The sequence below is a fragment of the Lactuca virosa genome, chromosome 4 (genome assembly GCF_052849685.1).
Source record: "Lactuca virosa cultivar CGN04683 chromosome 4, Lactuca_virosa_CGN04683_v6, whole genome shotgun sequence".
Taxonomy (NCBI): domain Eukaryota; kingdom Viridiplantae; phylum Streptophyta; class Magnoliopsida; order Asterales; family Asteraceae; genus Lactuca; species Lactuca virosa.
In genome coordinates, this window is record NC_136429.1 from 284258367 (window position 1) to 284835082 (window position 576716).

Below are 576716 nucleotides of genomic sequence, written 5' to 3' on the forward strand. Positions count from 1 at the left end.
TTGCACTGCTTCGTGTGGCGACCAACAAACCATGGAGTATGCCAGATATGAGCTGAGGGCCGGGAAGGCATACCATACTCATATTGAGGACTCGTTAGCATACCAGATATGAGCTGAGGACTGGGTGGTATACCAGACTCGTACTAAGGGCTTGAGGGTAATAGAGCATTCCAGATCCGAGCTGAGGGCCAGGGGAGCATGCCAGACTTGTACTAAGGGCTGATCAGTTATATTTCAGTCTTAGGATTGCAGGAGGCAAGCCAGATGTGAGTTGTGGGCCTGAAAGGCAAGCCAGACTCACACTATGGGCCCAGGGGGAGTAATCCAGTCTGTAGAGTTGTGGACCCATTACATGTTGTTATTATCTGTATTGTTATTATGTCTCGGTATTTTGGGGGAACTCACTAAGCTCTCGAGCTTACAGTTTCATTTTATTGTTTCAGGTACGTTAGGGGATCGTGGCAAGGTGAAGGCGTGATCGTACAACTCCTTGTATTTTATCTATGTTTCTGGAAAAACTCTGATATTAGACTATTTTGAAAACAAATTTGTAATAACCGCTAGTTTTAAATGTTTTGAAAAGTTTTAAATTGGCTTGAAATTTTATGGGTGTTACAGGTCAATTTCTATTTTAGAAGGTAGACTTAGGGTTGCCTTGTGTGGATTGTTAGGAGGTGTTTAGCACCCATCGTTTTGCGGTGAGGTGTGTTGATTGTGGTCGGTGTGACACTACACGAGGTTTTTAGTTGAAATTGTGATTCAAGTGAGTCTCTTCACTGTACTCGGGGGTTGAAGGCACTAATGCCAACCCACTGGTTTATGTTATATAGGAAGACCTGTGGGTGGCCCTGCCAATTGTATGAAAGACCTGGAGGTGGGTCTCGAAAAATTGCATGAAAGAACAGGGTATGGACCCTGGTAGTTATATGTAGGATGCTAGTTGTCCTTGTGATACTTACATGGATGACCCGGAGGTGGTTCTTGGCACTTGTCTATAAGACCCAGGGTTTTGGCCCCCGACTTGGCAAGGAAAGACCATGTTACTGATCATGACATAAGGACAAGACTATGGTTGACACATAGCAATCTCTATTGTATGTATGGTATGTGGTATTTTGGGGAACTCACTAAGCTTTGTGCTTATGATTTTAGGTTTATGGTTTCAGGTACTTTCGATACGAAAGAGAAGGGCCAGACGTGACTATACAACATCCCCCTAAAGTTTTCTACATGGGCAATTTATGATCCTTACTCTGATGATTAAATAATATAATATATTAATTTCGATCAGTTTTGGAACAACTCATTTGTATGATTTATTATTTTAAAAATGAAATTTTTACCATGAATATTTGGGACGTTACACTATATATTCTGGTTCTAACGGTTCCGATTCCGGTTCCGGTGCGGTTTTCCGGATTTAAATCTCATCTCTACACTAAACGCGTCTGTAACGTCCCAAAAATAATTACATAAAATTTTCATTTTTAGATTAATAAATCCTTAATACATAACATTTCCATAAAACTAAGTTAATTGAGATTTATCAAAACATCATCAAATCAAAGTAAATCACAAAATGCGGAAACATGTGGTGTGTGCTCTGCAATCATCCCGAGCTCTTCCGTTTGAAAACCGAAGTACCTGAAACATAAACTGAAAACCGTAAGCACAAAGGTTAGTGAGTTTCCCAAAATACCACATACCATACATACAAATATACATATAATGGGCCCCACCCGGTATTGGACCCCGTCCGGCATATAGATCTGTGAATCAACGGGCCCTGCCCAATGAGTGTAATTGGCCCCGCCCACTAAGATACGGGCCACACCCACACTCACATAGCCATATAATCATAGAATCAGAAGACCTTTTTACCCTTTTCATAACTTGTCCCAAAACCAAGGCCCCATTCAACAATCCAAAAGCCCATATCTAAATAAAAACCCAAGGCCCAAAATATTGTATGTGTAACATCCTATTCCGGATCCTCTGTGATTTAGGGTTCGTGGTATGCAACCCGGGCATGAGGAAGCCTCGGGGCTGCGGCGAGTTGCTAGAAGCGTAAGGCTTCTCGCCACCTTTCCATGGATATGAGGTTCATTGGAAACGGACTTATATCGAGGAAGCTACGATAATTTGGAGTTGTGGCAAGTTTAGTCCCTTATTTGAGAAAGGTGGTAAATGAGTACGCGGGGCGTACGCGTGTGTACGCTCAGCGTACTCATATGCGTGTTTTTGACGCGGACGCCACCTACTACCCTAGGCGTACCAAAGGGTACGTTGGGTGTACTAGGCCCAGAGTGAAAACCGTAATTTAGGGTGTGTCCCTATTTAAAGGACCTGATGGCCTTATTTCTGGCCACCATTCCCAGACATCAACCCTCTCAAACCCTCATTTCTCGTCCCTTGAGCTTGTGTGTCCATGTGTGAGCCATTAAGTGTTCTTGTGGTTCTTTGGAGTGAAGAAGGAGCTTTGAAGAGGAAGGAGTGGGAGTCCAAGCTTTTGATCTGAGCTTATCTGTGGTTGGAGCTTCAGTTAGAGGTATAAAGCTCAAAGCTTTCTCACTCTTTTGATTTGTGCATCATTTTAGTTCATTTTAGAGTTTTGGTCCCAAAGTTGGATGCTTTATAAGATATTGAGCTCCAAAGTTTATTATCAGCTCCTTTGTGTGTTTTTAGTGGTGTAGAGTCATAAAAATCGAGACTTGGACGTTTAAACCAAACCACGCATGAGATATGCGCATTTTTGAGAATAGAGAGTGAGACTTTTGGTGTTTGTGACTTCTTCAGCCATGCAAAGGATTAAAGTGACAGACTTTATGGAGTATGTGCCTTAAGGGAGTCCAGATCTGAGATTTGAGCTAAGGTCTTAACGGATTAAGATCAAATGAGTAGGAAGAGAAAAACTGGGGCGTACGCTGAGCGTAATCCCAGTACGCGCAGCGTAGGGTCGAGAATCCCCGATGCATGCATGGCAATGGAGTACGCCCAGCGTAGAGGGCTGCTACGCGCGGCATACGTGCTGCCGTTGACTTTTGAGTTGACTTTTAGGGTTTGGTCAATTTGTGGACTATTGAGGCCATGGAAGCGTAAAATGGTCTTTTATCCTTCTATGAGTTTGTAGAAGGGTTTAGTCTAGCTTCTTTGAGAGCCGTTATTAATTAGAGATAATTATCGTATGTGTTAGGTGGAGGCTAGATCGGTGATATGAGTTCGAGGTTATCCGATTTCTTATGAGGTGAGTCTTCTCACTATACTTACCATGAGTGGTATCTATGTGTGACATGAGGATCTTATGTGCTTACTTTAGTTACGTGATATTATGCATTTTTTCTGTGTCATATATATCCTATATTCTGTGTTTTACTGAGATAGGACCGGAGGGTTTCCACTGAGACAGGACCGGAGGGTCCAAACCGAGTTGTGGGACCGGAGGGTTTCCACTGAGACAGGACCGGAGGGTCCAAACCGAGCTGTGAGACCGGAGGGTCCTCACTGAGACACATGACCGGAGGGTCCACACCGAGACGCATGAGACCGGAGGGTCCATGCCGAGTTATAGCCACGAGAGGCTTATTATTTGTGTATGTGGTATTTTGGGGAACTCACTAAGCTTCGTGCTTACCGTGTTATGTGATATGTGTTACAGGTACTTTTCCGGATATCGGAAAGGCACCGGCTCGATTGTATACACGAGAGAAAGAGTTATGTTATGAGGATCCTGGATTTTTTATCAAACAATTATAGAGTTGTGTTTTGATGATTTGACATTTAGGATTTGGTGAAATGTGTTTATGAGAATTAAGTGATTTATAAAATGAAAAATTTGTTTGAAAATTTATGGTGTTACACCATGGTCAACCCTGATCAAACTTTTGGTCAAAGTCAAAGTCAACAGTCCATGTTGACCAAACACGCCGTGTTGACTTGCAAACACTCTGTGTTCTTCCATCATCCGGATAATCGAGAAAACCCCATCCAACACACCGTGTTTTCCTAAGTTTCCACAGCTTAATACATTAAGCTACTATCTCCGATTCCAAGAGCTCCAAAGGTAAGATCTAGACCAAAATGAGACTTAGAAGGGCAAAGTTTCCATCTTTACCCATAAGGACTACCAAAAAGGGTCCAAATCCAACCAAAAAGGCTTGATAGCAAGGGCTTAACCAATAAGCACTTTATCCAACTTTACGTTTATGCATGTCTAAATGAAGCTCATAAGCTTAAAATGGGCTTAATGATTGACTTAATGCATGCCTGACACCATAAATCTCATAAAACTTGCACCTTTATGTAACGCCCCGTTCCCGGTACGTTTTTGAGTTGTTAAGTATTCATTTTGAAAAAGCTACTCGCCGATTTGTAGCCCTAACTCATCGAGTAGATGCCAAATTGGACGCGGGATTTAAGTGGTCTACTCGACGATTCGAAGCCTTGACTCGACGAGTAGGTCCGTCAGGGGGAAACCCTAATCTTTAGGGTTTGCACCCTATTTAAGCATCATATTCAACCTCCCCTCCGGTCTTTATCACCTCGCAACCCCACTCTCGAAACCCTAATCGATCTTGTGCATTCTTGAGCCATTTCCTTGCATTTTGTGTGGTTTAAAGCTAGGAGAAGGAAGGAAAAGAGTGAAGACATCATAAGAGGGCAGAAGATCTAGAGTTCTTGTTACATCTCAGACTTGTTAAAGGTATAAAGCTTATACCTTGGCTTCTATCCACTTAGATCGTCATATAGGCTTGTTTATTTTCACTTTTTGGGTCATTTCCAAGGTCATTCCGAGATTTGAACCTTGGGGGATGAAAGACTTCAGATCTGGGCATTTCTGAGCTTTAGAAGCTCAAAGTTGCCACCTTTATTCAACCATAGACCCATGCCATGACTTAGATCTCCATTCTGGCTTGTAATGAGTGTTTTAGCTTTATATCATCAAGCATGCACGTAAAGTTAGAAACTTTACGTGTTATGTTAGCCTAAGGAGTCCAGATCTGTGAGTTGGAAGCATTGAAATCGATTAGAATCGACTACATGGTTATGGCATGCAAGGGACTCGACGAGTTGTTCAAAGGACTCGGCGAGTCGGGTCGTAGTCCGCAAACCTTTTCTGTTTCCCGAGTGAAGTTCGTTGAGTTGGGAAGAAACTCAAGCAGACTGACGAGATTTAGACAAAGAAGCTGAAGAACTCGGTGAGTCCATGAAGGGACTCGACAAGTTGATTCGTTTCGTCCCGATCCTGTATGGACGGAACCCATCGAGTCTGTGAAGGGACTCGGCGAGTTGACTCAGTTTACCATCGGGGCTGATAGCATAGAACTTGACGAGTCAGTAGATAACTCGGCGAGTTGGGTTGACTGGGAATTGACCTTGACCTTGACTTTGACCAGAGCGTTGACGTTGACCAAGAGTAAAATGGTCATTTTACCCTGTGTAAGTCCCAAATTTGCTTGTGTATCAATCAGATCCGATTGATGGTGCCGAATCCCAATCAAACGGATGATGCCAAATCTAAATGAAGAAGAAAGAGAAGAAGAATAAGTGAATCTATGATGTATTCAATGAATAGAATAATGCTCCATACACATAGTACACACACACTAGTTCTTCTCTCTCTGAAACACACCTTGAGTTTCACACACTTAAGCTCCTCTAGCCGTACACTCCTCACCCACCTAACATCTATATATATGACACATGGGCCGTGAATGGGTTCACGGCCATGAACTCGTTCACGACCGCAAATACCTATTACATGACTGAAAAATACATTTTGCTAGAAAAGTAAAGTATAAACCAATATTTTTGACCCAACAATCTCCCCTTTGGTTTATAGCTTTCTTTTCTAATTGACCCAACAAACTCCCCTAAAAATGTAGCTGACATTTCTTGTCAATCTTTATTTGGAGTTTGGCTTCAGCTTTAATCTTCGATATCTTCACGACTTCAAGATGAACATATGAATCTTCAATAAATGACTTCATCTCGAGCAGTTGGGCATTTCTTCAGAATTTGACATTGAACGCACATTGAGTGAGGAGGCTTCTTGTACTGATTCTTGAAAGATAGCGCATTCAGCTTGAGAATCTTCAGAGAGAATAACAGAGAAACCTAGTCTTCTGGATCACTTCGGCAGGTACATAGATATCAGCAAATTGATTGAGGACGCTTCAATGCAATCTGTCACATAAACTTCAAGTGCAGCTTCACCTTGCTTTTGGGGTTGAAGGATTGAATGTTGAAAGAATAGTCTTCATTTCTTGCTCCTTCGAATGAGAATTCTTCGATGATCACGGACGAAGCCTTGGCTCATAAAATTTTCGACACAGACTCCATGAGTGTCATCTACATCTGAATTCACTTTTCAAGACAAAACAAAACTAAAAGAAAACTTAGCACACAATATTTTTGGATTTTTCATATTTTCTGGAAACATAAAAACAGAAACAAAAATATTTTTGGATTTTTGATTTTTCTGAACAAGAAACAAAACAGAATATAACACTATTTTTGGATTTTTAATTTTCTGATTTTTGTTTGATTTTTGATTTTTTTTAATTCTCCCCCTAAATTTGTGCATAGAGGAAAACTATGAACAAATTTAATAAAAACAAAAAATATTTGGGATCAAAGTTGTGAGACAGTCTTAACTTTGTTTATCAGTACCTTCACCTTCATGAATAGATCTGGTCAATTGCCGGTATTTTGGTCTACTTAAACACGAAGGATATTCACAAATTTTTCTAAATAAACCATTTAGCTGACGACGACCACGGGTATTGTTGTCCACTTAAATTAAGCAGCGAGATCTAGAGGCAACCTCTTAAATGGTTCAATTTTAGTTACACTAGAACGTGTTCCCCACTTCCCAATATACCCTGGTCATCAAGAACTTCCTAAGGAATCCTTACTTTAGGTGAGTAAACAATTATTAAGGACGAAGGCAGATTTAGAGATAGATGCATATGTTGTGTCCTAGGTCTGATCTATTTCAATCATGTAGACGGGACAACATATGACTAACAGAGATAGAGGGTTATAGAGATAGTAGGGTGCATATAATGTGTCTCAGGTCGGATCTTCCGATCACGCAGAGGGGACAGCATATGGCTAACAGATAGAAAGAATTTCATAGATAAAGAGGTGCGTAGAAATAGAGTTGCATATGTTGGAATCCAGGTCGGATCTCTTCCAATCACGTCGAGGAAGCAACATATGACTGACAGATAGAAAGCAAGAAAATAATTTCCTACAGACCTACTTTATCAGAACCCCCCAGTTGCCCTATCAGAACCAGAATTAAGGACATAAGTCCGTACATCAAGGAAAAGTTGAACCACAGTTCTAGATGCGTATTAATTTAGTGTATCCCGTGGGTTCCCGTGTTTATCTCACTGCTCAATCTACCCAAGCGTCGTATGGTCAGTCCAAACAATCCTATCTAGATCCACACTGTCAAATTCTTCGTGCCTACCAGCACATTAAAGATAGAGTCTAGACAATTCAGATTCAGTCCCTTACACATGTTTAGACTTCCCGTTATCACTTTCTTGATATCACTTCCCAAAACAACCTACTAAAGAAAGACATATAGGGATATAAAAAAATTGTCTTCAAAATGAATCAGTGTAAGATAAACTCAGGAGTATCGAGAAGAAAAACTCAAACCGTAAGTCACCGATTGAATTTGCATCCAGAAGGTCTGAGAACAGCACGCATAATCTCATATCAGATCCGAAAATTCTTCATGTCATTAAGCACTAACCCCATGTGTGATCCCCTCCTTTCCTTCTTTCCCGCAAAAGGACACATACTCTCAAACAAAGGTATGAATGTTGTACAGTTGAGAGATGCCTCCTATCATGTGCCTGGAACAGCCACTATCAACAAACCGAAGTCTGATGATATGCCTCCATAGCTGCTCTGACACAGAGCAGGATCAGTTGGTCTTTGGAACCCAGTCCATTTTGAAACTGGGTTGACCTTTGTCATCTTTGCAAGGAACTCTCTCCCATGACATATCCTACTTATTACAAACAGAAGATGTAGAAATATTAGATTCATTAGAAGATTTGGGAGATTGAACCTTTGGTACCCATCTATAGTTGGGTTTAACTCATTTCTTGTTCGAGCGGATGGGTGCCTCAGTACTTGCTTTTGAACTGGAAGCCGATCATTGAGATGACTTTGATCTGACTGATCTTGATTTCACTGGATCATCTCTTGGATTGGACTTCTTGGCCGACATACCCTTCTTGTTATTGGAAGATGAATCCTTGGCCTTTTTCGCATTCCAATCACCATTTCACAATTGAGACCTTGAAGGGCTTCTTTTGGGGTATTTCCTTCTTGGTGCGTTCTGCTAGCCTTGTGCGTAGTAGGGAACATATGCGCGATTAGGAAAATTTCTGGCAATGTGTCCAGGTGTTCCATAGTGAAAACATGTCTTTTTCTTCACTGGGAAGTTGTTTCTTCTTGCCCCTGGTGGCGTATTCGTGCCTTGTCTTTGATTGTTCCCACAAGCACACTTGCAGCAGTCACTTTGTTTCGCTTGTGTTGGTGGCCTGTATTTACCGACAGCAGGTTGATCAGAAGTAACTGAGTTAGAAGCAACAGATTCTGAGTTCAAGGAGACATTGGTTTGATCAATAGTGTTTGCAGAACTAGAATTAGTTCTGTTCTCCTTGTCCTCTTCTTCCACTACTTTACCTGCACATGAAGTAGAAGCATCAAAAACGTTCACCTCAACATTCTCAGTTGGCCCAGATTGTTCAGTCTTAAATGAAGCTAGTTCAGGGAGTGGGCTAGACTGAGCAGGAATTTCTTCCTCATTGGTCTCAAGGGGTGGGTTATAATTGTCATTGAAAGGAGGTGGTGTACTGTGATACCCTAGACCATTGGTTTGATTATCTTTAAATTTTAAACAATTGTCAATCATGGACACAACTACCTCACTTGACACATCAAATTTTTAAAGTTGAATTCAGCATCTTTATATGGGTTACATCAAGCTCCAAGGGCGTGATATGCAACTCTTACGAAGCACTTGCTCGAGCATGGCTATTCACGGGGGACAGTCGATCAAACCTTGTTCATTAAGCATGTTGGTGCCGATCAGATTCTAGTTCAAATCCACGTCGATGATATCATTTTCGGGTCAACGAGTTCAAAGTTGTGCAAGGAGTTCGAAAGCGTTATGAAGAAGAGGTTCGAGATGAGTTCCCTAGGGGAGATGACCATGTTTCTGGGGCTTCAGGTCAAACAAGACTTAACCGGAATCCTGTTACATCAAGCCAAGTATGTTGAAGATATACTAGAGAAGTTCGGGTTTTGAGATGCAAAACCTGCCTTGACGCCAATGACCGAGAGACCTCTGTTGACTCCAGATATTGAAGGCGAATCCGTAGATCAGACTGACTACAGATCAATGATCGGATCGTTGATGTATCTAACCGCAAGCATGCCAGACATCATGTTCGCGGTTTGTCAATGCTCATGATACCAGGCTAATCCTAAACTTTCACATCTTATTGTTGTCAAAAGAATCTTTCGGTATCTCAAAGGCAACCCAAAATTGGGTCTTTGGTACCCGAAAAATTCTGAATTTTATTTATATGCTTTTGCTGACAGTAATTATGGAGGCTGTGAGCTTGACAGGAAATCAACGTCTGGTGGATGTCAATTTCTTGGAGTCCGGCAGGTGTCCTGGCAGCACAAGAAACATAATACAGTCTCAACCTCAACGGCAGAGGCGGAATACGTAGCTGCTTCTGCCTGTTGTTCTCAAGTTATCTGGATACAACATCAACTCATGGACTATGGTTTGAATTTTCTAGAAACCCCTATTTTTTGTGATAATGAGGCTGCAATTCAAATTGCTAAAAATCCTGACCAACACTCGAAAACCAAGCACATCGATATCAAAGTGCATTTTATCAGAGATTGTTATGAGCGTTCGCTCATTCGGTTGGAACAAGTTCCCACTTCTAATAATGTGGCGGATTTGTTCACAAAACCGTTTAACAAAGCTCGATTCGATGTGCTTGTGGGATTTTTAAAAATGATACGCTTTGAGGACTAACTTTTGTTTTTAGGTTAGTTTAAATTTGCGCATTTAGTTTTCATTCTCACCCATGCACAAATTTAAGGGGGAGAATTAAAAAAAAATCAAAAATCAAACAAAAATCAAAAAAATAAAAATCCAAAAATAGTGTTATATTCTGTTTTGTTTCTTGTTCAGAAAAATCAAAAATCCAAAAATATTTTTGTTTCTATTTTTATTTTTCCAGAAAATATGAAAAATCCAAAAATATTGTGTGCTAAGTTTTCTTTTAGTTTTGTTTTGTCTTGAAAAGTGAATTCAGATGTAGATAAGACTCATGGAGTCTGTGTCGAAAATTTTCTAAGCCAGGGCTTCATCCGTGATTATCGAGAATTCTCATTCGAAGGAGCAAGAAATGAAGACTATTCTTTCAACATTCAATCCTTCAACCCCAGAAGCAAGGTGAAGCTGCACTTGAAGTTTATGTGACAGATAGCATTGAAGCCTCCTCAATCAATTTGCTGCTATCTATGTACCTGCTCAAGTGATCCAGAAGATTAGGTCTCTCTGTCATTCTCTCTGAAGATTCTCAAGCTAAATGTGCTATCTTTCAAGAATTAGTACAAGAAGCCTCCTCACTCAATGTGCGTTCAATGTCAAATTTTGAAGAAATGCCTAACTGCTCGAGATTAAGTCATTTATTGAAGATTCATATGTTCATCTTAAGTCGTGAAGATATCAAAGATTAAAGCTGAAGCCAACCTCCAAATGAAGATTGACAAGAAATGCCAGCTACATTTTTAGGGGGAGTTTGTTGGGTCGATTAGAAAAGAAAGCTATAAACCAAGGGGGAGATTGTTGGGTCAAAAATATTGGTTTATACTTTACTTTTCTAGCAAAATGTATTTTTCAGTCATGTAATAGGTGTTTGCGGTTGTGTTTACGGCCGTGAACGGGTTCACGGCCGTGAACCGTGAACCCATTCACGGCCCATGTGTGATATATATAGATGTTAGGTGGGTGAGGAGTGTACGGTCTAGAGGAGCTTAAGTGTGTGAAACTCAAGGTGTGTTTCAGAGAGAGAAGAACTAGTGTGTGTGTACTATGTGTATGGAGCATCATTCTATTCATTGAATACATCATAGATTCACTTATTCTTCTTCTCCTTCTCTTCTATTTTTGATCTAGCATCATCTATTTGATCGGGATTCCGCACCATCAAACGGATCTGATTGATACACAAGCATATTTGGGACTTACACCCTGCGAAGGAGTTACATATATTGACCGAGTATTATTGTGATTATGATAGCCGGGAAGTCGTTGGAGAAGCTACCATATATTCCTCACCACGAGATTTCATAGACAGCTTTGCGAGGTGAGTTTTTTCCTGTAGGAACGGGTCTAAGGCACTAAGGTCGGCCCGTTTAGTTAGTAGTAATTTCGGGCTACAGTTCGATGTCGGGCGGGGCCCGATGTAGCGTTATATGCTTTCCGGATCTCGATCCGATGCTGGGGCAGTCCCGAGGAATGCTTGTATGCCTGTATGCTTGATGTCTTTGTGATTCTTGCATGTGTTTGCTATGTATTAGGAGTTCTGGATTTCGGTCTGATGTCGGGGCAAGCCCGAGGAAATGCCTAGTTAGAATGTTATGTTAGCATGTTTCCAGACTTCGGTTCGATGTTGGGGTTAGCCCTCAGGAATGTCTAGATAGTACAGTATGATAGCATGTTTCCGGATCTTGGTCCGATGTCGGGTGGGGCCCAAGGAATGATTACATGTTAGTATATGTGTTATGATATATGTTAGTTGATATGTTTATATGTATGCCGAGATCTGCTCGATGCCGGGCGGGGCTCGATGCCGGGCTGGCCCCGATGCCGAATAGGGTTTGATGTCGGGCGAGGCCTGATTCTGGGCAAGCCGATGCCGAGCTAGTCTCGATGTCGCAGGGGCGGGGCCCAAGATATGTTACATGTTATGTGTATGGTATGTGGTAGTTTGGGGGAGCTCACTAAGCTTCGTGCTTATAGTTTTTAGTTTTGGTTTCAGGTACTTCCACTAGCAAGGGTAAGGGCTCAGGATGATCGCATCGCACACACCACAGTTCCAGTCTGTGATTGTTTTAGACTCTGATATTTTCTCATATGATTTTGATACAGTATTGACATGATGTTTTGAGATATTTGGTTCATGATTTTTATTTGACGATGATGACATTCATGATTTATTAATGATTTAAAAACGAAAATTTTGGACTGTATTTTCGGGATGTTCACTTTATGCTCCAAGGGACCAAAAGAAACTCAGATTTGGAATAACAAGCCCTTAAAACGTCTTCACTCTCTCCTCAACCCAAAAAGGGACCAAAAGCATACTAAAGCACAAAAGAAGAGATCTAAACATATATAAGACAAGATGCAAAATTGATACCCCAGAAAGCCTCCTCACAAGATGATGATTCTGGATCCAAAGCCAATCCATCAAGCAAGAAAACTTCAACATCTCCTCTTCCTTCATAAAGCCCAAAAATGTGCACCAAAAGCTTCTTACTAGCTCAAAAACACCACCAAGAGACTTAGGGATTGATTTTAGGGTTTTAGTGTCAATGGAGGGTTTCCTTCCCAGCTTCCAACACGCTGTGTTTAGACACCAACATGTCGTGTTGACCTTAACGAGAACCTCAACTAGACACACCGTGTTGGCTCCTCCAACACGCCGTGTCCAGTCCTCCAAAATGGGATTCATTCCTTACAATTGCTCCTCAAGATTCTGGGTGTTACAACTCTCCTCCACTTGAATGAGATTTCATCATCGAAATCGTTCCTTACCATCCCAGGCGCCCAGACAGCCTGAAGAATGCAACCACAACCCCGAACACAGACGACCTTCCCAAGGTTACCAAACCCAACCATAGCAGAACTCTCCAAACCTGATGTTAAATGAATCCTTAATCCCTTTGCAGAAACCCAATTCTACCTCACCTGAAACCCGAGATCTGAAGTCTCAAATTGGTCTGACTCCCCAACAGACCGCCCATACTAAACTGCTAACATGCCAAAACCTCACTGAATTCTAGACCAAACAAAACGCTTCCAACCCTTTATTATCTTGATGCTTCTAATGAAAACATAATCCCTGACCACTATTGTTGCAGGACAACTCATACTTGATAGAAGTCTCAGATAATCCTTCTAGTAGAGGACTCATCCCTACAACGGATAGACTAAGACGAGAGTTGCGCAACAGGGTCAAATCATTTACTTTGAGATTATTCAATCCAAGCAGCAAATGTCTTACCATATTTTCCGATTGACAAGCGACTCTACATACGAATCCCAAATCACTAATACCGCCTTGACTTACCTCGATGCCCTTAGCTACTTTGCAAAAGCAACCGAGACCTCCCTGGTCCCAATTTGACTGCCACTAACTGAAACACCGGATTCCTGCCCGACTGCTGTGTCAAAAGACACACGCAGTCGCCCCATGTGACTTCTGAATAAAAGCCTCATCCGACAAAAATTGCCCAAGCTATCTCGCCACTTATGGATCCAACCGATCATAGTATCCTGACAAACCTAACGCCACCAAATCCAATGCTAAAAAATGAATGCTATAAGACCAACTGAAGTTTTATATCACAACCGGCCACCAACGACCTACCACTTCCTGGTTCCATGCATGTTGTGGTCTTCCCAGAGCCTTACGAAATGACCCACCCTGGTCTAAACCATCTGAAGAAATCCATGACCAATTATATAATGAAATCCATCTGAAAATCCGAAACCCCATACTTGCCTGACCACACATAGATAGAACTAAATCAAAACACAAGAGCCTGATCTGCCAATAAAATTGAAACTATTCATTATCCCTGAACCCTTCCCTTGATGCCCTCGGCATACTGATACCTCATTTCATATCCTACTGAACGAAAGACCTTACAAATAAACACCCATGATTACTAACGTGAGTTCTCACTAAGAACCAACTCGGTACCCAACTCATAATCCGAGACCCAAAGATCTACAATTGCATTTCACCTAAAACCCTCCGATTCACGACAACCCCTCCCTATACAGGAAGGTAAAGGTTCCCAACCCAACACTGAGACTACCGGTCTCGCACCTGGTCCAACCACCAGTTCCCAAGAATCCAAATAACAAGGCTACCCAGCATATAAACCCCTCTGCATCACATACTGACTACCCACTCAGTCGTGCAACTCAAGATTCAAAACCTCGACCCAAACTGTCTCTACCAAGTCCTATCTGCATTGCCATACACATAGGCCTCGCCCACGGGTCCCACCCAACTATACCACAGAGCGGTCTCGCCCACAGGTCCCACCCATCTAGGGCTACACAGGCCTGAATCCGCCTCGGGCCCCAATGGTCCTTAGTCTAAAATAAAGAAATGCACTTCGAAAATCCTGTTCGTCGTGCCCAAGGCACGAACTGATTTTCCCCCCTTTGCGCTCATGATGACCTTTAACGGTAGTCTACCTCGAACTGGTGAATACTATGATCCCATTGCAGTCTTACAACACTTCTAACCAACCATGGTTACCACCCATGGCCTTACCACACCCCAATCCATCACAACCCCACACCTCCTGAGCCGAAACCTGCATCCAAATGAATTCAATCAGGTGCTTGGGTCCTACTTCGAATCCCAAGGCCCTCGACCCGGACTCAACCGCAAGCCTGCTATGCATAACAAAGAAGGCGCCGACCAGACGTTGGAAGTTTCCTAGACTTCCAACTTACACAGCCTCAAACCAGACAACCACTTGGGTCGTCTGTCCTCCTGACTGGGATGCGAAATTTACCCTAGTTTCACACCCAATCCAACTCCCGAAAATTCTAACAAATACTCCCCCACTTAGACTCGATGAAGCTCTCCTATCCTATGAAACATTGTGGATTCTCAACCCATCTGACCTCATATAGCATGAACCGCCTATGACCTGCGCTTACCAAAACTAGCATTCCATTACTAGTCAATCTCAATGATCGCCCAACCCCTGAAATCCGGAGGAATAATCTTGAGACCTTAATCAGCCTGATAATCTGAATCACTTCCCATGGTACCACACCAACTCCTTAAGTCTTTTATGATGATGACTAAAACCATAACCCTTGTCCTGAATGACGAATGTTCACCCCCATTTCCATTCTCGAAGAACCACTGAACTCTAACCGTCTACAACCCATTCGATCATACAACTCCCTTGACATTTCCAATGACCAAACAACTCATGCAACTAACACCACCATCTTCCTACTACCGCCCCTCTCCTAGCAACGGTAGTGTTTGAACCCCAAAAGTTCTTCCATAGACGACTACCGATCCTACCAGGTCAAAAGATAAAATAACCGAACACTGACTCCACTGGGGAACTAACCCGCGAACCCTGAACAAAGATCCTCCAAGTAATACCCCTGAATTGGTCCTGACAAAGACCCGGATCAACAACCGAACACACTGGGACCCGATCAACAAGAAACAACCCCTTACTGACCCATTAATGATTCATTGGAGACCATCACCATGTAGAATGGCATATAACAATCCTTGCTAGCCCAGACACTAGCAGAGAACCTACCCGAGATATTACTTTCCTAGACCTAAGCAAAATTCCGAAGCAATACAAATTTCCGATAACGATCCAAAAGAAAGCAGAAGATAACATACCTGTATAAACATCTGAAAGAATCCTGACCTCCTCCTCCTGAGGTAATGGTGCAAAACTCACCTCCGATCCTAAATGACAATAATTCACAATAGGATCCTCCTTCCTTAAGGATTCTAGCGATCCACAAGCTTTGTGCTCCAGATGAGCCCCCATCTGCCCCACCACAATCTCAGCCCAAAAGGCCCCGAGATGACCATCCTAGAGCTCCAAAATCCCTTCCTGAGTGCTCAACACCATACAAAAAAAACACATGCGAACGATCAGAACATAACCAAGAATCCTCATCTCACAGGCTCCCTAGATTCTCCTAGACTCTCCCCGATTCGAGTATGGATCCTATGCTTTTAGTAGTACAGGCCCAATACTACATTCCACACCTATGCATACTTTCCTCAAGAATTCTCTCGAATCCTCTAAGTCACCTTCTCAATCCATACACCAAACACTCGCTACCTGGCACAACGAAACCTACTGAAGCGATTCCCTAGGCTTTCCTAGGTTCCCGACCGCACCCTGCCATCAGCAGCTGAAGAACTCCCTGTCATGCCAGTCACCCACCTAATGAATACAATCACATGCAACAAAGCTTGGATAATCCTTCGAGTAACAGACTCATCCCTATAATAGTCAGACTCAGACAAGAGTTGCGTAATAGGGTCAAATCCATCACCTTGAGATTATTTAACCTTTGTCACATATAACTTGACATATTCACTTAGTAGCTAACTCCCATCACCTAATAGTTCCACAAAGCATAAAGCAAGCAACATTCATGCAGTAGCACTCTAATCCATAGAATAATAATGAGCATCCAATTCCATATACTACCATTCATACTAGGAGTTCCCACTCCCGCTACTGATTTCCTTACATAACCAAATTATACCCAATCTTGCATCCCATGCTTCCTAGGCAACAAGGCATCACATATCAGGCCAATCTATCACTGACTAATCAGAACTAGCATGCAAGTCTGCGAGCTCAAACAACAGGCATACAAAGGCATCTCTCCTAGCAATCTACCATGCAAAAATTGAGCAGATCCTTAGTCCTAACTAGCATGAGATTCACATATTCATAAATCAAATCATAACATGTCACACCCCCGAACTGGGACGGCGGAAAAATCTGGGGGCGGATGACTTCATGTACAGTATCATAACAATTGAATATGAATGAAACATAGCAACCAAACATCATACATTACAATATACCAACATTCATTGTTTTACAAATTGTACTTGTTTATCAATTACACAAAAATAACATAAAGTATGGTTGCTCAAAAGGTAGTAAAATAATCCAGATCCAAGGCTCGAGTACCTGTTCAACATAGAATGTTGGTGAGTTCATAAGCATGTTTGTAGGAAAAACTTTGTAATATCTTTTCTTATAATAAGTTGTAAAACCCCATAAATCCAATATTTTCTATAAAAAGTAGTTTGTGAGTCCCGTTCCAAAACCGTGTATAATTGCATGCATGTCCTTTATTATCCTTTGTTTGTATTTGAAAAGAGAGTATCCCCAGAAAATCCTATATTTTATATATATATAAAAGTGTTGTGGTCTTAAAACCCAAGACTCGAGTGGTGAAATCAGTTTACAAAGTATACGATACATAGTTTGGTGTTTTGTAAAAACTAGTAGAGTGTAAATTCTTCGCAAATTCAAATAATGTTGTTATTCTCTAAGTGTCCTTTCCTTGTAGAGTAATAATGAATATATCCAGAAAATCCAATATTTTCTTAATAGAGAACTGTAGTCTTAAACCTCAAGACCATGATGAAAATGAATAGTGTACGGACATTAGTATATAGTTTCATTTGTTTTAATAAAACTAATGAAGTAAAACTTCCCGTAAACCAAAATAATGTTGTTAATCCCTATGTGAGTCACTATAACCATACTAATGACGAGAGCGCCTGACTTGACGTTTTTCAGACGTCGGTTTCTTTAAGATACTTGTCACCCTAGACTGACCTAGTCTAGCTGTAGCGAACAGCTCAGGTGTGGGGGTGTCAACCCCGTATAGATCTATACACAATTACCTCGCTCTCCCTCCAGGAGACACTGGTTATAACTAATAGGACTTATCGTGTATGCTAGGTAGGTACGACTAAAGGAGAGTCTCACAAGAGCCTTAACAGATTTACGTAAACTATGACTTCTCTTTCTTGTAAAACGACTTGAGTGTATCTAGTGTTATTGAAAATATTTATATAATCAAGTATAAAAGCGCATGCAAGTTATCATGTTTGGGCATTTTCAAAAGGTTACAACCTTTAAACTTACATCTAAACACAAGTATAAGCACTTTTAGTATGTTAAAACAATGTTCTGGTTTCTGACTTTTCTGTCCATGTTTTTAGAAAAATTATAGAAGAATCATCGTAAGTCGAATTTTGGATCCGTAAACTCTGGGAGTTGGAAATTTTGTCTACTTTGTTCACAATTTTTCTCATAATTTTTAATGACCTCAAACCAGTGTGAAAATGTTCATCTTCACAGGCTGGTCCGAAATTATTCCAGAAATGATAGACAGTTTTGTAAAATTCGCCAAAAATTGTAGGAAAATCGTATGAATGCGTGAGAGTAGTCATTAGAAAGGTATAAACCTGAAATATTTTCATGTAAAACAGTTTTGAAAAATATTACATTCAAGGTGGTCAAATAAGTCCGTGAATTGACTACAACTTTTGTGTGGAAGGTTGGGAATTAAGTTTATGTTATACATGTTTGCACACAAGACTCATTTTTGCTATTTTTAGAGTGTATAACCCCATATTTACAGTTTTCAAGCAATATATATATATATATATATATATATATATATATATATATATATATATATATATATATATATATATATATATATATATATATATATTTATATATTTTAATAGCACTTTTCTCATGACTTTTATGAAGATGTAGGTGATAAACTTCATGTTTAAGCAAAAATCCAAAAGTTAAACACATAACACATTGGTCCATGCAATTATCCAATGGTTGACCGCACTTTGACTTGTATTCCCCCGCAAAAGAGTATGAGAACATGGAAAATAGTGGGGTATTAAGCTCACCTTGGGTCTTTTTCGGTTTTGGAGGGGAAGAGAAAGGAGGTTTTCGACCCTAGCTTGCTTCCTTGAGGAGGTTTGTGAAGTTTTGGTGTTCTAAGAGCATAATCACGAAAATGAAGTGGTATGAGGAAATATTTTTAGTGTAACTTGGATCAAAACCATAGAGTTTAATAAGAACTTACCAAGAGTACAATACTTGAAGAAAACTTCTTGAGACAACACCCACAAGCTCACGATTTTGAAGAAGGAAAATAGGAGAGTTTGAGAGAGAATGAGGTAAGAGTGTAGATTTGAAAGTGAAAAATGGAGAGGGGATGGAGGGATTTGGCCAAATTTAGAGAGAGGAGGGAGGAGAGAGAGGTGTCTTGATACTTTTTGGTCAGTACTCCCTTCCTAGATGTATGGGAGATAACTACATTGTTACATGTGGTGTATTATTGAGGTATCACTTGCATTATCCTCCAATGTTTTTTTTACTCATGGCCATAACCCATTAGGAGAGGTATTTGGCCCAAGGTTGGCCCAAAAGAATAATAGGCTTCAAATTTACCTTGGCCCAAAGAAGTTTTCGGCCCATAATTGCTCTAGGAAGAGTATCGGCCCAAATAAGGGGTTTTCGGCCCAAAGTAGGGCCCAAGTATAGGTTTTCGGCCTCAAGGAATTAAATAAAGAACTTTTGGCCCAATAGGGGCCCAATAGTGGTTTTCGGTCCATTGAGAATAAGTGAAGGGACTTTCGGCCCAAAAGACCAATTGGAGAAGTTATCGGCCCATTAGGGCCCAATAAGAGAGTCTTGGTCCAATAAGAGATTTGAACTGACAACTGTTGGGCTAAGGCCCAAAGTTGAGTGGAATTGGTTTATTGGATTGAGTTTCAGCTTATCTGAGGTTGTTTCAACCTAAATGATAATGTATGAAAATTGAATCTTAGTAGCATTGAAGTTTGAATCTCACTAAATGGGTTATTACAAGTTTACATTGAGGGATTGTCTCGCACAAGGACCAAAATCCTAACCCTAATTTACTGGTTGTGACATCATCCCCCCGTTAGAGGGAATTTCGTCCCGAAATTCTTTCGAAAGAATTCCTTAAGAACTAGAGAAGAGATGAGGGTATTTCTGCATCGTCTGGTCCTCGCGTTCCCATGTGAATTTCGGTCCACGTTTGGCACTCCATCGATCCTTCACAATCGGAATGCGGCTTTGTTTCGTACGTTTCACTTCTCTATCCCTGATTTCAACCGATTCTTCAACGAATAGGAGGTTTTCATTCGCCTCAATCTCGTCCAGTGGAACAACGAGGGTTTCGTCTGATAGGCATTCCTTCAGGTTTGACACGTGAAAGACAAGGTGTACGTGGTCGAGTTTAAGTGATAGTTGGAGTTTATAATTCCTGGGACCAATCCTCAGCAAGGTTTTCAATGGTCCGATATATCGCGGGTTTAATCTCCTACGCCTTCCCAAAGTGTATTATCTCTTTCCAAGTGGGGAGTTTTAGTAGTGTATGATTACTGATTTGGGATTCCAAGGGCTTCTGTCGCTTACTTGCGTAGTTCTTTTGTTAGATTCTAGATGCATCTAGTCATGCTCGAGTTTGGGTGATCTTCTTGGTTGTCTCCCTGGTGTTTCCGAGGCCGGTGACAGTGTCATCGGGTACTTTCCCTTTTGCTAGCTAGGTGTTGGTCATCTCAGCCCAACACAGAGGTATTCTGCCTTAGCGTCCTATATGGTGAAGTGAATGGATGGTCACGGTTAATGAGGATCGTGTAGTTGACGCCCCAAAAGTAGTGTCTCTAACCTTAAGGCGAACACTGTTGTCACTAAATTTAGGGTCGTGTGATGTATTTGGTCTTATAATTCTTAGGTTGTCTTGGGAGTTTCTTACTACGGGATTATGAACTAGTGGGAGGTCGATCTTTGCTTGTTTCTGAGGGTGGGTCGAGTAAGTCTTTGATTCAGGATAGGAGATATCGATCCTTGAGGATGGGTTCGTTCGATTCTTAGTAGTCAGTGGTCCAGTGGACAATTAGTCTTCCCTCTTTATGAGTCGGATGAGTGTTCTCTGAGTTTCAAGTCTTGGTCTAATAATCCTCATACTTACAGGGTCGTTCCATCTACCGGGCACTTTCAGTGTTTATGTTGGTGCTAAGTGGCCTTGGTGGCCTGGCTATGGAAATGGTTCCATGAGTTGATTCGATTCTGGACTCAACTTGGCATATAAGTGGTATTTCTGAAAGACCTTCTGGGATCTACTTCAGATTGGTTATAAATCTCTAGGTTACCCTCAGTGTCCTTTGCTTCTTGTTTCTTATCTCCATTGTGGGCTAGGAAAGAGTGTGGTATTTCTTACATGGGTGCCTAGGAGTCTAGATGCCAAGGACGATTCGGGGATTTGGCGTTGTTAGATGTAAGGGTTTCATTAATCGATTAGTTAAGGCGAAGGGTCTCTTTGTGGCACACGAATTTCATATGGTGAGGATCAAGCCAACCCATGTCAAATGACACTGTTAGGCTCCTTGTTGTAATAGATGTTGGATTGATCTGAAAGGGATGGTTGTTTGAAATGATAGTGTGTTCTATGTACACATTTGTAATGTTACCAGTTTCGTCCTTGTTGTCACTACTGCGAACGTTTTGTACTACGTTTAGCGAGTATTAGGAGTATGAATGCTTCGAGTATTAGTGATGAAATTTGATATTATGGTCCCCACCAGGCCTCTCTATAATCGCTTGGTGTATACGATTCATGTATAATTAAAAATGGAAGACCGTCGACCAAGTGACTCTATCCTAAATCCACAACCAAACAAGGAACAGGAAATAAGGCGGAATCATGCACTCTAAGCCTTTAGAATCTCAATTATATATGACCCTAATGTATGAACTAAGCCATCATAGCTTACCTGCAAGGACCCTTAGTTTTTATACAATGATATGTTTTCGTTCGGACGAGAGAGTAATTTATAATTATTGACTAAAGCCTTTAGATATCTTTATTGGGAAAACGTACCGTTGCTTACAAGTGATTCCGGGAGGGTCTCTCCTGTAGTGATTGTCAGCACCCTTCCCTCCCTGCTAGAGTCCCTTGTTATTGAATAGTCCTTCCTGAAGTGTCCGGATTCATCACACTCGTAACAGGTCGGGCCTATACTGATGCTGGGAGTCTGGGAGGTCGGTCGTTCCGGTGTCCTGCAGAAATGGGTAGTGTGCCCCTCCCTGTTGCAATTCTTGTAGTGTAACTTTCGGCAGGCTCCATAGTGATGGAAACTGTACTTGTTGCATTTTGGGTGAATCCCAGCATATGGGGCTCTTGGCGTTGAGGTAGCAGGGTCAGTGGGGGTAGGGGTTGCTACAGCTTGTTGCCTTTTTGTAGGTCCTGGGGTTGAACTGCTCCATCTCTTATTACAAGACTTTCGCTTCTTGTTCTAGGATTTTTGGTTCCTGTAGGTAGACACTTGCTGGTGTCTTCAGTCCTTGCTGCGGGTAGGATTGTCGACACTGTTTCCATTTCCATTTGTGTTGTTGAGTTGTGCCATGACAGCTGTCACTGCGGCTTGGAAAGTAGCCGAGTCTATTCGTAGGATCGGTGTTTCGCCGGTTGGCTGGTTGTTTCCATGGGAAGACATAATTCTGTTGCATGAGGAGAAACGAGCTCGAGAGTGACGATGGTTATTTCTGGTTGTATCTTTTCTATATTTATAGATTCACATTATGTATGCACACATACAAGTCACATGTCCTATGGTTTGTTTCTAAATGTTTCGATCTACATTCCTTCATTGCATTTATGGTAATGGGTAGTAGTAGGTATTGGATGATCGCTAAGTTCAACAAAAGAGAATATAGATATCAGTAAAATCAGTTGATTTGGATTACATAGGTTCTTGGAGGGCATACCTCTCTTGATTAACCACTATTAGTTATAACGAAATACATAGTAAATCTAGGACATAGTACGAGTAGTGTAGTGACGCTCATATGCCGAAATAGTGCACAAGGTGCTCAGCCATTTCACTCAATTCACGAGTGGCCTCTTCCGCTCTCTGTTCTGCTAAGGCTGCCTTAGCCTCCGCTGCACCGAGCTGTTGTCTTAAGTTGGCCACTTCCTCTTCTAAGGAGCATAGACGGTCGGTGGGGTCCTCCTACTCTACGGGCTGGATTGGTATTGCTCCCGATGGGTAAGGCTTGCTAAGGATCTCGTCTGACTCCTCATCGAAATCGTCTCCCTCGTAGTCCATCTCCAGGTACTCCTCAGGACCCACTTCTGGGTTTTCTTCATGAGCCTCTCCTGGTTCTTCCTCGATCCATTCGTTGGCCACTACGGCTGGGTAATAGGGGTCTTCATGGTGAAATTCAGCCATGTCGCCTGCACGAGAACAGAGGGATGAGAGACATGTAGAAGATCTAAGGGCGGGGGTTATATGGTATCTGAAAATACTCCTATAGTATTTTTAAACTTTATGTTCGATTCTAATGTTCCTTTGCATGTACAGTTGGTAAGTTTTAGACTCGTTGCAACACCACTATCACTCCCAAACACATGTTGGTCATATCTCGAATAAATACAGTTGACTAGGCTCTATTTATTCTAGATATGATTACATAACTGCCCAGTTTTGACTGTAGTGTTCAACATCTAAATACTCTTGTTTTGTTCTTATTATGATACGGTTCTAGCAAGTATATATACTTTTAATAAATACTTATATCTTTAAAGTATACTTTTAGTCAGAGTGTTTTAGTCCCATTGTATTTATAGTTGTATATCTTGTATGGTTAGATACACTAGTTCACTATAAATAATGCTCTGATACCAATATGTCACACCCCCGAACCGGGACGGCGGAAACGTCCGGGGGCGGATGACTTCATGTACAGTGTCATAACAATTGAATATGAATGAAACATAGCAACCAAACATCATACATTACAATATACCAACATTCATTGTTTTACAAATTGTACTTGTTTATCAATTACACAAAAATAACATAAAGTATGGTTGCTCAAAAGGTAGTAAAATAATCCGAATCCAAGGCTTGATTACCTGTTCACTGAGTCCCTGAGAATACAAGTCGTTTTGAAAAGCGTCAACATAGAATGTTGGTGAGTTTATAAGCATGTTTGTAGGAAAAAATTTGTATTATCTTTTCTTATAATAAGTTGTAAAACTCCAGAAATCCAATATTTTCTATAAAAAGTAGTTTGTCAGTCTCGTTCAAAAACCGTGTATAATTGCATGCATGTCCTTTATTATCCTTTGTTTGTATTTGAAAAGAGTGTATCCCCAGAAAATCCTATATTTTATGTATATAAAAGTGTTGTGGTCTTAAAACCCAAGACCCGAGTGGTGAAATCAGTTTACAAAGTATACGATACATAGTTTGGTGTTTTGTAAAAACTAGTAGAGTGTAAATTCTTCGTAAATTCAAATAATGTTGTTATTCTCTAAGTGTCCTTTCCTTGTAGAGTAATAATGAATATATCCAGAAAATCCAATATTTTCTTAATAGAGAACTGTAGTCTTAAACCTTAAGACCATAATGAAAATGAATAGTGTACGGACATTAGTATATAGTTTCATTTCTTTTAATAAAACTAATGAAGTAAAGCTTCCCGTAAACCAAAATAGTGTTGTTAATCCCTATGTGAGTCGCTATAACCATACTAATGACGAGAGCGCCTGACTTGACATTTTTCAGACGTCGGTTTCTTTAATATACTTGTCACCCTAGACTAACCTAGTCTAGCTGTAGCGAACAACTCAGGTGTGGGGGTGTCAACCCCGTATTAATCTATACACAATTACCTAACTCTCCCTCCAGGAGACTCTGGTTATAACTAATAGGACTTACCGCGTACGCTAGGTAGGTACGACTAAAGGAGAGTCTCACAAGAGCCTTAACAGATTTACGTAAACTATGACTTCTCTTTCTTGTAAAACGACTTGAGTGTATCTAGTGTTATTGAGAAATATTTATATAATCAAGTATATAAGCGCATGCAAGTTATCATGTATGGTCGTTTTCAAAAGGTTACAACCTTTAAACTTACATCTAAGCACAAGTATAAGCACTTTTAGTATGTTAAAACAATGTTCTGGTTTTTGACTTTTCTGTCCCTGTTTTTAGAAAAATTATAGAAAAATCATCGTAAGTCGAATTTTGGATCCGTAAACTCTGGGAGTTGGAAATTTCGTCTACTTTGTTCACAATTTTTCTCATAATTTTTAATGACCTCAAACCAGTGTGAAAATGTTCATCTTCACACGCTGGTCCGAAATTATTCCAGAAATGATAGACAGTTTTGTAAAATTCGCCAAAAATTGTAGGAAAATCGTATGAATGCGCGAGAGTAGTCATTAGAAAGGTATAAACCTGAACTATTTGCATGTAAAACAGTTTTGAAAAATATTACATTCAATTTGGTCAAAAAAGTTTGTGAATGGACTATAACGTTTCTGTGGAAGGCTGGGAATTAAGTTTATGTTATACATGTTTGCACCCAATACTCATTTTTGCTATTTTTGGAGTGTATAACCCCATATTTACAGTTTTCAAGCAATATATATATATATATATATATATATATATATATATATATATATATATATATATGTTAATAACACTTTTCTCATGACTTTTATGAAGATGTAGGTGATAAACTTCATGTTCAAGCAAACATCCAAAAGTTAAACACATAACACATTGGTCCATGCAATTATCCAATGGTTAACCGAACTTTGACTTGTATTCCCCCACAAAAGAGTATGAAAACACGGAAAATAATGGGGTATGAAGCTCACCTTGGGTCTTTTTCGGTTTTGAAGTGGAAGAGGAAGGAAGTTTTCGGCCCTAGCTTGCTTCCTTGAGGAGGTTTGTGAAGTTTTGGTATTCTAAGAGCATAATCACGAAAATGAAGTGGTATGAGGAAAGATTTTTAGTGTAACTTGGATCAAAACCATAGAGTTTAACAAGAACTTACCAAGAGTACAATACTTGAAGAAAACGTCTTGAGACAACACCCACAAGCTCACGATTTTGAAGAAGGAAAATGGGAGAGTTTGAGAGAGAATGAGGTAAGAGTGTAGATTTGAAAGTGAAAAATGGAGAGGGGATGGAGGGATTTGGCTGAATTTAGAGAGAGGAGGGAGGAGAGAGAGGTGTCTTGATACTTTTTGGTCAATACTCCCTTCCTAGATGTATGGGAGATAACTACATTGTTACATGTGGTGTATTATTGAGGTGTCACTTGCATTATCCTCCAATCTTTTTGTTTTTACTCATGGCCATAACCAATTAGGAGAGGTATTTGGCCCAAGGTTGGCCCAAAAGAATAATGGGCTTCGAATTTGCCTTGACCCAAAGAAGTTTTCGGCCCACAATTGCTCTAGGAAGAGTATTGGCCCAAATAAGGGGTTTTCGGCCCAAAGTAGGGCTCAAGTATGGGTTTTCGGCCTCATGGAATTAAATAAAGAACTTTTAGCCCAATAGGGGCCCAATAGTGGTTTTTGGTCCATTGAGATTAAGTGAAGGAACTTTCGGCCCAAGAGACCAATTGGAGAAGTTATCGGCCCATTAGGGCCCAATAAGAGAGTCTTGGTCCAATAAGAGATTTGGACTGACAAATCTTGGGCTACGGCCCAAAGTTGAGTGGAATTGGCTTATTGGATTGAGTTTCGGCTTATCTGAGGTTGTTTCGACCTAAATGATAATGTATGAAAATAGAATCTTAATAGCATTGAAGTTTGAATCTCATTAAATGGGTTATTACAAGTTTACATGGAGGGATTGTCTCGCACAAGGACCAAAATCTTAACCCTAATTTATTGGTTGTGACATAACAGATATCATGTGTGGGTATTTTGGGAGAAACTTACTTGAGCTCGGTTGATTGCACGCACCACGCCATTTCTTGTCTTAGAAAAGTCTTTTCTAAAAAATACTTTTCTTTTTGAAAACTTTACCAATTCCTCAGTTTGAGTTCAGACACACCTGAGAGTATGTCCGAATCCCTCAAACCAAGGCGCTGATACCAACTTGTAACGTCCCAAAAATAATGACATAAAATTTTCGTTTTTAGATTAATAAATCCTTAATACATAATATTTCCATAAAACTAAGTTAATTGAGATTTATCAAAACATCATCAAATCAGAGCAAATCACAGAATGCAAAAACATGTGGTGTGTGGTCTGTAATTATCCCGAGCTCTTCCATTTGAAAACCGAAGTACCTAAAACATAAACTAAAAACCGTAAGCACAACGCTTAGTGAGTTCCCCAAGATACCACATACCATACATACAAATAAACATACAATGAGCCCTGCTCGGTCTTCGGGCCCCGCCCGACATACAAATCTGTGAATCAACGGGCCCAGCCCAATGAGTGTAACAGGCACCGCCCACACTTGCATAACGGGCCCCGCCCACTAAGATACGGGCCCCACCCACACTCGCATATCGGGCCCCGCCCACTGAGATACGGGCCCCACCCACACTCACATAACCATACAGTCATATAAACATTCAAACACATGCGAAAATCGCAAATATAATAGCATATTGTACAATCATCGGTCCCCGCCCACATACAAATCATATATGCATAACCAGATACATAATAACCATCAGGCCCCGTCCAATAAGCATACAAGCAAATACCCATGCAAGAGCCACATAGACATCTAGGACCCTACATAGTAAACCATGGGCCTGCATTGCTGCCTTTGACCCGCTAAGCATAGTGAGGAAACTCAACTCGCACTGCCGAATCATTTAGATAATTCATGCATGCTGGCTTGACAGATCCCCGCGCTATCAATCACAAGTTAAACATCGTCAATAATCGGATCTGACCAACACTAAGCGTCCAAACCAGGGGAAAAGACATTTTTACCCTTTTCATAACTTGGCCCAAAACCAAGGCTCCATTCAACAATCCAAAAGCGCAAATCTAAATAAACACCCAAGGCCCAAAATATCCCATGGTCAAACTTCTGGTCAAAGTCAAAGTCAATAGTCTATGTTGACCAAACGCGTCGTGTTGACTTGCAAACACTTTGTGTTCTTCTATCATCCAGATAATCGGGAAAACCCCAGCCAACACGCCGTGTTGGCTTGTAAACACGCCATGTTTGCCCGAGTTTCTATAGCTTAATACATTAAGCTACTATCTCCGATTCCAAGAGCTCCAAAGCTCAGATCTAGACCAAAATGAGACTTAGAAAGGTAAAGTTTCAATCTTTACCCATAGGGACTACCAAAAATGGTCCAAACCCAACCAAAAAGGATTAATAGCAATGGCTTAACCAATAAGCAGTTTATCCATAAAGACATGGCCCCAAAACACAGATATAACTTCCTTGAGCTGGAAAACCACATAAAGTTGCCAACTTTACGTTTATGCATGTCTAAATGAAGCTCTTAAGCTTAAAAAGGGCTTAATGATTGACTTAATGCATGCATGACACCATAAATTTCATAAAGCTTGCACCTTTATGATCCAAGGGACCAAAACAAACTCAGATCTGGAATAACAAGCCCTTAAAATGTCTTCACTCTCTCCTCAACCCAAAGAAGGACCAAAAGCACAACAAAGCATAAAAGAAGAGATCTAAACATATATAATACAAGATGCAAACTTGATACCTCAGAAAGCTTCTTCACAAGATGATGATTCTGGATCCAAAGCCAATTCACCAAGCAAGACAACTTTAACATCTCCTCTTCCTTCACAAAACCCAAAAACAAGCACCAAAAGCTTCTTACTAGCTCAAAAACACCACCAAGAGACTTAGGGATTGATTTTAGGGTTTTAGTGTCAATGACGACTAGTAAGGAGACCAACCCTTGGGGCTTAAAGAGATTATATAGGGTGCAACATCCTAAAAATTAGGGTTTCCTTCCTAGATTCCAACACGTCGTGTTGACCTTAATGAGAACCACACTTTTCCTCAACTAGACATACAGTGTTGGTTCCTCCAACACGCCGTGTCTAGTCCTCCAAAACGGGATTCATTCCTTACAATTGCTTCTCAGGATTCCGGATGTTACAACGTCACCTCACCTTTACTCTACGCGTCGCATATTATCAAAGTATGTTTTTTTTATTGAAAATAATATTTATATACATGTAAAAAACCATATTTATATATTGAGAAAAGTATTTATATATTTTAAAATGTATTTATACATTTAAAATTGTATGTATACCTTTAAAAACATATTTTTACTTTGAAAAAAAAATATTTATTTGTATTTAATAGGTGTAAATACATTTTTAAATATACAAATACATATTTTTTTTTTTAATTTTTGGAAATATAAATACATATCTTTATGTTTTGTAAGTCTAAAAGATATAAATACGTAAAAGAAAATATGTGGGTAAACGTAAAAGAACGTATCTATATCTTTGATTGATACTTCCAAAACACATGCACGCGCGCGCGCGCGCACACACACACACACACACACACACACACACACACACACACACACACATATATATATATATATATATATATATATATATATATATATATATATATATATACTAGTTTATAACCCGTGGGAACCACGAGTTATAAAATTAATTAAACTTTCATAATAAAAATTTATAATAATTAATTAATTATTTTAAATAAATCATTTTAAATAAATTATTAATTAAGAGATATATCAAATTTTTAAAGTTATTATAACTTCAAATTTAACATGTAATTAGAAAATATAAATTTGAATTTTGAAATGAGTTGCCTAATATATCTACATGACACATGACATAATATTAATGAAGAGTTGTATGAGAGTGACGCTTGGCAAAAGGAGATTAAAACTATTCATTTATTAAAATAGGGATACCTATTAAATACAAATAATATAATTTTACTCTATAAATATATTTTTAAATGTTAAAATATGGTTTTAAAGGTATACAGATGTTTTGAAAGGTGTAAATATGGTTTTAAATAATTAATAAATCTGTTAAATGTATAAATATATTTTCAAAAATATAAATACTTTTATAAATGTACTTTAACCTTTAGAAATATATTTTTTACGTTTATAATTATATATATATATATATATATATATATATATATATATATATATATATATATATATATATATATATACTAGCCGTTTACTCGCGTCAAGCGACGGGTGTGAATAGTTTCTTTTAGAAATTAGTTTCTAGAGACAATTAGTTTTTTTGTGACAATAGTTACTACATCTAAACAATTATTATTGAGAGTTATGGTAGTAGAAATGAAATCAATAAGAATTAAAAATAAAAGGTTGGAATTCTTTACAAATCTACATGAACACATCGTTTATTAATTTGTTTTATTATTTGTTTGTTTTGTGAAATCAATATATTTTATTAGATTAATTCATTATTTGTTTGCGTTTTTCCATATATAATAATATTTATAATAGATTTTATGTAATAGGTATCATTAAAAAAAGAAATTATCAACATTATAAATGATATTATTGATAAACCATTTTTAAGTTGTAAAAACTCACATTGTATTAATTTTGCTCTTTTCTAATAGTTGTCTACTATAATTAAGTGTCCATAGTGATGCACCACATTTCGCGAATCATTAATCATATTCATAAAGTTAAACTCATGACGTAATTTTAATCCTAATTTGAATCTGGATCTTTGTAAATTAGTTTAAAATTAACATGCATTTTACATACTAACGGACGTAATATAAAACACAAAAATTCCTCAACATATGAACAACTTAACAAAAAAATTGGAAGAAATCAAAGAACTACAAAACGTTAAGTTTTTGCAAACAATTACATGGAAGAAAATCAAACAAATACAAATAATCTATTACAAACATTAAAATTAAATTGCCATTACTTTTAAACCAACAAAACGTACTGTTTTGTTATCATCACTTGTTAATGAAATGATATAACTTAACTAATGTTGTTAATATTATATTCTAAACCTTCTCATTGCAGTCTCTAATTTTTTGCTAAGATTTGTTACAATGAGTAATATCCCTATATCCCTTATTTAATAAAAAAAATGCTAAGACATACCAAAGTAATAGATTGTCACAACATTCGCTTTTAATAACAAAATAAATGGGTCCAGTCCCAACAGCCCTAAAAACAGCAACATGCTTTGGGAAGTTGCAAAAAACAACAGCATACTTTAGGTCTTATACAAACAAAAGTAAAAAAAAAACATGGGTCTATAATTTCTCTGTGATTCAAAGAGGTTTTCAGCCTTCATCATCCCAACTATTTTGTGGGTGAATCCTTGCATAGCTTCCTATTAACATCAAGTACTTATGGCACAAAGTCAGGGTTATATGTGTCATTTAACAATATTCCTCCATGAAAATTTTGAATGAGAAAATAAAACCTTAAATAGATGTTCTGAAGCGGATAGAAGGAACATATTGAGGCTGCCCCGGAAACTTAATAAATGTCAAAAGGACAAAAATGCCCTCGGTACCATTTAAACAGAAAGCTTTACTCCATATACACACACATATGGGGCCGATAGGGTATAACTGCGAGCATCATACCAAAGCATTTACCAAATAGATGAGAGAAAGGAAAACTACTTGTGTTATCATTGCTGATAGCTTACTTCACCTGAAATGCAAAAAATAGCATTAAGGTAACTTCATTAGATGGTTAAACCCACCTTTTCATAATATGGAGGAGACTTTGATTTGTGATCTTTTCCATGTTGTGGATTTTGTTAAGATGTTGGGTTTGTTGCGAGGATGTTTTATATCACCAGACCAGACATGCCCATCTAAGATTTTTAACACAATAATTTGAAAATGCCCTAGTTCAACAACATCTATCAATTAGAAACTTCATAAACATATTAAAAAGCTAAGACGTAATTTCATCATCCAACTGAAATATTAATCAACATTTCAATTACTACAAAGCTAGAATTGCATTTCATATTTGAATTTAATAGCAACAAAAAGGAAAGTAAAATGGGGCTAACCTGCATCTGTTGAAGACAAATAGTATTCAGGGTCATATTCAATTGATTTCAATGATTATTGCTTGCCGATTTCTCTTTGTTGTGCCAAAAACTAACATATATAAAGAAAAAATAAATTACGGGAAATATAGACCAATAAATTCACATGCTGATAGAGACAAAACAAACACAATACTCTGGTGCTCAGGAACTTAGTACTTCTTCGGATTCATAGTCTTCACCTGAATAATTAACATCAAGATTTGCAATTAAGATCATGTGTACATTAGACATAAAATTGAGAAATCAGATGAATAAAGCCTAAGGATAGAGAGGATGATGAAGAAAGCATACCTTTTTCTTCATAAAAGGAGAAGGTCGAGAGTGAGTGACTTCAGAGATGGTGGGCTTGAGTTGTTAGAATCATATATGGAAAAGAAAACCTGATCTTTCCAAAACATCTAATGCATATGTGAAACAAAACATCAACTTTCCACAAAATTGAAAATTAGTATAATCGGATATGAAGACGATACCCATGATGAAGAAGAAGAAGCAGAGGTAGGCAGTTGAGAAGGAGGAATAGCCCCAGTTGTTATTAGTTTAAGGCACAAGGAGGCCGACGCCGTCTATGGTTGTGGTTGTGCAAAATCGTAGCTTAAGTTAACATTTTAGAGAGAGGCGATAGGTTAGGGTCACTTGAGTCGATTTTTGATAAGAAATAGGAGAAGGGCCGATATATGGGGAAGAGATGAGATCAGAAGCTAGTTGCAGCGTATGATAATGATTGACCGATTCTTTATGCTTTTAAAAAGGAATTTGAATGAGTCTTCGCAAAAAATTGGGGAGACAGGCGGCGATTTGAATTAGTCTGACCGATCCATATTTTGTTGACCAAATAAGAGTTTAATGCTTAAAAATGTTGTATATGATGCTTTAAGGGTTGTACCTCTTAAAATTCAGCATTTTGGGCTAAATGCTTATTAAGGTATATATATATATATATATATATATATATATATATATATATATATATATATATATATAATAATAATAATAATAATAATATCATTTAAAGTCTTCGAGTATTATATAAAATATATATTATTACTTTGCATCGTATATATGAAAATCATTCTAGCTTAGTGGTAAGATGGTGAGTTTCTAATTTTTTTTTTCTAAGTGCTACTAGCATTTAAATCAAAGGAACACGTTGACATAACAAATCAACCACACATCAACAAAAAAATAATAACAATCATCGTCTACGCTGAGTCATCGTCCCATTTTCTTTGGTGACCGGATTTACCTTCAAATCGGGCATTAATACATATAAAATTGGATTCAACCTAAAATTGACAAAACTTAAAGGCTTTTGTGACGATATATTTTATTTGACAAAACAAAAATGAATACTAATAAAAAAAATATACATTCAAACATCTCTTCTAATTCTCTAAAATGGATAATGAAAGTCAGCAAACAACTTTACATAACCAAACCACCTTTAACTTTTCACTATTTCTCATCTAAATCGTTAATTTTTTTACCATTCATCATATCAATTATATTTTTGGTTTAAAAGGAATGAAGACTTTGAAAACCTTTCAAGAAATCCATGGAGCAAAGATTTTCACATGTTATGGGCCTCTTTTGTTTGAACAATTTTTTTTCCTATATAAATTCACATCATCAATCTGGACCTGAATCTTTCCTTTCATAGAATCATATAGCAAAATTAAATGACTTGGTTCTTCATTGTTCACGAAATCGTATAATATTAACTTTAATGGGTTCAAGATATTAGATTGTGTACTTTGAGAAATAGTCACATGTTAACATATATAATATTAGCCACACTTGAACTTTGGCAAAATGATATAAGCATATAACCTTCAATGGGAACGGGAAATATACGAGCCTATCTTATAAATGAAACATAGTCATATGACTCATGTATAAAATATTGAGACGACTACCTTAATAGATCGATTTATATGAGTCATATAACACACGCGTCGACCTAAAGTTCATTTATTTTTTCACAAATCATGTGATATGTCTCAAAATATATATATATATATATATATATATATATATATATATATATATATATATATATATATATATATATATATATATATATATATATATATATATATGCTATAGGAACAGAGCCATAATTTTTTTAATAAAGAGCTTACATCTTAATAATATATTAAGATCAGAATAACGCTGTAAATTCTAAATTCTAATTCTGAAGCAGAAATTCATAAAGAATCCACGATTATTTTCTTACTTATATAGTCATATAAAAACAAAATTACTGATTATACTAATTAATTAATTACAAACTACAAAAATATTAAATGTATAACAAGAATTAAAAAAAATTACCATGTAAAGTGCACCGAGTATTGCATCGATTTTAATAATCGGGATTGGATATTGCCTAATGTGATTTTAACAAGGGGATTGAGCATAAGCTTGGTCAGTGAGATATTCTAATATCTGGGATTTTATAATATGTCAACTTCAAATTAAATATATAGGGGGTTATAGGCTTTAAAGATTGGGCCGAAACGTTGGGTATTATCATTTATATATTGGCTTAATGTTGCATCAATTCTTACACTATCTTATTCTAACCCCAGCTGTCTATAGTCTCACTATAATCTTCAATTCCTCAAACTTTTTGGTGATCAACGCCACTCCTTACACATTTCAGATGTCGTATCCAACAATTGTAGATTAACACATTTTACTGTCATATCCAGCAATTGTCTATTGCATGTGCAATGTAGTAAATAACAAAAACTAATATTAGATTGAATTTTGTTTTATTTTACAGAGTCATTTAAAAAAGATAATGAATATTTGGGTTAGAAAAACTAAATTGGATCTAATCCCAAGTTCCCAACGACCCAACTGGCTCAGTTTTACTTTATAGTGGGTCGTGGCCCAACTGGAGCCAGTCACATATCCATCCGGCTCTGTGTAAAATCTATTCAGGTCGAAACCCACCTAACAGAGTAGATCTTCGTTGTCGTATTTTTCTTCATAGTTGGGTATATTTTAACCATTTTAATTTCTTGACCCTCACTATTTTCCAATTCTTAGTTACATCCATCACTATTAATTAGTACTAGACTACACCGCATAAAATGGTCACTGTGGTACGTCGAAAACTGTCATTTTGGTCCAAAAAAGTTTGGACTAGCACCGGTGGTCCAAAAATTTCATTTTGTTGTGAGTTTGGTACGTTTTGTTTTGAATTTTATTGAAATGACGAGTTTACCCTTAGTATATTCATTTTTTATATTTTTATTACAATAAGTAAAAAAACATAAAAAAGAAAAATTGTGTTGTGTTATCTTCCCCCCCCCCCCCCCCTTATCTATCTGTACATTAAACACACTTTAACCCTCATTTTTCCGGCGTTGGCAAGGACTTCATCGGTGCCATCCATTTCGTTGTCTCATTTGAAGGCCACAATCACTGTCTGTACCATTAGAACATGTCAAAATCACCACCGCTACAATTCAACACCACCACAACCATCAATTTTCTGGAAGAGACAAAAACACACTCGATTTTCTGGCGAAGGCAAAAAAAACCCTCCGATCTTAAAACATACTCATCTTCATCTCCCATTGTTACTGGAGCTGTCAACCTCTTTCAATTCTCTGGATGGTTTAAGATCACTATGACCCTTCATCTGAGCCGTCAGAGCCGTCGGAGCCTTGGATCTAGAAAACCTTAGATCTGAAAAACCTTCGTCGGAGCTGTCAACACTGTCGCCGCTTCGATTTGACAAGCCTTCGATCTGGAAAACCCTTCTCGAAAACACTTCGATTTTAAAGCCTTCGTCACCTAGAGAAGAACCGACAGAGAAGAAGAAACAAAATCTAAAAGATCTAGGCTTTTTGGTCGGTGGTGGACAAACCGAGAAAACGAACTACGATAGTGGATAGGGACATCGCAGCGCCGCCGATCTGAGCAAAACATCAATCTGAAAATCGAAACATCGAAGATGTAGAAACATCGATCTAAAAATCAACCACGACGAAGATGTGGATCTAAGAGTTTCTTTCTTCGTCGGATCTGTGCCTCTTCATCTCCCACCTACGTCTCTCTTTATCTCCCTAGTTTCGATTGTGTCTTTTCATCTCCCTCTTACTTGCGGCGACTTCAAGTGGTGGTGGTTGTGCTACCGACGATGGCTTATGGTAGTGGTGGTGGTGGTGATTGTGCTTTATCGATGATGTGGTGTTAAGGGTGTTCACAAAAATAAAAAAAGCAGATAAAGGGGAGGGTGTTTACATTTTTTTTAATAAATAAAATTAATAAAAAAGAGAAAAAAGACAATACTAAGGGTAAAATCGGCATTATAAAAAAATTAAGATTAAATTAACCAAACTTACAATAAAATGAAAACTTTGGATTACTGGTGCTAGTCCAAACATTTTTGGACCAAAGTGACAATTTTCGACATACCACAGAGACTATTTGTACAGTTTAGTCTTAGTTTTTCTGAAAACAAGGAATAACTTATATAAAACCATAAACCAGCATTAGCAAACCATAAGGTACAACGACGAATAGGAAATAAAACCCAAGGTATAAAAATATGTAAAAATTACATAGGAAATTTTATCATTTTTTCTTACATATCATTACAAGGCTACATTAACATAAATTTAAATTAAATTGGAATCCCTAGTTTAGTGATCTACCCACAAACAATCTTCGAAATTCTCAATTCGACCTACCATTAAGCACGACCTATTTCCGTTCAATTTATGGTCAAATTCTGTGAAATATTTAGGTGTACGTGTTTTTTTTTTTTTTTCAAATCAAAATAGATAAAAAACGCTTTGTATATTTTCATCTCAAATTGGTCGGTGATGTTTCATATAAGGATACATCAATTACAACTTTGAGTAGGGATATGTTATTTTCTAGAGATGGCCGCTAATGGAAACATAGTGATCAACCATTTTCAAACCCATGACATGGCTGCTGCCAGTTTCAACAATATAATCATCTTCTAGTAATTAATTTCCCATTGATGTTGATTTAATAATTTGACTTAATTAGAAGCATCTCAATAATGCGTGTTGTTATCATTCGAGTTGTTTATTAATTCAAGCATGCTTCCATCTCACTCGTGCATAGTCTCCTAATAGTGAATCTTCTATTTGTAACCTGTTTTTCCTCGTACCATGATTCACAATGCACAACCTCATACGTCCAAAATACTTTAATCTTGTCTCTTTTACTGTGGCCTTACACCTTGACAAATATGACTTAACTGCTTGATAATATCTTTTCATAAGTGCTCCTACATTTGCATCATATCGATTAGTAAGGGTTGTCTCCTCACTGAGTGGAAGTTGAATGAAACATCACTGAGTGGGCTCTGCATGAGCATGAAGAGCTACAGGTTTGTCGTCCACTGACCCAGCTTGTCACGCGCATGCAAATAACTACGCAGACCTTGAAAAAAAGACCAATTGTGAATCTTCATTCCCTTTTATGGAAGAGTTTTAGAGCATCTATGGGCCCTATATTTTTTCTACCACTTTCTGTCTTGAGCATGTTGGTCATCGGGAAAAAACTTGGTTAGCTGTGGTCTGGTTTTTCCAATGGTTTCGGGACCCTTTTGCCAGAGGCTAACAATACATTTTTTTTATTTCAAATGGGGCTCCATAGTCTTAATAATTACTGGTATTGCTTTCTGAAGATACTGCTAATTCTACAATCTACTATTATTAATATGTACGTTGAGGAAGGGAGGAATGACATACATGTAGGCATATCAGAGATGAATTTATCAACTTCCCTAATTTTGACAAGTAATTAAAATGGAATATAATATACTATATATTGCTTTTGTTGTATTGTTGTAGGGTAACCAAGATCCATGATGCTGACAGATTAAGGTACAAGCATGCTAAATAAAGCTGTGATAATGGTTTATTTAAGCAATGATTCTTCAACTTAGGTGTAAAGGTAAAAAAAGGTCAGGATTTTGGGATGAAGAAAAGTGATATGGAGATCCATATATGCTTTTAGCGATCCTCTTTTTATCACACTGATGGCGACTTTGGTGCTGGAGTTGACTATGATTAATGCTCTTTTCGTCTGAAAATAAAACTCTGTTAAGTATCGTGGGTTTCAATTCCTTCCGCATGCTATGTGAAAGATTCGTTAGAGAAAACAAGAACCCTTTACTCTGGGTCGAAAAGACAAACATTCAGATGTGTATCGTGTTCTGCTGTATGTTTTTAGGTGCTGACTCCTTTTGTGCGAAGTAGGTTTTTCTCTAGCGGAATCTCCCGCACCTCCTCTAACTCAAAATGGATTTTGAGTGAGTAGGGAGACTTTTTAATGTATTCATCTGTCAATAAGATTGTAATATTTGAGGTTAATTGTAGATTCTATTGTTATATAATCTTTTATGTGATTTATGTAAAATTTGGTACAAAACATCGTTATATTGGCAAAAAACAATCTCTTATGTGACTTACGTAAAATTTGGTACAAAACAACGTTATATTGGCACAAGAAACGGTTAAAAAACGGGAATAATAACAAAAAACTAAAAATCAATGTAGACAAAGAGCATTAATGCTGGCATGAAATATGTGGGGCTCTCTTGGTAAATAATAGGTGGGTGTTTGTAAATATGTAGGGCTCCATTGGTTATTAATGATTTAAGTGATTAATGGGTGCTAAGTGGGAGGGAGACAAGAAAGCAAAACCAAACCCTTTGTCCTTCTTCCATTTATTAATTACCACAAATAAGTATGAATAATTTTGTTTAAGTTGAACTCTTAATCTATATCTTATTAACTTAAAGAGTATTTTTGCTTATTTGCCGCAAAAAGCATGTTTTAGGCCACTTGGTGTGTTTAATTGAGCTCTATTTGTGAATAACAACGTATGAGAAACCTTCGTTGCCTGGCATGCTATTCGATTACTGTCGTTACGGGTTGCATTTGACCATTTAATGACAACCTTTAATCGCACGCCATTGTAATCAGTCTTCTTCGTATGTATAAATAAGGTATTTTATAGTTATCACATGAATTTAATTGCCATTTATGTTACCTTTACTACTGAATTTTCAAGTGTTGTATGTAAAACAAGGTGACTTAGTGTGAAGAATGGCCATGGAGAGAGTTTTCGTTCTCCATTAGTGAAATATATTGAGATGGTGTCGAATAGTTAGTGTTTGTTTTTCTTTTATGTTATAGATCTTATAGGTTATTAAATGAGGTTTATTCATTTTTCTATGCAATTTGGTTCTTTAAGTGTTGTTTTTGTAGACACTTGTGTGATCATTGCATACCGGTTTTCTTGATTTCAACCTCAAAGAAGGATAAGAATTTGTATGTGTTTCGTCAAACACTTTCAAGGATTTTTTAATTGGTTATGTAAAAAAATTAGAGGTGATACCTTAATATGTTTGTTTCTATTGTGTAATTGATGATATATTACCTTATAATTATAATAATAATAATAATAATAATAATATATAGATGCTATCTATGGTTATATTTTTATATATAAAATACTAGTTGTGAGACCCATTTAATACATAAGTTAATTTAAAAAAAAAGTTAAATGTAAAGGTCAAAATATGAGAACTTTGAATTTATAATAAAATAAGAAAAATAATGAATTATTATAACTGAAATGTTTTTTATCTTTTAAATTTAAACAAATAATTTAAATAAATAAATAATAAACTAATGATCTTTAATTTGGGGATTTTTAAATTAAAAGGTAAATTCATTAATAAAATTGCTATCCATTTATTACTATATTTATTGCAATTATTACATTAAAATACTATGTTGAATTTAATAAAATAGAAAAACTTATAAAATGACATGTGGAAAAATATAACATCCCAAAAATCAAGGGTAAAAATTTTATTTTTATTATATTCAAAGCACTAGAGTAATATTTTCCAAACACTACAAAACATATCAAAACAAAACATTTATCAAAGTTCATTCCCAAGATCACATATTGCAGAAAACACGGGTGGATGCGCTGCGATCAAAACATGCCCAAGAATCCTCCTCCCATAAGCTCCTTAGATTCTCCAAGATTCTCACCAATTCGAGTATGGATCCTGTGCTTTCAGTAGTACAGGCCCAATAATACCTTCCACACATATCCATACTTTCCTCAGCAATCCTCCTAAATTCCTCTAAGTCACTCCCTCAAACTAATGCGCCAAAACTCACTAAATCGCACTATTAACACACTGAAGCATATCCTAGGCTTTCCTAGGGTCCCGACCTCACCCAACCCTCAACTGTTGAAGGACTCCCACCAATGTCAACTGGCTTCCTCATGAATATAGTCACATGGAACAGATAATCATTCGAGTAAAAGACTCAACCCTAGAATGGTTGGACTCAGACAAGAGCTGCACAATAGGATCAAATCCATCACTTTAAGATTATTTAACCTGTGCCGCATGTGACTTAGCAGTCAGTTCACATCACTAAGAGTCCCACAAAGCACAAAGCAAGCAACATTCAGGCAACGGAAAATCTAACCAGCATACACTAATCAAGCCATTCTATCTATTTATCTGGAATCAATACTAACATGCAATTCTAAAGATTATACAATCAAGCATATAAAGGCATCTCTGCTATCATATAATACTGAGCAGATCCTTAACCCTATTCTAGCATGCAATTCTCATAATCATATCATATATCATAATAAACATGTATTGGTATTCTGGGAACCACTTACTTGAGCTCGGCCAATTGCACGCATCACACCCCTTTCTTGATTAGAAATTTCTTTTTATTTAAATGTTTATTTTATAAATTTTTTCACCAAATCCTTAAACCAAGGCTCTGATACCAACTTGTAACATCCCAAAAATCAAGGGTAAAATTTTCATTTTTATTATATTCAAAAAACTAGAGTAACATTTCAAAACAAAACATTTATCAGAGTTCCTTCCAAGATCACATATTACGAAAAACACGGGTGGATGCGCTGCGATCAAGCCATGCCCTTCCCTATCGAACTGGAAGTACCTGAAACTATAAACCACAAACTGTAAGCACAAAGCTTAGTTAGTTCCCCAAATACCACATACCATACATACCAATCGTGACATAAATAACATTTATAACATCGAGCCATACATATCATACATATATCACAATCAATAAAAGTGCTATGTGTCATCCATAGTCTTGCCATTATGCCACGAGCCACCTCGTGGTCTTCCTTTCCAGGTCGGGGGCCAAAACCCTAGGTCTTACAGACAAGTTCCAGGAGCCACCTCCAGGTCTTCCATGCAAACATCACAAAGACAATTGGCATACAATCTACACTACTTAACTAATTAACTGCCAGAGTTCAGATTATGGTCTTGCATACAATTTGCCAGGAGCCGCCTCCTGATCTTTCATAAAAACTGTCATGGGTTACCCTCGGGTCTACCAATAGTACATAAACTAAATAGGCCGACATTGGTGCCTTCGACCCATAGAACAGTGAGGAGACTCACCTCGGATGCAGAAGCTCACTGAAAGAAATCCCTAGTTGCTGCCCTGCAGGCTTCCCGAGCTATCAATACCAGCAACACACCCAATTAGCAATTGGGTTCCGTGCTATAATCCATAATCCTTACTTGGGGTAAAATGACCATTTTACCCCCGACCCACACATAAACCATAACTAAGGCCCAAATCTAAAATATCCACAAAGGCCTACTAATGGCCCAATTTTTCAAATTGGGCCCAACCCCATATGGGTCTTATCCTAAGCCCATAATTTTCTTAATTACAATTCTGATTACCTCAAATACCCCCTAGAACAACTTGGTCAAAGACAGGGTCAAAAGTCAAGGTCAACGGCCTGAGTTGACCCAACTTGCCGAGTTGTCCTTCAACTTACCGTGTTCCTCTATCAATTTGCAAAGTCGGGGAAAACCGAGCCAACTCGCCGAGTTTATCCATAAACTCGTCGAGTTCTCCAGAAACCCACATCTTAATACATTAAGCCGACACTATTGACTCCAAGAGCTTCACAACTCAGATCTCGACTAATTATGAGATCTAGAAGGGTAAAGTTTCAAACTTTACCCCTAGGAACCGCCGAAATGGGTCCAAGCCCAAACCCTAGACTTAAAAGAATGAGGGCTTAACCATTAACCACTTAATACTCAAAGACAAAGCCTCAAATTGTAGATCTGATACCCTAGAGTTCGAAGACCATGCAAACTTTCCAACTTTATGCTTACGCGTGACTAGGAGAGGCTCAAATGCTCAAAAAGGGCTTAATAAGGGACTTAATAAGTGCATAAGCCCTTAAATCCATAAATTTGGCACCTTTATGCCAAAAGAGTCCATAAAAACCCTAGATATTAAAGAACAAGGCTTTAGGACTTCCTAATCCCAACATCCATCCAACCCATGACTCAAACATAACAATTAACCCAAAAAGAAAGATCTAAACATCTAGCCATCAAGATAAGAACTTGATACCTCAAACTCCTTGCAAAATGGATAATGATTCTGGATCCAAGACCTCTCTTCCAAGCTTAGAAACTTCAAGATTTTCTAGCTCTTTCACAATGCACACAATGGACACCAAACTTCCTTCCAAGGCTCAAATGCTTGACAATGGAGGCTACAACTCGTTTTAGGGTTTTGATAACAATGAAGGCTGATGAGGAGGCCAGCCAAATGAACTTAAGGCCTTTAAACAAGGTTTCCTTCCCAACCACCAACTCGCCGAGTTGAGGCACCTCAACTCGTCGTGTTGGTTCATTAAATCCTCACGATCCTTCTATCTTGATCACGCCGAGTTTGTTCCTCCAACTCGCCGAGTTCACCTTGAAATAGGTTTATTCTCAATAATTTCTCTTCACGATATCGGGTGTTACAAAAAAAAAATAATTCAAAATAACCACAAAATGACATTTGGCAAATTGAATGAGAGTGTAACATGTGGCAAAAAAAACCTTCATTTATTAGAGTAGATGATGACCAAGTTGTTTTGTAGTACTGGACACTATGCAGTTATAGCGGTCCAAAATCAAATATCGGTCGAGGGCCGATATTTGATATATAGGTTATCGCGGTGGGATATCGGTATTTTTATATTACGTAGCGCCTTTGTAACCTTGTGTTGTATTGGATGGATACAAGGTCATTAAGTAAAACATATAATAAATTAGAAAATGTTAGAAGCAAATGTTTGTCAATCCCATAAAAAACTCCACCATATATCTATATTTTAACAATAAATGAAGTGATTTAATTAAAACTTTAGCTATAAACGCTATTTCACTGCTATCCCACCGATATTTGCCAAATATCAGTCAAATAGCGGTCAAATATTGGTCAATATCGCCTCTATTTGTGGTACCGCTATTTAGTACCGCTATTTTGCCAGCTACCGATAACCACTATCCCACCGATATCCCACCGCTATTGACTGCACAGACTGGACATACTATCCTTTCGAACAACAAATATATTAACTGAAGTTCATTTTCCGCATACCATAAGGTTTCAATATTTTTCACTGAATACATTTTTTTACTAATGATAACATATCAGGTTATTCTAACAAGACATAACTATGTTGGGTTGAAAATATCGAAACTAGTGTTGACATTTGTGAAGACTATTTTGAAGACTTTTTATGATGTATTTTATACTTAGTGGCTACCTTACTTATTCCTCAATGATGTATTTAACCACTATATGATGTATTCAACCACTATAAATAGTCTTAGCTTAGCTTGTTTTCAAGTAAGCTTCCCATAAGTTCCACATCTGCATCAATATCATATTTATGAAGAAAGTCCCCAAGGTTCTTTGTATGTTCAACTCTCATAATGACATACAAGAACTTTGACTAGATTACTTGCATTTCATAGTTTGATTTATGATTCTGATTACTATTCCGCACATCTCATTTCGTATGAGATCCAATAAGTGGTATCAGAATTTAATCTTGTAGATCTAAGCGATTATTGCAAGAAACAATCAAAAATATGAATTTCGATCATGAATATCACTCTGTTCTTCAAGTTTTGTAAGTTTTATGAAGTGGAAGTGAAATATCTCTTGTATTTGGAAAATCCAATCTAGATTCAAATTTTTTGTTCAAATATATTGTTCTCTACATGTTCTTTTGTCACACCCCAACCGTGGACGGAAATGCCAGGGTTGTGACGTAAACGTTAGTGATAGGTGCATTTTATGCACCTATTTTTCATGTTTATTTTCATCCTTTCATAACATTGTACTTCATAATTCTTGCAATTAGTTAATTATTTGGGCAAGTGCATATTTCATTAAGAATGCCTGGTACTTCACCATTTTTGATTTAATTTGCAGGCATTATGGAGCTTGGAGCTTTGGAGCATGAAGAGAAGATGGATTGGTCATGCCATGGAAGAAAACATGAAGACATAACCCGAGTCTGTGACATCCCCATTTTCACGGCCAGAAAAGACCGATTTTTGTTTATGCTTTATAAAAATCAGAGTACTTCTTTTAATAAAAATGTTGCGGATTTGTTCCCAGTAAAACATGAAAAATACGTTATCAAAACATTTCCGAAGAAATGTATTTTTATTCAGTTAAAACATTTGGGATGTCATCGTCAATACAGAAACATAAGCATAAACAGAACTTACATTCATTTACACTAGTGATCTACATCTCTTTTAAATCTGTCAGTGCAAAGTAGCTTCGTATCGACACCTGTGATACAAATAAGCTGGAGTGGGTCAGGTTGGGAAACCTGGTGAGTACATAGGGTTTTCAACCCACAATAATATAATTATTATATTTAAACATCAAACAATCAACCCGATTACCCATCCCCGTTATCTTCTTTAATATTCCTTAAAGAATTATCTTAAGGGTCATCTCTTATATCATATTTACCTCTCATCTTTCTACCTCACATTTCCTTATATGCTCGTTCCTAAGGCATGAATACGTAGTTACAACGTCGCCTGAACTCGTAATTCATAGTAAGGGTTAGAGTATCATCACATGAATACGCAATCATAACATCGCCTGAACTCGTAATTCATCACCTACAAGTTATAAGTCTGCTGGTGTTTCCACGGGTTGTCTAGAATAGTCCGTGGTTGCCATCTATACTCTAGTAGATGACTACATCTCCAAATTGCCGGACAAGGTTATAGTATCTTTCATCCTACATCACCGATTCATCATCACCTATCCATCACCTAATTATCATCACCTTCCTATCATCACCTATCTCTCATCATTTTATTTCATCACACACCAACTATTTCATCTACCCATGTTTTATCCCAACATATTTGTAGATATAAAATAAATATATATTTAAATCATTTAAAACATGTATAAAATCATTCATCCATCATAGACAGCAAGTATTCAGATAATATGCACACATAGCACGTAATTTATATAAAATACTTCATATCTATGTGTAAGATGAAAGGGACCATGCACTCACATGTTCAAGTGATGATTCCAAACTCAGACAGCGCTTCGTTGCTCTTAAAACAATTTCCTTCGACAAAACCTAGTATCAATACCACTAGGGTTTAGTGTAACGTTAACCGCGACTAATTAATAGTCTAGCTATTATTATTATTATTATTATTATTATTATATAAGCGTTAAACAACACTCTTATATAACTCATAATAATATCCCAAATAATTGTTTTAAGGTCCTAATAATGTTATATAATTAATTAGAAGTTATATTAAAAATAGCGTAGGCGTAGCTCACTTACAGCGAGTTTTTATTAAAAACGGGGCTTCGCTGGAGCAGCGTTTCCGAGCCGAAAGCTTTTCTTCTCGGAGCCGTCGGGCGCTCCGGGGCTTTCTTCTCGTGCTAGGGAGATTCCCTAGACTTGGGAGGGGTTTAGGGAGGTTAGAGAGAAGTTAGAGAGAGAAAGAAAGGTTTGAAGGTGTGAGGAAATTATGAAGAGTTCATCTCTTATTTATAGGAATTGTATAGTAAAGTAGTCTCCAAGCTTCGTCCGTAACTTTCGCATACGAGCTCCGTTTTTGTCTATCTTTTTACCGTTGAGTTCCTATTAATGAGATCTTCAACTCTCATTTAGACCTCATTGGCTAATTCTCATTCTATCTCGGATTTACAAAACTATATCGAATTCGCCGCGCTCGAAAAGTAGAGACTAAGCTTCGTCCATAACTTTCGCATACGAGCTCCGTTTTTGTCTGTCGTTTTACCGTTGAGTTCCTATTAATGAGATCTTCAACTCTCATTTAGACCTCGTTGGCTAATTCTCATTCTATCTCGGATTTACAAAAACTGTATCGAATTCGCCGCGCTCGAAAAGTAGAGACTAAGCTTCGTCCATAATTTTCGCATACGAGCTCCGTTTTTGTCTGTCTTTTTACCATTGAGTTCCTATTAATGAGATATTCAACTCTCATTTAGATCGCGTAAGCCAAAAACCGCTCGAACTAAAATTCGAGTTTCGGGCTGTACACTGCTAAGCCGAAACTTCGAAAAATCATAACTTCCTCATACGAAGTCAGATTTGGGCGTTCTTCTTATGGACGCTCTCGGTTTAACGTTTTCTACGACTTTTGTTTAGATCACTAAGGCTAAAAGTCGCTCCATCGTAAATTCACTATTTACGCTTCCCGGTGTCGTGCTGGTTTTGCCGTAAAACTTCGACGGGCCATAACTTCTTCGTTATAACTCGGATTTCGGAGTTCTTTATATGTACGGAAACCTTGAGAAATATTCTACAACTTGGTTAAGATTATTTATTATAAATAATCTTTTCCCAAAAATTCGTTTTCGACACTCATTGCTTCTAAATTGACTAGCCCGGATCTACGGGCGTTACAATTATCTCCCCCTTAGGATGATTACGTCCCGGAATCATCAACGAAACAGGGTTTAGATCTTACCTCTCTTGTTATGTAGTAATAACAAGATTAATCCTTCTTGATCTTGACTTCTGAAAGCCTAGTGCCCCAAGTGTTGCACCTCTAATGGAGTCACAAACACTCTATGCAAAGGATGATGTAGGAGAGAGGAGGATTTCGACCACTCTAGGGTTTCTTAAAGCCTTGGACGGAAATCCCTTGTAATGGGGTCTATTTATACTTGTGGCTGCTAGGGTTTTAGGTGGAAACCCTATTATGATTGCTTAGGCCTTAAGCAGCCCATGGACCCCTTCTAGAATAGCCCTTAGACGAATTCCTTATGGGCTTCCCATAGAATTCGTCCAACCTTATTCCAAGATAATCCATGAGCCCAATTGCAACTATAAAATAATTACAATATCAGTCCCCTTTATTTAATCAGTCTCTTTTGATCACCAAATTAATTCCAAATTAATTTATGATCAATACTAATTAAAAAATATGATTTACAAATAATATATTAATCTTTTAATATATTAATAAAACCATTTTGAGTATGAATTTATTATTCATATAATAAATTATACTCTCTCTCCTCTTGTCATCCTATCAAGTTGCATAAGTGAAGGCAACCCAAAAGGACCATGCTCATAATCGGGTCAAGTACATACCAAAATAGTTATGGGCTTAGACACCTAATCCAACAATCTCCCACTTGGATAAGTCTAATAAATATTTTGCAAGTACGAGTTCAGAACCTGATTAAAAATCGTAGCTTTCAAAAGCCGCTGTCGAACTCTGATCTTATCAGCAACGTGACCTTTAGATAAGGGATCATATATTCCTCCATTCTAGATATCGTATGAGCTGACACATGGATTATAATCATTCTCTCTGTTCATGTGTTGTTTCCCGATTTCTGATTTATGACGACTGACAACAGACTATAATTTAACACATCAACTTAGTTCAGGCTTAGCCAAGCGCTTAGGGTGTCATCATTAAATCATCGAGGGGCCCATAAATATCGCTTTTATCCCTCTTAGGGTAAAAAGAATGGATAAACTTCGACTCAAATGCTCGCTTGTACTTACCCATCAAATCACACACAACAATATGTTTTATAACACCAAGTTACTGGTGCGTTTACATATGTCAATGTGCAACCGACTTGCAAACTACAACTCACATGTCTCCGTTTCAAGAATATAAGATATTATCATCTCACAATCACCCGTGATAAAATCCATGAAGTGATTCATTTGAGCGTGGGTTTAATCCAACACTCAAATCTTATTTCAGGAGCACTCATGAAAACTGCACCAGACCTTTGCTATGTCTAAAACGCTTTAGACAATCTACAGTCGGATTCATGACAATCTTACTTCATTACCTACTTCCAAAGTATGATTGACTGTGGATGTTTGAATAACCTAGTTATTATGGAAGTCACAACATGCGAAATGAAACACAAGAATAATCGAATGCAATATGGCCTCAAAACTTTTGAGTATAAATAAAACACCTTTTATTTAATCACCATATCGATTACACATTATTCATTGTATAATTTTTTGGATAATCAACTTAATACTTGAATTATAACAATAGTTGTCCCATGCTCCAAGCATGCACACTATATTTACCGACGGTCCTTACTTTGTGAAATAGACTAGTTGAACATATTTCCATTGATGCTCATTTCACAATTCCCAATCCTTATCACAAGTGCAAGAATATCAAATTCTTGCCACAATTAGAATGTGTTAAATTCTAACATTTTACGCAATGATCCTTTTGTAATGTCATAGCACCAAAGTCACAAAGACTTTGCCAATGATATTACAAAGTACTCTATGAAGTCTCACACTTAAAGTACATTCCTTTGAACATCCCACTTGCATAAAAGTTTCTAATCTACATAGATTCTTAATATCCAACTCTCTTTATGAAAACATTTGCATATTTGCCATATGATAACACATTCTAAATAGAATCCTACCTATTCATAATAATGTCGATATGTTCCATCCAATACTATACTTCCAACTGTCCACAAGTAACCAATCATTGGCGAACCTTAGATTGCACTCGACAGTTGTTTAATTATTTTAGTCATATCCTGTCCTGGTCCTTTTTCCCTCTTAATGCTCCAGGCATTTGGAAAATCAAAATGCACGAATATTACAGCATATGCAATCGATCCTATGTTGGATAAGGTGTCTAAGTCCATAACAATATTTGAGATGCACTTGACCCGACCCGGCATGGTCCATTTGGGTTTCACTTCTCCCGAACGATTTGGATAACCTTTTGAGAATAATATGTTTATGATTTGTTAATATATTATAAGTTATAATATATTAATATGAAGTCATATTATTTAATTAGTATTGATCATAAATTAATTTAGAATTAATTTGGTGATCAAAAAGGTGACTAATTAAATATGGACTATAAGTGTGGGCTAATATTCATTTGGAATGGGCTAGGCTTGCATGGGAGTCCATGGATGGTCCATGGAGCTTTTAACCCATGGATCCTTGGAAAGGAAGAGTCATGGGTATTAGGGTTTACATGGATGTAACCCTAATCCTCCACACTATATAAAGGAGTCCTTGACACTTGATTTGGCACTAGTTGTGTGTGTACAAGAGTGGTGGCCAATTCAAGAGTGTGCATTATTCTCTCAAGAGTTTTCCAAAGTTTGTGGTGATTTGTGATTTCCATTTGAGGCATCCACACTATTGGTGCTAGGCTCTCAAACTCCAAGGAATCAACCACTACTAAAAGATATGACATTCTACTAGTACTTTTATGATTCAAGTTCCCCATGCCATGCTAGTTAGGATGTAAACCTTGGAAAATCTTATTTGCATGTATTTTAGAGAAAACATAGATCCAAGGTTTATAGGGTTGCATGTACACCATAGGAGTGTTAGAATGCTCAAAACCCTACAGTGGTATCAGAGCCTAGGCTTGTTTTCTTGAATACTTGATGCAAAATGCTGAAAAAAGTCGATTTTCTGCCCACTGGACAGTGAACTCGCCGAGTCCATGGGGGGACTCGACGAGTCCATGTACATCTTCATCCTACTCGTCGAGTAGGTTCATGCACTCGACGAGTAGGAGGCCCAGAGTGTAGTTTTTCGAGTTTTAAGCTGGAATTGGACTAGAATCATTACACTAAACTGTTTTGGACTTATAAAACCTATTTTTGATATTGTAATGATTATGCTAATCCAATTTCAAAGGCTATTATCAAAATTTCAAGTTTGGTATGTGTTCATATGATTCTTGAAATTGTTGATATGGTTGTTCATGAACTTATGAGTTTTGTTAGATCATAGGAATTATTTGCAAATTGTTTGTTATTTAATTCATGATCTTGATGTGTTTTAATGGAATCCATAATTTGTCCTCAAGTTATGGATTACCAAAAGTCTTTTCTTTAAAGTCCATTAAAAACCATAGGTTACACAAGTTGAAGAGTCTTTTCATCATAAATAGTTTTATGGACCCCATAACTCGTCCTCAAGTTATGGATGTCCAAGAGTCTCTTCATTAAAAGTTTTTAAACCTTAATTAAAATCATAAGTTATGAAAATCCAAAAGTTTTTGAATTGTTCAAAACTTGCCCTCAAGTTTTGGAATTTGTAATGTCTCACACACACTTCAGTTCCAACCCTTAGAGTTTTAAAAGTTAAAATTCAACCTTTATACTTTATAGTATTATAAGTTAATTATATATATATATATATATATATATATATATATATATATATATATATATATATATATAAGAGCAAGTCAGTCTTACCATTAGTAGGCCTCATTCACGAAGCCGGTCTATAAGGGGGTATAAGGTTGTTGCCTATAAAATGGCAGCTTAATGGGTGTCCACTCTCACCCACCGCTTCCTTGACTGGTGGAGGGTCGTTAGCTGAACGGGTAGGACAAGGACTATAATTCTCATTAAAAGTATAATGATGAAATAAAGTAACTAAACCTTTTATAAAATCCCAATCTTAGTTACTTTAGGAAAATGTGAATTTGGTGCTAACTCATGAAATTTACACTTTGCACCTTACCAAGTCGTTGGTGGAGCGTGTGTGGTTAACCGGCACACTAACTTGGACTAGTAAGGATGGAAAAGGGTGACTTAATGTTTATCATAGATCGGTGGAGTGCGTGTGGTTAACTGGCACATCGATTAGGTGATAATATTGAGGGTACCAAGTGAATTTGCATGGTTATTCACACCTTGTTTTGTGATCCTCGGCATCCCAGTCACAAAACCTGAAGGGCCCAATCGAGATTGAAACATGCCATTGAAAAGTTCAATGAATCTCAAAAGATCTAGGAGTTTCAAACCAATTAAAACCTAATTTTATTTCATTTTCATGGTGGAAATTGGTGAATCGTCATTCACCTACCTTCAAATATTCTATAGCTTGGATTACGGCATCCCTCTTCCAAGTTATAAAATATTGTGATGGGTCCTAGCCTTAATATTTCATATTGGGTGTTATATTAAGGATTTTAAATAAACTAAGTTGAATCTCTCCCATTGTAGATGTCTGGTTCAGACAAGTATGATCTTCCCAAATCTCTTGGAACAAACTTTCCTCTTGAAGATGATGTCCCACAACATCATGCTTCACTTCCTCCACCTCCTCCAATTATTCTCCCTAATCCACAAGTTCTTGAATAGTTCAAAGTCACTCAAGCCCTATTGGCAAGCAAGGTCTATGTGTGCTCACATATTGACAAGTTGGGAGAGTTGGGTGTCAAAGTCTTGAGAAAGTTGGTTGTTCAATCACTTTCTAAGTCACATAGTGAGTTCCTTTGGGACTACTATGTAACAGACTATGACATGACCCTAATGATCTTATCTATTTGCTTGGTGCTACTGAATCAGCAATGATTTGGAGCTCTGGTAAAGTAAATTTGATTAGTAGATCAACTTCCCAAACTACCATGGACATTGACAAATTTATGACATTGGAAATCCAGAAAGCTTCCTCTTCCCAATGGAAAGGGATCGGCCATAGTCAACTCGGTTGACCAAATGGTAAAGAGAAAGGCAAGTCTGAGATAGTCCAGTGCTCCATTCCCAAAAGGTTCATATGTTTCTGTTGCCAAAGGAAGGGGCATTGGTTGCGAAGCTGCCTTGACTACCTGAAAGATCTGAGAGAAGGTCTAGTCAGAAAGTTTGATTCTGCTTCAGGTAAGTCCACTATCTAACTCTGTTAAGTTCCTTATTGATGATTCTTAATACAAAATGTGACTCGGTTACATTTTGGTGTTTGGCAGAATCAAGCAAAGGGAAGGACACTTAAAGAAAGAGTATGGTGAATCTGATCGCGAAGATGGATTTCAATCGCATGGTTCGAAGATCGGATTCTTGAGCTACTACTTAGGAGTTATGATAGATTGCTAGGAAATATGTAATAGAATAATATTCATTTAAAGCTTCATTGTAAGGAAAAAGTTTTTCCGCATTTTATAACTAAATAAAATTTTTGATTTTATTTTAGTTTATATCTCCTTGCAATGACTTTTATGGAAAAATTTATGATTATATGTTTCTAGCAATAATGGAAATGTGAATTTGATTCTTTCATTTGTGGTAGTGTCTAAATTTACCAAATAAGAAAAGATTCTCATCACCCAAAGTTTCAGTTGGATAGAAACTTGGAAATCATGCAAGTTGTATAGTATGATGGATGAGAATTTTCATCTTTGGAAAAATTAAGATTAATTCCTTGTTCACATGTATATGTGAGTCAAGTGAAGGACTAAGGGATCGAGTACACATTCTGGTGCACTGATCAAGTCCACCACAAAAGATCAATAAGACTATTCGTCATGATTTACTAAAGCCTAGTAAGTATGGTTATACTTACAAGTTTAAGTATAATTCTGAAACATTGGAAAAGTTTCGATGTATGGTAGAACGAATGAGAAGAATCAAATTAGGCAGAAAGATAAAAGTTTCTCAAATCTGAAAAGATGGGAGAGTAATTTAGTATCATGTTTTATGATCATCTTAATGATTGTGAGACCATATCACAATTCATCCTCTGGGGACATCTTAGTGTTGGATTAGTGTCTAAGTCCATAACTATAATTGGTATGTACTTGACCCGACTCGACATGGTCCATTTGGGTTGCATGGCATCGGGACATTTGGATAGACCGTTTATGAGGAAAAGACATTTTGTGACATATTAATATATTATAAGTTCTAATATATTAATATGAAATCATGTTATTTAATTAGTATTGATCAAGAATTAATTTGGACTTAATTTAGTGATCAAAAAGAGACTAATTAAATATATGGGGATTGATTGTGTAAATCATTCATTCTTATATATGTGGGCTTATGATCCAAGATTCCTTTATGTTGGGTTTAACCCATGTGGTGATCCATGGATAGTCCATGGAGGTTAAAACCCATGGAGCATAAGGAATGGGTAAAGTCATGAGTTACATGGTGTAACCCTAATAGCCACACTATATAAGAACCCCTTTAGTTCAAGAAATTGGCACAAGTGATACATACTTTGAGGGCTAGCCAATTTGAACATGTATGTCTTCTTCTCATGGTTATTCCAAGAGTTCATGATGTTGTGTGAACCATTTGAGGTGTCACACTTGGGGCACTAGGCTCTCAAGCTTCATGGAGTCAAGCAACAATAACAAGGTATGTATTCTATATATTTTAGTATCCTAGTATCAATGTTTTGATATGCTAGTTAGGATAATACCTTGGATAATCATATTTGCATGTATAATAGAGAAAACATAGATCCAAGGTATTTAGGGTTGCATGTACACTTAGGAGTGTTAGAATGCTCAAAATCCAACAGTGGTATCAGAGCCTAGGCTTGTTTTCAATTATACTTGATGCAAATTGCTGAAAAATGCTGAAAAAGTCGAATTTCGGGCATTCTGGGCACTGTACTCGCCGAGTCCACTGATGAACTCGCAGAGTACATGAAGAAAATCATCCTACTCGGCGAGTAGGTTGATACACTCGACGAGTAGGAGCCCCAGACAGCATATTTTCGAGTTTTTTGGCTAGAAATGGACTAGAAACATTACCATAAGATGTTTTTGAACTTATAAACTTGTTTTTGATGTGGTAATGTTCATACTAATCCAATTTCAAAGATAATTGTCAATAGATTCATGTTTTGTATTAGTTTAGTGATTAGGCTAATTACATGAAAAAGTTTGATTTGAATTATCTTGTTCTTATGAGTTGCTTAGATTAATAGAAAAGTTAATTGATTTTGTGTTTTCAATCCATTTTAATCTAAGATTTGATTCTAAAATGTGTTTTTGTAACTTGTCCTCAAGTTATATGAAAAGTCACATTTAAGTTTCATAAAACTCATAAAAGTTGGCAATGGTTACAAAAAATGAAGAGTCTTGTCCTCAAGTTATGGAGGTTCAAGAGTCACTTCATTAAGTAATAAAATGTGTAACCTTAATTAATTCCATAAGTTATAAAATAAAGAAAAGTTACATTCTTTAATTAGTTTAAAGTCTTCCATAACTTATCCTCAAGTTATGGAACTTGAAGAGTTTTTTAATTAAAACTAATTTAAACATATAAGTCATGGAATTAATTAGTTTTGAATAGTTTCAAAACTTGCCCTCAAGTTTTGGAATTTGAAAAGTTTCACTTATGAATACTTTAATTCCAAGTTAGCCCTTAGAATTTTAAAAGTTAAAATTCAAACCCTTATACTATTATTATAATTTTAATTATATAGATATGTATAAGAAAAGTAATTCTTACCGTTAGTAGGCCTCATTCACGAAGCCGGTCTATAAGGGGGGTATAAGGTTACTGCCTATAAAATGGCAGTTTAATGGGTGTCCACTCTCACCCACCGCTTCCTTGACTGGTGGAGGGTCGTTAGCCGAACGGGTAGGACAAGGACTATAATTCTCCCTTCATTAAAAGTATTAATGATAAATACTAAGTAACTAAACACTTATACATTCCCAATCTTAGTTACTTAGGAAAATGTGAAATTGGTGCTAGCCCATAAAATTACACTTTGTACCTTACCAAGTCGTTAGTGGAGCGTGTGTGGTTAACCGGCACACTAACATGGACTAGTAAGAGTGGCAAAGGGTAACTTAACTTTATTATAGATCGGTGGAGCGTGTGTGGTTAACCGGCACATCGATTAGGTAATATTGTTGAGGGTACCAAGTCAATTTGTATGGTTATTCACACCTTGTTTGTGATCCTCGGCATCCCAGTCACAAACTTGAGAGGGCACAATCGAGATTCAAACATGCCATTGAAAGTTCAATGTATCTCAAAAGATCTAGGAGTTTCAAATCCAATTAAAACTTAATTATATTTCGTTTTTCTATGGTGGAAATTGGTAAATCGTCATTTACCTACCTTTAACTATTTTAAAACTTGGATTACGGCATCCCTCTTCCAGTTATAAATAGGTTATTGGGTCCTAGCCTTAATATTTCATATTGGGTGTTATATTAAGGACTCTAAATCAACTAACTTGAATATCTCCCAAAAGATGTCTAAGTTCAGACATCTATGATCTTCCCAAATCTCTTGAAACAAGCTTTCCTAAATGAAGATGATGTCCCATGGAAATCATACTTCTTTCACCTCCTCCAATTATTCTCCCTAACCCACAAGTTCCTGAAAAGTTTAAGGTCACTCAAGCTCTATTGGCAAGCAAAGGTCTATGTGTGATCACATCTTGGAGATGTAGTCACATATTGACAAGCCGGGAGAGTTGGGTGTCAAAGTCTAGAGGAAGCTGATGATCAATCACTTTCTAAGTCACATAGTGAGTTCCTTTGGGACTCCTATGAAACAGACTATGACAAGACCCTTAATGATCTTATCTATTTACTAAGATCAACTTCCTAAAACTTTATGGACATTGACAATGATGACGTTGGATATCCCGTAAAGCTCTCTTTTCCCAATGGAAAGGGATCGCCCATAGTCAACTCGGTTGACCAAATGGTAAAGAGAGAGGCTAAGTCTGAGATAGTCCCATTATCAATGGTCCATTGCCAAAGAAAGGGGCATTAGTTGCGAAGCTGCCAAATTTACCTAAGGATATTAAAGTCAATAAGTTTGACTCTACTTCGGGTAAAGTCCACTATCTAACTCTGCTAAGTTTCTATTCTGAGATTCTTGATACATGATGTGACTGGGTCACATGTTGATGTTTTAAGAATCAAAGAAAAGGTGAAGAAACTTAAAGAAAGAATATGCTGAATCTGATGGCATAGATGGATTTCTATCGCATAGTTTGAAGATCGGATTCTTGAGCTACTTCTTAAGAGTTATGATATATTGCTTAGGAATAAATAACAACAAAGTTTTCATGTGCTTTTGCATTGTAAGGATAGTTTTTCCGCAAAGTTTTTTAAAATAAAAGGAAAAATGATGATTTTATTTATTTATTTTAAAATATCCTTACAAATGGCATTTGAGGAAAAAATTGTTGCTTATAAGATTCCATTAAGAGCAAGAGTGGAAATATGAATTTGATTCTTTCATTTGTGGTAGTGTCTAAATTTACCAAATAAGGAAAGATTCTCATCACCTAAGTTTCAGTTGGATAGAAACTTGGAATCATGCCAGTTGTATAGCATGATGAATAAGAACTTTCAAGCATTGGAAAAATTAAGACTAACTACTTGTTCACATGGATGTGTGAGTCAAGTAAAGGATCGAGTACACATTCTTGTGCACTGATCAAGCCCACCACAAATAATCGTTAAGACTATTCGTCATTATTTACTAAAGTTTAGTAAATATGGTTATACTTACAGGCTTAAGTATAATTCTGAATCATTGGAAAAAGGTTTCAATGTATGGCAGAGCGAATAAGAAGAATCAACTTAGGCAGAAAGATAAAAGTTTCTCAAATCTAAAAAGATGGGAGAGTACTTTAGTATCATGTTATATAATCATCTTAATGATTAAGAGACCTTATCACAATTCATCCTCTAAGTGCATTCTGGTAGCTAAGAAGAGGAGCTATGAATTGTTGAAGTGGTTAAATCAAGAAGATGATTTATACTTCGTTCCAAAAACAATTCTTAGAGTTATACTCTAAGATTGTAACTTGAGTGACATGTCTTAAAGAAGGTTTAAAACACTTGTCAAATGTAAGAGTAAAAGTTTTCTACTCTTGTACATTTGAAATTGGTAAGTTGTGATGTTTTGGATAAAACAAAGACCAACTAAGGCCAATTGTGTGAAGTGTTTGTCTTGATTAGAATCCACACTATCTCTTGAATATCTGACAAGAAAGTCTTATATGTCAAGAGGACAGTGGGAGTCTTAAAAGTCTTGAAAGTCTCAAGAACTAATCAAGAGTAAAACCTAAAGTTCTTCACTAGCACACGACTTGAGGTATATAACCTATCGTGTTGACTATTTCTGTGTCCATTCCAATTAAAGTTGGCTTTGCATATGAGTTCTTAGAGTTCTCAATTGGTTGCACAGCTACTTGGAAGCAATGGCAGGCCCTTGAGCTGCCAAATGGCAAGAAATTAAGATTGAGTTCAGTCCATATGAGTTTGAATTTGTCATTATCCTTGTGTTGTGATTATGGTTTTGACAAAATTCATATGGATAGGAACTCATACACCATAAAATCTATGTGTCATAAGATTTCTCTCTGATTCATGAAAATGATGGTGAGGAAACACTTTCACCAAGTAGATTTTAGCTAGATAGCAATTGTGATATTTGCATTCTCAAAGTCGTTAGTGGAGCGTGCGTGGTTAACCGGCACACTAACATGGACTTGTGAGAAGTGGCAAAGGTCTAAACAATTGAGACTATGATTACGGCATCCCTTTTCCGAGTTCTTAAAATTGTTTAGACACACCTGTGAGCTATCTAAGATAAGGTGTATGATATTGATAAAGTTTTATCAAAGCAATCTAGTATCAGAAATCTGAACTTTGGTAAGAAAGTCAATAAAGTATTGATTTCTAGAAGTCCAGCTGATTTCTGATTACATGTCAAAGCTAGTGGGAGCATAAGTGTTATGCTAATAATCATCATGTTAGTGGGAGCATGATAATTATGATAAAGGTTGCAAGTTAGCAATGTTAATTATAGAAAACAAAAGTTTCAATTCGTGAGGCTACAGGGGTTGAAAAAGTTTTTTTTGCTATAATTAAGGGAGAGAAAATTATACTTCATTTCAATTCTAAAAGCTTAGATTGAGATTTTAATCGTATTTAGTCAAGGATATATATATGAATTTCATGTTGGAATGGCTCAACATAAGGAAATTCTATATATGGGTCCATTATTTGCGTTCTAAAATTCGATTATGATTACGACATCCCTTTTCATAATCTGAATTATGAGAACTTGGCAAATAGAAATGGAAATGTTATAGCAAAAGACTGGTTTAGTCTTTATGTGAGACATCATGACTCGTGTCCCATATGCTTCGGATATAGGATCGATTTCATGTGCTATATTCATCCTTTCTAAAATTTTCCAAATGCCTGGGGCATTAAGAAGGGAAAAGGTCTAGAACTGGATATGACTAAAAGGATTAAGCAATTGTTGAGGACAATCTAAGGTTTACCAAAGATTGGTTGCTCAAGGACAGTTGGAAGTATAGTGATAATTCTGGAAGGACCATATTGACATAATCTGTAAGGAGGCAACTCTTGTTTAGAAGTGATAGTCAAAATGGAATATGGAAATGTTTCAAAGTTGGAAATTATTCAATCTGTGTAAGATTAGGAAACTTAATGCAAGAAGGATGTTTCCAAGGAGTTGATCTCCTTGGAATGCTCTGTAATGGTTGTTGTCAAGTCTTTCTGACTCTGTGCATAATCATTACAGGAGGATCAATGCATATAAGTTTAGAATCTAACAGATTTCAGTAAATGACATGAATTTGGAATTCTTGCATTTGCAGTAACGATTTGGGACTGTGAAAGAGGATCATTGGAGTTATGTTCAATTGATCTAATTCACAAAGTGAAGATCATAGACAAACATAGTATGCATACTTGGTGTATGGCATGACTAGTGTTTAGAAAACATAGTGTACATGCTTGGAGCATGGGACAACTATTGTTTTAAATTCAAGAATAAAGTTGATAGCTGAAACAGTATACAATGAATAATGTGTAATCATATGGTGATAAATAAAAGGTGTTTTATTTATGTTCATAGGTTTTGATACCATATTAGATTCTATTATTATTGTGTTTCATTTTGCATGTTTTGACTTCCAGAATAACTAGGTCGTTCTTCCTGATTGACTAAGTTATTCAAACTATCCACAGTCGGTCATATGTTGGAAGTAGATATGAATCAAGACTGTCATGGGTTGGCTTGTAGAGGTCTAAGATGTTGGACAAGGGGCTACAACACTCATGAGTGCTCATAAGTTCTGAGTAATGGATTCAACCCGCGCTCGTTGGAATCACTTTATGGATTTTATCACGAGTGATCATGAGACGATAATATCTTATATTCTTCAAACCTAGAGATATGAGTTGTTACTATGAGTTGGTTGTACATTGATTGCACGAAAACGCATTCGGTAACTCGGTGTTATAAAACGTGCCTTTGTGTATGATTCAACAAGTAGTAGAACAAGCCATATGAGTCGAAGTTTATCCATTCCTTTTACCTTCGGGATAAAAGCGATATCTGTGGGCCCCTCGATGATTTGATGATGACAAATGTAAGTGCTCGGCCGGGCCTGGACTGATTTGATTTGTTCAATTAGTCAATCGTCATAAATCGGAAATCGGGAAACAACAAATGGACAGAGAGAATGATTATAATCCATGTCTCAGTCCATATGATATCTAGAATGGAGGAATATATGATCCCTTATCTAATGGACAAGTCATTGACAAAGGTCAGAGTTCATCTACAAGGTCAGAGTTCGACAGCGGCTTTTGAGAGCTACGATTGCCAGTTGGTTCCTGAAGTCATACGCAATAATAGTTTTAGACTTATCCAAGTGGGAGACTGTTGGATTAGTGTCTAAGTCCATAATTATAATTGGTATGTACTTGACCCGACTCGACATGGTCCATTTGGGTTGCATGGTATCGGGACATTTGGATAGACCGTTTATGAGGAAAAGACATTTTGTGACATATTAATATATTATAAGTTCTAATATATTAATATGAAATCATGTTATTTATTAGTATTGATCAAGAATTAATTTGGACTTAATTTAGTGATCAAAAAGAGACTAATTAAATATATGGGGATTGATTGTGTAAATCATTCATTCTTATATATGTGGGCTTATGATCCAAGATTCCTTTATGTTGGGTTTAACCCATGTGGTGATCCATGGATAGTCCATGGAGGTTAAAACCCATGGAGCATAAGGAATGGGTAAAGTCATGAGTTACATGGTGTAACCCTAATAGCCACACTATATAAGAACCCCTTTAGTTCAAGAAAGTGGCACAAGTGATACATACTTTGAGGGCTAGCCAATTTGAACATGTATGTCTTCTTCTCATGGTTATTCCAAGAGTTCATGATGTTGTGTGAACCATTTGAGGTGTCACACTTGGGGCACTAGGCTCTCAAGCTTCATGGAGTCAAGCAACAATAACAAGGTATGTATTCTATCTATTTTAGTATCCTAGTATCAATGTTTTGATATGCTAGTTAGGATAATACCTTGGATAATCATATTTGCATGTATAATAGAGAAAACATAGATCCAAGGTATTTAGGGTTGCATGTACACTTAGGAGTGTTAAAATGCTCAAAATCCAACACTTAGTGCATTCTTATGGCTAAGAAGAGGAGTCATAATTTATTGAAATGGTTAAATCAAGAAGGTGATACATACTTCGTTCCAAAACAAGTCTTAGATTCATACTCCAAGATTGTAATATGAGTGACACATCTTAAAGAAGGTTTATAACACTTGTCAAATGTAAGAGTAAAATGTTTTCTACTCTTATACATTTGAAATTGGTAAGTTGTGATGTTTTGGATAAAACAAAGACCAACTGAGACCAATTGTGTGAAGTGTTTATCTTGATAAGAATCCGCAATGACTCTTGAATATTTGTTTGGTTGTCAAGGAATGGTTCTTGACAAAGAGAAACTTATATGTCAAGAGGACAGTGGGAGTCTTAAAGGTCTTGAATGTTTCAAGAGCTAATCAAGGATAAAACCTATAGTTTATCGCTAGCACACGACTTGAGGTTTGTAACCTATCGTGTTAACATAAATTCTTGTTCTGTGCCTATTCCGGTAAAGTTGGCTGTGTATGTGAGTTCTGTGAGTTCTCAATTGTGTGCATAACAACTTGGAAGCATTGGTGGACCCTTGTGCTACCAAGAGGCAAGAAATCAAGATTGAAAAAGTTCATTTCATATGGATAGGAACACATACACCATAAAATCTAAGTGTCATAAGGTTTCTTTCCGATTCATGAAAATGATGGTGAGGAAACGTTTTCACTAAGTAGATTTTAAGTAGATAGAAATTGTGATATTTGCATTCTCAAAGTCGTTAGTGGAGCGTGTGTGGTTAACCGGCACACTAACATGGACTTGTGAGAAATGGCAAACAGTTCTAAACATTATGATTACGACATCCCTCTTCATAATTGTTTTGACACACATGTGAGCTACCTAAGGAAAGATGTATGAGTCTGAGAAGCTTAGATAAAAGTTTTGTCGAAGCATCTCGTATCAGAAGTCTGAACTTTGGTGATGAAAGTCAATAAAGTATTGATTTCTAGAAGTCGATTTCTGAGTATATGTCAAAGCTAGTGGGAGCATAATTGTTATGCTAAATAATTATTATGCTAGTAGGAGCATAATGATAAGTATTGTTAATTATAGAAAACAAAAGTTTCGCTTGGAAAAAGGTTGTTTTGCTATAATTAAGGGATAGGAGATTATACTTCATTTCAATCCTAAAAGTTTAGATTGAGATTTTAATCATCTTTAGTCAAGAATATATATATGAATTTTATGTTGGAATGGTTCAACATGAGGGAATTCTATATATATTGCGTTCTCAAGATTCGGTTATGATTACGGCATCCCTCTTCATAATAGATTTTTGAAAACATGGAAAATAAAAATATTGTAGCAAAAGACTGATCTAGTATCATGTCTTTATGTGAGACATCATGAATCGAGTCCCATATGCTTCGGGTATAGGATCGATCACATGTGCTATAATATCTATCCATTCCAAATTTTCAAAAATGCCTAGAGCATTAAGAAGGAAAAAGGAATAGAACTGGTTATGACTGAAATGATTAAGCAATTGTCGAGAACAATCTGAGGTTTACCTAATATTGGTTTCTCATGCACAGTTGGAAGTATGATGTTAAATTGTGGAAAGGGCTATATTGACATATTCTGAAAAAATGTAGCTCTTGTTCAAGAGTGATAGTCAAAATGGGAATATGGAAATGTTTTCCATATTAGGAGTTGGATTTCAAGAATCTATGAGAATGTTCGAAACTTTTATGCAAGAAGGATATTCAAAGGAATGTACTTTAAATGTGAGACTTCGTTTCCATGGAATTGATCTCCACTGGAATACTTTGTAATGTCTGTTGCCAGGTCTCTGTGACTTTTGTGCATAGTCATTGCAAGAGGATCAATGCATATGAGTTTAAAATCTAACATATTATAGTAAATGACAAGAATTTGATATTCTTACATTTACGGTAAGGATTTGGGATTGTGAAATGAGCATCATTGAAACCATGTTCAATTGATCTATTTCACAAAGTAAAGATCATAGACAAACATAGTTTGCATACTTGGAGTATGGCATAACTGTTGTTTAGGAAAACATAGTGTACATGCTTGGAGCATGGGACAACTATTATTTTTAATTCAAGTGTTAAGTTGATAAATCGAAACAGAATAATGTGTAATCAATATAGTGATGAATAAAAGGTGTTTTATTTATATTTATAAGTGCTGAGACCACATTGGATTCAATTATTCTCGTGTTTCATTTTGCATGTTTTGACTTCCATAATAACTAGGTTATTCTTTCCGAATGACTATGTTATTCAAACTTCCACAGTCGGTCATACGTCGGAAGTAGGTATGAATTAAGACTGTCATGAATTGGGCTTATAGATGACTAAAGGTGTTTAGCCATAGCAATGGTTGCTACAACATTCATGAGTACTCATAAGTGCTGAGTATTGGAATAAACCCACGCTCACTTGCATCACTTCATGGAATTTATCTCGAGTGATCGTGAGACGGTAATATCATATAAGTCTTCAAACCTAGAGATATGACTTGTTGCCTATGAGTTGGTTATACATTGATTGTACGTAAACGCATTTGGTAACTCGATGTTATAAAACGTGCCTTTGTGTATGATTCAACAAGTAGTAGAACAAGCATATGAGTCGAAGTTTATCTGTTCCTTCTTGGATTAGAAGCGATATCTGGGCCCCTCGATGATTTTGTGTTGACCCATGTACCGGGCCCGGTCAGAACTAAGTTGATGTGTTCAATTAAGTTCTATATCAAACAAATCGGAAATCGAGAAACAAACTGCTGGACAATAAGTAAGACATTGTTCCATGTATTTGTCTGGCTGATATCTAGAACAGAGGATTATATGATCACTTATCTAAAATGACGCTACATAGTTCAACAGAGTTTTGAGAGCTATGATTGCCGGTTAGTTCCTGAAGTCATATCTGCAAATATAGTTAGTAGACTTATCCAAGTGGGAGACTGTTCGATAAGGTGTCTAAGTCCATAGCAATATTTGAGATGCACTTGACCCGACCCGGCATGGTCCATTTGGGTTGCACTTCACCCGAACGATTTGGATAACCTTTTGCGAATAATATGTTTATGATTTGTTAATATATTATAAGTTATAATATATTAATATGAAATCATATTATTTAATTAGTATTGATCATAAATTAATTTAGAATTAATTTGGTGATCAAAAAGGTGACTAATTAAATATGGACTCTTGTATTTATATAAGTGTGGGCTAATATTCATTTGGAATGGGCTAGGCTTGCATGGGAGTCCATGGATGGTCCATGGAGCTTTTAACCCATGGATCCTTGGAAAGGAAGAGTCATGGGTATTAGGGTTTACATGGATGTAACCCTAATCCTCCACACTATATAAAGGAGTCCTTGGCACTTGATTTGGCACTAGTTGTGTGTGTACAAGAGTGGTGTCCAATTCAAGAGTGTGCATTATTCTCTCAAGAGTTTTCCAAAGTTTGTGGTGATTTGTGATTTCCATTTGAGGCATCCAAACTATTGGTGCTAGGCTCTCAAACTTTAAGGAATCAACCACTACTAAAAGGTATGACATTCTACTAGTACTTTTATGATTTAAGTTCCCCATGCCATGCTAGTTAGGATGTAAACCTTGGAAAATCTTATTTGCATGTATTTTAGAGAAAGCATAGATCCAAGGTTTATAGGGTTGGATGTACACCATAGGAGTGTTAGAATGCTCAAAACCCTACATCCTATACCCGAAGCGTATGGGATACGATACACAATGGAAACGTGATACGTTACCAGTCTCTTGCCATAATATTGTCATATATAGAATTCCCTTACGTTGAATCTTTTCAACATAACATTTATATATGTCCTTTGACTAAATTTGATTAAAATTTCTTGATCTAAGATTTTAGATTTGAAATGAAGTATAATATTCTCTCCCTTAATTATAGCAAACAACCTTTCAACCTATGCAACTTTGCGAATTGAAACTTTTGTTTTCTATAATTAACATTGCTAACTCGTAACATAATACATGCTCCCACTAACATGATAATTATCAGCATAACACTTATGCTCCCACTGACTTTGACATGTATTCAGAAATCAGATGGACTTTCTACAAATCAATACTTATTGACTTTCTAACCAAAAAGTTCATATTTCTGATACGAAACGTTTCGATAAGCTTTTATCCAAGCTGATACACCTTTTATGAGAAAGCTCATATGTGTATCTAAAAAATTTCAGAACTTACAACAATAAGTCTTAATTGTTCAAATTAATTGCCAAATCTCACAATTCGAACTATGAAGAGGAATGCCGTAATCATAATCGGAATTGAGAATGCAATTTACACAATCGCTATCTCCTTAAAATCTTCCTAGTGAAAGCGTTTCCTCACAATCATTTTCATGAAGCGAAGAGAAACCTTATCACTTAGATTTTATGGTGTATGCGTTCCTCTCCATGCGAATTTGTCATAACCATTATCACAAGACAATGTTTAAATCCAAACTCATATGGACTGAACTTGTTCAATCTCTATCTCTTGCCATCTAGCAGCATAAGGGCCTACCATTGCTTCAAAGTTGTTCAGCAGCTCACCCATACATATCAATGAACTTTCATCGATTAAGGTGCTTTGCCTTTATGCATTCAAATGAGAACTCATAGAACTCACATGCATAGTTAACTTGGCTGGAATGGAACAGAAACAATAATACGTCAACACGACAAGTTATACACCTCAACTCGTGTGCCGGTGATTAACAATAGGTTTACTCTTGATTAGTTCTTGAAACTTTTCAAGATCATTTAGACTCCCACTGACCTCTTGACATATAAGATTCTCTTGTCAAAAAAAAAACATTCCTTGACAAACTAATATTCAAGAGTTAGTGCAGATTCTTATCAATACAAACACTTCACTCAATTGGTCTTAGTTGGTCTTTGTCTTATCCAAGACATCACAACTTACCAATTTCAAACGTGCAAGAGTAAGAAACTTTTCTACTCCATATTTGATGAGTGTTATAAACCTTCTTATGATGATGTCACTCAAGTCACAATCTTGGAGTATGACTCTAAGACTTGATTTTGAAACGAAGTATGATTCACCTTTTGATTAAACCATTTCAACAATTTCTGATTCCTCTTCTTAGCCATACTAGTGCACTAAGGTGTCCTTAGATGATCAATTATGATACGGTTTCATAATCACTAAGTTAATCATAAAGTACTCTCCCGTCTTTTCAGATTGGAGAAAATTTTATCTTTCTGCCTAATTGATTCTTCTTATTCGTTCTGCTATTCATTGAATCTTTCCCAATGATTCAGAATCATACTTAATCTTTTAAGCATAACCACATTTACTAGACTTTTAGCAAATCATGACGAATATTCTTATCATTCTTTGCGGTGGACTTGTCTAATGCACAACGATGTGTACTAGATCTCCTAGTCCTTCACTTGACTCACATCTACTTGTGAACAAGGAATTAGTCTAATTTCTCGAATACGAATGTTCTCATTCATCACACAAAACAAGTTGTATGATTCCAAGTTTCTGTCCAATTGAAACTTGGGTGATAAGAATCATTCCTTATTTGGTAAATTTTTGACACTACCACAAACAACATAATAAAGAATCACATCCATTTCAATATTGCTAACAATAGAAACATACAAACATCAATTTTCACAAAAGTCATTGTAAGGATATATATAAATAAGACAAAAATCAAAATTTATTTTTATTTATAAAAAACGCGGGAAAACATGTCCTTACAACGCAATTACAAATGAACAATATGTTACTAAATATTTCTAAGCAATCTATTTTAACTTTTAAACAGTAGCTCAAAAATCCAATCATCGAACAATGCGATTGTAATCCATTTCTTCGCGATCAGACTCAACATACTTTTCCTTTAAGCTTCCTTTCTTTTCTTCGATCCTACAAAACATCAAAATGTAATCATATCACATCATGCATTAAGAATCTACAATTAGGAACTTAGTAGAGTTAGATAGTGGATTTTACCTGAAGCAGAGTCATACATCTTGACTCTCCCATCCTTGCGATCCCTCAGGTAAATATGGCAGCTTCGCATCCAATGCCCCTTCTCTTGGCAATAGAATCAAACAGACTCTTTTGGAACAACACATGGGATAATTTTAGATTCAGCCTTTCTCTTTACCATCCGGTCAAAAGGTTTGACCTTGGCCGATCGCTTTCCATTGGGAAGAGAAGTCTTTTCTGGACTTCCAATGTTGCCATCATCAATGTCCATGGAAGCTTAGAAGCCTGATCTACCAGTCAAATTTGCTTTACCAGTGCGCCAAATCATTGCTGATTCAGTAGCAATAAGCAAATATGTTAGATCAATGAGGGTCACATCGTGGTCCATCATATAGTACTCTCTAAATGAAATCACTATATGAGTCAGGAAGTGATTGAAGAACCAAGTCAACAGCCAACTTCCTTGAGACATCGTGTAACATACACGTTCGGTTATCGTGTTATGAAATTTTAAAAGTGAATAATATAATAAAATATTATATGAATTTGAGCGTCGAGTTCTAACATAAAGTTTTTACTAGAATTGAAGTAAAACTATGTTTAGAATCATTTAGAATGTATTGGAAGTCTTATGAGATTCAAATCAAAAGTTAACTATTGAAATTAACGAAAATATAAAATTGAAAATAAGTAGAATTATATTATTGAAAGTTGTAAAGAATCTCGTTAGAAACATTTAGGCAAAAACCTCATCGAAATCCGAGTTATAACGAAGAAGTTATGACTTATTGAAGTTTCGCGACAGAACCGGCACGACGCCGTGTGACGTAAAAAGTGAGTTTTCGATAAGCTAATTTTTAGCCTATATGATCTAAATGAAAGTTGTAGTATTCGTTAAACCGAGAACTTTCATAAAAAGAACGTCAAAATCTGACTTCATATGAGAAAGTTATGATTTTTCTAAGTTTTGGAATAGCAGTAGACAGCTAAAAACTCGAAATAAAGATCGAGCGATATTTAGCCGACTCAACCTAAACGAGAATCCAAGGTCTCATCAATAGTAATACAACGGTAAAAATACAGACGAAAACAGACGCCGGATGAACAAGTTATGGATTTTTAACGGACTTTTCCTGTCTCGGCCCCAAATATATAATATTAAAAATAAAGTCAAAATTAGCCAACGAAGTCTAAACGAAAGTTGTAGAGCATAATTTCATTTACGCGTGGATATAAAGAACGTCAAAAACGGAGCTCGTATGCGAAAGATATGGATTTTTGAAGTTCGGAGCACAAACTTGGAGAACCGACTGCATTCACGACGTGAATCATAGAAATTCACGACGTGAACTACTTGAACGACACCTTTCGAGCCTAGAAGACACACGGCAAGCCTAGGGGATGACCGGGATCAAATTCACGACGTGAACAAGCATGATTCACGTCGTGAACCTCAAAAATTCACCCTATAAAAGGGATGCGAAGGCAGCCGTATTTGGTTTACAAAATTCAATCCTCTCTCACTTTCTACTCTCTTTTAACCCACTTTTAACCCCCTGAAGTCCCAGTATCATCGCCGACACCCGAAACAAGTCCCGACACTCCGAAGTTCCCGAGAAAATGATATTTTCTAGCCGAAACTCTGCCCGAGTAAGGCCGATTTTCAACTAAAATCCCCGGTTTCGTCACAGAAAGTCATATTTAGAGTCGAAGTGCTGCCCAAATTAATCCGCTTCTATTTCACGGTGAGTTCAATATATAGGAACAATTGTATGTTATGTGTTATATATGCTATGTGCTTTTCCGTTTTATCATCTCGTGTTATTATTTCTAATATTTTGATAGCAAAGTTGTACCTTTGGTCATGTGATCAGTGAAAGGACTTAGATTCACAGTGGTATTGGTATGTAGCCTCTATCCGTGTAGAGCATGTCTCGCAAGAGAATGAATTCTACCCCTATGGCATTGGCAGAAGGTTAGATAGGGCTAAAAGCCTACAATCTACCAAATTGTTTAAATCAGAAATTGTATGTCTTCTGTGTTATATCGGATTTATGCCTTTGGTCATGTAGAGCATGACTCGTATAGCTTCTGGTATTGGCTTTGTGCCTTTGGCCATGTAGAGCATGACTCGTATAACTTCTGGTATTGGCATAGGGCTATGTAGGGTTGAAAGCCTGTATATTCTAGCAAAAATGATATTCTGAAATTGTATTTTCTATGCCATTTGGGTTGAAGCTTTATTGATGTATATCAAGTTGAAATTGTTATGTCTCATTGATTGTAAATCTTTGTATCAAATCATTGATTGATATGGAAAGCTTGTCGTATGATTCACATATGCCTTTGTTGTTCCTTGTTCCCTTTGCTTTTTCCATATTGAAGTGTATATATATGGCATAACGTTATATTGTATCTATTATTGAACTCACTAAGCGTCACCGCTTACCCTTCTCAGTGTTTAACAATTGCAGGTAATGAGAATCCAGTATAGTCATATACTTTTGGAAGATTTAGAATAGTTTATACTATTACTTTTGTACTTGGGTTTATGTATGTATAAAACTATATTATCCTGGGTAGTTATGTAATATACTAAAACTTAGTCTGTTTGTATCCAGTCTTTTTTAATCAAACTATCAATGTAAATATTGTTTATAAATATGTATGTAGCATGTTTTGGAGTAACTTGGATTAACAATGTCTTTAGTATGAAAGTTAAGGGTCTTTCACATCAACATCCAACATTCCCAACTTGTCAATATGCAACTTCATTTTCAAGACATGAGCACATATAGACTTTCCATTTTCGTATTTGCTTGCCAATAGGACTTGAGTGACTTTGAACTTTTCAAGTCTTCGAACACATGGGTCTGGGAGAACTATTGGAGGAGGTGGAGGAAGTGAGGCATGATTTCCATTTCCACAATCCAATCGTGGAACATCATCTTCATGTGGAAAACTTTTTCAAGGATTCAGGAAGACCATAGTTGTTAGATTTTGACATCTACAAAACGGGAGAAATTCAAGTTATTTGATTCAATCCTTAATATAACACCCAAATGAAATATTAAGGTTAGGACCCAACACAATATCCTACAACTCGGAAGAGGGATGTCGTAATCCAGCTGCAAAATATTTAAAGTTAGGTAAATGAAGATTTACCAATTTCCACCATGAAAAACGAAAATGAAAATTAGGTTTTAAATGAATTGAAACTCCTAGATCTTTTGAGATTCATTGAACTTTTCAATGGCATGTTTAATCTCGATTATGCCCTTCAAGTTTGTGTCTGGGATACTGAGGATCACAAACAAGGTGTGAATAACCTTGCAAATTAGCTTGGTACTCTCAAAGCCGTATATCACCTAATCAATGTGTCGGTTAACCACACACACTCCATTGATCTATGATAATCTACGAGCTACCCATTGCCATCCTTCATTGGTCCCATATTAGTGTGCCGGTTCACCACACACACTCCACTAACGACCAACAAGGTGCATTGTGCAATTTCATGGATTAGCACCAAATTCACATTTTTCCTAAAGTAACTAAGATTTGGGAATTTATAAAAGTGTTTAGTTACTTCGTATTTCATTGTACCTATAATGGAAGGTTGTGTCCTATCCTACCCGTTCGGCTAACGACTCTCCATTAGTCAAGGGTGCGGTGGGTAAGATTTGATACCCAATGGCGGTCAGTTTATAGGCCGCTTCCTTAAACACCCCTTATTGACCAACTTCGTGAATGAGGCCTACTAACGGTAAGATTGACAGTTTCTAATACATATATATATATATATATATATATATATATATATATATATATATATATATATATTAAACTTTTAATTCTATATACTATAAGGGTGTATTTTACACTTTTAAAATACTAGGTGGTTTAAACTATTAATAAATTAAACTTTTAATTTGATTAATCTTAAACCATATTATTATGGATTTATTAATTTTCTCTTTTAATTAAACTCATAATTAATTTAATGAAATCCACAAGGGTGTAATTTGAACTATTCAAAATACTAGGGTTATAGAATTTAATATTTCAAAATTAATACCTTTTAATTAGATTTTAAATTCCAAAACTTGAGGACAAATTTTGAAACCTTTCAAAATATTAGGGTTTAACTATTTAAATTTCAAAAACTAAAACTTTTATGTTCAAATTTAAACAATAAAACCTAGGAGACCTTGAGGAGGAAGAGACTGTATGTGAAGTTCTCCAAGTGTGAGTTCTAGCTGTGCAAGGTGCAGTTTTTGGGGCACCTTGTCAACCAGAACGGTATTCTGGTCGATCCGGCCAAGGTCGAGGCGGTAATGAGATGGGAAGTTCTGAAGTCTCCATCTGAGATTTGGAGTTTCATTGGTTTTGGCAGGTTACTATCGGAGATTCATTTAGGATTTCTCCAAGATAGCGGTTCCTTGGACTCTGTTAACGAAGAAGACTGTCACGTTTTGTTGGAGACCTGAGCAGCAGGCAGATTTTGAGACCTTGAGGCAGAGATTGTGTGAGGCGCTGATTCTAACCCTGCCATAGGGTGTTGAGGATTTTGTGGTTTATTTTGATGAATCGATCACAGATTTGAGTGTAGTTCTGATGTAGACGGGTCGCGTTATTGCTTACGCTTCGAGGCAATTGAAGCCTCATGAGGCGAACTATCCTACCCATGATTTGGAGCTGGGGGGTGTGGTGTTTGCCCTCGAGATTTGGCAGCATTACCTCTATGGGGTCCGATGTACTATCGATATGGATCACAAGAGCCTAAGATATTTGATAGATTAGCCGGATTTGAACATGAGGCAACTTAGATGGTTTGACGTGGTGAAGAATTATGATTGTGAGATCCTTTACCATCCGGGGAAGGCCAGCGTGGTTGTCGATTCTCTCAGCCGAAAGGCGGTCGCGACTCCGATCAGAGATGTGTGCTTGAGGATGACAATGATTACTCCACTCCTGGAGCATATTCGAGAGGCTCATGTTGAGGCTATAAAGTAAGAGAAACGGAAGAATGAGCGCATAGTGGGCCATGTGGCTTCCTTAGATTATGATAGCCGGGGGTTATTGACCCTTCATCAGAGAGTGTGGGTTCCATATTTGGGTGGTGCACGCCAGGTTTTGATGGAGGAAGCGTACAAGTCGAGGTTTTTCTATTCATCCCGGAGCAACAAAGATGTATCGAGATCCCCGACTTGATTATTGGTGGCCATGTATGAAGCGAGATGTGGCATGGTATGTGGAGAGGTGTTTGACTTGCAGAAAAGTCAAGGCTGAGCATCAGCGACCTCACGGCAAGATGCAACCGTTAGACATTTCTGTTTGGAAATGGGAAGAGATAAATATGAATTTCATCATGAAGTTTCCTCGAACAACGCATGGAGTAGATTCGATATTAGTCATCGTGGATTGATTGACCAAGAGCGTGCATTTCATTCCTATTCAAGAGAGTATATCTGCGGATAAGTTGGCCGACATCTACATCAGGGAGGTTGTGGCACGGCATGGGGTGCCAGTTTCAATGGTTTCAGACAGGGATGTCCGATTTACTTCTAGGTTTTGGAAGCAGTTTCACGAGGATCTGGGTATTCGACTGCATTTCAGCACGACTTTCCACCCGCATACTGATGGACAGAGTGAGCGGACTGTCTAGAACCCGGAGGATATGCTTCGGGCATGTATATTGGATTTTGGTGGGAGTAAGGATACGTATCTCCCTTTGGCGGAGTTTTCGTGTAAGAACAGTTATCACTCGAGCATTGATCGACCTCCTTTTGAAGTGCATGACCCCGATATGTTGGGGGTGAGGTTGGTCAGTGAGTCATGGGAAGTACTGAGGTGGTACTCAAGACTACTGAGTTGATTCAGTAGGTTCAGGGTAAACCTCAGGCAACATAGAGTCAGCAGAAGAGCTATGCTGACAAACATCGATCGGATCTAGAGTTCCAGGTTGGGGATATGGTTCTCCTAAAGGTTTCACCTTGGAAAGGTGTCATCCGTTTCAGGAAGAGTGACAAGTTGGGCCCCAGGTATATCGGTTCTTCTAGGGTTTTGGCCCGGGTGGACTGCGTTGCTTATCACTTAGATCTACGCAAGGAGCTTAGTCAGATCCATAACAAGTTTCACGTCTCTCAGCTGCAGAAATGTTTGGCTGATGATTTTGCGGTGGTTCCATTGGAGGATAGTCAGGTAGATGATTTCCTGAATTATATTAAGAGACCGGTTTCCATCCTTGACAAGAAGACGAAAAAATTTAGGAACAAGGCTGTGGAGTTGGTGGAGGTGTAGTGGCAACACTGAAAGCGGTCTGCATGGACGTAGGAGTCTGAAGACAAGATGAGGGAGCATTACCAAGAGTTTTTTACAGCAGCGGACTTCGAGGATGAAGTCTGATTCTAGTGGGGGAGAATTGTAACACCAGATTCAAGGTACTTTTCATTTTTGACCCTTGGTGTGTAAATATTTTGCAGATTGGGTTCCTGGGGGGGCAATTTTGCCATTTTTGGAAATTTGGGAGTATGCTGGGCGTACACACCCAGGGAACAAACACTAAATTTTAGGGTTTGGTTCTTATTTAAACAACATTATGCCCATGATCCTCTCATTTCTCAGCCTCCATGGCCCTTTGAGTCCCATTTCAATACCCTAGACCCTCTTGAAGAGATTTGACACTTTTGTGTGTATTTTTAGTGTATGTTGGTGAGATTTGAGGAAGAAGAGCTTGGAAGAAGGAGCCTTGATCAAAAGAGAACTTGTAGATCAAGACTTCACACATCATTTCCAGCTTCATTAAGGTATAAAGCTTGAAACTTGCTCCTTGTACGCTTAGATCTAGTCTTTATGAAGTTTTGGTCCCTTTTTGGTCCTATGATGAGACCTAGTGGGTTTCTTCCACTCCAGAAGTTAGGAGTTGCTTCTCTTCATGTTTGCGAGGTCCATAGTCCATAAATTTAGCATCTTGATGGTTGTAGATCAACCATACATGTGTTTAGGTCCATTTGGTGATTGTAGAATTTTAAAAGTAAAGTTTGGGTTCTTTTGAGCCATGCAAAGGCTCCAAGTTCATGACTTTATGGATTAAGACGTTCCAGAAGGCTTAGATATGAAGTTTGGACGAAAAGGTCTTAAGGGAATAAGACCTTAAGTTGGATTTTGGGACTCTAGCCAGTACGTCGGGCGTTCTCTGTAGTACGCTATACGTACTGGGTCAGCAAGATGTTTGTTTGGGTCAGCGCATGTTCGAGGTGCGTACGAAGAGTATGCAGGGCATACACTATGTTTGGGATTCTTTTGTTTTGGCCCTTATTTTGGACTTGGACTCTCTTTGGACTTTGAGCCTTAGCTTGATTTTGGGTTTTGCATCTGTTGGGTCATAGTTGGACCTTAGGTTTATGGGTTGGGCCATTATTGGGCCTTGGACCACTATAGGGTTATTAGGCCAAGCTAGTTGGGCCCAATAAGGGAAAATGTAGATTAGTCTTTTACCCTAGAGGTTGAGGGTGTTGGGTTGGGGACCCCGATTATGAATTTTGACCTAATTATTAATTAGGGTATTGTTTGCTTGTTTTGCGTGGGGATTTTCAGGATCAGTAGTCCGAGCATTTATCAGATTTTCAACCGTTTGAGGTGAGTCTCCTCACTGTGCTTGGCGGGTCAAAGGCACCAATGTCGGCCCATGATTTATTATGATTAGGATGCTAGTTGTCTATGTTACTCTTGCATGTATAGTATGTGTAACGCCCGTAGATCCGGGCTAGTCAATCTAAAAACCCATTGACATGTATTGCGAGCGGATTCTCGGAAACAATACTGTCGATAAACAAACCCTGGCGACTATGAGACGTAGTGCCTAAACCCTGGCGATTATGCGACCTAGTGCCAGTTGTATAAACCCTGGTGACTATGAGACTTAGTGCCTAAAACCTGGCGACTATGCGACGTAGTGCCAATTAAGTAGACTCTGGCAACGATGGATTTCGTGCTGATTCCTTAGGATAATCCTTTGGAATGAATGAACGAGGAATAGCTAATTCTTAGGGTAGATCCTTAAGAGTAAAGAAGATAATGGGGATGGGTAATTGGGTTGATTGTTTGATGTTTAAACAAAATAATTATATTATTGTGGGTTGAAAACCCTATGTACTCACCAGGTTTCCCAACCTGACCCACTCAGTTTATTTGTATCACAGGTGTCGAAGTGAAGCTACCTTACACTTAGAGATTTAAAAGAGATGTAGATCACTAGTGTAAATAAATGTAAGTCTATTTATGCTTATGTTTCTGTATTGACAATGACATCCCAATGTTTTGAAAATGAATAAAAATACATTTCTTCGGAAATGCTTTGATAACGTATTTATCATGTTTTACTGGGAACAAATTCTGCAACATTTTTATTAAAAGAAGTACTCTGATTTTTATAAAGCATAAACAAAATCGGTCTTTTCTGGCCGTGAAAAATGAGGATATCACAGTATGTGCTATGTATACTGGGTGGGGTCCAATGATAGGCGGGGCCTGATGAGTGTATTGTATGCTATTTATCTTAGTGATTCTTGCATGTATTTTATGTGTCTGTATGAATGTCGGGCAGGGGCCGATGTCAGGTGGGGCCTCATGAATGTGATGGGGTGGAGCCCATCTCATGTTACTGACAAATCTGCTCCGAGCGAGGCTCGATGTCGAGCGGGGCCTGATGGTTGTTGGGCATAGCCCATTGTATGTTTTATATGTATGGTATGAGGTATTCTAGGGAACTCTCTGAGCTTTGTGCTTACGGTTTTCATTTTATGTTTCAGATTCTTCCGAAATTAAAGGGAAGAGCTCGGAATGATAGCATCGCACATACCACAACTTCCGTTTATTTGACTCTGATGTATTAAGATGATTGACTGATATACTATGATTTTATTTTATTGTTTTATGAACACGTTTTGGATGATGATTTTATTATTATTAAAATTAAATTTTTGGTCTTAAGTTTCGGGACGTTACAATTTTATTTTAGGTAACACTAGTCGTAATTCCATGTATATTGTTTCAATATTTGTTATATTGAAGGGTAGACTCAATGCTTGCGAAATTGCTACAAACCGAATTGGCATGTTTCTATATTGCGAGAAGATATTTTGTGATTATTATACGAAGAATTTTCTACGAACACATTGGAAGACATATGTTTTATTTCTGTTAAAGATATGCTGAGTTGGCAAGTTCTTAGTGGACCTCTTTAAAGTGATGACGGGTGTGGTATTCAAGTCTGATGTTGGATTGGACTGGCATTTATGGCATGATGTTGTCGGTTTCTCTCTCCCACAATCCTATACTTTTCAAATTCAAAATAAACCTTTTCCATTCCACTTCATATAAATACCCAAATTGCAGACAATTAACCATTTTACGCTTTCAGATGATTCAAGAGCATTGCAAGAGATTCTTCTACATTCTTCAATTCTTTGTGTGTTTATTTCATTGATTTTAAATGGAGTCTTCTATTTATCACGTTTCCTTCGTTGGTTAATCTGACTCATTTATTCATCTCATTTCAAACAACATCAGAACATGATTGTTGATCTTGACTCATCATGAAGAAGTTCCTATTTCAGTCCTGATTTTGGCTTCTATCACAAAAGGTTATAATAAGAAGATAGATGTGTTGAAATTTGATGTCCAAGGGCCCAAAACTGCTATTACCAAGACAAACTTTTGCAAGTTGTTCGGGTTGAGAACTGGTGATGCATATTCAAATCCTTATTTGGTTTCATCTTCGAGCATTTTAGGGTTTATCATTAAATGGGGTACAACTATGATTTATTTTTCTTGTCGAAATTTAAGAAGTCTTCTTTACCACATGTTTGAATGCTATTTTAACCATTCTATTCAGATGTTTTTTCAGTACATATTACAGGCTCTGTGATATGAATTATATATACTAGTTTTTAATTTATAAACCAAACAAATCTTAGCTAGCTAAAACACAATAGGTAGTGTACCTATTAGAAAAATAGAATACTTCAGGTAAGTCGGGCGTCGAACACAAGGGGAACATAATGATTAAAAGCTAAAATCACTACTAAAGTTAACTAATTTAATGAAAGTGAATAGACGGGGGGGGGGGGGGGGGTTGTTTATTTTTTCATGTTTAGAAAACTTAATTAATAGCAATAGACATAAAGTAACTTAAACTTAAGCATAAAAAATGATTTTGAAGACAATATAAAAGATTACATTTGTTTAGATGCGATTCACCTATTATATATGGTTGATTTTATGGATAGTGCAATGTATTTAAGTTACGTTGCTTTCCGATTCCTATTATGATATTATTTATTCGGTGATCAAGTGGACAAACAATCAAATAAACTAGTATTGAGTTTGAATTATGCATGACATGAAATTATGAATGATATTAATTATAATGAACACCATTTCTATATATGAATGTTTATCATATACTACTTACCACATTATTTTACCACCTTTTTTATTTAACCCTAGGTTTTTGATCAAAACACTTGTCCTATAATTTCATAAGTCACAAAATCATAAGATGCAAGCATATTAAGATAGATAGTTCATCTAATCCTAATAAAACTCAGCCATAAACAGAAAAGTTGATTAAATTAACATAATAGGGTCTTTATCAAATAGAAGCAATGATCCTCTACTCTAAAGGAAAGTTAGGGTTTTTAGCCCATAACTAATGAAAATAAATAGGTAGAAACGAAATAAGCTTTCCAAGTCATAATGAAAAAAAGAAAAACAAGAATTTAGAAGTAATTTTGCCTTAGATCTCTTCAATTCAAGCTGTCAATCGAAATATGGTCTCTAAAGCCTGCAAGGGATGTATCTGGTTGTAACGTCCCAAAATTTAAGACCAAAAACTTCATTTTTTATAATAATAAACCATCATCCAAACCTTTGCGTAAAAACCATAATGAAATCCTGAGCTCTTGCCCTTCAATCCAAAAGTACTTGAAACATAAACTAAAAACCATAAGCATGAAGCTTAGTGAGTTCCCCAAGATACCTCATACCATACAAAACAACATACAATGGGCCATGACCAATAACCATGGGGGCCCCGTCCGGCATCGAGCCCCGCTCGTAACAAGTATGTGAATAATATGAGATGGGCCCTACATCATCACATTCATCAGGCCACGCCTGACATTCATACAGACACATAAAACACATGAAAGAATCACAAAGATAAATAAGCATACAATACACTCATCAGACTCCGCCTGGCATCGGACCCTGCCCGATATATATATCACATAACATACAAGCAAGAGTCACATAGATAACTAGCATCCTAATGATAATAAACCATGGGCCGAAATTAGTTCCTTCGACCCGCCAAGCACAGTGAGGAAATGATGGGTTTCGAGCAATACATCATTCCTATGGTGTACATGCAAACCCTAATAGCTTTTGGATCTAGTTTGTCTAATGAACATGCAATTGAATATCCAAAGCTATAAACCCTAGATCTATTAAATAAGAACTGAAATAAGGGTTTAGTAATTACCTTTGATTGTTATATAGCAATAACAATCAAACCTTGCTTTGATTGGCTTCAGAAAGCTTAGTGCCTCAAGTGTTGCACCTCTAATGGAGTCACAAACACCACTAAGCAACTTGGATGAAGAGGGAGGAGAGAGGAGGCACCAAAAACAGCTGGAAACCCTAAAGGATTACTTCACCACGTTTTTGGGGCCATAAGGGTTCCTTATATATGCTGGCTATTAGGGTCTACAGCTAGGAAACCCTAATCTGACTGCTTAAGCCCTAAGCAGCCCATGGACCCCTTCTGGAACATGCCTTGGACGATTTCTAATGGGCTTCCCCATAGAATTCGTCCAACCTATTATTCCAAGGTGATCCATAGCCCAATTGTGTAATTATCTTATAATTACAACTCCAATCCCCTAAGTTTAATTAATATCTTTTACCCACTAAATTAATTCTTAATTAATTCTTGACTAATATTAATTAAACAATATGATTTCTCCTTTAATATATTATTCTTATAATATATTAATAAATCATAATTAAACCTTTCTCTCCTTAATTCATCCTACATATTACTATGGTGAAGGCAACCCAAAAGGACCATGGTCATAATCAGGTCAAGTACATACCAAAATAGTTATGGACTTAGACACTAATCCAACAGTCTCCCACTTGGATAAGTCTAATAACTATTTTGCATAACTTCAGAACCTGATCAGCAATCGTAGCTTTCAAAAACCGCTGTCAACTCTGATCTTATCAGATATGCGTGTCCTTTAGATAATGGATCATATATTCCTCCATTCTCAAGATATCGCATAGACACAAGACATGAAATTCGATCATTCTCTCTATACTGTTTCCCGACTTCCGATTTATGACGACTGACAACAGACTACAATTGAACACATCAACTTAGTCCCGGCTTGGCCAAGCGCTTAGGGTCATCACTAAATCATCGAGGGGCCGACAGATATTGCTTTTATCCCACTTTGGGTAAAAGGAATGGATAAACTTTGACTCAAATGCTCGCTTGCATTTACTAATCGAATCACACACAACAATAAGTTTTATAACACCAAGTTACTGGTGCGTTTTCTTATTATCAATATGCAACCGACCAACAAATAACAACTCACACGTCTCGGTTTCAAAAAAATACAATGTTATCGTCTCACAATTACTCATGATAAAAAACCATGAAGTGATTCAAGTGAGCGTGGGTTTGATCCAATACTCTAATCTTATTAAAGCACTCATGAACTCTGCAGCAAACTTGTGCTATGTCTAAACACTTTAGACAATCTACATACAGATTCATGACAGTCTTCCTTCATACCTACTTCCAACGTATGACCGACTGTGGATGTTTGAATAACCTAGTTATTCTGGAAGTCAAAACATGCAAAGTGAAATGCAATAATAATATTAATCCTATATGGCCCCAAAGCTTTTGAGCGTAAATAAAAACACTTTTATTTAAACACCATATTGATTACTCATTATTCATTGCTTACTGTTTCAGAGAATCAACTTATTACTCGAATTATAACCACAATTGTCCCATGCTCCAAGCATGCACACTTTGGTTTCCTATGGTCCATACTTTGTGAAATAGATCAATTGAAAAACTTTTCCAATGAAACTCATTTCACAATCCCCAATCCTTATTATTAGTATAAGAATACCAAATTCTTACCACTTTTAGAATATGTCAGATTCTAAAATTTTATGCAATGATTCTTTCGCAATGTCACAGCACGAAAGTCACCAAGACCCGACTAATGAAATTACAAGGTATTCTATCGGAAATTGTTACAAGACAATTCCATAGATGTGAAGTCTCACATTCAAAGTACATTCCTTTGAACATCCTTCTCGCATAAAAGTTTCTAATCTAGACATATTTCTTAATATCCAACTCCCATTAATGGAAACATTTCCATATTTGCCATATGACAACTCATTCTTAATAGAATCTTATCTATTCATAATAATGTCAATATAGTCCATCCAGTACTATACTTCCAACTACTCACAAGCGACAAATCCTCAGTGAACCTCAGATCGTCCTTTGATAGTTGTTTAATTATTTTAGTCAAAACCATTTCTAGTCCTTTTTCCCTCTTAATGCCCTAGGCATTTGGAAAATTTTAGAATGTTCAAATATTATAGCATATGCAATCGATCCTATACCCGAAGCGTATTGGACATGATGCATAATGTCTCACATAAAGACGTGATACTTTATCAGCCTTCTGCCATAATATTTTATGTGCCCTGTTGCCACAATTCGAACTATGAAGAGGGATACCGTAATCATAATCGAATTTTGAGAATGCACTATGTATCCTTGACTAATATTGTTAACGTTTCTCGATCTAAGCTTTAGAATTTTGAAACGAAGTATAATATTCTCTCCCTTAATTATAGCAAAACAACTTTTCAACCCTTGCAACTTTGTAAAGTGAATCTTTGTTTTCTATAATTAATATTGCTAACTTGCAATACTTACCATAATAATCATGCTCCCACTAACATGATGATTATTTTCTTACCAGCATAACACTTATGCTCCCACTAGCTTTGACATGTATTTAGAAAACAATTGAACTTCCAGAAAACAATGCTTATTGAATTCCTTAAGTTCATATTTCTAATACCTAATGCTTTGATAAGCCTTTATCTAAGCTTTGTAAGCTCATACACCTTTGCCTTAGATAGCTCACATGTGTGTTTAAAGGAATTTAGAACTTCTGTTACTAAGTCCCAAATGTTCAGACTAATTGCCAAATCTCACAATTCGAACTATGAAGAGGGATGCCGTAATCATAATCGAATTTGAGAATACAATTTTTCACAATTGCAATCTTCTTAAAATCTCTCTTAGTGAAAGCATTTCCTTATAATCATTTTCATGAAGAAGGGAACCCTCATGACACTTAGATTTTAAAGCGTATGTGTTCCTATCCATGTGAATTTGTCAAAACCAGTTTGCGACAAATCCAAACTTATATGGACCGAACGTGCTCAATCTCGATTTCTTGCCTCATGGTAACATGAATGCCCACCATGTCTTCCAAGCAACTCACCCTTTCATATCAATGTACTTTCCATTGATCAAGGTGCTTTGTCTTTATGTATTCAAATGAGAACTCATAGAACTCACATGCATATTAACTCAATTGGAATGGCACAGAAAAAGAGTATGTCATCCACGATAGGCTTTAAACCTCAAGTTGTGTGCTAGTGATGATCAACTAGGTTTAACTCTTGATTTGTTCTTGAAACCTTTCAAGACCATTAAGACTCTCACTGACTCCTTGACATATAAGATTCTCTTGTCAAGAAACATTCCTTGACAAAACAAATATTCAAGAGTTAGTGTAGTTTTTATCAAGATTATCACTTCACATAATTGGTTCTAGTTGGTCTTTGTCTTATCCAAGACATCACAACTTACCAATCTCAAATGTGTAGGAATAAGAAGACTTTTTACAATTCCACATTTGTTGAGTGTTATAAACCTACTAAAGACTTGTCACTCAATTCACAATCTTGGAATATAACTCTAAGACTTGATATTGGAACGAAGTATGATTTGACTTCTTGATTTTAACCATTTCTACAATTCTCGATTCCTCTTCTTAGACATACAAATGCACTAAGACTCACTTGGAGGATCAATTGAGATATGGTTCTTAATCATTAAGACTTATCATAAAACACAATAAAAGGTACTCTCCCTTCTTCTTAGAATAGAGAAACTTTTATCTTTCTGCCTACTTGAATCTTCTTATTCGTTCTGCTATTGATTGAAACTCTTTCGATCAACTCAGAATTATACTTAATCTTATAAGTATAACCATATTTACTAAACTTTAGTAAATCATGACGAATATCTTTATCACTCTTGTGGTGGACTTGATCAATGCACAACCTAGTGTACTCGATCTCCTAGTCCTTCTCTTGACACTTTGTCAAAGAATTGGTCTAATTTCCAAATATGAAGTTTCTCATTCATCACGCAACCAAGTTGCATGACTCCAAGTTTCTGTCCAACTGAAACTTGGGCGATGAGAATCTTCCCTTATTTGGCAAATTCTCGACATTTCCACAAATAACATAATAAAGAATCCATTATTGCTAACAATAGAAACAATGAAACCTCAATTTTTCATACACACCATTGCAAGGATAAATAAATAAGACAAAATCAAAATTTATTTTATTGCGGAAAAATTTGTCCTTACAATGCAATTCAACTGAAAAACTATGCTATTACATATTTCTTATCAATCTATCCTAACTCTAGAGTAGCAGCTCAAAAATCTGATCCTCGAGTCCATGCGATTGAAATCCATTTCTTCACGATCAGATTCAGCACGCTTATTCCTTAAGCTTCCTCTCTTTTCTTCGATCCTGCAAAAACATCAAAATGTAATCTTATCACATCATGTATTAAGAATCAAAGAATAGGAACTTATAGAGTTAGTTAAAAGATTTTACCTGAAGTAGAGCCATACGTCTTGACTCTCCCATCTCCCAGATCTCTCAGGTAAATAGGGCAGCTTCGTCTCCAATGCCCCTTCTCTTGGCAGTAGAAGCAGATGGACTCTTTTGGAATGACACAAGGAACTATCTCAGAATTTACCTTTTTTGGATTTCCAATGTCACCATTTTCAATGTCCATTGAAGTTTGGGAGTTTGATTTGCCAGACAAATTTGCTCGATCAGCATGCCAAATCATTTCTGATTCAGCAGCTATAAGCAAATAGGTCAAATCAATGAGGGTCACGTCATGGTCCATCATATAGTACTCTCTAACGAACTCACTATATGATTCAGGAAGTGACTGAAGAACCCAGTCAACAGCCAACATTTTTGAGATATCGACACCCATCATCCTTACCCTATCAATGTGTGACTTCATCTCTAAGATGTGTGGACACACAAGTTTCCCATCTTCGTGTTTACTTGCCAAAAGGGCTTGAGTGAGCTTGAACTTTTCAAGCCTTTGAACTTGTGGGTTAGGGAGAATAATTGGAGGAGGTGGAGGAAGTGAAGCATGACTCTCATTTCCTTGATCGTATCGTGGAACGTCATCTTCATTTGGAAAGCTTGTTCCAAGGGACTTGGGAAGACCATTGTAAGATTTAGACATCTACAAAACGGGAGAAAATTCAAGTTAGTTGATAAGAATCCTTGATGTAACACCCAAATGAAACATCAAGGCTAGGATCCAACACAATACTCTACAACCTAGAAGAGGGATGCCGTAATCTAGTTGCAGAATATTTGAAGGTAGGTAAATGACGATTTACCAAATTCCACCATGAAAAACGAAAAAGAAATTTAAGTTTTAAATGAATTTGAAACTCCTAGATCTTTTGAGATTCATTGAACTTTTCAATGGCATGTTTAATCTCGATTATGCCCTTCAAGTTTGCGACTGGGATGTCGAGGATCACAAACAAGGTGTGAATAACCATACGAATCATGTGGTGCACCCAATTGCTACTATCACCTAATCAATGTGCCGGTTAGCCACACACGCTCCATTGATCTATGATAAACATCGAGCCACCCTTCGCCACCAATGCCAAACCCAAATTAGTGTGCCGGTTAACCACACACGCTCCACTAACGTTTCGACAAGGGTACAAAGTGTAATTCCATGGATTAGCATACAATTCCACATTTTTCCTAAAGTAACTAGAATTTGGGAATTTGTAAAAGCATGTAGTTACTTTGTACTTCATTATACTTATAATGGAAGGTTTCGTCCTATCCTACCCGTTCGGCTAACGACCCTCCACTAGTCAAGAGTGCGGTGGGTAAGAGTGGATACCCATTCAATCGCCATTTTATAGGCAACTTCCTTAAACACCCCTTATAGACCAGCTTCGTGAATGAGGCCTACTAACAGTAAGACTGACTCTTTACTCATATATATAATATTAGAATTTTAATGTTACATATATATATAGTATAGGGTGTATTTTACACTTTTAAAATACTAGGTGGTTCAACTTAATAAATTATACTTTTAATTTAATCAAATGTAAACCAAAACTTTATGGAATTATTAAATCTCTTTTAATTATACACTTTAATTAATTAATAAAACCATAAGGGTGTAATTTGAACTTTTTCAAAAATACGAGGGTTTTAGAATTTAACATTTCAAAATTAAACCTTTAATTAACTTTTAAATTCCAAAGCTTGAGGGCAAGTTTTGAAACATTTCAAAACATTAGAGTTTAGAATTTAAATATTTCAAAATTAAACTTTTAATCAAAAATTTAAATTCCAAAACTTGAGGACAAGTTTTGAAACCTTTCAAAACATTAGGGTTTAGCTATTTAAATTTCAAAAACAAAACTTTTAAGTTCAAATTTAAACTATAAAACCTAAAGGGGAAAATTGAAACTTTTTCCCAAGATAATTCAAATCTAAATTACAAATAATCAATCTTTATCTAATAAAACAAAAGATTATCTAAATTTTGACAATTATCTTCTATTTTGGCAAGGATAATCACCCAATATCAATAAAAATCGGATCTTATGAATTAAAAACGTTTATGGCAAGTATCCCAAGCCAAAACAGCAAGAAGATCGCCAAAAAACGCTGCCAGACTCGCTGACTCGTCGAGTCAGCACTGGACGCGTCGAGTACCCAGTGGACTCGGCGAGTTCAGTCATGGACTCGGCGAGTCCAGCCCCAAAATTCAAAAAAATCATTTTTCAGCCAATTTTCGATCAAGCAAGCATCAAATTCACTAACAAACAGCCCTAAGCTCTGATACCACTGGTGGGTTTCAAGCAATACATTATTCCTATGGTGTACATGCAAACCCTAATAGCTTTTGGATCTAGTTTGTCTAATGAACATGCAATTGAATATCCAAAGCTATAAACTCTAGATCTATCAAATAAGAACTGAAATAAGGGTTTAGTAATTACCTTTGATTGTTATATAGCAATAACAATCAATCCTTGCTTTGATTGGCTTCAGAAAGCTTAGTGCCTCAAGTGTTGCACCTCTAATGGAGTCACAAACACCACTAAGCAACTTGGATGAGGAGGGAGGAGAGAGGAGGCACCAAAAACGGCTGGAAACCCTAAAGGATTACTTCACCACGTTTTTGGGGCCATAAGGGTTCCTTATATATGCTGGCTATTAGGGTTTACAGCTAGGAAACCCTAATGTGACTGCTTAAGCCCTAAGCAACCCATGGACCCCTTCTGGAACATGCCTTGGACGATTTCTAATGGGCTTCTCCATAGAATTCGTCCAACCTATTATTCCAAGGTGATCCATAGCCCAATTATGTAATTATCTTATAATTACAACTCCAGTCCCCTAAGTTTAATTAATCTCTTTTAGCCACTAAATTAATTCTTAATTAATTCTTGACTAATATTAATTAAACAATATGATTTCTCCTTTAATATATTATTCTTATAATATATTAATAAATCATAATTAAACCTTTCTCTCCTTAATTCATCCTACATATTGCTATGGTGAAGGCAACCCAAAAGGACCATGCTCATAATCAGGTCAAGTACATACCAAAATAGTTATGGACTTAGACACTAATCCAACAGGAAACTCATCTCACACTACTGAATAATAGATAAAAGCTCGGAGTGTTGATCCGGGAAATCTCTTCACTAAAAGACATCAAATAATACCCAATTAATCATTAGTCCACAATCCATAACTGGAATCCTAGTTCAAATGTCCAACACTCAGGGTAAAAGACCATTTTACACCTTTCCTTACTTGGCCCAAAATCCAAGGCCCAATTCAATAGCACCAAAAAGCCCAAACGTTCGAAATCCCTAAACGATACCCCAAACCCAATTTGGGACCAAATCTAAGAAGGCCCAAAGCCTAGAAATGGCCCAAAGTCAAAAAGAATAATGGCCCAATAAGGCTCAAAACTCCACTAGTCCAAATATGGCCCAAACCGCAAAGTCAACAAAAGTCAACAACAACTGAGTACACCCGACATACTCAGACTTATGCCCTGCATATTCCATCAATCGCCAGTACACGCCGCGTATGAGCTAGGTATGCATAGCGTTCTATAAATCATGCATGATCGGGGACTCGACATCGTACGTGCCCATTAATCACTTTTCCCATTAAGTGCTTAATACTTGCAACCAGATGCCAAAACTTCAGATCTAAGTCAAAAGAACCAAAACCTTACTTTTAACATTCTACTATTACTTAAAGGACCTAAAAACATGCATGGTTGATCCACAACCATCAAGATGCTAACTTATGGACTTAGGACCTCAAAAACATCAAGAGTAGCAACTCCTAACTTTTAGAGTGGAAGAAACACACTAGATCTCATCATATGACCAAAAAGGGACCAAAACTACATAAGGAATAGATCTAAGCATACAAGAAGCAAGTTCCAAGATTTATACCTATGAAGCTGGAAATGATGTGAGAAATCTAGGTCTACAAGTTCTCTTTTGATCAAAGATCCTTCCTCCAAGCTCTTCTTCTTCAATTCTCACCAACACACACTAAAAACACACACAAGAGGGTCAAATCTCTTCAAGAGGAGCTAGGGTTTTGAAATGGGACTCAAAGGGCTATGGAGGCTGAGTAATAAGGTGATCAAGGTTCATTAAGTTGTTTACATAGGGTCCAAACCCTAAATTTTAGGGTTTGTCCCCTTCATGCATACGCCCCGCGTACGAGGAGTACGCCCAACATACTCCAACTTTTCCGGAAATGGCAAAACTGCCCCCTAGGGACCAAATCTGCAAAACATTTACATACGAAGGGTCAAAAATGAAAGTACCTTAAATCGGGTGTTACACTGGTCTTCAAAAGTCACAAGTTGCTTCATGCAAAGTTAGGGTAAAGTGTAGAAACATCGCTTATATAGTTTTCAAATACTGTCTCCCACGCTGTGGAAAATAGGTCTCCATGTCGTGGCTTCCACTTTTCTTACGTAATCTCTATGTAAAAGCTCTTTGATTGTGCATAAACATATCGGAAAGGCTTGTCCAATAATGTCCACACCATGGGAGCTTCAAATTCCATAGTTATTGACTTTAGCTTACTCGATCCAAACTTCATGCTTCCAGCTTCGTATTTTGCTTCCTTTTAATCCCGAGCATGTCTTCACTGCTACAAAATAAAATTTAAACTTATAAGCACATTTTGTCCTAAATTAAACACAAATCTAGCTAAAAATACTAAGATATAGCATAAAATATATGAATAAATATAGCAATATCAAAATACCCCACACTTGTCTTTTGATATTCCCCAAGCAAAACTGATTTATATTATACCATTACATCAAAACCGTAGCTACCAACATCGCACAAAACCAGGTAAATTGAACTCATTCATTACACTTCACCTGAATGCATATATTTGTGTCTAATGATTCCTAAGTACTTCCCAATTCTAAATACTCACAATCCTCATAAACAATTCCCACTCATTTTGAACAACATTCATTTTTGGCATTCCTACCATCTATACCCGTTTATTTATCCCATTTAGTTTCAAAAATTATTGCCAAATTCTAAGAGACACGACTTTAAAAGAAAAATACTATATAATATCATTGTCCTCAAAATATAACTTAGCTTTTATTGCAACTTTTTTTTATCTTTTTGTGGAGCTTTTTTCACCTTTTCACTTTTTTTTAAATTTTTTTTAATTTTCACATATATAGCAAACAAATAACTTGAACTTGAACCTTATTTATACTATACTTTACTTCATGACTTTCTATGAAATTCATTAGGTTACTTGGAATTTCTTAGGTTACTAATGTGACTCATGACTTTCTATGAAACCCATTTAAACGATATTTTTTCCTATCCTTCCAAACTTTTATAATTAGGTGGATAGATATAAAATATACCCTGGGGGAATACTCATCAAGTTTCATAGGTCACAGATTGGTCCCACTCCTAAACTGTTACTTATTTCATATAAAACTAGACTCAACAATACAAAAACTGAAACAGATAAACTTGGAAAATTGACTCGCTTTATTTTGACAGAAAGGTCCCAGAAGATAAATTATCACTGTTAGGCATTTTTTTAGGTTTAGGTATTCACAAAGCAAAACTTTTTATGTCTCTCAAAGTGCACAAGGTCCTGTTTTTGTCTCATGATTTCACTAGGATAGGGAAGCCAAAAATATATTATAACTCATTGGATCAATTAAACTTTAGAGCTTGTATCGAATCATCCCATACAACACTAGCAACTTAAGTCCTAATACAATAATATCAAAACTTTTAAATCTCACAAGATTTCTAAATTACACCATGTTTTCAAGTCTATATAAAATTTATAAAAAAATTCAATATAGCAAAAAATAATAATTTCAAATCAACATGCTATTTTTCCTTATTTGACCCTCTACCCCACACTTAATTCATGAAATGTCCCCATTGCATGCTTTAGAAATAATAAAGAACATAAAAGTAAAAATGAAGAAAAAGGAACCGACTCCCCTGGGATGGAAGGGGCGAGGATGAAATCGAATGTAGTGTGGTTGTGACGTCTCGTGTAATGGTTGGAAAACATGACTTCTGAACTGCTACAAGAGAAAACATACTCCAAATAGTGGTGAAACAAGCAATCAAACATGTATTAAAAGGATGCCCCAAGTAGTCATGTTTGTTTAATCCATATATCGCCCCAAGTAGTTCATACACCTACCAACATACCCGTGTAATGGTTGGAAAACATGACTTCTGAAATGTCCCCAGTAGTTCATACACCTACCAACATACCCGGGTACCCGGGCATCCTTTTAATACATGTTTGTTTAATCCATATATCGCCCCAAGTAGTTCATACACCTACCAACACACTGTTGTGCATCAAATGGTGCATCGACAAATCCATATATCGCCCCAAGTAGTTCATACACCTACCCAAAAATATCATTGTACTACCTAGAAATCACATTATAAGGATCCATGGGAAGCACATGTCCCATATGGATAGGAGCATTGGGCTCTAGAATCTGCTCATTGCCTCTCCTCCTCGCATTCCGACGTGGCTATTGCACCGCCGCTTCTGCAACTGGATCATCTAAACGCACAGAAAAATCATCATTCCCCAAATATCTAACAATTTGCGCCGTATTAAACAAACATGTATTAAAAGGATGCCCGGGTACCCTAGTCAACAACTTAGCCCCAGGGCACTTGAAAACCCCGAAAGAACGAGCCAATAAACTTACCAACATACCCGCATAAATAAGGGTTGCTTATGTGCTCTATCAGATAAAAAATCAGCTACTGCGTAAGGTAGATTACAAAACACATTGGGAGTAAGGATGCACCACATGAAAAACAGATCAAGACTAATGACCCAGTCTCCCTCCTTTTTCTGATTGATAGTGAAAGCAAGGAGTCTATGAAAGAATCTATGAGTTAGAGATCTAATGTCACCCTTCGTAGCAGTACTTGGCACGTATGTCCCATTGAAAATAGTAGTCCAATACTCATGTCGAACCACATGCCCAGGAAGTATTTGGTGACAATCATTAAAAAACATGGTGAAGTTGTTGGTGATAGCCTTAGAACAGTTGTACAAACGCAATCCCCATGCTAAATCCACCACGCTGCACAGCCTTATCCTCTCCCAAATAAAAATTAAAGTTGGCAGTGTCATGAACATCTTCAAAATTCTTGAAATGGACTGTGGAAAAGAGCTCCACACACAATTCCTTTAAAGCTGGCTCTTGGAGTCTAAACAGTCTTATTCACCTGGTGTATGCGATTCTAAACCCATTTCCTTGGTAAAACTTTTAGAGATAAGGTTCAAATGCCGCACCAAGCCCCACATTATATAACCAATCCCATTTCAGAAGTGGAGGAAAATGAATATCCTTTTTATTAGCCATCCCAATCTAAAGTAGTGAGATCAACATCTTCGGGAAATCGATACCAAACGAAAAGTGGTTGTTCATCTTGGTTTCCTTGTTGTTGAGCTGGGGGTATGCATGGTCCTATTTTCTATAAAAACAGATAACAACACATCCAAAATATCCCATAGATCAGAAAAAAAAATTCGGTCCCTTGCCCAGTTTCCACGGCGTGGATATTGCTCAGCCACGCCATGGCTAACGAACACATCTCAAAATCGAGACCTAATTTTAATAGTTTAATTCCATTCCAATCATAGGGATTTCATCTAATTTGTTATTTAACACTATTAGGCACAAAATACATAACAAAACCATCTCAGATAGCTCTAAATTCGACGACTCAAAACCCTAAATATTAAGAAAATCTAAAATCAATGAAATCGGCTAATTCAAAGTTAAATAAGAAGATTATAGGCATTATTAATTACTTTAAGACACAAATTACATATATTTTATGGAGATTAAGTAGTAAAATCGTAGAAAAGGGAGGAAAAATCTAAAGAACAGTCGTCGTGAGAGGGTACAAATGGCGTGGGGGCAGGTGTTTGGTAAAAACAAGTGAAAAGGATGTTTTTAGGGTATTAAAAAAGAAAATCGATGGTGTTTAAAAATTCCACGGTGTGGGACAGCTCATCCATGTCAGATCTTTGTTATTGAACCGCAATATCGGGCTCGAACCCAATCACCATGCTATGGGAACAGCTCCTCCACGTCGTGTCTACTGGTTTTCCTAAAAAAATATTTCATTTTTAACCCCAATAAATCTCACCCCACACTTTATTGGTTTCTAACCCTTTAAAAACAATTGAAAAAGAAAGAAAACTAAAAGTAAAAACTAAAAAGAGAAGAAACAATCAATCAAACCGCAGGTTGCCTCCCATAAGCACTTCTTTTTACGGAGTCGTGATCTGAACTCCTTCCCGCTCTATGTTGTAGCAGTTTCCCCTATGATCATATATTCTCCTTCTTTATCCTCTTTTGGCATTCCTACTTCATAGTGCTTGACTTGATGCCCATTGACTTTAAAAGTCGTCCCGTCTTCTTTGATTCGCTCAATAGCTCCATGTGGGAATACTTACCTTACCACAAATGGTCCATACCAACGGTTCTTTAATTTGCTCAGAAAAAGTTTCATCCTTGAGTTGAAGAGTAGAACTTTTTGACCATCTTGAAATTCTTTATTTCCTCTCAACCTAGCATCATGCCATCTCTTGGTTTTGTCTATATAAATTAATGAGTTAGTGTAAGACTCGTTTCTTAACTCATCCAAAGCCTTTTGCATTAACCAGTTAGTACACAATTCGTGTAATTCAAAGTTACAAGTTTTTAATGACCAATATGCCTTGTCTTCAATTTTGACCGGAAGATGACACTTTTTACCAAAAACTAGTTTGTATGGCGTAGTACCAATTGGAGTTTTAAATGCGGTTCAAAATGCCCACAACGAATCATCGAGCTGTTCAGACCATTCTTTCTTTTTATTATCGACCGACCTTTCAAGAATTCTTTTTAATGCCCTATTTGTTACTTCGGTTTACCCATTTATTTGAGGGTGATAAGGTGCTGCAAACCAATGTTGTACACCATATTTTTGTAACAGTGGGTACCCCGGTCACTTATTATAGCTGTAGGCATACCAAAACGAGAAATAATGTTCTTAAAAATTTAATGACGACACGTGTGTCACTAGTGGGTAAAGCTTGCACCTCCGCCCACTTCACCACGTACTCAGACGCTACTAAGATGTACTTGTTACCTCATGAATCCAGAAATGGTCTAATAAAATCGATATCCCATATGTCAAATAACTCACAAACCTAGATGCTATTTTGGGGCATCTCATTGCAAGATGAAATGTTACCCGATCATTGCGTCTTTGAAAAATGTGGCCCAATAGAATCTTGCATCGAACACCTTTTTTGGCAAGAATTGAGCTCCATGATGCCCACCGGTTGGTCCACTATGACAATGATCTAGTATGTCGTTTGCTTCTCTCCTAAATACACATCTCCTTATAATGCTATCGGCACAACTCCAGAATAATTAAGGATCGTCTCAAAAATAATACTTGATGTCAGAAAAAAAATTCTTCTTTTCTTGATCGGATAGCTATTTTGGAAGGTAGTTACTTGCAAGGAAGTTCACAATGTCCGTGGACCAAGGTTCTTCTCCAGCTATTACCATCAAATAGTCATCCAGAAAATTATCGTCAATTTCTTCCTCTTTCAATTCCTCAAGCTCCGGGTGCTCTAACATTGAGAGGTGATCGGCTGCCACATATTCCAGTCCTTTCCTGTCCTTGATCTCGATGTGAAATTCTTGTAGTAAAAGTGCCTATCGAATCAATCTTGGCTTCACATTTTCCTTGCTAAACAAATATTTTAGAGCAGAGTAGTCAGTAAAAACAATAGTTTTTGAATAAATAAAATAAGTATGGAATTTATCAAAAGCATAAACTATTAATTCCTTCTCAATTGTTGTGTAATCCTCTTCAGCTAGGTTTAGTGTTTTGCTAGCGTAGAAGATTGGTCGAAAATGGTTTTCAACCCTTTTTCTAAAATGGCTCCTAAAGTATAATCACTAGCATCACACATTAACACAAATGATAGGTTCAAATTCCGGGCAACCATGACCAGGGTGGTGGTCAACTTTCTTTTAAAGTTTTGAAAGCGTTCAAACAATCATTAGAAAAATCAAAGTTAGCATCTTTTAAAAGCAATTAAGTTAAGGGTCTTATAATTTTCGAAAAATCTTAAAAAAACTGCGGTAAAATCCTGCATGACCATAAACTATGCACTGCTTTCATGTTTGTTAGAGGTGGCAATTTAGAAATTATATCGATTTTTCCCGATCCACCTCTATCCTAGCTGTGGAAACCTTGTGTCCTAACACTATCCCCTCTTTAACCATAAAGTGGCATTTTTCCCAATTCAAGACCAAGTTGGTCTCTTCGCACCTAGCAAACATCAAATCAAGGTTAGTCAAACAAATTTGAAAGGATGAGCCAAAAACAAAAAAATTATCCGTGAAAACTTCCATGAACATCTCCACCATATCATCAAAAATGGCGGCCATGCATCTTTGAAAAGTAGTTGGGGCGTTGTACACCAAGAAAGGCATCCCCCATAAGGTGAATGTCCCATAAGGACATGTGAATGTTATCTTCTCTTTGTCTCTTGGATCTATTAGAACTTGAAAGTAACCAAAAAATCCATCTAAGAAACAATAGAAAAGGTGACCGAATAATTGTTCGAACATTTGATCAAGGGAAAATGACACATATAACCCACAAATTTTTTAGGGTTAACCCTTTTAGTCACTTAAGTTTTTTCGTGGCTTTATGAGGGAACCAAATTGTGGTCAACCTGTCCTTTTAGTCCCCTTTACTTGTTTTAGCCGGTTTAGACGACACATAGACAAAACTTGGGGCCCACACATCTCTCTCTCTCTCTCTCTCTCTATCTCTCTCTATGAAAAAAAACATACATTGATTCTTTCACTTTCACATTCCCGCTCAAAAAATCCGTGCTCCTGCTCGACATAATGAGGTGCAAGGGTCATTCTGGAAGCAATTCCATGGCTTCTTCTGACAAGTTCAAAGTATTCTATTGAAGCAGTAAAAATAACAGTTGCGAAGGCTATGGAGGATACCCATCCTCCTGCTAGTTCCAATTAGTTGCAAGTGGATTCAGATTTAGTCTAAAATCTGATGTAACATATCCTAGATAAACACAAATTAGTTGTAATCATGGAATGCAAGTTTATCATGTAACCCAGGGCTATTTAAACCATGCCCGGAGCTGAGAATTAAGAAACAGATCTTCACATTAAAACCATTATATTCATACAAGGTATATACTTTGTTTCCCCAAAATTTAGTGTTACAAATAATGGACATGAATACTAGAAATTATAAGTAAAATTCATCTTCTACATACATAAATCATCACACCAATTGTTTACGAGAATCCTTACTAGTTGGCGTCAACTGGTTCTTAATCTTCAATCTAGTTGGCGTCGGCTCTGGCCACTAAAGTCTGAATGAAAATCTTCGATGAGTTGTAATGAATTCCAAATCAAGGATTTTGAATTTTCAAAACCCCACTCCCTTTCGACGCATCAAATAACTTCAATAAAATTAGGTTTTTAGGGAGACAAGGGCGAAAACAGGAAGCACAAATAGAAGATGCAACTGAAACTGGATTGAATTCGCTTCTACTGCTACTGCATAATGCATCAATTTTCATGTAATATGAATGAAGAGATGAAGATTTTAACATGACGGGTTGATCCATGGGATTGAGCGATTGTTGGTGCCTCGATCTGTGCAAGAAGATTTTAACCGGAGGAGGAGTTTGACTTCCATTTTGGCTGTTTTACCAGAAGGTGCTCCTGTTGTCGATCCCAGAACCCACCGGTTGAAAAAACCGACTAGTCCCATTCCTGCAGGTGCTCCACCGGTTCTCCTTGTATACGATGCAATGGCACCTAGTCCTTCTCTAGTAGATTATGATCTAAAGGATTATTGAGAGAGGAGTTCCAGATAAAGATGGTAAATGGGAGAGAGGGAGAGAGAGAGACAGAGATGTGGATTTAAGGGAAACTCAAAGTCAATATAGAAAAATTGGTCAACAAATGTCCATGTGCCAAAAGGGTAACCGGATGACCCCTTCATTTTGGCCAAAAGGACGTAATCGACCCCACAAAAATGACTTCGTTCCCTCATAAAGCCACTAAAAAGTTAATTGACTAAAAGCATAAACCCTAGAAAGTTTATAGGTCGTATGTGTCATTTTCGCTTTGATCAATAAAAGGTAAAAGAAAATGGTCTTTGCAAGTGGTAACGTTTAACTTGCGATAATCGATGCACACCCGCCAACCGTTTACCATTCTTTTTGGAATGAGCTCTTCTTTGGCATTTGTTACCACCATCATTCTACCCTTCTTTGGTACAATGTGAATAGGGCTCACCCATGGACTATCAGAATTAGAATAGATAATTTTGGCATCCATCAACTTTACTACTTCTTTGTTGAGCACTTCTTGCATCTTTGGGTTTAGTATTCTTCGGTGTTGTACCACATGTTTTGCACCTTCTTCCAAGTTGATATTCTGTAAAGAATAAGAAGGGCTTCTTCCCTTGATGCCTGGAATTTTCCAAGCGATTCCATTCTTTCGTTGCTTCAAAACCTCAACCAAACTTTCCTTATATGTAGGTTCTAGATTGGTTGCAATAATGGATGGCTTCTATTCATTTTCTTCTAGGAAGGCGTACTCTAAATACTCTGGTAAAGGTTTCAATTCAGAATTTTAAAGTTGCCTAGTTTCCAAGATGTGGCATGTATTTGGCCACACCGTGGAAGTAAGGAGTCTATGAATGAATCTGCGAATAGGAGATCTCATGTCACCCTCTGAAGTAGTGGTTGGCACATACGTCCTATTAGAAATAGTATTCCAATACTCATGATCAACCACACGCTCAGGAAGTATTCAATGACACTCATTCAAAAACGTGGCGAAGTTGTCGGTGATGGCCTCAGAACGGTTGTACAAACCCAATCTCCATGATACATCCACCGAGCTACACAACCTTATCCTCCCCCCAGATAAAAAGCATAACTGGTAGTGTTGTGAACATCTTCCAGCTTCTTGAAATGGAATGTGGAAAAGAGCTGCACACACAATTCCTTGTAAGCTGGCTCTTGGAGTATAAGAAGTATTCTTCACCCGGTGTATGTGATTCTGAAGCCATTTCCTTGGTAAACCTTTGTGAGATAAGGTTCAAATGCCGCTCCAAGCCCCACATTGTATAACCAATCCCAATCTAGAACTGGAGGCAAATGAATATCCTTTTTATCAGCCACCCCAATTTAAATCTCCATTGCACTAGAGTTGCGTGATCAACATCTTTGGGAAATCGATGCCAAACGAAAAGTGGTTTTGTGTCTTGGTTTCCTTGATATTGAGTTGGGGGTCTATGTGGTCCCATTTTCTGCAAAAATATATAACAACACATCTAAAATATCCCATAGATCAGAAAAAATGAAAAAAAATTCGGTCCCCTGCCCAGTTTCCACGACGTGGATATTACTCAACCACGCCATGGCTGATGAACACATCTTAAAATTTGAACCTGATATTAGTTGTTTAGTCCCATTCCAATCAGATGGGTTTCATCTAAGCTGTTATTTAACACTGTTAGGCAAAAAATACAGAACAAAACCATCTTAGATAGCCCTAAATGTGATGACTCAAAACCCTAACCTTTAACAAAGTCAAAAATTAACGAAATCGGCCAATTCGAAGTTCAATAAGTAGATTATAGGCATTATTAAGTATCTTAAGATGAAAATTACATATTTTTTGAAGGAGAATAAGTAGTAAAATCTAAGAAAACGGAGGAAATATCCGAAGAACAGTCGTCGTGAGAGGGTACAAATGGTGTGGGGGTGGGTGTTTGGTAAAAAAAAAGTGAAAATGATGTTTTTAGGGTTTTAAAAAAAAGAAATTCTATTGCATTTAAAAATTCCATGGTGTGGGAACAACTCATCCACGTTGTAGCTCTGTTACTGAATCGCGATATCGGGCTCAAATCCAATTGCGACGCCGTGGGAACAGCTCCTCCACGTCATGTATACTGGGTTTTCCCAAAAAAGTTATTTCATTTTTAACCCCAATAAATATCACCCCACACTTTCTTGGTTGCTATCCCTCACAAGAACCATCATTAGACATATTAAAACGAGTGTAAAGCCTTTTAAAAACAATTGAAAAAGAAATAAAAGTAAAAGTAAAAAACTAAACATAAAGGAAATGATAAATCAAGCCACGAGTTGCCTCCCATTAGCGTTTGTTTTTAAGGAGTCGTGAGTTGGATTCCTTCCCGCTCTACGTTGTAGCAGCTGGCCCTAGGATCACATATTCTCCTTATTTGTCCTCTTTTGTACTCTTTTGGCATTCCTTCTTCATTGTGCTTGACTCAATGCCCATTGACTATAAAAGTCATCCCATATTCTTTGATTCGCTCAATAGCTCCACGCGGGAATACTTCCTTTACCACAAATGGTCCATACCAATGGGTCTTCAATTTGGCCGAAAATAGTTTCAAATCTTTATTTTCTCTCATCCTTACATCATGCCATCTCTTGGTTTTGTATTTATAATTAATGATTTCATGTAAGACTCATTTCTTAACTCATCTGAAGCATTCATCAACATTAACCGGTTATTACACAGTTCGGGTATTCAAAGTTACAAGTCTTTAATGCCCAGTATGCCTTGTGTTTAATTTTGACCGGAAGATAACAATTTTTACCAAAAACTAGCTTGTATGGCGTAGTACTAATTGGAGTTTTAAAAGCGGTATGAAAGCCCACAATGCATCATCGAGCCTTTCAAACCATTCTTTCTTATTATTACCGATCAACCTTTCAAGAATTCTTTTTAGTGTCCTATTTGTTACTTTGGTTTGCCCACTTGTTTGAGGGTGATAAGATGTTACAAACCATATCTTTGTAACACCTTTTCAAGTTTTTCATTGCAAAAGTGGGTACCCTGATCACTTATTAAAGCTCTGGGCATACCAAAACGAGAAAATAATTTTCTTAAAAATTTAACGACAACATGTGTGTCATTAGTGGGTAAAGCTTGCGCTTCCGCCAACTTTGACAAGTAGTTGACCGCTACTAAGATGTACTTGTTACCTCATGAATCCGGAAATGGTACCATAAAATCGATGCCCCAAATGTCGAATACTTCACAAACTTGGTTGCTCTTTTGGGGCATGTCATTGTGAGATGAAATGATACCCGAACGTTGCGCCTTTGAAAATTGTGCGCCAATAAAATCCTGCATCAAACACCTTTTTCGTCGTGTATTGAGCTCCATGATGCCCTCCGGTTGGTCAACTATGATAATAATGTAGTATTTCCCTTTCTTCTATCCTAAATACACATATCCTTATAATGCTATTGATACAACTCCAGAATAATTAAGGATTGTTCCAAACATAATACTTGATGTCAAAAAAAAAATTATTTTGTTGATCGGATAGCCCGTTTGGAAGGTATTTTCTTGCAAAGAAGTTCAAAATGTCTGCGAACCAAGGTTCTTCTCCCACTATTACCATCAAATACTCATCGGGAAAATTATCGTTGATTTCTTCCTCTTTCAATTCCTCAAGCTCTGGGTTCTCTAACTTTGAGAGGTGATTGCCCACCACATTTTCCATTCCTTTCTTGTCCTTGATCTCGATGTGAAATTCCAATAGTAAAAGCACCTATCGAATCAATCTTCGCTTTTCATCTTGCTTGCTAGATAAATATTTTAGAGTAGAGTGGTCAGTAAACACAATAGTTCTTGACAAAATTAAATAAGGATGGAATTTATGAAAAGCATAAACCACGACTAATAATTACTTCTCAATTTTTTTGTAATTCTCTTGAGCTGGGTTTTTGTTTTGCTAGGTTAGAAGATTGGTCAAAAACGGCTTTCATCTCTTTGTCCTAAAACGGCTCCTAAATCATAATCACTAACATCACGTATTAACTCAAATGGTAGGTTCCAATTCGGGGCAACCATGATTAGGGTGGTGGTCAACTTTCAATTAAAGTTTTGAAAGCGTTCAAACAATCATTAGAAAAATCAAAGTTAGCATCTTTTAAAAGCAATTAAGTTAAGGGTCTTGTAATTTTTGAAAAATCTTTAATAAAACTATGGTAAAATCCCGCATGACCAAAAACTTTGAACTGCTTTCACGTTTGTTGGAGGTGGCAATTTAGAAATTGTATCGATTTTTTCCATATCCACCTCTATCCCCGCCTTGGAAACCTTGTGTCTTAACACTTTCCCCTCTTTATCCATAAAGTGGCATTTTTCCCAATTCAAGACCAAGTTGGTCTCTTCGCACCAAGCAAGCATCAAATCAAGGTTAGTCACACAAATATGAAATGATGAACCAAAAATATAAAAATCATTGATGAAAAATTCCATGAACATCTCCACCATATCATAAAAATGGCGGTCATGCATCTCTTAGAAGTAAATAGGGGCTTTGCACTACATGAAAGGCATCCGACGGTAGAAGAATGTCCCATAAGGACATGTGAATGATGTCTTCTCTTGGTCTCTTGGATCTATCATAATTTTAAAGTAACCTAAAAATTCATCTAAGAAACAATAGAAAAGGTGACCGGATAATCATTCGAACATTTGATCAATAAAAGGTAAGTGAAAATGGTCTTTGCGAGTGGCATCATTTAACTTGCGATAATCGATGCACAACCGCCAACTGTTTTCCATTCTTGTTGGAATGTGCCCGTCCTTGTCATTTGTTACCACCGTCATTCCACCCTTCTTTGGTACAATGTGAATAGGGCTCACCCATGGACTGTCAGAACTTTAATAGATAATTCTGGCATCCATCAACTTCATTACTTCTTTTTTGACTATCTCTTGCATATTTGGATTTAACATTTTTGGTGTTGTACCAAATGTTTTGTGCCTTCTTCCAAGTTGATCTTGTGTGGAGAATAAGAATGGCTTCTTTCCTCGACGCCTGAGATCTTCCAAGCGATTTCATTCTTTCATTACTTCAAAACCTCAGCCAAAATTTCCTTGTATGTAGGTTCTAGATCAACTGCAATAACGACTGGTTTATGTTTATTTTCTTCTAGAAAGGCATACTCTAAATGCTCTGGTAAAGGTTTCAATTCAATGTTTTGAAGCTGCCTAGTTTCCACGATGTGTGAACTACCCCTCCACATTGTGGGAATGTCTTTAACCTCAACCGATCATGACTTTATCATCTCCCACACCGTAGGGTGTATTTTGCCACTCTGTGGAAGTTATTCAGATCGATTTTTAGCTCCTTGTATTTTCTTTCTTCTAGAAGACTTTCCATTTCTTTTAGGTCATGTTCTACATCAAAGTCATCTTCTTTCAGTGTCATGTATCCCTCTGAATTTTCCTCCTTCCATTCCTTCATCTCGTTCTCCATAAATGTATCAAAAATATCAATCGAGAAGACTGTATCATAAGTAATCTTTAAATGCTTCATGGCTTGATGAACACCAAATGTAGTAGCATCCTCTCCTACCTGAAGTATCATCTTTGACTCTCTAATGTACACCAAGGCTCGTGCGGTTCTAAGGAAAGGTCTCCCGCTAATGATCGAAATTTGATTGTCTTCTTCCATATCAAGCACCATAAAATCTACTTTAAACACAAATTTGTCACTTTTAATAAGAAGATCTTCACAAATGCATCTCAGAAATGTGACTGTTTTATCAGCTAGACGAATTGCCATTTGGATCAGCTTCGGGTTCGGTAGATTCAACTTTTTGTATAGTGAATATGGCATGAGATTCACGCTTGCTCCAGAACGGCAAGAGTGTGGATTGTGACTACATTTCCGAATTGACAAGGAAGTGTCAAACTCCCCGGATCCCCCATCCTCTTCGATAACTTGTTAAGCATAACAATAGAATAATTCTCATTTAAGATAACACTTGAGGGTTTCTTTAATTTCTTCTTTTTTGTGAGAAAATCCTTCAAAAATTTTGCATATTTTGGCTTTTGAGAAACGGCTTCTACGAACAGAATATTGATTTGAAGGGATTTGATGTTCTGAAGGAATTTTCTATAGTCTTCAACTTGTTTATTTTGCTTTGCACGTCTTGGGTACATAATAGGTGGTTTGTATGCTTTTATCGGAGGTTGTTTTGGGTTTTTCTCGTCTGCCCACGCCGTGGGAGTTTGCTACCCACGACATGGTGATTGGGCACACTCCTTTCATCTCTTCTTCTTGTTGCTGCACACTAGATGAATTATCGTTAACTAATGGAATCAAAGGAGTAGTAGTCATACCACTTCTGGTTATCACACATTTTATGTGGGCCTTTTGATTGAGTTCCGTGTTGCTTGGAAGTGTTCCCGATAGACGCTCGTGGAATAATATAGAGAGTTATCCGACTTGTTGCTCTATGTTGAGGATAGAGGCTTGCTGATTTCTTAAGGTAACATCAGTTGTGTCTTGTCTCTAATCAGAAGCAGCTGCAAAACTGTAACACCTGGTTCCTGTTACGTATTTAAATTTAAGTAATTTCATGTTTTGCTCTGGGACTCGGCGAGTTGGAGGCCCAACTCGTCGAGTATACTCGATTTTGACCGAGAGGTTTAGTGACCTACTCGACGAGTCGGGAGACCGACTCGACGGGTAGGGTTGTCTGGATGAAACCCTAATATTTAGGGTTTGCACCTTATTTAAACAACTTATCCTGCCTCAACCCAGCCCACATCGTCCCTCCCAACTCAGAGAAACCCTAAATCAAAACTCTAACCTTCTTTGAGTGTTCTTGAGCCATTTATGTGTCCTTGTGGTGATTGTGAAGCTTGAGAAGGAAGAAGGAGCTTGGGAGTTCGAGTGGAAGCTAGTAGATCCAGAGGTTGTGCCCCATTTCCAGCTCATTTAAGGTATAAAGCTGAAACCTTGACCATCTATCTCTTAGATCTCTAGTTAGGGTTCATTTCTACCTTTTCTAAGCCTTACAGGTGTCATACTCGGAATTTTGTGGTTCATTGAGGGTATAGCTTCAGATCTGGAACCATTGGGGGTTGTTATTGCATAAAGGTGCCAACTTTATTGCCATAAGCACCCCATGCATCTTGTAGACTTCATTCTAAAGACATTTAGGCCAAACACCTCATGCATGGACATCAAGATTGGAACTTTACGTATAATAAGGACCCTAGGAGGTCAGATCTACGATTTAGATGCATTAAGACCAATTAAAATCGACTGTATAGTTTTGGACAAATAGGGAATCAGTGAGTCGCGTAGGCGTCTCGGCGAGTCGGGTCGCAGTTTCCACCAAACGACTTCTAGAAATGGTCTTTGGTTGAGTTGAAGAATGACTCAGCCTCTTTGGTTTTGCTATGGACTTGAAGATCAAAGGACTCGACGAGTTCAAGGAGGGACTCGACGAGTTCAATGCAATGTCCCAACCACATGAAGACGGACCCAACGAGTTCAAGTAGAACTCGGCGAGTCATACTCTAAACACCTTCATACGGATGAAGATGAACTCGATGAGTTCAAGGATGAACTCGGCGAGTCAGTTAAAGAAGGTCCCGATGTTTTGTTGAACGCGAAATCGTCGAGCTCTTGCTAGAATCGACGAGTAGGGATGGGGTTGTATCATTTTGAGGACGTGGGGACTCGACAAGTTGGTAGACCAACTCGGCGAGTCTAGTCAACCAGATGTTGACTTTGACCAAAGTTGACTTTGACCAGGGTTTTGACCTTGACTTTGACTTGCACTTGAGTTAACCCTTGTGAGGGTTATGAGTGTGAAACGGTAATATAGAAAGGATGTTGTGTAGGGATTAAGGAGTCGAGAAGAGTTGATTTCCATACCGAGGACAGTGCACACACTACACGACATCGAGGTGAGTTACCTTCTAGTAGAGGTGGGTCTATGGCCACAATGCCGGCCCACCAGCAGGAGTTGTCTTTAGATGATTGTCTTTGTGATAATTGTCTAGGTTTGCTACTACCTGACGTGTTCTATGTGCCAGTAGGTTATGTTATATGCGATAGTGGTAGTAGGAGGGGAATAGTCCCCTGATTCGGTCGTTAGGACCGAAGGATAGGTCGCACACCCCATATATGTGTGACAGCATGATTATGATATGTTATTATGTGATAGTGGTAGGGATGAAACAGTCCCCGTGGTCGGTTAAGATAGACCGGAGGGTAGGCAGGCACCCTAGAATGGCCTAACAAGGGTAGGTTAGCACCCCAGAATGGCTTGACACGAATAGGTCAGCACCCCAGAATGGCTTGGCATGGGTAGATCGGGCACCCCAGAATTGCCCGGCAGTATGTATGATTGTATGGTATGTGGTATGTTGGGGGAACTCACTAAGCTTTGTGTTTATGATTTTCAGTTTTGGTTTCAGGTACCTCTTCGTCGAAGGAGAAGGAGTCGGCAGGGTAGCAGCGCATCGTACAAACATGATTCTGCATTTGAGATTTTTGGGATTGTACTCTGACATTATTACTATTTGACAATATGGTTTTTGGGACATGTAACTATGGTTTATGAATTAATATGATATCAGTAATGTTTTCCTCAAACAAATTTTATAAGCAATATAATTATAACAAAAAAATTTAGTCTCGATTTTTGGGATGCTACAAGTTGGTATCAGAGCCTTGGTTTGAGGGATTCGGGCACACATTCGGGGGTGTCTGGACTCAAATCGAGGGCTTGAAATATTTTTACAAGAAAATAGTTTCTAAAATTTAAAAGTATGGAGTTTGAGAAAGAACAAGGTGTGTGATGCGTGCGACCGACCGAGCTCGAGTAATTTTTCCCCAAGATATCCATACATGATATGTTATGTTATATGATATGATTATGGGAATTGCATGCTATATTGGGGATAAGGATATAGGGAGGATGCCTTGTATGCCTGTTATGTGATTATGAGAACTGCATGCTATATTAGGGCTAAGGATCTAGGAAGGATACCTTATATGCCTTTTGTATGAGCTTATTGAGCTATATGCTAGAGCTGGTTAGTCAGCAGTATGATAGCCTGATTAGGTTATGCTTGGTTATGGTTACTCGATGCATGAATGCTGCTTGATTTGTGCGTATAGGGTTCTAGCTAGATTTAACTAACTGGTAATTAAATATGTAATAGTATTCACAAGCTAGTTAGGGAAGGGCGGTAGGGACTCCTTGTGCAACTGATGGTGGAGAGTGGGTCGGAGAGTACCCTAGGACAAGCCTAGGATGAGATTAGCATGAAAAGCACTATTATTATAAGGGACTTGGTGAAGTTGATGCAATCCTTGAGGAAAGTACAGATAGATGTGGAAGGTAGTATGTGTTGTATTAGATGTCTAAGCCCATAACTATTATTGGTATGTACTTGACCCGAGAGTAGCATGGTCCATTTGGGTTGCATATCACAGGACAATTTGTTAGGATGGACTTTTGAGAGAAGATGTTATATATGATTTATTAATATATTATAAGTTATAATATATTAATATGAAATCATATGAGTTAACTAGTATTGATCAAGAATTAATTTAGAGATTAATTTGGTGATCAAAAGAGACTAATTAAATCTATAGGGACTAATTATGTTAATTAGTTATATTTATATGTGTTGGGCTTATGATCCATGTTGGACTAAGTTTATGTATGGATACATAAAGAGTTGGGCCACATGAACCATGGATCATAAGACCCATGGGTATGGATTTGGGTTATATCCATGACCCTAGAAATCCCACATATAAATACATCCATTCATAGCCAAAATCGCCACTTGTAATAAACTTGTAAGTTACTTTTGTATTCTTGGTGTTCATGGTGATTTTGGGTGCAAGAAGATTCTCTCTCAAGTTCATCCTTTGTCCATGATGTGTTTGTTGGGTTTTGAGCATTCTAACACTCCTATGGTGTACATGCAACCCTATAAACCTTGGATCTATGTTTTCTCTATTATACATGCAAATATTAAATATTCCAAGGTTTCATCCTAACTAGCATATTATGAAGCACCTATACTACAAAGTTCTAGTTAGATGACATACCTTTTGATGTAGCTTGATGTCTTCAAGCTTTAAGAGCTTAGCCCCAATAGTGTGGAAGCCTCAAGTGGAATCACAAATCACCAAAACACCTTGGAAAAACCTTTAGAGAATATGGATACTTGGCTCACACTATGAAATCGGTTATTGCCCTCTTTAGTGTATCCACACTAGCCACTAGCCTAATTTCATGAACCATAAGACCCTTTATATAGTGTGGAGGATTAGGATTAAACCCTAATACCCATGACCTTTCATTTCCTAGGATCCATGGGTTAAAGCTCCATGGACTATCCATGAAGACTTAGCCCAACCTAAATGAACTTGGCCCACTACACATATATATATATATATATATATATATATATATATATATATATATCTAATAGTCGATATTTAATTAGTTCCTTTTTGATCACTTAATTAATTATAAATTAATTCTTGATCAATACTAATTAAATAATATGATTATATATTAATATATTAGAACTTATAATATATTAATATAAATCATAAATATATACTATTCTCAAAAGACTATCCATATAAATTGTGTCGGTGAAGTGCAACCCAAATGGACCATGCCGGGTCGGGTCAAGTACATACCAAATATAGTTATGGACTTAGACATTAATCCAACAGTGTTGTGATTCCACTTGAGGCTTCCACACTATTGGGGCTAAGCTCTTAAGGCTAGATACATCAAGACTTCAAGCTCCACAATAAGGTATGTTATCCTAACTACATTCTTGTGTTGTATATGACAATTGTATGCTAGTTATAGGTAATACCTTGGAATATTCACATTTGCATGTATAATAGAGAAAACATAGATCCAAGGTATTTAGGGTTGCATGTACACTTAGGAGTGTTAGAATGCTCAAAACCCAACAGTGGTATCAGAGCCTAGGCTTGTTTTCTTGTTATACTTGCAAAATTGGCTGAAAAATCAAAGTTTGTTGTCGTCTGCTCAGCAGACTCGCCGAGTCCATGAAGGGACTCGACGAGTCCAATGCTAAACTCATCCAACTCGCTGATTTGGTTCATGCACTCGACGAGTTGGACCACCAGACAGCATATCTTCGACTGTTTTGGCTGGAATTGGACTAGGAACATTACCCTAAGCTGTTTTTCAACTTATAAACCTGTTTTTGATGTGGTAATGTTCATGCTAATCAATTTTTCAAAGATAATTGTTAATAGATTCATGTTTTGTATTAGTTTAATGGTTAGGCTAATTACATGAAAAAGTTTGATTGAATTATCTTGTTCAATTGAGTTGCTTAGATTAATAGAAATGAAATTGTTGTTTTCAATCCAAATTAATCTAAGAGTTGGTTCTAAAATATGTTTTTGTAACTTGTCCTCAAGTTATATGAAAAGTCACATTTAAGATTCATAAAACTCATAAATATTTCCATAGGTTATGAATAAAGAAAAGTCATATTCTTTTAATAGTTTAAAGTCTTCCATAACTTGTCTTCAAGTTATGGAACTTGAAGAGTTTTTTGAATTAAAACTACTTTAAACACATAAGTTATGGAATTGAATAGTTTTGAATGGTTTCAAAACTTGCCCTCAAGTTTTGGGAATATGCAAAGTTACCTCCCCACGTATACTTTAATTTCAAATTAAATCCTAGAATTTTAAAAGTTTAAAATTCAACCTTATACTATTATAATATTAAAAGTTAATGGTTATATATATATATATATATATATATATATATATATATATATATATATATATATATATATATATATATATATATATATATATATATAAGATAAAGTCAATATTACCGTTAGTAGGCCTCATTCACGAAGCCGGTCTCTAAGGGGGGTATAAGGTTACTGCCTATAAAATGGCAGTTTAATGGGTGTCCACTCTCACCCACCGCTTCCTTGACTGGTGGAGGGTCGTTAGCCGAACGGGTAGGATAGGACTCTAATTCTCCTTTCATTAAAAGTATAATGATAAATACTAAGTAACTAAACACTTATAAATACCCAATCTTAGTTACTTAGGAAAATGTGAATTTGGTGCTAACCCATGAAATTACACTTTGCACCCTTGTTAAGTCGTTAGTGGAGCGTGTGTGGTTAACTAGCACACTAATATGGGACTGACAATGTGTGGCAAAGGGTGAGTTAAGTTTTATCATAGATCAGTGGAGCATGTGTGGTTAACCGGCACATCGATTGGGTGATAAAATTAAGGGTAACAAGTCAATTTGCATGGTTATTCACACCTTGTTTGTGATCCTCGGCATCCCAGTCACAAACTTGAGAGGGCACAATAGATATTTAAACATGCCATTGAAAATTCAATGAATCTCAAAAGATCTAGGAGTTTCAAATCCAATTAAAACTTAATAATGTATTTTGTTTTTCATGGTGGAAATTGGTAAATCGTCATTTACCTACCTTCAAATATTTTGTTGCTTGGATTACGGAAATTGGTAAATCGTCATTTACCTACCTTCAAATATTTTGTTTTTCATGGTTGCGAAGCTGCCGATTTTACCTGAAAGATCATAAGGATGGTAAAGTCAAAAAGGGTTTGACTTTACTTCAGGTAAAGTGCACTATCTAACTCTATTAAGTTCTTATTTGGTGATTCTTAAAACATGATGTAATGTAATTACATTTTGATGTTTTGTAGAATCAAAGAAAAGTAAGGAAGCTTAAAGAAAGAGTAAGCTGATTTTGATCGCGAATAGATGGATTTCGATCGCATGGTTCGATGATCAGAATTTTGAGCTGCTACTTAAGAGTTATGATAGATTGCTTAGGAATAGTTAACAACATATTTTTCACATGTATTTGCATTGTAAGGGTAAGTTTTTCTGCAAGTTTTAAAATAAAAGAAAAAGTTTTGATTTTATTTATTTTAAGCATCCTTACAATGGCATTTATGAAAAATTGTTGTTTATATGATTTCATTGATAGCAATATTGGAAAATGGAGTTGATTCTTTCGTTTGTGGTAGTGTCATAATTTACCAAATATGGAAAGATCCTCATCACCCAAGTTTCAGTTGGATAGAAACTTGGAATCATGTAACTTGTATTGTATGATGGATGAGAATTTTCATCTTTTGTAAATTAAGACCAATTCCTTGTTCACATGTACATGTGAGTCGAGTGAAGGACTAAAGGATCGGGTACATTAGGTTGTGCGCTGGTCAGGTCCACGACAAAGGCTAATAAGGTTATTCGTTATGATTTACTAAAGTTTAGTAAATATGGTTATGCTTACAAGTTTAAGTGTAATTCTGAAACATTGGAAAGGTTTCATTGATTAACAGAATGAATAAGAAGAATCAAATGAGGCAGAAAGATAAAAGTTTCTCCAATCTGAAGAGATGGGAGAGTACTTGAGTATCTTGTTTTATGATTATATTTGTGATTATGGAACCATATCACAATTGATCCTCTAAAGACACCTTAGTGCATTTCTTTGACTAAGGAGAGGAATCATGAATTGTTGAAATGGTTAAATCAAAAGATAAATCATACTTCGTTCCAAAATCAAGTCTTAGAGTCATAGTCTAAGATTGTAACTTGAGTGACATAATCTTAAGAAAGGTTTCTAACACTTGTCAAATGTAAGAGTAAAATGTTTCTTACTCTTATACATTTGAAATTGGTAAGTTGTGATGTTTTGGATAAAACAAAGACCAACTAAGGCCAATTGTGTGAAGTGTTTGTCTTGATAAAGAATCCACATTATCTCTTGAATATTTGGCAAGAATGTTTTATATGTCAAGAGGACAGTGGGAGTCTTAAAAATCCTGAAAGAATTTCAAGATCTAATCAAGAGTAAAACCTGTAGTTTATCCCTAGCACCCGACTTGAGGTTTATAACCTATCGTGTTGACATATTCCTATTTCTGTGCCCATTCCAGTTAAAGTTGGCTTTGCATATGAGTTCTTAGAGTTCTTAATTGGTTGCATAACAACTTGGAAGCAATGGTAGGCCCTTGTGCTGCCAGGTGGCAAGAAGTTAAGACTGCACAAGTTCAATCCATATGAGTTTGGATTTTTCACTGAACCTTGTCTTGTGATTATGGTTTTGACAAATTCACATGGATAGGAACACATACACCATAAAATCTAAGTGTCATAAGGTTTCACTCCGATTCATGAAAATGATGGTGAGGAAACGCTTTCACTAAGTAGATTTTAAGTAGATAGCAATTGTGACATTTGCATTCTCAAAGTCGTTAGTGGAGCGCGTGTGGTTAACCGGCACACTAACATAGACTTGTGAGAAATGGCAAAGGTCTAAACAATTGAGACTATGATTACGGCATCCCTATTTATAGTTCTAAAATTGTTTAGACACACATGTGAGCTATCAATGGAAAGGTGTATCATTTTGATAAAGTCTTATCAAAGCATCTCGTATCAGAAATCTGAACTTTGGTAAGAAAGTCAACAAAGTATTGGTTTCAAGAAGTCCAGCTGATTTCTGCATACATGTCAGAGCTAGTGGGAGCATAAGTGTTATGCTAATAATCATCATCTTAGTGGGAGCATGATTATTATGTTAAGTGTTGCAAGTTAGCAATGTTAATTATAGAAAACAAAAGTTTCAATTCGGGTTTGAAAAGTTGTTTTGCTGTAGTTAAGGGAGAGGATTTTATACTTCATTCCAATTCTACAAGCTTAGATTGAGATTTTAATCAGTTTTAGTCAAGGATATATATGAATGTTATGTTGGAATGGTTCAACATAAGGAAATTCTATATATGTAGCGTTCTCAAAATTCGATTATGATTACGGCATCCCTCTTCATAGTTCGAATTGTGAGAACATGGCAAATAAAATTTTATAGCATGAATCGTGTCCCATATGCTTCGGGTATAGGATCGATTACATCCATTCTAAATTTTCCAAATTCTTAGGGCATTAAGAGGGAAAAAGGAATAGAACCGGATATGACTAAAATGATTAAACAATTGTCGAGGACAATCTGAGGTTTACCAAAGATTGGTTGCTCGTGGACAATTGGAAGTTTAGTGTTAAACTTTGGAAGTATAATGTAAACTTTGGAAAGGACCATATTGACATATTTTGAAAGGAGGCAACTCTTGTTCAGAAGTGATAGTCAAAATGGTAATATAGAATTGTTTCCATAGGTGGAAGTTATTCTCTGAATCTGTGTAAGATTAGAAAACTTAATGCAAAGAAGGATGTTCAAAGGAATGTACTTTGAATATGAGACTTCGTTTCCATGGAATTGATCTCCATTGGAATACTTTGTAATGTCTGTTGCCAAGTCTTTGTGACTTTTGTGCATAGTCATTACAAGAGAATCATTGCATATAAGCTTAGAATCTAATAGATTACAGTAAATGGCAAAAGTTTGGTATTCTTACATTTACAAAAGGGATTGGGATTATGAAATAAGCATCATTCGAGTCGTGTTCAATTGATCTATTTCACAAAAGAAAGGACCATAGGTAAACATAGTGTGCATGCTTGGTGCATGGCATGACTATTGTTTTAATTCAAGTATTAAGTTGATAAATCGAAACAATGAATAATGAGTAATCAATATGGTGCTTAGATAAAAGGGTTTTTTATTTACACTCAAGAGTATGGGACCATATAGGATTAAGTATTATTCTTGTGTTTCACTTTGCATGTTTTGACTTCTAGAATAACTAGGTCATTCTTCCTGAATGACTAAGGTATTCAAACCATCCACAGTAGGTCATATATTGGAAGTAGATAGGAATCAAGACTGTCATGAATCTGTCTTGTAAGATTTTTCTAAGGTGCATTAGACATAGCAATGGTTGCTACAACATTCATGAGTGCTCATAAGTTCTGAGTATTGGTTTAAGCCCACGCTCATTTGAATCACTTCATGGATTTTATCACGAGTGAATCATGAGACGATAATATCTTATATTCTTCAAACCTAGAGATATGAGTTGTTGACTATGAGTTGATTATACATTGATTGCACGAAAACGAATTGGTAACTCAATGTTATAAAACGTGCCTTTGTGTATGTTTCAACAAGTAGTTAGTACAAGCATATGAGTCGAAGTTTATCCATTCCTTTTACCTCATAAGGATAAAAGCGATATTTGTGGGCCCCTCAATGATTTAGTGATGACACCCCAAGTGCTTGGCCAAGCCTGGACTGATTTGATTTGTTCAATTAGTCAGTTGTCATAAATCGAAAATCAGCAAAACAACAAATAGACAGAGAGAATGATTATAATCCATGTCTCAGTCCATATGATATCTAGAATGGAGGAATATATGATCACTTATCTAATGGACGCGTCATTTGATTTGTTCAGAGTTCGACAACGGCTTTAAGAGCTACTATTGCTAGTCAGGTTATGAAGTCGTACTTGCAATAATAGTTTTAGACTTATCCAATTGGGAGACTATTGGATAAGATGTCTAAGCCCATAACTATTATTGGTATGTACTTGACCCGAGAGTAGCATGGTCCATTTGGGTTGCATATCATCAGGACAATTTGTTAGGATGGACTTTTGAGAGAAGATGTTATATATGATTTATTAATATATTATAAGTTATAATATATTAATATGAAATCATATGAGTTAATTAGTATTGATCAAGAATTAATTTGGAGATTAATTTGGTGATCAAAAGAGACTAATTAAATCTATAGGGACTAATTATGTTAATTAGTTATATTTATATGTGTTGGGCTTATCACCATGTTAGACTAAGTTTATGTATGGATACATAAAGAGTTGGTCCACATGAACCATGGATCATAAGACCCATGGGTATGGATTTGGGCTATATCTATGACCCTAGAAATCCCACATATAAATACATCCATTCATAGCCAAAATCGCCACTTGTAATAGACTTGTATGTTACTTGTGTATTCTTGGCGTTCATGGTGATTTTGGGTGCATGAAGATTCTCTCTCAAGTTCATCCTTTGTCCATGATGTGTTGTGATTCCACTTGAGGCTTCCACACTATTGGGGCTAAGCTCTTAAGGCTAGATACATCAAGACTTCAAGCTCCACAATAAGGTATGTTATCCTAACTACATTCTTGTGTTGTATATGACAATTGTATGCTAGTTATAGGTAATACCTTGGAATATTCACATTTGCATGTATAATAGAGAAAACATAGATCCAAGGTATTTAGGGTTGCATGTACACTTAGGAGTGTTAGAATGCTCAAAACCCAACAGTATGGGCCCGTACTACTGGAAGTAGAGGATCCGTACTCGAATCAAGGAGGGCAAAGAAAGAATTAGGGAACTTGGAGAGTGTGTGAGACCTCTCGAGAGTATGTATGACCCTGACGTTTATGTGTTTTATTTCAGAATGGTGATTACGCGTCATGGAGCAGGAGGTTCAGGGTCAATCTCAGGATTCAGGATTAGGCTCGGTGCGGGATCCGAGCAGGTTGATGACGGGCTACGCGAGTTCATCGCCTCTGAGATCACGAGAGGTATCCTTGAGGCGACCGCGGTCATTTTCGGGTCGATCAAGGAGGGGATTATTGAGTTGATGGAGGATCACCTCCGGACATTCAGGAGTGACTTGGCGTCCAGCCAGTCGGGGATGCGCACACTGTCCTTCAAGGACTTTAAGGGGAGTGGTGCGCCAGACTTTCATGCGGTGAAGGACCCCATTGCTGCCAGGAGATGGATGGAAGACATCGAGTCTGCGCAGCTGACGAGCTTCTGCCCGAAAGGGTCGAAGGTCCGCTTTGTTTGAGAGACAGAGCTAGGTATTGGTGGGAGTCGGTTGGTGACTCATTGGGATCCCTAGCCATCGAGGCCATGACTTGGTCGGACTTTATGACCAGGTTAGGGCTGAGTTTGCGCCAGCTGTGGAGCTTCAGCAGCTGGCCAGGGAGTTTCTTGATAGGAGACAGACTACTGAGACAGTGGTGGAGATCACCGCCAAGTTCCGAGAGAGGGCCTTGTTGGTACCTCAGTATGAAGGGGATGAGGAGATGCGGAAGACCCGCTATCATGACATGTTGACGGCTGATATTTGGGAGCATGTCAGCTAGTCAGCGTGCCCGACCCTGGAGTCCATGATTACCAGGGTGAGGGAGAGGGAGATTGATTTAGAGCACCTCAGGAAGAGGAAGGCAGAGGCGGAGTAGGTTACTGGGGTTTCGAGGAAGAAACCCAAGGGATCTGACACTAGGTCGAAGGGCCAGCCGGGCTAGAGCCGCTGCAGGAAATGCGGCGGGCCGCATGAGGGAGCTTGTAGAGCGGGATCATCAGGCTGCTACAAGTGCGGCAAGACGGGGCACTTTGGCAGGGATTTTACTGCCCCTGCCCCCACTGTTCAGACATCAGACATGATTTGCTTTCATTGTAATCAGAGGGGCCATAAAAAGGCTAACGGCCCTAGGTTGACAGCAGCAGCAGCAACGCTAGTGGTTGCGCCAACTCCAACGACTACACGAGTTACGGATGGCCGGAAAGTCAATTCAGAGGCTCCAGTGGTAAGGAGCCGAGCTTTCCAGTTGACAGCCAAGGAGGCACGCGCCGCACCCGATGTGGTGACGGGTATAGTTTCTTCTCTCTAACTTTTATTATATGTCACTTGTGATATTGATGTGTCATGTTATATGTTTTGTTTGGGATCGTTCCATGTGAACGATATCCTATCTAAGGTGTTGTTTGATTCGGGTGCTACTCGATCATTTGTCTCTCTTGTGCTTAGCAAGAGGTTCCCTGAGTCTTCGGGCATGTTGGATTTGAAGGGTTTTGAGCATTCTAACACTCCTATGGTGTACATGAAACCCTAGAAACCTTGGATCTATGTTTTATCTATTATACATGCAAATTTGATTTTTCCAAGGTTCTCAACCTAACTAGCATATTATGGGGTACTTGTAACATAAAATCTAGTGGAAGAACATACATTTTCTTGTGGTTGATTTCTTGGAGCTTCAAGAGCCTAGCACCAATAATGTAGATGCCTCAAGTGCAATCACAAATCACCAAAACACCTTGGAAGACTTTGAGAGAATAGTATGCACACTAGAAATCGGCCCACTCTTGTTCACTCACACACTGGTGTAATTTCATGTGCCAAAGACTCTTTCTATAGAATGGTGGATTAGGGTTACATCCATGTAAACCCTAATACCCATGACCTTTCATTTCCGTAGGATCCATGGGTTAAAAACTCCATGGACTATCCATGCAAGCTTAGCCCATCCTAAATGAACTTTGGCCCATTCTATATATATATAAGAGTCCATATCTAATTAGTCTCTTTTTTATTACTAAATTAATTCCAAAATAATTCTTGATCAATACTAATTAAATAATATGATTTCATATTAATATATTATAACTTATAATATATTAATAAAACATAAATATACTATTCTCAAAAGATTATTCATACAAATTATTTCGGTGAAGTGCAACCTAAATGGACCATGCCGGGTCGGGTCAAGTACATACCAAATATAGTTACAGACTTAGACACCTTATCCAATAGGATTGCCCTCTAGAGGTCGAGATTGCGGACAACCGATCAGTGCGAGCATCAGAGGTTTTCAGGGATTGTGTTTTGAGGTTGTTCGAGGAGCGCTACTTGGTAGACTTGGTTCCCATACCATTGTGGTGGAACAAGGTTATTATGGGCATGGATTGGTTGATCCCCAATGGGGCAATGATCGACTGTGCGCAGCAGTTGGTCCGGGTCAGGAACCCAAGTGGGGGAGAGCTGGTGATTCAGGACGAGAGGCCACAACGTGGACCAGCTTTATGTTCAGCAGCGAGAGCTAGGCGCTATCTCCAACTGGGGTGCCCAGGGTATGTCGCCTATGTCTTGGATACCCGGGAGGTGGGTAAGGCGACGATGAGTGACATACCGGTGGTACGAGAGTAGGCGGATGTATTCCCAGAGGAGCTGCATGGGATACCTCCGGAGAGGCAAGTACAGTTCAGGATCGACCTAGTCCCTGGTGCGGCTCCGATAGCCAAGGCACCGTATCGGTTGGCTCCTCCTGAGATGCAGGAGTTGTCTACACAGCTGCAGGAGCTGTTAGACAAAGGATTCATCAGACCGAGCAGTTCACCCTAGGGAGCCCCGATTCTGTTTGAAGACTTATATGATATTACCGTCTCACAATCACTCGAGATAAATTCCATGAAGTGATACAAGAGAGCATGGGTTTAATCCAATACTCAGAACTTATGAGCACTCATGAATGTTGTAGCAACTTTTGCTATGTCTGGCACCTTAGACATCTACAAGCCCAATTCATGAGAGTCTTGATTCATACCTACTTCCAACATATGACTGACTGTGGAGAGTTTGAATAAAGTAATTATTCTGGAAGTCAAAACAAGCAAAGTTGAAACAATAGTAAACGATTGACACAAGATAGCAACACCTTACTTATAAATAAACAACAACTTTTATTTAATCATCAAATGTCAATTACATTTTAGAAGTTTTAGAAATAGTTATCTAATCTGTAAAACTAATATCGTCCTTTAGCCCGATGCGCCTCGCATACTGCAAATGCCTAACCCTAGTCAGTCCCTTCGTGAGGGGATCTGTTGGGTTCTCTTTTGACGATACCCTCTTTGCCACGAGGAGTCCTTCTTCTATCTTGTGTCTTATGAAGTAATATTTTTTGTCAATGTTTCTGGATCTGCCATGATCTCTTGCTTCCTTGGCTAAGGCAACCGCACTATTGTTGTCACAGAAAATCTCCATAGGCTCCTTTATAGCTGGTACAACTCCAAGGTCTCCGATGAAGCTCCTAAGCCATATCGCCTCCTTCGCCGCTTCACTCGCTGCTATGTACTCTGATTCACATGTCGAATCAGCTACTGTCTCCTGCTTGGAACTTTTCCAAGTAATCGCTCCTCCATTCATGGTAAAGACCCAGCCCGACTGAGAGCGGAAATTATCCCTATCAGTCTGAAAGCTAGCGTCACTATACCCCACTACTCTCAAGTCATCACTCCCACCAAGGGTAAGCACCCAGTCCTTAGTCCTCCGCAGGTACTTAAGAATGTTCTTCACCGTAGTCCAGTGAGCCTTCCCAGGATTCCCCTGATATGTGCTGACCATGCTCAAAGCAAAGGCCACATCAGGGCGGGTACAAGTCATAGCATACATGATCGAGCCAACAGTGGAAGCATATGGTAATCGACTCATCTCAGTTATCTCAGCCTCTGTACTCGGTCTCTGAGCCTTGCTCAGTTTGGCATTGCTTTAGATCGATAAATCACCTTTCTTGGAATTCTGCACGTTGAACCTTTTCAACACCTTGTCCAAGTAGGTATTCTGACTAAGTCCAATTAGTCTTTTACTCCTTTCTCTCAACATCTTTATCCCTACGATATAGACAGCCTCTCCAAGGTCCTTCATAGTGAAACACTTCCCAAGCCAGGACTTAATCTCCTGCAAAGTTGGGATGTCATTTCCTATGAGTAGTATCTCATCCACATACAGTACCAAAAAGCTAACCATACTCCCACTAGATCTGACATATACAAAGGACTCATCTTCGCTTCTCGAAAAACCAAACTCTTTGACTTTCTCATCAAAACAAAGATTCCAATTGCGAGATGCTTTTTTCAATCCATAAATGGATTTCTCAAGCTTGCACACTCTATCAGGGTACTCTACACTGACAAAACCCTCTGGCTAACTCATGTAAACATCCTCAGCCAACTTTCCATTAAGGAAAGCGGTTTTGACATCCATTTGCCATATTTCATAATCATGAAATGCAACAATGGCTAGCATAACCCTAATAGACTTAATCTTTGCTACTGGTGAGAAGGTTTCATCACAGTCAACTCCCCGAGTTTGAGTGAAGCCCTTCGCAACCAGTCGCGCCTTATAAGTGTGCACTTTCCCATCCATGTCGGCCTTCTTCTTGAAGATCTATTTGCACCCGAACGTCTTACGACTCGGTACATTGTCAACCAAGTTCCAAACTTGATTGTCATACATGGACTGAATCTCGTTGTCCATAGCCTCCTTCCATTTGGCTGACTCAGGGCCTGCCATGGCTTCCCTATAGCTGTTAGGTTCATCCAAATTTACCAGTGTACTATCACTGATAAATGTATCACCTTCCGCAGTAATATGGAAACCATGGTAATGCTCAGGTGGATTCCTAACTCTAGTGAAACGCCTCAGAGGTACAAACTCGTCAGTTGGTTCAACAGGAGTTTCCTCCTCAGGTTGATTGCTAGGGTTTGAGGTTCCTTCACCACTTGACTCTTGAAGCTCTTCAAGGTCAATTTGCCTCCCACTGTTTCCTTGGCTTATAAGTTCTCTCTCGCGAAAGACTCCTCTCCTTGCCATAAAGTCACATTATCACTGGGTCTGTAGAAGAGGTAACCAAAGGATTTATATGGGTAGCCGATGAAAATACATCGCTCACTTCGAGGTTCGAGGTTGTCATGAGTCTCGCGCCTCACGAAAGCCTCGCAACCCCAAATCTTGATGTGGTCTAAATTGGGAACTTTCCCGGTCCACATCTCGTGAGGTGTTTTGGCAAACTTCTTGGTAGGGACTAGATTAAGGATATATGCGGCAGTCTCTAAGGCATACCCCCAGAATGCGATTGGTAACGAAGCTCGACTCATCATGGAACGAACCATGTCCAACAAGCTTCGATTGCGCCTCTCAGCCACACCATTAAGATGTGGTGTTCTGGGAGGTGTCGTTTGTGAAACAGTTCCACATTCCTTAAGATAGTCAAGGAACTCTGTACTAAGATACTCTCCTCCTCGATCGGATCGAAGCATCTTAATGTTCCTGCCCAGCTGATTCTCCACTTCCTGTTTAAACTCTTTGAACTTTTCAAAGGTTTCTGACTTATGCTTGATTAAGTAGACATAACCATATCTAATGTAATCATCAGTAAAAGTCACATAGAAGTGGTTAGCATCCCTTGTGGCGGTTCTGAAGGGTTTACACACATCTGTGTGTATGAGGTCCAACAAACCTTCACGCCCAACACAAGTACTAGTGAAGGGTGACTTAGTCATTTTTCCAAGTAAACAAGATTCGCAACTATCATCTGACCTTAAGTCAAATGACTCTAAGACTCCAGCCTTTTGGAGTTGTCCCATGCGCTTCTTGTTGACATGTCCAAGACGACAATGCCATAAGGATGCCTTATCCATACTAGTGGAAGAATCGATATGCAATACGTTATTTCCTAAGTTGTCTACAACTGACATAGTTTCATATACACCATCATAATGTAATGCTTTAAAATAAAGAACATTATTATAAAAAGCATTAATACCACCACATTCATTATCAAATGAAAAAGTAAATCCTTGTTTGTACAAACCGTGAAAGGAAATAATATTTCTCGCCATTTCAGACGAGTAACAACACTTATTCAAATCTAACATTAACCCACTACTTAGCAACAAAGAATAAAATCCAATCTTGGTGACAGGTGAAGCTTTCCTATTCCCCATGATCAAGTTTATCTTTCCGTGCTCCATATCCTCACTTCTTCTTAGGCCCTGCAAATCAGAACATATATGAATACCACAACCTGTATCAAGGACCCAAGAACTAGTATGCGGTGAGTTATTAGACAATATAGTGTAAATACCTGCATGGGTAGGTTTGACCTTCCCATCCTTAACATCTTGCAGGTACTTGAGGCAGTTTCGTTTCCTGTGCCCCTTATCATGACAATAAAAGCATTCAGCTTCCTTTGGGTTGGAAGAAGGAGTGACAGAAGCACCTTTGGTTCCACTCGAAGAGGAGCCATCAAGAGACTTTCCCTTGGTACCATTCGAAGGGGTCTTCCTCTTTTTCCCTCTACTTTACCCGATTGCCAGAACAGGAGCGGTGTTAGGAGTAGGAGTAGTAACAACCGATTTACCTTTGAGACCACTTTCGCCAGTCTTCAAAGGTCCTTGAAGCTTGTGGAGTGTGACCTCCTCCTTGGTCATATGATAGGTCATTCGGAACTGATCATAACAAGTAGGTAAGGGGTGCAGTATGATGTCAATAGCCAACTCCTCAGGGAAGTTCACATTCAACTTCAGCAAACGGTCCACAAACCTTTGCATTTTCTGCATGTGGCCCGCGGTGGGTTCACTATCCTTCATTCGGGTTGTTATCATGGAAGAGATGATTTCATACCTCTCTTGATGAGCACTCTGATGGTATCTGTCCATCAGGTCCATGGGCATCTCAAAAGGTTAAAAGTCCTCATAGGACTTCTGGAGTTCAGCTGTCATTGTGGCCAACATGATACATGCCACCTTGGTGGCATCTCTCTCATGAGTCCTGAAGTCAGCGATCTCCTGTGGAGTAGTAGTAGACTCATCAATTTATTTCAGCTCCTTGTCAACGACATATTCCTTGTCCTCGTAACACGTGACCATCCTGATGTTGCTGATCCAATCAATAAAATTTGAACCATCAAATATGACTCTCCCATAAAGGTTCATGAGAGAGAAGGAGCCTGTTGGGTTTGAGCCATAAGCAGCATTGTAGGAAGACATCTAAAAAAGATGAAAGACAAGTTTAGATTAGATATATAATCCTTAATAACACTCCCAAATGTAATATTAAGGCTAGGACCCAACACAATATTTTATAACTTGGAAGAGGGATGCCGTAATCCAAGCTATAAAATATTTGATGGTAGGCGAATGACGATTCACCAATTTCCACCATAAAAAACGAAATAGGTATTAGGTTTTAATTGGATTGAAACTCCTAGATATTTTGAGATTCATTGAACTTTTCAATGGCATGTTTAAATCTCGATTGTGCCCTCTCAAGTTTGTGACTGGGATGCCGAGGATCACAAACAAGGTGTGAATAACCATGCAAATTAACTTGGTACCCTTAATTTTTATCACCTAATCGATGTGTCGGTTAACCACACGCGCTCCAGTGATTTATGACAAACACTAAGTTACCCTTTGCCACACTTACTAGTCCATGTTAGTGTGCCGATTAACCACACACGCTCCACTAATGACTTGGTAAGGTACAAAGTGTAATTTCATGGGTTAGCACCAAATTTACATTTTCCTAAAGTAACTAAGATTTGGAATTTGTAAAAGGTTTAGTTACTTTATCACCATCATTATACTTTTAATGTGAATTATAGTCCTAGTCCTACCCGTTCGGCTAACGACTCTCCACCAGTCAAGGAAGCGGTGGGTGAGTGTGGACACCCATTAAGCTGCCATTTTATAGGCAACAACCTTATACCCCCCCCATATAGACCGACTTCGTGAATGAGGCCTACTAACGGTAAGACTGACTTGATCTTATACATACATATATATATATATATATATATATATATATATATATATATATATATATATATATATATATTATTAACTTATAATACTATAAAGTATAAGGGTTGAATTATCACTTTTAAAACTCTAGGGCTTGGAATTATAGTGTGTGTGAGACTTTACAAATTCCAAAACTTAAGAGCAAGTTTTGAAACTATTCAAAAACTTTTCATTTCTATAACTTATGAGTTTTAATGGTTTTAAAGAAAAGACTTTTGGAATTCCATAACTTAAGGACAAGTTATGGAGTCCATTAATTGGCATTTAGATCAAGAATTACACTAACAAACAATTTGCAAATAATTCCTATGATCTACTAAAACTCAAAAGCATGAACATTCATATCAATAATTTCAAGAATCATATAAACATATATAAAACTTGAAAGTTTGATAATAACCTTTGAAAATGGATTAGCATAATTATTACCACATCAAAAACAGATTATATAAGTCCAAAATAGTTTAGGGTAATCATTGCAAGAACCTACTCGACGAGTAGGATGAGTTTTTTCAGCAATTTGCATCAAGTATAATAAAAACAAGCCTAGGCTCTGATACCACTGAAGGATTTTGAGCATTCTAACACTCTTATGGTGTACATGCAACCCTAGAAACCTTGGATTTATGTTTTCTCTATTATACATGCAACCCTAGAAACCTATGGATTAGCATAATCATTGCAACCCTAGAAACCTTGGATTTATGTTTTCTCTATTATACATGCAACCCTAGAAACCTATGGATTAGCATAATCATTGCAAGAACCTACTCGACGAGTAGGATGAGTTTTCACTTAGACTCGTCGAGTCCCCCCAAAATAGTGAGCAGATTTTCGACTTTTTTTCAGCAATTTGCATCAAGTATAATAAAAACAAGCCTAGGCTCTGATACCACTGAAGGATTTTGAGCATTCTAACACTCCTATGGTGTACATGCAACCCTAGAAACCTTGGATTTATGTTTTCTCTATTATACATGCAAATTTGATTTTTCCAAGGTTCTCAACCTAACTAACATATTATGGGGTACTTGTAACATAAAATCTAGTGGAAGAACATACCTTTTCTTGTGGTTGATTGCTTGGTGCTTCAAGAGCCTAGCACCAATAATTTGGATGCCTCAAGTGCAATCATAAATCACCAAAACACCTTGGAAGACTTTGAGAGAATAGTATGCACACTAGAAATCGGCCCACTCTTGTTCACTCACACACTGGTGTCATTACATGTGCTAAAGACCTGTTTATATAGTATGGTGGATTAGGGTTACATCCATGTAAACCCTAATACCCATGACCTTTCATTTCCATGGGATCCATGGGTTAAAACTCCATGGACTATCCATGCAAGCTTAGCCCATCCTAAATGAACTTTGGCCCATTCTATATATATAAGAGTCCATATCTAATTAGTCTCTTTTTGATTACTAAATTAATACCAAAATAATTCTTAACAATACTAATTAAATAATATGATTTAATATTAATATATTATAACTTATAATATATTAATAAATCATAAATATACTATTCTCAAAAGATTATCCATACAAATTTTTTCGGTGAAGTGCAACCCAAATGGACCATGCCGGGTCGGGTCAAGTACATACCAAATATAGTTACGGACTTAGACACCTTATCCAACAGGATTTCCCTCTAGAGGTCGAGATTGCGGACGACCGATCAGTGCGAGCATCAGAGGTTTTCAGGGATTGTGTTTTGAGGTTGTTCGAGGAGCGCTACTTGGTAGACTTGGTTCCCATACCATTGCGAGGGAATAAGGTTATTATGGGCATGGATTGGTTGAGCCCCAATAGGGCAATGATCGACTGCGCGCAGCAGTTGGTCCGGGTCAGGAACCCAAGTGGGGGAGAGGTGGTGATTCAGGGCGAGAGGCTAAAGCATGGACCAGCTTTATGTTCAGCAGCGAAAGCTAGGCGCTATCTCCAACTGGGGTGCCTAGGGTATGTCGCCTATGTCTTGGATACCCAGGAGGTGGGTAAGGCGACGGTGAGTGACGTACCGGTGGTACGAGAGTAGGCAAATGTATTCCCAGAGGAACTGCCTGGGATACCTCCGGAGAGGCAGGCAGAGTTCAGGATCGACCTAGTCCCTGGTGCGGCTCCGATAGCCAAGGCACCGTATCAGTTGGCTCCTCCTGAGATACAGGAGTTGTCTACACAGCTGCAGGAGTTGTTAGACAAGGGATTCATCAGACCGAGCAGTTCACCCTAGGGAGCCCCGATTCTGTTTGTGAAGAAGAAGGACGGGTAGCATTGGATGTGTATAGATTACCGGGAGCTGAGTAAGGTAACTGTGAAGAACCGTTACCCACTCCCGAGGATTGATGATCTCTTTGACCAGCTTCAGGGAGCATCTTGGTTCTCCAAGATTGATCTACATTCAGGTTATTATCAGATGAGGGTCAGAGAGGAGGATGTACAGAAGACTACTTTTCAGACACGATATGGTCACTATGAGTTCATTGTGATGCCTTTCGGGCTCACCAATGCTCCTGCCGCGTTCATGGATCTCATGAACCGCGTGTGCAGACCGATGTTGGATCGGTCTATGATAGTTTTCATTAATGACATCTTGGTTTATTCCAAGACGCAGGAACAGCATGAGGAGCACTTACGAGAGGTGTTGGATACTCTGAGGAGCGAGAGCTTGTATTCCAAGTTCTCTAAGTGTGAGTGCTGGTTGCACGAGGTGTAGTTTCTTGGGCACCTTGTCAACCAGAACGAGATTTCGGTCGACCCGGCCAAAGTGGAGGCCGTGATGAGGTGGGAGGTTCCGAGGTCTCCATCTAAGATTCGGAGCTTCCTAGGACTGGCAGGTTATTATCGGAGGTTCATTCAGGACTTCTCCAAGATAGTCGCGCCCTTGACCCGGTTGACAAGGAAAGTCGTGGTCTTTCATTGGGGGCCTGAGTAGTAGGCCGCGTTTGAGACACTGAGACAGAGATTGTGCGAGGCGCCAATCTTAGCCCTGCCAGAGGGCGTGGAGGATTTTGTAGTGTATCGCGATGCGTCCATCTCCGGTTTGGGCGTGATATTGATGCAGAGGGGGCATGTTATCGCCTACGCTTCGAGGCAGCTGAAGCCTCATGAGGCGAACTATCTGACACATGACTTGGAGTTGGGGAATTTTTTTTCGCCCTCAACATTTGGCGTCATTATCCCTATGGCGTCCGCTGTACCATTTACACGGACCATAAGAGTTTGAGGTACCTCATGGATCAACCAAATCTGAATATGAGACAGCGTCGATGGCTATATGTGGTGAAGGATTACGATTGTGAGATCATCTACAACCCCGGGGAAGGCCAATATCGTGGCCGATACACTTAGCCGCAAGGCAGTGCCGATCAGAGATATTTGCTTAAGGATGACCGTGGTGACTCCGTTGTTGGAGCAGATTCGAGAGGCCCAGCAGGAGGCTATGAAGGAGGAACATCGTAAGAGTGAGCGTATTGTGGGTCAAGTTTCCTCCTTCGATTATGACAGCCGTGGATTGTTGAAACTACACCCTAGGGTGTGGGTCCCATATCATGGAGGTGTGCGTCAGGTATTGATGGAGGAGGCGCACAAATCCATGTTTTCCACCCATCCCAGGGCGACGAAGATGTACAGGGATCTTCGTCCTGATTATTGGTGGCCCTGCATGAAGCGAGACGCAACTTGGTATGTTGAGAGATGCCTGACCTGCAGGAAGGTCAAGGCCGAGCACCAGAGGCCTCACGAAAAGATCCATCCGTTGGATATCCCGATGTGGAAATGGGAAGATATCATTATGGATTTCATCACGAAGCTTCCCAAGAGCGCCCATTTCATTCCAATTCAGGAGAGCATTTCGGCCGAAAGGTTGTCCGACATCTACATCAGAGAGGTAGTGGCTCGGCACGGGGTGCTAGTCTCGGTGGTTTCTGACAGAGACGCGCGGTTCACTTCCAGATTCTGGAAGAAGTTTCACGACGAGCTGGGTACTCGTCTTCACTTTAGCACCACTTTTCACCCGCAGACGGATGGTCAGAGCGAGCGGATCATCCAGACTTTGGAGGATATGCTGCGGGCATGCGTTTTAGACTTCGGAGGTAGTTGTGATACTTACCTTCCATTGGCAGAGTTTTCCTACAATAACAGCTATCACGCGAGTATCGACCGTCCTCCCTTTGAGATGTTGTACGGGAGGAAGTGCAGGACCCCGATATGCTGGGGTGAGGTTGGACACAGGGTCATGGGAAGTACCGAAGTGGTACTCAAGACTATAAAGAGGATCCAGCAGGTTCGGAGCAGGCTTCAGACTGCTCAGAGTTGGTAGAGAATTATGACAACAAGCGTCGTTCGGACTTGGAGTTCCAGGTCGGGGATATGGTGCTCCTGAAGGTATCACCTTGGACGATGAAGTCTAAAATGAGTGGGGGAGATTTGTAACACCCGGTTCCTAGTACATATTTAAATTCAAGTAATTTCATGTTTTGCTCTGGGACTCGGCGAGTTGGAGGCCCAACTCGTCGAGTAGACTCGATTTTGACCGGGAGGTTTAGTGACCTACTCGACGAGTCGGGAGACCGATTCAACGAGTAGGGCTATCTGGATGAAACCCTAATATTTAGGGTTTGCACCCTATTTAAACAACTTATCCTGCCTCAACCCAGCCCCCATCGTCCCTCCCAACTCAGAGAAACCCTAAATCGAAAACCTAACCTAGTTTGAGTGTTCTTGAGCCATTTTTGTGTGCTTGTGGTGATTGTGAAGCTTGCGAAGGAAGAAGGAGCTTGGGAGTTTGAGTGGAAGCTAGTAGATCCAGAGGTTGTGCCCCATTTCCAGCTCATTTAAGGTATAAAGTTGAAACCTTGACCATCTATCTCTTAGATCTCTAGTTAGGGTTCATTTCTACCCTTTCTAACCCTTAGAGGTGCCATACTCGGAATTTTGTGGTTCATTGAGGGTATAGCTTCAAATCTGGAACCATTGGGGGTTGTTATGGCATAAAGATGCCAACTTTATTGCCATAAGCAACCCATGCATCTTGTAGACTTCATTCTAGAGCCATTTGCGCCAAACACCTCATGTGTGGACGTCAATATTGGAACTTTACGTATAATAGGGACCCTATGAGGTCAGATCTATGATTTCGATGCATTAAGACCGATTGAAATCGACTGTATAGTTTTGGACAAAGAGGGACTCGGTGAGTCACATAGGTGACTCGGCGAGTCGGGTCGTAGTTTCCCCCAAACGACTTCTGGAAATGGTCTTTGGTTGAGTTGAAGGAAAACTCAGCCTGTTGGGGTTTGTTATGGACTTAATGATCAAAGGACTCGATGAGTTCAAAGAGGGACTCGGCGAGTTCAAGGCAATGTCCCAACCACATGAAGACGGACCCGACGAGTTCAAGGAGAACTCGGCGAGTCATAGACTAAACACCTTCATACGGATGAAGATGAACTCGACGAGTTCAAGGATGAACTCGGCGAGTCAGTTGAAGAAGGTCTCGATGTTTTGTTGAAGGCGAACTTGTCGAGCTCTTGCTAGACTCGACGATTAGGGATGGGGCTGTAGCATTTTCAGGACGTGGGGACTCGACGAGTTGGTAAACCAACTCGGCGAGTCTAGTGAACCAGATCTTGACTTTGACCAAAGTTGACTTTGACCAGGGTTTTGACCTTGAATTTGACTTGGACTTGAGTTGACCGTTGTGAGGGTTGTGAGTATGAAATGGTAATGTGGAAAGGATGTTGTGTAGGGATTGAGGAGTCGAGAAGAGTTGATTTCCATACCGAGGACAGTGCAGACACTACACGACTTTGAGGTGAGTTACCTTCCAGTAGAGGTGGGTCTACAGCCACAATGTCGGCCCACCAGCAGGAGTTATCTTTAGAAGATTGTCTTTGTGATAATTGTCTAGGTTTGCTACTACCTGATGTGTTCTATGTGCCAGTATATTATGTTATATGCGATAGTGGTAGTAGGATGGGAATAGTCCCCCGATTCGGTCGTTAGGACCCAAGGGTAGGTCGGACACCCCAGATATGTCTGGCATCATGATTATGATATGTTATTATGTGATAGTGGTAGGGGTGAAACAGTCCCCATGGTCGGTTGAGATAGACCGGAGAGTAGGAAGGCACCCCAGAATGGCCTGACACGGGTAGGTCAGCACCCCAAAATGGCTTGACATGGGTAGGTCAGCACCCCAGAATGGTTTGGCATGGGTAGGCCGGGCACCCCAGAATTTCCCCGACAGTATGTATGTTTGTATGGTATGTGGTATGATGGGGGAACTCACTAAGCTTTGTGTTTACGGTTTTTTCAGTTTTGGTTTCAGGTACCTCTTCGTCGAAGGGGAAGGAGCCGGCAGGGTAGCAGCGCATCGCACACACATGATTCCACATTTGAGATTTATGGGATTGTACTATGACATTATTACTATTTGATGATATGGTTTTTGGGACATGTAACTATGGTTTATGAATTAATATGATATCAGTAATGTTTTCCTCAAACAAAAATTTTATAAGCAATATAATTAAAACAAATTTTATAAGCAATATAATTAAAACAAATTTTATAAGCAATATCTAGCACGGACTCAAAGTCGGTTTTCTTTTTGGGCTCCGGTTCCTCCTTTTGATAGAATCCCTGACCTTTTTGCCTATACTTTTCTTCTTTATCCTTAATGTACTCGCAATTGGGTTGCCACTGCTTCTTAGGCTTCCTGTAATCTTCGACATACCTATCCCCAGTCAAATAATAAGCTTGAGCCTTCCGGTTTCCGTTCTCGTCTAAGTCACAATCCTTAGTCAAATGTGGGCCGCTACAATTATCACAACCCACTTGAATCACATGTAAGGATTGACCCATTTTTGTTATCCTCCAGTCCATCGTGTTGATTTTACCGATAATGGATGCCAAATTTCTAGATTCATCATCTCCATTCGCCTTGCTTCATGTGGCATCTTTTCTTGGATTATGATACTCCTGTGAGTGTTTTGCAAATTCTTCTATGAGTGCCTTATTGGTTGTCGAATCCTTCTTCATCATAGGCCCTTGGGAATCAAGTTGGAGAGTGCACACATTGATTCCATTTTAGAAGGTGGAAATCTCTTGTTGCACGTGCAATTCATGTTGAGGCAATTCCGAAGCAAATCCCATGTACCGTTCTTATGCCTCGTATAATGAATCCCTATCGAGTTGTTGGAAGTTTTGGATATTCTTCTTTATCTTGGCTATCTTCAAAGGAGGGATAAATTATGGAAAAAATTTGGTTCGTAAGTTGGCCCATATCGTGATCGCTCCAGGTGGAAGTGACTTTAGCCAATCCTTAGCTGCTCCTTTAAATGTCACTGGAAGCATCCTAAGCAATATTGCAAAGCGAGTAACATATGACATGTTGAAGTAGTTCGCAATATTCAACACCTCATATATATGCTTGTAGGCGTCCTCGTTATCCCTCGCATGGAATGGTATATCTTTGAGCATAGTAAGGATGTGCCCCTTAAGCTAGAAATTCATCGCGGATGGGATTTTTGGTGGCACAAGACTTGGTCCATTTTCATTTCGCATGTACCTGTTGTACTTCTCCAATGTCATTCTAGCTATGTCCCCCATGTTTTCATATTCACTTTCTTGTTCACTTTCTTTCTCTGATTCGGTTGTGGGTTCGTATCCGCTGTCGTTCTCATCCGGTTTCCTTTTAATAGGAGAGGTTACGTATTTCTTCGTTTCATCTTCTTCTACTTTTTTCTTATCCTTTTATTATGAAACGCGAATTCCGGATTGTCAAAACTTGCAACTAGTTTGGATGAAGATCCTCGGGTCATGTACTACTGAAACAAATAAAGAAAAGGCACTTAAATCAAATATAAATGAGAAAAGTAAAAACTGTCATAACAGTTCCCGCGACATGGACCACCGTGTCCACGACGTGGCTACTGTAAAAACATAAACAAAAAATTAACTTAAACAGAAACAGAAAATTAACTTCCTATGGAATTAACTCCACAAAAGGATCGATAACAAATAGCAGATGCTATTAACTAAAATAAAACTATTCCCCGAAAACGGCACCAAAAACCTAATAGAAATTATATATACTAGTTTTTAATGTATAAGCAAAAAAAATGTTACCTAGCTAAAACGCAATAGGAAGTGTACCTAATCGAGCAATAGACAAGTCCAGGTAAGTCAGGTGTCGAACACAAGGGGAACAGAATGACTAAAAGCTAGAATCTATACTAAAGTTAACTAACTTAAATAAAGTAAATAAGGGGGGATGTTTTCATTTTTCAATTTCAAAAAACTTAATTGATAGAAATAAATAGAAAGTAACTTAAACTTAAGTAGAAAAACTATTTTGAAGACAAGATTATAGAATACTTTCGTTTAGGTATGATTCACCTATTATCTATGGTTAATTTTATGGATACTACAATGGATTTAAGTTTCGTTGCTTACCCGATTCCTATTACGATTAGAATTATGTTCAAAGTACTAATAATTTGATTAAATGAGATTATTTATTGAGTGATCAAGTGAACAAACAATTAAATAAACTAGTATTGAGTTCGAATTATGCAATACTTGAAATAATGAATGATATTAATTATAATTAACACCATTTCTATATATTAATGTTCATCATATACTTGCTACCACAATGACTTACCAACTTGTCTATTTAACCCTAGGTATTTCATCAAAATACTAGTCCTATAATTTCATAAGTCACAAAATCATAATATTCAAGCATATTAACATAGATAGTTCAACTAATCCTAATAAAACTCAACAATAATCAGAACAATTGATTAAATTAACACAATAAGGTCTTTATCAAACAAGCATAATGAAAAAGCAACTAACAGCAATCCAAAATCCTTTAAATCAACACATAGAAGAAAGGATCCTCTACTCTAAACGAAAGTCAGGGCTTTTTGCCCATAAAAATGCAAATAAACAGGTAAAAACAAAATAATATTTTCAAGTCGTTATGAAAATAAAGCAAACCGAGAATTTAGAAGTAATTTTGCCTTAGATCTCTTCAGATCAAGCTCTTAATCGAAATATGGTATCCAAAGCCTCTAAGGGATGTCTTTGGTCTTCAAAATTCAGAAGTGGCTTCATACATAAGTTAGGGTAAAGAGTAGAAACGTCCTTATATTGTTTCCAAATAATGTCTCCCACGCCGCAGAGAATAGGTCTCAATGCCACGGCTTCCACTTTCTTGTGTAATCTCCATGTGAAAGCTCCATGATCACATATAAACATATCACCACGATGTGGCAGGGAAATGTCCACGCCATGGGAACTTTAGATTCCAGTGCTATTAAATTTAGCTGTCTCGATCCAAACTTCCTACTTCCAACTCCGTATTTTGCTTCTTTTTCATCCCGAGCATATCTTCGCTGCTACAAAACAAAGTTTAAACATTATAAGCACCTTTTGTCCTAAATTTAACACAAATCTAGCTAAAATATACTAAGATAATGCACAAAATGTATGAATAAATATATCAATATCACTCTGATAATGCCAACAAACAGTTCCATACTCTGTTACACGCATTGTATACATATAAGAAGATTTATTTCTGTTAAATTCTCTAGGTTCAGTTCACCCAAAACCCTTCTTCTTCTACGAAGGATTTGGATATTTCTTGTGCTCGTTTTTGGTCTATTGTTGTGAAGAAAGCTTGTGATCACTTCAAAGTTCCACAAATGGCAAGTGTGCAACTCGTAAAGTTCTTAATGTTGAATACTGCTACATTTGTCACAACGGATGTGAAGAACTTTCATTACAGTGGGGCTATTCCATATGTCATGTTGAACAAAGTTCCTGCAAACAATGAGATTATTTCAATTTACAAACAAATTATCAAGCCTAGTGATCGTTATATTTCACCTGCTCTGCAAGCTATATTGGATGTTGGTAATGTTTCAAGAAGAGACCGTGTAAAGTGAAAGGATAAATTCATAGAGGAAGATGCTCCTAAGAAGCCTAAGGCTCAAAGAATATTGAAGAAGAAAGCAAAGGTTTCGGTTGTTGATGAAGAAGATGATGAGAATAGTATTAGTAATTTTCATATCGAGTATGATGCCAATAACGATGATACTGCGAGATCTTCTAATCCTCATACATCAAAACAACCATCTACCATAGGTGTACAAACTCAAACAACGAACCCTGAAATACTAGTTCAATCTGAGAATGATATTTATCAAAATATCATTAATGAGTCGATTGTAAATCTTTCTCAATCTCAATCACCACCTATTCCACCTCTTTCACCACCACCAACATCTTCTCAACCTCAAACCAAAATAACTCAAATTCCTATTCCACTAGTATCATCTACTAAACAACTATTCCACTTCAAACTCCTATTTTCATAGATTCTACCACTCAACCACAAACCACTACTATTCCAACATCATCTACTAAAATTCTAGTTTGTGAACCTATTCACACTTCACCAGTTCAAAATGAAGAAAGTATGTCAGGAGGTAATGATGATTTTGTTATCTCAGAAGTTCAAACTCTTAAACCCTCAATCATCTCTGAAAAGTTTGGTCATCATCAGATTATTACTTGTGCCATCAACACTCTTGTTGAGTACTATAACTTTGAAGCAAAAATGGAGGATCTCTTAGTAGAAAAGGAAAATAAGGTGAAGTCTGTTAAGTTGGAGTTGAGACAAATGAAAAAGGATTTTGAAAAGAACGATGAAGATTTGTTGCTTGTTAAAGGGAGGAATTTTGAGATTAATCACAGACTCGTTCGCATTACGGAAGAAAAGGATGCTCCTCGTGTTGACTACATATCTCATATGTTAGATGCAAAGATTTAACCCATCCTTTCGCAACTTCGAGCTATTGCAGGTTGTACGAGTAGAGGGGAAACATAACAACAAGAGGGAGAGGGTGTTTTTCAAGGGAATGTTACTAAAGAAGATATTCCTTAAGTTAATCTCAGAAATCCATATGTTGTGCCTCTAATGGTAAATAATTTTGATGCTCCAAAGGTTATAATTGCTTACAAATCACTAAAAATGAGATTGGATGGTATTACACCTAAAATTCCATATATTTTGAAGCTACTGTGGGAACAAGTTCGGTGAGAATTGTTTTGAAGGGTTTTGAGCATTCTAACACTCCTAAGGTGTACATGCAACCCTAGAAACCTTGGATCTATGTTTTACTAAGATACATGCAAATTTGATTTTCCATGGTTCTTAACCTAACTAGCATGGCATGGGGAACTTTGAAACATAAAAGCTAGTAGAAGAACATACCTTTCTTGTTGCTTGGATTCCTTGAGAACCTTGTGAGCCTAGCACCTCAAATGTGATGCCTCAAATGTTTCACACAACACCACAACTCTTGGAATAACTTTGAGAGAAGTACACTATCACTCAAAATCGGCTAGCCCTCTTGTTCCACACATAGTGCCGATTTTGGTAGCCCATGGGGTCCTTTTATAGTTGTGTCACAAGTAGGGTTACAACATGTAAACCCTAATTGACATGGCTTTTCATATTCCATGATCAATGTGTTTATAACCTCCATGGACTATCCATGGTGCACCTTATGGGTTTTAGCCCAAATTCAATAAACCATGGATCATTAGCCCACTATAAAAGAATGGATAATTAACACAATCAACCCCATATATTTAATTAGTCTCCTTTTGATCACCAAATTAATTCTAAATTAATTCTTGATCAATACTAATTAAATACTATTATTAATATATTAGAACTTATAATATATTAATAAACCATAAGTGTCCTTTTTCTCATTTAGTCTATCCAAGTGTTGCAATGCCATGCAACCCAAATGGACCATGCCAACCGGGTCAAGTACATCCCAAAAATAGTTATGAACTTAGACACCTAATCCAACAGTCTCCCACTTGGATAAGTCTAATAACTATAACTACAAGAATAACTTCAGGAACCGATCAGCAATCGTAGCTCTTTCAACGTCTCGCGGAACTAAGATGATGATGATATGCCATTTAAGATAAGTGATCATATAATCCTCTATTGTAGATATCAGCCGGACAAATACATGGAACAATGTCTTACTTATTGTCCAGCAGTTTGTTTCCCGATTTCCGATTTGTTTGACATAGAACTTAATCGAACACATCAATTTAGTTCTAACCGGGCCGGGTACATAGGTCAACACAAAATCATCGAGGGGCCCATATATCGTTTCTAATCCAAGAAGGAATAGATAAACTTCGACTCATATGCTTGTTCTACTAATTTTTGAATCATACACAAAGGCACGTTTTATAACATCGAGTTACCAATGAATTTTCGTGCAATCAATGTATAACCAAATCATAGTGAACAACTCATATCTCTAGGTTTGAAGACTTATATGATATTACCGTCTCACGATCACTCGAGATAAATTCTGTGAAGTGATACAAGTGAGCGTGGGTTGAATCCAATACTCAGAACTTATGAGCACTCATGAGTGTTGTAGCAACTCTTGCTATGTCCAACACGTTAGACATCTACAAGCCAACTTCATGACAGTCTTGATCCAATCTACTTCCAATATATGACCGACAGTGGAGAATTTGAATAATATGATATACCATAACATAATTATTCTGGAAGTCAAAACATGCAAAATGAAATGATAGTAAACGATTGACAGAAGATAGCAACACTTTACCTATAAATAAAGAACAACTTTTATTTATCATCAAATGTCAATTACACTTTAAAAATTTCAAAGGTATCTAATTTCTAAAACTAATATCATCCTTTAGCCCTATGCGCCTCGCATGCTGAAGATGCTTAACCTTACCCAGTCCCTTCGTGAGGGGATCTGTTGGATTCTCATCCGATGATACCCTCTTTGCTACGAGGAGTCCTTCTTCTATTCGATGTCTGATGAAATGGTATTTTCTGTCGATGTGTCTGGATCTTCCGTGATCCCTTGGTTCCTTGGCTAAGGCAACTGCACTTTCACTATCACAAAAAATATCCATAGGCTCCTTTATAGCTGGTACAACTCCAAGGTCTCCAATGAAGTTCTTTAGCCATATATCCTCCATTGCTGCCTCGCTTGCCGCTATATACTCTGATTCGCAAGTTGAATCCGCCACTGTCTCATGCTTGGAACTTTTCCAAGTAATTGCTCCTCTGTTTAAGGTAAAGACCCAGCCTGACTGAGAGCGGAAATTATCCCTATCAGTCTGGAAGCTAGCATCACTATACACTACTACTCTCAAGTCATCACTCCCACCGAGGGTAAGGACCCAGTCCTTAGTCCTCCGCATGTACTTGAGAATGTTCTTTACCGCTGTCCAGTGAGCCTTACAGGGGTTCCCCTGATATCGGCTGACCATGCTCAACGCAAAGGCCACATCAGGATGAGTACAAGTCATGGAATACATGATCGAGCCTACAGTGGAAGCATACGGTACTCGACTCATCTCAGCTATCTCAGCCTCTGTACTTGGGCTCTGAGTGTTACTCAATCTGGCGTTACTCTGGATCGGTAACTCTCCTTTCTTGGAATTCTGCATGCTGAACCTATTCAACACCTTATCCAAGTAGGTACTCTGACTAAGTCCAATTAGTCTCTTACGCATGTCTCTCAAAATCCTTATCCCTAGGATATAAGCGGCTTCTCCAAGGTCCTTCATAGCGAAACACTTCCCAAGCTAGGACTTCACTTCCTGCAGAGTTGGGATGTCATTTCCTATGAGTAGTATGTCATCCACATACAGTACCAAAAAGATAACTATACTCCCACTAGCCTTGACATATACACAAGATTCATCTTCGCTCCTCGAAAAGCCAAACTCTTTGACTTTCTCATCGAAACAAAGATTCCATCTGCGAGGTGCTTGTTTTAATCCATAGATGGATTTCTCAAGCTTACACACTCTATTAGGGTACTCTGTACTGATAAAACCCTCTGGCTGACTCATGTAAACATCCCTAAACAACCTTCTTTAAGGAAAGCGGTTTTGACATCCATTTGCCATATTTCATAATCATGAAATGCAGCAATGGCTAACATGACCCTAATAGACTTAATCTTTGCTACTGGTGAAAAGGTCTCATCATAATCAACTCCCGGAGATTGAGAAAAGCCCTTTGCAACTAGTCGTACCTTATAAGTGTGTACATTACCATCCATGTTGGTCTTCTTTTTGAAGATCCATTTGCACCCGACTGTCTTACGACCTTGTACATTGTCAACCAAGTTCCAAACTTGATTGTCATACATGGACTGTATCGCGCTGTCCATAGCCTCTTTCCATTTGGCAGACTCAGGGCCTGCCATGGATTCTGTGTAGCTGTTAGGTTCATCCAGACTTACCAGTGTATTATCATTGATAAGTGTATCACCTTCCGCAGTAATAAGGAAACTATAGTAATGCTCAGGTGCATTCCTAACTCTCATGGAACACCTTAGAGGTACGGACTAGTCAGTTGGATCAACAGGAGTTTCCTCATCAGGTTGATTGCTAGGGTTTGAGGTTCCTTCACCACTTGACTCTTGAATTTCTTCAAGGTCAATTTGCTTCCCACTGTTTCCTTGGCTTATAAACTCTCTCTCTCACTCTCTCACTCTCTCTCTCTCTCTCTCTCTCTCTCTCTACTTGCTACAAAGACCACATTATCACTGGGTATGTATAAGAGGTAACCAAAGGATTTATGTGGGTAGCCGATGAAAATACACCTCTCATTTCGAGGTTCGAGCTTATCGTGAATCTCGCGCCTCACGAAAGCCTTGCAACCCCAAATCTTGATGTGGTCCAGATTGGGAACTTTTCCAGTCCACGTCTCGTGAGGTGTTTTGGCAACCTTCTTTGTAGGGACTAGATTAAGAATATGGGCGGCAATCTCTAAGGCATACCCCCAAAATGAGATTGGTAGCGAAGCTCGACTCATCATGGAACGAACCATATCCAACAAGGTTCGATTACGCCTCTCAGCCACACCATTAAGCTGTGGTGTCCTGGGAGGTGTCAATTGTGATACAATCCCACATTCCTTAAGATAGTTAAGGAACTCTGTACTAAGATACTCACCACCTCGATCGGATCGAAGCATCTTAATGTTCCTGCCCAACTGATTCTCCACTTCCTATTTAAACTCCTTGAACTTTTCAAAGGTTTCTGACTTGTGCTTGATTAAGTAGACATATCCATATCTACTATAATCATCAGTAAAAGTCACATAGAAGCGGTTAGCATCCCTTGTGGCGGTTCTGAAGGGTCCACACACATCAGTATGTATGAGGTCCAACAAACCCTCACCCCTAGCACAAGTACCAGTGAAGGGTGACTTTGTCATTTTCCTAAGTAAACAAGATTCACAACTATCATCCGACTTTAGGTCATATGACTCCAAGACTCCATCCTTTTGGAGTTGGCCTATGCGTTTCTTGCTTACATGTCCAAGACAAAAATGCCATAATGATGCTTTATCCAAGTTAGTGGAAGAATCAACACACAACACATTATTTCCTAGGTTATCAACAACCGACACAGTTTCATACACACCATCACAAGGTAATGCTCTAAAATAAAGAACATTATTAAAGAAAACATTAATACCACCACATTAATTATCAAACGAAAAGGTAAACCCTTGTTTGTACAGACCATGAAAGGAAATAATATTTCTCTCCATTTCAGACGAGTAACAACATTTATTCAAATCTAATGTTAACCCACTACTTAGCAACAAAGAATAAACTCCAATCTTGGTGACAGGTGAACCTTTCCTATTTCCCATGATTAAGTTTATCTTCCCATGCTCCACATTCTCACTTCTTCTTAGTCCCTGCAAATAAGAACATAAGTGAATACCACAACCAGTATCTGTTGGATTAATGTCTAAGTCCATAACTATAATTGGTAAGACTTGACCCGACCCGGCATGGTCCATTTGGGTTGCATGGCATCATGCATTTGGATAGACTATAATGAGAGAAATAACACTTAAGGTTGGTTAATATATTATAAGTTCTAATATATTAATAAGGTTATTTAATTAGTATTGATCAAGAATTAATTTGGAATTAATTAAGTGATCAAAAGGAGACTAATTAAATATATGGGTTGATTGTGTAAATCATTCATTCTTATATATGTGGGCTTGTGATCCAAGATTTCTTATGTTGGACTAAGTCCATGGGGTGACCCATGGATACTCCATGGAGGTTAAAATCCATGGAGCATAAGGAATGGGTAAAGTTATGAGTTACATGGTGTAACCCTAATAGCCACCATATAAAAGAATCCCATGGCTCAAGAAATCATGCACTAATGTGTGAATATGAGGGCTAGACGATTTCAAGGAGTGTTCCATTTCTCTCAAGTCATTCCATGTGCATTTGGTGTTGTGTGAACCATTTGAGGTGTCACACTTGGGGCACTAGGCACTCAAGCTTCATGGAGACAAGCTACATCAAACAAAGGTATGTATTCTATCCATTTGATTACCCAAGTATCGAGTATTGTATGCTAGATAGGGTAATACCTTGGAAAGTTCATAATTGCATGTATAATAGAGAAAACATAGGTGCAAGGTATTTAGGGTTGCATGTATACTTAGGAGTGTTAGAATGCGCAAAACCCATCATGGTATCAGAGACAAGGCTTGTTTTCTTGTTATACTTGCAAAATTAGCTGAAAAATCGAATTGTATTAGTTTAAAAGTTATGCTAATTACTTGAAAAAAAAATTGATGTGAATTATCTTTGTTCATATGAGTTTATTAGATTAATAGAAAAGTTAATTGATTATGTGTTTTCAATCCATTTTAATCTAAGAGTTGATTCTAAAATGTGTTTTTGTAACTTGTCCTCAAGTTATATGAAAAGTCACATTTAAGTTTCATAAAACTCATAAAAAGTTGGCAATGGTTACAAAAATGAAGAGTCTTGTCCTCATTAAATGGTTTTATGACTCCATAACTTGTCCTCAAGTTATGGAGGTTCAAGAGTCACTTCATTAAATGATAAAATGTGTAATCTTAATTAGTTCCATAAGTTACAAAAATAAAGAAAAGTTACATTCTTTTATTAGTTTAAAGTCTTCCATAACTTGTCCTCAAGTTATGGAACTTGAAGAGTTTTTTTTTTAATTAAAACTACTTTAAACACATAAGTTATGGAATTAATTAGTTTTGAATATTTTCAAAACTTGCCCTCAAGTTTTGGAATTTGTAAAGTTTTCCCCATGAATACTTTAATTCCAAGTTAGCCCTTAGAATTTTAAAAGTTAAAATTCAACCCTTATACTTTATAGTATTATAAGTTAATAATAAATATATGTATAAGAGCAAGTCAGTCTTACCGTTAGTAGGCCTCATTCACGAAGCCGGTCTATAAGGAGGGTATAAGGTTACTGCCTATAAAATGGCAGTTTAATGGGTGTCCACTCTCACCCACCGCTTCCTTGACTGGTGGAGGGTCGTTAGCCGAACGGGTAGGACAAGGACTATAATTCTCCCTTCATTAAAAGTATTAATGATAAATACTAAGTAACTAAACTTTTTATAAATTCCCAATCTTAGTTACTTAGGAAAATGTGAATAAGGTGCTAATCCATGAAATTACACTTTGCACTTTGTTTAAACCGTTAGTGGAGCGTGTGTGGTTAACCGGCACACTAACCTGGATTTAACAAAGTAGGCAAAGGGTAACTTAATATTTATCATAGTATCGGTGGAGCTCGTGTGGTTAACCGGCACATCGATTGAGGGGTAAATATTAAGGGTACCAAGTATATTTGCATGGTTACTTCACACCTTGTTTTGTGATCCTCGGCATCCCAGTCACAAAACCTGAAGGGCACACTCGAGATTGAAACATGCCATTGAAAAGTTCAATGAATCTCAAAAGATCTAGGAGTTTCAAATCCAATTAAAAACCTAATTACATTATTTCGTTTTTCATGGTGGAAATTGGTAAATCGTCATTTACCTACCTTCAACTATTTTATAACTAAGATTACGGCATCCCTCTTCCAGTTATAAATAGGTTGTTAGATCCTAGCCTTAATATTTCATATTGGGTGTTATATTAAGGACTTTAGATCAACTATCTTGAATATCTCCCAAAAGATGTCTAGTTCAGACATCTATGATCTTCCCAAATCTCTTGGAACTTTACTTCCTCCACCTCCTCCAATTATTCTCCCTAACCCATAAGTTCAAGGTCACTCAACCCCTAATGGCAAGCAAGGTCTATGTGTGATCACATCTTAGAGATGAAGTCACATATTGACAAGCTGGGAGAGTTGGGTGTCAAAGTCTTGAGAAAGTTGGATGTTCAATCACTTTCTAAATCACATAGTGAGTTCCTTTGGGACTACTATGAAACAGACTATGACATGAACCTTAATGATCATATCTATTTGCTTGGTGCTGCTAAATCAGCAATGACTTGGAACGATAGTAAAGCAAATTTGATTATAAGATCAACTTCCCAAAAAACTTTATGGACAGTGACAATGGTGACACTGGAAATCCAGAAAAAGCATTCTCTTCCCAATGGAAAGGGATTGGCCATAGTCAACCCGGTTGACCAAATGGTAAGGAGAAAGGCTAAGTCTGAGATAGTCCCATTACCAAAGGGTCCATATGTTTATTTTGCCAAAGGAAGGGGCATTGATTGCAAAGCTGCCAAGTTTACCTAAGGATGTTAAAGTCAATAAGTCTGACTCTACTTCAGGTAGAGCCCATTATCTAACTCTGTTAAGTTTCTATTCTAAGATCCTCATTACATGATGTGACTGGGTCACATGTTGATGTTTTAAGAATCAAAGAATAGAGAGAAAAGCTTAAAGGCAGTATATGCTGATTCTGATCGCGTAGGTGGATTTCGATCGTATCAGAATTTTGAAGCTGTTACTTAGGAGTTATGATATATTGCTTAGGAATAGATAACAACAAGTTTTTCCGTATACATTTGCACTATAAGGATAAGTTTTTTCCGCAAAGTTTTGAAATAAAATGAAAGTTTTTAATTTTATATTTATTTTAAATATCCTTACAAGTGGCATTTGTGAAAAATGGTTGTTTATATCATTCCATTGATAGCAATATTTGAAAAAAAATGGACTTGATTCTTTCGTTTGTGGTAGTGTCATAATTTACCAAATAAGGAAAGATTCTCATTCCCAAGGCTTCAGTTGGATAGAAACTTGGAATCATGCAAGTTGAATAGTATGATGAATGAGAACTTTCAAGCATTGGAAAATTAAGACTTGTTCACATGGATGTGTGAGTCAAGTTAAGGACTAAAGGGATCGAGTACACATTCTTGTGCACTGGTCAAGTCCACCACAAAGCTCGTTAAGACTATTCGTCATGATTTACTAAATATTAGTAAATATGGTTATACTTACAAGTTTAAGTATAATTCTGAAACATTGGAAAAGTCTCAATGTATGGCAGAACAAATGGGAAGAATCAAATTAGGCAGACAGATAAAAGTTTCTCAAATCTGAAAAGATGGGAGAGTACTTTAGTATCATGTTTTGTGATCATCTTAATGATTAAAGAACCACATCACAATTGGTCTTCTAACGACATCTTAGTGCATTCTTATGATGTCTTCTAACGACATCTTAGTGCATTCTTATGACTAAGAAGAGGAGTCATGAATTGTTGAAATGGTTAAATCAAGAAGATGAGTCATACTTCGTTTCAAAACAAGTCTTTGAGTCATACTCCAAGACTATAAGTTGAGTGACATATCTTAAAGAAAGGTTTATAACACTTGTCAAATGTAAGAGTAAAAAGTGTCCTACTCTTGTACATTTGAAGTTGGTAAGTTGTGATGTTTTGGATTAAACAAAGACCAACTAAGGCCAATTGTGTGAAGTGTTTGTCTTGATAAAGAATCTGTACTATCTCTTGAATATTTGGCAAGATAGTCTTATATGTCAAGAGGACAGTGGGAGTCTTAAAGATCCTAAAAAGAATTTCAAGAACTAATCAAGAATAAAACCTAAGGTTCTTCACTAGCACACGACTTGAGGTTTATAACCTATCATGTTGACATATTCTGTGCCCATTCCAGTTAAAGTTGGCTTTGCATAGGAGTTCTGAAAGTTCTCAATTGGTTGCATAACAACTTGGAAGCAATGGCAGGCCCTGTACTGCCAGGTGGCAAGAAGTTAAGATTGCATAAGTTCAGTCCATATGAGTTTGGATTTGTCATTATCCTTGTCTTGTGACTATGGTTTTGACGATTCACATGGATAAGAACACATACACCATAAAATCTAATGGTCATAAGGTTTCCCTCCGATTCATGAAAATGATGGTGAGGAAACACTTCCACCAAGTAGATTTGAAGCAGATGGCAAAAGGTCTAAACAATTGAGACTATGATTATGGCATCCCTTTTCATAGTTCTGAAATTGTTTAGACACACATGCATGCTATCTAAGGAAAGGTGTATGATTTTGATAAAGTTTTATCAAAGCATCTCGTATCAGAAATCTGAACTTTGGTAAGGAAGTCAATAAAGTATTGATTTATAAAAGTCCAGTTGATTTCTGAGTACATGTCAAAGCTAGTGGGAGCATAAGTGTTATGCTAATAATCATCATGTTAGTGGGAGCATGATAATTATTGTTAGTGTTACAAGTTAGCAATGTTAATTATAGAAAACAAAAGTTTCAATTCGTGAGGCTGCAGGGATTGAAAAAGTTGTTTTGCTATAATTAAGGGAGAGGATATACTTCATTTCAGTTCTAAAGGCTTAGATTGAGACCTTAATCATCTTTAGTCAAGAATATATATATATATGAATTTCATGTTGGATTGGTTCAATTTAAGGAAATTCTATATATTGCGTTCTCAAAATTCGATTATGATTACGACATCCCTCTTCATAGTCAATTTTTGAAAACATGGCAAATAAAAATATTGTAGCAAAAGACTGGTCTAGAATCATGTCTTTATGTGAGACATCATGAATCGTGTACCATTTGCTTTGGGTACAGGATCGATTGCATGTGCTATAATATTTGTCATTTCTAAATTTTTCCAAATGCCCAGAGGCATTAAGAAGGGAAAAGGTCTAGAATTGGATATGACTAAAATGATTAAGCAATTGTCGAGGACAATCTGAGGTTTACCAAAGATTGGTTGCTTAGGGACAGTTGGAAGTATAGTGCTAATTTTGGAAGGACCATCTTGACATATTCTGAAAAGAGGCATCTCTTATTCAGAAGTGATAGTCAAAATGAGAATATGGAGTTGTCTCCATAGGTGGAAGTTATCTGTGTAAGATTAGAAAACTTAATGCAAGAAGCATGTCCAAAGCAATGTACTTTGAATATGAGACTTAGTTTCCATGGAGTTGATCTCCATTGGAATACCTTATAATGACTGTTGACAAGTCTTTGTGACTTTGTACATATTCATTACAGGAGGGTCAGTGCATATAAGTTTAAAATCTAAACAGATTTCGATAAATGATAGGAATTTGAAATTCTCACATTTTTCGATAAGGATTTGGGAGTGTGAAATTAGAATCATTGAAATTATGTTCAATTGGTTTATTTCATAAAGTAAGGATCATAGACAAACATAGAGTGCATACTTGGTGTATGGCAAAGCTATTGTTTAAGAAAAACATAGTGTACATGCTTGGAGCATGGGACAACTAGTGTTTTTAATTCAAGTATAAAGTTGATAAAACCGAAACAATGAATAATGAGTAATTAGTATGGTGATAAATAAAAGTGTTTATTTATATTCATAGGATTTGATACCATATTTGATTCATTTATTCTTGTGTTTCACTTTGCATGTTTTGACTTCCAGAATAACTAAGTCGCTCTTCCTGAATGATTAAGTTATTCAAACCATCCACAGTCGGTCATATGTTGGAAGTAGATATGAATCAAGACTGTCATGGGTTGGTTTGTAGAGGTCCAAGTTGGTGGACAAAGTGGTGCTACAACACTCATGAGTGCTCATAAGTTCTGAGTATTGGATTCAACCCGCGCTCATTTGAATCACTTCATGGATTTTATCACGAGTGATCATGAGATGATAATATCTTATATTCTTCAAACCTAGAGATATGAGTTGTTACTATGAGTTGGTTGTACATTGATTGCACGAAAACGCATTTGGTAACTCGATGTTATAAAACGTGCCTTTGTGTATGATTCAACAAGTAGTAGAACCAGCCATATGAGTCGAAGTTTATCCATTCCTTTTACCTTCGGGATAAAAGCGATATCTGTGGGCCCCTCGATGATTTAAAGATGATACATGTGAGTGCTTGGCCAAGCCAGGACTGATTTGATTTGTTCAATCAGTCAGTCATCATGAATCGGAAATCAGGAAACAACAAATGGACAGAGAGAATGATTGATAATCCATGTCTCAGTCCATATGATATCTAGAATGGAGGAATATATGATCCCTTATCTAATAGACAAGTCATTGACAAAGGTCAGAGTTCATCGACAAGGTCAGAGTTCGACAGAAGCTTTTGAGAGCTACGATTGCTGATCAGTTCCTGAAGTCATACGCAATAATAGTTTTAGACTTATCCAAGTGGGAGACTGTTGGATTAATGTCTAAGTCCATAACTATAATTGGTAAGACTTGACCCGACCCGGCATGGTCCATTTGGGTTGCATGGCATCATGCATTTGGATAGACTATAATGAGAGAAATAACACTTAAGGTTGGTTAATATATTATAAGTTCTAATATATTAATAAGGTTATTTAATTAGTATTGATCAAGAATTAATTTGGAATTAATTAAGTGATCAAAAGGAGACTAATTAAATATATGGGTTGATTGTGTAAATCATTCATTCTTATATATGTGGGCTTGTGATCCAAGATTTCTTATGTTGGACTAAGTCCATGGGGTGACCCATGGATACTCCATGGAGGTTAAAATCCATGGAGCATAAGGAATGGGTAAAGTTATGAGTTACATGGTGTAACCCTAATAGCCACCATATAAAAGAATCCCATGGCTCAAGAAATCGTGCACTAATGTGTGAATATGAGGGCTAGACGATTTCAAGGAGTGTTCCATTTCTCTCAAGTCATTCCATGTGCATTCGGTGTTGTGTGAACCATTTGAGGTGTCACACTTGGGGCACTAGGCACTCAAGCTTCATGGAGACAAGCTACATCAAACAAAGGTATGTATTCTATCCATTTGATTACCCAAGTATCAAGTATTGTATGCTAGATAGGGTAATACCTTGGAAAGTTCATAATTGCATGTATAATAGAGAAAACATAGATCCAAGGTATTTAGGGTTGCATGTACACTTAGGAGTGTTAGAATGCGCAAAACCCATCAGTATCAAGGACCCAAGAATTAGAATGGAGTTAGTTATTAGACAATATAGTGTAAATACCTGCATGGTTGGGTTTCACTTTCCCATCCTTAACATCTTGCAGGTACTTTGGGCAATTTCACTTCCAGTGCGACTTTTCATGGCAATAGAAGCATTCAGCCTCTTTAGGGTTGGCAGAAGGAGTGACAGAACCTCTTTTGGTTCCAATTGAAGAGGAGCCATCAAGGAACTTTCCCTTGGTACCCTTCGAAGGGCTCTTCCTCTTCTTCCCTTTACCTTGCCCGATTGCCAAGACAGGGTCCGCGGTAGGAGTAGGAGTGGTAACAACCGGTTTACTTTTAAGACCACTTTCGGCAGTCTTCAAAAGTCCTTGAAGTTTGCTGAGTGTAACTTCTTCCTTGTTCATGTGATATGTCATTCGGAATTGATCATAACAAGAAGGTAAGGAGTGCAAAATGATGTCAATTGCCAACTCCTCGGGAAAGTTCACATTCAATTTCAGCAAACGGTCCACGAATCTTTGCATTTTATGCATGTGGACCATGATGGGTTCACCATCCTTCATCCGGGTTGTTATCATGGAGGAGATGATTTCATACCTCTCTTGACGAGCACTTTGATGGTAGCGGTCCATCAAGTCTTGCTGCATCTCAAAAGGGTAATAGTGCTCACAGGACTTTTGGAGCTCGGCTGTCATCGTGGCCAACATGATACATGCCACCTTGGTGGCATCTCTCTCATGAGTCCGGAATTCAGCGATCTCCTCAGGAGTAGCAGATGACTCATCAAGTTCCTTAAGCTCCTTGTCGAGGACATATTCCTTGTCCTCGTAACTAGTGACCATCCTGATATTCCGGATCCAATCCATAAAGTTGGAACCATCAAAGATGACTCTCCCACAAAGGTTCATGATAGAGAAGGAGCCGGCAGGGTTTGAGCCAGAAGCAGCATTGTTGGAAGACATCTGAAAGGAAAGAAGGACAAGTTTAGATTAGATATAAAGATAGTCCTTAATAATACACCCAAATGTAATATTAAGGCTAGGACTCAACACAATATTTTATAACTTAGAAGAGGGATGCCATAATCCACGCTATAAAATATTTGAAGGTAGGTGAATGACGATTCACCAATTTCCACCATGAAAAACGAAATGTATTATTAGGTTTTAATTGGTTTTGAAACTCCTAGATTCTTTTGAGATTCATTGAACTTTTCAATGGCATGTTTCAATCTCGAGTGTGCCATTCAAGTTTAGTGACTGGGATGCCGAGGATCACAGAACAAGGTGTGAATTAACCATGCAAATTACTTGGTACTCTTAATGTTTATCACCTAACCGATGTGCCGGTTAACCACACGCGCTCCATCGATCTATGATAAACCATAAGCCACCCTTTGCATACCTTGTTAAGTTCAGGTTAGTGTGTCGGTTAACCACACACGCTCCACTAACGACTTAAGCAAAGTGCAAAGTGTAATTTCATGGGTTAGCACCATATTCATATTTTCCTAAAGTAACTAAGATTGAAAATTTATAAAAAAACATTTAGTTACTTTATAACCATCATACTTTTAATGATGATTAAAGTCATTGTCCTAACCATTCGGCTAACGACCCTACACCAATCAAGGAAGCGGTGGGTAAGAGTGGACACCCATTAAGCTTCCATTTTATAGACAACAACCTTATACCCCCCTTATAGACCGGCTTCGTGAATGAGGCCTACTAACGGTAAAACGACTTGTTCTTATACATATATATATATATATATATATATATATATATATATATATATATATATATATATATTATTAACTTATAATATTATAAAGTATAAGGGTTGAATTTTAACTTTTAAAATTCTAGGGGTTGGAACTAAAGTTTTTAAGGTGACTTTACATGTTCCAAAACTTGACGTCAAGTTTTGTATCTTTCAAAACTTTTCAACTTTCATAACTTATGAGTTAATGGTTTATTAAAATGAAAGACTCTTCATTTTATGTAACCTATGTGTTCGTTAATGGACTTTAAAAGGAAGACTTTTGGTAATCTATAACTTTAGGACAAATTATGGATTCCATTAAAACACATCAAGATCAAGAATTAAACTACCAAGTTATTTGCAAATAATTTCTATGATCTACTAAACTCATAAGTGTACGAATATTCATATCAACAATTTCAAGAGTCATAAAAAACACATATAAAACTTGAAATTTTGATAATTACCATTGTAAATGGATTAGCATAATCATTACCACATCAAAAACAGTTTTTATAAGTCCAAAACAGTTAAGGGTAATGATCCTAGTCTATTTCCAGCAGCAAAACTCGAAAAACTGCATTCTGGGCCTCCTACTCGTCGAGTGCATGAACCTACTCGATGAGTAGGATGAATTTGTGCTTGGACTCGTCGAGTCCCCCCATGGACTCGGCGACTTCACTCAGCAGAAGGCAGGAAAAATGAGTTTTTTCAGCAATTTGAATCAAGTATCAAGAAAACAAGTCTGGGCTCTCATACCACTGAAGGGTTTTGAGCATTCTAAAACTCCTAAGGTGTACATGCAACCCTAGAAACCTTGGATCTATGTTTTACTAAGATACATGCAAATTTGATTTTCCAAGGTTCTTAACCTAACTTGCATGGCATGGGGAACTTTGAAACATAAAAGCTAGTAGAAGAACATACCTTTCTTGTTGCTTGGATTCCTTGAGAACCTTGTGAGCCTAGCACCTCAAATGTGATGCCTCAAATGTTTCACACAACACTACAACTCTTGGAATAGCTTTTAGAGAAGTACACTATCACTCAAAATCGGCTAGCCCTCTTGTTCTACACATAGTGCCGATTTTGGTAGCCCATGGGGTCCTTTTATAGTTGTGTCACAAGTAGGGTTACAACATGTAAACCCTAATTGACATGGCTTTTCATATTCCATGATCCATGGGTTTATAACCTCCATGGACTATCCATGGAGCACCTTATGGGTTTTAGCCCAAATTCAATAAACCATGGATCATTAGCCCACTATAAAAGAATGGATGATTTACACATTCAACCCCATATATTTAATTAGTCTCCTTTTGATCACCAAATTAAATCTAAATTAATTCTTGATCAATAATAATTAAATACTATTATTAATATATGAGAACTTATAATATATTAATAAACCATAAGTGTCATTTCTCTCATTTAGTATATCCAAGTGTTGCAATGCCATGCAACCCAAATGGACCATGCCAACCGGGTCAAGTACATACCATAAATAGTTATGAGCTTAGACACCTAATGCAACATGTTTCTCATAATGAAATTGATCCAAGTGATACAGAGGCTGAAAAAGGAGCTCGACTAAAAAGGATGAAGAATTTGAAAAAATGAAGCAACTTCAAATTGAGTTGGATAGACAAGATGTACATAAAAGAGGAAAAGAATAACTAAAGCAACATTAAAATATTTATGGCTAGAATGGATTGTTGCGAGAATTCAATATGAGGCCATTAAGAATGTTGAAAAATATTGGCTAGAACCAAGATCATCTTTTGTGATAGACAATACAAGTGATTGCTAGTTAGATCTTTCGATGACTACAAGAGCTTTTCTATTTAGAGTTTTTAGAATGTTTCTGGAATTCCATTATCAAATAGTACTGTAAACAAAAATCTTTCGAAGTTTTACGTCACTTATTTGAAGCCACGATATGAAGTTTGGAGTCTGAAGAAGATTGGTGCAGTAAAAAAGATTAAAGAAGTTAATGTGGAATGATATTTCTTCATTCACATTTAGTGCTCTTCCGATCATGAATTCTTATGATTAGGTTATGCTTTTTGGTATGTTGAAAAATCATGAACCAAAGTTTCCAACTCATCTTCAACACTTAAAGAGAATGCTGAGATCTTATATCATGGAGTTGCGTAAAATGGATGTTAAAGTGGCTAGGATTTTGAAGAACATAAGTGTTTAACCTAGAAAACAACCCGAAAATATTGAAGAGATGAGGAATGAGTTTATTCAAAAAGAGCCATGGGGTGTCGTATACATAGTGCATGAAAATCGTATTGTGAAGAATTGCATGATGTATCTCCAAGACAAACATTGTTATAGATCGTCAACACTGACTAGAATCCTAACTAAAACTAAGATTTGCAAGGAGAAAACTAAAGATGATACTAAGTGTATCTCATATATGCTTAGATGGTGGATGACAACTCACAACATTATTCATGGATTTATACCTGAAGTACTTGAAGAGGAAAGACGAAGAATGATTTTGCAACTCAACAAAAAAGGTGGAGATTGTTGGGATTCGCGGATTTGATATGTTGTGTTTGTGTTCTGATGTGAAAGGAATTTAGTAGTTATAATTTATAATTCTTTACTTGTATATGTGAACAACTTTATTTATGTTTGTTTTTTTGTACATAGGCTTCATAGGTCTTGTTAGTTTGTTTTGACAGTTGTGATAGCTTAGGTGTCCTTACCTTATTGGCTGACTTCCTTGTCCTCACTATATAAGGGTAGTTAGTTAGTGGTAGAGAGTATCTTTTGAGAGGTGTCTTACATCATTTGTAATCGTTTGCCTTTCACTCTCTAAATGAAAAACTAGATCTTATTTACCATCACGTGTTCATTCAATTTCGTCATAACATTTTTGATTTCATTCATATAGTATCTATCGATATATATATATATATATATATATATATATATATATATATATATATATATATATATATATATATATATATATATATATATATATATATATATATATATATATATATATATATATATATATGTATGGTGAAGTTATTGCGAGAACTCGAAAACTCCTAATCAGCCTATGATTTTTCAATACAAAGACTAAGATTAGTAAATAGTGAACGTAAAAACACTATTTTTATGTTATTATTCTGTAATGAATTTTATATCCATAGTTTTATTGCATTATTCAGCAATGAATAAATGAATAGTCACAGATTAAAACTAAAATTAGAATTTACTACAAAAATACACATACATCAATTTATAATAGAATAATAACCTTCTAATGAATATATGAATAATCAAACGTTAATATTCATATTAGAATTACTTCAACAATACATATATACAATAACAACATAAACATGGTGTTTTTATGTTCTCACACTATTTACTGTATTTTTTAACTTACTTGTATATATATATATATATATATATATATATATATATATATATATATATATATATATATATATATATATATATATGTGTGTGTGTGTGTGTGTGTGTGTGTGTGTGTGTGTGTGTGTGTGGTTAAGTTATTGCGAGAACTCGAGAACTCCTAATCAGCCTATGATTTTTCAAAACAATGACCAAGATTGGACTCGCAGAGGTGCATATAAGAGAGATCCATGCTAAAAAAAAAAAGTTTTGACGAATTTTTTTTTTTTTGAAATATGCATATATGCACATTTGAATATATGTATATATTAATGTATGCATATGTAGCGTTTTTTTCAAAAAATTTCAAAGTCAACACAAAAATATAACTGTAATACGGACGTTTAAAAAATCGCAACTTGAAAACTTCATAATAACACATAAAATTGTGTATGCATGCCCAATTAGATGTGCATGTATGCACATTTCCAAAAAAAAAGTTTCTCAAACCTTTTTTTGTACCATAGATCTCTTTTTGAAACAACTTTAGGAGTCCAATGGTGGTTTTGGTATTGAAAAATAATAAACAAATTAGGAGTTCTCTGATTTCTCAAAAATCTTTTAGTTTTCAAACAAACTTAGCTTTCTCTCTCTCTCTCTCTCTCTCTATCTCTCTTATATATATATATATATATATATATATATATATATATATATATATATATATATATATATATATATATATATATATATAGGTAGAGGTTCATTTGAGACCACCTATATGTTGTGAGACATGATGACCAAATCTTAGCCTTTGATCAAAACTGATCTCGTGGCTAAAAAATAACCCAAATTAAGGTGCCTAATTAAGTTCTTAGGGGCAGTTTAGTCAATGTTCTAATCATAATAACTAGTCATGCTTTATCTCCTATTCATAATTTAACGTAACAAGATGTCGTCCCATTCATCTGATGATTTTCTCAATCGCAACCAAATCAATCAAATCCTCCACAGAAAGTTATCACTTTCATCTGATGAAATCACAACTAAAAGTATGATATCCAAGAACTTCAAGTTTCGATTGTTAGTCTATTCAATGATTTTCATCAGTTCATCATCATCAGCAAATCAATCATCGATTGATATCGATTTCCAACAGTTTTCAATATTTGATTTTTTTTACAATCAAATTAGTGATTTCAACAATTCATCTTCATCTTAGATGTATTCTGAATTAGAGACTTTGATTTCAGCTATTAATAACTTGTTTCAAGACGTATTTTTTTCCTACGCATTCGAGTACATATTAGGTAAATAAAAGCAAGCAACAACAACGAATCTTTGAGCCAATGTGCATTCTTTCTATAAATTAATGAGTTATGTACAAAAAATTATTATTATTGAGCAAATTCTCTTAAACTAAAAATGCACTCTACCTGTTTGATGAAAGTCTTGAATAAATAACGAGTCTGATGTATCACTCCATCCTTCCTACGACTTATGCCCGCTTTAAGAATATGTGTATACTTACAAAATATGAGTCACAATTGGTGAAAACTGATATAATGTTTGCTTCTCATATTAGCTTCACTACAGTTTTGTTTAAATATGATTTTTTTCAAACACAAAAGGTTGGAGATTGATTTTAGCATAATTTTGTTTAAATCTTGATAGAATTGTATATTATTATGATTAGAATAATAGTATGTTTTATGTTTTATTTTAAGTATCATGATGTATATTTATGCCTGTTTGAAAGATTTTGAAAGATTGGTGCTTGCATCGTACAAAAATATCTGACCATGTTGATGCTTGGAGCTTGGAACATGTTTTATCATTAGTTTGCCTCTAAATGACTAAATCATATTCTTCTTGATATAAATGTTATTCTTTTTCCATCATATTTAGACAAGTACGCTAAATGGTGCATATATGAAAGATTGGTGTAATCATTGTAGGAAAATCTCAGACCATGTTGATGCTTGAAGCTTGAAGCTTAAAACATGTTTCCTCATTGTTTTTATTATTTTGATTATCTGAGTGAAATGTTTAGGTTAGTTACTATCCTCCTTGTCAGTAGCATGTGAAGTAAAAGATGAATTTGGACCACTTTAGCATGAAACAGAAGTGGTACTTGGTCCCATTTCATCATATTTTTTTATTACATTACATAGTACATAGTATATTATTCTTATTAGAATAATTGAAAAGCATTACTCATACGTCCTTACATATTCAGAAAATTAAGTTTAGAATACAATTTTGTAAATATTTATACAATAATAAATACTAATGTAATACTTTTTTGTAGGTCAAATTAATGATGTTGCTGAAGACTCACACTTAAGCAATGAACTCGTTTCAACTAATGATTATTTAGTTTGGATTCTGGATATTCTACATGTACAGATATATAATATTATAGTCTATTTTGATTTTTTTAACTACTCAATTAGTTCCATATTTTGTTTAGAATATGATACATAATATACTGCACATATTTAATGATATAGTCGATTATTATGTGTTCTATGTTGATGATACTGATATCTTATTGAAGTGTATAATTCTATTTTCAATAATTTATAAGTAATATTCTAATATAAATTTATAAATGATGATGTAATTGAATGTGTTTTCTTACTATGACTAATATTCTAGATTTGATTATTGTTATGTGTTATATTCTACATTGATATTTGTTGTTGATATAATCAAGTAGTGTTATCTTTTAAAAAGCTCATTACGTATAAACTTCTGAAAACTAACAACATATAACATTATTCTAATAGAATGTTCTACATATAATATACATTATTTTCATGTAATAAATTAACTTATTTATTTAAAAACCTATAACATAATTCTATTAGAATATTCTACATATACATATATGAAAACAAATAACATATAACATTATTCTATTTGAATATTTTGCATATACATATTATTTTTATTTAATAAGTGAAATTATTTAACAAGAAACCTATAAAATTATTCAATTAGATTATCAACATCATACATCATGCGTTAGATTCAAATGAGATGACCTGAATATTGTGAGGCCGTGAGACCATGAGACCACTTTTCTCTAGTAAAATATTCTAATATTTTAGCGTTCATAAAAATATAATATATGTAAAATTCTAATATTACATATAACATTATTCCAAAAGAATTATTCTACATGAACATACAACCTATAAAATTATTCTATCAGAATATTCTACATATACATAGTAAATAAGTCTTATTAACATTAAATATATCTATAAATTCTATTTTTTTGTAAAAAGATCATTACATATAAATCTATAAAAATCACCAAAATTTAACATTATTCTAATAGAATGTTCTAAATGTCAATTTTTTTGAGACCGTGTGACCCCTTTTCTCTAGTGAAATATTCTAATATTTCAGTGTTCATAAAAATATAATATATGTAATATTCTAATATTCTAAAACATATAACATTATTCAAATAGAATTATTATACATGAACATACAACCTATGAAATGATTCTATTAGAATATTCCTCATATACACAGTAAGTCTTATTAACATTACATATATCTATAAATTATAAAATACTATTGTAAAAAGGTCATTACATATAAATCTATAAAAGACAACATTTAACATTATTCTAATAGAATATTATAAATATAAAGAAAACCTATAACATTACTCTATTAGAATATTGTACATGAACTATAAAAAAAGTGAATATTTGATCATAAAAGCATGATATTTCAGATTGGTCAAAGCATAACTATTTTTTAACCATGACTATTGTTCTGTGAAACATTCACTGGCCATTGAAACAACCATACCTATTGTTCAAAACTAAAAAAGATAACCTATACTCAAATGAACAAAACACTACCATGCCATTCATAATCAAAGACTTTCAAATATTCCAAAAAAATTATTCACGTCCTTCCAGTATGTTTCTTGCATTGATCCATTCCCTCATCATTTTTAATGACCATCCTTATCAACCTTTCCATATTCCTTTGCTTCTTCAGTTACTTTCTTTTGGTACTTGTTTATTTTATGTATATAAAACTTTACAACATACATGCAACATAATTTTGTATGCTTCTTATTCTGCAAGAAAACCTTCTTTACCCAAGTCAATATTTCACATTTCCGCTTACTGTTCCAGAATAAATTTCCATCTGTCGCATTAAGAACACATCAGAATCGATTATAAGTTACTGAGTTTGCCAAAGAAAGTTCATCCTACTTACTGGAAAGTAACTTTCTTATAATGTATTTTAATAACATTACATTATTTCTTTTTTCTAAGCAAAATCATACACTACTTAAAAACCTTCATATTATCAAAATATGGAATTGGAATCTGATTTATTCTAACCATTCATGATCAGTACATAAGTAATAACCAGAAGATTATCAATTAATATATTCTCTTACAAAATATCTTAAATTAACGACAAACATTACTCATTATAACATATTTACAACCATAAAACCAAGAACATATATCTAGTCTTATACCATGTTAAATCAATCGAATCTAAAACAAACTACTTTAGATTAATTACAAACATCATTCATCTGTAATATTCTAATGTTTTACAACATATAAGAGATTCCATTAGTTACCAAATTAAATCAATAATCCATGGATTCATAGAAATAAGAATTATACATAAATCAAAATAATATAAACATTGAATTCATAGATATCATAATCATAAAAAAAAAAAATTTTAAAAAACTAAACGAGATACTGGTTTCACCTTGTTGTTGAAATCTACATTTTTATTGCTAGAATTGAAATCAAGATATCCAAACTCAGATGTACCCGAGCTTTGATTTGGTTGAATGAAATCATGGTTTTTAGAATAAGAATCAGAATCAATTTCTTCATGTTTTTCTTGAGATTTTGGAAACAAAGTTTAATCATGAACGAACTTTGAATCGATTAGAAGATTCTAGAACATTATTCTATTAGAATATTCTACATGTACACTTATAAAACCATACAACATACACCATTATGCTATTAGAATATTCCACATATATATATATATATATATATATATATATATATATATATATATATATATAGATATATATATATATTTTATTTTCATGTAATAAATAACCTTATAAAATGAAACCTAGAACATTATTCTATTAAACTACCAACATCATACAACATAAGCAACACTATTCAAATGATTTTAAGTATCATATACTATACATATAAAATTTAATATGAGTTGTGACTTCAATTCTTAACAATACATAAATATCAATTTATGATAACGTACAACCCATTATATTATTCTATTAGAATATTATACATTTACTTATTATATCATAAAACATACATTATTATTTTAATAGAATGTTATACATACAAACTTTAAATATAAACTCATGTAATATGAGAAAGATGTTACTGATATTACATGACATAAACTACAACAATACAACTATAATGTCATATGTACTTGTTCATATTCTGTTGACGCATCTTGATCAGATGATGAGCTATCAGATGAGGTATCATGAAGTATGACCTTTTTTCGTTTATCTATTTTGAAGTATGACTTTTTGTTTCCTTTATATATTTTCGATGATAGAAGTTGTTCAACATTCTCTCTTTTAGGATCAAAACTCGTTTTTCCCATGATTTAGTAATTTCTTCATTTCAACTGCATCAAAACATAAAAGATACTTTTATTAAAACAATAAAACTATGATATAAACAAATGATTTATTTTACTAGAATATTCTAACATTCTAACAATAATTAACAACATCAAAAATGCTTAATAAATAATTTACAATTAAAGAATTGCATTTTATTTTCACATTTAATTTTACATAAATCTAATATGTTCAAGGCATTGTTAACATTATCCAAAGTAGAAACTGTGAGATATAATAACAAAAGAACATAATTGTCCACATGGTACTAACTCCAAATAAAGTTTATATTCCTTTAATTTCGATTAGTAATATCTAGTATAATGAAAACGAGAGATTTAATATTATATAAAATACAATAGATCAGATAACCTAACTAATCAGACCTTTAGGTTAACAGACACCACCAACCAAAACCAAAAATTTCATTAGCTTTCAATGTGTATCAAACATTAATCGTAGCTACAGTAAATAATTTCAAAAACATTTAACTGAAACTACAATAAAGAATTTCATTTCTAGCCCAAGCTATAGTGAATCTGGATCAAACACTAATCATAGCTACAATATAAATTTCAGAAAAATAATTCCTAAATTAGAATAAATAGAATAATAACTTCCTAAAGCCTATTACAAGAGATGATTTAGAATCTACATTATGTAGAATCTAATTCTGAATCAAATATTATCGAACTAAAACATAAAGAGATGAATTCAATTATGTCAGGATAGAATAACAAATTCTCAAAATGTATTTTAGTTTTAACTCATCAAAGTAGGCAGTAACATCTTGTTAATCAATAAAATAACATCTTAAATCAAATTTACGAAGTAACACCTAACTTTAAAAATCAGAATACCTAGAATATTAAGTTACCAAAGGCTATTTTACTAATATTTTTACTAGATCATCTAACTGATCAAACAAAGTAACATTTGAATCAAATTAAGAAGTACCATATTACTTATCAAACTACAATACTTAGAATATCAACTTATCAAAAAATATTGCACTAAATATTTACTTGATAATCCAATTACTCAAACAAAATAACATCTAAAATCAATTTAGGAAGCAAGTCATGTTTGCATCTACTACATTCTATCATTTTCAATCACAATTTTCTTGCAGAAAATATGAAATCAATACAGCGAGCATTATGTCGAACACCTAGCGGGCGATCACTAAATTTACCAAACACTTAACTGACACTAGAAGTATGAAACTAATAAGATTAACCAAACAAACTAAGATCTTGAATCAAATTATAATTCAAATTTCAGGAATATCTCTACAGATTTTGTGAATAACTTCATTTACTGATAATAACATAGCTTGGATTGTAGATTTATTAACATTGAAATTGTTAACAGCCAAAGATGAGTCAATGGAATCTTTTATTACCTGATGACAAGAATCCTTCCTCAACTAAGAATCATGAGAAGAAGTAGAATTTGAAGGATTGGCGGAAACATGATTCAAGATCAGAATATGAATCAGAACGTTGAAAATCAAAATGAGAGTGAATCATAATCGATTTTTAGGGTTTTATCGAGGGTTTTGGAAGATCGGTGCAAAGTAGAAACAGAATGAGAAGAAATCTCATTGATGAATACATCAACTCATAAGCACATACATATAATAAAATCGACAATTATAGTATTTTAACTCAAAATCACCCACAAATATAAAATCAAGAAAACATTATAGTATTATACATCACCTCGATTAACTCTAGATGTAAAATATGAATCCAATTTTGTAGAATGATCCATTTGTTGTAAAACTAAGCTTTGATTTCATTTGATTCAGGAATGTTGATGCTCGAGAACTTGATCCGATTTTAGAATCAAAATAACAATGTTGATAATCCGAATCAGAATGAAGCAGAAGATGTTGATGGTCGAGATTGAATAAGATGAATTTTGGTGTTTGTATCGAGGTTACTTAGGGTTTTGCCGATCAGAATGAAGAAGATTGAAGAGGATATAAAGTGTTTTTGCGACCTGAGTGAAATAGACAGTAAAATCCCCTCACTGCCCCTCCGCGACCTTATTCTAATCTTGAAGTTCCATTTAATTGCAAAAATGTCACCGTCTCCTTGTGCTTCCTTATGGTGTAATCTGATTTAATTCTATCCTTAGATTATTCAAGATGAATAGTCAAGATTTGGTCCCCTTGTCTCACAAAATACTATTGTCTCATATGAACCTAACCCTATATATATATATATATATATATATATATATATATATATATATATATATATATATATATATATATATATATATATATATATATATATATGAGAGGGTTGAATTGAGAAAATAAAAAGGTTGAGAATGAGGGAATGAATCTGGGTCACTCATTTCGAATATGCCGCTTAAGCGTTCCAATGTACCAGGCCGACGGAACAGGTCATATTCATTTATGAATAGATATGAATAAGTGTATTCATATATGTGTACCTGTTCTGACGCTCACGATTGGTTCCTTGTTAATTATGGTGAGATTCAATAGAGAACCATAATTAACAAGGAACCAATCGTGAGCGTCAGAAATCATAATGATCAACGGCCAAGGAAATAGATGTACACTTGTACATTGGACGCACACACACCGGATTATACCAAAAAATCGACATCCTTACCAAAAAACTCACCTTTTTTTTCGTTTAAAATTTTGTTAGGCCACATTTTTTATCGAAAAAAAATCGAATATACCGTTGTTCTCAATTTTTCGTCCTCTTTCCATAGAGATCTATGTTGATATATAAAAAATGAACTTTTTTTTTTCGAAAAAAACCCTCTTCATTTTGTTAGTTTTTTCAATATCTAAGTTTATTTTTATCAAAAAAAAACTAATTATACCAAAAAAATTAATTTTTTGAACTCTATTAATAAACATCAACACCGACTAAGAAAAAAAAACTCGATCAGTGTAGATTCACACTGTGAATCTAAAGTGTAATTATTTCAATTTTTAACATTCACCATGTGAAAAAACTCGATCAGTTCAGATTCACATTGTGAATCTGACTTACTATTATGCACACTGTGAATCAGAGAAAGTTCACAATGTAATCTGAACAGGTACACAATATGAATCTGAACTGAAATATCGTTTTTTTAACATTAATACGAATTCATGTTTAAGAAGTACCAAAAAGTATGAATTTTGATATATTTATTAATTTTTTTTCTATAAAAAATAGACCTTAATTTTTCAACAAAGAAAATGAAGTGAGTTTTTTTTGAAAAAAAAAGTTCGGTTTTTATATATCATCATGAATCTCTCTGGAAAGATGACAAAAAATCATGAACAACGGTATTTTTAGTTTTTTTTCGATAAAAAGCATGACCCAAAAAAAAATTTAAACGAAAAAAAGGAAGTGAGTTTTGTTATAATCCGGTGCACGTGCGTTCATTGTAAAAGTATACAACCCTTCTTTTTGCCGTTGATCGCTTTAAATTTCGGCGCTTTGGATTGGTTCTTTGATTAAAAATTGTTCTCTATTGAACTTTTATATATATATATATATATATATATATATATATATATATATATATATATATATATATATATATATATATATATATATAGAGAGAGAGAGAGAGAGAGAGAGAAAGAAAGAAAGAAAGAGAGTTAGATTCAAATGTTTCTACTATCTATTTTGTGCATGTAGGATTTATTCTAGACCAATCATTTTAGTTATTTTAAGAAAGTAATTAATACATATCAAATATTGAGTATTTAATTAATACTCATTATATCTCCAACATGTAATATGCTTTAATTACTTTCTTAAAATAACTAAAATGATTGGTCCACAATCAATCATGCATGCACACAATAGATAGTTAGAACACAATAACATAACCATATATATATATATATATATATATATATATATATATATATATATATATATATATATATATATATATATATATATATATATATATTGGGGTGAGATCGGTTGAGAACTCATAGTTTCCCGAGAACCCGAAAACTAAAAGTGGAGCGTTAGATCAAAACTAATTCATTAAGGGCATGATCGTAATCTTATCAATCTCATTTACTGTTTAATTTTTTGTGTTATTGTACATATTAATAGAAATGTCTAAAAATTACATAATAAATCAAAAGTTTGGATTTTTTAAAAAATATATTTTTCAGTTGTTTTTTTTAAAGCAATTTTTTTAATTTTTTATAGAAAACATGAATTTTTGAAAAAGAAAATGAAAAAAATATTTTTTTTTAAAAAAAGTCAATTTTTTTATAAAAAAATTAAAAATCAATAAAATTAAAAAAAACTAGAATATTTAAAAAATACTATAATTTTTTATCCAAAAAATCAACATTTTTGGTACATTTATGCATATTTTTACAAATGCATATATGCATATTTCATTTACTATAATATTTGTAAAGAAATCATAAGAAACCTCATTTTATTTACTAATCTATAAACACAATACAATAAGTATTTTATTTGATACAATATAAAATATAAAAAACAAAAAATGCTACAAAATTTCAAAGCGTTTTTATGTCTTCATGTCAATATTTCCATATTTTCTTCAATTTATCATTTTTCACCTCTTCAATATTCACCATAATTTCTTCCAAATCTACAAGAAAATTAAAAATAAATTGATTGATGCAAAAACACTCACAAAAATACATATGTGATTTACATGTGAATCATATGTGAATTACATATGATTTACATGTGAATCACATGTAATTCATATGTGAATTACATGTGACTAACATGTAATTCATATGTGATTTACATGTGACTCACATGTGATTTACATGTGAATCACATGTAATTCATATGTGAATCACATGTAATGCATATATGAATTACATATGATTCATATTTGAATAACATGTGATTTACATGTGAATAACATGTGAGATACATGTGAATCATATGTGATTCGTATGTGAATTACATGTGATTTAGATGTGAATTACATGTCATTCATATATGAATTACATGTTATTCAGATGTAAATCACAAGTGATTCACATGTAAATCATGAGAATTACATGTGATTCACATGTAAATCACAAGTGATTCACATGTAAACCACAAGTGATTCATGAAGCTCAATAGAGAAGCAACTACCACAAATCAGCTGTGGTTAATTAGCTAATAGATAAAATATAATTTTATGAACAAATGAGCTGCAATTTTTATCACATTCGTGTATAAGTTGATCAACATTGTATAGGTAATATTAATATGTAAAAGTTACTATTATGCTTTACTAAAAAGTGGTGGGGCTAATATTAATATGTGAATGTTGATCCTTTATAGGTTTATTCAACTTTTTGACAATTTAGAATGTAGATATTTACCTGTAGAGAATATACACAAGTCAATAAAGCTTCACATTGATCAAGCTTTTTCTTGTGCTGCTAAAGTCGCAAGTTCAGAAGCCTACTCAATTTGTCACCTCCAACTGTAGAAAATCAATTTATTTACAACATCATTCATTTTTATAAACTTCAAATGAGTAAGTATTAAAATATATAAAACTAGCTCTTTATAGTGTACATTGTAAGGAGGACCCAATCGATTTCATTACTTGAATACATTGACCAAAAAGTAACACGACATAATATGGATAAAAACATAAAACAATTTTCTCATTGATCCCCAATAAACCACTAGCCAACACATTTAATTATAACCAATTAGCCGATCATGTCCTTCAGTGTGTGTGTGTGTGTATATATATATATATATATATATATATATATATATATATATATATATAACTCTAATAACTGATAAAATAACAAATTATTTGATCAATTGGTCTCATTCTCGACTTTAATAGTAAAAGCATAATTTTCAGATTCTTGTGTAGATGATATGCAAATAACACCATCAACATCTTACTTAATCAACTAAAACCTGTCATTTTGTCCTTGGTCTTGACGTTGACCAAAAATTAGAAAAACTTACAACCACCACCATCATTTATAAGCTTAACATTATCAGTTTCTCTCAACTCTTAAAGAAAGCTTAACATTATGGCAAAAGGATGATTACTATTTTAAGACCAACATATGTTACATGAAAGACTTCACTTGCATTCAATAAACTTATTTCAAGCCTTCAAATATCAAGTGGACAAATCAAATATATAAATGATTGTTCACCATATCCACTATTATCACAATATCTATATCTTCTACCAACAGATGAAAAACTTACCTACAAAACGCTTGCCCATAACTTGCAGCTCTCAGTAGTGTCTGTTGTAGTGAAGGATCAAACTCATGTCCTGCAGCATCTACATAGTGTTGTAGTGAAGGATCAAACTCATGCATTGCAGCATCTACACAGGCTTCAATAACCTCAGGAAACGATGCTTTTATCAGCCTCAAATTTTCATCAGCCTGGAATGGAATAAATCAACATTAAAACTTAGAAAGAAAGAAAGAAATTTTAAGTCTAATTCACATTTCAAATATCAAAATGAAACATAGACCTAGGAATCACAGATAAAATCATATCCACTATACAGAGATCAAGCTCCCGAACATTGTGCGAGATTGCATCAGAAATCCATAATTTTATTTGGGATGCATCAGAGGAAATACGACATGTTAGACTGAACTTTTCTAAATTTGATACATCCCGCATCCGGAGGACCGTTTCTACAAAGTTCATAAAGGAAAAGTTCATGAAGGAAGTGACCTTAGATAGATGCTTGTCATCAATCTCTCTAGGATAAATGAAAGGGACTATGATTAATTGAAACTGTGAAAAAATAACAGAAACCAAAAACATGAATACATGAGGAAAGTACATGATAACGAGCAATGAAGTCGAAGTGCTTTGGCAAGAATCTGGTGTAGAACATATCGAAGACATGCTGGAAACAAACTCAGACGACAAGGCATTAAGGTTTAGCGATTAATTCCAGATCTGGAGGATGGTGGTGTTTATTTTGGGGAAAATCGGGCGAGTCGATAAGTGATCCATGGGCGGAGGAGGTGGAGATGATGCAACAACAACGCTGGAGATCAATAAACGTGGATTGACAGTCGCCGATGAAGGGAGGAGGGAGACGATCGAGGAATGAGGGAGTCATCTTTGATCATCTGTGTTGAGTGAAGACAAGAGATAGAGAGAGGTAGAGAGAGAAAGTATTTTGGTGATTTCCTCGTTTAATTGGCAATTTAAATTTTGTTTATTTTATGGATTGACAGATTTACCCCTTAGATCTATTGATAATAACCTAAAATCTCCTTAAATTCACTTATATTTACAGTTATGTCATCTTTAATCTAAGCCATCAAAATGTTTGATCTAACGCTCCACTTTTAGTTCTCGGGTTCTCGGAAAACTATGAGTTCTCAAATGATCCTTCCTCTCTCTCTCTCTCTCTCTCTCTCTATATATATATATATATATATATATATATATATATATATAGGGAAATGATCAAATGAGAACACCTAAAAAGTTGAGAACGCGAGAACAAGTATATTAATTTGTGATTCCATGTATTCATTTGTGGAGAAATGATAAATTTTTACGCACAATCAACATGAATATGCTTTTTCTCTTCAATTGAAATTAAATGCGTAAAAAATTATCATTCCTCCACAAATGAATACATGGAATCACAAATGAATATACTTTGTTCTCGCGTTCTCAACCTTTTTGGTGTTCTCATTTGATCACATATATATATATATATATATATATATATATATATATATATATATATATATATATATATATATATATATATATGTGAATATGTGGTTGTCATGTATGTAATGTTAGGTATAGAACCATCAAAATTGACTTCATTTTGATTAAAAAAACATATTTTTCTTTCATTGTTAGCTTCTTCCTATTGTTTTTGAACTCATATTATATTTGATTTCGTGATTCATTTCAAATATCTATCTATTTCGAATGTGTTTTTTATTAGACCTCTAGTAGGTTTCAGAACTCATTCAACACCTATCTTATGTTTACTTGTATAGTTTTTCTATGGCGGCTTATGGAAAGAGTTTTAGTGAGTTTTTTAATGAACAATTTAAATCTTTCAATGTAGTTTTCTGTATTAAACTTCAATTTGGAGACCCACAAGTAGTTGGTAAAATATTATTATACATGGTTTGGGGTGCAATATTAAACTTATAAAATTCTATAAAATTATATAAAAGCTTAACATAAACTCTAAGAGAGGACACAAGAAATATGGTAGAGAGATTTAATTGCATTCTGTTAAAAGCGTGTATTTTTTAGGGTTCTATATGTAACATTAGGTACATGACAGTCACATATTCTCTAAGCCCATATATATATATATATATATATATATATATATATATATATATATATATATATATATATATATATATATATATAGGGTGAGGTTCAATAGAGAACCATAATTAACCAAGGAACCAATCTTTTTTTCGACTTTTAGAACTTATTTTTTATAAAAAAAAAAAACTAAAAATACAGAAATTTATAACTTTTTATCCTTTTCCAATGATATCAAATTAAATTTTTTTTTTTTTTTTACGTCAAATTCACAATGTGAATCTTTGAAAATTCACAATGTGAATCCGGATTCACACGGTGAATCCGAAAAATATTTTTCACATACACAATGTTAATATATGAATTTATATATTTTTAGATTTTTTTTTCGATAAAGAATAAGATCTAGAAATTGAAAAAAAAATTTGGTTTCTTGAAGAACCAATAATTATGGTTCTCTATTGAACTTTTCCATGTATATATATATATATATATATATATATATATATATATATATATATATATATATATATATATATAATTTGGAACCGGAAAGTGTCCCGGTGGCATAGAAACTTTTGGAAAATAAAATAACAAACAATGGCTTAAAGATAAAGAAAGATGAAAAAAATAAAAGAAAAATGTATTTATTTTATTCATTTTATACCATTTTCTATATTTATGTCCATTAAAGAGTTCTATCTGATGCTGAGGAGTGAAGGAACGACGGGAGTGAATGGGAGTTGGACAAAATGTTTGAAAAGCAAAAGTGTGGATAAACTCGGGTTGAGTGGAAAAATCAATTAAAAATTATTAGTGGAAAACAACTTACATTTGGTTCCTTAATACAAGGATCAATCATACATAAAAGCAATTAATCAGATAAAGTTTTTGAGTGTGTATCGACTTGGTTTACGTTCATCTTTTGGAGCGTATAAAACGATAAATTGATTAATGCACATCGCTTACCAAATACAACTAAACCCTATTTACATTTTCCATATTCATGTACCATTTTAGCATCATATTTCTATGTTCTTGAATGCAAGCATAAATTCCAGCCATATCTATAACTCAATGACTTCTATGATGTACAATTTCAATGCAAGCATAAATTCTTGTAATTTGTCTTAATACAAAGTAAATTCCGTATGTGTTCTTTCTTATATTCCATTAATGACATAGGTAATTGTCCCATAATAGTGTTTTCCAGCCATATCTACGCTACAAGAAAGTCGGGCATTAGCAGTGACGCTTGTCGCCACTAAAGGTATTAGCGGCGACGTGTCGCTGCAAAAAGGTCGTCACTAATGCTTCGTCGCTAATGACCAGTTAGTTAGCCGCTGCTAATGCATAGCCATCGCCGCTATTGGCATCTCGTCGCTAATACTTCCCCGTCGCTGCTAAAACTCTGATGCCGCTAAAGACGTCGCCGTAAAAATTGTTTTCGTTTTTTTTTTGTTTATTTAATATTAAAATCTGGTACAATTTTATAGAAATATTAACCCATACACAACGAAAAACAATATAACATTTATAAAATATTAATCTACAATCCAAAATATTTAACCATACAACCTAAAGTATTCTTCCAAACAAAACATTTCATAAAATCCTAAAATTCCTACTTGTCGTCACCACTCTCATCATTTCCTTAATTATTATTTGGTGGTGGCAGTGAGCGAAATCACTTTTCCAATGCTGCAGAACATGTCGGGTCCTTTAGTATCATTTGCAGCATTTCCAACTACAAAAAAAAACCAAAATATATTACCAACATATCATAATAGTATTATACTTTCCAAAAATTACCAAAATAAAAAATATCAACATATCTAACTATAACCAACATAACATTATAGCATTCTACTTTCCAAAAATTACCAAACTACAAAATATCAACATATCAATCAATAACTAACATATCATTATAGCATTCTACTTTACAAAAATTACCAAACTACAAAATGTCAACATATCAAACAACAACCAACATATCATTATACCATTCTACTTTCCAAAAATTACCAAATTACAAAATATCAACGTATCAAACCATAACCAACATACCATTATAGCCTTCTACTTTCCAAAATTTACAAAACTATAAAATATCAACATATCAAACCATAACCAGCATATCATTATATCATCCTACTTTCCACAAATTACCAAACTACAAAATATCAACATATCAAACCATAACCAACATATCATTATAGCATCCTACTTTTTTTCATTTTACCATTATAGCATTATACTTTTCAACTTAAACTAACAATTACCTGTGATTGTGGTGGTTCTTATGTCATCGGTTGTTCCTGATCGTACATAGACACAACGGTAGGAGGTTTACGTCCAATGCCTCTGATATGTCTTCGTCGAACACCCAATATTCTTTCAAAACATTTTCTTATATCACTTGGTGTTAGACCGCTTGCTGCAGAAGAAGCTTGGGTTTGTTGATGGATCTCCTGGAGTAAAGCATTATGTATTTTCAAAAAATGATAAACATCATAAATATTAGATTACTAGATACCCTTGACGATATAAACACTTATATGAAAATACAAATTAACCACGTACGTATTGTTGCTCGACTACAGGACTATATAATACCCCTTGGCGATTGGAATTTGTCACACCCCCAAACCAAGGATGGCGGAAACGTCCGGGGGTGGAGGACTTCATGTATAGTATCATAACAACAATTGTAATAGTAATTCAAGCAAACACAACCAACATATATATAATTGAAAAAAATTACATCATTGTATGAATTACATGTTTACGAATCAATTACAATATGTTGATAAAATATGAAATAGTAGACGCCTTAGCGTCCCATCCTCAAAAGCACTTGATTACCTGTTTAATGATTTCCTGAGAATACAAGTTGTTTGAAAAAGTGTCAACACAAAGGTTGGTGAGTTCATAAGCTTTTCGTTTGTAAAAGTAGTATTTGTGTTAGAAAAATCCAATATTTTCCTTAATGTGTAAATGTAGTCTTAAAACCCAAAGACCGAAATGTACAAGTAATTCGTCATATTTATAGTAAAACAATGCAAGTTTAAATCGACATAAACTCGTTAAATTTTAATGAAGTTCCCGTAAATTCCAATGTTTGTTAATACTTTATGTGAGTTTATTATAACCATACTATGACCAAGGTTGCCTAAAACGACGTTCTTCAGGCGTCGGAAATGTTATGACATTTGTCACCCCAGACCTATCGGTCTAACTGTTGCATGCAGTTTAGGTGTGGGTTTGTCAAACCCAATATAGATCTATACACAAGTATCACGCTCTCCCTCAAGGAGACTCTGGTTACAATACAGGACTTAATGGTAATTTGAAGTAAATGTCTCACAAAGTCATTAACGGAATTACGTGTTATGAAAACTTGGTACCGTATGGCCGTACCTTGCTTAATGAAAATATCCTTTGTATAAATGTACCCTTTTTAAATGTATGTGTTATGTAATGTATCATAAACTATACCTATTATGGTTTATCAACCAAGGGTAGTACGTGGTAATGTATGCAAACTATATTCAAAATAGTTTATTTAATGTTTGAATGTATCGATTGTACTTTGATTATAATCACTTGTTATTCTTTATATTTTATATGACCAAATCCATTTGTAAACTGATGTGTGTCTAAATATTAAGATAAAATGTCATATATTGCAGTAACATATAGTCACATAAAGATATACACCTTGCTCAACATGTTACAAGGTGAAATGAAATTAACAACAACTTTTCGTTAAAAACAGTTTCTGTTACCGTTCTTAGAAAATTTATAGAAAAATCATCACAGCTCTAAATCCAAATCCGCAATTTTGAGAGTTTGGAATATGAGTCTAGTTTGTTCGTGAATTTTATCATGATTTTTAGTGATCTCTAACAGAGGTGAAAATGTTCATAATCACAGACTGGTCCGGGTTTGCCTCTGAAATGACAGGCAGTTTTGTAAAAATCACCATTAATTGTAGAAAAATCATTTGGAGATGTGCAAGTAGCCATTTTAAAGCTAAGAGTTTGAACTACTGGCACCTGGAACAGTTTTGAAAACTAAAATATTTAAGTTGACCAAAACAGTCCGTGATTAACGTCCATCTTTTCTGATGTAATCTGTTAGAAAAAGTTTAATTGTGTTCTTGATGATTTTACTTGTATTCCCCCCTTAAAACTTAAGAAAAACATGTAAATGTATGGGTATGAACTCACCTTATGTGGTTTCAGTAGATGAAAGTGAGAGAGAAGAAGTGTTCAACTCAAGAACACTAAGAAGATGTCTTGATGATTCGAGAATCTAACACCGAATAAGATGGAACTTGTGTAAGATATCAATGATTTGAGTAGAATGGAGTTTAATAATTATGTGAATGATGAAGATACTTACTAATTGAAGCAAGAAATCCCTGGAGAAAGTCTTGAAGTTCTTGAAGTTGAGAGAAAAGATGAGAGAATTTTGGAGAGTGTTCTTGGTTGCTAAGTGTAGAATGAAAGAGTTTTATGGAGAATGAGGAGAGAGGATCAATCCTCCAGCTCTTAGAACGTGGGAAGAGCTGGAGATTGGCTGTAAAGGTCCACTAAGGAGACAAGGGGTAGTGGGAAAGAGTGGCTGATCATAGAGTGAGGTGGTAGTGGGTTGCTTTTGCCATAAATTAAGGAAAAGTAAATATTCCCTCAATAATTAGTTCAATCACCAATTCTTTTAATATATTTTATAAAAACCCTGGAGATTTATATATTTTGGGGCCTTAGTTTATAAAATAAAGTTTTGGGTGAAAATCCCACGTTAAAATAATGAAAAACGGAGTTAAAACGAAGTCGTAGTCGAAAAACCGGTAAAAAGGGCCTGACTTCGGACCTTCGGACTTCGGACCCTGGACCTTCGGATCTTCGGACTTCGGACCTCGGACCTTCGAACCTTCGGACTTCGGACCTCGGACCTTCGGACCCTTTCTTCGGACACGGGCTTCGGACCAGAGGTTTCGGTTTCGGATCCTAAAAGCTATTTTACTCATTTTTACCCCGTTTCAAGCGATTTTTGACCCGGTTAAGGGTCGAGATGACCCAAATGATTACAAAAAGTTAAAGTAACTTTTGAGAGAGATTTGGGAGAGATTTGGGAGAGATTTCAAATAGAAAGAGATAGAGTGAAAACGATTTAGAGAGGTTTCGTTTGTGATTAATTTGAGTGTCCGGCTTCACAACGCAAGGTTCGTAAACCCCATTAAACCGTGTTTTAGTGTCGTACACAACCCCGATGATTGTGCAATAGTGTTTTATCGCTTTGGTTCGGTATTTAGCACTTGTTAAGGCTAAGGAAAATCAAACACATGAACTTTCCAAATGATGATTTCTCATTAAAATAGCGAATTGTATAGTGATTACATAACGTAAACCCTAGCATACAAGGGTTATTGGAGTTGACCGGTTTGACTTGTTGACTTTGAATTGACCGAAATTTTGACGGTTGTCACATCATCCCCCCGTTAGAAGGAATTTCGTCCCGAAATTTTCATTTTGACTGGGATTTCAAGAGTTTGGGAAGAGATGTGGATACTTTTGTTTCATCTGATCCTCGCGTTCCCAGGTGAATTCGGGTCCTCGTTTAGCGTTCCAACGTACCTTCACGATGGGAATACGACTTTGTTTCGTTCGTTTGATTTCCCGATCCATGATTTCGACTGGTTCCTCCACGAAGTGGAGATTTTCGTTAACTTTGATTTCGTCGAGTGGTATTACGAGTGTCTCATCAGACAAACACTTCTTTAGGTTCGACACGTGAAACGTGGGATGTACTTTGTCGAGTTCCTGAGGCAATCGAAGTTTGTATGCTATTGGCCCAATCCTAGCAAGGATTTCGAATGGCCCGATGTACCTTGGATTTAGTTTCCCGTGTTTGCCGAATCGTATCATTCCTTTCCAAGGGGAAACTTTTAGTAGTACTCGATCACCCACCTGGAATTCCAAGGGTTTGCGTCGTTTGTCTGCGTAACTCTTTTGCCGATCGCAAGACGCTTTCAGTCTCTCTCGAATTTGAACGATCTTTTCTGTGGTTTCCCTTATGATTTCAGGGCCAGTGAGGGTGCTATTAGAGACTTGCCTTCTAGCTAGCTGTGTATCCCCCACCTCAGCCCAACACAGGGGTGATCTGCATTTGCGACCGTAAAGAGCTTCGAATGGAGCGACTTTGATGCTAGTATGATAGCTGTTATTGTAGGAGAATTCGATAAGCGGTAGATGGGTATCCCATGCTTTACCGAAGTCTATCACACAAGCTCTTAACATGTCTTCCAACGTTTGAATGGTTCGTTCTCTCTTTCCGTCGGTTTGTGGGTGGTAGGCCGTACTAATGTCAAGCCTAGTTCCCAATGATTTTTGTAGAGACTGCCAAAACCGTGAGGTAAATCTACTATCTCTATCGGAGATAATGGATATCGGCACACCATGGAGTCGTACAATCTCTCTGATGTACGTTCTAGTCAGCTTCTCCATCTTGTCGGTTTCTTTTATTGGTAGAAAGTGTGCTGATTTGGTCAATCTGTCTACAATTACCCATATTGTGTCAAGACCGCCCGATGTCTTAGGCAGCTTGGTTATGAAGTCCATTGTTATTCGTTCCCACTTCCACTCAGGTATATCCGGCTGTTGTAATAGCCCGGATGGTTTCTGGTATTCGGTTTTGACCTTAGCGCAAGTCAGGCACTTGCTCACATAGGTAGCAATCTCAGCTTTCATGTTCGGCCACCAGTATAATTTCTTGAGGTCCAGATACATCTTATCCGACCCGGGATGGATGGAGTATCGAGTCTTGTGTGCTTCATTCATGACGACCTCTCGGAGTCCACCGAACTTCGGTGTCCAAATCCGGTTCATGATATAACGTGCTCCATCATCCTTGACTTCTAAGTTTTTATCCATTCCCCTTAATGTCTCTCCTGCCACCTTTTCTGGTTTCAAAGCTTCCAGTTGAGCTTCCTTGATTTGTATGGTCAGGTGGGAATGGATTGTCATTGTTAAGGATTTTACTCGGCGGCTCGAGTACTCCTTCCTGCTTAGAGCATCGGCCACTACATTGGCCTTGCCCGGATGATAACGAATTTCGCACTCGTAGTCATTCAGCAACTCCACCCATCTCCTCTGTCGCATGTTGAGCTCTTTCTGATTGAGGATATGCTGAAGACTTTTGTGATCAGTGAAGATAGTGCATTTCGTGCCGTAGAGGTAGTGTCTCCAGATCTTCAAAGCGAATACCACTGCTCCTAATTCCAGGTCGTGCGTAGTATAATTAACCTCGTGCGTCTTAAGCTGTCTTGATGCATACGCGATAACCTTCCCTCTCTGCATGAGCACACATCCGAGGCCTTGATTCGAAGCATCACAGTACACTACGAAGTCCTCGGTTCCCTCTGGGAGAGACAAGATCAGTGCGCTGCATAGGGCTTGTTTTAACGTTTGGAAAGCAGTTTCTTGTTTATTTTCCCACTTGAATATCACACCTTTCTGCGTCAAGGTGGTGAGTGGTTTCGCAATCTTGGAGAAGTTTGTATAAATCTTCGGTAGTAGCCAGCAAGCCCAAGGAATTGTCGAATTTCGGTTGGCGTCTTGGGTGCTGACCAATTCTCGATTGCCTTGATCTTGGAGGGGTCCACATGTATGCCTTCCTCACTTACCACATGTCCAAGGAAATCCACTTCTCTAATCCAGAATTCACACTTAGAGAACTTAGCATAAAGCTTCTCCGCTCTTAGCGTCTCTAGCACTTGGCGTAGATGTAGGCGATGTTCTTCTTCGCTTCGCGAGTAGATCAAGATATCGTCGATGAATACGATTACAAACTTGTCTAGGTAGGGTCGACACACTCTATTCATTAGGTCCATGAATACCGCAGGTGCGTTTGTTAAACCGAAGGACATCACCACAAACTCGTAGTGCCCATAGCGAGTTCTGAATGCCGTTTTGGGAATATCTTCTTCTTGAACTCGTAGCTGATGGTAGCCTGACCTTAGGTCGATCTTTGAGAAGAAATTTGCTCCTTGGAGTTGGTCGAAAAGGTCATCGATTCGGGGTAGAGGATATCGGTTCTTGATGGTGAGCTTGTTTAGTTCCCGATAGTCGATGCACATGCGAAAGGATCCGTCCTTCTTCCTTACAAAAAGGACTGGTGCTCCCCAAGGTGAGAAGCTTGGTCTGATGAACCCTTTGCTCAAAAGCTCGTTCAACTGACTGGACAACTCTTGCATTTCTGATGGTGCGAGGCGGTATGGAGCTCTGGCTACGGGGGTAGCTCCGGGTATTAAGTCAATTCTGAAATCGACTTGTCGTGCGAGTGGTACACCAGGAAGATCTTCTGGGAACACATCCGGGAAGTTACACACTTCGGGGATGTCTTTGATGTCTTTCACGTCTTGTTTCTTGTCTACTACATGGGCTAAGAAGGCGTGGTACTCCTTCCGGAGATACTTTTGGGCTTTGATGCATGAGATGATTTGTAAATTCGCACTAGGTTTGTTACCATAGATGAGAAGGGTTTCGTCATTTGGTAGATTGAGGCGAACGGCCCTTTCGTAACCTAGAATGTCGGCACGGTGAGGAACTAACCAATCCATCCCGATGATTACGTCGAAGCTTTTTATGGTGACCGGCATCAGGTCAATTTTAAATGTATGGTTGCCTAGAGTGAGAGTACATTCTGAGTATATATCGCTAGTGCGTTCTACTTTCCCATTTGCCATTTCTACTACATAAGTATCCTTTAGTGATTGGGGATTTTGTTCAAGTAACTGTTTATATTGGTGGCTCACGAAACTCCTATCCGCTCCACTATCGAATAGTACGCATGCATAAGAGTTATTTAGGAGAAACGTACCGGTAACCACCGTGGGATCCTCGACTGCTTCCCCATGTCCTATTGCCAGGACTCTTCCTACTCCACCAGCATTAGGGGCTTGTGCTTTGGGGCAGTCTCTTTTGAAGTGACCTGCGTCTCCACAGTTGTAGCAGGTCCGGGTTGCCCCCGTACTGGCGACTTGGTTGATTGGTTGAGCCGGCGCTTTACAGAAACGAGCAGTGTGCCCCTTCCTGTCGCAGTTGTTACAGTGCATCTCCCTACAAGCACCATTGTGGTGAAAGTTGCACTTGTTGCACTTAGGTAGTTTTCCCGCATATGGCTTCGGTGGTGCTGGAGTGGTAGCAGTAGTGGCAGCATTAGTGGCAGCATGGACAGCAACAATTTGTTGCTTCTTAGCGGGGTCCTGTGCTGGTTGGCTCTTCTTTTCGTTCCAAAACTTCCTTTTGTTGTTTCCCCCTTTTGATTTATCAGTGGTGGTGGTTGTAGTATTATGACCGGCTCGGTGGTCAACAAGTTGTTGTGCCAGCTCCCTGGCACTGTCAAAAGTAGTTGGCCTTGAAGCCAGGACACTACTTTGCACGTGGAGAGACAGTCCCCAAAGGTATCGCTCCACCTTTTTCTCCTCCGGAGTAACCATTGTTGGGCAGAGGAGAGCCAATTCATTGAATCGGGTGGTGTAGGTTTCAAGGTCAGAGCCCGTCATCCTGAGGTTCCAGAGTTCTTGTTCCAGCTTTTGAATTTCACCCCTCGGGCAGTACTCCTTCATCATCAACGTTTTTAGTTCTGCCCAGGTTATGGAGCTAGCCACTTCGAGAGTAAGTGACTTAACCCGACAGTTCCACCAAGTAAGGGCCCTGCCGGTGAAGGTTAAGGTTGCGAACTTAACTTTGCTCGCTTCGGGGCAGGAGCACACCTGAAAGACTACTTCGGTCTTTTCAAACCATTGCATCAACGTGATGACTCCCCCGCTTCCATTGAAGTTGTCGGGTTTGCCATTTGTGAAGTCATTGTATGAACACTCTTTTGCACGCCACGTACTGTCTCCGTGGTTAGAGTGTGTAGCTCCCGATCCCGAACCACCAGCTCCGTTGGTCCCTATCTGCGACATTGCGGCCGCTACGGCTGCTGTTACTGCAGCCTGGAACATCGCGGGATCAAACTGTGGAGGCGGCGGCGGAGGAGGTGTTGCTGTGTTGCTGGAAGGTCTTGGTCTTCTTCTTGGCGGCATGGTTCTGTCATAAGTCGTAAACCAATGTACTTTTAGTAAAAGTGTATTTATAGGGAGAGAAATCTTTTATACATAAAGTATATTATTACGTTGTTTTCCGGTATGTTTACGATACATACGATTTTATACTTTTTATTGACCCAATACATTGGGTTATGAGGTAAAATGAAAGTATAAAATATTTTTATTATAGTAACACAAAATACTCCTATAGTATTTGTAAATGTTTAGTTTTGAGTTCTTAAAGCATTTAGTTACTTTATAATATTCATCATACTTTTAATGAGAGTTTATAAGTCCTTGTCTTACCCGTTCGGCTAACGACCCTCCACCGATCAAGGAAGCGGTGGGTGAGAGTGGACACCCATTAAGTTGCCATTTTATAGGCAACAACCTTATACCCCCCTTATAGACCGGCTTCGTGAATGAGGCGTACTAGCGGTAAGACGAGTTTGTTAGATTTGTTGTCCATCCTGACCATCCCCCGGTATATGCAAGTCAATTCCCGGACAGATATAGTTGATCAGGCTATATCCTTCCCAGACTTAATTTACATATACCAAGGCATACCCATAATGTACAACTCCTCTTCTTTTATTTTATGTTGTTGTAGTTATGACACTATGTGAGCATGTATGCATGTATTTATACTTTTTAATAAAAAGAATCATTTATTTTCAAAAAGTATATTTATTTGAAAAATGCACAAATCAGAGACTATTAGTCCCAATTGTGTTTATAGTTTGTATATCTTATGTGGTTTGATATACTTAATTCACTATAAACTGCGCTCTGATACCAATCTGTCACACCCCCAAACCAAGGATGGCGGAAACGTCCGGGGGTGGAGGACTTCATGTATAGTATCATAACAGCAATTGTAATAGTAATTCAAGCAAACACAACCAACATATATATAATTGAAAAAAATTACATCATTGTATGAATTACATGTTTACGAATCAATTACAATATGTTGATAAAATATGAAATAGTAGACGCCTTAGCGTCCCATCCTCAAAAGCACTTGATTACCTGTTTAATGATTTCCTGAGAATACAAGTTGTTTGAAAAAGTGTCAACACAAAGGTTGGTGAGTTCATAAGCTTTTCGTTTGTAAAAGTAGTATTTGTGTTAGAAAAATCCAATATTTTCCTTAATGTGTAAATGTAGTCTTAAAACCCAAAGACCGAAATGTACAAGTAATTCGTCATATTTATAGTAAAACAATGCAAGTTTAAATCGACATAAACTCGTTAAATTTTAATGAAGTTCCCGTAAATTCCAATGTTTGTTAATACTTTATGTGAGTTTATTATAACCATACTATGACCAAGGTTGCCTAAAACGACGTTCTTCAGGCGTCGGAAATGTTATGACATTTGTCACCCCAGACCTATCGGTCTAACTGTTGCATGCAGTTTAGGTGTGGGTTTGTCAAACCCAATATAGATCTATACACAAGTATCACGCTCTCCCTCAAGGAGACTCTGGTTACAATACAGGACTTAATGGTAATTTGAAGTAAATGTCTCACAAAGTCATTAACGGAATTACGTGTTATGAAAACTTGGTACCGTATGGCCGTACCTTGCTTAATGAAAATATCCTTTGTATAAATGTACCCTTTTTAAATGTATGTGTTATGTAATGTATCATAAACTATACCTATTATGGTTTATCAACCAAGGGTAGTACGTGGTAATGTATGCAAACTATATTCAAAATAGTTTATTTAATGTTTGAATGTATCGATTGTACTTTGATTATAATCACTTGTTATTCTTTATATTTTATATGACCAAATCCATTTGTAAACTGATGTGTGTCTAAATATTAAGATAAAATGTCATATATTGCAGTAACATATAGTCACATAAAGATATACACCTTGCTCAACATGTTACAAGGTGAAATGAAATTAACAGCAACTTTTCGTTAAAAACAGTTTCTGTTACCGTTCTTAGAAAATTTATAGAAAAATCATCACAGCTCTAAATCCAAATCCGCAATTTTGAGAGTTTGGAATATGAGTCTAGTTTGTTCGTGAATTTTATCATGATTTTTAGTGATCTCTAACAGAGGTGAAAATGTTCATAATCACAGACTGGTCCGGGTTTGCCTCTGAAATGACAGGCAGTTTTGTAAAAATCACCATTAATTGTAGAAAAATCATTTGGAGATGTGCAAGTAGCCATTTTAAAGCTAAGAGTTTGAACTACTGGCACCTGGAACAGTTTGGAAAACTAAAATATTTAAGTTGACCAAAACAGTCCGTGATTAACGTCCATCTTTTCTGATGTAATCTGTTAGAAAAAGTTTAATTGTGTTCTTGATGATTTTACTTGTATTCCCCCCTTAAAACTTAAGAAAAACATGTAAATGTATGGGTATGAACTCACCTTATGTGGTTTCAGTAGATGAAAGTGAGAGAGAAGAAGTGTTCAACTCAAGAACACTAAGAAGATGTCTTGATGATTCGAGAATCTAACACCGAATAAGATGGAACTTGTGTAAGATATCAATGATTTGAGTAGAATGGAGTTTAATAATTATGTGAATGATGAAGATACTTACTAATTGAAGCAAGAAATCCCTGGAGAAAGTCTTGAAGTTCTTGAAGTTGAGAGAAAAGATGAGAGAATTTTGGAGAGTGTTCTTGGTTGCTAAGTGTAGAATGAAAGAGTTTTATGGAGAATGAGGAGAGAGGATCAATCCTCCAGCTCTTAGAACGTGGGAAGAGCTGGAGATTGGCTGTAAAGGTCCACTAAGGAGACAAGGGGTAGTGGGAAAGAGTGGCTGATCATAGAGTGAGGTGGTAGTGGGTTGCTTTTGCCATAAATTAAGGAAAAGCAAATATTCCCTCAATAATTAGTTCAATCACCAATTCTTTTAATATATTTTATAAAACCCTGGAGATTTATATATTTTGGGGCCTTAGTTTATAAAATAAAGTTTTGGGTGAAAATCCCACGTTAAAATAATGAAAAACGGAGTTAAAACGAAGTCGTAGTCGAAAAACCGGTAAAAAGGGCCTGACTTCGGACCTTCGGACTTCGGACCCTGGACCTTCGGACCTTCGGACTTCGGACCTCGGACCTTCGGACCTTCGGACTTCGGACCTCGGACCTTCGGACCCTTTCTTCGGACACGGGCTTCGGACCAGAGGTTTCGGTTTCGGATCCTTAAAGCTATTTTACTCATTTTTACCCCGTTTCAAGCGATTTTTGACCCGGTTAAGGGTCGAGATGACCCAAATGATTACAAAAAGTTAAAGTAACTTTTGAGAGAGATTTGGGAGAGATTTCAAATAGAAAGAGATAGAGTGAAAACGATTTAGAGAGGTTTCGTTTGTGATTAATTTGAGTGTCCGGCTTCACAACGCAAGGTTCGTAAACCCCATTAAACCGTGTTTTAGTGTCGTACACAACCCCGATGATTGTGCAATAGTGTTTTATCGCTTTGGTTCGTTGTTTAGCACTTGTTAAGGCTAAGGAAAATCAAACACATGAACTTTCCAAATGATGATTTCTCATTAAAATAGCGAATTGTATAGTGATTACATAACGTAAACCCTAGCATACAAGGGTTATTGGAGTTGACCGGTTTGACTTGTTGACTTTGAATTGACCGAAATTTTGACGGTTGTCACAGAATTAGCCTTACGAAATGCTACAATTCGAGTGATATCCTATTTAACATTAAAAATTAGATTAATTATACTTTAAATAAACATTTAAATATATCATAACTTACTTCTTTGAAACATGCATTGTTGTACGAGCTCGACCCCTTCTGTTTACAACTACCTGTTTTAAGCGGACTTTTATGTTTGATGTCGAACGCCTTAAAAATTCGGGCAACTGAAAATGTTTGACTGCCTTCGCCATGTTTTCAGATGACATACCCTGGGGGGTGTTGTTTAATGCCATTGGGATATCTGTTGGCCCCCCGATTTCCTTAAAATAAGAATGGACTTTACTTTTTCAGCCTCTGTAAACTTTTGCAAGACTCGAGTCAATGCTCCGCAACAATTGTACACGCTCCGGATCCAAGTTAACCTTATCCAAATCAAACTTATTCTACAGATACAAAAAAGTTAGTGAGTAAAATAACAATCACAACTAAACTTCAAATATTATCCAAGTTACCTTTAGATGCACAACTGTTGCATTCCTTAACGCGGGGGAAACATTGTCCCAACGATATATGTTCAAAGGGACGTTGTTCCACAAATACCTCCCAATTTCATGTGTCAACCAATTACCAACCTTCCCGGCAGGGGAATATGTGATCTCCCTATCGAAAGCCAAATCCACGGGCTTTCCCATATTTGCCCGTATCCATTTTCCTAGCTCGATGTTCTTTGACAAGCCCCTTCTTTTTTTTGGAAGCTCGGCTGAAAAAATACAATTAAAAATATTAGTCATGATAAATTATAATAAATGAATAAAAATAGCTAATAAATATATCATAATAAAACTTAACATCCTATTCATGTTGCCCGTGACCAAAGCCTCCTGGAGGTGGTGGATCCCCGACTCCATCACCTCCGTGTCCAAGGCCCATAACATCGGCCATCATGACAAAGAGTATTGCCTAAGTAAACCTCATTTGTAGCCTGTAAAATTACAAGATGTACAATATAGAAATACAATGTTAATAAAAGTTAGTTACCGTGCAAAATTATAAGATATGCAATATAGACAAACAACATAAATAAAAGTTAAACAAACAATATGAATAAAAGTTAGACATCAAATAAAGTTTCTATTACAAAAAAAACATTTGATTTTTTTTAATTAGAATCTCCATCATATACTTCAATGTCTTCTTCATCAGTATCATAATCATAATCGTCATCATCATAATCAGTCTCTTCATCGGAATATTATCGACTCTACTAGTTGGCGGAGGTACTTCAGTATCGTCCTCATCATCATAATCAGCATTGTTTTGCGCTACATCAACATTTTTTTGAAAGTATTGTGAGAAGTCGATAAAAAGTCTAGCTCCAGATGAAGAGTTGTTTTGAACTACATCAACATTTGCGGCCTCCACATGGTCGACATTTTGGACAGAGTCACTATAAGCATTTTGGACACGAGCATTGTCGGATGGTAGATCCCAAATACTTCGATGATTAAGATGCTCGAAGACACAACGGCGGTTGTTGTTTTGGTTTCTTCGATGATTAACAGGCTCGCGATATTAGAACACTTGTTTAGCTTGTGAAGCATATATGAGTTGATCATCTTGAGTTGATCGACTGCCTTTAACAATTGTTCAAAATCTTCATCGACACCGCTACCCCCTGTATTCGAGGTTCCTTCATCGATGTTGGTATCATTTTCTCTTGACTCCCACATAACATCCTCAATAGCATCAGCCATCTCGTTACTTGGCGACATGACATCTACAACCGGAGGAATTAAATGTTCACCGTGATATATCCACGTTCCGTATGACCAACTGAAACCATATATATGAACATGATTTCTCATTGCTTTCGGATCCATGAAGTAATGATTATCACATTGCTCACACGAACATCTGGTTTCACCTTTACAATCTAGGTGTAACATGGATCTCTGGACAAAAGAGTCGAGTCCTAGCTGGAACTCGGGAGATTTACGATGTGGATTAGTAGTCCAGCTTTTATCAATAGACATGATGCAACTGAAACATAATTTAGTGTTTAAGGTTTACTCTACGGGAAACAAAAATCAAGTAGAGTATTCATAAAGTCGATGATTCACAAAGTATCCCAACATGGGAACACATGAACAAATAATTAGAAATGGATAGAGTATTCACAAAGGTAGGCTTTTAAACCCACTTTTTGAATACCTTATCTCATATGTGAACGTGTATTACATGATTGTATGTTTAAGAAAAATTCGGCAACATTTCCCCTTAGTTCCCAAGCATATATATACAAATATATACCCGAGGAGCAAAGAGAAAATGACAACCGGATCTTTCTTAAACAAACAATCATATAATACATGTTCATATCCTAAATTAGATAAAGTATTCAAAAAGCAGTCCCAAAACGGGGACAACCCGACATTAATTTCTAAATAAATTTCAGGCGGGTATTTCTAGGCTCTTGATGATTATGAAGAAGAAACATAAACAAAAGTGCGATATTATGATAGAAAATAAACAAAAGTATAATGTTATAATTAACAAAAGTATCATAATTTTGTTAAATATAACATCATACTTTTGTTTATTTACTAGAAGTACGTTGCAATTAATAACCTAATTAGGCTAAAGTTGTAATGACCAACATTAAGTGACTAACAAAATTAAGCACTTTGATTTTAAATTAACTTAATTTTATTCTATAATTAATTTGATATTTTCTTTTTTGTTATTAGTTTTTTAACATTAATTTAATTTGATTTTATAATTTATTTTATTTTATTTTAATATTAATATTAATTTGATTTTATAATTAATTTAATTTGATTTTATAATTAATTTAATTTGATTCTAAAGGTAACTTAATTTGATTTTCTAATAAATTTAATATTTTCTTTTTTGTTATTAGTTTAATTTTTTAAACTAATTTTGTTTTATTTTAATATTAATATTAACTTGATTTTAAAACTAATTTAATTTGATTTTACAATTAATTTATTATTATTTTTATTTATTTTTTAAAATTAATTTAATTTTATTCTATAATTAAATTAAAATTACTAGAAGTACATTGCTATTAATAACATAATTAAGCTAAACATGTAATGACCAACATTAAGTCACTAATAAAATTAAGCACTTTGATTGTAAAATTAACTTCATTTTATTTTATAATTAATTTAATATTTTGTTTTTTGTTATTAGTTTTTTAACATTAATTTAATTTGATTTTAACATTAACTTTATTTTATTTTAATGTTAATATCAATTTGATTTTATAATTAATTTAATTTGATTTTATAATAAATTTAATTTGATTCTAAAGGTAACTTAATTTGATTTTCTAATTAATTTAAAAAAAAATTGTTATTAGTTTAATTTTTTAAACTAATTTTATTTTATTTTAATATTATTATTAACTTGATTTTAAAAGTAATTTAATTTGATTTTACAATTAATTTATTATATTTTATTGATTTTTTTAAAATTAAATTAATTTTATTCTATAAAATTATTAAAATTACTAGAAGTGCGTTGCTATTAATAACGTAATTAAGCTAAAGCTGTAATGACCAACATTAAGTCACTAACAAAATTAAGCACTTTGATTTTAAATTTAACTTAGTTTTATTTTCTAATTAATTTAATATTTTCTTTTTTTATTAGTTTTTTAACATTAATTTAATTTGATGTTAACATTAATTTTATTTTATTTTAATATTAATATTAATTTGTTTTTATAATTAATTTAATTTGATTTTATAATAAATTTAATTTGATTCTAAAGGTAACTTAATTTGATTTTCTAAATAATTTTGAAAAAAAAATTGTTATTAGTATAACTTTTTAAACTAATTTTATTTTATTTTAATATTAATATTAACTTGATTTTAAAACTAAATTAATTTGATTTTACAATTAATTTATTATTTTTTTTATTGATTTTTTTAAAATTAATTTAATTTCATTCTATAATTAAATTAAAATTACTAGAAGTATATTGCTATTAATAACCTAATTAAGCTAAAGTTGTAATGACCAACATTAAGTCACTCATAAAATTAAGCACTTTGATTTTAAAATTAGCTTAATTTTACTTTATAATTAATTTGATATTTTCTTTTTTTTTATTAGTTTCTTTAACATTAATTTAATTTGATTTTATAATTAATTTTATTTTATTTTAATATTAATATTAATTTGATTTTATAATTAAGTTAATTTGATTTTATAATAAATTTAATTTGATTCTAAAGGTAACATAATTTGATTTTCTAATTAATTTTGATTTTTTTAGTTATTAGTTTAATTTTTTAAACTAACTTTATTTTATTTTAATATTAATATTAAACTGATTTTAAAACTAATTTAATTTGATTTTACAATTAATTTATTATTTTTTTACTGATTTTTTTAAAATTAATTTAACTTTATTCTATTATTAAATTAAAGTTACTAGAAGTACATTGCTATTAATAACATAATTAAGCTAAAGTTGTAATGACCAACATGAAGTCACTAACAAAATTAAGCACTTTGAAACCATATACAATACATTACTAGAAGTAAGTTGCTATTAATAACCTAATTAAGCCAAACTATTAATCCTAAATATCACATAATCATACATGTATACAATACATTCAATTCCAATTTTCATTTCATTTTAGACATACAATATAACTTGCATATTCCAATTTCATACAATTAAGCATACAATTTCAAACAAATGTATACCTCCAATTTCAAACAAATGCATACATCCAATTTCAATTTCATACAAATGTATACATCTAAATACAAAATCAAACAAATGTATATATACATCCAATTTCGATATCCAATTTCAATTTCAGTCCAAATTTCATTTTTAAGCCAATGTGGTATAAACATAAATCCGAAAAACATATACAAATTACATAAACACTTCCCACAAATCTGAAAAAACATATATAATCCCACAAAATGCATAAACACTTCCATACCTCAAAATACAAAGATAATCACTCAACAAAATTGAAGAATACTACCAATTTATCACCCAAATTAGCACCAAAACAGAAAAATAATAGAAAATAGGGAGGAATTCGACCTTCAATGTCAAAATTTCGGAATTGGAACTGTAGTTCGTTGGTAATCGATCTCTAGGTCGCCGATAATGGAGGATTGGGGGCGGTGTGGCGGTCTTGTGGCGGCAGGAGCGGCTGGGGAAGATGGTCGCCGAATTGTAGCTTGCGTCGCCGGTTTCTACCTTCGTCACAGGTTTTCACAGTGAGAGACACAGAAAAGGAACACACAGAAACGAACGACACAGAAAAGGAAGCTGATTGGGGGTTATCGGTAAAGGTCTTTAGCGGCAACGAGCAATAGCGGCGACGCCTTGTATTAGCGGCGACAAAAGACTATTAGCGGCGACACCATTGAGGGAAAAGTCAGCACGTTTTTTCATTCCTCTACGACCCTTGGATTGAAAACAAATCGGACGGATGGGGCTCGTTTCACGCGGATCGCTATTAGGTTGCCATTAGCGGTGACACAGGGCATTAGCGGCGACATGTAACACATTAGTTACATGTCGTCGCTAAAGGCATCACCGCTAATGGAAACATTTCTTGTATTGCTACAAAGGTAGTTGTCTCATTTCATAATAATCTTGACTAATACGGTGTTAATATTCCATAAACATACTTTAAAGCTCTATAATCCATAATCTAACAAGTTATATTTTTCCTTTCCTGCATTAAACACTTGTACCGTTTTTTATAATTCTTTTAAAAAACCATCAATTCTACTTAATGGTAACTTAATACATGATCAACCAGTGATTTTCTATTAATAACTTCACCATGCAATCATTCTAATAAACTAGGGTTCGTGTATTAATTCTCAATTCTTGCAATTTTAATCCTATAATTCAAGGGATGAATGATGTATACTTTATGTATGATGTTTGATTCTTTCAATCCCCTTTATTTCCTTTACCAAAAGCTTGAAGTTCACTAACACATACTAAATACACCGAGAACACATGCACAAACAAATGTTCTTGGGTTCTTAGAGAGAACTAGAAAGTGTATTACTACGAAAAATCATCAAAATTACTGAATTTATGTTCGAATTGGTGTTTCATTCACTCCATGATAGTGGGTTACAAGTGCCATAGTGCAGATACTCAAAGTTATTACTTATATTCATGTTGGAAACTTTTTCCCCTGACACTCAAACACACACACACTGGTCAACCATCTCTATTCGAAATTAACCAATTATGGTTATTAGGAGTCATGTATGAAGGACTATATTCTGAATATAAACCTTAGAGAATTATGTAAGAAGGATTGTATTCAATCAAATATAACCTAAGCCCACCCAACTAAAGTCATAGGTAACCTTTAAACCATAACACAATCATGAAACAAGGGGTAATTATCCATACTAATACAATGTGAGGATTATATAGAAATCTACTCACACTCAACTTAATTGTCAAATATCATATGGATATCATGTGTGACACCTACAAAATCCCAATCTAAATTATTGCTTGTATTAATGGAAAAAAATTTACAAGTTATCGACTTTTCAAATAATCAAAGAAACTTTCCAAAAATAACTTTCATTCAATGTACAAATAATACATATAGCAAATATTTATGACATAAATAAAGTTATATAAAATCAACTGAATCAAAACAACCACTTACATATTGATATATGATATAGAACGAACCAGTCAAACCATATATATATATATATATATATATATATATATATATATATATATATATATATATATATATATATATATATATACTTGTACTCCTACTCCTGGTACACTCACTTTAGTCCAAGATTTATACTTCATAATCAACAAGGTAGGCAAAAGCTTGTAACACCATCCTTATACTTCAAGATTTGTTTGGGAACTTAAGTGTACCATAAGTGCATCAAAACTTGTATTAAAATCCTATTAAACGATTCATTAAATAAATATTAAGATCTTAATCCTTAATATGAAATTTGATTATTTAAAGTCTTCGTTTTGTTAAAACATGAATGTAGGAGAAACGGAGACTAATTTTGATGTCAGATGCAAAAATACTATGCTTAGAGGTTTTGGTCCCGACTCATAAGTTCAATGTGGCTACGTGGACTAAAGCCCTTGACTGCATGATACAAGAAGTTTATCATTTGGACACTCACACAATGCTTGTGGATCTCATACAACCCCCGTGAGTCGAGTGCATTTTCTTCTTTTCCTTTTTGACAATGTACTTTTCCAATTTTACACCCAACCTCCTACCGATGACTCTTAAGTACCTAATACATATTAATATCATTATTTCATCTTTTTTAAGTCCTATTTTACTATTGATTTAATGGTTAAGTCATTTAGATATCAGAAGAGCATAAGGGAAGCTCATGTTCTTAATGGATTCAAACTTTTTATGTATCTTAACCAATGACTTCTAATGAGTAAAAATAAGTCTTATAAGCACCATAATTAAAATTTAGGTAGATTATTGGTTAATAAATTAAAGACTTAATGTTTTATGGAATCATGGTTTTCATGAAGACAACAATCATGCACATAATGTATTAAGTTATAAAGGAGTTCAAGGAGTTACTCAACACTTTTATATAAACCTAATATCATTAAGATCCTCCAAGCCATGGCTAGTCGTCCTTTAAAGCTTTTAATCTAAATCAAGATTATGATTCCACCCTTCTAATAATTTCAACAACAATTATAAAGTTGTGAAGAATTCAATATTTATTTATTGTTTTAAATTCCTATAAACATTTGCATTTTTAGTTTTGGTTTGAGTAAATATTTCTAATTTTGATCAATAGATTATAAATCTTAACTAGATTTAGATTTCCATATCTAATTCTAATGGTGATTTTGAAGAACAATAGTTTCTGTATGTCAGTTTTTAATAAATGTACTTTCGAGTGCTCGACTATTTCAAGGTTTTTATTTTATTAATGTAAATACATGTTCCACACATATTTTGTGTTGATTGTTTCGAAGTTTTGAGCTTCACATGTATGGTTGCTCCTTCAAAACACACACTTGCTATTACATGCATACACATATCATACCATATCTCAGTGAATATTTTCTTATTTTGATATTTAGTATACAATGTCATACCATAATGGGTTGATACCCGGTATTGCGGTAGTATTGTATAAATAAGAAATTTGTGTTTAAGATGGATTATGTTTAGCTGTCATGGCTAGTTACAAACTAAGACTTAAAAGGAATGCTTAGTTCAATTAAGCTGGATTGTTGGGTAGTTATACAAGGGATGTATGTGAGATTGGAACGAAGAGTAGAGCTTTGTTATATGATAGCATTACGTCTTAAGGTACAGGTTATGTACCAGAGTACTAGACCAGTATTCCTCCTTTTTTTGGACAACTAGAAATAGTGGGTCCGTATCAGGAAACCGGTTAGGTATGTCTGGTCATCTGCTAGAGTAAGATGACAACACTGGACTAATCTAAAAAGTCCCTTGAATTACATTGTTAATCTGGATTTATAACGTACAAACATATTTTTATAACATAACGAGCTTCCATTCTCATAAGTGTTTTTCCCCCTCATGCTTTCCTTTATTGACTTGTACTGCCAAGGGATCTCCGAAGCAGAAAAGTCTACTCGTTGCATATAGTGATCCATCAGGTTAGATCTTAAGGATCAACGTTATAGGATCAGGGTAGAGTGTCTTATGGATATCTATGTTAAATAATATAATGTTGATAATAGTTGGTTTTGTAGGATTATTAAATATGGATTATTATAATAATAAGATCGTGAGATTGAAAACCTATATGTCTCACCAGGTTTTCCCGAACCTGACCCACTCAAACTATATGTAGAAGGATTAAAGCTGTTGGAACTTGATTAGGATGTTGAGTGATTGAAAGACAACCTACAATAGTATTCAAGATCGTTAGGTCTTTATTCTATAATAATGTTATGTATTGATTACGACATTCTTAGAGTTTTTGTATTTTAAAAAACACCTTTATTCAAGATATTTTTAATAAAACAAGACAATTTGCACAAAATGTTTTATTGTATTGGTGTTTTTCGCAAACAAAAATGATACGGTTTTGAAAGTGTAAAGAAAAGTTTTATTTCGGTTTTGAAAAATAGGTAATGTCATATTTGTTTTAGAGTATTAGTTTAAGCGAACTAGGAATAGTGATTATTTATATACTTAAACTTAGAAACTAAGTGATTATGGTGAGAGATGTGTCTAGTATATTTTAGGTTATATACTTAAATTAATATTATATAGACACAAACCCTAGAATACTTTAGGGTATATGCCTTAATTGGTGTTATGTGCTAATAAAGTTATTATATAGCATGCATTAGGTTGTATACCTTTCTTGCTATTAGGTGTACTGGAACAATTTTGGAGAAATGTCATATGTTCTAATATGTGCTAAATGATATGTATTATAGCATACTTTAGGTTTCCTTCCTAGAGTGCTAATAATTGAAAGCATTTGAGGTATATTGTTGACCTTGATTTGGAAAGGGAAACTTTATGTGTGTGACAACCGTCAAATTCAAGTCAAAGTCAACAAGTCAAGGTCAACAAGTGAAACCGGTCAAACTTAATTAGTACTTGTATTCTAAAAGTTATTCTATGTATAAAAATGTGCATTTGTATATCAAAAATTCAAGTGTCTCGAAGAATCTATGTGTTAACAATGTAAAAACCCTAAAAAGGGAGTTAAACGCATCAAAAAACGACTAAGGACCCTTTCGGGGACTTAAAACAATCATAAACGAAACATAACGGGGTTCACGAACCTTGCATTTGCGAGATTATGCGATAATAATGGCTAAGAATTAAATCTCTCCCAGATCTCTCCAAGTATGTGAAATCTCTCCCAAATCTCTCCAAGTATGTGAAATCTCTCCCAAATCTCTCTAAGTATGTGAAATCTCTCCAAGTATGTGAAATCTCTCCCAAATCTCTCCAAGTATGTAAAATCTCTCCAAGTATGTGAAATCTCTCCCAAATCTCTCCAAGTATGTGAAATCTCTCCCAAATCTCTCTCAAATATGTGAAATCTCTCCAAGTATGTGAAATCTCTCCAAATCTCTCCAAGTATGTGAAATCTCTCCCAAATCTCTCTCAAAATCTCTCTCAACTTTTTTCAGTAATCCCGACCCTTAATTTGGCCAAAAACCGCTCGAATCAGTGAGTTATATCGAAAAACAGCTAAATAGGGCCGAACCCCTCTTAGGAACCGAACCTCTTAGGAGCCGAACCTCTTAGGAGCCGAACATGTCAGAAGCGAAATTGTCAGAAGCGAAATTGTCAGAAGCCTTCTCGGACCGAAGCCAGCAGCGAGGACCGAACTTCGGCCCCCCCATCCGAGACCTCGGACTTTCGGTCCCTCCCTTCGGACCTTCGGTCTTCTCCTCCTCCTCTCGGTTCCTTCCTTCTCCCCTATCGGCTCTCACCCTCTTAGAGTCGAACCTCGCAGGTTCGGTCCATATTGCCCGGTTTTCGACCACTTTCGCTTTCTAAGCCCGTTTTTTACGTTTTTGACGGGATTGTTTTCACAAAATTCATATTTTTATCATTTTTAACCCCCAGAACTCTTATTTTAATTATTTTTCAAGGATTTATTAATTATAAATCATTATTTTACATTAAGAAGAGTATCCTACACCACAAGTGGGTCAAGTGTGCCCACTTGCCTCCTATGTGTCACTTTCTCATTGATCCAACCTTATCCCCATCACACAAACCAAGGCAAACATCCCTTCACTCTAGCCACTTGCTCCAGCAACCCTCCATATAAGGAAATGCATGGCATTTCCTTGATCATTTGCTTCACTATCAAACATTATACACTTCTTAAACCATCAAGAGGGCCTCTTTTCTCTCAACTTTCAGCAACACTTTTGATGTGTTCTTGAGTCATTTATTAACTTATTGGTAAGTATTTACTTGTAACTCAAGTGCTATTACATGATTTCGTAACACTCTTGGATCATCGACTCATATCTTAACACCAAAAATCGTTCTTAGGATCATCCAAAACTTCGTGTGTTCATCAAGTGATCTAGACTTGAAACTCATCATCTTCAACCTTCCACTCTTCAAGAAATCACTCAATGTGAGTTCATACCCCTACATTTTCTAGTTTTCTTCAGTTTTCAGGGGGGGTTTACAAGTTAAAACACCAAAACATATTCAAAACTCAACTTGACAGCTTACAACAGAAAAGTTGTGACCTGTTCACGAACTGTTTTACCCAACTTAAACTTAATATTTTTCAAAACTGTATAATATGCAAGTAGATCAGGTTTATACCTTTAACATGACTACTTTCACATCTCCATATGATTTTTCTATGATTTATGGTGATTTTTACAAAACTGCCTATCATTTCAGAAACGAATTCGGACCAGTCTGTAATTATGAACACTTTCACATACGTTAGAGACTTCTAAAAATCATAATAAAATTATGAATAAACTAGACACATTTTCTAAACTCTCAGAGTTTATGGAGTTAGTTTTCGACTTCGTATGATTTTTCTATGATGATTTCAAAACAGTGCAGAAAGGATAAAAACTAGTTTCATAGTTTACCATATTAACAACACTTTGTAGTATGTTGGGCAAAGTGCATAACGATAAGTTTCTCAATGTTTGGATGCATTCTTGTTAGTTTATCATCATAAACAGAAATTAGTCATTCATGTTAAGGTTTTTCCTCCATTCATTTAGAACACATATAATAAACTACATTAAGTATAGTTTATGAATTTTCGATAAAAGCATACTACATGGAAAATGTTTTAATCTCAAAACAAATGGGTTTTTCATATACTAATTGATAAACTATAATAGTAATAGTTTATGGATTCGTATCACAAATGTATTTTCATAAAAGGTGATTTCACTTCCTCCATGCAAGAGGTTTTATACTCAAAACTATATGTAAACTAGTTAACGTAAGTTGTGAGACATTCTCCTTTGGGGTACTCTTAAGCACCACAGAAAAGTCCTGTTAGTGATAACCAGAGTCTCTTGTAGGGAGAGCGTGATAATTGTGTATAGATCTATATTGGGATTGACAACCCACACCCATGCTGCTTGCATAAGTCTGATCGCCCGATCGGGGATGACAAATGTCATTTCGTTTCCGACGCCTGAAGAACGTCGCAGCAGGTTATCCTGTCGTAGTATGGTTATAGCGAATCACATAGGGAGTTAACAATCTTTCAAGTTTACAGGAAAAATTCTACTTTGAATAGGGATTTTATTTCTAAATTAAACGAGTTTATGCCGATTTAAACTTGCATGAATTACTTTAAGTATGGAAAAATACTTGTATATTCTCGGTCTTGACATTTAAGACTACATGACTTTTTATAAGGAAAATATTGGATTTTCTTTGGAAACACATTACCATTATGAACATTTTAAGTACAAAACACACAAATATTTTCGGTCTTGACATTTAAGACTACATGACTTTTTATAAGGAAAATATTGGATTTTTATTGAAAACACATTACCATTATGAACATTATAAGTACAAAACACACACATATTCTCTGTCTTGACATTTAAGACTACATGACTTGTATAAGGAAAATATAGGATTTTCTTTGGAAACATATTTCTATCAAAACTACATTTCATCTAGAATTGTTAGACTTCAGCTATAATTGCTAAGTGTATATGCTAGAGTTATATAAGAATCTAGTCACAATCAACTTAGAATTGGTGAGCCCGCCTTACTTCCTGTTCCTTGTTTGGTTGTGGACCTAGGGCAGACCCATTATATTCGACAATTTATTTAACATAAATTTTATATAACTTATATACACTGGGTGATTATAGAAGGAATCTACAGGTCTTTCTAGGGTACATTATTGCATAACATAGGAGAGTTCATTTCGCGTTTAATAAAGAAAATATTGAATTTTCTAAAATCATACTCTATCGCTTTTTACAAGGAAAACGGCTTCTTTCTCAAATAAAACTCTTATGAACTCACCAACTTAATGGTTGACGCTTTTTCAAACTACTTGTATTCTCAGGAATTCAGTGAAACAGGAAATCAGCCGCTTTTGAGGATGGGACGTTAAATCATCAAACATTTCATTTTTGTCATCATAAGTGTAATTGATTGGAAACATGTAAACACATGCTATTGTATAACTTTTTCAATTATATTTATGATGGTTGTATTTACTTTGAGCACTATTATACTCGTTGTTGTGATACTGTACATGAAGTCCTCCACCCCCGGACGTTTCCACCATCCTTGGTTTGGGGGTGTGACAGATTGGTATCAGAGCATTGTTTATAGTGAACTAAGTATATCGAACCACATAAGATATACAAACTATAAATGCATTTGGACTAAAGTCTCTGATTAAACATTTTCAAATAACTATACTTTTAGAAATAAATAGTTTCTTGTTAAAAGTATGAGTGCATGCATACATACTAGTATAGTATCATATCAAGGACAACACAAAAGTTAAAAATGGAAGAGTTGTGCAATGTGAATATGCCCTGGGATATGCAATCAAGTCTGGGAGGAATATAGCATGATCAACTATATTCGTCCGAGAAGTGACTAGTATGTGCCGGGGGATAGTCATAGTGGACAACAAGTCTATCAACTTACCAACACCCATACCAGAAAATCGTTAACAACCAAACATAACATTTAAAATACTATAGGAGTATTTTGTGGTAGTATAACTTATGTGAAAACTAAACATATTCTTGCTAGTAGGTCTTCAATCACTAAGTGGATATACTAAAGTTATATATAACTTAGATATGTAACTGGTATGCATCATGTCATCATAAAAGTAACTAAGGAGGATCAAACCCCTATAAGTATTTCTAGGAATATAATTATGATATGCCTCTTATCTCACTCCTGTTCTCACTCGGACATCATGACTAGATCTTACTTACCAGGAGACCCCTACTTTCCGAACCCGGAGAGTTAGTGGGTGGTTAGGAAAAAGAGTTGGAAATGGAGCCAGAGGTCGACAACTCTCCTTTCATAGCCAGGGCTCTCGCGAACCGTTTCAACTACGTCAAACTTGTGCTCCGTTGAGCAGCATTGATCGATGGGTGGAGTCGCCATCAGCAACAACAATCGCCATTTGGGGACGAATTGTCGTGAGCAGAGTTCATTTTACTCACAAGACCTTGTAGATTAGGTCTATGAGTATGCGTTGGTGCTACTCCCCTCCATGTGTAGGCCCGACCCCGCGAGTTAGTGATTACACTAGTCGAGAGGTTTATTTGCGGTCCAAACTTTTCCTTGCAATAATGTGGTGTAGACCTGCATCAGGCACAAAATTTTCTCAAAAACTAAATATACTAGAATCATACAAATGAAAGGGGCATGCTTATAATTTCATTGGGAGCAATACTACTAAGAATTCATAAGTTTATTATATATAGACTCTCATTATGAATTGTTTTCAAAGGACACCAAAAACATTGGAACACGACACACTCAAAACTAAGATAAACTGAGTGAGATAACTCCTGACGTATAAACCCTTATTCAATACTCATTATCATCCCGCCTTTTTAAACCTCATGGTTGAAAGGATCCTTTCCGTAGACCTATAGGGTGCGGTCATACTAGCATTAATGCACCGAATCTCATTAGAACTCCTCAACTAAGCGTGTTTGGACAAACCTAATCCTAGGATGGGAAAAACTTAACGCCCGTACAAAACCTACTTCTACCCACTACCATAAACTCCGTCTCCGGAACGTTAGCAGAAACATTAAGAATAGTTCAGTAAAGTGCGAAATTTATATATGTGTATATAAATGATAAGGGTATAATTAGAATCATCCCCACTCACGAAATCGTTTCTCCCCATGCAACATAGTTATGTCTTCACAAGGAGGTAACCAGCCAACAAACGATGCAGCAATCCTACAGATAGACTCTGCTACTTTCCAAGCTGCGGTCAAGGTAGCCGTGACAGCCATCATGGCGCAACTCAATGCTAACAACGCCAACAGAAGTGAAGGCGGTATTGGCAATTCTAACCGTAGTAACAGTCGAGAACACCAGCGGGTGTCTACCCACGAAGACGCCTCAGACCACAAACCTAAGAACAAGAAACGAAATTTTTTTGACAAAAATAAGTGCAACCTATCTCAAAAACGCTCTAAAAGACAACAATCTGTGGCTGCCCCTGTAATTACAACATCAGTCCCGACTCATGCCTCGACACTAGCCACAATGTCTGTCACTCAAGCACCGGCCAGACGATATATGGGAACACTCCCAAAGTGTATCAAGTGTAGCTACCATCACAATGGGGTTTGCCGGGTGTTGCACTGTAAAAACTGCAATAGGAACGGACATAATGCCCGCTTCTACAGGAACCAGAGCCATCACATCGCTTCAATCACCTATACCAGTGTAAGTCCAGTATGCCACCTATGTGGTGAAGCGGGACACTTCAAGAGGGACTGTCCAACTGAGAGGAAGGACGGAGGAACAGGAGGAGCGTGACAAACAAACCAGCAGGAGCAACAAGGAACCTTATTAGGACTTTTGTAATGTTTCCAACAACAAAAACGCTTAAGTACCATATGTTTGTAATGAATTTGGTATGTTTTGCTAAAATTGCCGTATATCAAAAAGTAGTTAGAATACTCTCTCGTTCAATCAAATCAAAGACACTTATATATGATCTTAGGATCATTACCAGTAAGCTGGGATAACTTGGTATATACATCAAGGTTAATTATAATCAAAATACTACAGACTTAAAGCAAATAATTCCGTCCTGACTCGTGTTCCATGTCTAGTAGTGGGGTTAGGGTAGAGCCACTCACTCGATGGTTTCATCAATACCAATTTACATACGACTTACATATATACTGATCGATCATAGAGTGATCGGTCGGGGATCAGGATATAAGGAATCATTATTAGCTATCAGAACACACTTGCTACCAGTGCTGGCTGTCGTGGTATGAATCATTTGCAGTAACAATAACATCGATCAAAACGGAACACACTAACAAGAATCACATGATACTCTATCTCCCTAACGAATAATTCGTATGAATACAACTTAACACATGTATTACTAAAAAGATCTGTTAACGTCATTCGATGTCGATTGTTCTAGTCCTCTCTTTCCCGATTAAACGGCTACGAAAAGACCCTTCCCCTACCCCACTGAATATCAAGAACCTTCGTCTCTCATAAGCGCAAATCCGACACGGACCTCTGGGCCATCTCTCGCTGCGAAACCCCAAAGCACTCACCAGAGGAGTATTATACCTTCCGCACCTTTTCAAATTATTCCTAGTAAACCCTTCGAGAATATCACACGTATAACAGGACAAGATCAAGCACAGAAGGTTGGGACAAATACGATGGACCAGGTGCGAGTCCTACCATGAACTTCGGGACAAGGCTACCCAGGAGTGCGAATGAACGTTCTACCATCCGAATAAGTCTAGTCTCGAAAACCGAACCCATATGCTCCCTACCGACCTAATCAAACGAGAAACACTAAAGCAGACCCTATGCAGCGCTCCGAGGGGAAGTTATTACTTACGACTTAGTATAAATTCGAGAAAGGCTGAAAGCATCTCGAAGCCGACAAAAGAACTACACAGATAAGCGACGCAAACCCTCAGAATTGCGGGGTGGTGACCGAGTTCTACCGATGGCCTCACCATTCAAAAGAATGATATGTTTCGGTACACAAGGGAAACTAAATCCAAGGTACAGCGGACCATTCGGAATCCTTGCTAGGATTGGCTCAGTAGCATACAAACTCCGACTGCCCCAAGAACCTAATAATGTACATCCAACCATCCACGCGTCAAATTTAAAGAAATGTATGTCCGACGAGACTCTTGTGATACCTCCCGACGAAATCAAAATCAACGAGAGTCTCCACTTTGTGAAAGAACCGGTAGAAATCATGGATCGAGAGATCAAGAGAACGAAATCAAAGACGCATCCCTGTTGTGAAGGTCTGTTGGATCGTAAAACAAGGACCCGAGTTCACCTGGGAACGCGAAGACCAAATAAAGCAAAAATACCCACATCTATTCCCCAACCCTTGATGTCCCACTCCAAATGTAAATTTCGGGACAAAATTTCTTCTAACGGGGGGATAATGTGACAACCGTCAAATTCAAGTCAAAGTTAACAAGTCAAGGTCAACAAGTCAAACCGATCAAACTTAATTAGTACTTGTATGCTAAAAGTTATTCTATGTATAAAAATATGCATTTGTAAGTCAAAAATTCAAGTGTCTCGAAGAATCTATGTGTTAACAATGTAAAAACCCTAAAAAGGGAGTTAAACGCATCAAAACACAACTAAGGACCCTTTCGGGGACTTAAAACAATCATAAACGAAACATAACGGGGTTCACGAATCTTGCATTTGCGAGATTATGCGATAATAATGGCAAAGAATTAAATCTCTCCCAAATCTCTCCAAGTATGTGAAATCTCTCCCAAATCTCTCCAAGTATGTGAAATCTCTCCTAAATCTCTCTAAGTATGTGAAATCTCTCCAAGTATGTGAAATCTCTCCAAGTATGTGAAATCTCTCCCAAATCTCTCCAACTATGTGAAATCTCTCCAAGTATGTGAAATATCTCCCAAATCTCTCTCAAATATGTGAAATCTCTCCAAGTATGTGAAATCTCTCCAAGTATGTGAAATCTCTCCAAGTATGTGAAATCTCTCCCCAATCTCTCCAAGTATGTGAAATATGTCCAAGTATGTGAAATCTCTCCCAAATCTCTCTCAAAATCTCTCTCAACTTTTTATAGTCATCCCGACCCTTAACTTGGCCAAAAACCGCTTGAATCGGTGAGTTATATCGAAAAACAGCTAAATAGGGCTGACACCCCTCTTAGGAACCGAACCTCTTAGGAGTCGAACCTCTTAAGAGCCGAACATGTCAGAAGCGAAATTGTCAGAAGCCTTCTCGGACCGAAGCCAGCAGCGAGGACCGAACTTCGGCCCCCCCATCCGAGACCTCGGACTTTCGGTCCCACCCTTCGGACCTTCGGTCTTCTCCTCCTCCTCTCGGTTCCTTCCTTCTCCCCTCTCGGCTCTCACCCTCTTAGAGCCGAACCTCGCAGGTTCGGTCCATATTGCCCGGTTTTCGACCACTTTCGCTTCCTAAGCCCGTTTTTTACGTTTTTGACGGGTTTTTTTTCACCAAATTCATATTTTTATCATTTTTAACCCCCAGAACTCTTATTTTAATTATTTTTCAAGGATTTATTAATTATAAATCATTATTTTACATTAAGAAGAGTATCCTACACCACAAGTGGGTCAAGTGTGCCCACTTGCCTCCTATGTGTCACTTTCTCATTGATCCAACCTTATCCCCATCACACAAACCAAGGCAAACATCCCTTCACCCTAGCCACTTGCTCCAGCAACCCTCCATATAAGGAAATGCCTGGGATTTCCTTGATCATTTGCTTCACCATCAAACATTATACACTTCATAAACCATCAAGAGAGCCTCTTTTCTCTCAACTTTCAGCCACACTTTTGATGTGTTCTTGAGTCATTTATTCACCTATTGGTAAGTATTTACTTGTAACTCAAGTGCTATTACATGATTTCGTAACACTCTTGGATCATCGACTCATATATTAACACCAAAAATCGTTCTTAGGATCATCCAAAACTTCGTGTGTTCATCAAGTGATCTAGACTTGAAACTCATCATCTTCAACCTTCCACTCTTCAAGAAATCACTCAAGGTGAGTTCATACCCCTACATTTTCTAGTTTTATTCAGTTTTCAGGGGGGGGGGGATACAAGTTAAAACACCAAAACATATTCAAAACTCAACTTGACAGCTTACAACAGAAAAGTTGTGACCTGTTCACGAACTGTTTTACCCAACTTAAACTTAATATTTTTCAAAACTGTATAATATCAAAGTAGTTCAGGTTTATACCTTTAAAATGACTACTTGCACATCTCCATATGATTTTTCTACGTTTTATGGTGATTTTTACAAAACTGCCTATCATTTCAGAAACGAATTCGGACTAGTCTGTGATTATGAACACTTTAACATAAGTTAGAGACTTCTAAAAATCGTAATAAAAATTATGAATAAACTAGACACATTTTATAAACTCTCAGAGTTTACGGAGTTAGTTTTCGACTTCGTATGATTTTTCTATGATGATATCAAAACAGTGCAGAAAGGATAAAAACTAGTTTCATAGTTTACCATATTAACAACACTTTGTTGTATGTTGAGCAAAGTGCATAACGATAAGTTTCTCAATGTTTGGATGCATTCTTGTTAGTTTATCATCATAAATAGAAATTAGTCATTCATGTTAAGGTTTTTCCTCCATTCATTTCGAACACATATAATAAACTACATTAAGTATAGTTTATGAATTTTCGATAGAAGCATACTACATGGAAAAAGTTTTACTCTAAAAAAAACTGGGTTTTTCATATACAACTTGATAAACTATAATAGTAATATTTTATGGATTCGTATCACAAATGTATTTTCATAAAAGGTGAATTCACTTCCTCCATGGAAGAGGTTTTATACTCAAAACTATATGTAAACTAGTTAACGTAAGTTGTGAGACATTCTCCTTTGGGGTACTCTTAAGTACCACAGAAAAGTCCTGTTAGTTATAACCAGAGTCTCTTGTAGGGAGAGCGTGATAATTGTGTATAGATCTATATTGGGATTGACAACCCATACTCATGCTGCTTGCATAAGTCCGATCAGCCGATCGGGGGTGACAAATGTCATTTCATTTCCGACGCCTGAAGAACGTCGCAGCAGGTTATCCTGTCGTAGTATGGTTATAGCGAATCACATAGGGAGTTAACAATCTTTTAAGTTTACAGGAAAAATTCTACTTTGAATAGGGATTTTATTTCTAAATTAAACGAGTTTATGCCGATTTAAACTTGCATGAATTACTTTAAGTATGGAAAAATACTTGTATATTCTCGGTCTTGACATTTAAGACTACATGACTTTTTATAAGGAAAATATTGGATTTTCTTTGGAAACACATTACCATTATGAACATTATAAGTACAAAACACACACATATTTTCGGTCTTGACATTTAAGACTACATGACTTTTTATAAGGAAAATATTGGATTTTCTTTGGAAACACATTACCATTATGAACATTATAAGTACAAAACACACACATATTCTCTGTCTTGACATTTAAGACTACATGACTTTTATAAGGAAAATATAGGATTTTCTTTGGAAACATATTTCTATCAAAACTACATTTCATCTAGAATTGTTAGACTTCAGCTATAATTGCTAAGTGTATATGCTAGAGTTATATAAGAATCTAGTCACAATCAACTTAGAATTGGTGGTCTCGCCTTACTTCCTGTTCCTTGTTTGGTTGTGGACCTAGGGACAGACACATTATATTCGACAATTTATTTAACTTAAATTTTATATAACTTATATACACTGGGTGATTATAGAAGGAATCTACAGGTCTTTCTAGGGTACATTATTGCATAAAATAGGAGAGTTCATTTCGCGTTTAATAAAGAAAATATTGAATTTTCTGAAATCATACTCTATCGCTTTTTACAAGGAAAACGGCTTCTTTCTCAAATAAAAGTCTTATGAACTCACCAACTTAATTGTTGACGCTTTTTCAAACTATTTGTATTCTCAGGAATTCAGTGAAACAGGAAATCAACCGCTTTTGAGGATGGAATGTTAAATCGTCAAACATTTCATTTTTGTCATCATAAGTGTAATTGATTGGAAACATGTAAACACATGCTATTGTATAACTTTTTCAATTATATTTATGATGGTTGTATTTACTTTGAGCACTATTATACTCGTTGTTGTGATACTATACATGAAGTCATCCACCCCCGGACGTTTCCGCCATCCTTAGTTTGGGGGTGTGACAATGTGTATTAGATTCTAAATGTTTAGTTACTGTATTAGAACGTGCATCTAACTTTTGGAGGAGATAAGAAAAAATTTTGGTAGTTAACATCGGTAACTTTGTAAGTAGTGTATTAATACCTATAAAGTGGTATCATACTCATAGATGCCATTTTATGCATCTTTTAGAGTAGTTTGTATTAGCATTTTGCATCATATTTTATATTATTTCATATGCATTAGTTCAAGTAATGTTCAGCTCATGTTTATCGCTAGAATTCTCGTACTGCTCATGTTTTTACGTTGCTTTTTAAATATTTCGAGTGGAGCGGTACTTTGGGAGAAACTTTAGATCTATATTTCGAGCTTAATGGAGCTAAAACTCCCGAGGAAGCTAGAACCTGGGTTGGATTTGCTGAAACTGAAGAGTTCACATCCGAAACACGGGTTTCTACAAATAAAATTACGGAGGATGCATTTGATTGAGCATTGGAGTGTAATTGGAGCTGGGAATATATGAATTTTGGTGAGGAATGATTGGAAGCTGCTTTAAGAAAGGAAAATGAACATTCTGCTCGATATACGAAAACCTCGATCGTGCTTATACCTAAAACACGATCGTGTGAGAGCCCTACAGATGTTTTGCCTTGTTTTGAAGCCTAAGGAAGAACATAGAAAAATTTGATCGTGCTACCCCCAGACACATGATCGTGTTTGTGTCACGTAGTCAGAAAATCTTCGAAATTCATTTGGGTGCCTTCCATGACCTTGACACGATCGATTTCCAAAAAAAAAAATATTGATCGTGTTTTCCTCATAAACACTTTAGTGTTTTTATTAAAAGTGTCAGGAATGGCCACACACTTCATTAAACGGGCTTTGGACGCGCTTTATAGAAAAGCATGATCGTGCTCCTCAAAAACACAATCATGGAACGGGCCAACGACTCTTTATAAAAATAAATAGCACCTTATAACACTTCTATATCCCTAGACATTCCCATATGACGACAAACCTTTTTCAGACGATTTTGAGGCGATTTCTCTCCATTTTCATCAATTTATAAAGATCGGATGGCTGTGGATCATCTCATTTGTTTAGTTTAGTAAGATTTAGTAGTTTAATGTCTCTTTTCATTAGTTTTTATCGGATTTTAAACATCTATGGCTAAACCCTAGATTTCAGTTCTACATAGATCGATACTTTTCATTTAATCAGTCATTAGACCTAATTTTCGATTTGTGATTCTATCTAGATTTTTTAGTTTTGTGCTTAATGAATGTTTGGTTTTGATTCTTCTTAGCTTGATCACCTAATTTAGTGTTAAATCACTCTTTGTTAATCAGTTAATGGAATCCATAATTGTTCTAATCAACTAGTAATAAGTAACAAGTATCAGATTGGTTCCATGTATGGATTTAATCAACTACTAATAAGTAACAAGTATCAGATTGGTTCCATGTATGGATTTAACTCTGATATAAACTGAAATTTCATATTTTTACGCTTCCGAGCTTGTGAGAGGTATTGAATATTGTTGGGAATTTTACACAAATCTTAAGGCTGTTTTTCTGATTTTAATTAAGAGCTTGATTAATTGAATTAGTAAAAAGTCAGGATTAACTGAAGAGCTTGTTTTGGTTAATTAACTAGGTAAAAGAAAACTTACTATGTTTGTTAGTAGTTTTCAGTACCAACTTAGATAAAACACATTTTGAATAATCATGTTTATGTTAATTGCATGATTAGGAAAGCCGCAGCAGAATTGAATTTGTTTTTAGTGTTAAATCAATCTAGTTAAATCACTATAGTTAACCAGTTAATGGAATCCATAATTGTTCTAATCGACAGGTAATAAGTAACAAGTATCAGATTGGTTCCATGTTGGGATTAAACTCTGATATAAACTGAAAGTTCATATTTTTACGTTTCCGAGCTTGTGAGAGGTATTGAATATTCTTGGGAATGTTACACAAATCTTAAGGCTGTTTTTTCTGATTTTAATTAAGAGCTTGTTTAATTGAATTAGTAAAAAGTTAGGATTAACTGAAGAGCTTGTTTTGGTTAATTAACTAGGTAAAAGAAAACTTACTACGCTTGTTAGTACTTTTCAGTACCAGCTTAGATAGAGCACATTTTGAATAATCATGTTTATGTTAATTGTATGATTAGGAAAGTCGCAGCAGAATTGAATTTGTTTTTATTACTGAATTTCATTTAGTTATTTTCACTTCTATTTAGTTTTTAATTATTAATCAAAAATATCCTTTTACATTTTCTATTTTATGACTAGTAGGTGCCTTACGTAAACAGACATTAACCATTAGGTTGTGTCCCTGTGGATTCGATCATACTTCCCTATGCTATCCTTTTGTACATTCGAGCAGTGATAAATTTTATTTGCACAAGACGCCCGCGACAACGTTTTAACAAGTACTTTAGAGTATTTTTGGTAAAATAATACTCCCTCCGTGCCAAAATTATAGTCCGTCTTTCCTTTTTGGTTTGTCCCAAAATAATAGCCCACTTCTAAAAATAAATAACATTTTTACCAAAATACCCTCTCATTATTACTGAACCAACTAAGCATTTAATAGAACATTAAATGCAAAGTAATCACAAAACGGTCATTTTATTGTATAAAGTTAGTGGTAATTAATGCTTCCTTAATTTGTGTGTTTTTTGTTTGTGGATAATAATTTTGGGACGGAAGGAGTAGTATTTTTGGAGGAGTATTTTATGAGTAAAGTACGTTTTTAGTTGGAGGGATGCTAAAACTTTGGCGTGATCCATGAAGTCATCTCACCGCCTGGAGATTTCACCGCCGACCAGATTGATATAGTAATTTCTTACCAATTTAGCACTATTGAAGATGGTGATTGAAGGGTTTTCTAGATTACTTCTATGTACTTGTGGAATTTCACATAAGAAATTATGGGCACATGCAATGTAGAAATTCTATGGCTTTTCTCATAATAACAACATACTTTCAAAAACTAAATAACCCTACAAAATCGAAAATTACAAAGGTTTGGTTACATACCTTATTGCTATTATCGGAAATAGCAATGTACTTTGAAGAAACCTTCTTGGAATGCTAGCCCCAATAGTTTGGAAGCCTCTAATGAATCACACTCAAACCCTAGCAAAATCCTGGGATCGAAATAAGAGAGGGAGAGGGAGATTTCAAAGTTCCTTGTGTTGTGTAGGGTTCTTGAGTCTTATATAGGTCTTTATTTATAGTTGTAGGAAACCCTAATTTGAATTCAATATAATAATATGATATTTCAATTCAAATTCACTTTCCTTATCAACCAAGAAAGCTTCTAGAAGCCCTAGAAGGGACTCCTAGAACCGTCCCCTCCTAGGGAGGTTCTGGAATGCTACTTTGTTCAACTTTAGAATAATGGCAACCTAACCCTTACACCCATTAATTAAACATAATTGATACATAATAATTACTTAAATTAACTCTGATTAATTCTTAATTAGTTATTTTAATTTCTAATTAATATATTAATCCAATAATATATTTATCAAATTAATTATCTATCTATTAATATTAATCAATGCCATTTCCTGGTTATGAGGGAAACCCAAAAAGGACTTTATTAATATTCAATCAATTATACCAATTTAGTTAAGACCTTAGACAGCCTAATACAAAAATTAATACTTCAACGGTATCGAAGTTGGAATTATATGAGATGCTATGAAGAATTCATAGAATTCGAGAAAAACGAAATGAAAGTCCGACAGAGTTTTCAGACTTATTAGGCCGAGACTTGTCTATCTTTATGATGTAGTATAAAGTTCAAGTGGTATGTTAAGAGCTAATTTGTACCATATACATGATGCTCAGACTTAGTATTTAATAATACTAAGTGACTGTTGAATTCTATCACATCCTTAAAAAAAATTCATTATGTGTTAATCCGACTTTAAGGTATAGGGCTAGGATGATGAAAATAGTCATTGGTTTTTGAAGTGCTAATGAACATACTAGTTTAAATAAAGATATAGCATTTAGATGAAGTGGAGATACACGCATAGTATTACACGAAAAGAGATATTGGTGTCACAGATGACAAGGAACAAAGTTGAAGCTGGTGGAACATGCTGAGATATAGCTAAAACGCAAACTTATTAGGAATGACTCCTATGAAGTAGTTGTGGAAAGAGATGCAACTCAGAGGAAGACTTGACAGGATAAACTCCTACGGAGTGGATGTATACGCGGTCGAGAGACATATTTTCTAGGATTGACTCCTATAAAGTAAATAATAATGGAGCAAAGAGATGAAATGATATGCATGGTGAATTGCATGTATCAAAAGGATGCACAAATAATAGAAGAGTGTTTGCCTCCATACAACTAGAGTAAATTCATATACATTATACCTTATAGAATGGGGACTATACTGGAAGGAATACAAAGAGTTTAGAAGTAGAGTTCCTAAGGAACTAAGAAAAAGAATTAGAATATGCTAGATCAAGCATATGTGCAAGAAGAATTCTAGTGGAGTTTTGGGAGATTAGTATGCGTTTTGCAAAGCATATGGTTGTTGTTAGAGCGCCTGATTGAGAAGCAAAAATTCTTGTGGAGTTTTGGGAGATTTGTTGCATGTGCTAATTTGAACACATTCATGTATGCTAAATTGTTTTATGATTATCATGTTTACTGAGTTTGGAACTTCGAGGAAATTCTTGGGACGACTGTGAATAAGTGTGAAAGGTAGTATAGGCCTATACTACCCAAAGCACAGGATTCATACTTGGATCAAGAAGAGTCGAAAGGTTATTAAGGCACTAGTAGTTGAGTGTGTTTTATTTGTTTCCATTATTACCTGGGCTATGGTGATGACTAGGAAAGTGGTTTTGGTTCATACCCAAGTAGTCATGAAGGATCGAGTACGAATAATATAAATTTGTGTAAGTTAGTTGATTGGTTCAGAGAACCATGTCCTATGTAATGAATGATTTTACTCGGTAGATTTAAGAAATAGGTAATCGAAGTGAGTTGATTGGTTCAGAGAACCATGTCATGTGTAATGACCGATTTTAGTCGGTCGATTTAAGAAAAAGGTAATCAAGTTGATCGATAGAATTATTGCAGCCTTTATTGGGGCCAAACAGCTAGTAACTAGAGATACTACATGTTGCAACGTGGTGATATGTTGATTTACCATGCTCAAAGGATCAAATTATTGACACTAGATAAAAGGTATTTTCATTTTAGTGTGTGAATCTTAGAGGCAAGAGTGTAGTTTGTTATATATTTGTTGCCTCATGCAATGGAAGGCCTTTAGAGTGAGACCATTCGGTCAATTTCTGTAGCCAAAGTAAATAACCTATATTGGTTTGACGCTATGAGCCAATTTAGACAGGAGTAGTAGTCCCTGATGAAAGTCAAATTTATGACTCAAGATTTAGGACTGAAGGTCCATCGGTGGATGAAAGAACAAGTGCAGGTTCAAGCGCCACCATCAACAAATAGGTTCAAACTTTTTGAATTTTGTTTAGGGAACTAGGGGAGTTGTAGTAATTATAGCTAGTATATAAAATCATATACAAGTGTCTTTTGTACGTTTACATCCAATTGCTTCATATATGATCGGAATGATCATTACAAGAGGATCAATTGTAGTGCGACAAGTTAAACACCCCATAGAAAAGGAAATGATGATATTGAGTTCAACAACCATCGTTGTTGCTAATATATCAATTACATTACTAATATCCTCTTCTACCATTTTGCATACGTGTGCATTGGTAACGAACTCATGCTTGTTGTTATCTTGATCAGGCTGTGATCATATTATACATGAAGATCGCCTGCTATAGGAACAAGCGGTGATGTTGTGTTGGAGATGTTAAAGTCATTGATATGACAATCAAGAGTTTCTTCAAAGAATAAAAGGGACTACAAATCACATAGGTAGAGCCAGCTTGGGTTTTAATTGGTTGTGAGTAGCAACAGGTGAGGTTTCGAACCCAAGTAAGGGAGAAGCAACCCTTAAGGCAAAAGTGAGAAAGACAACTACACTTTTGATTCAACATCAAGGTGCAGGAGAGTTACAACACAAGAAGTTAAGAAAGAATATTTAACTTTGGATTTCTTATGAAAATGAAAGTAAGAAAACGACATCAGATATCATGAGGGAACTTGAAACCATTATATATACCTATAGGTAAATGGGACAATCTTATCTTAGATCTTGTCATCACCAGTCCTAGGAGTGTTTAGAAAGACGATATGTTGTGGGTTATAATAGACCAAGAGATGATAAGTATACCTTCCTAGGAATCACATATGTAGAGAATTGGTCTATAGGGAATATTTTCATAAACTCTATATCATAAATAAGTAATGATTTTTTTATTTAAGATTATCCTCAATTTTTTCTTAAAAATATACTTATGTAAGTGATAATGTGAAAACTGTCGCAGTTCGACAAAGTCGAAACCCGAAAGTGGAACGAAACAGTTAAGTTTGTGAACTTTGTTATTTTCGGGTAAGGAGAAATGGTCTTCTTAGGAATTCGAAGACGTAACAAGGTTGCTTAAATGAAACCTTAGTCGATAGATATAATGTTATGGAATTAGGTTGGCATGCTGATAAGCTGTCATAAAGGAACTTAAAACATTATCAGGTATATAACACAATGGGGTCGGTTGTGATAGTACTGTGAGAAAACAAGTACTGAGGCAAAACCTTACTTGGCGATTGAAAGGCGATTTAAGGAATCACCATCTAAGATTAGTTTGATGTTTTATGATTCTGGGATGTAATCATCATAAGTGGGAGGTAATTGTAATGTCCGCAAATTCGGGATAAAATGTTTAAAGTATAATAATAATAGTTATACAAATAAAATCCTTGAATAAGATAATTGTTCTTTATATGTGTTACGAGCTATATAAATATTAATCGTATACACGAGTACAAAATATTGTAGAAAACCTTAATATAAAAATTTATCATTGAAGCGATAAAGTAAAGTGTAAAAATATAATATTATTTAGGATAAATAATCTAAACAAAAGTCGTAGAGACCGTAACTACGAGCACACAGATATAAAGAACACTTAAATATGACTTCATATGAGGAAGTTACGATTTTCAAAGTTTAACGTTCAACCCTACACAACAATGTGTCATAAAATATGAATCAGAGAAAAGTTGCTTATTCACCAGAGTGATATAAACAAAATTTGTAGTAATCGTAATTACGAAGTAGTGAATATAAAGAACTCCTAAATCTGAATTCCTATGACGAAGTTCTAATTTTTTGAATTTTCGAGTGCAACATAGTACAATAGTGTGCGACACATAAATTGAAATAAAAAATGTTTAATTGTTAGCCAAAATAATCTAAATGAAAGTTGATGTACTCGAAAATATGAATCCTTCAATATTGAGAACATAGAGAACGGAGCTCGTATGAAGTAGTTATTAATTTCTCAAGGTCTTTTACATTGTAAATCTTAGATAGTGTAAAATAAAAATAGAATGTGAATTAGTTGATGGAGTCTAAACGAAAGATGTAGTACTCGTTGATACAAAACTGGGGATATAAAGAACGTCAAAAATAGAGCTCGTACTAAGGAGTTATGAATTTTGCAACGTCTTTTATAGTGTAAAATTTATAGACTTTAAAATAAAAATAGAATGTGACTTAGCCGACAGGGTCCAAACAAAATTTATAGTACTCGTTGATACAAAACCACATATATAAAGAACGTCGAAAACGGAGCTCGTATGTGAGAGATATGAATTTCAAAGATTCGAAAATTACTTGCATCCAATGACACGTGTCACCTCTAGGAGCGACCCTTCTTCTTCAAGATTCATGACGTCACCGCGACGCAGAGCGTCAAATTTGCTCTATAAATAGAAGATGATTTTTACTTCAGTTTTCACTCCTTTCTCATCGAAACTCTCTCAAACTTTATCAAAGCCCAGAGGCCCGAATTAAGGAGTTCTTAGGTTTTAGTAACGAAGCTCTAGAGCATCAGAGAGCCTAACGAAATAAAGCTTTTGGTTTCGAAGTTCTGCAATGTAATTTCCGGTTTTTCGCTAAAGAACCTATAAGTTGAGCTATACTTATCATGCTTTAAGTTTAACTTATATTTATGTTAATAGTCGTTATTACGAGCTTATAAATAAGATTTATTAGTAATACCAGTCATTATACTGATCGGTCTACTTACAGGAGTAATGTCTAGGCTACATCTTTGAGGTGTTGAAATTGGATTCCCCAAATGGTACATCTTTTCCCAAATGGATCCTACATCCAATATGATCTTAGCTGGTTATTTCTTATCAGATACAAGTTAGTATTATTTTGGGATTATTCTTAGATTTTAGAAAAACATTATTATGAATAACCTTTATAAATACGAATGCAATAGTGAGGCTTAGTAATATTTGTATTTATGTCATGAAAAAGGAAAAATGAAGCGTCAGTCAAGGATATGACTTTCCCATAAGACTTTACCTCGGTCAGGTAAGCGCATATTTACTTTCAAGAACATGATTTAACACAAGTATTTATTAAAATTATTGTAACACCCTGTTCTAGGTCATTCTGTGATTAAGGGTCAGGAGTCGGTTTTATAAAAGCTTTGGGCCTTGAGGAGCCAAGTTAGTCCTTGAGGAAGGAGGTAATGATGGTTGAGAGATCTAACCTTAGAATTGTGTTTTGGGCCGAAGAGCAGAAAATGGAAAGTCATAGGTCGGGGCCTTGCATGAAAATCGATTTTTTTCAATAAGCTTTTAGTCCAAGATATCTAGATAATATTGTGGGGCTCTTCAATACCTTTATGTGGATATAAAGAATGTCGAAATCGGAGTTAGAACAAAAACGTTATGCCCTTCAGAAGTCAGGAGGTTTTTGGGCTTAGCCTAGTATGCTATGCGTACAGGATGTACGTCGGGCGTACTAGCTCAGATGGAGAAAGAATGCTCAACCTAGTACATTCGGCATACTAGGAGTACGCAGGGCATACAGACTCAGGTGCCAAACCCTAAATTGAGGGTTTTGAGCCCTATTTAAGATTCTTAACTCACCCAAACCCTTTCCATTCTCAACCTCCACCTCCTAAACGTCCTCCCTTGAAACCCTAACACTATTTGGAGCTTTATGAGGAAAAGAAGGTGTTCTTGAGTGCCGTTGAAGAAAGAATGAAACACCAGGAATTTGAGGAGTAACTTTGGATATAAATCACCTTTTGGGATTGGACACGGCATATTGTAGGCACCAACACGGCGTGTCGAGATAAGAACAGACGCGGTCTCATTAAGAGCAACACAACGTGTTGCCTCCTAAAATCTGGAAATAAAACCCTAATCCTCTAGGTTTTGCTCCCTATTTAAAGGAATGAGATGGCTAGGGTTTGTTCACCCTCAGCCGCCATCAGCCTTCAAGCCCTGAAAGAAACCCTAATCATCTTTCCCTCTCATTTGTGAGCTAGTGTGGTGTTTTTGGAGCCAAAAAAGGAAGAAATTGGAAGAAGGAAGGCAAGATCCAGCAAGCAAGTCCCTCATCTTTCAGCTTGGCACTCTTCTGGACCTTTGTAAGTGTTCAAGATCCGATTTTTATCATTCCATGTTACTAGATCTTGGTTTTTGTCCCATTAGATTCTTATTCTTGAGAATTGGAAGGGTTAGATCTCATAAGGTTTGCAACTTTATGAATCCCCAAGTCAAGGTGACCTTGTAGAGTATTGGATCTGGCTTATAGTTGAGTTTTGATGTCATGCATTGAGATTAGTTCATAATCCTCATTATTGACCTAATTTGGGTTCAATACATGCATTGGACATGCATGTCTATAAAGCACTAACCTTTGGATTGGTTTTAGAGCTAAAACCTCTTTTGGCATCAGCTTTAAGGATTGAGTGCTTATTTGTTAATTCCTTGCATCTTCTGGCCTTATAGATGGGTTTTGGACCCTTTGGAGTAATCCCAGAGAATAAATTTCGAAACTTTATCCCCCTTCATGTCATTTTGGTCCAGATCTGAGCTTTGGAGCTCTGGGAATTGAAGGAAACAGCTTAATGGATTAAGCTGCTGGAACTCGGGTAAACACAACGTGTTTGCAAGTCAACACGGCATGTTGGCTGGGGTTTTCCTGACTGTTTGGATGCGGAAGGAACACAACGTGTTTGCAAGGCAACACGGCGTGTTGGAGTCAACATGGACTGTTGACTTTGACTTTTGACTTTGTCCAAGTTTGACCTTGATGGGTATTTTGGGTATTTTGGTATTTTGGGATTTTGATGGTTATTGGTCATTTGGATGGGTATGTATTGGTTGGAGCTGTGATTTGGAGTCAGGACCTCATCACCTATGGAACAGATCTAGAGGTGAGTGTTCCTCACTGTACTTTTGGGTCGAAGGCACCAAGGTCGGCCCTTTTAGATTGTTATCCTAATTATTGCATGATTGAGTATTGTAATGATTTATTAGATTTGTATCCTGGTATATAGGATGATGCTATGCTTAGTGATCTGTAAGATCTGTATGTTTGTTATTGGCTGGTTAACTGCATGATTATATGTTATATATATATATATATATATATATATATATATATATATATATATATATATATATATATATATGTGTGTGTGTGTGTGTGTGTTTCGACAGGAGGTATGAGTGGTTGGGTTGAGGCGGACTTGCTTTGTGCTGAAGGCCAACAGACCCAGGGCGGCCCGGATAGACTGAAGGCTAGTGGGGCATACCAGTCAGGCCAAAGGCCCAGAGAATGGTCCAGATAGGCTGAAGGCCAAATGTGGCATACCAGTCATGCTGAAGGTTTTGTGAGCAGTCCAGATAGACTGTAGACCGGTGGGGCGTTCCACTGAGACTGAAGGCTCTGTGGCGTGCCAGATCGACTGTAGGCCGGTGGGGCGTTCCAGTCATGTTAAAGGCCTTGTATGCATGATGTTTGTTGTATATGTTATCTGTTGTCTGTTGGTATTTTGGGGGAACTCACTAAGCTTCGTGCTTACAGTTTTGGTTTATGGTTTCAGGTACTTCACTGGACCGTGGCAAGGTGAAGGCATGACCGTATACATCCTCGTGTTTTTTTGGAATTTATGATTTCTGGGAAACTTTGATAATGAAAATGTTTTGAAAACTATGTTGTAAACGATTCTGATTTTAAATAATGTTTTAGAAACAATGGTTTTTGTAAATACGTCTTTAGTGAATGGGTAGTTTTGAAAAGTTAAAATTTTTTAGGATGCTACAAGTTGGTATCAGAGCCTTGGTTTGAGTGAATTGGCAGAACACTCATGTGAATCCAGTGTCAAACTATGGAAAAAGAATTTTCAAACAATTTTTAAATGGTTTTCAAAATAATCAAGGAGGATGCGATGCGTACGATCAGCCGGAGCCAGTAAGTAGACCCCAAAATTACCACACAGTTATTTGGTATTATGTTATATTACGATTAGAACAACATGCTAGTGATAGGATATGGATCCTCAAGAATCTTATGATATAATTTCCTGATATTTGATGCCTTATCTCTTGTAGAGTACCCTATTGATTGTTGTATGACTCTTTCGTGTGTGAACTAACTATCGATTGAATGTGCTACGTTACATACTGCATAGGTTAAATGGCCTTCAGGTGGGGGATTTGGTCCTACTACGTAGCTCTTGTCTGGCTCCAACCGTTGTAGCATTGATTCCTTAGCCTAAGATTGTTAAGTTGTGTAGTATTTGATAGAGTTCATGCTATAGTTATCTAGCACCAATGGAGGGTCGTGTGGCAGTTGGTGGTAGGATGATTTATGTGGGGTCAGCCGGCCAGTTACTTTATGTTTTGTCGTCCTCTAGGAAGTGTGGATAGAGTGTTTGATTATGCTAGTATGCGGGCATTGGTAGGATTGTTGTGATGATCCTATAAGACAAATACGGGTAGGTGTGGAAGGTAGTATGGGCTCGTACTACTGAAAGCACAGGACCCGTACGCATAGCAAGCAAGTCACAACCCTTAGGGTTTTGTTGGGAGTTGGCTCCCTTGGAATGATATGCATTTCCTATGATATCGCCCTGGTTTATGTTCAGTATGGTGATGACGAGGAGATTAGAGGTGGGATCCGGACCGTGATCAGGAGCTAGTGGTCAGGATAGGCCGATGTGGTCCGTCGAGCAGATGCTGGAGATGATTTCAGTAAAAGTTTTCGGATTTTACAAGAAAAATTATCTGGTTTGTAAATCAGATCACTGGCAGGGTAAGTGCCAAGCTCGAGGAGCAAGTTGTAGCTTTGCAGACTGTGAGAGGTGTTGCTAGTGAGATGACTGTTGGGGGAGATTTGATTGAGAGGACACAGCTAGAAAAGAAGAGGAGGACTCTTTCAGCAGAGGAAGAGGAGACTGAGGTTGCTGACCTAGGTATTGGAAGTCAGGAGAATCATGAGGTGTGTGGCAAGTGTGGAGGAAATCACAGATTTTCTTGTCACAAGTTTAGGTGTTTCAAGTGTGGGGAAAGAGGGCATGTGCAACGGGATTGTAAGAAGGACCAGATATGCTTTCACTGTTTCCAACCAGTTCATTTCAGGTCCAGCTGTCCTGCTTTGGAGGCGGAGGGAGCTCGGGTCTCAATGCTCATCGTTCCTCATGAGGTCAAGGTCGAGCCACAATAAATCTATGGTATGTAATTCGACCCCCAATTCTTTATTGATATAATGGCGAAATTGTTCTTGATCAGTGTTGTACCTGCCTTGGAATTATGTTGGGTATTGGTAAGTGATACCTTTGGTTCAGTTCTCTGTTTTGCCTGATATATGTACTATGAATCTTCATATGTCATTTCGCATGTCAAGAGTCATCGGTGGGTCGTATCTTGTTGGGCGGGATTTAGTGGTTCAGTGGATTGTTTGGGTTCCTTTGGTGGATCCAGTTCAGGGGTATGCATTGGAAGATCTATGGTCAAGTAGCAGGAATATTTCATCAGCGAAGTCGCAGTTCGGGCATGTTGGCATTCATTCAGGTGGGACCGATAGTTTCCCATCAGAGAACCTTTGGGTTCAATCACTATCGTTGCTAGGGAAGGAGCGGTAACAAGGAGTGGATGTTTTGGGATCGTAAGTCGGTAATTCTGATGCGGATACATGAAATCCTTAATGTTAAGTGGTCATGTTTGGTAAATTTCAGAGGTCTTCAACTGAAGTTTACGATTCTCTTAGGATTTGTTTGATCCTTATCCAAAAGATCATCATGTGTGTGTTATTCTTCCAGGATAATGGATGGTTGTACTTGGTTGAACCGGTTGAGTTATGGGTTGGTTTCAACACTAGTGCGTAGTAGTTCGAACTCTAAGTAGGGGAGAACATGGTATTCAGTTTGGAGAATCATCGATATATTCGAGTTTGTGGTATTGGAAGGATGAATCATAGGGATTTGCGGTGCGAGTATGTTGAATCTCGATTGGGGATTTGGTTAAGACAAGGGCATATAGTAGGTGGCGATCGGATGTATGGGTCAGGAGATTCATGGGTTGTCTCTCAGCAGAAAGTGGTTGGTCAAGGAGCTCATTGTAGCTAGTGGCTTCTTTTGAGATGTCAATGAATAGATAAGGAACCGTGAGATCACTAAAGTCGAGTATAGGTGGAGGAGGGAGTTGTTAGCGGGGTGTAATGATTTATAATTGTAGTCTAGCTTGGGCAGGAATCGAGCAAGGAATCAGTTTCAGGATTTGGTACGTTCATCCCCGCAAGGGTTTTGGTTCATTCGATTTAATGTCATGTGCATGATTGTTGGTCGCATCGTTTGTCATTCATCGAAGGATTTCGAAGGTTTTAGTATGACACTTGAAGTTCCATGGATGTGACAGGTTATCATCAGATTTAGTATGTTTTATGTTCCTTTGGTCTCTGGGTATGCTTATCCTCAATGAGGATGTGGAATTTTAGTTCATAGCAGGCTTGGGTTGGGTAGCATTCATGATCACTTTAGAAGTCTTCTCGAGTTGATTGCGTATTGGAGGAATCTGTCTAGTCTCAGGCACAGGGGAATCTTGTTTCGATCGATCTTGAGGATGCCATCTGTTAATGATGGAGTTTCTTCGTTCGTTAGAACTCTGGTATTTCTGCCCTTTTCTGGATAAGGTTATAGGCTCCCTAAGACTGTACATGGTGGTAATTCACTGTGTGTATAAGGGTTGGGCAAGATAGCCTTGGGGCATGGATCAAATTATTCACCTGGTTCTTTTGGGTGATAACCTTTGATTTAGATCAAAGGTGCAACTGTTATCTTGTTCCTAGGTCGTGGGCGACCATGATTACATTGGGCTCTGTATTGGTAGCAGCTAATCTGAGAAAGGAATTGGGTGTGGAATAGATATGGCTTGTTGTGCCGTTAGCATTGAGAGGGACATTGTTTAGGTCCCTACAAGGCGGTGGAAAGAGGTTGAGAATCCTTTGGCCGTAGTATGAGACGCGAGTTCCAGGCGAAGGATGTAGTGTCAGCAAGATTGGCGTAATAGAGGGATGTTAGGTTAGGATGTCCATGTCTTTTAGATTCTTAGGAACCTGGTTGCTGGAATAGGTGTGAGACTTGTAGTCTTAGTGGCTGTTGAGGAAATCTTTGTATCCCAGTTTAGTGAGGGTTTCCATGAACCAGGAGACTTTGGGGAATGCAAGGGTAGGTTCTTGGATCTCATGTTATGAGTTTAGACCCAAGTTATGTATATATTGGCCTTCCAATCTAGGGTATTCCGTCTCGTGGATGATTGGGCCCATCGTAGGCATGCCTGGTATTCCAGCCCGAGGCTGATCGGGCCAGGCATGAGTGTTTGTGCTAGTGATTTGGTTGTTATATGTAAGATAGTTCGGGAGTTAAAGGAAGCAGTGTCTTGTTGGCACTAGAAGGTTCATCTCCCAGTTTGTCTCCTGTTGTTCATTATATCCCTGGAAATTTTGTCATCAGAATGATATTTCTCTCGAAGAAATATCTAATCCGTTGTGTCAAATGAAGAGTTGTCAGTGTTGGATATAGTGTCTAAGTCCATAACTTTATTTGGTATGTACTTGACCCGACCCGGCATGGTCCATTTGGGTTGCATGGCATTGCAATACTTGGATAGACTAAATGAGAGAATAAGGCACTTATCATTATTAATATATTATAAGTTTTAATATATTAATAATAGTATTATTTAATTAGTATTGATCAAGTATTAATCTAGTATTAATTTGGTGATCAAAGTGAGACTAATTAAATATATAGGGTTGATTATGACAATCATCAATTCTTTTGTGGTGGATTAATGATCCATGGTTTATGGGTTATGGATGTAACCATATGGAGCTCCATGGATAGTCCATGGGAGTTACAAATCCATGGGTCATGGGAAATCAAGAGTCATGACAATTAAGGGCATTCATGTGTAAACCCTAATTGTGACAACACTATAAAAGGAACCCTATGGCTAGCAAAATGAGGACCTAGTGTACATAGTGTTACTAGAGAGGGCATAACCAAATTTGAGTGCTAGAAGTATTCTCTCAAGTTATTCCAAGTCTTGTGGTGTTGTGTGAAGCATTTGAGGCACAACATTTGGGGTGCTAGGCTCACAAAGTCTTGAAGGAATCCAAGCAACAACAAGGTATGTATTTCTACTAGTTTTATGTTTTATGTAATCCCCATGCCATGCTAGTTAGGAAATAACCTTGAAAAAGAAATTTGCATGTATATAGAGAAAACATAGATTCAAGGTTATTAGGGTTGCATGTACACTTAGGAAGTGTTAGAATGCTCAAAACCCATCAGTGGTATCAGAGCCTAGGATTGTTTTCTGTATACTTGATGCAAAACTGCTTAAAAATCGAAAATTCTGCATTCTGACGACTGGACTCGCCGAGTCCATGGGGAGGACTCGCCGAGTCTATGAACAAATTCATTCTACTCGCCGAGTAGAATAATGCACTCGGCGAGTAGGAGCGTGCTGGGCAGTTTTTTCGAGTTTTGTTGCTGGAAATGGATTAAGATCATTATCCCAATCTGTTTTGGACTTGTAAAATCTGTTTTTCAAAATGATAATGATTATATTAACCCATTTTACATGACTTTTATCAATTTTCAAGTATTGTATATGTTTATATGATTTCTTGAAATTGCTTGACATGAATTTGTGTTCTTATGAGTTTTTAGAAGATCATAGGAATTATGTGTAACCACCATGTGTGTTTAATTCATGATCTTAATGGCTATGATGGTGTCCATAACTTGTCCTCAAGTTATGGATAACCAAAAGTCACTTCCTTTAATTGTGATTAAAGAACTAAAGATGTTTCATAAAATGAAGAGTCTTCATTTTATGAACCATTAAAACTCATAAGTTACAAATTGAAGAGACTTGGAATAGTTTCAATTCTTGCCCTCAAGTTTTGGAATTTGAAAACTCTTACACTTTAATACTTTAATTCCAAATTAAACCTTAGATTTTTAAAAAGTTTAAAAATCAACACTTATACTATTATTATAATTTTATTATATAGATATGTATAAGAATATGTCATTCTTACCGTTAGTAGGCCTCATTCACGAAGCCGGTCTATAAGGGGGGTATAAGGTTGTTGCCTATAAAATGGTGACTTAATGGGTGTCCACTCTCACCCACCGCTTCCTTGATCGGTGGAGGGTCGTTAGCCGAACGGGTAGGATACGACTTTAAATACTCGTTAAAAGTATAATGAATTATAAAGTAACTATACATTATAAATTCCCAATCTTAGTTACTTTAGGAAAATGTGAAATTGGTGCTAGCCCATAAAATTACACTTTGTACCTTACCAAGTCGTTAGTGGAGCGTGTGTGGTTAACCGGCACACTAACATGGACTAGTAAGAGTGGCAAAGGGTAACTTGACCTTATTATAGATCGGTGGAGCGTGTGTGGTTAACCGGCACATCGATTAGGTAATATTGTTAAGGGTACCAAGTCAATTTGTATGGTTATTCACACCTTGTTTGTGATCCTCGACATCCCAGTCACAAACTTGAGAGGGCACAATCGAGATTCAAACATGCCATTGAAAAGTTCAATGTATCTCAAAAGATCTAGGAGTTTCAAAACCAATAAAACCTAATAATAAAATATTTCGTTCTTATGGTGGAAATTGGTAAATCGTCATTTACCTACCTTCAAATATTTTATAGTATGGATTATGGCATCCCTCTTCCAACTATAAATAGTTTGTTGGATCCTAGCCTTAATATTTCATTTGGGTGAATTATTAAGGATTCCTAATCTAATGAAACTTGTCTTTCTTTCCTTTCAGATGTCTTCCAACAATGCTTCTGGCTCAAACCCAACAGGCTCCTTTTCCCTTATGAACTTGTGTGGTAAGGTCATCTTTGATGGATCCAATTTCAATGAGTGGATCAGAAACATCAGAATGATTACCCGCTATGAGGACAAAGAATATGTCCTCGATAGGGAGCTTAAGGTTGTGAGTGAAGCCACTACTACTCCTGAAGAGTTTGCGGAGTTTGTTGCACATGAAAAGGATGCTACTAAAGTAGCATGCATCATGATGGCCACCATGACTCCTGAACTTCAAAAATCCTATGAAGATTTCTACCCCTATGAGATGCACCTGGATCTGATGGAAAGGTACCATCAGAGCGCGCGTCAGGAGAGGTATGAAATCATCTCCTCCATGATAACCGCAAGGATGAAGGATGGTGAACCCATCACCGGTCACTTGCAGAAGATGCAAAGGTTCGTTGACCGGTTGCTGAAGCTAAATGTTGACTTTCCTGAGGAAATGGCGATTGACATCATTCTCCATTCCTTACCTCCAAGTTATGATCAGTTTCGTATGACTTATCATATGAACAAGGAGGAAGTCACACTTAGCAAACTTCAAGGACTCTTAAGGACAGCTGAAAATGGCCTTAAGAGTAAAGCGGTTGCTACTTCTACTCCTTCAACAGCCCCTGTTCTGGCTATTGGGCAGGGAAAGGGTAAGAAGAGGAAAAGCCCTTCGAAGGGTACCAAGGGTAAGACTCTTGATGGTTCCTCTTCAAGTGGGACAAAGAAAGGTCCCATTACTCCTTCTTCAAACCCAAAGGAAGCACAGTGCTTCTATTGCAAGGATAAGGGACACTTCAAGCGAAGCTGCCCCAAATATCTGCAAGATCTAAAGGATGGGAAGGTTAAACCCACCCATGCAGGTATTTACACAATATTGTCTAACAACTCATCTAATGCTAATTCTTGGGTGCTTGATACAGGGTGTGGTATTCACATTTGTACTGATTTGCAGACACTAAGAAGAAGTGAGCAAGTGGAGCACGGGAAGATAAACTTAGTCATAGGCAACAGGAAAGCATCACCTGTTACCAAGATAGGAGTTTATTCTTTATTGCTTAATAATGGGTTAATGTTAGATTTGAATAAGTGTTGTTACTCGCCCGAAATGGCGAGAAATATTATTTCCTTTCATGGCTTATACAAACAAGGTTTTACATTTTCATTTGATAATAAAAATGGTGCTATTAATGTTTATTACAATGATGTATTTCACTTTAAAGCATTACCTTGTGATGGTGTATATGAAGCCGTGAATGTTGTAGACAATCTAGGAAATAATGTGTTGTATATTGATTCTTCAGATAGCTTGGATAAAGCATCCTTGTGGCATTGTCGTCTTGGACATGTTAACAAGAAGCGCATAGGCCAACTCCAAAAGGCTGGAGTCTTGGAATCATTTGACCTCAAGTCAGATGATAGTTGCGAGTCTTGTTTACTTGGAAAAATGACAAAGTCACCCTTCACAGGTACTTGTGATAGGGGTGAAGGTTTGTTGGACCTTGTACACACGGATGTGTGTGGGCCCTTCAGAGTTGATACAAGGGATGCTAATCGCTATTATGTGACTTTTACTGATGATTACAGTAGATATGGATATATTTACTTGATCAAGCATAAGTCAGAAACCTTTGAAAAGTTCAAAGAGTTTAAGCAGGAAGTTGAGAATCAATTGGGCAGGAACATCAAGATGCTCCGATCCGATCGAGGAGGAGAGTATCTTAGCATTGAGTTCCTTGACTATCTTAAGGAATGTGGGATTGTCTCACAATTGACACCTCCCAGGACACCACAGTTGAATGGTGTAGTTGAGAGGCGCAACCGAACCTTGTTGGATATGGTTCGTTCCACGATGAGTCGAGCTTCGTTACCAATCTCTTTCTGGGGGTATGCCTTAGAGACTGCCGTCCATATCCTTAATCTAGTCCCTACTAAAAAGGTTGCCAAAACACCTCACGAGATGTGGACTGGGAAAGTTCCCAATTTGGACCACATCAAGATTTGGGGTTGTGAAGCTTTCGTGAGGCGTGAGACTCATGATAAGCTTGAACCTCGAAGTGAGAGGTATATTTTCATCGGCTACCCACAGAGATCCTTTGGTTACCTCTTCTACAGACCTAGTGATAATGTGGTTTTTGTAGCAAGAAGAGGAGTCTTTCGTGAGAGAGAATTCATAAGCCAAGGGGACAGTGGGAGGCAAATTGACCTTGAAGAGCTTCAAGAGTCAAGTGGTGAAGGAACCTCAAATGCTATCGACCAACCTAAGGAGGAAACTCCTGTTGATCCGATAGATGAGTCTGTACCTCCAAGACGTTCCACTAGGGTGAGGAACACACCTGATTTTTATTATGGTTATCACATCACCACTGAAGGTGATACGTTTATTAGTGATAGTACACTAATAGATTTGGATGAACCTAATAACTACAGGGAAGCCATGGCAGGCCCTGAGTCTGCTAAATGGAAGGAGGCTATGGACAGCGAGATTCAGTCCATGTATGACAATCAAGTTTGGAACTTGGTTGACAATGTACCAGGTCGTAAGACAGTTGGGTGCAAATGGATCTTCAAGAAGAAGACAGACATGGATGGGAAGGTACACACTTATAAAGCGCGACTGGTTGCGAAGGGCTTTACTCAAACTCCGGGAGTTGACTATGATGAGACCTTCTCACCAGTAGCTAAGATTAAGTCTATTAGAGTATTGTTAGCCATAGCTGCATTTCATGATTATGAAATATGGCAAATGGATGTCAAAACCGCTTTCCTTAATGGAAAGTTGGCTGAGGATGTTTACATGGCTCAACCAGAGGGTTTTGTCGATATAAGATACCCTAATAGAGTGTGTAAGCTTGATAAATCCATTTATGGATTGAAACAAGCATCTCGCAGACGGAATCTTTGCTTTGATGAGAAAGTCAAAGAGTTTGGCTTTTCTAGGAGTGAGGATGAGTCTTGTGTGTATGTCAGGGCTAGTGGGAGCATAGTTAGCTTCTTGGTGTTGTATGTGGATGACATACTTCTCATAGGAAACGACGTCCCAACCTTGCAGGAGGTTAAGTCCTGGCTTGGGAAGTGTTTCGCTATGAAGGACCTTGGGGAAGCTGCCTATATCCTAGGGATAAGGATATTGAGAGATAGGAGTAAGAGACTAATTGGACTTAGTCAAAGTACTTATGTGGATAAGGTACTGAAGAGGTTCAGTATGCAAGATTCCAAGAAAGGAGAATTACCAATCCAGAGTAATGCCAAGCTGAGTAAGACTCAGAGTCCGAGTACAGAGGCTGAGATAGCTGAAATGAGTCATATACCATATGCTTCCGCTGTGGGCTCGATCATGTATGCTATGACTTGTACTCGCCCTGATGTGGCCTTTGCTTTGAGCATGGTCAGTAGATATCAAGGGAACCCTGGCAAGGCACACTGGACAGCGGTAAAGAACATTCTCAAGTATCTGCGGAGGACTAAGGATTGGGTCCTTACCCTCGGAGGCAATGATGACTTGAGAGTGGAAGGGTATAGCGATGCTAGCTTCCAGACTGATAGGGATAATTTCCGCTCTCAGTCGGGCTGGGTCTTTATCCTAAATGGAGGGGCAATTACTTGGAAAAGTTCCAAGCAGGAGACAGTAGCTGATTCTACTTGTGAATCAGAGTACATAGCAGCAAGTGAAGCAGCTAAGGAGGCGATATGGCTAAAGAACTTCATCGGAGACCTTGGAGTTGTACCAGCTATAAAAGAGCCAATGGAAATTTTCTGTGACAGCGAAAGTGCGGTTGCTTTGGCTAAGGAACCAAGAGATCACGGGAGATCTAGGCACATTGACAGAAAATACCATTTCATCAGACATCGAATAGAAGAAGGACTCCTCGTGGCTAAGAGGGTATCATCAAATGAGAATCCAGCAGATCCCCTCACGAAGGGACTGAGCAGGGTTAAGCATTTACAGCATGCGAGGCGCATTGGGCTGAGGGATGATATTAGTTTCAATAATTAGATTCCTGAAACTTGTAAAATGTAATTGACATTTGATGATAAATAAAAGTTGTTATTTATTTATGAGTAAGGTGTTACTATCTTGTGTTGATTGTTTACTATGTTTCAATTTTGCATGTTTTTACTTCCAGAATAATTATGTTATTATTCAAACCATCCACAGTCAGTCAAACTTTGGAAGTAAGTATTGATTTAAGACTGTCATGAATTTGGCTTGTATGATTTGTCTAAAAGTGCTTTGGACAATGCAATGGTTGCTACAACATTCATGAGTACTCATAAGGGCTGAGTATTGGATCCAACCCACGCTCACTTGCATCACTTCATGGAATTTATCTCGAGTGATCGTGAGACGGTAATATCATATAAATCTTCAAACCTAGAGATATGAGTTGTTGACTATGAGTTGGTTATTCATTGATTGTACGAAAACGCATTGGTAACTCGATGTTATAAAACGTGCCTTTGTGAATAATTCAACAAGTAGTTAGTACAAGCATATCAGTCGAAGTTTATCTGTTCCTTCTAGAAATAGAAGCGATATCTGGGCCCCTCGATGATTTGGTTTTGACCTATGTACCGGGCCCGGTCAGAACCTAATTGATGTGTTCAATTTAGTTCTATGTCGAAACAAATCAGAGATCGAGAAACAAATGCTGGACAATAAGTAAGACCATGTTCCATGTGTTTGTCCGACTGATATCATGAGAACAGAGGATTATATGATCACTTATCTTAAATGGCGTATCATCATCATCTCAGTTCCGAGAGACTTTGAAAGAGCTACGATTGCTAGTCGGATTTTAAAGTCATATTTGCAAATATAGTTATTAGACTTATCCAAGTGGGAGACTGTTGGATATAGTGTCTAAGTCCATAACTTTATTTGGTATGTACCTGACCCGACCCGGCATGGTCCATTTGGGTTGCATGTCATTGCAATACTTGGATAGACTAAATGAGAGAATAAGGCACTTATCATTATTAATATATTATAAGTTCTAATATATTAATAATAGTATTATTTAATTAGTATTGATCAAGTATTAATCTAGTATTAATTTGGTGATCAAAGTGAGACTAATTAAATATATAGGGTTGATTATGACAATCATCAATTCTTTTATGGTGGATTAATGATCCATGGTTTATGGGTTATGGATGTAACCATATGGAGCTCCATGGATAGTCCATGGGAGTTACAAATCCATGGGTCATGGGAAATCAAGAGTCATGACAATTAAGGGCATTCATGTGTAAACCCTAATTGTGACAACACTATAAAAGGAACCCTATGGCTAGCAAAATGAGGACCTAGTGTACATAGTGTTACTAGAGAGGGCATAACCAAATTTGAGTGCTAGAAGTATTCTCTCAAGTTATTCCAAGTCTTGTGGTGTTGTGTGAAGCATTTGAGGCACAACATTTGGGGTGCTAGGCTCACAAAGTCTTGAAGGAATCCAAGCAACAACAAGGTATGTATTTCTACTAGTTTTATGTTTTATGTAATCCCCATGCCATGCTAGTTAGGAAATAACCTTGAAAAAGAAATTTGCATGTATATAGAGAAAACATAGATTCAAGGTTATTAGGGTTGCATGTACACTTAGGAAGTGTTAGAATGCTCAAAACCCATCAGTCAGCAGCCGCGTATGATATGTGATTATGTCTTCTAGTGGGAACCTCAGGTTATCAGAATTGAAGTAGTCAGTTTGGGGGATAATTGGAATGAAATTAGCAATGGTTCAATATGGGCGTTCTGTCAGGGAGTTACACCAAAATTGAGACTCTGGATTTCAGGGTAGAAGTGGTTCCTACAAGGGATTAAGGATTCGTGTATCTTCGCGTTTGGAGATTTCTCCAAAGGGTGGTTTCATTTAATGGAAGGCCGGATAGGTTGTTTGGTTCGGGCTGTGAAGTTGAGTTCTTGCAGGAGCAGTTTTGATTGGTTCTGTCTATCTTGGAGTCCGACATTGTTCAAGGAGTTCATTCAGGATCGTTTAAGCCGGTAAAGGAGATAGTGAGGAATGATTTCGAGGACGAAATCTAATTTAAGTGGGGGAGAGTTGTAACACCTGGAATTTGAGGAGAAACTTTGGTATAAATCTCCTTTTGGGATTGGACACGACATGTTGGAGGCACCAACACGGCGTGTCGAGATAAGAAAAGCGTAGGTCTCATTAAGAGCAACACAGTGTGTTGCCTCCTTGAAAATGGCGTGTTGGTCGCTAGAAATGAAAACCTAATCTTTTGGGTTTTTCTCCCTAGTTAATGGAATGAGATGGATAGGGTTTGTTTACCCTCAGCCCCATCAGCCCTCAAGCCCTGAAGGAAACCCTAATCATCTTTTTCTCTCATGTGTGAGCTAGTATGGTGTTTTTGGAGCCAAAGAAGGAATAAATTGGAGGAAGGAAGGAAAGATCCAGCAAGCAAGTCCCCCATTTTTCAGTTTGGGACTCTTCTGGGCCTTTCTAAGTGTCCAAGATCCGATTTTTATCATTCCATGTTACTAGATCTTGGGTTTTGTCCCTTTGGCTTCTTATTCTTGAGAGTTGGAAGGGTTAGATCTCATAAGGTTTTCAACTTTATGAATCCCTAAGTCAAGTTGACCTTGTAGAGTACTAGATCTGGCTTATAGTTGAGTTTTGATGTCATGTATTGAGATTAGTTCATAATCCTAATTATTGACCTAATTTGGGTTCAATACATGCATTGGATATGCATGTCTATAAATCACTGACCTTTGGGTTGGTTTTAGTGCTAGAACCTCTTCTGGAACGTATTGGGCATCAGCTTTAAGGATTGAGTGCTTATTAGTTAAGTCCTTGCATCTTTTAGCCTTATAGATGGGTTTTGGAACCTTTTGGAGTAGTCCCAGAGGATAAAGTTGGAAACTTTATCATCCTTCATATAATTTTGGTCTAGATCTGAGCTTTGGAGATCTGGGAATCGAAGGAAGCAGCTTAATGGATTAAGCTACTGGAACTCAGGTAAACACGACGTGTTTGCAAGTCAACACAGCGTGGTGGTAGGGGTTTTCCCAACTGTTTGGATGCGGAAGGAACACGACGTGTTTTCAAGGCAACATGGCATGTTCGCGTCAACATGGACTGTTGACTTTGACCAAGTTTAACCTTGATGGGTATTTTGGTATTTTGGGATTTTGACGGTTATTTGTCATTTGGATGGGTAGGTATTGGTTGGAGCTGAGATTCGGAGTCGGGACCTCATCAGCTATGGATCAGGTCGAGAGGTGAGTGTTCCTTACTGTACTTTTCGGTCGAAGGCACCAAGGCCGGTCCCTTTTGGATTGTTATCCTGATTATTGCATGATTGAGTATTGTAGTGATCTGTTAGATCTATATCGTAGTATATAGGATGATGTTATGCTTAGTGATCTGTAAGATCTGTCTGTTTGTTATTGGCTGGTTAACCGCATGATTATCTGTTATATATATATATATATATATATATATATATATATATATATATATATATATATATATGTGTGTGTGTGTGTGTGTGTGTGTGTGTGTGTGTGTGTGTCGACACGGGGTCTGAGTGGTTGGGTTGAGGCGGACATGCTTTATGCTGAAGGCCAAAACCCCAGGGCGGCCTGTATAGACTGAAGGCCAGTGGGGCGTACCAGTCAGGACGAAGGCCCGGAGAACGGTCCAGATAGGTAGAAGGCCCGGTATGGTGTACCAGTCATGCTGAAGGTTCTGTGAGCGGTCCAAATGGACTGTAGGCAGGTGGGGCGTTCCACTCACACTGAAGGCTCTGTAGCGTGCCAGATAGACTCTAGGTCGGTGGGGCGTTCCAATCGTGCTGAACGCCCTGTATGCATGTTGTTTGTTGTATATGTTATATGTTGTATGTTGGTACTTTAGGGGAACTCACTAAGCTTCTTGCTTACAGTTTTGGTTTATGGTTTCAGGTACTTCATTAGACCGTGGCAAGGTGAAGGCGTGACCGTAAACATCCTCGTGTTTTTTTGGAACTTATGATTTTTGGCAAACTCTGATAATGAAAATGTTTTGAAAACTATGTTGTAACTGATTCCGATTTTAAATATTGTTTTAGAAGCAATGAATTTTGTAAGTACCTCTTTAGTGAATGGGTTGTTTTGAAAAGTTAAAATTTGTTGAAATTTTTGGGATGTTACAAAGAAGATGGTGCTGATTGTGCTTAGATTCTTGGAGCAACCTTGGATCTGTAAGTTCTCCTCCCCCATTCATCTTCAGGAGGTATAAAGTGTGTATCTTTATGCCTACATTGATAGATCTAGTAGTTAATGGTCAAAGTTATGTCCTTTTTGTCCCATGAATTGGTCCTTTTTAGTGTGGGATGTACCTGGTCTTTTGAAGTGCATTTCCAGGTGTAAAAGAGGGTATTAAGTCATAAAAATATGATATTGGTCTTGGTCTTCTATCCATGCATGTATTATGACGTTTAGAATGTGATGATAAGTTAGGTTACTGGTTTTGGACCCTTTCTATCCATTCAACACCAAAAAGGTTGGAAACTTTATGATTTAGGGCATGATTTGGACTTAGATCTAAGCTCTAGACAAAAAAGGTCTTAAGGGATAAAGTGCTTAATGAAAAGGAAGGAATCAGTTGGTTTATGTTGGGCGTAATTTTTGTACGCTAGGCATACTAAGAAACCCCATGTACGCAGGGCAAACTCAACCTGTTGAGTTCAAGAGATTGCGTCATTGGGCTTTGTAGTTCGGTCCATTTGTGTTCTCGGTTTTGGGCCTGTCCAGCCGTGTTTTGTTTTAGGATTTAGTATATATATAGTGCATGCATGCATTGTTTAGATAACGCTTTTTCGATTATTATTTTGCTTATCGTACTGTAACCCTAGCCTATCTCTACAGTAGCAATTCACATTGAATTCTTATGAGATAGAGCATATTAATCATTCGAAACACGTTTGATTCATCATTGTGTTTATCGTTTTCTGTTCTTGTCATTATCCTTTCAATATCTGTTTGAATCTATCGATCTAAGAGAATATTATTCTCATCAATTGGTATCAGAGTAGGAGACTGTGTAATATATACGCATCTCTTCTGTTAGAAGAATATATATAGGGTTTCCGCTTTTATCGAATCTGTAGGAGCCGTCATATCTTCATTGACGATGTTTCTTGATTTTGATAAAACCCTAATTAAATCTTTACAAGTCTGATTCTTAGCAGATATCTGAAAAGGTCATCATGTCTCTTGACGATTCACAAACAAATCCAATCAATATCTCCAACATTATTGGATCCACAACTAGGATCCCGATTCTATACACTCAAGATTTTGAAGTTTGGACGCATCACTTTGAAGACTACGTCGTTGGTTCTGAAGACAACGGTTATCTTATCTGGGAAGCAATAACATTGGGTCCTTTTGTTCATTCTGGAACAAACCGAACCATTAAGACTCAAAAGGAGTAAAACAAACTCTTAACTGACGTGGAGAAGATTCCTCAAGACGAAAAAGATAAGTTGTTGTGTAATGTTAAGGCCATGAGAATGATAAGATTCGCTTTGCAGTCTGATACTTTCCGTTTGGTAAGCCCATGCACCACAACAAAAGAGATCTGGGATAGACTCAAAGAGTTGTATTCCACCGATGAGGACCTGGAACATTCCATCCAAACTCTATTGCTCTCTGAGTTCGGTGCTTTCCAACAAAAGCCAGATGAAAAAAAAATTTAGGCATTCGAACGTTTCAACCATATGTTGAGCAAGATGATTAAGCACGGTATTGGAAGAGAAGTAATTGAACAGAAGGTCACATTTCTGTATGGTTTGAGACCCGAATGGATGGTTGTAGCATCAACTATGAAGGCTCACGAGTAGTTTAAGAACTATTCATTGGCGAAGATGGTGGGAATTCTCAAGTCTCATGAAAGTGTTGTGACAAAGGAAGCGAAAGTGGTGTCTGGTATGGGATCTTTGGCCCTTCTCTCTAAGGCGAAGAACGTGGCAGAAGATGAAGAAGAGTCTGAAATGTCAGAATGTGATCTGACAAGCGAAGAGTATGCATTGATGGTTTCCAACCCAAAGCAGTTTGCTCGCAAAAAGTTCCCCGTTGCCAATAACCGAAACTAGCAGGGAAGCTACAGCTCATAAAAGGTGAAAGAGGATAACAAAAGCAATCCTCCAAAAGAAGAAGAGAAGAAGAAGAGCAAACTGGTGGGAGACTCCGGATACGATTGCAACTTCTGCCATGGCAAACACCACTTTGCCAAAGATTGCATGTTACGAAAGCTATCAGAGAAGAAGGAGGGTGAAGATGATGAAGCATATCATATGCACAAGCTGGAGGAGATAAAGAAGAAGAAAGCTACTAACAATTCTATAAATGCTTTGATTGTGCAGGAAAATGTTGTTAATGATGAGTTCGGTGGCGTGGAGGTCTGGTCTACAGACTCTGAAGATGAAGAGGTACGTAAACCCACGCATGGCAAGGCATTTGTGGAAAAAGAAGATAATGCTGAGTTTGCTGGAAGATGCCTGATGGTGACAGCAGGAGTGTCACAAATGAAGGGCTACACAACCGAAGGTGAGCATGATGAGGCGATTCAGAAGGAAGATAAGTGTTTTGCAGCCAAGCTTGTGAGCGAAAGGATCAACGACTGCGATCAGTTGATCAAGAAGGTACAATCCATTCTTGAATCACTTAAAATACGTGTAACAAACTATGAAAAGGAATTAAACGAATCAAAATTTAAATTTTCTAGTTTAAGTGGAAGTCTAATGCAAACACGCCTCACAAATGCTAACTTAACCGATCAACTTAGCAGGGCGACATCCAAGAGTGAGGAGCGAAGGATGTGGATCGAGAAGACGGAGTTAGATTTAGTTAGAACTAGAGATGAGTTGATTTATTTACAACGAGACAATTTGAAGTTTTTAAAACAACGGAATATTTTTTGTTTAATAGCTAAACGTCTTTACACTAATATTACTCAGTTATACTTGAATTGTGATATTGGAAAAAAGGTTCACAAAATGATTTTGCCATTTCTTGAATTTAAGGAGGATGAAGTGGATGTAGATTGCTACAATTGTGAATCTATTGTATCATCAGATGAGGTTTCAGATGCTTACAGGATTGGTCTGGAAAAAATTGAGTCATTTATAAAGTCCAAAGACCATAAGGACATGCTTAGGAATTTGTTGGACGAAAATGACAAATTGAACATAAAGACCGAAACCATGCACAAATTTGACTCATTGAGTACCAAATTAAGTTCAGAAAATAAGATGAATGTGGAAAATTCTTTTGAATTTGATGAGGACACTGATATGAGTGAAATTTCTGTAGAGGATGAGGTTGACTGCTCTGAATTCCTCAAAAGCGAACCCAAACCAGCAAAACCTCTAATATCTGAAAACTCAGTTGCATTCGCTCGTATGTCCAAGGACAAGTCAAAAGTCCTTAAAGAAAAGGTTGTGGTATACAAAAAGGTGCAAACGGTACCGAATCAAGTCTATGCCACCACTGGAGTTACCAAGAAGCAAACAGTCGAGCTAACTTCTTTGGTAGATGAAGACAATGCTGATGGGGGTGATAACTTTTTCTGGTCAGCTCACATTGACAATTCAGACGAAACAATAGGTCTGTCGGAGCAAACCTCTTGGAGAGTCAAGAGTAGATATGCGGCTGAACCTCTCAACAAGCCTTCAAGCTTTGATAAGCCAAGTACAAGCGGTACTAAAGAAATTCAAGGCGAACCAGAAAAGGTATCTAGAGAATCATCTCCAAGCGAAGCTTGTGAAGATGAACCGAAACCAAAGGAAAACATTCACAAATCTCAAAAACAACTTGCTGAGCGAAAACGTCAAAGGAATAGAAGGTACCAGAAGAATCTCAAAGAGAGAAAGCAGTTCTGGAATTCTCAAAATGCTAATCACGTTCCCAAGGTATCTAATCCACAGGCGAAAGCAAGCCCTCAGACAGATAAAGGTCAATGCACTCACTGTCAGTCATGCAGTCAAACAAACCGAAGAAACAGTTTCGGTGCTGAATCTAGCAGAAATGTGAACCGACAGACCAGCTTCGGTCCTAAAGTCAATCAACAATCGAAGCCGAACCCAGTCAAGGATATCAAAGGAAAGGGAAAACTAGTCTCACACTCTGAAGTTCATGCAAAGAAGACATTAGATAACCCTAGGAATCTAAAGACAAGCTTAAATGAAAATCAAAGCAAAAATAAAAAGTCTGATCTAAATAAACCAAAACAAGAAAAAAATAAAATCAAGGTTTTTACCATCAAAAGAAAAGATGAAACCACGTTAATAAAGAGAACATATTTGGTTGATCTCTCTATTGCTATTCCTTGTCCTGTAAAGGCTCACGAGGACCCAAGAAACTTTGGGTTCCTAAATTTGCTTAATTCTTGCAGGTTATTAGTGACGAGCAGTTCGACGACGAATGGTACATAGATAGTGGTTGCTCACGTCACATGACAGGAAGGAGGGAAGAGCTAAGGGAGTTTCGGTCCCTTAAGGATGGTGGATGTGTCAAATACGAGAATAATTCATATGGCACGATCAAAGGCTACAGAATGATCACAAATGGAGAATTCTCATTCCGGAAGGTAGCATATGTAGAGGGATTGCAGCACAATCTCATAAGCATCTCTCAAGTGGTCGTAGGAACTGGCTTGAAAGTCTCATTCGATGATGAAGGTTCTGAGATTGTTGAAAAGAAGACGAAGACTGTCCTGTTAAAATCCAAGCGAAAAGGAGAGATGTATCCACTAAATCTTAACCCAATTCGAGGAAAGCCAGTTATATGCCTTTTATCAAAAGAAAACTCTGACGAAAGTTAGCTCTGGCACCGAAGGCTCTCATATCTCAACTGTAAAGATATAAATAAGTTGGTTATCGGTGATCATGTACGAGGACTTCCCCTTCTCAAATTTGATAAGGAACACTTGTGCGCTGCATGCGAGATGGGAAAGCAAAGTCGAAAGAGTCATCCCCCACGTGTTAACACAAAGATCATTGAACCACTTGAACTTCTACATATCGACTTGTGTGGTCCTTCAGCAATCGAAAGCATCGGTGGTAGTAAGTACATTTTGGTAATTGTTGATGACTTTTCACGTTTCACCTGGGTTTTCTTTCTTAAACTGAAATCAGAGGCGACTCCAAAGCTCAAAGCATTTATAAAGCAAGTGGAACTTCAACTGCGAAAGGTGGTTAGAAATGTCCGAAGTGACAACAGGCTGGAATTCAAGAATCAAGAGTTCGAAGAATTTCTTGTTGATAAGGGAGTATCTCACAACTTCTCCGCTCCATACACTCCACAACTGAACAGCATAGTTGAAAGGCGAAACCACTCTTTGTGTGAAGCAGCCCGAACCATGCTTAGCTTCGCTTCCTTACCTTTGTACTTCTGGGCTGATGCAATAGCTGCTGCCTGCTATACCCAGAACCGATCTTTCCTCAACAAACGATTTTCCATCACTCCGTACGAGATCTTGAATAATCGCAAACCGAATGTTAAGTTCTTCCATGTGTTCGGTTCAAGGTGATTTATTTTCAACTCCAAAGAGAACCGAAACAAGTTCGATGTAAAGGCAGATGAAGGGATCTTCCTTGGTTACTCACTGACTTCAAAGGCATATAGGGTTCTGAATAAGCGTTCAAAGAAAATTGAAGAAACCTATTATGTCACCTTTGATGATGATTACGTGAAGAAACTTCAATGAAGTAAAGGACCAACAGAGGAAATCTTTCCAGCTTCAAGTCAAGTCTCGGTCCCAATTTCCAATCTGTTTGAAGAATATATGTTGCTCTTTGATGAACCAGATAGAGCAATTAATTATGAGACAAAGGCAGCTGACAACAAGATCGACAAGTTGAAGGAAATTATCGATGAAGTAGCAATAGAAATAGAAAGCGAACACCAAGAACAAACCGAACAGGCAGGTCCAAGCGAACCTCCAAAAGAAAGTTCTATATTCCAGGGGGAGGGTTCATCCACATCAGATATCCCTGATTTGTCTTTCCAGGAGGGAAATCCATCACCAACAAAGACCCATGAAGTCCCATTCGAGGGGGAGCATTCTGAACCTGAGGTTGAAACCGTCTCATCATTCGAGGGGGAGAATCATAATACAAATGATGATTTGAATTTTCAATCAGAATTGGAAGAAGAAATCAATGCCGAATTGGATCCCGCCTATGATCCAAACTACCCTCCTCTCACAAAATGGACAAGAGATCATCCAAAAACTCAAGTAATTGGTGAATCAACTGAGGGAGTCCTCACTCGGTCTCAAATAAAAGCAAAGCAAACTGCTCTGTTCTCTCAAGTAGAGTTCTGCATGTTTAACTCATTCGTCTCAAAAATAGAACCGAAAACGGTTAATATTGCACTTGATCACTCAGATTGGGTACAGGCAATGCAAGAGGAACTCCATGAGTTTGAGCGAAATCGAGTTTGGAGATTAATTCCCACACCAAAGGATGCATCTGTAGTTGGCTTAAAATGGGTTTTCAGAAACAAAATGGACAAAGAAGGGAATGTGATTCGTAATAAAGCAAGGTTGGTCGTGAAGGGATATTGTCAGGAAGAAGGTTTAGACTATGAAGAAACCGTCGCTCCAGTGGCAAGGTTAGAATCAGTGCGAATATTTCTGGCATATGCTGCACACAAAAAATTTGAAGTATTTCAAATGGATGTTAAGTGTGCATTCCTGAATGGAGAACTAGAGGATAATGTATATGTTGAGCAACCACCAGGCTTTGTGAACGAAAGGTACCCTAATCACTGCTATATTCTGGATAAAGCCGTATATGGTTTGAAGCAAGCTCCTAGAGCCTGGTATGAAACCCTCACTCAATTTCTAAAAATGTCAAAGTTTAAACAAGGTTCGGTTGACCCAACCTTCTTTCGTAAGAAAGAGGGTGACCACTTAATGATCGTCCAAATTTACGTCGATGACATCATCTCCGGTTCCACGAATCCCAGCCTCACAGCTGAATTCAGGAAGTCGATGGAGACTAAGTTTGAGATGAGCTCAATGGGTCCAATTAACTTTTTCCTTGGCTTGAATATTAGACAGGGACCCGAAGGCATATTTATCAATCAGGAGACCTACACGAATACATTGCTAGTGAAGTTTGGCATGATGGGTGATTCCAAAGTAAAGGTTCCAATGGCATTTGGAACGAAGTTAACACCATCTTTGGAGAAACTGGCTGTTGATATGACCCTCTATCGGCAAATGATAGGGTCTCTAATGTATCTAACAGCTAGTCGACCAGACATAATGTTTTCTGTCTGTTACTGTGCCAGGTTCCAAGCTAACCCATGAGAACCTCATATGGTGGCGGTTAAGAACATCTTTAGATATTTAAAGCGAACCTCCTCTCTCGGTCTGTGGTATCCTGCTAAATCAGGATTTTTCATACAAGCATTCTCTGATGCCGATCTTGGAGGATGCAGTTTGGACCGAAAGAACACTATAGGCGGATGTCAATTCCTCGATGGTAAACTTGTCAGTTGGCAGTCCAAGAAACAAACATGTGTTTCTCTCTCTACAGCTGAAGCTGAATATATTGCTGCAACATCTTGCACTTCCCAGGTCATTTGGATCCAAAGCCAATTAAGAGATTATGGCCTAAATATGAAGAAGATTCCTCTTTATTGCGACTCTGAAAGCGCCATCAGGATCTGTCATAATCCAGTGCAGCATTCCAAGGCAAAACACATAGCACTAAGATATCATTTCATCAAGGATCACGTAGAAGATGGGAATGTTGAAATTCACTTCGTTCAGTCCTCTGATCAATTAGCTGATATCTTTACTAAGGCCTTACCTGAAGCATCGTTCAATAAAATACTACAAGGCTTGGGAATGATGGAAGTTGAGTCAGTTCCAAAACCACACTAATTTCATTAAGTATAACTTTCGCTTTCGCTTTCTTAAAATTCTCTAACAACCGAAATGAGCCGAACGCTCGGTCTATTTCGGCTACTGATTTTTCGGGAACCGAAATGAACCGAAGGCTCGGTCTATTTCGGCTCCTGTTTTTTCGAGAACCAAAATGAACCGAAGGCTCGGTCTATTTTGCCTCTTGTATTTTTTAAGCGAGCGATTGTTTCCTCTTATGGTTTGGGACTTACATATCCTTTGTATACTATGTATATCTTTTGTTTACTTTACTTTATGTCTTCAATTAAACTCATAAAACTCAAAAATATTTTCTTTTCTGTTTTTATTTCTTTTTCAGAAAATTTAAAAAACTCGAAAATATTTTCTTTTCTGTTTTTATTTCTTTTTCAGAAAATTCATAAAACTCAAAAATATTTTCCTTTCTGTTTTTATTTCTTTTTCAGAAAAATTTCATAAAACCCAAAAATATTTTCTTTTTATAATTCAGTATCACAGATGCACTTACATGATGGAGCTGGGGCAGGTATAACATTCTTTATCTATGTACTAACTAAGAGTCCCTAGATGCATGATGTTGCATGTTGACCGAAGCCTCCAAGACTTTGAGTGAAGCCTTACCGATTCGATATATACCAATCGTTTCTTCCCAATTAGGCTGATAAAATCACTCAATTCATGAGCTACCTTACTCTTCTCACATTGAGTTAAGAGTTATCTGCTTGGTCCATTTTAATAGCAGAGGTACTTTCGATTCTTTAACCACCTATTATTATTTCTCCATCTCATTTCGGTTCATAATCGTAACCCTTGAGACTCTCAGCATTTGCCACTGAGGTTTATGGTTACACAACATCTGTGTTGATGATCTTAGTTTCGTTTCACCACGTGCTAAGTGAGACCCAAAATCCAATACCTTAAACGAATTGATGGTCTGTACATTGAAATCCTTTTATTTTTGTGTGATCTTTATGAATTTGTCTAAACACCAAGACTTTTCTTCCCAAAAGATCCAGTTTTTAGTTTTTTTTTTATTTCAACCTAAATCTCACCAAGTCACTGAATATATTATCTATCCTACTTGTTCAACAGGCCACACTGGTCTCACAAGTACTTCATCCAACTTTCGGTCTTATGTCAAGTACTGAAGTTCGGTTGAAGCGAAGCCACACATTATAGCTTAAATTTTAAAAGATGCCTTTCGATGTTTCTTAATAAACATTTGATCGTATTTCAACGGGAAACCACACAGACACTTCTCAGTCTCTCTTGACTATGAAGGAAGCGATTTGTGCCCGGGATCCATAGTTTCGTGTCTAAATTGACATCACTTAAATACCATAAATAATTTGCTTTATTTCTTCTTTATTGGCACACTCTTGCACGAAGATCTTTATGATTTTCCCAATTCTCGATCATGGTACTAATGGAAATTTTTCAGATTTGATGCTTCGGTTGTAACTCATACAGTGGTACACTATGTTAAGACGCGAACATTACTAGGCTTATATGAAGCGAAAGGGTGAGTCACAGTTGGCAAAAGAATTTGAAATATTTTCGAAGTTGAAACGGCGGTAACAAGATAATATTTCAAACCGAGTCAATGGATAAGAATTGCAAAGGGTGCGTGAATTTGAAACGGTTCCTGACATTACGCCTAATGACATTACGCCTAATTTGCTTCATTCGACACACATTTGATTCATCATTGTGTTTATCGTTTTCTGTTCTTGTCATTAACCTTTTAATATATGTTTGAATATATCGATCTAAGAGAATATTATTCTCATCACAACCATCCTTGGACATTGACTTCTGTTTACTCCGTTGACCGTTGACTTTTTGACTTTGGGTCGAACTTGAGGATTTTGGGCTATTAATTAAGATTTTATCTGGTTTTGGTGTTCATGGATTCGCCGGTGCAATCAGTGCAGAAAAGGGGTCGTACTGTAGTTTTTCAGAGTTCTTCGATTTAGGTGAGTCTTCTCCCTGTGCTTATGAGTCGAAGGCACCAATGCCGGCTGACTAAATTTTGTACATAGGATGCTAGTTGTCTTTGTGACTCGTGCATGTTTGTATGAGCCTGTGTGGTAATATATATATACATATATATATATATATATATATATATATATATATATATATATATATATATGTATATATATATATATATGTGTGTGTGTGTGTGTGTGTGTGTGTGTGCGCACTAACTAGCTGGGTCTTGCTTGTTGTTACTATGATATGTCTTAATGTGTATTGAGACTTCGGGTAGTCTCTAAGGTTGTTAATAGCCTACTGGACGTGCTGCTTGCCCACTGGGACTGCTGATAGTCCCCAGGGTTGTTGATAACTCATCGGGCGTGTTGTTTACCCATTGGGACTGCTGAAAGTCCCCATGGTTGCTGATAACCCATAATTGTTTATTTGTGTTGTGTTGTGTGTGGTATTTTGGGGAACTCACTAACTTTTGTTCTTACGATCTGTGGTTTATATGTTTTGGGTTTTCATATAATAAAGGAGGGGCACGGCTCCATTGCATCGCATCAATGGGGGATTTGTGCAATGATAACTTTTAAATGATACTCTGATAAATGTTTTAAGATCTTTTAGTTGTGATTGGAATAAATACATAATGTTTTAATTGAAAATTTTGGGTTGAAATTTGGGGCGTTACAAGTTGGTATCAGAGCCTTGGTTTGACGGATTCGGGCATACTCTCGGGTGTACCTAAACTCAAACTAAGGAATTGATAAAATTTTCTAAAAGAAAATGATTTTCTAAAAAGGTTTTTAAAACAAAAGGGGGTGCAATGCATGCAATCAGCCGAGCTTAAGTAAGTATTTCGCAAAATACCCATACATATTTTATGATTAATGTTTGATATGAGTAAATAAGAATTTCATGATGGACTAGGTCTAAGGATCTGCTCAGTGTTGCATAGTAGGATGCCTGATTAGGAGGGATTCCTTTATGCCTATTATGTGAGCTGGTAGTGATGCATGTTAGTGAGTAGAGATCTTCATGAGCTTCTAAGGTAGAACTGCATGTTTATGTGATCCTTTTAGTTCTAGATGATCGAATGTTGCTTGCTTTGTGCTTTGTAGGATTCATATTCATTTGAGTTAACTATTGCATGAATATGTTAAGTTACATGTAGTGAAGGTTAAATAATCTTAGAGTGGTTGGCTTGGCCTTATTGCGCAGCTCTCGTTTGAGTCTAAATGATGTATGTTTGGATCTTTTAGTTGAAGGATTATCTAAGCTTTGTTGCATGTAATTTTGTTCGTGAGGTAGTTAACTCACATTAGTAGAGGTCCTTCAGCAGTTGATGGCATGGTGAGGTGGGAATCCTAGGAGAGTATAGGAAGCATTTTAGTGCGAGTGTTGCGCTGTTTAGCAGATTTTGGAGGGTGTCATTATGAGGAAGTAACTTAGAGGATTCAGGATGATTCTGAGGAAAGTACGGATAGGTGTGGAAGGTAGTATTGGGCCCATACTACTGGAAGCACAAGATTCGTACTCGAATCCAGGAAAGTCCCAAAAATTATAAGGAGCTGGTTGAGGGTAGGAACTTGTTTTGGTACCATGAATCCATTGCAACATTTTGGTATTTATCATCTCTTCGGTTATGGTTGTCCAGGAAGAAGACAAGTATGTTGATTGTTTGGGCCTTAGTGGCCATGTCAGTTAGGGTTGACTGGTGTAGACCTAGATGAGTAGTTGATTTCGAGGTTTTGGGGACCCTGCTTGAGGTAGTGTCAGTCTGAGTCGTGGGACTCAATGAGGGAGCGGTTGGGATGAGCGGCTTGAGGATTGCAGTCTTGAGATTGAGTGATCGGCCGATGGCTTATGATGTCATATTCTATGATGAGGATTATGTTCTTTCAGTTTTCTGTGCTAAGGGAAAGAGCGAGCGAGCATGTGATTTCAGAAATTGGAGAACGGCCTAGTAAAGGGAACTAGATGGTTGCGGTACCTAAGATAAAGGTTGAAGTGAATGAGAGGATTCATGTGATTTGATCGCCTCGAGAAAACTCCATATGAGTGAAAAGAGTCATTTTCGTAGAGACTGCACAAGATGGGGACAAGGTATGCCTTCTTTTAGTTCAGATAGAACGTGTTTTAGCAGGTTGTTCCAGGCGATCAGGAGAAGTGAATCGGGTACGACAACTTTCGTTGTCTACATAGTACCTCGGCTGTGTAGATGAGGCCTCTTGTTTTATGATTGTTTCCCATGATGATGTGATGGTTAGGAATGAAGAGGCAAAACATGTGGTAACCTATTTGTTTCAGGATAGAGATTTTGTGCTATGATTGGACTATCATAGTTATTTCTTGTGCATCTGCATGGGATTCTTGATGAAAGGGACTGAGAAGTTTCCGAGGTCTCCGTCTATGATTTGGTATGTACTTGAGTTTGCTGGAACCTTATCTGAGAGATCATCTTGCGATGTGTGATAGATTCTAAGAGTCAGGGATGATATGTATCTAGTTAGGCCATTTTGAAGTGTGGTTTGTCTACAACGTCAGTTGGTGATTGTTCGAACCTAAGTGAAGGAGAACTGGCTTTGCGAGACTTTGGTTCGAGCCGAGAGTGTAAAGCAAGTTGCCTTCAAATGTATGTGCTCGGGAATACATGAATTGTCTTCATGGAAGGAAACTATTAGTCAAAGAACTCGTTGTAGCCAGTGGTTCCTTTCGGGGGAATGCCGATGAACTGCTCAAGAGGTGGTTAAGTTGCACGGGTCGAGTGTTGGTTATTAATGGATTCGTCAACTCAGGGTATAGATTGTTGCTATCATTGGTATGTCAGTCAGCTTCATAAATTGGTATGTGTAGTTCCTTATGGGTTAGTTCAGTATCAGATTGGATTATTAGGTTGTTACCAGTGCATCCTCGATCGTTGAATGTTCTTGTTCATAGTCAGTGGGTAGGGATGCTTCGAAGGTTTTGAGCTGTATAATTGGAGGACAATGTTCGTGACAACCTATCATCATGTTCTGTTTGTTGTATATCTTGTCCTCCAGGTACGTTGCCTGAATTGTTGGATTGTGGTATTATAGTCTATGGCAGACATGTGTTTGATTCGGTAGTAGGTAGAACATTGAAGTGATTATCTATCTGTTCCAATTGTGGGTCTTTTGGGTTCCTTGTCATCCGTTGGGATTGTAAATGGATGTGGAATTGTATCAAGGAAAGGTACTTTGGACACGGAAATCTTTGTTGAAAGTAGTAAAGTGCTTCATTGGGTTTGGGGTATGAGCACCCGATATCTTTTGATCATGGGATCTTAGTTCAGTAACCTTAGGGATGGTTACTTGGGATCGGAGGGGGGGGGGGGTAGTTCCAATTGCGAGTCATTTCTGAGTTTATGGCCATGTTGGGGATTTGGATCAGTATATCTGGATGTAGCACTCGGGTTCCCTGAGATCGGGAAGAATCCAAGACAAGTCAGGATTGAGTGCCGATCAGACTACCGTCGGTCAGCGGGGCCTTGAACGGCTAACCGGGTGGTACAGATAGGATATTGTTTGACTAAGGATTAACTGGGAAGGTCAGTCAACATCGTGTCATCCTAAGTCAACTAGAGAGCCAGTTCTAGTTTTGAGAGGATTGAAGGTTAAGCAAGGAATAGTGTTCTTTGGTCAGTGATGTCAGACTACGGAGCAGTTGTGGAATTCACTAGATTAGTATGCGGTTGTGGGAGTGATGCAAGACTGCAGAGCAGCCGTAGCATTCACTAGGTTAGTATGCGGTTGTGGGAGTGATTTCAGACTGCGGAATAGTCATAGTGTTCACTAGATTAGTATGTGGTTGTGGGAGTGATTTCAAACTGCGAACTAGTCATAACATTCACTAGGTTAGTGTGTGTTTGTAGAAGTGATGTAAGACGCAGAGCATCCGTAGCATTCACTAGATTAGTGTGCAGTTGTGGGAGTGATGTAAGACTACAGAGCAGCCGTAGCATTCACTAGGTTAGTATGAGGATTGTGGAAGTATGGTAAGATTATGGAGAAGCCATAACACTTGCTAGGTGCGTAGGCGATTGTGACAGTGATGGAATTATACGACTTGGTTCGTCACATTCTCTAACATGATTTAGACCATCGCAGGTTTGTGTGAAGGGTTGTGAGTGGGCCTCAACATTGTAATACTTGGGAAAATCATAGGCTAGGTTGGGGCTGAATGTGATGTGAGAACTCGGTTCGGTTTGTAGCCATCTCTGGGGTAAAGTAGACTTGTTAATCATTCGTGCATTGATTGTTTGAATTGTCTTTCATTGGGAGTCAATGAATGATGGAGCCGTGTTGGCGTATAGACCAGGGCCGCCTGTACCTATTCAGTTTGGATTTTGGAGCTGATTTTGTTTTCAATGAGGATTTTTCAATATCGGTAAATGGTCGGGGCATAGGTTTTGGGTGTCCGTAATTTTTTTAGGAAGGATAGGTTTGTGCGGTTCGGGTTATGAAGTTGAGTCATTATGGGAATGGCTAGGAATGGTCCTGTCTTCTTGGAAGCCAGGCATCGATCAGGGTTTTCAATCTCACACGTAGCGATTGAACACTCATTGCTTTAGGGAAAAATTGAAGTTCACTCCTCATTAGGGCTTGTGATTTCCGCTATTTTGGGTTCGTCAAACGAGATAGTAAGGGATGATTTCGAGGATGAAATCTAATTTAAGTGAGGGATAGTTGTAACACCCTGTTTTGGGTCATTTTATGATTCAAGGTCGTGAGTCGATTTTGTAAAAGATTTGGACCTTGAGGAGGCAAAGTTAGTCCTTGAGGAAGGAGGTAATGATGGTTGAGAGATCTAACCTTAGAATTGTGTTTAGGACCGAAGAGCAGAAAAAAGAAAGTAATAGGTCGGGGCCTTGCATGTGATATGGATTTTTGTTCGATAATTTTTTAGTCCAATATATTTAGATAATATTGTGGGGCTCTTCAATACCTTTCTGTGGATATAAAGAACGTCGAAATCTGAGTTAGAACGAAAAAGTTATGGCCTTCGAAACTTAGGAGGTTTTTTGGCTTAGCCTAGTACGTTGGGCGTATAGGATGTATGTCGGGCATACTAGCGCAGATGGATCTTGAATGCTCAACCTAGTGCTTTAGGGGTACTATGAGTACACAAGGTGTACGCACTCAGGTGCCAAACCCTAAATTGAGGGTTTTAAGCCCTATTTAAGCTTCTTAACTCACCCAAACCATTTCCATTCTCAGCCTCCACCTCCTAAACGTCCTCCCTTGAGACCCTAACCCTAGTTAGAGATTTATGATCAAAAGAAGGTCTTCTTGTGTTCCCTTGAAGGAAGAATAAGGTGGTGATTGTGCTTAGATTCTTGAAGCAACCTTGGATCTGGAAGTTCTCCTCCCTCATTCATCTTCAGAAGGTATAAAGTTTGTACTTTTATGCCTACATTGATAGATCTAGTTAATGGTCAAACTTATGTCCTTTTTGTCCCATGAATTGGTCCTTTGGAGTGTGGGATGTTCCTGGTCTTTTGAAGTGTATTTCCAGGTGTAAAAGAGGGTATTAAGTCATAAAAATATGATACTGGTCTTGTTCTTCTATCCATGCATGTATTATGATGTTTAGAATGTGATGATAAGTTAGGGCTTTGGTTTTGGATCCTTTCTATCCATGCAACACCATAAAGTTGGAAACTTCATGATTTATGGCATCATTTGGACTTAGATCTAAGCTCTGGACAAAAAGGTCTTAAGGGATAAAGTGCTTAATGAAAAGGAAGGAATCAACTGCTTTATGTTGGGTGTAATTTTTGTATGTTGGGCATACTATGCAACCCCATGTACGTAGGGTGTTGGTTGAATACGCAGGGCGTACTCAACCAACCCAGGACTTTGACTTTTGTTGACTTCGTTGACCGTTGACTTTTTGACCTTGGGTCAAACTTGAGTTGGTCGGCACACACACACACACACACACATATATATATATATATATATATATATATATATATATATATATATATATATATATATATATATATGTGTGTGTGTGTGCCAACCAGATAGGTCTTGCTTGTTGTTACTTTGATATGTGTTACTGTGTACTGAGACTTCGGGTAGTCTCCAGGGTTGCTGATAACCCACTGGGTATGCTGCTTGCCCACTGGGACTGCTGATAGTCCCCAGGGTTACTCATAACCCATTGGGCATGCTGTTTGCCCACTAGGACTGCTGATAGTCCTCAGGGTTGCTGATAAACCATAGTTGTTTATTTGTGGTGTGTTGTGTGTGGTATTTTGGGGAACTCACTAATATCTGTGCTTACGATTTGTGGTTTATATGTTTCAGGTTTTCTTATAAAGGAGGGGCATGTCTCTATTGCATCGCATCAATGGGGGTTTTGTGCAATGATAACTTTTAAATGATACTCTGATAAATGTTTTAAGATCTTGTAGTTGTGATTTGAATAAATACTTAATGCTTTAAATTAAAATTTTAGGGCGTTACAGTTATTATATATTAGTTGAAAGTTTATATATGAGTTATATGCTTATTATCTGGAATACGTGTTAAATGTATATTTGGTAATACTTACACTATACGGATCAGATAAGATTATATTTATGTTAAAATAAATATTTGTAAATACTACATGACTGCCTTAAAATAATTATTATTACTTAAGAAGATTAAATGTACATCAAATACTTATTGTTTAAACTTTGTGAAAAATGTATACCTATATTATGATAAGTATTTTCCTAAATCAGGAATCGTATTAGAAATTGATGACATGTATAGTGGTCATGTCTATTACAACTTAAGACTAATATATGATACTTAGTTCAAAGTAAATTGAATAAATGCTTAGTTAAACCCGGTATTGCGGTAATATTCTATAAACAATAAACTTGTTTTTAAGATGGATTATGGGTTTAGTAGTCATGTCTAGTTACAAATAAGTCTTAAAAGGAATGCTTAGTTCAATTAAGCCAGATTTTTTTGGTAGTTTATACCAGGGGTGTATGTGAAATTAGAATGGAGAGTAGAGCTCTATTCTATGTCATCATTGCGTGTCAAGGTACGGGTTATATACTAAAGTACTACAGTAGTATTCCTCCTCTTTTTGGATAGCCAGAAATAGTGAGTCTGTATCATAAAACCAGTTATGTATGTCTGGTCATCTGCTAGAGTAAGATGACAACACTAGACTAATCTAGAAAGTCCCGCAAATTACATTGTTAATGTGGATTTATAACCCAAAGATGTACTTTTGTAACGTAACAGACTTCCATTCATGTAGGTGTTTCTATTGTATCCCCATCATGGTTTTCTTTATTGACTTGTATTACTAAGGGATCTCCAAAGCAGAAAATTCTACTTGTTGCTTACAATGATTCATCATGTTAGATCTTAAGGATCAACATTATAGGATCAATATCTGAGAATCAACAGGATGTGGTAGATTGTTTTATGGATATCTATGTTAAATGATATATTGTTGGTACAACTGGTTTTGTAATTAAATATGAATTATTATCATAATAAGATTGTGGGATTTGAAACCCTATTTGTCTCACCATGTTTTCCCAAACCAGGCCCACTCAAACGCATCACAAGTAACAGGATTAAAGCTACCGGAACTTGATTAGGATGCTGAGTGATTAAGAGACAACCTGCAATAGTGTTCAGGACCGTTAGGTCTTTATGATTAAAAAAATTATGTATTGATTATGACATCCTTAGAGTTTTTGTATTTTGAAACAACATCTTTATTCAAGAAATTTTTAATAAAACAAGACAGTTTCTGCAAAATGTTTTATTGTATTGGGATTTTCCGCAAGCAAAAATGATACGTTTTTTAAAGCATAAAGATAAGTTTTTTTTCGGTTCTGAAAAATAGGGGATTTCACATAAAACATTTCATCTCTAAAGTGTTTGTTGATTTGATAAAATTATCTTTCATCTGTGGAAATGTTCGACCAACAGCCAATCTATCTCAATAATCCAAACAGATGTGGTTTCAATACCAAAGCTCTGATATTGTTTCTGGAAGAATATGATCAATGTGTGGATATATTATGAGATTATCTATTTGCTCTTGATGAAGACGTATGGAGATGTGTTTATAAAGATCATCATATGGTTTGAATTGGTGTTCCTTTTGGAGTTGGCAGTAGTGGAGAAGCTCTAACTTCATCCGATAAGAAGAAATCGGATAATGATTGAAAGACCAAGCGAGAAGTACAATGTTGTTCAAAATAGTGCCCACAGTCACAATAGTTGTTAATGTTACTCTTAATAGCAAAGTCATTTTGGGTTACATGCAAGCACATATTAAAAAAATTATTGACATGAGAGTTTGTTGGGGATCTAGTTCGTTAATTCAAGTGTTTAAAAAATTTATAGAAACCTATAGAACTTAATGGGTTCAAGTGTAAAGATTTGAAAGTCAAATCTTGTTGATAATTACTTAGTGACCAAGTAATTATTGCATAAGGATTCTAGACCTTCCCCCATAAATTGAGGTACCCAAAGTCGAATTTAAAAGGGTTCAAAAAACCCTAAATTGAGCTGACCTCTCCTCACTCTCAAAAACCCTATTTTTTCTCGAAGGTCACGACATGTCTTCCTAGTGTCTGCAACATGTCTTACGAATAGAACCTTAATTTTTTAGCGTTTGGTTTTTCAGTTTGAGTTGGTCGTCAAGATTGTTGATATGCTCTTTGGATGTAGATGCGAAATAGGAATCCAAGTTTGGATTCTATTCATCCGCTCCACTGGCTAGAACAAGGAAATCAAAGGCTTCAAGGGTATATGTAACCTTTAAACCCATTATTGTTATTTTAGTTGCATTATATTATCTAAAATAGGTTCTTATCATAATTTATGGGATTTATTTATTTTGCTTCCACTGTGCCTTTGTGGCTTGTTTGTATCCCCATAACTTATCAATGGTATCGGAGCCAGAAGTCAATTCTTTTGTACTTCTGATTTGCAATTTGATTTGTTTAATCTTGTTTCCACGATGTGGATTGAGTGGATCAAGCCATTATGTTTTAAAAAAATTTAATTAACTATTTGAATCAGTGAAAAATCGAATTAGGTTTTGGAAGCAAATATTATTTTTGCCTCAGCATCGCGACGTGTTGTCTCCGTGTTCGCGGTACATCAATGTGGATAACCTAGTAACCCTAATAGATGTTCGCGACGTGTCTAGCAATGTTCACATTTTTCAAAAAATTTTATTTTTTCGAATTGAGTATGTTAGTCACTTAATGCATTAACTCATAAAAATAATTATGCAAATATGAGGGTTTCAGAAATATTGGTTATCTTGATGTTTGTTATTTTTAATTCTATAAATGTAATTTTTAAGATAAATATTAAGACATTCTGTTTAGAGGATCTCTTATATGTAAGATCATTAAATCAATTATATGTCAAACTTTCTTTTAACTATATGGTGATTAATTTTATTTAAAAGTTATAATATAAGTCCAAACTAATTGTTTGTATTGAATTGTATGGATCTGATACACCGAACCTCGACTTGACCTATGTGTTGGATGTTTGGTTGTGTTTTTCTATGTGACCTTCGTTTCGTTTGATTTCTATTTTGTAATATGTATTTTTCACTTTAATTTGTAATGTAACAATTTAGTTAAGAAATATGTATTAGAATAGAAATTATGTAATATGAGGAAGATCGAATACTCAATATGAGGATCTACGAGTTTGGGGTCTCATGGAGTTCGAGAAACATCAAGACTTGGTGGCTCCATCATGTGGGAGCTTTGAAGTGTCATTTTTGTCGTAGTCTGACCATCTTTTCCATTTGATGGCTCATGGGGGAGACGCATAAGATCGAGACTGATGGTATCACTATTTCTTTGTTATATGTGAGTGTTTATTTTAATAACGATTTAAAATCTGAAATTGAATATTGTTAAAAGTTAACAATTAAGATAAGCTTTTATAAAACTTATAAAAGGAGCTTAAAATTGAATGATTTCAGAATAAGGTTAAAGTGTTTTAACTAAACAAGAAAAAAAAACACATTTTTATAAAACGCAAATCACATGTTACACATGAAAACACACACCTCTTTATAATTTGTTGGCATGAGGAAGTGCCTGTAACTAACATACCAATTGGATTATAATTAATGTGATGTGATATAAGCGATAACTCAAGAATAACTTGGGTCGGGGATCACATGGTTTTTTCATGGTTAATTTACCATCTATGTTCATGATCCATGACAACCATATAATGAATTAGGATGAACATGGACTAGATTAAACATGCTATTGACCTAAATCAATAAATCTCAACAGAAATAGGTGTTTCATATAGATTGAAACTAGCACATAGTTTGCCTACCTAAATAGCTCCTTGGTGTGCTTACAAAAACCCTATTTACATCATGGAGTGAAATATAGATCCTAGCCTTATTTAAATAATTTTTTATGTTGGGTAATTATTTTTATAAGGAATAGATAAAACTAACTAAAGTTGTAACACCCGTTTTCCTGGAAGAGTCGAATAAAGGTTTTAAGGAGTCAAAGGCATGGTTTTTGGGTAAAACCAAGGCTCACAACGTGAACCATAGAAGGGTCACGGTGTGAGGAACGATTAAATGAAGAAGTTGTATATATGTTGAGCTCACGACGTGAGCAATAGGAGCTCATGACGTGAGGAGTGCTACAGCCCAAGCCCACCATCTTTTAGGGTTCCCACGTATTTAAGCCCACTTAACTCGGTTTTAGGGTTCATTTCTCAGCCTCCACCTCCCTCCAAATCATAAAAACCTAACCCTAATCCCTCTTGGTGGTTTTGTACCCATTTTGGTGTTTTAGTGGCTAGAAGAACAAATAGAAGAAGAAGAAGAAGAAGAAGAAGAAGAAGAAGATGTTCTAGAGTGTTGGTCCAGCAAAGAGGCTTCATCATCATCATCATCTTATGCACATTCTGGACCTTTGTAAGTGTCCAAGATTCAACCTTTATGAGTTTAAGTTACTAGATCTAGATTCTTGTCCCTTTTCCTTCATGACTGTGGAAGTTTTCATGGAGGAGATCCATAAAGTTGGTAACTTTATGGCCTCTATGGGTCCCTTGAGCATCATATCTTATGGATGTGAAATTTAGTTGTGATTTATGAATCTTGCATGAGTTTGGGGCCATATCTTTTCATTTTTATCTAAGATGGTTAGGATGTTGGATTAGTGTCTAAGTCCATAACTATAATTGGTATGTACTTGACCCAAGAGTAGCATGGTCCGTTTGGGATGCATATCATCAAGACAATTTGATAGGATAGACTTTTTAGAAGAAGTTATTTATGATTTATTAATATATTATAAGTTCTAATATATTAATATGAAATCATATTATTTAATTAGTATCGATCAAGAATTAATTTGGAATTAATTCTGTGATCAAAAGAGACTAATTAAATATATGGGGATTGATTATGTAAATCATTCATTCTTATAAATGCGGGCCTGTGATCCATAGTTCTTTATGTTGGGCTAAACCCATGTGGTGACCCATGGATGATCCATGGAAGTTTAAACCTATGGAGCATGAGTAATATGGAAGGTCATGCACATTAGGGTTTGCATGGTGTAACCCTAATTAAGCCACACTATATAAGAACCCCTCTAGCTCATGAAATCGGCACTTAAGTGGAATACTAGAGGTCTATCCGATTTGTGTGTGCAAGGAATCTCTTATCAAGTTATCCTTTGTCTAGGTGTGTTGTGATTCCATTTGAGGCATTCATACTATTGGTGCTAAGCTCTTAAAAGTTCAAGGCTTTCAATTACAACAACAGGTATGTCATCTAACTAGAATTTTGTAGTATAGATACTCCATTGTATGCTAGTTAGGATGATGCTTTGGAAAATGAAAGTTTGCATGTATATTAGAGAAAACATAGATCCAAAGCATCTAGGGTTGCATGTACACCATAGGAGTGTTAGAATGCTCAAAACCCTTCAGTGGTATCAGAGCCTAGGTTGTTTTCCGATATATTTGATGCTACTTGCTTTAAAATGCTTTAAAAATCAATTTTTTGCTGTCTGGACAGTGGAATCGCTGAGTCCACTGGGGGACTCGCTGAGTCACCTCACAAATGTAACCAACTCGCCGATTTAGTTCATGCACTTGACGAGTTGGTGCTCCAGAATGCACATTTTCGAAGTTTTTGGCTAGAGTTGGACTAGGATCATTACCCTAAGCTGTTTTTGAACTTATAAACTTTGATGTGGTAATGATCATGCTTATCCAATTTAAAAGATAATTGTCAAATTTTCATGTTTTGTATTAGTTTATATGGTTAGGCTAATTACATGAAATTTGTTTGATGTGAATTGTCTTGTTCTTGTGAGTTTAATTTAGATCATAGACAAGTTGATTGTTTTTGTAAGTTACAATTTTTTTTATCTAAATGTTTTGATGAAATCCATAACTTGTCCTCAACTTATGGAATATGAAAAGTTTTTATTTTAAAGAGATCATTAAAATCATAGGTTGTGAACTTGATGAGTCTTTTTCCCATAAATGGTTTTATGAACTCCATAACTTGTCCTCAAGTTATGGATTTTCAAGAGTCTTTTCATTAAAACCTATATTAAACTCATAAGTTATGGATTCCAAAAGTTTTTGAATAGTTCAAAACTTGCCCTCAAGTTTTGGAATTTGTAAATGTAAAAGTCTAACTGTTGAAACATTTAATTCTAAACCCTGGAATTTTAAAGTTTAAAATTATACACTTATACTATTATAATATTATAGGTTTAATATTTATATATATGTATAAGAACAAAGTCAGTCTTACCGTTAGTAGGCCTCATTCACGAAGCCGGTCTATAAGGAGGGTATAAGGTTGCTGTCTATAAAATGGCAGTTTAATGGGTGTCTACTCTCACCCACCGCTTCTCTGATTGGTGGGGGTCGTTAGGCGAATGAGTAGGATAGGACTCTAATTCTCCCTTCAATAAAAGTATAATGATAAATATAAAGTAACTAAACACTTATAAATTACGAAATATTAGTTACTTAGGAAAATGTGAATATGGTGCTAACCCATGAAATTGCACTTTGCACCTTCTTAAGTCGTTAGTGGAGCGTGTGTGGTTAACTGGCACACTATTCTGGACTGATAGTGCGTGGCAAAGGGTAGCTTGATGTTAATAATAGATCAATGGAGCGTGTGTGGTTAACCGGTACATTGATTAGGTGGTTGTAACATTGGGTGTACCAAACTAATTTGCATGGTTATTCACACCTTGTTTGTGATCCTCGACATCCCAGTCACAAACTTGAAGGGCACAATCGAAATTTAAACATGCCATTGAAAGTTTCAATGAATCTCAAAGGATCTATGAATTTCCATTCACTTAAGACCTAAAATTCTTTTTCGTTTTTCGTGATGGAAATTGGTAAATCGTCATTTGCCTACCTTCAAATATTTTGCAATTGGATTACGGCATCCCGCTTCCAAATTGTAAAATGTTGTGCTGGGTCCTAGCCTTAATATTTCATTTGGGTGTTATATTAAGGACTTAAATCAACTAACTTGAATTTCTCCCATTATAGATGTCTAGTTCAGACAACTATGGTCCTCCAAAATCTTTTGGAACAAGCTTTCCTCTTGAAGATGATGTCCCGCGGTTGGATCGTGGAAGTCATACATCACTTCCTCCACCTCCTCCGGATACCGATACCTTTCTATATCTCTCGCAATCTCTATCTTTCAACAACTCTTTCTAGTGCAGATCGCCGCCACTAATCGTTGCATCTACGGCGTGAGCCCCCCCCCCCCCCACTCTCCAACTTTTGCTACTCGTCGACCACCGGAGCTTCAACCAGACCCGTTGTCCCTCCGATCAGCAGTTCCGACCCAATAAACCACCGCCGAGAATTACCCCAATCCGTCACCAACGAGGTTTTCCGGGGAACTCTGACGACAAAAAACTTTACGTTTCTAGAATTTTTTTGACCCGATCTACAACCCTTGTACAACATTTTGTTAAAAAGAAGTGTCGTTCCCGAATCCAGATCCCAATCCAAACTTCACAATGGTTTAAAAGCATGCAACGAAAGTGAGTTTCATGGCTCCACTTTTAAAATCTTTTAAGGCTTTTTAGGGGAGAATACATGCTATATATATTTCATTTTTATTAGCTATATAAATGTTAAATAGTTATTTATAGTTTTATAATTGTAAATGTTAAATATTTATTGATAGTTATATAATTATAAAACGTTAAATATCTGTTTTATTGTCAAAAACAATATATACATCTATTTAGACTATTACACATTTGGAATTTTTGGTTTTATGTTGGTTAAAACCTTGTTTTCACTCAATTTACTTCCGTTATATTGCCCGATTTTTTCTAGAAATCTTATACGATTATTACGCACAATCAAACCTTTTGGCTAGTAACTTTACTACTTAAATTTTAAGGCACACACTCACCTGCTTTTAGATTTGTTCCGCTCAGGGAGTCTACATGGGATATCCATTCATCAACTAAGAATAAAAATTTAGTAAATACCACTTCCCTAGAACCATTACTCTTGAGTGAACGAGGAAGTTGTGTATAGATCAATACTGGTTGACACTCCCACTTGTGGTTGCTAGCTATAACCTTGTTTGACACGTCATAATAGGTGATAAATGTCCATTGTGTTTACGACGTCGATGAAGTGCCTGGAGAACTTGTTGTGGTGCATCCCAATAGTGTCAAGAATAGGTTGGAACTCGTTATATAGCTTGGTTATAGTCTGATGGTAGCACTGAGTACACTCTAAAAGCACTAGTATAATTTGGAATAATACTTATGTAACGCCCATAGATTCGGGCTAGTCAATTTACAGATAATAAGCATTAAAAATGATTTTTTTGATAGGAGATTATTTAGGATAAAAATCTTACCCAAAGCTATAGTATATGTCACAAGGAATCCGTACATATAAAGAACACTGAAATTCGACTTATAACGAAGAAATTATGACCCGTCGAAGTTTTGCGACTAAACCGGCACAACGCCGCGTATCGTAAAAAGTGAATTTTGATAAGCTACTTTTATTCCCTAGAGATCTAAACGAAACTCGTAGTATACGTTAACCCAAGAACGTGCATATAGAGAACGTCCAAATTTGACTTCATTTGAGGAAGTTATGAATTTGTTAAGAATGGCTATTTTATCTGCGCATGCGCCACGTGTTAGTACCAGGCGGAGCCTTGGTGCCTACGCAAGGTCACGACGCGAAGGTTAATTTCACGAAGTGAAGATCCCATGGACAACTTATAAATAGAGCCGAAAATCACTCCATTCTTCACACCGTTCAACTCCATTATCTCCCAAACCCCCAAGGTCCTAAGACATTTTCCTTAACACTTCCTAATTGTTAGAAGCAAGTCCCGGAACGCAGAAAAGCCCTAAGAAGAAGAGATTCTGGCTCAGAAGTTCTGCCCGTGTAGAGCCCGGTTCCTCACTAAACCCCTTTTAAGTGAGTTATGCTTACTCTACTTTAAGTATAACTTATGTTTAAGTTCATTATCGTTATTATGAACCTGTAAACAAAATTTATCAGTGATTCCAAGTCGTTATACTGATTGATCTACTTACAGGGATGATGTCTAGGTTGTGATTTGGTGAGGTCTTTAAAGTGGGATTTCCAAACAGTATACTTCGTATACCAAACAGACCCTACCTCCAATATGATCCTACCTAGTTGTTCCTTACTTGATAGATCTTGAAGTAGACTTTAAGTTAATGATGAATCTAGACTTATAATTAGTCGCAATAAATATTACACTAAAACTTAGTGATAATGATACTAGGTTTCGTTAATGGAAAAGACAGTTTCTAGAAGCGAAGCATTGTCCGAGTTTCGAGTCGTCACTTTAACAATTGAGTGCATTGTCCATTTCATGACCATGATTTTAATAAAAGTATTAATTAAAGTATTAAATATATTTATGTGTGAAATATTTGATATTGCCTGAAATACGTGTTAAGAGCATAGCTGATAATAAATTATGATTTAGGATATAGAATAAACCTAAATGAATTAATATGAATATCAGGTAGTATATTCTTATGAGTATGGGTGAGATATACACGGAGGGTAGAACTTTAAAATTTGTCATTAATCCGAGAGCATGGATTAGACATAGTCATTCTTCCCTAGTCCGAGAGTATGGAGTGGGCATAGTCATTTGTCATTGATCCAAAAGCATGGATTAGACATACCTGATCCGGGAGTATGGATGAGGTAAAACTGTTAATTTTAGATCCGAGAGTATGTATCGAGTCATTGTGAGGATCAACGGGGTGGGGTAAAATTTCTTATATGAGGTGAAATTGTATATTGCGAGTTCTAATATATATATATATATATATATATATATATATATATATATATATATATATATATATATATATATATATAGAGAGAGAGAGAGAGAGAGAGAGAGAGAGAGCTAGGTTCAAGTATTCTAACTAATTATTGTGCGGATATCGTATGCTATGAGAATGATAAAGAAAATATGTTGTTTGATAATATAAATATGTTCAATCTTACATAACTATTGTCATTAACACACATTCTCACTAATTAAATCGTCTGTAAGGTTATTATACACTTAATATTATTATTCTCATTTCTGTTTGAATGTTGTCAGAATGTTTATTGGGTCGTAATTCTGTCAGAATGAAAATGAGTGAAAAACGATGTTTGAGAACGAAAATAAATAATAATTAGCGAGAATGCATGAAAATGACGATATTTTTGTAAGATTGAATGTATTCGCATTGCTAAACAACTTATTCTCTTAGTAATTCTCATAACATAAGATATCCGCACAATAATTACTTAGAATAGAATAACCAAAGCCTATATATATATATATATATATATATATATATATATATATATATATATATATATAACATTGTGGGATTGAAATTCCTATGTACTCACCAGGTTTCCCAACCTGACCCACTCAGTTTATTGTATCACAGGTGGCTATATGAAAGATACATTTTGCTGAGAGATTCAATGAGTATTAGGCCATTATTTAAATTACTGTAAGGCTTGTAATATTTCGTTATGCTTATGTTTCTGTATTGACGATGATATCCCAATGTTTTAAATAAAAATACATTCCTTTGGAAATGCTTTGATAACATCTTAATCATGTTTTCTGGGAACAAATTCCACAATACTATTTTTCAAAAAGGTTACTCTGATTTTTAAATAAGCATAAACAAATCAGTCTTTTCTAGCCATGAAAATGAGGATGTCACAACTTATATGTAGTCTGGACGTATAGTTGCACGGTTTACAGGTATCTATATTTTATATAAGTTTCATACACACTTATACACTAGTTACTCAAACTATTGTTGTTATAAAACTTATATTTCCGTATAATTAAACACTTGTAAACATCAAACCTATTTGTACGTTTTACAAATATGATTATGCATAGGTCAGATAGTACTTATACACAACACACGTACTTGTATGGTTCACATGTACGATTACACATAAGTCAGGTAAGCACTTATTCATGGTAAACAAATACTTTTTGGCTATAAAAAATACATTTTTATATAATCCAGATAAGCAACTATATATTGAAAAAACATACTTTTGTTATAAAAGTATACAACGTCAAAACCTATGAACTCACCAACTTTATGTTGACATATCTTCATAACACATGTATTCTCAGGAAAAAAAGAAGCAGGAATATCGCACACACCTAGGAACACTCATGGGAGTATTTTTTATCAATCACAATTACATACTTTATGTATTTAAATGCCTACCTGTTAAGGCATGTATCGTATTTTTAATTATCTTGTAATGATACAATTAATATAATGTATTTGTAGAATGAAGACGATATAATTTGATTTTGAAAAATTAATCGAAGTTTGTATTTCATATTAGTTTTTTACTGTTCAATGTATGCAATGATTGTGATCCATGAATAAGTCATACAGCCCGGCGTTTCCGCCACCATCGGTCGGGGGTGTGACAAATATCATCATTTCATAACGAATGGTTTTGAGTGATGAATTTTAATGTGAATTTTATGATATTATAAGTTATTCAGTGAAATTTAACTAGTTATCTCATCTCTAAGACATCATTTCATCACCAACTTCTCCCATATTTGCATCATTGAAGTTTGATGGAGATTTGTGGGTGTTTCTAGCCCTAGATTTATTAATCTTGAAATGAATGATATATTTATGATTAACTTGAGTTATGATGCTTGTACCATACTCTAGAACATCAATACATCACCATCAAATCCGTGGAACGGTTTATTCCCTCTCTAATGATGGAATATGTAGTTTTGGAATCCTAACTTAATGTTTGAGTGGTACTTAAGCATTAGGGAGTTGTACTCTACCTCATGGTTAAAGTTTCAAATTAAAATATAGATTGAAGATGGAGTTTTTAAGCTCATTTTTCAGTTATGATTGATTCCACTGATGATTCCTTAGTCATATAGTTCCCATGTGACTAAAATTGGTGATTATAATGGTGATTCATCATTAGAATATGATGAAATGTTTTATAGATCAATATTAACCTCAAAAAACTTTTATGAAAACTTCAAAGGAAATTTATCATTTTCAAAACATGAATTATTTTGAATTTTTAAAATTTATTTAAATATCTAATAAAACTCATAAAGGTTTTATAGGAAATGAAGTCTCCTAACTTAACAATTCGAATTGGAATCATGTGTGGAGGATGGAATCATGTTTTGAAAAATTTAACAAGATGTTTAGAGTTTGATGTTTAAAATTAAGGGATATGTTTATTAAGTGATTAGGATGATGGTTTATGAAATTATTATGTATTAAAAACATATTTACCATTATTGATGTCATGATATCTACACGAGCTTCCTTATAGCTCTTGTGATGTCCAGATGAATTAATCATTAATTCAAAAAATAAGACTTACAACGGATGAAATAATAAAATTAACATATTTTAGTTGACTAATACTAGTTGGTAAATTTTGGTAAAGTTTAGGAGCAAGAGGAAGAAAGTGTTGTCTTTAAAGTAAAAATCTTGACTTTTGGGGTTGCGTTGTGTGTTACACGACCATGTAGCTCCCCATGCAAATGAAAAAGTTATATGACCGTGTAATGATTTGTAAGTTTCAAAAATGATTTTTAAAAATTGACCCCATATCCTTTTACCTCTAATGGCCCCAAACCTTTCATATACGGTTAAAACAAGTAGAATAAGACTAAGACAGTTAAGAACAATCTCAATGATATTTTGGTTATTTTGTAACAAGTTTAATATTTATATGTATGTAATTGTTTAATATAGTTAATTTATATAACTTTCCTTATATGCTAAATGTTGACAATATGTAATATTTGTGAATTTCATGAAAGTTAATTTTGGAAAGATGTTTTGATTATTTGAAAAGTTGATAAGTTCAAAATGTTTTGGCATTCTTACATACATTCATTTAGCTTGGGAGTTTGTAGACGTCGTACATGATATATAATTGGTATTTCACAATTATGTTAAGTTTGAGATATACTTATAGACATTCCTCACTTTCCATAAGTGCGGTTAGCAACCCCTTGTGTGGTAGTCAGGTTACAGTTCACATGTCATCTAGTCTTAACGTTGAGTGGGCTTGGAATATGTATGTTTGGAATATGGTCCTTCTTATATATTTTTCCAAGGAATATGTTTGGAATACAGTCCTTCATACATAAATCCTAATGGCCATAAAAGGTTAGATTAGACTTTATGAGATTTATAGGGGTTAGGGATATACATATGCATTGCATATTATTTTTATATTATTCCTTATTTACTATTTTTAGAGTTTTGATATAAATTGTCAATATTTTCTAGAAAATAGTCTTTTTGATATGTTGCAACTATGGGTTATATAATACCCTTTTGGTTTTTGTACCTTTATGTTGAGTTATGGGTTAATAAATCCTTTTTAGATTTTAGTTATGGATTAGAAATTATACTATTCTTAATTTTTGGTTATTAAACTTCTTTGTTTTTTATTTTTGAATACTAATTCCCTTGTTATATATTGTGGGTTAGCAATGTAACATTCCACAATCAAAGTTAGTGTGTCGTTATGTTCCTTTGTTAAAGTAACATTTTCATTGGTTTAAAGTTAAGTTATGGGGTCCAAAGTGTATTAATATGATTCTTTATCATGTACATGGGTTAAAGAATCATTTTTTCATACTTTGAGGGGATAGATTGTAACTTGTGGAGTATTTAAACAATTCTAACCCCAAAATCGAGGAATTTAACCCTATTTGCAGCTAATAATCATTTTGAGAGAGTTCACAGTAAGGCTTCCATCCTTGGAGCACTTGTATGGTTCAAATGAAGTGGTGAAGTATTTTTGGATATTTTGGGTGAAGAATTTTTTCATGGTAATTGAATTCTTTATCATCTTTCTTGCTATTATAAATTTTTCGCCTATTCTAGAGGTTAGTGACTTATCTCTACTCTCTTTTTATATTTTAATTTGTTCGAAATTGTGGTTGTTATGTTTTATGCACTTAATAAGGTGTTTGGAAATGTTTTTAGTGTTCTAAAACTACTACCATGTTCCTAATCGGTCCATACATCATACAATTGACTCTCATGGTTGTAATCAACCAAAAGTGGGAGTAGAATTAGTATTAAACGATGAATTTAAAAAAATTTCAGGATCACTTGTAACGGTTGGTGCGACGATCCTCCCTATACATGTGGCACATTGATAAAATTTTCTTATTTAACCGATTCATGATCGTTGACTGACGTGGCACGTCCAATGAACAGTCATGCCCTGTCATTATCTCTGACACACTCATTTTCTATTTTAATTCTCGTTTCTGTTCGGTCTCTTATGTGTTTGTTTAGGGGTGCTTGATTGTTTTTTGGATTGTGAATTTATTTAATAATTGCTTCCTACAAATTATATTAGAGGCAAGACAATCCTTTTTACAAATCTAGTACAATGTCGAGAACTAATGACTTAATTGATCCAAATTATTCTCGCATGTGTGTGAACTATCTGGTACTATTATGTGGTGGAAATATGATATTTGTTTGTGGTATGAGATTTAAGGTGTCATGCATGCTAAATGATATTTATGATGATATGATATGCTATGTGATGTTGAACCAATGCTAGATGATATACTAAATGATCAATAAGCAATATGATGGTGTTATCCATGCTAGATTCTGGAAATTACTTTGTCTATGGTGGCTAGGACAAATACATGCTAGTGATGAATTATGTAATAATTAAATGATGAAATTTATGCATGATAATATGGAATAATGAAAATTTTCATATGTATATAATTAAGATGAAAAAATAAACTGCACGGAATATACATATAGGGGAAAGGGTAGTGACCTTAATACGGTGCATAGTCTATCTGGATAATACGGTGGCCTATGTGTTGAAAGATACATTAAGTAAAAAACCCTTAAGCCTAGCGGAATCGAATGGTTTTCTAGATGACCTTTTCGACACATGGTCTTAGAGATGGTTGGACTACAGTGATGTTGGCTCTAAGAGGAAAGCCAACACAAACATCACATGGGATATAGGAGGTGTATTTTGTTGTATCGACACCATTAGGTCCAATCCTTAACGACACCATGGAATACTTGTATTTCACAATGTTGGAGTAGCAAATGTAATGAATCGGGTGGCTATGTCAAGGGTGAGAGTAGTGTCTCACCTGGTGCATTGGTCTTTCCGGTCAGGCTACTAGTGAACTAGGTTATTCCCTTAGGGTTAGTGATGTAGGGACATATATGCAGTGAAAATTAATAATAGTGACTACAACAAGGAGTGAGGGAAAGTAATATAGATATGAAATTAATATTACTAGTAATTATAAAGAGGAATGAGGACAAGTAATTACAGCATTGAATTAACCAAGGAACAGTATGCAATGCAATAAATGTAACGATGTATAATAATTTTATATGATGTTATTTACTTTATGAAGTTGAAAACTTGTTGTATGATGAAATTTTGAATGATTGACAAGTCAGGGGAATTGTATGTTTTCACTTTGACACTGTACAAATGGTTAGATCACTAAGAAGTTCTTGATACTTATTTTTTGTCATTGTTTTCCATGTTTGTTATGTAATGGTGAAAGTTGTTTAGGTATGTGGCTTGGTGAGGTTGAGATCTTATTAGCTAGTATGATGTATTTCTTAGTTGATACCACCTGGACTTGTTATGGTGGTCACTTTCGGTACTTTGGTTTAATAACCTTAAACAGTTTCATTTTGGGTTGTTTTTGAATTAAAAGTAATATTGGTGATTGTTTTTGAAATGTTTAATTAAAAGACTTTCGTTGCATTTTTCTGTTACATGATGTTTTATTAAAGACAAATTTTATGGTGAAAATCATGGCGTTACAAGTAAGTCGTTGATATTAGAACTGGTTATCACATTTTTTGGATAAAACTAACGATTTATTGAACTATTCGGATTTCCGATTCATGTATTTTATATACTTGTTTTTGAATATTGGATTATATACCATTTACTCTTGGCTATTTGAGATTTTTCTACTTCATTATTTGGTTCAATGATCTTTATAGTAATTGTTGATTTCATATTGATTTTGGGATCGGTCTCAAGTATGATCATAGTCATTATCATTACTTTAATTGAATCGATTTCTATTATACTTATTAGGCACTTCCATTGCTTATCTTATTTAGACATGTGCTCAGATTGAAGACTTAAGAGTTAGGGAGGATATTTTCAAAGCCTTGGTTTGTGAGGCTTCATTTTAACGAGTGATGATTATTTAATTGATTATTACCTTGTACTTTTAACCAAAACTTTACATTTTTGATACTTTGGGGCCTAATTCTGACCAAAATATTTTAAAGTATTTTAAAACTTATTTTAAACTATGGCATCATACGTTTTCCAAAATTAAAACTCTGAACTTGTTTATTAATAATCAAATGATTTTTAAAAGGTGTTTAAAAACAACCTTAACAAGGGGTGTTTCAATTAATATTACCAATTACTTGTTATTTTGAATAATTTATCATCTATTTCTCTAATGGTAGATTTGATTGATAGAAGTCAGACATGGCATCTTCAAAATCATCTTCATTCTTCGAAGAATTACCTGAACAAGAAGCATTATAATTAGATAAATCATTTTGATTTAGTATGGAAGATACAAGATTATCATAAATTTTTTTCTCCCCTTCGAATTGAGAATTCGGTTTAGATAACACTTTCTCCCCTGTTCATGTACATAAACTTCTAAACGAACTTACTCCCACTTGATATGAACATGATTTTCAAAAGAAACAATATGCCTAGAATAGGCATATTTGTTTCTAAAAGTGTCTCAAATATATTATGAAAAAATTATATGTTTTGAGGATTCTTCCACATCGACAAAATTGCAAGTTTGGTCCCTCTGGTATGTCAAAAATTGGATGTTTGGTCCAAAAAGTTTTGGGGTTGCACCGGTGGTCCAAAAGGTTTGATTTGTTGTGGAATTGGTCCAAAGGCTTAACAGCCGTTTGTGCCCTCCGTTTGTGTGAGTATTTCTGTCCAAAAGGATTGATCTTGTAAAGTATTTGTCAAATAAGGGTAACTTTTGAATAAATTAAATTCAAGTTTGATTCCACTTTGACTTTTGACTGGTCAAAATAGGAACCCGATTAGAAAGGGGTCAAGGGATTTTTTTTTTGTTCGTCATTTGATCGATCGTCAAGGGGAATGCAAAGGAAACGAATACAGAACACGAAGGGAAGAACGAAGGCATAATCGATTGGGAGGAAGAGGAGATTGGAATGGGAATGAACCGAAGGCAGTCAAGAAGAAGGCACACGAAGTCAGTGAAGGTTTGATCGTTTTTCTGGCTGAAGGAAGGATGTACGATGGCTTCTGATTTTTCGTCGATATTCGCAATCGGTGATGGCCTCTGGGATTCGACTTAGGCCAAAGAAGAGGAAGGGAAAGGAGAAAACATTATTCGTGTTTGGGAAGATCGATGCAACAATGGAGGAAGTAATCACCACTGCAACGGCCGCCAATGCTCATAATTTCATCCGGCAGCTTCCGGAATGATATGAAACGAAGGTCGGTGAAAGAGGGGCGCTTCGAGGTTAAGCATGTCGAAATTGAGCCCAACAATGTTCGATTCACTAATTCCTTTCAACGATCCACAGTCACTATCATCATCAAATCACCCACCGCCTTCGTTCTCCCCGACTCCTTGCTCTAAACTCGCCGGAATGGAAACAAGCGGTGATTGGGAGCTAAGCAGCGGTGACGTTTGGCATTGTGCAACCGGTGTACGCGTTAACAGTAGGAGGAATGATTTCAGCTTTTTTGTACTAAATCACGAAGAGATGAATTCCCAAATAAAAACTTACTCCATAATCTTATGTTCACTTTCCATCATCTCTATCCTCGTTAACCTCTTACAACATTACAACTTCCCATACATGGGTGAGACAAAGTTACTTACAGGAGGAGATATCGATTTCGATTTTAGTAGAGGAGATATCGATTTAGGGAAAAGGGGGAACACACGTTGGATCTATTAATAAGGGAAGTAGACGTTAGGGGGTTTAATCTAATAAGATATTAAAAGAAGGGGTGTGAATTGACAGAAATATCCTCACACAAACGGAGGGCACAAACGACTGTTAAGCCTTTGGACCAATTCCACAACAAATCAAACCTTTTGGACCACCGGTACAACCCCAAAACTTTTTGGACCAAACATCCAATTTTTGACATACCACAGGGACTAAACTTGCAGTTTTGTCTTCCACATCATTATTAGGAGTATTTATTTTTGAAGTTATGGCTGTTACTTTTTCTCAAAAAATAAAATGAAAATCAACTTCAAAAGAATTCACCAGTTGACTTTCAATAGGTGTTTTTGGAAAAATATGTGAACGAGGAATGATGACTTCAGACTTCTTGACGTAGTGATTAACAAAAGTAAGATTTTGAGTTTCTTAAATCCTTCGATTCATTACTTAATAAGCAACAAAATTTTGTGAACATCCTAGAAAAGTTCCTTCATCATATTTAGATTGAATCTTTAAAAGATTACCCTTAAGATTCATGATAAAACATCTGCAACCAACATTATAAAATAATTTGAAATTAGACTAAATATTATTAATTACTTCATAAGAAGTAATATTAAGTATTCTATGAATGAAATAGCAATTTTGCATAAAACAAGCAGTGGATATCGCTTCGCTCGGTCATACAAAAGTAGATTCGGTAAGTTAAACATTGTCTTAGCCGCTACGTAGAGACATCAATTTCTCCTTTCAACAACTCCATTTTGTTGTGGAGTTTATGGTGTAGAGACGTTATGAGCAATGTCCATGCTTTGCATAAATGATTCAAAAAATTGATTTGTGAATTGTGTCCCATTGTCACTTTGTATTCTTCAAACTGGTTTCATCAACAATAGCTCAATGTGAATTATGAAATTGATCATCTCTTATATTGTATCTGACTTCTAGCTCAAAAAAATAACTCAAGTAAATCGTGAAAAGTCATCAACAATTACAAAAATGTACTTTTTACCACCAAGACTTTCAATAGACAAAGGACCACAAAGATCGATATAAAGTAAGTCAAGAGGTTCTATAACTTTCGTATCAATTACGGTTGGATGTCATTGTCTACTTTGTTTGCCTTGTTCACAATCAGCACAAAAAGAATCATTATCGAATCGCAAGTATCTACCCAATAACTTGTTTTGATATTTTTACCTCTCCAATCACATATATCTACCTATTAGCAATAGGTTTCAGTTAGAAAATCCATGCCATTAAACATGATCAAAGAAAGCAACAATCCATATGCATGATAGTCGACACATTATTTGGTTAACATGGTCCTGTATTGTTATGTTATAATATATCATGTATTTCTAATTAAAATCATTGAGGATGATCCTCACCCGAAATTCTCCACACATTGAGACATATTTTAGATTATACAATCATATTGATGATGTAGGAAATAGTAGAAAACTAAATGTAAATCGAAAAACAGAAAACACAGGAGATGAGGACGATGAGGGTGACTTGGTGCTTGTCATTTCGATAATGAAACGATGACACAAAAAGAGACAAAAACAACACTGAGAAGACAAGGCAAAAGGCCAAATCGGTGCCCTAATCTAGCTAATGGTTAAGAAAAGAAAAGTGTCATGTCATTGTGTACATATGGCTTGTAACAGTGATATGTATTTAAATTAACAAATATGTTATTTAAGATACATAACAGGAACATAACGTGTTACATTATCTAATTGCAAAATTTAAAACTTGGTTGTATATTTTTTATAAAATATAACATCTTTGCATAAATTGGAAAAAAAAATTGTTACGTAAATAAGGAATTTACCCTATTTAGAATACATCTACTCTAATAAATAAAAATATTTTTTGTCATATGTCATACTTTCATTCATTTTGCCACATGTCATTTCGTGGTTATTTTAAAGAGAAAACTTCATAAATGGTCCCTATGCTTTCCACAAATGTGTCATATAGTCCCAAAGTTAAAAAACCTCTCAAATAGTCCATTTGGTTTCAAAACTTTTAACAAAAGGTCCTTATTGGTCACTCCATTAAGTTTTGTCCATTAACTGAAGAATATTTCCGTCATATTCACTACCACAGGGACCATTTATGAAGTTTTTTATTATTTAAAAAACGAAATATAGTATATAATATGGTCTCTCTATATCTATCTCTCTCTCTCCCTCTCTCTCTCTCTCCTAAAAAGAAAAAGAGAAAAACAATACATATTTGTTATTTAGACAAATTATATCTACATGATACATAAATTTATTACTAAACCTACGTTCTTCTAAATGGTTTACATTCTTTTTCAAGAACATCTACACAAATGAAAATAAAAATCGAGAAACTTACCAATTTTCCTGCATTTACAAATGTAACAACTAACAAGCATGTCATCCTCAAAATCCAAACCAAGGTAGTTTTAGGGGAAATTTACCCTAAAACCTATATGAAGAATAGGCGCCATATTTTTCTGTAACTTGATGATGAACCCAATTGATTTGAAAAACAAAAAAAAAAAACCTAACCACAAATCAATTTCAATCTAAAATTCATCACTATCTAACAACAATCAATAATTCCATAACATTTGAAAATTCAATGGGATAAAACTTTGAGATTAAACAAAAATTCAACGGAGTAATTGAAGAACTGCAAAACTTTCAATTGTAAGAAAAAATGAAATTTCAAGATTGTAAAGAAATCATGAAATTTATCTGATTTTGGTTTTAAATTCAATGGGAAGAAACTTTGAGATAGGGTGATTTATTGAACCATGTCTTCCAACTGTCAGAACTCTTTCTTGTAATTCCCACAGCCACCTGTTTTCCATTATCATCGACGTCCTCTTCATTCTAAGGTTTTTTGCACAACCAAAAGTTCATCACTAGAAATGATCTAATCATGTCCCATGGACTCAGAGTTAAAAAATGAAAAAATTAAATACATTAGATTCTTTATTATAATCCAATGGGTTCAACTATTGAAACAATATAGTGGAAGGTACCTTCATGTTTTCTCTTTCTTTGATTCTACAAGTACAATCACATTTTCACAAATATTTTAATCTTCTTCTTCATTCTTTTATGGTTTGACTATAAGCCCACATCCGAAAGCAAACCTCCATCCACCTCCTCTTGTTTATCAAGAAACAAGTCATCTATTGTAACGCCCACGTTTCCTGCTAGATTAAGTCATAGTCAGTAATCGCTTTTGTCAAGCATTCTAGTATTTATATGAATGAATAAGAAAGGATTATTCATATATTTATGTGCTTATGTGTTCTATAGGACGTTAGGTCTATTTAATAATAAAATAAATGAAATTAAAATACGCGTCGAAGAAAAAATATTACTTAGGACAAATAATCCTAACTTATTTGTACTATATGTTATAAGGATTCCGATGATATAAGGAGCATTCAAATTCGAAGTCATATGAAGAAGTTATGTTTCTCTGAAGTTTCACGATTAAACCAACACGACTCTGTGTATCGTAAAAAGTAGATTTTTTATAAATTACTTTTTAGCCTTAGTGATCTACATGAGAGTCTTAGGATTCATTAAACTGAGAGCATATATATAAAGAACTTCAAAAACTGACTTCGCGAGAGGAAGTTATGATTTTTCTACGATTCGACATAGTAATATTCTGCTCAAAAATCGAATTTAAGATCGTTCGACTTTTAGCCAAGATGATCTAAATGAGAGTTGAAGAGCTCATTAATAGGAGTTCAAAGATAAAAAAAATTTGTTGAAATCGGACTCCGGATGAGAGAGTTATGCTTTTTATACGGGCTTTAACAGTCTAAGCATGTGTGAAAAATATAAATTCAAAATTAGCCGATGGAGTCTAAATGAAAGTTATAGATCTCGTCGAGAGCTTTTCGGGGATATAAAAACATCAAAAACAGAGTTTGTATGAAGAAGATACACAATTTTAAAAATCTAAAAAATGGTACTCGTGCGCGTTAGGAACGATGCGCGCCTGACAAGACCATGCAGCCCTACCCACTTTGCGCCACGTGTCAAGCCAGCATTTCGCCACATCACTATGTCCTGACCAGGAGCGTTTCACAACCCCATGATGCACGACATGCATCCCAAGAAATCTTCCTATAAATAGCAGTTGATTCCTTCATTCCTTCTCACAACATTCCATCAACTTCTCTCTGAAATTTTTGTTATTTAGCCCATTTTACCTTCATTTTATTCTCCGGCAAAGCCATGTGATGCCCCTGAGTACTCATCTAAGTATTAGCCTTCGAGTAGGAGATCCTAAGTCAGTATTTTTCCCGTGTAGATGTCGGTTCTCGTTTATAGTACTCTGTAAGTGAGCTACACTTACTCTACTTCCGTGTAATTTATAATCATAGTTATAAGTCATTACTAGGAACTTATAAGTAAGATTTATCAATGATTCCAAGTCTTTATGTTGCTTGATCTACTTTGGAGAGTAATACCTAGACTGGATTTTGTGACAACCCGAAATTTCTATTCTGTACAACCATTCACTTTAATAGGAGTCAAAACTGTTTCTGCTAATTTTCAAGCTTTTTGGAATAAGTTTGAGTATTTTAAGATTAGTACTTCAGGAGATAACAGGAGAGAGGATGCCCTAGGGTTTATTGTGCAACAATAATGTCCCAAAACTCCAAGAGTTTGGAGTTTACGGCCTAAACAAAGGTGTTTACGGCCGTAAACCTTAAAAGAGGGTATAAATATGACACTTAGTCATTATTTATCACTTTTCACATTTTCAAGATCCAAATCTCAATTCTCTCTCAAGTATCATCCAACATTTCTTCAAGATCTTCAACTTGTAAGTGTTTCTTACCCTAAAAAGTTGATATCTTGCTTAACCTAGTGATCTAACATGATTTCATCCATGAAATCGTTCCATTTTCTTAGATCTTCAAGTGTTCTTCAAGAACACCAAGAACACACACTAGTGTTTTGGGCCGAAAACACCCTTCTTTGCTTCCATATTGTAAGTATCTATCTCCTATACTTGTTATCTAGTAAGGATACTTGATTTAGGGCCTAGAAATCGTCATTATCCAAGAACAAAAAGTGTTTTCGGTCTAGTGCATCTCCTTAGACCGAAAACCCTTATGAAGGATGCAAAATGACTTTAAATACTTAGTATTGAGTCTAGAACACTTCATTGATTGTTGAAAGCCCTTGGAAATCACCTTATGCATCAAACACCATGAGTTTTCGGCCAACCATTTGGACCGAAAACCTCTTTGGGTCGAAAACCATATGGACTGAAAACCTCTTTGGACCAAAAACCATATGGACCGAAAACTCTTTGGGCCGAAAACCTCAAGAAACATACTACTTGGACCGAAAACTCCTTTAAGTGGCTATACAACCCTTAGATGCAACCCTTGGTACTTCTAGCACTTGAATCAAAGTGTTTTCCATGTCCTAGGGTGTCTTAACTTGGTTAATTAGTTGTTAAATGACTAATTGGATACATATATGTGTTATTATATGTTAAATAGGATCCGTGTGTGTGCTCAAGTCTTCACTTGACACTTAGCATCCTATACATTCCGTTCATCCAAACCACTCACTACAGGTGAGTTCATACCCCTTAATTAACCTTTTAAATGTTTTTAAATGTTTTTATGGGGGGGAATACAAGTTGAACAATTATAGTTATTATATCAATCACATGTGATTAATAACTACCAAACAAGTGGATTTCTTACTTTTCAAACTGTGTTACCAAACTGTTTTACTTCAAACTGTCTTACAAACTATTTTACATACCAAATAATTTTATCAAACTCTTTTACATACCAAATGCTTTTATCAAACTCTTTTACATGTTAAATACTTTTACTTAAACTCTTTTAACTTATATTATGTGTATCTATATAGATATAGTTATATAAGTAGGATTGAAAGGACTTAGGACTGATAGTTCACCTTACTTCATGTTCCTTGTTTGGTTGTGGACATAGGGTATTCAGGTTATTTGTCCGAAGGTCGTTTGAATCCTAGTTATATATCATGTATATGTGTGTAGATATCAAAAAGGTTACTCCTTTCTTTCAATTCAATGCCTTTGGGTAGCAAAGGTATACGACATGTTCATATACACAAACAACATTACTAGTAAACTATAATAGGCAAAGTTTAGGAAGATACTATTACTAGAACACTAAAACATACAATGAGTCAGTTCATTCATGAGTAATACATAGTGATGAGAAACAAACATAATACATAGTGATGAGAAACAAACATAATACATAGTGATGAGAAACAAACATAATACATAGTGATGAGAAACAAACATAATACACAGTGATGAGAAACAAAACATACAGGCTAGACAGAGAAAGAACACACAATACAGCTAGCACATACATATACATATACATATACATTACTTACAGTTATGTGAGCCACTTAACGGGGGACATGGCACTACCTGTCATGACCCGTTTTATATCCAGAATCTCCTTAATTGGGGAGCGTATGAGTTTGTGTATAGATCTATACTGGATTGACTATCCTACACCTTCTTGCTCGCTACAGTGGGACTTGCAAGTCTACGGGTGCCAAACGTCATTTCTTACGACGTCTTACATCGTCGTTTTTTTATAGAGTCGGTAGCAGGATACATGACGATCACATGGTACTTTAAATAACAATAGGTTTAAAGTAATTAGTACAGCAGTAGTTACTTAATACAACACTATAGTACTATTTCATTTTCCCTTTACATTTACTTTGTGATATTCACACAATAAACAATAATGTAGAAACTATATTTTTGGTTAATGATAGTCAGATTTGGGAAAATACACACTCTTATAAGAGACACACACACAGATACTAGATTCCTTAGTAGAAGGCTACTTTTAGTAGGAAACATAGGTTTTTCTAGGAGAGTTCAAACAATTACAAACTTTTACAAAACTTATACATTACAAACTTACAAACACTTTCATACAAATACAGACATTAATATACTTATGATCTCACCAGCTTTAAAGCTGATAAACTCTTTCAAAATAACTTGTATTCTCAGGTCACCAGTAGACAGGTACCGGTGCCAGGTTTTGAGAAGATGGAACTCGTTCAAGACACATCTTCTATTTTGATGTATATTTTTGGTGTCTATATAACTTGACAGAACACACTTGTATGAAATTATATTATTAATGCAATGGATGATGTTGTTGCTTGTTTACTACTTTGCATTGTTGTGATACTGAACATGACGTCCTCCACCCCCGAACGTTTCCGCCGTTCCGGTTTTGGGGTGTGACAGATTGGTATCAGAGCATTGTTTATAGTGAATCGAGTGTATCAACCCATAAAAGATATACGAACTATAAACACAGCGGGATTAAAATACTCTGATAAAGAGTTTATACTTTTAAATAATAAAATATTTAACTAAGTATACATACCTGCATTCATACTAAAATCAGTGTCACTAGAACATAACAAAAGTATTACGATTGTTGGACAACACAAGTAGACTTAGAGACATATGGTCAACCCTGGGAAGATGTAGCCTGATCAACTACATTATCGGAGGAGTGATTAGCATGTGCCTAAGTATGGTTGTGAGGTTGCAACAAGTCTAAAAACTTACCAACACTACTACAATGAGAACAGTAGAACATAACATAAACTTAAAATACTATAGGAGTATTTTGTGTTACTATAATTACTTATCTGAGAACTAAAGGTCTTTATTAGTATGTCAATGGTTGTTTAGTGGATACACTAAGGTTATATGTGCTAGGACGTCATAGACTTAGAATCTGTGATCTTTGCTTTACTTCCTGTTCCTTGTTTGGTTGTGGGCTTAGAGTTAGGGTCACTTATTCGAAGGTCTATCCTGTCTTGGTTACATATAACTGGTATGCACTAAACAAGTGTTGAAGTAAATGATAAAGATCATCTTATAATTATCTAATTAGTTCGTCTATTTAGTTATTTCTTTATCCCTTTTCTCGCGTAGATAACATGGCTGGATTCCATCCCCACGGCAACTTGTACCTCCCTAACCAAGGTAATGATGGAGGGTTTGAAGCAGAGCCAGAAAATGATCACCCAATCCCTATGGATGGTCACCAGGTTGAGGGCTTTGCAGATGGTTCTGACTCCGAGCCAGAAGTTGAGAACCTACCCCCGATGGCTCTTGTTCCAAATCCTAACCCTCGTCCGGCTTTTCAAGGCCCGACGCCTTCGTGGGTGGAAAGCTTGGAAACATGGAGCCAAGGACAGGATCAGCCCATGCCATTCAATGGAGACCGAAGCTTTTATGACCTGTGCGAAGGGGGCTCAGCAGACAGAGTCTTGCCAATCCTGGTCCGCAGAGTGGCTCAAAATGAGATTCAAGGCAGGACAGCTCTCCATCAAATCACGAAAGTTGTTACCAATACAAGAATGCATACCCTCCGCACCATTCGTCTGGAAGATGCTCGTGACAGATCCAGAGTAGACCATGAGACCCTGCAGCAAGAGCTAGCCGAAACTCGAGCTGAAGTCATAGAGCTCCGAGTACGCCAAAAGGTGTACGAAAGGCACCTAATTGATATGGAGCGCCAACTGGCTGAACTAAGGGTTCACCCAAGGGATAACCGTCCCCAGTAGGAGACATTCTACGTTTCTTTCCCTAGTTGAAAGAATATTCTTCTTAGCTATGCTCTAAGTACTACCTTTCTAAGTAACTAACTTTTTACTGTAAGTACCTTCTAGTTAGGCCAGTATGCCGTCAAAACTTTTGTTACCTCGTATAAGATGTAAGACCTACTCCAAGGTCATTTTTCCCAAGCGTATTACATCTTAAATATCAATGATTTTGACAGTCGGTTAATTTTCGTGTCACGCTTTGTTCAAATACTTCCATCATACTATCGTTGCCGTCTATCTAAAACCCACTCTAGTCAAGTTATTGGACTAGGGTAATTTAACTCGGGGATCATTCCCAATTCTCTTTCGACGGTTGGATCATGTTATCCACCAACCAATGGAACCCCGGTTTGAACGACAAACGTCTTGTACCCATTCTATGAACTTACTCCTACCCTAACTATGACTACATCATAGGGGTGTAGGTCAAAACCTCGAGAACATACTTCTACTCTTTTCATGAGCGATCGAAATACATCTAGGTTCAACCATAATCGCTCACAAACTCATTTTCTTTTCATGTAACAGAATCAGGTCGCCAAAGAAAAGTAAACAAACCATCAGCCAAACACCAACTCTCCAGATTGATGCAGCCACCTTTCAAGCTGCAGTCACAGCTGTCGTGACAGCTGTCATGACTCACCTAAACGCTAACAATGCAAATGTTAGCGAGATGGGTATCAATAATTCCAATCAAAGTAACAACCAAATACATCAGCGAGTATCAAACTACCACGACACTCCGAATCTCAAACCCAAGAGTAATAAACGAAAATTCCGGGATAGATTTAAAGGCAAATCACCCCAAGGCACGAACAAGAGACAACAACCTGTGGCAGCCTTCGTGGCCACGACATCTGTAACTCCTACTACCATCCCTACTAGTATCCCGGTTATTCCTAACCCAGCCAGACAGTATGCTGGAAACCTACCGAAGTGCAATAAGTGCAGCTTCCATCATCTACGTAGTTGTCGTCTGTTACACTGCAATAACTGCAACAAAGACGAACACGCTACCCGCTTCTGCAGGACAAGGATCCAACACCTTACTTCAACCACCAATGTCGAAATTTCTCGGATATGCCATCTATGTGGCGTAAAGGGACATTTCAAAAGGGACTGCCCAACTGAGAGGGGTGACGGGGGAACAGGAGGAATTTGACCCCAGAACAACGAAAGACAGCTAAGGACCCTACTATAGTGTAGGAACGCTTCCAATCGGCAGTATTTTGTATGCTTTCAAACTGTTTAAAACTAGTGCAACTCGAGTCGTATCTTTTGCGAGATCCCGCCAGTAAAGGGATCCTCGTGTTGCGTATACTTGTCTTTTGTAGTATACCTTATTCGCAGCAGTAGTCTAGTAGTTAATCTGAAGTACTGTAACTCTATTAAAAAAAATAATAAAAAAATAATAAAAAAATATGCACTTTCGTGTTTTGTCTGTAACGCCGTTATGATCAAATCTAGTGCCTTTATTTCTGAGTGGTTCCTATATTATCATACAACTTGAGTCAATTCGATCCGCACAATACCAGTTTCTTGCGCACATCTCTTTCTCAAAATCGCCTTTCTAGCAAAGCCGTCATTCCGGAACTCCGAAGTACTCATGCATAGAGTGCCTCATGTTTCGTAACTTTCCGAAGAAACCTTAGAAAACCTCCTCGGAATACCACTCGTGCAGTACGTCAAGTTCAATACAAGGACCCTTACGATTGATCTATCTCTGAAGAATGTATACGCAAGGGTAGTATATAATCAAGGTTCTACAGGTTTAGAATTGATGACTCCGCTTTAACTTCTTTTCCTTGTTTGGATGTGAGCTTAAAGGAGAATCATTTATTCGACTACCTTTTCAATCTTAATTATATACGACTCGTATACACGGGACTGTGATTGATGAACCATGTATGACTTCTAATATGAACTTCAGGACGGAGACTACTCAAGACTATGAGTGATCGTGCTGTCATGCGAATAAACTTAGAATCCAGTCAAAGGATACTCCTGTAACCAGATCGCCCTATAGTCTAACACCTACAGAGATGCAAGAACTGTCAAGTCAAACTTAACGAACTACTCAGTAATGGAATTGAAAGGCCAAGCTCCTCGCCCTAGAAAGCCCCAGTCTTGTTCATCAAGAAGAAAGACGGATTGTTTCGTAGGAGCATCGACTAACGGAGACCTCGATGAGATTCCCATTAGAAATCATTACCCTCTGCCTCGTCTAAGGGAGTTGGTTGACCAACCGCAAGGAACGAATTACCTTTCAGAAATGGACCTGAGATCTTAATATCACCAGTTTCGAGTGTTAGTGAAGGATGTCCCGATGACGACCTTCCGAACTCGATGCGGACGCTACGAGTCCGTGGTAATACCCCTCGGATAAGACCGATGCGCCCATAGTATTCATGAACTTAATGAATAGGGTATGCCATCCTTACTTGGATCAATTCGTCATTGTCCTTGTAACTGATTTACTTATCTACTCACGTAGTAAGAAAGAGCAAATAAGCATCCACGACTCAACTTACCCCACGAACTCAGCAACGTACATTCTACTTTCCATGTCTCAAACTTGAAAAAGTACCTTTCCGTCAGGACTCTTGTAATCCCACTCGACGAGGTCGAGATCAACGAGAGCCTCAATTTCGTGGAAGAACCTGTAGAGAACGTGGACCGAGAGGTTGAGCAAACGAAACAAAGCCCTATCCCGATAGTGAAGTTTCGTTGGAACGCCAAGCGAGGACCTGAATTCACTTGCAAGCGAGAGGAGCAGATGAAACTGAAATATCTTCGTCTTTTACTTAGTTATTTGTAACTACTTATTTGCTTAAATTCTAATTTCGGGACGAAATTTCTTCTAACGGGGGGATGATGTGACAACCCGAAATTTCTATTCTGTACAACCATTCACTTCAATAGGAGTCAAAACTGTTTCTGCTAATTTTCAAGCTTTTTGGAATAAGTTTGAGTATTTTAAGATTAGTACTTCAGGAGATAACAGGAGAGAGGATGCCCTAGGGTTTATTGTGCACCAATAATGTCCCAAAACTCCAAGAGTTTGGAGTTTACAGCCTAAACAAAGGTGTTTACGGCCGTAAACCCTAAAAGAGGGTATAAATATGACACTTAGTCATTATTTATCACTTTTCACATTTTCAAGATCCAAATCTCAATTCTCTCTCAAGTATCATCCAACATTTCTTCAAGATCTTCAACTTGTAAGTGTTTCTTACCCTAAAAAGTTGATATCTTGCTTAACCTAGTGATCTAACATGATTTCATCCATGAAATCGTTCCATTTTCTTAGATCTTCAAGTGTTCTTCAAGAACACCAAGAACACACACTAGTGTTTTGGGCCGAAAACACCCTTCTTTGCTTCCATATTGTAAGTATCTATCTCCTATACTTGTTATCTAGTAAGGATACTTGATTTAGGGCCTAGAAATCGTCATTATCCAAGAACAAAAAGTGTTTTCGGTCTAGTGCATCTCCTTAGACCGAAAACCCTTATGAAGGATGCAAAATGACTTCAAATACTTAGTATTGAGTCTAGAACACTTCATTGATTGTTGAAAGCCCTTGGAAATCACCTTATGCATCAAACACCATGAGTTTTCGGCCAACCATTTGGACCGAAAACCTCTTTGGACCGAAAACCTCTTTGGACCAAAAACCTCTTTGGACCGAAAACCATATGGACTGAAAACCTCTTTGGACCGAAAACCATATGGACCGAAAACTCTTTGGGCCGAAAACCTCAAGAAACATACTACTTGGACCGAAAACTCCTTTAAGTGGCTATACAACCCTTAGATGCAACCCTTGGTACTTCTAGCACTTGAATCAAAGTGTTTTCCATGTCCTAGGGTGTCTTAACTTGGTTAATTAGTTGTTAAATGACTAATTGGATACATATATGTGTTATTATATGTTAAATAGGATCCGTGTGTGTGCTCAAGTCTTCACTTGACACTTAGCATCCTATACATTCCGTTCATCCAAACCACTCACTACAGGTGAGTTCATACCCCTTAATTAACCTTTTAAATGTTTTTAAATGTTTTTATGGGGGGGAATACAAGTTGAACAATTATAGTTATTATATCAATCACATGTGATTAATAACTACCAAACAAGTGGATTTCTTACTTTTCAAACTGTGTTACCAAACTGTTTTACTTCAAACTGTCTTACAAACTATTTTACATACCAAATGCTTTTATCAAACTCTTTTACATACCAAATGCTTTTATCAAACTCTTTCACATACCAAATGCTTTTATCAAACTCTTTTACATGTTAAATACTTTTATTTAAACTCTTTTAACTTATATTATGTGTATCTATATAGATATAGTTATATAAGTAGGATTGAAAGGACTTAGGACTGATAGCTCACCTTACTTCATGTTCCTTGTTTGGTTGTGGACATAGGGTATTCAGGTTATATGTCCGAAGGTCGTTTGAATCCTAGTTATATATCATGTATATGTGTGTAGTGTGACAACCATCAAATTCTGGTCAAGTCAAAGTCAACAAGTCAAACCGATCAACTAAATTTAACCCTTGTATATTAGGGTTCACGTTAGGTAATTACTACTCAATGCACTATTTTAATGAGAAAACATCATTTGGAAAATTCGGTGGTTCGAATTTCCGTAGCCTTAATAATGCTAAACATTGAACCAAAACGATAACACACCATTGCACACTCATCGGGAGTGTGTACGACACTAGAACAAGGCTTAACATAGTGTAAGAACCTTGCGTTGCGAAGCCAAACACTCAAAAAGGTCACAAAAGAAATCTCTCCCAAATCTCTCTCTGTATGAGAAATCTCTCCAAGAATGTCAAATCTCCCCCAAATCTCTCCAAGAATGTGAAATCTCTCTCAAAATCTCTCTTAACTTTTTATAGTCTTTCGGGTCATCCCGACCCTTAACCGGGTCAAAAACCGCTTAAAACGGGGTAAAAACGGGTAAAATACCCTTAAGGACCCGAAACCTACCTTATAGGGCCGAAGCCTCTTAGGGCCGAAAGTCCTCTTAGGGACCAAACCCTGCTGAACCGAAAGCTAGAAGACCGAACCCGAAGCCCCGGAACCGAACCTCCCTTTCGGGCCCGAACCTCGCATGAAGAACCGAAGCTACCTTTCGGTCCATTTCGCCTTCGCCCCATTTCGCTTCCTAGCCTACCTTCGCCTTCGGGCCCAGCAGCATCAAGGACCGAACCTCGGCCAGGACCGAGAGGTCTCGCAGAAAAGCCTTTTCTTCCCGGTTTTCGACTAGTTTTGCGTTCTAAGCCCGATTTTAATTATTTTAACGCGGGATTTTCACCCAAAACTTTATTTTAACATATAAGGCCCCATATTTATTAATTAATCATGTTTTTTCGGGATAAATCTTATCCAAGATTTAGTGGGTAAAGTACAAAATGTGGAGTGTTGACTTTTCCTTAGTTTATGACACAAGCAACCACCCACACCCACTCTATGACCAGTCACATCTCCCCACCATCCCTAGTCACTTCCTTGTACTTTTCCATCAATCATCAGCCCCTCCCACGTTCTAAGAGCTGGAGCAAATCAACCTCTCTCCTCATTTTCACTCACTTGCTCTCATTTCACCAAAAATCAAACACAAGTTTTCTCTCAAACTTTTTCTCTCTATTTCGAGACTCCAAGGCTGATCATCAAGCTTTATTCTACTCTTGGTAAGTATAATTCATCCACCTTGTGATTTTTCTACAATTTATGGTGATTTTTACAAAACTGCCTATCATTTCAAACATCAATCCGGACCAGTCTGTGATTATGGACTTTTTCACACAAGTTGGAGGTCATTAAAAATCATAATAAAATTTATGAACAAACTAGACTTATTTCCCAAACTCTCAGAATTTACGGATTCTGATTTGGACCTTTGATGATTTTTCTACAAATTTTCTAAGAACAGTAATAGAAATTGTTAACAACAGAAAAATGCTATCAATTTTATTACACCTTGTAACATGTTGAGCGATGTGTATATCTTTATGTGATTATATGTTATTGCATTATATGACATTTTGTCTTAGTATAAGGACATACAACAGTTAACAAATGGATTTTGCTAGATAAAGCATAGAAATAACAAATTATTATAATCAAAGTACATCCATTACATACAAACATTTGGATAAACTATGTTAAGTATAGTTTACATACATTACTACTACTACCCTTGTTTTGATAAACTATAATAGGTATGGTTTATGTTTCCATCAACACAACAAACACATTTTGGAAGGTTTTATTTCCACAGAAAAAGGTTTTACGCTTACGCACACCACACGTAAACTTGTTAACTTAAATTGTGAGACATTCTTCTCAGTACTCCTAGAGTACGGGTTAAAATTCCTGGTAGTTATAACCAGAGTCTCTTGTAGGGAGAACGTGATAGTTGTGTATAGATCTATATTAGGTTTGACACCCCACACCTTGCTGCTAGCTACAGTGGGACCTGCAGGTCTACGGGTGACAAATGTCATAACAATTTTCGGCGCCTGAGAAACGTCATGGCAGGTTCATTCAGTCATAAGTATGGTTATAGCGACGCACATAGGGAGTTAACAACACATAAAGTTTACGGGAATTTTTATAAATCAAAAGGGGTTTTATGTCGATTTAAAATCACTTTTATTATCAATAAGTACGGATATTACTATACACTTTCAGTCTTGGTATTTAAGACTACACAACAACCATTACGGATTTTCTCAACTTAAAAAGGGTTTTATGCCGATTTAAAACCACTTTTATGTCTTTAAGTATGACAAATACTTGTTTATTCTCGGTCCTAGTATTTAGGACTACATAACTTTTATAAGGAAAATATTGGATTTTTCTTGGTAACATACAACTCATTACAAAGATCGGTTTTCAAACTCTTACTATCAAAAGCTTATGAACTCACCAACTTAATTGTTGACACTTTTTCAAAACTACTTGTATTCTCAGGAATTCAGTAAAACAGGAAATCAACAGCTTTTGAGGATGGGACGATAAATCGTCAAACAGTTCATTTTGTCATCATAATGTAATTGATTTGAATCATGTAAACCTAGGCTTTAGTGTAACTTTTTCAATTATATTTATGATTGATTGTAATTACTTTGAGCACTATTATACTCGTTGTTGTGATACTATACATGAAGTCCTCCACCCCCGGACGTTTCCGCCATCCTTGGTTTGGGGGTGTGACAGATTGGTATCAGAGCATTGTTTATAGTGAACTAAGTATATCGAACCACATAAGATATACAAACTATAAATGCATTGGGACTAAGGTCTCTGATTTAACATTTTCAAATAACTATACTTTTAGAAATAAAAACTTTCTTATATAAAGTATACGTGCCTGCATTCATACTAAAATCAGTGTCACAATGACAAGAACAAAAGTATTACGATTGTTGAATACCACAAGTAAGCTTGGGGATGTATGGTCAGTCCTGGGAATGGCATAGCCTGATCAACTATGCTGGTCCGAGGAGTGATTAGCATATGCCCAAGAATGGTTGTGATGTGGCAACAAGTCTAAAAACTTACCAACACTACCACAATGAAATACCATAGGGGTATTTGGTGTTACTATAATTACTTATACTACCACAATGAAATACCATAGGGGTATTTGGTGTTACTATAATTACTTATCTGAGAACTAAATAGATTTTTATCAATAGGTCAATAATTGCTTAGTGGATACATTAAAATTATATGTATCCAGGACGTCATAGACTTAGAATCTGTGGATCTTTGCTTTACTTCCTGTTCCTCGTTGGGTTGTGGACTTAGAGTTAGGGTCGCTTATTCGAAGGTCTATCCTGTCCCGAATACATATAACTAGTATGCACTAAACAAGTATTGAAGTATCTGATAAAGATCATCTTATAATTATCTAATTAGTACGTCTACTAAGTTATTTCTTATATTCCCTTCTCTCGCGAAGATATCATGGCTGGATTCCATCCCCACGACGACCCGTACTACCCTAACCATGGAAATGTTGGATGGCTCGGAGAGGAGCCAGAGAATGATCACCCAATCCCTGTGGATGGTCACCAAGCTGAAGTCTTTGCTGATGATTCTGACTCCGAACCTGAAGTGGAGAACCTGCCCCCGATGGCTCTTATTCCGAATCCTAACCCTCGTCCGGCTTTTCAAGGCCCGACACCTCGTTGGGTAGAGTGCTTGGAAACCTGGAGCGAAGAGCAACACCAACCTATGCCGTTTAATGGAGACCGAAGCTTCTACAACATAAGCGAAGGAAGCTCAGCAGACAAAATTCTTCCAATTCTGGTCCGTAGAGTTGCCCGAAACAAGATTCAGGGCAGAACAGCTCTCCATCGTATCGCAGAGGTTGATGCAAATGCAAGAATGCATACAATCCACACCAATCACCTTGAGCGCACTCGTGAAAGATTTGAGAGAGACCATGAAACCCTGCTGCAAGCACTGGCTGAAACACGAGCCGAAGTCATAGAACTTCGAATACGCCAGAGAGTGTACGAAAGGCACATGCTTGATATGGAGCGGCAACTGGCTGAACTGAGGGTTCACCAGAGGGATGACCGCCGCTAGTAGTAGATGCCTTACTTTCTTTCCCTGTTAAAAAGGAATCATTTTTCCTATCTATGTCCTATATGGCATTCTCTATGAAACTATCTTGTACTGTAAGTACTTTTAGTTAGGCCTTTAGGCGGCCAAAACTTTCCTACTCCGGATGTGATGTAAGACCATCTACAAGGTCAATTTTCCCAAGCTTGTTACATCTTAAACATCAATGATATTGTCAGTCGGCTAAATTCTGTGTCACTCTTTGTTCAAATACTTCCATCATACTATCATAGGAGTCTATCTGAAACCCACTCTAGTCAAGTTGTTGGACTAGGGTAATTTAGCTCCGGGATCATTCCCAATTCTCTTTCAAAGGTTGGATCAAATCTCAAGGTTTCACTTGGATACAAAACTACTAAAATACATGAGTTTATCATAAATAGATTCTCATTATGAAATGTTTTCAGAACACCATAAAACAACCGAAATACGTTACAAAATGAACTAAGATAAACTTAGTTAGAAAACTCACGACGTATAGCCATTCTAAAAACTCATTATCGTCTCACCTTTAAACATTTTGGAGGAAAGGTACTTTCTTCGTAGACCTATAGGGTGCGATCATACAAGCGCTAATACACCGGATCCCATCAAAACTCCTCAGCTAAGTGTGTTTGGACAAACATGATCCCTAGATGAGTAAAGCTCAACGCCAGTATGAAACCTACTTTTACCCACTACCATAACTCCATCTCAAGAACGTTAGTAGAAACACTAAGAATAGTACAGCAATGTGCAAAAATTTATATATGTGAATATAAATCGTAAGAATGCACTTGAGATAATTATCCCCACTCACGAAGTCGTTTTTCATCGTGAAACATAGCTATGTCTTCACCAAGAGGCAACCAACCAACTAGCAAGACGCCAACCCTGCAGATAGACCCTGCTACTTTTCAAGCTGCAGTCACGGCAGCCGTGGCAGCCATCATGGCGCAACTCAATGCTAACCACGCCAGCAGGCACGAAGATGGTGTCAGAAATACTAACCGCAATAACAATCAAGAACACCAGTGGGCGTCTACCAACGAATATGCCTCAGGCCACAAACTTACGAACAAGAAGCGAAAGTTTTGGAACAAAAAGGAGCGCAACCAATCCCAAAGACTCGATAAAAGACAACAACCCATGGCCACCCCTACAATTACAACAGCAGTCGCGACACACGCCTCGGCACTAGCCACAAGGTCTGTCACCCAAACACCGGCCATACCATATGAGGGATCACTTCCAAGGTGTAACCAGTGTGGCTACCATCACACAGGAGCTTACCGGATTTTACACTGTAACAACTGCAACAGGAAAGGACATACCGTCCGTTTCTGCAAGGCCCCGACTCAGCACATCACTTCAACCACCAATACCAAGGTAAGTCCAGTGTGCTTCCTATGTGGCGAAACGGGACACTTTAAGAGAGACTGTCCAACTGAGAGGAATGACGGAGGAGTGTGACAGACGAACCAGCAAGGGTAACAAAGAATCTTACTAGGACTTTTGTAATGTTCCCGACGACAAAACGTTTAAGTACCATATGTTTGTAATGAATTTGGTATGCTTGCTGAAATCACCGTCATTCTAAAAGTAGTTAAAATACTCTCTCATTCAAATCAAACCAAAGACACTCATATATGACCTTAGGATCATTACCTGTAAGCTGTGATGACATTGTACATACATCGGGATTAATTATAATCAAAATACTAAAGACTTGAAACCAATAATTCAATCCTGACTCCTGTTCGATGTCTAGTAGTGGGATTAGGGTGGAGCCACCCACTCGACGATTTCACCAATATCAAATTTCATACGACGTGCATATACTGCTCGATCATAGAGTGACCTGTCAGAAATCATGATATAAAGTATCATTACCAGCTATCAGAACCCACTCACTACCAGTGCTAGTTGCTTTAGTACGAATCATCTGCAGTAAAAATAACATCGAACAAAACGGAGCACACCGAAAGGAAACACGAGATACTCTATCACCCTAATCAGCGTTTCTTACAAATACAGCTTAACACATGTTTTACCTAAAAAGATGTTGTTGTCACCATTCAATTTCGATTGGTATAGCCCTCAGCTTCCCGATTTAACGGCTACGAAAGGACCCTTCACCCAACCCACTGAACATCGAAACCTTCGTCTCCCATAAACACATCCAGCGCGGACCTCCAGGTCATCTCTCGCTGTGAAAACCCCAAAACACTCACCAGAGGAGTATCATACCTTTCGAAACCTTACCACAAGTATTTCCAGGAGACCCTTCAAGCAGCAAATAAAGTTCAAGCACAGAAGCTTGGGACGAATACAGTTAGTCTACCACTACTACATGTATCGGCGAGGATAATGTATAACTAAGATTCTACGGACAGTGGATGTGTGATTCCGCCCTATTTCCTGTTCCTTTCCTGGTTGTGGACTTGGGGCAGAGTCACCCATCCAACTGCCTTGCCAACCTTAAATACATACGACCTATACGCGCAAGTTAATGATAGATGGACCAGGTACGAGTCCTACCGCAAACTTCGGGACAAGGTCACCCAGGAGTGCAAGTGAACGCCCTATCATCCGAATAAGTCTAGTCGTATAAACCAAACCTGTATGCTCCCTACCGATCTAATCAAACGAGAAACACTACAGCAGGCCCTATTGCAGCGCTCCGAGGTTGATAGATTGACCAAATCCGAGCACCTTCTACCAAAGGAAACAGACAAGATGGAGAAGTTAACCGGGACGTACATCAAAGAGATTCTGCAACTGCATGGTGTACCAATATCCATTATCTCTGACCGAGATAGTAGATTCACCTCGCGGTTCTGGCAGTCCTTACAGAAATCTCTGGGAACTAGGCTTGACATGAGTACGGCCTACCATCCACAAACCAACGGGCAAAGCAAGAGAACCATCCAGACATTGGAAGACATGTTGAGAGACTGTGTGATAGACTTTGGTAAAGCATGGGATACCCATTTACCACTTGTCGAATTCTCCTATAATAACAGTTATCACACTAGCATCAAGGTTGCACCATTTGAAGCCCTTTATGGCCGTAAGTGCAGGTCACCTCTGTGCTGGGCTGAAGTGGGTGACACGCAACTAGATAAGGGAAAAGTCCCTAATAGCACCCTCACTGGCCCGGAGATAATAAGAGAAACCACAGAAAAGATCATTCAAATTCGGGAAAGACTGAAAGCATCCCGAGATCCGCAAAAGAGTTACGCGAATAAGCGACGCAAACCCTTGGAATTCCAGGTCGGTGATCGAGTACTACTGAAAGTTTCCCCTTGGAAAGGAATGATACGTTTCGGTAAACGTGGGAAACTAAACCCAAGGTACATCGGACCATTCGAAATCCTCGCCAGGATTGGCCCAGTGGCATACAAACTCCGATTACCACAAGAACTAAATCACGTGCATCCTACCTTCCGCGTATCAAACTTAAAGAAATGCCTATCCGATGAGACCCTCGTGATACCACTCGACGATATTGAAATCAACGAGAGTCTCCACCTCGTGGAAGAACTGGTAGAAATCATGGATCGAGAGATAAAAAGAACAAAGCAAAGTCGTATTACCATTGTGAAGGTCCGCTGGAACGCTAAACGAGGACCCGAATTCACCTGGGAACGCGAGGATCAGATGAAACAAAAATATCCACATCTCTTCCCAGATTCTTGAAGTCCCATTCAATAAGCTAATTTCAGGACGAAATTCCTCCTAACGGGGGGATGATGTGACAACCGTCAAATTCTGGTCAAGTCAAAGTCAACAAGTCAAACCGATCAACTAAATTTAACCCTTGTATATTAGGGTTCACGTTAGGTAATTACTACTCAATGCACTATTTTAATGAGAAAACATCATTTGGAAAATTCGTGTGTTCGAATTTCCGTAACCTTAATAATGCTAAACATTGAACCAAAACGATAACACACCATTACACACTCATCGGGAGTGTGTACGACACTAGAACAAGGCTTAACATAGTGTAAGAACCTTGCGTTGCGAAGCCAAACACTCAAAAAGGTCACAAAAGAAATCTCTCCCAAATCTCTCTCTGTATGAGAAATCTCTCCAAGAATGTCAAATCTCCCCCAAATCTCTCCAAGAATCTGAAATCTCTCTCAAAATCTCTCTTAACTTTTTATAGTCTTTCGGGTCATCCCGACCTTTAACCGGGTCAAAAACCGCATAAAACGGGGTAAAAACGGGTAAAATACCCTTAAGGACCCGAAACCTACCTTATAGGGCCGAAGCCTCTTAGGGCCGAAAGTCCTCTTAGGGACCAAACCCTGCTGAACCGAAAGCTAGAAGACCGAACCCGAAGCCCCGGAACCGAACCTCCCTTTCGGGCCCGAACCTCGCATGAAGAACCGAAGCTACCTTTCGGTCCATTTCGCCTTCGCCCCATTTCGCTTCCTAGCCTACCTTCGCCTTCGGGCCCAGCAGCATCAAGGACCGAACCTCGGCCAGGACCGAGAGGTCTCGCAAAAAAGCCTTTTCTTCCCGGTTTTCGACTAGTTTTGCGTTCTAAGCCCGATTTTAATTATTTTAACGCGGGATTTTCACCCAAAACTTTATTTTAACATATAAGGCCCCATATTTATTAATTAATCATGTTTTTTCGGGATAAATCTTATCCAAGATTTAGTGGGTAAAGTACAAGAGGTGGAGTGTTGACTTTTCCTTAGTTTATGACACAAGCAACCACCCACACCCACTCTATGACCAGTCACATCTCCCCACCATCCCTAGTCACTTCCTTGTACTTTTCCATCAATCATCAGCCCCTCCCACGTTCTAAGAGCTGGAGCAAATCAACCTCTCTCCTCATTTTCACTCACTTGCTCTCATTTCACCAAAAATCAAACACAAGTTTTCTCTCAAACTTTTTCTCTCTATTTCGAGACTCCAAGGCTGATCATCAAGCTTTATTCTACTCTTGGTAAGTATAATTCATCCACCTTGTGATTATTACACTTCATTCTACTCCAATCATCGATTGCTTACACAAACTCCATCACTTTGATGTTAGATTCTCAAAAATCTTCAAGGCATCTTCAAGTGTTCTTGAGTTGAACACTTCCCTTCTCCAACATTCATCTACTGAAATCACATAAGGTGAGTTCATACCCCTACATTTTCATTGTTTTCTTACGTTTTAAGGGGGGGAATACAAGTTAAAACACCAAGAACACAACTAAATTCTTCTAACAGCTTTCATCAGAAAAGTTGGACTCCATTCACGGACTGTTTTGGTCAACTTAAACATTTTTATTTTCAAAACTGTACAAGGTGCAAGTAGTTCAAGTTCTTAGCTTTAAAATGGCTACTTGCACATCACCATAAGATTTTTCTACAATTTATGGTGATTTTTACAAAACTGCCTATCATTTCAAACATCAATCCGGACCAGTCTGTGATTATGGACTTTTTCACACAAGTTGGAGGTCATTAAAAATCATAATAAAATTTATGAACAAACTAGACTTATTTCCCAAACTCTCAGAATTTACGGATTCTGATTTGGACGTTTTATGATTTTTCTACAAATTTTCTAAGAACAGTAATAAAAATTGTTAACAACAGAAAAATGCTATCAATTTTATTACACCTTGTAACATGTTGAGCGAGGTGTATATCTTATGTGATTATATGTTATTGCATTATATGACATTTTGTCTTAGTATAAGGACATACAACAGTTAACAAATGGATTTTGCTAGATAAAGCATAGAAATAACAAATTATTATAATCAAAGTACATCCATTACATACAAACATTTGGATAAACTATGTTAAGTATAGTTTACATACATTACTACTACTACCCTTGTTTTGATAAACTATAATAGGTATGGTTTATGTTTCCATCAACACAACAAACACATTTCGGAAGGTTTTATTTCCACAGAAAAAGGTTTTACGCTCACGCACACCACACGTAAACTTGTTAACTTAAATTGTGAGACATTCTTCTCAGTACTCCTAGAGTACGGGTTAAAATTCCTGGTAGTTATAACCAGAGTCTCTTGTAGGGAGAACGTGATAGTTGTGTATAGATCTATATTGGGTTTGACACCCCACACCTTGCTGGTAGCTACAGTGGGACCTGCAGGTCTACGGGTGACAAATGTCATAATAATTTTCGGCGCCTGAGAAACGCCGTGGCAGGTTCATTCAGTCATAAATATGGTTATAGCGACTCACATAGGGAGTTAACAACACATAAAGTTTACGGGAATTTTTATAAATCAAAAGGGGTTTTATGTCGATTTAAAATCACTTTTATTATCAATAAGTACGGATATTACTATACACTTTCAGTCTTGGTATTTAAGACTACACAACAACCATTACGGATTTTCTCAACTTAAAAATGGTTTTATACCGATTTAAAACCACTTTTATATCTTTAAGTATGACAAATACTTGTTTATTCTCGATCCTGGTATTTAGGACTACATAACTTTTATAAGGAAAATATTGCATTTTTCTTGGTAACATACAACTCATTACAAAGATCGGTTTTCAAACTCTTACTATCAAAAGCTTATGAACTCACCAACTTAATTGTTGACACTTTTTCAAAACTACTTGTATTCTCAGGAATTCAGTGAAACGGGAAATCAACAGCTTTTCAGGATGGGACGATAAATCGTTAAACAGTTCATTTTGTCATCATAATGTAATTGATTTGAATCATGTAAACCTAGGCTTTAGTGTAACTTTTTCAATTATATTTATGATTGGTTGTAATTACTTTGAGCACTATTATACTCGTTGTTATGATACTATACATGAAGTCCTCCACCCCCGGACGTTTCCGCCATCCTTGGTTTGGGGGTGTGACATGTAGATATCAAAAAGGTTACTCCTTTCTTTTAGTTCAATGCCTTTGGGTAGCAAAGGTATACGACATGTTCATATACACAAACAACATTACTAGTAAACTATAATAGGCATAGTTTGGGAAGATACTATTACTAGAACAATGAAACATACATTGAGTCAGTTCATTCATGAGTAATACATAGTGATGAGAAACAAACATAATACATAGTGATGAGAAACAAACATAATACATAGTGATGAGAAACAAACATAATACATAGTGATGAGAAACAAACATAATACACAGTGATGAGAAACAAAACATACAGGCTAGACAGAGAAAGAACACACAATACAGCTAGCACATACATATACATATACATATACATTACTTACAGTTATGTGAGCCACTTAACGGGGGACATGGCACTACCTGTCATGACCCGTTTTGTATCCAAAATCTCCTTAATTGGGGAGCGTATGAGTTTGTGTATAGATCTATACTGGATTGACTATCCTACACCTTGCTGCTCGCTACAGTGGGACTTGCAAGTCTACAGGTGCCAAACGTCATTTCTTACGACATCTTACATCGTCGTTTTTCTGTAGAGTCGGTAGCAGGATACAGGCCGATCACATGGTACTTTAAATAACAACAGGTTTAAAGTAATTAGTACAACAGTAGTTACTTAATACAACACTACAGTACTATTTCATTTTCCCTTTACATTTACTTTGTGATATTCACACAATAAACAATAATGTAGAAACTATATTTTTGGTTAATGATAGTCAGATTTAGGAAAATACACACTCTTACAAGAGATACACACACAGATACTAGATGCCTTAGTAGAAGGCTACTTTTAGAAGGAAACATAGGGTTTTCTAGGAGAGTTCAAACAATTACAAACTTTTACAAAACTTATACATTACAAACTTACAAACACTTTCATACAAATACAGACATTAATATACTTATGATCTCACCAGCTTTAAAGCTGATAAACTCTTTCAAAATAACTTGTATTCTCAGGTCACCAGTAGACAGGTACCGGTGCCAGGTTTTGAGAAGATGGAGCTCGTTCAAGACTCATCTTCTATTTTGATGTATATTTTTGGTGTCTACATAACTTGACAGAACATACTTGTATGAAATTATATTATTAATGCAATGGATGATGTTGTTGCTTGTTTACTACTTTGCATTGTTGTGATACTGAACATGACGTCCTCCACCCCCGAACGTTTCCGCCGTTCCGGTTTTGGGGTGTGACAGATTTAATGAGGTGTTTAAAGTGGGATTTCCAAACAGTATACTATGTATACCAAACGGAACATACCTCCGATAAGATCATACCTGGTTATTCCTTGTTTAGATCTTGAAGTAGACTTTTTGATTATTAAGGAATCTAAACCCTTAGGATAATAGACTAACACTTAGCGTTATTTATTTCTAGGTCTTTTGGAAAAGGTGTAAGGCGAATCTCTGTCCGATTCACCAATCACCAGACACTTGTGTCAGGTGAGTGCGTAGTTTCTATCAAGATCATTTTCTAAAATAAAAAATATTATTTATATGAGACATTAAATGCTTCACTGTATTATCTGTGTTGTATGCTATTTGTATAAGAAATCGTGTTGGAAATCGATTGCCTTAGTTATAAGTCTTGCCTTAGGTTTAAGAATAAGACTTTTAAAGGACACTTTGTCAAAATTAAGTTAGACATCGATTAGGTCTCAAGAATGGGGTAGGGTGTGTGAGAGAGTTATGCTTTTTATACGGGCTTTAACAGTCTAAGCATGTGTGAAAAATATAAATTTAAAATTAGCCGATGGAGTCTAAATGAAAGTTGTAGATCTCGTCGAGAGCTTTCCGGGGATATAAAAAACATCAAAAACAGAGTTTGTATGAAGAAGATACACAATTTTAAAAATCTAAAAAATGGTACTCGTGCGCGTTAGGAGCGTTGCGCGCCTGACAAGACCATGCAGCCCTACCCACTTTGCGCCACGTGTCAAGCCAACATTTCGCCACATCACTATGTCCCGACCAGGAGCGTTTCACAACCCCATGATGCACGGCATGCATCCCAAGAAATCTCCCTATAAATAGCAGTTGATTCCTTCATTCCTTCTCACAACATTCCATCAACTTCTCTCTGAAATTTTCGTTATTTAGCCCATTTTCTCTTCATTTTATTCTCCGGCAAAGCCATGTGATGCCCCTGAGTACTCATCTAAGTATTAGGCTTCGAGTAGGAGATCCTGATTCAGTATTTTTCCCGTGTAGATGTCGGTTCTCGTTTATAGTACTCTGTAAGTGAGCTACACTTACTCTACTTCCGTGTAATTTATAATCATAGTTATAAGTCATTACTAGGAACTTATAAGTAAGATTTATCAATGATTCCAAGTCTTTATGTTGCTTGATCTACTTTGGACAGTAATACCTAGGCTGGATTTAATGAGGTGTTTAAAGTGGGATTTCCAAACAGTATACTATGTATACCAAACGGAACATACCTCCGATAAGATCATACCTGGTTATTCCTTGTTTAGATCTTGAAGTAGACTTTTTGATTATTAAGGAATCTAAACCCTTAGGATAATAGACTAACACTTAGCGTTATTTATTTCTAGGTCTTTTGGAAAAGGTGTAAGGCGAAGCTCTGTCCGATTCACCAATCACCAGACACTTGTGTCAGGTGAGTGCGTAGTTTCTATCAAGATCATTTTCTAAAATAAAAAATATTATTTATATGAGACATTAAATGCTTCACTGTATTATCTGTGTTGTATGCTATTTGTATAAGAAATCATGTTGGAAATCGATTGCCTTAGTTATAAGTCTTGCCTTAGGTTTAAGAATAAGACTTTTAAAGGACACTTTGTCAAAATTAAGTTAGACATCGATTAGGTCTCAAGAATGGGGTAGGGTGTGTGAGAGAGTTATGCTTTTTATACGGGCTTTAACAGTCTAAGCATGTGTGAAAAATATAAATTTAAAATTAGCCGATGGAGTCTAAATGAAAGTTGTAGATCTCGTCGAGAGCTTTCCGGGGATATAAAAAACATCAAAAACAGAGTTTGTATGAAGAAGATACACAATTTTAAAAATCTAAAAAATGGTACTCGTGCGCGTTAGGAGCGTTGCGCGCCTGACAAGACCATGCAGCCCTACCCACTTTGCGCCACGTGTCAAGCCAACATTTCGCCACATCACTATGTCCCGACCAGGAGCGTTTCACAACCCCATGATGCACGGCATGCATCCCAAGAAATCTCCCTATAAATAGCAGTTGATTCCTTCATTCCTTCTCACAACATTCCATCAACTTCTCTCTGAAATTTTCGTTATTTAGCCCATTTCCCCTTCATTTTATTCTCCGGCAAAGCCATGTGATGCCCCTGAGTACTCATCTAAGTATTAGGCTTCGAGTAGGAGATCCTGATTCAGTATTTTTCCCGTGTAGATGTCGGTTCTCGTTTATAGTACTCTGTAAGTGAGCTACACTTACTCTACTTCCGTGTACTTTATAATCATAGTTATAAGTCATTACTAGGAACTTATAAGTAAGATTTATCAATGATTCCAAGTCTTTATGTTGCTTGATCTACTTTGGACAGTAATACCTAGGCTGGATTTAATGAGGTGTTTAAAGTGGGATTTCCAAACAGTATACTATGTATACCAAACGGAACATACCTCCGATAAGATCATACCTGGTTATTCCTTGTTTGGATCTTGAAGTAGACTTTTTGATTATTAAGGAATCTAAACCCTTAGGATAATAGACTAACACTTAGCGTTATTTATTTCTAGGTCTTTTGGAAAAGGTGTAAGGCGAAGCTCTGTCCGATTCACCAATCACCAGACACTTGTGTCAGGTGAGTGTGTAGTTTCTATCAAGATCATTTTCTAAAATAAAAAATATTATTTATATGAGACATTAAATGCTTCACTGTATTATCTGTGTTGTATGCTATTTGTATAAGAAATCGTGTTGGAAATCGATTGCCTTAGTTATAAGTCTTGCCTTAGGTTTAAGAATAAGACTTTTAAAGGACACTTTGTCAAAATTAAGTTAGACATCGATTAGGTCTCAAGAATGGGGTAGGGTGTGTGAGATCAAAGCGGAGTGTTTCTCCTCTTTCTTGGATGACCAGAAATTATGGGTCCAGATCAGATAACTGGAAAATATATCTGGGTTATCGGCCAGAGTAGATGACAACACCTGACTATTCTAGGCAGTCTGGTGAATTACGTTGCTATCATGGACTTATAAACCATGGACGTAGATATAATGGGATACCATATTTACCAAATATCTTAACAATGGTTGCCTTATATGACTTACACTGACCAAGGACACCCATAGTTGTGTAGTCAAACAGTTGCTCAAACGATTCATCAGGTTGGGTGATTCCTCCTAATAATTGTTGCATCTAGGATATGTGAGGATCGGTTGGGTTGGGTAGTTGGTCTTAGGTCAAAATTTCATATATATAATTTGACATCACTGGTTGTAGGAATGATATTATTTAAATATCATTAAATTATTATGGGCTTAAAAACCCTACGTATCTCACCAGGTTTTCCGAAACGTGACCCACTCATTTTTATGCGTCACAGGTAGTGGAACCATGGTTGCAGTAGTCTAGTTAGGATGCTGAATGGAATAAAGATACATGCAAGTAATCTATAGTTTCAGGACCTTTTATATTTTACGTTGTAAAATATAAAATAAGTTTTTTATCTTAAAAATGTTTTACTTAACTGGAAATTTATGCATCTTAATTCATAAAGCGTAAAGAAAAATGTTTTAATTGGTTCTGAAAAATTGGGGGATGGAACATCTAAGATTCTAAAAGCAAAAAGGGAAACGATTACCAAATCGCTACTGATGAGGAGCCAAAACAAAAAGAAGGAGATGAAGTTGTTAGCGGATTAGGATTAGGATTGGGTTGTGTTTCACTTTCCTTTCTCGTTGATCTTTGATCTATCTGCTTATTTTCGTTTCAACATTTCTAGGTTTTCTTCTTAAAAAAAAGAACATTTTAATACCCTTTTGTATTTACCATCTGGGCTTTACATATGCTTGCTAAAATCTTGATTTCTCTCTTTAGTTCCATTAATGGAGTTTTTGAAGGTTTAGAGATAGGGTAAATTTTGGGAAGCAACAATCAGAGAGAGAGAGAGAGAGAGAAAGAGTGTGTGTGTGTGTATGTGTGAGAGAGAGAGAGAAAGAGAGAGAGTGAGAGAGAGAGAGAGAGAGAAAGGTAAGACCCTTTGTATATTAAATAATTTTATTTTATTTTTTATTTTTTTTAAATAATAAAAAACTTCAAAAATGGTCCAAGTTGTAGTGAAATGATGGAAATGCCCTTTACTTAACAGACAAAATTTAAAGGAATGAGCAATAACAACTTTTTGTTACAAGTTTTGAAACCATAAGGACTATCTGGGAGGTTTTTTGAACTTAGGCAGTATATGAAAGATTTCTGGAAAACATATGGACCATTTACGAAGTTTCCCCTATTTTAAATTAAATTTTTTCCAATGTCACCATATAATTTTTTTCAATTTTATTATATTTCACATAGTAAATATAATATATGTAACAAATATAACTATAAATAGATATCAATTTCATTAATATAACTTTCTTTCTAATTTTAACATTCATAAATTGAAATCCAATTATTTAATTTTGTTAATTTATTTAAATTTAAAATAGAAATGAACACTTCAACTTCAATAAACTAATATTCTTCTTATAAGTTCAAACTTACTAGACGATAGATCTTTATACTTTTTTTAAATAAATATGTATAGTACACGGATCTCAATACGAGTGTTCTAATATATATATATATATATATATATATATATATATATATATATATATATATATATATATATATATATATATATATATATATATATATATATATATATATAGGCAAAAGTTCAACAAGGAACCATTTTAAACCATAGAATCAATGAAACATTATTTTTTCAAGTTTTAGATCTTATTATTTATCGAAAAAAATATTCTAAAAATATATAATTTCATAACTTTTTATCTTCTTTCCATTGATATCAAATTTGATATTTTTTTACTTTTTTTATCTGTTCAGATTCACATTGTGAATCTGAACTATGAATCTGCACAAATTCACAGTATGAATCTGCACATATTCACATGTGAATCTGCACAGATTTCACAGAGTGAATCTGTATAGATTCACAATGTCAATCTGAACAAATTTACAGTGTGAATCTAAACAGATCAGTTTTTTTTATCAAATTTTATATCAATTGATGGAGGATAAAAAGTTATGAATATCTATATTTTTAGTTTTTTTTTTTTTTTTTGATGAAAAATTTGCTCTAAAAGTTGAGAAAAGGTTGGCTCTTTGGTTCTAAGATTTAAAATGGTTCCTTGTTGACCCAACCCTATATATATATATATATATATATATATATATATATATATATATATTCTCTCTCTCTCTATCTCTCTCTCTCTCTTTCTTTATATATATATATATATATATATATATATATATATATATATATATATATATATATATATATATATATATATATATAAAGAAAGATAGAGAGAGAGATAGAGAGAGAGAGAGAGGTATGTTCAAATGTTTCTCACATCTATTGTGTGATAGAATGCACCAATACGAGTGTTCTAATATATATATATATATATATATATATATATATATATATATATATATATATACATATATATATATATATATATATATATATATATATATATATATATATATATATAGGCAAAAGTTCAACAAGGAACCATTTTAAACCATAGAATCAATGAAACATTATTTTTCAAGTTTTAGATCTTATTATTTATCGAAAAAATATTCTAAAAATATATAAATTCATAACTTTTTATCTTCTTTCCATTGATAACTTTTAGATCTTACTTTTTTTATCTGTTCAGATTCACATTGTGAATCTGCACTATGAATCTGCACAAATTCACAGTATGAATCTGCACATATTCACATGTGAATCTGCACAGATTTCACAGGGTGAATCTGTATAGATTCACAATGTCAATCTGAACAAATTTACAGTGTGAATCTGAACAGATCAGTTTTTTTTTTATCAAATTTTATATCAATTGATGGAGGATAAAAAGTTATGAATATCTATATTTTTAGTTTTTTTTTTGATGAAAAATTTGCTCTAAAAGTTGAGAAAAGATTGGTTCTTTGGTTCTAAGATTTAAAATGGTTCATTGTTGACTATATATATATATATATATATATATATATATATATATATATATATATAAAGAAAGAGAGAGAGAGAGAGAGAGAGAGAGAGAGAGCGAGGTATGTTCAAATGTTTCTCACATTTATTGTGTGATAGAATGCACCAATAAGAATTTAGTAAAAATTATATGTATATTAAATGATATCCATACTTATTATTATTTTTTATGAAAACTAATTAAATTCTTCATTAATCTCAACAATTTCTTTCAAAATGAATTCGTATGTAGACAAATAAGAGTGTATTACAGCAAAATGAGAGTGTATCTCGTTCTTTATATTTCATGCAACTTAATTTATTGTATTTTACTAAGTGAGTGAGTCCTGAAACAAAAAAAACGAACTCATACATAGAAACCTAGATGCGAATTCATTATGAAAGAATGTTATTGCTAACATTAATGACGAATTTAATTAGTTTCTATAAAAAGAGAATTATAATTATGGATATCATTTAATATACATACAATTATAGAAATCGTTTAATATCTATGTTTATTTAATTAAATAGTTATTTAATTTTACTAAATTTCTATTGGTACATTCTAGCACACAATAAATATGAGAAACACATTAACCTAGCCATATATTTGTACACATTTAGTCTTTAATATTTTTTTGTACATTTAGTCGTTAATATTTTTTTGTTGCAAAATAAGTCATTGTTCTTTTTGTACATATTCAGTATTTCTGACCGGTTTTTTTAGGTTTTTTTCACAACATTGCCTACGGATTTTGCTAGGGAAGGTCGCTATGGAACGTATTTTCATTGTTAATCTGTAATGGATCGTGCTATGGAATATCGTTCCGTAGCAATGTTGGTACCACATTGTCTACGGATTTTATTTCGGGTAGCGAGAATAGGACTTGCTAGGGAAAATGCTACCGACTCCATATCCGTTGGTATTATGCTACCGATAGTTCTATGGAACAAACGTTCGTAGCAATTTTCCAACGACATTTGTTACGAAATCACTTTCCGTTGTACTACTGCTATGGAATTCATTATCGTGGTTACTATGCAACGGAGTTTGTGACGGAAACCAATTCCATAGTTGAATTGCTATGGAAGTACCATTCGTAGGTATTTGTTAAGGAATTCTGCTATGGAATATGATTTTGTTTGCTTGTTTTGCTATGGAACAAAATGCGTAGCTAATTTGTGACGGCATTTGTTGGGATGTTGTATGCTTAATTAATATTCTTATACTATGGATGAATTATTATTATGATCAATGGAATTTGTAAGATATGGTTTGAATGAAATGTTTTTGAATTGGTAATATGTGTCATAAACTAATGGCTAAAAAATGTAAAAATGAATTATAAAGTTGATATTGATGGCAAGCGGACTCGAACTTAAGCTTATGCTAGAAAAGAGCGCGGTTAAGCCAGTTGTGCTAATCAAGTTGTGTATAGTTTCTTGAAAACATAGTATATAATGAATAATTAACAACGAATTCATTACAAACTTATTTTTAATTACATTAACCGGGCATATTAAAGTATATAATCTATGTAGATTATTTTCCTTAATAACGAATTCATTACAAACTTATTTTTAATTACATTAACTATACTTCATCACAAAAATAACATGGGTTTTACGTATACTTCATCCTACTCAAGCAACATACCAAGCAAAAATGACTAAAATGTCCTTTTAACATAATGATGTAAACACAAAACCAAAATAAAATTATAGTAGTACTATACAACTTCATATACAATACAATAAGAACACTAATATTCAATGTCCAATCTATTATCAACCATTAATATTTTTAAGAAATATACAAAACCTACCATACTCTACATACCAACGACAAACCGTGCAATATCTTTGTCGATCCTAATCCTCTTCATGACCTATTGCAAATGCAGCTTTAACATAATGACGTGGGTCTTTACATTGGAATGTGATGTTATTCGTTGCAAGTTTGTGAACAACATCAACAGCCCGCAACAACTCTTTGGCACTATCAACAACACCCGTGTTCTCCCCATCATCCGGAACTGCCCAGCCAAAATAGGCATCAAGTAATTGTAAACCTACACATTAAAATATCCATCAATTAATCCAATGTATCCTTTTCAATACAACAGTAAATAATATACAACACAACACAACTAAATACTAACCCCAAACTACAAACATGCCTTAATTAACTATATACATAATTTAATTTACATATATACCATATATACATACCTTCATCACATTGATGAGGCCCTCTTGAAATGTAGATCATTCCAAGCAAATAAATTGCCTCAAGATGATCTTCATTTGCTGCTTGTATCAACAAAGACAATCCTTAATCAAAATTGCCATGATAAAAGCACTCATCCTGTTGACAGAATAACAATATCAATGTATAACATCAATGACACAAAACATTAATAAATGGTATAAATTACATATAATTAATGAAAATACACATACAATTCTTTGTCTGAACATGGCTTCAATGTTATTATGCAATGCACATGTGCGTATAAATGATTCAACATTCTGATTTTTGGGACCCATTCATTCAATCATGTCAATGCATGCTGTTCTGAACACTTGAGGATCACCCCCCCCCCCCCCGCTTCATACATCTTTTTTAAACTTCAAAAATTTAAATACACAATAAATAACAAATAAATAAAGTTGCATTTCATCAAATATACATTCATTAGTTGATGTTTATTGAGAATTACCAAAGTCTTGCAGAGACGATGTCTTTCGCAGATTCTGACCCTAATACTACAAATATCCGACTCAAAATCTCTAATGGGAGATCATCTAACGAACGGTGACTTCTAGTATTCGACATTCTACTTACAAAATAGACATTGGAGTAGTTGATTTCAATTCCTTTTTAAAAAAATAAGTGTAACTATGAAAAACAGTGTAACATGGTATGGAAAAAAAACTTACTTTATGATGATCTGGTCGCGAGGTGTACATGAGTGTCTATTATCGGAGAAAATCGATTTTAAGAACGATTACCCTTCGACGATTTGGGGGGTTTTAGTGTTTGTATGGAGATTTATCCTCCGGAAAAGTTGAGACGTTCTGAATGGTTGAAGAACTGATAACGTCGGTGTGAGGTCAGAGGTATGATGGCGCCTTCACGCTTTAGAGTGCGAAAAGACCAAAGTGCCGTTGAAATCATTCCAAATATGTGAATACTAAGGATATTTGTGTCAAAACACATTATTTAAATATTATAACCTTTTATAGGTAACAGTGGAATTTTGATTGTTGAAATGGAATTGTAATTTTGATTGTTGAAATGGAAAAGACAAAAATAACATATATACCATAATCTATAATGTAATACATTAGTATATATATATATATATATATATATATATATATATATATATATATATATATATATATATATATATATATATATAGAGAGAGAGAGAGGGAGAAATTAAATAGCCTCCTACTTTTTGTTCCTAATATTCTCCTACCTATCTTAGATGGTGACAAGTGTCATCAAATTTAATTTAAATTTGATTGAGATTTTGAATTTGTACACTTGTGATTATCTTAAATAGGTAGGAACAAAAGGTAGGATGATATTTAATTTCTCATATATATATATATATATATATATATATATATATATATATATATATATATATATATATATATATATATATATATATATATATATATATATATATATACTACTACTACTACTATTTAAAGCATACATAATAGTAGGGACCACCCATTTTAAGACCAAAGTCTTAAAACAAGGAGATGAAATCTCATCCATTAAATAAATTTGCATGGTTAGATTTAATAGTTGAATAAATCTCATCCATTGAATATATATATATATATATATATATATATATATATATATATATATATATATATATATATATATATATATATATAAACACAAAAGAGTTAGCAATAGGAACTTTTTGGGCATTAAGATTTTTGCCACATTTTTTTGGTAACTTTGACACTTTTGGCTCTTGGAAACAATACTTTTACATTTTGGTTAAAAAAACAAAAAAAAAACTTTCGATTTTTGCCCCAATTTTTTACCCACTTTGATAATTTTAGTCTTTATTGTAAAAAATTATACATTTGGCACAATATACACGACAAACATTTAGGTTTTTTCCACAATTCTTTAGCCACTTTGATACTCTTGGGCTTTACGGTCAATAGTTTTACATTTCGACATAAAAAACACAAAAAAAACATCTCGGGGCGAAGCCCGGGCTTTCTTCCTAGTTTACATTTATGTATTGATATTAAACAAAATTCCAAATTAACTTCATCTGAAAAAAAAACATTAAACCCAAAAACATCTAGTCATTATCTTCTTCCTCCTCTTCTTCTTCATTGCTCGATGTACTATACTCATAACTACCCTCGTTGTCAAGAATACCATTATCGTCGTCCTCATGAATTTCACATTCTTTATCAATATTATTTTCATTATCTGAACCGTTGCTTGACATTTCGTGATCATCATAATTGTCTGTATCGGCTGCACTTGGTATAATGATTTCATTTGATTCAACTTCATCTTCTTAGAAAGCAACGTCTTTCTGAGGATGATTTTCATCGGTCCAACCACGAGGTTTAACTTTAAATACAGCCCACCAGTCCGAGTTGTTTGTTTTCGAACTTGGGTAAGGAATGTAACACACTTGAGTGGCTTGCATGGCTAAAACAAATGGCTTGAACTTGTTGTATTTTCTTTTGACTTTTATCTCGACCAAGTTATATTTTTTGTGAACCTTAACTCCTATGTTAGGTGTTGGATCGTACCAATGACATTTAAACAAAATTGTGGTTTTAATTGAGTAACCAGGGTACTCGACTTCTAAAATTTCCTCTACCTTACCATAATAATCACCTCCTTGGCTACTAACACACAATCCTCTATTGGTTGTTGATTTGTTCAGACTATGAGCTTCTGTGTGAAACTTGTAACCATTGACAAATTATACACTATATAATTTCACTTTTTTGAATGGCATTTTGGAAAGGTCAGATATGTACTTGTTGTTTATCGGGATCTTACGTGCCTATATGAAAAATGGTAAAATACTTAATTAGAGTTAATTATAACCATAACAAAAAATAATAAATTTAAAAAAATACCAAAATAACACCCACATAGTTTTGAAACCATACTGCAAAGTTCTTCTCAACTTCAGCTGCAAGGACCTGTTCATCCATATCCCCCATAAGTTCATTTAAATTTTCTTCAACTATTCTGTATCACCAGTTGAATAACATTTTGAAGTTACTATGAATGTAATAAACAAAATCATGCATTTAATGTTATTAATTCATAGCAATTACACAACAAGTGATTATTATAATTAAAAGTGATGCATATGTTACGTACCTGATGTAATGCTTGATCTTATCTTCGTTAAGGAGTATGTAAGTTTCGGCAGCATGCACTTCCTCATCAGACATCATTCTATTCGTGAATCTTCCATAATGACGCCCAGGATATGAAAACATATCTAACATGTCGTTGTTAGCATCCGCTTGCTCATCTCCTCCTCCATCATCATTTCGAGGCAACTTTCTATTACGTGTGAGGACACCAGTCTCGAAATAATGAGAGCATAATATAGATGCTTCACGTAGCAAGTACGCATTAACAACGGACCCTTCCACTCGAGCTTTATTTTTCACATCTTTTTTCAACTGATTTAGATACCTATAGTGAAGATTATTTAAATCAGCTTACAAAAATAGCAACATACATTATGATGTACCATACAAACCTTTCAAATGGATACATCCACCCATATTGGACAGGACCGACTATCTTCGCTTCGTATGACAAATGTACTAGTAAATGTTCCATGGAGTTAAAAATACCAGGGACAAAGATGGTCTCTAATTTACATAGTATTATTGGGATCTCGGTTTCAATCCTTTCCATGCCTTTTGTTGTGATTGATGTTGTTGTTAATGTTTTGAAGAAAATACTCAACTCTGTTAATGCTTCCCACACTTGTTTTGGCAACATCTCATGAAATGCAATTGGCATCAATCTTTGCATAAAAACATGACAATCGTGGCTTTTCATTCCGAACAGTCTACACACTGTTAAATCAACACACCTCCCCAAATTAGAAACATAACCATCGGGGAAACGCAATTTCTCCACCCATTGGCATATGACTTTCTTTTGATTCTTGTCCAGAGTGTAGTATGCTCTTTCATTATCTTCGACTCCTTTTCTCTTCGTACAATAGAGCTTCAGATCTCTTCTGGCTGCTACATTGTCCTTCGTCTTCCCTTTGACATCCATTACAGTGTAAAAAAAGTTTTCAAATACATTTTTCACAATATGCATAACATCAAAATTATGTCTAATGAGGTTTGTTTTCCAATATGGTAAATCCCAAAATATGCTTTTCTTTTTCCAACCATGATCGCCACATCTTTTGTTTACATCATCAGTATTTAGTTCAGTCACTTTTACCAAACCTAATTGTTCAATCTCCCTTAAAGTTTGTTCATCACTCTTACTTGGAGGAGGACCTTCTATCACTTCACGATTCTTCTTGAACTTATTTTTATCCTTTCTATATGGGTGATTTACCTGTAGAAATCTTCTATGGCAGTCAAACCATGACATCTTATTATCATTCTTTAGTCTGAAAGCTTGTGTATGTTTCCCACAATGAGGACATGCTAGCTTACCTGCTGTAGACCATCCGGACAACATTGCATATGCTGGAAAATCGCTTATTGTCCACATCAAAGCTGCTCTTAGATGAAAATTTTGTTTTAAAGATATATCATATGTTACTACGCCTTCTTCCCATAATTGCTCCAACTCTGCAACAACTGGTTGCAAAAATACATTTATTTTATGCTTAGGGTTTGACGGTCCTGGCACAAGTGCGGTCAAAAACATGTAAGGCTCTTTCATGCACATAGAAGGTGACAAATTATAAGGTGTTATAATAATAGGCCAAGATGAATATTGTTTTCCAAATGCTCCATGTGGTGCAAACCCATCTGTACTTAGGCCTAATCTTACATTATGTACTTCTACTGCAAATGAAGGATGACTTTTGTCAAAGTGCTTCCAAGCTTCTGAATCGGATGGATGACACGTTACTCCAACATCATGTCCATGATTCTCGGAGTGCCATCGCATGGAAGCCGTTGTCGCTTGTGAAGCATACAGTCTCTTCAACCTTGGAGTCAAAGGAAAGTAATGCATTTTCTTGAATGATACGCGAGAACATCTGCCAAATTTTTTGACCGTTTGTACCTATCTGCATTACAGAATTTGCACCGATAAAGATCTTTGTCTTGCCACTAATATATCATACATCCAGACCTGCAACAGTCAATCATCTCCATAGGCAAACCTAGTGCTTGTATTAACTTTTTGCTCTCGTATAAACTACCTACCATATTATTCTGCTCCGGTAACACATCATTTATCAACTAGTAGATAGCGTCATAACTTTGTTCAGGTATGCGATACTCTGATTTTATATTCATTAGTCTAGCTACAGCAGATAGTTGTGTCACTTTTTTACATCCAGACCACAGTTCATTATCGGCTGTATCTAGCATATCAAAGAATTTTTTATCTAGTGCATTTGGCTCTTCTTCAGGATCACTATTATTTAAATCAGGAGTCATTGCATCTATGACCATTTCTCTATAAGAACATGCACCTTCACTAAAATTTCTGTTTGAATCATCCACCCCTAAAAACGTATTGTCATAATCAATTGATGTTTCGCCATGTTTATCCCAACACCAATATTCTTCAACAAAACCAAACTTGTACAAATGATGCTTAACAGTATCAACTTCTGTATATGGTATGTTACGACATTTTATGCATGGCCATTTGATTTTATCTTCGTCCATGAACCTATGTTGACTGGTCGCAAAATCTATAAATTTTTTCACTCGTACGAAAACAAGCGATATACAACTACTACTATCTTTTCTTTCATACATCCATTTTCTACTTGGATTGTTCATTGTCTTAAATCTGTAAAGTATAAATTTAAATAACACAATATTAATTGTATGTTCATTAATGTTGATTTGAATTCATATATGACATTTGAAGTAAATATATAGTTACCATACAAACATCGCAAAGATACCCCTTAACAACGACTCGTTTCACAAAGCTAATGACCGAATGCTGAACAAATCTTCAAAGTTTTCTAATTTGAATGGTTGAGTAACTTTTATTATTGGATAAAGGCATAGAATATTAGTAGAATGGTTTAATTGAGATCGACACTTGCAGAACACATATTCAAACAAAGTGTATATCGATTAGGGTACCTTCGACAACCCTTGATTTCAATGTGTTGGACGGATACTAGGTTGTATTATTGGGTCGATATTATTCAATACCAAGTTAAAACCCATGTAGTATACAGGTAATTATAAATTTAAATAACATTCATAATAAATATAGATATAGATCTACTTAAAATATAAATTCTATATATACAGTTTTTTCCTTAATAACGACTTGATTAAACACTTTTTTTTATTTCCATAGCAAAAATGGCGCCTTCACTTTAGAGATTGCAAATAGACCAAAGTGCCCTTGAAATCTATCCAACTAGGTCACAGAAAACTTTTGGTTAGTAAAATGAAAAAGACAAAAATAACATACATATCAAAACTAACATATATATATTAACATTTAATAAAGTTATAAGTATGTATTCCCATTACACCAAAATAAACATACAATATGCATCACTAATTGTGTGAATAAAACAACAATCATATATATATATATATATATATATATATATATATATATATATATATATATATATATATATATATATATATATAACTACTCCAAACTAATGTCAAACATCCTAGAAAACTTAACAAAACATGCATCCCACAAACATATTTCACAATTCAACAACCAACTGTACTGATACATAAAAGTTGTTTCATAACTGCTCACAAAAGGATGCTTTGCACAACTTCTATGTAAGCCATGGAATTTTATCTGCTTTGATCTCCTTACCAAGTGGTTTTTAACATTGTTACAAGTATGCCTTAGATTCCAACTTCTTCTAGTATTAACGTAGGCATTATTTAACATGATCAGAGCTTCTTGATTCCTTTCAATGCCTCCGGCTATCAACATCATTCCCAGAACGAAGATCGCATCCAACTGCCCCTGATCGGCTGCATCTTGAAGCAACTGTTTCCCTGCTATTTCTTCTCATATCGTAAAATAATTCGCCTGACATACAATAAGTAATCATACAATTTTAAAAATACAAATATAGAAAACTAATTCAATTTGCCATTCTCCGATTGCTTAAAAAAAGAGTACCATTCCATCGTTGAAGAGTACGTGTGGGTTGTTCAACTTTCTGCATTTGCTTATGACTTCATACTGTTGAATACTTAATGGACAAAACCTTAATCGATTTGTGTCTATGATTTTATATATTGCGTCTGATGTTACAGAATCCCTAAATAGTTTGCAACTATAATTCACAAATCAACAAAAGTAATCTATTAAACACTAAATTAAATATGTATATAAGTATAATATAAGTAATGCACATCATACCTACACTAACTGGCACTTAAAAGCATCGATTGGTGAAGTTCCTCCAACCATAGTTACTATTTTTTCGATCAAGTGCGACGGCAAAGCAGTAATTTTTTTTCCTTGTTGTCTTGTTTGCATTCTTTCTGATGAACAACTCGATGCCATTATGTTGAACTGCGTCGAGTGTGATTCAAATTATATAACAACAACGATTTTAGGATTTATTGATCAACGTGCCGGAATTTTGATTGTTGGGAATGGAATGTAGATGATCAATCGCCGATAAACTGAAACGACGGGATAAGTCTGATTACAAATTATGGCGCCTGAGTGTTTAGACTATGAATTGAAATAATTTCCCTTTAACGTACAAAGGTTACTACGTAAATGGTTAGGGTATTTTTGTCAATACCTACGGGCATTTTTGTAAATAAGCTGACATTCTAAATTTAAAAAGATGAAGTTAAATAAACTATTGATTAAATTCAGAGAGACAAATTTAGTTAAAATTATTGACATAAGTAGGATTCGAACCTGCGACTTCGGGTAGGAAGAAAGACGTGTTCGCGAGCAAAACTAAATTAACTTCTGTTTCTTCTAATTGAAAAACCATAATATTATGTTCGTTAATATTGCAGCCCATGTGTCATCCATATAAACCATACGCGACTACCATGTTGACCAATGACCCATATGTCATCCATGGACACCATAAGCCATTACCATGTTGACCAATGGCCCATATGTCATCCATATACACCATAAGCCACTACCATTTGTTGACCTATGACCCATACGTCATCCGTATGTCATCCATGGACACCATCAGCCACTACCATGTTGACCAATGGCCCACATGTCATCCATGGACACCATAAGCCATTATCATGTTGACCAATGGCCCATATCTAATCCATATAAACCATAAGCCACTACCATGTTGACCAATGACCCATATGTCATCCATGGACACCATAAGCCACTACCATGTTGACCAATCATCAATATGTCATCAATGGACACCATAAGCCACTACCATGTTGAACAATGACCCATATGTCACCCATGGACACCATAAGCCATTACCATGTTGACCAATGACCCATATGTCATCCATGGACACCATAAGCCATTACCATGTTGATCAATGGCCCATATGTCATCAATATACACCATAAGCCACTACCATGATGACCAATGACCCATATGTCATCCATGGACACCATAAGCCACTACCATATTGACCAATCATCCATGGACACCATAAGCCACTACCATTTTGACCAATGACCCATATATCATCCATGGACACCATAAGCCATTACCATGTTGACCAATGGCCCATATGTCATCCATGGACACCATAAGCCATTACCATGTTGACCAATGGCCCATATGTCATCCATATACACCATAAGCCACAACCATGTTCACCAATGACCCATATGTCATCCATATGTCATCCATGGACACCATAAGCCACTACCATGTTGACCAATCATCCAAGTGTCATCCATGGACACGATAAGCCACTACCATGTTGACTAATGACCCACATCTCATCCATGGATACCATAAGCCATTACCATGTTGACCAATGACCCATATGTCATCCATATGTCGTCCATGGACACCACAAGCCATTACCATGTTGACCAATGGCCCATATGCCATATATATACATCATAAGCCACCACCATGTTGACCAATGACCCATATGTCATCCATGGACACCATAATCCACTACCATGTTGACCAATCATCCAGATGTCATCCATGGACACCATAAGCCACTACCATGTTGACCAATGACCCATATCTCATCCATGGACACCATAAGTCATTACCATGTTGACCAATGGCCCATATGTCATCCATGGACACCATAATCCATTACCATGTTGACCAATGGCCCATATGTCATTCATATACACCATAAGCCACTACCATGTTGACCAATGACCCATATGTCATCCATATGTAATCCATGGACACCATAAGCCACTTCCATGTTTACCAATCATCCATATGTTATCCATGGACACCATAAGCCACTACCGTGTTGACCAATGACCCATATGTCATCCATGGACACCATAAGCCATTACCATGTTGACCAATGGCCCATATGTCATCAATGGACACCATAAGCCATTACCATGTTGACTAATGGCCCATATGTCATCCATATACACCATAAGCCATTACCATGTTGACCAATGACCCATATGTCATCCATATGTCATCCATGGACATCATAAGCCATTACCATGTTGACCACTGGCCCATATGTCATCCATATACACCATAAGCCACTACCATGTTGAACAATGACCCATATGTCATCCATGGACACCGTAAGCCACTACCATGTTGACCAATCATCCATATGTCATCCATGGACACTATAAGCCACTACCATGTTGACCAATTACCCATATGTCATCCATGGACACCATAAGTCATTACCATGTTGACCAATGGCCCATATGTCATCCATGGGCACCATAAGCCATTACTATGTTGACCAATGGCCCATATGTCATCCATATACACCATAAGCCACTACCATGTTGACCAATGACCCTTATGTCATCCATTGACACCATAAGCCACTACCATGTTGACCAATCATCGATATATCATCCATGGACACCATAAGCCACAACCATGTTGACCAATGACCCATATGTCATCCATATGTCATCTAATGACACCACAAGCCATTACTATGTTGACCAATGGTCCATATGTCATCCATGGACACCGTAAGCCACAACCATGTTGACCAATGGCCCATATGTTATCCATATATACCATAAGCCACTACCATGTTGACCAATGACCTACATGCTATCCATATGTGATCCATGGACACCATAAGCCATTACCATGTTGACCAATGGGCCATATGTCATCCATATACACCATAAGCCACTACCATGTTGACCAATGACGCATATGTCATCCATGGACACCATAAGCCACTACCATGTTGACCAATCATCCATATGTCATCCATGGACACCATAAGCCATTACCATATTGACCAATGACCCATATGTAATCCATGGACACCATAAGCCATTACCATGTTGACCACTGGCCCATATGTCATCCATATACACCATAAGCCACTACCATGTTGACCAATGACCCATCTATCATCTATATGTCATCCATGGACACCACAAGCCACTACCATGTTGACCAATCATCCATATGTCATCCATGGACACCATAAGCCACTACCATGTTTACCAATTACCCATATGTTGTCACACCCCCGAACCAAGGATGGCGGAAATGTCCGGGGTGGCGGACTTCATGTGTAGTATCATAACAACGAGTATAATAGTGCTCAAAGTAAATACAACCATCATAGATATAATTGAAAAAGTTACACCATAGTATGAGTTTACATAGTTCAAATTCAATTACACTATGATGACAAAATGAACTGTTTGACGCCTTAGCATCCCATCCTCAAAAGCAGCGGGTTACTTGTTTTACTGATTTCCTGATAATACAAGTAGTTTCGAAAAAGTGATAACAATTAGGTTGGTGAGTTCATAAGCTTTTGAATGTAGAGTTTGAAAACCCTGGTTACTACAAGTATGTATAGTATGTTCTGTTTGAAACCCTGGTTATCACCAGCATGCATAGTATGTTCTATTTGAAAACCCTGGTTACCACCAGTATGTATAGTAGTTTTATTATTTGAAATAAAACCGAGTATTGTATCCCGAGTTTGAAAACCTTTGTTTGCAAATGATATGCATAACCAAGCAAAAAATCCAACATTTTTCCTTATAAAATGTCATGAAGTCTTAAATCCCAAGACCGAGTATATGAATGTTCGTACTTGTAACGAGGTATGCAGTTTTAAAAAGATAAAACCCCTTTTTAAAATGTAAAATTTCCGCAAACTACATATGTCGTTATTGATGGGTTTTGAGCATTCTAACACTTCGTAAGTGTACATGCAACCCTAATAACCTTGGATCTATGTTTGTCTAATTATCATGCAAAGTTGAATTCCAAGGTTATATTCCTATCTAGCATACATGGGGAACAAATTTTAACTTGCATGAAAGATAGAATAACTTACCTTGTTGTTGCTTATGATCCTTGAAACCTTGTGAGCCTAGCACCCCAAGTGTGATGCCTCAAATGCTTCACACAACACCAAATGCTTTTGGAATGACTTTAGAGAGAATACACACTTCTAAAATCGGCCTAGCCCTCTTGTTTCTTAGTGTAGCCAATTTTGGTGGAGAATGGGTTTCTTATATAGTGTTGACACATCTAGGGTTACACCATGTAAACCCTAATGTGTCATGACTCTTCATTTCCATGACCCATGGGTTTGTAACTCCCATGGAGCATCCATGGAGCATCCTATGGGTGGAACCCAACTTGATAATCCATGGAGCCTCTTAGCCCACTATATAAGATATGGAAGATTTACATAATCTACCCATATATTTAATTAGTTATCTTTTGATCACTTAATTAATTCTAAATTAATTCTTGATCAAACTAATTAAATAATATTATTAATATATTAGAACTTATAATATATTAATAAACCATAAGTGTTATTTCTCTCATTTTAGTTTATCCAATTGCATGGTGCCATGCAACCCAAATTGACCATGCCGGGTCGGGTCAAGTACATACCAGAAATAGTTATGGACTTAGACACCTTATCCAACAGTCTCCCACTTGGATAAGTCTAATAACTATAACTGCAATACTTCAGGAACCGATCGACAATCGTAGCTCTTTCAAGGTCTCTCGGAACTGAGAAGATGATGATACGCCATTTAAGATAAGTGATCATATAATCCTCTGTTTTAGATATCAGCCGGACAAATACATGGAACAATGTCTTACTTATTGTCCAGCAGTTTGTTTCCCGATTTCCGATTTGTTTGACAAAGAACTTAATTGAACACATCAACTTAGTTCTGACCGGGCCCGGTACATAGGTCAAAACAAAATCATCGAGGGGCCCAGATATCAACTTCTAATCCAAGAAGGAATAGATAAACTTCGACTCATATGTTTGTTCTACCACTCATTGAATTATACACAAAAGCACGTTTTATAACATCGAGTTACCAATGCGTTAACGTACAATCAATGCATAACCAACTCATAAGTAACAAATCATATCTCTAGGTTTGAAGACTTATATGATATTACCGTCTCACGATCACTCGAGATAAATTCCATGAAGTGATTCCAGTGAGCGTGGGTTGAGTCCAATGCTCAGAACTTATGAGCACTCATGAGTGTTGTAGCCATGTCCAACAACTTAGACCTCTGCAACCAATCATGACAGTCTTGATTCATACCTACTTCCGACATATGACCGACTGTGGAGGTTCGAATAATATGATATACCAAACATAATTATTCTGGAAGTCAAAACATGCAAAAGAAATATAGTAAACGATCGACAAGAGATAGCAACACTTTACTCATAAATAAAACACCTTTTATTCATCATCTAATGTCAATTACACTTTACAAATTTCAAGGTTATCTAACTACTAAATCTAATATCATCCTTCAGCCCTATGCTCCGAGCATGCTGGAGCTGCTTAACCCGAGTCAGTCCCTTCGTGAGGGGATCTGCTGGATTCTCATCCGATGATACCCTCTTTGCCACGAGGAGTCCTTCTTCTATTCGATGTCTGATGAAATGGTATTTTCTGTCGATGTGTCTGGATCTCCCGTGATCCCTTGGTTCCTTGGCTAAGGCAACTGCACTTTCACTATCACAGAAAATTTCCATTGGCTCTTTAATAGCTGGTACAACTCCAAGGTCTCCAATGAAGTTCTTCAGACATATCGCCTCCTTTGCTGCCTCGCTAGCTGCTATATACTCTGATTCGCAAGTTGAATCAACCACTGTCCCTTGCTTGGAACTCTTCCAAGAAATTGCTCCTCCATTTAAGGTAAAGACCCAGCCTGACTGAGAGCGGAAATTATCCCTATCAGTCTGAAAGCTAGCATCACTATTGATGGGTTTTGAGCATTCTAACACTTCCTAAGTGTACATGCAACCCTAATAACCTTGAATCTATGTTTTCTCTATATACATGCAAATTTCTTTTCCAAGGTTATTTCGTAACTAGCATGGCATGGGGATTACATAAAACATAAAACAAGTAGAAATACATACCTTGTTGTTGCTTGGATTCCTTCAAGACTTTGTGAGCCTAGCACCCCAAATGTTGTGCCTCAAATGCTTCACACAACACCACAAGACTTGGAATAACTTGAGAGAATACTTCTAGCACTCAAAATCGGTTATGCCCTCTCTAGTAACACTAGGTCAACTAGGTCACGATTTTGCTAGCCATAGGGTTCCTTTTATAGTGTTGTCACAATTAGGGTTTACACATGAATGCCCTTAATTGTCATGACTCTTGATTTCTCATGACCCATGGGTTTGTAACTCCCATGGACTATCCATGGAGCTCCATATGGTTATAACCAAACCCATAAACCATGGATCATTAATCCACCATAAAAGAATTGATGATTGTCATAATCAACCCTATATATTTAATTAGTCTCACTTTGATCACCAAATTAATACTAGATTAATACTTGATCAATACTAATTAAATAATACTATTATTAATATATTAGAACTTATAATATATTAATAATCATAAGTGCCTTATTCTCTCATTTAGTCTATCCAAGTATTGCAATGCCATGCAACCCAAATGGACCATGCCGGGTCGGGTCAAGTACATACCAAATAAAGTTATGGACTTAGACACTATATCCAACAGTCTCCCACTTGGATAAGTCTAATAACTATATTTGCAAATATGACTTCAAAATCCGACTAGCAATCGTAGCTCTTTCAAAGTCTCTCGGAACTGAGATGATGATGATACGCCATTTAAGATAAGTGATCATATAATCCTCTATTCTCATGATATCAGCCGGACAAACACATGGAACATGGTCTTACTTATTGTCCAACATTTTTTTCTCGATCTCTGATTTGTTTCGACATAGAACTAAATTGAACACATCAATTAGGTTCTGACCGGGCCCGGTACATAGGTCAAAACCAAATCATCGAGGGGCCCAGATATCGCTTCTATTTCTAGAAGGAACAGATAAAGTTCGACTGATATGCTTGTACTAACTACTTGTTGAATTATTCACAAAGGCACGTTTTATGACATCGAGTTACCAATGCGTTTTCGTGCAATCAGTGAATAACCAACTCATAGTCAACAACTCATATCTCTAGGTTTGAAGATTTATATGATATTACCGTCTCACGATCACTCGAGATAAATTCCATGAAGTGATGCAAGTGAGCGTGGGTTGGATCCAATACTCAGCCCTTATGAGTACTCATGAATGTTGTAGCAACCATTGCATTATCCAAAGCACTTTTAGACAAATCATACAAGCCAAATTCATGACAGTCTTAAATCAATACTTACTTCCAAAGTTTGACTGACTGTGGATGGTTTGAATAATAACATAATTATTCTGGAAGTAAAAACATGCAAAATTGAAACATAGTAAACAATCAACACAAGATAGTAACACCTTACTCATAAATAAATAACAACTTTTATTTATCATCAAATGTCAATTACATTTTACAAGTTTCAGGAATCTAATTATTGAAACTAATATCATCCTTCAGCCCAATGCGCCTCGCATGCTGTAAATGCTTAACCCTGCTCAGTCCCTTCGTGAGGGGATCTGTCGGGTTCTCATCTGATGATACCCTCTTAGGCACGAGGAGTCCTTCTTCTATTTGATGTCTGATGAAATGGTATTTTCTGTCAATGTGCCTAGATCTCCCGTGATCTCTCGGTTCCTTAGCCAAAGCAACCGCACTTTCATTGTCACAGAAAATTTCCATTGGCTCCTTTATAGCTGGTACAACTCCAAGGTCTCCGATGAAGTTCTTTAGCCATATCGCCTCCTTAGCTGCTTCACTTGCTGCTATGTACTCTGATTCACAAGTAGAATCAGCTACTGTCTCCTGCTTGGAACTTTTCCAAGTAATTGCCCCTCCATTTAGGATAAAGACCCAGCCTGACTGAGAGCGGAAATTATCCCTATCAGTCTGGAAGCTAGCATCGCTATATCCTTCCACTCTCAAGTCATCATTGCCTCCGAGGGTAAGGACCCAATCCTTAGTCCTCCGCAGATACTTGAGAATGTTCTTTACCGCTGTCCAGTGTGCCTTGCCAGGGTTCCCTTGATATCTACTGACCATGCTCAAAGCAAAGGCCACATTAGGGCGAGTACAAGTCATAGCATACATGATCGAGCCCACAGCGGAAGCATATGGTATATGACTCATTTCAGCTATCTCAGCCTCTGTACTCGGACTCTGAGTCTTACTCAGCTTGGCATTACTCTGGATTGGTAATTCTCCTTTCTTGGATTCTTGCATGCTGAACCTCTTCAGCACCTTATCCAAGTAAGTACTTTGACTAAGTCCAATTAGTCTCTTAGTCCTATCTCTGAATATCCTTATCCCTAGGATATAGGCAGCTTCCCCAAGGTCCTTCATAGCGAAACACTTCCCAAGCCAGGACTTAACCTCCTGCAAGGTTGGGACGTCGTTTCCTATGAGAAGTATGTCATCCACATACAACACCAAGAAGCTAACTATACTCCCACTAGCCCTGACATACACAAAAGACTCATCCTCACTCCTAGAAAAACCAAACTCTTTGACTTTCTCATCAAAGCAAAGATTCCATCAGCGAGATGCTTGTTTCAATCCATAAATGGATTTATCAAGCTTACACACTCTATTAGGGTATCTTGTATCGACAAAACCCTCTGGTTGAGCCATGTAAACATCCTCAGCCAACTTTCCATTAAGGAAAGCGGTTTTGACATCTATTTGCCATATTTCATAATCATGAAATGCAGCTATGGCTAACAATACTCTAATAGACTTAATCTTAGCTACTGGTGAGAAGGTCTCATCATAGTCAACTCCCGGAGTTTGAGTAAAGCCCTTCACAACCAGTCGTGCTTTGTAAGTATGTACCTTCCCATCCATGTCGGTCTTCTTCTTGAAGATCCATTTGCACCCAACTGTCTTATGACCTGGTACATTGTCAACCAAGTTCCAAACTTGATTGTCATACATGGACTGAATCTCGCTGTCCATAGCCTCCTTCCACTTAGCAGACTCAGGGCCTGCCATGGCTTCCCTGTAATTATTAGGATCATCCAAATCTATTAGTGTACTATCACTAATAAATGTATCACCTTCAGTGGTGATGTGATAACCATAATAAAAATCAGGTGTGTTCCTCACCCTAGTGGAACGTCTTGGAGGTACAGACTCGTCTATCGGATCAACAGGAGTTTCCTCCTCAGGTTGTTCGATAGCATTTGAGGTTCCTTCACCACTTGACTCTTGAAGCTCTTCAAGGTCAATTTGCCTCCCACTGTCCCCTTGGCTTATGAATTCTCTCTCACGAAAGAGTCCTCTTCTTGCTACAAAGACCACATTATCACTGGGTCTGTAGAAGAGGTAACCAAAGGATCTCTGTGGGTAGCCGATGAAAATACACCTCTCACTTCGAGGTTCAAGCTTATCATGAGTCTCACGCCTCACGAAAGCTTCACAACCCCAAATCTTGATGTGGTCCAAATTGGGAACTTTCCCAGTCAACATCTCGTGAGGTGTTTTGGCAACCTTTTTAGTAGGGACTAGATTAAGGATATGGGCGGCAGTCTCTAAGGCATACCCCCAGAAAGAGATTGGTAACGAAGCTCGACTCATCATGGAACGAACCATATCCAACAAGGTTTGATTGCGCCTCTCAGCTACACCATTCAACTGTGGTGTTCTGGGAGGTGTCAATTGTGAGACAATCCCACATTCCTTAAGATAGTCAAGGAACTCAATGCTAAGATACTCTCCTCCCCGATCGGATCGGAGCATCTTGATGTTCCTGCCCAATTGATTCTCCACTTCCTGCTTAAACTCTTTGAACTTTTCAAAGGTTTCTGACTTATGCTTGATTAAGTAAATATATCCATATCTACTGTAATCATCAGTAAAAGTCACATAATAGCGATTAGCATCCCTTGTAGCAACTCTGAAGGGCCCACACACATCCGTGTGTACAAGGTCCAACAAACCTTCACCCCTATCACAAGTACCTGTGAAGGGTGACTTTGTCATTTTTCCAAGTAAACAAGACTCGCAACTATCATCTGACTTGAGGTCAAATGATTCCAAGACTCCAGCCTTTTGGAGTTGCCCTATGCGCTTCTTGTTAATGTTGGATTAATGTCTAAGTCCATAACTATAATTGGTATGTACTTGACCCGACTCGGCATGGTCCATTTGGGTTGCATGGCATCGGAACATTTGGATAGACCGTTTATGAGGAAAAGACATTTTGTGACATATTAATATATTATAAGTTCTAATATATTAATATGAAATCATGTTATTTAATTAGTATTGATCAAGAATTAATTTGGACTTAATTTAGTGATCAAAAAGAGACTAATTAAATATATGGGGATTGATTGTGTAAATCATTCATTCTTATATATGTGGGCTTATGATCCAAGATTCCTTTATGTTGGGTTTAACCCATGTGGTGATCCATGGATACTCCATGGAGGTTAAAACCCATGGAGCATAAGGAATGGGTAAAGTCATGAGTTACATGGTGTAACCCTAATAGCCACACTATATAAGAACCCCTTTAGTTCAAGAAATTGGCACTAGTGATACATATGTAAGAGGGCTAGCCAATTTGAACATGTATGTCTTCTTCTCATGGTTATTCCAAGAGTTCATGATGTTGTATGAACCATTTGAGGTGTCACACTTGGGGCACTAGGCTCTCAAGCTTCATGGAGTCAAGCAACAACAACAAGGTATGTATTCTATCTATTTTAGTATCCTAGTATCAATGTTTTGATATGCTAGTTAGGATAATACCTTGGATAATCATATTTGCATGTATAATAGAGAAAACATAGATCCAAGGTATTTAGGGTTGCATGTACACTTAGGGGTGTTAGAATGCTCAAAACCCAACAGTGGTATCAGAGCCTAGGCTTGTTTTCAATTATACTTGATGCAAATTGCTGAAAAATGCTGAAAAAGTCGAATTTCGGGCATTCTGGGCACTGTACTCGCCGAGTCCACTGATGAACTCGCCGAGTACATGAAGAAAATCATCCTACTCGGCAAGTAGGTTGATACACTCGACGAGTAGGAGCCCCAGACAACATATTTTCGCGTTTTTTGGCTAGAAATGGACTAGAAACATTACCCTAAGATGTTTTTGAACTTATAAACTTGTTTTTGATGTGGTAATGTTCATACTAATCCAATTTCAAAGATAATTGTCAATAGATTCATGTTTTGTATTAGTTTAGTGATTAGGCTAATTACATGAAAAAGTTTGATTTGAATTATCTTGTTCTTATGAGTTGCTTAGATTAATAGAAAAGTTAATTGATTATGTGTTTTCAATCCATTTTAATCTAAGAGTTGATTCTAAAATGTGTTTTTGTAACTTGTCCTCAAGTTATATGAAAAGTCACATTTAAGTTTCATAAAACTCATAAAAGTTGGCAATGGTTACAAAAAATGAAGAGTCTTGTCCTCAAGTTATGGAGGTTCAAGAGTCACTTCATTAAGTAATAAAATGTGTAACCTTAATTAATTCCATAAGTTATAAAATAAAGAAAAGTTACATTCTTTTATTAGTTTAAAGTCTTCCATAATTTTCCTCAAGTTATGGAACTTGAAGAGTTTTTTTAATTAAAACTAATTTAAACACATAAGTTATGGAATTAATTAGTTTTGAATAGTTTCAAAACTTGCCCTCAAGTTTTGGAATTTGAAAAGTTTCACTTATGAATACTTTAATTCCAAGTTAGCCCTTAGAATTTTAAAAGTTAAAATTCAAACCCTTATACTATTATTATAATTTTAATTATATAGATATGTATAAGATAAAGTCAATCTTACCGTTAGTAGGCCTCATTCACGAAGCCGGTCTATAAGGGGGGTATAAGGTTACTGCCTATAAAATGGCAGTTTAATGGGTGTCCACTCTCGCCCACCGCTTCCTTGACTGGTGGAGGGTCGTTAGCCGAACGGGTAGGACAAAGACTATAATTCTCCCTTCATTAAAAGTATTAATGATAAATACTAAGTAACTAAACATTTATAAATTCCCAATTCTTAGTTACTTAGGAAAATGTGAAATTGGTGCTAGCCTATAAAATTACACTTTGTACCTTACCAAGTCGTTAGTGGAGCGTGTGTGGTTAACCGGCACACTAACATGGACTAGTAAGAGTGGCAAAGGGTAACTTAACTTTATTATAGATCGGTGGAGCGTGTGTGGTTAACCGGCACATCGATTAGGTAATATTGTTGAGGGTACCAAGTCAATTTGTATGGTTATTCACACCTTGTTTGTGATCCTCGGCATCCCAGTCACAAACTTGAGAGGGCACAATCGAGATTAAAACATGCCATTGAAAGTTCAATGTATCTCAAAAGATCTAGGAGTTTCAAATCCAATTAAAACTTAATTATATTTCGATTTTCATGGTGGAAATTGGTAAATCGTCATTTACCTACCTTCAACTATTTTATAACTTGGATTACGGCATCCCTCTTCCAGTTATAAATAGGTTGTTGGGTCCTAGCCTTAATATTTCATATTGGGTGTTATATTAAGGACTCTAAATCAACTAACTTGAATATCTCCCAAAAGATGTCTAAGTTCAGACATCTATGATCTTCCCAAATTTCTTGAAACAAACTTTCCTAAATGAAGATGATGTCATATGGAAATCATACCTCTTTCACCTCCTCCAATTATTCTCCCTAACCCACAAGTTCCTGAAAATTTTAAGGTCACTCAAGCCCTATTGGCAAGCAAAGGTCTATGTGTGATCACATCTTGGAGATGTAGTCACATATTGACAAGCCGGGAGAGTTGGGTGTCAAAGTCTAGAGGAAGCTGATGATCAATCACTTTCTAAGTCACATAATGAGTTCCTTTGGGACTCCTATGAAATAGACTATGACAAGACCCTTAATGATCTTATCTATTTGCTAAGATCAACTTCCTAAAACTTTATGGACATTGACAATGATGACGTTGGATATCCAGTAAAGCTCTCTTTTCCCAATGGAAAGGGATCGCCCATAGTCAACTCGGTTGACAAAATGGTAAAGAGAGAGGCTAAGTCTGAGATAGTCCCATTATCAATGGTCCATTGCCAAAGAAAGGGGCATTGGTTGCGAAGCTGCCAAATTTACCTAAGGATGTTAAAGTCAATAAGTTTGACTCTACTTCGGGTAAAGTCCACTATCTAACTCTACTAAGTTTCTATTCTGAGATTCTTGATACATGATGTGACTGGGTCACATGTTGATGTTTTAAGAATCAAAGAAAAAGTGAAGAAACTTAAAGAAAGAATATGCTGAATCTGATCGCATAGATGGATTTCTATCGCATAGTTTGAAGATCGGATTCTTGAGCTACTTCTTAAGAGTAATGATATATTGCTTAGGAATAAATAACAACAAAGTTTTCATGTGCTTTTGCATTGTAAGGATAGTTTTTCCGCAAAGTTTTAAAATAAAAGAAAAAAATTTTGATTTTATTTATTTTAAAATATCCTTACAATGGCATTTGTGAAAATTTTTGTTGCTTATAAGATTCCATTAAGAGCAAGAGTGGAAATATGAATTTGATTCTTTCATTTGTGGTAGTGTCTAAATTTACCAAATAAGGAAAGATTCTCATCACCTAAGTTTCAGTTGGATAGAAACTTGGAATCATGCAAGTTGTATAGCATGATGAATAAGAACTTTCAAGCATTGGAAAAATTAAGACTAACTACTTGTTCACATGGATGTGTGAGTCAAGTAAAGGATCGAGTACACATTCTTGTGCACTGATCAAGCCCACCACAAATAATCGTTAAGACTATTCGTCATTATTTACTAAAATTCAGTAAATATGGTTATACTTACAAGCTTAAGTGTAATTCTGAGACATTGGAACAGGTTTCAATGTATGGCAGAGCGAATAAGAAGAATCAACTTAGGCAGAAAGATAAAAGTTTCTCAAATCTGAAAAGATGGGAGAGTACTTTAGTATCATGTCATATAATCATCTTAATGATTAAGAGACCTTATCACAATTCATCCTCTAAGTGCATTCTGGTAGCTAAGAAGAGGAGCTATGAATTGTTGAAGTGGTTAAATCAAGAAGATGATTTATACTTCGTTCCAAAAACAATTCCTAGAGTTATACTCTAAGATTGTAACTTGAGTGACATGTCTTAAAGAAGGTTTAAAACACTTGTCAAATGTAAGAGTAAAAGTTTTTTACTCTTGTACATTTGAAATTGGTAAGTTGTGATGTTTTGGATAAAACAAAGACCAACTAAGGCCAATTGTGTGAAGTGTTTGTCTTGATTAGAATCCACACTATCTCTTGAATATCTGACAAGAAAGTCTTATATGTCAGGAGGACAGTGGGAGTCTTAAAAGGTCTTGAAAGTCTCAAGAACTAATCAAGAGTAAAACCTAAAGTTCTTCACTAGCACACGACTTGAGGTTTATAACCTATCGTGTTGACTATTTCTGTGTCCATTCCAATTGTAGTTGGCTTTGCATATGAGTTCTTAGAGTTCTCAATTGGTTGCATAGCTACTTGGAAGCAATGGCAGGCCCTTGAGCTGCCAAATAGCAAGAAATTAAGATTGAGTTCAGTCCATATGAGTTTTGAATTTGTCATTATCCTTGTGTTGTGATTATGGTTTTGACAAAATTCATATGGATAGGAACTCATACACCATAAAATCTAAGTGTCATAAGGTTTCTCTCCGATTCATGAAAATGATGGTGAGGAAACACTTTCACTAAGTAGATTTTAGCTAGATAGCAGTTGTGATATTTGCATTCTCAAAGTCGTTAGTGGAGCGTGTGTGGTTAACCAGCACACTAACATGGACTTGTGAGAAGTGGTAAAGGTCTAAACAATCGAGACTATGATTACGGCATCCCTTTTCATAGTTCTTAAAATTGTTTAGACACACCTGTGAGCTATCTAAGATAAGGTGTATGATATTGATAAAGTTTTATCAAAGCAATCTAGTATCAGAAATCTGAACTTTGGTAAGAAAGTCAATAAAGTATTGATTTCTAGAAGTCCAGCTGATTTCTGATTACATGTCAAAGCTAGTGGGAGCATAAGTGTTATGCTAATAATCATCATGTTAGTGGGAGCATGATAATTATGATAAAGGTTGCAAGTTAGCAATGTTAATTATAGAAAACAAAAGTTTCAATTCGTGAGGCTGCATGGGTTGAAAAAGTTGTTTTGCTATAATTAAGGGAGAGAAAATTATACTTCATTTCAATTCTAAAAGCTTAGATTGAGGTTTTAAGTCGTATTTAGTCAAGGATATATATATGAATTTCATGTTGGAATGACTCAACATAAGGAAATTCCATATATGGGTCCATTATTTGCGTTCTAAAATTCGATTATGATTACGGCATCCCTTTTCATAATCTGAATTATGAGAACTTGGCAAATAGAAATGGAAATGTTATAGCAAAAGACTGGTTTAGTCTTTATGTGAGACATCATGAATCGTGTCCCATATGCTTCGGATATAGGATCGATTGCATGTGCTATATTCATCATTTCTAAAATTTTCCAAATGCATGGGGCATTAAGAAGGGAAAAGGTCTAGAACTGGATATGACTAAAAGGATTAAGCAATTGTCGAGGACAATCTAAGGTTTACCAAAGATTGGTTGCTCAAGGACAGTTGGAAGTATAGTGATAATTCTGGAAGGACCATATTGACATAATCTGTAAGGAGGCAACTCTTGTTCAGAAGTGATAGTCAAAATGGAATATGGAAATGTTTTAAAGTTGGAAATTATTCAATCTGTGTAAGATTAGGAAACTTAATGCAAGAAGGATGTTTCCAAGGAGTTAATCTCCTTGGAATGCTCTGTAATTGTTGTTGTCAAGTCTTTCTGACTCTGTGCATAATCATTACAGGAGGATCAATGCATATAAGTTTAGAATCTAACAGATTTCAGTAAATGGCATGAATTTGGAATTCTTGCATTTGCAGTAAGGATTTGGGACTGTGAAAGAGGATCATTGGAGTTATGTTCAATTGATCTAATTCACAAAGTGAAGATCATAGACAAACATAGTATGCATACTTGGTGTATGGCATGACTAGTGTTTAGAAAACATAGTGTACATGCTTGGAGCATGGGACAACTATTGTTTTAAATTCAAGAATAAAGTTGATAGCTGAAACAGTATACAATGAATAATGTGTAATCATATGGTGATAAATAAAAGGTGTTTTATTTATGTTCATAGGTTTTGATACCATATTAGATTCTATTATTATTGAGTTTCATTTTGCATGTTTTGACTTCCAGAATAACTAGGTCATTCTTCCTGATTGACTAAGTTATTCAAACTATCCACAGTCGGTCATATGTTGGAAGTAGATATGAATCAAGACTGTCATGGGTTGGCTTGTAGAGGTCTAAGATGTTGGACAAGGGGCTACAACACTCATGAGTGCTCATAAGTTCTGAGTATTGGATTCAACCCGCGCTCATTGGAATCACTTCATGGATTTTATCACGGGTGATCATGAGACGATAATATCTTATATTCTTCAAACCTAGAGATATGAGTTGTTACTATGAGTTGGTTGTACATTGATTGCACGAAAACGCATTCGGTAACTCGGTGTTATAAAACGTGCCTTTTTGTATGATTCAACAAGTAGTAGAACAAGCCATATGAGTCGAAGTTTATCCATTCCTTTTACCTTCGGGATAAAAGCGATATCTGTGGGCCCCTCGATGATTTGATGATGACAAATGTAAGTGCTCGGCCGGGACTGGACTGATTTGATTTGTTCAATTAGTCAGTCGTCATAAATCGGAAATCGGGAAACAACAAATGGACAGAGAGAATGATTATAATCCATGTCTCAGTCCATATGATATCTAGAATGGAGGAATATATGATCCCTTATCTAATGGACAAGTCATTGACAAAGGTCAGAGTTCATCTACAAGGTCAGAGTTCGACAACGGCTTTTGAGAGCTACGATTGCCAGTTGGTTCCTGAAGTCATACGCAATAATAGTTTTAGACTTATCCAAGTGGGAGACTGTTGGATTAGTGTCTAAGTCCATAACTATAATTGGTATGTACTTGACCCGACTCGGCATGGTCCATTTGGGTTGCATGGCATCGGAACATTTGGATAGACCGTTTATGAGGAAAAGACATTTTGTGACATATTAATATATTATAAGTTCTAATATATTAATATGAAATCATGTTATTTAATTAGTATTGATCAAGAATTAATTTGGACTTAATTTAGTGATCAAAAAGAGACTAATTAAATGTATGGGGATTGATTGTGTAAATCATTCATTCTTATATATGTGGGCTTATGATCCAAGATTCCTTTATGTTGGGTTTAACCCATGTGGTGATCCATGGATACTCCATGGAGGTTAAAACCCATGGAGCATAAGGAATGGGTAAAGTCAAGAGTTACATGGTGTAACCCTAATAGCCACACTATATAAGAACCCCTTTAGTTCAAGAAATTGGCACTAGTGATACATATGTAAGAGGGCTAGCCAATTTGAACATGTATGTCTTCTTCTCATGGTTATTCCAAGAGTTCATGATGTTGTGTGAACCATTTGAGGTGTCACACTTGGGGCACTAGGCTCTCAAGCTTCATGGAGTCAAGCAACAACAACAAGGTATGTATTCTATCTATTTTAGTATCCTAGTATCAATGTTTTGATATGCTAGTTAGGATAATACCTTGGATAATCATATTTGCATGTATAATAGAGAAAACATAGATCCAAGGTATTTAGGGTTGCATGTACACTTAGGGGTGTTAGAATGCTCAAAACCCAACAGTTAACATGTCCAAGACGACAATGCCACAAGGATGCTTTATCCAAGCTATCTGAAGAATCAATATACAACACATTATTTCCTAGATTGTCTACAACATTCACGGCTTCATATACACCATCACAAGGTAATGCTTTAAAGTAAAATACATCATTGTAGTAAACATTAATAGCACCATTTTTATTATCAAATGAAAATGAAAAACCTTGTCTGTACAAGCCATGAAAAGAAATAATATTTCTCGCCATTTCGGGCGAGTAACAACACTTATTCAAATCTAACATTAACCCATTATTAAGCAATAAAGAATAAACTCCTATCTTGGTAACAGGTGATGCTTTCCTGTTGCCCATGACTAAGTTTATCTTCCCGTGCTCCACTTGCTCACTTCTTCTTAGTGCCTGCAAATCAGTATAGATGTGAATACCACAACCTGTATCAAGCACCCAAGAATTAGCATTAGATGAGTTATTAGACAATATTGTGTAAATACCTGCATGGGTGGGTTTAACTTTCCCATCCTTTAGATCTTGCAGATATTTGGGGCAGCTTCGCTTGAAGTGTCCCTTATCCTGGCAATAGAAGCACTGTGCTTCCTTTGGGTTTGAAGAAGGAGTAATGGGACCTTTCTTTGTCCCACTTGAAGAGGAACCATCAAGAGTCTTACCCTTGGTACCCTTCGAAGGGTTTTTCCTCTTCTTACCCTTTCCCTGCCCAATAGCCAGAACAGGGGCTGTTGAAGGAGTAGAAGTAGCAACCGCTTTACCCTTAAGGCCATTTTCAGCTGTCCTTAAGAGTCCTTGAAGTTTGCTAAGTGTGACTTCCTCCTTGTTCATATGATAAGTCATACGAAACTGATTATAACTTGGAGGTAAGGAATGGAGAATGATGTCAATTGCCATTTCCTCAGGAAAGTCAACATTTAGCTTCAGCAACCAGTCAACGAACCTTTGCATCTTCTGCAAGTGACCGGTGATGGGTTCACCATCCTTCATCCTTGCGGTTATCATGGAGGAGATGATTTCATACCTCTCCTGACGCGCGCTCTGATGGTACCTTTCCATCAGATCCAGGTGTATCTCATAGGGGTAGAAATCTTCATAGGATTTTTGAAGTTCAGGAGTCATGGTGGCCATCATGATGCATGCTACTTTAGTAGCATCCTTTTCATGTGCAACAAACTCCGCAAACTCTTCAGGAGTAGCAGTGGCTTCACTCACAACCTTAAGCTCCCTATCGAGGACATATTCTTTGTCCTCATAGCGGGTAATCATTCTGATGTTTCTGATCCACTCATTGAAATTGGATCCATCAAAGATGACCTTACCACACAAGTTCATAAGGGAAAAGGAGCCTGTTGGGTTTGAGCCAGAAGCATTGTTGGAAGACATCTGAAAGGAAAGAAAGACAAGTTTCATTAGATTAGGAATCCTTAATAACTCACCCAAATGAAATATTAAGGCTAGGATCCAACAAACTATTTATAGTTGGAAGAGGGATGCCGTAATCCATACTATAAAATATTTGAAGGTAGGTAAATGACGATTTACCAATTTCCACCATAAGAACGAAATATTTTATTATTAGGTTTTATTGGTTTTGAAACTCCTAGATCTTTTGAGATACATTGAACTTTTCAATGGCATGTTTGAATCTCGATTGTGCCCTCTCAAGTTTGTGACTGGGATGCCGAGGATCACAAACAAGGTGTGAATAACCATACAAATTGACTTGGTACCCTCAACAATATTACCTAATCGATGTGCCGGTTAACCACACACGCTCCACCGATCTATAATAAAGTCAAGTTACCCTTTGCCACTCTTACTAGTCCATGTTAGTGTGCCGGTTAACCACACACGCTCCACTAACGACTTGGTAAGGTACAAAGTGTAATTTTATGGGCTAGCACCAATTTCACATTTTCCTAAAGTAACTAAGATTGGGAATTTATAATGTATAGTTACTTTATAATTCATTATACTTTTAACAAGTATTTAAAGTCGTATCCTACCCGTTCGGCTAACGACCCTCCACCGATCAAGGAAGCGGTGGGTGAGAGTGGACACCCATTAAGTCACCATTTTATAGGCAACAACCTTATACGCCCCTTATAGACCGGCTTCGTGAATGAGGCCTACTAACGGTAATAATGACATATTCTTATACATATCTATATAATAAAATTATAATAATTGTATAAGTGTTGATTTTTAAACTTTTTAAAAATCTAAGGTTCAATTTGGAATTAAAGTATTAGAGTGTAAGACTTTTCAAATTCCAAAACTTGAGGGCAAGATTTGAAACTATTCCAAGTCTCTTCAATTTGTAACTTATGAGTTTTAATGGTTCATAAAAATGAAGACTCTTCATTTTATGAAACCTCTTTAGTTCTTTAATCACAATTTAAAGAAGTGACTTTTGGTTATCCATAACTTGAGGACAAGTTATGGACACCATCATAGCCATTAAGATCATGAATTAAACACACATGGTGGTTACACATAATTCCTATGATCTTCTAAAAACTCATAAGAACACAAATTCATGTCAAGCAGTTTCAAGAAATCATATAACTATATACAATACTTGAAAATTGATAAAAGTCATGCAAAAATGGGTTAACATAATCATTATCATTTTGAAAAATAGATTTTACAAGTCCAAAACAGATTGGGATAATGATCTTAATCCATTTCCAGCAACAAAACTCGAAAAAACTGCCCAGCACGCTCCTACTCGCCGAGTGCATTATTCTACTCGGCGAGTAGAATGAATTTGTTCATGGACTCGGCGAGTCATCCCCATGGACTCGGCGAGTCCAGTCGTCAGAATGCAGAATTTTCGATTTTTAAGCAGTTTTGCATCAAGTATACAGAAAACAATCCTAGGCTCTGATACCACTGATGGGTTTTGAGCATTCTAACACTTCCTAAGTGTACATGCAACCCTAATAACCTTGAATCTATGTTTTCTCTATATACATGAAAATTTCTTTTCCAAGGTTATTTCCTAACTAGCATGGCATGGGGATTACATAAAACATAAAACTAGTAGAAATACATACCTTGTTGTTGCTTGGATTCCTTCAAGACTTTGTGAGCCTAGCACCCCAAATGTTGTGCCTCAAATGCTTCACACAACACCACAAGACTTGGAATAACTTGAGAGAATACTTCTAGCACTCAAAATCGGTTATGCCCTCTCTAGTAACACTAGGTCAACTAGGTCACGATTTTGCTAGCCATAGGGTTCCTTTTATAGTGTTGTCACAATTAGGGTTTACACATGAATGCCCTTAATTGTCATGACTCTTGATTTCTCATGACCCATGGGTTTGTAACTCCCATGGACTATCCATGGAGCTCCATATGGTTATAACCAAACCCATCAACCATGGATCATTAATCCACCATAAAAGAATTGATGATTGTCATAATCAACCCTATATATTTAATTAGTCTCACTTTGATCACCAAATTAATACTAGATTAATACTTGATCAATACTAATTAAATAATACTATTATTAATATATTAGAACTTATAATATATTAATAATCATAAGTGCCTTATTCTCTCATTTAGTCTATCCAAGTATTGCAATGCCATGCAACCCAAATGGACCATGCCGGGTCGGGTCAAGTACATACCAAATAAAGTTATGGACTTAGACACTATATCCAACAACTATACCCTACAACTCTCAAGTCTTCACTCCCACCGAGGGTAAGGACCCAGTCCTTAGTCCTCCGTAGGTACTTGAGGATATTCTTTACCGCAGTCCAGTGTGCCTTGCCAGGGTTCCCCTGATACCTGCTAACCATGCTCAAAGCAAAGGCTACATCAGGTCGAGTACACGTCATAGCATACATGATCGATCCTACAGCCGAAGCATAAGGTATTCGACTCATTTCTGCTATCTCAACCTCAGTACTAGGGCTTTGTGTCTTACTCAATCTGGCATTACTCTGGATGGGTAACTCTCCTTTCTTGGAGTCCTGCATGCCGAATCTCTTCAACACCTTATCCAAGTAAGTACTCTGACTAAGTCCAATTAGTCTTTTACTCCGGTCTCTCAAGATCCTTATCCCTAGAATATAGGCAGCTTCTCCTAGGTCCTTCATAGAGAAACACTTCCCAAGCCAGGACTTAACTTCCTGCAGAGTTGGGATGTCATTTCCTATGAGTAGTATGTCATCCACATACAATACCAAAAAGCTAACTATACTCACACTAGCCTTGACATATACACAAGATTCATCTTCACTCCTAGAAAAGCCAAATTCCTTGACTTTCTCATCAAAGCAAAGATTCCATCTGCAAGGTGCTTGCTTTAACCCATAAATGGATTTCTCAAGCTTACACACTCTATTAGGGTACTCTGTGTTGACAAAACCCTCTGGCTGACTCATGTAAACATCCTCAGCCAACTTTCCATTAAGGAAAGCGGTTTTGACATCCATTTGCCATATTTCATAGTCATGAAATGCGGCTATGGCTAACAGAACCCTAATAGACTTAATCTTGGCCACTGGAGAAAAGGTCTCATCATAATCAACTCCCGGAGTTTGTGAGAAACCCTTTGCAACCAGTCATGCCTTATAAGTGTGTACATTACCATCCATGTCGATCTTCTTCTTGAAGATCCATTTGCACCCTACAGTCTTACGACCTGGTACATTCTCAACCAAGTTCCAAACTTGATTGTCATACATGGAGTGTATCTCGCTGTCCATTGTCTCTTTCCACTTGGCTGACTCAGGGCCTGCCATGGCTTCCGCGTAACTGTTAGGTTCATCCAGACCTATCAGTGTCTCATCACTGATAAGTGTATCACCTTCCGCAGTAATATGGAATCCATAGTAATGCTCAGGTGCATTCCTAACCCTTGTGGAACGCCTCAGAGGTACAGACTTGTCAATTGGCTCAACAAAAGTTTCCTCCTCAAGTTGAGTGCTAGGGTTTGAAGTTCCTTCACCACTTGACTCTTGAATTTCTTCAAGGTCAACTTGCCTCCCATTGTCTCCTTGGCTTATGAACTCTCTCTCTCTCGAAAGAACGCCCTCCTAGCTACAAAGACCACATTCTCACTAGGTCTGTAGAAGAGGTAACCAAAGGATTTATGTGGGTAGCCGATGAAAATACACCTCTCACTTCGAGGTTCGAGCTTATCATGAGTCTCGCGTCTCACGAAAGCCTCGCAACCCCAAATCTTAATGTGGTCTAGTTTGGGTACTTTACCAGTCCACATCTCATGAGGAGTTTTGGAAACTTTCTTTGTGGGAACTAGATTAAGGATATAGGCGGCAGTCTCTAAGGCATACCCCCAAAATGAGATTGGTAGCGAAGCTCGACTCATCATGGAACGAACCATATCCAACAAGGTTCGATTACGCCTCTCAGCTACACCATTCAACTGCGGTGTCCTGGGAGGTGTCAATTGTGAGACAATCCCACATTCCCTAAGATAGTCGAGGAACTCTGAACTAAGATACTCACCACCTCGATCGGATCGAAGCATCTTAATGTTCCTGCCCAATTGATTCTCGACTTTCTGTTTAAACTCTTTAAACCTCTCAAAAATCTCTGACTTATGCTTGATTAAGTAGACATATCCATATCTACTGTAATCATCAATAAAAGTCAAATAATAACGATTAGCATCCCTTGTGGCATGTTTGAAGGGCCCACACACATCCGTGTGTATAAGATCCAACAAACCTTCACCCCTCTCACAAGAACCTGTGAAGGGTGACTTTGTCATTTTTCCAAGTAAGCATGATTCGCAACTATCATCTGACTTTAGGTCAAATGACTCCAATACTCCATCCTTTTGGAGTTGGCCTATGCGTTTCTTGCTTATATGTCCAAGACGACAATGCCATAATGATGCTTTATCCAAGTTATTATCACTAACAGAATCAATACACAATACATTATTTCCTAAGTTATCAACCACAGATACAGTTTCATACACACCATCACAAGGTAATGCTTTAAAATAAAGAACATATTAAAGAAAGCATTAATCGAACCAACTTCATTATCAAATGAAAAGGTGAAACCTTGTTTATACAATGCATGAAAGGAAATAATATTTCTTGCCATTTCTGGCGAATAACAACATTTATTCAAATCTAAACTAAACCCACTACTTAGCGATAAAGTATAAACTCCAATCTTGGTGACAGGTAAAGCTTTCCTATTCCCCATGATTAAGTTTATTCTTCCATGCTCCACATTCTCACTTCTTCTTAGTCCCTGCAAATCAGAACAGATATGAATACCACAACCGGTATCAAGGACTCAAGAGTTAGAATGGGGTGAGTTATTAGATAAGATAGTGTAAATACCTGCATGGTTGGGTTTAACTTTCCCATCCTTCACATCTTGCTGGTACTTTGGGCAGTTCCGCTTCCAATGTGACTTTTCATGGCAATAGAAGCATTCAACCTCTTTAGGGTCAGAAGAAGGAGTGACAAAACCTTTCTTGGTTCCACTTGAAGAAGACCCATCAAGGGTCCCAGCCTTGGTACCCTTCGAAGAGCTCTTCCTCTTCTTCCCTCTACCTTTCCCGATTGCCAAAACCGGGGCGGAGTTTGGAGTAGGAGTGTTAACAACCGACTTACCCTTAAGACCTGTTTCTGCGGTCTTGAGGAGTCCCTGAAGTTTGCTGAGTGTGACCTCTTCCTTATTCATGTGATATGTCATGCGGAATTGATCATAGCACGATGGTAAGGAGTGCAAAATGATATCTATTGCAAGCTCCTCAGGGAAGTTCACATTAAGCTTCAGCAACCGATCCACATACCTTTGCATTTTCTGCATGTGGCTCGTGACGGATTCCCCGTCCTTCATCATGGTTGTTATGATAGAGCATATGATTTCATACCTCTCTTGTCGTGCACTTTGATGGTATCTTTCCATCAGATCTTGGTGCATTTCAAAAGGGTAGAAGTCCTCATAGGACTTTTGGAGTTCCGCTGTCATGGTGGCCAACACGATGCATGCCACTTTTGTAGCATCCCTTTCATGTGCCCGGAAGTCAGCGATCTCCTGGGGAGTTGCAGTGGTCTCATCAATATCCTTAAGCTCCTTGTCAAGGACATATTCTTTGTCCTCGTAGCGGGTAATCATCCTGATGTTTTTGATCCATTCATTGAAGTTGGATCCATTAAAAGTGACTTTCCCACACAAGTTCATAAGGGTAAAGGAGCCATTAGGATTAGAGCCAGAAGCAGCATTGTTTGAAGACATCTGAAAGAAGAGAACAAGATTAGTTTAGATATTAAGAGAGTCCTTAATAAAACACCCAAATGTAATATTAAGGCTAGGATCCAATCACAATATATTATAACTTAGAAGAGGTATGCCGTAATCCAAGCTATAACATATTTGAAAGGTAGGTGAATGACGATTCACCAATTTCCACCATGAAAAATGAAATATAGATATTAGGTTTTTAATTGGTTCTTAGAAATTCCTAGATTCTTTTGAGATTCAATGAACTTTTCAAAGGCATGTTTCAATCTCGAGTGTGCCCTCCAAATTTTATGACTGGGATACCGAGGATCACAAAACGAGGTGTGAAGTAACCATGCAAATCACTTGGTACCCTCAAGGTTTATCACTCAATCGATGTGCCGGTAAACCACACACGCTCCACCGATGCTATGGTAAACCTTAAGTCACCCTTTACCTACCTTGTTAAGTCCAAGTTAGTGTGCCGGTTAACCACACACGCTCCACCAACGACTTAAACAAAGTGTAATGTGTAATTTCATGGATTAGCACCTTATTCACATTTTCCTAAAGTAATTAAGATTGGGAATTTAATAAAAGCATTTAGTTACTTTATAATATTCATCATACTTTTAATGAGAATTTATAAGTCCTTGTCTTACCCGTTCGGCTAACGACCCTCCACCGATCAAGGAAGCGGTGGGTGAGAGTGGACACCCATTAAGTTGCCATTTTATAGGCAACAACCTTATACCCCCCTTATAGACCGGCTTCGTGAATGAGGCGTACTAGCGGTAAGACGACTTGACATTATACATATATATATATATATATATATATATATATATATATATATATATATATATATATATATATATATATATATATATATATATTAGTAACTTATAATATTATAAAGTATAAGGGTTGAATTTTAACTTTTAAAATTCTAAGGGTTGGAACTAAAATTTTAATCAAGACTTTACATGTTCCAAAACTTGAGGGCAAGTTTTGTAAACTTCCAAAACTTTTCATTTCTTATAACTTATGAATTAATTGAGTAATAAAAATGAAGACTCTTCATTTTTATAACTCTTGTGTTCTTTTAATGGCTTTAATAAAAGTGAGACTTTTGGTTTTCCATAACTTGAGGACAAGTTATGGACTCCATTAAAACACATTATGATCATGACTTAAACTACCATGAAGGTTACAAACAATTCCTATGATCATCTAATCTTCATAAGTTCAAGAACATGAATATGAACACTTTCAAGAATCAAAAATTACACTTAAAAAAAACTTGTAATTTTAATAATTGCCATTGTAAATGGATTAGCATAAACATTACACCATCTAAAACAAGCTTTAAAACATCAAAACAGTTTAGGGTAATGTTTCTAGTCCATTTCCAGCAACAAATGTGCAAACTTTCATACGAGCAGAAAACAGAAAAACGATTTTTTTTTCAAGCTGTTTGCACAAAAAAAAAACAACAACAACAAACGAACCTGGCTCTGATACCACTGATGGGTTTTGAGCATTCTAACACTTCCTAAGTGTACATGCAACCCTAATAACCTTGGATCTATGTTTGTCTAATTATCATGCAAAGTTGAATTCCAAGGTTATATTCCTATCTAGCATACATGGGGAACAAATTTTAACTTGCATGAAAGATAGAATAACTTACCTTGTTGTTGCTTATGATCCTTGAAACCTTGTGAGCCTAGCACCCCAAGTGTGATGCCTCAAATGCTTCACACAACACCAAATGCTTTTGGAATGACTTTAGAGAGAATACACACTTCTAAAATCGGCCTAGCCCTCTTGTTTCTTAGTGTAGCCAATTTTGGTGGAGAATGGGTTTCTTATATAGTGTTGACACATCTAGGGTTACACCATGTAAACCCTAATGTGTCATGACTCTTCATTTCCATGACCCATGGGTTTGTAACTCCCATGGAGCATCCATGGAGCATCCTATGGGTGGAACCCAACTTGATAATCCATGGAGCCTCTTAGCCCACTATATAAGATATGGAAGATTTACATAATCTACCCATATATTTAATTAGTTATCTTTTGATCACTTAATTAATTCTAAATTAATTCTTGATCAAACTAATTAAATAATATTATTAATATATTAGAACTTATAATATATTAATAAACCATAAGTGTTATTTCTCTCATTTTAGTTTATCCAATTGCATGGTGCCATGCAACCCAAATGGACCATGCCGGGTCGGGTCAAGTACATACCAGAAATAGTTATGGACTTAGACACCTTATCCAACAGTTATCTCCCTATGTGAGTCGCTATAACCATACTATAACAGAGATGCCTGCTGCGACGTTCTTCAGGCGTCGGAATTGAAATGACATTTGTCACCCCCGATCGACCGATCAGAATATCTTAGCAGCATGGGTGTGGGTTGTCAACCCCAATATAGATCTATACATAATTATCACGCTCTCCCTACAAGAGACTCTAGTTATAACTATTTCAGGAATTTTAACCAGTACTCTAAGAGTACAATGAAGACGTGTCTCGCAATTTACGATAACGAGTTTACGTGTAGTATGCGTGTAAAACCTTTTCTATGGTGGAATTAAAATTCCCTTTTTGTGTAGTATGTTTGAAATGTGAAATCCATAAACTATACCTATTATAATTTATCATGTGGTAAATGAAACCCGTTTGTATTGAGAGTAAAACCTTTTCTGTGTAAGTAATATGTTTAGTAAAGCATAACTATACTACTTATGTTTCGTCTTGTATGTTTGTAATGGTAAATGACTCTTGCAATTCAGTGAGTAATTTCTGTTATTTAAATGTAACTCAACAGAAAACACATGTAAAATATGAAATCATCTAAGATAAACACTTTGCTCAACATGTTACAAAGTGTTATGAAAGTTGTAAGTTGTTAACTACTTTTTAACTTTTCTGCACTGTTTTAGAAAACTCATAGAAAAACCATACGAAGTCAAAAACTGAATCCTTAAACTCTGAGAGTTCATAAAATGTGTCTAGTTTATTCATAATTTTTATTATGATTTTTAGAAGTCTCTAACTCGTGTGAAAATGTTCATATTCACAGACTGGTCTGAATTCGTTTCTGAAATGATAGGCAGTTTTGTAAAAATCACCATAAATTGTAGAAAAATCGTATGGAGATGTGGAAGTAGTCATTAGAAAGGTACAAACCTGAACTACTTGCATATTAAACAGTTTTGAAAAATATTAAGTTTACGATGGTCAAAACAGTCCGTGAATAGGACTCAACGTTTTTGTGAAAAGCTGAAGTGTGAGTTTGAGTTGTGTTAAGATGATTTAACTTGTATTCCCCCCTAAAACTTGAAGAAAACATGAAAATGTAGGGGTATGAACTCACCTTGACTGAGTTCTTGGGATGGATGATGAAGAGAAGGGGTTTCCAAGTCAAGAACACTTGGAAAATGCTTGAAGATTTGAAGGTCCTAAGAACAAGTATGTCGATATTTGTGTGAGAAATCTATGATTTGAGTGAAAAAGTGTAGAACATTCAAGTGTAGGATGAAGTTACTTACCAAGAGTGGATGAGTAGTTCAAAAACTTCTTGGAAATTTTCGAGTTCTTGGAGAGAGAAGGAGAGAGAAAGGTGTGTTAGCTTATGGTGGAAGTGAAAGAGATCTAGGAGATGTGAGATGTATTGACTCTTTGTGTGGGTGAGGGTTAAGGAAAGCTTGTTGAAGAAGAATAAGGGTACAATGAGTAGACAAAGCTGATGTGAATAGTGACATAAAGATGTCATGGAGTGGGTATGGGAGGTTGCTTGTGTCATTTTTAAGGGAAAGTCAACACTCCACCTCAAAATCTTACCCAATAGATATTATTCTTAGACATATTTCCCTCAAAATGTGAGTAAATTATAAATATATAGGGTCTTATATGTCAAAATATGAGTTTGGGTGAAAATCCCACGTTAAAATCATGAAAAACAAGCTTAAAACGCGAAAGTGGTCGAAAACCGGAACCAAGAAGCGAAGCTGCGAGGTTCGGTCCTTAACAACCGAGAGGGAGGGTTCGGTCCGAAGGTTCTCGCAGGCGAAACTGGAAGGGAAGCGAAAGCGAAGGTTACAGGTGAATGTAGGCGGAGCTTCGGTCCGAAGGCTTGATCCGAACCGAAGGGTGAGTTCGGTCCTGAAGGAGGTTCAGTTCTTAGTGTGGTTTCGGTTCCTTAGAGACTTCGGCTTCGGCTCTTACTCATTTCGCTTCTTAGGGTTCGGTTTCTATGGGGACCCTCGGCTTCGGTCCTAATTAGCTGATTTCGGTCTTTATAGAGAGGCTTCGGTTCTAAGAGTGATTTCGGCCCTACATGGCTGTTTTTCGAGAAATCTTCCCGTTTCGAGCGGTTTTTGACTAAGTTATGGGTCGGGATGCCCCGGAAGCTCATGAAACGTTGAAAGAGATTTTGAGAGAGATTTGGAAGAGATTTGGGAGAGATTTGAGAGAGCTTTGAGAGAGATTTGAGAGAGATTTGGGAGAGATTTGAAAGAGATTTGAGAGAGATTTGGGAGAGATTTGAGAGAGATTTGAGAGAGATTTGGGAGAGATTTAGGAGAGATTTGAGAGAGATTTAGGAGAGATTTGAGAGAGATTTGAGAGAGATTGAGAGAGACTTTGTTTGTGACCTTTGCGAGTGTTTAGCTTCGAAATGCAAGGTTTGTAAACCTCACAAAGACTCATTATGAGTGTTATACGCCCCCGAAGGGTATGTATTAATGTTTTATCGAGTAGTTCCATCACTTATCCTGATTAGGGTTTAGATTTTATAGACACGTGAAAACTCTAAGTGATACTTTTGTATTTAGAATGGTGTGTTGTACAATAGTAAACATAATGTAAACCCTAATTTACGAGGGTTAAATGAGTTGACTGGTTTGACTTGTTGACTTTGTTTGACTTTGACTTGGCCAGAAAGTGACGGTTATCACATATGTCATCCATATGTCATCCATGGACACCATAAGCCATTACCGTGTTGACCAATGGCCCATATGTCATCCATATACACCATAAGCCACTACCATGTTGACCAATGACCCATATGTCATCCATATGTCATCCATGGACACCATAAGCCACTACCATGTTGACCAATCATCCATATGTCATCCATGGACACCATAGGCGACTACCATGTTGACCAATGACCCATATGTCATCCGCATGTCATCCATGGACACCATAAGCCATTTCCATGTTGACGAATGGCCCATTTGTCATCCATATACACCATAAGCCACTACCATGTTGACCAATGACCCACATGTCATCCATATGTCATCTATGGGTATACCATGGACACCATAAGCCACTACCATATATATTGACATGATCCATACGTCTTTTGTATATATATTTCGGTTTAAACATAAAAGCATAAAGATGTATAGTTTATTAATGTTTAGTCCTCGTATATAATTTTAAATTAAAATTATACTATGAACACATCGTTAGTCTATGTTCTTTCCTAACGTTATTTATATGTATATACCCTATCTATCAATCTGTAACTACTTTAATAAATTTGAATTACTAAATATTTAGCGGTAATTAGCACAGTTCGAATTTTTTATTAGCCGATGTTCAAAATATTTCACAATTCCTTTCCCTCCAACATACACACGTTTATGCTGCATATTAGGGTAAGTTTACTGATTAGAAACAGGGTTTACATTTTCTGTAATCATTATCTCCGACAAAGGAATTGTGAAACCATCCTCAACACCGACACCCACTACCACATCATCAACACCTATATCTACTACCACAACCTCAAAACCTGCATCTACACTACCATCCTCAACAACTACAGTAACTACCACACCCTCCTTAAGTAAAGGAACTACCACATCCTCAACATATACATCTATCCCAACACCTACCCCAGAATATACCCCATCAACAACACCTATCCCAGAATCTGCCCGATCACCAACACAACCAACCATGAATGGATCTGTAGTGGAACGTGTAGAAGGTGAAAACAATTCCTCTGAAGATTGTGGACCAGATGGACGTTTAACTATTCACGTTTGGAAAAAAACGTGACTTACCAATCAAAGCTTAATTACAACTTTTTCTATGTATAAACTTTTGGTTTACATGTACATATCAATTCATAACTTAACACATCACATGATTACTTGCAGGCTAATGCCACTAGGCCTTGTGCACACTTTATTAGTCAGTCCTTTAAACAAAGAGTAGATCCACAAGGGTACGCTTGGGCAAAAGTAAGCAAAGAAATGCGCGAATTATATTGGGAGGAGTTTCAGGTAATTAACTATATGTGATAAATTGTTGTTTGGTAAACATTTACACTTAAACTTATGTTTATATTGTTAATGTGTAGAAAAAATGTTGTTGGGATGAAACAATAGACTCGGTGGTGAGGCAAGCTTGGGCAAGGGAAGCGACAGAAAGTTATGGTCAATATCTCTTCAACATGAGGAGCCCAAAAAGAAACAAACATGGCTTTAAACCAACTCATATTCCACATGAAGTCTGGAACTCCTGGCAGTTAAAATGGAATACAGAAGAATACAAGCTAAAACCTGAGCAGAACAAGAAAAATAGGCGTAACGGTGTGGCTGATGGAGTAGAAAAACCTACACATAATGCTGGATTCGCAAGTCATTTGAAGATAGCTTCTGATTTGGTAATTTTTTAAATGGTACATCATATCTATGTTTGTATATCTTTATCTGTATATTTGACATTTTATATGGTATTTATGCTGAAGAGGAAATTAGGACATGAGCCACCCCATAGTGAATTGTTCCTGTATACACACACGAAGAATCACGATGGAGTCACTTTCACAAATGAAAAAGATAGACAAATTCATGTAATATTCATTTCAGTTTAAACTTTTATATTGTAGCTACTCCATAATATCATTCCTAAATTTGATATCTTTTAACTTATAATATTTTTAGTTTGTAGGCGGCCTATACAGAAAAACAGGAAGAGTTGGAAGCTGGAGACGTTGAATTTGAGGAGAACAAGCTATTTTATGTTGTTGTAGGTGGTCATGATAAAAAAAGAAGACTTTATGGATTAGGCTCTTTTGCAAAGGCAGTTCCCAGTAGGAATGGTAAAACGGATGTATCTTACATTCCGGAAAAAATGATGAAATAGAAGAAATAAGGGAGCTTGTTGCTAAACAAAAACAGCAAAACGAAGAGCTTAAAGAAATGATGAACGCCCAACAAGAGGAAAACAAAGCAAGGGCCGGACATCTTGAAAAACAACTTCAAACGGCATTGGATCTTATTAATGACTTTACAAAACAACAGGAGTAGTAGGTTGATATATGTTTATTGCAGATTATATATTTTAGCGTAGCAACTTTCTTTTTTCCATGTAATAAATAACTATTTTATTATTTTATGATATAATGATTATGATTTTTTTGTTTATTTTGTTTTTCATATATTACTACAAAATTATTTGGATATAATTTATAAATCAATTATCTATCGGTTCATATGGAATCTGGTATATAATATACACCTCTAAAATTGCTAGGGATTCATGACCACAAAATTTGCTAGAAAGTCATCAAACGGAATTTGCTAGGGATTCATGACCATAGAATTTGCTAGGAAATCATAAAACAGAATTTGCTAGGGATTCAGCACGACGGAATTTGCTACGGAATCATCACCAAGGAATTTACTAGGGAATAACCACCATGAAATTTACTTGGGAATGACCACCACAGAATTTACTAGGGAATCACCACCACGAAATTTGTTATGGATTCATCACCACAGAATTTGCTAGGGAATGACCACCACGGAATTTGCTAGGGAATCACCCCCACGAAATTTTCTAGGGAATCACCACCATGGAATTTGTGATGGAATAACTACCACGGATTGTGCGATGGAATCCTACTACAGAATACACGACAAAATACCACCTACCATGGATTTCATTCCGTTGTCACATTTGTGACGGAATTATCTTTTCCGTTGCAAACCCTCGCTACGACGTTTTTAGGGACGAAAATAGGTCGTTGCAAATTCCGTCACTATTCGTCTTTTGCAACGGAATTTCAGCTTTTCGCAATGGATTCATTCTGTAGCAAAAACGCATTTTTCTTGTAGTGTTATATCCATGCGTTCTTTATGAATGTATGTATGAATGTTTTTTTTTATAAAATCGTAATTAAAAATATATTGTTTTTTAACGGGAATTATCTAAACAAAAATTTTAGTAAACTCAAATACAAACACATGGATATAAAGATCGTTAAAATTTGTGATCGTATGAATAAGTTACAACGTTCAGAACACGAGACCTATGCCAAACCATAAGAACTAAACAACCAATCAATCGATGTCGCGGTGTCCATAAGCATTAACAACCCCAAAAACCTTATTAATTATTGTCCCGCATAATATGTTGTGAGAAAAACCTAAAAAAATCAATCATAAGTATTGAATGTGTACAAATATAATAAGGATTTATTTTGCAACAAAAAATTTTAAAGACTAAATGTGTAAAAAAAATACTAAGGATTAAATGTGTTTAAAATGAGAAATATATTATATTTTTAAGTCATTTTTTCGGTTTATCTGAAGTATGCAGTCAGACGATCATAAGAACTAAACATATACAATGGAACAAATAGACCAGATAAATGTAAAAGAAAAGAAATTCAATAAAAAAAATATGTAAAAATCAAAAAACATATTACAATTTCCGATCGTTATCACTTATAAATAAATAGTATTCCACTTTTTTACGAGGCAAACATAAAATAACATAGAAAATGGGAAAAGGCGAGTAACCTTCTGCCCGATCTAATAAAGGGTTAAAATATATTTGCTGGAATCATTTCAGAAAGAATGGTTGGTCCCACAAATAGAAATTAACTGGTGGACTACGTAGGGTATTACGAGAGAAAATAAAAGCATACTGAGTCCTACTTTTTCTAAACTGTACTTTATTCTCTCCATGTTTAATGTGATACATAATTGGATTTATATGGTAGTGAAATTCATATTTTATATGGATTAATTTTAAAAAAAATAAATATAAATGTCAAAATAGTTAATAATTTTTAATTTATAAGAAAATAACAAAAATATTGAATTATTATAATAAAAATGTTTTTTATCTTTTAAATTTAAACAAATATTAATTTAAATAAATAAAAGAAACTAATAAGCTTTAATTTTGAGAATTTTGAAATTAAAAGGTAAATTTATTAATAAAATTGATATTCATTTATTACTACATTTATTGCAATTATTATATCAAAATATTATATGTAATTTAATAAATATAAAATGACATATGGAAAAAAAATTCAAAATAATCACAAAATGACATTTGAAAAATTGAATGAAAATGTGACAAATGATAAAAAAAAAACATTTATTTATTAGAGAGGATGAACTAAGTTAAAACTCGTATAGTATACTTGTTGACAACTAAAAATAACAGAAAAAAATATAATAAACGATCGATTTCTCATAAATAAATAGACAATAATACTCAAATCTATATATATAAATAAAAAAAACAATTAGTATTTAAATCATAAATTAATCTTATAATTGACTTTTTCATTTATATGTGTTAACGGAATAAATTCTATACATTCATCAAAATAATGATTATGTTTCTTAGTTGTTATGTTTTAAAACTTGATTATCATTTTCAAATTACTTTAATAAACCCTCATAAGATTTGAAACAAAACTTTTAAAACTTGATTATCATTTTCAAATTACTTTAATAAACCCTCATAAGATTTGAAACAAAAAAAGTTTTGATTTCCTAATATTATTACGTTACTCCAGGTATATTATTTTATTAAATTATGTTAATTTTCTTTGCCACTACAATCGTATTTTGAATAATTATAATATGCAATGCTAAATCAAAAAATGTGGACTATTTCATATAAAATGGATATATCTGATAATTTACTCAAATTTATTTATATAATACGGATGTATTTGGTAATTCATTTACCTTGTATCAATACTTTAATTATAGTTCCATGCTCGTAAAAGAATTGCTATTTTTATTTAAAATCAAAGTTCAATATATAAATTATAACTAACGGCCCGGACATATTTAACACCTCTTTAGCATATGACTAACTTAGTTTACAACACTTGCTAAGTTCGAGTATTTATAAACACAAAGAACCCCCTTGCAAAATAATATCAATAAGGTTGAATGCAAAAAGTATATGTGAAAGTAAAGTCACAAAATCAACCACGTGTGTAAGAAAAAAAGATATGGTATAAAATTCATATATTTTTTGCTTTAAAAAATTATTAAAAAGCTACATACAGTGGTGCTTTAAATGAATTTTTTTTAATCGGTTGTTTAAAAAAACAATTAAAGAATCCTTTCAATTTCAAAGGGTTTGAGTTTACATTTCCTGTTTGATATTGCAAATTTGTTCTATCACCCATAAGGTTTTATATAAAAATAGCTAAAATCATATACCAAAACATACTTTCATTATTTTATTTAGTATATATATTAAGAGTGAATAATATATACTTTAGAACTTACTATACATAAACTTATGATCCTAGCTTCTTAGGTCACGATCCTGAACCAAACACTTCTTTCAAGGCTGATAAAGATGGTAGCACTTGACAAAATAAATGAGACATTTCACAGAACACATGAGGTGCATGTTTTATCAACCCATAATAAAACTCTAATCTCGTCTTTTGTATGTAATCTGAAGAAGAAAACAACAAACATCTGGTTCTCAAACAAACCTAGATGATAACTAAACTGGCAACGTACCTACATGGATATAGATTAGTTATTTTACGTGGCCATGCCTAAACAATTTTAAAGAAATCCTTCCCTCAATTTTTTTTAGAATTAATGACGATGTTTATGAATATTGATATGTGGTTCAAACTTCAAATTGCAAGTCAAAATAAAAGAGAATAATGAAGAAACTGAGAAAACTTTATTCAAATATGTTGTCCGGCATACGACTACTGTTTGAATTTATAATCGCAAAATGTCGACTTCCCCGATGGAACTCACATTTATCAAATAGAGATAAAATCGTTCATCTCGAAATTATAAAAAAAAAAAATCTTTTGGGTAGAAAAACATTATACTTAATGTGGTAGATTAGAAGCAAGAGGGAACGTCAGAGATGCTCTTAACATCTTCACACCGATCAATAGGGAAATGAGACCAACTATCATCGGACCACACCTATGGATTCAAGATTTAAAGACTTAGGGCATGTTTGGTTCGCACAATGTTGCTGAAGGAATTACATTTTGAATTGGAAAAGGAATCTGTCAGGAATTTGAATCTAATTCCATTTCCTGTTTGGTTGGCAGGAAATGAAATTAGAATTAATTCCAGATTTTGTTTGGTTCGCAGGAATTGAAATTGGAATTCATGTAAAATGACAGAATTGCCCTTTTTGTCTATATTGCTTAATTTTACTTTCTTTTTAATTTATATGTAAAGATACATTACATAAATTATAAAATAATAAATGTAATTTAATTGATTGAGTGTTTGTGTCAATATAATGTGAAAATCATGCAAATGACTTCATAACTTAAAATTCTTTAAAAACAAATCCCAATAATGTTACCACAAAAAACATAACTTAAAAGCTATCACCTTCTTCACTAGATATCCTAATATTGTTACCAAAAAAAAAGTTAACGTAAATTATTTCGTTACATCCAAATCGAAAGGCACCAAAAACTTTCATATGCAAAATACCGATCAACATCCAATGCACATCCCAATTGGTAATACTACCCTTCCAAAATGTATTTTACCCAAGCTTCTCTATCACCTTCTTCAATTTCCCAAAAATTTTGAACATTAATGGGATCACTTCTTATCTTGGTCAAAGCTTTGAACTTTTCAAGTTGACTTATTGAATTCATCTTTAAAATCGCTGGAGGGATCTTCTCACTTAACTCGTTAATCTTCATGTCAAATTTAATACCTTCACTCAAGTCCTTTGATATTTCTTTAAGACTTTCTGTAATTAAGCCAACCGCCTTGTTAAACCCCTCGTCGCTTCGATCTTTCCTCTTCTTGGAACGAACACTCGGTGAAGTTTCATCATGTTGCACGACTGTAGTACGACTAACTTCCTCTGAATCTAGAAAATCATCATCTGAATCTTGCGTTTCTTCTTCTAAATTCACCTCTTGTTCCATCTCCATGAAATCCCTAGCTCTATTTCCTTGAGCTCGGTCTTTTCCAAAAACAATGCAAAGATCTTCATAATAAGGAAATGTTTTGTGTTTCCATCTAGTCGCTTCTTTATGTACCTATTTACCAACATTATAATTCATATAAAAAACAAAAAGCAAAATATTTACATGTAGTCGCTTAATTATTAAAATGTACCTGTAGGTATGCCTCCCAGACCGGATCCTCAGCAGTAACACAATGTTTTTCGGGGTCATAACCAAAACCGCTTGTGTTTGAACCGTTTACCATATCATAGACACATTGTCAATCTTTCTTCATGGTTTTTATCTTAGATTCAATATGTGGCTTACCTAAAAGACCTGAGTTTGGAAGTGATTGTTTCAATGCTTGCTCAAGGTGTTGCAAATAACCGGATTTGAAACCATTATCGGCTTTAAACCCTCCAGCATTTGTCATATTCACCAACGCCTCAACTAGCTTCGTTTCTTCATTACTTGTCCATGGCCTATAGTTTCTAATTTGGCTTGTCATACCTATAAACATAACGAACAACAATAGATAAGCAAAACAACATTTTTTTTATAAATAGATAAGCAAAATAACAAATTGTCCAATACAACAACCAAGAAATACAACAATTTGTCCAACATAACGATAAGCAAATAATACATCATTTTAATTGGTTGCCCCTCTAGATGTAAACATATTATGGGCTAAGTTATCTCTAAATATGGTCCATTCATTTGATGTCCCGATAGAATTAATAGTATCCACATCTTCATGTCCAAGATCTTCAAGTCCCTCGTCCTGATCACACTCGTCCAATGGATCTACTCTCATTTCCTGCCTTATGAAGTTATGTAGAAGACAACGTGCCATTATGATTTTATTTTTTGTTTCAATTGGATAATATGAATTATCCTTTAATATTTTCCATCTTCCCTTCAAAAGGCCAAAACATCGTCCAATAACATCTTGCCGATGAATGTTTCATGTTAAAGAATTCCTTTGGTGTAGTTGGTTGGTATCCATGACACCATTCATTTAAGTGGTACCTCTGTCCTCTATAAGGCGCTAGAAAACCCTCTCCATTTGTGTATCTGTGACAACCGTCAATTTCCGGTCAAGTCAAAGTCAAATAAAGTCAACAAGTCAAACCGGTCAACTCAATTAACCCTTGTATATTAGGGTTTACATTATGCTACTATTGTACAACACACCATTCTAATGCAAAGTATCACTTAGAGTCTTCACGTGTTCAGAAAATGTAAACCCTAATCAGGGTAAGTGATGGAACTACTCGATAAAACATTAATACATACCCTTCGGGGACATTTAACGCTCATAACAAGGCAAAACGGGGCTTACGAACCTTGCATTGCGAGGCCAAACACTCACAAAGGTCACAAACAAAGTCTCTCTAAATCTCTCTCACTCTATCTCTCTCTCTCTCTCCCAAATCTCTCTCAAATCTCTCCCAAATCTCTCTCATTACCTCTTTCAACTTTTCATAATCAATCGGGGCTTTTCGACTCTTAACTTAGCCAAAAACCGCTCAAAACGGGAAGTTTATGCGAAAACAACCATTTAGGACCGAAACCCTAAGAACCGAAACCTAGAACCGAACCTTCTACAAGAACCGAACCCGAAGGTCCAATTCGGATCTGAAACCTGCATAACCGAAGGTACCCTTCAGACCGAACTAACCTTTGCTTTTGATCGCCTCAGATTCGTTCCATTCAGTTTCGGGCCCGAAGGCCTGGTTCGCGTCTCCACCTCGGACCGAAGGCTAGGTTCGGGTCTCACCCTCTAAGGACCGAACCTTTGGCCTGACTTCGGATTTTCACCATTTCTTCCCGGTTTTCGACCCCGAACTCGTTTTAAGCCCGTTTTTCATGATTTTAACGTGGGATTTTCACCCAAACTCATATTTTGACATATATTGCCCCATATATTCATAATTTAAACACATTTTGAGGGAAATATTTGTCTAAGAATAATATGTATTGGGTAAGATATTGAGGTGGAGTGTTGACCTTGCCATAAAGTTATGACACAAGCTATCCTCCACACCCACTCTATGACCACCCTCAGTCACTATTCATCCCTACCCAGTCAACTATTTGTCCTCGCACCCTCTTTCTCCAGCAAATGATCTTGATCAAAGGCTGGAAATCCTTATCTCTCCTCCCACCTTACTCACTCTTTCACCAAAAAGCAAACCCATTTCTCTCTCTCTCACTCTCCCTCTCTCTATACTGGAAATTCAAGGCTGTTCTTGAGCATTCTCCTCCAATTTTGGTAAGTATCTTCATCCTACATTTGAATACTCTATACTCCTTCACTCAAATCATGAATCTCTTACACAAACATCGTCATATTTGTGCCTAGGATCTTCAAATCTTCAAGCACCTCCCAAGTGTTCTTGACTTGGAAACCTCCCTTCTTCCACATTCATCTCAGGGAATCACTCAAAGTGAGTTCATACTCCTATATTTTCATGTTTTCTTCAAGTTTTATGGGGGGGGGGGATACAAGTTAAATCACCTTAACACAACTCAAACTCATACTTCAGCTTTTCACAGAAAACTTGAGTCCTATTCACGGACTGTTTTGACCATCTTAAACATTTTTGATTTCAAAACTGTTACAGGTGCAAATAGTTCAGGTTCATACCTTTAAAATGACTACTTGCACATCCCCATACGAATTTTCTAAAATGTATGGTGATTTTTACAAAACTGCCTATCATTTCAGAAACAAATTCGGACCAGTCTGTGAATATGAACATTTTCACACAAGTTAGAGACTTCTAAAAATAATAATAAAAGTTATAAATAAACTAGACACATTTTATAAACTCTCAGAGTTTACAGATTCAGTTATCGACTTCGTATGATTTTTCTATGATTTTTCTAAAACAGTGCAGAAAAGTTAAAAACTAGTTAACAGCTTACAACTTTCATAACACTTTGTAACATGTTGAGCAAAGTGTTTACCTTTGATGACTTCATATTTTACATGTGTTTTCTGTTAAGTTACATTTAAATAACATAAATTACTCACTGAATTGTAAGAGTCCTTTATCATTACAAACATACAAGATGAAACATAAGAAGTATAGTTATGCTTGGCTAAACATATTACTTACACTGAAAAGGATTTCATTTACCACATGATAAATTATAATAGGTATAGTTTATGGATTTCACATTTCAAACATATTACACAAAAAGGGAATTTCAATTTCCACCATGGAAAAGGTTTTACACGCATACTACACGTAAACTCGTTATCGTAAATTGTGAGACACGTCTTCATTGTACTCTTAGAGTACTGTTTAAAATTCCTGAAATAATTATAACCAGAGTCTCTTGTAGGGAGAGCGTGATAATTGTGTATAGATCTATATTGGGATTGACAACCCAACACCCATGCTGCTAAGACAGTCTGATCGGCTGATCGGGGGTGACAAATGTCATTTCATTTCCGACGCCTGAAGAGCGTCGCAGCAGGCATCTCTGTTATAGTATGGTTATAGCGACTCACATAGGGAGATAACGACACATGTAGTTTACGGGAATTTTATATTTTAAAAAGGGGTTTTATCTATTTAAATTACAAGTACGAACATTCATATACTCGGTCTTGGGATTTAAGACTACATGACATTTTATAAGGAAAAATATGGGATTTTTCTTGGTTATACATATCATTTGTAAACAAAGGTTTTCAAACTCGGGCTACAATACTCGGTTTTATTTCAAATAATAGAACTACTATACATATTGGTGGTAACCAGGGTTTTCAAACAGAGCATACCATACATACTGGTGGTAACCAGGTTTTCAAACAGAACATACTATGGATACTGGTGGTAACCAGAGTTTTCAAAAAGAACATACTATACACACTGGTAGTAACCAGGGTTTTCAAACTCTACATTCAAAAGCTTATGAACTCACCAACTTAATTGTTGACACTTTTTCGAAATTACTTGTGTTCTCAGGAAATCAGTGAAACAGGAAATCAACAGCTTTTGAGGATGAGACGTTAAATCGTCAAACATTTCATTTTGTCATCATAGTGTAATTGATTTTGAAACATGTAAACTCATACTATGGTGTAACTTTTTCAATTATATTTATGATGGTTGTATTTACTTTGAGCACTATTATACTCGTTGTTGTGATACTATACATGAAGTCCTCCACCCTCGGATGTTTCCGCCATCCTTGGTTCGGGGGTGTGACAGATTGGTATCAGAGCATTGTTTATAGTGAACTAAGTATATCGAACCACATAAGATATACAAACTATAAATGCATTAGGACTAAAAGTCAAAGTATATCGAACCACATAAGATACACAAACTATAAATGCATTGGGACTAAAAGTCTCTGATTTAACATTTTCAAATAACTATACTTTTAGAAATGAAATAGTTTCTGGTTAAAAAGTATGAATACATGCACACATACTAGTATAGTATCATATCTAGGCGATACTAAAGTAAAATGAGGAGTTGAACACTACGAGTACACCATGGGATATGTAATCAGACTTGGGATGAATATAACCTGATCAACTATATTTATCCGATGTACGACTAATGTATGTCGGGGAATGGTCATAGTGAGCAAAAAGCCTAAAAACTTCCCATACAAGAAAATCGCTAAGAACCAAACATAACACTTAAAATACTATAGGAGTATTTGTGGTACAATAACTTATGTGAAAACTAAACAGATCCTTGCTAGTAGGTCTACAATCACTAAGTGGATACGCTAAAGTTATATATAACTTAGATATCATCGAATTAGAATCTGTGATCATTGCTTTACTTCCTGTTCCTTGTTTGGTTGTGGTTTTAGAGTATGATCACTTATTCGAAGGTCTATCATATCTTTTGTTGTATGTAATTGGTATGCACTATGTCATTATAGAAGTAACTAAGGAGGATCAAACCCTTATAAGTATTACTAGGAACGTAATTATTATATGCCTCTTACCCCACCCCTATTCTCGTACGGACATCATAGCAATATACTACTTACTAGGAGACCCCCTACTTTCCGAACCCGGGGAAATAGTGGATGATTAGGAAAAGAGTCGGAAGTAGAGCCAGAGGTCGTCAACTCTCCGTACATAGCCAGGGTTCTTGCAAACCGTTTCGACTACATCGGACCTGTGCCCCGTTGGGCAACATTGATCGAGGGGTGGAGTCTCCATCAGCGACAACGATCGCTATTTAGGGACCAACGAGGTTGCAATGACCTCAACCATGGGGGACCGGATGGCAGAGCCCTCCCGGTGATGACCCAGCAGATCACGAACATCGAGTTAAGGAGCTGCGCGCTGCTACAGGCGACATCATCTCACAAACTCGAGACTTGGAAAGAGACTGCTATTTCAGATACCAACTCCTTAAGGGCCCTATCACCGTTCGAGCAAAGGCAAAGGAGTATCAGGATAGACACTCGACACTCGAAGAGAGAGTGGTCGCAACCGAGCGTAGGTTGGCAGAACTACGGGACGCATCGACTTCGTTTCAAGCACCACAAGGGACGGATCGTCATGAGTAGAGTTCATGCTACTCACAAGACCTTGTAGATTGGGTTACGAGTATGTGTTGATGATACTCTCCTCCATGTGTAGGCTCAACCCTGCGGTTTAGTGATTACGCTAGTCGAGGGATTTATTTGCTGTCAGAACTTTTCCTTGCAATGATGTGGTGTAGACCTCCATCAGGCTCAAAATTTTTCTCTAAAAACTATATATACTAGAATCATACTAATGAAATGGGCATGCATATTATTTCATTGGGAACAGTACTACTAAGAATTCATAAGTTTGTTATATATAGACTCTCATTATGAATTGTTTTCAGAACACCATAAAAATCGGAACACGATACACTCAGAACTAAGATAAACTTAGTTAGATAACTCACGACGTATAAATCCTTAATCAAGACTCATTACCATCTCGCCTTTTTAATCATCATGGTTGAAAGGTGCCTTTTTCCGTGGACCTATGGAGTGCGATCATACCAGCACTAATGCACCGGATTCCATCAGAACTCCGCAGTTAAGCGTGAATGGACAAGAATATTACTAAGATGTGCAAACTTAACAGTCGTACAAAACCTACTTCTACCCACTACCATAACTCCATCTCAGGAATGTTAGCAGAAACATCGAAAATAGTTCAGTAAAGTGCAGAATTTATATATGTGTATATAAATGGTAAGGATATAACTAGAGATAATAATCCCCACTCACGAAATTGTTTCTCCCCATGCAACAGAGTTATGTCTTCACAAGGAGGTAACCAGCTAACAAGCAAGGCACCAATCTTGCAGATAGACTCTGCTACTTTTCAAGCTGTGGTCACGGCAGCCGTGACAGCCGTCATGGCACAACTCAATGCTAACAATGCCAGCAGAGGTAAAGGCGGTGTCGGCAATACTAACCTCAGTAACAATCAAGAACACAAACGGGTGTCTGCCAACGAAGACCACAAACCCAAGGGCAAGAAACGAACGTTTCGGGGAAAAAAGAAGCGCAATCTATCTCAAAAACTCGCTAAAAGACAACAATCTATGGCTTACCTTGTAATTACAACAATAATCACGACACATGCCTCGACATTAGTCACAACGTCTGTCACTCAAGCACCGGCCAGACGATATATGGGAACACTTCCAAAGTGTAACAAGTGTAGCTACCATCACAACGGGGTTTGTCGAGTGTTGCACTGTAAAAACTGCAACAAGAATGGACATACTTCCCGCTCCTGCAGGACCCAGACCTAGAACGTCGCATCAATCACCAATACCGGTGTAAGCTCAGCATGCTACCTATGCGGTGAAACGGGACACTTCAAGAGGGTCTGTCCAACTGAGAGGAATGACGGAGGAGCAGGAGGAGGGTGACAACCGAACCAGTAGGAGCAACAAGGAACCTTATTAGGACTTTTAGAATGTTTCAAGAACAAGAACGTTTAAGTACCATATGTTTAGAATGTATGTGGTATGTTTGCTAAGATTTCCGTCTTTCAAAAAGCAGTTAAAATACTCTCTCGTTCAATCAAATCAAAACACTTATATATGAACGTAGGATCATTACAGGTGAGCTGTGATGACTTGGTGTATACATCAGGGTTATTTATAATTAAAGTACTACAGACTTAAAGTGAATAATTCCATCCTAATTCCTGTTCCATGTCTAGTAGTGGGGTTAGGGTAGAGCCACTCACTCGACGGTTTCATCAATACCAAATTACATACGACTTGCATATACCGATCGATCATAAAGAGATCTGTCGGGGATCATAATATAAAGTATCATTACTAGCTATCAGAACACACTTACTACCAGTACTAGCTGCTGTGGTATGAATCATTTGCAGTAACAATAACATATATTAAAACAGAACACACTGACAAGAAACACAGGATGCACTATCACTCTAACAAATATTTCGTGCGAATACAACTTAACACATGTTTTACTAAAAAGATCTGTTGTCGTCATTCGATTTAGATTGGTTTAGTCCTCACCTTCCCAATTGAATGTGCTACGAAAAGACCCTTCACCTAACCCACTGAATATCGAAACCCTCGTCTCTCATAGACACAAATCTGACACGGACCTCCGGGTCATCTCTCTTTGCGAAACCCCGAAGCACTCACTGGAGGAGTATCATACCTTCCGAAACCTTTCCACAGTATTCCCAGAAGACCCTTCGGGAATGTCACGCATGCAGTGTTGGATAAGGTGTCTATGTCCGTAGCTATATTTGGTATGACTTGACCCGACCCGGCATGGTCCATTTGGGTTGCACTTCACCTAACAATTTGTATGGATATATATTTTGAGAATAAGATGTTTATGATCCATTAATATATTATTTGTTATAATATATTAATATTATTTAATTAGTGTTGATCAAAAATTGATTTATGGAATTAATTCACTGATCAAATGAAACTAATTAAATATGGACTCTTACATATATATATATATATATATATATATATATATATATATATATATATATGGAATGGGCTAAGATTTATTTAGGATGGGATAAGAGTATATGGAAGTCCATGGATAGTCCATGGAGCTTTTAACCCATGGATCCTAGGTAAATGAAGAGTCATGGGTATTAGGGTGTAACCCTAATCCACCATAATATATAAAGAGGTCCTTGGTTCTAGAATTGGCACTAGGGTGTGTGAGAAACAAGGGTGGGCTGATTCTAGCAAGCATCATATTCTCTCAAGTATTTCCAAGTTGTTTTGGGTGATTTCTGACACCACTTGAGGCATCCTCACTATTGGTGCTATGCTCTAAAACTCCAAGCATTCAACCACAAAAGAAAGGTATGTTATTCTACTTAAAGTTTTGTATTACAAGTACCCCACAACATGCTAGTTAGGTTGTAAACCTTGGAAATCAAATTTGCATGTATTTTAGAGAAAACATGGATCCAAGGTTTCTAGGGTTGCATGTACACCGTAGGAGTGTTAGTATGCTCAAAACCCAACAGTGGTATCATAGCCTAGGCTTGTTTTCTTGATACTTGATGCAAACTTGTTGAAAAAGCTCAAAAATCTGCACTCTGCAGCATGAACTCCCCGAGTCCATGGGGGGACTCGACGAGTCCATGTGAAATCTCATCCTACTCGTCGAGTAGGTTCTGGCACTCGACGAGTAGGAGTCCAGAATGCAGTTTTTCGAGTTTTGCTGCTGGAAATTGACTAGAAACATTACCCTAAACTGTTTTGGTGTTTTAAAACTTATTTTAGATGGTGTAATGTTTATGCTAATCCATTTATAATGTCTAATATCAAAATTCCATGTTTTATATGTGTAAGTATGATTCTTGAAATTTTGATATGAATGTTCATGTTCTTATGAGTTATATAAGATCATAGCAATTATATGTAATTTGCTTGTAGTATAATTCTTGATCTTAATGGCTAATGATGGAGTCCATAACTTGTCCTCAAGTTATGGATAACCAAAAGTCACTTCTTTAAAAGTGTCATTAAAGAATAAGAGGTTACATAAAATGAAGAGTCTTCATTTTAATGGACCATTAAAACTCATAAGTTATGAAATGAAAAGTCTTGAATAGTTTCAAAACTTGCCCTCAAGTTTGGAATTTGAAAAGTCTCACACATTAAATACTTTAATTCCAAATTGAACCTTAGAATTTTAAAAGTTTAAAATTCAACCCTTATACTTCTATAATATTAAAAGTTTAATTATTATATATATGTATAAGAATAAGTCAGTCTTACCGTTAGTAGGCCTGATTTATGAAGCCGGTCTATAAGGGGGGTATAAGATTGTTGCCTATAAAATGGCAGCTTAATGGGTGTCCACTCTCACCCACCGCTTCCTTGACTGGTGGAGGGTCGTTAGCCGAACGGGTAGGATAGGAACTTAATCCTCATTAAAAGTATAATGAAATTATAAAGTAACTAAACCTTTATTAATTCCCAATCTTAGTTACTTTAGGAAAATGTGAAATAGGTGCTAACCCATGAAATTACACTTTGTACCTTACCAAGTCGTTAGTGGAGCGTGTGTGGTTAACCGGCACACTAACTAGGACTAGTAAGAGTGGCAAAGGGTGACTTAAGTTTTATCATAGATCGGTGGAGCGCGTGTGGTTAACTGGCACATCGATTAGGTGATAAAATTAAGGGTACCAAGTCAATTTGCATGGTTATTCACACCTTGTTTGTGATCCTCGGCATCGCAGTCACAAACTTGAGAGGGCACAATCGAGATTCAAACATGCCATTGAAAGTTCAATGTATCTCAAAATATCTAGGAGTTTCAAATCCAACTAAAACTTAATAATTTATTTCGTTTTCGTGGTGGAAATTGGTAAATCGTCATTTACCTACCTTCAAGTATTTTATAGCTTGGATTACAACAACCCTCTTCCAAGTTATGAAATAGTTTGTAGGATCCTAGCCTTAATATTTCATTTGGGTGACTTATTAAGGACTCTTCATTTAATAAAACTTGTCCTTCTTTCTTTCAGATGTCTTCCAACACTACTGGCTCAAACCCTACAGGCTCCTTTTCCCTAATGAACTTGTGTGGGAAAGTCACTTTTGATGGTTCCAATTTCAATGAATGGATTAGGAATATCAGAATGATTACTCGCTATGAGGGCAAAGAGTATGTCCTCGATAAGGAGCTAAAGGTTATCGATGAGTCAACCGCTACTCCTGAGGAGATTGCTGAGTACACTACCCATGAGAAAGATGCCACTAAGGTGTCTTGCATCATGTCGGCCACAATGACAGCAGAACTCCAGAAATCCTATGAAGATTTTTACCCTTTTGAGATGCACCAGGATCTGATGGATAGGTACCATCAGAGTGCTCGTCAGGAGAGGTATGAAATCATTTCCTCCATGATAACAGCTAGGATGAAAGAGGGAGAACCCTCACTGGTCACTTGCAGAAGATGCAAAGGTTCGTTGACCGGTTATTGAAGCTTAATGTGGACTTTCTTGAGGACATGGCGATTGACATCATTCTTCATTCCTTACCTCCAAGTTATGATCAGTTTCGTATGACTTATCATATTAACAAGGAGGAAGTCACACTAAGTAAGCTTCAAGGACTTTTAAGGACCGCTACAAGTGGCCTTAAAGGTAAATCCGCTGTTACTCCTACTCCTACTACTGCTCCTGTTCTGGCAATTGGGCAGGGAAAGGGGAAGAAGAGGAAGACCCCTTCGAAGGGTACCAAAGGAAAGTCTCTTGATGGCTCCTCTTCAAGTGGAACCAAGAAAGGTTCCATTCCTCCTTCTTCAAACTTAAAGGAAGCACAGTGCTTCTACTGCCATGAAAAGGGGCACTGGAAGCGAAGCTGCCCTAAGTACTTGCAGGATGTAAAGGATGGGAAAGTCAAACCCACCCATGCAGGTATTTACACTATATTGTCTAAAAACTCTTTACATACTAACTCTTGGGTGCTCGATACATGTTGTGGTATTCACATTTGTAGTGATTTGCAGGGCCTAAGAAGTAGTGAAGAAGTGGAGCACGAGAAGATAAACTTAATCATGGGCAATAGGAAAACATCACCTGTGACCAAGATTGAAGTTTATTCTTTATTGCTTAATAATGGGTTAACTTTAGATTTGAATAATTGTTGTTACTCGTCAGAAATGGCGAGAAATATTATTTCCTTTCATAGTTTGTACAAGCAAGGATTCGCCTTTTCATTTGATAATAAAATTGGTGCTATTGATGCTTTTTATAGTGATGTGTTTTATTTTAAAGCATTACCTTGTGATGGTGTATATGAAACTGTGTCGATTGTAGACAATTTAGGAAATAATGTATCTCACATTGATTCTTCTATTACCTTGGATAAAGCATCCTTGTGGCATTGTCGTCTTGGACATGTCAACAAGAAGCGCATAGGCCAACTCCAAAAGGCTGGAGTTTTGGAATCATTTGACCTAAAATCAGATGATAGTTGCGAGTCTTGTTTACTTGGAAAAATAACAAAGTCACCCTTCACTGGTTCTTGTGAGAGGGGTGAAGGTTTGTTGTACCTCATACACACAGATGTGTGTGGACCCTCAAAACCGCCACAAGGGATGCTAATCGCTATTATGTGATTTTTACTGATGATTATAGTAGATATGGATATATCTACTTAATCAAGCATAAGTCAGAGACCTTTGAGAAATTCAAAGAGTTTAAGCAGGAAGTGGAGAATCAATTGGGCAGGAACATCCAGATGCTCCGATCCGATCGGGGAGGAGAGTATCTTAGTATTGAGTTCCTTGACGATATTAAGGAATGTGGGATTCTCTCACAATTGACACCTCCTAGGACACCACACCTGAATGGTGTGGCTGAGAGGCGCAATCGAACCTTGTTGGATATGGATCGTTCCATGATGAGTTGAGCTTCGTTAACAATCTCATTCTGGGGGTATGCCTTAGAGACTGCTGCCCATATCCTTAATCTAGTCCCTAAAAAGAAGGTTGCCAAAACACCTCATGAGATGTCGACCAGAAAGGTTCCCAATCTGGACCACATCAAAATTTGGGGCTGCGAGGCTTTCGTGAGGCGCGAGTCTCACGACAAGCTCGAACCTCGAAGTGAGAGGTGTATTTTCATCGGCTACCCATAGAAAACCTTTGGTTACCTCTTCTACAGACCCAGTGAGAATAGGGTCTTTGTGGCAAGGAAAGGAGTCTTTCGTGAGAGAGAATTTATAAGCCAAGGAGACAGTGGGAGGCAAATTGACCTTGAAGAGCTTCAAGAGTCAAGCGGTGAAGGAACCTCAAACCTTAGAGACCAACCTGAGGAGGAAACTCCTGTTGATCTGATAGATGAGCCCATACCTCCGAGGCATTCCATGAGAGTTAGGAATGCACCTGAGAATTACTATGGTTTCCATATTACTGCGGAAGGTGATACGCTTATTAGTGATAGTACACTGGTAAGTCTAGATGAACCTAACAGCTACACGGAAGCCATGACAAGCCCTGAGGCTGCTAAATGGAAAGAGGCTATGGACAGCGAGATACAATCCATGTATGACAATCAAGTTTGGAACTTGGTTGATAATGTACCAGGTCGTAAGATAGTTGGGTGCAAATGGATCTTCAAGAAGAAGACCGACATGGATGGTAATGTACACAGTTATAAGGCATGACTGGTTACAAAGGGCTTTTCTCAAACTCTGGGAGTTGATTATGATGAGACCTTTTCACTAGTGGCAAAGATTAAGTCTATTAGGGTTATGCTAGCCATTGCTGCATTTCATGATTATGAAATATGGCAAATGGATGTCAAAACCGCTTTCCTTAATGGAAAGTTGGCTGAGGATGTTTACATGGCTCAGCCAGAGGGTTTTGTCGATGCAACGTACCCTAATAGAGTGTGCAAGCTTGAGAAATCCATTTATGGATTAAAACAAGCACCTCGCAAATGGAATCTTTGCTTCGATGAGAAAGTCAAAGAGTTTGGCTTTTCAAGGAGCGAGAATGAGTTATGTGTATATGTTAGGGCTAGTGGGAGTATAGTTAGCTTTTTGGTGTTATATGTGGATGACATACTACTCATAGGAAATGACATCCCAAATTTGCAGGAGATTAAGTCCTGGCTTGGGAAGTGTTTCGCTATGAAGGATGATGAGTTGAAAAACTCTTAGATCGATTAGATCTTCAACAGGCTAAACAATAAAAGCAAACAGGCACAATAAACACGATATAGAATCAAGTAATGCTTAATGATTCAAATGTAGTCACGCCTCAGCAGAGCTCGATGAAGAACTTCCACTGTAGAGGCGAGCTAGGGTTTGTAGTACAATGATCAGAATAATTATTAAAGTGCTACTGACAAAGGATGCATGCATGCACCTTAAATACTAAACCCTAATAAAACAAATACGGTTGGACAGGCCCGAACCGGTTAACAAAACTGGGCTAAGAACCGAGCCCAAGGACGCAACACTACTAGACCCAACAATCTCCCCCTTTGCATCAAATGGGGAGAGACTTCACTTCGGTGGAGGTTGAGGAGTTCGCTTCATAACCTTGAACAATTTTGGAATGATGGCAAGAAGAGTTTGCCTGAAAGCCATATACCACCGAAGCATATCTAAGAACAGCTTCTTGTCTGCTTCACTATTTTGATCACACCCATGGATAAGCTCAAGAATGTGCTCCAAATAGGAATTGGAGAATAGATGTTTGTCAGCCAGAGCAAATAAGCATCTTTGACCTTCACCTCTAAGAAACATGACAGTGTGAGACTGTGGATCAATTTTTCCCTTCACCATCAGCTTAGTGGCACCAGCCTTCCCAACAGGCTTGATTAAGGGCCTCTTGCGTATAGCAGTGGCAATCTCCTGATCCATCTTTGCCACTTCATGAATGTAACACACTAGCATACGCTTGATGTGATCAATGATGGGCTCATATTCTTTCTGATTGGAGAGAAGGATGTTGTTCATAAGAATCCAATCGTGTGGATTCAGATTTGGCAGATCAGCAAGGGAAATCATATGGACCGAACCATCTAATCCTCGGGTCACATTGAACTTGATGTTAATGAACTTCCCTGCTGCAGTATGTTTCAGTACCTTAATTGTTGTGATCTTCTTGTTACTCCAGGTAAGGTACTGATGTTGAGAGAATTCATGATAATAATCAAGCAAGTCTTGATCAACCTTCGGGTCAGGAGAAGGAACCGCCACTACAGATTCGAAGAAGTGAAAGATGAAGGATCTATGAGTGATTGGCATGTCAAATTGAGAATCTTTAGAATTCTCGACATTAAATGAAAGAACGGGCTCCAGCCAATGTGAACTCGGAGTTTCAATAACCTCCTTTCGTAGCCTTTCCAACGTCCACAGAGGAAACATCGATTTCCTCTGGTTAAGAAGATTTGCTTCTCTCTTCTCATTCTCCTTATTAATGGCATCAGTGACTTTTTCCTTAATTTCTTGAGCAGTTGGCTTGGCTTTGAGAGGACTTGGTTTAGGAACCGTTTCTTCAATAACAACATCATCCTCATCATCAATATCATCAGCAACTCCTTTTCCCCTATCCTGCATGCCCGAACCCGAAGCTTCTTTCCCCTTCGGTTCAGTAACCACCTTCGGTTGTTGTGGTTTCGGTGGTTGAGATGAAGACTTCGGCTCTTCCCCCCTTGTTGTGGAGAGACAACGGACTCTGGAACACCTTCTATCCGGCTTAGAATATCCAGAGCAGATTGTAACTTCTCAGCCCAATGACGTCGAACCGAGATGGTAAGAACGTAATCGTAGGCTTCAAGAAGATGAAGGAGAATAGAGTGAACATTACCAACAGAGCTTTTAACCACAGACCGCTCCGAACGTAGTGCTTCAAGATCCTTGTTTGCTTGATTAAGCTTGAGAGTATGGGTTTTGAGTTGAGTGGTCCTCAGAGCAAGTGCATCCATCACTTTGTTTTCCAAGGCAAGATCTGCCTGAAGTTTATTCAAAAGTTCAGAGACAGAAGCTTGATGTTTGACGTGATCAGAGGTGAGGTTCTTGCGAAGCACCTCAAATAGCTCTTTCTCTTGTTGAAGAGATTGAGTGAGGGACTTAACCGAGGCATTGACCTTGTTAGCATTCTGCTCTGCAGCGCCCTGTAAAGATTCAAGTAAATTGTTTGCGTTAGAAATTAGTTTATCGACTTTTTCGGTCGCCTCCGTGCAAACTTTTGTTGAAGCATCAATAGCGGAAGTGGCTTTGGTGATGGAAGCTTCGTGTTCCTTGACCCAGGTGGCCATTAAGCCTTTTAGAGCAGACTCAGAAGAGGAATCCTGAGTAGAGGAGGAGGCCATTAGCTTATCTAGCTTCTCATTCAGCTCCTTGAGATGGCGCTTGGTGACAGGGGCATCATCATCATCGTCGCTTAGCACCCTGTAGGGACTGTAGGAGAAGGTGTCATAATCAACATTTTCACCACCAAGAACGGTATTGGTCTCTGTCGATTGGGTAGGTGATGGAGGTTTGGTAGTAACAGGGGTTTCAGGTGCTGAAGTACGAACCCCCATATCAGATACGTTGGTCTGAACTCCAGTGGTGGTTGTGGTTGTAGCTTCAGAGAAAATAGGTATAGGAATGGGAATGGTAGAGGAAGGTTGTGATGTAATGATAGGGAACATGTGAGGTAAGGAAATAGGAATGGAAACAGGTGGAGGAGAAGGTGCTTGGGAGCGAACATGTACCTCTGGTGTAGGCGAACGAGGTGGTGTACCACCACGAGCCGAACCTTCATCATCTGAGCTTTCAGTCTCAGAGTCGCTAGGAATGGTAGGTTGATGACCAGTAGGCACGTACTCGGAGTCAGATTCGCTTGAGGATTGAAGAATAAGCTTCCGAGCAGGTTTCTTGACCTTCTTCTGCTTGGGCTAGGAAGGTGCATCCTTCTCAGACTTTCGCTTCGTTAGAGTCTGAACCTTTGATACTTGACCTCCTTTATCCCCCTTTTTCGCTTCTTGCTTCTTGCCCCGCTTAGCAGGTTTGTCTGCTTCCTTAATAGATTTTACCATTTCAGGAGTAAGTTCCCTTGGACCAGAAGAGGGGAGCTTCTTGTACTCTTGAATAAGCTTGCTCGCAGGGGACACACAAGCATACATTGACTCAGGAATTGAGACAACGAAGATAAACTTCGACGGATAAGAGACAATGATGTTTGTGGTATGAAATGTAGCAATAGAGGAGAGCAGTGAGTCTGCCATGATAGGAACACGATAACGCTCCATAATCCATTGAGTGATAATGGTCCAAAACCGGGCACATGAAATTTCTGTGTGGCGAGAAGCAGATGACAAACTTTGGACAAGTTGAAGCCACGAAACCGAACCATAATCAAAGTTGACACCATGGTACAACCCATAAAGCAGAGTCATGAAAGACTTGCTAGCACCATCAGATCCTACACTTCGTTCTGAAAGCCCTTTGAAGAGAAGGGTGAAGAGGCCATTCCATTGAGGAGGAAGGCATGATTTCTTGAACTTGGTCACAGTAGTTAGGGTTTCAATGTACCCCATGTTGTAGAACATCGAGAAAAGATGACCTGTGGAGATGGAATCAGGATTCACCATGGATTCGTCATAAGTGAACCCTAGCAACGAGCAAAACCGGCTCTTGGAGATTGAAGCTTTCTGGTTGAGAATGTCGAAGTAAATATTCTCTGCACCTTTGTCGTACGTAGCAGTGGAATAGATTTGTGAGAGGCATGCCATTGGTACGACTTCCACTGTTGAGAGAGCTTTGATGAGTGGGGAATACTTTGGACATTACACCACTTGATACATGTAAGTATCGTAAAGGAATGGTGTAAGATCGATCAACAAGTTCTGGTTGGGCTTGATTGCGAGAAGAGTGGAGCGTGCAGTGGTTTCTTGAACGGAGGAAGATTCTGCCATTGTTGAAGCTTGATGAAGAAGAAGATGAACAGTGAATACCAAATCGCCTTCTTTTGCTTGAGGGTGGTGAAGTGTGGTAGAGAAGAATCCCACAGAAATAAATCCCTTATATACGATTTTGAGGAGAGAGAAAAATGGCGAGCAATGATTCCATTAATTTGGGAAACGACGCCTAAAAGGGCGTGATTGGACAACTGGCAACCCCGATAAAACAGCCGATGACGCATGATTAGGTAACGATTCAAATTCACGCGCTTTTCCATACTTATCCTCTTTCCAAGTCACCAATCGATTAGACTTCCTGCTGTGTCACCGCTTGAACCTTCAATCGAATCTTTATTACCATAATTACCAAAGGCTTTATATCAACGCATCCCTTCGTTTGGAAATAACTGCATTACATCGTTAGGAACGAAGCTATATATTTATGAATAACTTATGAATAACCAAACAAGAATTTTGGAAAATACAAGATTTTCGTGCAAGATAGTGTCAAAGATAAAGAAATAAATCAAACTATTTGTAGGAAATTGTGATGCCATTTAAGACATAAAGCAGTGGATCCCGGGCACGAATCTCTTCCTTCAAAGTCAAGAGAGACTTCAAAGTGCTTGTTTGGATTCTCGTTGAATACGATCAAGTACTTGTTGAGAAGCATTGAAAGGTATCTTTTATATATAAGGCTATTAAGGGTGGCTTTCGCTTCAATTCTGGTTTCCGATACTTGACATAAGACCAAAATAGAACGAAGTACTTGTGAGACCGATGTTGCCTGTTAAACAAGTAGGTTTGGAACATATTCAGTGACTTGTTGACAAATGTTAATTAGAAATCTCAAAAAAGAATAAAAATTGGATCCTTTGGGAAGAAAGGTCGCGGTGCAAGACTTTTTCATAAGGATCTCTCAAAATGAAAAGAGATTTCAAGGTACTTCCACAAAAGTGGTTTCGTTAATTCAAATGTGAAAGCTAGAACATTTAATTGTTCACCGTTAATGCATTATATGTATTGAATTTTGGGTTTCACTTAGCACGTAGTGGCACGAAACTAAGATCATTAACACAGAAGTTGTGTAATCGTAAACCTCAGTGGTAATGCTGAGAGTCTCAAGGGTTACATTTATGAGATGAAGTATGATGAAGAATAAATAAGAGGTGGTTAAAGAATCGAATGTACCTCTACTATAAAAGATAGACTAAGCAGAAAAACTTTTAACTCAATTTGAGAAGAGTAAGGTAGCTCATGACTAGAGTGAATTTGACAGCCTGATTGGGAAGACATGATTTGTATATATCAAGTCATTAAGGCTTCACTCAAAATCTTTTGAGGCTTGGGTCAACATGCAACAACATGCTTTTAGGGACACTTAGCTAGTACATAGATAAAGAATTATACCTGCCCCAGCTCCATCATTGAGAATAGTCCTTATACACAAATTATATCAAGAGTGAAGCAAATTGCAATAAAATGAAAGAAAATATTTTTGAGTTTTGAAGTTTCTGAAAAGATATAAAACAGAAAAGAAAAATATTTTTGGATTTTATAAGATTTTCTGAAAAAGAATTAAAACAGAAAGAAAAATATTTTTGAATTTTATGAAAATAAAAGGAAAAACATAAAATAAATTGTGAGAAAACAATACAACCGAAACCATCATTTGGAGATGAGAGGCGAACCGAGCCCGGTGACACCGAACCCGAAATAGGCCGAGCGTTCATTTCATTTCGGTTCTCGGAAGAACCGAAATAGGCCGAGCGTTCGCTCTATTTCGCTTCCAACTTTTATTGAGACAAAAGAGATTTCGGTACAGATTTAGCTTCCATCATTCCTAAGCCTTGTAGGATTTTATTAAAACTTGCTTCAGGCAAGGCCTTAATAAAGATGTCAGCCAATTGATCAGTGGTTCTTACGAAATGAATTTCAACGTTATCATCTTCCACATGATCTTTGATAAAGTGATACCTCAGTGCTATGTGTTTCGTCTTTGAGTGTTGCACTGGGTTATGACAAATCCTAATTGCACTCTCTGAGTCACAATATAGTGGGATTTTCTTCATGTTCAGGTCGTAGTCTCGAAGTTGACTTTGTATCCAAATGACCTGAGATGTGCATGATGCAGCTGCTATATATTCTGCTTCGGCAGTGGAGAGAGACACACAAGTTTGTTTCTTGGATTGCCAGCTAACAAGTTTGCCGTCCAGAAATTGGCATCCTCTAGTGGTACTCTTTCGGTCCAGTCCACATCCCCCAAGATCAGCATCTGAGAATGCTTGGACAAAGAACCCTGATTTGGCTGGGTACCACAAACCGAGAGAAGAGGTTCGCTTCAGGTACCAAAACATGTTCTTCATAGCTAGCAGGTAAGGTTCACGTGGATTTGCTTGAAACCTGGCACAATAACAAACAGAGAACATTATGTCTGGTCGACTTGCTGTTAGATACATTAGAGATCCTATCATCTGACGATAAAGGGTCATGTCAGCAACCGATTTGTCCAGAGAAGGTGTTAGCTTTGTTCCAAACGCCATAGGAACCTTTACTTTCGAATCTCCCATCATTCCAAACTTGGAGAGCAAGGTCTTCGTGTAAGCCTCTATTGGGTTTTGAGCATTCTAACACTCCTAAGTGTACATGCAACCCTAAATACCTTGGATCTATGTTTTCTCTATTATACATACAATTATGAACATCCAAGGTATTATCCTAATCTAGCATACAAAATAATAAATATAACAAGATAGAATACATACCTCTTTGATGTAGAATGTCTTCATGAAGCTTGAGTGCCTAGTGCCCCAAGTGTGACACCTCAAATGGTTCACACAACACCAAATACACTTGGAATAACTTGAGAGAAACTTGAACACTCCTTGAAATCGTCTAGCCCTCACCCTCACACATTAGTGCACGATTTCTTGAGCCATGGGATTCTTTTATATGGTGGCTATTAGGGTTACACCATGTAACTCATAACTTTACCCATTCCTTATGCTCCATGGATTTTAACCTCCATGGAGTATCCATGGGTCACCCCATGGACTTAGTCCAACATAAGGAATCTTGGATCACAAGCCCACATATATAAGAATGAATGATTTACACAATCAACCCATATATTTAATTAGTCTCCTTTTGATCACTTAATTAATTCCAAATTAATTCTTGATCAATACTAATTAAATAACCTTATTAATATATTAGAACTTATAATATATTAACCAACCTTAAGTGTTATTTCTCTCATTATAGTCTATCCAAATGCATGATGCCATGCAACCCAAATGGACCATGCCGGGTTGGGCCAAGTCTTACCAATTATAGTTATGGACTTAGACATTAATCCAACAGTCTCCCACTTGGATAAGTCTAAAACTATTATTGCGTATGACTTCAGGAACCGATCAGCAATCGTAGCTCTCAAAAGCTTCTGTCGAACTCTGACCTTGTCGATGAACTCTGACCTTTGTCAATGACTTGTCCATTAGATAAGGGATCATATATTCCTCCATTCTAGATATCATATGGACTGAGACATGGATTATCAATCATTCTCTCTGTCCATTTGTTGTTTCCCGATTTCCGATTCATGATGACTGACTGATTGAACAAATCAAATCAGTCCTGGCTTGGCCAAGCACTCACATCTATCATCTTTAAATCATCGAGGGGCCCACATATATCGCTTTTATCCTGAAGGTAAAAGGAATGGATAAACTTCGACTCATATGGCTTGTTCTACTACATGTTGAATCATACACAAAGGCACGTTTTATAACATCGAGTTACCGAATGCGTTTTCGTGCAATCAATGTACAGCCAACTCATAGTAACAACTCATATCTCTAGGTTTGAAGAATATAAGATATTATCGTCTCATGATCACTCGTGATAAAATCCATGAAGTGATTCAAATGAGCGCGGGTTGAATCCAATACTCAGAACTTATGAGCACTCATGAGTGTTGTAGCACCACTTTGTCCACCAACTTGGACCTCTACAAACCAACCCATGACAGTCTTGATTCATATTTACTTCCAACATATGACCGACTGTGGATGGTTTGAATAACTTAATCATTCAGGAAGAGCGACTTAGTTATTCTGGAAGTCAAAACATGCAAAGTGAAACACAAGAATAAATGAATCAAATATGGTATCAAACCCTATGAATATAAATAAACACTTTTATTTATCACCATACTGATTACTCATTATTCATTGTTTCGGTTTTATCAACTTTATACTTGAATTAAAAACACTAGTTGTCCCATGCTCCAAGCATGTACACTATGTTTTTCTTAAACAATAGCTTTGCCATACACCAAGTATGCACTCTATGTTTGTCTATGATCCTTACTTTGTGAAATAAACCAATTGAACATAATTTCAATGATTCTAATTTCACACTCCCAAATCCTTATCGAAAAATGTGAGAATTTCAAATTCCTATCATTTATCGAAATCTGTTTAGATTTTAAACTTATATACACTGACCCTCCTGTAATGAATATGTACAAAGTCACAAAGACTTGTCAATAGTCATTATAAGGTATTCCAATGCAGATCAACTCCATGGAAACTAAGTCTCATATTCAAAGTACATTGCTTTGGACATGCTTCTTGCATTAAGTTTTCTAATCTTACACAGATAACTTCCACCTATGGAGACAACTCCATATTCTCATTTTGACTATCACTTCTGAATAAGAGATGCCTCTTTTCAGAATATGTCAATATGGTCCTTCCAAAATTAGCACTATACTTCCAACTGTCCCTGAGCAACCAATCTTTGGTAAACCTCAGATTGTCCTCGACAATTGCTTAATCATTTTAGTCATATCCAATTCTAGACCTTTTCCCTTCTTAATGCCTCTGGGCATTTGGAAAAATTTAGAAATGACAAATATTATAGCACATGCAATCGATCCTGTACCCAAAGCAAATGGTACACGATTCATGATGTCTCACATAAAGACATGATTCTAGACCAGTCTTTTGCTATAATATTTTTATTTGCCATGTTTTCAAAATTTGACTATGAAGAGGGATGCCGTAATCATAATCGAATCTTGAGAACGCAATATATAGAATTTCCTTAAGTTGAACCAATCCAACATGAAATTCATATATATATTCTTGACTAAAGATGATTAAGGTCTCAATCTAAGCCTTTAGACTGAAATGAAGTATATCCTCTCCCTTAATTATAGCAAAACAACTTTTTCAATCCCTGCAGCCTCACGAATTAAAACTTTTGTTTTCTATAATTAACATTGCTAACTTGCAACACTAACAATAATTATCATGCTCCCACTAACATGATGATTATTAGCATAACACTTTTGCTCCCACTAGCTTTGACATGTACTCAGAAATCAGCTGGACTTCTAGAAATCAATACTTTATTGACTTCCTTACCAAAGTTCAGATTTCTGATACGAGATGCTTTGATAAAACTTTATCAAAATCATACACCTTTCCTTAGATAGCATGCATGTGTGTCTAAACAATTTCAGAACTATGAAAAGGGATGCCGTAATCATAGTCTCAATTGTTTAGACCTTTTGCCATCTGCTTCAAATCTACTTGGTGGAAGTGTTTCCTCACCATCATTTTCATGAATCGGAGAGAAACCTTATGACCCTTAGATTTTATGGTGTATGTGTTCGTATCCATGTGAATCGTCAAAACCATAGTCACAAGACAAGGATAATGACAAATCCAAACTCATATGGACTGAACTTGTGCAATCTTAAATTCTTGCCATTTGGCAGCTCAGGTGCCTGCCATTGCTTCCAAGTAGTTGTGTAACCAATTGAGAACTCTCAGAACTCCTATGCAAAGCCAACTTGAATAGGCACACAAATTTCAACACGATAGGTTATAAACCTCAAGTCGTGTGCTAGTGAAGGACTATAAGTTTTATTCTTGATTAAGTCTTGAAACTTTCAAGAGCTTTAAGACTCCCACTGTCCTCTTGACATATAAGACTCCCTTGTCAAATATTCAAGAGATAGTGCGGATTCTTTATCAAGACTAACACTTTACACAATTGGCCTAAGTTGGTCTCTGTTTTATCCAAAACATCACAACTTACCAATTTCAAATGTACAAGAGTAGATAACCTTTTACTCTTACATTTGACTAGTGTTAACAAACCCTCTTTAAGATATGTCACTCAAGTTACAATCTTGGAGTATGACTCTAAGAATTGTTTTGGAACGAAGTATGACTCATCTTTTTGATTTAACCATTTCAACAATTCATGACTCCTCTTCTTAGTCATAAGAATGCACTAAGATGACTTTAGAGGACCAATTATGATATGGTATCTTAATCATTAAGATGATCATAAACATGATACTAAAGTACTCTCCCATCTTTTCAGATTTGAGAAACTTTTATCTTTCTTCCATTCTTTGATTCTTCTTATTCGTTCTGTCTCACATTGAAACTTCTCCAATGCTACAGACTTATACTTAAACTTATAAGTATAACCATATTTACTGAACTTAAGTAAATCATGACGAATAGTCTTCTTGATCTTTTGTGGTGGACTTGACCAGTGCACAAGAATGTGTACTCGATCCATTAGTCCTTTCCTTATTCACATAAGGAATTAGTCTTAATTTTACAAGCTGAAAGTTCTCATTCATCATACTATACAACTTGCATGATTCCAAGTTTCGGTCCAATTGAACCTTGGGTGATGAGAATCTTTCCTTATTTGGTAATATTAGACACTACCACAACCGAAAGAATCAAATCCAGTTTTCCAATATTGCTATCAATGGAATCTTATAAGCAACAACTTTTCACAAATGCCATTGTAAGGATACTTAAAATAAATAAAATCAAAACCTTTTTCTTTTATTTTAAAACTTTACGGAAAAACTTATCCTTACAATCCATATGAAAACCTTGTTGTTATCTATTCCTAAGCAATATAAATATCATAACTCTTAAGTAATAGCCCAAAATTCTGATCACCGAACCATGCGATTGAAATCCATCTTCGCGATCAGAATCGACATGTACTTAATAGAGTTAGACAATGGACTTTACCTGAAGTAGAGCCAAACTTATTGACTTTAACATCCTTAGGTAAATTTGGCAGCTTCGTAACCAATGCCCCTTCCTTTGGCAATAGTTACCTATGGACCCTTGATAATGGGACTATCTCAGACTTCGCCTCTCTCTTTACCATTGGGTCAACCGAGTTGACTATGGCCGATCCCTTTCCATTGGGAAGAGAGAGCTTTACTGGATATCCAATGTCATCATTGTCAATGTCCATAGCGTTTTAGGAAGTTGATCTTAGCAAATAGATAAGATCATTAAGGGTCTTGTCTTAGTCTGTTTCATAGGATTCCCAAAAGAACTCACTATGTGACTTAGAAAGTAGTTGAGCCACCAACTTTCTCAAGACTTTGACACCCAACTCTCCCGGCTTGTCAATATGTGACTACATCTCCAAGATGTGATCACACCTAGACCTTGCCTTGCCAATAGGGCTTGAGTGACCTTAAACTTTTTAGGAACTTGTGGGTTAGGGAGAATAATTGGAGGAGGTGAAAGAAGTATGATATCCATGGGACATCATCTTCATTTAGGAAAGCTTGTTTCAAGAGATTTGGGAAGATCATAAATGTCTAGACCAGACATCTTTTTGGGAGATATTCAAGATAGTTGATTTAAAGTCCTTAATATGACACCCAATATGAAATATTAAGGCTAGGACCCAACAAACTATTTTATAACTTAGAAGAGGGATGCCGTAATCCAAGCTATAAAATATCTTAAGGTAGGTGAATGACGATTCACCAATTTCCACCATGAAAAACGAAATAATTTATTAGGTTTTAATTGGATTTGAAAGTCCTAGATCTTTGAGATTCATTGAACTGTTCAAAGGCATGTTTCAATCTCGAGTGTGCCCTTCAGGTTTTGTGACTGGGATGCCGAGGATCACAAAACAAGGTGTGAATAACCATGCAAATATACTTGGTACCCTTAATATTTACCCCTTAATCAGTGTGCCGGTTAACCACACACGCTCCATCGATACTATGATAAATATTAAGTTACCCTTTGCCTACCTTGTTAAGTCCAGGTTAGTGTGCCGGTTAACCACACACGCTCCACTAACGACTTAAGCAAAGTGCAAAGTGTAATTTCATGGGTTAGCACCAAATTCACATTTTCCTAAGTAACTAAGATTGGGTATTAATAAGAGTTTAGTTACTTAGTATTTATCATTAATACTTTTAATGAAAGGAGAATTATAGTCCTTGTCCTACCCGTTCGGCTAACGACCCTCCACCAGTCAAGGAAGCGGTGGGTGAGAGTGGACACCCATTAAACTGCCATTTTATAGGCAGTAACCTTATACCCCCCTTATAGACCGGCTTCGTGAACGAGGCCTACTAACGGTAAGACTGACTTTACTCTTATACATATATATATAAATATTATTAACTTATAATATTATAAAGTATAAGGGTTGAATTTTAACTTTTAAAATTCTAAGGGCTAACTTGGAATTAAAGTATTCATAAGTGAAAACTTTTCAAATTCCAAAACTTGAGGGCAAGTTTTGAAACTATTCAAAACTAATTAATTCCATAACTTATGAGTTTAAAGTAGTTTTAATTAAAAAAAAAAAACTCTTCAAGTTCCATAACTTGAGGACAAGTTATGGAAGACTTTAAACTAATTAATAAAAAAAAATAATTTTTTTTATTGTAACTTGTGGAACTAATTAAGGTTACACTTTTTTTTTAATTTAATGAAGAGACTCTTGAACCTCCATAACTTGAGGACAAGTTATGGAGTCATAAAACAATTTAATTAGAACTAGACTCTTCATTTTGTAACCTTTGCCAACTTTTATGAGTTTTATGATTCTTAAATGTGACTTTTCATATAACTTGAGGACAAGTTACAAAAACACACTTTGGAATCAACTCTTAGATTAAAATGGATTGAAAACAACTATTTCACACAACTTTTCTATTAATCTAAGAACCTCATAAGAACAAGATAATTCAAATCATCAATCTTCAAGAAATTAGCATGAACATACAAACTAATACAAATCTTGAAATTATGACAATTATCTTAAAAATTGGATTAGCATGAACATTACCACATCAAAAACAAGTTTATAAGTCCAAAAACATCTTAGGGTAATGTTCCTAGTCCAATTCCAGCCAAAACAATCGAATATATGCATCCAACTCGATTTTTCAGCTACTTTTGCAAGTATAACAAGAAAACAAGCCTAGGCTCTGATACCATTGTTGGGTTTTGTGCATTCTAACACTCCTAAGTTTACATGCAACTCTAAATACCTTGGATCTATGTTTTCTCTATTATACATACAATTATGAACATCCAAGGTATTATCCTAATCTAGCATACAAAATAATAAATATAACAAGATAGAATACATACCTCTTTGATGTAGAATGTCTTCATGAAGCTTGAGTGCCTAGTGCCCCAAGTGTGACACCTCAAATGGTTCACACAACACCAAATACAACTTGGAATAACTTGAGAGAAACTTGAACACTCCTTGAAATCGTCTAGCCCTCACCCTCACACATTAGTGCACGATTTCTTGAGCCATGGGATTCTTTTATATGGTGGCTATTAGGGTTACACCATGTAACTCATAACTTTACCCATTCCTTATGCTCCATGGATTTTAACCTCCATGGAGTATCCATGGGTCACCCCATGGACTTAGTCCAACATAAGGAATCTTGGATCACAAGCCCACATATATAAGAATGAATGATTTACACAATCAACCCATATATTTAATTAGTCTCCTTTTGATCACTTAATTAATTCCAAATTAATTCTTGAACAATACTAATTAAATAACCTTATTAATATATTAGAACTTATAATATATTAACCAACCTTAAGTGTTATTTCTCTCATTATAGTCTATCCAAATGCATGATGCCATGCAACCCAAATGGACCATGCCGGGTCGGGTCAAGTCTTACCAATTATAGTTATGGACTTAGACATTAATCCAACAGCCTCTTGATTAATGAAAATGCCTTCGGGTCCCTGTCTTATATTCAAGCCAATGAAAAAGTTAATAGGACCCATTCAGCTCATTTCAAATTTAGTCTCCATCAACTTCCTAAATTCAACTGTTAAGCTAGGATTTGTGGAACCGAAGATGATATCATCAACATAAATCTGAACGATCATAAGGTGTTCACCCTCTTTCTTACGAAAGAAGGTTGGGTCAACCGAACCTTGTTTAAACTTAGACATTTTGAGAAATCTAGTTAGAGTTTCATACCATGCCCTTGGTGCTTGCTTGAGACCATAGACTGCCTTGTCCAGAATGTAGCAGTGATCTTGGATACATCTCGTTCACGAAACCCGGTGGTTGCTCTACATACACCGTGTCTTCCAGTTCTCCATTTAGGAAGGCACACTTCACATCCATTTGGAATACTTCAAAGTTCTTGTGTGTAACATAGGCGAGAAAAATACGAACCGATTCTAGCCTTGCTACTGGAGCGAAGGTCTCTTCGTAATCTATGCCTTCTTCTTGACAGTAACCTTTCACAACCAATCTTGCCTTGTTGCGTATCACATTTCCTTCCTTATCTATCTTGTTCCTGAAAACCCACTTTACTCCAACCACGGAAGCATCCTTTGGTGTTGGAATCAGTCTCCACACTTTATTTCGCTCGAACTCATTGAGTTCGTCCTTCATCGCCTGTACCCAATCAGAATGATCGACTTTGGAGACGAACGAATTAAACATGCAGAATTCCATTTTAGAGAAAAGTGCAGTTTCTTTCGCTTTCAGTTGTGATCGTGTGAGAACCTTTTCTGTCGAATCACCAATAATTTGTGTTTGTAGATGATCTTTGGTCCATTTGGTGAGAGGAGGGTAATTAGGATCATATTAGGGATCCAGTTCAACATTCACTTCTTCTTCAAATTCTGACTGAGTATCATCATCGTTTGTATTCGCATTCTCCCCCTCGAATGATGATACTTCCTCAGCTTCAGGCTCAAAATTCTCCCCCTGGACTTGACTTTCGGTTGGAATGAATGATGATGAGCTCTCCCCCTGGAATGGTGAATCTTCGTTATGTGGAAAAGACGAACCCTACCCCTGAATATGAGAACTATCTTTTGGAGGTTCGCTTGTGTCTGGCTGTTCAGTTGTTACCGGTTCTTCTTCTGCCATTTTCTTCGCAGCATCATCGATTATCTTCTTCAAGTTATCTACCTTGTTGTCTGCAGCTTCAGATTCAGAGAGAATAGCCTTTTCTGGTTCATCAAATAGCAGCATGTATTGCTCAAAGAGGTTTGAAATTGGTATCGTAACTTGACCAAATTTTGGAAATATTTCCTCCACAGAACCTTCGGTTGTGTTCAGTTTCTTGACGTAGTTATCATCGAAGGTGACATAATAGGTCTCTTCAATTTTCTTTGAACGCTTGTTCAGAACCCTATATGCTTTGGAGGTTAAGGAATAACCCATAAAGATTCCTTCGTCTGCTTTGACATCAAACTTGTTTCGGTGCTCCTTTGAATTGAAGATGAAGCATCTTGAACCGAACACGTGGAAAAACTTTACATTAGGCTTTCGGGTGTTCAAGATCTCATAGGGAGTGATAGAGAAACGTTTGTTGAGATTAGATCTGTTCTGTGTAAAACACGCAGCAGCAATGGCATCAGCGCATAAATATAGAGGTAGAGAAGCGAAGCTCAGCATGGTTTTGGCTGCTTCACATAAAGATCGGTTTCGCCTTTCGACAATTCCATTCTGTTGTGGAGTATATGGAGCCGAGAAGTTGTGAGTTGTCCCCTTCTCTGCAAGAAAATCTTCAAAGTCTTTGTTCTTGAACTCTAACCCGTTGTCGCTTCTTATGTTTCAAACTATCTTCCGTAGTTGAACTTCTATCTGCTTGATAAAGAGTTTAAGCTTGGGAGTGGCCTCTATTTTCTGCTTCAAAAAGAACACCCAAGTAAACCGAGAGAAGTCATCCATTATTACAAGTATATACCTGTTGCCACCAATTCTCTCAATTGAAGATGGACCACATAAATCAATACGAAGTAATTCTAGTGGTTCAATAATTTTCGTATTGACTCAAGAAGGTTGACTTTGTCGACTTTGCTTTCCCATTTCACACGCAGCACACAAATGTTCTTTGTCGAACTTCAGAACAGGAAGACCTCGAACGTGATCCCTAAACACCAGTTTGTTGATGTCTTTGAAATTGAGATGGGAGAGTCTTCGATGCCAAAGCCAGCTTTCGTTTGAGTGAGCTTTTGCTAGCAAACAAACTGCAGGTTGCCCTCGTATGGGATTGAGATTCAGAGGGTACATCTCTCCTTTTCGCTTCGATTTCAGCAGAATATTGTTCGTCTTCTTTTCAATAATCTCTGAGCCATCGTCATCGAACGAAACTTTTAACCCGGTACCAACCACTAGTTGAGAAACACTGATAAGGTTGTGTTGTAAAATTTCAACGTACGTCACTTTTCATATCGAGAAATCACCATTGGTGATAATACTATAACCTTTAATCGTGCCAAAAGAATTATTACCATACTTGACACTTCCACCTTTTGTAAGGGACCGAAACTCCCTCAGCTCTTCCATTCTTCCTGTCATGTGACGCGAGCAGCCACTGTCTATGTACCATTGATCATCAAACTGCTCGTCACGTATAACCTGCAAAATTTAAACAGATTTAGGAACCCAAAGTTTCTTGGGTCCTTGTGAGCCTTTTACAGAACAGAGAATTGTAAGAGAAACATCAACTAAAAAGGTTCTTTTTATTAAGTTTTTTCATCTTTTCTTTTTAAGGTGAAAACTTTGATTTTATCTGATTGGAGTACTTTAGGTTGAGTTTTTGAATTTGAGATTTTGACGTTGGCAGACTTTCGGTTCTCAAAATCGGGTTTAAACGACGTCTTATTTTCGTGTTCCGGAAAGAGCTTTCCTTTTCCCTTTCGATCATTCTGTGAGTGAGAGTGAGAATGAGAAAGATGAGACTTGGGAGCAGAGTTAACCTTTCGGTCATTGCTCTTACTTGGTTGAGAGCCGAAACTACTTTCCCTTCGGTTCCTGTCGTTGGTTGGTCTAGGACCGAAACCACCCTTTTGGTTTCTCTCATCTTGAGGACCGAAACTTCTTTTTCGGTAATTGTCCGTTTGAGGACCGAAACTTCTCTTTTGGTTGCTGTGCCTTTGTCGACCGAAACTATGTTTTTGGTTGTTTTGAGTCTGGTGACCGAAACTCTTCTTTCGACTGTTTTCATTATGCTGAGCGCGAGAAGCTGAGTTTGCTTTTGCTTCTTCCTTTGACTTAGATGGCTTTTCATAGCGAACGTAATTAGGGTTTTCAGAACGCCAAAACTGTTTCCTTTCAGTGAGATTCTTCTTGTATCTCAAATTTCGTTGATGCTTTCGTTCTAACACATGTTTTGGATTTTTGTGGATGTTGGCCTTTTTCATTGGCCTTTGATCATTAGGCTCGCTCTTTAGCGAAGTGGTTTCGCTAGACACCATGACCGGTTCACCTGAAGAAATTTTGGTACCACTTATGCCGGGCACATCAAAGCGTGTAGGATCATTAATTGGTTCTGCCACATACCTACCTTTTACTCTCAATGATGTTTTCGTAGATAGACCTTCTGTTTCATCAGCGTTATCAATCGGTGCTGACCAAAAAAACTCATCACAGCCATCAGCATTATCTTCTGCTACTAATGCTGTCAGTTCGGCTGTCTGTTGCTGAGTAACTCCTTGAACTGCATAAACTTGATTTGGAGTCGTTTGGACCTTTTGATATACAACAGCCTTTTCCTTGAGGATTTTGGTCTTTTCTTTGGATAAATGAGCGAACTCAACGGAATTTGCAGAAATAAGATTTTTGTTGATTTCGAGTTCACTCTTGACAAATTCGGAACAGTCAACCTCATCTTCTACAGATATTACACTCATATCATCATCCTCATTGAATTCAGAAGTGTTGTCAATATCAATTTTATTTTCTGAACTCAACTTGGCATTCAAAGAGTCAAATTTCTGTACCAGTTCGGTTTTGATTTTTAATTTGTCATTTTCATCCAACAAATTTTTGAGCATGTCTTTATGGTCTTTTGACTTTATGAAGGACTCTATTTTGTCAAGACCAATTTTGTAAGCGGGAGAAATGTCATCAGAAGAAACAACGTTTTCACAGTTATATGCATCGGCATCGATTTCATCCTCCTTTAATTCAAGGAAGGGTAAAATCATACGATGTATCTTCTTCCCTATTTCACAATCAAGATGCAATTGAGTAATCTTGGAATATAATCATTTAGCAATTAAACAAAAAACATTTCGTTGTTTTAAAAGCTTTAAATAATCTCTTTGCAAATAAATTGTTTCATCCCTAGACCTAATCAACTCCTTAACCTTCTTCTCAATCCACATACGCCTCTCTTCACTCTTCGATGATACCCTGCTGATTTGATCAGTTAGGTTAGAGTTTGTGATGCGAATTTGAGTTAAACTACCAGTTATACTAGAAAATTTAGATTTTAATCCATTTAGTTCTTTTTCATAGTTTGTGCTTGGAATTTGTAAGGAAACAAGAATATATTGTACCTTCTTGATCAACTCATCACATTCGTTGATCTGCTCACTGACAGGTTTCGCTGCAAAACACCTGTCTTCTCGCTCCTTTGCTTCATCCAGTCCCCCATCAGTGGTATAGCCTCTCCTTTGTCACACCCCAGTAGTCACCATTAGACACTTTCCTGCAACGTCCTCTTCTTTCACCAGCAATTCCCTGCCATGAGTGGGCTTCCTCACTTCTTCATCATCTGAATCAGTGGACCAAACTTCAACACCTCCGAACTCATCATCAACAATATTTCCCTGTATAATAAGAGCATTCATAGTGTTATTAGATCCAGCTTTCTTCTTCTTGATTTCTTCCAATCGTCGTGTGAGGTTCGCTTCCTCGTCCTCATCTTCATTCTTTTCTGACATATTTCTCATCATATAATGTTTGGCGAAATGATTTTTGCCTCCGTAGTAGTGACAATTAATGCCCGAGTCACCACCAAGTTTTACTTCCTTATTTGGTTCTTCGGTCTGAGAAACACTCTTCGGTTCCTCCTTTGCTTTCTCGGCACTGTAGCTACCTTGCCAGTTTCGGTTCTTGTTTGTTGGGAACCTTCTTTTGATAAACTTCTTGGGATTTGACACCATCAAAGCATACTCTTCATTTGTTAGATCATATTCAGAAAGATCCAAATCTTCTTCTTCTTCAGCAGCATTCTTTCCTTTGGAGATTAGGGCCAAGGAACCCATGCCAGATACCACATTCGTTTCTTTAGTCACGGCACTCTCATGTGACTATAATATTCCCACCAGTTTTGGTAGAGAATAAGTCTTGAATTGTTCATGAGCCTTCACAGTAGACACCACAGCCATCCATTCGGGTCTAAGGCCATTCATGAATGTCACCTTCTGTTCAATGACTTTCCTTTCAATCCCATGCTTTATCATCTTACTAAGGAGATGATTGAAGTGATCGAAGGCTTGAATAAGCTTCTCTTCGGGCTTCTGCTTGAAGTCACCAAATTCTGAGAGCAACAATGTTTGGATTGAATGCTCAAGATCTTCATCCGTAGAATACAATTCCTTCAATCTGTTCCATATTTCTTTTGCCATTGTGCATGAGCTAACCAACCGAAACGTGTCTGATTGTAAAGCAAACGTAATCATTCTTAAAGCTTTGGTGTTGCACTGAAACTTTTCCTTCTCATCTTGGGGAATGTCTTTCACATCACTGACGAGTTGATTGTACTCCTTTTGAGTTTTAACAATTCTTGAAGTGGTTGAGTGAGCGAATGGACCTACGGTAATCACCTCTCAGATCAAGTATCCATTGTCTTCTGAGCCAATCACGTAGTCTTCATAGTGATGCGTCCAGACCTCATAATCCTGAGTGTACAATATAGGAATCCTTGTCGTTGATCCTATGATGTTGGAGATATTGATTGGTTAGACTGAGAATCATCCATGGACATGACGATGTTTGTTCAAAAACCTGCTTAAGATCAGACTTGTGAATAACGTTAGGGTAAGATCGAATATTTAAAGAACTACGTCAATAGCAAATGACGGCTCTAACAATATCAATCAAAGCGGAAAAGCCTAAGATCTTCTTCAACCGAAGAGATGTGTATGGATTACACAGTCTCCTGCTCTGATACCAATTTATGAGTTGAAAAACTCTTAGATCGATTAGATCTTCAATAGGCTAAACAATAAAAGCAAACAAACACAATAAACACGATATAGAATCAAGTAATGCTTAATGATTCAAATGTAGTCACGCCTCAGCAGAGCTCGATAAAGAACTTCCACTGTAGAGGCGAGATAGGGTTTGTAGTACAATGATCACGATAATTATTAAAGCGCTACTGACAAAGGATGCATGCATGCACCTTAAATAGTAAACCCTAATAAAACAAATATGGTTGGACAGGCCCAAACCGGTTAACAAAACTGGGCTAAGAACCGAGCCCAAGGACGCAACACTACTAGACCCAACAAAGGACCTTGGAGAAGCTGCCTATATCCTAGGGATAAGGATACTGATAGACAGGAGTAAAAGACTAATTGGACTTAGTCGGAGTACCTACTTGGATAAAGTGTTGAAGAGGTTCAACATGGAGAATTCCAAGAAAGGAGAGTTACCGATCCAGCACAATGCCAGACTGAGTAAAACTCAGAGTCCGAGTACAGAATCTGAGATAGCTGAGATGAGTCGATTACCATATGCTTCCGATGTTGGCTCGATATGCTATGACATGTACTCGTCCTGATGTGGCCTTTGCTTTGAGCATGGTCAGCAGATATCAGGGGAATCCTGGCAAGGCTCACTGGACTGCGGTAAAGAACATTCTCAAGTACCTACGGAGGACTAAGGATTGGATTCTTACCCTCGGTGGGAGTGATGACTTGAGAGTAGCAGGGTATAGTGATGCTAGCTTTCAGACTGATAGGGATAATTTCCGCTCTCAGTCAGGCAGGGTCTTGACCCTAAATGGAGGAGCAATTACTTGGAAAAGTTCCAAGCAGGAGACAGTAGCTGATTCTACTTGTGAATTAGAGTACATAGCAGCGAGTGAGCGGAAAAGGAGGCGATATGGCTGAAGAACTTCATTGGAGACCTTGGAGTTGTACCAGCTATATAGGAGCCTATGGAGATTTTCTGTGACAGCAATAATACGGTTGCCTTAGCCAAGGAACCAAGAGATCATGGTAGATCCAGACACATTGACAGAAAATATCACTTCATAAGACACAAAATAGAAGAAGGACTCCTCGTGGCAAATAGGGTATCATCGGAAGAGAATCATGCAGATCCCCTCATGAAGGGACTGACTAGGGTTAGGCATTTACAGCATGCGAGAAGCATCGGGCTGAGAGACGATATTAGTTTTAATAATTAGATAGTTTTCTGAAACTTGTGAAATGTAATTAACATTTGATGATTAAATAAAAGTTGTTATTTATTTATGAGTAAAGTGTTACTATCCTATGTTGATCGTTTACTATTGTTTCAATTTTGCGTGATTTGACTTCCAGAATAATTATTTTATTCAAACTCTCCACAGTCGGTCATACGTTGGAAGTAAGTATTGAATCAAGACTGTCATGAATGTGGCTTGTAAGATTTGTCTAAGGTGAATTAGACATAGCAATGGTTGCTACAACATTAATGAGTGCTCATAAGTTCTGAGTATTGGATTAAACCTACGCACACTTGTATCACTTCATGGAATTTATCTTGAGTGATTGTGAGACGGTAATATCATATATATCTTCAAACCTAGAGATATGAGTTGTTGACTATGAGTTGGTTATACATTGATTGTACGAAAACGCATTGGTAACTAAATGTCATAAAACATGCTTTTGTGCATAATTCAACTAGTAGTTAGTACAAGCATATGAGTCGAAGTTTATCTGTTCATTGTAGGTTTAGAAGCGATATCTGGGCCCCTCGATGATTTGGTTTTGACCTATGTACCGGGCCCGGTCAGAACCTAATTGATGTGTTCAATTTAGTTCAATGTCCAAGAAATCAGAGATCGAGAAACAACTGCTGGACAATAAGTACGCCATTGTTCCATGTATTTGTCCGGCTGATATCTTGAGAACAGAGGATTATATGATCACTTATCTAAAATGGCGCTTCATAGTTCAATAGAGTTTTAAAAGAGCTACGATTGCTGGTTGGTTCCTGAAGTTATACTTGCAGCTATAGTTATCAGACTTATCCAAGTGGGAGACTGTTGGATAAGGTGTCTAAGTCCATAACTATATTTGGTATGACTTGACCCGACCCGGCATGGTCCATTTGGGTTGCACTTCACCTAACAATTTGTATGGATATATATTTTCAGAATAAGATGTTTATGATCCATTAATATATTATTTGTCATAATATATTAATATTATTTAATTATTGTTGATCAAGAGTTGATTTATGGAATTAATTCAATGATCAAATGGAACTAATTAACTATGGACTCTTACATATATATATATATATATATATATATATATATATATATATATATATATATATATATATATATATATATATATATATATGGAATGGGCTAAGATTTATTTAGGATGGGCTAAGAGTATATGGAAGTCCATGGATAGTCCATGGAGCTTTTAACCCATGGATCCTAGGTAAATGAAGAGTCATGGGTATTAGGGTGTAACCCTAATCCACCATAGTATATAAAGAGGTCCTTGGTTCTAGAATTGGCACTAGGGTGTGTAAGAAATAAGGGTGGGTCGATTCTAGCAAGCATCATATTCTCTCAAGTATTTCCAAGTTGTTTTGGGTGATTTGTGACACCACTTGAGGCATCCACACTATTGGTGTTAGGCTCTAAAACTCCAAGCATTCAACCACAAAACAAAGGTATGTTATTCTACTTAAAGTTTTGTATTACAAGTACCCCATAACATGCTAGTTAGGTTGTAAACCTTGGAAATCAAATTTGCATGTATTTTAGAGAAAACATAGATCCAAGGTTTCTAGGGTTGCATGTACACCATAGGAGTGTTAGTATGCTCAAAATCCAACATGCAGTAGATAAAGTTCAAGCACAGAGGCTTGGGACAAATGCGGTTAACCTATCGCTACTAAGTGTACACGCGAGAGCGGTATATAGTTAAGATTCGATGGACGTTCAATGAGTGTTCCCGCCCTATTTCCTGTTCCTTGTCTGGTTGTGGACTTGGGGCAAGATCACCCATCCTACTGCCTTACCAATCTTAATTACATACGACCAATATACACGAGTTAATGATAGATGGATCAGGCATGAGTCCTACCATGAACATCGGGAGAAGGCTACCCAGGAGTGCGATTGGACGTTCTACCATTCGTAAGAGTCTAGTCGCGTAAACCGAACCCATATTCTCCCTGCCGATCTAATCGGCAAACGAAGTGGTGAAGATCCGCTGGAGTGAGAAACGAGAATCAAAAATCACTTAGAGAGAGAAGCAAGAAACCGCCCTCCAAACACTAAAGTAGGCTCTATGCAGCGCTCCGAGGAGAAGTTATTACTTATGCCTCAAGACGACTAAAGGCGTACGGCGTCGGCTAGGCCACGCATGACCTCGAACTAGGAGCAGTAGTATTCGCCCTAGAGATCTGGAGGCACTATCTCAACGGCACGAAATGTACAATCTTCACCGACCATAAGAACCTAGAAGGAAAGAGCGGTAGGGCACGTTATCCCATGAACCGGATCTGGACACCGAAGTTGATGAATTCAAAGACGACGTCACAAACGAAGCACACGAAAACTCGCTACTCCATTCATCCAGGCTCAGACAAGATGTATCTGGACCTCAAAAAGTAACATCGGTGGCCGAATAGGATAGCTGACATCGCTACACATGTGGGCAAGTATCAGACTTGTGCTAAGGTCAAGGTAGAATAACAGAAGCCTTCAAGTTTCATACAACAACCATTGATAACCGAAAGGAAGTGGGAGCGGATAGCCATGAACTTCATAACCAAGTCACCCCAGGACAGTGGGTGGTCTCGATACCATTTGGGTAATCGTTGATAGGTTGACCAAATCCGCGCACTTCCTACCAATCAAATAAACCGACAAGATGGAGTAATTGACTAGAACGTACATCAAAGAGATTGTACGACGGTGTGGTGCATCAATGTTCATTATCTCTGATAGAGATAGTAGATTCATTTCGCGATTCCGGCAGTCCTTTCAGGGACTAGGCTAGACATAAGTACGGCCTACCACCTACAAACCGACGGGCAGAGCAAAAGAACTGTTCAAACCTTGGATGATATGCTAAGAGCTTGTGTGATTGACTTTGGTAAAGCTTGGGATACCCATTTACCACTTGCGAATTCTCGTACAATAATAGTTATCACACTAGCATCAAGGTCGCTCCATTCGAAGCCCTCTATAGCCACAAGTGCAGATCACCGCTACGTTGGGATGAAATGGGAGATACACAAATAGCAAAGGGGCAAGTCCCTAACAACACCCTCATTAGCCCTGCAATCATAAGGGTGACTATGGAAAAGATCGTACAAATTCGAGAAAGGATGAAAGCATCTTGAGGTCGACAAAAGAGCTACACAGATAAGCGACGCAAACCCTCGGAATTATGGGTTGGTGATCGAGTTCTACTAAAGGTCTCTCCATTGAAAGGAAGGATACGTTTCGGTAAAACGTGGGAAACTAAATCCAAGGTACAGCGGTGTTGGATAAGGTGTCTAAGTCCATAACTATTTCTGGTATGTACGTGACCCGGTTTGGCATGGTCCATTTGGGTTGCATGGCATCATGCATTTGGATAGACTAAAATGAGAGAAATAACACTTATGGTTTATTAATATAAGTTCTAATATATTAATAATATTATTTAATTAGCATTGATCAAGAATTAATTTGGAATTAATTAAGTGATCAAAAGAAGACTAATTAAATATATGGGTTGGTTGTGTAAATCACTCATACTTGTATAGTGGGCTAATGCTTCATGGATTATCAAGTTGGGCTAAAACCCATAGGATGCTCCATGGATGCTCCATGGTGTTTATAGAACCCATGGGTCATGGAAATGAAAGGTCATGACAACTAGGGTTTACATGGTGTAACCCTAATTGTAACACACTATATAAGGATCCTTATGTTCACCAAAATCAGACTTAAGCAAGAAAGAAGAGGGCTAGCCGATTTCAAGTAGTGTGACATTTCTCTCAAAGTTTATTCCAAGTGCATTTGGCGTTGTCTGAGACATTTGAGGCATCACACTTGGGGTGCTAGGCTCTTAAGGTTTTCAAGGAATCCAAACTACTACAAGGTATGTTTTTCTAGCTTTATTTTACATTATAAGTTCCCCATGTATGCTAGATAGGATTATGAACCTTGGAAATCCATTTTGCATGTATCTTAGTCAAACATAGATCCAAGGTTTCTAGGGTTGCATGAACACCTTAGGAGTGTTAGAATGCTCAAAACCCTACAGTGGTATCAGAGCCTAGGCTTGTTTGTTTGATACTTGATGCAAAATAGCTGAAAAAGTCAAAATTCTTGCTGTCTGCACAGGGGACTCGCCGAGTTCATGGGGGGACTCGACGAGTCCAAGCGTGTCTTCCACCAACTCGGCGAGTCAGTTGTTGCACTCGACGAGTTGGTCAGGCAGAGTACAGATTTTCGATTTTTGCTGCTGGAAATGGACTAGAAACATTACCCTAAACTGTTTTGGTGTTTTAAAACTAGTTTTAGATGGTGTAATGGTTGTTCTAATCCATTTACAATGGATAATATCAAAATTCCATGTTTATATGTGTTCATATGTTCTTGAAATTTTGATATGAATATTCATGTTCTTATGAGTTCTTGTTAGATCATAGGAATTATGTGCTATTGATTGATAGTTATTTCATGATCATGATGTGTTTTAATGGAGTCCATAACTTGTCCTCAAGTTACGGATAACCAAAAGTCACTTTGTAATAAATCCATTAAAAGAACACATAAGTTACAAAAATGAAGAGTCTTCATTTTTAATAAACAATAACTCATAAGTTATGAATTGAAAAGTTTTGTAAAGTTACAAAACTTGCCCTCAAGTTTTGGAACATGTAAAGTCATCTAGTAAACTTTAGTTCCAACCCTAAAATTTTAAAAGTTAAAATTCAACCCTTATACTTTATAATATTATAAGTTAATAATATATATATATATATATATATATATATATATATATATATATATATATATATATATATATATATAAGATCAAGTCGTTTTACCATTAGTAGGCCTCATTCACGAAGCTGGTCTATAAGGGGGTATAAGGTTGTTGCCTATAAAATGGCAGCTTAATGGGTGTCCACTCTCACCCACCGCTTCCTTCACTGGTGGAGGGTCGTTAGCCGAACGGGTAGGACAATGACTTAAAAATTCTCATTAAAAGTATAATGATTATTATAAAGTAACTAAATGTTTTATAAATTCCCAATCTTAGTTACTTTAGGAAAATGTGAATAAGGTGCTAACCCATGAAATTACACTTTGTACTTTGATTAAGTCGTTAGTGGAGCATGTGTGGTTAACCGGCACACTAACTTGGACTTAACAAGGTAGGCAAAGGGTGAATTAAGGTTTTTCATAGGTCGGTGGAGCGCGTGTGGCTAACCGGCACATCGATTGAGTGAAAAACATTAAGGGTACCAAGTAATTTGCATGGTTACTTCACACCTTGTTTTGTGATCCTCGGCATCCCAGTCACAAAACCTGAAGGGCACACTCGGGATTGAAACATGCCATTGAAAAGTTCAATGAATATCAAAAGAATCTAGGAGTTTCTAAAACCAATCAAAACCAAATAATTTATATTTCGTTTTTCATGGTGGAAATTGGTGAATCGTCATTCACCTACCTTTCAAATATGTTATAGCTTAGATTACAGCATCCCTCTTCTAAGTTATAATATATTGTGATTGGATCCTAGCCTTAATATTACATTTGGGTGTTTTATTAAGGACTATCTTTATATCTAATCTAAACTTGTTCTCTTCTTTCTCAGATGTCAACCAACAATACTGCTTCTGGCTCAAACCCTATCAGCTCCTTCTCTCTCATGAAGCTTTGTGGGAGAGTCATCTTTGATGGATCCAACTTTATGGATTGGATCAGGAACATCAGGATGGTCACCCGGTATGAGGACAAAGAATATGTCCTCGACAAGGAGCTTGAGGTACCCGAGCCGTCTGCTACTCCTGAGGAGGTCGGTGAATATGAGGCACATGAAAGAGATGCTACCAAAGTGGCATGCATCATGTTGGCCACTATGACAGCCGAGCTCCAAAAGTCCTATGAGGACTACTATCCTTTTGAGATGCACCAGGATTTGATGGACCGCTACCATCAGAGTGCTCGTCAAGAGCGATATGAAATCATCTCCTCCATGATAACAACCCGAATGAAGGATGGTGAACCCATCACGGGCCACATGCAGAAAACGCAAAGGTATGTGGACCGTTTGCTGAAGCTAAACGTGAACTTACCCGAGGAGTTAGCAATATATATCATTTTTCACTCCTTACCATCGTGTTATGATCAATTCCGCATGACATACCACATGAACAAGGAGGAAGTTACCCTCAACAAGCTTCAAGGACTCCTAAAGACCGCTGAAACATGTTTTAAAGGTAAGTCGGTTGTTACCACTCCTACTCCTACTCCAAACTCCGCCCATGTCCTGGCAATCGGGAAAAGTAGAGGGAAAAAGAGGAAGAACCCTTCAAAGGGTACCAAGGGTAAGACCCTTGATGGCTCCTCTTCAAGTGGAACCAAGAAAGGTTTCGTCACTCCTTTTTCTGACCCAAAAGAGGCTGAATGCTTCTATTGCCATGAAAAGTCGCATTGGAAGCGGAACTGCCCAAAGTACCAGCAAGACATTAAGGATGGGAAAGTGAAACCCACCCATGCAGGTATTTACACAATATTGTCAAATAACTCACCCTATTCTAACTCTTAGGTCCTTGATACAGGATGTGGAATTCACATATGTTCTGATTTGCGGGGACTAAGAAGAAGTGAGAATGTGGAGCATGGAAAGATAAACTTGATCATGGGGAATAGGAAAGCTTCTCCTGTCGCCAAGATTGGAGTTTATTCTTTGTTGCTAAGTAGTGGGTTTACATTAGATTTGAATAAATGTTGTTACTCGCCTGAAATGGAAAGAAATATTATTTCCTTTCATGCTTTGTACAAACAAGGGTTTACCTTTTCTTGTGATAATGAAGTTGGTGGAATAAATGCTTTCTTTAATAATGTTCTTTATTTTAAAGCATTACCTTGTGATGGTGTGTATGAAGCTGTGTCTGTTGTAGATAACCTAGGAAATAATGTGTTGTGTATTGATTCTTCTAATAATAACTTGGATAAAGCATCATTATGGCATTGTCCTCTTGGACATGTAAGCAAGAAACGCATAGGCCAACTCCAAAAGGATGGAGTCTTGGAGTCATTTGACCTAAAGTCAGATGATAGTTGTGAATCATGCTTACTTGGAAAAATGAAAAAGTCACGCTTTACTGGTTCTTGTGAAAGGGGTGAAGGTTTGTTGGATCTAGTGCACACAGATGTGTGTGGACTCTTCAAAACTGCCATAAGGGATGCTAATCGTTATTATGTGACTTTTACAGATGATTATAGTAGATATGGATATGTCTACTTAATCAAGCATAAGTCAGAGACTTTTGAAAGGTTTAAAGAGTTCAAACAAGAAGTCGAGAATCAATTGGGCAGGAACATTAAGATGCTTCGATCCGATCGTGGTGGTGAGTATCTTAGTACAGAGTTCCTCAACTATCTTAAGGAATGTGGGATTGTCTCACAATTGACACCTCCCAGGACACCACAGTTTAATGGTGTGGCTGAGAGGTGTAATCGAACCTTGTTGGATATGGTTCGTTCCATGATGAGTCGAGCTTCGTTACCAATCTCATTCTGGGGGTACGCCTTAGTGACTGCTGCCCATATCCTTAATCTAGTCCCTACAAAGAAAGTTGCTAAAACTCCTCATGAGATGTGGACTGGAAAAGTTCCTAATTTGGACCACATCAAGATTTGGGGTTGCGAGGCTTTCGTGAGGCGTGAGACTCACGATAAGCTCGAACCTCGAAGTGAGAGGTGTATTTTCATCGGCTACCCAGAAATCCTTTGGTTACCTCTTCTACAGACCTAGTGAGAATGTGGTCTTTGTAGCAAGGAGGGGTGTCTTTCGAGAGAGAGAGTTCATAAGCCAAGGAAACAGTGGGAGGCAAATTGACCTTGAAGAAATTCAAGAGTCAAGTGGTGAAGGAACTTTAAAACCTAGCAGTCAACCTGAGGAGGAAACTCCTATTGATCCAATTGACGAGTCTGTACCTCTGAGGCGTTCCACAAGGGTTAGGAATGCACCTGAGCACTACTATGGTTTCCATATTACTGCGGAAGGTGAGACAATTATCAGTGATGAGACACTGGTAAGTCTGGATGAACCTAACAACTATGCGGAAGCCATAGCAGGCCCCAAGTCTGCTAAATGGAAAGAGGCAATGGACAGCGAGATACAGTCCATGTATGACAATCAAGTTTGGAACTTGGTTGACAATGTACCAGGTCGTAAGACAGTTGGGTGCAACTGGATCTTCAAGAAGAAGACCGACATGGATGGTAATGTACACACGTATAAGGCGCGACTGGTTGCAAAGGGTTTTTCTCAAACTCCGGGAGCTGGCTATGATGAGACCTTTTCACCAGTAGCAAATATTAAGTCTATTAGGGTCCTGTTAGCCATTGCTGCATTTCATGATTATGAAATATGGCAAATGGATGTGAAAACCGCCTTCCTTAATGGAAGTTTGGCTGAAGATGTTTACATGTGTCAGCCAGAGGGTTTTGTCAGTACAGAATACCCTAATAGAGTGTGTAAGCTTGAGAAATTCATCTATGGATTGAAACAAGCACCTCGCAGATGGAATCTTTGTTTCGATGAGAAAGTCAAAGAGTTTGGCTTTTCGAGGTGTGAAGATGAATCTTGTGTATATGTCAAGGCTAGTGGGAGTATAGTTATCTTTTTGGTACTGTATGTGGATGACATACTACTCATAGGAAATGACATCCCAACCTTGCAGGAAGTGAAGTCCTGGCTTGGGAAGTGTTTCGCTATGAAAGACCTAGGAGAAGCTGCCTATATTCTAGGGATAAGGATTTTGAGAGACCGGAGTAAAACACTAATTGGACTTAGTCAGAGTACCTACTTGGATAAGGTGCTGAAGAAGTTCAGCATGCAAGATTCCAAGAAAGGAGAGTTACCCATCCAGAGTAACGCCAGATTGAGTAAGACTCAGAGCCCGAGTACGGAGGCCGAGATAGCAGAAATGAGTCGAGTACCTTATGCTTCTGTTGTAGGCTCGATCATGTATGCTATGACTTGTACTCGTCCTGATGTGGCCTTTGCCTTGAGCATGGTCAGCAGCTATCAGGGGAATCCTGGCAAGGCTCATTGGACCGCGGTAAAGAATATCCTCAAGTACCTAAGGAGGACTAAGGACTGGGTCCTTTCCCTTGGTGGGAGTGATGACTTGAGAGTCGTAGAGTATAGTGATGCTAGCTTTCAGACTGATAGGGATAATTTCATCTCTCAGTCGGGCTGGGTCTTTACCTTAAACGGAGGAGCAATTACTTGGAAAAGTTCCAAGCAGGAGAAAGTGGCTGATTCAACTTGCGAATCAGAGTATATAACAGCAAGCGAAGCAGCAAAGGAGGCAGTATGGCTAAAGAACTTCATTGGAGACCTTGGAGTTGTACCAGCTATAAAGGAGCCTATGGAAATTTTATGTGATAGTGAAAGTGCAGTTGCCTTAGTGAAAGAACCAAGGGATCATGGGAGATCCAGAGACATTGACAGAAAATACCATTTCATCAGACATCGAATAGAAGAAGGACTCCTCGTGGCAAAGAGGGTATCATCGGAAGAGAACCCGTCAGATCCCCTCACGAAGGGACTGGGTAGGGTTAAGCATCTCCAGCATGCGAGGCGCATAGGGCTGAAGGATGATATTAGTTTTAATACTTAGATAGCTTTGAAATGTGTAAAGTGTAATTGACATTTGATGATGAATAAAATGTGTATTTATTTATGAGTAAAGTGTTGCTATCTTTTGTCAATCGTTTACTATAGTTTCATTTTGCATGTTTTGAATTCCAGAATAATTATGTTCGGTATATCATATTATTCAAATTCTCCACAGTCGGTCATATGTTGGAAGTAGGTATGAATCAAGACTGTCATGAGTTGGTTGTAGAGGCCTAAGATGTTGGACATGGCTACAACACTCATGAGTGCTCATAAGTTCTGAGTATTGGATTCAACCCACGCTCACTGGTATCACTTCATGGAATTTATCTCGAGTGATCGTGAGACGGTAATATCATATAAGTATTCAAACCTAGAGATATGACTTGTGGACTATGAGTTGGTTATGCATTGATCGTATGAAAACGTAATGGTAACTCGATGTTATAAAACGTGCTTTTGTGTGTGATTCAACAAGTAGTACAACAAGCATATGAGTCGAAGTTTATCTGTTCCTTCTTGGATTAGAAGCGATATCTGGGCCCCTCGATGATTTTGTGTTGACCCATGTACCGGGCCCGGTCAGAACTAAGTTGATGTGTTCAATTAAGTTCTATTTCAAACAAATCGGAAATCGAGAAACAAACTGCTGGACAATAAGTAAGACGTTGTTCCATGTTGTTGGGTATTATTGTGTTGCGTCATGAGCTTATTTTGTATATCCAGATTGGGCCTGTCCATCCGTGATTATCTAGTAGGGTTATACTATAAATAGTGCATGCATATATGCATTAAAAAAGTTCTTGATGATCATTAATTATTGTTTTGTAACCCTAAACACCTATATAGTCGAAGTTCTTAATCGAGCTCTTCTGAGGTGTTAAAGTTTTAATCATACGACATCTTTAAAGCCATTGTGTTCATAATTACGTTCTTAATTGTTTGCCTGCATAGAATCTGTCGATCCTAATAGAACATTGTTCTAACAATTGGTATCAGAGCAGGAGACTGTGTGATCAATACACATTCCTTCTGTGTTAAGAATTCTTTAGGGTTTCCGCTTTTATCGAATATATAGAAGCCGTCTTCTTCCTGTCGACGATAACTCTTGTTTTTGATAAAACCCTAATCTCAAGTTTACAGGTCTGATTCTAGCGGCTCACCATGTCTCATGAAGATTCTCAAACAAATCCCATCAACATCTCTAACAGCATTGGATCCACTACAAGGATTCCCATTATTTATACTCAAGATTATGAAGTATGGGCGCATCACTTTGAAGATTATGTGGTCGGATCTGAAGATAATGGTTATCTTATCTGGGAAGCCATCACGCTTGGGCCATTTGTTCATTCTGGAACAAACACGACTGTTAAGACCCAAAAAGAATATAACAAGCTTGTGGCGGACGTAGACAAGATGCCACAGGATGAGAAGGACAAGTTGCTGTGTAATGTGAAGGCCATGAGAATGATCAGATTCACCTTACAATCTGACACTTTTCGGTTAGTTGGTTCTTGCACGACGGCCAAAGAAATCTGGGATAGGTTGAAAGAACTTTACTCAATCAATGAAGATTTAGAACACTCTATTCAAACCTTGCTGCTCTCAGAATTTGGAGTTTTCGAACAGAAGCCTAAAGAAAAATTGATACAAACTTTTGATCAGTTCAATCATCTCCTTAGTAAGATGATCAAGCATGGAATAGAAAGAAAGTTGATCGAGCAGAAGGTAACCTTCATGAACGGTCTAAGACCAGAATGGATGGTAGTGGTTTCAACAGTGAAAACTCATGAACAGTTTAAATCTTACTCACTAGCGAAACTTGTGGGAATACTTAAGTCCCATGAAAGTGTGGTAACCAAGGAGGCGAAGGTTGTTTCGGGTGTGGGATCGTTGGTCGTCGTTTCAAAAGGAAAAGGTATTGCAGAAGAATAGGAGGAGTCGGATATCTCTGAGTGTGACCTTACAAGCGAAGAATATGCTATGATGGCCACCAATCCAAAGAAGTTTGCACGAAGAAAATTTCTTGTCAATAAGAACCGAAACTGGCAGGGAAGTTACAGTTCTGAGAAGGTGAAAGATGAAGCGAAGAATACCTCTCAAAAGGATGAAGACAAGAAGGAGAGCAAGCTTGCAGGAGACTCTGGGTTCGACTGCAATTACTGTCATGGCAAGAACCACTTTGCCAAAGATTGCATGCTGAGGAAGATGGCTGAGAAAAGAGATGGTGAAGACGATGAGGCGTACTACATGCGAAAGTTGGAAGAAATCAAGAAAAAGAAGGCATCTAACAGTTCTATGAATGCCTTGATTGTGCAGGAAAATGCAGATGAAGATGAGTTCGGTGGCGTTGAAGTTTGGTCAACCGATTCTGAGGATGAAGAGGTGAGAAAGCCCACTCATGGAAGAGCTTATGTGGCAAAGGAGGCAGGTTCGGCTGGAAGATGTTTGATGGTCACAGCTGGTTGATAAACCGAAAGTGCAAGTGAGGAGCCGAACCTAACTAAGGACAAGTGCTTTGCAGCCAAGCCCATGAGCGAGAAGATCAACGACTGTGATCGGCTGATCAAAAAGGTACATTCCATCCTTGAATCACTTAAAGTTCCAGTAACAAACTATGAAGAAGAATTAAATGAATTAAAATTTAAATTTTCTAACTTAAGTGGTAGTCTCATGCAAACTCGCTTAGCGAATTCTAACCTAACTGACCAACTCAGCAGGGTGTCTTCAAAAAGTGAGGAGAGAAGGATGTGGATTGAGCTGAAAGAGTCGGAGTTAAATAGGGCTAGGGATGAAAGTATTTATTTGCAACGAGACAATTTAAAATTTTTGAAACAAAGGAATGTTTTTTGTTTAATTTCTAAGCGCTTATATACTAATATTACTCAATTGCATTTAAATTGTGAAATAGGGAAAAAGATTCATAAAATGATTTTACCCTTCCTTGAATTTAAGGAGGATGAAGTCATCGCTGAATGTGAATCAATTATATCCTCAGAAGAAACATCCATCCATTACAAAATCGGACTGGACAAAATACAAACCTTCATCGACTCTAAGGAACATAAATGTATGCTCAAAGATCTTTTAGATGAAAATGACAGGTTAAAAATTAAGTCCGAAACTATTCAATCGTTTGATTCGTCAACCGCCAAATTAATTTCAGAAAATAAAATGAACATAGAAAATACGTCTGAATTTGATGAGGAAAGTAAGATGAGCGAAATCTCAGTTGAAGACGTGGTTGATTGCTCTGAGTTTATGAAGAGCGAAACCGAGAATGAGAAACCCCTCATTTCTGAAAATTCGGTTGAATACGCTCGCCTGTCAAAGGACAAGACACAGAAACTCAAAGAGAAAGCAATGGTTTATCATAAGGTTCAAACTGTGCCGAATCAAGTATGTGCTGTTACAGGGGTCACTGCAAAACAAACAGCAGAATTGAAAATCCTGGTCGACAAAGACAATGCTGAAGGGTGCGATGATTACTTCTGGTCTGCCCCTATTGACAATGCAGACGAAACCATCGGCTTATCTGAGAAAACCTCATGGAGGGTAAAAGGAAGATATGTTGCTGAGCCTATCAACAAACCCTCGAGTTTCGACAAACCAATCACAAGTGGAAAAAAAGAGATCCCTGAAGAACCAAACAGAACACCGATTGTTCCTACTAAGACAACCGAAACTCAAAAGGAAAAGCCAAAGACTAGCTTCAATATCCACAAATCTCAGAAGGAGTTAGCTGAACAGAAACGCCAAAGAAATCAAAGATACATGAAAAATATAAATGAGCGAAAACGTTATTGGCAATCTCAAAATCCCAACTACGTACCTCCTAAGAAAGAATCAATTGCCACAGAACAGGAAAAGCTAAAAGGAAAAGAAAATTTCAGTCCAAATTCCTACTATTCCAAGGCTAACAACCGAATGTCTACTTTCGGTTCCAAAACTGGCGCGCAGAACCGAACGTCTAGTTTCAGTCCATATGTCAAGGCTAACAACCGAACGTCTACTTTCGGTCCCAAGTCCAGTTTCGGTCCCAAGTCCAGTTTCGGTCCTTCCAACTCCCAAAGAAAATCAAATTCAGTAAAAGACATCAAAGGAAAGGGAAAGCTTGATTCAGATTCTGATTTCAATAATAAGAAAAAGTCATCTAACCCTAGGATTCAAAAGCAAATTCCAAAACTATCTAACAAAACACCATCGAATACACCAAAATTTAAACAAGATAAAACTAAAATCAAGGTGTACACCATCAAAAGAAAAGATCAATCCACTCTAATAAAAAGAACTTATTTGGTTGATATTTCTACTACAATTCCTTTTTCTGTGAAAGACTCACCAGGACCCAAGAAACTTTGGGTTCCTAAATCTGCTTGAATTTGCAGGTGATAAGTGACGAGCAGTTCGATGATGAATGGTATATAGACAGTGGCTGCTCACGTCACATGACAGGAAGGAAGGAAGAGCTGAGGGAGTTTCGGTCCCTAAAAGATGGTGGATGTGTGAAGTATGGCAATAACTCGTATGGCACAATCAAAGGATATGGTATGATAACCAACGGAGACTTCTTGATTCGAAAAGTAGCTTATGTGGAAGGGTTGCAGCATAACCTCATCAGTGTATCATAATTAGTTGTGGGAACAGGTTTGAAGGTTTCATTTGATGATGAGGGCTCAGAAATAGTTGAGAAGTAAACTAAAAAGGTTCTGTTGAAGTCTGAACGCAAGGGAGAGATGTATCCTTTAAATCTCAACCCAATTCGAGGAAAACCAGCGATATGCCTGCTATCAAAGCCCAACACTGATGAAAGCTGGTTATGGCATCGACGTCTATCCCACCTAAACTTCAAAGACATTAATAAGTTGGTGCTTGGTGATCACGTTCGAGGCCTTCCTCTTCTCAAGTTTGATAAGGAACATCTGTGTGCAGCGTGTGAGATGGGCAAACAAAGCAGAAAGAGCCATCCTACACGACTCAATACAAAGATTGTTGAAGCTCTTGAACTTCTGCACATTGACTTATGTGGACCTTCGGCTATCGAAAGTTTCGGTGGTAGTAAGTTCATTCTTGTCATAGTAGATGACTTTTCACGCTTCACCTGGGTTTTCTTTCTTAAATAGAAATCAGAAGCTACTCCCAAGTTGAAGACGTTCATCAAGCAAGTGGAAGTGCAGCTGCGAAAGATGGTGAGGAATATCAGAAGCAACAATGGGCTTGAATTCAAGAATAAAGATTTTGAGGACTTTCTGGCGGAAAAGGGGATATCTCACAACTTCTCGGCCCCTTATACACCACAATAGAATGGGATTGTTGAAAGATGAAACCGTTCTTTATGTGAGGCAGCCAGGACCATGCTAAGCTTCGCTTCTCTACCGCTATACTTCTGGGCTGATGCAGTTGCAACCGCGTGCTACACTCAGAACCGATCCTTGCTCAACAAACGATTCTCAATCACTCCATATGTGATTCTAAACAATCGAAAGCCCAACGTAAAATTTTTCCACGTGTTCGGTTCAAGGTGTTTTATCTGTAATTCCAAAGAGAACCGAAACAAGTTTGACGTCAAAGCTGATGAGGGAATTTTTCTTGGTTATTCACTCACTTCAAAGGCATACATAGTTTTGAACAAACGCTCTAAATGAATTGAAGAAACATATTATGTAACCTTTGACGATAATTACATGAAGAAAGTTCAAAGGAGCGAAAGTGCCTTGGGGGAAATATGTCCTGAATCAGGACAAGTCTCCGTCCCTATATCCAACTTGTTTGCAGAGTACATTCGGCTATTTGATGAACTAGAGAAAGCTACACACTCGGAGGCGAAAGCAGCAGACAACAAAATCGACAATCTCAAAAAGATCATAGATGAAGCTGCCAAAGAAATGGAACGTGAACCTCATAAACCGAATGGTGGTAAACCCTCAACTGACCCTCCAAACAACAGCTCAATGTTCAAGGGGGAGGGTTCATCAGCACCAAAGACAACTGATATGTCTTTCGAGGGGGAGAATCCAATTCCATCTCCAACCCATAAAAGTCCAGGCGAGGGGGATCATCCAACTCCAAACCCACCCAATAATAGTCCAATCGAGGGGGAGAATCCAACTCCCACGGAAGAGGAAAACTCTGAACCTGACAAAGGATACACTTCGCCATTTGAGGGGGAGAAAGAGAATACAACTGACGAAGGTGATCAATCAGAACTTGAAGAGGAAGTAAATGCAGAGTTGGATCCAGCCTATGACCCAAATTACCCTCCTCTAACGAAATGGACCAAGGATCATCCCAAAGCACAAATAATTGGTGAATCATCTGAGCGAGTTCTCACACGCTCTCAATTGAAAGCGAAACAAACTGCATTATTCTCTAATGTTGAATTATGTATGTTCAATTCGTTTGTCTCCAAAGTCGAACCGAAGACAGTTAATGTTGCACTTGATCATTCTGATTGGGTACAAGCAATGCAAGATGAGCTCCATGAGTTCGAACGAAATCGAGTTTGGAGGCTGATTCCCACACCAAAGGATGTTTCAGTGGTAGGCTTGAAATGGGCCTTCAGGAATAAATTGGACAAAGAGGGGAACGTTATCGAAACAAGGCTCGTTTGGTGGTGAAAGGATATTGCCAAGAGGAAGGGATAGATTATGAGGAAACCTTCGCTCCTGTAGCAAGGTTGGAATCAGTTAGAATTTTTCTGGCATATGTTGCTTATAAAAACTTCGAAGTTCTCCAAATGGATGTAAAATGCGCTTTCTTGAATGGAGAACTAGAAGAAACGGTGTATGTTGAGCAACCACCTGGGTTCGTGAACGAGAAATTCCCTGATCATTGCTATGTGCTGGATAAAGCTGTATATTGATTGAAGCAAGCACCGAGGGCCTGGTATGAAACTTTAACTCGCTTTCTGAAAATGTCAAAATTTAAGCAAGGTTCGGTTGACCCAACCTTCTTCCGAAAGAAAGAAGGCGAACATCTAATGATAGTTCAGATTTATGTCGATGACATCATCTTCGGCTCCACGAATCCCAGCTTAATGGCTGAATTCAGGAAGTTGATGGAGACTAAATTTGAAATGAGCGCAATGGGTCTGATTAATTTTTTCCTTGGTTTGAATATTAGACAGGGACCAGAAGGTATATTTATCAACCAGGAGGCCTACACAAAGAACCTGCTGGCAAAATTCGGTATGACGGGAGATTCGAAAGTGAAGGTTCCTATGGCATTTGGGACCAAGTTAACACCATCTCTGGAAAAACCTCCTGTTGACATAACACTATATCGTCAAATGATAGGGTCTCTTATGTATCTAACAGCTAGTAGACCGGACATTATGTTTTCTGTTTGTTATTGTGCCAGGTTTCAAGCAAATCATAGAGAACCTCACATGGTGGCAGTGAAAAATATTTTCCGTTACCTAAAGCGAACCTCGTCTCTCAGTCTCTGGTACCCTGCTAGATCTGGATTTTTTATTCAAGCTTTTTCCGATGCTGATCTTGGAGGATGTCGTCTGGACTGAAAGAGCACAACCGGTGGATGCCAATTCCTTGACGGTAAACTCGTTAGCTGGCAATCCAAGAAGCAAACTTGTGTGTCACTTTCAACAGCCGAAGCTGAGTATATAGCTGCATCATCCTGTACCTCTCAAGTCATATGGATACAAAGCCAACTAAGAGACTATGGGCTAAGTATGAAGAAAATACCTCTCTATTGTGACTCAGAAAGTGCGATAATAATATGCCACAATCCAGTACAACACTCAAAGACAAAGCATATTGCACTAAGATATCATTTCATCAAGGACCAAGTAGAAGATGGGAACGTGGAAGTACATTTCGTTCGGTCCTCTGATCAACTGGCTGACATATTCACTAAAGCCTTACCTGAAGCAAGCTTCAATAAAATTTTACAAGGCTTGGGAATGATGGAAGCAGAGTCGGTACAGAATTCTCAAATCTCTCTCTAAAAATTAGACAAGCGAAATAGAGCGAACGCTCGGTCTATTTCGGTTCCGGATTTTTCGGGAACCGAAATTAACCGAACGCTCGGTCTATTTCGGCTCCATAATTTTCGGGAACCGAAATGAACCGAACGCTCGGTCTATTTCGGCTCCGGAATTTTAAGTAACCGAAATGAACCGAACGCTCGACTTATTTCGCTTCATTCTTTTAAGATTTGGTTTCGGTTGTACATTTTGTTTATTCTTTTAACTCTATTTTCTTATTTTTTAAGAGTGTTTTGTGCTACTTTATTTTTGTTTATTTTTTCTGTTTTTATTATTTTTCAGAAAACTTCAAAACTCCAAAAATAATTTTTTTTATCTTTCTGTTTTTATTATTTTTCAGAAAATTTCAAAACTACAAACATATTTTTTCTAAAAGTTTTTTTTTTTTTTTTTTTTTTTGGTTTGCTTGTTTTGTTTGTGTGGTGTGTTTGTTTGCTTGTTCTTTTAATTAGGTCCCAAGTATATCAGTGCAACAGAATTTGGAGCTAAGGCAGGTATGATTCTTTTAATCTGAACTAGTTAAGAGTCCCTAGAAGCATGTTGCTGCATGTCGACCGAAGCCTCTACGACTTAGAGCACGGCCTTAATGATTCGATCTATACCTATCGTTTCTTCCCAATCATGCTGTTACAATCAACTCAAGTCAAGAGCTACCTTACTCTTCTCAATTGAGTTCAGAGTTTTCTGCTTTGTCATATTTATCTAGCAGAGGTACATTCAGTTCTTTAACCACCCTCCTTACATTCTCCATCAACTTTCGGTTCACCATTGTAACCCTTGAGACTCTCGGTCTTTACCACTGAGGTTTATGGTTGCATAATATATGTGTTTGTGATCTTAGATACGTACACCACGTGCTGAGTGAAACCCACAATCCAACACCAATAAAGAATTGACGATGAATCATTGTGTTCAAGATCTTACTGGTTACCTAATGAAATCTCATTTTATTTTTGAGTGGTCTTTTATGAAATTGTCTAACACCAAGACTTTTCTTCCCAAAAAGATCCAGTTTGTTTTTGTTTTGAGATTTCTATCACATCTTTAGTCACAACATATTATATCCAACCTACTTGTTCAACAGACCACATTGGTCTCACAAGTACTTCTTCGAACGTTCGGTCTTATGTTAAACATCGATGTTCGGTTGAAGGTAAGCTACCCTTAGCCTATTAATTAAAAGAAGCCTTTCGATGTTTCTCTACAAGCACTCGATCGTATTTTCTCGGGAAACCAAGCAAGCACTTCAAGTCTCTCTTGACTTTGAAGGAAGCGATTCTTTCCCAGAATCATGTGCTTTATGTCTTCAAATAGACATCACTCACATCCTATACACATTTTGCTTTATTTCTTTATCTTTGGTCACACTATTGCACGAAAATTCTTTGTGATTTTCCAACATTCTGGTTGCTGTTGGTTCGTTTACCTTTTGGAGCAACAGGGGTTATTCTAATTTTTGGAGCGAAGCTGAATTTCAAACGACGATTTGAGGATAAGCTTTTGGGCTCGTGAATTTGAACGGTTCCTATACCCACGCGTGTTGACGTATACCTAGGAGTAACCAACCTGTCACATCGCGCTTTTTCCGGCGACGTTTTAGTGACCGCGTCATCATCATGAAGATTATTTCTCTCTCCTGGCAATGGTATATAAAGGGTTTCTAATCTTATTTGTCTTTACCAGCAACATATTCTCTCAAAATACACAGCGATTTCAAACTGTTCATCTTCTTCCTTAACTCAACAATGGCGACTTCTTCATCTGCTCCCGATCAAACTGCTTCGTCCACATTGCTCTCGATCAAGCCAAACCAGAACATGATCATTCAACTCAACCCTTTCCTGTACGATTCGTATATGCTACAAGTGGTCGAGTGTTTAAAGTATTCTCCTCTGGTAATCGCCCTTACACAGGTGGAATCTGTACCGATGTCTCTACTCTCGCAAGTCTACTCTACTGCCTCGTATGATAAGAACAAGGAGAGGATCTACTTCCAAATTTTCTCACATAAGGCTTCAATCTCAAAAGGGTGATTTTGTTCCCTGCTCAAGCTTGATGTTGATTCATCTGTTATCTCTCCGGATTTCATAACCACAACCCAACTATTCACAATGCTCTACGAGATGGGCTACACTGATGTGCTTACCACGGTTACGAAGGTTAAGAAGTCATGCTTACCGCCCCAACGGAATGGATTGCTTACTCTTCTCATCAAGAGTTTGGCTGAGAGGAGTGGTGGGTCTGATAGTACCAGCAAGGGTTTTCTGACCATTCTGTATGGTCTTTACAACGGGATAAATCTCGACTATGGGTCGATTATCTGGTCACAGGTGGTGCAAAGCCTTAACACTTCGAAGAGGTATTCTGAAATTTCTTGTGGTCGCTTCTGGACCATTATCACACGTAGGGCCATTGATTCTTTGCAAATTCCGGTCATAAAGGATGCCCTGGTCTCGTCTGTGGCTACTTTTCACACGAAGAAGATCATCTTCTCCGATGCGTCGAAATTCTTTCACATTGGTTCTATTCCTGAGTCGATGTACCGATGTGTATCAGCCGAAAGTCATGTGATGGCTGATTACCGGAAGCTTACTCCCAAGGAACCGAGGGTATTGACTCCTGAACAACAAGCTGCTTTGGATGTTGTGGAGAAACCTGCAAACCGAGGCAAACGAGCTACAACCAAGAAAGAACCAACCGAAGGTGATTCATCTAAACCTGCCAAGTCTAGGAAGCGAAAGTCTGCAAAGGGTGATTCTTCTAAGCTAAAGAAGATTAAGAAAATGGCGAAGAAATCCAAGAGTCCTTCTCCTTCCCGTTCAGACAATGATGAGGAGGATGAAGAAGAGCATCATGACTCACCGAGAGGTAACACACCTCCTCGATCACCAACTCCAACCGAACCTCTTAATGATCAGGTTCCAACACCTCCTCCATATCCACCGACAACAACTGTTCCAATTTCGGTTGCTCCTATTCCCCCACCTACCACATCTCAAATAACAACTTCTATTCCACCACCACCACCAGTTAGTACCATTCCTATTTCTACAACTCCTTTACCTTCTCCTATTATTTCCCAATCAACTACCACTACTACCCAAGAACCAACAGTAAACGTCAACGTATCTAATACGGGGGCGACTACTGAAACCGAACTTCCAGTTACTTCTAAACCTCTTTCACCCTCACCTTCAACTGATTTTGGTGCCACTCTCGGTGGTGATCATGATGAGTTTGAATCTACTTACTACAGTCCCTATCGGCTTCCTACCGATGATGATGAAGAAGCTCCTGTCACTCGTCAACAACTGCAGAGCATTGATGATAAGCTCGATAAATTGCTTGATGCCAACAAGTCCTACAATGAGGTTGTGCTCAAAGCTTTTATGGACACTACTCTTGAGCAATATACTGGGGCTATCGACAAATCCACAAAAGTTGTTCACGCTTCTACTTCTTCTTGCAAGAAGGCCACTACTGATGTTGCCGAAATTGTTCACAGTACTCAGATCTTTCTTGAATCACTCAAAGGGCATGCTGATTCCAATGCAGCCAAAGTGACCGCCTCCGTGGATACCTTATCCAAGTCCCTTCAGGAGGAGCAAACTAAGTTTGAGGCTGTTCGTTCTTCAATGCAAGCAGAGAACACTTCACTTATCAGATCTGTGAATTCTCGGCTCGAATCTTTCCAAGCTGCTTTAGCAAAGGAGAGTGCTCTAAAGGAAGATCTTGCTCGCCAAGCCTCAACAATTGAAATTCAGAAGGTGCAGTTGGCTCAGGCTGAAAAGGAGATCTCATTATTGAAAACTGAGCGTGCAGTATTCAGAAGCTGTGCTGGGGATGTCAAGGATATGCTTACCAACCTTCTTGGTGCTCATGATCTTATCCTTACTCTCACTATAAGGAATCATCTTACTTCAAAACTTCTTCCTGCCCTTGCAATGTTACATGAAATGAAGGGTGTTTCGGAGAGATTCGTACCTCCGAAACAAGGGGGAGAAGGTGCTCAACCGAAGGTTACTGTGAAAACCGAATCTGCTAAACCGAAGGTCACAGTTAAAACCGAACCGAAGGGTAATGAAGCTTCGGGTTCTGGTTCTCAAGCTAAGAAGAAGGGGATTGATGATGACAGTGATGAAGAAGAAGAAGAGACTATTGCTGAGGCCCTAAAAAGAAAGAAGAGGGACAGAGAATTGGATGAAACCCTAAGGGTTGCGAGGGAGGCTGAGGAAAGGGAAAGGAGGAACAAGGAAGAACAAGATACCTTAAACTGCAAAAAGGCCTTGTTTCCTCTCTGGACAAGAGAAACACTCATCAAGGAGGCAATAGAGTTTCCAAGCATCTACTGGCTGGAACCTGTCGCTTCTTTTTATTGTGATAATTCAAAGGATTCACAGTTCGATATGCCGATAACACGAAAGGCATTCACGTTTCATTGTTTTGAATCGACTGTTGAAGTTCCTTTCCCTCATCCAAAAGTTGATCGTGAGCTTATCGACTTTTATCTGAAGTTCGGTCAACCCCAGTACTTGACATGGAGTGCACAGAAGATAGTTACTGTCAAGGTACTCAAACATTCGCCTGCTGGGAAATTCATTAATGTTAGTTTCAAGATCACCCGAGGGTCAGCAAACTCGGTTTCGGTCATTTCCCTGGTAGACCTTCCAAACTTAAAGCCTCATGATTGGATTCTTCTGTTCAACATTCTACTCACCAATGCCAAAGAATATGAGCCGATCCTGGATCACTTGAAGAGGATGTTGGCCTCCTACATCCATGAAGTTGCTGCTATGGATCAGGAGATAGCAAAAGTAATGAATAAGAAACGAACTGTCAAGCCAACAGCGAAACCAAGAGATGTGAACAAAATGAGAATGGGCCAAATAGATTCTGCACATCTTACAGTCATGTTCACAAGAGTCGAAGCCAATCGTTTTCTATTCGCTCTTGTTGATAAACATTTGTTTTCAACAGACTGCTTAGAGCACATTATAAGTATCATTCATTGGTGCAAGCAGAATTCAGAAGCAGACAAGAAGAACTTCACGGACATGCTTCAGTGGTACATCACTTTTCGTCATCATCTATTGGCCATCATACCGAAGGTGTTCAAGACAGTCAAGAAGTCTTCTGCAGCTCAACCGAAGTGAGCTTTCGGCTCCATTGACGCAAAGGGGGAGAATGTTGGGTATTATTGTGTTGCGTCATGGGCTTATTTTGTATATCCGGATTGGGCCTGTCCATCCGTGATTATCTAGTATGGTTATACTATAAATAGTGCATGCATGTATGCATTAAAAAAGTTCTTGATGATCATTAATAATTGTTTTGTAACCCTAAACACCTCTATAGTCGAAGTTCTTAATCGAGCTCTTCTGAGGTGTTAAAGTTTTAATCATACGACATCTTTAAAGCCATTCTTGTGTTCATAATTACGTTCTTAATTGTTTGCCTGCATAGAATCTATCTATCCTAATAGAACATTGTTCTAACACATGTATTTGTCCGGCTGATATCTAGAACAGAGGATTATATGATCACTTATCTTAAATGGCGTATTATCATCATCTCAGTTCCGAGAGACCTTGAAAGAGCTACGATTGCTGATCGGTTCCTGAAGTCATACTTGAAGTTATATTTATTAGACTTATCGAAGTGGGAGACTGTTGGATAAGGTGTCTAAGTCCATAACTATTTCTGGTATGTACTTGACCCGGTTTGGCATGGTCCATTTGGGTTGCATGGCATCATGCATTTGGATAGACTAAAATGAGAGAAATAACACTTATGGTTTATTAATATATTATAAGTTCTAATATATTAATAATATTATTTAATTAGTATTGATCACAAATTAATTTGGAATTAATTAAGTGATCAAAAGAAGACTAATTAAATATATGGGTTGATTGTGTAAATCACTCATACTTGTATAGTGGGCTAATGTTTCATGGATTATCAAGTTGGGCTAAAACCCATAGGATGCTCCATGGTGTTTATAGAACCCATGGGTCATGGAAATGAAAGGTCATGACAATTAGGGTTTACTAGGGGTGAGCAAAAACCGAACTGATAAAAGAAAAACCGCAAAAATCGCCATAAACCGCAACCGAAAAACCGAAACCGATGCAAAAACCGATGGTGCAGATTTTATTTTTTTGAAAAAACGAATTTATTGGTGCGGTGCGGTTTTTATCTAGAAACCAGACCACCAAAACCGAACCGCACCGAAGCTTATTAACAATAAAATAAATCACTAATTTATATTATACAATTATACATATTATTTAAAAAACTAATAAATTCTAATTTATACATATATTATATATTGAACTTGACGGTAATTAGTAATTAGGTATTAGGTTTAATATGTGAGTTTGTCGCTTTGTGTTTGTGACTTAATGATTATGTGTAAAGTGTAAACACTATGTGGGCTACAACTTGCAAGCTTGTAACTTCTAAGCACAAATTAAATAAAAAAATGAGCTTGAGAATATGGGTTGCAAATGAAGTGATCAAGTAAACAACATAAAAGACTCAAAATTACAGCTTCTTAATGTGAGGAAACGAAATGACAACATGTCATACAATCATAAATCTTCACATGAACACCACGGTTAAAAAAATCGTACCGGTGAACATAAAAAACCACACCATATGTTTGACTCGGTTTAAAACCGACACCGAACCGGTACAAACCGAAACTGCACTCAAAAACCGCAAAACCGAACCATTGAAAAACCGCACCCAACGGTTTCTAGAATTCAAAACCGCACCTTGTGGTTTGCGGTTCGGTTTGGCCCTAAAACCGCACCAAACCGCACCATGCTCACCCCTAGGGTTTACATGGTGTAACCCTAATTGTAACACACTATATAAGGATCCTTATCTTCACCAAAATCAGACTTAAGCAAGAAAGAAGAGGGCTAGCCGATTTCAAGTAGTGTGACATTTCTCTCAAAGTTTATTCCAAGTGCATTTGGTGTTGTGTGAAACATTTGAGGCATCACACTTGGGGTGCTAGGCTCTCATGGTTTTCAAGGAATCCAAACTACTACAAGGTATGTTTTTCTAGCTTACTTTTACATTATAAGTTCCCCATGTATGCTAGATAGGATTATGAACCTTGGAAATCCATTTTACATGTGTCACACCCCGAAACCGAAGGCGGAAATGTTCCGGGGCGGAGCGACGTCATGTCAAGTATCACAACATATGTAGTATAGTAATCAAAGTACAACAACCATTGCATTAATAGTAATAATTTTCCATAGGTTACATTTAGCAACAACATCAAAAGTAAATACAGAGAATAACATATAATGCAGCTCGGTACAAGGCTGTCTTCACAAAAGCTTCCGGAGTGTACCTGTCTATTTATGCCCTGAGAATACAAGCAGTTTTAAAATATCAGCATAAAGCTGGTGAGTTCATAAGCTGTTAATTCTGGTAAAAGACATGTTCCTTTGATTCTTTGAAAAGTTGTTTTCCCAAGAAAATCCCATATTTCCTTATGAAAGAGGTTTTTATTATCCATTAGTTACACATTAAACAGACTATTTATGAAAGATTTGGTTATCCCAGAAAATCCCATATTTTCTTAAAGGTTGAAAGTTGGTTATCTATACGCGAGTATTTATCATACTTGGACGGCAGTTTTCTTTTCGAAGCTCTGGTTACACCCAGAGGATTTTATTCGAAGCTCTGGTTACGCCCAGAGGATTATATTAGAAGCTCTGGTCACACCCAGAGGATTATATTCGAAGCTCTGGTTACGCCCAGAGGATTATATTAGAAGCTCTGGTCACACCCAGAGGATTATATTCGAAGCTCTGGTTACGCCCAGAGGATTATATTATAAGAGTAAATACCCGCTACCTAAGTTGTGAGTGCCATAACCGTACTAATACTGGATAAGGCACGTAAATGGGCCAGTATCATTTATGACTTTGTCACCCCTGAACCAAAGGGTTCCACTGTAGCTAGCAGCGAGGGTGTGGGATAGTCAGTCCCATATAGATCTATACACAATAGTCACGCTCTCCCTCCAAGAGATTATGGTTATAAGTCGTAGCCCTCCACTCACGAATCCGGGGGAGTGTTACCGAGGACATGTCTCAAACTTAGCCTAACGAATTTACAAGTGATAATACAAAAATCCTTTTATGATTTGCATGAATCCTTTATGAAATAATACATATTATGATAAGGTTCACGAGTTCCTTGCTTTAGATTTGAAAACTATTACTACGAGTTGATTTCTTAATCGATTTGTAAAACAGTTTTCTGAGTTAAAAGCATGCTGAACATGAAATCATTTTATACAAAAAGATATAAATCGAGCACAAGTTTCCTTGTACTTTTGCTTGTATTCCCCCCTGAAAACATGAAAAACTCGGAAAAGTATAGGGGTATGAACTCACCTAACGTGGGTGATTCGTATGAACGGATGGTATAGAATGCTATGTGTCAAGTGAGGACTTGAACACACACTCGGATCCTATTTAACATGTAATGATGCATTTAACTATCTAATTAGTCATTTAATAACTAATTATGCAAGTAAGGACATCCTAATGCATGAAAACACTTTGCTACAAGTGCTAGGAGTACCAAGGGTTGCATATAAAGAGATTACGGCCTCACATTGGAGTTTACTCCTCAAATGGTGGCCCTTAGGGGTGTTTACGGTTTCTAGACCACTTCCCCCATGAGTTTACGGCCGTAAACTCATGGAAGTGGCGCCATTGGGTGTTCAAAAGTCTTATATCAATCAAGGAAATAAGCTAGACTCGAATATAGGGTTTAGGAAGTGACTAGGGCTCCATATGGACCCTTGGTGGAGTTTACGGTCGTAAACACATGATTTTACAGCCGTAAACTCAAGTTTTCCCACCCATTTCGTGTTTTGGTGTTTGTAGGTTAAGCATGCAAGGTTCTAGTCATTTATATAAGCCATAAGAGGTGTTAGGGGCACCATATGACCCCTTTATAGAGTTTACGGCCAAAGGACCATTTCCTTAAGGGTTTACGGCCGTAAACTCTATGAGGACATGGTTTCTTTGATGTTTAAGGTCCCTAGTTCAATGGTGGTTGGTTCTAGGCTAAGTTCTGGGCATAAGGAAGGAATAAAGGGCATCATTGCACCCTTAAAGGGAGTTTACGGCCCAAGAACATGCCTTGGCCGTAAACTCTCATTCATCCATGGATTCTTGTTGTTTCTAAGCCCTATACATGTTAAACCTAGTATACAACGAGTTAGAACAAGAGTACTTACGATCTAGGAGCTCGAATGGTCGATTTTGGCCAAGAACACTAGTGTGTGTTCTTGGTGTTTCTTGAGGATCTAAGCAAACATGATTTCCATGGATGAAATCAGTGGATGAAGCTAGATTTATGGATGTAACAACAAAACAACGGAAGAAACACTTACATTTTGGAAGATCGGGACGAAAATCGGGATGATACTTGAGAGAAAACTCAAGTGTTCTTGAGGTGGGAATGAAATAATGAAGGAAAGTTGAAGAGATTGGGTCTTATAGGGGAGTTTACGGCCCACCTTGAGTTTACGGCCGTAAACTCAAGTGTTGTGGCCGTGAACTCCTTTTTGATGGTGTTTAACCCGATTTGATGTTCTGTGGTTCTAGCAGGTACTTCCTAATACTCATACCTCAAGTGTATTAGGCTCCGAACACTCAAACAGACTCTAAATTGTGGTAACCGATAGCAAGAGTGAGTTTGACACTGAGTTGAGTTGGTTGACTGGGCTTTCAAAGCAATGGAAAATTTTGGGTTGTCACATCATCCCCCCGTTAGAGGGAATTTCGTCCGGAAATTAGAGTTTAGGCAAGGAAGTAGGTATGAACAATCGAGTAAAGAGATGAGGATACTTCCTATTTGATTGGTCCTCACGCTCCCAAGTGAATTCCGATACTCGCTTGGCGTTCCAGCGCACCTTCACGATTGGGATGCGGATTTGTTTCGTTTGCTTGAACTCTCGGTCCATGACCTTTACAGGTTCCTACACGAAGTTGGGGCTCTCATTGATTTCGATCTTGACGAGTGGGATTTCGAGAGTCGCGTCGGACAAGCACTCTTTCGAGTCTAAGACAGGGATAGATTTGGGTGGAATTTATGGAATTCCAAAGTAGTTGAGGTCTGACGGGGGTTGGACCAATTCTTAACAAGAATTCCTGATGGTCCTACGCTCTTGGGAAGATAGAGCTTTCCAGTACTTAGAACATAATGTACTTCTATGGTGAGATCATCACTGGCGTGATCGCCATTTTGAAGTTCCAAAAGTTCTATCTTAATGAGGGTGTAGTTCCCGAGTTGGTTCTTAGAAGGCTTATGTCGTCTTCGGATTCGTATCTCCTACTGATTGGCTTTCGGAGGCTTTCTGGATCATCGGAGGTATTGGCTATATACTGGTACCGATTGGTTATGTGGCATCTATCTCGACCTAGTGCAAAATGGACCTGCACTTCTGACTCTTGAGGTGTTTCTAACGGAAACTCTCAAAGTCGGTGTGATAGGGGGGTTTTACCAGACGATGCTTTCATAGTATGATTCCTAACTGGAAAGAATCATTCTCTTACTCGGCTTAATCACTAATACTCGATGTATGCAAGTTGTATATAATTGAGATTTGACGGGATGTTCAGATGTGTGGCCCCACCCCAGACCCACAACCCAACGAGGAACAGGGAGTAAGGAGGAAGCACACATCTTAAATCTTATTGATCTAAATTATATACCACTCTTATGCATATACTCAGTAGTAGTAAGTTAATCCCATGAGTTCTTTCTCTTGATTCACGAACCTGATTGTGCAGTGCTGACGGCCTTCTTGGAGGATCTATCGAGTAGGTTTCGGGCGGTTGTTGTCTTCTGGAGAATCTGCGGTGTCTTCCGCTTCTGGTTTTAATGTCTAAAGAGGGGTTGGTTAATAGCACGTGGTACCCTTCTCCTGGGTACTTCGGAAGGTTTGGATAAGAGAGACGACTGACGGATCGCATTAGGTTTTCTTATTAGGTTCGGAAGAACCTTTATTTGACGCATAGGCTATGGTGAAAGTTCTCTTTACACAGCACTAGGAATTTTCGCATGGTCGCACCAAGTCGAACCATGATTGACGGCAGTGTCGAATTAATTAACATCGACCCGATATAGAATGAAGGTCGATAGGACCATGTGCTGAACGGGGCACACAAGTTCTTAGCGTCTCGGGTTTCGTCCATGGTATCACTATCGCGGATACTTGGACCGATAGAATTGACGTGGAACTCTAGGGGGTCCAAATGTTTCGGAATAATGTACTTTTCATGAATGGATTTCTCACGAGGCCTCTCTATAATCGCGTAGTATACACTAGTCATGTATAATTAAGATTAAAAGGACTGTTGACTGAGCGACTCCGCCCTAAATCCACAACCAAACGAGGAACATGAGATAAGGCAGCATCACTCACTCGAGGTCGATCAATCTGAATTATAAATGGCCTTAACATATATATCGAGCCATCATAGCTTTACCTGATGGATTTTTGAATTCTTACAACAGTGCTATGACTTTCGCCTTAACGAGGGAGTAATTACGATTAGAATTGATTTATTAAAGTTCTCGGTTAGCCACTTAGGATTGAGAGACGTACCAAAATTCTACCGGGTTCCTTGATGTTTCCCTTAGGTATTAGGGTTAGACTCCTCCTGCGCCCTTGTCATTTCCTTCAGTTGGGCAGTCCCTCTTGAAGTGCCCAATTTTACCACATAAATGGCATAATGGACTGGTCTCCACATTGGTGGTTGATGTAATAAACTCAATCGGGGTTCTGCAGCTGCGAGCAGTATGCCCCTTCATGTTGCACCTAACGCAAAAGGGTTCCCGACAGGCTCCATAATGATGGAAGTCACACCTGCTGCAGTGGGGAAGGTTTCCTAGGTATGGTCTTCTTGGAGTCGAGATGGAAGGGTTGACAGGGGTATTGACTACCTCAGCTCATTGCCCTTTGGAAGGTCCTTGAGTCGAGGTACTTCCCTCATCATTCTTAAACTTCCTTTTCAGTGGATTTGATTGGGGTTCTTGGGTGGCTTGGTACACAGGTGTTGGTTGCTGCTGTCCATTGCTATGATCGGGATTCCCGATAGGGCTCTTGCTAACATTGGCGTTGTTAGCATTCAGGTGAGCCATGACAGCTGCTACGGCTGCTGAGACTGCAGCTTGAAACGTAGCTTCATCGAATTGAAGGATCGGTGTCTTACCAGCGGGTTGGTTACGTTTCTTTGGAGGCATGGTTTTTCCTACACGAAAAGGAACACAAGCTGATGAAAGACGATGGTAAACCCTAGACGTATCTTCCCTAACTATGATAGGCATAAATTTTTCCCGCGCCTCGAGTTATGGTTATCTGAGCGTCGACCTACATCCCTATGATGCAGTCTGGGTAACAGGGGAGGAGTAACTGTATCGGAAGGCCATAAAATGGGAGTCGTTCCTACTAAGTTATCTTCATACTGGAGAGGTTCACTCTCCGGTTTTGAAAAGATTTGAGAGAAGTTCGGAACAAGGATCACAGAAGAAAAGGCTCATGAAAAACTTATGGCTAAACACTCTCAATCGAGGTTTTTAGATCCGATCTATTCGTATTACTTGCGACGGGAAAGACGATTTGCCTAGCACATAGTGTGAGTAGTGTAATCACTAACTCACTAAATTGTATTATTTTACGGATTATTAGCGTGACGATAAAGAGGAAAAGACACTTCTCGGGTTCCATGTATTGGCTCCCTCTGTCTACCTCTTATCCTTGACTAGAACGGGCGTTGGTTTCCTTCAGGTACTTACCTAGGGTTCTCTTCTCTTGTAGACCTATTGAATTTATGCTCTGCCATACTTCTGATTCTGACTCTGAGTGTCATCCCTTCACAATGGAGGACTAGAATCTCGGAAGTTCAGGCGAATTTCCCACCGATGTCCCTAAAGGGTATAGGCACAGGGTGGTTTCAATAGTCTCGTCCCTGTTCATTTATTTCCTAATTGGAAATCTTCTCAATGAACCTCTTCTGGGTTTGTATCGACTCTTCTGCCGATTACTGAAATGGATAAGGCTTTCTAAAGGGGTTCGTGCGAGAATGGAAATGTCTAAAGAATCCTAAGAGATTATTAAAACATTTCACTGGGTGATCCATATCGAGTCCTGCTACAATTTCATAGTGTACAAAAATCATATATAACTTAGATCTGATAGGCCTTCGAATATGTGATACTATTCTATATCCATATCCAAACAGGGAAAAGGAAGTAGAGCGAAACCACATATTCTCAGACTATGAGATCCTTACTATATATAACCTTGGGAGTATACACTTTGTAATCATAGGTCTATCAATAAGGATCTCTTTAGTTTTCACGCAAGGTTATTCATGGTTCCTAAAATACCCCTATGGTATTTTAATTACAGGTTTGATTCTTAACTTTTGAACATGCTTTTGGGTTTATTGTGAGTCTTTTGGTATCCTAAAATACTCATATAGTATTTTAAACTTTATGTTTGGCTCTAGCATTCCTATTTGGTAAGTTTCAGATTTATTGGAACATCACCATCACTCCCAAGCACATGTTAGTCGCATCTCGAATAAATGTAGTTGATCGGGTTACATTTATTCCAGCTTACGTTTACATAATTGCCCAGGTTTGATGGAAATGCTCAACATCTGAAGACTTTTATTCTTGTTCTTCTTGTGATACTTTGTTCGGGTGTTTAGATTTTGGATGTTCTTGTTGGGTTTTGAGCATTCTAACACTCCTATGGTGTACATGCAACCCTATAAACCTTGGATCTATGTTTTCTCTATTATACATGCAAATATTAACTATTCCAAGGTTTCATCCTAACTAGCATATTATGAAGCACCTATACTACAAAGTTCTAGTTAGATGACATACCTTTTGATGTAGCTTGATGTCTTCAAGCTTTAAGAGCTTAGCCCCAATAGTGTGGAAGCCTCAAATGGAATCATAAATCACCAAAACACATTGGAAGAACTTGAGAGAATATGTATGCACATTAAAATCGGCCCACTCTTATTTTCACACACTTGTGCCAATTTTGTGAGCCAAGGACCCCTTTATATATTATGGAGGATTAGGGTTACATCCATGTAAACCCTAATACCCATGACCTTTCATTTACATAGGATCCATGGGTTAAAAGCTCCATGGACCATCCATGAAAGCTTAGCCCAACCTAAATGAACTTGGCCCATTCCATATATATAAGAGTCCATATTTAATTAGTTCTTTTTGATCACTTAATTAATTCTAAATTAATTCTTGATCAATACTAATTAAATAATATGATTCCATATTAATATATTAGAACTTATAATATATTAATATAAATCATAAATATACTATTCTCAAAAGACTATCCATATAAATTGTGCCGGTGAAGTGCAACCCAAATGGACCATGCCGGGTCGGGTCAAGTACATACCAAATATAGTTATGGACTTAGACATTAGTCCAACAGTCTCCCACTTGGATAAGTCTAAAACTATTATTGAGTATGACTTTAAAACCTAACTGGCAATCGTAGCTCTTAAAGTCGCTGTCGAACTCTGACCTTGTCAATGACTTCTCCATTAGATAAGGGATCATATATTCCTCCATTCTAGATATCATATGGACTGAGACATGGATTATAATCATTCTCTCTGTCCATTTGTTGTTTCCCGATTTTCGATTTATGATGACTGACTGATTGAACAAATCAAATCAGTCCTGGCTTGGCCAAGCACTCACATGTGTCATCGCTAAATCATCGATGGGCCCACAGATATCGCTTTTATCCCGAAGGTAAAAGGAATGGATAAACTTCGACTCATATGGCTTGTTCTACTACTTGTTGAATCATACACAAAGGCACGTTTTATAACATCGAGTTACCAAATGCGTTTTCGTGCAATCAATGTATAACCAACTCATATTAACAACTCATATCTCTAGGTTTGAAGAATATAAGATATTATCGTCTCATGATCACTCGTGATAAAATCCATGAAGTGATTCAAATGAGTGCGGGTTGAATCCAATTCTCAGAACTTATGAGCACTCATGAGTGTTGTAGCACCACTTTGTCCACCAACTTGGACCTCTACAAACCAACCCATGACAGTCTTGATTCATATCTACTTCCAACATATGACCGACTGTGGATGGTTTGAATAACTTAATCATTCAGGAAGAGCGACTTAGTTATTCTGGAAGTCAAAACATGCAAAGTGAAACACAAGAATAAATGAATCAAATATGGTATCAAACCCTATGAATATAAATAAACACCTTTATTTATCACCATACTGATTACTCATTATTCATTGTTTCGGTTTTATCAACTTTATACTTGAATTAAAAACACTAGTTGTCCCATGCTCCAAGCATGTACACTATGTTTTTCTTAAACAATAGCTTTGCCATACACCAAGTATGCACTCTATGTTTGTCTATGATCCTTACTTTGTGAACTAGATCGATTGAACATAATTTCAATGATTCTCTTTTCACACTCCCAAATCGTTATCGAAAAAATGTAAGAATTCCAAATTCCTATCATTTATCGAAATTTGTTTAGATTTTAAACTTATATGCACTAACCCTCTTGTAATGAATGTATACAAAGTCACAAAACTTGTCAACAGTCATTACAGGGCATTCCAATGAAGATCAACTTCATGGAAATTAAGTCTCATATTCAAAGTACATAGCTTTGAACATGCTTCTTGCATTAAGTTTTTCTAATCTTACACAGATAACTTCCACCTATGGAGACAACTCCATATTCCCATTTTGACTACCCCTTCTGAACAAGAGTTGCCTCTTTTCAGATTAGGTCAATATGGTCCTTCCAAAGTTAACACTATACTTCCAACTCTCCTTGAGCAACCAATCTTTGGTAAAGCCTTAGATTGTCCTCGACAATTGCTTAATCACTTTAGTCATATCCAATTCTAGATATTTTCCTCTTAATGCCCCCGGGCATTTGGAAAATTTAGAAAGGATGAATATTATAGCACATGCAATCGTTCCTGTACCCAAAGCAAATGGGACACGATTCATGATGTCTCACACAAAGACATGATTCTAGACCAGTCTTTTGCTACAAAATTTTTTATTTGCCATGTTCTCAAGATTTGACTATGAACAGGGATGTCGTAATCATAATCGAATTTTGAGAACGCAATATATAGAGTTTCCTTAAGTTGAACCAATCCAACATGAAATTCATATATATATTCTTGACTAAAGATGATTAAAATCTCAATCTAAGCTTAAAATCTCACTCTAAGCCTTTTAGAATTGACATGAAGTATAATATCCTCTCCCTAAATTATAGCAAAACAACTTTTTCAACCCCTGCAACCTCACGAATTGAAACTTTTGTTTTCTATAATTAACATTGCTAACTTGCAATACTTATCATAATTATCATGCTCCCACTAACATGATGATTATTAGCATAACACTCATGCTCCCACTAGCTTTGACATGTATCCAGAAAACAGCTGGACTTCTAGAAGTCAATACTTTATTGACTTTCTTACCAAAGTTCAGATTTCTGATACTAGATTGCTTTGATAAGACTTTATCAAAATCATAAACCTTATTTTAGACAGCTCAGAGGTGTGTCTAAACAATTTCAGAACTATGAAAAGGGATGCCGTAATCATAGTCTCAATTGTTTATATTTTTGCCATTTCTGATAAGTCCATGTTAGTGTGCTGGATAACCATACACGCTCCACTTAACGACTTTGAGAATGCAAAGATTACAATTGCTATCTTACTTAAAATCTACTCGGTGGAAGTGTTTCCTCACCATCATTTTCATGAATCGGAGAGAAACCTTATGACCCTTAGATTTTATGGTGTATGTGTTCTTATCCACGTGAATTTGTCAAAACCATAATCACAAGACTAGGCTAGTGACAAATCCTAACTCATATGGATTGAACTTGTGCAATCTTAACCTCTTGCCACCTGGCAGCACAAGGGCCTGCCATTGCTTCCAAGTAGTTATGCAAACAATTGAGAACATGTAGAACTCAAATGTTATAGCCAACTTAAATGGAATGGGCACAGAAATGTCAACACGATAGGTTATAAACCTCTAGTTGTGTGCTAGTGATGAAATACAGGTTTTATTCTTGATTAGTTCTTGAAACCATTTCAAGATCTTTTAGACTCCCACTGTCTTCTTGACCAATAAGACTTTCTTGCCAAATATTCAAGAAGTAGTGTGGATTCTTAATCAAGACAAACACTTCACACAATTGGCCTTAGTTGGTCTTTGTTTTATCCAAAACATCACAACTTACCAATTTCAAATGTACAAGAGTAGAAAACTTTTACTCTTATATTTGACAAGTGTTATAAACCTTCTTTAAGATGTGTCACTCAAATTACAATCTTGTAGTATGTCTCTAAGATTTGTTTTGGAACGAAGTATGACTCATCTTCTTGATCTGACCACTTCAACAATTCATGATTTTTCTTCTTAGCTATCAGAATGCACTTAGAGGATGAATTGTGATATGGTCTCATAATCTTTAATATGACCATTAAACATGATACTAAAGTACTCTCCCATCTTTTCAGATTTGAGAAACTTTTATCCTTCTGCCTAATTTGATTCTTCTTATTCGTTCTGCTATACATTGGAACTTTTCCAATGTCTCAGACTTATACTTAAGCTTGTAAGTAGAACCATATTTACTAAAATTTAGTAAATCATGACAAGTAGTCTTATCGATCTTTTGTGGTGGACTCTGATCAGTGCACAAGGATGTGTACTTGATCCCTTAGTCCTTCACGTGACTCACATATATATGTGAACAAGGAACTAGTCTTAATTTTTTTCAAAAATGAAACTTCTCATTCATCATACTATACAACTTGCATGATTCCAAGTTTCGGTCCAATTGAAACTTGGGTGATGAGAATCTTTACTTACTTGGTAAATTTAGACACTACCACAAATGAAAGAATCAAATTCATTTTTCCAATGTTGCTAGAAACATACAAACATCAAGTTTTCATAAATGCCATTGCAAGGAGATATAAAATAAAGTAAAACTTTTATTTATTTATAAAAATGCGGAAAAACTTTTCCTTATAATGCAACTTGAAATGAAAACTATGCTATTACATGTTTCCTAGCAATCTATCATAACTCCTAAGAAGTAGCTCAAGAATCCGATCTTCAACCAAGCGATATAAATCTATATTCGCGATCAGATTTAGCATACTCTTTTCTTTAAGTTTCCTTCCCTTTGCTTGATCCTACTAAATATCAAAATGAAACCGAGTCACATTTTGTATTAAGAATCATCAACTGGTAACTTAATAGAGTTAGATAGTGGACCTACCTGAAGCAGAGTCAAACTGTTGATTCTTCTTTCTTTCAGGTAGCTTGGGCAGCTTCGCTTCCAATGCCCCTTTTCTTCACACTGAAAACATATAGACTCTTTGGGAATGGTACAAAAGGCTATTCCAGGCTTAGACTTTCACTTTACCTTCCGGTCAACCGGGTTGACCAAGGCCGAGCCCTTTTCATTGGGAAGAGAAAGCTTTTCTGGACATCCAATGTTACCATTGTCCATGTCCATGGAAGTTTGAGAAATAGACCTTCCATCCATATTTTCTTGACTATTGCACCAAATCATTTCTGATTCAGCAGCAATAAGAAAATAAGAAAGATCCATTAGGGTCATGTCGTGATCTGTCACATAGTAGTCTTTCTATATGACTCAGGAAGTGACTGAAACACCCAGTCAATAGCCAACTTCCTTGGGACAACGACACCCAACATTCTTAACCTGTCACTGTGTGACTTCAGTCCTAAGACATGAGTGCACACAGGACTTCCAATTTGATGTTTTATTGTGAGTAGGGATTGAGTGATCTTGAACTTTTCAAGTCTTTAAGCTTGTGGGTCAGGGAGAATAATTGGAGGAGGTGGAGGAAGAGAAGTATGACTTCCATGAGCCAAACTCGGGAAGTCATATTCATTAGGAAAGCTTGGTTTGGGAAGATCATTGTTGTCTAAACCAGACATCAACAATGGGAGAAATTCACATAAAGTTGATTTAAGTCCTTAATATAACACCCAATATGATATATTAAGGCTAGGACCCAACAAACTATTTTATAACTTGGAAGAGGGATGCCGTAATCCAAGCTATAAAATATTTGAAGGTAGGTGAATGACGATTCACCAATTTCCACCAAGATAAACGAAATGTATTATTAGGTTTTAATTGGTTTTGAAACTCCTAGATTTTTTTGAGATTCATTGAACTTTTCAATGGCATGTTTCAATCTCGAGTGTGCCCTTCAGGTTTTGTGATTGCGATGCTGAGGATCACAAAACAAGGTGTGAAGTAACCATGCAAATATACTTGGTACCCTTAATATTTACCCCTCAATCGATGTGTCGGTTAACCACACACGCTCCTACGATACTATGATAAACATTAAGTTACCCTTTGCCTACCTTGTTAAGTCCAGGTTAGTGTGCCGGTTAACCACACACGCTCCACTAACAGCTTAAACAAAGTGCAAAGTGTAATTTCATGGATTAGCACCTTATTCACATTTTCCTAAGTAACTAAGACTGGGAATTTATAAGTGTTTAGTTACTTAGTATTTATCATTATACTTATAATGAAGGGAGAATTATAGTCCTTGTCCTACCTGTTCGGCTAACGACCCTCCACCGGTCAAGGAAGCGGTGAGTGAGAGTGGACACCCATTAAACTGCCATTTTATAGGCAGTAACCTTATACCCCCCTTATAGACCGGCTTCGTGAATGAGGCCTACTAATGGTCAGACGATTTGCTCTTATACATATAATATATTAAACTTTTAATATTATAATAGTATAAGGGTGTATTTTAGACATTTAAAATACTTGGTGGTTTAATCTATTAATTAAACTAGACTTTTAATTTAATTAAACTCAAACCATATATTTATGGATTTAATAATACTCTTTTAATTAAACGTTTTAATTAACTATTAATAAAGTCCATAAGAGTTAATTTGAACTATTCAACAAAACATCATAATTCCAATTATTAAACTCAAAATTAAAACCATTTAATTAATTGTTTAAGTTATGAACCCAAGAGTTTTAGAATTCAATTCTTTTTTTCATAAAAAACTTTTCTCAAATTCCAAAACTTGAGGGCAAGTTTTGTAATTCTTGAAAACCTTTGGATTCCATAACTTATGGAATTAATGGTGTTTTATGATGAAACTTTCCATGTTCCATAACTTAAGAACAAGTTATTGAATTCTTTAAAACATTAACACCAAATTTTGTAACTCCATAAAAACTTTGAATCAAATTTTTTTTTAAAAAAAAAACTTTCATATCCATAACTTATGGAAGTTTCAAAAACCCTTAAGATCACAACTTTAAAAAAAACTTTTGAGCTCCAAAATTTTATGACAAAATATGTAACTCCTTAAAACATTTAGATCAAACTTTTAAAACTAATAAAATAATCATATCATTTTATCTTTTACTAAATTTGACCTAATTCAACTCATATAACAAATGATTCAAATTTTACAAATAATTCGTTTTTCACAAAACAAGTAATTATCTTAAAATTTGAAAAACGTCATGTTTTTTTTCTTTTTTTTCAACTTGAAAATAAAACATTTGCATCAATATAACAGAAAACAATCTGGCTCTGATACCACTGTTAGGTTTTGAGCATTCTAACACTCCTATGGTGTACATGCAACCCTATAAACCTTGGATCTATGTTTTCTCTATTATACATGCAAATATTAACTATTCCAAGGTTTCATCCTAACTAGCATATTATGAAGCACCTATACTACAAAGTTCTAGTTAGATGACATACCTTTTGATGTAGTTTGATGTCTTCAAGCTTTAAGAGCTTAGCCCCAATAGTGTGGAAGCCTGAAATGGAATCACAAATCACCAAAACACCTTGGAAGAACTTGAGAGAACATGTATGCACACTAAAATCGGCCCACTCTTATTTTCACACACTTGTGCCAATTTTGTGAGCCAAGGACCCCTTTATATATTATGGAGGATTAGGGTTACATTCATGTAAACCCTAATACCCATGACCTTTCATTTACATAGGATCCATGGGTTAAAAGCTCCATGGACCATCCATGAAAGCGTAGCCCAACCTAAATGAACTTGGCCCATTCCATATATATATATATATATATATATATATATATATATATATATATATATATTTATATATATATATATATATATATATATATATATATATATATATATATATATATATATATATATATATATATAAGAGTCCATATTTAATTACTTCTTTTTGATCACTTAATTAATTCTAAATTAATTCTTGATCAACACTAATTAAATAATATGATTCCATATTAATATATTAGAACTTATAATATATTAATATAAATCATAAATATACTATTCTCAAAAGACTATCCATATAAATTGTGCCGGTGAAGTGCAACCCAAATGGACCACGCCGGGTCGGATCAAGTACATACCAAATATAGTTATGGACTTAGACATTAATCCAACAGTTCTTATACTTTTGTAAAATATGGTTATATTTTAAAGTATAATTCTTGGTCAGAGTGTTTTATCCTAATGTATTTATAGGCTGTATATCTTTTATGATTTGATATACTGAGCTCACTATAAACAATGCTCTGATACCAATCTGTCACACCCCGAAACCGAAGGCGGAAACGTTCCGGGGCGGAGCGACGTCATGTCAAGTATCACAACATATGTAGTATAGTAATCAAAGTACAACACCCATTGCATTAATAGTAATAATTTTCCATAGGTTACATTTACCAACAACATCAAAAGTAAATACAGAGAATAAAATATAATGCAGCTCGGTACAAGGCTGTCTTCACAAAAGCTTCCGGAGTGTACCTGTCTATTTATGCCCTGAGAATACAAGCAGTTTTAAAATATCAGCATAAAGCTGGTGAGTTCATAAGCTGTTAATTCTGGTAAAAGACATGTTCCTTTGATTCTTTGAAAAGTTGTTTTCCCAAGAAAATCCCATATTTCCTTATGAAAGAGGTTTTTATTATCCATTAGTTACACATTAAACAGACTATTTATGAAAGATTTGGTTATCCCAGAAAATCCCATATTTTCTTAAAGGTTGAAAGTTGGTTATCTATACGCGAGTATTTATCATACTTGGACGGCAGTTTTCTTTTCGAAGCTCTGGTTACACCCAGAGGATTTTATTCGAAGCTCTGGTTACGCCCAGAGGATTATATTAGAAGCTCTGGTCACACCCAGAGGATTATATTCGAAGCTCTGGTTACGCCCAGAGGATTATATTAGAAGCTCTGGTCACGCCCAGAGGATTATATTATAAGAGTAAATACCCGCTACCTAAGTTGTGAGTGCCATAACCGTACTAATACTGGATAAGGCACATAAATGGGCCAGTATCATTTATGACTTTGTCACCCCTGAACCAAAGGGTTCCACTGTAGCTAGCAGCGAGGGTGTGGGATAGTCAGTCCCATATAGATCTATACACAATAGTCACGCTCTCCCTCCAAGAGATTATGGTTATAAGTCGTAGCCCTCCACTCACGAATCCGGGGGAGTGTTACCGAGGACATGTCTCAAACTTAGCCTAACGAATTTACAAGTGATAATACAAAAATCCTTTTATGATTTGCATGAATCCTTTATGAAATAATACATATTATGATAAGGTTCACGAGTTCCTTGCTTTAGATTTGAAAACTATTACTACGAGTTGATTTCTTAATCGATTTGTAAAACAGTTTTCTGAGTTAAAAGCATGCTGAACATGAAATCATTTTATACAAAAAGATATAAATCGAGCACAAGTTTCCTTGTACTTTTGCTTGTATTCCCCCCTGAAAACATGAAAAACTCGGAAAAGTATAGGGGTATGAACTCACCTAACGTGGGTGATTCGTATGAACGGATGGTATAGAATGCTATGTGTCAAGTGAGGACTTGAACACACACTCGGATCCTATTTAACATGTAATGATGCATTTAACTATCTAATTAGTCATTTAATAACTAATTATGCAAGTAAGGACATCCTAATGCATGAAAACACTTTGCTACAAGTGCTAGGAGTACCAAGGGTTGCATATAAAGAGATTACGGCCTCACATTGTAGTTTACTCCTCAAATGGTGGCCCTTAGGGGTGTTTACGGTTTCTAGACCACTTCCCCCATGAGTTTACGACCGTAAACTCATGGAAGTGGCGCCATTGGGTGTTCAAAAGTCTTATATCAAACAAGGAAATAAGCTAGACTCGAATCTAGGGTTTAGGAAGTGACTAGGGCTCCATATGGACCCTTGGTGGAGTTTACGGTCGTAAACACATGAGTTTACAGCCGTAAACTCAAGTTTTCCCACCCATTTCGTGTTTTGGTGTTTGTAGGTTAAGCATGCAAGGTTCTAGTCATTTATACAAGCCATAATAGGTGTTAGGGGCACCATATGACCCCTTTATAGAGTTTACGGCCAAAGGACCATTTCCTTAAGGGTTTACGGCCGTAAACTCTATGAGGACATGGTTTCTTTGATGTTTAAGGTCCCTAGTTCAATGGTGGTTGGTTCTAGGCAAAGTTCTGGGCATAAGGAAGGAATAAAGGGCATCATTACACCCTTAAAGGGAGTTTACGGCCCAAGAACATGCCTTGGCCGTAAACTCTCATTCATCCATGGATTCTTGTTGTTTCTAAGCCCTAAACATGTTAAACCTAGTATACAACGAGTTAGAACAAGAGTACTTACGATCTAGGAGCTCGAATGGTCGATTTTGGCCAAGAACACCAGTGTGTGTTCTTGGTGTTTCTTGAGGATCTAAGCAAACATGATTTCCATGGATGAAATCAGTGGATGAAGCTAGATTTATGGATGTAACAACAAAACAACGGAAGAAACACTTACATTTTGGAAGATCGGGACGAAAATCGGGATGATACTTGAGAGAAAACTCAAGTGTTCTTGAGGTGGGAATGAAATAATGAAGGAAAGTTGAAGAGATTGGGTCTTATAGGGGAGTTTACGGCCCACCTTGAGTTTACGGCCGTAAACTCAAGTGTTGTGGCCGTGAACTCCTTTTTGATGGTGTTTAACCCGATTTGATGTTCCGTGGTTCTAGCAGGTACTTCCTAATACTCATACCTCAAGTGTACTAGGCTCCGAACACTCAAACAGACTCTAAATTGTGCTAACCGATAGCAGGAGTGAGTCTGACACTGAGTTGAGTTGGCTGACTGGGCTTTCAAAGCAATGGAAAATTTTGGGTTGTCACAACATGTATCTTAGTCAAACATAGATCCAAGATTTCTAGGGTTGCATGAACACCTTAGGAGTGTTAGAATGCTCAAAACCCTACAAGCGGGCCATTCGAAATCCTTGCCAGGATTGTCCCAGTGACATACCAATTTCGACTACCTTAGGAACCTAATAATGTACATCTGACCTTCCACGTGTTTTACTTAAAGAACTGCTAGTCCGACAAGACTCTTGTTATACCTCTTGACGAGATTGAAACCAACGAGAGTCTCCACTTCGTGGAAGAACCAATAAAAATCGTGGATCGAGAGATCAAAAGAACAAAACAAAGTCGCATCCCTAGTGGGAAAGTCCGTTGGAACGTTAAACAAGGACCCGAGTTCGCCCGGAAACGCGAAAACCAAATGAGACAAAAATACCTGCATCTTTCCCCAACTCTCGAAGTCTCGGTCAAGGTGCTAATTTCGGGACGAAATTCCTTCTAACGGGGGGATGATGTGACAACCGTCAATTTCCAGTCAAGTCAAAGTCAAATAAAGTCAACAAGTCAAACCGGTCAACTCAATTAACCCTTGTATATTAGGGTTTACATTATGCTACTATTTTACAACACACCATTCTAATGCAAAGTATCACTTAGAGTCTTCACGTGTTCAAAAAATCTAAACCCTAATCAGGGTAAGTCATGGAACTACTCGATAAAACATTAATACATACCCTTCGGGGGCATTTAACGCTCATAACAAGGCAAAACGGGGATTACGAACCTTGCATTACGAGGCTAAACACTCACAAAGGTCACAAACAAAGTCTCTCTAAATCTCTCTCACTCTATCTCTCTCTCTCCCAAATCTCTCTCAAATCTCTCTCATAACCTCTTTCAACTTTTCATAATCAATCGGGGATTTTTGACTCTTAACTTAGCCAAAAACCGCTCAAAACGGGAAGTTTATGCGAAAAACAGCCATTTAGGACCGAAACCCTAAGAACCGAAACCTATAACCGAACCTTCTACAAGAACCGAACCCGAAGGTCCAATTCGGATCCGAAACCTGCATAACCGAAGGTACCCTTCGAACCGAACTACCCTTTGCTTTTGATCGCCTCGTATTCGCTCCGTTCAGTTTCGGGCCCGAAGGCCTGGTTCGCGTCTCCACCTCGGACCGAAGACTAAGTCCGGGTCTCACCCTCTAAGGACCGAACCTTCGGCCTGACTTCGAATTTTCACCATTTCTTCCTGGTTTTTGACCCCGATCTCGTTTTAAGCCCGTTTTTCATGATTTTAACGTTGGATTTTCACCCAAAATCATATTTTGACATATATGGCCCCATATATTCATAATTTAAACACATTTTGAGGGAAATCTTTGTCTAAGAATAATATCTATTGGGTAAGATATTGAGGTGGAGTGTTGACCTTGCCATAAAGTTATGACACAAGCTATCCTCCACACCCACTCTATGACCACCCTTAGTCACTATTCATCCCTACCTAGTCAACTATTTGTCCTCTCACCCTCTTTCTCCAGCAAATGATCTTGATCAAAGGCTGGAAATCCTTATCTCTCCTCCCACCTTACTCACTCTTTCACCAAAAAGCAAACCCATTTCTCTCTCTCTCTCTCACTCTCTCTCTCTCTCTCTCTCTAAACTTGAAATTCAAGGTTGTTCATGAGCATTCTCCTCCAATTTTGGTAAGTATCTTCATCCTACATTTGAATACTCTATACTCCTTCACTCAAATCATGAATCTCTTACACAAACATCGTCATATTTGTGCCTATAATCTTCAAATCTTCAAGCACCTCCCAAGTGTTCTTGACTTGGAAACCTCCCTTATTCCACATTCATCTCAGGGAATCACTCAAAGTGAGTTCATACCCCTCCATCTTCATGTTTTCTTCAAGTTTTAGGGGGGTAATACAAGTTAAATCACCTTAACACAACTCAAACTCATACTTCAGGTTTTTGCAGAAACGTTGAGTGCTATTCACGGACTGTTTTGACCATCTTAAACATTTTTTATTTCAAAAATAATCCAGGTTCAACTAGTTCAGGTTTATACCTTTAAAATGACTACTTGCACATCCCCATACGATATTTCTACAATTTATGACGATTTGTACAAAACTGACTATCATTTCAGAAACGAATTCGGACCAGTCTGTGAATATGAACATTTTCACGCAGGTTAGAGACTTCTAAAAAACATAATAAAAATTATGAATAAACTAGACACATTTTCTAAACACTCAGAGTTTACGGATTCAGTTTTCGACTTCGTATGATTTTTCTAAAACAGTGCAGAAAAGTTAAAAACTAGTTAACAGCTTACAACTTTCATAACACTTTGTAACATGTTGAGCAAAGTGTTTACCTTTGATGACTTCATATTTGACATGTGTTTTCTATTAAGTTACATTTAAATAACATAAATTACTCACTGAATTGTAAGAGTCTTTTATCATTACAAACATACAATATAAAACATAAGAAGTATAGTTATGCTTGGCAAAACATATTACTTACACAAAAAAGGTTTTCATTTACCACATGATAAATTATAATAGGTATAGTTTATGGATTTCACATTTCAAACATACTACACAAAAAGGGAATTTCAATTTCCACCATGGAAAAGGTTTTACACGCATACTACACGTAAACTCGTTATCGTAAATTGTGAGACACGTCTTCATTGTACTCTTAGAGTACTATTTAAAATTCCTGAAATAGTTATAACCAGAGTCTCTTGTAGGGAGAGCATGATAATTGTGTATAGATCTATATTGGGATTGACAACCCACACCCATGCTGCTAAGATAGTCCGATCGGCCGATCGGGGGTAACAAATGTCATTTCATTTCCGACGCCTGAAGAGCGTCGCAGCAGACATCTCTATTATAGTATGGTTATAGCGACTCACATAGGGAGATAACGACACATGTAGTTTACGGGAATTTTATATTTTAAAAAGGGGTTTTATCTATTTAAAACTGCATACCTCATTACAAGTACGAACATTCATATACTCGGTCTTGGGATTTAAGACTACATGACATTTTATAAGGAAAAATATGGAATTTTTCTTGGTTATACATATCATTTGTAAACAAAGGTTTTCAAACTCGGGATACAATACTCGGTTTTATTTCAAATAATAAAACTACTATACATATTGGTGGTAACCAGGGTTTTCAAACAGAGTATACCATACATACTGGTGGTAACCAGGGTTTTCAAACAGAACATATTATGCATACTGGTGGTAACCAGGGTTTTCAAACAGAACATACTATACACACTGGTAGTAACCAGGGTTTTCAAACTCTACATTCAAAAGCTTATGAACTCACCAACTTAATTGTTGACACTTTTTCGAAATTACTTGTATTCTCAGGAAATCAGTGAAACAGGAAATCAACAGCTTTTGAGGATGGGACGTTAAATCGTCAAACATTTCATTTCGTCATCATAGTGTAATTGATTTTGAAACATGTAAACTCATACTATGGTGTAACTTTTTCAATTATATTTATGATGGTTGTATTTACTTTGAGCACTATTATACTCGTTGTTGTGATACTATACATTAAGTCCTCCACCCCTGGATGTTTCCGCCATCCTTGGTTCGGGGGTGTGACAGTATCCGACATCAACCAAATAATAACCTTTAGATAAGAATTGTAGTTAATAACTTATTAATAAAAATTTATAAATAAGATGTATAGTTAAAAAAAGAACATACCCGGCCTTGGAACTTTAAATCCATGTGGTCGAAGAAGAGCATCACGAAGAACTCTACCATCCGCAGCCAACCCCTCCCATCCAGTTAACACATATATAAACTGCATATCATGGGAACAAACCCCTAGAACGTTTGTTTCCATGTCATTCTTTCTTGTTCTATATCTATTCCGATCTTCGACTGGAACTAGACACTTTATATATGTTCCATCTAAAGCTCCTAAACAATTCTTAAACCACTTCCATCTTTATTCAGTAGAGTTATCGGGAATAGGTTCGGGTTTCTTAAGCAATTAACTATGCAATCGTATGACTGCATTACAAACTCGAATAAAATGCCTACTAATCGTTTCTCCCGAGCAACGAAACCGACATATTATAACACGATTCTTAACATTATGAGCAAGAATATGCAGAAAAATAGCAACTTGTTCATCAATCTCCATATTCCTACTTGGTTTTAGGCCTCCCAATGTTTCAAGCGTAGAACATAACTTAGTAAAACACATTCTAGACATCCTAATTTGTGATATAGACATGGTGTCACTCTCATAAACGTATCTATGTAGCATTGGGTATCGATCTGCATTTGTAGAAAGATGCTTAATACGTCTTTTATCCCTATGCTTTTTGAATATCATTAACAAAAGGACTACAACAACGTGTAAAACCATGTTCCACCATGTTAAAATCAATGAAGTTTGCCTTTGTCTATGATTGCGTGTTGTTAAACTAAGTCGAGGCATTTTCCTGTAAAACAGAAAAACAGTATACATATTCCATTGATAGTAAAAAAGCAAAATGGCATATATTGATAGCAAAACAACAAAACCACAACATGTTTTCTGTTCTATCAATTTAGCAAGAAACCAAGACATGTTTTCTCTGTTCAGTAACAGTTGTTGGACAAGGAATTACACAGCTTCATAAAAAAAATTAAACCAAATAACCTGATTAGCTTCCCAGTTCTATAACAGACAAAAAAAATCAAAACAAGCAGGGAAAGAACATTCGGTTTTTCTGAAATCGTGAAAAGAAGGAGAAATTAGAAAATCATAAAATTAGAAAAGATGGAGAGAATGTGAATAAATCGATTAGCTAACGGTTGTTGTAGACCATGAATCGACCATGAAATTCAGAAAAGAACTTTAATTTAATCGATATGATTCACTTGAATTCAGAAATCAAATAGCTTGAAACCATGAATCGACCAAGACATGCTTCACAGGTGTTGTTTGGTTCGAATGTGAAGAGAGAGAGAGAGAGAGAGAGAGAGAGAGAGATCACCTGGAATGAAATTCGTCGGCTGATCCTTGTTATGATGAGGAGAAGACGCGAAGATGATGGATGTCGACTCAATGAGAATGGGATGAACGAACTAGGTTAACTGATGTATTGTAATGTTTAGCGAGGGCAAAATTGTAATCTTGTGCTTTCCATGTTATGAAGGAATTAATTCCTTTGAGATTGTGAAGGAATGGACTTTCCTTCATTTGAATAGAAAATAATTCATTTGGCATTCCTTTTCCTTCCCTTGAAGTTGAACCAAACACAGGAATTTGAGGGAAATGGAATCATTTTCCCTCAAATTCCATTCCATTCCTGCCAAACAAACACCCCCTTAGGGTTGTGGAATAAGGAAGCAGAAATGCATGGGGTGAAATTTTTTTAACTGTAATCAATGGCAAAGAGCCAAAAATATAAAATTAAAGCCGGACTGCCCATGCTAGAGAAGAGTTTAGGAAGTCTATTTTCTTATTGCATCCTTCTGAAGAACGTCATCAACCTAATGCTTAGGGTTTTGGTGGTTTGGTTTTTAGGTGAATTACCCCTCGATATTAAATTTGAATAGATGGAGATTCCTGATTTCTTACCGATCGGTAATTGAGATAAGTTTGCCAAAAATTAGGGATATGAATCGATCCTTATTGTGAGTCAAAGTAAATAGGATATGAATTGATCCTCATTGGTAAATCCGAATTTAATGCCTTGTGACTTGTGAGTTTAAAAGAGCGTATATTCGGTATTTTACATAGTGTGTAAGGGGGTTAAAAGAGACGTTACGTGGGGGACTCTTTTATTATAATATGGGACAATAAGGGACAATAAGGTCTTTATGTATTTTATTCATCATAATATATATATATATATATATATATATATATATATATATATAGGGTTAGGTTATTGTGTTCTAATTATCTATTGTGTGCATGTAGGATTGATTCTTGACCAATCATTTTAGTTATTTTAAGAAAGTAATTAAAATAACTAAAATGATTGGTACATAATCAATCATAAATGCACACAATAGATAGTAGAAACATTTGAACCTATCTATCTCTCTCTCTCTCTCTCTCTCTCTCTATATATATATATATATATATATATATATATATATATATATATATATATATATATATATATATATATATATATATATATATATATAGAGAGAGAGAGAGAGAGAGGTATGTTTAAATGAGAACATTTATTTTGTTTGAGAACATTTGAGAACAATTTTAAAAAATACAGAAGACGTCATTTAAATTTTAATGAAATTTAACATAAAGGTTCTCTGTGATTTGTTTTTCACTCACAAAACAACCGACACCCCACTCCGATCCTCCCTCTCCCCCCCCCCCCCCACACACACACACACACCATTAGAATTTAGTGATGCAACTACTGTGGTAGATTCATCTAGTGGCCACACTATCAATCAATCATTTCCTCACACATATGGTCAGCGTTTGGCTCATTTTCTTAGGGTAACAGCCAAAGTCCCTGGTGCTCAGATTATTTGCACACATCCGCACTGAGGGTTTCAGATCTTGATTATATTTTGGTTCCTTATTTTGGAGCAGGCATCGAATATATTTGGTAATTGTCCTCTATTCCTTACACATATTTGTTCTTATAAGTTCTGAATAACGTCAAATACATACTTGATGGATGATTAGTGATTATATTTGTTATTGTTGCTTCATTACTCTTTCATTTGGGGTAATTAACTTCTATCTTGTTTCATATAATATCATAGACATTGTGATAACTTATAGATTTTTTGAACACCAAGTGTTCGATGAAATGCCTCAATGAAAAAACCTCCACAAATAAATCAAGAATAAGGTGGTGTATTTATTGTTGCAGTCTATAGGTGCTTGTTGATGATTTTTTTTGCTGAAACAACATCATTTTGATGTCTCTGTTTAATTTGCCTCTGTTTTTTTTATTGAACTTCATTTCCCCAAACATATTCAACAAATTGAATGTTTGTTTGTTGAGATTATAAACTGGATTTTATATTCTTGCATAGTTTCCCCAAACATATTTTGATATCTTTGTTTAATTTGCCTCTGTGTAGGACTCGAAAGAGGTGACTTAAAAGAGCTTAATAGGTTAAGTTGGCAACTTAACCCTAATAAGTATGAAAGTGACATTTTATTTGAAAATCCTTAACTTTGAACCCTCATTAAGCCAAGCATTAAGGCCCTTAGGTTAAATTGAATTTCACATATCTATAGCATAATAAGTAACCAACAATCATGTTAAAAGTGATAAACTTAAGGCATAACCATTAATTCCTTAATAGAACACCAAAAATGATTTAGAAGATATTATGATCAATTTTCCCAAATTTGTCCTCCAACTTCTAAAATCCGTGCAAGTCAATACGAACATCTAAAAATCATGAGACTTAGCTTTCTGGAAATCTTAGTGTGTCTACTTTCTTCAAACTTTGAATCACATTTCGAAATTCCAAATCCTTGAGGGGTAAAATTAGCAATCTTCTCAGGCTAGTCCATGCTGTCACAGATTTCATGCACTGTCTTTAAAAAATCATAATAAATTCATCAGAAGTGGAGGGGCTGGTAATTGATTGAATTACCCCACTGAGGAAAAAAGCTATAAAAACATTTTACCCTCATCGGATTTTGTTTGACTAAGAAGCTTAGTGGCTAAATTGAGAGCTCATGCATAATAAAAGGGACTCTGTGTTCTTCATCTTCTTTTACTTAATACTAATGATCATAATCAAAAGCAGAGGGGCTGGTAATTGATTGAATTACCCTTCGAAACAGAATGGAAAAGTTTGGTTTGTTACATTACACAACTTCGTTCCTAGTTCCATTGGAATGTGAGATTGGATTTCAATCTTGTAATCTGACTTCTTTTAGAATGTGTTGAGCATAGGCCTCTTTTTTGATGATGATCCTAGTCTTCTTTTTCGTTTCTTGAATGCCAAAGGAATATGTTAACTTACCAAGATTTAACATTTCAAAATTCTTTGACATATCTATTTTGAACTTCTTGATCATGTTTAAACTTGAACCTGTAACAAATAGATCATCAACATATACTGCCAAAATCAATACATTGTCTCCTTCATTCTTCCGATAAACAGATGATTATGTTGTACACTTTTGAAATCTCAATATTTTCAAAATTGTATCTAGTTTCGTGTTTGAAGATCGATGTGTTTTTCTTAGATCGTATAAATATTTCATAAGTTGGTATACTTTATACTCATCTCTTTTCTTTATGTATCCCTCCGGTTGTGTCACATAAAAAGTTTCCTTTAATTCTCCATATAAGAATGTCATCTTATTATCAAAATGGTGAAGCTCCCATCTGTTTTTCGCTGCTATGGCAGTAAGAAACCTAATTGTCTTAACACGAGCTATCGGGGCAAACACTTCAATGAAATCAACGCCGGGTTGTTGTACATAGCCTTTTGCAACTAATCGGGATTTATATTTATCGATCATACCATCTACGTTCTTCTTTACCTTGAATAGCCATTTAAGACCAATTGGTTTCACCCCCGTAGGTTTTTCGACAAGCTTCCACGTATTATTCTTGTTTATTGACTCAATTTCTGCATCCATAGCTTTAACCCATTCCGATTGTCCATTTTCATCTTTGATGGTTACCGGTTCTTCGTCTGTTCCTAATAGAAGTTCATCATAACCGAGCATATAATCCTATGAAGTCTCTATGGAAGTATAGATTGTCTCGATGTCCTTCATAAACTTTTGTTTACCTGATTTCGATTGGGCTCGTTCTGAACATCAAGACTTGGTTGATCTATTTCATTATGATCATGGTTTTCATGATCAACTTCGATTGTTTCATTATCAATCATGTTTGATTCGTCTTCACCTTCTTGACCCAATGTATTTGTTTCGATACTATGATTATCCCATGGTATTGTAAACGAACATGGTAACTCATTATCGACTCCTGTTTCTTTTTGCCAATCCCACCATTTGGTTTCATAGAAAATAACATCCCTGATCATAATTATTTTATGTGTAGTGGGGTTTAGTAGCCTATAGCCTTTTGTACATGGTTTGAAGCCAAGATCTACCAGTGGTCTTAATCTTGCATCTAATTTCTTCATGTTTACAGGTTCTACTTTAGATTGTGCAAGACATACAAATATATAAACATTATCCAGACTTCGTTTCTTCTTCTTGAGTTTTTCGTATGGGTTTCGATCAACCAGCACTCATGTGTATACATGATAAATCAACTTTGTTGAGTGAATTACCACTTCTCCCCATAGGTCACTTGGAACTTGCATAGCGTTCATTATACTCCGGGTCATGTCCATAAATGTTCGATTTCGACGTTCTACTACCCCCCCCCCCCTCCGGTTTTGTTAAGGTGAGTATGGAACGGTAAGGTGACGTTTGATACCGAACTCATAAAAAGTGTTAGATTTAGATGAGGTAAACTCACCCCATCGATCACTTCGAAACACTTTCAAAGTCTTTCATGTTTCTTTTTCCACCAAATCTTTGAATTTTTTTTAAGTTTAGAAATGCATCACTCTTTTCTTTCATGAGATATGTCTGCATATATTGTGATAAATCGTCAATTAATGTGAAAACATACCTGTTTCGTCCCATGATGGGTATTGTGACTGGTCGTCATAAATCTACATGTACCACATCTAGTGGTTGCTTTGCTTTGCGCGAAGTCTTGATTGGGAATGATTTTCTTGTTTGATTGCCCACTAAGCAAGATTCACACAATTTATTTTCTTGATCAAAGTGTGGAAAACCTTTGACTAAACCTTTCTTTTACATCGTTTTCATCGACTTGAAGTTCATGTGTCCCAATCTTGCATGCCATCGCCAAGTATTTTCGTTGAGTTTGGAGTAAAGACACATAGGCACTCCAAAATTTAATTTTATTTTATAAAGACGATTTGGATTCCTCTTTACCTTCATAAGCAAACAATTATCAGCATCATGCATGGTTAGGTAGTCGTCTTTCATTCGGATGTCATGTAACACCCGGTTCCTGGTACGTATTTAAATTCAAGTATTGTTGTAATTTACTCTAGGACTCAGCGAGTTGGAGGCCCAACGCGTCGAGTAGACTCGACATTATGCGGGGGTTTTAATGATCTACTCGATGAGTCGGGAGACCGAATCGGCGAGTAGGATCTGTCTGGACAAAACCCTAATGTTTAGGGTTTGCACCTTATTTAAACACTTTATCTCGTCCCAAACCAGCCTCCATCACCCTCCCAACTCAGAGAAACCCTAGTTTGAAACCCTAAACCCTTATTGAGTGTTCTTGAGCCTTTTTGGTGCTTTTTGTGTGTGTTTGAAGTTGAAGAAGAAGAAGAAAGCTTGGAAGTCCAACAGCGTTGTGTGGGGTATGTCGCCTATGTTTTGGATACCCGAGAGGCGGGTCAGGCGACGGTGAGTGATGTACCAGTGGTATGAGAGTACGCGGATGTATTTCCAGAGGAGCTGCCTGGGATACCTCCGAAGAGGCAGGTGGAGTTCAGGATCGACCTGGTCCCTGGTGCGGCTCCAATAGCCAAGGCACCGTATCGATTGGCTCCTCCTGAGATGTAGGAGTTGTCTACACAGCTGCAAGAGCTGTTAGACAAGGGATTTATCAGATCGAGCAGTTTGCCCTAGGAGCCCCGATACTATTCGTGAAAAAGAAGGAAGGGTCGCATCGGATGTGTATAGACTATCGGGAGCTGAATAAGGTAACGGTGAAGAACCGTTACCCACTCCCAAGGATTGATGACCTCTTTGACCAGCTTCAGGGAGCATCTTGGTTCTCCAAGATCGATATGCGTTCGGGTTACCATCAAATGAGGGTCCGAGAGAAGGATGTACAGAAGACTGCGTTTCGGACGCGATATGGTCATTATGAGTTTGTGGTGATGCCTTTTGGGCTCACCAATGCTCCTGCCGCGTTCATGGATCTCATGAACCGCGAGTGTAGACTGATGTTGGATCGGTCTGTAATAGTTTTCATTGATGACATCTTGGTATATTCCAAGACGCGGGAGCAGCATGAGGAGCACTTGCGGTAGGTATTAGATACTCTTAGGAGGGAGAGCTTGTATGCCAAGTTCTCCAAGTGTGAGTTCTGGTTGCACGAGGTGCAGTTTCTTGGGCACCTTGTCAATCAGGACGGGATTTCAGTCGATCTGGCCAAAGTGGAGGCCGTGATGAGGTGGGAGGTCCCGAAGTCTCCATCTGAGATTCGGAGCTTCCTGGGATTGGCAGGTTATTATCGGAGATTCATTCAGGACTTCTCCAAGATAGTCGTGCCCTTGACCCGGTTGACAAAAGTCGTGGTCTTTCACTGGGGGTCAGAGCAGCAGGCTGCATTCAAGACTATGAGACAGACATTCTACGAGGCGCCAATCTTAGCCCTGTCAGAGGGTATGGATGATTTTGTGGTATATTGCGATGCGTCCATCTCGGGTTTGGGCGCGGTATTGATGCATAGAGGGCATGTTATCGCCTAGGCTTCGAGGCAGTTGAAGCCTCATGAGGCGAACTATCCGACGCATGACTTGGAGTTGGGGGTAGTTGTTTTCGCCCTCAAGATTTGGCGTCATTACCTCTGTGGGGTCCGCTGTACTATTTACACGGACCATAAGAGTTTTAGGTACCTTATGGATCAGCCGAATCTGAACATGAGGCAGCGTCGGTGGGTTGATGTGGTGAAGGATTATGATTCTGAGATCCTCTACCACCCGGGGAAGGCCAATGTCGTGGCCGATGCGCTTAGCCGCAAGATAGTGCCGATCAGAAACATCTGCATGAGGATGACCGTGGTGACTCCATTGTTAGAGCGGATTTGAGAGGCCCAACAGGAGGCTATGAAGGAGGAACATCGTAAGAGTGAGCGTATCGTGGGCCAGGTTTCCTCCTTCGATTATGACATCCGGGGATTGTTGACCCTAAACCGTAGAGTGTGGGTCCCATATCATGGAGGTGTGCGCCAGGTATTGATGGAGGAGGCACATAAATCCATGTTTTCTATCCATCCCGGGGCGACGAAGATGTACATGGATCTTCGCCTTCATTATTGGTGGCCCTGCATGAAGAGGGATGTAGCTTGGTTCAATGAGAAATGCCTGAGCTGCAGGAAGGTCAAGGCCGAGCATCAGAGGCCTCACGGCAAGACCCAGCCGTTGGATATTCCGCTGTGGAAATGGGAAGATATCACTATGGATTTCATCACAAAGCTTCCCAAGACTGCACGGGGAGTGGATTCGATTTGGTTCATCGTGGATCGGTTGACCAAGAGTGCCCATTTCATACTGATCCAGGAGAGCATCTCGGCCGAGAAGTTGGCCTATATCTACATCCGAGAGGTAGTAGCTCGACACGGAGTGCCAGTTTCGGTAATTTCGGACCAAGACGTGCGGTTTACTTCCAGATTCTGGAAGAAGTTTCACGACGAGTTGGGTACTCGTCTGCACTTCAGCACTGCTTTTCACCCGCAGAAGGATGATCAGAGTGAGCGGACCATCCAAAATCTAGAGGATATTCTGCGGGCGTGTGTTTTAGATTTCGGAGGTAGTTGGGATACTTACCTTCCTTTGGCTGAGTTTTCCTATAATAACAACTATCATGCGAGTATTGACCGTCCTCCCTTCGAGATGTTGTACGGGAGGAAGTGCAGGACCCCGATATGCTGGCGTGAGGTTGGCCAGAGAGTCATCAGGAGTACCGAAGTGGTACTCAAGACTACGGAGAGGATCCAGCAGGTGCGGAGCAGGCTTCAGACTGCTCAGGGTCGGTAGAAAAGTTATGCCGACAAGCATCGTTCGGACCTGGAATTCCAGGTCGGGGATATGGTGCTCCTGAAGGTGTCACCTTGGAAAGGTGTCATCCGGTTTAGGAAGCTGGGCAAGTTGGGCCCCAGATACATTGGACCTTTCAGGGTTGCAGCCCGGGTGGGTAAGGTGGCGTATAGACTGGACCTGCCGGCCGAACTCAGTCAGATTCATAGCACTTTTCACGTCTCCCAATTACGGAAGTGTCTGGTGGACGATTCGGCAGTGGTGCCTTTCGAGGACATTCAAGTGGATGACAGCCTGAATTACATTGAGCGACCAGTAGCTATCCTCGACAGGAATTCGAAGGATCTGAGGAACAAGAGGGTCGAACTGGTGATGGTACAATGGCAGCACCGCAAGGGCTCGGAATGGACTTGGGAGCCAGAGGACGAGATGAGGGAGCACTACCCCGAGCTTTTTCAGGGCTCAGCAGCAGACTTCGAGGACGAAGTCTAAAATAAGTGGGGGAAATTTGTAACACCCGGTTCCTGGTATGTATTTAAATTCAAGTATTGTTGTAATTTACTCTGGGACTCGGCGAGTTGGACGCCCAACTCGTCGAGTAGACTCGACATTATGCGGGGGTTTTTAATGATCTACTCGACAAGTCGGGAGACTGACTCGGCGAGTAGGAGCTGTCTGGACAAAACCCTAATGTTTAGGGTTTGCGCCCTATTAAAACACTTTATCTCGTCCCAAACCAGCCTCCATCACCCTCCCAACTCAGAGAAACCCTAGATTGAAACCCTAAACCCTTATTGAGTGTTCTTGAGCCTTTTTGGTGCTTTTTGTGTGTGTTTGAGGTTGGAGAAAAAGAAGAAAGCTTGGAAGTTCAAGTAGAAGCAAGGAGATCCAGAATTTTTACTTCATTCTCATCTCATTCAAGGTAAAAAGCTGGAACCTTGACCATCTATCTCTTAGATTTTGATTTGGGGCTACTTCTGTTGGATATAGTGTCTAAGTCCATAACTTTATTTGGTATGTACTTGACCCGACCCGACATGGTCCATTTGGGTTGCATGGCATTGCAATACTTGGATAGACTAAATGAGAGAATAAGGCACTTATGATTATTAATATTTTATAAGTTCTAATATATTAATAATAGTATTATTTAATTAGTATTGATCAAGTATTAATCAAGTATTAATTTGGTGATCAAAGTGAGACTAATTAAATATATAGGGTTGATTATGACAATCATCAATTCTTTTATGGTGGATTAATGATCCATGGTTTATGGGTTTGGTTATAACCATATGGAGCTCCATGGATAGTCCATGGGAGTTACAAACCCATGGGTCATGAGAAATCAAGAGTCATGACAATTAAGGGCATTCATGTGTAAACCCTAATTGTGACAACACTATAAAAGGAACCCTATGGCTAGCAAAATCGTGACCTAGTTGACCTAGTGTTACTAGAGAGGGCATAACCGATTTTGAGTGCTAGAAGTATTCTCTCAAGTTATTCCAAGTCTTGTGGTGTTGTGTGAAGCATTTGAGGCACAACATTTGGGGTGCTAGGCTCACAAAGTCTTGAAGGAATCCAAGCAACAACAAGGTATGTATTTCTACTAGTTTTATGTTTTATGTAATCCCCATGCCATGCTAGTTAGGAAATAACCTTGGAAAAGAAATTTGCATGTATATAGAGAAAACATAGATTCAAGGTTATTAGGGTTGCATGTACACTTAGGAAGTGTTAGAATGCTCAAAACCCATCAGTGGTATCAGAGCCTATGATTGTTTTCTGTATACTTGATGCAAAACTGCTTAAAAATCGAAAATTCTGCATTCTGACGACTGGACTCGCCGAGTCCATGGGGAGGACTCGCCGAGTCCATGAACAAATTCATTCTACTCGCCGAGTAGAATAATGCACTCAGCGAGTAGGAGCGTGTTGGGCAGTTTTTTCGAGTTTTGTTGCTGGAAATGGATTAAGATCATATCCCAATCTGTTTTGGACTTGTAAAATCTGTTTTTCAAAATGATAATGATTATGTTAACCCATTTTTGCATGACTTTTATCAATTTTCAAGTATTGTATATAGTTATATGATTTCTTGAAACTGCTTGACATGAATTTGTGTTCTTATGAGTTTTTAGAAGATCATAGGAATTATGTGTAACCACCATGTGTGTTTAATTCATGATCTTAATGGCTATGATGGTGTCCATAACTTGTCCTCAAGTTATGGATAACCAAAAGTCACTTCTTTAAATTGTGATTAAAGAACTAAAGAGGTTTCATAAAATGAAGAGTCTTCATTTTTATGAACCATTAAAACTCATAAGTTACAAATTGAAGAGACTTGGAATAGTTTCAAATCTTGCCCTCAAGTTTTGGAATTTGAAAAGTCTTACACTCTAATACTTTAATTCCAAATTGAACCTTAGATTTTTAAAAAGTTTAAAAATCAACACTTATACTATTATTATAATTTTATTATATAGATATGTATAAGAATATGTCATTCTTACCGTTAGTAGGCCTCATTCACGAAGCCGGTCTATAAGGGGGGTATAAGGTTGTTGCCTATAAAATGGTGACTTAATGGGTGTCCACTCTCACCCACCGCTTCCTTGATCGGTGGAGGGTCGTTAGCCGAACGGATAGGATACGACTTTAAATACTTGTTAAAAGTATAATGAATTATAAAGTAACTATACATTATAAATTCCCAATCTTAGTTACTTTAGGAAAATGTGAAATTGGTGCTAGCCCATAAAATTACACTTTGTACCTTACCAAGTCGTTAGTGGAGCGTGTGTGGTTAACCGGCACACTAACATGGACTAGTAAGAGTGGCAAAGGGTAACTTGACTTTATTATAGATCGGTGGAGCGTGTGTGGTTAACCGGCACATCGATTAGGTAATATTGTTGAGGGTACCAAGTCAATTTGTATGGTTATTCACACCTTGTTTGTGATCCTCGGCATCCCAGTCACAAACTTGAGAGGGCACAATCGAGATTCAAACATGCCATTGAAAAGTTCAATGTATCTCAAAAGATCTAGGAGTTTCAAAACCAATAAAACCTAATAATAAAATATTTCGTTCTTATGGTGGAAATTGGTAAATCGTCATTTACCTACCTTCAAATATTTTATAGTATGGATTACGGCATCCCTCTTCCAACTATAAATAGTTTGTTGGATCCTAGCCTTAATATTTCATTTGGGTGAATTATTAAGGATTCCTAATCTAATGAAACTTGTCTTTCTTTCCTTTCAGATGTCTTCCAACAATGTTTCTGGCTCAAACCCAACAGGCTCCTTTTCCCTTATGAACTTGTGTGGTAAGGTCATCTTTGATGGATCCAATTTCAATGAGTGGATCAGAAACATCAGAATGATTACCCGCTATGAGGACAAAGAATATGTCCTCGATAGGGAGCTTAAGGTTGTGAGTGAAGCCACTGCTACTCCTGAAGAGTTTGCGGAGTTTGTTGCACATGAAAAGGATGCTACTAAAGTAGCATGCATCATGATGGCCACCATGACTCCTGAACTTCAAAAATCCTATGAAGATTTCTACCCCTATGAGATGCGCCTAGATCTGATGGAAAGGTACCATCAGAGCACGCGTCAGGAGAGGTATGAAATCATCTCCTCCATGATAACCGCAAGGATGAAGGATGGTGAACCCATCACCGGTCACTTGCAGAAGATGCAAAGGTTCGTTGACCGGTTGCTGAAGCTAAATGTTGACTTTCCTGAGGAAATGGCGATTGACATCATTCTCCATTCCTTACCTCCAAGTTATGATCAGTTTCGTATGACTTATCATATGAACAAGGAGGAAGTCACACTTAGCAAACTTCAAGGACTCTTAAGGACAACTGAAAATGGCCTTAAGGGTAAAGCGGTTGCTACTTCTACTCCTTCAACAGCCCCTGTTCTGGCTATTGGGCAGGGAAAGGGTAAGAAGAGGAAAAACCCTTCGAAGGGTACCAAGGGTAAGACTCTTGATGGTTCCTCTTCAAGTGGGACAAAGAAAAGTCCCATTACTCCTTCTTCAAACCCAAAGGAAGCACAGTGCTTCTATTGCCAGGATAAGGGACACTTCAAGCGAAGCTGCCCCAAATATCTGCAAGATCTAAAGGATGGGAAGGTTAAACCCACCCATGCAGGTATTTACACAATATTGTCTAATAACTCATCTAATGCTAATTCTTGGGTGCTTGATACAGGTTGTGGTATTCACATCTGTACTGATTTGCAGGCACTAAGAAGAAGTGAGCAAGTGGAGCACGGGAAGATAAACTTAGTCATGGGCAACAGGAAAGCATCACATGTTACCAAGATAGGAGTTTATTCTTTATTGCTTAATAATGGGTTAATGTTAGATTTGAATAAGTGTTGTTACTCGCCCGAAATGGCGAGAAATATTATTTCTTTTCATGGCTTGTACAGACAAGGTTTTTCATTTTCATTTGATAATAAAAATGGTGCTATTAATGTTTATTACAATGATGTATTTTACTTTAAAGCATTACCTTGTGATGGTGTATATGAAGCCGTGAATGTTGTAGACAATCTAGGAAATAATGTGTTGTATATTGATTTTTCAGATAGCTTGGATAAAGCATCCTTGTGGCATTGTCGTCTTGGACATGTTAACAAGAAGCGCATAGGCCAACTCCAAAAGGCTGGAGTCTTGGAATCATTTGACCTCAAGTCAGATGATAGTTGCGAGTCTTGTTTACTTGGAAAAATGAGAAAGTCACCCTTCACAGGTACTTGTGATAGGGGTGAAGGTTTGTTGGACCTTGTACACACGGATGTGTGTGGGCCCTTCAGAGTTTCTACAAGGGATGCTAATCGCTATTATGTGACTTTTACTGATGATTACAGTAGATATGGATATATTTACTTAATCAAGCATAAGTCAGAAACCTTTGAAAAGTTCAAAGCGTTTAAGCAGGAAGTGGAGAATCAATTGGGCAGGAACATCAAGATGCTCCGATCCGATCGGGGAGGAGAGTATCTTAGCATTGAGTTCCTTGACTATCTTAAGGAATGTGGCATTGTCTCACAATTGACACCTCCCAGAACACCACAGTTGAATGGTGTAGCTGAGAGGCGCAATCGAACCTTGTTGGATATGGTTCGTTCCATGATGAGTCGAGCTTCGTTACCAATCTCTTTCTGGGGGTATGCCTTAGAGACTGCCGCCCATATCCTTAATCTAGTCCCTACTAAAAAGGTTGCCAAAACACCTCACGAGATGTGGACTGGGAAAGTTCCCAATTTGGACCACATCAAGATTTGGGGTTGTGAAGCTTTCGTGAGGCGTGAGACTCATGATAAGCTTGAACCTCGAAGTGAGAGGTGTATTTTCATCGGCTACCCACAGAGATCCTTTGGTTACCTCTTCTACAGACCCAGTGATAATGTGGTCTTTGTAGCAAGAAGAGGAGTCTTTCGTGAGAGAGAATTCATAAGCCAAGGGGACAGTGGGAGGCAAATTGACCTTGAAGAGCTTCAAGAGTCAAGTGGTGAAGGAACCTCAAATGCTATCGACCAACCTGAGGAGGAAACTCCTGTTGATCCGATAGATGAGTCTGTACCTCCAAGACGTTCCACTAGGGTGAGGAACACACCTGATTTTTATTATGGTTATCACATCACCACTGAAGGTGATACATTTATTAGTGATAGTACACTAATAGATTTGGATGAACCTAATAACTACAGGGAACCCATGGCAGGCCCTGAGTCTGCTAAATGGAAGGAGGCTACGGACAGCGAGATTCAGTCCATGTATGACAATCAAGTTTGGAACTTGGTTGACAATGTACCAGGTCGTAAGACAGTTGGGTGCAAATGGATCTTCAAGAAGAAGACTGACATGGATGGGAAGGTACATACTTACAAAGCACGACTGGTTGCGAAGGGCTTTACTCAAACTCCGGGAGTTGACTATGATGAGACCTTCTCACCAGTAGCTAAGATTAAGTCTATTAGAGCATTGTTAGCCATAGCTGCATTTCATGATTATGAAATATGGCAAATGGATGTCAAAACCGCTTTCCTTAATGGAAAGTTGGTTGAGGATGTTTACATGGCTCAACCAGAGGGTTTTGTCGATACAAGATACCCTAATAGAGTGTGTAAGCTTGATAAATCCATTTATGGATTGAAACAAGCATCTCGCAGATGGAATCTTTGCTTTGATGAGAAAGTCAAAGAGTTTGGTTTTTCTAGGAGTGAGGATGAGTCTTGTGTGTATGTCAGGGCTAGTGGGAGTATAGTTAGCTTCTTGGTGTTGTATGTGGATGACATACTTCTCATAGGAAACGACGTCCCAACCTTGCAGGAGGTTAAGTCCTGGCTTGGGAAGTGTTTCGCTATGAAGGACCTTGGGGAAGCTGCCTATATCCTAGGGATAAGGATATTGAGAGATAGGAGTAAGAGATTAATTGGACTTAGTCAAAGTACTTACTTGGATAAGGTGTTGAAGAGGTTCAGCATGCAAGATTCCAAGAAAGGAGAATTACCAATCCAGAGTAATGCCAAGCTGAGTAAAACTCAAAGTCCGAGTACAGAGGCTGAGATAGCTGAAATGAGTCATATACCATATGCTTCCGCTGTGGGCTCGATCATGTATGCTATGACTTGTACTCGCCCTGATGTGGCCTTTGCTTTGAGCATGGTCAGTAGATATCAAGGGAACCCTGGCAAAGCACACTGGACAGCGGTAAAGAACATTCTCAAGTATATGCGGAGGACTAAAAATTGGGTCCTTACCCTCGGAGGTAGTGATGACTTGAGAGTGGAAGGATATAGCGATGCTAGCTTCCAGACTGATAGGGATAATTTCCGCTCTCAGTCAGGCTGGGTCTTTATCCTAAATGGAGGGGCAATTACTTGGAAAAGTTCCAAGCAGGAGGCAGTAGCTGATTCTACTTGTGAATCAGAGTACATAGCAGCAAGTGAAGCAGCTAAGGAGGCGATATGGCTAAAGAACTTCATCGGAGACCTTGGAGTTGTACCAGCTATAAAGGAGCCAATGGAAATTTTCTGTGACAGCGAAAGTGCGGTTGCTTTGGCTAAGGAACCAAGAGATCACGGGAGATCTAGGCACATTGACAGAAAATACCATTTCATCATACATCGAATAGAAGAAGGACTCCTCGTGGCTAAGAGGGTATCATCAGATGAGAACTCGGCAGACCCCCTAAGGGACTGAGCAGGGTTAAGCATTTACAGCATGCGAGGCGCATTGGGCTGAAGGATGATATTAGTTTCAATAATTAGATTCCTGAAACTTGTAAAATGTAATTGACATTTGATGATAAATAAAAGTTGTTATTTATTTATGAGTAAGGTGTTACTATCTTGTGTTGATTGTTTACTATGTTTCAATTTTGCATGTTTTTACTTCCAGAATAATTATGTTATTATTCAAACCATCCACAGTCAGTCAAACTTTGGAAGTAAGTATTGATTTAAGACTGTCATGAATTTGGCTTGTATGATTTGTCTAAAAGTGCTTTGGACAATGCAATGGTTGCTACAACATTCATGAGTACTCATAAGGGCTGAGTATTGGATCCAACCCACGCTCACTTGCATCACTTCATGGAATTTATCTCGAGTGATCGTGAGACGGTAATATAATATAAATCTTCAAACCTAGAGATATGAGTTGTTGACTATGAGTTGGTTATTCATTGATTGCACGAAAACGCATTGGTAACTCGATGTCATAAAACGTGCCTTTGTGAATAAATCAACAAGTAGTTAGTACAAGCATATCAGTCGAAGTTTATCTGTTCCTTCTAGAAATAGAAGCGATATCTGGGCCCCTCGATGATTTGGTTTTGACCTATGTACCGGGCCCGGTCAGAACCTAATTGATGTGTTCAATTTAGTTCTATGTCGAAACAAATCAGAGATCGAGAAACAAATGCTGGACAATAAGTAAGACCATGTTCCATGTGTTTGTCCGGCTGATATCATGAGAATAGAGGATTATATGATCACTTATCTTAAATGGCGTATCATCATCATCTCAGTTCCGAGAGACTTTGAAAGAGCTACGATTGCTAGTCGGATTTTGAAGTCATATTTGCAAATATAGTTATTAGACTTATCCAAGTGGGAGACTGTTGGATATAGTGTCTAAGTCCATAACTTTATTTGGTATGTACTTGACCCGACCCGACATGGTCCATTTGGGTTGCATGGCATTGCAATACTTGGATAGACTAAATGAGAGAATAAGGCACTTATGATTATTAATATATTATAAGTTCTAATATATTAATAATAGTATTATTTAATTAGTATTGATCAAGTATTAATCTAGTATTAATTTGGTGATCAAAGTGAGACTAATTAAATATATAGGGTTGATTATGACAATCATCAATTCTTTTATGGTGGATTAATGATCCATGGTTTATGGGTTTGGTTATAACCATATGGAGCTCCATGGATAGTCCATGGGAGTTACAAACCCATGGGTCATGAGAAATCAAGAGTCATGACAATTAAGGGCATTCATGTGTAAACCCTAATTGTGACAACACTATAAAAGGAACCCTATGGCTAGCAAAATCGTGACCTAGTTGACCTAGTGTTACTAGAGAGGGCATAACCGATTTTGAGTGCTAGAAGTATTCTCTCAAGTTATTCCAAGTCTTGTGGTGTTGTGTGAAGCATTTGAGGCACAACATTTCGGGTGCTAGGCTCACAAAGTCTTGAAGGAATCCAAGCAACAACAAGGTATGTATTTCTACTAGTTTTATGTTTTATGTAATCCCCATGCCATGCTAGTTAGGAAATAACCTTGGAAAAGAAATTTGCATGTATATAGAGAAAACATAGATTCAAGGTTATTAGGGTTGCATGTACACTTAGGAAGTGTTAGAATGCTCAAAACCCATCAACTTCTACCCTTTTTATGAGTATAGAGAAGCAAAAATTGGATTTTGTGGGTGTGCTTTGAGTTTCACTTCGGATCTGGGCTTATTGGGGGTCTTTATGACATAAAGATGCCAACTTTGTTGCCATAAACACCCCATGCATCTTGTAGACCTCCTTTTATGGCTTTTTGAGCCAAAGGCCCCATGCATGTACATCAAGTTTGTAGCTTTACGTATAAAATAGACCCTAGGAGGCCAGATCTATGGTTTGGATGCGTTAAAACCCATTATAATCGACAGTATAGTTTTGGACAAAGAGGGACTCGGCGAGTCGTACATGGGACTCAACGAGTCGGGGTGTATTTCCACCAAACCCTTTCTGTTTATGGACCAGATGTTAAGATCGAAGGTTCCCCAGTTGCTTAGGTTCAATAGGGACCTGGAAATCATACGACTCGGCGAGTGGATGAACAGACTCGACGAGTTCAAGGCAATGTCCCAGCCACATGAAGACGGACTCGGCGAGTCATAGACTGAACATCTTCATATGGATGAAGATGAACTCGACGAGTTCAAGGACGAACTCGACAAGTCGATTGAAGATAGTCCGATGTGTTGTTGAAGGCGAACTCATCGAGCTCTTGCTAGACTCGACGAGTAAGGACAGGATTATGGCAGTAGGTGAACATGGGGACTCGGCGAGTTGGCAAACCAACTCGGCGAGTCGAGTCAACCAGATGTTGACTTTGACCAGAGGATTGACCATTGATCAAGGTGTTGACCTTGACCTTGTCTTGGACTTGAGTTGGCCCTTGTAAGGGTTACGAGTATGAATTGATAAGTTAGAAAAGTTGTTGTGTAGCAATTGAGGATCGAGGAGAGTTGGTTTTCATACCGAGATCAGCGCAGACACCACACGACTTTGAGGTGAGTTTTCTCCTAGTAGGAGTGGGTCTATGGCCACAATGCCGGCCCACAAATAAGAGTGTTGGATAAATGATTGTATTTGTGATAATTATCTAGGGTTGATATGAGATATGTTTTTTGTGTCTGATTTGATTATTGTGCTTGATATGTTTACTGTGCTTAATATATGTTAGCAGTAGTAGGGGTTGAAATAGTCCCCGATTACCAGTTGAAAGATACCAAATGGGAGGGTAGCTCCCATTTACCGGTTGAGAGATACCGAAGGGGAGGTTAGTTCCCGGTTACCGGTTGAAAGATATCGAGGAGGAGCCCAGCTCCTGGCTATGCCTGGCAGTTACCGATTGAAAGATACTGAAGATTATGCATTATTTGGTATGGGTATGATGGGGGAACTCACTAAGCTTTGTGCTTACGGTTTTAGTTTTGGTTTCAGGTACCTCTTTATCTAAGGGGAAGGAGCCGGCAGAGTAGCAGCGCATCACACATTCACACATGATATTCCGTATTTAAGAAACGTGAGATTGTACTCTCATATTACACTATTTGATCATATGGTTTTGAGACTTGTGATTTGTGACTTTTTGTTGAAATGATATCAATGTTGTTTTCCGTTAACTGTTTTTACAAGTAATATACTCAAAAATGAAAAAATTTAGGTCTCAATTTTGGGATGTTACATGTCACATCCAGCTTCTCTTGCTTAGCCAAAGCTAATGATGTTGTTCTTAAGATCTGGTATGTAGTAGATATACGTCATTAATAGTTATTGCCCCCCCCCCCCTTTTCCTTGGAAAAATGTTGCACCTTTTCCCTTTATACTTATGCAAGAGTTATCCCCTCATTTGACTCGCCCGATTATGCCTTCATCGAGTTAAGAGAAGAATGACTGGTTTTCTGTCATATATACTCGCCCTATAGTCGAAGTACCACACATCATCTTCTTATGACTCATATCGAGACAATATCACCTTTTCTTCGTTAAGGAACACAATTTCGTGTAGAAAATCATTATCCTCGATTCCAGTAAGGTTTGACTCTTGTAGATTTTGAATTTGATCAGGACATTGAGAGGCAAAGTGTCATGTTTTATCACACCAGTAACAAATCACCTTGAAACGGTCTTTCTTATGCTTGTCTGCTTGAATTGTTTCTCCTGTAGATGTCGATGTTGATGGGTTTGAGCCAAAAGAACATCATATGTGCTCATGCAAACCCTAATGCTTGGATCTAGGTTTCTCTAATTGTACATGCATTCATCCAATACTTTCAAACCCTATATCTAATGAGAATAATTCCAAATTATATGAAACAAATCCGATCTAGATCATTACCTCTTGTTGCTTGCTTGAATCTTCTTGTCTTTGAAGCTTAGAGTCACAAGTGTCACTCCTCTAATGGCTTACAAACACCAATAGCAAAAGAATGATCTTAGAGAGAGGTTGGAGGCTTCTTGAAATCGGCTCTATCACTCTTAGGGTTAGGTTAGCCGATTTCAGTAGCCTAGGGGTCCTATTTATACTGGAGCTGCTAGGGTTTCAGTCAAAAACCCTAATGGACATCTTAGGCCTTAAGATATCCAAGGAAGCTTCTGGAATAGGGCCTTAGGGCCGAAATTAAGGATGGACACATCATAATTTCGTCCATGCCTAGTCCAGGAGGCTCCTCAGCCCAATACTAGACTATCATACATTTGACAGTTTAAGTCCCCGATATTAAATTAATGTCTTTTAGCCACATAATTAATTTCTTAATTAATTCTTGTCTAATATTAATTTAATTATATGATTTCTCCATTAATATATCATTCATATAACATATTAATAAATCATAATAACCTCTTTCTTAATAAATCATCCTATCATGTTGCTTTGGTGAAGGCAATCCAAAAGGACCATGCACAACCGGGTCAAGTACTTACCAAATATAGTTACGAGCTTAGACACTAATCCAACAGCCTCTCACTTGGATAAGTCTAGTAACTACAAATGTAAGCACAATCCGATTATCAATTGTAGCTCTCAAAGACGCTGTCAAACTCTGATCTTATCAGTAACATGTCCTTTAGATAAGGGATCGTACAGTCCTCCATTGTAGATATTGTGCGGACAATTACATGGAACATAGTCATACTTATTGTCCAGCAGTTTGTTTCTCGATCTCTGATTCGTTTGACATAGAACTTAATTGAACACATCAATTTAGTTCTGACCGGGCCCGACACATAATTCAAACTAAATCATCGAGGGGCCCTGATATCGCTTTTACCCTCTTAGGATAAAAGGAACATATAAACTTTGACTTATATGTATTTACTATTCACTAATTAAATCATGCACAACAATGTGTTTTATAACATCAAGTTACTAATGCGTTTACGCATTATCAATGCACAATCAACTAGCAAACAATAAACCATATATCTAGGTTTTAAGACCATATGATCTTATCGTCTTGCGATCACTCGAGATAAATTCCATGAAGTGATTCCAGCAAGCGTGGGTTTATTCCAATGCTCAAATCAAACTCATAAGCACTCATGAACGTTGTAGCAAACTTTTTTTATGTCTAATACACTTTAGACAATCTACACACCAATTCATGACAGTCTTCATTCATACCTACTTCCAACATATGAACGACTGTGGACGGTTCGAATAATTTTTATTATTTAGGAAGTCAAAAAATGAAAAGTGACACAATAGGTAAACAATTAACATAAGACAGTAACATTACTTAATAAATAATACTCTTTTATATAATCATCAAATGTTAATTACAGTTTATCTATTACACGTTTCTAAACTATCTAATCTAAACTGATACCGTCTTTCAGCCCGATGCTCCTAGCGTGCTGCAAGTGCTTAACCCTACTCAGTCCCTTCGTAAGCGGATCTGCTGGATTATCTTCTGATGATACCCTCTTTACTACAAGGAGCCCTTCTTCCACCCGATGTCGAATAAAGTGATATTTTTTGTTGATATGTCGAGATCTGCCGTGATCCCTCGGTTCCTTGGTCAAGGCAACTGCTCCTTCATTATCACAGAAAATTTCCATGGGCTCCTTTATGGCTAGCACAACTCCAAGGTCTCCAATGAAGTTCTTCAACCATATTGCCTCCTTTGACGCTTCGCTCGCTGCAATGTACTCTGATTCGCACGTTGAATCAGCTACAGTCTCTTGCTTGGAACTTTTCCAAGTCACTGCTCCTCCATTAAGGGTAAAGACCCAGCCCGACTGCGAACGGTAGTTGTCCCTGTCGGCTTGAAAACTGACGTCACTGTACCCCCGCACCTTTAAGTCATCACTCCCACCGACGACTAGAAACCATTCCTTGGTCCTCCGAAGGTACTTAAGAATATTATTGACTGCGGTCCAATGCGCTTTGCCAGGGTTCCCTTGATATCTGCTGACCATGCTCAAAGTGAAGGCCACATCAGGGCGAGTACAAGTCATAGCATACATGATCGAGCCAACTACGGAAGCGTAAGGTACTCGGCTCATTTCTACTATTTCAACTTCGGTACTCGGACTTTGAGTCTTGCTCAACTTGGCATTACTTTGGATCGGTAACTCCCATTCTTTGAATTCTCCATACTAAAACGTTTTAGTACCTTGTCCAAGTAAGTATTCTGACTAAGTCCTATTAGTCTCTTACTTCTGTCTCTCACTATCCTTATTCCTAAAATATAGGAAGCCTCTCCGAGGTCTTTCATAGCGAAGCACTTCCCGAGCCAGGACTTAACCTCCTGCAGTGTCGGGATATCATTTCCTATGAGTAGTATGTCATCGACATACAATACGAGGAAGCTGACTATACTCCCACCGGCTTTAACATATACACATGATTCATCCTCGCTTCGTAGAAAACCAAACTCTTTGACTTTCTCATCGAAACAAAGATTCCATCTGCGAGATGCTTGCTTAAGTCCATAAATGGAATTCTCAAGCTTGCACACTCTATTGGGATGCTTCGCATTGACAAAACCCTCTGGATGAGCCATGTAAACATCCTTAGCCAACTTCCCATTAAGGAAAGCGGTTTTGACATCCATTTGCCATATTTCATAGTCATGAAATGCAGCAATGGCTAGCATCACCATAATAGACTTTATCTTGGCAACTGGTGAGAAGGTTTCGTCATAGTCAACTCCGGGAGTTTGAGTGAAACCCTTCGCGACCAATCGCGCCTTATATGTGTGTACATTCCCATCCATGTCGGTCTTCTTCTTGAAGATCCACTTGCACCCAACCGTCTTACGTCCGGGCAAATGGTCAACCAAATTCCAGACTTGGTTATCATACATGGACTGAATCTTTCCATCGCCTCTTTCCACTTTGCAGACTCCGGGCCTGCCATGGCTTCCTTATAGCTATTAGGTTCGTCCAAATTCACTAGTGTACTATCACTAATGAACATATCCCCTTCGGTAGTAATATGAAAACCATAAAACTAGGGTTGAACCCTAACTCTTTCGGAACGTCTAAGAGGTAAGGACTCGTAAATCGGTTCAACTGGAGTTTCCTCCTCGGGTTGAATGCCAGCGTTTGAGGTTCCTTCATCACTCGACTCTTGAATCTCTTCAAGACGATTTGCCTCCCACTGTCCCCTTGGCTTATGAGTTCTCGCTCTCGGAAAACCCCTCTCCTCGCAACGAAGACAACATTGTCACTCGGTCTATAGAAGAGATATCCAAAGGACTTCTGCGGGTAGCCGATGAAAATACATCGTTCACTACAAGGTTCGAGTTTGCCGTGAGTCTCTCATCTTACGAAAGCCTCGCAACCCCAAACCTTGATATGTGCCAACGAGGGAGCCTTCCCTGTCCACATCTCGTGAGGTGTTTTGGCAACCTTCTTCATAGGGACTAAGTTAAGGATATAGACGGCAGTCTCTAAGGCATACCCCCAGAATGAGATAGGTAGTGAAGCACGACTCATCATGGAACGAACCATGTCCAACAAGGTTCAATTACGCCTCTCAGCCACACCGTTCAATTGCAGTGTCCTGGGTGGCGTCAATTGCGAAACGATTCTGCATTCCTTGAGATACTCGTGGAATTCAAGACTTAGGTACTCTCCTCCTCGATTGGATGGAAGCATCTTGATTTTCCTGCCCAACTGATTCTCCACTTCTTGTTTAAACTCTTTGAATTTTTCAAAGGTTTCTGACTTGTGCTTGATTAAGTAGATATACCCATATTTGCTATAATCATCGGTAAAAGTCATGTAGAAGCGGCTCGCATCCCTTGTGGTTGATCTAAAGGGACCACACACATCGGTGTGTATGAGATCCAATAAACCCTCACCCCTCTCACAAGTACCAGTGAAGGGTGACTTGGTCATCTTTCCAAGTAAACAAGACTCGCACACGTCATCGTCCCTAAGGTCGAATGACTCCAACACTCCATCCTTTTGGAGTTGGGCTATGCGTTTCTTGTTGAGATGTCCAAGACGACAATGCCACAAGCATGCTTTATCCAAACCATTGGATGAATCAATACACAACACATGATTTCCTAAGTTATCTACAACCATCAAAGTTTCATATATTCCATTACAAGGCAATGCTTCAAAATAAAAGACACCATTAAGATAAGCATTAATAGAACCCTTTTCATTATCAAATGAATATCTAAAACCTTGTCTATATAAACCCTGAAATGAAATGATGTTTCTTGCCATATATGGCGAATAGCAACAATTGTCTAAATCTAATCCTAATCCACTACTTAGCATTAAATAGTAAACTTCGATCTTGGTAACAGGCGACGATCTTCTGTTCCCCATGATCAAATTTATCTTCCCATGCTCCACATCCCTATCTCTTCTTAGGCCCTGCAAATCAGAACAAATGTGAAAACCACATCCTGTATCAAGTACCCAAGAAATGGAATGTGATGAATCATTAGATTTAATAGTGTAAATACATGCATAGGATGGATTGATCTTTCCATCCTTGATTGCCTGCAGATATTCCGGGTAGCTTCTCTTCCAATGCCCTATTTTGTGGCAGTAGTGGCACTCTGCCTCCTTGGGGTTTGAGTTGGGTTTAGCAGAACCAACTTTGGTTTCACTAGAAGAGGTACCATCTTGGGATTTTCCCTTGTGGTGGCTCTTTGAGGGAGCATTCCTCTTCTTACCCTTCCCTTGCCCAATAGCCAAAACAGGGGCAGCAGTTGGAGCGGGAGTTGATGCAACAGACTTATCCTTGAGATTGCTCTCAGCAGTCCTTAGCAAGCCTTGAAGCTTGCTCAAGGTGACCTCTTCCTTATTCATATGGTAGGTCATGTGGAACTGGTTGTAGCAGGGAGGCAAGGAGTGAAGGATGATGTCAATTGCCAGCTCTTCATCAAAGTTAACATTCACCTTTAGCAGACGATCAACATATCTCTGCATCTTTTGCAGATGAGCGGTAAGGGACTCTCCACTACCCATTCAGGTAGTGATCATCGAAGTGATGATCTCATACCTCTCTTGCCTCGCACTTTGGTGGTACCGGTCCAGCAAGTCTTGATGCATCTCATAGGGATACATGTCCTCATAGGACTTTTGGAGTTTGGAAGTCATTATCGCTAGCATGATGCAATGGACTTTCATGGCATCACGCTCGTGGGCCTCAAAGGCAGCGATCTCTTCGGGAGTGGCAGTGGTCATGTCAATCTCCTTCAGCTCCTTATCAAGGACATACTCTTTTTCCTCGTAACGGGTGACCATTCTTATGTTACGGATCCAATCGTTGAAATTGTTTCCGTCGAATATCACCCTCCCACACAAGTTCATGAGTGAGAATGGGCCGGAGGAACTCGAGCCAGAAGCATTGTTGTTGTTCATGTTCGACATCTGAAAAGGAAAAGAACAAAGTTTGATTAGAAATGAATCCCTAATTAAACACCCAAATGAGAAATTAGGGCTAGGATCCAACAACATTATTTACATATTAGAAGAGGGATGCCGTAATCTAACATGCAAATAATTTGAAGGTAAGTGAATGACGATTCACTAATTCTCCATCATGAAAAACGAAAAGAAGATTAAGTTTTAAATGTATTGAAAACTCCTAGATCTTTTTGAGATTCATTGAACTTTTCAATGGCATGTTTAAATCTCGATATGCCCCTCAAGTTTGTGACTGGGATGCTGAGGATCACAAAGCGGGTGTGAATAACCATGCAAATGTACATGGTGCCCTCATTTTTACAGTCACCTATTCGATCTGCCGGTTAACCACACACGCTCCATCGAACTACGACAAACAATGAGTCACCCTTTGCCACCTTTGCTTAGAACCCAATTAGTGTGTCGGTTAACCACACACGCTCCACTAACGTCTTAGCAAGGGTACAAAGTGTAATTTCATGGAATTGCATCAATTCACTTTTCCTAAAGTAACTAAGATTGGGATTTTTGTAAAACATTTAGTTACTTTTATAATTCATTATACTTATTAATGAGAAAGGGTTGCCCTATCCTACCCGTTCGGTTAACGACCCTCCACCAATCAAGAAAGCGGTGGGTGAGAGTGGACACCCATTAAATGGCCATTTTATAGGCCATAACCTTATATCCCCCTTAGAGATTGGCTTCGTGAATGAGGCCTACTAACGGTAAGACCAACCTTTTAAGTTATACATATATACATATTAATCTTATATTATTATAAAGTATAAGGTTGAATTTTAAACTTGTAAAATTCTAGGGTTTGAAATTTAAATAGTTCAAATTAAACATTTTAATCACAAAATTTAAATTTCAAAACTTGAGGACAAGTTTTGAACTTTTCAAAACAAAAAGGATCAAATAGCAAATAATTTTAAATTAAACAATTAATTTAATGATTATCTAAATTTGACCTAATCAAGATTATTTACAAGATAATTCACCAAATAAATTAAAATAATCAAATATTATCAAATAAGGAATTTATTATTCAAATAATTGGTAATTATCTCTTGTTTTGTTAAGGATATTGACAAAAAGGTAATAAAATTCGGATTTTATTAATCTAAAACGATTTAGGTAAGTATCCTTAAGCAAAACAGCAAGAAATCCCGAAAATCTTTCTGTCTGACAGTTAAACTCGTTGAGTCCACATTGGAACTCGTCGAGTTCATCCAACTCGTCGAGTTCATCAGACAGTGAGCCAAAAAACGATGTTAAAGCATGATGAACATTCAAGGCATCAAATACAATAGAAACCAAACAAAGCTCTGATACCACTGATGGGTTTGAGCCAAAAGAACATCCTATATGCTCATGCAAACCCTAATGCTTGGATCTAGGTTTCTCTAATTATACATGCATTCATCCAAGACTTTCAAACCCTAGATCTAATGAGAATAATTCGAAATTTTATGAAACAAATCAGATCTAGATCATTACCTCTTGTTACTTGCTTGAATTCTTGTCTTTGAAGCTTAGAGTCACAAGTGTCACTCCTCTAATGGCTTACAAACACCAATAGCAAAAGAATGATCTTGGAGAGAGGTTGGAGGCTTCTTGAAATCAGTTGTATCACTCTTAGGGTAGGTTAGCCGATTTATGTAGCCTAGGGGTCCTATTTATACTGAACTTGCTAGGGTTTCAGTCAAAAACCCTAATGGACAGCTTAGGCCTTAAGCTATCCAAGGAAGCTTATAGAATAGAGCCTTAGGACCGAAATTAAGGATGGACACATCCTAATTTTGTCCATGCCTAGTCCAAGAGGCTCCTCAACCCAATACTCGACTATTATACATTTGACAGTTTAAGTCCCTGATATTAAATTAATGTCTTTTAGCCACATAATTAATTTCTTAATTAATTCTTGTCTAATATTAATTTAATTATATGATTTCTCCATTAATATATCATTCATATAACATATTAATAAATCATAATAACCTCTTTCTTAATAAATCATCCTATCATGTTGCTTTGGTGAAGGCAACCCAAAAGGACCATGCACAACCGGGTCAAGTACTTACCAAATATAGTTACGAGCTTAGACATTAATCCAACAGATGCATCCATGACATTTGAAGTCTTCCCGTTCGTATTTCCTTGTCGTTTGTTGTTCGATCCCTACCACCGACCCTTCGTATTGTCTTGATTTTTCAGGTTTGATCCTACCCGACCATTCTTCGAAAAAAGTGATTTTGATTGAATGTTGTCCCTGGAATCATCTTCTTTTATTCACTCCCCATGATCCTTCAATCGTCCCACAACATCTTCCAATCTAGTGGTTTTAAGATCGAGAACTTGTTCTAGTGAAACAACTATGTGTATGAACGAGGTTCGTGGTAGGGTTTTAAGAAAAGTATTCACATGTTTCGTTTCCTCTATCGTTTCTCCCAACACTGCTGACTCCGAAGCTATTCCAAACAACTTCCCGACATATTCATCAATTGATTTGGACTCCGTCATCTTGAGCCTATTGAATTCAGACATTATGTTTTGTAAACAGACTTCTTTCACACGATCTGCTCCAACGTGTCTTGCCTTTATTGCGTCCCAAAGGTCATTGGAGGATTCATGATCACTGATTTGCAGGATCAAGTCTTCTGGCATCGTTTGATATAATAATCTCATTGCCAAGTTGTTATTCTCAACATTTTCTTCTGATCTCAGACCAATCACACTCCACGCCTTGTGAATTCACAAGACTACCTTCATCCTCATTGGCGGAGCTTCATTAGGGCAAGGGGGGTTGTGCGGCTGTGCCCCCCCCCCCTGATTTTTTGGTTAGATATAGTCCTTCTAGTTCCATTCTATACATTTTAGACCCAAAAATATAAAACTTTGGCTGTGGCCCCCACTGCTTACTACTTTTTATACATATTATGTTTTCGGCCCCCTCGAATCAAATGTTGAAGCTCCGCCTCTGTTCATCCTCATCACCTACATAGTGTAATTTGTGGATGTGAGCATGGGGCGGTGTACAGAGGTCGTCCCGACCTCTTTGTACCTCGACGGAGGTACACCATATTTACTTGTATCATCTCCCATGTTAACTAACTTGTTCAACAAGTAAGATTGGAGGCCGAGGATCTTAACTTGAAGATTTGCAATATGTTTCGATCTTCACTAGCTCTAATTCAAGATAAAAAAAGCAATAAAAATACAAACAGTAACGGGAATAACTCTCTAATTTATTGAGAAACTCACTAAAACTCAAGTACACTTGATTGTGTTAATCATACATATTGTAGCACCTGGTTCTTGGTATGTATTTTATTTAAGTGATTTTGCATTTTTGGCATGGGACTCGGCGAGTTGAAGGCCCAACTCGCCGAGTACAAGCGGGATGAGGCGCGGGATTTAAGTGATGGACTCGTCAAGTCGGGTCCCGGACTCGACGAGTAGGCTCTGACTAGACAAAACCCTAATCTGAGGGTTTGTACCCTATTTAAACAACCTTATACAGCCTCCATCGCCCCTTTATGCTCCCAGAAACCCTCCATAGCAAACCCTAAGTGTTTTGGTGCAAGATCTAAGGCTTTTGAATGATTTTTGTGGATTTTGACCTCAAGGAAGAAGGAAGAGCATAGAAGGATCAAGAGGAGACTGAAGGATTCGAGTTTGGTTCATTATTCGTAGTCTTTGAAAGGTATAAAGTCTGTACCTTGCTTGCTTGTTTGTTAGATCCCTTTTTGGGGAAGATTTAGGGCTTTTTAAGCCATATGAGGTAGCCAACCATGATTGCAAACATGGTTGGGGGTCAAGACTTCGGATCTAAGTCTTGGGAGGGGTCACAAGGCAGATTTGGGTTGCTTTTGCACTCAAGGAAGGCCCCATGCATAATAAGAGCTTATTATGTCCTTTTGAGCTCAAAGTCCCATGAATGCACGTAAAGTTTGTAAATTTACATGCTAGAACGATTGAAGGGGCTTAGATCTATCTTTTGGTCAAGTGTTGTACATCAGAAATCGAGGATTTTGGTAGTGGACGTTATCGACTCGGCGAGTCCGTTCTTGGGAGTCGACGAGTGCTAGAACAGACTCGGCGAGTCCAAGGCAATCTCCTTATGTTTGAAGATGAACTCGACGAGTTGTTCATACAACTCGGCGAGTCGAGGTCAGGACTTGTTCATCAGTTGAAGGTGAACTCGACGATTGTTCATACGACTCAGCGAGTCGGATGAAGGTTCATTGATGTTCGTAAGGAAGGGGAACTCGTCGAGTCGTTGCCAAACTCGACGAGTCGAGTCGTGGATAAGGACGAGTAAAGGGAAGGGACTCGACGAGTTGACGGACCAACTCGGCGAGTCGGGTTAACTGGAAGTTGACTTTGTCTTGGACTTGGTTGGGGGTAAAATGGTCATTTTACCCTAAGAGTAGATATCAGTTTCTGACTGAGTGTTTTGTGGGGATTGTAGCTGGAGGATTTCCGGAGGAGCAGCAGACAGAGGTTTCCCGCCCGCAGTATCAGCAGCTACTCGTACGAGATGAGTTACCTTACAGTAGGGGTGGGTCTAAGGCCACAATGCCGGCCCACCAAAGAGGATTATTTAGAAGATGATTGTGTTTGTGATAATTATCTTGGTCTGGTTACATGCTTTGGTCATGAGTTTTATTTGTATGACATGTTATGTGTATGATAGGGATTGGTTTCCCTGATAGCGGTCCTTAGGACCAAAGGGCAGGTCAGTACCCGGATATGCCTGACTGTATGTTTATATCTTGTTGTTGTATGCTAGTGGTAGGGGGTGGAATAGTCCCCAGTTACCGGTTGAAAGATACCGATGACAGTTACCGGTTGAAAGATACCGATGATGATTACCGGTTGAAAGATACCGACGATGATTACCGGTTGAAAGATACCGACGATGATTACCGGTTGAAAGATACCGAGGATATTGTATGGTATGTGGTATGATGGGGGAACTCACTAAGCTTTGTTCTTACGGTTTCGGTTTTGGTTTCAGGTACCTCTTCGTCTAAGGAGAAGGAGCCGGCGGTGTAGCATCGCATCACACACACACACATGATTTCCACATGGAGCTTTCTGGGATTGTACTATGATATTTATTATTTTATGACTTGGGTTTTCAGACATGATGCTTTGTTTTATGAGATGACGTGTTTTCACAGTATTTTCTTATGAATGTTTTTATGAGTCAGTTAATCAAAAAGAAATTTTTTTGACTCGAAAATTGGGTCGTTACAAGTTGGTATCAGAGCCCTGGTTTGAGGGATTCGGACACACCCTCGGGGGTGTCTGGACTCAAACTGAGGGGCTAAAAGGTTTTTACAAGGAAAAATGGTTTTCTAAAATCTAAATGGAAGGATTTTAAGAAAGACGAAGTGTGTGATGCATGCGACCGGCCGGGCTCAAGTAAGTTTTCCCCAAGATACCCATACTTGATATGTTATGCTATATGGTTTTGATTCAGAAAACTGCATGCTAGAATAGGATTAAGGATCTAGGAGGATGCCTTGTGTGCCTGATATATGATTCTGAGAATTGCATGCTAGTTAGGGCTAAGGATCTAGGAGGATGCCTTATATGCCTGTTATATGAGCTGTATGCTAGGACTGTTTAGTCAGCAGTAGGATGGACTGTGTAGGTTATGCCTGATTTGGTTACCCAATGCACGAATGCTGCTTGCTTTGTGTTATGGGGGTTCTGGCCACCTTCAACTAGCTAAGGAACGGATATGTAACAGTATCCGCAAGTTAGTTAGGGGGAAGTGGTGGGGACTCCTAGTGCAGCTGATGGCGGAGGATAGGTCAGAGAGTGCCCTAGGAAAGCCTAGGATGAGGTCAGTGGAAAGGGTATCGGTAAAAGGGACTTGGTGAAGTCGAAGCAATCCTTGATGAAAGTACAGGTAGATGTGGAAGGTAGTATGGGCCTGTACTACTGAAAGCAGAGGAACCGTACTCGAATCAAGGATGGCCTAGATGGAACCTGGAAACTTGGAAAGTGTGCGAGACCTTCGAAAGTATATGTGACCCTGACATTCGTATGTTATTTTCAGAATGGTGGTCACGCGGAATGGAGCAGGAGGTTCAGGATCTGGGTCAGGATCGGGCTCGGGCGCAGGATCCGAGCATGTGGATGATGGGTTATGCGAGTTCATCGCGTCCGACATCACGAGGGGTATCCTTGATGCGACGCCGGTTATCTTCGGGTCGATCAAGGAAGGGATCATTGAGTTGATGGAGGATCGCCTCAGGGCGTTCGGGAGTGACATGGCGGCCAGCCAGTCAGGATCGCGCACACTGTCCTTCAAGGACTTCCGAGGGAGAGGTGCGCCGGATTTCCATGGGGCGAAGGACCCCATTGCTGCCAGACGATGGATTGCAGACATTGAGTCTGCATAATTGACTAGCTTCTGCCCCGAGGGGTCGAAGATGAGGTATGCAGCAGGATGCTTGAGAGACAGGTCCAGAGATTGGTGGGAGTCGGTTGGTGACTCTCTGGGAGCCTCGACTGTTGAGGCTAGGACATGGCCGGATTTTGTGACCCGGTTCAGGGCGGAGTTTGCACCAGCTGTGGAGCTTCAGCAGCTGGCCAAGGAGTTCTTGGACATGAGACAGACTACGGAGACTGTGGCGGAGATCACCGCCAAGTTCCGGGAGAGGGCATTGTTGGTGCCCTAGTATGCGGGTGATGAGGACATGAGGAGGACCCGCTACCATGATATGTTACGAGCTGACATCCGGGAGCATGTCAGTTTCTCAGCTTGCCCTACCCTGGATTCCATGATTGCCAGGGCTAGGGAGAGGGAGATTGATCTGGAGCACATCCGGAAGAGGAAGGCAGCGGAGGGGCTGACGACGGGGGCTTCGGGGAAGAAGCCCAAGGGATCTGATGGTAGGCCGAAAGGCCAGTCAGGGCGGGACCGCTGTGGGAAATGCGGTCGGTCACACGAGGGAGCTTGTCGCACTGGGCTGGGTTCAGGCTGCTATAAGTGTGGCAAGGTTGGGCATTTTGGCAGAGATTGCACTGCCCCAGCTCCTGCGATTCAGATATCAGACCTGATTTGCTTTCATTGCAATTAGAAGGGCCATAAAAAGGCCAGTTGCCCCAGATTGACAGCAGCAGCGGCGCCGGCAGTGGCGCCGACTCCAGCGACAGCACGGGTTGTGAATGGCCGGAAGGCCAAGATGGAGGCTCCAGTGGTTCGGAGCCGAGCATTTCAGCTGACAGCCGAGGAGGCACGCGTTGCACCCGATGTGGTGACGGGTATGATTTCTTATTTGTATGTTGTTACGTTATGTCGCTGTGATTTTGATATATTATGTGCCTTGCTTAGGATCGTTCCATGTGAACGGTATCCCAGTTCAGGTGTTGTTTGATTCGGGTGCCACCCGATCATTTGTCTCTCTTGCGCTTAGCAAGAAGTTTCCAGAGTATTCGGGCATGTTGGATTGCCCTCCAGAGGTCGAGATTGCGGACGTCCGGTCGGTATGGGCGTCAGAGGTCTACCGGGATTGTGTTTTGAGGCTGTTTGAGGAGCGTTATCTGGTAGATTTGGTTCCCATACCTTTGCGGGGGAACAAGGTTATTATCGGTATGGATTGGCTGAGCCCCAATGGGGCAGTGATTGACTGCGCGCAGCAGTCAGTACGGATTAGGACCCCTAGTGGGGGAGAGCTGGTGGTTCAGGGCGAAGGGCCACAGCAAGGACCAGCTTTATGTTCGGCAGCGAGGGCTAGGCGCTACCTCCAGCAGGGTTGCGCAGGTTATGTCGCCTATGTTATGGATACCCGGGAGGCGGGTAGGGTGATGGTGGGCGATGTGCCCGTAGTACGAGAGTTTGCAGACGTATTCCCCGAGGAGTTTCCTGGAATACCTCCGGAGCGACAGGTGGAATTCAGGATCGACCTAGTCCCTGGTGCGGCTCCGATAGCCAAGGCACCGTATCGGTTGGCTCCTCCTGAGATGCAGGTGTTGTCTACACAGCTGCAGGAGCTGTTAGACAAGGGATTCATTAGACCGAGTAGTTCTCCCTGGGGAGCCCCGATTCTGTTTGTGAAGAAGAAGGATGGGTTGCATCGGATGTGTATAGATTATCGGGAGCTGAATAAGGTAATGGTGAAGAACCGTTACCCACTCCCGAGGATTGATGACCTCTTTGACCAGCTACAGGGAGCGCCTTGGATCTCCAAGATTGATCTGCGTTCAGGGTATCACCAGATGAGGTTCAGAGAGGAGGATGTGCAGAAGACTGCGTTTCGGATGCGCTATGGCCACTATGAGTTTGTGGTGATGCCTTTCGGGCTCACCAATGCTCCTGCCACGTTCATGGACCTCATGAACCACGTGTGTAGACCGATGTTAGACCGGTCTGTGATAGTGTTTATTGATGATATCTTGGTTTACTCCAAGACACGAGAGCAGCATGAGGAGCATCTGCGAGAGGTTCTGGAGACTTTGAGAAGGGAGAAGTTTTATGCTAAGTTCTCCAAGTGTGAGTTCTGGTTGCGTGAGGTGCAGTTTCTTGGGCACCTTGTCAACCAGAACGGGATTTCGGTAGATCCGGCCAAAGTGGAGGCCGTGATGAGATGGGAGGTTCCGAGGTCTCCATCTGAGATTCGGAGTTTCCTAGGATTAGCTGGCTACTATCGGAGATTCATCCAGGATTTCTCCAACATAGTCGTACCCCTGACCAAGCTAACGAGGAAGGTCGTGGTCTTTCGTTGGGGGCCTGAGCAGCAGGCTGCATTCGAGACATTGAGGCAGAGATTGTGCGAGGCGCCAATCTTAGCCCTGCCAGAGGGCAGGGAGGATTTCGTCGTGTACTATGATGCGTCCATCTCGGGTTTGGGCGCGGTATTGATGCAGAGAGGGCATGTCATTGCTTACGCTTCGAGGCAACTGAAGCCACACGATGCGAACTACCCGACGCATGATTTGGAGCTGGGGGCTGTTGTGTTCGCCCTCAAGATTTGGCGTCATTACCTCTATGGGGTTCGTTGTACGATTTACACGGACCACAAGAGCCTAAGATATCTCATGGACCAGCCAAATCTGAATATGAGGCAGCGTCGGTGGCTTGATGTGGTAAAGAATTATGACTGTGAGATCCTCTACCACCCGGAGAAGACCAATGTGGTGGCCGACGTGCTTAGGTGCAAGGCAGCGCCGATCAGGGATATCTGTCTGAGGATGACAGTGGTGACTCCGCTGTTGGAGCAGATTCGGGAGGCCCAGCAGGAGGCCATGAAGGAGGAACATCGGAAGAGCGAGCGGATTATGGGGTAGGTTTCCTCCTTCGACTATGATAGCCGGGGGTTATTGACTCTTCACCGTAGGGTGTGGGGCCCTTATCATGGAGGCGTGCGCCAGATCCTGATGGAGGAGGCACACAAATCCAGATTTTCTATCCATCCCGGAGCGACGAAGATGTATAGAGATCTTCGTCCTGATTATTGGTGGCCATGCATGAAGCGGGACGTAGCATGGTATGTGGAGCGGTGCTTGACCTGCAGGAAGGTCAAGGCCGAGCACCAGAGGCCACACGGCAAGATGCATCCGTTGGATATCCCGCTGTGGCAATGGGAAGACATTACGATGGATTTTATCACAAAGCTTCCCAGGACCGTGCGGGGAGTGGATTCGATTTGGGTCATCGTCGATCGATTGACCAAGAGCGCTCATTTTATTCCGATTCAGGAGAGCATCTCGGCCGAGAAGCTGGCCGACATCTATATCAGAGAGGTGGTGGCGCGGCACGGGGTGCCAGTTTCAGTGATTTCCGACAGGGATGTGCGGTTCACTTCCAGGTTTTGGAAGAAGTTTCATGACGAGCTGGGTACTCGTCTGCATTTTAGCACCGCCTTTCACCCACAAACGGATGGTTAGAGCGAGCGGACCATCCAGACGCTAGAGGATATGCTGCGGGCATGTGTTTTAGACTTCGGAGGTAGTTGGGATACCTACCTTCCGTTGGCGGAGTTCTCGTATAATAATAGCTATCATGCGAGTATCGACCATCCTCCCTTTGAGATGTTATACGGGAGGAAGTGCAGAACCCCGATATGTTGGGGCGAGGTTGGCCAGAGGGTCATGGGAAGCACCGAAGTGGTGCTCAAGACGACAGAGAGGATTCAACGGGTTCGGAGCAGACTTCGGACTGCTCAGAGTCGGCAGAAAAGTTATGCCGACAAGCGCCGATCGGACCTGGAGTTTCAGGTCGGGGATATGGTTCTTCTGAAGGTGTCGCCATGGAAGGGCGTCATCCGATTCAGGAAACGGGGCAAGTTGGGTCCCAGGTATATTGGACACTTCAGGGTTATAGCCCGGGTGGGCAAGGTGGCATATAGGTTGGATCTGCCAGCCGAACTCAGTCAGATTCATAGCACTTTTCACGTCTCCCAGCTACGGAAATGTTTGGTGCACGACTCGGCAGTGGTACCATTAGAGGATATTCAGGTCGATGACAGCCTGGATTACATCGAGCGGCCTGTAGCGATTCTCGACCGGAAGTCGAAGGATCTGAGGAACAAGAGGGTTGAGTTGGTAAAGGTGCAATGGTAGCACCGGAAGGACTCGGAATGGACTTGGGAGCCGGTGGATGAGATGATGGAGCATTACCCAGAGCTGTTCCAGGATCGAGCAGCAGACTTCGAGGACGAAGTCTAAAATAAGTGGGGGAGATTTGTAGCACCTGGTTCTTGGTATGTATTTTATATCAGTGATTTTGCATTTTTGGTCTGGGACTCGGCGAGTTGAAGGCCCAACTCGCCGAGTACAAGCGGGATGAGGCGCGGGATTTAAGTGATGGACTCGTCAAGTCGGGTCCCGGACTCGACGAGTTGGCTCTGACTGGACAAAACCCTAATCTGAGGGTTTGTACCCTATTTAAACAACCTTATACAGCCTCCATCGCCCCTTTATGCTCCCAGAAACCCTCCATAGCAAACCCTAAGTGTTTTGGTGCAAGATCTAAGGCTTTTGAGTGATTTTTGTGGGTTTTGACCTCAAGGAAGAAGGAAGAGCATAGAAGGATCAAGAGGAGACTGAAGGATTCGAGTTTGGTTCATTATTTGCAGTCTTTGAAAGGTATAAAGTATGTACCTTGCTTGCTTGTTTGTTAGATCCCTTTTTGGGGAAGATTTAGGGTTTTTTAAGCCATATGAGGTAGCCAACCATGATTGCAAACATGGTTGGGGGTCAAGACTTTAGATCTAAGTCCTGGGAGGGGTCACAAGGCAGATTTGGGTTGCTTTTGCACTCAAGGAAGGCCCCATGCATCATAAGAGCTTATTTTACGTCCTTTTGAGCTCAAAGTCCCATGCATGCACGTAAAGTTTGTAACTTTACGTGCTAGAACGATTGAAGGAGCTTAGATCTATGTTTTGGTCAAGTGTTGTACATCAGAAATCGAGGATTTTGGTAGTGGACGTTATTGACTCGGCGAGTCCGTTCTTGGGACTCGACGAGTCCAAGGCTTTGAGTCCCATATCTGTTGAGGGTCAAAAGGGCTCAGTTGGGTGTTAGAAGGGTTGTAGCAGGACAGAAAGAGTGACCCAATGCATTGGACTTAATTTTAGACCTGGAGTTCATGGGACTCGACGAGTGCTAGAACAGACTCGGCGAGTCCAAGGCAATCTCCTTATGTTTGAAGATGAACTCGACGAGTTGTTCATACAATTCGGCGAGTCGAGGTCAGGACTTGTTCATCAGTTGAAGGTGAACTCGACGAGTGTTCATACGACTCGGCGAGTCGGATGAAGGTTCATTGATGTTCGTAAGGAAGGGGAACTCGTCGAGTCGTTGCCAAACTCGACGAGTTGAGTTGTGGATAAGGACGAGTAAAGGGAAGGGACTCGACGAGTTGACAGACCAACTCGGCGAGTCGGGTCAACCGGAAGTTGACTTTGTCTTGGACTTGGTTGGGGGTAAAATGATCATTTTACCCTAAGAGTAGATATCAGTTTCTGACTGAGTGTTTTGTGGGGATTGTAGCCGGAGGATTTCCGGAGCAGCAGCAGACAGAGGTTTCCCGCCCGCAGTATCAGCAGCTACTCGTAGGAGATGAGTTACCTTACAGTAGGGGTGGGTCTAAGGCCACAATGTCGGCCCACCAAAGAGGAGTATTTAGAAGATGATTGTCTTTGTGATAATTATCTTGGTCTGGTTACATGCTTTGGTCATGAGTTTTATTTGTATGACATGTTACGTGTATGATAGGGATTGGTTTCCCTGATAGCGGTCCTTAGGACCAAAGGGTAGGTCAGTACCCGGATATGCCTGACTGTATGTTTATATCTTGTTGTTGTATGCTAGTGGTAGGGGGTGGAATAGTCCCCAGTTACCGGTTGAAAGATACCGATGACAGTTACCGGTTGAAAGATACCGATGATGATTACCGGTTGAAAGATACCGATGATGATTACCGGTTGAAAGATACCGACGATGATTACCGGTTGAAAGATACCGAGGATATTGTATGGTATGTGGTATGATGGGGGAACTCACTAAGCTTTGTGCTTACGGTTTTGGTTTTGGTTTCAGGTACCTCTTCGTCTAAGGGGAAGGAGTCGGCGGCGTAGCATCGCATCACACACACACACATGATTTCTGCATGGAGCTTTCTGGGATTGTACTCTGATATGTATTATTTTATGACTTGGGTTTTCAGACATAATGCTTTGTTTTATGAGATGACGTGTTTTCACAGTATTTTCTTATGAATGTTTTTATGAGTCAGTTAATCAAAAAGAAATTTTTTTGACACGAAAATTGGGTCGTTACACATATTTCATTAACTCGGTGTGTATATACATAGTCTAACTTATCAATATATAAAATTAGAATCGGAAACCAACTTTCTTAAAGTATGATCAAACCAACTTGCTTGTGTGCTACTCAAATTGAAGTTCCTTGTGACCTACTCTGACTAAGGAATTCCAACATAAACATCAAATATTCGAATGAGACAGAGAGGGAGACGAGGGAGAAGGTTGAAAGAGGTGAGGTGAAATCTTAAAACCTCATATACAAGGCGAAGTGGCCTGAATATGAGGTTAAAAAGGACTTTAAGCCCTTAAAAAAAGGCGTTTTAAAATATAAGCACCAAAAGTTTGTAAGGGCTAAAACATAATCATGAGGTTTAGTTTAATTTAAGAAAAATATAGTGATGAAATTATGTGGGGCATTGTTTTGACCGGGGAAGAGAATGAAATCTGGTGGAAGCCGCAAGCGAACACCCCCACCTCCGGCTGGATCGGCTCCACCCCCTCGTGCGCTATGCTTTCATCATTAATCGCACCGCATGCCCCCAAACCAGACCTCATAACCTCATTAATTACTCTTTCTTTTCCATAAAAAAAAAATTATAATACACACCCTTTTTCTATTCTTTTTCGTATTCATCTAAAAATTACGTATACATGTTTAGAATTATACTCATCGTTATATTCATAATTTCATATACATGTACATCCGAGGAATAGGACCGAAGAAAGTGGTATATATATCTCCCCTTCACCTTCTCTAACACTTACTCTCCTCACCACTACTTGCTCCATTCCTCCATCTTTGATCCCCGAGAGTGGTCTATATCACTCATATCAATGGCAGACGTCGGCGGCAGTAGTGGCGGCGCCACCACCACCACCCAAAGAATAAAGGGATGGTTTCCGGAGAGAGTGCAATTACATATTGCCATGCTGGCATTGCAGTTTGGATACGCTGGTTTTCATGTCGTCTCTAGAGCTGCTCTTAATATGGGCATTTCCAAGATCGTCTTCCCTGTCTACCGAAACATCCTTGCCTTCGTTCTCCTCCTCCCTTTCGCTTATTTTCTTGAAAAGTTAGTCAAAAACTTCAAATATGATGTCGCTATATTTTTTACTCCGAATCTTAATTCTAAAAATTATAATAACTTTAAATCTTTGTTGCGATCAGGAAGGAGCGCCCACCGATTAATCTCAATTTTCTTACCCAGTTCTTCCTCCTTGCAATCGTCGGGTATGATTTTACTTTGAATCCATCTGAAATTGGATAAAACTTTGCAATTATGCGTCTTTGTAACTTAACTTGATTTTGTTTTATGCATGCATAGGATTACTGCAAACCAAGGTTTCTATTTGTTGGGTTTGGATAACACCTCTCCGACGTTCGCCTCCGCCATTCAAAACTCCGTTCCTGCAATCACCTTCCTCATGGCGGCGGTTCTTCGGCAAGTTCTCTAGCTCATCACCACTCATGCCATGCATAAATACATATTCATATATATCTCATGAAATCTTATACAAACGTTACAACTGTGTAATTTCAGAATAGAGAAAGTGAGACTGGACAGGAAAGACGGAATATCGAAAGTGGTCGGAACCCTATTCTGCATTGCCGGAGCTTCTGTAATCACGCTTTACAAAGGACCAACGATATACAGCCCATCGCCGTCGCTAAACAAGGTGAGAGAGATGTCGCCGGTGTTGCAGTCGCTGGGAGACGCCAACGGGAAGAGCTGGACGCTGGGGTGCTTGTTTTTGATCGGACATTGTTTGTCGTGGTCAGGGTGGCTGGTGTTGCAGGCTCCGGTGTTGAAAAAGTATCCGGCGAGGCTTTCCTTCACTTCTTACCAATGTTTCTTCGGAATACTGCAGTTTCTAGTTTTAGCTGCGTTTATGGAGAGAGACTTGAATGCTTGGGCCATTCATACCGGGTCGGAGCTCTTTAGCGTTTTTTATGCGGTAAGTGGATCTCTTAGTTGTATTGAAAAAAGTAAATACTTTTTAAACTCAAAAGAATAACCAAAATCTTGATAAAGTAGGTGTGGGGCATACAGAAAAATTTCAAATGTGACAAAAAAATATTGCTTTTATTTTAGAAATAATTTATATATTATATAGATTTTTATTCACAGTGACTGGTTAAGTTGTAATGATGAAAATTCGGGTAGTGAAATTTTGGTATTGGGGTATCTAATTTTTTTTTAAGTATTTACTCTTACTAACTAGGTGTCACATTTAAATGTTTGAGCAAAATGCTATTTTTATTATTATTAGTAGTATTCATTTTAAAAAATAAACGTGGTTTGAATAAAACAATTTAAGATGATTTCTTTTATTGTTCTCATTTTTAACTTGTTTTTAGTTTTTGTTTTGTTCAAGTTCTTTGTCATAATATAAAGGAATTAAATTCATTTTAGATATTGATATTGATCATACTGAATTCAATTATTAACTGTAGGGCGTGGTTGCGTCTGGCATAGCATTTGCAGTACAAATATGGTGCATTGACAAAGGTGGCCCCGTTTTCGTTGCCTTGTATCAACCGGTTCAGACTCTTGTTGTAGCTCTCATGGCTTCGGTTGCTTTAGGAGAAGAGTTCTATTTGGGAGGGTATATTATAAAAATTACTAAATTATTATTGATGTTAATAAAAAGTTATAGATTTCATTAATGTAATCTCTAAAAACATATACAAAATGTATGATGTTGATGATGCAGGATTATAGGGGCAGTATTGATCATAACAGGATTGTACTTGGTGTTGTGGGGAAAGAATGAAGAGAGGAAGTTTATGTTACATGAAAAGCAGCCCCATGGTATAGCCAGGACAACAAGCCAGACCAAATCATCTATTGTCCAGCCTTTGCTGTCTCAGTCAAACCAAAATGTTTGACCAACATAAGCCTAACCTTTTTGCAAATGGAAAGTATTATGTCTCTACTATGTTAAAAGGGGAAAAGCAAAGTGTGGTGCGTTTTACAAAATCCTTCAGAAAAGTCCAAGATGTGATGATTATATTCGATGAGCACTTTCTCTATATCTATCATTTAATGGTGTTTTGGTAATTCAATATTAGTCGTTTGTATTGTGTATTTAAATTTGTATTATGTACCCGTTTTGATCGATTGTCTGTTTTAAGGTGATTAATTTTTAGAGTAAATTACACGAATGGTCCCTATGGTTTTGGGTAGTTTGCGTGTTTGGTCCCTAACTTATTTTTTTCACTCAGAAGGTTCCTACTGTTTGTTTTTGTTACACGTTTGGTCCCTGTCTTACCTAAAAAACTATTTTGGCCTTGATTTTTTAAAATATTTAAATAAACACACCTCAACCCCAACCACCGTCACCTTACCTTATCTATATCACCATTTTTTCTATTTAAATAATAGTCTTTTTAGGTAAGACAGTGACCAATCGCCTAACAAAAACAAACAGTAGGGACCGAGCGCGTAACAAAAACAAACAATAAGGACTTTCCAAGTAAAAAAAATAAGTTTTGGACCAAGCACGCAAATTACCCCAAACCATAGGGACCATTCGTGTAATTTACTCTAATTTTTAGGTAATTTTGGCGTTTTTATGAAGGAAATGAGGAAATACATAAATATCTTTTTTTTTAATGATAACGTAAAGGGGTGTTTGGGTTATAAGGTTTCTTGGAACATGGAAAGATTTAAAATCGAAATTCATTCCAATCCCCTGTTCTGTTAAAAAAAAAATAATAAATAAGGATTTCAAATCGTGGGCTTTTGCCCAAATCCCCTGTTTGTGATTTCATAGTGCTAGTCCTTATAAACTTTAAATATTATTTTTATAAATTTTAAAATTATATATATATATATATATATATATATATATATATATATATATATATATATATATATATATATATATATATATATATATATATCCTTTTAAAACTATAAAATTTAAATATATATCCAAACTTATATTTTAATTAGGATTAAACTAATTTGATATTAAAATTTAAATAAAAATTCAAAATAGCATACGATATTAAACCCTTTTAATTAAAATTAAACCATTTATTATTCAAAGGCTTTAAGAATCGTTATTCTCTTCTTCAAAATTGTTTTTCCCCATTAATGAAAACATAAGTTCACATTAATTATTTTTTTATCCCCATTAATAGGCCATCAAATTCTCTATATATACATCACCTTTTATGTTATGTTAATAAAAGGATCAAGGAGCAAAAAGTTAAAATATTGTCTCTGTAAATATTTGGACCTATTAAATTGCATGTATAAAATCTTTCGATTCTCTTATTAGTTACGACTTCAATTAGGTTTGATCCTAATCTTTAATTTAGGAAGGATAGTTTAGAAAAGTTATATGAAATTATAAATTTAGATAAGTTTTTAATTTTTAAATTAATTTAATTCTAATTGAATATGTGAGTTTTATAGTTTGAAAAGGATATATATTTGTAAAGATATAAATGAAAATTTTCTTTTAAAAATCATTACCATATCTTACAATATTTTTTTCTTTTTTATTTAATATAATTTAATAATTATATAAATATTTAAAATACATATTTATAAGTTACAATATTTTATCATTTTTTTTTCATTTTTCTTAAATGTAATTTAATAGTTATATAAATATTTAAAATACATATTTATAATATTAAAAAAGAAATATTTTATTAATTTTGTTAACATTGATTGCATACTTAAAAACGATAATTAAATAAAAACACCACAAAATAAGTTTAATTGAAATACTTTTTCATGATTTACTCTCTAGCCATCAAAATCATCTCAAACTCATTTCCGGTAAGATAAACGATGTTTCACGTCAAAAATTTCATATAGTTCGTTTTTTGTTTTTCTTCTCGTGCTCTTATTTTCTTCTCTCGCGCTTTTTTTTTCTTGTCTAATTTCTACTTTTCGAAATGCAAACGATTGTCAAAATTCAATTTATCTCCTCTTTCGAATCGCGATGCATTAGACGGAGACCCTCCCTTTTTCGTCTTATCTCGAACCTTCGGACGCAGTACCACTTTGAGTTGGAGCTCATCCTCTTCATTTAAATCTATCCCGAAATGAACATTTGGTGAAGTAGTGTAACTCATCTCCAAATTTTGGTTATTTTCGAATCACCTTCTTCGTAACCATACCCTTTTACATATTTTTGGGACGCGACTAAAAAATTTCAAACATCGATAAATTTTAACAACCTCCTATTGTTATAAGTTTTAAAAAGTTCAAGTGTCATCTCCAAAATAGTGTGAGAGATTTGCCTGCTTTTTCGTTGAGGTTGCAAGTTGTATGCCCCGTTGAATTTTGTAATCGTTTTGTTCCTTTCGTGAAACTTGCTAGTATATTGATATGTTGTACGGTACTCGCCACAACTCATAATAATGTGAATTTGTATTGTAATGCATCGCGAAAAATGCTTACATTTTCGTGCATTTCTCGTTATGGAATCCTTCGAAAGGTCGACCTATGATTCTGCTATTTTTTTCTTTTCTTTTAGTATCCATTGTTGAGTAGAAGTCTTTTCTAACCGGTGATTTTCCTTTTTCCTCGTCTTTTGGGGTTGGATGGTTCGACGTGGGTTTCCCAAAAAAATTAGGGCTCGGGCTCGAGTTGGAGTTCCTGAACAAATTTGACTTCCAGTGTTGGGATTGGCTTCTAGAAACATATTTGGAGGGAGGACATTTTTTTTTAGAATAAGGTTGTGCTAAAGGGATACATAGTGTAATATTGTTGTGGTATTTGTTGGTAGTGAATGTGTTAGGGTTAGGGTGGGGTCGGGGTTGGGGCGAAATTATAGAGGAATCAAGTTCAGGTAACTGACAAATCCAAAGGAAGAACATTTATAATTAGTGTTCTTAAACCACTAGCACACTATTTGTTTCGATTAGATCTTGGGTTGAGATTAAAGGGTGGTTATTTGGATTCATTTTTCAAATACAAAGGGTTGTCTTTTATAGAAATCAATAACGGGTTTGTAAGGTCGTTTGGAGTGGGGGATACTGAACACCACATTGGGTGAGGTGTCACTGCATTAGTGCGGTGAACACAACACCGCCTAGGTATGTGATGGTGTGAAATGTTTGATATGGAGTACGGTATTTATAGTTTTTTAAAAATAACAAAACAAAAATGTTAAATTTTGAAAACGAACGTTTGTATATGTCTGTTGGATTTTTTTGGTGTGGTAACCTACCCTCGTGTGGCGACTCCACCGCACCATCATATACCTAGGTTGTGTCATGTTCACCACACTACTTTCGTGACATGTCACGGTGGTATCCCCCACTCCAGCCGGCCCTACAACCTTGTTATTAATTTATTGCTATTAATATACAACACAAGTTACATTTATTTTTTGTAGAAATTTTGGAAATCTCATTCTTAAACATAAAAATATTATATTTGTACAATCTAACTTTTAAATATCACATTTACTGTTAATAAACTTTTAAAATATAATATTTGCTCAAATCCTTATCTTTAACATTTTAAACATTTCCTGACAAATTTAAATTCTTGTATTTATCAATTGACTATTATATCTCTATAATAAATCTAAATTTAAAATATTATATATGCTAGGACCCTTATTTGATTTGATAAGTTAATTGGTGTTTTTCGGCGATTGAATCAGTATCGTTGTTGGTCATCAGGGGTTGCATCCCCTGATGAAATCTAAAAGCTTCATGAAGATCTGTATAAAGTCCAAGACCTAAAGATTGAGGATATGATCCTTATGTGTCAAGGATTGCTAAGAGATTGGGTACCATTGATGGGTTTTGAGCAAAACATACAATCCTATGTGTGCATGCAACCCTAATTAAATTGGATCTATCTCTAATTGAACATACAACTTGAACACAAAAGAAGAAACCCTAGGTTCTATGTATTATAATCAAATTCACACAATAGGGATTAAAATACATACCTTGATTGTTATATTGTAATAAAAATTTAAAAACCTTGCTTGAAAGACCTTTGGTAGCAAGCGCCACAAGTGTCGCGCCTCTAATGGCTCACAACCAAACCTAGCAACCAAGGATTACTATGGAGAGAGAAGGGAAGTGGAAATTTCGGCTCTAAGCCTTTCTTGGAGTGCATGGGACGAAATCCAACTCTATAGGGGTTTATATAGGTGATAAGGAAGGTTTAGGATAAGGCAGGTGTATCTTAGATAACCCTAATCCCTTAAATTCCTCCCTAAGGCTTCCAACGCACCCTTAGAGCCCAAGGAAACCCTAGGAGCATCTAGATTTCATTCCCCCCCCCCTCTAAGGGAGGTTCTAGAATGCTCAATGCTCAACTATTGAACATTGTCACCTTTAGTCCCTACAGTTTCAATTAATTCATTTAATCCCAAATTAACTCCAAGTTAATTTCTGATTAAATATTAATTAAACTATATGATTACTAATTACATAATACATTAATTAAATCATTTATTTTTATTTCAAATTAATTTATCAACCAAGTAATAAATTAATAAATCATTCTTCTCTCTCTAACAGTCATCTTATTCCATTGCCAGGTTTGAAGGCAACCCAAAAGGACATTACTACTATCAATTCAAGTTTATACCAATTATAGTTATGGGCTTAGACACCTAATCCAACAGTCTTCCACTTGGATAAGTCTAATAACTATAGTTGCAAGTATAATTACCAAATTGACTAGGAAATTGTAGCCACCAAAAGCCGATGTCAAACTTTGATGTTATCAGTGACGCGTCCTTTACATAAGGGATGAAATATTCCTCCATTCTACAAGATATCATATGGACATGACATATGGATTATAATCATTCTCTCTGTCCATGCGTTGTTTCCCGATTTCCGATTTATGACGACTGACTACAGACTATAATTGAACACATCAACTTAGTCCAGGCTTGGCAAAGCGCTTAGGGTGTCATCACTAAATCATCGAGGGGCCCACAAATATCGCTTTTATCCTACTTTGGGTAAAAGGAACGAATAAACTTCGACTCATATGCTTGTACTATTTACTCATCAAATCACACACAACAATACGTTTTATAACATCAAGTTACTGATGCGTTTACATATTATCAATGTGCAACCGATTCGTAAACAACAACTCATATATCTCTGTTTCAAGAATATAAGATATTATCATCTCACAATCACTCGTGATAAAATCCATGAAGTGATTCACGTGAGCGTGGGTTTAATCCAATACTCAAATCCTCTTTCAGAAGTCCTCATGAACACTGCAACAAACTTGTGCTATGTCTAAACACTTAGAAAATATACAGTCGGATTCATGACAACCTTACCTCATTACTTACTTCCAAAGTCTGATTGACTGGATGTTTGAATAATCTTATTATTTGGGAAGTAAAACATGCGAAGTGAAACACTTTTGAATAAACACTTATTATTTAATCACCATACTGATTACACATTATTCATTGTATAATGTTTCGACTAATCAACTTAATACTTGAATTAAAATAATAGTTATCCCATGCTCCAAGCATGCACACTATGTTTACCTATGATCATTACTTTGTGAAATAGATCCATTAAACACATTTCCAATGATGCTCATTTCACAATTCCAAATCCTTATCATAAGTGTAAGAATACCAAATTCTTCCACTATTAGAATGTGTTAGATTCTAAGCTATCATGCAATGATCATTTTGTAATGTCTAGGAACCAAAGTCACAGAGACTTTGCCAATTAAAAAACATTTCATTGGAGATTGTTACAAGACAATTCCATAGATACTAAGTCTCATATTCAAAGTACATTCCTTTGAACATCCTTCTTGCATAAAAAGTTTCTACACATAGATTCTTAATATCCAACTCCCATTATGGAAACATTTCCATATTTGCCATATGATAATTCATTCTTAATAAAATCCCATCTATTCATGATTATGTCAATATGGTCCATCCATTACTATACTTCCAACTGCCCACAAGCGACCAATCCTTAACGAACCTTAGATCGTCCTTGACAGTTGTTTAATTACATTAGTCATATCCGGTTCTGGTCCTTTTTCCCTCTTAATGCCCTTGGCATTTGGAAAATCAGAACATGCAAATATTATAACATATGCAATCGATTGTATACCCGAAGCATATGGGATACGATTCATAATAAAGATATGATATTTTACCAATCTCCCGTTATAATATTTCCATATATGGAATTTCCAAGGTTGAAACATTTCAACTTGCTATTCATATATGCTCATGACTAAGTTCGATTAATACTTCAATCTAAACTTTTAGATTCGAAATAAAGTATAAGTATCCTCTCCCTTACTATAGCAAAAAAACTTTTCAAACTCTGCAACTTTGCAAATCAAAACTTTGTTTCCTATAAATAGCATTGCTAACTCACAACACCTATCATAATGATTATGCTCCCACTAGCACAATAATTATGTCCTTACTAGCATAACACTTATGCTCCCACTAGCTTTGAGATGTACCCAGAAATCAGCTGGACTTCTAGAAATCAATACTTATTGACTTTCTTAACAAAGTTCAGATTTCTGATACAAGATGCTTCGATAAGACTTTATCTAGGCTTCTCAAACTCATACACCTTTCCTTAAATAGCACATATGTGTGTCTAAACTATTTCAGAACTTACAGCAGTAAGTCCCGAATGTTTAGACTATTTGCCATTTCTTACAATTCGAACTATGAAGAGGGATGTCGTAATCATAATCGAATTTGAGAATGCAATTAACACAACTGCTATCTCTTTGAGTCTACTTAGTGAAAGCGTTTCCTCACAATCCTTTTATGAAGCGGAGAGAAACCTTTGTCACTTAGATTTTATGGTGTATGTATTCTTATTCATGTGAATTTGTCATAACCATAATCACAAGACAAGGTTTGTTACAAATCCAAACTCATATGGACTGAACTTGTTCAATCTTAATTTCTTTCCATTTAGTAGTGCAGGGCCTACCATTGCTTCTAGGTTGTTGTGGAGCTCACCTATACTGATCAATGTACTTTCATTGATCAAGGTGCTTTGTCTTATGCAATCAAATGAGAAATCATAGAACTCACATGCATAGTCAACTTAAATGGAATGGCATAGAAACAAGAATATGTCAACACGATAGGTTGCAAACCTCAAGTCATGTGCTAGTGATAAACAATATGTTTATTCTTGATTAGTTTTTGAAACTATTAAAGATCATTAAGACTCCCACTGACCTCTTGACATATAATATTCTCTGTGAAGGAACATTTCTCGATAAACAAACATTCTAGAGTTAGTGCGGATTCTTATCAAGAAAAAACACTTCATACAATTGGTCTTAGTTGGTCTTTGTTTTATCCAAAACATCACAACTTACCAATTTCGAATGTGCAAGAGTAAGAAATATTTTTACTCCACATTTCATGAGGTGTTATAAACCTACTTTAGATATGTCACTCAAGGAGCAATCTTGGAGTATGACTCTAAGACTCGATTTTGAAACGAAGTATGACTCACCCTTTTTGATTCAACCATTTCAACAATTCCTGATTCCTCTTCTTAGCCATACAAATGTACTAATGTGTCCTTAGAGGATCAATTGTGACATGGTTTCATAATCACTAAGATGATCATAAAACACGATACTCAAGTACTCTCCTTTCCTTTCAGATTGGGGAAACTTTTATCTTTCTTCCTAATTGATTCTTCTTATTCGTTCTGCTATACATTGAAACTTTTTCAATGATTCAGAATCACACTAATCTTGTAAGCATAACAATATTTACTAAACTTTTAGTAAATCATGACGAATAGTCTTATCGTTCTTTGTGGCGGACTTGACCAGTGCACATCAATGTGTACCAGATCCTTCAGTCCTTCACTTGACTCATATCTACATGTGAACAAGGAATTAGTCTTAATTTCCCAAACATGAAAATTCTCATTCATCACACAATACAAGTCGTATGATTCCAAGTTTCAGTCCAATTGAAACTTGGGTAATGAGAATCTTTCCTTATTTGGTAAATTTCTGATACTACCACAAACGATATTACTAAGAATCAAATCCATTTTCAATATTGCTAAAAATATATAAACACCAATTTTCACAAATGCCATTGCAAGGAAATATAAATAAAACAAAATCAAAAATTTTCTTTATTTATAAAAATGCGGAAAACTTGTCCTTACAACGCATGTATAGATGAAAACTATGTCACTAAATATTCCTAAGCAATCTATCATAACTCCTAAGCAGCATCTCAAAAATCTGATCATCGAACCATGCGATCAAAATCCATCTCTTTGCGATCAGACTCAACTCACTCTTCATTTAAGCTTCCTTTCTCTTTGCCGATCCTACAAAACATCAAAATGCAATCTTATCACATCATGTATTAAGAATCTATAAATAGGAACTTAATAGAGTTAGATAGTGGACTTCCTGAAGCAGAGTCATACATTTTGACTTTACCATCCTTGCGATCTTTCAGGTAGATACGACAGTTTTGCATCCAATTCTCCTTCTCTTGGAAATAGAAACAAACAGACTTTTTTGGAATGGTACATGGAACTATCTTAGACTCAGCATTTCTCTTTACCATCTGTTCAAACAGTTTGACCTTGGGCGATCCCTTTCCATTGGGAAGAGAAAGCTTTTCCGGACTTCCAATGTGGCCATTGTCAACGTCCATGGAAGTTCGGGAGATTGATCTTCGAGACAAATTTTCTTGACCAGTGCTCCAAATCATTGCTGATTCAGCAGCAATAACCAAATAGGTTAGATCAATAAGGGTCACGTCGTGGTCTCCCATATAGTAGTCCTTAATGAACCCGCTATATAACTTAGGAAGTGATTGAAGAACCAAGTCAACAACCAGCTTTCTTGAGACAACGACACCCAACATTCCCAGCCTGTCAATATGCAACTTCATCTCCAAGACGTGACCACATACAAACTTTCCATCTTCGTGTTTGCTTGTCAATAGGGCTTGAGTGACCTTGAACTTTTCAAGTCGACGAACACGTGGGTCAGGGAGATACGACAGTTTCGCATCCAATTCCCCTTCTCTTGGAAATAGAAACAAACAGACTTTTTTGGAATGGTACATGGAACTATCTCAGACTCAGCATTTCTCTTTACCATCTGTTCAGAATCATTGCTGATTCAGCAGCAATAACCAAATAGGTTAGATCAATAAGGGTCACGTCGTGGTCTCCCATATAGTAGTCCTTAATGAACCCGCTATATAACTTAGGAAGTGATTGAAGAACCAAGTCAACAACCAGCTTTCTTGAGACAACGACACCCAACATTCCCAGCCTGTCAATATGCAACTTCATCTCCAAGACGTGACCACATACAAACTTTCCATCTTCGTGTTTGCTTGTCAATAGGGCTTGAGTGACCTTGAACTTTTCAAGTCGACGAACACGTGGGTCAGGGAGAACTATTGGATGTAACAACCCAATATTTCAAGTCAATGTAATAGTTTAGGTCAACCATTGTAACTAGTTTTAAAGCAATAAAGAGAGATTATTTGAATATTATGTACATTTAATTGTTTGTAAAATATGTAATAAAAATGATCATCAAAAATAAAATGTTAAATAAACTTGATTGGGATGAATAAAGTGGTATAGATCGTAACAAGGATTCTGAAAATATAAAGAACACCGAAATCTGGGTTATAACGAAGAAGTTATGACCTATCGAAGATCCGCGACAAAACCGGCAAAACGTTGTGTAGCGTAAAAAGTGAGTTTACAATAAAATGCTTTTTAGCCTTAGGTATCTAAATGAAAGTCGTAGAATACGTTAAACCGTGAACGTACATAAAAAGAACGTCCAAATCTGACTTCGTGTGAAGAAGTTACGATTTTTCTAAGATTCGATATAGCAGTACACAACCCGAAATTCGAATTAAAAATCAAACAATTTTTAGCCGACACGACCTAAACAAAAATCGAAGATCTCGTCATTTGTAGTTCAACGGTAAAAAGACAGACGAAAACGAACATCGGATATAGAAGTTATGAATTTTTAACAGACTTTTCCTATCCCGGCCTGTTAAAAACAAAATATTAAAAATAAAGCCACTAGCTAACGAAGGCTAAACGAAAGTTGTAGAGCATGGTCTCACCTACACGTGGATATAAAGAACGTCAAAAACGGAGCTCGTATGCGAAAGATACGAATTTTTGAAGTTTGGAAAATAGGAGTACGCCCCGCGTACAAGAGTACGCCCACCGTACTCGGAAACTAGGCCTCGGATTAACCATGTCGCCTCCTTCTTCGCATACAACACGTATCTCACACAATCGACACGTCAAAAGCCACGTAGCTACTACGCCCAATGTACGAAAAGTTTACGCTCAGTGTAATCAGACTAGCCTCGACACGTATCTCGTAGCCTTTCCACGTCCGAAGCTTAGAACTCGATCAGAGGCCATGTAGCCACGTAGCCACGTAGCCCAGCATACATAAAGATTACGCCCAGCGTAATGCGAGGCCTCAACCTCCTATAAATAGGATGCGAGACCTCCGGGTTTTGTTTATAATTTCCAACTATCCTCTCACCTTAAACACCCTTTCAAGCCAATTTTAACCCGCTGGAGCCTAGGGACAACCCCCATCACCCGAAGAAATCCCAGAGCCTTGAAGTCCTCGAGAAAATAATCTTTTCCAGTCGAAACTCTGCTCGCATAAAGCCCGGTTTTTCATCAGGAACTCGCAGTTTCATCAAGAAAAATAATTCGTAGAAATGAAACGCTACCCAAATCATCACTCATCAAGTGAGTTCATACCCCTGCGTTTTTACTATTTTTCACTGTTTTAGGGGGGGGGGGGAATACAAGTCTAACACGAGAGTATTGTGTTTACAAATAAATGATTTCTAAATATTTTTAAAATGACTTTAAATGTTTTATAAACTCTTTTTAATTTATATTTTACTAAAATCACACACACACATATATATATATATATATATATATATATATATATATATATATATATATATATATATATATATATATATATATATATATATATCTATATATATATATATATATATATATATATATATATATATATATATATATATATATATATATATATATATATATATAAAAGTTAATTCAATCAGATTCATATTCGCTTTGTAACATGTCGAGCAAAATGAATACTTTCATGAATATTACATATCAAGCATAAAACACATATAAATTATAATAGGTATAATTTATGGAACTCTCAAACTATTTTCACGAACTAGTTATACAAAGTTTAACAGATTACTCTTGTACAAATACTTTACATTCAAGAATACTAGAGAAACATCATACCATCAATTTATCATTTATTTATAAATGACTTTTTATTATTTGTTATATATACGTAATCGTCAATACGCTTTTTGTGAGTCAATGTTTAGTTGCTGATTCATTTAGGCAATACAGTTTAAGTCCTGATATTATAACCAAAATCCCTAGACAGAGAGCAGGACAAATTTGTATAGATCTATACGGGATTGACAATCCCACACTCAAACTGTTAGCTATAGCCGGGCAGGCATGCCTATGAGTGACAAATGTCGTTAACAGTTCTGACGCCTACAAAGCGTCATAGCAGGCAACTAGTCATAGTATGGTTATAATAACTCACCAAAAAGATATGAACAAATACGATTAGTGTATAATTAATTAAACCAAAGATTACGAATACAAAGTACTGGTTTTTACAATAATACAATTTATAGTATTACATTATAAATTACAAAATTACAGCTGGTGGAGCCCGAGATACTCACTTTTACAGGGTTTTCAAAAAGTACAATTACAAAACTTGGAAAACATAAACAATACAGAAAACATTCTTTTTATAGTTTTATTGAATTAAAGCAATGTTATACTACTTTATAGTTTTACTGAAACTAAGTTACACCATTTTATAGTACAATAATACTCACACAGAATGGTTTTATGGGATTAAAACTACTTTTCAGTTACATCAGAAAATAAAGGATTTTCTGGAACAATAAACATACTCTCTATTTCAAGGATCAGTTAGCAAACTTTTAAACATAAATACTTATGCACTTACTCAATGTAAATGTTGATACTCTCTTTTACAAAATACTTCTATTCTCAGGGAACCAATAAACAGGTACATTCCCAAGCTTTTGAAGTCAGAGCAGTATAGAGTTGCGTCTTTTGTTTTATTATATCTATTTTGGTGTCAATATACAATGATTGAAAACACATGTAAAAATATTATTTCTTTAATACAATGGTTGTTGTACTTTGATTACTATGATGCATCTGTTGTGATACTTAAACATGAAGTCATCCACCCCCGGACGTTTCCGCCGCTCCGGTTTGGGGGTGTGACAGATTGGTATCAGAGCATTGTTTATAGTGAACTCGATATATCAATTAATAAAAGATATACAACTATAAATACAATGGGGCTAAAGAACTCTGACTATAAGTATACTTTTAAAATCTTAGTATTTTATAAGAAGTATACTAACACTTATACGTACAAGAACAACATCACAGTCATAACAACATAAAAGTATTTAGATGTTGAACACTACAATCCAATCTAGACAGTTATGCAATCATATCTGGGATAAATATAGTCTGATCAACTATATTTATTTGAGATATGACAAACATGTGTTTGGGAGTGATCGTGGTGTTGCAACAAGCCTACAACTTACCAATAAACCATACAGAGAACTTTTATCATTTAAAATACTATAGGAGTATTTTATAATACTATAAAACAACATGTTTACAATCTATATATTCTCGTATAAACATTATGGCAGGATATCCCCCGCACAGAGATCCCTACTTCCCTGATCAAGGGAATAATGGTTAGATTGAAGATGATCCTGAAGAGGATCCCGAGGAGGATTCAGAAGGTACAGACTCAGATCCGGAAGTATACAACCCACCACCAATTGAACAAAACCCCGCAGCCAGACAGGATTACCAAGGTCCGACACCAGCATGGGGCGAAGAACTACATAGGTGGAGCCAGCAACAAGGACAACACCCTCCTTTTGGCATGAACAGGGGTTTTACAACATCAACAATGGAGGTTCAGCTGACAGGGCCCTCTCTGTTATAGTTCACCGCATTTCTCGTCAGGTTGATCAATATCGGATATCGATCAACCGAATTCTAGAAGTCATTGCTGCCTCCCAAGTAAACGCCGTAAATGTTCATCGTCTGGACGGGGATCACGATGAAACCAGAAACCACACAGACATGCTTCATGAAGAAATGATTGCTACTCAAATTGAAATGAGAGCACTCAGGGAGCATCAAAATTTACTAGAGAGGCGTATGATGGATGCAAAATCCATTGCCAAGAACCGTACTCGTCGCAAGTAGTGTTTACACTACTTCTATTTTGATATAGACTAGGATCTTGGATGTATATACCACTTATAAAACTCCACCCTTTGATTAAGTGAATACACTACTCATAGGTTGTGATGCTGTGTAATTTCCCTTTTTGATAATGTAATATGGAGCTATATCTAGGTCAAATTTTCCCAACTTCATGTACAAAACAATATATCAATGAAAATGATAAGCATTTTACTTTATTGAGAGTTATTACAATCTTCATAAACATTTTGCTTTATAGATTTTGCAGACTTAAAGCATACCCATTATGTTCAACTATACAAATTCATTACGAGTGTTGCTATAAACAGAAGTGGCAATCGTTTACTTATAATAGTAGACATTCATTGTAAATCGCTTAATAGAACACTATATCAGTAAGGAAATAATACAATTAAGATACGTTTTATTCAATATCACCTGACTCATGATCATTATAGAGTACTTATCATCATTTTTCTTAAATCATTATAGATAAAGATGCCTCCAAGGAGAAACCCAAGGCGTATCAATGTCAATGCAACACCAATACCACCTCCACCTCCTCCGCCACCACCTACATAGTTTGATGCTGCTACGTTTCAGGCAGCGGTCACTGTAGCTATGGCAGCCACAATGTCACACATAAATACAAACGGTGCCATCGGATCTGGGAGTGGTGCTCATCCTTTAAATCATGATGAAAGTCATGGATACCCACGGGAGTGTACATATAAGGACTTCACAAATGCCAAACCTAGGACCTTTAATGGGACTGGTGGAGTCATGGCTCTAACTCAATGGATAGAGAAAATTGAAGCAGTATTTGAAATCTGCTCGCGCCCTGAAGGTAGGAAGGTGAAATTTGCTGCCTGCACTTTTTCCGACGGAGCTCTTACATGGTGGAACGCCATGTAAAGTCACTGACTCTTATAGCGGCTAACTCGATGAGCTGGGAGAATCTAAAAGCGATGATGATGAAGGAGTACTTCCCGAGGGGTGAAGTACAAAAGCTCGAGCAAGAGCTTTGGGGTCTTACCATGACTGGTATGGACATAGTATCTTATAATAATAGGTTCAGCGATCTGGCGATCCTATGTCCTGGAATGGTTCCTTTGGAGAGCAATAAAATCGAAAGGTGTATCTGGGGGTTATCACCTCAGATCCAAGGAAGTGTGTGAGCTTCTAAGCCTGTTACTTCCGATAGTGCCAAACAATTGGCACATTCTCTAGTAGATCATGGAGTTCGTCAGGGCTTCATGACTGCTGCTCCAGAACAACCCAAATCAAACAACAACAACAAAAACAACAATAACAACAACAATAACATCAAGAAAAAGCCATGGAACAAAAGGAAGGGTCAATCTTCCCAAGATCCTTCCAAGAAACAACAGCTACTGGCAGTTCATGCTACTACTGTTCCACCTACCATTCCTGCTACTCCTACACCAACAAAACAGTATGCTGGTAAATTACCGAAGTGCAACAAGTGTAATTTCCATCACAATGGAAATTGCCATGAGATGCAATGTAGGAACTGCAACAGAAAAGGGCACACAGCCAAATTCTGTAGATCACCTCCACAACCAATCACGCAAGTTCCTGGCATTGGAGTAGGCCGGGCATGTTATGAATGCAGTGAAACTGGGCACTTCAAAAAGGATTGTCCAAAGCTGAAGAATGCCGGTGGTGTGGGAAGAATAATAGCTATTTGTCATGAGGAAGTCGTCGCAGATCCTACTGTGGTCACGGGTACGTTTATTCTCAACAATTCATACGCATGCATTCTATTTGATAGTGGTGCAGAGAAGAGCTTCGTGAGTCATAAATTCGAACACCAAATTAAACAAAACTCCCAACCACTAAAAGATACCTTCACTATAGAAATGGCCAACGGGAAACTGAGCGCACTAACGATATATACATAGGATGTACCCTTACTCTAAATAATTTTTCCTTCCTAATCAACCTGATGCCGGTATCCATAAAAAGTTTCGATGTCATCATTGGTATGGATTGGTTAAGTCCTAATCGTGCCGACATCCTATGTTACGAGAAAGCCATTCGCCTTAACCTACCTAGTAACGAAACTCTTATCGTTTACGGTGACAAATCAGGCGCGGACTTACAAATCATTTCTTGTATCAAGGCACAAAAGTAGAGTACTGTGCTTTTCTAGCTCTCGTGGTAGAAAAGAATCAAGAAGTGAAAGACTTCGAGAGCATTCCTGAAGTCTGTAAATTTCCCGACATTTTCCCAGATGATCTTCCAGGAATTCCACCTGAAAGACAAGTCGAATTCAGAATCGACTTAATCCCTGGAGCTACCCCCGTAGCCAAATCACCTTATCGTCTTGCACCTTCAGAAATGCAGGAACTATCCAGCCAACTGAACGAACTTCTCAGCAAGGGCTTCATAAGACCAAGCTTCTCACCTTGGGGAGCACCAGTCTTGTTCGTGAAGAATAAGGATGGATCTTTCCGCATGTGCATAGACTATCGTGAGCTAAACAAACTTACCATCAAGAACCGATACCATTTACCTCGTATTGATGACTTGTTCGATCAACTACAAGGTGTAAGTTACTTTTAAAAGATTGACTTAAGATCTGGATATCACCAGTTACGAGTGTTAGAGGAAGATGTTCCCAAAACAGCCTTCCGAACTCGTTATGGTCACTACGAGTTTGTAGTGATGCCTTTCGGATTAACGATGGACCTGCGGTGTTCATGGACTTGATGAACAGAGTGTTCCGTCCTTACTTGGACAAATTTGTAATAGTCTTCATAGACGATATCCTTATCTACTCACGAAGTGAGGAGGAGCATAGTCAACATCTCCGACAAGTCTTGCAAACATTGAGGGTAGAGAAGCTATATGCGAAGTTCTTAAAGTGCAATTTTGGATAAGGAAGGTAGGTTTCCTAGGTCACGTGATCAGTGAAGAGGGAATACACATGGACCCATCTAAAATAGAGGCAATCGAGAACTAGTCAGCACCCAAAATGCCTACAGAAATCCGCTAATTCTTAGGCCTTGCTGGCTACTATCGCAGGTTCATTCAGAATTTATCCCGAATTGCTAAGCCACTCACCACCCTAACACAAAAGGGTGTAACTTTTAGCTGGGGAGAGAAACAAGAAACAACGTTCCAGACACTGAAATGAACCCTGTGCATTGCACCTACTTTGTCCCTGTTGGATTAGATGTCTAAGACCATAACTATTATTGGTATGTACTCGACCCGAGAGTAGCATGGTCCATTTGGGTTGCATATCATCAGGACAATTTGTTAGGATGGACTCTTGAGAAAAGGTTATATATGATTATTTATATATTATAAGTTATAATATATTAATATGAAATCATATGTTTTAATTAGTATTGATCAAGAATTAATTTAGTGATCAAAAGAGACTAATTAAATCTACGGGGACTAATTATGGTAATTTGTTATATTTATATGTGTTGGGATTATGATCCATGTTGGACCAAGTTTATGTATGGATACATAAAGAGTTGGGTCACATGAACCATGGATCATAAAACCCATGGGTATGGATTTGGGTTATACCCATGACCCTTGGAATCCACCACATATAAATATGTGTTCCTTTGCCCAAAATCGCCACTTGGTGTTACTCATGTACTTGGAGTTCATGGAGGTGGTTTTGGTGCATGCAGATTCTCTCTCAAGTTCCACATCTGTTCATGATGTTTTGTGACTTCATTTGAGGCTTCCACACTATTGGGGCTAAGCTCTTAAGGACAAATACATCAAGACTTCAAGCTACATAAAAGTTATGTTACCCTAACTAGTATCTTGTATGGTATATGTCAATTGCATGCTAGTTATAGGCTTAATACCTTGGAAACATCATTACATGTATAATTAGTGAAAACATAGATCCAAGGTATTTAGGGTTGTATGTGCACCATAGGATGTTGTAGTATACTAAACCCAACAGTGGTATCAGAGACATGAGTTGTTTTCAAATTATACTTGATGTTTCTTGCTGAAATAAGCTGAAAAATCGAATTTTTTTGTTGTCTGGACAGGGGACTCAATGAGTCCATAGAGGGACTCAACGAGTCCATGTGTAAATTCATCCAACTACTCGAGTTGGTTCTTGCATTCGGCGAGTTGGAGCCCCTGACAACATATATTCGAGTTTTTTTGGCCTGTTTTGGATTTGGATCATTACCACAAAATGTTTATGTTCATAAAATTAGATTTTGATGTTATGGTAATGTTTATTCTCATCCAAACTAAAGGATAATTGTCAAAGTTTCAAGACTTGTTTTAGTTTATGTGATTAGCTAAGTTCTTGAAAATTGTTGATATGAATTATCTTTGCTTATGAGTTTGATCTTGTTCATAGAAAAATTACATGATTATTGTGTTAATTGGTAATTTGATCTTAATGGTTTTTATGAACTCCATAACTTGTCCTCAAGTTATGGAACATGAAGAGTTTTTCATTTGAAAGCACATTAAGTTTCATAGGTTATGAAATGGAAGAGTCTCTATTTTTAATGTCATCATAAAATGTTTTTTATGTCTTCCATAATTTGTCCTCAAGTTATGGAACTTGAAAAGTCTTCCATAAAAACCATATTAAAATCATAAGTTATGGAAACCAAAAGTTTTTGAATTGTTCAAAACTTGCCCTCAAATTTTGGAATTTGTAAAGTTTCCCCCCATGAATACTTTAATTCCAAATTAAACCCTTAGAATTTTAAAAGTTTAAAATTCAACCCTTATACTATTATAATATATATATATATATATATATATATATATATATATATATATATATATATATATATATATATATATATATATATATATATAAAAGAGTAAGTCAGTCTTACCGTTAGTAGGCCTCATTTATGAAGCCGGTCTATAAGGGGGGTATAAGGTTACTGCCTATAAAATGGCAGTTTAATGGGTGTCCACTCTCACCCACCGCTTCCTTGACTGATGGAGGGTCGTTAGCCGAACGGGTAGGACAGGACATTAATTTTCCCTTCATTAAAAGTATAATGATAAATACTAAGTAACTAAACTCTTATAAATTCCCAATCTTAGTTACTTAGGAAAATGTGAATTTGGTGCTAACCCATGAAATTGCGCTTTGCACCTTGTTAAGTCGTTAGTGGAGCGTGTGTGGTTAACCGGCACACTAATCTGGGACTGACAATGTGTGGCAAAGGGTAGCTTGATGTTAATCATAGATCAATGGAGCGTGTGTGGTTAACCGACACATTGATTAGGTGGTTGTAACATTAAGTGTACCAAGTTAATTTGCATGGTTATTCACTCCTTGTTTGTGATCCTTAGCATCCCAGTCACAAACTTGAAGGGAACAATTGAGATTTAAACATGCCATTGAATAGTTCAATGAATCTCAAAAGATCTAGGAGTTTCTATCCATTTAAGACCTAAAATTCCTTTTCGTTTTTCATGGTGGAAATTGGTAAATCGTCATTTACCTACCTTCAAATATTTTGTAGCTTGGATTACGGCATCCCTCTTCCAAGTTATAAAATATTATGTTGGGTCCTAGCCTTAATATTTTATATTGGGTGTTATATTAAGGACTTAAATCAACTAAACTTGAATTTCTCCCTCATAGATGTCTAGTTATGACAACCATGGTCTTCCTTATCCTTTTGGATAAAGCTTTCCTAATGAAGATGATATCCCAAATGGCGATCAAGGTGAAAGATTAATCCCTTTGTTGTGCATTAATGGGACTGGAAATCATACTTCACTTCCTCCACCTCCTCCATTTATTCTCCCTAACCCACAAGTTCTTGAAAAGTTCAAGGTCACTCAATCCCAATTGGCAAGCAATGTCTATATGTACTAACATATTGGAGATGAAGTCACATATTGACAAGCTGGGAGAGTTGGGTGTCGAAGTCTCAAGAAAGTTGACTGTTGACTAGGTTCTCCAGTCACTTTCCGAGTCATATAGTGAGTTCATTACTACTATATGACAGACCACGACATGACCCTTAATGATCTTACCTATTTTCTTGTTGCTACTGAATTAGCAATGATTTGGAGCACTGGTAATGCAAATTTGATTGGAAGATCTACTTCCCGAAATTTCATGGACATTGACAATGGAAACGTTGGAAGTCCAGAAAAGTCTTCTCTTCCCAATGGAAAGGGATCGGCCATCGTCAACCCGGTTTACCAAATGGTAAAGAGAAAGGCTAAGTCTGAGATAGTCTCATGTACCATTACTAAAGAGTCCATATGTTTCTATTGCCAAAGGAAGGGGCATTGGTTGCGAAGCTGCCTTATTTACCTGAAAGTTCACTAGGATGGTAAAAGTCAAAAATTTGACTATGCTTCAGGTAAAGTCCACTATCTAACTCTAGTAAGTTCGTATTTGGAGATTCTTATTACATGATGTGACTAGGTCGCATTTGATGTTTTGTAGAATCAAAAAACAGAGGAAGCTTAGAAGAAGAGTATGCTGAATTTGATCGCAAAGATGGATTTCGATCGCATGTTCTGAAGATCAGAATTTTGAGCTGCTACTTAAGAGTTATGATAGATTGCTTAGGAATAGATAACAACATAGTTTTCATATGTATTTTCATTGTAAGGATAAGTTTTTCAAAATTTTAAAATAAAAAGAAAATTTTTTTATTTTATTTATTTTAAGTATCCTTACAATGGCATTTGTGAAAAATTGTTGTTTATATGATTCCATTGATAGCAATATTGGAAAATGGATTTGATTCTTTCGTTTGTGGTAGTGTCATAATTTACCAAATAAGGAAAGATTCTCATCACCCAAGTTTCAGTTGGGTAGAAACTTGGAATCATGCAACTTGTATTGTATGATGAATGAGAATTTTCATCTTTGGGAAATTAAGACTAATTCCTTGTTCACATGTATATGTGAATCAAGTGAAGGATTGGGAGATCGGGTACACTTGGTTGTGCGCTGATCAGGTCCACCACAAAGAACGATAAGGCTATTCATCATGATTTACTAAAGTTTAGTAAAAATGGTTATGCTTACAAGTTTAAGTGTAATTCTGAAACATTGGAAAAGTTTCAATGTATGGCAGGACGAATGAGAAGAATCAAATTAGGTAGAGAGATAAAATTTTCTCCAATCTGAAAAGATGGGAGAGTACTTCAGTATCATGTTTTATGATCATCTTAATGATTATGAAAAACCATATCACAATTGATCCTCTAAGGGCATCTTAGTGCATTTGTTTGACTAAGAAGAGGAATCGTGAATTGTTGAAATGGTTAAATCAAAAGATGAATCATACTTCGTTCCAAAATTGAGCCTTAGAGTAATAATCTGAGATCGAGCCTTGAGTGGCATAATGTTAAGAAGGTTTAAAACACTTATCAAACGTAGAGTAAAATGTTTTCTACTCTTGTACATTTGAAATTGGTGAGTTGTGATGTTTTGGATAAAACAAAATCCAACTAAGGCCAATTGTGTGAAGTGTTTTCCTTGATAAGAATCCACACTAACTCTTGAATATTTGCTTTGTCAAGGAATGGTTCTTGACAAGAGAATCTTATATGTCAAGAGGTCAATGGGAGTCTTAATGATCTTGAAAAGTTTCAAGAACTAATCAAGAATAAAACCTGTTGCTTATCACTAGCACGCGACTTGAGGTTTGTAGCCTATCGTGTTGACATATTCCTATTTCTGTGCCCATTTCAGTTAAAGTTGACTATGCATGTGAGTTCTATGAGTTCTCAGTTGTTTGCAAAACTACTTGGAAGCAATGGAAGGCCCTTGTGCTGCCAATAGGCAAAAAATTAAGATTGAACAAGTTCTGTCCATATGAGTTTGGATTTGTCACTAACCTTGTCTTGTGATTATGGTTTTGAAAAATTCACATGGATAGGAACACATATACCATAAAAATCTAAGTGTCATAAGGTTTCTCTCCGATTCATGAAACTGATGGCGAGAAAACGCTTTCACTAAGTAGATTTTAAGTAAGCAATTGTGATATTTGCATTCTTAGAGTCGTTAGTGGAGCGTGTGTGGTTAACCGGCACACTAACATGGACTAGTGAGAATGGCAAAAGGTCTAAACATTATGATTGTGGCATCCCTCTTTGTAATTGTTTAGAAACACATGTAATGAAAGTCAATAAAGTATTGGTTTCTAGAAGTCCAGCTGATTTCTGGATATATGTCAAAGCTAGTGGGAGCATAGGTGTTATTGATAAGAATATAAATATGATGTTAGTGGGAGCATGATTATTATGTTGCAAGTTAGCAATGTTAATTATAGAAAACAAAATTTTCAATTTGCAAAGTTGCAGGTTTTGAAAAGTTGTTTTGTTATAATTAAGGGAGAGGAAATTATACTTCATTCCAATTCTAAAAGCTTAAATTGAGATTTTAATCAAATTTAGTCAAGTACATATATGAATGTTATGTTGGAATGGTTAAATATAAGGAAATTCTATATATGGAAATATTAATGTAAATCCCGAATTCTAAGATCCAAATCAGTGATCAAATGATATTGCAATCAATCAGAGTGTAGAAGGAGTAGAAGAAGAATTAACCCAAGCATGCACACATTTATATCATATAAAAGTCAAATACACCTTGGAAAGCACACACATACGTCAACCTAATACATACACAAACACCTACTATTTATAGCACACCCAGCAGTACACGAGTGTACAGCCGCACACGTGTGTACGACCGTACACAGGGTGTACAGCCGTACACATATGTTCGGCCGTACACAACCATACAAAGGTTACAATCACCAAACCAAACCCCAAAACCCTATCAAGACTTATACAGATGGATGCCAAGCCCAAACCACAATATTAGGACCTATCAATCTCCCCCTTGGTTTGTGGCTAGCATAAGCTCAGTCTTTCTCAATGATTAGTACATCAAATCCCTCCATGGCCCCACACCACATATGCTCCTTAATGATCTCCGCAACCATTCCAGTGTACTCCTTAGCGGTAGGTTCAAAGATCTCCTCGGCAACCCAGATTTGATGAAGAGCTAATTGATGAATATCCCACTTTCCAAATTGAAGAAGATCCTTCTTGTCAAACAAATGAAAACAGCCATCTGAGAATTTGATGACAGTAGAACCCGTGGCTTCATCAAATACCCAGTAGAGCATGTTCTTCAAAGAACCATCGTGGAATTTTTGCAAGATAGGAATTTGTTTCACTTGATTAGTGGCTGGCCACATCACTGTTTGGATAGGTTTACCAGTCAATGGATTAAGAACGTCAGGGTGGCTCTTGAGAAAAGATTCAGCAGTCTTCATACTTGGAAATCCCCTTTTTACTTGATCTTCCAGGAAATGCTTGAATTTAGTCGCTTGAGGAACATTTCCTGGATTGAGAAAGGGAGCATCAGCAAGTTCAGACAAGTCAACTCTCGTAAAAGAGTTGAAATCATGAATGCTCTTGTAATACTCCACATTAGCACTTTTCCGCTTCACAAGCCATAATTTTAATTCATCATGATATCCCCAAGACACAATTCCAGATCTATCTCCATATGTGCCACCAAAACATCTCGGTTGAAGATCTGTTACAGTGATTTGGGGTCGGCCTCCACAAACATTTTGATTTGAGTTCCTCCGGAATAGATACTTTTGCTTATTAGAGGATGACGCAGTTTTGGCAAGTTTCAAAGTAACGATGTGAGGATCTTGAGCTCGTTCTTTCTCAAATCGATCAACCACTCTTGTGGTTCTGGGAGAAGGCTGAACAACCGGATTGTCATAAGGAGGAGACTGGTCTTGAGCACTGAGAGGATCTTCAATACCGTGAGGCTGTGGAAATAAAGATTGGAACTTATCACCAAAGGCTTCAAATAACTTGTTCTTCAAGCTGAAATAAAAAGCAGTCACGGATCCAAGATTGGTTTGCAACTCAGAAATCTGTTTAGACTTCAGTGCATTGTCGGCTTCTAGCTCAGCGATCCTGATATCATGCTTTCCAAGTAAAATGTCCTTCTCAATATTTTGCTGTTTTAGAATGCCAATTTCTTCTTTGAGAGAGAACACGCCAGAATGATCACCCCCTGAACGACCTTCCTCGATAGATATACCTTTTCCACGAGAGGAAGGTCCTTGACTAAGTTGATCCAAGTGCCTTGCTAGCCTAATGAAGGCTTCATCAAGCGAAGGCCTTGAGGGGGAGTATTTTGGAGCAGCTGAAGAACCTCCAGTTTCATTTAAAGAGATTGGTTCTTGAAGGGTTGGTTCAGGTGGTGCAGTAACTGTTGTGGTGGTGACTGTGGATGAAACTGGGGGTGCTTGATCTTGAATGAACGTACCCTGCCTCGGATCTAGACGTCTTCTTTTTACAGGAGGCAGAGAGGTCTGTGTCTGTGGCGGATTACTAGAAGGTGGCACAGATGAAGGAATATTTGTATCAGAGGGAGGAATCTCTGAAACAACATCCTTATGGCTTGAAGTTTCTACCATCGAAGTTGATGCAGGAGGCATTGTTTCAAGAACATTTTCAGCAACCCTAGTCTCTGTTGCTGTTTGAGCAACTTCATTGACATTGAAAAAGAACCTATCAAGGAATTCTGAACGTGGACCTAGGTCGTCATGATCAAGATCAAGATTAAGTGGGATTTCTTCATTGTCAAAGCCAGAGAAATCACCATCATTTTCTTCATCATCACCCTCTTCATTAAAATTGCTCTGAACCTCCACACTTCGCAGTTAGTCATGCTCTTCTGCCACGATTGCGACAGGGGAAACACGACCTTCCTCGTTTTCATGTTCAAAAGCCGAGATAACAATCTCCTCGGTTTTCGTTGGGCTAGAAAGAGCATCGAATTCAGATTGTTCACTCTCTTCAGGAAAAATTCCAAACTTGATCAGTGGATATTTCCCTTCAAAATTAACCTTTCCTGGTCGATTTTGCTTGATCAGACCAAAAGCACTTGAGCCAATAGACTTGAGATCCATAGTCTCTCCTTTCGATTTCAGCGTGCATGACATTGAAGATCAGTTGGAGGAATTTTGGGTACATGAAGAACTTATCCATCTTGTTTCCTTCAATGTTCAAAATCATCTCATGCAGAATGAACTTTGAGAAATTGAACTCAAATCCAGAAGCTAAGGCAGCAAGTGCACCGGTGTTAACCAGAGATATTTCATTAACTCCTGATTTCCGGCCAGAGATACAGCTCACAAATACATGAGCTAAATATTTCCATCACGGATGCAATAGTTTCTTGAGAGTGGGGGGAAAAGTTCCTTCATAACCCATTTGGTTCAGAATCTCTTGAGCCTTGTATAAATCAATCTCCTTTGGGAATTCAGGCTTATCACCGATCTGCAAAGTTTCTCGAATAATTTGTTTGGTAACCAAAATTTTCTTTCCACGCACAGAAGCCTCCAAATATTTTGCACCCTCATTATCCTTCATCACAACTACGTTGCTACAGAATGCCTTAATCAATTTTTGATAAATAACCGGACATGTGTTGAGAGCAGAGAACAGGCAGCATCTTCTTAGGCCATCTACCATGAATTGAAACTCAGAGTGAGCCTCTGGAGGATCAGCAAGGTAAACAGCCAAGTTGTGAACTTTAGCGACTTCAAGATCTACCATATTGAGTTGAGAAACACACAAGAAAAAAAATTCATCAATAAACATCAAGTGCTTTTCCCTATAAACCGTTAAATCAAGTTGAACTAAGTTTTCACAGGTTAAATTTCAAACTTTAAGGGCAAATTGGGGTGCACAACCATATACAAAAGTCCAGCCGTACACGGGGTGTGAGGCCGTACACGGAGTGTAAGGCCGTACACGGGTGTGCAACCGTACACAGAGTGTGAGGCCGTACACGGGTGTGCAACCGTACATGGAGTGTGAGGCCGAACACGGATGTGCGACCGTACTCAGAGTGTGAGGCCGAACACGGATGTGCGACCGTACTCGGAGTGTGCGGTCGTACACGGGTGTGCGGCCGTACACTCTCCAATATTGCCGAAAATCGATTTTCTTTCAATAAACCGTGGATTCTCAGTCGTTTTAGCTCAAGAACACCATTACAGGGATCAATTAGATGAAACTTACACAAACCAGCAGTCAATTTCAAGGAAAATCGAGAATTTTAAGATTCAAGAGAGAGAGAGTGTGTGTTTCGGGTGTGCGGCCGTACTCAAAAACTGAAGAGTGGAAGTGAGTCCAGCCACCCCACTTTATATACTCCCCCTTGAAAATGGGCTGCAATGCAAATGAACTCAATCCCAACACCCCAATAGACTTTAAAAATGATGCATTTCAAGGACTTAAAAAAATAAAATAAGATAAAATAAAATCTAATAATTTTAAAGTAAACTAAACTAAAATTTTTAATTTTCTGATTTTCTTAGCAAAATAAAATAATAAAATAAAAAAAATAAAAAAATAAAATTTAAAATTAAAATTGAAATTGAAATGAATCAACACTAATTTTTCATTTACCAATGCTAATACTATTTTTGTGATATTGGGATCAAAGTTGTTAGACAGCCTTAATCCGCGTATCGGTATTTCTACTTTCATGTCCATGTATGGTCGATCGCCGGTATTGTGGTCCACTTAAACACAAAAGGTTTTGACAAAATTTAGGACATACTATAAGTGACAAGATCTTAGATCCTATAAACTTAAATAATATTCCTAAAAGACCATTCAACTGACGACGACCAAGGATATTGTTGTCCACTTAAATTGAGCAGCGAGATCTACGGAAAACCTACAAAATGTTCAATTTTAATTATATTAGAACGTGTTTCCCGCTTCCTGATATACCCCAATAATCAAGGTCTTCCAGAATACTCCTTACTTCAGATGAGCAGACAATTATTAAGGAAGAAGTCAGATTTAGAATGCATATGTTGTACACTCAGGTCGGATCTCTTCCAATCACACAGAGAGTGAAACATATGACTAACTAGAGTTTAGAGGGATTGAGAAGTAGAAGGTTGCATATACTGTATACTAGGTCGAATTGTTAATCACACAAAGGAGACAATATATGACTAACAGGTAGGAAGAATTGCATAGAAGAGGATGCAGAGAGACATAATTACATATGTTGCATTTCAGGTCGGATCTTTCGCACACAGAGGAGGTAACATATGACTAACAGTAAGAAAGAAAGAAAATAACTTTCTACAGACCTAATTTATCGGAATTCCCAGTTGCCCCGTCAATATCGGAATTAAGGACAAAGTCCGCACATCAAGGAAAAGTTAATCCTCAGTTCTAGATACAGATCATTTAATGTATCCGCAGATTCCCATGTATATCTCTCTGCTCAACCTACCCAAGCGTCGTATTGTCAGGCTGAAAAGAACTATCTAGGTCAAGATTTTTCAGGTCACTAAATTCCTTAAGTTCATCTGATCCTAGTCAAGTCCATTTTGAAAACTTTCGTGCCTACCAGCGCATCGAACACAGAGCTTAGACAATTCAAATTTTGGTACCTTACACAGATTCATATTGCCTTTTATCACATGAGTATATCACTTCCCAACACATCGCCTACAAACAAAAACTATTAGCAACATATATTTTTTTTTTGATTTTTTGATTTTCTAATGTTTTTGGATTTTGAATTTTTAAATTTTTGTTTTTGGTTTTTGTTTATTTCTCCCCCTAAATTTGTGCATGGGTGAGAATGAAATTAAAATGCGTAAATTTAAACTAACCTAAAACAAAAATTAGTCCTCAAAACGTATCATTTTCAAAAAGCTCACAAGCACATCGAATCGAGCTTTGTTAAACGGCTTTGTGAACAGATCCGCCACATTATTAGCAGTGGGAACCTGTTCCAGCCGAATGAGTGAACACTTAAAACAATCTCTAATGAAATGAATTTTGATATCAATGTGCTTGGTTTTCGAATGCTGGACTGGATTTTTAGCAATCTGAATTGCAGCCTCATTATCACAAAAAATAGGGGTTTCTAGATAGTTCAAACCGTAATCCAACAGCTGATGTTCGATCCATATAACTTGAGAACAACAAGCAGAGGCATCAACATATTTCGCTTCTGCTATTGAGGTTGAGACGGTGTGCTATTTCTTGCACTGCCATGGCACCAGACGATCACCGAAAAATTGATACGCTCCTGAAGTTGATTTCCTGTCAAGCTCACAGCCTCTATAATTACTGTCAGCAAAAGCATATAAATCAAATTTAGAATTTTTCGGATACCAAAAACCCAATTTTGGGTTGCCTTTGAGATACCGAAAGATTCTTTTAATAGAAATAAGATGTGAAAGTTTAGGATTGGCCTGATATCGAGCACATTGACAAACAGCAAACATGATGTCTGGTCTGCTCGTAGTTAGATACATCAACGATCCGATCATCGATCTGTAGTCGGTCTGATCTACGGGTTCGCCATCAGTATCTGGAGTCAGTAGGGGTCCTTTGGCCATCGGTGTCATTGCAGGTTTAGCGTCTCGGAACCCGAACTTCTCTAGCATATCGTCCACATATTTGGCTTGATAGAGCAGGATTTCGGTTGACTTCTATTGGACCTGAAGCCCCAAAAACATGGTCATTTCACCCAACGAACTCATCTCAAACCTCTTTTTCATAACTCCTTCGAACTCTAGACCCAAAGATAATGTCGTCAACATAGATCTGAACTAGAATCTGATCATTACCCACATGCTTTATGAACAAGGTTTGATTGATAGTGCCACAAGAATATCCATGCTCGAGCAAGTGCTTTGTGAGAGTTGCATACCACGCTCGAGGAGCTTGATGTAACCCATACAATGCCTTGTCCAGCTTGTAGACATGATTGGGAAACTTCGAGTTAACAAACCCAGGGGGTTGATCAACGTAGATTTCTTCCTTCACCTTGCCATACAAGAAGGCTGTCTTGACATCCATCTGGTAAACAGTGAAGTTCATGTAGGAAGCGTATGCAAGGAAGATACGGATAGCCTCCAAGCGAGCCACCGGAGCATAAACCTCAGTGTAGTCAACACCCTCGATCTGTCTAAACCCACGAACCACCAATCTCGCCTTATTGCGCACTATGACTCCAGAATCATCTTGCTTATTGCGATATACCCAATGTGTGTCAAGAGACTTTTTGCCCTTAGGCAATTCAACCAGCGTCCAAACCCCGAGCTTTTCAAACTGATTTAACTCTTCGTGCATAGCATCTACCCAGCTGGGCTCATTCAAAGCCATTTCAACATTCTTTGGCTCAAGTTGAGAGATAAAGCAAGAATAGAGACATGTATTAACATCTCCACTCTGACTTCTTGTTCTTACACCATCACCCAGCTGGCCAATGACATTGTCGATTGGATGATCGCGTTGAACACGAGAAGGTATCTCCTGGCTGATGTCATTGAATGAAACGGGAAGATTGTGTATGTTGATAACTCCATCATTTGCCAAGTGATCCACTTCAGATGAGCCTGTCTCGTAAGAAGGATCTGCCACAAACTCATTTGCAATTTGCTCAGGAAAGAGAAGTTTCATAAAAGTTTGAGTAACAGCGGAAGCATCTCTGGACATGAACTCTCTTTCAACAGGAGTAAGAGGTGTGGCGTCAGCATCTGGAGCTTGTTGTTGACTTGGAGAATCTGGACAAGTAATTGGAACAGTCGAATCCACCGTAGGAATTGCACAAGACACTATCGGCGGTCTGTAAACAACTTCTTCGTCTTCATCTTCAGGTACAGTCTTCGAACCAAAAATAGAACCATATAAACTATCTGAACACACATTGAACGATTTGAACAAAGATGTGTAATAAAACAGCCAATCAGGACCCACTCTAGCATCCGTTTCATTCTCCTCCAACCAGCGCACATCGAAGGATTCTACTATTTGCTTTGTTCTTTTGTTGTAGACCCTGTACGCAGTACGAGCAGCATACCCTACAAAATAGCAGTCATCAGCTTTGGCATTAAACTTCGGGTTGGACTCCAGGTGAAGAAGGGTACAAGGACAGCCAAATACGCGGAAATGACTGACAGATGGCTTGTAACCATATAGAATTTCATACGGAGTCTTCATTTGAGCTTTGTTGATCAAAACACGATTATGAACATAGCAAGCAGTGTTGATCACCTCAGCCCAAAAGAAAACTGGTAACTTTGAGTCACACAACATCGTCCTTGCAGCGTCTTGTAATGTTCGATTCCTCCGTTCAGCAACACCGTTTTGTTGAGGCGTGTGAATGGAACTATATTGACGCACTATTCCCTTTTCTGCGCAAAAGTGATCAATAACCGCATTCTTGAATTCTGTTCGATTATCAGTTCGAAGCGCCTTCACCCGGTTATTGGTTTGGTTCTCTATCATTACGATGAATTTCTTGATCAGATCAGATACCCCAGCTTTGTTGGATAAGAAGAAAACCCACGTGAAACGCGAGAAGTCATCAATCACAACTAGACAATATGAATTTCTATTGATGCTTAGGACATTAACTGGACCAAATAAATCCATGTGCAATAATTGGAGCACCTGGCTGATTGAATTGACCTGTTTTGGCAGGTGTGGTTTCCTGTGATGCTTTCCCTGGGCACATGACACACACTTTTCAAATGTTATGCAGTCTCTGATAGGTACGCCTCGCACCATGTCAATTTTAGCAAGACGATTCAGATTCTTAGTGTTCGCATGACCGAGTCGTCGGTGCCACATCATAGCATTTTGTTCTGAGACTTTTGAAAAGAGGCAAGTGACTTGTTCAGGGATGTTGCTATTCATGTTGATGATGTATGCATTTCCATCCCGCTTTGATTTAACAAGAATCCACTCATCCGGGATGAAAATGCCTAACATCAGAATCAGACATTCCTTATCAGCGAAGTGAGTTGAATAACCCTTGTCACAAATCTGGGAGACGCTCAATAGGCTATGCTTTAACTCGGGAGCATAGTTGACGTTCTCGAAACTCAGCACTGCATTTGACACAGTTCCTTTCTGAGTGATTTTTCCGCCTTCTCCGCCCGCAAAGGAAATGAATCCCCCATTAAAAGTATGAATGTCGTTCAACTGGGAGATGTCTCCTGTCATATGCCGGGAACAGCCGCTGTCGACATACCAAGGTCTGACGACATTCCTCCGCAACTGTCCCTGCAAAATGAGCAGGATCATTTAGATTTGGGGACCTAGGTCATTACTTTCCTGGGTTGACCCTCTACAATCACAAATTTATCTTTTGAGCCTTTTGATTTTCAATCATCATTGGAAACACTTTCAGAGGATGACGATGATTGGTTGGAAGTTAATTTGGGTACCCACTGGTATTTAGGTTTTTGAAAAATCATGGGTGTGTTTGAAACAATTTTCCTTCGAGTTTGCTTTGGGCATTCAGATTTTCTACCAGAAGTGGTTGAAGATCCAGAGCTGATCTTTGACGAAACCAACCTCGGCTTAGCCTTGTTCGATTTTGGCAAACTATTTGTGACTTTATTATTGAAAACTTGTTTGTTCTTTTGAAAAACTGCCCTTTCCTTGTTTTGATTAGCCTTCCAACCATCATCTCGAGGGCGAGATCTCGAGGAATTTCTAGTTAAAGACCTTCCTCGAAACTCGTTCTCTCCTCTTTGAGACGAAAAATGCACAAATGCCCTATTAGGACAGTTTCGAGCGATATGACCGGCAGTACCACAATTGAAACAAATTTGCTTATTTTCACTAAACCTGGTACTGCCATTTTCAGATTTCATGCTCTTATGGACCTTTCTAACCTTTCCACATGTGCAATTAGAATGTGTGACAGATGTAGAGGGTGTGGATGTCTTAGCACCAGATTTAGTGGATTTTACAAAAACAACATCAGAAACATCAGAAACATCAGAAACATTTAAGTTTGACATCACTTTTTCACAAGTAAAAACATCAGGTTTAACATCAGACACAAACTCATCACAAATGGGTACACCAAACTTAGACACTAAGTTATTAGACTCAAACTTCTCATCCCCTTGCTTTCCTTGAATTACTGACACATCTGTATTTGAAGTAGAAATGTTAGTATCCAAAACCCTAACACTAGGTCTTGTAGCCTGTTCAGCAGCAGGTTTGCCAACAATATAAGGTTCTTTGTCGATCTCTTCTTTTCTTAAAGGAGTAACATAATATGAATGATTAAAAGGAGGAAGGACACTCTCATATCCTATACCTACTTGTTTTTTGTCTCTCCACTTCATTTGAAGTTCAACTATTTTAGCAACTCTGTCACTTGACACATCAAATTTTCTGAAATTAAAATCGGCATTTGCAAAACGAGTTCTCAATGTGTGAAGTTCAGCAGTTATAGTGTCTAAATCTTTCTTAAGATATTTATAGTGGACACATTTATCACTGTACTCTACTTGTAATTTTTTATAGTCTTTTTTCTTGGCCTCTAATTGATCTTTTAAGGGTTTCTGGCCTTTCCTAAGTTGATATCTGTCATATTTTAATTCTTCTATCTCTCTACATATTGAATCGACTTGTGCACGCAAAAAATTAATCGTTTCGATGCAATATTGAGAGCAAGTGATTTCACTGACCTCCGAATTTGTAGACTTTGGTGTTGTTTGAGCCATGAATGCAAACTGCAATTCCATCATTTCTGCTTCTGGGTCTGTTTCAGCAACATCATTGATCTGGGCGAAATGAGCATTTTCAGGCCCTGAGATGTTCAGGGCCTGAATTTGATCCTCCCAGTCAAATGACTGAGCCACCACAGCTAGATTTGTAGTCTGATTGTTGATGGTACCTCCTCTGCTGCTAATCACTGGCACCATAGTTCTTTCATTGTTTTCTCTTCTGTCAGGCATTGGACAATCTTTGGCAAAATGACCTAGTTCATGGCAATTGAAGCAGCAAAGTTTGCCTTTGTTGAATCCAACCTTCTTCTCAGCATTCATTCCCCAATTATTCTTGCCCGTCTTTTTGGAGAACTGTTTGGCTCTGAACACTGCCATGGCAATTTGCCAAGTAATATCCATCTCCTCAACATCTTCAGGATGAATTTGGTCCAAGTTGACAAAAGATAGTTGAGGAGGCAATTCGCCTGCCAAGAGAGCATTGTAGCAGTTAACAAGACCAGTAGCAAGAGCTAGATTCTTATAATTTTCTTTGGAAGCCGTAACTTGAGTAGGTGCCTTTGAGGATGAAGCAACTTGTGGATAAGAAACTAGAGATTGAACGTTTTGCATGGTTGGATTGACATATGTTGAAGGTTGGGAAGCAATAAAGGGCTGAACTTGAGGAGTGGCGAAGGATGAAAAAGCATTGTTGGATTGAATTCCAAGATTAGTAGTTGAATATGAATTGACATGATTGATTTCTCTCTGCTTGTCATCCATATCACAAGCGTTGATAATTGCCATTGTCTCGGCTAGGCTCAAACGATTGAGATTTTTAGTTTTGTTAATCACGGACACATTCCTGTCCCATGATTTTGGCAAGGAATTCAACAACTTTTTGTTGATTTCAGATCTAGTAACCAGGATGACTGCAGAGCTCATCTCAGTAGTGAGAGTGACGAACCTCTGCAATTGAGTTTCAAGAGATTCTCCTAAGACGTAATTGAACATGTTGAACTTCTGCCATAGCATGTCTTGACGGCTTTGTTTCATATCTTCATTCCCTTCATAAACTTTAATTAGAGCTTCCCATAAGGCTTTAGCAGAAGTGTACTCTCGAAAACCCTGAGCAATTTCCGGAGACAAGGCCATGGTGAGAGTAGCAAGTGCCTTTTCTTGCTGTTCAACCTTCTCAAATTCCTCATCAGTATAATCCTCAATATCCTTTTCAACAATTGAGCCATTTGGAAGTGTTGTAGTAAGATTGACAGGTCCTTTTAAGATGCACCTCCAAATCTTGAAGTCCTTCATTTTTATATATTTTCCATACGGTATTTCCATTCAGGAAAACCTTCAGCAGACAGTAAACGTGGAATGCGAGTGGTTGTACCCATTACTGAGTCAAGTTCATGATGTGTTGCTAAGTTTTGTGAGTCCATTTTGTTTTATGTTTTCGGCTTTTCAGAAATGAACAGATCGAAAACTTAACAAGAAAGATGCTTAAAATTAAGAGGTTCAAGTTGCTAAGGAGTGTGCGACCGCACATTCAACCGTACACACTTACAACCGCACACTCAACCGTACACACTTACAACCGCACACTCAACCGTATACTGAACCGTACACAATTTCAACCGCACACTGAACCGTACACACTTTCAACCACACACTCAGCCGCACACAGTTTCAACCGCACACTCAGCCTCAGTCGTACACCTTCAACTGTCAACCGCACACCATCAACCGTACACTCACAAAAATCCAAATTGACACTGATTTGGCTCTGTTACCAATTGTAAGTCCCAAATTCTAAGATCCAAATCAGTGATCAAATGATATTGCAATCAATCAGAGTGTAGAAGGAGTAGAAGAAGAATTAACCCAAGCATGCACACATTTATATCATATAAACGTCAAATACACCTTGGAAAGCACACACATACGTCACCCTAATACAGACACAGACACCTACTATTTATAGCACACCCAGCAGTGCACGAGTGTACAGCCTTACATGCGTGTACAGCCGTACACAGGGTGTACGGCCGTACACATATGTCCGGCCACACACAGCCATACAAAGGTTACAATCACCAAACCAAACCCCAAAACACTATCAAGACTTATACAGATGGATGCCTAGCCCAAACCACAATATTAGGACCTATCAATTAATTGTGTTCTCAATATTCGATTATAATTACGACATCCCTCTTCATAGTCCAAATTTTGAGAACATGGCCAACAGAAAAAAAATTATAGCAAAAGACTGGTCTAGGATCATGTCTTTATGCGAGACATTATGAATCGTATCCCATAAGATTCGGGTATAGGATCGATTGCATATGCTATAATATTTCTATGTGTTCTGAGTTTTCCAAATGCCTATGACATTAAGAGGGAAAAAGGACCAAAACTGTATATGACTAAAATGATTAAGCAATTGCCGTGGACAATCTGAGGCTTACCAAAGATTGGTTGCTCATGGACACTTGGAAGTATAGTGTTAATTTTGTAAGGACCATATTGACATATTCTGAAAAGAGGCAACTCTTGTTCAGAAGTGATAGTCAAAATGGGAATATGGAAATGTTTCCATAAGTGGAAGTTATTCTTTAAATCTGTGTAAGATTAGAAAACTTAATACAAGAAGGATGGTCAAAGGAATGTACTTTGAATGTGAGACTTCGTTTCCATGGAATTTCTCTCCATTGGAATACTTTGTAATGTCTGTTGCCAAGTCTTTGTGACTTTTGTGCATAGTCATTACAAGAGGATCATTGCATATAAGTTTAGAATCTAACAGATTTAGTAAATGGCAAAGAATCTTGGATTCTTACATTTATCATAAGGATTTGGAATTGTGAAATGAGCATCATTGAAATGTTTCAATTGATCTATTCCACAAAGAAAGGACCATAGGTAAACATGGTGTGCATGCGTGTAGCATGGGATAACTATTGTTTTAGTTCAAGTATTAAGTTGATTATTCGAAACATTTATACAATGAATAATGAGTAATCAATATGGTGATTAAATAAAAGGTGTTTTATTTACTCTCAAAAGTTTTGGGGCCATATATGATTAGTATTATTCTTGTGTTTCACTTTGCATGTTTTGACTTCCCGGATAACTAGGTTATTCAAACCATCCACAGTCGATCATACTTTGGAAGTTGGTATTGAGGCAAGAATGTCATGAATGGGTATGTAGTATGTCTAGATGTTTTAGACATAGCTGCAGTATTCATGAGTGCTCCTGGAATAAGATTCGAGTATTGGATTAAACCCATGCTCATTTGAATCACTTCATGGATTTTATCATGAGTGATCATGAGACGATGATATCTTATATTCTTCAAACCTAGAGATATGAGTTGTTGACTATGAGTTGGTAGTACATTGATTGTATGAAAACGCATCAGTAACTTGATGTTATAAAACTTGCCTTTGTGTATGTTTCAACAAGTAGTTAGTACAAGCATATGAGTTGAAGTTTATCCATTCCTTTTACCCTTGGAGGGATAAAAGCGATATCGGTGGGCCCCTCGATGATTTAGTGATGACAAACGTAAGTGCTCGGCCGGGCCTGGACTGATTTGATTTGTTCAATTAGTCGGTCGTCATAAATCAGAAATCGGGAAACAACATATGGACAGAGAGTATGATTATAATCCATGTCTTAGTCCATATGGTATCTAGAATGGAGGAATATATGATCCCTTATCTAATGGACGTGTCATTGACTAGGTCATAGTTCGACAGCGGCTTTTAAGAGCTACGATTGCTAGTCGGGTTTTGGAGTCATACTTGCAATAATAGTTTTAGACTTATCCAAGTAGGACACTATTGGATTAGATGTCTAAGCCCATAACTATTATTGGTATGTACTCGACCCGATAATAGCATGGTCCATTTGGGTTGCATATCATCAGGACAATTTGTTAGGATGGACTTTGGAGAGAAGGTTATATATGATTTGTTAATATATTATAAGTTATAATATATTAATATGAAATCATATGTTTTAATTAGTATTGATCAAGAATTAATTTTGAATTAATTTAGGGATCAAAAGAGACTAATTAAATCTATGTGGACTAATTATGGTAATTAGTTATAGTTATATGTGTTGGGCTTATGATCCATGTTGGACCAAGTTGGGCCACATGAACCATGGATCATAAAACCCATGGGTATGGATTTGGGTTATACCCATGACCCTTGGAATCCACCACATATAAATATGTGTTCCATTGCCCAAAATCTCCACTAGGTGTTACTCATGTAATTGGAGTTCATGGAGGTGGTTTTGGTGCATAGAGATTCTCTCTCAAGTTCCACATTTGTTCATGATGTGTAATGGCTTCATTTGAGGCTTCCACACTATTAGGGCTAATCTCTTAAGGCCAAATACATCAAGACTTCAAGCTACATAAAAGGTATGTTACCCTAACTAGTATCTTGTATGGTATATGTCAATTGCATGCTAGTTATAGGCTTAATACCTTGGAAACATCATTACATGTATAATTAGTGAAAACATAGATCCAAGGTATTTAGGGTTGTATGTGCACCATAGGATGTTGTAGTATACTAAACCCAACAGTGGTATCGGAGACATGGGTTGTTTTCAAATTATACTTGATGCTTCTTCGTAGTATACTGCGATGCGTCTAACCAAGGGCTTGGCTGTGTTCTTATGCAGTGAGGAAAGGTCATATCCTATGCCTCGAGACAGCTTAAGACACATGAGATCAGTTATACGACTCACGAACTTGAACTGGGAGCAGTGATATTTTCTCTGAAGATCCGGAGACACTATCTATATGGTACGAAATGCACAATATTCACAGACCATAAAAGTCTTCAGCATATCTTCGACCAGAAAGATCTGAACATGAGAAAACGGCATTGGGTGGTGCTACTAAATGATTACGAATGCGAAATTCCTTATCACCCTGGTAAAGCCAATGTAGTAGCTGATGCCCTCAGCAGAAAAGAATACTCGGGACGTCGAGTAAAGTCATTGACCATGACTATCCATTCATATCTGTGCACATAGATCAAAGAGGCTCAACTTGAGGCTTTGAAACCCGAAAATGTGACAATTGAATCTTTAAGAGGAATGGACAAAAACTTCAACATCAAAGGTGATGAGCCCGATACTTCATGAATCGGGTCTGGACACCAAAGTTTGGTGGTTACAGAGAGGTTGTCATGAACGAAGCACATAAGACGCGATACTCCATTCACCTAGCTTCGGACAAGATGTATCTGAACCTTAAGAAACTTTATTGGTGGCCAAACATGAAGGCTGAGATTGCTACCTTTGTGGGCAAGTGTCTTACTTGTGCCAAAGTCAAGGTAGAGTATCAAAAGCCTTCAGGCCTACTACAACAACCAGAAATCCCCGAATGGAAGTGGGAGAGGATTACAATGGATTTCATAACTAAGTTACCCAAGACAACGGGTGGTTATGATACTATTTGGGTAATCGTCGATAGATTAACCAAATCCGCTCACTTCTTACCAATAAAGGAAACAGACAAGATGGAGAAGCTAACTAGAACATGCATCAGAGAGATAGTTAGACTGCACGGTGTACCAATATCTATTATCTCTGACCGAGATAGTAGATTCACTTCACGTTTCTGGCAGTCACTATAGAAATCTCTGGGAACTAGGCTGGACATGAGTACAGCCTACCATCCACAGACCGACGGACAGAGTGAGAGAACGATTCAAACGTTATAAGACATGCTGAGAGTGTGTGTTATCGACTTTGGTAAAGAATGGGATACCCATTTACCACTAGTCGAGTTCTCATACAATAACAGTTACCATACTAGCATTAAGGTTGCTCCATTTGAAGCTCTCTACGGTCGCAAGTGCAGATCATCTCTGTGCTGGGATGAAGTGGGTGACACGCAACTGGCTAGAGGTCAAGTTCCAGACAGCACTCTCACTGTTCCGTAGATCATTCGAGAAACTACTGAGAAGATAGTACAAATTCGAGAATGACTTAAAGCCTCCAGAGATAGACAGAAAACCTACGCAGACAAAAGGAGAAAACCTTTGGAATTCCAGGTTGGAGACCGCGTCATGTTGAAGGTTTCACCCTGGAAGGGCATGATATGCTTTGGAAAGCGTGGCAAACTAAATCCAAGGTACATTGGACCGTTCAAGATTCTTGCTCAAATTGGTCCAGTAGCTTACAAACCCAAATTACCTCAAGAACTCAGTAACATACATCCTATCTCTCACATGTCTAACCTAAAGAAGTGCTTATCCGACGAGACTCTTGTTATACCACTCGATGAAATCGAGATTAACGAGAACCTCAACTTCGTGGAAGAACCAGTAGAAATACTAGACAGGGAAGTAAAGAGAATCAAACAAAGCTGTATCCCGATAGTAAAGGTTCGCTGGAATGCAAAGTGGAGACCTTAATTCACTTGGGAACGGGAGGATCAAATGAAACAAAAGTATCCGCATTTTTCCCTTGTCCTAGTATATTTCTATAGACTTAATTTCGGGATGAAATTCCCTCTAATGGGGGGATAATGTAACAACCCGATATTTCAAGTCAATGTAATAGTTTAGGTCAACCATTGTAACTAGATTTAAAGCAATAAAGATAAATTATTTGAATATTATGTACATTTAATTGTTTGTAAAAGATGTAATAAAAATGATCGTCAAAAATAAAATGTTAAATAAACTTGATGAGGATGAATAAAGTGGTATAGATCGTAACAAGGATTCCAAAAATATAAAGAACACCGAAATCCGGGTTATAAAGAAGAAGTTATGACCTATCGAAGATCCGCGACAAAACCGGCAACACGTTGTGTAGCCTAAAAAGTGAGTTTACAATAAATTGCTTTTTAGCCTTAGGTATCTAAATGAAAGTCATAGAATACGTTTAACCGTGAACGTACATAAAAAGAACGTCCAAATCTGACTTCATGTGAAGAAGTTATGATTTTTCTAAGATTCGATATCGCAGTACACAGCCCGAAATTTGAATTAAAGATCGAACGATTTTTAGCCGACACGACCTAAACGAGAATCAAAGATCTCATCATTTTTAGGTCAACGGTAAAAAGACAGACAAAAACGGACATCGGATATAGAAGTTATGAATTTTTAACAGACTTTTCCATTCCGGCCTGTTAAAAATATAATATTAAAAATAATGTCAAAACTAGCTAACGAAGTCTAAACGAAAGTTGTAGAGCATGGTCTCACCTACACGTGGATATAAAGAACGTCAAAAACGGAGCCCGTATGCGAAATATACGAATTTTTGAAGTTTGGAAAATAGGAGTACGCCCGCGTACAAGAAAACGCCCAGCATACTCGGAAGCTAGGCCTCGGATTGACCACGTCGCCTCCTTCTTCGCATACAACACGTATCTCGCACAATCGACACGTCAGAAGCCACGTATCTACTACGCCCAGCGTACGAAAAGTTTACGCGCAGCGTAATCGGACTAGCCTCGACGCGTATCTCGTAGCGTTGCCACGTCCGAAGCTCGGAACTCGATCAGAGGCCACGTAGCCACTACGCCCAACGTACATAAATATTACGCCCAACGTAATGCGAGGCCTCAACCTCCTATAAATAGGATGCGAGACCTCCGGGTTTTGTTTACAATTTCCAACTCTCCTCTCACCTTAAACACCCTTTCAAGCCAATTTTAACCCCCTGAAGCCTAGGGAAAACCCCCTATCACCCGAAGAAATCCCGGAGCCTCGAAGTCCTCGAGAAAATAATCTTTTCCAGTCGAAACTCTACTCGCATAAAGCCCAGTTTTTCATCAGGAACTCATAGTTTCATCAAGAAACATCATTCCTAGAAACGAAACGCTGCCCAAATCATCACTCATCAAGTGAGTTCATACCCCTGCGTTTTTACTATTTTCACTGTTTTAGGGGGGGGGGGAATACAAGTCTAACACGAGAGTATTGTGTTTACAAATATATATATATATATATATATATATATATATATATATATATATATATATATATATATATATAGATATTAGATTTAAAGGGATTAGGACTGATAATTCACTTTATTTCCCTTTTCCTTGCTTGGATGTGGGCTCAGGGTAGAATTATTTTTCCGAATGTCGTTTCAATTTTAATTATATTATATTATATATATATATATATATATATATATATAAGTTAATTCAATCAGATTCATATTCCCTTTGTAACATGTCGAGCAAAGGGAATACTTTCATGAATATTACATATCAAACACAAAACACATATAAATTATAATAGGTATAATTTATGGAACTCTCAAACTATATTCACGGACTAGTTATACAAAGTTTAACAGATTACTCTTGTACAAATACTTTACATTCAAGAATACTAGAGAAACATAATATCATCAATTTATAATTTATTTAAAAATGACTTTTTATTATTTGTTATATATACGTAATCGTCAATATGCTTTTTGTGAGTCAATGTTTAGTTGCATATTCATTTAGGTAATACAGTTAAAGTTATGATATTATAACCAAAATCTCTAGACAGAGAGCGAGACAAATGTGTATAGATCTATACGGGATTGACAATCCCACACTCAGACTGTTAGCTACAGCCCGACAGGCATGCCTATGAGTGACGAATTTCGTTAACAGTTCTGACGCCTACAAAGCGTCATAGCAGGCAGCTAGTCATAGTATGCTTATAATAACTCACCAAAAAGATATGAACAAATACGATTAGTGTATAATTAATTAAACCTAAGATTACGAGTACAAAGTACTGGTTTTTACAATAATACAATTTACAGTATTACATTATAAATTACAAACTTACAGCTGGTGGAGCTCGGCATACTCACCTTTACAGGGTTTTCAAAAACTACAATTACAAAACATGGATAACATAAACAATACAGAAAACATTCTTTTTATAGTTTTATTGAATTAAAGTTATATTATACTACTTTATAGTTTTACTGAAACTAATTTACACCATTTTATAGTACAATAATACTCACACATAACGGTTTTATGGGATTAAAACTACTTTTCAGTTACATCAGAAAATATAGGATTTTCTGGAACAATAAGCATACTCTCTCTTTCAAGGATCAGTTAGAAAACTTTTAAACATAAATAATTATGCACTCACTCAACTTAAATGTTGATACTCTCTTTTTCAAAATACTTCTATTCTCAGGGAACCAATAAACATGTATATTCCCAAGCTTTGAAGACGGAGCAGTATAGAGTTGCGTCTTTTGTTTTATTATATCTATTTTGGTGTCAATATATAATTATTAAACACACATGTAAAACTAGTATTTCTTTAATACAATGGTTGTTGTACTTTGATTACTATGATGCATGTGTTGTGATACTTTAACATGAAGTCATCCACCCCCATACATTTCCGCCACTCCGGTTTGGGGGTGTGACATTGGAGGAGGTGGAGGAAGGGAAGTATGATCTCTATTTCCTTGATCGAAATGTGGAACATCATCTTCATGAGTAAAGCTTTTTCCAAAAGATTCGAGAAGACCATAGTTGTCAAAACTAGACATCTACAAAAAGGAGAAACTCAAGTTAGTTGATTTAATCCTTCATATAACACCCAAATGAAATATTAAGGCTAGGATCCAACACAATAAGGTGCAATGTACAATTTCATGGGTTAGCATCAAATTCACTTTTTCCTAAAGTAACTAAGATTGGAAATTTATAAAAGGTTTAGTTACTTTTTAATTCATTATACTTTTAATGAGAATTTAGTGTCCTATCCTACCTGTTCGGCTAACGACCCTCCATTAGTCAATAGTGCGGTGGGTAAGAGTGGATACCCAATGACGGTCATTTTACAGGACGCTTCCTTAAACACCCCTTATAGACCAGCTTCGTGAATGAGGCCTACTAATGGTAAGACTGACCTTTTCTTATACATATATATAATTAAACTTTTAATCTTATATACTATAGGGTGTATTTTAGACTTTTAATAAACTAAGGTTTAATCCTTTAATAAATTAAGCTTTTAATTTAATTAGATTTAAACCTATCTATGGATTTATCAATTGTCTTTTAATTAAACATTCTTAATCAACTAATTAACAAAATCCATGAGGGTGTATTTTTAAACTATTCAAAAATACTAGGGTTTTAATTTTAATTTTAAATTTCGAATATTAAACTATTTAATTTAAATTTAAAAATTAAAATAGAATAATTGATTTAATAATTATCTATTAATTAAATCAATTGAGGATTATCCATTAAATTAATCAAGATAATTTAACCTAATCACAATCCCCTAATTTTCGAAAATGGGAGGGATAAAAATTATCTTAGTTAAACAATTAACAAGATAATTCCTAAAAATATGAACCCTATCCTTATCCCTAAGTATTCGAAAATCAATAGACTTGGGGAGGAAGGCAAGGGTTTCATCCCTTGCCTTATTTTCAAAAATTCTAAGGGTTGGGAAACCCTTAATTTTCAAAATTTGATTCAAAAGGAAAGGGTTAAAACCCTAACAATAAAATCAAAAAACTAGGGTTATAAAACCCTAATCTGCGAAGATTGCAAGGCTAAGGATTTAGTTGCCATAAACCCTAATTTTTTCAAGTTCAACCAATTGCATCAAATACAATAGAAAACAATTCCTAGGCTCTGATACCACTGATGGGTTTTAAGCAAAACATACAATCCTATGTGTGCATGCAACCCTAATTGAATTGGATATAGGTTTTCTCTAATTGAACATGAAACTTGAACACAAAAGAAGAAACCCTAGGTTCTATGTATTATAATCAATTCACAAAATAGGGATTGAAATACATACATTGATTGTTATATTGTAATAACAATCTAAAAACCTTGCTTGAAAGACCTTTGGTAGCAAGCATCACAAGTGTCGTGCCTCTAATGGCTCATAAACAAACCTAGCAACCAAAGATTACTATGGAGAGAGAAGCGAAGTGGAAAAGTCAGCTCTAAGCCTTTCTTGGAGTGCATGGGACAAAATCCAACCCTATAGGGGTTTATATAGGTGATAAGGAAGGTTTAAGATAAGGCAGGTGTATCTTAGATAACCTTAATCCCTTAACATCCTCCCTAAGGCTTCCAAGGCACCCTTAGAGCCCAAGAAAACCCTAGGAGGATCTAGATTTCGTTCCCCCCCTCTCTAAGGGAGGTTCTAGAATGCTCAATGCTCAACTATTGAACATGTCACCTCTAGTCCCTGCAGTTTCAATTAATTCCTTTAATCCCAAAATTAACTCCAAGTTAATTTCTAATTAAATATTAATTAAACTATATGATTACTAATTAATTTATTATTCACATAATACATTAATTAAATCATTTATTTTGATTTCAAATTAATTTATCAACCAAGTAATAAATTAATAAATTGTTCTTCTTTGTCTAACAGTCATCTTATTCCATTCCCAGCTTTGAAGGCAACCTAAAAGGACAGTGCTACTATCAACTCAAGTTTATACCAATTATAGTTATGGGCTTAGACACTTAATCCAACAACCATATCAAAAGACTCTCACTTTATAGGGGATTGTATTTCCATGTTTTATCTATCATATATGTTAGATTAGATCTTGAGGTCTTTTCTTATATATATCAATACCCTATTGTGTAAAGGGTTATCGATCAATAGCATGTACATAATAAGAGTTTGTTCTCTGATTGCCTCTTGACTATTGAAACCTTTTAATCGATAATATTTTGGTTTCGATGCCTACTTGTCATTGTTCATATAATTATTATTGCTTGTTGAATCTTTTAGTTTGGGACCAATAACTGATATCAGAGCGATGTTTATATCTTCTAAACGATATTCCCAATGGATTCAGTAAGTTCATCCTTGTTGTGGGTAGAATTTTCAGCTGACACTTTCTATATCTTAAACTTGTATTAACATCTCGGGCAAGCCCAAGATCGTGGATTTAATCAATATCTTGGACTTACATTTTGTTTCTTGTGATATCTTGTCCATGAAATTGGAACTTGGCAGGAAAGGAATAGACTAATTCAAAACTCATGTGGTCAATGCCTCATGAATGTTGAAGACCATCATAAAATCTAAGTCAAACATGGATCAAGGAAGATCCCAAGATTCTTGGAGTTTTAGTTATTATTGTTATGTGTATAAAGACTATCTGATAAACATTCACACGCATACATACACACACAAACTGACTGCCACTTTCTCTCTTATTTTCTCGACACTTGAGAACATTTACATCATTTCTAAGACCATTTGACGCTTATAATTTTATTTCGATTTAATATAAGTTCTAAGTCGGGTGATTTCATCACCTCACGAGATTTTATGTTCGAGATCCAAAAGGATTAAGGGTTTTCCTCATAATTATCTATGGTCTTGATTTATTTCGATTTACTTACTGTTTTATAATCTACATCCATTTATTTCATGGTTAACATGTTTTCATTATCAAAATTATCAATATACTTTGTGGTATCTTGATACCTTTTTTAGTATCTTAAGTGTTATTATACAAATTTAATTGTTAAATCACTTTAACACTATTTTTGTCCAAAATACATTTAATTTTGTTACGAAGTAACACGCTTTTATTGAACACTTCTATAAACTTAACTATTCTATACCCAGGATCTTGGGCACGGCCATGATCTTCGTAACATTTCGAGGTCTTAAGCACCTTACTTTCACTTACATTATTTCGAACATCACGCCATACTTACTTATTTGGTTACAAAATTAGTTTGTTAATTTTTGACCAAAACATTTTGGCGCCATCCATGGGACAAGTGGTGGTATCACATATTTTTCTTTATAGTTACTTAAAAATATTTTTTCATATTTTCAATCATTTACACATTTTTGCAGCAACGATTTCTTTTGTACCAAAATCCACTTCTAGGACTATTCCATCCATTTCCATTGGTGTAATGACTCAAAAATCTCAATAATTTTAAACTTTTAAAATCAACCAAAATTCATAAAATGTTTAAAAATCAATGTTTCCAAATTTTTTTATCAACATCAGATTATCCCAAAATCATAAAGCCATAGGATAGGATGTGTACGGTCATGCATTCACCTTCCCGCGATCCTCAGAAGTACCTGAAACTATAACCAAAACTATAAACCAACGCTTAGTGAGTTTCCCCAAAGTACCACCACATACACATAACAAACAACATCATGCATATAGATCCTTCAGCCTGACTGGACCGCCGCTCCGACCTACAGACTATCTGGGCTACTCACGGAACCTTCAGCATGACTGGACCGCCTCATCGGGCCCTCAGCCTATCTGGACTATTCTCTGAGCCTTCGATCTGACTGGTCCGCCTTACAGGCCTTCAGTATATACAAGACGCCCTGGGAATCTTGGCCTTCAGTCTCCACTGGTCCTCCTAAACCCAACTACACATAACATGTCGACATATACATAACAAATAAACATACAATCAGTCAACAGACAACAAGCACATCTAACATACCACTATAACATAGCAACATCCTATATACCAGGATAGAGATCTAACAGATCGCTACAGCATAGCAACATACGGTAAATCAGGATATCAATCCAATAGGTCAGCCTTGGTGCCTTCGACCCATAAGTACAGTAAGGAAAACTCACCTCACAATCTGAACAGTCGCTGATGAGGTCCGGACTTTGACTTCTCAGCTCTAACTGTCAGTTATCCACCCAATGACAAATTTTTAATCACGATCCCAAAATACCCCTAGGTCCACATTGGTCAAAATCAACAAGTCAATGGAGTCAACATTTCTATCGGTTAACACTCATGTCATGACCAGGCCTTGGTCATGTCGTGAAAACATACTCGGTCCGATTCCAACTCGATTCGGTCCAACCGAGTCAACTCAGCTAAATGATTCACATGATTTGTCATCACGATGTGAGCACTCTTTCTCACATCATGGGCTTCGATGATCTTAACAGAAGATGGGGCTCCTTGAATCCCACGTCGTGAGATTTGTCTGAGGCTAAAGGTTACCATTTTAATCCTTAATCCATTATGTCCTTAAACCCATTTCATCTAGAAGATATAGGGGACTCCTAAGGTCCATAAAAATGTTTCCTTTATGGTCATGCATGCACCATGCATGATCCAACCTCTTTCTAGGTCAAAAGTGAATAAATGATCTTCAATGTTTCATGCATGCCTCAAATCCATACCATCTTTTAGATCTAAACAATATTATGATCTAGGGACACCTAGAATCCATAAAATTACTAACTTTATGGATCTACTTCACTCATACATGCAATAGCATAAATAAGATGGACAAAACTCTAGATCTATCCATAATAAACAATAAATTTATGGCCTTTGATACTTACAAAGGTCCAAAGGCAGGAAAAGACAGTAATGATGATGATACTTTGTCCAATCCATCACTAGAGTACCTTCTTCTTCTCCTATTTTCAAGCTAGAAATGCACCAAAAGGACAAAGGGTTTTAAGGAGGAATGAAGTTAGGGTTTCTGGAGGCTTAGAGAGTGATGGAGATTGAGGGTGGGCAACCCTAGCCCCATTCATTTCCTTAAATACCAAAAAATTAGGGTTTTGGTCATCAGACCTATCTCACGTCATGAGCTTCAAAATGGTGCACGGCAAAACTACACTCCTCATGACGTGACAAGCAATCCTCACATCGTGAGAAGGCCTAAAAAGAAAGTTTAAATTTAATTAATATGTGCACCTGATCTGAATGTTACAGTTAGTCAGAGCCTACACTGCCTCCCGTTGTCACATCTGTGTGAACGGGGGATATCCAAAGATACCTGAGGACAAGGTTTGAGAAACCTTGAGATCAACACAACAGTAGAGGCAAATAATCTATTCCAGTCAAGGCTGGATAGACCAGACAAGCCTTGAAGATATTGATCAACAAAGCATTGAAGATAATAAAGAGTATTAAAAGTATGAACAGAAATAAGAATAAAGAGAATGAGAAAAGATTGAAAAAGTTAAACTCAAAGTTGAAACTTCGTTATTACATGATTACATTTATGTGCCTAAAGTTGATGAAGTTGATTTAATTGACAAAATTAAAACTAAAGTTCGAAGTTAGATTTGTGATTTAATTAAACCTAAATCTCTCTAATTTATTGAAGGTACTATGTGACGAGCAATATGATGAAAACTAGTATATCGATAGTGGATGCTCACATAACATGACTGGGAGGAAGGAGAATTTGAGATATTTTCATTCGTTGGAGAATGTTGGAGTAGTAAAGTTTGGAATTCAAAAATCGAGTTTTGGATTCATTTCTGACTGAATTGGGAATTTCACACATTTTTCGTCTCCTTATACACAACAACAAAATGGTGTTGTCGAAAGAATGAATAGGTCCTTATGTGAAGCGGCTAGGACGATGCTGATATATGCAAACTTGCCTCAATACTTTGGGGCAGAGGCGGTTTTGATTGCTTACTTTACATAAAATTGTTCTTTTATTCATCATCATTTCAATATCACACCTTATGAAATCATTAACAAAAGGAAACCTAATGTTAAATATTTCCATGTTTTTGGTTACAGATGCTTCATAATAAATCTCAAGGACAATCTTTCCAAATTTCAGACGAAATCTGATGAGGGAATTTTCTTGGGATATTTGCAAAATTTTGTTGCATATAGGGTGTTGAACAAGAGGACATGAAAACTTGAAGAAACATTTAATCTCACTTTTGATGATTATTATGTTATGAGAATTGAACAAGAATTTTCAAATAAACTGATAATATATGCATCTAATGAAGAATTTGACGAAATGCTTACTTTTGATATTGAACTGGATTTAATTTTTGGTGTATTGATGTTGAATTTAATATTGAAGATAATCAAGTTATTGAAGCATTAAAACACTTAGATGATTTTACACTCACTAATGAAGAAAATGAAGCAAATTCATCCTCAACCTCGAGAGTCAATGTCGAAAGAATACAAAATTCGATTGCTAGTCAAGTTGAGAGGGAGCACTTGATTTATTCATCTCATAATGAAAGAAAAAATTCGATTTATCTATCACAAATTGAGGGGGAGCTATTGACTACTCAAGCTGGTGTTGAGGGGGAGCATCTGACAACGAATCCATTGGTTGAGGGGGAACCAAGTGGATCGAATCATGATGATGATGATTAAGGTAATGATGTCTTCGATACTAATGATAATATCTCTATTTCAGATGAAAAATCAGAATCTGAAGAAACATACGAGGATGCACATTTTGAGTTTGATCCTACCTTTCCTCCAATGGAGAAATGGACGGGGGATCATCCAAAAGAACAAATTCTTGGTGATCCAAGTTCTGGTGTTTCTACACGAATGCAGGTTTGAGCCAAAAATGAGGTTTTAAATGTTAGCTAGGGGTGGGCATTAGCCTGGCTAATGCCTCTCCGATGCTTGAGTTAGTAATGATATTTGAGGAAAATGAATAATGAAAAACGAAGGATAAATAGCATGTGTACCTTGAGTGTATCGAGAAATGACTAACCTTAGCTACATAAAATAAGCTTTGAGATATATCGCGTTCCAGGATCTTGGTAAGACATCTCCATCTAAGGTGGCTAACCAATATTGTGACAACCCGAAATTTTCATTTGTACGAACTCTACAGTCAAACACTTCAAGTAAAAGTCAAATTCTTTTCTGCTAATTTTTAGCTCGGTTTAAAGTCCGGTTGAGTATTTTTTTATATATTCATTCTCTTGAGAGAACAAATTAGAGGAAGTATACTTTAGGATTAATTGTGCAACATTTAAGTCACAAAACTCCAAGAGTTTGGAGTTTTCGGCCCAAAATAGTGTTAGGGCCGAAAACCCTAAAGAGTATATAAATGACACTTAGTCATTTTTAGCTTTTTTCCCATTTCCAAGTCAAGAACAATTCTCTCTCAAGTATCATCCGAATTTTTGTGAAGATCTTCAAGATTGTAAGTGTTTCCTTCCTTGTTTAGTTGATCTCTTCCATTATCTAGTGATCTTACATGATTTCATCCATGAAATCATTCCATTTTCTTAGATCTTCAAGTGTTCTTCATTTCACCAAGAACACCAAGAACACACACTAGTGTTTTGGGCCGAAAACACCCTCCTTTGCTTCCATATTGTAAGTATCTATCTCCTATACTTGTTATCTAGTAAGGATACTTGATTGAGGGCCTTGAAAACATCCATTTATCCAAGAACAAAGGTGTTTTCGGTCTAGTGCATCTCCTTAGACCGAAAACCCTTATGAAGGGTGCAAAATGACTTTAAGCCTTTCCTAATGCTTAGTATTGAGTCTAGAACACTTCATTGATTGTTGAAAGCCCTTGAAAATCACCTTATGCACCAAAAATCATGAGTTTTCGGTCTTAAACTCAGGGACCGAAAACCCTAAAAACCGGAAACCATATGGACCGAATACCACTTGGACCGAAAACCACTTTAGACCGAAAACCACTTGGACCGAAAACTCCCTTAAGTGGCTTTACAACCCTTAGATGCAATCCTTGGTACTTCTAGCACTTGAATCAAAGTGTTTTCCATGTCCTAGGGTGTCTTAACTTGGTTAATTAGTTGTTAAATGACTAATTGGATACATATATGTGTTATTATATGTTAAATAGGATCCGTGTGTGTGCTCAAGTCTTCACTTGACACTTAGCATCCTATACCATCCGTTCATCCAAACCACTCACTACAGGTGAGTTCATACCCCTTAATCAACCTTTTAAATGATTTTAAATGCTTTTATGGGGGGGGAATACAAGTTAAACTATTATAGTTATTATATCAATCACATGTGATTAATAACTATCAAGCTTATGGATCTTCTTACTTTTCAAACTGTGTTATCAATCAAACTACTTCAAACTGTTTTGCAAACTCTTTTACATGTTAAATACTTTTATAAAACTTATACTTTGTCAAATGTGTATCTATATAGATATAGTTATGTAAGTAGGATTGAAAGGACTTAGAACTGATAGCTCGCCTTGCTTCCTGTTCCTTGTTTGGTTGTGGACTTAGGGTATCGGTTGTTTGTCCAAAGGTCATTTGAATCCTAGTTATATATTATGTATATGTATATAGATATAAAAGTTACTTCTTTCAGTCCAATACCTTGGGGTAGCAAAGGTATACAAACATGTTCATTTATACAAACAACATTACTAGTAAACTATAATAGGTATAGTTTAGGAAATTACAAATACTATTACTAGAACAAAGAAACAAACATAACATATAGTGATGAGAAACAAACATAACATATAGTGATGAGAAACAAACATAACATATAGTGATGAGAAACAAACATAACATATAGTGATGAGAAACAAACATAACATGTAGTGATGAGAAACAAACATAACATACTAGACAGAGAGAGAACATACAATATAGCTAGTATATACAATACATATACAAGAACATTACAGCAGTTATGTGAGCCACGTAACGGGGCATGACATCACCTGTCATGGCTCGTTTTGTATCCAGAGTCTCCTAGAAGGAGAGCGTTGAATTTGTGTATAGATCTATACTGGATTGACTATCCTACACCTTGCTGCTCGCTACAGTGGGACTTGCAAGTCTACGGGTGCCAAATGTCATTTCTTCCGACGTCTTTCATCATCGTGTTTTTAGTCGGTAGTATGGTACATGCATATCACATGGTACTTTAAATAACAATTGGTTTAAGGTAATTAGTACAGCAGTAGTTACTTAATACAACACTACAATACTTTATTATTTCCCCATTGCATTCACTTTGTGACCTTCACACAATGAACAGTAATGTAAAAGCTATATTTTTGGTTAATGATAGTCAGATTTGGGAAAATACACACTTTTACAAGAAACAAACATACATTTCATTTGATGCCTTGGTAGAAGGCTACGTTTAGTAGAAAATATAGGATTTTCTAGGAGTTACAAACATTTACAAACATTTACAAACTTATACATCAAGTGCATACAAACACTTTCATACAAACAATGACACTAAAGTACTTATGAACTCACCAGCTTTAAAGCTGATAAACTCTTTCAAAATAACTTGTATTCTCAGGTCACCAGTAGACAGGTACCGGTTCCAGGTTTTGAGAAGATGGAGCTCGTTCAAGACTCATCTTTTATTTTGTTTCATATTTTTGGTGTCTATTAAACTTCACAGAACACACTTGTATTAAATTATATTATTAAAGCAATGGATGATGTTGTTTCTTGTTTACTACTATTCATTGTTGTGATACTGTACATGACGTCCTCCACCCCCGAACGTTTCCGCCGTTCCGGTTTTGGGGTGTGACAAATATGCCCCTTTTCCTGCTTCAGCGTCTATAAGGTATAGCCCTTCCCATTTGGTAGCTAGTTTACCTGCACTAGGATCCTTGGTATTTTGGAAAGTTTTTCTTAATACCAAGTCTCCTACTTGGAATCTCCTGATCTCTATGTTTTTGTTGTATGCTCTGGTGATCCTTTGTTGATGAGCAGCAATATGAATTTTGGCAAGATCCCTAAGCTCATCTATGGTATCAAGATACTAGGCCAGGATTCTGTTGTTGTGCTCATGGGTTTGGAGAAGATATCTTGCTATGGGGATTACCACTTCGGTGGGGATGATTGCTTCCATCCCAAACACAAATGAGTAAGAAGTTTGGCCCGTAGCTACCTTGGAAGTAGTTCTATCTTTCCACAATACGAAAGGAAGCTCTTCGGCTCATATTCCTTTCTTCTCGTTCATCCTCCTCTTTAAGTTGTTTACTATAATTTTGTTACTAGACTCTATTTGGCCGTTGGCTTGAGCGTGGAAAGAGTAGACATCACCATCTTGATCCCCCAACTTTTGCAAAAGTCCCTTGTTCTTTTGCTTATTAATTGGGATCCATTGTCGCATATTATTTCGGCAGGGATCCCAAATCTGGTCAAGATGTTTCGTGTTATGAAGGAGACTATCTATTTGTCTCTTATTTGTACGTGGGCTTTAGCTTCTACCCACTTCGAGAAATAGTCAGTCATCACTAGCATGAAGACTTTTCCTCCAGGGGCTGCTGGTAGTTTTCTTACTATATCCATTCCCTATTTTATGAATGGCGAAGGGGAACGATAGGACATAGAGGTTCTACAGGTTGGTGCGGGATGTTACTATTTCTTTGACTAGCGTCGCATTTCTGTGTGTGGATGTCCTTAATGCTTAATGCTTTGGAACATAAGGATCTGCCCCCCAGTGTGGTTGCCACAGTCCCCTTCGTTGATGTCCTTTAGAACTTATGAAGCTTCGTGATCTTCTAGACATCTGAGGTAAGGTCATGCCACATATTTTTTATACAACTTACCTTGGATTATGAAAAACCTTGAGATCCTTGTTCTGAATGTTCTCTCACGTTTCTCTTCCTTAGGTATCATGCCATTTTAGAGGTACTCCATGATGGGTTGGATCCAGGATCCTGTAGTTAAGGAAGGATCCTGGACGTTGGAATCCTGATGTTGGACCGTTGAGTCGAGATCTTCAATTATGGCCACGTCGGTAGTTTCTGGGGATAATATATGGGCTATAGGGATCCTGGTTTCTGGCGGGGTCCTTAGAGAAGATCCCAGATTGGCTAAGTCGTCCGCTTCAGCATTGTCTTCTCTAGGAACCTGGTTTAGGCTGAACGTTTCGAATTCTGAGGCCATGTTTTTAAGTCTTGGAGGTATAGAGCTAGATTTTCTCATTTCACCACGTATGATCCATTGAAATGTTTAGTTAGTAGTAAGTAATCGACGAATACCTAAAGATCCTTGGCTAACTGTAGTCCCATGATTAGCGCCTCGTATTCTGCTTCGTTGTTGGTTGTGTTGAATTCACAACTGACTGCCTGAGGTAGGATGTCCCCATGTGGCGACTTTATTATGATCCCCAAGCCAGTTCCTATTTGATTCGATGCTCCGTCTGTGAATAGTGTCCATCTTCCCATGTTTTGCTCTTCTAGAAGTTGTTTGGTTTCTGTTTCGACTTCAGCTCTTAGGTCATCGCTAAAGTCAGCCACAAAATATGCTAATGCTTGGGACTTTATGGCGGATCTTGGTTCATACTTTATGTCATATGTGCTTAGCTTCACAGACCATTTCGCCATTCTTCCTGACATTTCTGGTTTTCTCATAAAATTCTTAATTGGATAGTTAGTTCCTACGATTATGGGGTGTGTTTCAAAATAATGTCTTAATTTAGTATAAGCCGTTGCCAATGGAAGTATGAGCTTTTCAAGGTGATAGTACCTGGTCTTAGGATCTAGGAGGCTCTTACTTACATGGTATATGGGATGTTGGTTTCCATCGAGATCCTTGGCTAGTACGATGCTTATCGCGTTCGAGGATACTGATAGGTAAAGAAGAAGTGGTTCCCATCTAGTGGTTTCACCAATAGGGGTGGTGAGCTTAAGTATTTTTTAAGCTCTTGGAAAGCATCTTCATGTTCCTGGGTCCACTCGAATCTCTTGTTCTTTTTCAAGATGTCGTAGAAAGGCTTGCATCTTTCCGAGGATCTCAAGGCGAACCTGTTTAATTTTGCCACTCTCCCTATTAATCTTTGAATATCCTTCATCAAAGCCGGTAATTTTAGGTCAAGGATGGCCTTGATTTGTTCTGGGCTTGCTTTGATTCATCTTTTAGTCACCATGTATCCTAGAAACTTACCCGGTCTCATCCCAAAATGGCATTTGGAGGGATTGTAACACCTTTTCCAGGTATTATTTATTTTTATTTAAAGTTATGAGGTTTTGATGTGTGGACTCGGAGAGTTGGGAGTTCAAATCATCGAGTAGGGGCATTTAATCATGGACACGGATCAGGACCAACTCGGCGAGTCGGAAGGCCCGACACGGCGAGTTGGAGTTGTAAAGAGAAAACCCTAATTTCGGGGTTTGCCCCCTATATAAGGATCATTATCTACCCTTGTGGCCTCCCTTAGCACCTTATCTCCCTACAGAAAGCAGTTTGCGGCCGTGAACACTCTTGAGTGAGAGTAAGAGCGGTTGTGAGTGATTTTGGTGGGTTGTGAAGGATTTTTAGAACTTGAAGAAGAAAGAGCAAGGAGAGAAGAGTAGATCCGACATATACACTGTATTGGCCACCATCTTAAGGTATAAAGTCGTCACCTTGAGCTTTAGTTACTTAGATCCCTCTCCTTGGAAGTAAATGGCTATTTTGGTGCAAAATGGAGTCATACTCGAATCTGGACTTATCACAAGGATATGGTTCGAGATCTGGACCTCTTTAGGTCCCCAATGACATAAAGTTGTCTCCTTTAGGCAGTTCAATCCCTTTCCATGCACTAAAACCTTGTATGAAGGCTAGTTTTCGTGTTATGGCCATGTTAGGCCTTGCATGCACATAAATTTTGCAACTTTACGTGACATCTGCACTAGGAAGGGCTAGATATGAAGTTTGGGACTCTAGATCCCATTGGAAAAAGCCGAAAATGAGAAGGACTAAAGGAACTCGCTGAGTCCTTTAATCGACTCGACGAGTCGGCCAAGGAGTTTACGACCAAGGATTTTGCGGCCAAAGAGTTTACGGCTAGGGGTTCACGGTTGAGAGTGTGAAGCCGCGAACATTAAGGAACTCGACGAGTCACTCAAGTGACTCGGTGAGTTTAAGAATTAAGCAAGGAACTCGATGAGTGGTTGGTTATACCCGATGAGTCGCGGTCAACATGGACTGTTGACCTTGACTGTAGACTTTGACCTTGACCTTGACCAGGTTTGATCTGAGAGTATTTATGGGATGGTGTTAAGATAATCACTTGATGATTTTAGGTGGTTGAGAAGGAGCAGCGTGTGGGATATATTTGACTTCAGCTTACCAGTTCAGCATTCGATAGGTGAGTCTTCTCACCATACCGATGGGTCTAAGGCACCAAGGCCGACCCATTTTATGATAGTTGGTTTACTTGCTATGTAGAGGTGTGTGGAATATTTATGCAGTGTTATATGGTAGAGATAGCTTTTGCAGCTAATGGTAGAGATAGCCTTCAGGGCTAATGGTAGAGATAGCCTTCAGGGCTAATGGTAGAGATAGCTTTTATGGCTAATGGTAGAGATAGACTTCACGACTAAGTGTAGAGAGAGCCTTTGAGGCTAACGATAGAGATAGCTTTGATAGCTGATTGGTATGTGATATGTGGTAGAGGTAGCTTTTATAGCTAATTGTTATGTGATATGTGGTAGAGGTAGCTTTTATAGCTAATCGATATGTGTTATATGGTAGATGTAGGTTTTATGGCTAACATGATATGTGGATCGTGTGTTGGGTATGCTTTGGGGAACTCACTAAGCATTAGCTTACAGGTTATGGATTTGTTTCAGGTACATCGGATCCTAAAGGAAAGGGCAAGGCTTGATGGCGCGACATGCACCCTCTCACAACCATTTTATGGGACACTCTAATGTTGGAATACAAGTTGTATTTTACTTATGTTTTGAAAACAATTATAACTGGATTTCTTAATGTATGAAAATGTGTTTGGATAATCAAAAATGTAAAATTTCTTCGTAAAATTGGATCGTTACAAGTTGGTATCAGAGCCTTGGTTTGAGGGATTCGGGCACACTCTCGGGTGTGTCAGGACTCAAACTAAGGAAATGGTAAAATTGTTTTAAAAAAAATATATAATAAAATAAAATGAAATAGGTTTTAAAGATAAGAAAAGATGAGAGTGCAACGCGCGTGATCAGCCGAGCGGAGTAAGTAGTTCCCCAATGTGTTAGCCATGTTATACTGATATTTGATCTTTGATGATCGTATGGAACTTGCTATGTGTATGATTTTAAAATTATATATATAGTTAGGAGCTTATAGCCTTAGAATGATTGATTTGGCCTTATTTCATGTTCCTTGTGTGGTTGTGGTCCTAGGGTAGAATCTCTTATTCGAAAGTTTATTTGAACCTTTTCTGTGTATAATTTGCATGCATAAAGGCAACCTGTCATGATTTGTCTGTTTGAAGTGGGTAGAGCAAATCTTGGGACAACCGGGGATTTGGGTTATGCGGTGGTTTGTGGTATATGGTTTAGTTTTGGGACGAATTGGAGTTATCAGGTAGAGCTTTGAGGAAAGCTACAGGTAGGTGTGGAAGGTAGTATTGGGCCCGTACTACTGAAAGCACAGGACCTGTACCCGAACTAGTGCTAGAACTGACAGCTTTAAGGAGGACCGGTGAGGGAAGATCCTTATTATGGAAATCCTGATCGTCATGGTTTATGACATTTCAGTCCAGCATGGTGGCGACACGATTTGGAGCAGGGGGATCAGGATCAGGATCAGGATCCGAATCCGGATCGGGCAGCGGTGCAGAGCCCGTTGATGAGAGGCTGTGCGAGATCATTGCAGCCGAGGTTACGAAGGGTATCCTTGACTTTACCCCAGTGATCTTTGGGACGGTCAAGGAGGGTATTATGGAGATCATGGAGGAGAGGCTCAGGTCATCCAGAGCTGAGATTGCTGCAGGCCAGATCGTGGCCCGAACTCCCTCGTTTCGGGAGTTCAAGGCCTGTGGAGCGCCAGAGTTTTTCGGGGTCAGGGACCCCATTGTTAGCCGACGCTGGGTGGCGGATATCAAGAATGCCCCGCGCACGAGTTCTTGCCCGGATGCGGAAAAGGTGGGATTTGCTCCTTATATGCTGAGAGACAGGGTCCGGGATTGGTGGGGCGAGGTTACCAGCCAGGTGGGAGCAGCCGGTGTGGCTGAGATGACATGGGCCGAGTTCGTTCGGCGATTTGACTTGGAGTTTGTACCAGCCATTGAGGTGCAACGAATGGTAAGGGAGTCCCAGGAACTCCAGCAGACCACCGAGACTATGGCGGAGATCACCGCGAAGTTTCGTGTGCAAGCATTGTTGATTCCTCTGTATGCTACTGACTAGGATATGCGCAGGACGAGATATCATCCCATGCTAAGGGATGATATCCAGGAATTTGTGAGCTTTACAGGGTGAAAAACCCTGAATGAGATGGTAGAGAAGGCCCGGCAACGGGAAATAGAGCTGGACTTCCGCACCAAGCGGAAGCCAGAGCAGGCGCATGCAGCAGTGGGTCAGGCTAAGAAGCCTAAGACCCCAGACACTTCCAGCAGGGGTCAGTAGGGTCAGGGCCAGTGTGCCAAGTGTAGTAGACAGCAGCAAGTGGTAGCAAGAAGAGTTGAGGTGGGTTTAGTGACTTGGGAATTGTGTGTGGAGTCGCTTATATTTGGGTTATACATTAAGTTGTTTGTAGTTGGATTAAATAATCTCAGAGTGGTTGATCTGACCCTGTTGCGCAGCTCTCGTCTGAGTCTAACCGTTGCAGGGATGAGTCTTTTACTTGAACGATTATCTGATCCGCATGTTGAGTTGGGTATTCAGCATCGGCACATAGTAAGTGGAAGCAGTCAGTAAGTAGCAACGTGGTGACCTGCACCGGGAGTGGATGGAAACTTAGTTTCAGTGAAGGATCTATCCTTCACAGGGATAGGAAGGGTTGTTGCGTATAAACAACAACCTTGGGAAGGTCGTGGACTGCGCAGGGTAAAGGGGTGAACCCCTTGGATGTCAAGTGGGGAGTAGTAGAAGGTTTGTTGATTGGGTAAGAGTGATGTATCCAGGATTGACAGTGACTAGAGTATCTTCAAGGTTTTTAACTCTAAGGGTTATCTTTTCGCTCAGGAAGACCTGACGGAAGGCCAATAGAAGCGTTCTTTCGAGGATTGGACCGAGGAGACGGAGTTATGCATTGTATATAACTGTTATGAGATGTATGCACGGTAGGTGATTGATAGCAGAAGCCGAGGGCGTGACGCGTGGGGAGTATCTGAGAGGGGTAACCGCAGAAGACTTCGAGGACGAAGTCCAGTTCAAGTGGGGGAGATTTGTAACACCTGTTCCAAGTATTACTTATTTTTAATTAAAGTTTTAAGGTTTTGATGTGTGGATTCGGCGAGTTGGGAGTTCAACTCGTCGAGTAGGGGCATTTAATCATGGACGCGGATCGGGACCAACTAAGCAAGTCGAAAGGCCCGACTTGGCGAGTTGGAGTTGTAAAGAGAAAATCCTAATTTCGGGGTTTGCCTCCTATATAAGGATCATTATCTGCCCTGGTGGCCTCCCTTAGCACCTTATCTCCCTACAGAAAGCAGTTTGCGGTCGTGAACACTCTTGAGTGAGAGTAAGAGTGGTTGTGAGTGATTTTGGTGGGTTGTGAAGGATTTTTAGAACTTGAAGAAGAAGGTGCAAAGAGAGAATCAATAGATTCGACATCTACACTGTATTGGCCACAATCTTGAGGTATAAAGTCGTTACATTGAGCTTTAGTTACTTAGATCCCTTTCCTTGGAAGTAAATGGCCATTTTTGGTGCAAAATGGAGTCATACTCGAATATGGACTTATCACAAGGATATGGTTCGAGATCTGGACCTCTTTAGGTCCCCAATGACATAAAGTTATCTCCTTTAGGCAATTCAATCCCTTTCCATGCATTAAAACCTTGTGTGAAGGCTAGTTTTGGTATTATGGCCATGTGAGGCTTTGCATGCACGTAAAGTTTGCAACTTTACGTGACATCTGCACTAGGAAGGGCTAGATCTAATGTTTGGCACTCTAGATCCCACTGGAAAAAGGTCGAAAACGAGAAGGACTAAAGGAACTCGCCGAGTCCTTTACTCGACTCGACGAGTCGGCCAAGGAGTTTACGGCCAAGGAGTTTGCGGCCAAGGAGTTTACGGCCAGGGGTTTACGGTTGAGAGTGTGAAGCTGTGACATTAAGGAACTCGACGAGGCACTCAAGTGACTCAGAAAGTTGACGAGTTAAGCAAGGAACTCGACGAGTGGTTGGTTATACCCGACGAGTCGCGGTCAACATGGACTGTTGACCTTGACTGTAGACTTTGACCTTGACCATGACTAGGGTTCATCTGAGAGTATTTACGGGATGGTGTTAAGATAATCACTTGGTGATTATAGGCGGTTAAGAAGGAGCAGCGTGTGGGATATATTCGACTTCAGCTTACCAGTTTAGCATTTGAGAGGTGAGTCTTCTCACCATACCAATGGGTCTAAGGCACCAAGGCCGACCCATTTTATGATAGTTGGTTTACTTGCTGTGTAGAGGTGTGTGGCATATATATGCAGTGTTATGTGGAGAGATATCTTTTGCAGCTAATGGTAGAGATAGCCTTCAGGGCTAATGGTAGAGATAACCTTCAGGGCTAATGGTAGAGATAGCCTTTATGGCTAATGGTAGAGAGAGCCTTCACGGCTAAGTGTAGAGATAGCCTTTGAGGCTAATGGTAGAGATAGCTTTGATAGCTGATTGGTATGTGATATGAGGTAGAGGTAGCTTTTATATCTAACTGTTATGTGATATGTGGTAGAGGTAGCTTTTATAGCTAATCGATATGTGCTATGTGGTAGAGGTAGCTTTTATAGCTAACATGATATGTGGATCGTGTGTGGGGTATGCTCTGGGGAACTCACTAAGCATTAGCTTACAGGTTGTGGATTTGTTTCAGGTACATCGGATCCTAAAGGAAAGGGCAAGGCTTGATGGCACGATGTGCACTCTCTCACAGGCGTTTTATGGGACACTCTGATGTTGGAATAAAAGTTGTATTTGACTTATGTTTTGAAAACAATTATAACTAGATTTCTTAATGTATGGAAATGTGTTTGGATAATCAAAAATGAAAATTTTCTTCATAAAATTGGGTCGTTATAGGGATTTATTTCATGTCGTATTGGTCTAGGATGTCGAAGTCTTCTACAAGATCCTTTAGGTGGTCTTCAGCTTTTTTGGATTTGACCACCATGTCATCAATGTAGACTTCCATCGTGTCCCCCAGCTTTTCCTTGAACATCTTTTTCACCAATCTTTGGTACGTTTCTCATGCATTTTTTAGACCAAATGGCATAGTAGTGTAACAATAAATACCTATTGGAGTTATGAACGTTGTGTCCTCTTGGTCAGATGGTTCCATTTGGATCTGCTGGAATCATGCTGATATGTCCATGAATGTCAGTATTTCGTGGCCCGCTTTTGCGTCTATCATGGAGTCGATGTGTGGTAAAGGGAAAGGATCCTTGGGACAGGACTTGTTAAGATCTGTATAGTCCACACATACTCTCCATTTACCTTTCTTCTTTTGTACCACGTCCACATTAGCTCGCCATATTAGGAACTTCACCTCCTTGATCATGCATTCTTTCAGAAGTTTTTCTACTTCTTGTATAACTTGGTTTCTTTCAGGTGCAAATTTCCTTCTCTTTTGGTGTATTGGCCTGAAATATGGGTCAATGTTAAGTTTATGAGTTATTATGTTTTTGTCAATACATGTCATGTCCTCATGTCTACATGCAAACGTTTTGCTTCTGGCCTTAAGGAACTTTATAAGATCCTACTCGATTTTGTCAGGCATTGAGGATCCTATGAGAACTTTAGCTTCAGGATCCTCAAGGTTCATGGGCACTTCCATTATGTCATGCTCTCTTGGTTCTAACATATCTCGTGCCCATGCTTTAATTGTTATGTTTGTCACAGTATTGTTGAGGATTTCATCGAGATCTTGTAGCATTCGTTGGATTCTTATTGGTTTCCCATGATCTTCACTGTCCCCCAAGGGGTAGGCATCTTTACGCATTGATGGTACGTCATGGGATGGCCTTCATTTCGTGGATCCATGGCCTACCTAATATGACATTATAAGAAGAAAATGTGTCGATTACACAATACTCCCTCTATGTAGATTGGTAGCTTTATTTTTCCAATTGTGTGTTTAGTTTCTCCGCTGAAGTTGATCAGTACTGAGGATCTTGTGACTATCTTAGATTTCGGGATGTTCATTCTTTTTAGTGCATCCAGGAGTATGATGTTAACTGAGGATCCTCCATCGACGAGGATCCTTCTGACGAAGTGGTTGGCAATATAGAGAGTAATCACTACTCCCATCGTGGTGAGGATCCTAGATGTCTAGTATGTCCATCTCATCAAAGACGATCTCCTTTTGGCTGGTGATCGTTGTGTTTTTTCATGGTCCTTTTTCCTTTTCCGTTTTGGACACCTTGACATGTCTTTTTTCCGCAGAGTAGGAGGTACCACATATGTCAGATCCTCCAAAGATCATATTGATCTCCTTGGCGTCAGCCGGGGGGGGGGGGTTCCTAGTCTTTCAATGGTCTTCTGAGGATCCCGATCTTTTTCCTTGGATTTTTCCTTTCATCTCCCAAGGATTTCTTTGAGATACCCTTTGCCCAGGAGATAACTGATTTCCTTTCTGAGGGTTATGCAATCCTACTTGATGTGACCAAAGTCCTCATGATATGCACACCATTTGGACTTGTCCTTCCAAGCAATGGATTTTTCTCCTTTCCTTGGCCACCTGGCTTTGTCTCCAAGATCCTACATGGCAAAGATTACACCTGAAATATCCACAGACAAACAATAGTCGGCAATTTTAGGGAAATACTACTCCTCCCCCTCATATTCGAGGGCATTAAACCTGTGATGGTCAGGTTTGGAGTAAGGCTTTGACTTATAGGATCTTTGGGCCGAGGAGTCGGAATTCCTATTGGGGTGATCATATGAGCTTGGTGGCTTGCTCATTTTCTGGATCTCCTTGTCTTCTTCGAGTCTGATGAATGTCAATGCCCTGCTCTTGACTTCGTCCAATCTTCTGCATGGGGTCATTACGAGATCCTCTTTGAAGTGAGATTCCTTCTTTAAACCCATTTTGAACGCTTCGATTGCAGTTTCCATGTCGATGTTGGGGATGCTCAAGGTTTCCCTGCCAAACCTGTTTACAAAAGTCCTAAGGGATTCCTGAGGATCCAGAACCACTCAATAGAGATCACTAGTGATCATTTCGAATGTCTTACTGCAAGAGAACTGGTTATTAAAAAAAATAATTAAATGAGTGAATGATGTAATTGAGTAAGGAGGAACGTTAAGGAGTCATTTTAGGGAGGATCTTGTGAGTGTAGAGCCAAATCCCTTGCATAGGAAGGCTTCTTTCAAATGAGTGTGGATGGGAATACTTTCCATCCTCTACTTATATGCCACGTGTTCCTCAGGATTCGTGGTCCCGTCATATGGCTTCATGTTGGGGGTCAGGAAGCGTCTTAGAACATCCATATCAACTATCGTTGGGATGAATCTAGAGATCCTGTGACTTGTGGGGGACGCTTCTGGCACCAGCTGAACTACGTCGGGTACGTTTGAGATCATATGTCTAAGTTGTTGTAGTTCCTTCACCATGACCGGGCTCAAACCTGTGTCAAGATCCATTGAGTTAGTTGTAAAATTATTATTGATAGAGTTACCAGGATCTCTGTTATTAGGAGTAATAAAAGCTTCGTTAGGATCCTGAATCTTGAGACAGATTGCTGAGGATCCTAGGTTGTCAAAAATTTAGGATTTTGGGTTGCATGACGGAGGGTGCTGCCTCCTAAGGTTTGTGGATATCAGTCCTCATTCTCTCCAATTCCTTGAGAAGCGTCCTCTTATCCTCCTGTTATTGGGCGACCTGTCGTTCTAGTCTCTTCATTATAGCAAAGATTTCATTGTTGGAAATCATCACAGGAGGATCCAGTATTCCCGTAGTAACCGGAGAGGTGTTCTTCTTTGGAGTTTCAGATACTTTCTTGGGAGCTCCAGCTGGTGGTGGTGGAAGGTTATTAGAGGAAATGGGAGGAATCGAGGAGGAGGAGAGAGTCGATTGAGTAGACATGATTTTCTGAGGGATTTTGAACACCAAGGCCCCACAGTGGGTGCCAAATTCTTTTGGTAAAAAAATAATTGAAATAAAATGGACCAAAGTGTATGAGAGGTTGTGATGTTTAATGTAAAGAAATTAAATAAAGTAAATCAAAGCAACACAGATCGTTTACAAGTAAAGGCCTTGATCTTTGTTAGGATCTTCGACATAAAATTTAACACCCGGACCCAGGTACACATTTAAATTCAATCCAAATTTCATATTTTACCCTTGGACTCGGCGAGTTAGAGGCCAACTCGTCGAGTAGGGTCGACTCCGAGTCGGGGGACTAAGTGACCTACTCGACGAGTCGGAAGACCGACTCGGCGAGTAGGAGCTGTCTGAGTGAAACCCTAAATTGGAGGGTTTGCACCCTATTTAAACAACTTATGAGGTTTCCACCCCAGCCTCCATCACTTTTAAGCTCTGTCCTCGAAACCCTAATTAATTCTGAGCATTCTTGAGCAATTTGTGCCTTTCCTTGTGATTTGAAGTTAGAAGAAGGAAAGGAAAGCTTGGTGAATGAAGAAGCAAGTAAGTAGATCCAGAGTTGTGGTTGCAATTCTAGTTATTTGAGGTAAAGAGCTCCTACCTTGGCTCCTTAATTGTTAGATCATCTTGGAGGCTTGAATCTTGACATCTTTGGGGGCATTTCCAAGCCATTTCAGATTGTAGAGTGTAATATAGGGTAAATGCTTTAGATCTGGAACCTTGGAGGGTTCTCATGGCATAAAGGTGCCAACATTATGGCCATGAGAACCCCATGCATGTAATAGACCCTATTTTTGGTCTTTTAAGCTTAAAAGTCCCATGCATGGACGTAAAGTTCATGACTTTACGTGTTATATTGACCTTAGGAGCCCAGATCTACCCTTTGGATGAGATTAGCACAACAGAAATCAAGTTATGGGCATGGACATTAGTTGACTCGACGAGTTGTTCATGGGACTCGGCGAGTCGGGGGTTTAGTTCGTCAACCGTTTCTGATTCGAAGGGATCTAGTTGAGTCTAGAAGGGATCTAGATGACTCCAGAAGGGGGGAGTCAACAAAATAGACGTAGTTATGGACCTAGAAACCATGGGACTCGCCGAGTGTATAAACACACTCGGAGAGTCCAAGGCAATCTCCCAACCAATGAAGATGGACTCGACGAGTTGTTCATACAACTCGGCGAGTCACAGACTAGTCACACTCATATGATGAAGATGAACTCGACGAGCTCAAGGATGAACTCGGTGAGCCAGATGGACATAGTCCCGATGCTATGTTTGAAGGAGAACTCGTCGAGTTCTTTCTAGACTTGACGAGTAGAGTCGGGGTTGGGAACATATGAAAGAATCGGGACTCGACGAGTTGGTGAACCAACTCGGCGAGTTAGGTCAACTGGGTGTTGACTTTGACGAGGATGTTGACTTTAGCCAGGGTTAATATGTTCATTTTACCCTAAGAGTAGTTATCAGTTTTTGACTAAGTACCTTTATGGAAATTTATAGCCGGAGAGTCGTCCGAGCAGCAAACAGAGATTCCTCATCTAGAGTTGCAGCAGTCAGTCACACGAGGTGAGTTTTCCTCCAGTAGGAACGGGTCTAAGGCACCAATGTCGGACCGTTTAAGTAGTAGAGTATGCCGGGGTGAGCCCGATGTCGGGGTTAGCCGATGCAGTTTATATGTTTCCAGACCTCGGTCCGATGTCGGGGCGGTCCCGAGAAGTAGTTAAGTATGCTTGATGTCTTTGTGATTCATGCATGTATATGCGTTATGTGTTATGTGTTCCGGACTCCGGTCCGATGTCGGGCAAGCCCGATGCAGTATATGTGATTATATTATATGTTATGTGTTAAGTGTTCCGGGGTAAGCCTGACGTCGAGGCAAGCCCGATGTATGTTAGTCATTATGCCATGTATTATGTAGTTTGGGGAAAGCTTGATGTATGCTAGTCTATGTGTTATATGTTCCGGGATTCAGTCCGATACCGGGGCAAGCCCGATGCAAATTATGTGATTATGTTATGTATGTGCCGGGGTAAGCCTAATGTCGGGGTGAGCCCGATGCCCGATGCCGTTGGATGCCGAGGTGAGCCCGATGTCGGACAGGAGTCTGATGTCGGGTAAGCCGATGTCGGGATTCGTCCCGATGCAGTTGGGAGTAGTCCCAGAGTTATGTGATTTGTTATATGTGCTTTATATGGTATGTGGTACTTTGGGGGAGCTCACTAAGCTTCGTGGTTACAGTTTCAGTTTTGGTTTCAGGTACTTCAGCTAGTAAAGGGAAGGGCTCGAGATGATGGCATGGAACACACCACAGTTTTATTAGCCTGGGAGCTTACTCTAATATTTTATATGAGACAGTTATATGTTGACAGATTTTATGAGATTTTAAGATACATGTTCGATGATTTTATTTCATGATGATAATATTATGTTTGTTAAATGATTTTAAAAACAAAATTTTTGGCTTGTATTTTGGGATGTTATAAGTTGGTATCAGAGCCTTGGTTTGAGGGATTCGGGCACACATTCGTGTGTGTCTGAACTCAAAATAAGGAATTGGTATAGAAATTTTCAAAAGGAAAATCAATTTTTGCAAAAGAAAAGAGTTTTAGAAAAGGCGAAATTTTTTTTTTAGAAAAGAACTTTGAAAAGAGAAAAGGGTGTGGTGCATGCAATCAGCCGAGCTCAAGTAAGTACTCCCAAATTACCCATACAAGTTTATGTTATGATTATCAGCTTTAGTAGAATAGCATGATAGATTAGGACTAAGGATCTAGGAAGGATGCCTTATGTGCCTGCTATATGTGTTTCAGCTTTATGAGAACTGCAAGCTAGTATAGATTAGGCAGGATGATAGTCTGAGTAGTATATGCTTGATTATGTGTACTCGATGTCCGAATGCTACTTGCTTTGTGCTTTTAGGAGTTCTAGTTGTCTTTCACTAACTAGTAAACGAATATGTTAAGTTACATTTTGCAAGGACTAAATAATTTCAGAAGGTTAGGTCTAGCTCTATTTCGCAGCTCTTGTTTGAGTCCAACCGTTGTAGGGTAGGATCTCTCATTTGAAGAATTATCTAGTATGAGTAATATGTAATAGTATTCGCGAGCTAGTTAGGGGAAGAAACCAGGGACTTCTTATGCAGCTGATGGCAGAGAGTGGATGGTGATTACCCTAGGGCAAGCCTAGGATGAGAGTAGCAGAGAGCAGTAGCAGTAGAAGGGACTTGGTAGAGTCAAGGCAGTTCTTGAGGAAAGTATGAATAGATGTGGAAGGTAGTATGGGCCCGTACTACTGAAAGCAGAGGATCCGTACTTGAATCAAGGAAGGCTAAGATAAGACCAGGGAACTTGTAGTAGATGTGATCCCTCGAGTTATATTAGTATTCTCACGTTTGTCATTATGTGTTTTCAGAATGGTGCTTTTACGCCCTAGACCAACAGATGGTTGTTCAGGCGCAGGAGAGGGATCAGGCTTAGGCTCTGGAGCCAGGCAGTTAGATGAGCAGACTAGGGAGTTCATCTCCTCGGAGGTCACGCGCAGCATACTAGACCAGACTCCTGTGATTTTTGGATCGGTCAAGGAGGGTATCTTAGAGCTTTTGGATGAGAAGCTGAGCGCATTCCGTACTGAGATAGTGGCCATGATGGGATCGCGCACATTGACTTTCAGGGAGTTCAGAGCTTGTGGAGCTCCCAATTACCATGGCGCTCGGGACCCCATTTCGAGTACCATATGGTTGGCGGATGTCGCCAACGTGTTCCGTACCAGCAAATGTCCCGAGGTGGACAAGGTCAGATTAGCATCCTATTTTTTGAAGGACAGGGCACGAGATTGGTGGGAGGAGGTTGGGAGAGCCATTGGAGATGACACTGTGTTGGATGCTATGACCTGGAGTGATTTCACGACCAGGTTCAAAGCCGAGTTCGTACATGTTATTAAGGTCCAGCAGCTTGCTAGGGAGTTTCAGGACCTCCAGCAGACGACGGAGACTGTGGCGGAGATTACCGCCAAGTTTAGGGAGAGGGACCTTCTTGTTCCGCAGTATGTGGCGGACGAGGAGATGAAAAAGGCCAGATATCATGAGATGTTGCGGAGTGATATCCTCCAGTTTGTGAGCCGATCCAGCTGCAAGACGTTGGAGGATATGATAGCGAGGGCCCGAGAGAGAGAAAGAGAGAGAGAGAGAGAGAGAGAGAGAGAGAGAGAGAGAGAGAGAGAGAGAGTTGGATTTAGATATGGAGAGGAAGAGGAACCTAGAGCGGGTTCAGTCAGGAGGTTCGGGCAAGAAGCCCAAGGTATCAGATCACAGATCTCGGAGCCAGCAGAGCCACAGTCGTTGTGGCAAATGCGACAGGATGCATGAGGGAGCGTGCAAGGCAGGGAGTTTGGGCTGCTACAAGTGTGTCTGAACTGGTCACATGAGCCGAGATTGCATAACTACTACCACCACACCAGCATCAGACATGATTTGCTTTCAGTGCAATCAGAGGGGACACAAGCGGTCCCAGTTCCCGAACTTAGCAGCAGCAGGGAAGGTGGTAGCACCTTCTTCTGCCACCTTGAGGATTACAGATGGCCGTCAGGGCCGAGCTGATGCGCCTATGGCGCGGAGCAGGGCTTTTCAGCTTACTGCAGAGGAGGCACGAGCAGATCCTAACGTGGTGACGGGTATGCATTTTCCTCTTATCTCTGTAATTGATATTGTCTGTTTCTCATGTTTATGTGTTTGTGTATAGGGTCGTTCTTAGTGAACGGCATTTCAGCTATGGTATTGTTTGATTCGGGGGCTACCCGATCATTTGTGTCGCTCGCACTTAGCAAGCAATTTAGCAGAGTTCCAGGGGAGCTGGATTGCCCACTTGACATTGAGATAGCTGATGACAACACCGTCAGGGTCACGAGAGTTCATAGAGGATGTACACTGCGGTTATTTGATGGGCAGTTCTTAGTGGATTTGGTTTATGTTCCCCTGTGAGGGAATAAGGTTATAGTAGGTATGGATTGGTTGATCCCCAATGGGGCAGTGATAGATTATGAGCAACAGTTGGTTAGATTTCGCACTCCCAGTGGTGGAGAGTTAGTGATTCAGGGCGAGATGCCACAGTGCGGACCAGTTTTCTGTTCTGCAGCGAGAGCGAGACGTCACATTCAGTAGGGCTGTGCGGGATATATCGCGTATGTCATGGATACCCGAGATAAGGGTAAGACGACAATCGATGATGTACCGGTGGTACGAGAGTACCCAGATGTGTTTCCGGAGGATTTTCCTGGGATACCTCCGGAGAGACAGGTTGAGTTCCGGATTGACCTGGTCCCTGGTGCGGCTCCGATAGCCAAGGCGCCATATCGGTTGGCTCCTCCCGAGATGCAGGAGTTGTCTACGCAGCTACAAGAGCTGTTAGACAAGGGTTATATCAGTCCGAGCAGTTCACCATGGCGAGCCCCGATCCTGTTTGTGAAGAAGAAGGACGGGTCGCACCGTATGTGCATAGATTACCGGGAGCTGAATAAGGTAACGGTGAAGAACTGTTACCCACTCCCGAGGATAGATGACTTGTTTGACCAGCTTCAGGGAGCATCTTGGTTTTCCAAGATTGATTTATGGTCCGGATATCACCAGATGCGGGTCAGAGATGATGATGTGCAGAAGACCGCTATTAGGACCCTCTATGATCATTATGAGTTTGTGATGATGCCGTTTGGGCTCACCAATGCTCCAGCCGCGTTCATGGACCTCATGAACCGTGTATGCAAACCGATGCTAGATCGATCTGTGGTAGTATTCATTGACGACGTCTTGGTTTATTCCAAGACTCAGGAGCAGCATGAGGAGCACGTGAGAGAGGTGCTAGAGACCTTGTCAACCAGAAGGTTATATTAGTCGATCCGGCCAGAAGGTTGCGCGTTCTGGTTGCGCGAGGTGCAGTTTCTGGGACACCTCATCAACCAGAAGGTTGTATTAGTCGATCCGGCCAAGATAGAGGCCATGATACAGTGGGAGTTCCCGAAGTCTCCATTCGAGATTCGAAGCTTCCTGGGTTTGGCAGGGTATTACAGGAGATTCATCTAGGATTTGTCCAAGATAGCATTTCCGCTGACCTGACTGAACAAGAAGTCGGTGGTGTTTCACTCGGGTCCTGAGCAGCAGACAGCCTTTGAGACGCTCAGGCAGCGACTGTTCGAGGCATCGATTCTTACCCTGCCAGAGGGAGTAGACGACTCTGTAGTCTACTGTGACGCTTCGATCACAGTTATGGGAGCGGTGTATGCAGCGCGGGCATGTGATAGCTTATGGCTCGAGACAGTTGAAGCCTCACGAGGCTATCTACCCGACGCATGATTTGGAGCTGGGGGCGGTGGTGTTTGCCCTCAAGATTTGGAGGCATTATCTCTACGGGGTCCGGTGTACTATCTACACGGACCACAAGAGTTTGAGGTACCTCATGAACCAACCGAGTCTGAACATAAGGCAACGTCGGTGGTTAGATGTGGTAAAGGATTACGACTGTGATATCCTTTACCACCCGGGCAAGGCCAACGTAGTGGCCGACGCCCTGAGCCGCAAGGCGGTAGTGGCTCCGATCCGAGATATCTGTCTGAGGATGACATTGATTACTCCACTGCTGGAGCAGATTAGGGAGGCACAGGTTGAGGGCCTGAAGGAGGAGCGCCAGAAGTGCGAGAGGATAGTGGGCCGAGTAGCTTCGTTTGATTACGATAGCTGAGGATTGTTGACCCTGCATGGGAGGGTCTGGGTACCGTACTGGCGCGGAGTACGGCAGGTGTTGATGGATGAGGCCCACAAGTCTCGGTTCTCCATCCACCCAGGGGCGACGAAGATGTACAGAGATCTTCGACCCGATTACCGGTGGCCCTGCATGAAGCGGGACGTAGCTTGGTATGGGGAGAGATGCCTGACCTACAGGAAGGTCAAGGCAGAGAACCAGAGGCCCCACGGCAAGATGCAGCCGTTAGACATTCCCGTGTGGATATGGGAGGATATCACTATGGACTTCATTACTAAGCTTCCCAGGACCGTACGTGGGGTTGATTTGATATGGGTCATCGTGGATCGGTTGACCAAGAGCTCCCATTTTATACCGATCCAGGAGAGCATCTCCGCCGAGAAGTTGGACGAGATTTATGTGCGAGAAGTAGTGGCACATCATGGAGTGTCTGTCTCGGTGGTGTCAGACCGAGATGTCTGGTTTACTTCCAGGTTTTGGAAGCGGTTTCACGACGAGATGGGTACTCATCTCCATTTCAGCACCGTTTTCCACCCTCAAACGGACGGGCAGAGCAAGAGGACGATTCATACTCTTGAGGACATGCTTCGGGCATGTGTGCTAGATTTCGGTGGCAGTTGGGATACGTATCTTCCGTTAGGGGAATTTTCGTATAACAACAGCTATCACTCCAGTATAGACCGGCCTCCCTTCGAGATGCTCTACGGGAGGAAGCGTAGGACCCCAATATGTTGGGGTGAGGTCGGTCAAAGAGTCATGGGGAGTAAGGAGGTAGTACTCAAGACCACGGAGCAGATTTAGCAAGTCCGGAGCAGGCTCCAGACTGCTCAGAGTCGGCAGAAGAGTTACGCCGACAAGCGGCGTTCGGACTTGGAGTTTCAGGTGGGCGATATGGTCCTCCTGAAAGTGTCACCCTGGAAGGGTGTTATCAGGTTTCAGAAGCGGGGCAAGCTGGGCCGCAGGTTCATTGGTCCATTTAGGGTTTTGGCCCGGGTGGGTCAGGTTGCCTATTGGTTAGATCTTCCAGCCGAGCTCAGCCAGATCCACAGCACGTTTCATGTTTCTCAGTTGTGGAAGTGCTTAGTGGATGATTCAGCAGTGGTACCCATTGAGGACATACAGGTTAACGATAGCGTGAACTACATCGAGAGACCCGTGGCAATTTTAGATCGCAAGACAAAGGAGTTGAGGAACAAGAGGGTAGAGTTAGTGAAGGTGCAGTGGCAGCACCGCAAGGGTTCGGAGTGGACGTGGGAGCCCGAGGAGGAAATGAGGGAGCACTACCCAGAGTTGTTTTCAGAGACAGCAGACTTCGAGGACGAAGTCTAAGACAAGTGGGGGAGAATTGCAACACCCGGTCTCAGTTACACATTTAAATTCAAGCCAAACTTCATATTTTACCCTTGGACTCGGCGAGTTGGAGGCCCAACTCGTCGAGTAGGATCGACTCCAGGTCGGGGGACTAAGTGACCTACTCGACGAGTCGGAAGACCGACTCGGCGAGTAGGAGTTGTCTGAGTGAAACCCTAAATTGGAGGGTTTGCACCCTATTTAAACATCTTATGAGGTTTCCACCCCAGCCTCCATCGCCTAAAAGCTCTGTCCTCGAAACCCTAATCAATCGTGAGCATCCTTAAGCAATTTGTGCCTTTCCTTGTGATTTGAAGTTAGAAGAAGGAAGGGAAAGCTTGGTGAATCAAGAAGCAAGTCAGTGGATCCAGAGTTGTGGTTGCACTACCAGTTATTTGAGGTAAAGAGCTCCTACCTTGACTCCTTAATTGTTATATCATCTTGGAGGCTTGAATCTTGACATCTTTGGGGGCATTTCCAAGCCATTTCGGATTTTAGAGTGTAATATAGGGTAAATGCTTCAGATCTGGAACCTTGGAGGGTTCTCATGGCATAAAGGTGCCAACTTTATGGCCATGAGAACCCCATGCAAGTAATAGACCCTATTTTTGGTCTTTTAAGCTTAAAAGTCTCATGCATGGACGTAAAGTTCATGACTTTACGTGTTATAGAGACCTTAGGAGCCCAGATCTACCCTTTGGATGAGATTACCACAACAGAAATCGAGTTATGGGCATAGATATTAGTTGACTCGATGAGTCGTTCATGAGACTCGGCGAGTCGGGGGTTTCTTTCCCCAACCATTTCTGATTCGAAGGGATCTAGTTGAGTCTAGAAGGGATCTAGATGATTCAGAAGGGGGAACTCAACAAAATAGATGTAGTTATGGACCTGGAAACCATGGGACTCGTCGAGTGTATGAACACACTCGGCGAGTCCAAGGCAATCTCCCAACCTAAGAAGACGGACTCGACGAGTTGTTCATACAACTCGGCGAGTCACAGACTAGTCACACTCATATGATAAAGATGAACTCGACGAGTTCAAGGATGAACTCGGCGAGCCAGATGAAGATAGTCCCGATACTATGTTTGAAGGAGAACTCATCGAGTTCTTGCTAGACTCGACGAGTAGAGTCGGGGTTGGGAACAGATGAAAGAATCGAGACTCGACGAGTTGGTGAACCAACTCGGCGTGTCAGGTCAACTGGGTGTTGACTTTGACCAGGATGTTGACTTTAGCCAGGGATATAATGGTCACTTTACCCTAAGAGTAGTTATTATTTTTTCACTAAGTAGCTTTATGGAAATTTATAGCCGGAGAGTCGCCGGAGCAGCAGACAGAGATTCCTCACCCAGAGTTGCAGCAGTCAGTCACACGAGGTGAGTTTTCCTCCAGTAGGAACGGGTCTAAGGCACCAATACCGGCCCGTTTAAGTAGTAGAGTATGCCGGGGTGAGCCCGATGTTGGGGTTAGGCGATGCAGTTTACATGTTTCCGGACCTCGGTCTGATGTCGGGGCGGTCCCGAGAAGTAGTTAAGTATGCTTGATGTCTTTGTGATTCATGCATGTATATTTGTTATGTGTTATGTGTTCCGGACTCCGGTCTGATGTCGGGCAAGCCCGATGCAGTATATGCAATTATGTTATATGTTATGTGTTAAGTGTTCTGGGGTAAGCCCGACGCCGGGGCAAGACCGATGTATGTTAGTCATTATGCCATGTATTATGTTGTTCGGGGAAAGCTCGATGTGTGCTAGTCTAAGTGTTATATGTTCTGGGCTTCGGTCCGATGTCGGGGCAAGCTCGATGCAGATTATGTGATGATGTTATGTATGTGTCGGGGTAAGCCCGATGTCGGGGTAAGCCCGATGCGGCCGGATGCCGGGGTGAGCCCGATGCCGGACAGGAGTCCGATGCCGGGGTGAGCCCGATGCCGGACAGGAGTCCGATGCCGGGTAAGCCGATGTCAGGATTCATCCCGATGCAGTTGGGAGTAGTCCTAGAGTTATGTGATTTGTCATATGTGCTTTATATGGTATGTGGTACTTTGGGGGAGCTCACTAAGCTTCGTGGTTACAGTTTCAGTTTTGATTTCAGGTACTTCAGCTAGTAAAGGGAAGGGCTTGAGTTGATGGCATGGCACACACCACAGTTTTATTAGCCTGGGAGCTTACTATGATATTTTATTTGAGACAGTTATATGTTGACAGATTTTATGAGATTTTAAGATACATGTTAGATGATTTTATTTTATGATGATAATATTATGTTTGTTAAATGATTTTAAAAACGAAATTTTTGGCTTGTATTTTGGGATGTTTTATACAACCTTGGGAGGTGATAATGATCATCTGCCTTGATGTTTTTTATTAACTGAAATGAAAATTACAGAGAAAATGGAATGAGTATGAGTACAAGTGATGGTATTCTTCTAGGAGATCATGTGTAGTGTGGTGATTACAAGTGTTTTATATAGTCAAACCCTAACAACTAGAACTTCGAGAATTTCGGGATCCTTCCAGATTACATATAGTCGTTTGCTTGACTTGATCCTCCGGGTCTTTTGCATACTTCTGAGGACTATCCGTTGAGTATATGACTTTGACCAATTATTTCTGCACATGTGAGAAAGACAAAATAATATATGTATGTTATAGAAAAATAATAAAAATATTAGTCAAGATCCCTGAGGTTATTCGGGATCCTGGGGTTTGAGGATCCTTAGTCTTGAGGATCTTATAGCAGTTGCAGGATCCTAGCCCTAACACTTATCTCAAAAATGAATTCTATTCTTCAATTTTTGGTTGACACTGGTAGCAAGAACTTAGTTAGTGGAGTTGAAGTTGAATATCTTCTAAAGTCTCAAGAGTCTTGTCTGTGAGAAATCATTAAAAATGTTGATGAGAAACATGAAGAGAGAATGGTTATTCAGTCTTGAAATTTTGATTATGAGATTACTAAGCTACCTGAAGCTACGAAAGAGAGTCATGAACTCTTTGAGAAACAGGTGTCTGAGACGAAAGTTTCTCTTGAGCTCAATGTTAATGATCTTCAAACCTTGATGGCTGAAGAGGTTAAGAAGTTAGTTAATAACTACAATTTGTTGCATAAAAAGGTTGATGTGGTAGCCAATGCAACAACTCGCTTGATAGAAGATATTACTGTATTTAACAACGACTATTCGAAAGATCTCCAAGTCAAGTTTGAGAAGGATGATAAGGTATTTGAGAAAGTTGAAGATTTTTTATATGATTTTAAAGAAACATTATCGAAAGTTGATCTTTCGACTCAATCTTCTATTTCTCTAGATTCCATTTCTGCTATGGTTTCGAACATCGACTCAAGTATCAAGGCAGATTTGGCGCCGGTCCTAAATTTGGTACTTTGAATACCAACAAATGCTCCACATCCTATGCACGTCTCGCAAGGGGGAGATAGAGGTGTTGGTTCGTCTAAGGGATCTGATGAAGATACAGGTGTAGTTGTAGGAAAAGTTATGTCTATGCAAATTCCAACTACAATTCAATGAAGCCAGTTATCACATCATCAACAACATCCAATACAACAAGGAATTTTTCTCAAGGGAATGTTGATCAGTTAAAAGTTCAGAAGAAAGAAATTTCGATTAATGAAGGAGCTGGAGGTTCGAGTTCTGACCTTGTCAAATCAACCTCAAATGTTGATCCCAATTACAAAGGGAAAAACATTCAAGTTGAACAAACTGTCGAGGAGAAGAAGAGATTACAAGAAATAGAGATTGAAAAACAAAGGCAAATAAACAACATTCTGAGTCAAATGTTGAATGATCCACTAGGCTTGAACAAAGGTGATCCTAACAAGCATTGGTGTTATGAAACAATCGAGATTGTTGTTCTCAGTAAAAATGATGAATTCTTGAAAAGGCCAAATAAAAGCTATGACACTGAGAATTCAGAATCTAATCAACTTGATTTCCCAATAAATCATATGTTATTCATGTCTACTCAATTCAAAATAGTTGACAACTTCAACGACAAAGATGAATATAAGATATTGAAGATTCGCTTTCATGCAGTCTTGGGAAAAAGCGAAGAGGAAGTTTGGTCGTTGGTGAAGATAGTTAAAGTGATGTCGATAATGCCTGATGTGTTGTTCGAGGGATTGCTGCAGAACTTTCATTATTCTATCGTGAGGGCAAATAATGTGGCATTCGAGTTCACAATTGCAAACTTTCCTTTAATGAATTTGAATGATCTCATCACTATATTAAAGATTTGTGCAATGTTGATGTTTCGAAAGTGACAAAAGGGAATAGAGATGCATTTATTCTTGGATATGGTCACATAAAGGCATTTCTTGATTGCTACTACATGTATTTGGCAATTACAGACATAGATCTTGCCTTGGAAAACAATAAAACATCAAAGGTGGCTCAATCGTAGCTAAGAGCGAAGATGAACATTGATGAATTTGAAGATGGTGAGATTATTCATCAACCTTTTGGAGTAGTTTTTCAAGGAAAGAACAAGAAGGGCAACTTGACAAAATTTTTGTTCCAAGTGAATGACATTGAGAGATACATGAACTCTCATTTTTCAAATTTGTCAATTCGTTTCAATAACTGCAAGAAGAATGACAATGAAGACAAAGCGGCGATTCGAAAAATCATTCTTTGGTATATGGAGATTCAAAGGGAGCTGTTACAGGAAATAAAGACTATAGCTTGAAGTTTCAACTATTCTCACTGGGGGGGGGGGATTGTAGAGTCGAAAGTGGTAGTGAAAGTCGAAAGCTATATCTTTGGAGGTTGTGTTTGTAAATAACGAAAGTTAAGTACTTTCGTTATCTAAGCTATTTACAAGGCGAATTCTAGTTTCGATATGTAGGGTTAAGTCCTTGTATTTTTTGTATGTCTGATGTACCCTATAAATAGGGTAAGTGCTTAGGTCTAGAGTAACGAACACTCTCTGATTACTCTTTATACTCTTTCCAGACTTGATCAGAGCTAAACATGTCTTATTTAGATCTCGGTGTTCTTTATCGCTTTCATATATTCGATTGATTCAAACATTATTTCTAACACTCATCAAATTCCACCATAATAATAATGACCAAGTCACATTTGACTGAAAGAAGAAATATTGATGTATTTTTGAACAAGTGTGAATTGTTCATCAGCAAATTGGTGGATGGAAGAGACAAACCCACTTGCTTGAACTACATTAGAAAATACATGATGAAAGGTTTGGAAAATATATAAATTGTATTTGAAAAATCCAAAGGGCCTTTTCACATCAAAAATATATTTCTAAAAAAATGTAAATTTCGGATGTCAGACTAAACCTTGAGGACAAATTATTCGAAAATTTCAATGACATGTCCGAAATCCAAATAAACAAATCCAAAATTTAAAAAAAGAAATGATTTAATGAGATCTTACAAAAGAAATTCAAAATACAAACCCAAAACAAAGTAAGATTGCCATTTACTTGAAAAACTGATGACATTAAGCATTTCGTATTCCAAAATTTCAAAAAAACAAATACAAAATCCGAAGTCAAATACAAAATTCAAAAAAAAAGTTACTCAAATATAACAAAAAAAACTTAATGCCAAAAGTAAAATATATTCCGATATAAAGCATAAAAATAACCATTTCAGAGTTTATAGTCAGTAAATAGATAAAAATTAAATCATTTCCAATTTTTCATCAGAGTTCCGGACAACTTATTTTATCTTGTCATAGATACAGAATTTGTTTTGTCTTGTATAAATGTCATGTTTGGCCTACATGACAGCTATATATGTGACAACAATTATTTTACCTCCATTGACACTCATAAAATCATCTTCACATTCGGACTCCAACAATGGTTGTGAATCATAAATAGAACACATATATCAAAAAGCCGAGAAAACTTCTTTTGAACAGTTGAGAACAAACCTTTTCTACCATTGTTGAAAACATGAAACAATGCCTAATAACGATCAAGTTAAAAAACTTTCAAATCGGGTAAAGCCATGTAAGAATTCAGATATGATAAAAAAAATTAACAGAAAGTCAAGGTAATTAAACAAAGAAGCCATAGAAATGACCAATGAAATGTTTATCTAATACAGTGGGTTGCATACATTAGACAAACAATGAAACTTATACTTAAATTAAGCAATGTGGTTCAGGGTCTAAATCAATTAACCTAATGCCTTTGCCTCCCTCCACCACAAGAAACAATTGACCTCACAAAAAAGATTGTTGTTGAATGCCCTTTTGCTATACACTTCTGCTAACAATCAACTTTCTACAATAAATATGCATGAGTTTACATACATCATCTTTCAGTAAACACAAGTCTAATTTTGCCAGCAATATAATACTTGCACTCTATCCAATATAATTTGCATCAGTTTCTATGTTGATATACCCAATTTCTTTCTTTTTAAATAAGTTTATTTTTTAAATTTTACTGTAATTATAAACATGGAATGCATAAATCTTGGGATATGGAAAGAAAGCTCACTAATGTATATCAGTGTGAGAAAGTTAAACAAACTACGAATAAAGGAAAACAACCACAAACCAAAAGCAACCCGCAAATTTTAACCAACAATGTAGAAGCTATTAAGAACATAGTTCTTGAAAGAGTAACAAAAATTTCAAGAAACTATACCAAAATTAAAGTTCTCAAGTTTCCATCAACTGTAATTTCTTGCAAACGCACGTCTCATCAGAGATGTTTCTTCTGATAGGTCTAGGTTGGCGGAGTAAGTTGGGTTGGCTTGAATTGATAGATGCTATTTTGAGTTAGTAGAGAAGCCTCGAGTATAGATTTAATGTGTTTTCTCTGTTAACATCGGCAACATCGACAGAGATAAACCCTAAAAAAATCACTAATCCAAATGTAATAAATCAAGAGAAATTAAAAAAGACGGATATACCAGATCGATGTTGACCACAACGTACCTGAAGAAGAAAGCAGAAGCAATCCCAAAAGTTCATGGTGGCAACGCTCACAGGTAAAATCGATAATTTTTGTAACTAAAATCGAGAAACGTTAGCGGTGCTGGTGGTGGATGTTCAATCGGACGTTCGCATCAAAAAGAACAAACAAAATGTGGAAGATACAGTTAAAATAACCTGTTGTATCGCATTACCGACTGTGGAAGAAGCTTATTAGTCATCGACATGGTGGCGGTGGTGATAGCGGTGGCAGTGGCGACTGGCGATGAACGTCGACTTCTGCCTCACGGATTGTGAATGGGGTAATATATGTTGTAATAGGAGATGCAAGCGGGAAGCAAAACAAAAGCGGTGGGAAGACATGTATCAGCTCCTCGCAGGGACCAAATTTGGCACACGTGACCAGGACACGTAGCAGGCAATGAAAAGACCAAAACTATACATAACATGTGGAAAAGATAAAACTAATGGTAGTAACGGGACCAAAATGATCAATATCTAGCTAAACTATACTGTTTATAACATAATCCATAACACGTAGCAGGCAATGAAAAGACCAAAACTATTACCAACTTGTGGAAAATATAAAACTATTGGTAGTAACGTGACCAAAATGATCAATAGCTAGCTAAACTATACTGTTTATAACATATATATATATATATATATATATATATATATATATATATATATATATATATATATATATATATATATATATATATATATATATATATATATATATATATATATATATATATATATATATATAGATCCAAAGATGATATCATCCATATATATTTGTACAAGCATAAGGTGATTACCGTTTGCTTTTCTAAATAAAGTGGGATCAATCACTCCACTTTTGTACCCACATGACACAAGAAATTATGAGAGAGTTTAAATGAAAACACTATTTAATGTGACAACGTGAGAACACTACTTTATGTTACTATTCTACTATGAATTTAATATGTATAGTATTGTAGTAATTATAATATAAATATATTCAATTTTATATTGCTATTCTACTATAAAATTATATATATATATATATATATATATATATATATATATATATATATATATATATATATATATATATATAGTAAATTCTAATGTGAATGTTAAATATGTGATTGTTCATATATTCGGTGATGAATAATGTCATAAAGTTGTACATACAAAATTTTAATGTGAATATTAATGTGTGATTGTTCGTATATTTGTTGATGAATAATGTCATATCGTTGTATATACAAAATTCATAGTAGAATAGTAACATAAAGTAGTGTTCTCACGTTCTCACATTAAATAGTGTTCTCATTTGAACTTAACCCTATATATATATATATATATATATATATATATATATATATATATATATATATATATATATAGAGAGAGAGAGAGAGAGAGAGAGAGCTAGGTTCAGGTGTTTAAAGTATTTATTGTGTTATTGTATGTATAAATGTGGGCCAATCAAAATTAAATAAAAAATTAAATAATTAAATAAATAAAGAAGGGTAATTTAGTAATATGATTAATAACTTCCAAAAATAACCCCTATAATCATGGTATTATATTCTAACCCTAAATTTATCCCCTTCATAAATCGCCTCACACCCTTACCATCGGCCTCACACCCAAGCGCCTGTCAATTATGAATTTGTGATCAGACATTATCGAGGTGATTTCAACAGAGGCACAGAGCATCCAGTTAATGATTTATTAAAGCAAAAAAGCATCAGCAATGAAAGCGCCAAGAAGACGAAGAAGCCTCGTCGTTCCAGTCCACGCTCTGATGGTGCTCATTCAAAATCATCAAGGTTCAATTCTCTTATCATAAAATCGAAATTGAAACTGGATTTTGTTTGATTACTTGAAGACGAAATTGGATTCGTACACAAAATCAGTTTTGACTACAGTTTGAGGTCGAATTGACCTATTATTGTTCACATCAGGAATCGACTTTGGTTAAGTCGACTGATTATTGGAGTCTAAATGTTCGATTGATTGTTCATGTTTGAGTCGAATGGTATGATTGATATAGATTTCCATTTGAGAAATCGAAATTGGTTGTTTGATTGGAGTCAAACTCATTTAAGTCGACTGATGTTAATTTTTGATTTGAGTCAAGAAATCGATTTATGTTGAATTGGGTTGAAGAGTCGAACTTACTGATTATTGGGGTCGAAATCAATTTCAAGTCTGAATCCAAAGTATTTCGATTTCGTTTTATATGGAGTATTGGGATTGAACGCATTTGATTGGGATCGAATACGCCTGATGATACTTCTTTAATTTTCATTTCGTTGTGTATAAAGGCAAGCAGCAACAACGCATGTTCAGGGAGATGCGAAGGAGGCTGCTGCCCTCCTGACCACCGAATAACTCCACCACCGGTGGTGGTTTTCTTAACCGAAGCCGAAGAAGAGGGAAGGAGGGGAGAAACAAATTGTGTACTGATTTTGGAATATACAATTGGAGGATCTGCAGTTGCTCGTGGTATTTCTCCTAATCTGGTATGTATATGAAAGTAATAGGCAATGATGCTAATTGGTAATTTGTTCTAATTGTCTAATTTTTACAGGAAATTGAAAGTTGTTTTGATGCACACCAAGCGCTCGCTAAAATGCTTCAACTGAATGGTATTTCTTCGTTTATAGTATTCTATCAGAAAAGAATGTTTTTTATGATAAGCATGAACATACTATGTTAGAATGCCCCGAATTAATATAATTATTGGTGAAGGAATTCCAATTCTATCAGAATGGAATCACGAATTCCAATTATGTTGGAATGGAATATGAATATTTTCTCACTAATTTATTCATTGGATTTGTTTCCACAGAAGCTGATGCTTGAAGAACGGACCACGAAATTTGAACGACGCCTCTTAGCAACATTATTCTTTTAGAATGAATTAGTGTATTTGTTAGATTTTGATGTTTTTTTTACCGATTTGAAAGTTTTTTAGTTTTATTCTTTAACAATAAATGTAATTCTTAGCAATTGTTACATGTATTCTATAAAAATTAATATAATTTTTGTTTTAATTCTTCAATTGCTGGTTCGAGAATTTGTTATTCAACAAAAAAATTTTAAAGTCATGATCAAGAAATATGTTCAAGATTAGTTTTATTATTTTATGGTTGTAGAATATTTTTATTTTTCAACATACTCAAACATATTCTGTCAGAATGTCCGAATTAAAAACCTTATAATTCGTAAAATCGGATTTTTAAAATTAATAGAATCTATGATCCCTTAAAATATGCAAATTTCCTTTATTAAATCTATATTAATTGACTAAAATACCCTTCTAGTTAAATTAGATGGTATTTTTCGATTATTTTTAATTCAATAATATGTATTAATCACTTTCTTAAAATAAGTAAAATGATTGGCCCACATTTATGCATACAATAACACAATAATTACTTTGAATAGAATAACCTAAGCATATATATATATATATATATATATATATATATATATATATATATATATATATATATATATATATAGACAAAACTGCACAAATGGTCCCTGTGGTTTGCTCAAAATTGCCACTTTGGTCCAAAAAAGTTTGGACTAGCACCAGATAGGGATGAGCATCGGAACTGGGTACCCGTTTTTGGAACCGGAACCGCCTCGGAACTGCCAGTTTTAGAACTGGAACCGCCTTAAGCGGTTCCGGTTTTGGTTCCTAAAGTTATGGAACCGCCTTAAGTGGTTCCGGTTCCGGTTCTCGTTTTTTCGGAACCGCTACCCGCTGGGTACCCGCCGGAACCGGTTTATATATATATATATATATATATATATATATATATATATATATATATATATATATATATATATATATATATATATATATATATATATATGTGTGTGTGTGTGTGCGTGTGTGTGTGTGTGTTACTTAGACCGGTTTAGAATATATTGGTCAGATTATGTCCGTCTTTGGTCCAAATTGATTTGATTTGGATCGAACTAAATTACGGTTTTATCGACAAAAGTTAACAAAATTAATGTAACCGGGTTACCCGCTCCCGGAACCGGAACCGCCGGTTCCGGGACTGGTTCCAAACATTTAAGAACTGCCTAGAGCGGTTCCAGTTCCGGTTCTAACTTTCTAGGAACCGCCGGTTCCGGTTCTAGCCAAATGAGGCGGGTACCCGCCTATGCTCATCCGTAGCACCAGAGGTCCAAAGTTTTCATTTTGTTGCTTGTTTGGTCCAATCTTTTCTGATTTTTTTCAAAATGACGGATTTGCCCCTGTTAATATGATTTTCTCTTTTTTCTTAATTGTTTTTTTTTATTTTCAGATTAAAAAATAAATAAAAAATAAAAAATTAAATTAAATTTCTCTACTCTCTCTCTCTCTCTCTCTCTCTCTCTCTCCGTCAAAATGTTTAACCCTATGATACCATTTGAAGAACCCAAACCTCCTCTAAACCTGGGATCTGATTTGATTCCCACTCCACTATCCTATATCTATTATGTCTCAAATCATCGTTCCTACACCACCGTCATTGATTTGCTTCACACATCACCATCTCTAATTTGTTTCAAATGCCACTTTTATGAAACCCTAACATGGCCACCCTTCTCACCGGTTTCTTTTCTGAACATCAATAACATCGGAAACCCTAGTGTTAGTTCGATTCAGAGAAAGAGGAGAAGAGAATAAAATATTTGCTTCTAATTCGAGTTTATTGACAGTTAACGAGGAACTGCTTCTGATTTGAGTTTGTTGTTGTTTGGTTTGCATGGCTTGATGAAGAAATGTTCGAGTGGAGTTTTGGAAATGGCCACCATTATTGAAGCTTGAAAAAGAATATTTGAAAAACACGAGGTATGTCGTTCAAAAGGTTGTGATACAAGTTTCTGAATCTGCATCTAGATCGAGTCGCATAGATTTCTACGGTGAAAAGAGAATCGAGTTTTCCAATATGATTTGGGTCCTCCACTAAAGTTCGATCCAATCAAAAATTCTGATGGGTAACATAAAGGTGGGTGATGTAGGTTTTCAACGACGACGATTTAAAACTAGATGTAATCTTTGATCAAAATCCAATAATGAATTTAGATTCAGAGGCTGGTTTCGTATGGGGTGACTTTAAACTCAGATGAAATCTTTGATTTTTGGTTTAAGGGAGATCCGATTACCCATAAATTTTCACCAATCGACAGAAGCTTTCGACACCATAATCGGTGGTGAATTTTTGGGGAAGAAACATCGATTAAAAACTGAAAGAGGGCACCCTCCAAATTTTTGGGGTTGTTTGATCAAAGTGTATTTGTATCACTCCTTATTGATATGAGTTTTCGTCATCGATTCTTCTATGAAAACAAAGAGAAGCTAGTGATTTATTGAAGGAAAGAATGTGAAACCGAAGGATTAAGGGGGTATATGTGTTCTTGTGTACTTATGTATGTGTTCTTGTGTACGTATGTAAGAGAGAGAGAGAGAGTAGAGAAATTTAATTTAATTTTTTATTTTTTATTTTTTATTTTTTATTATTATTATTTTTAATCTGAAAATCAAAAAAAACAATTAAGAAAAAAGAGAAAATCATATTAACAGAGGCAAATCCGTCATTTTGAAAAAAATCAGAAAACATTGGACCAAACAAGCAACAAAATGAAAACTTTGGACCTCTGGTGCATTCCAAACTTTTTTGGACCAAAGTGACAATTTTGAGCAAACTACAGAGACCATTTGTACAGTTTTGTCATATATATATATATATATATATATATATATATATATATATATATATATATATATATATATATATATATATATATATATATATATATATATGGAAAAGTTCAATATATAACTATTATTTATCAAGGAACCAATGAATCAATTTAAAGCGTCGAAATTTAAAGCGATCAACGACAAAAGGAAGAGTTGTAGACTTTTACAATGGACGCACATGCACCAGATTATGAAGCAACTCTTCCATATTGATTTTAAACTTATACAACTCATCCATTGCAAAGTAACTAACTGTCACTAATTTAATTTTAATACATTAAATTCATTTCTAATCTCCTTATACAAATAAAAGAGTAGTTATTTTGTCATGTGTCACCCTATTAGGTCTCCTAATTAATGACATGCCACTTGTCAACCAATTTGTAACATCCATAAAATTCATGAAAAAATTAAACTTTTAAAATAACCCACCAATATTCATTGTTTACAAAATAGTTTTGAAAACATGCTTAATATCAGAGTTTTCCCAAAATCATTAAAAGAACACGAGGAGATGCACGATCACGTCATCGCCTTCCCGCGATCCTTTGTGGTACCTGAAACATAATCCAAAACTGTAAGCCCAAACACACTCTTGATGAAAATGGGCAAAGATCCTAGATCCACAAGCGTGCTTCGACTTCAAGGCTTCTTGATGAAAATTATCCTTCCTCTAACACACCAAAAACACACTCTTTGGCTCAAAACACACTCTAAGGGGCTAGGGTTTTGCAAGAATGTCTCAAAGGATGTGGAGGCTGAAAATATGGAGAGAAATGAGCCATAAGGATGCTTAAATACCACTCAAACCCTAGAATTTAGGGTTTCCTCCAGACATTAGTACGCCCATCGTACATAAGTGTACAACCACTGTACCCTCTTGTACGTTTAGCGTACTCCTCCTGCCCAAAATTATAATATTGCCATTAGGGCTTCAAGGTACCTTCTCCTGGATTTTGGGACCAAAATGTCATATGATAAAATTATAGGGATGAATTTAGAAGTACCTGAACCTCAGGGTGTTTCACTATTGATTCTCCATTTTAATTTTTAAATTTTAAACTTTCCACTCTAATTACATTAAATTAATAACTTTAGAATAAAAAATAAAATAAAATTAATCCAGATTATAAGATCTTTTATTTTCGGGTATTTATTTAAATCAACGATTATAATTTTATATAAATAAAAAATATATGTCTTAATTAATAATTTATTTAAAATTATTTATTAATAATTTTAGGTGTTTACGATGAAAGTTTAATTAATTTTGTAACTGTGGTTCCTACGGGTTATAAAGTAATTTTAAATAGAGTTCCTCATTTTCAATTTTCACATAAAATATATACATAAATTATTGATTTCACATACATATTGATTTAAAACATATTAACTTTTTAGCATCTAACTAATTAATAATTATTAATTTGATTTTTGTACATTAAACTCATTTATTGATTTAAAACTTATACAACTCATCAACTTCCAACTAATTAACTATTTTTAATTTCATTTTAGTAATTAAACTCATTTGTAATTTTAATTTTAATTCCAACTCTTCAAATCCAACAACAAAATATATTTACCATATTGATTTCTTACAACATATCAACTACACAACTCTTCAAATTCCAGCTACTTGATCATCGTTAATTTGATTTTAGTAAAATAAACTCATTTTTAATTTTATTGTTAGTGCTAACTATTCAATTTTCAAAATAAACTATACTTAAACTTATTGATTTATGTCAAATAAACATGAAAATGGTTCAAATAATATTTTTAAACATTTACAAATATATATATATATATATATATATATATATATATATATATATATATATATATATATATATATATATATATATATATATATATATATAAAAGGTTAAATGTAAAACTAAATCAAAATATCAATCTAATTAAAATGTTAACTAAAAGCTATTTATTGCAATAATGATATTTTCTAAATTGATAGTTTTTTAGTTAATTAGTAATAACACTATATTAAAAAGGTTAAAAACTATATTATGTTATTTTGAAAATAATGTTGATATTTGAAACGATAATCGTGATCAAAAAAATTAGTTTAATTATTTTCATGAATAACCCACATGTAAAGACGATTAAGATGATGTAGTTTTAATATATACTTATATTATCATATATTTAAAATATTTTATATCTACTAAATAATATAATTATTATTTTATAATTCATGACAACAAAATACTCTATTAGATTCTCCGCAATGGCCGATATTCGCCTACTAAGTAACATAAGAATCTACGATCTAGATCTTCTGCATCATCTTATATTCAACTAATTCCTGGTCTACTAGTATATCCACATGAAATATCATATCATATCAACTTGATAACATCTACATACTTATACCAATAATAAGGTATTTAGCGACAATGAGTAGCTTTCTTATGCTTGTATGTAATTCCCCGTTTTTTTTACTAAAAATAGGATAATAATAATAATAATAATAATAATAATAATAATAATAATAATAATAAATAAATAAATAAAATGAAGAAGGTTTATGTTATAAAAAGGGTTTAAATTATCTAATAATTGGATCAAAAAAATTATAGAGATTTCAAATTAATATGAAAATATAAAAATAATGTTTATAACATCATATTTTAAATTAAGTTAGTAGATGGAATGAAATTGTAATTGGCATGTGCTTGGAATGATTTAAGTTTTGGTTTTGGGGTAATAGGAGTATAAGATCAAAACCTTAGGGATAGAGATTCGCCTACCACTCTAGAATTCAAGACACTTCTAAATGACTAACATACATCCCTATTTATAGACAAAGGATCAAACCTAAAACCCTAATAGGCCAAGCCCATTAATATATACGCCCATGAAAGGTGTCAACCAATCATAATCCGACATGCAACAACTTTTCGAACCTTCATCCTTGACATATATCATATTGGTATCATTAATCCATCACTAGCACATCAAGTGTCATTACATGGCACACCTTGTCACTTAGTGGCACCTTCTATCACTCTGTGAGACCTCCAGTGCATGACACGTCGTTGAGGTACCATAACAACACATCAGTGTAACATTGAATGACACCTTCACACTTGGTGGCACCTCCTGTGCATGGAACAACTTTGAGATGCCATTGAGTAGCACCTCCTATCACTTCGTGGTGTCTTCTGTGCATTGAACTTCTTTGAGGTGTCATTCTCGTTTCGTGGTACCATTGAGTGGCACCTTTAGTGCATGACACCTCTTCTGATGCTATAGTCTTTTGTCACATGCTCCATCCCAAAGAGTTCTATCATATTCGAGGGCTTCCATCATATCCAACTATACCATCACATCAAATTGTGCCATCACATCCAAGTTTTCCATCGTATCTAATTGTGCCATCAAATATGAGTGTGCCATCATATCCAAGTGTGCCATCGTATCCAACTGTGCCACCGAATTCAACTATGCCAAAGTATCCAACTGTGTCGCCATATCCAACTGTGCCACCGTATCCAATTGTGTCACCAAAGCCACTTGTACCATGAGAATGCTCCAAATGTTCAAGTCAGATTTAACAATCTCCACCTTGACTTGAGTATCCTCTAAACTCCACCTTAAACAAGAAATTCTTCTCCCTTCCTGCCATCCATCCCTGAAGGGATCTAACTCCTGCGAACATTAACCAATATCACACCCCCGGCTGGCGGCGGAAGTGTCGAGGGTTGACCTTTGGTACCAATCGCAGTTAAGTACATTGTCTATCCTTACATTTTCTTCCATAATTATCACTTTATATATATATATATATATATATATATATATATATATATATATATATATATATATATATATATATACACACACACACACACACACTTAATTTTACTAAATATATCAAATAATTATAATTAGTGATTATTCCATATCTGATCTTGTATATACATTTTTCTTTTATCATATATATGTATATATATATATATATATATATATATATATATATATATATATATATATATATATATCAACACACACACACATACGATTATCTGGATAACAAGATATTAGGGCGGGGTAACAACCAAGTACAATGTCTATCCTAAAACTCGGCCAACATTACTTCTAGGTACTATATTGTCCTAACAAATCGACCAACATAACATCTAGGTATAATCTTTTCCTATTATATCGGGTAACATAACTATGAGGCATGACATCATTGCTTAAGTCTAGGCAGATTTTCTACTGGTATATTACCATCATTTCATGTTTATTTATATAAACTACTAATATATTTTGATAAATAAGTTTAACAAGAATGCATCCCCCCCAAGTAAAATCATTAAAACTGTAAAAGCAAGGCTGTGAACTCACCTTAGTAGCGTGATCATGCAGACTCTGATTACTGCATCCAATTTTTAGTGCGATCAGGAGGAGCAAAAGTATACCAAATTTACTTCTGTGGGAGAGCATGAGAGAGAGAGAGAGATTAGATTTTGGGATGTGGAATTTTTTAGAAGTGAAAGGCTCTATATATAGGGCTTAGGCGTGCAACGCACCTTATACACGTCGTGCGCATGATTTGTGGCTCCAACAAAACCTCGCCATGTGTCTCACTTCTAGTGGTCCATGTCTCTCAAATATCGACGAATCCAAGTGTCAAAGATGTGTGTCGAGCATGGCGTACACTTCGCGCACACCACTTAATCTTCTAGAAAAACTTATATCTTTCTTGTATGAGTTCTATTTCTTACCATATGTATATATTTTTGTAGCTATTATTGAGTACTACAACCTTAAGGATACGTCGTCAAATTTTGACTTTTACTTTTAACCCATATTTTATATTATTCTAAAAATCGTATCTCTTTCATACGAACTTCGTTTTTGGCCTTTTTCCTCTTAAAGTTCTTATCTCGATAAGTGCTACAATTTTCCTTTTTATGACTCTTCCAAAACTCAACTAATTTCTTTATATCATTTTGACCTTAATAACATTAATAACCTGGTTGATTTTATTTCTTTACAAAATCATAACTCCTCCAAATACACTAATGTTATTACTAGTGGTACAACTTTTTCATAACTTTTTTTTCACTCTAATAATCATTTTTCCACTTATATGTAATAATATTATTGATCATATTTTCCATAATATGAAAAACTCTATTGCTTCTATTTGACTATGCCAAACTCTAGTGACAGTTGTTAACGGAAATTTCTCAGCTGTCACATTCTCCCCATATTTTAGAAATTTCATCCTGAAATTCATACCATATGGTCTTCTTATTAGGGGATACCTATTTCTTATTTTGGAATCGATCCTTTCCTTTTTGTTGGGACAACTAAATTTCCTTTTTATCGCATTTCTTTGAGTGTTACTCCTACTTCTAATTCTTTAACTTAATTTTTAGAACTAATAGTTGTCTTTTTGTTACTTTCTTATTTATTTCTATTTTACACAAATAGGAAACCCTATATTTTCATCCTTGTCTTGATATGAAGTTTTTGGAGGGGTTTCTATGTTTATTTGTCTATTCCTACTTTTACCCAAAAGTGTGTATGTCTATATATATATATATATATATATATATATATATATATATATATATATATATATATATATATATATATATATATATATATAGGGTTAGGTTATTTTGTTTTTACTAAGTATTGTGTGCCTATGAAATTGATTCTGAGCCAATCATTTGGGATAATTTAAGTAAGGGTTCTATATTTATTAACTAATTAAAAATAATCAATTTAATCACACAAATTTCACCATAAGGGTATTCTAGACAATTAAATATATTTAAAAAAGGAAATTTTCGGAAATTAAGGGATAATTAGATCTCCTAATTTTAAAAATCTGAAAATCTTATTAAATATTAATTCCAACGTATTTTTATAATGACCGAATTTATTCTGTCAGAATGACATTTTTTTAGAATGTTATATTCTATGAGAATGTCAGAATACATATTCTTATAGAATACATGTTTTGATTGAATCACAGAATACATATTCTTATTGAATGAATATCAGATTATATCATTCTTCAAACGAAATAACAACATTTTTTGATTGAATGAACTTTCTAAGAATAACAATATTTTTTATACAAGTTCAATTTTTGTCATCACATTCTTAAAAAATAAAAATCTTAATATAATATTCTATCATAATGAAACACTCATTAATAACAAAACAAACACAATTGGTAGATTATTCTAACTGAATATTCTACCAGAATATATACTATAATATATAGTCGTATCATTATATTGTAAATTATTATGCCAGTGCTTTCTTTTGTGAAGATCATTGACCATTGTTCATCTTCATCCCACATGTCATCATCCAACCTTCCAACACTTGATCATCAGGTTCCTTTCACACATTCTTTGAGAATAACTTCCTTCAAATCGAGTATTCGATGAGAATAACTGCCACGAATTCGAATATGTAAGAGTAACATTTTATACATTCACCATGAGCATTCTAAATTGTGTGCATTCTAAAAGAATAAAACTATAAATTATGGCAGAAATCATGATAAAAGATTAATCCAGTTGCAATAAAACCCTAGAAAAATCATTCTTGTGTGATTTTACCATAATCATTCTTATGTGATTATACTAGAACCACAATTCTGGCAGAATCATTCCTATGTGATTCTGCAAGAATATAATACTCTTTACACATTATTCAAATAGAAAAATACATTAGATGCAAAATATTCTTAAAGAATGAAACAGTTAAAGATGAGAATAACACCCGATGATGATGTAAGATAGCTATTCTAATATTTCAGTTAGATGATCACTAAGTAATAACATTATAGTACACAAATAATAACATTAATAGAGATAATTTGTTGTACTCCTGGTTTAGTAATTACATCAAACACATGGTCGGCATTGATGAATTCTAACAGATTTGTACTAGACATTTCGTCAAACAACTTCAGGGCACACACAAATCATCATGCTTTGTAGAATATTACTAATGAAATGAACAACTAAATGCACCAACATCAAATATATTTAAAAATAAAGATGCCTTGAACACCATTACCTAATTCCATTCTAGCAGAATAATCGACATCAAGATGCATTAAAAAAAACCTAGATTTCAACTATGCATTTTATCGAACACATGGTGTGCTTCTTCAATTTCTTCAAAAAAAAAATAGTGAGAGTCTTACCAATTCAGTTTCTTGGTGGTCGGGAACTGGAGATACAACTAAAAAAATATGTTATGATTAGTACAAGAGCATAGCAATATTCAGATATTCATATTCGAAGAGGGAAAGTATTAAATACCTGGTAGATTGGAGCGCACAATAGAGCAACTGCATTAGGGCCACAATAGTACTTCTTTAAGATGACTGGCCACTCAACACAGTCAAACATGAGCGTATGGAAAGCAAGAGGCCAACGAACATGAAGATGAGGAAGAAGAGTAGTCGAATAGAGGATCTAGAAGTTGCTGTCATGATGGCGGATAATAGGTTGACGGTGGTGCTCGAATGTAAGGATCGATTTCTGGTGGAAAGGAGGAACGGAAGTATCCCTGATTTGAGGAAGCCGTCGTACTCTTTAAGGTTAGGGATGTTGACTTTGTAGGGTTAAACTAATTAAGGAGAGATTAATTGAATTATTTTTTTTACCATAATTAGATATAGTAAGTTTACCATTATACCATTTTTAAATTTATTTAATGATTTATTATTCCTGAATTCTCGTTGGTGCATTTAGGCACACACACTATTTGCTAGAAACATTTGAAGCTACCTATATATATATATATATATATATATATATATATATATATATATATATATATATATATATATATATATATATATATATATATATATATATATATATATATATATATATATAAGTACAATCTCAAGGATTTTAAATCCTTTTTTGAGTATTACATAATTATATTTATGGGACATTTCCCGAAATCTCTTATTCCTATCTCCTTAAGTTGCAATATTTTCTTTTTACTGGCTTTGATGGTCTTTTTAGGAATTTGCAATGTGTCGTGATTTTTCGTAGTTGTTACACCTAAATTCCTCACAATTGCCTCGATGATGAATACCAAAATCACTACACTTAGGAAGCCTTCCCAAGTACCCTCTTGATGGAGTTGGTGTTCGTACTCGATATTTCTTATTGTCTCCATCCTTTTATGAAGTCTGATTGGGTTCTCCCTTGGGACTCATTTCCTATTTCCTCCTAAGTCCCTTGACTCTCTTCTTAATCATGCTTGAGTTGAATGCTTCCTTATTTATCACTGATTCCTTGAGGTTAAAGGCTAAGCGCCTAGCTTCTTTATAAGTATCAGGTTGAGTTATGTATATCTCTCTTTTAATTTTAGGAGCTAGCCCTTAAAGTTATGCTTCAATCTTCTTTCTTTCTGATCTGATCAAATCAGCGCATACAGTGGCTAGGTCCTCAAAGTGTCTGGCGTAGATGGGTAGATTTGATTTCCTTCTGCTTTAATGACTGAATTCATGTTTTACCCAGGTCAGATCATCTTCTGAACAACATTCTCTTATCATTTTCATCTTTAACTCTTCCCATGAGAGTGCATAGGCTGCGCCTAATCCTAGAGTCTTGACTTGAGTACTCCACCAAATGACAGTTCTTCCCATGAATGTGCATGTTGTAAACTTAACACAACATTCCTTGGCACGAAGGCTCTCCATTTCCTTTATCTACTGGATTAAACAGTTCACTCCATCTCCATAAAAGGACCTTGATTTACTCTCGATGAATTCCTTATAGTTTTTATTATCTGACCAACTTTCTTATCACTTCCTTCTTCCTTACTTGCTCTAAGGTTTCCTAACGCATCAGAAACTTTGTCGTTAAATCATGGCATGAATGGTGGTTGGGTCTATCAGTACTAGCATGGAAGGATTGGCATCCTGAAATGACAATAGGTAGGTTACTCGTTATTTGTAATTTTGATTAGTCTGGTCGCAACTTTAATCCTTATACATCTTAATCTATTGGGAATATCATATTTCCCTTAATGCCACTATTGCTATCCTGGCAACATGTCTTCTGTCGGCCTATGGATAAAATTTCCTTTTATCCAATAAAAAGTTTTCATGATTTCTAGCCACTTCATATTCCTAAGGATCTCTTGTATTTAGGGTATAAAGTAATCAAGGGTAGAAAGTGTCCATTTTTAAATATTTGAATCTACACGCCGAACGTGTCATATGCGCGTTGCGCGCTGACAGAAGACACATATTTAATGTCAAATTTTTGGCTTCATTCGATATTACTTAAAAAATATGGATTTTCCCCACTCCGTTGGACCCCACATGCGACGACCATGTCATGCGTCTGTCGTTCTATGGGCTTCAAATTATTCGATTTTCTTCGACTTTCTTCTCCTGAGGTAACTATTACATCAACCTTTACACTTAATTTGAGCTTAAAATCTAAATTTTTTGGGTTTTTGGGTCCTCAAGATTTTTGGTTGAAATAACTGAAATCGATTGGTTTAATATGTAGTTTAACTACCGATTATTATACCCTAATGCTTAATTTACAGTTTAACTTGTTAATCTATCCCCAATTTAGGATTTTCGGTTTTGGAGTAAAACCTAGAGTTGTACTAAATTCGTTGATTTGGGATGTTTTTGGCTGATTGTTGGTGTATTCTGCTCGATTAAACTTCGTCTAACATTCCCCTATAGTTTTTTGGTTAAAATTTGGAAGAATTTGGGGTTTTTGGAACCGACTGTTTGTCGTGTTCTTGAGGCGCGTCGGGTATCATCATTTTGCGTGTGCTGAAGTTCATGATGTACGCCCACGTATTTTTCATCCCTTTTTGTCCTTTTTACTTTCCTTATTTTAATCCTTAATTACCTTATCCTTTTTTCCGCAAGTATGTGTAACACCTGGTTTGAATTGGAAAGGATTTATGCATGGACTCAGCGAGTTAGGAAGTCAACCCGTCGAGTAGGGTCGTGAGATCATGAAACGCGGAACGGGACCGACTCGGCGAGTCGAAGGTCGACTCGGCGAGTCCGAGCTGTTTAAAGAAAACCCTAAATTTTGGGTTTTCCCCCTATATAAACGTCATTATCCGCCCCAGTAGCCTCCCTTAGCACCATAGAAGAACGTTTACGGCCGCAAACCCTCTTATGTGTGAAGTAAGATCAATTGGGAGCTTATCCTTGAGATTTTGGGAAGTATTCCAAGTTTGAAGAGGAAGTATCAAGGGAGAAGTGTTAGATCATGCATCTATTTCGTCTTAGGCATTGAATTGAGGTATGAATCTGTTACCTTGAGCCTAGATTCTATTTCAGAGTTGTGACCAACTTTGAGGAAATAGAAGCAATCTTAGATCTGGACCTATCACAAGGATATGGTCCCAAATCTGGACCTTCTTAGGTCACAAATATCATAAAGTTGCACCTTTTATTGATGGGTTTTGAGCATTCTAACACTTCCTAAGTGTACATGCAACCCTAATAACCTTGAATCTATGTTTTCTCTATATACATGCAAATTTCTTTTTCAAGGTTATTTCCTAACTAGCATGGCATGGGGATTACATAAAACATAAAACTAGTAGAAATACATACCTTGTTGTTGCTTGGATTCCTTCAAGACTTTGTGAGCCTAGCACCCCAAATGTTGTGCCTCAAATGCTTCACACAACACCACAAGACTTGGAATAACTTGAGAGAATACTTCTAGCACTCAAAATTGGTTATGCCCTCTCTAGTAACACTATGTCCACTAGCTCCACTTTTTGCTAGCTATAGGGTTCCTTTTATAGTGTTGTCACAATTAGGGTTTACACATGAATGCCCTTAATTGTCATGACTCTTGATTTCCCATGACCCATGGATTTGTAACTCCCATGGACCATCCATGGAGCTCCATTTGGTTACATCCATAACCCATAAACTATGGATCATTAATCCACCATAAAAGAATTGATGATTGTCATAATCAACCCTATATATTTAATTAGTCTCACTTTGATCACCAAATTAATCCTAGATTAATACTTGATCAATACTAATTAAATAATACTATTATTAATATATTAGAACTTATAATATATTAATAATCATAAGTGCCTTATTCTCTCATTTAGTCTATCCAAGTATTCCAATGCCATGCAACCCAAATGGACCATGCCGGGTCGGGTCAAGTACATACCAAATAAAGTTATGGACTTAGACACTATATCCAACAGTCTCCCACTTGGATAAGTCTAATAACTATATTTGCGAATATGACTTCAAAATCCGACTAGCAATCGTAGCTCTTTCAAAGTCTCTCGGAACTGAGATGATGATGATACGCCATTTAAGATAAGTGATCATATAATCCTCTGTTCTCATGATATCAGCCAGACAAACACATGGAACATGGTCTTACTTATTGTCCAGCATTTGTTTCTCGATCTCTGATTTGTTTCGACATAGAACTAAATTGAACACATCAATTAGGTTCTGACTGGGCCCGGTACATAGGTCAAAACCATATCATCGAGGGGCCCAGATATCGCTTCTATTTCTAGAAGGAACAGATAAACTTCGACTGATATGCTTGTACTAACTACTTGTTGAATTACTCACAAAGGCACGTTTTATGACATCGAGTTACCAATGCGTTTTCGTGCAATCAATGAATAACCAACTCATAGTCAACAACTCATATCTCTAGGTTTGAAGATTTATATGATATTACCGTCTCACGATCACTCGAGATAAATTCCATGAAGTGATGCAAGAGAGCGTGGGTTGGATCCAATACTCAGCCCTTATGAGTACTCATGAATGTTGTAGCAACCATTGCATTGTCCAAAGCACTTTTAGACAAATCATACAAGCCAAATTCATGACAGTCTTAAATCAATACTTACTTCCAAAGTTTGATTGACTGTGGATGGTTTGAATAATAACATAATTATTCTGGAAGTAAAAACATGCAAAATTGAAACATAGTAAACAATCAACATAAGATAGTAACACCTTACTCATAAATAAATAACAACTTTTATTTATCATCAAATGTCAATTACATTTTACAAGTTTTAGGAATCTAATTATTGAAACTAATATCATCCTTCAGGCCAATGCGCCTCGCATGCTGTAAATGCTTAACCCTGCTCAGTCCCTTCGTGAGGGGATCTGCCGGGTTCTCATCTGATGATACCCTCTTAGCCACGAGGAGTCCTTCTTCTATTCGATGTCTTATGAAATGGTATTTTCTGTCAATGTGCCTAGATCTCCCGTGATCTCTTGGTTCCTTAGCCAAAGCAACCGCACTTTCGCTGTCACAGAAAATTTCCATTGGCTCTTTTATAGCTGGTACAACTCCAAGGTCTCCGATGAAGTTCTTTAGCCATATCGCCTCCTTAGCTGCTTCACTTGCTGCTATGTACTCTGATTCACAAGTAGAATCAGCTACTGTCTCCTGCTTGGAACTTTTCCAAGTAATTGCCCCTCCATTTAGGATAAAGACCCAGCCCGACTGAGAGCGGAAATTATCCCTATCAGTCTGGAAGCTAGCATCGCTATATCCTTCCACTCTCAAGTCATCACTGCCTCCGAGGGTAAGGACCCAATCCTTGGTCCTCCGCAGATACTTGAGAATGTTCTTTACCGCTGTCCAGTGTGCCTTGCCAGGGTTCCCTTGATATCTGCTGACCATGCTCAAAGCAAAGGCCACATCAGGGCGAGTACAAGTCATAGCATACATGATCGAGCCCACAGCGGAAGCATATGGTATATGACTCATTTCAGCTATCTCAGCCTCTGTACTTGGACTCTGAGTTTTACTCAGCTTGGCATTACTCTGGATTGGTAATTCTCCTTTCTTGGAATCTTGCATACTGAACCTCTTCAGCACCTTATCCAAGTAAGTACTTTGACTAAGTCCAATTAGTCTTTTACTCCTATCTCTCAATATCCTTATCCCTAGGATATAGGCAGCTTCCCCAAGGTCCTTCATAGCGAAACACTTCCCAAGCCAGGACTTAACCTCCTGCAAGGTTGGGACGTCGTTTCCTATGAGAAGTATGTCATCCACATACAACACCAAGAAGCTAACTATGCCCCCACTAGCCCTGACATACACACAAGACTCATCCTCACTCCTAGAAAAGCCAAACTCTTTGACTTTCTCATCAAAGCAAAGATTCCATCTGCGAGATGCTTGTTTCAATCCATAAATGGATTTATCAAGCTTACACACTCTATTAGGGTATCTTGTATCGACAAAACCCTCTGGTTGAGCCATGTAAACATCCTCAGCCAACTTTCCATTAAGGAAAGCGGTTTTGACATCCATTTGCCATATTTCATAATCATGAAATGCAGCTATGGCTAACAATACTCTAATAGACTTAATCTTAGCTACTGGTGAGAAGGTCTCATCATAGTCAACTCCCGGAGTTTGAGTAAAGCCCTTCGCAACCAGTCGCGCTTTATAAGTGTGTACCTTCCCATCCATGTCGGTCTTCTTCTTGAAGATCCATTTGCACCCAACTGTCTTACGACCTGGTACATTGTCAACCAAGTTCCAAACTTGATTATCATACATGGACTGAATCTCGCTGTCCATAGCCTCCTTCCATTTAGCAGACTTAGGGCCTGCCATGGCTTCCCTGTAATTATTAGGTTCATCCAAATCTATTAGTGTACTATCACTAATAAATGTATCACCTTCAGTGGTGATGTGATAACCATAATAAAAATCAGGTGTGTTCCTCACCCTAGTGGAACGTCTTGGAGGTACAGACTCATCTATCGGATCAACATGAGTTTCCTCCTCAGGTTGGTCGATAGCATTTGAGGTTCCTTCACCACTTGACTCTTGAAGCTCTTCAAGGTCAATTTGCCTCCCACTGTCCCCTTGGCTTATGAATTCTCTCTCACGAAAGACTCCTCTTCTTGCTACAAAAACCACATTATCACTAGGTCTGTAGAAGAGGTAACCAAAGGATCTCTGTGGGTAGCCGATGAGAAAACACCTCTCACTTCAAGGTTCAAGCTTATCATGAGTCTCACGCCTCACGAAAGCTTCACAACCCCAAATCTTGATGTGGTCCAAATTGGGAACTTTCCCAGTCCACATCTCGTGAGGTGTTTTGGCAACCTTTTTAGTAGGGACTAGATTAAGGATATGGGCGGCAGTCTCTAAGGCATACCCCCAGAAAGAGATTGGTAATGAAGCTCGACTCATCATGGAACGAACCATATCCAACAAGGTTTGATTGCGCCTCTCAGCTACACCATTCAACTGTGGTGTTCTGGGAGGTGTCAATTGTGAGACAATCCCACATTCCTTAAGATAGTCAAGGAACTCAATGCTAAGATACTCTCCTCCTCGATCGGATCGGAGCATCTTGATGTTCCTGCCCAATTGATTCTCAACTTCCTGCTTAAACTCTTTGAACTTTTCAAAGGTTTCTGACTTATGCTTGATTAAGTAAATATATCCATACCTACTGTAATCATCAGTAAAAGTCACATAATAGCGATTAGCATCCCTTGTAGCAACTCTGAAGGGCCCACACACATCCGTGTGTACAAGGTCCAACAAACCTTCACCCCTATCACAAGTACCTGTGAAGGGTGACTTTGTCATTTTTCCAAGTAAACAAGACTCGCAACTATCATCTGACTTGAGGTCAAATGATTCCAAGACTCCAACCTTTTGGAGTTGGCCTATGTGCTTCTTGTTAACATGTCCAAGACGACAATGCCACAAGGATGCTTTATCCAAGCTATCTGAAGAATCAATATACAACACATTATTTCCTAGATTGTCTACAACATTCACGGCTTCATATACACCATCACAAGGTAATGCTTTAAAGTAAAATACATCATTGTAATAAACATTAATAGCACCATTTTTATTATCAAATGAAAATGTAAAACCTTGTTTGTACAAGCCATGAAAGGAAATAATATTTCTCGCCATTTCAGGCGAGTAACAACACTTATTCAAATCTAACATTAACCCATTATTAAGCAATAAAGAATAAACTCCTATCTTGGTAACAGGTGATGCTTTCCTGTTGCCCATGACTAAGTTTATCTTCCTGTGCTCCACTTGCTCAGTTCTTCTTAGTGCCTGCAAATCAGTACAAATGTGAATACCACACCCTGTATCAAGCACCCAAGAATTAGCATTAGATGAGTTGTTAGACAATATTGTGTAAATACCTGCATGGGTGGGTTTAACCTTCCCATCCTTTAGATCTTGCAGATATTTGGGGCAGCTTCGCTTGAAGTGTCCCTTATCCTGGCAATAGAAGCATTGTGCTTCCTTTGGGTTTGAAGAAGGAGTAATGGGACCTTTCTTTGTCCCACTTGAAGAGGAACCATCAAGAGTCTTACCCTTGGTACCCTTCGAAGGGTTTTTCCTTTTCTTACCCTTTCCCTGCCCAATAGCCAGAACAGGGGCTGTTGAAGGAGTAGAAGTAGCAACCGCTTTACCCTTAAGGCCATTTTCAGCTGTCCTTAAGAGTCCTTGAAGTTTGCTAAGTGTGACTTCCTCCTTGTTCATATGATAAGTCATACGAAACTGATCATAACTTGGAGGTAAGGAATGGAGAATGATGTCAATCGCCATTTCCTCAGGAAAGTCAACATTTAGCTTCAGCAACCGGTCAACGAACCTTTGCATCTTCTGCAAGTGACCGGTGATGGGTTCACCATCCTTCATCCTTGCGGTTATCATGGAGGAGATGATTTCATACCTCTCCTGACGCGCGCTCTGATGGTACCTTTCCATCAGATCCAGGTGCATCTCATAGGGGTAGAAATCTTCATAGGATTTTTGAAGTTCAGGAGTCATGGTGGCCATCATGATGCATGCTACTTTAGTAGCATCCTTTTCATGTGCAACAAACTCCGCAAACTCTTCAGGAGTAGCAGTGGCTTCATTCACAACCTTAAGCTCCCTATCGAGGACATATTCTTTGTCCTCGTAGCGGGTAATCATTCTGATGTTTCTGATCCACTCATTGAAATTGGATCCATCAAAGATGACCTTACCACACAAGTTCATAAGGGAAAAGGAGCCTGTTGGGTTTGAGCCAGAAGCATTGTTGGAAGACATCTGAAAGGAAAGAAAGACAAGTTTCATTAGATTAGGAATCCTTAATAATTCACCCAAATGAAATATTAAGGCTAGGATCCAACAAACTATTTATAGTTGGAAGAGGGATGCCGTAATCCATACTATAAAATATTTGAAGGTAGGTAAATGACGATTTACCAATTTCCACCATAAGAACGAAATATTTTATTATTAGGTTTTATTGGTTTTGAAACTCCTAGATCTTTTGAGATACATTGAACTTTTCAATGGCATGTTTGAATCTCGATTGTGCCCTCTCAAGTTTGTGACTGGGATGCCGAGGATCACAAACAAGATGTGAATAACCATACAAATTGACTTGGTACCCTCAACAATATTACCTAATCGATGTGCCGGTTAACCACACACGCTCCACCGATCTATAATAAAGTCAAGTTACCCTTTGCCACTCTTACTAGTCCATGTTAGTGTGCCGGTTAACCACACACGCTCCACTAACGACTTGGTAAGGTACAAAGTGTAATTTTATGGGCTAGCACCAATTTCACATTTTCCTAAAGTAACTAAGATTGGGAATTTATAATGTATAGTTACTTTATAATTCATTATACTTTTAACAAGTATTTAAAGTCGTATCCTACCCGTTCGGCTAACGACCCTCCACCGATCAAGGAAGCGGTGGGTGAGAGTGGACACCCATTAAGTCACCATTTTATAGGCAACAACCTTATACCCCCCTTATAGACCGGCTTCGTGAATGAGGCCTACTAACGGTAAGAATGACATATTCTTATACATATCTATATAATAAAATTATAATAATAGTATAAGTGTTGATTTTTAAACCTTTTTAAAAATCTAAGGTTTAATATGGAATTAAAGTATTAAAGTATAAGACTTTTCAAATTCCAAAACTTGAGGGCAAGATTTGAAACTATTCCAAGTCTCTTCAATTTGTAACTTATGAGTTTTAATGGTTCATAAAAATGAAGACTCTTCATTTTATGAAACCTCTTTAGTTCTTTAATCATAATTAAAAGAAGTGACTTTTGGTTATCCATAACTTGAGGACAAGTTATGGACACCATCATAGCCATTAAGATCATGAATTAAACACACATGGTGGTTACACATAATTCCTATGATCTTCTAAAAACTCATAAGAACACAAATTCATATTAAGCAATTTCAAGAAATCATATAACTATATACAATACTTGAAAATTGATAAAAGCCATGTAAAATGGGTTAACATAATCATTATCATTTTGAAAAACAGATTTTACAAGTCCAAAACAGATTGGGATAATGATCTTAATCCATTTCCAGCAACAAAACTCGAAAAAACTGCCCAGCACGCTCCTACTCGCCGAGTGCATTATTCTACTCGCCGAGTAGGATGAATTTGTTCATGGACTCGGCGAGTCCTCCCCATGGACTCGGCGAGTCTAGTCGTCAGAATGCAGAATTTTCGATTTTTAAGCAGTTTTGCATCAAGTATACAGAAAACAGTCATAGGCTCTGATACCACTGATGGGTTTTGAGCATTCTAACACTTCCTAAGTGTACATGCAACCCTAATAACCTTGAATCTATGTTTTCTCTATATACATGCAAATTTCTTTTTCAAGGTTATTTCCTAACTAGCATGGCATGGGGATTACATAAAACATAAAACTAGTAGAAATACATACCTTGTTGTTGCTTGGATTCCTTCAAGACTTTGTGAGCCTAGCACCCCAAATGTTGTGCCTCAAATGCTTCACACAACACCACAAGACTTGGAATAACTTGAGAGAATACTTCTAGCACTCAAAATTGGTTATGCCCTCTCTAGTAACACTATGTCCACTAGCTCCACTTTTTGCTAGCTATAGGGTTCCTTTTATAGTGTTGTCACAATTAGGGTTTACACATGAATGCCCTTAATTGTCATGACTCTTGATTTCCCATGACCCATGGATTTGTAACTCCCATGGACCATCCATGGAGCTCCATTTGGTTACATCCATAACCCATAAACTATGGATCATTAATCCACCATAAAAGAATTGATGATTGTCATAATCAACCCTATATATTTAATTAGTCTCACTTTGATCACCAAATTAATCCTAGATTAATACTTGATCAATACTAATTAAATAATACTATTATTAATATATTAGAACTTATAATATATTAATAATCATAAGTGCCTTATTCTCTCATTTAGTCTATCCAAGTATTGCAATGCCATGCAACCCAAATGGACCATGCCGGGTCGGGTCAAGTACATACCAAATAAAGTTATGGACTTAGACACTATATCCAACATTTATTAAGCCCATTCCCTCTCCATGCATGAAAACCTTGTTTGAAGGTTAGTGTTGGTGCTATGGCCATGTGAGGCTATGCGTGCATGTAAAGTTTGTAACTTTACATGACATCTTCACTAGGAGAGTATGGATTTGAAGTTTGAAACCTTAAATTCCCCTGGAAATAACCGAATACGTGAGAACTCGTTGAGTCCCTCTGGTGACTCGGCGAGTCGAGAGGGTTTTCTCATTTACGGCCAAGGGTTTACGGTCAAGGGTGTACAGTTGGTGGTTTACGGCCGTAAACATCAACGAACTCGACGAGTCCCTTGGGTGACTCGGCGATTCGATGAGGTAAGCAGGGAACCCGACGAGTGAATGATTGTACTCGACGAGTCAAGGTCAATATGGACTGTTGACCTTGACTATAGACTTTGACTTTGACCAGGGTTGACCCTGGGGGTATTTATGGGATTATGCTGAGTTATTTACTCATTGATTATAAACCGTTTGGGGAGAGCAGCACAGGACATACCTGAATTCAGTTGCCGAATCAGCTTTGTGAGGTGAGTTTTCTCACCATACCAATGGGTCTAAGGCACCAAGGCCGGCCCATTTTGTGATAGTTAGTTTAGTTGTTACATAGAGGTGTGATATGTATATGTGCATGATATGTGGTAGAGATAGCCTTTGTGGCTAACGGTAGAGATAGCCTTATGGCTAATGGTAGAGATGGCCTTAGGGCTAATGGTAGAGACAACCTTTATGGCTGACGGTAGAGATAACCTTTACGGCTAACGGTAGAGATAGCTTCATGGCTAATTGTCATGTGATATGTGGTAGAGGTAGCTTTATAGCTCATGTGATATGTGGTTTGTGTGAGGTATGCTCTGCGGGACTCACTGAGCTTTCAGCTTACCGTCTATGGATTTGTTTCAGGTACTTCGGAGCCCAAGGGCAAAGGCAAGGCGTGATGATGCGGCGTGCACTCTATCTCTCTTTTCCGATCTGGTTTGGGGGACACTCTGATGTTTTGGAAATAATAATGTGGTAATGTTGGTGGGTTTTTTGAAAACAATTATTGGAATCTCTATGTTTATGAAAAATGGTTGACTAATTAAAAATGAAAATTTTCTTTGTACAATTTGGGTCGTTACAAGTTGGTATCAGAGCCTTGGTTTGAGGGATTCGGATATACTCTCGGGTGTGTCAGGACTCAAACTAAGGAAAGGGTAAATTTGTTTTCAAAAATAACATAAAAAAAAGCTTTTGAAAGAAGGAAAAGATGAGAGTGCAACACGCGTGATCAGCCGAGCCAAGTAAGTATATCCCCAATATGCTAGTCATGTTATTCTGATATTTAAACTTGGATGATCATATGGAATTTGCTATGTGTATGCTTTTAAAATTATATACGGTTAGGAGCTTATAGCCTTAGAATTATCTATTTGGCCTTACTTCCTATTCCTTGTTTGGTTGTGGTCCTAGGGTAGAATATTTTATTGGAAAGTCTATTTGATCCTCTTCTGTGTATAATTTGCATGCATAAAGGCAACCTGTGATGATTGGTCTGTTTGATGTGGGTAGAGGAAATCTTAGAACAGTCTAGGATGTGGGTTATGCGGTGGTTGGTAGTATATGGTTTATTTGGGACGAATTGGAATTATCAGGTCGAGCCTTGGGGAAAGGTACAGGTAGGTGTGGAAGGTAGTATTGGGCCCGTACTACTGGAAGCACAGGACCTGTACCCAAGCCAATGTTAGATCCGACAACTTCAAGGAGGACCGGTGTGGAGAGATCCGTTTTATGAAAATCTTGATCGTTATGATTTATGACATTCCAGTTCAGCATGGCAGTGACACGTTTCGGAACGGGAGGATCAGGGTCGGGATCTTGATCCAGGAATGGATCGGGTGACACTACACACGACATAGATGAGAGGCTGTGCGAGCTTATTGCAGCCATGGTTACCAGGGGCATCCTTGACGCTACCCTAGTCATTTTTGGGATGGTCAAGGAAGGCATAATGGAGATCATGGAGGAGAGACTCAGATCATTCAGGACAGAGATTGTCGCGGGCCAGTTGGTGGCCCGAACTCCCTCGTTCCGGGAGTTCAAGGCGTGTGGGGCGCCAGAGTTTTTCAGGGTCAGGGACCTTATTGTCAGCCGACGCTGGGTGACGGATATCGAAAACGCCCAGCGCACGAGTTCTTCCCCGGATGTGGCAAAAGTTAGGTTTGCTTCTCGCATGTGAGAGACAGAGCCCGGGATTGGTGGGGCGAGGTTACTAGACAGGTGGGACCAGCCGGGGTGGCTGAGATGACGTGGGCCGAGTTTGTTCGGCGATTTGATATGGAGTTTGCACCACCCATTGAGGTGCAACGTTTAGTGTGAGAGTTTCATGATTTGCAGCAGACCAACGAGACTGTGGCGGAAATCATAGCTAAGTTTCAGGAACGAGCTTTGTTGATTCCGCAATACGCTACCGATGAGGAAATGAGGCGGACCCGATATCATTCCATGCTGAGGGACGATATTCGAAAGTTTGTGAGCTTTACGGGGTGTAAGAACCTGAACGAAATGGTGGAGAAGGCCCGGGAACGGGAAATGGAGCTGGAGTCCCGCACGAAGCGGAAGCCTGAGCAGGCTCAGGAAGCAGTACGACATGCTAAGAAGCCTAAGACGTCAGACACTTCCAGCAAGGGCCAGCAGGGTCGGGGCCGATGTTCCAAGTGTAGTCGGGTACACAATGGTGCTTGCCGTATCACAGGCTTGGGATGTTATGCATGTGGCCAACAGGGCCATATGAGCAGGGACTGCTGTCATACCCCCAAACCAGAACGGTGGAAACGTTCGGGGGCGGATGACGTCATTCTCAGTATCATAACCATAGTGAAGAAAGTTAAACACAACCATCATAGATATAATTTAAAAGGTTACATTGTTTCCAAAATACATGTTTCCAAATAAATTACATATGATGATAAAATGTGGCAAAAGAATCTACGCCTTAGCGTCTTGACTTCAGAAATCTTGTAGTTACCTGAATCACTGATTACCTGAGAATACAAGTTGTTTTGAAAAGAGAGTATCAGCATAAAGCTGGTGAGTGCATAAGCGATTTATATAAAGAAAATAAATGTTGCTTCCTTAAAGTTTTGTTACCAGAAAATCCAATATTTTCTAAAAGGTTTGTTGTAGTTTTAACCGAAACGAGGCTTGGTACGAGTAAGTAAATCGTCGCACTTATATGTGTAATTTTATGTTTAAGTAAAACCTCTTTTTTATGGAAAGGTCGTAGAATATCCGTGAATCGCATGTTTTATTAATACTCCGTGCGAGGTGTTATAACCATACTAAAGACTAGAAGGCCTTGTATGCGACGTTCTTCAGGCGTCGGAAAGTTATGACACTTGTCACCCCAGACCTGCCGGTCTAGCTGTTGCAAGCAGCTTAGGTGCGGGTTTGCTAGACCCAGTATAGACCTATACACAACTATCACGTTCTCCCTCCCGGAGATTCTGATTATAACTACAGGACTTTTCTGTGCTACTTAGGAGTACCCCGAAGGAGAATGTCTCGCGAGTTTAATTAATACAAGATCACGTAGTGTGCTATGAAGTATTTGTTTTGTAAGTCGATTGAGTTACTGTTTCTTTGTCAAACGAAGTGCTCAAACTATACATGTTATAGTTTATCAAAAAGTGTTGTGTGTGTTTGGATGAAACCTTTTTATGCAAGTCATTGTATTTCCATAAATCGACATTTGAAATGATAAGTGTAAACCGTATACACACCTTGCTCAGCATGTTACAAGGTGTAGGAAAACTCTTAAACATGTATTAGATAGTTTTGAAAAAAAAAATGTTAAGTTTAGGTTGGGTAAAATAGCCTGTGAACAGACCACAACTTTGCTGTTGTAAGCTGTCCAGCTCGGTTTCAAATGTGTTTTGGTATTTTGAACTTGTATTCTCCCCCTGAAAACTAAAGAAAATGGAAGAAATGTAGGGGTATGAACTCACCGGGAAAGTGCGTGATTTGAAGAAAACAAGATTTTCTCGGGCGGCACCTCGACCGGAAAGTGGTGAATTTTTCGGGAATTTCGGAGCTTCGGACCTTCGTCGGGACTTAGATATGAAGCCGGGAAGTCGGGATTGTTTCGAGAGGGTAGGAGTATGAAGTTTGGGAGACAATATGGGGAATGAGCAAGCCAAAATCGGAAGTCTCGCAAGCTATTTATAGGAGGGGGGAGCTGCCATCGTACGCTGGGCGTACACCAAAGTATGCGGGGCGTACCCTTGTACGCGGGGCGTACGTCAGCGATGACGTCTCCGGTCTCCGGTCTTCGGAATGACTACCGTAGAGGGTGTAGGGGTGACGTGGCCGGTCCGAGACCCTTCATTCGGTATGCTGGGCGTACTCCTTCGGATAAGCCTTGAAGTGTGTGCCAAAAACTTCAAAAATGCGTAACTTTCGCATACGAGCTCCGTTTTTTTACGTTCTTTATATCCACGCGTAGGTGAGAATATACTCTACAACTTTCATTTAGACTTCGTCGGCTAATTTTGAATTTATTTTTAATTATATTTTATTTAATAGGCCGGGACAGGATAATTCCGTTAAAAATCCATAACTTCTTCATCCAATGTCCGTTTTTGTCTGTCTTTTTACCGTTGCACTACTATTGTCGAGATCTTCAATTTCCGTTTAGGTTGTGTCGGCTAAAAATCGCTTGATCTTAAATTCGAATTTTTAGCTGTCTACCGTTGATCTGAAATTTAGGAAAATCATAACTTCCTCATACGAAGTCAGATTTGGACGTTCTTTTTATGTACGCTCACGGTTTAACACAATTTACGACTTTCGTTTAGATACTTAAGGCTAAAAAGTATTTCATTGAAATTTCACTTTTCACCCTTAACAGCGTTTTACCAGTTTTGTCGCGAATCTTTGATTGGTCATAACTTCTTCGTTATAACTCGGATTTGAGTGTTCTCTATATTTTTGAAAACCTTGATACAATATTTATCACTTTTTGTATTCCAATTGAGACTTTAGAACACTTCGTTTTTGACGCTAATTTTTATTGATTCAAAATAGTTTATAATATTTGACTTTTCGAACATTATATTGACTCGAAATATCGGGTTGTTAGAACTGCCCCGCGAAAGGCTTAATATGTTTTCACTGCAACCAGACCAGCCATAAGCGGGTCAACTATCCGAACTTGCAGGGAGGAGGAGGAGCGGTGGCGGCGCCTGCGCCCGCCACAATGAGGATTACTGATGGTCGCCCTGCTAAGGCGGAAGCTCCAACAGTGAAGAGCCGTCCATTTCAGCTGACTACCGAAGAGGCACGCGCAGCGCCAGATGTTGTGGTTGGTACGTAATTATTCTTCCCTGCTCTATGTATCTGTTTCTCTTATGTGTATTATATGCTTGTATAGGGACCTTTTTGGTCATGGTATGTCTGCTCATGTCTTGTTTGATTCGGGTGCAACCCGATCGTTCGTATCTCTTGCGCTTAGCAAGAAGTTCTAGGAAGTGCCGGGAACTTTGGATTCCCCGCTCGAGGTGGAGATTACGGATGACCGCACTATTAGTGCTTTACGATGGGGATGCGGCTTTGTTTCGTCGACTTCACTTCTCAGTCCATGATTTCAACAGGTTCCTTTACGAAGTGGAGGTTCTCGTTGATCTCAATTTCTTCCAAGGGAACGACAAGGGTCTCATCAGACAAACATTTCTTCAGGTTTGACACATGAAAGGTAGGATGAACGTGATTGAGTTCCTGTGGTAATCGTAGTTTGTATGCCACCGGGCCAATCCTGGCGAGGATTTCAAATGGTCCGATGTACCTTGGATTTAGTTTCCCACGCTTTCCGAAACGTATGAGTCCCTTCCAAGGTGATACCTTAAGAAGTACACGATCCCCAACTTGAAATTCCAAAGGTTTCCGTCTCTTGTCCGCGTAACTCTTTTGTCGGTCTTGCGAAGCCTTCATTCGTTCTCGAATCTGGACGATCTTTTCGGTTGTTTCCTTGATGATCTCCGGGCCAGTGAGTGCGCTGTTAGGGACTTGCCCTTTTGCTAGTTGCGTATCTCCCACCTCAGCCCAACACAGGGGTGACCTGCACTTACGGCCATAGAGGGCTTCAAACGTAGCAACTTTGATGCTAGTGTGATAGCTATTATTGTAGGAAAACTCAATAAGAGGCAGACGATTATCCCAAGCTTTTCCAAAGTCTATCACGCAAGCTCTTAGCATGTCCTCTAACGTCTGAATGGTTCTTTCACTCTTCCCGTCAGTCTGTGGGTGGTAGGCTGTACTCATGTCCAACCTAGTTCCCATAGACTTCTGCAGTGACTGCCAGAATCGTGATGTGAACCGACTATCTCTATCGGAGATAATGGATATTGGTACTCCGTGATGGCGCACTATTTCTTTAATGTAGATCCTTGTCAGCTTCTCCATTTTGTCAGTCTCTTTTATTGGTAGGATGTGCGGATTTGGTTAATCTGTCGACGATTACCCAAATGGTGTCAAGTCCACCCGTGGTCTTAGGTAACTTGGTAATGAAATCCATCGTAATCCGCTCCCATTTCCACTCGGGTATCTCTAGCTGTTGTAGTAGTCTCGAGGGCTTTTGATATTCTACCTTAACCTTGGCGCAAGTCAGGCACTTGCCCACAAAGGTAGCTATTTCGGCTTTCATGTTCGGCCACCAATATAACTTCTTGAGGTCTAAGTACATCTTGTCTAAGCTGGGATGCACAGAGTAGTGAGGTTTATGAGCTTCGTTCATGACAACGTCCCTGAATCCACCAAATTTTGGTGTCCAGATCCGGTTTATGAGACAACGAACTCCGTCATCCCTGAATTCAAGATTTTTGTCCATTCCTCTCAATGCTTCACCTGTCACGTTCTCTGGCTTCAAGGCTTCTTCCTGAGCTTCCTTGATTTGTGCGGACAGGTGTGAGTGGATGGTCATGGTTAATGCCTTTACTCGGCGGCCCGAGTACTCCTTTCTACTTAAAGCGTCTGCAACCACGTTGGCCTTTCCGGGGAGATAACGAATCTCGCATTCGTAATCGTTTAGTAATTCCACCCATCGCCTTTGTCTCATGTTGAGTTCCTTCTGATTGAGGATATGCTGGAGGCTTTTGTGATCGGTGAACATGGTGCACTTGGTGCCGTAATGGTAATGCCTCCAGATTTTTAGGGTGAAAACTACTGCTCCTAATTCAAGGTCGTGCGTCGTGTAGTTTACCTCATGCGTCTTCAGTTGTCTTGAGGCGTAGGCAATGACTTTTCCTTATTGCATTAACACACACCCTAGACCTTGGTTTGATGCATCGCAGTAAACCACAAAGTCTTCGGTTCCATCTGGTAGGGACAAGATCGGAGCACTGCATAGAGTTCGTTTTAGTGTTTGGAATGCAGCCTCTTGCTTATCTCCCCAGACGAATGTCACCCCTTTGAGTCAGGGTGGTGAGTGGTTTTGCGATTTTGGAGAAGTTTTGAATGAACCTCCGATAGTAACCGGCGAGCCCTAAAAATTATCGGATCTCCGTGGGTGTTCTTGGTGCCGCCCAACTTTCAATCGCCTTGATCTTTGAAGGGTACACATGGATTCCTTCCTTGCTGACTACATGTCCGAGGAAATTCACCTCTCGAATCCAGAACTCACACTTTGAGAACTTTGCGTACAATCTCTCCGCCCTCAGTGTCTCTAGGACTTGACGTAAATGCTGGCTGTGTTCTTCCTTACTTCGGGAGTAGACTAGTATATCATCGATGAAAACAATCACGAACTTTTCTAAGTAAGGTCGACACACTCGGTTCATCAGATCCATAAACGCTGCAGGTGCATTGGTTAAGCCGAAAGGCATCACTACAAATTCGTAGTGACCATAGCGCGTTCTGAAAGCTGTCTTGGGAATATCTTCCTCTTGAACTCGTAGCTGATGGTACCCAGATCTAAGGTCAATGTTTGAGAAGAAACTCGCTCCTTGTAGTTGGTCGAAGTGGTCATCGATTCGAGGCAAAGGGTATCGGTTTTTGATGGTGAGTTTGTTTAATTCGCGGTAGTCAATGCACATACGGAACGATCCGTCCTTCTTCTTAACGAACAAAACCTGTGCTCCCCAAGGCGAGAAGCTTGGTCTAATGAAGCCTTTGCTCAGTAGTTCGTTCAGTTGACTGGACAGTTCCTGCATCTCGGCTGGGGCTAGACGGTATGGCGATTTGGCTATGGGGGTAGCTCCGGGAATTAAGTCGATTCGGAATTCGACTTGTCGAGGAGGGGGCACTCCTGGAAGGTCTTCCGGGAATACATCAGGGAAATTGAAGACCTCCGGAATGTCCTTGATGTCTTTCATTCCTCGACCCTTATCTACGACGTGGGCTAGGAAGGCATGGTACTCCTTGCGGAGATACTTTTAAGCCTTGATACAAGAGATGATCTGAAAGTTTGAGCTAGTTTTGTCGCCATAAACGACAAGAGCTTCGCCACTTGGCAGATTAAGGCAAACGGCCTTTTCGTGACATAGGATTTCCGCATGGTGAGGGCATAACCAATCCATGCCAATGATAACTTCAAAACTTTTTATGGTGACCGGCATAAGGTCGATTTGGAAAGAGTGATTGTTTAAGGTGAGGGTACACCCGGTGTAAATATCGTTAGTGTTCTCTGTTTTTCCGTTAGCCATTTCTATGGTGAATGTGTCTTTTAGTGTTTGTGGTGTTTGATTAAGCATGCGTTTAAATTGGTGGCTCACGAAGCTTTTCTCCACGCCACTATCGAAAAGAATGCATGCATAGGTATTGTTGAGGGGAAACGTACCGGTAACCACAGTTGGATCTGCGACGGCTTCCTCATGACCTATCGCCAGAACTCTGCCCACTTCGCCAGGGTTGGGGTTTATTGCCTTCGGGCAGTTTCGTTTGAGGTGTCCTGCTTCTCCACATCCATAGCAGGTTCGGCTTGCTCCGGCGTTGGCAGCTTGTGCGTTCGGTTGGGCTGGCGTTCTATAGAATCGGCGGTGTGCCCCTTCTTGTTACAGTTGGTGCAATGCATTTCACGGCATGCACCGTTGTGGTGGTAGTTGCATTTGTTGCACTTGGGTAGGTTCCCGTCGTATTGCCTTATCGGAGAAGGGTTGGTAGGGGTCGTGGCAGCGTGCACAGCAACCACTTGTTGTTTCTTGGCAGGGTCTTGGGCAGGTTGGCCCTTCTTCTTATCCCAGAACTTCCTTTTGTTGGTTCCCTCTTTTTCTTGCTCGGAGGTGGTCGTTACAGTGCCATGGTCGGCGTTATGGTCGATGAGTTGCTGTGCCAGTTCCTTGAAACTGTCGAAGATAGTTGGCTTTGAGGCCAATACGTGTCCTTGGAGTTGTTGAGATAATCCCCATACGTATCTTTCCATCTTCTTGTTTTCAGTAGGAACCATCCCGAGACACAGCATGGCTAGATCGCTGAACCTTGAGGTGTACGACAGGATGTAAGAGCCTGTCATTTTAAGACCCCAAAATTCTTCTTCCAGCTTCTGTATCTTACCCCTGGGGCATTACTCCTTCATTAACATGGTTTTCTAGCCACCGGGAGCGTTAGTGCCTTGATGTGACCCTTCCACCAGGTGAGGGCTCTTTCGGAGAATGTGCATGAAGCAAATTTGACCTTGCTTGCCTCAGGGCATGCACATATTTCGAAAATGGTCTCGGTGTTCTCGAACCATTGTAGCAACGCTATGACACCTCCGCTTCCGTTGAAGGTTTTGGGCTTGGCGTTAGTAAAGTCTTTGTAGGTACATCTCTCGAGCGTCCCTGGCCGTCCCCGTTATTAGAATTCGAGGCACCACTGCATGCACCTCCTGAATTACTGGGGTTGATTTGGGCTATCACGGCTGCCACTGCGGTCGCCACCGCAGCCTGGAACATGGCTGGGTCGAACTGAGGAGGTGGTGGTGGGGGTGGTGCAGTCTCAGCTGCGTCGCCGCGTCTAGGATTTCTACGAGGTGGCATTTTCTGCCATATTTAAGAATGAAAAGACAATAAGTCTTTGATACAAGTCGAGTGTTAAACTAAATATTATTAGTTCTTTATATGCATCATGATTCCGACTTGTAACAATGTTGTAAGAATCCATTCATACTAGAAGTCTATAAACAATGAAATATAGACTTTATGAATTTCGGTAGTATTGATTTTCATGAAATGTCTGTGATAGTATCCATACCGGGTCCACCCATCAATCGCTCGATGTACAATATTTATATGTAATCAAGATTTAATAAACTTTCGAATCTAATGGGTCTGCCCTGGGCCCACAACCAAACAAGGAACAGGATCCAAGGCGGAACCACCATTTCTAGGTCGACATGGTCTTAATTACATATGACTTTGATTTATACCTCGGGCGACCATAGGTTGGCCACTAATAAATTTTTATCTGGAAATAGTTCATGTTATGAAATTGGAGTAGTGTTAATAAAGAAAATAGCGTGCCAATATCATTGATATAACTTAGTATACAATACTTGGGAAAATTTGACCCTACTAGGGGTCTATGCTACATCAATGTACGGAAAATTTTGGTCGCGTAACTGATCCCGGAAGTGTAAACACTTACATCGCGAGATTGAACATAAAATACTAGAAAGTGATATTTATCCGCAAAACTAAATTAAACTGGAGCGAGCAGTGCAAACTAAATTAAACTGGAGCGAGCGAGCAGTGCAAGCACTACTCTGAGGATCACGAAGTGTAGATACGAAGTTCCTTATCTCGGCTCTGGATTCCGCCGCTTGGCGCTCCGCTTCAGCCTGACGTCCCTCTAGAGTGATTCGGTGCTCTCGGAGTTCTTGCACTTCGGTTTGGGTTGCAGCCATTTCCCGTCGAAGAAGCTCGATGCGGTCTCGAGTCTGATCGTGGTCGTCGCCTAACCGGCAAATGCGAACAGAGTTGACTTGGCTGGTAGCACCAACCTCCATGAGATGTTGGGTGGGAACTCTTGTTTGCTCTTCGTGGCGTGTGACACGGTGAACTATGACCGGGAGGGCTCGGTCGGCTGACCCTCCTCTACTGAGATCGTAGAAGCCTCGTTGCATGCCATAGGGAGGTCGTTGACCTTGTTCTCGGCTCCATCGCTGTATATTTTCAGACAATTGGGGCGTCGGGCCCTAAAAGTGTCGCGGAGGATTAGGGGCAGGGTGTGGATTGTAAACTTCGGGTTCGGAGTCGGTTCCATCTGAGTCTTCTTCCTCTTCGCCGTCTACTGATTCTTCCTCCTCTATGGGTTCTTCATCCTCGATAGGTTCCTCTTCAGGATCCTCCTCTGGGTCTTCCACAATCCAACCGGCATTCCCTTGGTTGGGAAAGTAGGGATCACCCGGCAAATGAAATCCTGCCATCGTACCTGTGCGAGAATAGGGATAAGGAGGAATGTCGCGGAAACTTTGAGAAATATAAGATGTTAAATTTTTTTTTGCAGTTGTGATTATTACGGCTTTTCGTGTTAAGATACTCCCATAGTATTTTTATGTTTGATTCTTGAAATTTTTGGTAAGTTGCAGACTTGTTGCTCACCATGATCCTTCTTCGGCATTCATTGGTCCTATCTTGGCTGAATATAGTTGATCAGGCTATATTCATCCAAGATCTGACTACATACCCCGAAGCTGGACCATGGTGTCCAACTTGTCTTGATACTTTTATGTTATTGCCATTATGATACTGAATGTGCGATTGTGCAAACACTTTTATAAAAATATTAATTCTTATTTTTAAAGTATTTTTGAAAAGCTACGTCAGAGAATTTTTGTCCCGTTGTATTTATAGTTTGCATATCTTACGTGGTTCGATATACTTAGTTCACTATAAATAAAGCTCTGATACCAATCTGTCACACCCCCAAACCAGAACGGCGGAAACGTTCGGGGGCGGATGACGTCATGCTCAGTATCATAACCATAGTGAAGAAAGTTAAACACAACCATCATAGATATAATTTAAAAGGTTACATTGTTTCCAAAATACATGTTTCCAAATAAATTACATATGATGATAAAATGTGGCAAAAGAATCTACGCCTTAGCGTCTTGACTTCAGAAATCTTGTAGTTACATGAATCACTGATTACCTGAGAATACAAGTTGTTTTGAAAAGAGAGTATCAACATAAAGCTGGTGAGTGCATAAGCGATTTATGTAAAGAAAATAAATGTTGCTTCCTTAAAGTTTTGTTACCAGAAAATCCAATATTTTCTAAAAGGTTTGTTGTAGTTTTAACCGAAACGAGGCTTGGTACGAGTAAGTAAATCGTCGCACTTATATGTGTAATTTTATGTGTAAGTAAAACCCCTTTTTATGGAAAGGTTGTAGAATTTCCGTGAACCGCATGTTTTATTAATACTCCGTGCGAGGTGTTATGACCATACTAAAGACTAGAAGGCCTTGTATGCGACGTTCTTCAGGCGTCGGAAAGTTATGACACTTGTCACCCCAGACCTGCCGGTCTAGCTGTTGCAAGCAGCTTAGGTGCGGGTTTCTCAGACCGAATATAGATCTACACACAACTATCACGTTCTCCCTCCCGGAGATTCTGATTATAACTACAGGACTTTTCTGTGCTACTTAGGAGTACCCCAAAGGAGAATGTCTCGCGAGTTTAATTAATACAAGATCACGTAGTGTGCAATGAAGTATTTGTTTTGTAAGTCGATTGAGTTACTGTTTCTTTGTCAAACGAAGTGCTCAAACTATACCTGTTATAGTTTATCAAAAAGTGTTGTGTGTGTTTGGATGAAACCTTTTTATGTAAGTCATTGTATTTCCATAAATCGACATTTGAAATGATAAGTGTAAAACGTATACACACCTTGCTCAGCATGTTACAAGGTGTAGGAAAACTCTTAAACATGTATTAGATAGTTTTGAAAAAAAATGTTAAGTTTAGGTTGGGTAAAATAGCCTGTGAAGAGATCACAACTTTGATGTTGTAAGCTGTCCAGCTCGGTTTCAAATGTGTTTTGGTATTTTGAACTTGTATTATCCCCCTGAAAACTAAAGAAAACGGAAGAAATGTAGGGGTATGAACTCACCGGGAAAGTGCGTGATTTGAAGAAAACAAGATTTTCTCGGGCGGCACCTCAACCGGAAGGTGGTGAATTTTTCGGGAATTTCGGACCTTCGGACCTTCGTCGGGACTTAGATATGAAGCCGGGAAGTCGGGATCGTTTAGAGAGGGTAGGAGTATGAAGTTTGGGAGACAATATGGGGAATGAGCAAGCCAAAATCGGAAGTCTCGCATGCTATTTACAGGAGGGGGGAGCTGCCCTCGTACGCTGGGCGTACCTCGTACGCTGCGCGTACCCTCGTACGCGGGGCGTACGTCAGCGATGACGTCTCCAGTCTCCGGTCTTCGGATGGGAATACTGTAGAGGGTGTAGGAGCGACGTGGCCGGTCCGAGACCCTTCATTCGGTACGCTGGGCGTACTCCGAAGTACGCTGGGCGTACTCCGAAGTACGCTGGGCGTACTCCTTCGGATAAGCCTCGAAGTGTGTGTCAAAAACTTCAAAAATGCGTAACTTTCGCATACGAGCTCCGTTTTTGACGTTCGTTATATCCACGCGTAGGTGAGAATATACTCTACAACTTTCATTTAGACTTTGTCGGCTAATTTTGAAATTAAATTATATTTTATTTAATAGGCCGGGACAGGATAATTCCGTTAAAAATCCATAACTTCTTCATCCGATGTCCGTTTTCGTCTGTCTTTTTACCGTTATACTACTATTGTCGAGATCTTCAATTTCCATTTAGGTTGTGTCGGCTAAAAATCGCTCGATCTTAAATTCGAATTTTTAGCTGTCTACCGCTGATCTGAAATTTAGAAAAATCATAACTTCCTCATACGAAGTCAGATTTGAACGTTCTTTTTATGTACGCTCACGGTTTAATATAATCTACGACTTTCTTTTAGATACTTAAGGCTAAAAAGTATTTCATTGAAATTTCACTTTTCACGCTTAACAACGTTTTACCGGTTTTGTCGCGAATCTTTGATTGGTCATAACTTCTTTGTTATAACTCGGATTTGCGTGTTCTCTATATTTTTGAAAACCTTGATACAATATCTATCAGTTTTTGTATTCAAATTGAGACTTTAGAACACTTCGTTTTTGACGCTAATTTTTATTGATTGAAAATAGTTTATAATATTTGACTTTTCGAACATTATATTGACTCGAAATATCGGGTTGTCACAACTGCCCCACGAAAGGCTTAGTATGTTTTCACTGCAACTATACCAGCCATCAGCGGGTCAACTATCCGAAGTTGCAGGGAGGAGGAGGAGCGGTGGCGGCGCCTGCGCCCGCCACAATGAGGATTACCGATGGTCGCCCTGCTAAGGCGGAAGCTCCAACAGTGAAGAGCCGTGCATTTCAGCTGACTACCGAAGAGGCACGCGCAGCGCCAGATGTCGTGGTTGGTACGTAATTATTCTTCCCTGCTCTATGTATCTGTTTCTCTTATGTGTATTATATGCTTGTATAGGGACCTTTTTGGTCAATGGTATGTCTGCTCATGTCTTGTTTGATTCGGGTGCAACCCGATCGTTCGTATCTCTTGCGCTTAGTAAGAAGTTCCGGGAAGCGCCGTGAACTTTGGATTCCCCGCTCGAGGTGGAGATTGCGGATGACCGCACCATTAGTGCTGCGAAGCTGTATCGGGATTGTGCCCTGAATGTTCTTGGTGAGAGATTTCGTGTCGACCTAGTCCCAATACCGTTGCGAGGGCTAAAAGCGATTATCGGAATGGATTGGTTGGGGGCCAATGGGGCCATGATTGACTGTGAGCGTCAGTTGGTGAAGGTTAGAACCCCAAGTGGGGGAGAACTGGTGATACATTGTGATAGGGCATCGCAGGGGCCGACCCTCTGTTCGGCTGCAAGGTCTAGATGGTTCCTGCAGCAGGGTTGTACGGGATTTCTGGCATATATCTGGGATACAAGGGTAGAGATCACTAAGGATGTAGGCAGTGTGCCAGTTGTTAAGGACTTTTGGGATGTCTTCCCCGAAGAGTTACCATGGGTGCCTCCGGAGAGGTAGGTGGAATTTTGCATCGATTTGGTGTCGGATGCCGCTCCGATAGCAAAGGCACCATATCGGTTGGTACCACCTGAGATGCAAGAGTTATCTACACAGCTTCAGGAGCTGTTAGACCGAGGGTTCATTCGTCCGAGCAGTTCCCTGTGGGGAGCACCAATCCTTTTCGTGAAAAAGAAGGATGGATCCCACAGGATGTGCATCGATTGTAGGGAATTAAACAAGCTAACGGTGAAGAACCATTACCCGTTGCCAAGGATCGATGATTTGTTCGATCAGCTGCAGGGTGCGTCCTGGTTTTCCAAGATTGATCTTCGGTCGGGATACCATTAGATGAGGATTCGGGATGAGGATATACCGAAGACGGCTTTCAGGACTCGGTATGGGCATTATGAGTTTGTAGTGATGCCATTTGGGCTCACCAATGCCCCAACAACATTCATGGACCTTATGAATACGGTGTGTAGACCGATGTTGGATCGGTCGGTGATCGTTTTCATTGATGATATCCTGGTCTATTCTAATACCAGGGAGCAGCACGAACAGCACTTAATGGAGGTGCTGGAGACCCTAAGGGCGGAGAAGTTGTATGCCACGTTCTCTAAGTGTGATTTCTGGCTGCAAGAGGTACAATTATGGGGGCATATCATCAACCAGGAGGGTATTTCGGTTGATCCAACCAAGGTTGAGGCTGTGATGCTGTGGGAAGTACCGAAAAATGCATCAGAGATTCGTAGCTTCTTGGGTTTAGCGGGTTATTATAGGAGGTTTATCCAAGACTTCTCCAAGATTGCGGTGCCATTGACCCATCTAACCAAGAAGAATGTGACGTTTCGGTGGGGTAAGGATCAATAGTTGGCCTTCGAAACCTTGAGGCAGAGATTGTGTGAGGCTCCGATCCTTGTTCTATCAGATAGATTAGATGATCTGGTGGTGTACTATGACGCATCGATCTCAGGGTTAGCTGCAGTACTGATGCAAAGAAGGCACGTGATAGCGTACGCCTCACGACAGTTAAAGCCACATGAGGCGAATTAACCCACTCTTGATCTGGAACTGGGGGCAGTGGTATTTGCCCTCAAGATTTGGAGGCATTATTTGTATGGAGTACGGTGCACCATTTACACCGACCACAAGAGTCTGAAGTATTTGATGGACGAACAGAACCTCAAATTGCGACAAAGAAGGTGGTTGAACGTGCTAAAAGACTATGATTGCGAGATTCTATACCACCCAGGGAAGGCCAACGTAGTGGCCGATGCCTTGAGTCGTAAGACGGCAGGTTCCCCGATCGGGAGTGTGTGTTTGAGGATGACGGTGATCTCTCCATTGTTGGAGATGATCAAAGAGGATCAGGTTGAGGGAGTGAAGAAAGAGAATTGGAAGGTAGAGAGGATCCGAGGACAATATCCTCTGTTTGTTAAGGATAGTCGTGGTCTCTTGACGCAGTGTGGCCGGGTGTGGGTACCGGTGACCGGGGGAGTGAGACATAAGATATTAGAGGAAGCACATAAGTCCAAGTTCTCTATACATCCAGGAGCTACAAAAATGTATAGGGACTTGAGGCTGAGTTACTGGTGGCCATGCATGAAGCGGGAAATTGCTTGGTTTGTAGAGTGGTGCTTGACTTGCAGGAAGGTCACGGCCGAGCATCAGCGACCTCATGGTAAGGTCCAACCGCTACCCATTACCATGTGGAAGTGGGAGGAGATCACAATGGACTTCATTACGAAGTTGCCAAGGACGACGAGTGGTGTGGATGCCATATGGGTGATTGTGGATAGACTGACAAAGAGTGCCCATTTCATTCCGATATCCGAAAGTATATCCGCAGAGAAGTTGGCAGATATTTACGTGCGTGAGGTGGTGGCTAGACATGCGGTGCCTGTGTCGGTAGTTTCTGACCGCGATGTTCGGTTTACATCTAGGTTCTGGAAGAATTTCCACGAGGAGCTGGGCACTCAACTACATTTTAGCACGGCGTACCA

The 576716-nt window shown here is 37.6% G+C and overlaps 2 protein-coding genes across 2 annotated transcripts; one reads left to right on the forward strand and one right to left on the reverse strand.

Annotated features, from left to right (window-relative positions):
* Nucleotides 1–292949: 292949 nt before the first annotated feature.
* On the reverse strand, nt 292950–296046 carry LOC145105941 (uncharacterized). Its single transcript, XM_079043000.1, has 6 exons — nt 295970–296046; nt 294393–295874; nt 294002–294325; nt 293785–293866; nt 293672–293675; nt 292950–293131 (listed from the first exon to the last, which is right to left on the reverse strand). The coding sequence occupies exons 1-6, from the start codon at nt 296044–296046 to the stop codon at nt 292950–292952; spliced, it is 2151 nt and encodes a 716-aa protein (XP_078899126.1).
* A 159346-nt stretch (nt 296047–455392) lies between these two features.
* Nucleotides 455393–457700, forward strand: LOC145108349 (protein WALLS ARE THIN 1-like). The gene is made up of 6 exons (XM_079045370.1): nt 455393–455711; nt 455807–455869; nt 455964–456080; nt 456180–456594; nt 457094–457245; nt 457354–457700. Exons 1-6 carry the CDS (start codon nt 455473–455475, stop codon nt 457526–457528), a joined length of 1161 nt encoding a protein of 386 aa, XP_078901496.1. The 5' UTR covers nt 455393–455472; the 3' UTR covers nt 457529–457700.
* Nucleotides 457701–576716: the final 119016 nt, after the last annotated feature.

Bases quoted from the DNA above. Each gene is read 5' to 3' on its own strand.
- LOC145105941 (XM_079043000.1), bottom strand. From the start codon at position 296,046: ATGGTAGGTAGTTTATACGAGAGCAAAAAGTTAATACAAGCACTAGGT. The intron at 295,875-295,969 runs GTCTGGATGTAT...AAAATTTGGCAG, and splicing joins GAGATGATTGACTGTTGCAG to ATGTTCTCGCGTATCATTCA. The intron at 294,326-294,392 runs GTTTGTATGGTA...TCTTCACTATAG, and splicing joins TGGATGTATCCATTTGAAAG to GTATCTAAATCAGTTGAAAA.
- LOC145108349 (XM_079045370.1), top strand. From the start codon at position 455,473: ATGGCAGACGTCGGCGGCAGTAGTGGCGGCGCCACCACCACCACCCAA. The intron at 456,081-456,179 runs GCAAGTTCTCTA...GTGTAATTTCAG, and splicing joins CTCATGGCGGCGGTTCTTCG to AATAGAGAAAGTGAGACTGG. The intron at 456,595-457,093 runs GTAAGTGGATCT...TATTAACTGTAG, and splicing joins TCTTTAGCGTTTTTTATGCG to GGCGTGGTTGCGTCTGGCAT.